This window comes from Eleutherodactylus coqui, chromosome 5, assembly GCF_035609145.1.
Source record: "Eleutherodactylus coqui strain aEleCoq1 chromosome 5, aEleCoq1.hap1, whole genome shotgun sequence".
NCBI lineage: Eukaryota > Metazoa > Chordata > Amphibia > Anura > Eleutherodactylidae > Eleutherodactylus > Eleutherodactylus coqui.
This window is the reverse complement of record NC_089841.1, coordinates 40,139,340-40,700,176: the sequence shown is the minus strand read 5'-3', so window position 1 is coordinate 40,700,176 and position 560,837 is coordinate 40,139,340. Positions and strand designations below refer to the sequence as shown.

The following is a 560,837-nucleotide window of genomic DNA, read 5'->3' as shown; positions in this document are numbered from 1 at the left end:
GAGCTGTCAACGGGCATTCTAAGCTGAATGTGCCTGATCTCGTCAGATCGCAGCTGCCAGCCAGCTTGAGGCTTGGCAAGTACCAGTTTGGGTGACCGGCTGGGAATTCCAGGACCCGTTGACTTTTAAGGCCATGAGTAGGTTTCTTTCCTTTTCGGAGGTGCGTTCGCACTGCAGAAAGCCCATAGGAAAGGAGGAGGAGCTGTCAACGGGCATTCTAAGCTGAATGTGCCTGCTCTCGTCAGATCGCGGCCGCCAGCCAGCTTGAGGCCTGGCAAGTACCAGTATGGGTGACCGGCTGGGAATCCCAGGTCCCGTTGACTTTTAAGGCCGTGAGTAGGTTTCTTTCCTTTTCGGAGGTGCGTTCGCACTGCAGAAAGCCCATAGGAAAGGAGACAGAGCTGTCAACAGGCATTCTAAGCTGAATGTGCCTGCTCTCGTCAGATCGCGGCCGCCAGCCAGCTTGAGGCCTGGCAAGTACCAGTATGGGTGACCGGCTGGGAATCCCAGGTCCCATTGACTTTTAAGTCCGTGAATAGGTTTCTTTCCTTTTCGTAGGTGCGTTCGCACTGCAGAAAGCCCATAGGAAAGGAGGAGGAGCTGTCAACGGGCATTCTAAGCTTAATGTACCTGCTATCGTCAGATCGCAGCCGCCAGCCAGCTTGAGGCCTGGCAAGTACCAGTATGGGTGACCGGCTGGGAATCCCAGGTCCCGTTGACTTTTAAGGCCGTGAGTAGGTTTCTTTCCTTTTCGGAGGTGCGTTCGCACTGCCGAAAGCCCATAGGAAAGGAGGAGGAGCTGTCAACGGGCATTCTAAGCTGAATGTGCCTGATCTCGTCAGATCGCAGCTGCCAGCCAGCTTGAGGCTTGGCAAGTACCAGTATGGGTGACCGGCTGGGAATTCCAGGACCCGTTGACTTTTAAGGCCATGTGTAGGTTTCTTTCCTTTTCGGAGGTGCGTTCGCACTGCAGAAAGCCCATAGGAAAGGAGGAGGAGCTGTCAACGGGCATTCTAAGCTGAATGTGCCTGCTCTCGTCAGATCGCGGCCGCCAGCCAGCTTGAGGCCTGGCAAGTACCAGTATGGGTGACCGGCTGGGAATCCCAGGTCCCGTTGCCTTTTAAGGCCGTGAGTAGGTTTCTTTCCTTTTCGGAGATGCGTTCGCACTGCAGAAAGACCATAGGAAAGGAGACAGAGCTGTCAACGGGCATTCTAAGCTGAATGTGCCTGCTCTCGTCAGATCGCGGCCGCCAGCCAGCTTGAGGCCTGGCAAGTACCAGTATGGGTGACCGGCTGGGAATCCCAGGTCCCATTGACTTTTAAGTCCGTGAATAGGTTTCTTTCCTTTTCGTAGGTGCGTTCGCACTGCAGAAAGCCCATAGGAAAGGAGGAGGAGCTGTCAACGGGCATTCTAAGCTGAATGTGCCTGCTCTCGTCAGATCGCGGCTGCCAGCCAGCTTGAGGCTTGGCAAGTACCAGTATGGGTGACCGGCTGGGAATCCCAGGTCCCTTTTACTTTTAAGGCCGTGAGTAGGTTTCTTTCCTTTTCGGAGGTGCATTCGCACTGCAGAAAGCCCATAGGAAAGGAGGAGGAGCTGTCAACGGGCATTCTAAGCTGAATGTGCCTGCTCTCGTCAGATCGCGGACGCCAGCCAGCTTGAGGCCTGGCAAGTACCAGTATGGGTGACCGGCTGGGAATCCCAGGTCACGTTGACTTTTAAGGCCGTGAGTAGGTTTCTTTCCTTTTCGGAGGTGCGTTCGCACTGCAGAAAGCCCATAGGAAAGGAGACGGAGCTGTCAACGGGCATTCTAAGCTGAATGTTCCTGCTCTCATCAGATCACGGCCGCCAGCCAGCTTGAGGCCTGGCAAGTACCAGTATGGGTGACCGGCTGGGAATCCCAGGTCCCGTTGACTTTTAAGGCCGTGAGTAGGTTTCTTTCCTTTTCGGAGGTGCGTTCGCACTGCAGAAAGCCCATAGGAAAGGAGGAGGAACTGTCAACGGGCATTCTAAGCTGAATGTGCCTGCTCTCGTCAGATCGTGGTCGCCAGCCAGCTTGAGGCCTGGCATGTGCCAGTATGGGTGACCGGCTGGGAATCCCAGGTCCCGTTGACTTTTAAGGCCGTGAGTAGGTTTCTTTCCTTTTCGGAGGTGCGTTCGCACTGCATAAAGCCCATAGGAAAGGAGGGGGAGCTGTCAACGGGCATTTTAAGCTGAATGTGCCTGCTCTCGTCAGATCGCGGCCGCCAGCCAGCTTGAGGCCTGGCAAGTACCAGTATGGGTGACCGGCTGGGAATCCCAGGTCCCGTTGACTTTTAAGGCCGTGAGTAGGTTTCTTTCCTTTTCGGAGGTGCGTTCGCACTGCAGAAAGCCCATAGGAAAGGAGGAGGAGCTGTCAATGGGCATTCTAAGCTGAATGTGCCTGCTCTCGTCAGATTGCGGCCGCCAGCCAGCTTGAGGACTGGCAAGTACCAGTATGGGTGACCGGCTGGGAATCCAAGGTCCTGTTGACTTTTAAGGCCGTGTGTAGGTTTCTTTCCTTTTCGGAGGTGCGTTCGCACTGCAGAAAGCCCATAGGAAAAGAGGAGGAGCTGTCAACGGGCATTCTAAGCTGAGTGTGCCTGCTCTCGTCAGATCACGGCCGCCAGCCAGCTTGAGGCCTGGCAAGTACCAGTATGGGTGACCGGCTGGGAATCCCAGGTCCCATTGACTTTTAAGGCCGTGAGTAGGTTTCTTTCCTTTTCGGAGGTGCGTTCGCACTGCAGAAAGCCCATAGGAAAGGAGGAGGAGCTGTCAACGGGAATTCTAAGCTGAATGTGCCTGCTCTCGTCAGATCGCGGACGCCAGCCAGCTTGAGGCCTGGCAAGTACCAGTATAGGTGACCGGCTGGGAATCCCAGGTCCCATTGACTTTTAAGTCCGTGAATAGGTTTCTTTCCTTTTCGGAGGTGCGTTCGCACTGCAGAAAGCCCATAGGAAAGGAGGAGGAGCTGTCAACGGGCATTCTAAGCTTAATGTACCTGCTCTCGTCAGATCGCGGCCGCCAGCCAGCTTGAGGCCTGGCAAGTACCAGTATGGGTGACCGGCTGGGAATCCCAGGTCCCGTTGACTTTTAAGGCCGTGAGTAGTTTTCTTTCCTTTTCGGAGGTGCGTTCGCACTGCAGAAAGCCCATAGGAAAGGAGGAGGAGCTGTCAACGGGCATTCTAAGCTGAATGTGCCTGCTCTCGTCAGATCGCGGCTGCCAGCCAGCTTGAGGCTTGGCAAGTACCAGTATGGGTGACCGGCTGGGAATCCCAGGTCCCGTTTACTTTTAAGGCCGTGAGTAGGTTTCTTTCCTTTTCGGAGGTGCGTTCGCAATGCAGAAAGCCCATAGGAAAGGAGGAAGAGCTGTCAACGGGCATTCTAAGCTGAATGTGCCTGCTCTCGTCAGATCGCGGCCGCCAGCCACCTTGAGGCCTGGCAAATACCAGTATGGGTGACCGGCAGGGAATCGCAGGTCTCGTTGACTTTTAAGGCCGTGAGTAGGTTTCTTTCCTTTTCGGAGGTGCGTTCGCACTGCAGAAAGCCCATAGAAAAGGAGGAGGAGCTGTCCACGGGCATTCTAAGCTGAATGTGCCTGCTCTCGTCAGATCGCTGCCGCCAGCCAGCTTGAGGCCTGGCAAGTACCAGTATGGGTGACCGGCTGGGAATCCCAGGTCCCGTTGACTTTTAAGGCCGTGAGTAGGTTTCTTTCCTTTTCGGAGGTGCGTTCGCACTGCAGAAAGCCCATAGGAAAGGAGGAGGAGCTGTCAACGGGCATTCTAAGCTGAATGTGCCTGCTCTCGTCAGATCGCAGCTGCCAGCCAGCTTGAGGCTTGGCAAGTACCAGTATGGGTGACTGGCTGGGAATTCCAAGTCCCGTTGACTTTTAAGGCCATGAGTAGGTTTCTTTCCTTTTCGGAGGTGCGTTCGCACTGCAGAAAGCCCATAGGAAAGGAGGAGGAGCTGTCAACGAGCATTCTAAGCTGAATGTGCCTGCTCTCGTCAGATCGCGGCCGCTAGCCAGCTTGAGGCCTGGCAAGTACCAGTATGGGTGACCGGCTGGGAATACCAGGTCCCGTTGACTTTTAAGGCCGTGAGTAGGTTTCTTTCCTTTTCGGAGGTGCGTTCGCACTGCAGAAAGCCCATAGGAAAGGAGGAGGAGCTGTCAACGGGCTTTCTAAGCTGAATGTGCCTACTCTCGTCAGATCGCGGCCGCCAGCCAGCTTGAGGCCTGGCAAGTACCAGTATGGGTGACCGGCTGGGAATCCCAGGTCCTGTTGACTTTTAAGGCCGTGTGTAGGTTTCTTTCCTTTTCGGAGGTGCGTTCGCACTGCAGAAAGCCCATAGGAAAGGTGGAGGAGCTGTCAACGGGCATTCTAAGCTGAATGTGCCTGCTCTCGTCAGATCACGGCCGCCAGCCAGCTTGAGGCCTGGCAAGTACCAGTATGGGTGACCGGCTGGGAATCCCAGGTCCCGTTGACTTTTAAGGCCGTGAGTAGGTTTCTTTCCTTTTCGGAGGTGCGTTCGCACTGCAGAAAGCCCATAGGAAAGGAGGAGGAGCTGTCATCGGGCATTCTAAGCTGAATGTGCCTGCTCTCGTCAGATCGCGGCCGCCAGCCAGCTTGAGGCCTGGCAAGTACCACTATGGGTGACCGGCAGGGAATCCCAGGTCCCGTTGACTTTTAAGGCCGTGAGTAGGTTTCTTTCCTTTTCGGAGGTGCGTTCGCACTGCAGAAAGCCCATAGGAAAGGAGGAGGAGCTGTCAACGGGCATTCTAAGCTGAATGTGCCTGCTCTCGTCAGATCGCGTCTGCCAGCCAGCTTGAGGCCTGGCAAGTACCAGTATGGGTGACCGGCTGGGAATCCCAGGTCCCGTTGACTTTTAAGGCCGTGAGTAGGTTTCTTTCCTTTTCGGAGGTGCGTTTGCACTGCAGAAAGCCCATAGGAAAGGAGGAGAAGCTGTCAACGGGCATTCTAAGCTGAATGTGCCTGCTCTCGTCAGATCGCGACCGCCAGCCAGCTTGAGGCCTGGCAAGTACCAGTATGGGTGACCGGCTGGGAATCCCAGGTCCCGTTGACTTTTAAGGCCGTGAGTAGTTTTCTTTCCTTTTCGGAGGTGCGTTCGCACAGCAGAAAGCCCATAGGAAAGAGGAGGAGCTGTCAATGGGCATTCTAAGCTGAATGTGCCTGCTCTCGTCAGATTGCGGCCGCCAGCCAGCTTGAGGCCTGGCAAGTACCAGTATGGGTGACCGGCTGGGAATCCCAGGTCCTGTTGACTTTTAAGGCCGTGTGTAGGTTTCTTTCCTTTTCGGAGGTGCGTTCGCACTGCAGAAAGCCCATAGGAAAGGTGGAGGAGCTGTCAACGGGCATTCTAAGCTGAATGTGCCTGCTCTCGTCAGATCACGGCCGCCAGCCAGCTTGAGGCCTGGCAAGTACCAGTATGGGTGACCGGCTGGGAATCCCAGGTCCAGTTGACTTTTAAGGCCGTGAGTAGGTTTCTTTCCTTTTCGGAGGTGCGTTCGCACTGCAGAAAGCCCATAGGAAAGGAGGAGGAGCTGTCAACGGGCTTTCTAAGCTGAATGTGCCTACTCTCGTCAGATCGCGGCCGCCAGCCAGCTTGAGGCCTGGCAAGTACCAGTATGGGTGACCGGCTGGGAATCCCAGGTCCTGTTGACTTTTAAGGCCGTGTGTAGGTTTCTTTCCTTTTCGGAGGTGCGTTCGCACTGCAGAAAGCCCATAGGAAAGGTGGAGGAGCTGTCAACGGGCATTCTAAGCTGAATGTGCTTGCTCTCGTCAGATCACGGCCGCCAGCCAGCTTGAGGCCTGGCAAGTACCAGTATGGGTGACCGGCTGGGAATCCCAGGTCCCGTTGACTTTTAAGGCCGTGAGTAGGTTTCTTTCCTTTTCGGAGGTGCGTTCGCACTGCAGAAAGCCCATAGGAAAGGAGGAGGAGCTGTCATCGGGCATTCTAAGCTGAATGTGCCTGCTCTCGTCAGATCGCGGCCGCCAGCCAGCTTGAGGCCTGGCAAGTACCACTATGGGTGACCGGCAGGGAATCCCAGGTCCCGTTGACTTTTAAGGCCGTGAGTAGTTTTCTTTCCTTTTCGGAGGTGCGTTCGCACTGCAGAAAGCCCATAGGAAAGGAGGAGGAGCTGTCAACGGGCATTCTAAGCTGAATGTGCCTGCTCTCGTCAGATCGCGGACGCCAGCCAGCTTGAGGCCTGGCAAGTACCAGTATGGGTGACCGGCTGGGAATCCCAGGTCCCGTTGACTTTTAAGGCCGTGAGTAGGTTTCTTTCCTTTTCGGAGGTGCGTTTGCACTGCAGAAAGCCCATAGGAAAGGAGGAGAAGCTGTCAACGGGCATTCTAAGCTGAATGTGCCTGCTCTCGTCAGATCGCGACCGCCAGCCAGCTTGAGGCCTGGCAAGTACCAGTATGGGTGACCGGCTGGGAATCCCAGGTCCCGTTGACTTTTAAGGCCGTGAGTAGTTTTCTTTCCTTTTCGGAGGTGCGTTCGCACAGCAGAAAGCCCATAGGAAAGAGGAGGAGCTGTCAATGGGCATTCTAAGCTGAATGTGCCTGCTCTCGTCAGATTGCGGCCGCCAGCCAGCTTGAGGCCTGGCAAGTACCAGTATGGGTGACCGGCTGGGAATCCCAGGTCCTGTTGACTTTTAAGGCCGTGTGTAGGTTTCTTTCCTTTTCGGAGGTGCGTTCGCACTGCAGAAAGCCCATAGGAAAGGTGGAGGAGCTGTCAACGGGCATTCTAAGCTGAATGTGCCTGCTCTCGTCAGATCACGGCCGCCAGCCAGCTTGAGGCCTGGCAAGTACCAGTATGGGTGACCGGCTGGGAATCCCATGTCCAGTTGACTTTTAAGGCCGTGAGTAGGTTTCTTTCCTTTTCGGAGGTGCGTTCGCACTGCAGAAAGCCCATAGGAAAGGAGGAGGAGCTGTCATCGGGCATTCTAAGCTGAATGTGCCTGCTCTCGTCAGATTGCGGCCGCCAGCCAGCTTGAGGCCTGGCAAGTACCACTATGGGTGACCGGCAGGGAAGCCCAGGTCCCGTTGACTTTTAAGGCCGTGAGTAGGTTTCTTTCCTTTTCGGAGGTGCGTTCGCACTGCAGAAAGCCCATAGAAAAGGAGGAGGAGCTGTCAACGGGCATTCTAAGCTGAATGTGCCTGCTCTCGTCAGATCGCGGCTGCCAGCCAGCTTGTGGCCTGGCAAGTACCAGTATGGGTGACCGGCTGGGAATCCCAGGTCCCGTTGACTTTTAAGGCCGTGAGTAGGTTTCTTTCCTTTTCGGAGGTGCGTTCGCACTGCAGAAAGCCCATAGGAAAGGAGGAGGAGCTGTCAACGGGCTTTCTAAGCTGAATGTGCCTACTCTCGTCAGATCGCGGCCGCCAGCCAGCTTGAGGCCTGGCAAGTACCAGTATGGGTGACCGGCTGGGAATCCCAGGTCCTGTTGACTTTTAAGGCCGTGTGTAGGTTTCTTTCCTTTTCGGAGGTGCGTTCGCACTGCAGAAAGCCCATAGGAAAGGTGGAGGAGCTGTCAACGGGCATTCTAAGCTGAATGTGCCTGCTCTCGTCAGATCACGGCCGCCAGCCAGCTTGAGGCCTGGCAAGTACCAGTATGGGTGACCGGCTGGGAATCCCAGGTCCCGTTGACTTTTAAGGCCGTGAGTAGGTTTCTTTCCTTTTCGGAGGTGCGTTCGCACTGCAGAAAGCCCATAGGAAAGGAGGAGGAGCTGTCATCGGGCATTCTAAGCTGAATGTGCCTGCTCTCGTCAGATCGCGGCCGCCAGCCAGCTTGAGGCCTGGCAAGTACCACTATGGGTGACCGGCAGGGAATCCCAGGTCCCGTTGACTTTTAAGGCCGTGAGTAGGTTTCTTTCCTTTTCGGAGGTGCGTTCGCACTGCAGAAAGCCCATAGGAAAGGAGGAGGAGCTGTCAACGGGCATTCTAAGCTGAATGTGCCTGCTCTCGTCAGATCGCGTCTGCCAGCCAGCTTGAGGCCTGGCAAGTACCAGTATGGGTGACCGGCTGGGAATCCCAGGTCCCGTTGACTTTTAAGGCCGTGAGTAGGTTTCTTTCCTTTTCGGAGGTGCGTTTGCACTGCAGAAAGCCCATAGGAAAGGAGGAGAAGCTGTCAACGGGCATTCTAAGCTGAATGTGCCTGCTCTCGTCAGATCGCGACCGCCAGCCAGCTTGAGGCCTGGCAAGTACCAGTATGGGTGACCGGCTGGGAATCCCAGGTCCCGTTGACTTTTAAGGCCGTGAGTAGTTTTCTTTCCTTTTCGGAGGTGCGTTCGCACAGCAGAAAGCCCATAGGAAAGAGGAGGAGCTGTCAATGGGCATTCTAAGCTGAATGTGCCTGCTCTCGTCAGATTGCGGCCGCCAGCCAGCTTGAGGCCTGGCAAGTACCAGTATGGGTGACCGGCTGGGAATCCCAGGTCCTGTTGAATTTTAAGGCCGTGTGTAGGTTTCTTTCCTTTTCGGAGGTGCGTTCGCACTGCAGAAAGCCCATAGGAAAGGTGGAGGAGCTGTCAACGGGCATTCTAAGCTGAATGTGCCTGCTCTCGTCAGATCACGGCCGCCAGCCAGCTTGAGGCCTGGCAAGTACCAGTATGGGTGACCGGCTGGGAATCCCAGGTCCAGTTGACTTTTAAGGCCGTGAGTAGGTTTCTTTCCTTTTCGGAGGTGCGTTCGCACTGCAGAAAGCCCATAGGAAAGGAGGAGGAGCTGTCAACGGGCTTTCTAAGCTGAATGTGCCTACTCTCGTCAGATCGCGGCCGCCAGCCAGCTTGAGGCCTGGCAAGTACCAGTATGGGTGACCGGCTGGGAATCCCAGGTCCTGTTGACTTTTAAGGCCGTGTGTAGGTTTCTTTCCTTTTCGGAGGTGCGTTCGCACTGCAGAAAGCCCATAGGAAAGGTGGAGGAGCTGTCAACGGGCATTCTAAGCTGAATGTGCCTGCTCTCGTCAGATCACGGCCGCCAGCCAGCTTGAGGCCTGGCAAGTACCAGTATGGGTGACCGGCTGGGAATCCCAGGTCCCGTTGACTTTTAAGGCCGTGAGTAGGTTTCTTTCCTTTTCGGAGGTGCGTTCGCACTGCAGAAAGCCCATAGGAAAGGAGGAGGAGCTGTCATCGGGCATTCTAAGCTGAATGTGCCTGCTCTCGTCAGATCGCGGCCGCCAGCCAGCTTGAGGCCTGGCAAGTACCACTATGGGTGACCGGCAGGGAATCCCAGGTCCCGTTGACTTTTAAGGCCGTGAGTAGGTTTCTTTCCTTTTCGGAGGTGCGTTCGCACTGCAGAAAGCCCATAGGAAAGGAGGAGGAGCTGTCAACGGGCATTCTAAGCTGAATGTGCCTGCTCTCGTCAGATCGCGGACGCCAGCCAGCTTGAGGCCTGGCAAGTACCAGTATGGGTGACCGGCTGGGAATCCCAGGTCCCGTTGACTTTTAAGGCCGTGAGTAGGTTTCTTTCCTTTTCGGAGGTGCGTTTGCACTGCAGAAAGCCCATAGGAAAGGAGGAGAAGCTGTCAACGGGCATTCTAAGCTGAATGTGCCTGCTCTCGTCAGATCGCGACCGCCAGCCAGCTTGAGGCCTGGCAAGTACCAGTATGGGTGACCGGCTGGGAATCCCAGGTCCCGTTGACTTTTAAGGCCGTGAGTAGTTTTCTTTCCTTTTCGGAGGTGCGTTCGCACAGCAGAAAGCCCATAGGAAAGAGGAGGAGCTGTCAATGGGCATTCTAAGCTGAATGTGCCTGCTCTCGTCAGATTGCGGCCGCCAGCCAGCTTGAGGCCTGGCAAGTACCAGTATGGGTGACCGGCTGGGAATCCCAGGTCCTGTTGACTTTTAAGGCCGTGTGTAGGTTTCTTTCCTTTTCGGAGGTGCGTTCGCACTGCAGAAAGCCCATAGGAAAGGTGGAGGAGCTGTCAACGGGCATTCTAAGCTGAATGTGCCTGCTCTCGTCAGATCACGGCCGCCAGCCAGCTTGAGGCCTGGCAAGTACCAGTATGGGTGACCGGCTGGGAATCCCATGTCCAGTTGACTTTTAAGGCCGTGAGTAGGTTTCTTTCCTTTTCGGAGGTGCGTTCGCACTGCAGAAAGCCCATAGGAAAGGAGGAGGAGCTGTCATCGGGCATTCTAAGCTGAATGTGCCTGCTCTCGTCAGATTGCGGCCGCCAGCCAGCTTGAGGCCTGGCAAGTACCACTATGGGTGACCGGCAGGGAAGCCCAGGTCCCGTTGACTTTTAAGGCCGTGAGTAGGTTTCTTTCCTTTTCGGAGGTGCGTTCGCACTGCAGAAAGCCCATAGAAAAGGAGGAGGAGCTGTCAACGGGCATTCTAAGCTGAATGTGCCTGCTCTCGTCAGATCGCGGCTGCCAGCCAGCTTGTGGCCTGGCAAGTACCAGTATGGGTGACCGGCTGGGAATCCCAGGTCCCTTTGACTTTTAAGGCCGTGAGTAGGTTTCTTTCCTTTTCGGAGGTGCGTTCGCACTGCAGAAAGCCCATAGGAAAGGAGGAGGAGCTGTCAACGGGCATTCTAAGCTGAATGTGCCTGATCTCGTCAGATCGCAGCTGCCAGCCAGCTTGAGGCTTGGCAAGTACCAGTATGGGTGACCGGCTGGGAATTCCAGGACCCGTTGACTTTTAAGGCCATGAGTAGGTTTCTTTCCTTTTCGGAGGTGCGTTCGCACTGCAGAAAGCCCATAGGAAAGGAGGAGGAGCTGTCAACGGGCATTCTAAGCTGAATGTGCCTGCTCTCGTCAGATCGCGGCCGCCAGCCAGCTTGAGGCCTGGCAAGTACCAGTATGGGTGACCGGCTGGGAATCCCAGGTTCCGTTGACTTTTAAGTCCGTGAGTAGGTTTCTTTCCTTTTCGGAGGTGCGTTCGCACTGCAGAAAGCCCATAGGAAAGGAGACAGAGCTGTCAACGGGCATTCTAAGCTGAATGTGCCTGCTCTCGTCAGATCGCGGCCGCCAGCCAGCTTGAGGCCTGGCAAGTACCAGTATGGGTGACCGGCAAGGAATCCCAGGTCCCGTTGACTTTTAAGGCCGTGAGTAGTTTTCTTTCCTTTTCGGAGGTGCGTTCGCACTGCAGAAAGCCCATAGGAAAGGAGGAGGAGCTGTCAACGGGCATTCTAAGCTGAATGTTCCTGCTCTCATCAGATCACGGCCGCCAGCCAGCTTGAGGCCTGGCAAGTACCAGTATGGGTGACCGGCTGGGAATCCCAGGTCCCGTTGACTTTTAAGGCCGTGAGTAGGTTTCTTTCCTTTTCGGAGGTGCGTTCGCACTGCAGAAAGCCCATAGGAAAGGAGGAGGAACTGTCAACGGGCATTCTAAGCTGAATGTGCCTGCTCTCGTCAGATCGTGGTCGCCAGCCAGCTTGAGGCCTGGCATGTGCCAGTATGGGTGACCGGCTGGGAATCCCAGGTCCCGTTGACTTTTAAGGCCGTGAGTAGGTTTCTTTCCTTTTCGGAGGTGCGTTCGCACTGCAGAAAGCCCATAGGAAAGGAGGAGGAGCTGTCAACAGGCATTCTAAGCTGAATGTGCCTGCTCTCGTCAGATCGCGGCCACCAGCCAGCTTGAGGCCTGGCAAGTACCAGTATGGGTGACCGGCTGGGAATCCCAGGTCCCGTTGACTTTTAAGGCCGTGAGTAGGTTTCTTTCCTTTTCGGAGGTGCGTTCGCACTGCAGAAAGCCCATAGGAAAGGAGGAGGAGCTGTCAATGGGCATTCTAAGCTGAATGTGCCTGCTCTCGTCAGATTGCGGCCGCCAGCCAGCTTGAGGACTGGCAAGTACCAGTATGGGTGACCGGCTGGGAATCCAAGGTCCTGTTGACTTTTAAGGCCGTGTGTAGGTTTCTTTCCTTTTCGGAGGTGCGTTCGCACTGCAGAAAGCCCATAGGAAAGGAGGAGGAGCTGTCAACGGCATTCTAAGCTGAGTGTGCCTGCTCTCGTCAGATCACGGCCGCCAGCCAGCTTGAGGCCTGGCAAGTACCAGTATGGGTGATCGGCTGGGAATCCCAGGTCCCATTGACTTTTAAGGCCGTGAGTAGGTTTCTTTCCTTTTCGGAGGTGCGTTCGCACTGCAGAAAGCCCATAGGAAAGGAGGAGGAGCTGTCAACGGGAATTCTAAGCTGAATGTGCCTGCTCTCGTCAGATCGCGGCCGCCAGCCAGCTTGAGGCCTGGCAAGTACCAGTATGGGTGACCGGCTGGGAATCCCAGGTCCCATTGACTTTTAAGGCCGTGAGTAGGTTTCTTTCCGTTTCGGAGGTGCGTTCGCACTGCAGAAAGCCCATAGGAAAGGAGGAGGAGCTGTCAACGGGCATTCTAAACTGAATGTGCCTGCTCTCGTCAGATCGCGGCCGCCAGCCAGCTTGAGGCCTGGCAAGTACCAGTATAGGTGACCGGCTGGGAATCCCAGGTCCCATTGACTTTTAAGTCCGTGAATAGGTTTCTTTCCTTTTCGGAGGTGCGTTCGCACTGCAGAAAGCCCATAGGAAAGGAGGAGGAGCTGTCAACGGGCATTCTAAGCTTAATGTACCTGCTCTCGTCAGATCGCGGCCGCCAGCCAGCTTGAGGCCTGGCAAGTACCAGTATGGGTGACCGGCTGGGAATCCCAGGTCCCGTTGACTTTTAAGGCCGTGAGTAGTTTTCTTTCCTTTTCGGAGGTGCGTTCGCACTGCAGAAAGCCCATAGGAAAGGAGGAGGAGCTGTCAACGGGCATTCTAAGCTGAATGTGCCTGCTCTCGTCAGATCGCGGCTGCCAGCCAGCTTGAGGCTTGGCAAGTACCAGTATGGGTGACCGGCTGGGAATCCCAGGTCCCATTTACTTTTAAGGCCGTGAGTAGGTTTCTTTCCTTTTCGGAGGTGCGTTCGCACTGCAGAAAGCCCATAGGAAAGGAGGAGGAGCTGTCAACGGGCATTCTAAGCTGAATGTGCCTGCTCTCGTCAGATCGCGGACGCCAGCCAGCTTGAGGCCTGGCAAGTACCAGTATGGGTGACCGGCTGGGAATCCCAGGTCACGTTGACTTTTAAGGCCGTGAGTAGGTTTCTTTCCTTTTCGGAGGTGAGTTCGCACTGCAGAAAGCCCATAGGAAAGGAGACGGAGCTGTCAACGGGCATTCTAAGCTGAATGTTCCTGCTCTCATCAGATCACGGCCGCCAGCCAGCTTGAGGCCTGGCAAGTACCAGTATGGGTGACCGGCTGGGAATCCCAGGTCCCGTTGACTTTTAAGGCCGTGAGTAGGTTTCTTTCCTTTTCGGAGGTGCGTTCGCACTGCAGAAAGCCCATAGGAAAGGAGGAGGAACTGTCAACGGGCATTCTAAGCTGAATGTGCCTGCTCTCGTCAGATCGTGGTCGCCAGCCAGCTTGAGGCCTGGCATGTGCCAGTATGGGTGACCGGCTGGGAATCCCAGGTCCCGTTGACTTTTAAGGCCGTGAGTAGGTTTCTTTCCTTTTCGGAGGTGCGTTCGCACTGCAGAAAGCCCATAGGAAAGAGGAGGAGCTGTCAATGGGCATTCTAAGCTGAATGTGCCTGCTCTCGTCAGATTGCGGCCGCCAGCCAGCTTGAGGCCTGGCAAGTACCAGTATGAGTGACCGGCTGGGAATCCCAGGTCCTGTTGACTTTTAAGGCCGTGAGTAGGTTTCTTTCCTATTCGGAGGTGCGTTCGCACTGCAGAAAGCCCATAGGAAAGGTGGAGGAGCTGTCAACGGGCATTCTAAGCTGAATGTGCCTGCTCTCGTCAGATCACGGCCGCCAGCCAGCTTGAGGTCTGGCAAGTACCAGTATGGATGACCGGCTGGGAATCCCAGGTCCCGTTGACTTTTAAGGCCGTGAGTAGGTTTCTTTCCTTTTCGGAGGTGCGTTCGCACTGCAGAAAGCCCATAGGAAAGGAGGAGGAGCTGTCATCGGGCATTCTAAGCTGAATGTGCCTGCTCTCGTCAGATCGCGGCCGCCAGCCAGCTTGAGGCCTGGCAAGTACCACTATGGGTGACCGGCAGGGAATCCCAGGTCCCGTTGACTTTTAAGGCCGTGAGTAGGTTTCTTTCCTTTTCGGAGGTGCGTTCGCACTGCAGAAAGCCCATAGGAAAGGAGGAGGAGCTGTCAACGGGCATTCTAAGCTGAATGTGCCTGCTCTCATCAGATCGCGTCTGCCAGCCAGCTTGAGGCCTGGCAAGTACCAGTATGGGTGACCGGCTGGGAATCCCAGGTCCCGTTGACTTTTAAGGCCGTGAGTAGGTTTCTTTCCTTTTCGGAGGTGCGTTTGCACTGCAGAAAGCCCATAGGAAAGGAGGAGAAGCTGTCAACGGGCATTCTAAGCTGAATGTGCCTGCTCTCGTCAGATCGCGACCGCCAGCCAGCTTGAGGCCTGGCAAGTACCAGTATGGGTGACCGGCTGGGAATCCCAGGTCCCGTTGACTTTTAAGGCCGTGAGTAGTTTTCTTTCCTTTTCGGAGGTGCGTTCGCACAGCAGAAAGCCCATAGGAAAGAGGAGGAGCTGTCAATGGGCATTCTAAGCTGAATGTGCCTGCTCTCGTCAGATTGCGGCCGCCAGCCAGCTTGAGGCCTGGCAAGTACCAGTATGGGTGACCGGCTGGGAATCCCAGGTCCTGTTGACTTTTAAGGCCGTGTGTAGGTTTCTTTCCTTTTCGGAGGTGCGTTCGCACTGCAGAAAGCCCATAGGAAAGGTGGAGGAGCTGTCAACGGGCATTCTAAGCTGAATGTGCCTGCTCTCGTCAGATCACGGCCGCCAGCCAGCTTGAGGCCTGGCAAGTACCAGTATGGGTGACCGGCTGGGAATCCCAGGTCCAGTTGACTTTTAAGGCCGTGAGTAGGTTTCTTTCCTTTTCGGAGGTGCGTTCGCACTGCAGAAAGCCCATAGGAAAGGAGGAGGAGCTGTCATCGGGCATTCTAAGCTGAATGTGCCTGCTCTCGTCAGATTGCGGCCGCCAGCCAGCTTGAGGCCTGGCAAGTACCACTATGGGTGACCGGCAGGGAATCCCAGGTCCCGTTGACTTTTAAGGCCGTGAGTAGGTTTCTTTCCTTTTCGGAGGTGCGTTCGCACTGCAGAAAGCCCATAGAAAAGGAGGAGGAGCTGTCAACGGGCATTCTAAGCTGAATGTGCCTGCTCTCGTCAGATCGCGGCTGCCAGCCAGCTTGTGGCCTGGCAAGTACCAGTATGGGTGACCGGCTGGGAATCCCAGGTCCCTTTGACTTTTAAGGCCGTGAGTAGGTTTCTTTCCTTTTCGGAGGTGCGTTCGCACTGCAGAAAGCCCATAGGAAAGGAGGAGGAGCTGTCAACGGGCATTCTAAGCTGAATGTGCCTGATCTCGTCAGATCGCAGCTGCCAGCCAGCTTGAGGCTTGGCAAGTACCAGTATGGGTGACCGGCTGGGAATTCCAGGACCCGTTGACTTTTAAGGCCATGAGTAGGTTTCTTTCCTTTTCGGAGGTGCGTTCGCACTGCAGAAAGCCCATAGGAAAGGAGGAGGAGCTGTCAATGGGCATTCTAAGCTGAATGTGCCTGCTCTCGTCAGATCGCGGCCGCCAGCCAGCTTGAGGCCTGGCAAGTACCAGTATGGGTGACCGGCTGGGAATCCCAGGTCCTGTTGACTTTTAAGTCTGTGAGTAGGTTTCTTTCCTTTTCGGAGGTGCGTTCGCACTGCAGAAAGCCCATAGGAAAGGAGACAGAGCTGTCAACGGGCATTCTAAGCTGAATGTGCCTGCTCTCGTCAGATCGCGGCCGCCAGCCAGCTTGAGGCCTGGCAAGTACCAGTATGGGTGACCGGCAGGGAATCCCAGGTCCCGTTGACTTTTAAGGCCGTGAGTAGTTTTCTTTCCTTTTCGGAGGTGCGTTCGCACTGCAGAAAGCCCATAGGAAAGGAGGAGGAGCTGTCAACGGGCATTCTAAGCTGAATGTTCCTGCTCTCATCAGATCACGGCCGCCAGCCAGCTTGAGGCCTGGCAAGTACCAGTATGGGTGACCGGCTGGGAATCCTAGGTCCCGTTGACTTTTAAGGCCGTGAGTAGGTTTCTTTCCTTTTCGGAGGTGCGTTCGCACTGCAGAAAGCCCATAGGAAAGGAGGAGGAACTGTCAACGGGCATTCTAAGCTGAATGTGCCTGCTCTCGTCAGATCGTGGTCGCCAGCCAGCTTGAGGCCTGGCATGTGCCAGTATGGGTGACCGGCTGGGAATCCCAGGTCCCATTGACTTTTAAGGCCGTGAGTAGGTTTCTTTCCTTTTCGGAGGTGCGTTCGCACTGCAGAAAGCCCATAGGAAAGGAGGAGGAGCTGTCAACAGGCATTCTAAGCTGAATGTGCCTGCTCTCGTCAGATCGCGGCCACCAGCCAGCTTGAGGCCTGGCAAGTACCAGTATGGGTGACCGGCTGGGAATCCCAGGTCCCGTTGACTTTTAAGGCCGTGAGTAGGTTTCTTTCCTTTTCGGAGGTGCGTTCGCACTGCAGAAAGCCCATAGGAAAGGAGGAGGAGCTGTCAATGGGCATTCTAAGCTGAATGTGCCTGCTCTCATCAGATTGCGGCCGCCAGCCAGCTTGAGGACTGGCAAGTACCAGTATGGGTGACCGGCTGGGAATCCAAGGTCCTGTTGACTTTTAAGGCCGTGTGTAGGTTTCTTTCCTTTTCGGAGGTGCGTTCGCACTGCAGAAAGCCCATAGGAAAGGAGGAGGAGCTGTCAACGGGCATTCTAAGCTGAGTGTGCCTGCTCTCGTCAGATCACGGCCGCCAGCCAGCTTGAGGCCTGGCAAGTACCAGTATGGGTGATCGGCTGGGAATCCCAGGTCCCATTGACTTTTAAGGCCGTGAGTAGGTTTCTTTCCTTTTCGGAGGTGCGTTCGCACTGCAGAAAGCCCATAGGAAAGGAGGAGGAGCTGTCAACGGGAATTCTAAGCTGAATGTGCCTGCTCTCGTCAGATCGCGGCCGCCAGCCAGCTTGAGGCCTGGCAAGTACCAGTATGGGTGACCGGCTGGGAATCCCAGGTCCCATTGACTTTTAAGGCCGTGAGTAGGTTTCTTTCCTTTTCGGAGGTGCGTTCGCACTGCAGAAAGCCCATAGGAAAGGAGGAGGAGCTGTCAACGGGCATTCTAAACTGAATGTGCCTGCTCTCGTCAGATCGCGGCCGCCAGCCAGCTTGAGGCCTGGCAAGTACCAGTATAGGTGACCGGCTGGGAATCCCAGGTCCCATTGACTTTTAAGTCCGTGAATAGGTTTCTTTCCTTTTCGGAGGTGCGTTCGCACTGCAGAAAGCCCATAGGAAAGGAGGAGGAACTGTCAACGGGCATTCTAAGCTTAATGTACCTGCTCTCGTCAGATCGTGGCCGCCAGCCAGCTTGAGGCCTGGCAAGTACCAGTATGGGTGACCGGCTGGGAATCCCAGGTCCCGTTGACTTTTAAGGCCGTGAGTAGTTTTCTTTCCTTTTCGGATGTGCGTTCGCACTGCAGAAAGCCCATAGGAAAGGAGGAGGAGCTGTCAACGGGCATTCTAAACTGAATGTGCCTGCTCTCGTCAGATCGCGGCTGCCAGCCAGCTTGAGGCTTGGCAAGTACCAGTATGGGTGACCGGCTGGGAATCCCAGGTCCCGTTGACTTTTAAGGCCGTGAGTAGGTTTCTTTCCTTTTCGGAGGTGCGTTCGCACTGCAGAAAGCCCATAGGAAAGGAGGAGGAGCTGTCAACGGGCATTCTAAGCTGAATGTGCCTGCTCTCGTCAGATCGCGGACGCCAGCCAGCTTGAGGCCTGGCAAGTACCAGTATGGGTGACCGGCTGGGAATCCCAGGTCACGTTGACTTTTAAGGCCGTGAGTAGGTTTCTTTCCTTTTCGGAGGTGCGTTCGCACTGCAGAAAGCCCATAGGAAAGGAGACGGAGCTGTCAACGGGCATTCTAAGCTGAATGTTCCTGCTCTCATCAGATTGCGGCCGCCAGCCAGCTTGAGGACTGGCAAGTACCAGTATGGGTGACCGGCTGGGAATCCAAGGTCCTGTTGACTTTTAAGGCCGTGTGTAGGTTTCTTTCCTTTTCGGAGGTGCGTTCGCACTGCAGAAAGCCCATAGGAAAGGAGGAGGAGCTGTCAACGGGCATTCTAAGCTGAGTGTGCCTGCTCTCGTCAGATCACGGCCGCCAGCCAGCTTGAGGCCTGGCAAGTACCAGTATGGGTGATCGGCTGGGAATCCCAGGTCCCATTGACTTTTAAGGCCGTGAGTAGGTTTCTTTCCTTTTCGGAGGTGCGTTCGCACTGCAGAAAGCCCATAGGAAAGGAGGAGGAGCTGTCAACGGGAATTCTAAGCTGAATGTGCCTGCTCTCGTCAGATCGCGGCCGCCAGCCAGCTTGAGGCCTGGCAAGTACCAGTATGGGTGACCGGCTGGGAATCCCAGGTCCCATTGACTTTTAAGGCCGTGAGTAGGTTTCTTTCCTTTTCGGAGGTGCGTTCGCACTGCAGAAAGCCCATAGGAAAGGAGGAGGAGCTGTCAACGGGCATTCTAAACTGAATGTGTCTGCTCTCGTCAGATCGCGGCCGCCAGCCAGCTTGAGGCCTGGCAAGTACCAGTATAGGTGACCGGCTGGGAATCCCAGGTCCCATTGACTTTTAAGTCCGTGAATAGGTTTCTTTCCTTTTCGGAGGTGCGTTCGCACTGCAGAAAGCCCATAGGAAAGGAGGAGGAGCTGTCAACGGGCATTCTAAGCTTAATGTACCTGCTCTCGTCAGATCGCGGCCGCCAGCCAGCTTGAGGCCTGGCAAGTACCAGTATGGGTGACCGGCTGGGAATCCCAGGTCCCGTTGACTTTTAAGGCCGTGAGTAGTTTTCTTTCCTTTTCGGATGTGCGTTCGCACTGCAGAAAGCCCATAGGAAAGGAGGAGGAGCTGTCAACGGGCATTCTAAGCTGAATGTGCCTGCTCTCGTCAGATCGCGGCTGCCAGCCAGCTTGAGGCTTGGCAAGTACCAGTATGGGTGACCGGCTGGGAATCCCAGGTCCCGTTTACTTTTAAGGCCGTGAGTAGGTTTCTTTCCTTTTCGGAGGTGCGTTCGCACTGCAGAAAGCCCATAGGAAAGGAGGAGGAGCTGTCAACGGGCATTCTAAGCTGAATGTGCCTGCTCTCGTCAGATCGCGACCGCCAGCCAGCTTGAGGCCTGGCAAGTACCAGTATGGGTGACCGGCTGGGAATCCCAGGTCCCGTTGACTTTTAAGGCCGTGAGTAGTTTTCTTTCCTTTTCGGAGGTGCGTTCGCACAGCAGAAAGCCCATAGGAAAGAGGAGGAGCTGTCAATGGGCATTCTAAGCTGAATGTGCCTGCTCTCGTCAGATTGCGGCCGCCAGCCAGCTTGAGGCCTGGCAAGTACCAGTATGGGTGACCGGCTGGGAATCCCAGGTCCTGTTGACTTTTAAGGCCGTGTGTAGGTTTCTTTCCTTTTCGGAGGTGCGTTCGCACTGCAGAAAGCCCATAGGAAAGGTGGAGGAGCTGTCAACGGGCATTCTAAGCTGAATGTGCCTGCTCTCGTCAGATCACGGCCGCCAGCCAGCTTGAGGCCTGGCAAGTACCAGTATGGGTGACCGGCTGGGAATCCCAGGTCCAGTTGACTTTTAAGGCCGTGAGTAGGTTTCTTTCCTTTTCGGAGGTGCGTTCGCACTGCAGAAAGCCCATAGGAAAGGAGGAGGAGCTGTCATCGGGCATTCTAAGCTGAATGTGCCTGCTCTCGTCAGATTGCGGCCGCCAGCCAGCTTGAGGCCTGGCAAGTACCACTATGGGTGACCGGCAGGGAATCCCAGGTCCCGTTGACTTTTAAGGCCGTGAGTAGGTTTCTTTCCTTTTCGGAGGTGCGTTCGCACTGCAGAAAGCCCATAGAAAAGGAGGAGGAGCTGTCAACGGGCATTCTAAGCTGAATGTGCCTGCTCTCGTCAGATCGCGGCTGCCAGCCAGCTTGTGGCCTGGCAAGTACCAGTATGGGTGACCGGCTGGGAATCCCAGGTCCCTTTGACTTTTAAGGCCGTGAGTAGGTTTCTTTCCTTTTCGGAGGTGCGTTCGCACTGCAGAAAGCCCATAGGAAAGGAGGAGGAGCTGTCAACGGGCATTCTAAGCTGAATGTGCCTGATCTCGTCAGATCGCAGCTGCCAGCCAGCTTGAGGCTTGGCAAGTACCAGTATGGGTGACCGGCTGGGAATTCCAGGACCCGTTGACTTTTAAGGCCAAGAGTAGGTTTCTTTCCTTTTCGGAGGTGCGTTCGCACTGCAGAAAGCCCATAGGAAAGGAGGAGGAGCTGTCAACGGGCATTCTAAGCTGAATGTGCCTGCTCTCGTCAGATCGCGGCCGCCAGCCAGCTTGAGGCCTGGCAAGTACCAGTATGGGTGACCGGCTGGGAATCCCAGGTCCCGTTGACTTTTAAGTCCGTGAGTAGGTTTCTTTCCTTTTCGGAGGTGCGTTCGCACTGCAGAAAGCCCATAGGAAAGGAGACAGAGCTGTCAACGGGCATTCTAAGCTGAATGTGCCTGCTCTCGTCAGATCGCGGCCGCCAGCCAGCTTGAGGCCTGGCAAGTACCAGTATGGGTGACCGGCAGGGAATCCCAGGTCCCGTTGACTTTTAAGGCAGTGAGTAGTTTTCTTTCCTTTTCGGAGGTGCGTTCGCACTGCAGAAAGCCCATAGGAAAGGAGGAGGAGCTGTCAACGGGCATTCTAAGCTGAATGTTCCTGCTCTCATCAGATCACGGCCACCAGCCAGCTTGAGGCCTGGCAAGTACCAGTATGGGTGACCGGCTGGGAATCCCAGGTCCCGTTGACTTTTAAGGCCGTGAGTAGGTTTCTTTCCTTTTCGGAGGTGCGTTCGCACTGCAGAAAGCCCATAGGAAAGGAGGAGGAACTGTCAACGGGCATTCTAAGCTGAATGTGCCTGCTCTCGTCAGATCGTGGTCGCCAGCCAGCTTGAGGCCTGGCATGTGCCAGTATGGGTGACCGGCTGGGAATCCTAGGTCCCGTTGACTTTTAAGGCCGTGAGTAGGTTTCTTTCCTTTTCGGAGGTGCGTTCGCACTGCAGAAAGCCCATAGGAAAGGAGGAGGAGCTGTCAACGGGCATTCTAAGCTTAATGTACCTGCTCTCGTCAGATCGCGGCCGCCAGCCAGCTTGAGGCCTGGCAAGTACCAGTATGGGTGACCGGCTGGGAATCCCAGGTCCCGTTGACTTTTAAGGCCGTGAGTAGTTTTCTTTCCTTTTCGGATGTGCGTTCGCACTGCAGAAAGCCCATAGGAAAGGAGGAGGAGCTGTCAACGGGCATTCTAAGCTGAATGTGCCTGCTCTCGTCAGATCGCGGCTGCCAGCCAGCTTGAGGCTTGGCAAGTACCAGTATGGGTGACCGGCTGGGAATCCCAGGTCCCGTTTACTTTTAAGGCCGTGAGTAGGTTTCTTTCCTTTTCGGAGGTGCGTTCGCACTGCAGAAAGCCCATAGGAAAGGAGGAGGAGCTGTCAACGGGCATTCTAAGCTGAATGTGCCTGCTCTCGTCAGATCGCGACCGCCAGCCAGCTTGAGGCCTGGCAAGTACCAGTATGGGTGACCGGCTGGGAATCCCAGGTCCCGTTGACTTTTAAGGCCGTGAGTAGTTTTCTTTCCTTTTCGGAGGTGCGTTCGCACAGCAGAAAGCCCATAGGAAAGAGGAGGAGCTGTCAATGGGCATTCTAAGCTGAATGTGCCTGCTCTCGTCAGATTGCGGCCGCCAGCCAGCTTGAGGCCTGGCAAGTACCAGTATGGGTGACCGGCTGGGAATCCCAGGTCCTGTTGACTTTTAAGGCCGTGTGTAGGTTTCTTTCCTTTTCGGAGGTGCGTTCGCACTGCAGAAAGCCCATAGGAAAGGTGGAGGAGCTGTCAACGGGCATTCTAAGCTGAATGTGCCTGCTCTCGTCAGATCACGGCCGCCAGCCAGCTTGAGGCCTGGCAAGTACCAGTATGGGTGACCGGCTGGGAATCCCAGGTCCAGTTGACTTTTAAGGCCGTGAGTAGGTTTCTTTCCTTTTCGGAGGTGCGTTCGCACTGCAGAAAGCCCATAGGAAAGGAGGAGGAGCTGTCATCGGGCATTCTAAGCTGAATGTGCCTGCTCTCGTCAGATTGCGGCCGCCAGCCAGCTTGAGGCCTGGCAAGTACCACTATGGGTGACCGGCAGGGAATCCCAGGTCCCGTTGACTTTTAAGGCCGTGAGTAGGTTTCTTTCCTTTTCGGAGGTGCGTTCGCACTGCAGAAAGCCCATAGAAAAGGAGGAGGAGCTGTCAACGGGCATTCTAAGCTGAATGTGCCTGCTCTCGTCAGATCGCGGCTGCCAGCCAGCTTGTGGCCTGGCAAGTACCAGTATGGGTGACCGGCTGGGAATCCCAGGTCCCTTTGACTTTTAAGGCCGTGAGTAGGTTTCTTTCCTTTTCGGAGGTGCGTTCGCACTGCAGAAAGCCCATAGGAAAGGAGGAGGAGCTGTCAACGGGCATTCTAAGCTGAATGTGCCTGATCTCGTCAGATCGCAGCTGCCAGCCAGCTTGAGGCTTGGCAAGTACCAGTATGGGTGACCGGCTGGGAATTCCAGGACCCGTTGACTTTTAAGGCCAAGAGTAGGTTTCTTTCCTTTTCGGAGGTGCGTTCGCACTGCAGAAAGCCCATAGGAAAGGAGGAGGAGCTGTCAACGGGCATTCTAAGCTGAATGTGCCTGCTCTCGTCAGATCGCGGCCGCCAGCCAGCTTGAGGCCTGGCAAGTACCAGTATGGGTGACCGGCTGGGAATCCCAGGTCCCGTTGACTTTTAAGTCCGTGAGTAGGTTTCTTTCCTTTTCGGAGGTGCGTTCGCACTGCAGAAAGCCCATAGGAAAGGAGACAGAGCTGTCAACGGGCATTCTAAGCTGAATGTGCCTGCTCTCGTCAGATCGCGGCCGCCAGCCAGCTTGAGGCCTGGCAAGTACCAGTATGGGTGACCGGCAGGGAATCCCAGGTCCCGTTGACTTTTAAGGCAGTGAGTAGTTTTCTTTCCTTTTCGGAGGTGCGTTCGCACTGCAGAAAGCCCATAGGAAAGGAGGAGGAGCTGTCAACGGGCATTCTAAGCTGAATGTTCCTGCTCTCATCAGATCACGGCCACCAGCCAGCTTGAGGCCTGGCAAGTACCAGTATGGGTGACCGGCTGGGAATCCCAGGTCCCGTTGACTTTTAAGGCCGTGAGTAGGTTTCTTTCCTTTTCGGAGGTGCGTTCGCACTGCAGAAAGCCCATAGGAAAGGAGGAGGAACTGTCAACGGGCATTCTAAGCTGAATGTGCCTGCTCTCGTCAGATCGTGGTCGCCAGCCAGCTTGAGGCCTGGCATGTGCCAGTATGGGTGACCGGCTGGGAATCCTAGGTCCCGTTGACTTTTAAGGCCGTGAGTAGGTTTCTTTCCTTTTCGGAGGTGCGTTCGCACTGCAGAAAGCCCATAGGAAAGGAGGAGGAGCTGTCAACAGGCATTCTAAGCTGAATGTGCCTGCTCTCGTCAGATCGCGGCCACCAGCCAGCTTGAGGCCTGGCAAGTACCAGTATGGGTGACCGGCTGGGAATCCCAGGTCCCGTTGACTTTTAAGGCCGTGAGTAGGTTTCTTTCCTTTTCGGAGGTGCGTTCGCACTGCAGAAAGCCCATAGGAAAGGAGGAGGAGCTGTCAATGGGCATTCTAAGCTGAATGTGCCTGCTCTCATCAGATTGCGGCCGCCAGCCAGCTTGAGGACTGGCAAGTACCAGTATGGGTGACCGGCTGGGAATCCAAGGTCCTGTTGACTTTTAAGGCCGTGTGTAGGTTTCTTTCCTTTTCGGAGGTGCGTTCGCACTGCAGAAAGCCCATAGGAAAGGAGGAGGAGCTGTCAACGGGCATTCTAAGCTGAGTGTGCCTGCTCTCGTCAGATCACGGCCGCCAGCCAGCTTGAGGCCTGGCAAGTACCAGTATGGGTGATCGGCTGGGAATCCCAGGTCCCATTGACTTTTAAGGCCGTGAGTAGGTTTCTTTCCTTTTCGGAGGTGCGTTCGCACTGCAGAAAGCCCATAGGAAAGGAGGAGGAGCTGTCAACGGGAATTCTAAGCTGAATGTGCCTGCTCTCGTCAGATCGCGGCCGCCAGCCAGCTTGAGGCCTGGCAAGTACCAGTATGGGTGACCGGCTGGGAATCCCAGGTCCCATTGACTTTTAAGGCCGTGAGTAGGTTTCTTTCCTTTTCGGAGGTGCGTTCGCACTGCAGAAAGCCCATAGGAAAGGAGGAGGAGCTGTCAACGGGCATTCTAAACTGAATGTGCCTGCTCTCGTCAGATCGCGGCCGCCAGCCAGCTTGAGGCCTGGCAAGTACCAGTATAGGTGACCGGCTGGGAATCCCAGGTCCCATTGACTTTTAAGTCCGTGAATAGGTTTCTTTCCTTTTCGGAGGTGCGTTCGCACTGCAGAAAGCCCATAGGAAAGGAGGAGGAGCTGTCAACGGGCATTCTAAGCTTAATGTACCTGCTCTCGTCAGATCGCGGCCGCCAGCCAGCTTGAGGCCTGGCAAGTACCAGTATGGGTGACCGGCTGGGAATCCCAGGTCCCGTTGACTTTTAAGGCCGTGAGTAGTTTTCTTTCCTTTTCGGATGTGCGTTCGCACTGCAGAAAGCCCATAGGAAAGGAGGAGGAGCTGTCAACGGGCATTCTAAGCTGAATGTGCCTGCTCTCGTCAGATCGCGGCTGCCAGCCAGCTTGAGGCTTGGCAAGTACCAGTATGGGTGACCGGCTGGGAATCCCAGGTCCCGTTTACTTTTAAGGCCGTGAGTAGGTTTCTTTCCTTTTCGGAGGTGCGTTCGCACTGCAGAAAGCCCATAGGAAAGGAGGAGGAGCTGTCAACGGGCATTCTAAGCTGAATGTGCCTGCTCTCGTCAGATCGCGGACGCCAGCCAGCTTGAGGCCTGGCAAGTACCAGTATGGGTGACCGGCTGGGAATCCCAGGTCACGTTGACTTTTAAGGCCGTGAGTAGGTTTCTTTCCTTTTCGGAGGTGCGTTCGCACTGCAGAAAGCCCATAGGAAAGGAGACGGAGCTGTCAACGGGCATTCTAAGCTGAATGTTCCTGCTCTCATCAGATCACGGCTGCCAGCCAGCTTGAGGCCTGGCAAGTACCAGTATGGGTGACCGGCTGGGAATCCCAGGTCCCGTTGACTTTTAAGGCCGTGAGTAGGTTTCTTTCCTTTTCGGAGGTGCGTTCGCACTGCAGAAAGCCCATAGGAAAGGAGGAGGAACTGTCAACGGGCATTCTAAGCTGAATGTGCCTGCTCTCGTCAGATCGTGATCGCCAGCCAGCTTGAGGCCTGGCATGTGCCAGTATGGGTGACCGGCTGGGAATCCCAGGTCCCGTTGACTTTTAAGGCCGTGAGTAGGTTTCTTTCCTTTTCGGAGGTGCGTTCGCACTGCAGAAAGCCCATAGGAAAGGAGGAGGAGCTGTCAACAGGCATTCTAAGCTGAATGTGCCTGCTCTCGTCAGATCGCGGCCGCCAGCCAGCTTGAGGCCTGGCAAGTACCAGTATGGGTGACCGGCTGGGAATCCCAGGTCCCGTTGACTTTTAAGGACATGAGTAGGTTTCTTTCCTTTTCGGAGGTGCGTTCGCACTGCAGAAAGCCCATAGGAAAGGAGGAGGAGCTGTCAATGGGCATTCTAAGCTGAATGTGCCTGCTCTCGTCAGAGTGCGGCCGCCAGCCAGCTTGAGGACTGGCAAGTACCAGTATGGGTGACCGGCTGGGAATCCAAGGTCCTGTTGACTTTTAAGGCCGTGTGTAGGTTTCTTTCCTTTTCGGAGGTGCGTTCGCACTGCAGAAAGCCCATAGGAAAGGAGGAGGAGCTGTCAACGGGAATTCTAAGCTGAATGTGCCTGCTCTCGTCAGATCGCGGCCGCCAGCCAGCTTGAGGCCTGGCAAGTACCAGTATGGGTGACCGGCTGGGAATCCCAGGTCCCATTGACTTTTAAGGCCGTGAGTAGGTTTCTTTCCTTTCGGAGGTGCGTTCGCACTGCAGAAAGCCCATAGGAAAGGAGGAGGAGCTGTCAACGGGCATTCTAAGCTGAATGTGCCTGCTCTCGTCAGATCGCGGCCGCCAGCCAGCTTGAGGCCTGGCAAATACCAGTATGGGTGACCGGCAGGGAATCCCAGGTCTCGTTGACTTTTAAGGCCGTGAGTAGGTTTCTTTCCTTTTCGGAGGTGCGTTCGCACTGCAGAAAGCCCATAGGAAAGGAGGGGGAGCTGTCAACGGGCATTCTAAGCTGAATGTGCCTGCTCTCGTCAGATCGTGGCTGCCAGCCAGCTTGAGGCCTGGCAAGTACCAGTATGGGTGACCGGCTGGGAATCCCAGGTCCCGTTGACTTTTAAGGCCGTGAGTAGGTTTCTTTCCTTTTCGCAGGTGCGTTCGCACTGCAGAAAGCCCATAGAAAAGGAATAGGAGCTGTCCACGGGCATTCTAAGCTGAATGTGCCTGCTCTCGTCAGATCGCTGCCGCCAGCCAGCTTGAGGCCTGGCAAGTACCAGTATGGGTGACCGGCTGGGAATCCCAGGTCCCGTTGACTTTTAAGGCCGTGAGTAGGTTTCTTTCCTTTTCGGAGGTGCGTTCGCACTGCAGAAAGCCCATAGGAAAGGAGGAGGAGCTGTCAACGGGCATTCTAAGCTGAATGTGCCTGCTCTCGTCAGATCGCAGCTGCCAGCCAGCTTGAGGCTTGGCAAGTACCAGTATGGGTGACTGGCTGGGAATTCCAGGTCCCGTTGACTTTTAAGGCCATGAGTAGGTTTCTTTCCTTTTCGGAGGTGCGTTCGCACTGCAGAAAGCCCATAGGAAAGGAGGAGGAGCTGTCAACGAGCATTCTAAGCTGAATGTGCCTGCTCTCGTCAGATCGCGGCCGCCAGCCAGCTTGAGGCCTGGCAAGTACCAGTATGGGTGACCGGCTGGGAATACCAGGTCCCGTTGACTTTTAAGGCCGTGAGTAGGTTTCTTTCCTTTTCGGAGGTGCGTTCGCACTGCAGAAAGCCCATAGGAAAGGAGACGGAGCTGTCAACGGGCATTCTAAGCTGAATGTGCCTGCTCTCGTCAGATCGCGGCTGCCAGCCAGCTTGAGGCCTGGCAAGTACCAGTATGGGTGACCGGCTGGGAATCCCAGGTCCCGTTGACTTTTAAGGCCGTGAGTAGGTTTCTTTCCTTTTCGCAGGTGCGTTCGCACTGCAGAAAGCCCATAGAAAAGGAGTAGGAGCTGTCCACGGGCATTCTAAGCTGAATGTGCCTGCTCTCGTCAGATCGCTGCCGCCAGCCAGCTTGAGGCCTGGCAAGTACCAGTATGGGTGACCGGCTGGGAATCCCAGGTCCCGTTGACTTTTAAGGCCGTGAGTAGGTTTCTTTCCTTTTCGGAGGTGCGTTCGCACTGCAGAAAGCCCATAGGAAAGGAGGAGGAACTGTCAACGGGCATTCTAAGCTGAATGTGCCTGCTCTCGTCAGATCGTGGTCGCCAGCCAGCTTGAGGCCTGGCATGTGCCAGTATGGGTGACCGGCTGGGAATCCCAGGTCCCGTTGACTTTTAAGGCCGTGAGTAGGTTTCTTTCCTTTTCGGAGGTGCGTTCGCACTGCAGAAAGCCCATAGGAAAGGAGGAGGAGCTGTCAACAGGCATTCTAAGCTGAATGTGCCTGCTCTCGTCAGATCGCGGCCACCAGCCAGCTTGAGGCCTGGCAAGTACCAGTATGGGTGACCGGCCTGGAATCCCAGGTCCCGTTGACTTTTAAGGCCGTGAGTAGGTTTCTTTCCTTTTCGGAGGTGCGTTCGCACTGCAGAAAGCCCATAGGAAAGGAGGAGGAGCTGTCAATGGGCATTCTAAGCTGAATGTGCCTGCTCTCATCAGATTGCGGCCGCCAGCCAGCTTGAGGACTGGCAAGTACCAGTATGGGTGACCGGCTGGGAATCCAAGGTCCTGTTGACTTTTAAGGCCGTGTGTAGGTTTCTTTCCTTTTCGGAGGTGCGTTCGCACTGCAGAAAGCCCATAGGAAAGGAGGAGGAGCTGTCAACGGGCATTCTAAGCTGAGTGTGCCTGCTCTCGTCAGATCACGGCCGCCAGCCAGCTTGAGGCCTGGCAAGTACCAGTATGGGTGATCGGCTGGGAATCCCAGGTCCCATTGACTTTTAAGGCCGTGAGTAGGTTTCTTTCCTTTTCGGAGGTGCGTTCGCACTGCAGAAAGCCCATAGGAAAGGAGGAGGAGCTGTCAACGGGAATTCTAAGCTGAATGTGCCTGCTCTCGTCAGATCGCGGCCGCCAGCCAGCTTGAGGCCTGGCAAGTACCAGTATGGGTGACCGGCTGGGAATCCCAGGTCCCATTGACTTTTAAGGCCGTGAGTAGGTTTCTTTCCTTTTCGGAGGTGCGTTCGCACTGCAGAAAGCCCATAGGAAAGGAGGAGGAGCTGTCAACGGGCATTCTAAACTGAATGTGCCTGCTCTCGTCAGATCGCGGCCGCCAGCCAGCTTGAGGCCTGGCAAGTACCAGTATAGGTGACCGGCTGGGAATCCCAGGTCCCATTGACTTTTAAGTCCGTGAATAGGTTTCTTTCCTTTTCGGAGGTGCGTTCGCACTGCAGAAAGCCCATAGGAAAGGAGGAGGAGCTGTCAATGGGCATTCTAAGCTTAATGTACCTGCTCTCGTCAGATCGCGGCCGCCAGCCAGCTTGAGGCCTGGCAAGTACCAGTATGGGTGACCGGCTGGGAATCCCAGGTCCCGTTGACTTTTAAGGCCGTGAGTAGTTTTCTTTCCTTTTCGGATGTGCGTTCGCACTGCAGAAAGCCCATAGGAAAGGAGGAGGAGCTGTCAACGGGCATTCTAAGCTGAATGTGCCTGCTCTCGTCAGATCGCGGCTGCCAGCCAGCTTGAGGCTTGGCAAGTACCAGTATGGGTGACCGGCTGGGAATCCCAGGTCCCGTTTACTTTTAAGGCCGTGAGTAGGTTTCTTTCCTTTTCGGAGGTGCGTTCGCACTGCAGAAAGCCCATAGGAAAGGAGGAGGAGCTGTCAACGGGCATTCTAAGCTGAATGTGCCTGCTCTCGTCAGATCGCGGACGCTAGCCAGCTTGAGGCCTGGCAAGTACCAGTATGGGTGACCGGCTGGGAATCCCAGGTCACGTTGACTTTTAAGGCCGTGAGTAGGTTTCTTTCCTTTTCGGAGGTGCGTTCGCACTGCAGAAAGCCCATAGGAAAGGAGACGGAGCTGTCAACGGGCATTCTAAGCTGAATGTTCCTGCTCTCATCAGATCACGGCCGCCAGCCAGCTTGAGGCCTGGCAAGTACCAGTATGGGTGACCGGCTGGGAATCCCAGGTCCCGTTGACTTTTAAGGCCGTGAGTAGGTTTCTTTCCTTTTCGGAGGTGCGTTCGCACTGCAGAAAGCCCATAGGAAAGGAGGAGGAACTGTCAACGGGCATTCTAAGCTGAATGTGCCTGCTCTCGTCAGATCGTGGTCGCCAGCCAGCTTGAGGCCTGGCATGTGCCAGTATGGGTGACCGGCTGGGAATCCCAGGTCCCGTTGACTTTTAAGGCCGTGAGTAGGTTTCTTTCCTTTTCGGAGGTGCGTTCGCACTGCAGAAAGCCCATAGGAAAGGAGGAGGAGCTGTCAACAGGCATTCTAAGCTGAATGTGCCTGCTCTCGTCAGATCGCGGCCGCCAGCCAGCTTGAGGCCTGGCAAGTACCAGTATGGGTGACCGGCTGGGAATCCCAGGTCCCGTTGACTTTTAAGGACATGAGTAGGTTTCTTTCCTTTTCGGAGGTGCGTTCGCACTGCAGAAAGCCCATAGGAAAGGAGGAGGAGCTGTCAATGGGCATTCTAAGCTGAATGTGCCTGCTCTCGTCAGAATGCGGCCGCCAGCCAGCTTGAGGACTGGCAAGTACCAGTATGGGTGACCGGCTGGGAATCCAAGGTCCTGTTGACTTTTAAGGCCGTGTGTAGGTTTCTTTCCTTTTCGGAGGTGCGTTCGCACTGCAGAAAGCCCATAGGAAAGGAGGAGGAGCTGTCAATGGGCATTCTAAGCTGAGTGTGCCTGCTCTCGTCAGATCACGGCCGCCAGCCAGCTTGAGGCCTGGCAAGTACCAGTATGGGTGACCGGCTGGGAATCCCAGGTCCCGTTGACTTTTAAGGCCGTGAGTAGGTTTCTTTCCTTTTCGGAGGTGCGTTCGCACTGCAGAAAGCCCATAGGAAAGGAGGAGGAGCTGTCAACGGGAATTCTAAGCTGAATGTGCCTGCTCTCGTCAGATCGCGGCCGCCAGCCAGCTTGAGGCCTGGCAAGTACCAGTATGGGTGACCGGCTGGGAATCCCAGGTCCCATTGACTTTTAAGGCCGTGAGTAGGTTTCTTTCCTTTCGGAGGTGCGTTCGCACTGCAGAAAGCCCATAGGAAAGGAGGAGGAGCTGTCAACGGGCATTCTAAGCTGAATGTGCCTGCTCTCGTCAGATCGCGGCCGCCAGCCAGCTTGAGGCCTGGCAAATACCAGTATGGGTGACCGGCAGGGAATCCCAGGTCTCGTTGACTTTTAAGGCCGTGAGTAGGTTTCTTTCCTTTTCGGAGGTGCGTTCACACTGCAGAAAGCCCACAGGAAAGGAGGGGGAGCTGTCAACGGGCATTCTAAGCTGAATGTGCCTGCTCTCGTCAGATCGCGGCTGCCAGCCAGCTTGAGGCCTGGCAAGTACCAGTATGGGTGACCGGCTGGGAATCCCAGGTCCCGTTGACTTTTAAGGCCGTGAGTAGGTTTCTTTCCTTTTCGCAGGTGCGTTCGCACTGCAGAAAGCCCATAGAAAAGGAATAGGAGCTGTCCACGGGCATTCTAAGCTGAATGTGCCTGCTCTCGTCAGATCGCTGCCGCCAGCCAGCTTGAGGCCTGGCAAGTACCAGTATGGGTGACCGGCTGGGAATCCCAGGTCCCGTTGACTTTTAAGGCCGTGAGTAGGTTTCTTTCCTTTTCGGAGGTGCGTTCGCACTGCAGAAAGCCCATACGAAAGGAGGAGGAGCTGTCAACGGGCATTCTAAGCTGAATGTGCCTGCTCTCGTCAGATCGCAGCTGCCAGCCAGCTTGAGGCTTGGCAAGTACCAGTATGGGTGACTGGCTGGGAATTCCAGGTCCCGTTGACTTTTAAGGCCATGAGTAGGTTTCTTTCCTTTTCCGAGGTGCGTTCGCACTGCAGAAAGCCCATAGGAAAGGAGGAGGAGCTGTCAACGAGCATTCTAAGCTGAATGTGCCTGCTCTCGTCAGATCGCGGCCGCCAGCCAGCTTGAGGCCTGGCAAGTACCAGTATGGGTGACTGGCTGGGAATACCAGGTCCCGTTGACTTTTAAGGCCGTGAGTAGGTTTCTTTCCTTTTCGGAGGTGCGTTCGCACTGCAGAAAGCCCATAGGAAAGGAGGAGGAGCTGTCAACGGGCATTCTAAGCTGAATGTGCCTGCTCTCGTCAGATCGCGGCTGCCAGCCAGCTTGAGGCCTGGCAAGTACCAGTATGGGTGACTGGCTGGGAATCCCAGGTCCCGTTGACTTTTAAGGCCGTGAGTAGGTTTCTTTCCTTTTCGCAGGTGCGTTCGCACTGCAGAAAGCCCATAGAAAAGGAGTAGGAGCTGTCCACGGGCATTCTAAGCTGAATGTGCCTGCTCTCGTCAGATCGCTGCCGCCAGCCAGCTTGAGGCCTGGCAAGTACCAGTATGGGTGACCGGCTGGGAATCCCAGGTCCCGTTGACTTTTAAGGCCGTGAGTAGGTTTCTTTCCTTTTCGGAGGTCCGTTTGCACTGCTGAAAGCCCATAGGAAAGGAGGAGGAGCTGTCAACGGGCATTCTAAGCTGAATGTGCCTGCTCTCGTCAGATCGCAGCTGCCAGCCAGCTTGAGGCTTGGCAAGTACCAGTATGGGTGACTGGCTGGGAATTCCAGGTCCCGTTGACTTTTAAGGCCATGAGTAGGTTTCTTTCCTTTTCGGAGGTGCGTTCGCACTGCAGAAAGCCCGTAGGAAAGGAGGAGGAGCTGTCAACGAACATTCTAAGCTGAATGTGCCTGCTCTCGTCAGATCGCGGCCGCCAGCCAGCTTGAGGCCTGGCAAGTACCAGTATGGGTGACCGGCTGGGAATACCAGGTCCCGTTGACTTTTAAGGCCGTAAGTAGGTTTCTTTCCTTTTCGGAGGTGCGTTCGCACTGCAGAAAGCCCATAGGAAAGGAGGAGGAGCTGTCAACGGGCATTCTAAGCTGAATGTGCCTACTCTCGTCAGATCGCGGCCGCCCGCCTGCTTGAGGCCTGGCAAGTACCAGTATGGGTGACCGGCTGGGAATCCCAGGTTCCATTGACTTTTAAGGCCGTGAGTAGGTTTCTTTCCTTTTCGGATGTGCGTTCGCACTGTAGAAAGCCCATAGGAAAGGAGGAGGAGCTGTCAACGGGCATTCTAAGCTGAATGTGCCTGCTCTCGTCAGATCGCGGCCGCCAGCCAGCTTGAGGCCTGGCAAGTACCAGTATGGGTGACCGGCTGGGAATCCCAGGTCCCATTGACTTTTAAGGCCGTGAGTAGGTTTCTTTCCTTTTCGGAGGTGCGTTCGCACTGCAGAAAGCCCATAGGAAAGGAGGAGGAGCTGTCAACGGGCATTATAAGCTTAATGGACCTGCTCTCGTCAGATCGCGGCCGCCAGCCAGCTTGAGGCCTGGCAAGTACCAGTATGGGTGACCGGCTGGGAATCCCAGGTCCCGTTGACTTTTAAGGCCGTGAGTAGGTTTCTTTCCTTTTCGGAGGTGCGTTTGCACTGCAGAAAGCCCATAGGAAAGGAGGAGAAGCTGTCAACGGGCATTCTAAGCTGAATGTGCCTGCTCTCGTCAGATCGCGGCCGCCAGCCAGCTTGAGGTCTGGCAAGTACCAGTATGGGTGACCGGCTGGGAATCCCAGGTCCCGTTGACTTTTAAGGCCGTGAGTAGGTTTCTTTCCTTTTCGGAGGTGCGTTTGCACTGCAGAAAGCCCATAGGAAAGGAGGAGAAGCTGTCAACGGGCATTCTAAGCTGAATGTGCCTGCTCTCGTCAGATCGCGGCCGCCAGCCAGCTTGAGGCCTGGCAAGTACCAGTATGGGTGACCGGCTGGGAATCCCAGGTCCCGTTGACTTTTAAGGCCGTGAGTAGTTTTCTTTCCTTTTCGGAGGTGCGTTCGCACTGCAGAAAGCCCATAGGAAAGAGGAGGAGCTGTCAATGGGCATTCTAAGCTGAATGTGCCTGCTCTCGTCAGATTGCGGCCGCCAGCCAGCTTGAGGCCTGGCAAGTACCAGTATGGGTGACCGGCTGGGAATCCCAGGTCCTGTTGACTTTTAAGGCCGTGTGTAGGTTTCTTTCCTTTTCGGAGGTGCGTTCGCACTGCAGAAAGCCCATAGGAAAGGTGGAGGAGCTGTCAACGGGCATTCTAAGCTGAATGTGCCTTCTCTCGTCAGATCACGGCCGCCAGCCAGCTTGAGGCCTGGCAAGTACCAGTATGGGTGACCGGCTGGGAATCCCAGGTCCCGTTGACTTTTAAGGCCGTGAGTAGGTTTCTTTCCTTTTCGGAGGTGCGTTCGCACTGCAGAAAGCCCATAGGAAAGGAGGAGGAGCTGTCAACGGGCATTCTAAGCTGAATGTGCCTGCTCTCGTCAGATCGCGTCTGCCAGCCAGCTTGAGGCCTGGCAAGTACCAGTATGGGTGACCGGCTGGGAATCCCAGGTCCCGTTGACTTTTAAGGCCGTGAGTAGGTTTCTTTCCTTTTCGGAGGTGCGTTCGCACTGCAGAAAGCCCATAGAAAAGGAGGAGGAGCTGTCAACGGGCATTCTAAGCTGAATGTGCCTGCTCTCGTCAGATCGCGGCTGCCAGCCAGCTTGAGGCCTGGCAAGTACCAGTATGGGTGACCGGCTGGGAATCCCAGGTCCCGTTGACTTTTAAGGCCGTGAGTAGGTTTCTTTCCTTTTCGGAGGTGCGTTCGCACTGCAGAAAGCCCATAGGAAAGGAGGAGGAGCTGTCAACGGGCATTCTAAGCTGAATGTGCCTGCTCTCGTCAGATCGCAGCTGTCAGCCAGCTTGAGGCTTGGCAAGTACCAGTATGGGTGACTGGCTGGGAATTCCAGGTCCCGTTGACTTTTAAGGCCATGAGTAGGTTTCTTTCCTTTTCGGAGGTGCGTTCGCACTGCAGAAAGCCCATAGGAAAGGAGGAGGAGCTGTCAACGAGCATTCTAAGCTGAATGTGCCTGCTCTCGTCAGATCGCGGCCGCCAGCCAGCTTGAGGCCTGGCAAGTACCAGTATGGGTGACCGGCTGGGAATACCAGGTCCCGTTGACTTTTAAGGCCGTAAGTAGGTTTCTTTCCTTTTCGGAGGTGCGTTCGCACTGCAGAAAGCCCATAGGAAAGGAGGAGGAGCTGTCAACGGGCATTCTAAGCTGAATGTGCCTACTCTCGTCAGATCGCGGCCGCCCGCCTGCTTGAGGCCTGGCAAGTACCAGTATGGGTGACCGGCTGGGAATCCCAGGTCCCATTGACTTTTAAGGCCGTGAGTAGGTTTCTTTCCTTTTCGGAGGTGCGTTCGCACTGCAGAAAGCCCATAGGAAAGGAGGAGGAGCTGTCAATGGGCATTCTAAGCTGAATGTGCCTGCTCTCATCAGATTGCGGCCGCCAGCCAGCTTGAGGACTGGCAAGTACCAGTATGGGTGACCGGCTGGGAATCCAAGGTCCTGTTGACTTTTAAGGCCGTGTGTAGGTTTCTTTCCTTTTCGGAGGTGCGTTCGCACTGCAGAAAGCCCATAGGAAAGGAGGAGGAGCTGTCAACGGGCATTCTAAGCTGAGTGTGCCTGCTCTCGTCAGATCACGGCCGCCAGCCAGCTTGAGGCCTGGCAAGTACCAGTATGGGTGATCGGCTGGGAATCCCAGGTCCCATTGACTTTTAAGGCCGTGAGTAGGTTTCTTTCCTTTTCGGAGGTGCGTTCGCACTGCAGAAAGCCCATAGGAAAGGAGGAGGAGCTGTCAACGGGAATTCTAAGCTGAATGTGCCTGCTCTCGTCAGATCGCGGCCGCCAGCCAGCTTGAGGCCTGGCAAGTACCAGTATGGGTGACCGGCTGGGAATCCCAGGTCCCATTGACTTTTAAGGCCGTGAGTAGGTTTCTTTCCTTTTCGGAGGTGCGTTCGCACTGCAGAAAGCCCATAGGAAAGGAGGAGGAGCTGTCAACGGGCATTCTAAACTGAATGTGCCTGCTCTCGTCAGATCGCGGCCGCCAGCCAGCTTGAGGCCTGGCAAGTACCAGTATAGGTGACCGGCTGGGAATCCCAGGTCCCATTGACTTTTAAGTCCGTGAATAGGTTTCTTTCCTTTTCGGAGGTGCGTTCGCACTGCAGAAAGCCCATAGGAAAGGAGGAGGAGCTGTCAACGGGCATTCTAAGCTTAATGTACCTGCTCTCGTCAGATCGCGGCCGCCAGCCAGCTTGAGGCCTGGCAAGTACCAGTATGGGTGACCGGCTGGGAATCCCAGGTCCCGTTGACTTTTAAGGCCGTGAGTAGTTTTCTTTCCTTTTCGGATGTGCGTTCGCACTGCAGAAAGCCCATAGGAAAGGAGGAGGAGCTGTCAACGGGCATTCTAAGCTGAATGTGCCTGCTCTCGTCAGATCGCGGCTGCCAGCCAGCTTGAGGCTTGGCAAGTACCAGTATGGGTGACCGGCTGGGAATCCCAGGTCCCGTTTACTTTTAAGGCCGTGAGTAGGTTTCTTTCCTTTTCGGAGGTGCGTTCGCACTGCAGAAAGCCCATAGGAAAGGAGGAGGAGCTGTCAACGGGCATTCTAAGCTGAATGTGCCTGCTCTCGTCAGATCGCGGACGCCAGCCAGCTTGAGGCCTGGCAAGTACCAGTATGGGTGACCGGCTGGGAATCCCAGGTCACGTTGACTTTTAAGGCCGTGAGTAGGTTTCTTTCCTTTTCGGAGGTGCGTTCGCACTGCAGAAAGCCCATAGGAAAGGAGACGGAGCTGTCAACGGGCATTCTAAGCTGAATGTTCCTGCTCTCATCAGATCACGGCCGCCAGCCAGCTTGAGGCCTGGCAAGTACCAGTATGGGTGACCGGCTGGGAATCCCAGGTCCCGTTGACTTTTAAGGCCGTGAGTAGGTTTCTTTCCTTTTCGGAGGTGCGTTCGCACTGCAGAAAGCCCATAGGAAAGGAGGAGGAACTGTCAACGGGCATTCTAAGCTGAATGTGCCTGCTCTCGTCAGATCGTGGTCGCCAGCCAGCTTGAGGCCTGGCATGTGCCAGTATGGGTGACCGGCTGGGAATCCCAGGTCCCGTTGACTTTTAAGGCCGTGAGTAGGTTTCTTTCCTTTTCGGAGGTGCGTTCGCACTGCAGAAAGCCCATAGGAAAGGAGGAGGAGCTGTCAACAGGCATTCTAAGCTGAATGTGCCTGCTCTCGTCAGATCGCGGCCGCCAGCCAGCTTGAGGCCTGGCAAGTACCAGTATGGGTGACCGGCTGGGAATCCCAGGTCCCGTTGACTTTTAAGGACATGAGTAGGTTTCTTTCCTTTTCGGAGGTGCGTTCGCACTGCAGAAAGCCCATAGGAAAGGAGGAGGAGCTGTCAATGGGCATTCTAAGCTGAATGTGCCTGCTCTCGTCAGAGTGCGGCCGCCAGCCAGCTTGAGGACTGGCAAGTACCAGTATGGGTGACCGGCTGGGAATCCAAGGTCCTGTTGACTTTTAAGGCCGTGTGTAGGTTTCTTTCCTTTTCGGAGGTGCGTTCGCACTGCAGAAAGCCCATAGGAAAGGAGGAGGAGCTGTCAATGGGCATTCTAAGCTGAGTGTGCCTGCTCTCGTCAGATCACGGCCGCCAGCCAGCTTGAGGCCTGGCAAGTACCAGTATGGGTGACCGGCTGGGAATCCCAGGTCCCGTTGACTTTTAAGGCCGTGAGTAGGTTTCTTTCCTTTTCGGAGGTGCGTTCGCACTGCAGAAAGCCCATAGGAAAGGAGGAGGAGCTGTCAACGGGAATTCTAAGCTGAATGTGCCTGCTCTCGTCAGATCGCGGCCGCCAGCCAGCTTGAGGCCTGGCAAGTACCAGTATGGGTGACCGGCTGGGAATCCCAGGTCCCATTGACTTTTAAGGCCGTGAGTAGGTTTCTTTCCTTTCGGAGGTGCGTTCGCACTGCAGAAAGCCCATAGGAAAGGAGGAGGAGCTGTCAACGGGCATTCTAAGCTGAATGTGCCTGCTCTCGTCAGATCGCGGCCGCCAGCCAGCTTGAGGCCTGGCAAATACCAGTATGGGTGACCGGCAGGGAATCCCAGGTCTCGTTGACTTTTAAGGCCGTGAGTAGGTTTCTTTCCTTTTCGGAGGTGCGTTCGCACTGCAGAAAGCCCATAGGAAAGGAGGGGGAGCTGTCAACGGGCATTCTAAGCTGAATGTGCCTGCTCTCGTCAGATCGCGGCTGCCAGCCAGCTTGAGGCCTGGCAAGTACCAGTATGGGTGACCGGCTGGGAATCCCAGGTCCCGTTGACTTTTAAGGCCGTGAGTAGGTTTCTTTCCTTTTCGCAGGTGCGTTCGCACTGCAGAAAGCCCATAGAAAAGGAATAGGAGCTGTCCACGGGCATTCTAAGCTGAATGTGCCTGCTCTCGTCAGATCGCTGCCGCCAGCCAGCTTGAGGCCTGGCAAGTACCAGTATGGGTGACCGGCTGGGAATCCCAGGTCCCGTTGACTTTTAAGGCCGTGAGTAGGTTTCTTTCCTTTTCGGAGGTGCGTTCGCACTGCAGAAAGCCCATAGGAAAGGAGGAGGAGCTGTCAACGGGCATTCTAAGCTGAATGTGCCTGCTCTCGTCAGATCGCAGCTGCCAGCCAGCTTGAGGCTTGGCAAGTACCAGTATGGGTGACTGGCTGGGAATTCCAGGTCCCGTTGACTTTTAAGGCCATGAGTAGGTTTCTTTCCTTTTCGGAGGTGCGTTCGCACTGCAGAAAGCCCATAGGAAAGGAGGAGGAGCTGTCAACGAGCATTCTAAGCTGAATGTGCCTGTTCTCGTCAGATCGCGGCCGCCAGCCAGCTTGAGGCCTGGCAAGTACCAGTATGGGTGACCGGCTGGGAATACCAGGTCCCGTTGACTTTTAAGGCCGTGAGTAGGTTTCTTTCCTTTTCGGAGGTGCGTTCGCACTGCAGAAAGCCCATAGGAAAGGAGGAGGAGCTGTCAACGGGCATTCTAAGCTGAATGTGCCTGCTCTCGTCAGATCGCGGCTGCCAGCCAGCTTGAGGCCTGGCAAGTACCAGTATGGGTGACCGGCTGGGAATCCCAGGTCCCGTTGACTTTTAAGGCCGTGAGTAGGTTTCTTTCCTTTTCGCAGGTGCGTTCGCACTGCAGAAAGCCCATAGAAAAGGAGTAGGAGCTGTCCACGGGCATTCTAAGCTGAATGTGCCTGCTCTCGTCAGATCGCTGCCGCCAGCCAGCTTGAGGCCTGGCAAGTACCAGTATGGGTGACCGGCTGGGAATCCCAGGTCCCGTTGACTTTTAAGGCCGTGAGTAGGTTTCTTACCTTTTCGGAGGTCCGTTTGCACTGCTGAAAGCCCATAGGAAAGGAGGAGGAGCTGTCAACGGGCATTCTAAGCTGAATGTGCCTGCTCTCGTCAGATCGCAGCTGCCAGCCAGCTTGAGGCTTGGCAAGTACCAGTATGGGTGACTGGCTGGGAATTCCAGGTCCCGTTGACTTTTAAGGCCATGAGTAGGTTTCTTTCCTTTTCGGAGGTGCGTTCGCACTGCAGAAAGCCCGTAGGAAAGGAGGAGGAGCTGTCAACGAACATTCTAAGCTGAATGTGCCTGCTCTTGTCAGATCGCGGCCGCCAGCCAGCTTGAGGCCTGGCAAGTACAAGTATGGGTGACCGGCTGGGAATACCAGGTCCCGTTGACTTTTAAGGCCGTAAGTAGGTTTCTTTCCTTTTCGGAGGTGCGTTCGCACTGCAGAAAGCCCATAGGAAAGGAGGAGGAGCTGTCAACGGGCATTCTAAGCTGAATGTGCCTACTCTCGTCAGATCGCGGCCGCCCGCCTGCTTGAGGCCTGGCAAGTACCAGTATGGGTGACCGGCTGGGAATCCCAGGTCCCATTGACTTTTAAGGCCGTGAGTAGGTTTCTTTCCTTTTCGGATGTGCGTTCGCACTGCAGAAAGCCCATAGGAAAGGAGGAGGAGCTGTCAACGGGCATTCTAAGCTGAATGTGCCTGCTCTCGTCAGATCGCGGCCGCCAGCCAGCTTGAGGCCTGGCAAGTACCAGTATGGGTGACCGGCTGGGAATCCCAGGTCCCATTGACTTTTAAGGCCGTGAGTAGGTTTCTTTCCTTTTCGGAGGTGCGTTCGCACTGCAGAAAGCCCATAGGAAAGGAGGAGGAGCTGTCAACGGGCATTATAAGCTTAATGTACCTGCTCTCGTCAGATCGCGGCCGCCAGCCAGCTTGAGGCCTGGCAAGTACCAGTATGGGTGACCGGCTGGGAATCCCAGGTCCCGTTGACTTTTAAGGCCGTGAGTAGGTTTCTTTCCTTTTCGGAGGTGCGTTTGCACTGCAGAAAGCCCATAGGAAAGGAGGAGAAGCTGTCAACGGGCATTCTAAGCTGAATGTGCCTGCTCTCGTCAGATCGCGGCCGCCAGCCAGCTTGAGGTCTGGCAAGTACCAGTATGGGTGACCGGCTGGGAATCCCAGGTCCCGTTGACTTTTAAGGCCGTGAGTAGGTTTCTTTCCTTTTCGGAGGTGCGTTTGCACTGCAGAAAGCCCATAGGAAAGGAGGAGAAGCTGTCAACGGGCATTCTAAGCTGAATGTGCCTGCTCTCGTCAGATCGCGGCCGCCAGCCAGCTTGAGGCCTGGCAAGTACCAGTATGGGTGACCGGCTGGGAATCCCAGGTCCCGTTGACTTTTAAGGCCGTGAGTAGTTTTCTTTCCTTTTCGGAGGTGCGTTCGCACTGCAGAAAGCCCATAGGAAAGAGGAGGAGCTGTCAATGGGCATTCTAAGCTGAATGTGCCTGCTCTCGTCAGATTGCGGCCGCCAGCCAGCTTGAGGCCTGGCAAGTACCAGTATGGGTGACCGGCTGGGAATCCCAGGTCCTGTTGACTTTTAAGGCCGTGTGTAGGTTTCTTTCCTTTTCGGAGGTGCGTTCGCACTGCAGAAAGCCCATAGGAAAGGTGGAGGAGCTGTCAACGGGCATTCTAAGCTGAATGTGCCTGCTCTCGTCAGATCACGGCCGCCAGCCAGCTTGAGGCCTGGCAAGTACCAGTATGGGTGACCGGCTGGGAATCCCAGGTCCCGTTGACTTTTAAGGCCGTGAGTAGGTTTCTTTCCTTTTCGGAGGTGCGTTCGCACTGCAGAAAGCCCATAGGAAAGGAGGAGGAGCTGTCAACGGGCATTCTAAGCTGAATGTGCCTGCTCTCGTCAGATCGCGTCTGCCAGCCAGCTTGAGGCCTGGCAAGTACCAGTATGGGTGACCGGCTGGGAATCCCAGGTCCCGTTGACTTTTAAGGCCGTGAGTAGGTTTCTTTCCTTTTCGGAGGTGCGTTCGCACTGCAGAAAGCCCATAGAAAAGGAGGAGGAGCTGTCAACGGGCATTCTAAGCTGAATGTGCCTGCTCTCGTCAGATCGCGGCTGCCAGCCAGCTTGAGGCCTGGCAAGTACCAGTATGGGTGACCGGCTGGGAATCCCAGGTCCCGTTGACTTTTAAGGCCGTGAGTAGGTTTCTTTCCTTTTCGGAGGTGCGTTCGCACTGCAGAAAGCCCATAGGAAAGGAGGAGGAGCTGTCAACGGGCATTCTAAGCTGAATGTGCCTGCTCTCGTCAGATCGCAGCTGTCAGCCAGCTTGAGGCTTGGCAAGTACCAGTATGGGTGACTGGCTGGGAATTCCAGGTCCCGTTGACTTTTAAGGCCATGAGTAGGTTTCTTTCCTTTTCGGAGGTGCGTTCGCACTGCAGAAAGCCCATAGGAAAGGAGGAGGAGCTGTCAACGAGCATTCTAAGCTGAATGTGCCTGCTCTCGTCAGATCGCGGCCGCCAGCCAGCTTGAGGCCTGGCAAGTACCAGTATGGGTGACCGGCTGGGAATACCAGGTCCCGTTGACTTTTAAGGCCGTAAGTAGGTTTCTTTCCTTTTCGGAGGTGCGTTCGCACTGCAGAAAGCCCATAGGAAAGGAGGAGGAGCTGTCAACGGGCATTCTAAGCTGAATGTGCCTACTCTCGTCAGATCGCGGCCGCCCGCCTGCTTGAGGCCTGGCAAGTACCAGTATGGGTGACCGGCTAGGAATCCCAGGTCCCATTGACTTTTAAGGCCGTGAGTAGGTTTCTTTCCTTTTCGGATGTGCGTTCGCACTGTAGAAAGCCCATAGGAAAGGAGGAGGAGCTGTCAATGGGCATTCTAAGCTGAATGTGCCTGCTCTCGTCAGATCGCGGCCGCCCGCCTGCTTGAGGCCTGGCAAGTACCAGTATGGGTGACCGGCTGGGAATCCCAGGTCCCATTGACTTTTAAGGCCGTGAGTAGGTTTCTTTCCTTTTCGGATGTGCGTTCGCACTGTAGAAAGCCCATAGGAAAGGAGGAGGAGCTGTCAACGGGCATTCTAAGCTGAATGTGCCTGCTCTCGTCAGATCGCGGCCGCCAGCCAGCTTGAGGCCTGGCAAGTACCAGTATGGGTGACCGGCTGGGAATCCCAGGTCCCATTGACTTTTAAGGCCGTGAGTAGGTTTCTTTCCTTTTCGGAGGTGCGTTCGCACTGCAGAAAGCCCATAGGAAAGGAGGAGGAGCTGTCAACGGGCATTATAAGCTTAATGTACCTGCTCTCGTCAGATCGCGGCCGCCAGCCAGCTTGAGGCCTGGCAAGTACCAGTATGGGTGACCGGCTGGGAATCCCAGGTCCCGTTGACTTTTAAGGCCGTGAGTAGGTTTCTTTCCTTTTCGGAGGTGCGTTTGCACTGCAGAAAGCCCATAGGAAAGGAGGAGAAGCTGTCAACGGGCATTCTAAGCTGAATGTGCCTGCTCTCGTCAGATCGCGGCCGCCAGCCAGCTTAAGGTCTGGCAAGTACCAGTATGGGTGACCGGCTGGGAATCCCAGGTCCCGTTGACTTTTAAGGCCGTGAGTAGGTTTCTTTCCTTTTCGGAGGTGCGTTTGCACTGCAGAAAGCCCATAGGAAAGGAGGAGAAGCTGTCAACGGGCATTCTAAGCTGAATGTGCCTGCTCTCGTCAGATCGCGGCCGCCAGCCAGCTTGAGGCCTGGCAAGTACCAGTATGGGTGACCGGCTGGGAATCCCAGGTCCCGTTGACTTTTAAGGCCGTGAGTAGGTTTCTTTCCTTTTCGGAGGTGCGTTCGCACTGCAGAAAGCCCATAGGAAAGGAGGAGGAGCTGTCAACGGGCATTCTAAGCTGAATGTGCCTGCTCTCGTCAGATCGCGGCCGCCAGCCAGCTTGAGGCCTGGCAAGTACCAGTATGGGTGACCGGCTGGGAATCCCAGGTCCCGTTGACTTTTAAGGCCGTGAGTAGGTTTCTTTCCTTTTCGGAGGTGCGTTCGCACTGCAGAAAGCCCATAGGAAAGGAGGAGGAGCTGTCAACGGGCATTCTAAGCTGAATGTGCCTGCTCTCGTCAGATTGCGGCCGCCAGCCAGCTTGAGGCCTGGCAAGTACCAGTATGGGTGACCGGCTGGGAATCCCAGGTCCTGTTGACTTTTAAGGTCGTGAGAATGCTTCTTTCCTTTTCGGAGGTGCGTTCGCACTGCAGAAAGCCCATAGGAAAGGAGGAGGAGCTGTCAACGCGCATTCTAAGCTGAATGTGCCTGCTCTCGTCAGATCGCGTCCGCCAGCCAGCTTGAGGCCTGGCAAGTATCAGTATGGGTGACCGGCTGGGAATCCCAGGTCCCGTTGACTTTTAAGGCCGTGAGTAGGTTTCTTTCCTTTTCGGAGGTGCGTTCGCACTGCAGAAAGCCCATAGGAAAGGAGGAGGAGCTGTCAACGGACATTCTAAGCTGAATGTGCCTGCTCTCGTCAGATCGCGGCCGCCAGCCAGCTTGAGGCCTGGCAAGTACCAGTATGGGTGACCGGCTGGGAATCCCAGGTCCCGTTGACTTTTAAGGCCGTGAGTAGGTTTCTTTCCTTTTCGGAGGTGCGTTCGCACTGCAGAAAGCCCATAGGAAAGGAGGAGGAGCTGTCAGCGGGCATTCTAAGCTGAATGTGCCTGATCTCGTCAGATCGCGGCCGCCAGCCAGCTTGAGGCCTGGCAAGTACCAGTATGGGTGACCGGCTGGGAATCCCAGGTCCCATTGACTTTTAAGGCCGTGAGTAGGTTTCTTTCCTTTTCGGAGGTGCGTTCGCACTGCAGAAAGCCCATAGGAAAGGAGGGGGAGCTGTCAACGGGCATTCTAAGCTGAATGTGCCTGCTCTCGTCAGATCGCGGCCGCCAGCCAGCTTGAGGCCTGGCAAGTACCAGTATGGGTGACCGGCTGGGAATCCCAGGTCCCGTTGACTTTTAAGGCCGTGAGTAGGTTTCTTTCCTTTTCGGAGGTGCGTTTGCACTGCAGAAAGCCCATAGGAAAGGAGGAGAAGCTGTCAATGGGCATTCTAAGCTGAATGTGCCTGCTCTCGTCAGATCGCGGCCGCCAGCCAGCTTGAGGTCTGGCAAGTACCAGTATGGGTGACCGGCTGGGAATCCCAGGTCCCGTTGACTTTTAAGGCCGTGAGTAGTTTTCTTTCCTTTTCGGAGGTGCGTTCGCACTGCAGAAGCCCATAGGAAAGGAGGAGGAGCTGTCAACAGGCATTCTAAGCTGAATGTGCCTGCTCTCGTCAGATCGCGGCCGCCAGCCAGCTTGAGGCTTGGCAAGTACCAGTATGGGTGATCGGCTGGGAATCCCAGGTCCTGTTGACTTTAAAGGCCGTGAGTAGGTTTCTTTCCTTTTCAGAGGTGCGTTCGCACTGCAGAAAGCCCATAGGAAAGGAAGAAGAGCTGTCAACGGGCATTCTAAGCTGAATGTGCCTGCTCTCGTCAGATCGTGGCCGCCTGCCAGCTTGAGGCCTGGCAAGTACCAGTATGGGTGACCGGCTGGGAATCCCAGGTCACGTTGACTTTTAAGGCCGTGAGTAGGTTTCTTTCCTTTTCAGCTGTCAACGCGCATTCTAAGCTGAATGTGCCTGCTCTCGTCAGATCGCGTCCGCCAGCCAGCTTGAGGCCTGGCAAGTATCAGTATGGGTGACCGGCTGGGAATCCTAGGTCCCGTTGACTTTTAAGGCCGTGAGTAGGTTTCTTTCTTTTTCGGAGGTGCGTTCGCACTGCAGAAAGCCCATAGGAAAGGAGGAGGAGCTGTCAACGGGCATTCTAAGCTGAATGTGCCTGCTCTCGTCAGATCGCGGCCGCCAGCCAGCTTGAGGCTTGGCAAGTACCAGTATGGGTGACCGGCTGGGAATCCCAGGTCCCGTTGACTTTTAAGGCCGTGAGTAGGTTTCTTTCCTTTTCGGAGGTGCGTTCGCACTGCAGAAAGCCCATAGGAAAGGAGGAGGAGCTGTCAACGGGCATTCTAAGCTGAATGTGCCTGATCTCGTCAGATCGCGGCCGCCAGCCAGCTTGAAGCCTGGCAAGTACCAGTATGGGTGACCGGCTGGGAATCCCAGGTCCTGTTGACTTTTAAGGCCGTGAGTATGTTTCTTTCCTTTTCGGAGGTGCGTTCGCACTGCAGAAAGCCCATAGGAAAGGAGGAGGAGCTGTCAACGGGCATTCTAAGCTGAATGTGCCTGCTCTTGTCAGATCGCGGCTGCCAGCCAGCTTGAGGCCTGGCAAGTACCAGTATGGGTGACCGGCTGGGAATCCTAGGTCCCGTTGACTTTTAAGGCCGTGAGTAGGTTTCTTTCCTTTTCGGAGGTGCGTTCGCACTGCAGAAAGCCCATAGGAAAGGAGGATGAGCTGTCAACGGGCATTCTAAGCTGAATGTGCCAGCTCTCGTCAGATCGCGGCCGCCAGCCAGCTCGAGGCCTGGCAAGTAGCAGTATGGGTGACCGGCTGGGAATCCCAGGTCCCGTTGACTTTTAAGGCCGTGAGTAGGTTTCTTTCCTTTTCGGAGGTGCGTTCGCACTGCAGAAAGCCCATAGGAAAGGAGGAGGAGCTGTCAACGAGCATTCTAAGCTGAATGTGCCTGCTCTCGTCAGATCGCGGCCGCCAGCCAGCTTGAGGCCTGGCAAGTACCAGTATGGGTGACCGGCTGGGAATCCCAGGTCCTGTTGACTTTTAAGGTCGTGAGAATGCTTCTTTCCTTTTCGGAGGTGCGTTCGCACTGCAGAAAGCCCATAGGAAAGGAGGAGGAGCTGTCAACGCGCATTCTAAGCTGAATGTGCCTGCTCTTGTCAGATCGCGGCTGCCAGCCAGCTTGAGGCCTGGCAAGTACCAGTATGGGTGACCGGCTGGGAATCCTAGGTCCCGTTGACTTTTAAGGCCGTGAGTAGGTTTCTTTCCTTTTCGGAGGTGCGTTCGCACTGCAGAAAGCCCATAGGAAAGGAGGAGGAGCTGTCAACGGGCATTCTAAGCTGAATGTGCCTGCTCTCGTCAGATCGCGGCCGCCAGCCAGCTTGAGGCCTGGCAAGTACCAGTATGGGTGACTGGCTGGGAATCCCAGGTCCCGTTGACTTTTAAGGCCGTGAGTAGGTTTCTTTCCTTTTCGGAGGTGCGTTCGCACTGCAGAAAGCCCATAGGAAAGGAGGAGGAGCTGTCAACGGGCATTCTAAGCTGAATGTGCCTGATCTCGTCAGATCGCGGCCGCCAGCCAGCTTGAAGCCTGGCAAGTACCAGTATGGGTGACCGGCTGGGAATCCCAGGTCCTGTTGACTTTTAAGGCCGTGAGTATGTTTCTTTCCTTTTCGGAGGTGCGTTCGCACTGCCGAAAGCCCATAGGAAAGGAGAAGGAGCTGTCAACGGGCATTCTAAGCTGAATGTGCCTGCTCTCATCAGATTGCGGCCGCCAGCCAGCTTGAGGCCTGGCAAGTACCAGTATGGGTGACCGCCTGGGAATCCCAGGTCGCGTTGACTTTTAAGGCCGTGAGTAGGTTTCTTTCCTTTTCGGAGGTGCGTTCGCACTGCAGAAAGCCCATAGGAAAGGAGGAGGAGCTGTCAATGGGCATTCTAAGCTTAATGTACCTGCTCTCGTCTGATCGCGGCCGCCAGCCAGCTTGAGGCCTGGCAAGTACCAGTATGGGTGACCGGCTGGGAATCCCAGGTCCCGTTGACTTTTAAGGCCGTGAGTAGGTTTCTTTCCTTTTCGGAGGTGCGTTTGCACTGCAGAAAGCCCATAGGAAAGGAGGAGTAGCTGTCAACGGGCATTCTAAGCTGAATGTGCCTGCTCTCGTCAGATCGCCACCGCCAGCCATCTTCAGGCCTGGCAAGTACCAGTATGGGTGACCGGCTGGGAGTCCCAGGTCCCGTTGACTTTTAAGGCCGTGAGTAGTTTTCTTTCCTTTTCGGAGGTGCGTTCGCACTGCAGAAAGCCCATAGGAAAGAGGGGGAGCTGTCAATGGGCATTCTAAGCTGAATGTGCCTGCTCTCGTCAGATCACGGCCGCCAGCCAGCTTGAGGCCTGGCAAGTACCAGTATGGGTGACCGGCTGGGAATCCCAGGTCCCGTTGACTTTTAAGTCCGTGAGGAGGTTTCTTTCCTTTTCGGAGGTGCGTTCGCACTGCAGAAAGCCCATAGGAAAGGAGGAGGAGCTGTCATCGGGCATTCTAAGCTGAATGTGCCTGCTCTCGTCAGATCGCGGCCGCCAGCCAGCTTGAGGCCTGGCAAGTACCAGTATGGGTGACCGGCTGGGAATCCCAGGTCCCGTTGACTTTTAAGGCCGTGAGTAGGTTTCTTTCCTTTTCGGAGGTGCGTTCGCACTGCAGAAAGCCCATAGGAAAGGAGGAGGAGCTGTCAACGGGCATTCTAAGCTGAATGTGCCTGCTCTCGTCAGATCGCGTCTGCCAGCCAGCTTGAGGCCTGGCAAGTACCAGTATGGGTGACCGGCTGGGAATCCCAGGTCCCGTTGACTTTTAAGGCCGTGAGTAGGTTTCTTTCCTTTTCGGAGGTGCGTTCGCACTGCAGAAAGCCCATAGGAAAGGAGGAGGAGCTGTCAATGCGCATTCTAAGCTGAATGTGCCTGCTCTTGTCAGATCGCGGCAGCCAGCCAGCTTGAGGCCTGGCAAGTACCAGTATGGGTCACCGGCTGGGAATCCTAGGTCCCGTTGACTTTTAAGGCCGTGAGTAGGTTTCTTTCCTTTTCGGAGGTGCGTTCGCACTGCAGAAAGCCCATAGGAAAGGAGGATGAGCTGTCAACGGGCATTCTAAGCTGAATGTGCCTGCTCTCGTCAGATCGCGGCCGCCAGCCAGCTTGAGGCCTGGCAAGTACCAGTATGGGTGACCGGCTGGGAATCCCAGGTCCCGTTGACTTTTAAGGCCGTGAGTAGGTTTCTTTCCTTTTCGGAGGTGCGTTCGCACTGCAGAAAGCCCATAGGAAAGGAGGAGGAGCTGTCAACGGGCATTCTAAGCTGAATGTGCCTGCTCTCGTCAGATCGCGGCCGCCAGCCAGCTTGAGGCCTGGCAAGTACCAGTATGGGTGACCGGCAGGGAATCCCAGGTCCCATTGACTTTTAAGGCCGTGAGTAGGTTTCTTTCCTTTTCGGAGATGCGTTCGCACTGCAGAAAGCCCATAGGAAAGGAGGAGGAGCTATCAACGGGCATTCTATGCTGAATGTGCCTGCTCTCGTCAGATCGCGGCCGCCAGCCAGCTTGAGGCCTGGCAAGTACCAGTATTGGTGACCGGCTGGGAATCCCAGGCCCCTTTGACTTTTAAGGCCGTCAGTAGGTTTCTTTCCTTTTCGGAGGTGCGTTCGCACTGCCGAAAGCCCATAGGAAAGGAGAAGGAGCTGTCAACGGGCATTCTAAGCTGAATGTGCCTGCTCTCGTCAGATCACGGCCGCCAGCCAGCTTGAGGCCTGGCAAGTACCAGTATGAGTGACCGGCTGGGAATCCCAGGTCCCGTTGACTTTTAAGGCCGTGAGTAGGTTTCTTTCCTTTTCGGAGGTGCGTTCGCACTGCAGAAAGCCCATAGGAAAGGAGGAGGAGCTGTCATCGGGCATTCTAAGCTGAATGTGCCTGCTCTCGTCAGATCGCGGCCGCCAGCCAGCTTGAGGCCTGGCAAGTACCACTATGGGTGACCGGCAGGGAATCCCAGGTCCCGTTGACTTTTAAGGCCGTGAGTAGGTTTCTTTCCTTTTCGGAGGTGCGTTCGCACTGCAGAAAGCCCATAGGAAAGGAGGAGGAGCTGTCAACGGGCATTCTAAGCTGAATGTGCCTGCTCTCGTCAGATCGCGTCTGCCAGCCAGCTTGAGGCCTGGCAAGTACCAGTATGGGTGACCGGCTGGGAATCCCAGGTCCCGTTGACTTTTAAGGCCGTGAGTAGGTTTCTTTCCTTTTCGGAGGTGCGTTCGCACTGCAGAAAGCCCATAGAAAAGGAGGGGGAGCTGTCAACGGGCATTCTAAGCTGAATGTGCCAGCTCTCGTCAGATCGCGGCTGCCAGCCAGCTTGAGGCCTGGCAAGTACCAGTATGGGTGACCGGCTGGGAATCCCAGGTCCCGTTGACTTTTAAGGCCGTGAGTAGGTTTCTTTCCTTTTCGGAGGTGCGTTCGCACTGCAGAAAGCCCATAGGAAAGGAGGAGGAGCTGTCAACGGGCATTCTAAGCTGAATGTGCCTGCTCTCGTCAGATCGCGGCCGCCAGCCAGCTTGAGGCCTGGCAAGTACCAGTATGGGTGACCGGCTGGGAATCCCAGGTCCCGTTGACTTTTAAGGCCGTGAGTAGGTTTCTTTCCTTTTCGGAGGTGCGTTCGCACTGCAGAAAGCCCATAGGAAAGGAGGAGGAGCTGTCAACGGGCATTCTAAGCTGAATGTGCCTGCTCTCGTCAGATTGCGGCCGCCAGCCAGCTTGAGGCCTGGCAAGTACCAGTATGGGTGACCGGCTGGGAATCCCAGGTCCTGTTGACTTTTAAGGTCGTGAGAATGCTTCTTTCCTTTTCGGAGGTGCGTTCGCACTGCAGAAAGCCCATAGGAAAGGAGGAGGAGCTGTCAACGCGCATTCTAAGCTGAATGTGCCTGCTCTCGTCAGATCGCGTCCGCCAGCCAGCTTGAGGCCTGGCAAGTATCAGTATGGGTGACCGGCTGGGAATCCCAGGTCCCGTTGACTTTTAAGGCCGTGAGTAGGTTTCTTTCCTTTTCGGAGGTGCGTTCGCACTGCAGAAAGCCCATAGGAAAGGAGGAGGAGCTGTCAACGGACATTCTAAGCTGAATGTGCCTGCTCTCGTCAGATCGCGGCCGCCAGCCAGCTTGAGGCCTGGCAAGTACCAGTATGGGTGACCGGCTGGGAATCCCAGGTCCCGTTGACTTTTAAGGCCGTGAGTAGGTTTCTTTCCTTTTCGGAGGTGCGTTCGCACTGCAGAAAGCCCATAGGAAAGGAGGAGGAGCTGTCAGCGGGCATTCTAAGCTGAATGTGCCTGATCTCGTCAGATCGCGGCCGCCAGCCAGCTTGAGGCCTGGCAAGTACCAGTATGGGTGACCGGCTGGGAATCCCAGGTCCCATTGACTTTTAAGGCCGTGAGTAGGTTTCTTTCCTTTTCGGAGGTGCGTTCGCACTGCAGAAAGCCCATAGGAAAGGAGGGGGAGCTGTCAACGGGCATTCTAAGCTGAATGTGCCTGCTCTCGTCAGATCGCGGCCGCCAGCCAGCTTGAGGCCTGGCAAGTACCAGTATGGGTGACCGGCTGGGAATCCCAGGTCCCGTTGACTTTTAAGGCCGTGAGTAGGTTTCTTTCCTTTTCGGAGGTGCGTTTGCACTGCAGAAAGCCCATAGGAAAGGAGGAGAAGCTGTCAATGGGCATTCTAAGCTGAATGTGCCTGCTCTCGTCAGATCGCGGCCGCCAGCCAGCTTGAGGTCTGGCAAGTACCAGTATGGGTGACCGGCTGGGAATCCCAGGTCCCGTTGACTTTTAAGGCCGTGAGTAGTTTTCTTTCCTTTTCGGAGGTGCGTTCGCACTGCAGAAGCCCATAGGAAAGGAGGAGGAGCTGTCAACAGGCATTCTAAGCTGAATGTGCCTGCTCTCGTCAGATCGCGGCCGCCAGCCAGCTTGAGGCTTGGCAAGTACCAGTATGGGTGATCGGCTGGGAATCCCAGGTCCTGTTGACTTTAAAGGCCGTGAGTAGGTTTCTTTCCTTTTCAGAGGTGCGTTCGCACTGCAGAAAGCCCATAGGAAAGGAAGAAGAGCTGTCAACGGGCATTCTAAGCTGAATGTGCCTGCTCTCGTCAGATCGTGGCCGCCTGCCAGCTTGAGGCCTGGCAAGTACCAGTATGGGTGACCGGCTGGGAATCCCAGGTCACGTTGACTTTTAAGGCCGTGAGTAGGTTTCTTTCCTTTTCAGCTGTCAACGCGCATTCTAAGCTGAATGTGCCTGCTCTCGTCAGATCGCGTCCGCCAGCCAGCTTGAGGCCTGGCAAGTATCAGTATGGGTGACCGGCTGGGAATCCTAGGTCCCGTTGACTTTTAAGGCCGTGAGTAGGTTTCTTTCTTTTTCGGAGGTGCGTTCGCACTGCAGAAAGCCCATAGGAAAGGAGGAGGAGCTGTCAACGGGCATTCTAAGCTGAATGTGCCTGCTCTCGTCAGATCGCGGCCGCCAGCCAGCTTGAGGCTTGGCAAGTACCAGTATGGGTGACCGGCTGGGAATCCCAGGTCCCGTTGACTTTTAAGGCCGTGAGTAGGTTTCTTTCCTTTTCGGAGGTGCGTTCGCACTGCAGAAAGCCCATAGGAAAGGAGGAGGAGCTGTCAACGGGCATTCTAAGCTGAATGTGCCTGATCTCGTCAGATCGCGGCCGCCAGCCAGCTTGAAGCCTGGCAAGTACCAGTATGGGTGACCGGCTGGGAATCCCAGGTCCTGTTGACTTTTAAGGCCGTGAGTATGTTTCTTTCCTTTTCGGAGGTGCGTTCGCACTGCAGAAAGCCCATAGGAAAGGAGGAGGAGCTGTCAACGGGCATTCTAAGCTGAATGTGCCTGCTCTTGTCAGATCGCGGCTGCCAGCCAGCTTGAGGCCTGGCAAGTACCAGTATGGGTGACCGGCTGGGAATCCTAGGTCCCGTTGACTTTTAAGGCCGTGAGTAGGTTTCTTTCCTTTTCGGAGGTGCGTTCGCACTGCAGAAAGCCCATAGGAAAGGAGGATGAGCTGTCAACGGGCATTCTAAGCTGAATGTGCCAGCTCTCGTCAGATCGCGGCCGCCAGCCAGCTCGAGGCCTGGCAAGTAGCAGTATGGGTGACCGGCTGGGAATCCCAGGTCCCGTTGACTTTTAAGGCCGTGAGTAGGTTTCTTTCCTTTTCGGAGGTGCGTTCGCACTGCAGAAAGCCCATAGGAAAGGAGGAGGAGCTGTCAACGAGCATTCTAAGCTGAATGTGCCTGCTCTCGTCAGATCGCGGCCGCCAGCCAGCTTGAGGCCTGGCAAGTACCAGTATGGGTGACCGGCTGGGAATCCCAGGTCCTGTTGACTTTTAAGGTCGTGAGAATGCTTCTTTCCTTTTCGGAGGTGCGTTCGCACTGCAGAAAGCCCATAGGAAAGGAGGAGGAGCTGTCAACGCGCATTCTAAGCTGAATGTGCCTGCTCTTGTCAGATCGCGGCTGCCAGCCAGCTTGAGGCCTGGCAAGTACCAGTATGGGTGACCGGCTGGGAATCCTAGGTCCCGTTGACTTTTAAGGCCGTGAGTAGGTTTCTTTCCTTTTCGGAGGTGCGTTCGCACTGCAGAAAGCCCATAGGAAAGGAGGAGGAGCTGTCAACGGGCATTCTAAGCTGAATGTGCCTGCTCTCGTCAGATCGCGGCCGCCAGCCAGCTTGAGGCCTGGCAAGTACCAGTATGGGTGACTGGCTGGGAATCCCAGGTCCCGTTGACTTTTAAGGCCGTGAGTAGGTTTCTTTCCTTTTCGGAGGTGCGTTCGCACTGCAGAAAGCCCATAGGAAAGGAGGAGGAGCTGTCAACGGGCATTCTAAGCTGAATGTGCCTGATCTCGTCAGATCGCGGCCGCCAGCCAGCTTGAAGCCTGGCAAGTACCAGTATGGGTGACCGGCTGGGAATCCCAGGTCCTGTTGACTTTTAAGGCCGTGAGTATGTTTCTTTCCTTTTCGGAGGTGCGTTCGCACTGCCGAAAGCCCATAGGAAAGGAGAAGGAGCTGTCAACGGGCATTCTAAGCTGAATGTGCCTGCTCTCATCAGATTGCGGCCGCCAGCCAGCTTGAGGCCTGGCAAGTACCAGTATGGGTGACCGCCTGGGAATCCCAGGTCGCGTTGACTTTTAAGGCCGTGAGTAGGTTTCTTTCCTTTTCGGAGGTGCGTTCGCACTGCAGAAAGCCCATAGGAAAGGAGGAGGAGCTGTCAATGGGCATTCTAAGCTTAATGTACCTGCTCTCGTCTGATCGCGGCCGCCAGCCAGCTTGAGGCCTGGCAAGTACCAGTATGGGTGACCGGCTGGGAATCCCAGGTCCCGTTGACTTTTAAGGCCGTGAGTAGGTTTCTTTCCTTTTCGGAGGTGCGTTTGCACTGCAGAAAGCCCATAGGAAAGGAGGAGTAGCTGTCAACGGGCATTCTAAGCTGAATGTGCCTGCTCTCGTCAGATCGCCACCGCCAGCCATCTTCAGGCCTGGCAAGTACCAGTATGGGTGACCGGCTGGGAGTCCCAGGTCCCGTTGACTTTTAAGGCCGTGAGTAGTTTTCTTTCCTTTTCGGAGGTGCGTTCGCACTGCAGAAAGCCCATAGGAAAGAGGGGGAGCTGTCAATGGGCATTCTAAGCTGAATGTGCCTGCTCTCGTCAGATCACGGCCGCCAGCCAGCTTGAGGCCTGGCAAGTACCAGTATGGGTGACCGGCTGGGAATCCCAGGTCCCGTTGACTTTTAAGTCCGTGAGGAGGTTTCTTTCCTTTTCGGAGGTGCGTTCGCACTGCAGAAAGCCCATAGGAAAGGAGGAGGAGCTGTCATCGGGCATTCTAAGCTGAATGTGCCTGCTCTCGTCAGATCGCGGCCGCCAGCCAGCTTGAGGCCTGGCAAGTACCAGTATGGGTGACCGGCTGGGAATCCCAGGTCCCGTTGACTTTTAAGGCCGTGAGTAGGTTTCTTTCCTTTTCGGAGGTGCGTTCGCACTGCAGAAAGCCCATAGGAAAGGAGGAGGAGCTGTCAACGGGCATTCTAAGCTGAATGTGCCTGCTCTCGTCAGATCGCGTCTGCCAGCCAGCTTGAGGCCTGGCAAGTACCAGTATGGGTGACCGGCTGGGAATCCCAGGTCCCGTTGACTTTTAAGGCCGTGAGTAGGTTTCTTTCCTTTTCGGAGGTGCGTTCGCACTGCAGAAAGCCCATAGGAAAGGAGGAGGAGCTGTCAATGCGCATTCTAAGCTGAATGTGCCTGCTCTTGTCAGATCGCGGCAGCCAGCCAGCTTGAGGCCTGGCAAGTACCAGTATGGGTCACCGGCTGGGAATCCTAGGTCCCGTTGACTTTTAAGGCCGTGAGTAGGTTTCTTTCCTTTTCGGAGGTGCGTTCGCACTGCAGAAAGCCCATAGGAAAGGAGGATGAGCTGTCAACGGGCATTCTAAGCTGAATGTGCCTGCTCTCGTCAGATCGCGGCCGCCAGCCAGCTTGAGGCCTGGCAAGTACCAGTATGGGTGACCGGCTGGGAATCCCAGGTCCCGTTGACTTTTAAGGCCGTGAGTAGGTTTCTTTCCTTTTCGGAGGTGCGTTCGCACTGCAGAAAGCCCATAGGAAAGGAGGAGGAGCTGTCAACGGGCATTCTAAGCTGAATGTGCCTGCTCTCGTCAGATCGCGGCCGCCAGCCAGCTTGAGGCCTGGCAAGTACCAGTATGGGTGACCGGCAGGGAATCCCAGGTCCCATTGACTTTTAAGGCCGTGAGTAGGTTTCTTTCCTTTTCGGAGATGCGTTCGCACTGCAGAAAGCCCATAGGAAAGGAGGAGGAGCTATCAACGGGCATTCTATGCTGAATGTGCCTGCTCTCGTCAGATCGCGGCCGCCAGCCAGCTTGAGGCCTGGCAAGTACCAGTATTGGTGACCGGCTGGGAATCCCAGGCCCCTTTGACTTTTAAGGCCGTCAGTAGGTTTCTTTCCTTTTCGGAGGTGCGTTCGCACTGCCGAAAGCCCATAGGAAAGGAGAAGGAGCTGTCAACGGGCATTCTAAGCTGAATGTGCCTGCTCTCGTCAGATCACGGCCGCCAGCCAGCTTGAGGCCTGGCAAGTACCAGTATGAGTGACCGGCTGGGAATCCCAGGTCCCGTTGACTTTTAAGGCCGTGAGTAGGTTTCTTTCCTTTTCGGAGGTGCGTTCGCACTGCAGAAAGCCCATAGGAAAGGAGGAGGAGCTGTCATCGGGCATTCTAAGCTGAATGTGCCTGCTCTCGTCAGATCGCGGCCGCCAGCCAGCTTGAGGCCTGGCAAGTACCACTATGGGTGACCGGCAGGGAATCCCAGGTCCCGTTGACTTTTAAGGCCGTGAGTAGGTTTCTTTCCTTTTCGGAGGTGCGTTCGCACTGCAGAAAGCCCATAGGAAAGGAGGAGGAGCTGTCAACGGGCATTCTAAGCTGAATGTGCCTGCTCTCGTCAGATCGCGTCTGCCAGCCAGCTTGAGGCCTGGCAAGTACCAGTATGGGTGACCGGCTGGGAATCCCAGGTCCCGTTGACTTTTAAGGCCGTGAGTAGGTTTCTTTCCTTTTCGGAGGTGCGTTCGCACTGCAGAAAGCCCATAGAAAAGGAGGGGGAGCTGTCAACGGGCATTCTAAGCTGAATGTGCCAGCTCTCGTCAGATCGCGGCTGCCAGCCAGCTTGAGGCCTGGCAAGTACCAGTATGGGTGACCGGCTGGGAATCCCAGGTCCCTTTGACTTTTAAGGCCGTGAGTAGGTTTCTTTCCTTTTCGGAGGTGCGTTCGCACTGCAGAAAGCCCATAGGAAAGGAGGAGGAGCTGTCAACGCGCATTCTAAGCTGAATGTGCCTGCTCTCGTCAGATCGCGTCCGCCAGCTAGCTTGAGACCTGGCAAGTATCAGTATGGGTGACCGGCTGGGAATCCCAGGTCCCGTTGACTTTTAAGGCTGTGAGTAGGTTTCTTTCCTTTCGGAGGAGCATTCACACTGCAGAAAGCCCATAGGAAAGGAGGAGGAGCTGTCAACGGGCATTCTAAGCTGAATGTGCCAGCTCTCGATAGATCGCGGCCGCCGGCCAGCTTGAGGCCTGGCAAGTACCAGTATGAGTGACCGGCTGGGAAGTACCAGGTCCCGTTGACTTTTAAGGCCGTGAGTAGGTTTCTTTCCTTTTCGGAGGTGCGTTCGCACTGCAGAAAGCCCATAGGAAAGGAGGAGGAGCTGTCAACGGGCATTCTAAGCTGAATGTGCCTGCTCTCGTCAGATTGCGGCCGCCAGCCAGCTTGAGGCCTGGCAAGTACCAGTATGGGTGAGCGGCTGGAAATCCCAGGTCCCGTTGACTTTTAAGGCCGTGAGTAGGTTTCTTTCCTTTTCGAAGGTGCGTTCGCACTGCAGAAAGCCCATAGGAAAGGAGGAGCAGCTGTCAACGGGCATTCTTAGCTGAATGTGCCTGCTCTCGTCAGATCGCGGCCGCCAGCCAGCTTGAGGCCTGGCAAGTACCAGTATGGGTGACCGGCTGGGAATCCCAGGTCCCGTTGACTTTTAAGGCCGTGAGTAGGTTTCTTTCCTTTTCGGAGGTGCGTTCGCACTGAAGAAAGCCCATAGGAAAGGAGGAGGAGCTGTCAACGGGCATTCTAAGCTGAATGTGCCTGCTCTCGTCAGATCGCGGCCGCCAGCCAGCTTGAGGCCTGGCAAGTACCAGTATGGGTGACCGGCTGGGAATCCCAGGTCCCGTTGACTTTTAAGGCCGTGAGTAGGTTTCTTTCCTTTTCGGAGGTGCGTTCGCACTGCAGAAAGCCCATAGGAAAGGAGGAGGAGCTGTCAACGGGCATTCTAAGCTGAATGTGCCTGCTCTTGTCAGATCGCGGCTGCCAGCCAGCTTGAGGCCTGGCAAGTACCAGTATGGGTGACCGGCTGGGAATCCTAGGTCCCGTTGACTTTTAAGGCCGTGAGTAGGTTTCTTTCCTTTTCGGAGGTGCGTTCGCACTGCAGAAAGCCCATAGGAAAGGAGGAGGAGCTGTCAACGGGCATTCTAAGCTGAATGTGCCTGCTCTCGTCAGATCGCGGCCGCCAGCCAGCTTGAGGCCTGGCAAGTACCAGTATGGGTGAATGGCTGGGAATCCCAGGTCCCGTTGACTTTTAAGGCCGTGAGTAGGTTTCTTTCCTTTTCGGAGGTGCGTTCACACTGCAGAAAGCCCATAGGAAAGGAGGAGGAGCTGTCAACGGGCATTCTAAGCTGAATGTGCCTGATCTCGTCAAATCGCGGCCGCCAGCCAGCTTGAAGCCTGGCAAGTACCAGTATGGGTGACCGGCTGGGAATCCCAGGTCCTGTTGACTTTTAAGGCCGTGAGTATGTTTCTTTCCTTTTCGGAGGTGCGTTCGCACTGCCGAAAGCCCATAGGAAAGGAGAAGGATCTGTCAACGGGCATTCTAAGCTGAATGTGCCTGCTCTCGTCAGATTGCGGCCGCCAGCCAGCTTGAGGCCTGGCAAGTACCAGTATGGGTGACCGCCTGGGAATCCCAGGTCCCGTTGACTTTTAAGGCCGTGAGTAGGTTTCTTTCCTTTTCGGAGGTGCGTTCGCACTGCAGAAAGCCCATAGGAAAGGAGGAGGAGCTGTCAACGGGCATTCTAAGCTGAATGTGCCTGTTCTCGTCAGATCGCGGCCGCCAGCCAGCTTGAGGCCTGGCATGTACCAGTATGGGTGACCGGCTGGGAATCCCAGGTCCCGTTGACTTTTAAGGCCGTGAGTAGGTTTCTTTCCTTTTCGGAGGTGCGTTCGCACTGCAGAAAGCCCATAGGAAAGGAGGAGGAGCTGTCAACGGGCATTCTAAGCTGAATGTGCCTGCTCTCGTCAGATCGCGGCCGCCTGCCAGCTTGAGGCCTGGCAAGTACCAGTATGGGTGACCGGCTGGGAATCCTAGGTCCCGTTGACTTTTAAGGCCGTGAGTAGGTTTCTTTCCTTTTCGGAGGTGCGTTCGCACTGCAGAAAGCCCATAGGAAAGGAGGAGGAGCTGTCAACGGGCATTCTAAGCTGAATGTGCCTGCTCTTGTCAGATCGCGGCTGCCAGCCAGCTTGAGGCCTGGCAAGTACCAGTATGGGTGACCGGCTGGGAATCCTAGGTCCCGTTGACTTTTAAGGCCGTGAGTAGGTTTCTTTCCTTTTCGGAGGTGCGTTCGCACTGCAGAAAGCCCATAGGAAAGGAGGAGGAGCTGTCAACGGGCATTCTAAGCTGAATGTGCCTGCTCTCGTCAGATCGCGGCCGCCAGCCAGCTTGAGGCCTGGCAAGTACCAGTATGGGTGAATGGCTGGGAATCCCAGGTCCCGTTGACTTTTAAGGCCGTGAGTAGGTTTCTTTCCTTTTCGGAGGTGCGTTCACACTGCAGAAAGCCCATAGGAAAGGAGGAGGAGCTGTCAACGGGCATTCTAAGCTGAATGTGCCTGATCTCGTCAAATCGCGGCCGCCAGCCAGCTTGAAGCCTGGCAAGTACCAGTATGGGTGACCGGCTGGGAATCCCAGGTCCTGTTGACTTTTAAGGCCGTGAGTATGTTTCTTTCCTTTTCGGAGGTGCGTTCGCACTGCCGAAAGCCCATAGGAAAGGAGAAGGATCTGTCAACGGGGATTCTAAGCTGAATGTGCCTGCTCTCGTCAGATTGCGGCCGCCAGCCAGCTTGAGGCCTGGCAAGTACCAGTATGGGTGACCGCCTGGGAATCCCAGGTCCCGTTGACTTTTAAGGCCGTGAGTAGGTTTCTTTCCTTTTCGGAGGTGCGTTCGCACTGCAGAAAGCCCATAGGAAAGGAGGAGGAGCTGTCAACGGGCATTCTAAGCTGAATGTGCCTGTTCTCGTCAGATCGCGGCCGCCAGCCAGCTTGAGGCCTGGCATGTACCAGTATGGGTGACCGGCTGGGAATCCCAGGTCCCGTTGACTTTTAAGGCCGTGAGTAGGTTTCTTTCCTTTTCGGAGGTGCGTTCGCACTGCAGAAAGCCCATAGGAAAGGAGGAGGAGCTGTCAACGGGCATTCTAAGCTGAATGTGCCTGCTCTCGTCAGATCGCGGCCGCCTGCCAGCTTGAGGCCTGGCAAGTACCAGTATGGGTGACCGGCTGGGAATCCCAGGTCCCGTTGACTTTTAAGGCCGTGAGTAGGTTTCTTTCCTTTTCGGAGGTGCGTTCGCACTGCAGAAAGCCCATAGGAAAGGAGGAGGAGCTGTCAACGGGCATTCTAAGCTGAATGTGCCTGATCTCGTCAGATCGCGGCCGCCAGCCAGCTTGAAGCCTGGCAAGTACCAGTATGGGTGACCGGCTGGGAATCCCAGGTCCTGTTGAGTTTTAAGGCCGTGAGTATGTTTCTTTCCTTTTCGGAAGTGCGTTCGCACTGCCGAAAGCCCATAGGAAAGGAGAAGGAGCTGTCAACGGGCATTCTAAGCTGAATGTGCCTGCTCTCGTCAGATTGCGGCCGCCAGCCAGCTTGAGGCCTGGCAAGTACCAGTATGGGTGACCGGCTGGGAATCCCAGGTCCCGTTGACTTTTAAGGCCGTGAGTAGGTTTCTTTCCTTTTCGGAGGTGCGTTCGCACTGCAGAAAGCCCATAGGAAAGGAGGAGGAGCTGTCAACGCGCATTCTAAGCTGAATGTGCCTGCTCTTGTCAGATCGCGGCTGCCAGCCAGCTTGAGGCCTGGCAAGTACCAGTATGGGTGACCGGCTGGGAATCCTAGGTCCCGTTGACTTTTAAGGCCGTGAGTAGGTTTCTTTCCTTTTCGGAGGTGCGTTCGCACTGCAGAAAGCCCATAGGAAAGGAGGATGAGCTGTCAACGGGCATTCTAAGCTGAATGTGCCTGCTCTCGTCAGATCGCGGCCGCCAGCCAGCTCGAGGCCTGGCAAGTACCAGTATGGGTGACCGGCTGGGAATCCCAGGTCCCGTTGACTTTTAAGGCCGTGAGTAGGTTTCTTTCCTTTTCGGAGGTGCGTTCGCACTGCAGAAAGCCCATAGGAAAGGAGGAGGAGCTGTCAACGGGCATTCTATGCTGAATGTGCCTGCTCTCGTCAGATCGCGGCCGCCAGCCAGCTTGAGGCCTGGCAAGTACCAGTATCGGTGACCGGCAGGGAATCCCAGGTCCCGTTGACTTTTAAGGCCGTCAGTAGGTTTCTTTCCTTTTCGGAGGTGCGTTCGCACTGCAGAAAGCCCATAGGAAAGGAGGAGGAGCTGTCAACGGGCATTCTAAGCTGAATGTGCCTGCTCTCGTCAGATCGCGGCTGCCAGCCAGCTTGAGGCCTGGCAAGTACCAGTATGGGTGACCGGCTGGGAATCCCAGGTCCCGTTGACTTTTAAGGCCGTGAGTAGGTTTCTTTCCTTTTCGGAGGTGCGTTCGCACTGCAGAAAGCCCATAGGAAAGGAGGAGGAGCTGTCAACGCGCATTCTAAGCTGAATGTGCCTGCTCTTGTCAGATCGCGGCTGCCAGCCAGCTTGAGGCCTGGCAAGTACCAGTATGGGTGACCGGCTTGGAATCCTAGGTCCCGTTGACTTTTAAGGCCGTGAGTAGGTTTCTTTCCTTTTCGGAGGTGCGTTCGCACTGCAGAAAGCCCATAGGAAAGGAGGAGGAGCTGTCAACGGGCATTCTAAGCTGAATGTGCCTGATCTCGTCAGATCGCGGCCGCCAGCCAGCTTGAAGCCTGGCAAGTACCAGTATGGGTGACCGGCTGGGAATCCCAGGTCCTGTTCACTTTTAAGGCCGTGAGTATGTTTCTTTCCTTTTCGGAGGTGCGTTCGCACTGCCGAAAGCCCATAGGAAAGGAGGATGAGCTGTCAACGGGCATTCTAAGCTGAATGTGCCTGCTCTCGTTAGATCGCGGCCGCCAGCCAGCTTGAGGCGTGGGAAGTACCAGGTCCCGTTGACTTTTAAGGCCGTGAGTAGGTTTCTTTCCTTTTCGGAGGTGCGTTCGCACTGCAGAAAGCCCATAGGAAAGGAGGAGGAGCTGTCAACGGGCATTCTAAGCTGAATGTGCCTGCTCTCGTCAGATTGCGGCCGCCAGCCAGCTTGAGGCCTGGCAAGTACCAGTATGGGTGAGCGGCTGGAAATCCCAGGTCCCGTTGACTTTTAAGGCCGTGAGTAGGTTTCTTTCCTTTTCGGAGGTGCGTTCGCACTGCAGAAAGCCCATAGGAAAGGAGGAGGAGCTGTCAACAGGCATTCTAAGCTGAATGTGCCTGCTCTCGTCAGATCGTGGCTGCCAGCCAGCTTGAGGCCTGGCAAGTACCAGGTCCCGTTGACTTTTAAGGCCGTGAGTAGGTTTCTTTCCTTTTCGGAGGTGCGTTCGCACTGCAGAAAGCCCATAGGAAAGGAGGAGGAGCTGTCAACGGGCATTCTAAGCTGAATGTGCCTGCTCTCGTCAGATCGCGGCCGCCAGCCAGCTTGAGGCCTGGCAAGTACCAGTATGGGTGACCGGCTGGGAATCCCAGGTCCCGTTGACTTTTAAGGCAGTGAGTAGGTTTCTTTCCTTTTCGGAGGTGCGTTCGCACTGCAGAAAGCCCATAGGAAAGGAGGAGGAGGAGCTGTCAATGGGCATTCTAAGCTGAATGTGCCTGCTCTCGTCAGATCGCAACCGCCAGCCAGCTTGAGGGCAGGCAGGGATGTGAGGCTGTCATATCCTCAGGTTTAATTATGTTGATTTAGGAGATCATGATGTTCTCCCAGTGCTTTCAATGAGGCTGGTGCTGCTGCCACCCCATTGAAAGCAATGGGATTAATGGAACCCCCGTAGCGATGTGAGGCTGTTTTCACATGAAAATGCCTCGCATTCTGGTTTGCGAGAGCAATATCAGGCCATGAATCATGTCTCGATATCGCTCTCTCCAGTGTGCAGGAGTCCTTAACCCATTCCTGCTGCAGGGCGTAAGTTTATGTCCTGGGAGCGGGGTACTTCCCGCAACAGGGCGTAAACTTACGTCCTGGAGATAGCGCGGGATCACATATGATCCAGCGCTATCCCGCAGCGGGAGCCGGCTGTCAGTCACAGCCGGCGTCTCGCTGCAACAGCGGGGGGACATCGGAGATGCGCCCGCCACTGTTAACCCCTTCCCTGCCGCGATCTAAGTAGATCGCGGCAGGGAAAGAGTTCACAGAGGGAGCGCGGCTCCCTCGTGTCTCCGGCCGGAACTCGCGATGTCATCGCGAGAGCCCGGCCTGTCACCATGGCAACAGGACGCCAGACACTGGCGTCCTGTATTGCCTATGCCTGAGATCGCTCTATGAGTGATAAGGCATGGGAGAGCAGTAGCTCTGCCATGCCTTATGACAGCGATCATCAGGGCAGTGGTTAAAGTCCCTCAGAGGGACACAAACAGTGTAAAAAAAAAGAAAGATTTAAAAAATGAATTAAAAAAATGTTTAAAAAAAGTAAAAAAACCCATTTTTTATGCTTTTTCTCAGATTAGCATAAAAAAAGGTAAAAAAAAATAAAACCCCACATATTTGGTATTGTCGCGTCCGTAACGATGCGTACAATAAGTTGCACATGCTTTTGACTGTGCACGGAAAAAAACGCTTAAAAAAAAGCTAAAAAACTGAGGCAAAATGCTCATTTTTAGCATTTTGCCTCACTAAAAACGCAATAAAAGTGATCAAAAAAGCCGTATGTACGCCAAAATGGCATCAATAAAATCTACAGCTCGTCTCGCAAAAAATAAGCCCTCATAGAGCTCTGTACATCAAAAAATAAAAAAGTTACGGGACTTTGAATGCAGCAATTTAGAATAGAAAAAAGATTTCCAAAAAAAAGGGTTTTTATTGCAGAGAAGTGGGAAAACCTAAAAAAAAGTTAGAATTTTGGTATCGTTGTAACCGTACCGGTCTGCAGAAAAAATGGAAAGTCTCATTTATGCTGCATGATTAACGGTGTAAAAAAAAAAAAAAAATCTATGGCAGAATTGATGCGTTTTCTCTCTCTGCTATCATTAAAAAATAAAAAAAAATTTACAATATACTCTATGTACCCAAAATTGGCATCGATAAAAACTACAGTTCGCCACGCAAAAAACAAGCCCTCATACGGCCGCGTCGACGGAAAAATAAAAAAGTTATGGCTTTTGATAAACGGAGAAGAAAATCCGCCAAAAATTGTTGCGTCCTTAAGCCCAAAATAGGCCATGTCATGAAGGGGTTAATGATCCCGCAGTGCGCTGATGAATCATCGGGAGAAATCTGTAGCCATACATACAGTCGCTGCACAGCCCCCCTTTCTCCCAACCCGATCCCCTCCAGCAGATAACACTGGAAATCACTCACATATGTCGCTCAGGGTGCAGGTGCTCCTCTGTACACACAGGGGCAGACAGCAGGACTGTAGATGATGACTTAACCAGCTAGAGGGGTCATGTATCACTACACTTGTATGTGGGGTTCTAGTGGTAATATAATCCGTGTTTAAAATGCGAGCTGCAGATGTGTGTGCATGCAGCAGAGCTGTATGAAGTGTGTGTGTGTATATAGCAGAGCTGTGTGTGCTTTGGTGTGTGCAGCAGTGCTGTGTATAATGTGAACCTATGTACTTGCGCGATTGTTTGAATGGACACACTAGGTTTAACAAACTGTTCACTGTTTACCCCTGTTCTGTTCCAGAACACTAAAGTTAATGGCGAGAACCTCATCCACGCCGTTAGACCCCCAGAGGGCTTTAAATTAAGCCAAATGCACATGGGCGAAAATTCTGCAGCGGGATTCTGCGCAGAATTTCTGCCGTTGACCGCTGCCATAGGATTGCATTGGTTTACGCAAAATAATGCAGACAGCCGTGATAAAAAAATCACGGCGAGTCCTATTTCAGTGCGAGGCTAGCACAGCCATGTGATCGCTGATGCGCCGCCTCTGCTCTGCACTGCACATGTGTGGCTGTGCGCCAGCCGCATGTCCGAACGGCAGAGCAAAGACACCGGACATGTAAGCCAGAGGTCACTGCAAGGGCACAGGGTCGCATCCCACTACGAGAATCTCGCAGTCAACGTCTGACCTGGCCGGCCGTGTTCGGCCTAATTATGAAATATTGTTTACTGTTGTCTAAACCTGGGAGCGTCCACAAAATTTGGTATTTCTCAGGAAGAGACCCTTCTTTAATTCCTGGGGCTTTAACCTAGGTGGAGGCACTGATGAAACTCATTTACACCCCACTCTCTAATGAACAGCAACCTGCTTACTGGAATGATCCCCGGCTCGCTCCGCCCCCCTTCAGTCAGTTCCCTTGTACGACTATCGCTGGGACGACCAGCCAGGCATCTGCGCCCGACAGATAGTCCCATGTGAATGGTATGTTGTGGTACGTACAGACTCTATCTTGCACAGGAAAATGTGGATACTTTTCTTTATATTTTCCCCAGTTGGTAATGTTATTCATTCTCTACGTCGCGTTCTGCCGCACTTATATATCATGCACGGTTCTGCTCCGCCCACACACTGATCACATGACGGTGACGTCAGCACAGGTCCTGTAAGCATACGGCTGCTGTCCGGCTCTGTAGGTGGAGGTATGTGTGTCCCCTTATGTCAGGACCGCTGGGGGCGGGGAGGATTAACCCCTTCAGAACTGGCCCTTGTTACCTCTATGTTTTTTATTTATATTTAGGCTACGTTCACACGGGCGAGAATCTTGCATATTGTGAGACACACAAAATTTGCACGAATATGAACTCCATTCTTTTGAATAGACTTCTTCACATGAGCGATCTTTTCCCTCACAGCTAAGCTGCGAGGATAAAAACCGTAGCGCGTTCTTGAACGCCTTGCCGATTGTTTTCTATGGAATCTTAAAAGCCATCTCATGGCATTTACACATAGCGCTTGCAAATATGCAATCCGCATTTTACGACAGACACATAGTGTCGCGGTCCGTGCGACTCTCACGCACGTGTCAAAATAGTGTGTTATTTCAATAGTAAAAGTAACAAATTGCACTCGTATGAAAATCGCATCTACATCTGAGTGCAATGCCATTTCTTACTACCCCATAGGAAATAGCAGGCGAGTTTTCTGTGGAATGCTAGAATAAAAAGGCTACCTACACACCGGTGAGCGCGAAACTCGGCCTGATATTGCACTCACCAATGTGCGTTTTCATGGCAAAAACACCTCCCATCACTTCGGCGCAGCTTTTAGGCACGTCAGAGGATCAGCGAGAGATACCACGCCATTCGGCAGCGGGAGGCCGACTGTTACCGATAGCTGGCCTCTCACTGCAACAGCGGGGGTACATAAGGACAGCGACCTCCGCTGTTAACCTCTCACATGCTGCATTCTATGGAGATCGCGGCATGTAAAGGGTTCACAGAGGGATCGGGCTCCCTCTATGATGTCATTGGACTCTCACGTTGTAATCGCAGAGAGCCTGACTGGTTGCCATGGCAACAGGACCCCAGATACAGGCGTCCTGCTTTGCCATTTCCTATGATCGCTATTACAAGCGATAAGATATTGCAGGACAGAAGTCGTGTAATGCCTTACCATAGCGATTAGGGATGAGCGAGTATACTCGCTAAGGCACTACTCGCCCGAGTAATGTGCCTTAGCCGAGTATCTCCCTGCTCGTCCTTAAAGATTCGGGGACCGCCGCGGCTGACAGGTGAGTTGCGGCGGGGAGCAGGGCAGAGCGGGCGGGAGAGAGAGATCTCCCCTCCGTTGCTCCCTGCTCTCCCCCGTAGCTCCCCGCTCCGCGGCGGCACCCGAATCTTTCGGGACGAGCGGGGAGATACTCGGCTAAGGCACATTACTCGAGCGAGCTGTTCTGCATCGAGTTCCCTACAGAGACATAAAAAGTGTAAAAGGGGAAAAAAAGAAGATAAAAATAGTGTGCTTTTTCCCTATTATTATTTTAAAAAAAACTTTAAAAATTAAGATCCCACATATTTGGCATCGTCGTTTCCGTAGTGACTCCTACAATAAATTGAACACACTTTTCATCATGCATGGCAAAAAGTGTAAAATAAAAACCACAATAAGGGCTTTTACCCACTAGCGTTTTTTTTTTAACGCTGCAATATCGCTGCGATTTTTTTAAATTTTTTTCCAATGGGACTTTCTAATGAAAAATCGCACAAAAATCACAAGTTTGTGCAAAACAATTTTAACAATAGAAAGTCCCATTGACATTTGCATTAAAAAAACGCAGCGATATCGCAGCATTAAGAAAACGCTAATGGGTAAAAACCCTAAAAGTGATTTAAAAAGCCGTGTATACCCCAAAATTGTACCCATAAAAACTACAGCTCATCAGGCAAAAAACAAGCTGTCACAAAGCTCCATCCATGTGAAAATAAAGAAGTTATAGGACTTTGAATGCAGCGATTTAGAAAAAAAATGGCGGGGGGGGTAATTGTGGAAAAACCTTAAAAAAATAAGAATTTTAGTATCGTTGTAATCATGCCGACCCTCAGAAAAATTGTATTGTGTCATTTATGCTGCATGATTAATGCCATGAGATGTGTTTTCCTGTCCCACGGAAAAGAATGGACAATGCGTTCCGAGGAACGTGAAAAGATAGGAAATGCTGTGATTCCACAGAATGGGGTTCATATTCATGTGTCAACTTTTCTATCTCACAGCATCACTACAAAAACCGCACGTGTGTATAGACCCATTGCAGATAATAGAGCTATTTGTGTGCGGGTTTTGTGTTAATACACCCTCTGGCTACTTGCACGTTGGCTGTTTTCCGGTCCAAATATTAGATGGCACAGGCCGTACCTCTGAAGGGGTGCATGCACAGGGGCTTTCTTTATCTGAAGAATTGTTTGAGTAAAAAAAAAATTTGCAGCATGACCTATTCATGTCCCAGTGCAGTCAGTCCCATGTGAGTTGCACTCGAGAATCACCTGTGTGAAAGTAGATTGTAAGCTCATGTGGTCAGGAACAGCAGTGAATCGACCTCAGACCTCCTTCATACATAATTATGGCCTCCTGCACACATCTGTAATTGCTTTATGGAATACGGGGCCGGCATCCGCCCCCAGATTCTGCAGCAAATACCTGCTATAGCATGCTATGGCAAAACACAACTTCATGTCCACATATCGATTTTCTGCTCGCGTAGAAGAAATCGCAGCATGCTGTGTGGCCTCCGCACGGACGGCTTCCATTGACGTGAGCACTGCAGAAGGGTCGCGGGATCTGCTTCAGCGTGGGTAATCTGTACTGCGCAGGTGCGACAGCCGGGACACCTGCAGCACGAAGGCTGCCTGCAAATGAAGACGCCGGACAAATACTCAGGGGTCACCTCCTGGGCACAGGGTTGGCTTGCACTATGGGATTCCGCAGCCAGAATCCGACCCGTTCGTGTGCAGGCGGCCTATTGCTGTAGTTTTAAAAACTTGGAAAAGACCTGGTGTGGCGGATTTTTGGGCAGCAGCGGTTCGCAGTACATAAAACTTGCACTGATGTAAATGTGACAAATGAGTTAACACAAGACTCTTTATTTGGCGCATGTGGTGCCCCTCTATGTGATACACTGAGACCTAAACTAACTGTGACCTGCAGTATATTCAGCTAGATTTTATACCAGTTTTTGGTGTAAATTATGGTAAAGGTATTTACAATGGCGATAAAGCAAGAGTTCTGTGAGAAACACAGAACTCGCGTGTTAGAATAACCCATTATTTTAACGGATCCATTTATGTGAGCAATTTTTCTCTTGGACAGAGTCTGAAAAAATCGTACCGTGTCCTATTTCTGGGCCCATTATTTTCTATAGGAGTATTAAAAAAAATCGCACCGCGCTGACATACCAAGGGATGTGCAACCGAGTGCAATGCTATATTTGCTGTTATAAGTATTATTATATGGAACAACGTACCATTTTTTTCACACGTGTGAAAATTTTACATATGGCGATGCAACTCACATTTCTCACAAAATGCTTCGCAGTCACTGGAAGAACTCTGGGGTGTGTTCCAGAGCGCAATGTGACACCATGAGAGCTCCCACCTCTTCTGTTAGATTCCTAGCTTGGTTTTCTGTCTGAGGCTACATTCACATGGGTGAGCGCTATATCGGGCCAAGAGACTTGGCCTGATATCCCACGTGCCATCATGCGTTTTTCTTACCAATGCGAGGTGTTTTTCATTCAAAAACACCTTACATCGCTTCTGTGAAATTGAGATCCTTGGTCTACCTACAGACGAGCGAGCGCAATATCGGGCCGAGGAACTCCCCAACATGCGTTTTCACGCCAAAGCGCAGTAAGTTTCTGGCAAAACCACCTTCCATCAATTCTGTGAAGTAACGATCCTCCAGCGCGGCTTTTAGGTGCGTTAGAGGATTGGCAGTTTTTTTTTCCATTTTTCTTCAAAGGGAAACTTTGCACCGCACTGCCTCATTGAAAACAATGGGCTTCCAAGGAACAATGGATTCTAAGGAACGCAAAAATATAGGTCATGCCACAATGTTTTCCAGCACCGCTTCATGGCGCTGGAAAATATCGCTCATGTACATGACTCCATTCAAAAGAATCTGGTTCCTATTCATGCAGGATTTGTGAGTCTCGCAACACAGAAATCTCGGGAGTTTTTCGGCCATGTGAAACCGGCTTGGGGCATGTGTTTCACACGCGTCAGAGGATTGCAAGTGTTTTCCAGTGATTTCAATGGGAAACATTGCATCACACTCGCATGCACATCACACGGCAAGCGAGTGCCAAGCGAAGTCTTTTAAGATCCCATTGAAAGCAATGGGTGAGCCGTTGCAAGGGAACGCCAAAATATAGAACATGCTGCGATTTTTATCCTCGCAGCATTGTTCATGTGAATAAGTCTAGTCAAAAGAATGAAGTTCTTATTTGAACGTCTCGCAACGCACAAAACTCACCCAAGTTTCCCGCCGTGTTTATGTAGCCTGAGGTGGTGTTTTTGATTCTGCTGTTGCCCCAGGGCAAGAGGCATGGTCCATAGAGAGGCCTGCAAATTATTTCTCCTTAGCCTATTTTCCAGATCATCTGCTTTACATTGTAAAGTACAGAGACTGCTGGCTTTTATGAATTGTATACAGCACAGGGGCAATTTTTTTCCTCCATTTCATTAACCCCTCAAGGACAATGTGGCTTTGGTCCTAAAGGACCAGACCCTTTTTGGGGATTTTACCAATGTGGTGGTTTTTCTGCCCAATTTTTTTTATTCTTCAGATGCCAAAATTGTAGATAGTCCCCTACTTCTCCGTGATCGTATAGGCATTTTATCAAGCCATGCCATAGGCACGGCTTGATAGCACACTGCATAGGCAGCACTGGGGCAATCTTATTGAGGGGGGCAGTGCGGGATCCCCAAACCTCAGTTGGGACATTTAAAGGTTTAACAGCTCCAATGAGTGGCACAGCTTACGGGAATGGTTGCTGGCAGGTGTCAGTTGTAAGAAACAGCCGGCACCCGCATTGTATGGAGCGAGATCTACCTTCGATCCCACTACATACAAATATTTGTTCGGATATACAAACAAATGCACTTACGAACAGCTTCCTGAAACGGAACCCTTTCATAAGTAGGGGACTATGTATTTTTTATATCTTTTTTTTCCACAATTTTTTTTTTCCATTTCTTTGTTTTATTAGGGGTAAACCGCTAAAAATATTTTTTTTAATTTATAGTTTGTTTTTTAAATTAGTATATTTTTCTTAAAATACAATATGGGAATGGGTTCCTCCTTTTGTTTCAGACATTTTGATATATAATTTGTATCATTTCGGATTACAGGAAGCATATGGCGACAGTTTTTGTTGGCATCGGCAGTTGGTCATTTAGTTTTTTATGTATGCATTTTTATTTTCGGTTAATTTTTTAACTTATTTTTTGCAATTATTTTTTTTTTTACTATCTATATCTACTACGACATCATATAAGACCTGTGGGGGTTATTCACATTGTATTATTATTTTTTTATTTTATACTTTCCATTGTAGCTGGAACATCCATAGGAGCCCAGGAACAGGGAAGAACCTCATCCTGTAGTGACAGCACTTTCACTCTTTAGTATATAGCACTCATTAAGCGTTATGTATATAAGAAAGAAGAAGGCAGAAGCAGTTAAAAAGCCATTCTCCTCTGGGTCATCAGCTGTGTTCTGACACCCAAAGACACAACCTGCTCCTGCTTGATTACAGGAGCAGAGGCTTTAATCTTTTTTTGCTGTGGAAACGGCTAATAAAGTTCTTACTAAACCACTTCCACCCGGACATATGCTGGGAACTGTTTTAATAAAACTCCTGCATTATAAAGATTGGGGCATTATTTTAAAGAAAGCAAGAACAATGAAGCAGCATTTAACCGGTCTGTGAGACCGCATATGGCAGTGAGTGTACTGCGCATAACCACATATCTTAAGCACATGTTATGCGCAGTGTGATTTTGTCTTTTTTTTTTTAAAATACTCAGCTCTGTTTCATTGCGGGGTTGCATATGAATCGTCGCCCATACGCAATGCATTGAATATGGACAGCTTTGCACACACTAGCCATACAAACGTATAGGGCTCACGCTGCATGGTATACTAAGACATAGAGCATGCTTCAATCTATTTATTGCGGGTATCCACACACAGTGTTTATGCACTAATGCGAATGGATCAATGAAAGTCCATTTACTTTCATTGACTCCATTCACTGCATGCTATGAAGCCGTGCATTACGGCTATAATGCACACCAAAATCACGGTTGTGTGAAAGAGTCCTAAGTGTGGGTCAACTTTTAATTTGTCTTTAATGTATTATTGCACAAAATAAATATTTTTTTGGTGGCAGAGCCTGGAGTGAGCACATCTACCTGGTGGCCCTATAGTGGCTTCTCCTTCACCAACTATATGTTAGGAGGAGACTTGTGGTTGCCGAAGAGGCGCGCGGTCTGGGCGTGGCAGCATGCCCGGGACCGTCGAGTGCCGCTGTGGTGTCGCCCGGGGGTCGCCTGGTCGGGTTGGTGTCCGGTCCGGGGTCAGGCGTGGAGTCCATGACGCTGCTGGGCGGGGCCTCAGCGGCCGGGCTCAGATTTCCCCTGTATGGGGGCGCGGCCGGAGGAGGTCCGGTGTATATGCATAACCGGCCAGCGTGTCACCAAGTCCCGACCTAGGCGGGGCTTTTGGTATTTAGCTCCACAGACACTGTCTGTCCCTGCCAGTGTTTGCTTGTTCTTCAGCTTACACCTGCTCAGGTTTCTCTACCAGTCTGCTGACCCGGTGTTGCTCTGACTTGGATTTAGTCTGTTCATAGTTTGTTCTTTGTTGGTTACTAGTCGCTCTAGTCCGCTGTTATTTGTACATTTTGTCTCTCTGGTTAGTTGGTCTCTCCTGTCCTTGTCCTCGGGTCCCCATTAGTGCAGAGTAGGGACCGTCGCCCTGGGGTTTAGCCCAGGGGGGCAGGTAGGTAGGGACAGGAGAGAGGGTTGGTTGTTAGGGACTTCCAGTCTTCCGTTCCTAACCGACCCTGACAACATGTTTATTAATGGAATTAGGTTTATGTGATCTGTGGAGTCTGAGAAATCCAGAAGTTTGACAATACTCTTGTTGTTCTAATACACTTTCTAGAATACATCTCCCAATAGGTGCTCCAACTATGCTTCCTTCAGTTTATAAAGTAGAATATCTACCATAAACTGTGACTGACCACCTTCCACTTTATTTGTTGTTTATTGTACAAGAGTGGGGGGTTTGGTTTGGATTGAGTTTGGAGGTTAAAGGGGTTGTCCCGCGAAAGAAAGTGGGGTTATACACTTCTGTATGGCCATATTAATGCACTTTGTAAAGTACATCGTGCATTAATTATGAGCCATACAGAAGTAATTCACTTACCTGCTCCATTGCTAGCGTCCTCGTCTCCATGGTGCCGTCTAATTTCAGCGTCTAATCGCCCGATTAGACACGCTTGCGCAGTCCGGTCTTCTCCCTGGTGAATGGGGCCGCTCGTGCCGGAGAGCTGGTCCTCGTAGCTCCGCCCCGTCACGTGTGCCGATTCCAGCCAATCAGGAGGCTGGAATCGGCAATGGACCGCACAGAGCCCACGGTGCACCATGGGAGAAGACCCGCGGTGCATCGTGGGTGAAGATCCCGGCGGCCATCTTGCTAAGGTAAGGAAGAAGTCGCCGAAGCACGGGGATTCGGGTAAGTACTAAACGTTTGTTTTTTTTAACACATGCATTGGGTTTGTCTCGCGCCGAACGGGGGGCCTATTGAAAAAAAAAAAAAACCCGTTAAGGCGCGGGACAACCCCTTTAAATCCATTTTGGTTGAACCTGCTTGATGGTAATGCTAGACCGTAGGAGGCTCTCTAGGAATTTTCTTAGATTAATATTAGCTCTTCTCTTAGTGTCTGTAGTGTAGAATGCTATGAAGGCATTTATACTTGCTCATTATATACAGAAGCTGAGTTTGCATGAGTCTAAATCTCGGGATGCTATGAGGGCCCTTCAGTGAGGATCTTTAGATGCAGAGAAAGCACATATACATTCTCTCATTAATCAGGTGGAAATTAATGGGACAGAGGCACAGTCTCATCTTGCGGATCATCTGAGAGGTGCTGCAAAAATGAACGCCTTTTTATGAAGTGGAAGCTCTTTGAAGAAGGTGAAGTAGGGGGGAGTTGCTTGGCTTCCATAATTAATGGCCTACATGGGCTGACAGTCGACTATACAACTGCATAAATGCTGACGTCACCACTATGTCCATCAGCGCTCGTGCAGAGTGTTTACACTGATAGACTTCACCACTTGATCACGGGCTTCTCGCTTTTGCTTTACCTTCTATATGAAGCGCTGAGTGCAGAGCGTTTACACACAATGACAAGCCCGTGATCCAGCGATGGTTTTTAAGCTGACTGGAAAAGGCGGATCTTCAGCCGGATCATCGAGTTTATGGGTACAGGGCTGTCCTTACACTTGACGCTGACAAAGTTTTTCACAATGTTGAGTGGAATTATTTGTGGGCTGTTCTTCATAGGATGGGTTTCAGTAAGAATTTTGTGGCATTGGTTAAACTGCTTTGTTTAATGCCAGAGGCAAGAGTGAGGGTAAATGGTTATATTCTGGGATAGATGTATTAGAGAGGGGGCAAGGCAAGAGTGTCTCCTGTCCACCTTTCTCTTTGCCTTGGCAATCGAGCCCCTGGCTAGTTTGATAAGGCAATTACCCAATATAGTTGGATTGCAGAAGGAACTTATCTCACTGTAGGCAGATGATCTGTTGTTGTAAACAGAGGATATGAGAAGATCAATGAGTCCTATTATATCATGTTTTTGATATATTTGGTAAGATGTCAGTTCTCACTATTAATTGGAGGAAATCTGTAATTTGTCTTTTAGATCCCTTGCTGGTGGATTATTTATTGGAACATATGCAACTACAAATGGGCAGAGAGTTTAGCAGAGCCTCTGCTAAACTCCCTCTCACCTTCCTTTTCCAGCAGCTCTCACAGACTCCCAATGGAGTCTATGGGACCGGCCAGAGTGTGCACCACATGTGCTATCTTTTCTAGCCGTCCAATTTTACGCATCAAAAAACAAATAGCCCATCTGAACAAATGCATTCGAATCTAATGCTTCAGATGGTCATGATTTTCAGCCAGCGTTTTATTGCAGCAAAATAACCACGATAAGACACTTGTATGAAGGCAGCCTGAACATGAATGAACAATGTGATGCAGCAGTAAAAAGGGCAAACAATTCTGGCATGTATTAAGAGAAGCATAGAGTCTAGATCATGTGAGGTAATTATCCCACACTACTCTTCCTTTGTCAAACCTCATCTGGGGTACTGTGTCCAGCTCTGGGCACCCTAATTTAAAAAAAGACATAGACAGACTGGAGCAAATTTAAAGAAGAGCTACCAGGATGGTGAGCAGTCTGCAAATCATGTCCTATGAAGAACGGTTAAAGTATTTGTGAATGTTTAGCTTGCAAAAAAAAGGCTGTGCAGAGACTTAATATCCGTCTACAAATATCTGAAGGTCTGTCGCCGTGCAGAGGGATCAGCCCTATTCTCATTTGCACAAGGAAAGACTAGATGCAATGGGATGAAACTGAAAGGGAGGAGACACAGATTAGATATTAGAAAACACTTTCTGACAGTGAGGGTGATCAATCTTGCATTGAGCAGGTGGTTGGACCAGATGACCCTTTAAGTCCCTTCCAACTCTACGATTCTATATTACAGGTCAAGATCTAGAATCGTCTTCTATTGTTGATAATTGGCAAGGAGAGTTTTATTCAAACGACTCCTTTATACACTTCAAAACTCTCTGGTTTGGATTCCATCACAATATTTTTAGACTTCATATGATATTTAGGAGTTTATTATGTAACAAGAAATCTGCTAAAATTAAACTGGAGACGGTTCAAAGGGATAAATGGTCTGAAGAGTTGGCAATTCCAAATATTTTTGACGTCTCAATTGAAAATGTTGAAACGTTGGGGAGATCATGTGAGGGTAAATTTGGTTCTGAAATATCAGGTTGTAACCCCCTTGTAACGGTGTGTGAGAGAGGCATGAAAAAAGGGATTACCGTATTTTTCGTTCTATTAGAAGCACCGGTCTACAGGACACCCCCCCCGTTTAGAGCGGGAAAATAGGGGGAAAAAAATTTGAACTCACCCAGGGACAGCGCAGGGTTAATGCCAGGTGACGGAGCAGAGGGAGCAGCAGAGGTCTGAAAAACCGGCGCTCCATATCACAGCGGCGCTTGTGTGCAGCAGGAGGAAGGAAGGAAGCCGTTTGGTGGAGGCGGGGAGCAGCAGTAGTACCCACCGGCGCTCACGACCAATCGGAGGTATGTATGGGTGGCAGTGGGGAGGAGACTGGTCACAGCAACTTTCCCCCCCAATCCCCGATTTGGGGGGGGGGGGGGGAGTGCGTCTTATAAAGCGAAAAATACGGTATATCCAAGAGTTATTTTAATTTTTAGTTTGGATGGATTTTCACTGTGGTAGGAGGGAGGGGTAATCATTTTGGAACATTCAGGGGGGGGCTTTTGTATAGTTCTGAACAATTTAGAGAGCTTTATGATGTTCCCCACAGTTGTTTTTTCCACTTCCTTCAGTTATGAAATGTGTTTGCTGCTCAGGCCCAATCAGTATCTGTACTTATGGTTTAACACCTTCTGGTGAGTTTTCTCGGGTGTTCTGGAGCTAGGAAGGATAAAATAGCTTATTTATATAGACACATTATTTCCTACTAATTACAGAAATTTCCAATAAAGGTAAGTCAAAACCAAAATAAATAAAGAATTTATAAAAAAAATAATAATGGGAAAAGGATTTAGGCCATATTAGCAAAGATAAATGGGCCACCGTGCTGCATATGATTCCAATGGTATCTCTATCTGATAGTCAACGAGTATTGCAATTTGTATATAGTGCCTAGAGTTTATCATATTCCCCTAACGTTTTTTAAACACGGGTACTACATTAAACTCAGACTTTCCAAAATGTTGGATGGATGGTGCAAATTTAACCCCTTAATGACACGGCCTATTTTGGCGTTGAGGACCAAGCGATTTTTTGGTATTTTTCCATCTCCATTTTTCAAAAGCCATAACTTTTTTATTTTTCCGTGGACGCGGCCGTATAAGGGCTTGTTTTCTGCGTGGCAATCTGTAGTTTTTATCGGTGCCACTTTTGGGTATATAGACAATATCGTAAAAATTTTTTATTTTTTTTTTAATGATAACAGGGAGAGAAAACACATCAATTCTGCCATAGATTTTTTTTTTTTTTTTACAGCGTTAATCATGCAGCATAAATGACACACTACATTTTTTCTGCGGGTCGGTATGGTAACAACGATACCAAAATTGTTATATTTTTTTTAGGTTTTTACACTTTTTTGCAATAAAACCCCCTTTTTTTTGGAAATCTTTTTTTTTTCTCTATAGCTGCATTCAAAGTCATGTAACTTTTTTATTTTTCTATGTAATGGCTTATTTTTTGTGAGACGAGCTGTAGTTTTTATTGGTACCATTTTGGGAAATGTACGGCTTTTTTGATCACTTTTATTGCATTTTTTGTGAGGCAAAATGCTAAAAATTAGCATTTTGCCTCTGTTTTTTAGCGGGTTTTTTTACGCTTTTTGTCGTACAAAATAAAAAGCGTGTTCAACTTTTTGTACACGTCGTTACGGACGCGTCAATATCCAATATGTGGGGTTTTATTTTTTTTTCCCTTTTTTTATGCTAATATTAAAAAAAGCATAAAAAAGGGTTTTTTTTACATTTTTTTTTTACATTTTTCTTTTTTTTACAATTTTCTTTTCTTTTTTTTATACTATTTGAGTCCCTCTGAGGGACTTACATCACTGTGCCTATGATCGCTGTCATAAGGCATGGCAGAGCTACTGCTCTGCCATGCCTTATCGCTTGTACAGCGATTATAGGCACAGGCAATACAGGACGCCAGTGTCTGGCGTCCTGTTGCCATGGTGACAGGCCGGGCTCTCGCGATGACATCGCGAGAGCCGGCCAGAGACACACAGGGATCGCGATCCCTCTGTGAACTCTTTCCCTGCCGCGATCTACTTAGATCGCGGCAGGGAAGGGGTTAACAGCGGCGGGCGCATCTCCGATGTCCCCCCGCTTTTGGAGCGGGACGCCGGCTGTGACTGACAGCCGGCTCCCGCTGCGGGATAGCGCGGGATCTTATGTGATCCCGTGCTATCTCCAGGACGTACCGGTACGTCCTTTTGCGGGAAGTACCAGGCTCCCGGGACGTAACGGTACGTCCAGGAGCGGGAAGGGGTTAAAGCATAAGGTCTAGGATTGTATTAAATTCTGTGAATTTTGGAGTGGGGTACTAGAGATGATTCTAAAAATGTATTTTGTTGATATTGGTCTTAATCCCAGAACTTGTATATTAGGTATTGTTGATGGGCATACTCTTTTGGAAATTCAGAGAGCATTATTTCAGAATTACTGTTTGTTGGATGTAGTTTGCTTCCCCCCGTAGTAAATTTTGTTGCAAAGACAAAAAAGGTTGTATCCTTGGAAAGAGGGATATATCAAAAAGGAGTCTGTTTGAGGAAATTTGGAGGAATATGGTCTGATACATATAACTGATTAATTACTGGTAAGTAACTAGTTATTTACTGTAAGAGTAGTGAGACTATGTAACTCTCTGCCTAAGGACGTGGTGATGGTGAATTCAATAAAAGAGTTTGAGCGGTCTGGGCGCCTTTCTTGAGTGTAATAATATTACGTTATATCACGGATTACTTTAGAAGGGTCGGTGACCCAGGGATTATTTTGATTGCCAGATTAGAGTCGGAAAAAAAATTGTTTCTACCTCATTGCATTTCTTTGCCTTCCTCTGAATCAACATTGGAGGGGAAATGGGCTGAACTGGATGTAAATATGTCTCTTTTTCTTTCTAACTTACTAGGAGTGCTAGATACATCGAGGTGTCATAGATAAGATGATGGAATATGAAGGGGATGAGGAAGAAGAGTTAGTGTCCCCCCCCCCCCTTTTTTTGGTGTATATATTTTGTGACTGGACAATCTATTTACCTCAATCCAAATAAAAAATATAATTCAACATTTACAACTTATTATCTACTCAAATGTTTGCTCTCATTTTCTCCAGTAATTGTATATTTCATGTGGCATTTTGTGTGTTTTTTATATTTTATCATCTTATTCCAATTCAGGTTCCTACAATATAGGATGCTCTGCTGACATATTTTGTATAAAGGAATTTTCCAAACTGACCCATTGAGGATGGAGAAGGAAAAGAACAACATGGCAAGGAGTGTATTAAATCTCACACTAGAGATACTCTTCCAGCTTACTGGAAAGGTGAGAAATTCTGATGATGTCACATTACATCATTCTTATCTATGGTAATAACAGATGATGTCACTGGAGAGTGTAGAAATTCTGATAATGTCACATTACATCATTCTTATCTATGGTAATAACAGATGATGTCACTGCAGAGGGGAGAGATTCTGATGATGTCACATTACGTCATTCTTATCTCTGGCAATAAGTGATATGACTAGAGAAGGCAGAGATTCTGATGATGACATTTTTCTTATCTACAGTAATAATAGATGATATGATTGGAGAGGTTATGGACTCTGGAAATGTCTGCAGTGATATTTATTACTGTCTCCCCATATACAGAATTACACATTAGTGAAGCAGACCTCTAGTGATTGCTGTCAGGCCCCTGTGTGTGATGAATGGGGAAGACCCCTGAGCCCAATCATGAGGCCCCCACCTCATTCCCTGATACATGAGGACATCAATGTACAGAAGATTCTAGAACTCACCAACAAGATGATTGAGCTGCTGACTGGAGAGGTGATACTGCAGGGAATGCTGCGACATTATACAGTAACAGCACTGGAGGCTTCTGGGTAATGACTGTATATTGTGTTGTCAGGTTTTTATAAGGTGTCAGGATGTCGCTGTCCATTTCTCCATGGAGGAGTGGGAGTATTTAGAAGGACACAAGGATCTGTACAAGGAGGCCATAATGGAGACCCGCCAGCCGCTCCCTTCACCAGGTAATAGACAGGACTAAATACATAGGGACTTTATTATCTGTATGTAAAGAATGACTTCAGTGTCTGTCTGTTTCCTCCAGTTCCATCCAGTAAGAGAAGCCCACCAGAGAGATGTCCCCGTCCTCTTCTTCCACAGGACCACCAGGTAGATGGAGATGTCCCTCTGATCTGTAGAAGGCTGTGAAGCTCTTGTCTTTAGTCTTATTAGATGTCTTCTCTCTTGTGTGATGAGGCCGGTGGAGATGGCAGGATTACCGCTGACCAGAGACATTACATGTTGTCTGGATCTTCTTCCAGTTTTCTGGCAGTGGAGACTGCTGGTGGGAATAAGGAGCCAACAGGTTGGATTTATATCTATCTGCTCCTTTATGTCCCCCGAGACAAACAGCGGATGTGTCTGGTAGACGCTGATCTCCTCCACTGAGACAACGTGCAGTGTGTCTAGCCATTCCAAATATACATGTGTATGAGGGTGTCATTGAATCACCATCTAATATGTATGTCCAGCTCCTACACCTCAGCTAACTACTCCATTCAAGTCATTTTTACTTGTCCTGATAATAACCCTTTGGTGCTTTTGGACGTACATGTATGCCCAAAAGCATCAGAATTTGTATGAAGCGCAATTTGGTGTTGGCTTTTTCTGACCTGATCGCGGCTGTTACCCTTTTTTAACACTCCGATCTATGTTTGGGGGTCGAAAGGCCACTTCCCCCATGATATCAGGAGTTGCTGTTCAGTTTCCATTTGCATCCTGGGCCATGCCTGTCAAAATGTGATTTAATTTAATACTTTGGTGTTACATGTATACTGTATGAGCTATCAAAGTCCCCTCTATGGGAACTTAAAAGAAATGTTAAAATAAGTTTAAAAAAATATTAATAAATTAGAAAAAATAAAAGGTAGCAAAAGATTAAAAAAACACCTTTTCCCATATCTGTAATAAAACAAGTTAAAAAAAACAAACATACTTTGTATCTCTGTCTGAAGGTCTAATCTATCAAAGTAACGTATAATTTATCCCGTACAGTGAATGTTGTCTGGAAAAAAATTAACAATGCTAAAATTGCACTTTTTTTGATTACTCCTTCTCCAAGAAATTATTTTTATAGAAGACAGTCAAAAATTCGCATGTACTCCACAATACTACCAATATAAACCACAAGTTGTTCTGTAAAATAACAAGCTCTCACACAACTATAACAGAAAATGTAAAAGGTTATGGCAGGCAGAAGATGGCGGTAGACAATTTACATATATTATTTCCAAAGATTTTTTTTTTTTTTTTTTTAAAGTACAGCAAAAAAAACCTAAATTTGATATCATCGTAATTGTACTGACCCACAGAATAAAATTATCAAGCTATTTTTGCCACAGTGTGTATGCAGTAAAATAAAAAGATTGTGGAATTGCAATTTTTCCCATTTCACTCCATTTAGGAATTTGGAAAGGTTTTTCAGTGCATTAAATAGTACTGCTGACTTTTACAATATTTGTCTCACAGCTTTTGAATCTGGATAAAGATCTGACCAATATAAATGCTACAAAGACAAATGTGAGGGTCAAACAGGAGTGTAAAGAGGAGATTCCTACAGGTAAACGCCCAGGTGAGTAGTAACCACTAAATACAGCAGAGAAAAGTCACGATGGCATCATCCGACACATTGAACTTATATCATTTTTTCACTTTGCTCAAGCCCTCTCCCCGATCTGTCTGGTAATCTGACCTGCAGTTCATATGAAAGTTCTGACATCCAATTGACTGGCTGCATGCTGGCCAAACCTTAATTCATGTGTATGACCAGTGTCGTAACAAGTCACACTTAAAGCAAGGAAGCAAGTTAGCTCAAGAAATCACCATCTCCTTAGTTAAGAGGGAAGAAATTCAGTATAGAAGAATTTGACATAGAGGATTTTAGGTTCAAACACACCTCCTCTAACTTTATTTCACCACATAGAAAGCAAGTCACAACATTACACAACAAAATAAAATGAAAAAAGTTTAGTACCGTGTTAGCCAGTAGAGCAAGTAATCTTGGAGATATGATTCCTTTCAATAGCTAACAAACCTACATGATATAGCGAGCTTTCCAACCTACTCAGGATCCTTCCTCAGGCACCCTGAGTAGGTTTGAAAGCTTGCTATAACATCAAAGATTACTTTGTTTCTCTTACTGAGAACAATCACCAAACAAAATAAAGGGCGCTAAACAATATAGTAGCTTCCTGGGCTATGCAGGCTCTGGGTCTACTTACTGCCCACCACTTATATACACATTTGTCTATTAGGAACCTAAAATAAGCTGGTAGATGGAGCAATCTTAAAGAAGAGAAGTACAAAGATGATAGAATCGTAGAATAGAAGGGACCTCCAATGTCATCGGATCCAACCCCCTGCTCAATGCAGGATCACTAAATCATCCCAGACAGATGTCTGTCCAGCCTCTGTTTGAAGACTTCCGTTGAAGGTGAACTCGCCCTCTTGTGGCAACCTGTTCCACTCATTGCTTCTAGTCTTTCCTTGAGAATAAGGATGATCCCCCTGCACTGTGACAGCCTTTAAGATATTTGTAGACAGCTATTAAGTCTCCTCACAGTTTTATTTTGTGGAAGCTAAACATTCCCAGATCCTTTAACTTTTTCTCAGGTGAAATGGTTTGCAAACTGCTCATCATCCTGGTAGCTCTTCTCTGAACTTGTTCCATTTTGTTCATGTATATTTTAAATTGGGGTGCCCAGAATTAGACACAGTACTCCAGGGGAGGCCTGACCAAAAAAGAGTAGAAGGGGATAATTATCTCATGTGATCTATTTGCTTCACAGCCTTAGATTCTTCATACATGACCATACTGCTCGACCCCTCTGCTCTGTGATAAAGGCCATGTAGCTATCAGGGCGTGTGTGAGATGGACACCACTTAATAACACTGACTCACAAGAACCTTTGAGCATTTACTAGGGGAGTAATGACAGGTACACTGATACGTTAATCTATGAAGATAGAGGCTCATCACAGAAGGGGAAAACTGGAAGGGAACAGCCGAGTGGCCAAACATCATAATATAGTGGTCCCCACTTTAAGATTTACTGATAGACTGGGATTTGTTTTGCCACCTCGGTTCTCAGCGATTTTATAATTGCATTTTGCTACATGGCTTGTAAGTTAGAATGTAATCTTATAAAATATCTGTCTAATTTGTAGAGTTATTTTAACAAAGAATAGTGAAATCAGCTTTATTCTTGGCAGATGATGGTACCGGGTCCTCAGAGGGACATCTGATATCTGCAGATTGTAAAGCAAAAGATTCTGGTATCACACAAGATGCATTTGAGGAACCTGCTATTATTCCAGATATCCCCTCAGCCCTTCACAGCAAAGATAAATCATCTGATTCTCTTATACAAGTCCCATCTTCTGATTCATCACAGACCGATAAGCAGAAGAAAAGTCACAGGAGAAAATGTCAAAGAATCCAAATTGGGGCGAAGTCGTATTCATGTTCAGAATGTGGAAAATGTTTTACTCAGAAATCAATTCTTGTGGACCATCAGAAAATTCACACAGGGGAAAAGCCATTTTCATGTACTGCTTGTGGAAAGTGTTTTTACAGAAAGTCTGCTCTAAATGCACATCAAATAACTCACACAGGAGAGAAACGATTTTCATGTCAAGAATGTGGTAAATGTTTCTCAAGCAAAGGTTCTCTTATTGAACACCAGAGAACTCACACAGGGGAAAAGCCTTTTTCATGTACTGTCTGTGGGAAGTGTTTTAACAGAAAGTCAACTCTAACTGCACATCATATAAGTCACACAGGAGATAAACCATTTTCTTGTTCAGAATGCGGGAAAGGTTTCGCAAGCAAAGGTTATCTTCTTATACATCAGAGAATTCACACAGGAAAACTGTTTTCATGTCCAGAATGTGGAAAATCTTTTACTCACAAATCACGTTTTCTTAAACATCAAATATCTCACACAGGAGAGATACCATTTCCTTGTTCCGAATGTGGGAAGTATTTTTTTCATAAATCAGAGCTGGTTACACATCAGAGAAGTCACACAGGAGAAAAGCCATTTCCATGTTCAGAATGTGGGAGATGTTTTATGTATAAATCAGATTTACATAATCATCACAGAACACACACAGGGGAGAAGCCATTTTTATGTTCAGAATGTGGGAAATGTTTTAGAGAGAAATCAAAACTTGTCAGGCATAAGAGAACTCACACAGGAGAGAAGCCATTTTCATGTTCAGAATGTGGGAAATATTTTAAGTATAAATCATACCTAAATGAACATCAGAGAACTCACACAGGAGAGAAACCATTTTCATGTTCAGAATGTGACAAATGTTTTACCAAGAAATCAAATCTTGTTATACATCAGAGAAGTCACACAGGGGAAAAGCCATTTTCATGTCCAGAATGTGGGAAGTTTTTTAGCCAAAAATCAAAACTTTTTAAACATCAAAGAACTCACACAGGGAAGTAGCCATTTCTTTTCAACTTAAAGGGGTTGTCCCGCGCCGAAACGGGTTTTTTTTTTTTTTCAATAGCCCCCCCGTTCGGCGCGAGACAAACCTGATGCAGGGGTTAAACAAGAAAACCGCACAGTGCTTACCTGAATCCCCGCGCTCCGGTGACTTCTTACTTACCGGTTGAAGATGGCCGCCGGGATCTTCTCCCTCGGTGGACCGCAGCTCTTCTGTGCGGTCCATTGCCGATTCCAGCCTCCTGATTGGCTGGAATCGGCACGTGACGGGGCGGAGCTACAAGGAGCCGCTCTCCGGCACGAGCGGCCCCATTCAGAAAAGAAGAAGACCGGACTGCGCAAGCGCGTCTAATCCGGCGATTAGACGCTGAAAATTAGACGGCACCATGGAGACGAGGACGCTAGCAACGGAACAGGTAAGTGAATAACTTCTGTATGGCTCATAATTAATGCACAATGTACATTACAAAGTGCATTAATATGGCCATACAGAAGTGTATAACCCCACTTGCTTTCGCGGGACAACCCCTTTAATTTAATGACTAAAGGCACAAGAAAAACATATAATAGTTAAAGTCAGATTTAATACTAGAGAAAGGACAAAAAATGGTGGTTATTTGTTTTTTCATCTTACACACTGCTTTCCAGATCTCTTAGGGCTGACATATAAACTATGAATTTTAATCCCTTAGTGACCGGCCTATTTTGTACTTTAATGACCAAACTGTTTTTAACATTTTTTCTTTTTGTCATGTTTGAAGAGCTAGAATGTCTTTATTTTGTTTTTGACATGCTCATATGTCTCCCTTTCACCTTCTGATATGTGTTCTATGTTCTAATGTGAATAAAATATGGTTAGATGAGATTTACAAATCATTGAATTCTTTTATTTTTTTGGCATGACACTTTGTTATGACACTTTAAATTTAGATCTGGGGTCTTCACATTTCTTTTGATCATCTTTAATTTGTTTCTACACCTTGATTGGAGTTCAGCTGTGGTAAATTTAGTTGATTGGTTAACATTCAAGTTCTGGCTCATCCACCTCTATTCACAGTAAACGGAAGTCAAAGATTGAGTGGCTTTTATTTACATAGGCCAACAGTTTTTAGTTCTGCTAAAAACCAGGTGACTCCCAACAGGTTAACAATTTCTCACTCAATGTTCAGACAGCAGCTGCATGTACGTGGGACAATTATTGCCCAAATTTGCTGTTTCTGTGTATAGGTACCTTTTAGTTAGAAAGTACATGTCTTTTCTGTGGTGTCTGTTTTTGGAGAGGCTTAGGAAACATGTTAATTCTGTTATTTGAGTTTGCATCCACATTCTGTATTCCGTTATCTGGGTCTATGTCTTCACATTCTGTATTCCGTTATCTGGGTCTATGTCTCCACGTTCTGTATTCTGTTATCTCGGTCTATGTCTCTACTAGGGTTATAGCTTTTTTTTTTTTTTTACAACCTCATATTCCTGTATCCTATTTTGATGAACTTTTGCCTAAAAACAAAGAATTTAATTGTTATTTCAATTATTTTTCAGAAAAAGGTCACCCTGAAATCATTTCATTGCATATATGAATGTATATAGATTAATGTATAACAATTAAACTCTTTGTTTTTAGGCAAAAGTACATCAAATTAGGATATAGAAATATGAAGTTATAACTCTAGTCATCACGTCCTGTATTCTATTATCTGGGTCTATGGCTTTGTCCTATATTCTGTTATCGGGTCTGTGCCACGATGTTTTGTATTGTGTTACCTGGGTCTTTGTCTCCACGTTCTATATTGTTTTACCAGGTTCTGTGTCTCCACGTTCTGTATTGTTACCTAGGTCTGTGTCTCCACATTCTGTATTGTGTTATCTGGGTCTATATCTCCTCCTTCTGTATGTTATGTAGGTCTATGTCTCCACATTCTTGATTCTGATAAATTTAACTATTAAAAGAAATCGAAATACGTCTCCCTTTCACGTTCTGATATGTGTTCTAATGTGAATAAAATATGGTTAGATAATATTTTCAAATCATTGAATTCTTTTTTTGATTTGACATTTGAAATTTAGATCTGGGGTCTTCACATTTCATCTTTGATATGTTTCTACACCTTGATTGGAGTTCAGGCATCACCATCTATATAGGGTCTCACAGCTCACAAGGCACATCAGAGCCAAAATCAAGCCATGAGGAGTAAAGAACTGTCTATAGAGCTCAGAGACAGGATTGTGTGGAGGCATGGACCAGTGGAAGGCTACCAAAACATTTCTGTTCTACTAAAGGTACCCATGAGAACAGTGGCCTCCATAATTCTTACACGGAAGAAGTTTGAAGCTACCAGGACTCTGCCTAGAGCTGGCTGACCCACCAAACTCAGTAATCTGGAGAGAAGGGCCTTAGTAAGAGAGATGATCAACAACCCAATAGTCACTCTGGCTGAGCTCCAAAGATCCTATGTGCAGATGGGAGAAACCTCCAGAAGGTCAACCATCACTACAGCACTCCACCAATCTGGGCTTTATGGCAGAGTGACCAGAAAGAAGTATTTTCTCAGTAAAAGACACATGAAAGCCACCTGCGGTTTGCCCAAAAACATTTAAAGGACCCTCAAACTGTAAAAACAAGATTCTCTGGCTTGACAAAAACAAAAATGGAACTTTTTTAGCCTCAATTCTAGGCGCTATGCCTGTTAATGCAACATACATTGTATGGAGCAGGATTGGCTCCCTATCCAACTCCATACAAACCCTGAACCTCCATAATGCACGTGTATGTTATGGAACATTAAATGCTTAATCTTGGGTGCTACTTCACTCTCCCAGGTGGCAGAAGGCTTATATAACTCTTCCACCAGACCGTGTCCTACCTTACTGAGGATACATTCACACAGGTGACAGCGAGTTGTGTCCGAGTGCAGTGCAATGTGGAGGAGACCACACATCTGCCTGCTGTATTCTTGTCTGAGACCCCCACAAAAATAGAACATGCTGCAATCTTTCAATCTACAAAAAAAAAAAAAGCCTATGTAAATACACCCATTACAAATAATGGGTTAATAAGGGAGATGGAATAAATCCTCCACAGTGCTGTAATTTTGTCTGAGTTTTGTGTGTCTATGTATGATTTTCTCTCTCATTTAAATGCAGGCTTACGGCACATTCACAAGTGTATTTGCATGCACCTGAGTGCTGCGTATTTGCAGAATGAACTATGCTTTTTTTGTGTGCACATCAGCATATTTCACAGTACTTTTTACGCTCGCAAGGCATCTTCATATGCGCAAATCAAACAAACACACAAATTCGTTAGTTGTGTGCTTTTTCCAGTGGAATTGTGCAGTGTTTCACACGTCTCCTTACGTTTTTTGCATGTGCGCTTGTGCACCCTCATTGACTTCTATAGGGACCTTTGGTGAGAAATATGCAGAAAAATAGAGCATCTTCAAATTTTTCTTTTTGTGCGACGAAATGTGCACGCAAAAAATTGAAATGTGATTAAACCCATTGAAATCGATCTGTTCTATGTTCCATAAATTGCACGTGCCAATTTTGCCTTCCCAAATATGCCCTTGTGAAGCCGGCCTTAGCAAAAGTCCATGATCTTTTGTCTCCATCCCTCGCACAGAGCAACATTTTGTACATGGGATCCTCCTCCCAACACGCTATACTCGGCTGCAGAAGGGAGAGGAGTCTGTGTAGAGTGTGTGATGTCTTCTACTCATTGAATGATATTAGGGGCAAGGAACCAAGAGAGGAGAGGGGTCACTATTAAGTGGGGCCACAAAGGAAGCACTATAAGTATGTAAACTCACAAATGGAATGTTAGAAGTTCTGTCACAATAAGGACATTATAGCTGAGTAGGGTATTGGAGGTGGTTCTATAACTTACTGGGGCTACAGAGGAGGAACTATTAGTAAGCCAGAAAAGAAGGGACATTATCACTTTGTGGCGACACAGGGAGAGCACTGGTACTATGGGCGGTTATTAAGAGTTTCTTTGGAGGTAGCAGCAAGATGGAGAAAGTGTGCAGAAATGGGTCATGGCTGTGTGAGAGCAGTTAATATGTATCCATTTTGTGTCTTGTATCCATATTATATGCTTCAGTATGTTTTATCATATTTTTGTCATTTTCCATTGCGAGAACTTGGTAGACATACTGGATGACCTTGATTGTTGAGCAACTTGAGAGAAGAAAAACAGCCTGGTGGCCTTAGTGTTATCAGCACCAGTTCTACAAGACAAAGCCATATCTTATTTTGTACATGGTTTTTTAATAAAGCTTATTGTCCACAATAGAAAATATAGCTGGAGTGTAGGTAGTACGCTAACAGTTGGAAGAAATCATCATGGCAGTCTTGGCTTAGATAGAGAAGAATGGACAACACCGGAGGAAATGTCCCTTGTGATTACTGAAGGTAACTGCACTATAATCACTATTGCTGTGTATAGCTGGTATCTAACTAATATTTAGAGGAATTGTTGTTGTCGTTAGCCGTTTAGTTGTTCTGACCCTTGGTGACCCTAAAGGCAAGCTCCCTCCATGTTTTCCGGTTTTACACTGCTTCTTTTAGTTGTGTGATATCCATGCCAGTATCAGCTCTGACAGTATCAGCCATCGTGTCCTCTGGCAGCCGGGTCTTCTTTTGCTACTGATCTGTCCAAGCAGCATAGATTTTTCTAGCGACTCTGCTTGCACTACATGGCCAAAATACTCGAGTCTGGTCATCTTGCCCTCCAGTGATATATCGGGTCTTCTCGGTTTGTTACTCTCGCCATCCAGGGTATAAACAGCAGCTTTAGCCAGCAGCTCAAACGCACCAGTCCTCCTATCAGCTTTTTTCATAGTCAAGCTTACACCTCCATACACGACTATGGGGAATACGGTGGTTTGCACTATCCTGCGTTTAGTTGCTATGTCGATATCCTTACTTTTCCAGATTTTGTCCATGTTTAGCCTCGCGCTTCGCCCCAATACTATCCAATGTTTTATCTCTGGCATAGATTCTCCAGCCTAGTCAATTTTTCAACCAAGGAAAATGAAGTCTCGCACGCATTCTATGACCTCATTGTCGATTTTGATTTGAATTTGGCCATTTTTGCAGTTGTCATAATTTCAGTCTTCTTTAAATTCAGGTAGAGGCCCATATTTTCACTTTCTATTTCTCACTGTGACAAATTAGTTATACATCTAGGTGTTCTTCCTGCAACTGTGAAATTCATATTTTCACTTTCAGTTTTAATCTTGCATATCAGCCGCTTCGGACCGGCTTCTGTTTCTGCAAGCAGAGTTGTGTAATTGGCATAATAGAGATTATTTATGTTTCTGCCACCTATTTTCACCCCGTTTTCCAATTTGTCTACGTCTATTTCCTGCATGATCACTTCTGCATATAGATTAAATACGAAGGGTGAGAGGATGCAGCCCTGTTGGATACCTTTGCCAATACCAAACCAGTCACACAGTAGCTTCTTGATTGGTTGATTGTTATCAGCTTGACTAGATGCGCTGATAGGCCAAGCTCTTGTAGGGTCTGCCATAGCTTGTCATGGTCGACGCAGTCAACGGCCTTGATGTAGTCGATGAAGCAAATGTATATTTTCTTTTTTTTTTTATTCTCAAGCTTTTTCCATGGTCCATTGCCGATTTGCAATATGGTCATAAGTGCTGCATCCTCACTGGATTCCTGCCTGCGCATTAGGGAGTGTAGCTTCAATTGCTGATCTCAGTCTTTCCTGTATTATTTTGAAAATAATATTGGTTGCATGCGGGAAGAGAACTATTATTCGGTAGTTGCAGCAATCCCGGGAATCGCCTTTCCTTGGTAGAGGGATGAAGACAGATATTTTCCGGTCCTGTGACCATTACTTGGATGACCATACTGCCTGGCACAGCACTGTGATGGTTTTCACTGGTACTGGCAGCAGTAGCTCTGCAGGTATGTTATCTATGCCTGGCGTTGTATTTTTGGCTAGTTGTTTCATTGCCATAATGGCTTCTGACTTCATAATGGAGGGCTCCAAATCCACAGGCTCCACCTCACACAATGGTCCAGGTACATGGTTGCAGGCATATAGTTCTCCTTTGTAAACCCATGTCTTTGTTGCTGGCCGCCTTTGTTGCTCTTCTATTATTGGCTACTCTGAGAGTTCACTTGGACAACTAATAGCATAGTTTTACTTGCTTCTTGGCACAGAGTGTTAAGGAAATGTAGTCCTAAGCTTTCACTCATGTTAGCGCAATTTTTGCTATTCGATATACTGTGGGTGCTATATGAGATAAGAATAATGTACAGCCCTGGAGAGCCTTTCAAAGACCACACGTCTTGCATCATGTGTCCCAAAAGAGTCTGTCTTTATTTAGGCAGGTAAAAGTTTAAATAAGGTTTCAAATCAGGAAGTTAGGTAATTTAGGATACAGTTACATTATTTTGTGTGCTGATAGGTTATTCTTATAGGGAGGTACTTGTGAGGTAGCTGTGAGATCATTCAGCCGGGAGGAGCTTCCCTTGAGCATGCTCTATTCATTCTTGACTTGTGGTCTGAAGGAAATACTTCCTGTGTTTTTTTTCTTCCAGACAGCTATTTCCTGTCCCTCTACACAAAGACATTCCTAGATAAGTAGTTCTCTGCTAGTTAGAACCGGTTTAACCAGTTTATGGACACAAAGCACTGCTCCTTCAATTCTTGTGGAGGTGGGGGGGCAATGTTCCCTTCCCCGAGAGGATTAGATTAGAGACACAATATAGCATCTTCACAGTTGATAAAAATACAGACAAAATGGCGAACCTCTCAGCCATCTACCACACTCATGACCTGAAGGTTGTAGGTTCAATCCCCGAATGGTTCAGGTAGTTGACTCAGCCTTCCATCCTTCAGAGGTCGGTAAAATGAGTATCCATCTTGCTGGGGGGGTAAAAAGTTGACTGGGGAAGGCAATGGCAAACCACCCTGCAGAAGCAGTCTGCCAAGAAAACACCACAATGTGATGTCACCTGAGGAGTCAGTCATGACTCAGTGCTTGCATCAGGGGACTTTACCTTTACCTATAGGTGAGGTGCTTACTGACTGTTTCAATAACCGTGGACTGTATATCTTTCATAGTTCATCTGGAGGCTTTTTTGATGTGTCAAGCAGTTCAAATCTGTTTGCTATCTCAATAAAATATGATGGGGGATTTTAGACACATCAAATTTTCTCAATGGAACACCTTTTTTAATGCTATACAATTTAATCCTGATCTTAGCTGCAAGGAGTTCATTATCAAAGCCACAGTCGGCAGCAGAAAAGGTGTTTAGTGCAATCAATCTGATTTTGATGGAGGTCATTGGGAGATGTCCACATGTATGGGGTTTGTGTTGCATAAACCATGCGTTTGTTATCCTAAGCTAATTTTCTTAGCAGAACTGTACCAGGTGATCACCGACTTTATTTCTTTCACCAAGCCCAAATCTTCCAGTGATCGTTGCTTCTGGCTGGCTGATGAATATTGAATTAAAATCGCCATAAATGATGTCCTTCTTTGGCACTTCGTTTTCTGGACTTTGGCATACAAACCTTCAATGGTTTCGTCATTGGGACATGTCGTTGGGGCTTAGACCTGCAAAATTGAGATGTGCACTGGCTTACCACATATCCGGATGGTTATGATACAGTCGCTGAGTGTTCTAACATTTTCTAATGCCTTTGATGTCTGTTTGTTTCTAATAATGCTACTCCATTCCTCTTGATTTCCTCTTGTCCACAATAGTGCAATGTGAGTCATCGGACTGAAAATATCCACTACCTGTCCAATGTAATTTGCTAATCCCAAGAATATCAATGGTCTTGTCATTTTGCGTTTCACAATGTTCCATTTCCCTAGACTCATGCCACACACATCCCATGTTGCTAGTATGTGAGCTTTGGTACAGCGCAGTCCTTTCCTTTCATCGTGAGGTGCATCAGCAGATGGGCTTCCTGAGGGCTTTCCCCCAGTTGCGCCATGAGGAAACCCCTGACTACTTGCACTCAGACCTCGCTCTTTCCCAGTTACATTTAGGGAATCCTTTGGCCTGGGGAAGCTTACCATCAGGTACCATATCTGAAGCATTTGAGAGCTCTTTCATAGGGTTTCCAAGGCGAAGATTTTACAGGGTAGGTTGCAGGTCTGTACCTAACCCTCACCATTTATCTGGCTTGGAAACAGCATATAGGGATGACTACTACATGGCTGAGTTATATAATGTGTACAGTGTGCAGAGCAGTATATATAATGTATACATTGTAGAGGTGTACAAACAATGTGTACAATGTAATAGGGCTGTATATACAATGTATACAATAGTGGAGTTGTATATATAATGTGTACAGTGTAGTGGAGCAGTGTATATGATGTATAGGGTGCAGAGCTGTGTACGTAATCTGTACAATGCAGCGGAGTATGTAATGTATACAGTAGTGGAGCTGAGTATATAATGTATATGGTGTAGTAGAGCTATATATATAATGTATACAGGGTAGTAGAATGGTGTATATAATGTATACAGTGTAGTAGAATGGTGTATATAATGTATACAGTGTAGTAGAGCTGTGTATATAATGTGTATGGTGTAGCAGAGCAGTGAATATAATGTGTACGGTGTAGCAGAGCTGTGTATGTAATGTTTACAGTGTGGCAGAGCCATTTATATAATATGTACAGAGCGGTGTATGTAATGTATAAAGTAGTGTGGTTGTGTACATAATGCGTACGGTGTAGTAGAGCTGAGTATATAATGTATAAGGTGTAGTAGAGCTGTGTATATAATGTATACAGTGTAGTAAAGCTGTGTGTATAATGTATACGGTGTAGTTGAGCTGTGTATATAATGTTTACAGTGTGGCAGAGTGATGTATATAATGTGTACAGGGGGTGTATACAGTAGTGGAGTTGTGTATATGTGTATGGTGTAGTAGAGCTGTTTATATGATGTGTACAGTTTAGCAGAGCGGTGTATATAATAAATACGGTGTAGTAGAGCGGTGTATATAATGTATACGGTGTGGCAGAGCTGTGTATGAAATGTGTAAAATGTAGCAGAGCTGTGTATATAATGTTTACAGTGTGGCAGAACGATGTATATAATGTGTACAGGGCGGTGTATATAATGTATACAGTAGTGGAGTTGTGTATATAATGTGTACGGTGTAGTAGAGCTGTGTATATAATGTGTACAGTGTAGTAGAGCTGTGTATATAATGTATACGGTGTAGTAGAGCTGTGTATATAATGTGTACGGTGTAGTAGAGCTGTGTATATAATGTGTACGGTGTAGAACAGCTGTGTATATAATGTATACGGTGTAGTAGAGCGGTGTATATAATGTGTACGGTGTAGCAGAGCGGTGTATATAATGTATACGGTGTAGTAGAGCTGTGTATATAATGTTTACAGTGTGCCAGAGCAATGTATACAATGTGTACAGAGCGGTGTATGTAATGTATACAGTAGTGGAGTTGTGTATATAATGTGTACGGTGTAGTAGAGCTGTGTATATAATGTGTACGGTGTAGTAGAGCTGTGTATATAATGTGTACAGTGTAGCAGAGCTGTGTATAATGTGTACGGTGTAGCAGAGCGGTGTATATAATGTATACGGTGTAGTAGAGCTGTGTATATAATGTTTACAGTGTGCCAGAGCAATGTATACAATGTGTACAGAGCTGTGTATGTAATGCATACAGTAGTGGAGTTGTGTATATAATGTGTACAGTGTAGTAGTTAGTTAGTTGTCACACTTGGACAACGATTGTCTGTAACACTGATCTAGAATAACCACGACCGAGAGCATTGTTCCATTCAGTGCAGATGTCAGAGGAGGTACCGTTGCCTATCTGTTGCACCCATGAGCTCCGCGGACGACCAGGAGGCTTCCGCCATCTGGCAGGGGGTCGTCCCCCGATTTTCCAAGCAATTGCTGCAGTTATAGCACTGTGGGCCGACCCAGCTTCTGACAAGCATGCAACATGACCAAAAAGTGCGACTTGTCTCTTTGTTATTGTTTTTGTGATTGACTCAAGCCCCGTGCCAGCCTGTATCTCGCTGTTTCTGATTAAGTCGAACCAACGGACACGGAGAATCTGGCATTGGCATCGCATGGGAAAGGACTCCACATGCTCAGTGGTTTGCGACAGCAAAGTCCTGGTCTCCAAGCCGTACAATAATATTGACATTACGCAGGTCTGATAAAAGCGAATCTTAGTCCTGAGTGTTATGTTCTGCCTCCGCCGGAGTTTTTCCAGGGACCTCATCGCCGATCCTGCCAGCGCTATTCTCTGCAGGATGTCCGGAAGCACCCTCCCATCTGTGTGCAGAACACTTCCGAGGTACACAAACTCACTGACAGCGTTGGCTCTCTGGCCGTTTACGTTTGGGTCCTGAGGGATTGCACCGGCTCCTAGATTCTGCAGCCTGGTTTCTTGCCAGGAGATGTAAGCCCAAGACAGGACACCTCAAAATCGAACTGTTTCAATAAGTGTCTCAGATTATTACATGCTACATCCAAGAGTGCAACATCGTCAACGAAGTCCAGGTCGGTGAAGTGGTAATCCGGAAGAATGACCCCATTACATTAGACAATATGCTGAAGAATCCATGGACTTGCAAAAGAGTGCAGGAGCCAAGACGCAACCTTGTCGAACACCAGACGAGGTTTCAAAACTAGCAGAGGTTGAATTGTTGATACAGACTTTGGTGGATGTGCTCTGATGCATGTCTTTTAGTAGGTTTAGAAGGGATGTGGGGACGCCAATGCCACGCATGGCCTTCCAGAGGGCTTCTCTGTCAACTGAGTCGAACGACGCCTTGAGATCAATATACGCGACGAGGAGCGGTTTGTTAAATTCTCTGTGTATCTCTGAGAGGAGCCTAAGAGCGAGAATGGCATCCATAGTGGAGCGGCCTGCTGTGAAGCCTGACTGCTGGGGTCTCCACTTGGAGGTCAGGAGTGGTTGCACCCTTGAGAGTAGAACATGCGCGAAGACCTTGCCGAGAACCGAGAGGAGCATTATCGGCCTGTAGCTAGTGCATGCTGGTTTTGGGCCCTTCCCCTTGTATAGGGCAAAGATGATGCCCTCCTTTCATTCGATAGGGACTTTCCCACAAGACCAGGTGTGCAGAAATAGTTGATGTAAATTAGTGCTTATTAGCTCAATTGCACATTTCAATTAAGGTGGAATGCTATCTGAACCGGCGGCATGTCTGTGTCTAATTTTTTTTAACAGCAGAACGGACCTCTTCCAGTGACGGAGCATCCGTAGGCACAGAATGGTCATCCACAGCAATGGATGTGAGGTTTTGGCACGGATTAGCCGGTGGATGGTTTAGGGCGGATGAGAAATGTTCATGCCAGTGTTGAAGTGTCTTGTCATGGTTGGTACAAGGACTGCCATGGGATTTGTGGATTGGCATATGCCGGCTCGTCCCTGAGGACCCTCAGATTCTGGCGACTGCTTTGTATGCTGCTCTTAGATTGTTTGACTTCAGACCCTCCTCAGCTTCATCAGCCAGAGCATTATAGTACCACTCCCCGTCTTTCTTGGCCTTTGCCTGGAACACCCCCTTCAGCCTCTTACATTCTGCTTGGTCATTTTTAAGACGGGCTTTCACCTTTGCTTCAAGGATCTGCATAGTATCATCTGTTTGCCAGGGCTGTCTACGGGGATGCAGCTTCACGAATACCATCTCTTGTGACATTCCTAGCTGCCTCTGGTTCATCTGGGAGATGGCCCAGAACGAGGAATCAGTTCTCGATTACGATGTTGTATTGACGTTCAAGTGCTGGATTTTCCCTCAGAGCATCAACGTTTAATGAAGGCTGTGATCTGGTCTTAGGGGGTGGGCAGAGTGAACTGCTATTTCGGCAACAAGCAAGCGCTGGTCTGTGTTTGCTGGAGCTTCTGCCTGTGGTATACTTGACATGATTTGACAGAAATGCGATGACGAATTAATATATGGTCCAGCTCCTTTTTTGCACGTCCATCGTTGGATATCCAGGTAAACCTATGAATGCTACGTCTCGGGAACCAGGACCCCACCACTGCGAGGCCCACTGAGGCACAGAATAACAGCATCCAGAGTGACTTGTCATTGGTTGGGCCTTCGCCAAAGAGTCCAACACCGTCTTTGCAGCCAGGAGTCCGGGGACCTGGGTTTGCATTCAGGTCGCCGAACACTATGAGTACATCGTGTGGAGGGATGGACTGACTCTATGGTGGCGTGAGCTGGTCATGAAAGGCATCTTTGTCTGCAGCTATGTGTTCTTCAGTTGGTGCAAATGCCACAATGATGGACATGTGACCGTGACGATGAACAAGCCTGGCATACAGCAAACTCGGAGAGATCAGATGCCACATGACCATGGACCGATTCATGGGAGGGTGAAGGATCAGTGCCGCTCCCTGGGTGTGGTCCGAGCCACCGGAGTGTAATATGGTGGCGCCATTAACCTCTCGCTGGTCATTATGCAGTAGACGAGCTTCAGTGATGCTGGCTACAGTGATGTTATATCTAGCCAGTTCATTGATTAGGGCCACCTGGAAGCCAGTCCCGTTCAGAGTAAGGACATTCCATGTGGCAAAGCGGGTGACCAAAAACAAGTCAGTTTTTGGGACCCGGTGATCAACCTTCATCCTGAAAGGGCCGTTCCGAATTGGGCTTTTGGCTATTTCCTTCATGCGTGCACTGTGAGGTGCTGGTTGGCAACAGGAACTCAGGGTTGTCAGGGGCTCTAGCCCTGGTCCTTGAAGTTCTAGCCATTGTTTTTTGATCCGGAGTCCCTGGATACTTTGTCACCTTGGGACAGGGGGTGATGGGAAGCGCAGTAATAAGGGAAGTGTATTGGTACTAGGCCCTTCATTGTTGCATGCTGTTGCCGTTTGCCTCGACTAGGAGGTGTATCCACCTTCAGCAAGGAAGGAACCACTGCTGCCCAGCCTTCACCGAAGCCTCGTTAGCCAGCTGTACTCAAGATTCCTGACAGGTCTTCACAGCTATCGTAGCGGCCACCATACTTCGCCCCATACTTCGCCCTGTCAGGCAGTCCCCTACTTGACTGTTGCCCGTCTCCCACCACGAAGACGTGAGGTTGGATTTTTGGGAGACATGTAGCAGAGCGGTGTATATAATGTGTACGGTGTAGTAAAGCTGTGTATATAATGTGTACGGTGTAGTAGAGCTGTGTATATAATGTGTACGGTGTAGCAGAGCGGTGTATATAATGTGTATGGTGTAGTAGAGCTGTGTATATAATGTGTACGGTGTAGCAGAGTGGTGTATATAATGTGTATGGTGTAGTAGACCTGTGTATATAATGTGTACGGTGTAGCAGAGCTGTGTATATAATGTGTACGGTGTAGTAGAGCTGTGTATATAATGTGTACGGTGTAGTAGAGCTGTGTATATAATGTGTACGGTGTAGTAGAGCTGTGTATATAATGTGTACGGTGTAGCGGAGCTGTGTATATAATGTGTACGGTGTAGCAGAGCTGTGTATATAATGTGTACGGTGTAGTAGAGCTGTGTATATAATGTGTACAGTGTGGTAGAGCTGTGTATATAATGTGTACGGTGTAGTAGAGCTCTGTATATAATGTGTACGGTGTAGCAGAGCTGTGTATATAATGTGTACGGTGTAGTAGAGCTGTGTATATAATGTGTACGGTGTGGTAGAGCTGTGTATATAATGTGTACGGTGTGGTAGAGCTCTGTATATAATGTGTACGGTGTAGCAGAGCTGTGTATATAATGTGTACGGTGTAGTAGAGCTGTGTATATAATGTGTACGGTGTAGTAGAGCTGTGTATATAATGTGTACGGTGTAGTAGAGCTGTGTATATAATGTGTACGGTGTAGTAGAGCTGTGTATATAATGTGTACGGTGTAGCAGAGCTGTGTATATAATGTGTACGGTGTAGCAGAGCTCTGTATATAATGTGTACGGTGTAGTAGAGCTGTGTATATAATGTGTACGATGTAGTAGAGCTATGTATATAATGTGTACGGTGTAGCAGAGCTGTGTATATAATGTGTACGGTGTAGCAGAGCTGTGTATATGTGTACGGTGTAGCAGAGCTATGTATATGTGTACGGTGTAGCAGAGCTGTGTATATAATGTGTACGGTGTAGCAGAGCTGTGTATATAATGTGTACGGTGTAGCAGAGCTGTGTATATAATGTGTACGGTGTAGTAGAGCTGTGTATATAATGTGTACGTTGTAGCAGAGCTGTGTATATAATGTGTACGGTGTAGTAGAGCTGTGTATGTAATGTGTACGGTGTAGTAGAGCTGTGTATATAATGTGTACGGTGTAGTAGTGCTGTGTATATAATGTGTACGGTGTAGTAGAGCTGTGTATATAATGTGTACGTTGTAGCAGAGCTGTGTATATAACGTGTATGCCGTAGCAGTGCTGTGTATATAATGTGTACGTTGTAGCAGAGCTGTGTTTGTAATGTGCAGTCTGGTAAGTTATTTACAGCACGAAGTAGAGACTGTTTTCCTCTCATAAAGGGTCACATCTCTATTAGCGGCTCATGAGGAAATCAGCAGAGTCCTGTGTACACTGATCACCTCCTGGTCATGTGATCCCTGACTCCTCCCACACATGTGACTGATCACATGACAGTGACATCATCACAGGTCCTGGAAGCTGCTGTGCGCTCTGCAGGTGGAGGTTTGTGTGTCTCTCATGGCAGGTTATTATTAACCCTTCACTCCCTGTGTGAGAATAGACTTCCCGGCTGTGAGGTGACTGATAGCAGCAGGTTTCCTCCTCTTTCGTCCTAGTTCAGTAGCTGCGCTGCGTTCCTCAGTAGACAGGCGCCATCTAGTGGAGGACAGCGCACATTACAGATATGTAGAACCTCCTATACAACTAGGCACTTTGGAGTGTAAGCTCTTGTGGTCAGCCATTGTATAGAATTATCTTCAGGCCTCCTTCACACACTATTTTTGGCGTGTATTTTTCATGGCATTTTCTGTTTTGTTTTCAGTATATATGAACTTGCACTTGAGGATGGAGACCTCCGTAAAGCGCTGCACTATCCGTGTGTTCTGTTGATACTATAATAAAATAACCTTGATTATACACAGCTCAACCAGGCCTGCTGTTACCGGAGAACACTTCCCACTGGTTGGCGCTCCAGAATTACTGGGAGGTTCTGACGATTCCGAGTAAGTACTTACAGTTTTTCTAAGTAAATTTGAGGTCTTGATGTCTGAACACTCGGAGCGCTGGATTTTATTTTGCTTTCTGAACTCTTTGTATACAAAAGCAGCGCTGACCCCAGTCTGGAGTCCATGTGACCTTGCGGAGGCAGGGGTTGTTTGGAGGACTCTGCGAGGCTCACACAGAAATAGCACATGCCACGATTTGTTTCCCACGCAAGTTTTCACATGGTCAACTCACGGCTGTCTGCATAGGATTGCATTATCTAATGCAATCTTTTGGCAGTGGGCACGGGAGGAAATTCCGCCCGTGTGCTTTTGGCCTATATGAAGTGTTGAATATTGTAATTTGTATGTTTTCTTTTGCAACACTTTAAAAAATGCTGTTTTTTTTCCTGGCATTTCTTAAGGGAAGCCTTTGGCAGGAATACCAGCCTTACATACTGCGCTGATCATAAGGCTGCCCGCAGCTCACCAGTCTGATATTATCCGTCTGCATTTATGCTGAGTTTGCTCCATGTCACTTCCTCCTACGTGCTGTGGTCCACTGTGGTAGTGCAATAGTTAATTCTTCCTGGTCTTTGGTCTCTGTTACTACAGTGGTTACTAATTAAAGGGGTATCATGGGATTTTTTTAACTATTGATCTATCCTCTGGATAGGTTATAAGTAGAGATGAGCGAGTATACTCGCTAAAGGCAATTGCTTGAGCGAGCATTGCCTTTAGCGAGTATCTCCCCCGATCGAGACTGCAGGTTCAGGTGCCAGCTTGCTCTTAGTTGTCTCCCTGTGAACTGCCAAATCAGGTCAACCTTGAGATATCCAGTCTTATTAAGCTCTGCTACATTGGCAATAGCCGGCTCTACTGTGCCATCACCAAGCCTTGTCAGCTCTTCTTGGCTTAGATTGATCGTGACTTTAAAGATCCACTAAACAGCACCTCCAGTATGATTGAAGTATACTCAGGCCACAGTTCCAGACGTTGCAGCGCAGGTGACTCCACGGAGTATTATTGTATCTTGACGCCACCAGGAAGTCCTGGTGGAGACAAGTGACTGCCTGGTGACGCCCCTGTACCTCATTGGCTGGAAAAGATGGGTTGTCTGCAGTTCCTGGCAGGCCAGTATAGCTGTGGTGTCCTGGCTCCCAGGCCATTAACTGTGCTCCCCGGCCGCCTGCTCGCAGCTGGTGTACTTTCATTTCCGGCGCTATTGTCCCCGCTACTGCTATCGCGTCCCGGGCCCTCTGCTCCCATCTCTTGTCCTTTCGTGTCCAGCGCTGTGCTCTCCGCTTCTGGTGTAGACTCCCAGTCCTGTGCTCCCAGGTGCAGTTGGTAACTTGGTGGCGCTGTGCTCCCCGCTCCTGCTCTATTGTTCCCAGGTCACTGCTCCCAGCTCCTGCACTTTACTGATGTGACGTTCGGCACTGCTGCTCCTTATCTTCGCTGCCAGGCAGCATGTAAAGTGCCGTCCCGGCTCCTCGCCCCAATTCACGCTGCTGCAGGGTGTTCGGGGGCCCTTGCCACTGCTGAATCTCATCCCTGCTGACATGGTCCCCTCTGTTGTGGCCGGTGGCGGCTGCAGATCCAGATGTATTGCTGCTTAGTCTGTATTGACAGTTGCCTGCCGTTGATGCTTAGGGATATTTGACCTGTTAGCCTTACATGCAAGCATTTAGAACTAATAATGCCAGGCTGACAGGTCAACCATCCCTAACCCTAACTGTCCACATCAGCCAACAATGTATACACAGCGTGCTACTACGGTAGGACCTTTGACAAGTCACCCAATCAGGAGCTAGGGGTGTGACTGGCGTTTCTCTTATCAAACACCTAGCTTCCTCGTGGCGTCAAGGTACAATAATACCACTCCATGGTTCTTAAATATCCCAGGTCTCATTAATACGGTATGGTCTTGCAATGTCAGTAAAAGTTTTTCCAGTCTCTACGGCAAGTCTATTCTCATATGGATGCACTTCAAGATTCACCTGCGCCATCTGCTGCCTCGGATTCCAGCTTCAACCAGCCTTTCCTTCTGCTCATCCATACGATGGTAGCGCTAAGACCTATCAGGAATTTCTGAGTCAGCTCTGCATTCACTTTGAATGCTTTGCTCCTCTATTTCCCTCACTGTGTGAATATTTCCTATATGATTTCACTGCTCAAGGCTGACGTTCTGACCTGGTCATCACCTCCTCGGAAGATGGACATCCATGGGTTTCTTCATTAAAGAATTTTCTTGCCATAATCCAGAAGCCTTTTAATGTACCAGGTCATATCACTTCCACTGTTCACCCTATTGCACCTGAGACAAGGAGTGTCCACTGTTGCACAATATACTATTAAATTCTGTACATTAACAGACATCATGGAACAATGAAGGCTTGTAAGTGAGGTTCTGGCATCTCATATTAGAGAAGAACTGGTGGGGGAAGATATTACTTCTCTGGATGACTTCATTTCTCTTGCTAACCAAGTGGATCTGTTTCAGAGAGAGAGAGCTAGGGAAAAGGAGAGTGCTTCATGCTTATCCTATCTGGCGCAGGTTCTTGACAATGCAAAACTGTCTTTTGCATACAGTGAGCATTATTCATCTGAAGAGCCTATGGAACTTGGTCATATTACCTCATCCTCTGCAGAAAGATGCAGGAGATTGTCCAATGGCTTATGCTTTTTCAGATTCTTCACTTAAAAAAGCTATTCCAGCAAAAACACATTTCTCCATGCCTGTCCTCCTCGACTAATTGCTTGTCACACTCTGGAGGTCTCATCTGTTAATTGAACGCATTAGCTTGTGAGATTTTATACTTTCAGTTTCACATCTATCCCATGATGCATTAGCACAGCGTTAGCTAGAGGCTATACCTTTTCTGCCTGCTGAGGGAACAGTTTAATTATGACTGCATTCTATAGCCACCTAAAGAAGCTGCAGACCAAAAGTATATAGTCAGTAGGATGAGCTGTGATCTCCTCTATTATTCCTGTGTGACAGGAGCTGTGTGATCATCATCAGTAATTATGACAGAAGTGTCTGTGTCCTCTTCTATGCAGGTCGTGTGGTAGATCCATGTAACAGCATCACACAGACTGAAAAGCTGATTTAGGGTATAGTCACACATAGCAGAGATGCTGTGGATTTTCCGAAGCAAAATCTGCAGCATTTCTACATCAAAAACTCCTCAAGACATTGCTTTTGACTCAAAATTACATGCATATGCATAGCTGACTTCAGCTTGTGTCGCGCTCCTCTCAGCTGTCAATAGTGTGCGCTGCTGTACCCATAGCACAGTGCACACTGGCAAATACTACTAAGTGCCACTGCCGGTGTTCAAGTGCTGCCACTTTCACTGTGGGTACAGCATTGCGCATTATTGTCAGCTGAAATTGGCTGCGTATCTATTCAGGATTTTGACTGGGTTTTTGATGTGGAAATGCAGTGGATTTTGCCATGGAATTTTTTGCGGCATTTCAGCTATGTGTGAACATACCCTTAAATGGAACCTGTCAACAGCTATAAGCACCATAATCTAAGTTTCGGTTCTCACAGGGCAGGCTCCTAGGAACCTGTCTTGTGAGCATCATAACTTTGTTTATGGTGCTCATAGCTGGGACAGGTTCTCTTTTAATTTGAAGCACATAAACCTAGGGAAATTAGAGCTGGTCCCAATTGAAATCACATCGCCATCTGAAAAAAAAACTGTCCTGTTTATCCCTCAAGACTGGGAGAACATTCTAGAGGAAGCAAGACAGGAGGGGTTCCTACAGGCCTGACTTCTCTTATTTCCATTGTCATTGAACTGTCATCACATTTCTGAACCTAGGGACAGATTTATGAGGCTTCTTTTGACATAAGAATGCCCAGCTTGTACAAAAATTTTCAGATTTTGTGACCAATATGCCACTTATCCCAAAAAAGGCTTGACAGAAGGGAGTGTGGCCACCCTGCACTGACACATTTCTATATAATTTACACCAGCTGGCGTAGATTTCTGTGTAGATGCATGGTGCAATTGAGATGTGCCTTAATATATGAAGAAGGGCTCCTGTTCGTAGACACTATGATGACAAAGTACTAGGACACACATAGAATATAATTAAAATTCGATTTTAATTAAATTCTTTGTCATTTTTGTTTAACAGAAACATTTGCTGTTCGGTATCAGTGGAGTGGCACACATGTCTAGACAATTAACACTATGAAATTCGAACTTGGGTCATGACATTCAAGTAAAATAAGCGGTATATCCATGAATCAACGTGAAAACACTATTTGTAGGCATGCCAGTGTTTTCTTCTTTATAGATATTATTTCAACAGTAATCTAAATCAGGAACCATGGGGGTTGGAGGGGATATGGGGTAGGGAAAAAGAGAATTGAGGTAAAGTGGGTAAGGGACCTCAAAAGGTTAGACGTGTATAGGGTCAGAGAAATATAGTACATAGACAAGATGACCAGCAGTTATATATGTGTATCAGGGTGGAGTCACACGAACGTATATCGTCTCGGTTTTCACGCCGAGCCAATATACGGTGTCCTCATCTGCGGGGGGGGGGGGGGGGGATGGAAGAGCCAGGAACAGGAACTGAGCTTCCGCCCCCTCTCTGCCTCCTCTCCGCCCCTCTGCACTATTTGTAATCGGGAGACTCGGGATGGGGGCGGGGCTAATTTGCGTCACTTAAATCGACCAACAGTCAAGCACAGATTTTTTATTTTTTTTTTTCTTTCCCCCATGATCCCATTCAGTTTCTGTTTAAGCTCATTGCGATCAGAAGGTTGGTTGCAGTGGTAATACCAGTGTGTATGTCATGTGACCTTTCTTGCATTGATGGTCTACAGGGTTGACATGTCATGTATATTGACATCACCATTGTGGCCACAGAAAGCCTGTAGACGTCATGTGAAGATCCAACATGCTCAAACCTGGAGGAACTGCCTTGACAAGATGTTCACCTTGTTTGTCACATCAATGGGGCCAAGAGCACAATGCCCAGCATGGACGCAGAGTAGCGTTCACACAAAACGCAAAAATTATACGCCAATAACGCAAGAGCACCACTCCAGGCACAATAAGATGGAAAAGACCTGTCCCTCACCTAACAAGGAAATGGGATGCCCCTGCCTAAAAGCAGAGTAATTATCCCGATAAGAACAGCCCCACTGTCTTCACCTGGGCCATGACTATCCCTATCAGGAACCCTTAGAGAGGTGCACTGAAACAGCAAAGAAAAACAATAAGGGCTCATGTCCACGGGCAAAATATGATTTAGGATCCGCAGCGGATCTCCCGCGTGCGGATCCGCATCCCATAGGGATGCATTGACCACCCGCGGGTAGATAAATACCCGCGGATCGTCAATAAAAGGGATTTTAAAAAAAATGGAGCATGGAAAAATCCGGACCATGCTCCATTTTCGTGCGGGTCTCCCACGGGGACGGCTCCCGCGGGCTTCTATTGAAGCCTATGGAAGCCGTCCGGATCCGCGGGAGACCTAAAATAGGAATTTAAAGTATTTACCATCCGGCGCGGGCGGGGAAGGTCAGCTGTTCCTCACGGCCGCATCTTCCTTGCTTCGGCTCGGCGGATGTGCCCGGCGCATGCGCGCGGCACGTCGGCGACGTGCCGGCGACGTGCCGCCGGCGTCAGGAATTCCTCCGCCGGCCGAAAATGAAGATCCGGCCGTGAGGAACAGCTGATCTTCTCCGCCCGCGCCGGATGGTAAATACTTTTAAATTCTTATTTTCGGCGCTCATGTCCGCGGGGCAGGAGGGACCCGCTGCAGATTCTACATGTAGAATCTGCAGCGGATCTGATTTTCCCCGTGGACATGAGGCCTAAAGGTTAATAAAAACAACAGAAATGATAACCAGTACTTAACTGAATAGGAAGCTTTTCACCCAGGCTAGAGGCTCCAACCTACACCAACCACCCCTCTATATACAGTTAGGGCCAGAAATATTTGGACAGTAACACAATTTTCGCGAGTTGGGCTCTGCATGCCACCGCATTGGATTTGAAATGAAACCTCTACAACAGAATTCAAGTGCAGATTGTAACGTTTAATTTAAAGGGTTGAGCAAAAATATTTGATAGAAAATGTAGGAATTGTACACATTTCTTTACAAACACTCCACATTTAAGGAGCTCAAAAGTAATTGGACAAATAAACATAACCCAAACAAAATATTTTTTGGTTCAATATTTTGTTGCGAATCCTTTGGAGGCAATCACTGCCTTAAGTCTGGAACCCATGGACATCACCAAACGCTGGGTTTCCTCCTTCTTAATGCTTTGCCAGGCCTTTACAGCCGCAGCCTTCAGGTCTTGCTTGTTTGTGGGTCTTTCCGTCTGAAGTCTGGATTTGAGCAAATGAAATGCATGCTCAATTGGGTTAAGATCTGGTGATTGACTTGGCCATTGCAGAATGTTTCACTTTTTTGCACTCATGAACTCCTGGGTAGCTTTGGCTGTATGCTTGGGGTCATTGTCCATCTGTACTGTGAAGCGCCGTCCGATCAACTTTGCAGCATTTGGCTGAATCTGGGCTGAAAGTATATCCCGGTACACTTCAGAATTCATCCGGCTACTCTTGTCTGCTGTTATGTCATCAATAAACACAAGTGACCCAGTGCCATTGAAAGCCATGCATGCCCATGCCATCACGTTGCCTCCACCATGTTTTACAGAGGATGTGGTGTGCCTTGGATCATGTGCCGTTCCCTTTCTTCTCCAAACTTTTTTCTTCCCATCATTCTGGTACAGGTTGATCTTTGTCTCATCTGTCCATAGAATACTTTTCCAGAACAGGGCTGGCTTCTTGAGGTGTTGTTCGGCAAATTTAACTCTGGCCTGTCTATTTTTGGAATTGATGAATGGTTTGCATCTAGATGTGAACCCTTTGTATTTACTTTCATGGAGTCTTCTCTTTACTGTTGACTTAGAGACAGATACACCTACTTCCCTGAGAGTGTTCTGGACTTCAGTTGATGTTGTAAACGGGTTCTTCTTCACCAAAGAAAGTATGAGGCGATCATCCACCACCGTTGTCTTCCGTGGACGCCCAGGCCTTTTTGAGTTCCCAAGCTCACCAGTGAATTCCTTTTTTCTCAGAATGTACCCGACTGTTGATTTTGCTACTCCAAGCATGTCTGCTATCTCTCTGATGGATTTTTTCTTTTTTTTTCAGCCTCAGGATGTTCTGCTTCACCTCAATTGAGAGTTCCTTTGACCACATGTTGTCTGGTCACAGCAACAGCTTCCAAATGCAAACCCACACACCTGGAATCAACCCCAGACCTTTTAACTACTTAATTGATTACAGGTTAACGAGGGAGACGCCTTCTGAGTTAATTGCAGCCCTTAGATTCCATTGTCCAATTACTTTTGGTCCCTTGAAAAAGAGGAGGCTATGCATTACAGAGGTATGATTCCTAAACCCTTTCTCCGATTTGGATGTGGAAACTCTCATATTGCAGCTGGGAGTGTGCACTCTCAGTCCATATTATATATAAAATTGTATTTCTGAACATGTTTTTGTAAACAGCTAAAATAACAAAACTTGTGTCACTGTCCAAATATTTCTGGCCCTAACTGTAACTGAAATAAACAGCAAGAGGAAAAGGGAGGGGTAGGAATATAAAGCCATCCACACCTGCTGATAGGTAGAGCAGCTAGGGAACCACACCCCAAACCCTCTGTCAAGGTATGACTCATAGGTAGCATACCAGTGTGCAGCATACTGAGAAATAACAGCCAACAACCTCTGGACAATGTGCATTAACCCAGTCTGTCAGGTCTGTCCCTGTATCGTGGCCACCATGCCACAACGCCATCATGATCGACAAGCCGCGATAATGTTCCAATCCATACAAAAAGAGAGAATAGAAAACTTTATTATCTCCTCAAATGTTTCTCCTCATTATCTCCTGTAATTGTATATTGTTATGTAGTATTTTTGTACTTTCAACATTGGTTCATCTTTCTATTCAGGTTCCTGCAATATTTGATCAAGGATGGAAAAGGACAAGAACAAAACGGGAAAGAGTGTATTAAAGAGTATACTAAATCTCACCCTAGAGATACTCTTCCAACTTACTCGAGAGGTGATAAATGCTGATGATGTCACATTACATCATTTTTATCTCTGATAATAAGAGATGATGTCATTGAAGAGGGGAGAGATTCTGATGATGTCACATTAAATCATTCTTATCTATGGTAATAGCAGATCATGTCACTGAAGGGGAGAGATTCTTATGTTGCCACTGGAGAGGGTAGAGATTCTGATTATGTCAAATTATATCATTCTTGTCTATAGTAATAATGGATATTATGATATGAGAGGTGATGGACTCTGGAAATGTCTGTAGTGATATTTATTAATGTCTCCCCATATACAGGATTACACAGTAGTGAAGAAGACCTCTAGTGATGGCTGTCGGGCCCCTGTGTGTGATGGATGGGGGAGCCCAATCATGGGGCCCCCACCTCACCCCCTGATACATGAGAATATCAATGTACAGAAGATTCTAGAATTCACCAACAAGATGATTGAGCTGCTGACTGGAGAGGTGCAGGGAATGCTGGGACATTATACAGTAACAGCACTGGAGGCTTCTGGGTAATGACTGTATATTGTGTTGTCAGGTTCCTATAAGGTGTCAGGATGTCGCTGTCTATTTCTCCATGGAGGAGTGGGAGTATTTAGAAGGACACAAAGAAATGTACAAGGAGGCCATGATGGAGACCTGCCAGCCGCTCCCATCACCAGGTAATAGACAGGACTAAATACACGGGGACTTTATTATCTGTATGTAAAGAATGACTTCAGTGTCTGTCTGTGTTTCCTTCAGTTCCATCCAGTAAGAGAAGCCCACCAGAGAGATGTCCCCGTCCTCTTCTTCCACAGGACCATCAGGTAGATGGAGATGTCCCTCTGATCTGTAGACGGCTGTGAAGCTCTTGTCTTCAGTCTTATTAGATGTCTTGTGTGATGAGGCCGGTGGAGATGGCAGGATTACCGCTGACCAGAGACATTACATGTTGTCTGGATCTTCTCCCAGTTTTCTGGCGGTGGAGACTGCTGATGGGAATAAGAAGCCAACAGGTTGGATTTATATCTATCTGCTCCTTTATGTCCCCCGAGACAAACCGCGGATGTGTCTGGTAGACGCTGATCTCCTCCACTGAGACAACGTGCAGCGTGTCTAGCCATGCCAGATATACATGTGTGTGAGGTTCCTGGGGGGGGGGGTAATTGAGCCACCATCTAATATATACTGTATATATGTCCAACTTCTAGATCTGCAGCTCTGTGGCTCAGATAACTACTCCTGTCAGGTCACTTTTGGTCAGTGTGTTGATTAATGATGATTTCTGGTCATGTAAAACCTTCCACACGACTTCTCCAACCGTCTGCTGATACAATATTTGTCTCACAGCTATTGTATCAAAATGAAGAACTGACCGATATTAATACTACAGATACAAATGTGAGGGGCGATCAGCAGTGTAAAGAGGAGATTCCTACAGGTAACCGCCCAGGTGAGTAGTAACCACTAAATACAGCAGAGAGGAGTCACAGATTCTCCTCAGTCAGCGGCTGCAGATATATTATTCTGTGGTCTGTGGGATTATTGGGGATGACAGATCCTGCAGTCCAGGCCCCATCCTCTCAGCTGGTTCATCCTGTAAGCCTGTTAGTGGAAGTAAATCTATGAGACTGCAGGCCCCCAGTCATCAGGGCACTATGATTATTGGTCTGTAGTAAAGCATAGTGTAAGTTTTGGGGGTATGTATTATTGTACTTGCTCTAATAAATTAATTATAGTCATTATCCCTATTTTAACCTGTCAGCAATAGAGATCTATTTGTATACAGCAACAGTAACTTTATTAAGGGCTGGAAGCTTGCCAAGAGTTAAATGACATTTCAGGTTAGCAAATTTTTTCAGGGACAGCTAATGAACCAAAGTTGGCCATACGCAGAAGGCAAGTCTAAATTTTACCATTTTGGCTGACCTTTGTATATAATTTTTAAATACATAGTAACATAGTATGTAAGGCCGAATGAAGACAATGTCCATCTAGTTCAGCCTGTTTAACCTACTTGTTGATCCAGAGAAAGGCAAAAAAAACAAGAGGCAGAAGCCAATTAGCCCTTTCGGGGGGAAAATTATTTCCTGACTCCCTAATAGCAGTCAGACTAATCCCTTGATCAACCTCTAATAGTTCCCACCTGTCTGTATACCCACTTCAACACTGGTCGCCTAATATTTATATCCTGTAATATCCTTCCGCTCTAGAAAGACATCAAGTTCCCTCTTAAACTCACCACATCCTCAGGCAGAGAGTTTCACAGTCTCACTGCTCTTACAGTAAAGAACCCTTTTCTGTGTTGGCGATGAAACCTGCTTTCTTCTAGACTTAGCAGATGCCCTCTTGTTCCCGTCACAGTCCTGGGTATAAACAGATCATGGGAGAGATCCTTGTATTGTCCCCTCATGTATTTATACACAGTTATTTGATCACCCCTTAAAGGGGTTGTCTCGCGAAAGCAAGTGGGGTTATACACTTCTGTATGGCCATATTAATGCATTTTGTAATATACATTGTGCATTAAATATGAGCCATACAGAAGTTATTCACTTACCTGCTCCGTTGCTGGCGTCCCCGTCTCCATGGCTCCGTCTAATTTCGCTGGCTTCTTGCTTTTTTAGACGCGCTTGCGCTGTGCGGTCTTCTGCCTGGTGAATGGGGCCGCTCGTGCCGGAGAGCTGCTCACCGCGTCGTCATCGTAGCTCCGCCCCGTCACGTGTGCCGATTCCAGCCAATCAGGAGGCTGGAATCGGCAATGGAACGCAAGGAAGGAGAAGAAAATCCACGGTGCACCATGGGAGAAGACCCGCGGTCCACCGTGGGAGAAGACCAGTGGCGCCATCTTTAAAAGAAGAATAGAAGAAGCTGCAGAACGCTGATGCAGGTAAGTGCAATGTGCTTTTTAAAAACTAACCTATGCTTTCTTTTTAACAGGGCAGAATGCGGGGGTAAGTGAAAAAAAATTTTTTCGCTTTCACCGCGAGACAACCCCTTTAACAGTCTTTTTTCAGGGGGAAATAATCCCAATTTGGATAGCCTCTCTGGGTATTCCAGTCCCTCATTCCATGTATTAGTTTAGTTGCCCTTCTTTGAACCCCCTCCAGCACTGTAACATCTTTCCTGAGCACCGGTGTCCAGAACTGTATGCAGTATTCCATGTGAGGCCTGACAAGTGCCTTATATAGTGGGAAAATAATGTTCTCGCCCCTCGCCCCTATACCTCTTTTAATGCACCCCAAGACTTTATTTGCTTTTGCAGCAGCTGACTGGCGTTGGTTATTCCAGTTTAATCTACAATCCACTAGTACCCCCAGGACTTTTTCCATATAACTTTTCCTTAGCAGTTTCCCATTTAGTGTATATTGGTGACATCCGTTTCTCCTGCCCATGTGCATAACCTTACATTTATCAACATTGAACTTCATTTGCCATTTTTCTGCCCAAGCCCCCAGCTTATCTAGGTCCGTTTGTAGCCGTACATTGTCCTCCGTTGCATTGATTATCTTGTATAATTTTGTGTCATCTGCAAATATTGATATTTTACTGTGCAGCCCCTCTATCAGGTCGTTTATAAATATATTGAACAGAATGGGGCCCAATACTGAACCCTGTGGCACCCGCTAGTGTCTGTGGCCCAATCAGAGCATGACCCATTTATTACCACCCTCTGCTTTCTATCTCTGAGCCAGTTCTTTACCCAGATACACATGTTTTCACCCAATCCGAGCTGTCTCATTTTATATATCAGCCTATTATGCGGCACAGTGTCAAATGCTTTAAAAAAAAGTCCAGATATACTAGATCAATAGATTCTCGCAGGTCCAGCCTAGCACTTACTTAATCGTAGAAGTTGATCAGATTGGTCTGACATGATCGACCCCTTATGAACCCATGCTGGTAAGGAGTTATTCCGTTGTTCTCCTTGAGGTATTCTGCGATGGCGTCTCTCAGAAATCCCGCAAATATTTTTCCAGTTACTGAAGTGAGACTTACCGGCCTGTAGTTAGCAGGCTCTCTTTTGTACATCTTTTTGTATATTGGAACTACATTGGCAATGCACCAATGCAATGGTACAACCCCTGTCTTGATAGAAGCCATGAAAATTAGAAATAGCGGTCAGTCACGATGGCTGATAGAAGAATGTGTGCCAACAATGTAATCTGTCAGGTTACATTTTTTCATCTCTTAACCAAAACTACTTGTGTGTGGCATAATCGAGCACATACAGCTTATTTGTCATTTTGCTCAACCCCTCCCCCTGATCTACCAGTTTAATCTGACACGTTCTTAGTTAGTTAATAACTGAATTGTGCTACGTGACTTATAATTTATACAGAATATTTTATAAATATTGATATTTTGTAACATTTCAATATAAGATACAGTATATAAGTTATCTGTTTTATTCTTGGCAGATGATGGCATTGAGAGCTCAGAGGGACGTTTGGTATTTGCAGATGGTAAAGCAGATAATTGTGGTATCACACAAGATACATATGAAGAACCTGCCATTAGCCCACATATCCCTTCAGCCATTTACAGCAAAGGTCCATCATATGATCCTCTTATACAGGACCCAACTTCGGATTCATCACAGACTGATAAGCAGAATAAAAGTTACAAAAGGGAAGAACATCAAAGAGGTTTCACAAGAAGGAAACCATACCTTTGTCCAGAATGTGGGAAATATTTTACTTGGAAATCACATCTTGTTATACATCAGAGATTCCACACAGGGGAGAAGCCGTATTCATGTTCAAAATGTGTCAAATGTTTTACTCTGAAATCGGGTCTTGTTAGACATCAGAGAAGTCACACAGGGGAAAAGCCATTCTCTTGTACAGAATGTGGGAAATGTTTCACCCACAAATCAGATCTTTGTAATCATCAGAGAACTCACACAGGAATTAAACCATTTCCATGTTTAGAATGTGGGAAATGTTTTTCTAGAAAAATAGGTCTTGTAAGGCATCAAAGAATTCACACAGGCGAAAAGCCTTTTGCATGTTCAGAATGTGGTAAATGTTTGTCTTCTAAATCATATCTTGCTCAGCATCAGAGAATGCACACAGGGGAGAAGCTGCATTCATTTTTCTGTCCAGAATGTGGGAAATGTTTCACCCACAAATCAAATCTTCTTAAACATCAAAGAGCTCACACAGGACTGAAACAATTTGCATGTTCAGAATGTGGAAAGTGTTTTCTTTGTAAATCAGATCTTGCAAGACATCAGAGAAGTCACACGGGGGAGAAACCATTTTTATGCCCACAGTGTGGGAAATGTTTTAGCCAGAAATACGCTTTTGTTACACATCAGAGAACTCACACAGGGGAGAAGCCATTTTCTTGTTCAGAATGTGGGAAATGCTTTGCCCTGAAATCGTATCTTTTTAATCATCAAAAAACACACAGGAAAAAAATGAAATTGAATATTATGCTAGAATAAAGAAAAGATATAGAACCCAGGAGAGGGATATGTCATAGTTTTTGTGCCATGAAAATTTACAGTTTGTCATTATGAATAAAGAATTGAGAATTTTTTTTATCATCTCTACAATGCTTTCTAGTTTCCTAAAATTGTGTGAATAGTTTACTGTAAGTTACTCAAAAATTGACATACGTTACAGCATAAATCTTTACCATCAGGCATAAATTTGTGTTTTCTCAAATATCGACTGCTAAAAGATGCACCTAGGGCCAGCTGCACACAACTGGGTTGGATTCTGGGTGCGGGACCAAACACTATATTCCGAGTTTGTGCCGAGCCGGTGCCCCTCGTAACTGTAGTTTTATTCATTTTTCTGTACTGCGGAAGGTCCAGCTGGCGAGCCACTAGACATGCGCAGTACAGATTTTACTGCACTGTCGCTATACAATGTTTATTGCCAAAGGGCCCCGGGTTCAATGGAAACCATCCGTGTGTAGCCTGCACAAACATAGAACATGCTGCGATTTTTCCCTCTGCGAGTGGAAAATCGCACTTGATTTTTGCTTGTGGGCAGTAAAAAATTATTTTTTTTAAATTGCTTTTCCATAGCATGCTATGGAAGGTATTGCTGCGGAACCCTGAGGCCAGCTATTGCTCTATGCTGCTCGTACAGTCGGGCCAACATGTGCAGCATAGAATTCCAGCGTGTGGGCATGTCGCACAGCAGTCGGTGCTATGGCAGCTGAAACCAACATTGCAGGGTCCTCAGGGTGGCAGCGGAAATGTGCGCAGATGCGGCGCACCTTGCCGAGCAGGTCAGACAAGTGGGGGTAGTTTTTCAGATAGTGCTGAACCACCAGATTGAAGAAGTGGGCCAGGCATGGCACGTGTGAGGCTGCTGGGCTGCAGAGCCGCCACCAGGTTACGGCCATTGTCACACACGACCATGCCCGGTTGGAGGCTCAGCAGCGAAAGCCAGACGCTGCAACAGCTTGGGGGTCATGTGCCTCTTGTCACCTAAGCTGATTAGATTGAGCACGGCGTGCTGACGCTAGCCCACCGCCCTGCTGCCATGCCGTACGCTACCGACTGCTGGCGACGTGCTCACACTTTTTACTTGAGAGGTGGAGGAGGAGGGGGGGGGGGGTTTGGAGAAGGTGGCATAAAACACTGCAGATACCAGCACCGAGGTAGGACCCACTATTCTGGGTGCGGGTAGGACGTGAACTCTAACTCGGTCCCAGCCTCCACCAAGTTCACCCAATGTGCTGTCAGGGAAATATAGTGGCCCTGCCCGCCAGTACTTGTCCACGTGTCTGAGGTTAAGTGGACCTTCCCAGTAACCGCGTTGGTGAGGGCACAGTTTATGTTGCTGGAAACGTGCTGGTGTAGGGCGGAGACGGCACACCGGGAAAAATAGTAGCGACTGGGGACCGAGTAGCGTGGGACCGCCGCCACCATCATGTTTTTGAAAGACTCCGTTTCGGCAACTGGCAGGTCCCATACAAAAATGCTCGAGTCTCCCATTGAAGTCAATGGGGTTTGTTACTCGAATAGAGCTCTCGAATTTTATGAAAAGCTTGACTCAAATAACGAGGACCTGAGCATTTTGGTGCTCGCTCATCTCTATACGTAGCTTTTTATGTGTTACTACTTTTGCACAATAAAAACACTTTAAAAACTTGAATTTTATTTCCATCACAGCATTCAAAGACCAATAGTATTTTTTTTTCACCAACAGAGCTTTGTGAGGAGTTGTTTCTTTGTAGGACTAGTTGTTGTTTCCATTGGTACCATTTTGGAGTGCATGTAACTTTTTCTTCACTTTATATTGGGAAGAAGATAAATGAAAAAAAGCAGTTCTGCATTTACCGTGTGGTATAAATAACGTTTTAACTGTATCCTTTGGGTCGTTAAAATTACAGCAGCACTAAATTAATTTAGCTTTATTTTTAATCACGTTTGCACAATAAAACACTTTATAAAAAGATTGTATTGTATTGTTCTGCAACCTATAATATTTCCGTTTTTTTGCCAACTGTGAGAAGTTGTAGTTTCTACCGGTATCCTTTTTGAAGAACATGCAGTTTTTTAATGCTTTATATTGTGTTTTTGGAAGGTGTACAAATAAAAAAACAAACAGCAATTCTGACTTTTTTAAATTGACATTCACCATGTGGGATAAATGAATACTATATTTTTACAGTTCATGTATTTAAAAACATGGTGATGCCTATTAGGTATTTTTTTTGGTTAATCGTTTTCATGAAAAAATGTTTTGGGGGGGAATTTTCTTTTTACACTCTGGATTTTCTTTTAATTAATCTTTATTTAACTTTCTTTTTTTGTCCTTCAAGGGGACTTCATCCGTTTTTGTCCAATCATACATCTTTCTACAGCAGAAACATAAGGGTACTTGGTTTAGGCCATAGTAGAAACATGTCGACATAGCCTAAAAGTTACATGCCAAGAATAGCTGGGGCTCAGCTAGGCCAGCTGGGCTCCTGCTTTAATGGTGAGGATCAGAGAAACTTCCAATCCCAGTCTTCGTATTGCTATTGACCACGACATGTATGGTGCTTCCCATTAGCCACCAGCACACTGCAATGTGATCCTGGCATGCCGATGGGTTGCCATGCATGCCAGCTTATTAGGGCCTGTCTCTCGCAGAGTCTGATTGGAAAGCTATCAAGCATACTACACTCTACTACATAAGTAGTTCAGCGCAATTTAGCAATGATCATATTTTTAACCCCTTAAGAACAAAGCTAGTTTCGGTCTTGTAGATGGAGCACAATTTTTCAATGCTTTTTTCTTATCCAAGTGATTCTACTATTGTTTTTGCATGACAAGCTATTATTTGGTAACTTCTGGTCGATATATCCTGTGTTTTATTTGTGAGAAGGACTATTTATGAAAAATTTTTTAAAAATTACTTTAGAAAAGTAATTGTTACAATATATGATTGTTCCCAGCAAGAAAAAACCACGTAATCTTGTAGATATGATACCTTTTAATAGCTAGCAAAAATACATGATGTAATAGCCAACTTGCGAACCTCTCAGGTTCTTCGTCAGGCTGAAAATGGAATAGATCCGAAGAGGCATGCATATATATACACACTTATGATACGCATACTTATGACAAGGCACAGACATGGATGTGATTGGTTTGCACTGTGACTGGTCATAAGTATGTATGTTATAAGTGTGTATAAATATGCATGTCTCTTCGGATCTATTCCATTTTAGCCTCACAAAGAACCCACCCGCGAGGTTCACAAGCTCGCTATTCCATCATGTATTTTTGTTAGCCATTAAAAGGTATCATATTTACAAGATTACTTGGTTTCTCTTGTTGGGAGCAATCACATTTTGCTCTGCTGGCTAACAGGTACCAAACCTTTGTTTTCGTTACAATTAGAGATGAGCGAGCACCCAAATGCTCGGGGTCTGTCTCTCTCTCACGATTTGATGCTCGTTCAAGTAACGAGCACCATCGAGTACGCTAATACTCGAACGAGCATCAAGCTTGACAGAGTACGTTCACTCAACTCTAGCTACAATATATTCACTGTTCTAATCTGCCATAGGCTCCCATGCTGCTGATCACACACTGTGCATAAAATGCTGTGCAATAAGGTTAGTGCATGGTGATTGCCGGACCTCAGCAAGTACGTAATGTCATGCGGGTGGCGCGCAGTAAATTATGCTTTTGTGCAGCCGGCTTAAGGCAGATCTACCACGCAAAATAGTAAGTAACATTTAGCAGCTGTCTTTTTTATGTTGGCATAATTTAGGTAAATCTTTAAAATTGTGTTTTTATTATGCAAAAAGAGTACAAACATGAAAAAAAACTAAATTAAGCTTGGTATTTCAGTAGTCTCCTTGGGGCCTAATATTCAAGCTCCTAACTCTTTTTCAACTTCGCTCCTGATATTCTGGCTATAAAATTTCTTCCACACCAATCTTGATGAACAGCGTATGTAGCTCAAAACTTTACTCCCCTAGAGTCAGTCGCTTTTATGACTTTGGCACTTATTAGAAGATGATAAGATTTTGGGACCATCTCTACCCCTTAGGCTTCCAATTGCATATACAAATACCCTCAATGTAGGTCTAAAGAAATGGAAAAATACCTACAGTAGCTTGTAGTGTCAGAGACTTTTTTCTCTGAATGGAAGGCACATTTCAGGTTTTATGTAATCGAGTATGCGGATTTCAAAAATCAAGACAAAAAAATTCTCCGAAAACCGAAACACCTCCCTAAATGACCGGAAAAAACAAAAAAATTTACTGCCATGTTTCAATACAAAAAAGACTTTAACTATACTAATAGTATATGAGTAACTTGAGTAGGCTAAGGAGTACCATATATACTCGAGTATAAGCCTAGTTTTTCAGCACATTTTTTAATGCTGAAAAAGTTCCCCTCCGCTTATACTCGAGTGAGGTAAAAAAAACAACAACAACCACAAAAACCCTGCAATACTCACCTCCCAGCCTGTGTCTGTGTCCCCAGCGTGATGGTCTCCCCGGCGGTGCGGCAAACTACTTGAGAATTCTCCCTGCTGTCATCTCTATGCTCAGCTTTGAATTCCCCCGCCGTTAGCGCTGTGTAGGTAAGCGCTGTGATTGGATTGACAACTGGCATTTGATCATTTACAGCCATTCAGTGGATGGCATCACTGAATGGCTGTAATTGGTTTATTGAGCACCGGCTGTGATTGGCTGGCGCTCGATCCAATCACAGTGCTTATTAACACAGCGCTGACGGCGGTGGAATTCAAAGCCGATCAGGGAGATGACAGCGGGGAGAATTCTCAAGCAGCTTGACACACCACCAGGGAGACCATCACGCTGGGGACACAGATGCCATCTGGGAGGTGAGTATTGCATTTTTTCTTTACCCAGTATGTACTCAAGTATAGCTAGGCTTATACTCGAGTCAATAAATTTTGCCAGTTTTTTGTGGTAAAACTTATTGACTCGGCTTATACTCGGGTGGGCTAATACTCGAGTATATACGGTATAAGACTGTTGTAAAGATTGTAATTTTTTTTTGTACTGTACGTATATAAATATAAATAACAAATAATATGGTTATGAATATGATGTGTCATGTATTTTGGTTTTAATTAATAATAAATAACAAATGAATGTGTTGTCTTTTGGGCATAAAATAAATAATAAACAACATAAATATATAAAATATGAAAATTATTGATACAAATATGATTTTTCGGTTTTCGGGAGGTGTTCCAGTTTTCGGAGAATTTTTTTTGTCTTGATTTTTTAAATCGGCATACTCGATTACATAAAACCTAAAATGTGCCTTCCATTCAGACAAAAAAGGTCTCCGACACTACAGGCTAACCAGCAGGCCAATACCTCGTTCATGGCTTTCAATACAAGGTCTTTTAAATGTGGGAGCTGTAGCAATTGTAGAATTACTAGAGATGAGCGAACGCGTTCGTCCGAGCTTGATATTCGTGCGAATATTAGGGTGTTCGGGATGTTCGTTATTCGTAACGAACACCATGCGGTGTTCTGGTTACTTTCACTTCCTTCCCTGAGACGTTAGCGCGCTTTTCTGGCCAATTGAAAGACAGGGAAGGCATTACAACTTCCCCCTGCAACGTTTAAGCCCTATACCACCCCCCTGCTGTGAGTGGCTGGCGAGATCAGGTGTTCGCCTAATATAAAAGTCGGCCCCTCCCGCGGCTCGCCTCAGATGCGGTGTGAGTTAGATGAGGGACAGTGCTGTTTATACCGGAGCTGCTGTAGGGAAAGAATTGGTAGTTAGTGTAGGCTTCAAGACCCCCCAAAGGTCCTTATTAGGGCCACTGATAGCTGTGTGTTGGCTGCTGTTAGCAGTGGGATTTTTTTTTTTCTCAAAATCGCCTCTGCAGACCGTTGCACCTGGCATTAGGGACAGAAGTGCTGCATAGGCAGGGAGAGTGTTAGGAGTGAGTGTAGCCTTCAAGAACCTCAACGGTCCTTTCTAGGGCCATATTTATCCGTGTGCAGTACTGTCCAGGCTGCTGTTAGCTGTGCTGCATTTTTTTTGGGCTTCTCAAAATCGCCTCTGCAGAGCATTCCACCCTCCATTGATACTGCAGGGAAAGAATTGTATAGGCAGGGCCACAACACAGTTATTATTCATAGAATATACGCAGTGCTGCCTGTTGGTGGGAAAAAACTGAAAACAAATCTATTTGTCCAGCCTCTGTCCGTCCTAACGCCTGTGGACACGTGTGAGCTGCGTGAAAAACATTGCTAAATCATACGCACCCAGCTACGCTTTACTGCTGGCTTCGCCATTTGCTTTCCTTAATTGGGAAAAAAATACCTGCTCTGCCAGAGTTATAATAACTCTGCTACCCTCACGTTCTGTGACACATAAGCAGGGACACAGCACAGTTATTAAACTTCTCATGTTCATTGAATATACGCAGTGCTGCCTGTTGGTGGGAAAAAACTGAAAACAAATCTATTTGTCCAGCCTCTGTCCGTCCTTACGGGCGGTGGAGACGTGTGAGCTGCGTGAAGAACAGTGCTAAATCATACGCACCCAGCTACGCTTTACTGCTGGCTTCGCCATTTGCTTTCCTTAATTGGGAAAAAAATACCTGCTCTCCAAGAGTTATAATAACTCTGCTACCCTCACGTTCTGTGACACATAAGCAGGGACACAGCACAGTTATTAAACTTCTCATGTTCATTGAATATACGCAGTGCTGCCTGTTGGTGGGAAAAAACTGAAAACAAATCTATTTGTCCAGCCTCTGTCCGTCCTTACGGGCGGTGGAGACGTGTGAGCTGCGTGAAGAACAGTGCTAAATCATACGCACCCAGCTACGCTTTACTGCTGGCTTCGCCATTTGCTTTCCTTAATTGGGAAAAAAATACCTGCTCTCCAAGAGTTATAATAACTCTGCTACCCTCACGTTCTGTGACACATAAGCAGGGACACAGCACAGTTATTAAACTTCTCATGTTCATTGAATATACGCAGTGCTGCCTGTTGGTGGGAAAAAACTGAAAACAAATCTATTTGTCCAGCCTCTGTCCGTCCTTACGGGCGGTGGAGACGTGTGAGCTGCGTGAAGAACAGTGCTAAATCATACGCACCCAGCTACGCTTTACTGCTGGCTTCGCCATTTGCTTTCCTTAATTGGGAAAAAAATACCTGCTCTCCAAGAGTTATAATAACTCTGCTACCCTCACGTTCTGTGACACATAAGCAGGGACACAGCACAGTTATTAAACTTCTCATGTTCATTGAATATACGCAGTGCTGCCTGTTGGTGGGAAAAAACTGAAAACAAATCTATTTGTCCAGCCTCTGTCCGTCCTTACGGGCGGTGGAGACGTGTGAGGTGCGTGAAGAACAGTGCTAAATCATACGCACCCAGCTACGCTTTACTGCTGGCTTCGCCATTTGCTTTCCTTAATTGGGAAAAAAAATACCTGCTCTGCCAGAGTTATAATAACTCTGCTACCCTCACGTTCTGTGACACATTAGCAGGGACACAGCACAGTTATTAAACTTAGATTATTCATTCACTAGAGGCAGTGGGGCCTTTCGTTTTCCAAAAAGGGCAAAAATTATATTTGGCCTGCAGTCTTGCGCCAATTTATTTCCTGCCTGTGAAATCAAATCACTGGTAATACAGCATGCTGAGGGGTAGGGGTAGGCCTAGAGGACGTGGACGCGGCCGAGGACGCGGAGGGCCAAGTCAGGGTGTGGGCACAGGCCAAGCTCCTGATCCAGGTGTGTCGCAGCCGACTGCTGCGCGATTAGGAGAGAGGCACGTTTCTGGCGTCCCCACATTCATCGCCCAATTAATGGGTCCACGCGGGAGACGGTTATTAGAAAATGAGCAGTGTGAGCAGGTCCTGTCCTGGATGGCAGAAAGTGCTTTGAGCAACCTATCGTCTACCCGCAGTTCTGCGCCGTCCACTGCTGCCAATCCGAATCCTCTGTCTGCTGCTCCTCCTTCCTCCCAGCCTCCTCACTCCACTACAATAACACCTGCTCAGGAGCGGGAGCACTCCCAGGAACTGTTCTCGGGCCCCTGCTTAGATTGGGCAGCAGCGGTTCCTCTCCCACCAGAGGAGTTTATCGTCACTGATGCCCAACCATTCGAAAGTTCCCGGGGTCCGGGGGAAGAGGCTGGGGACTTCCGCCAACTGTCTCAACAACTTTCTGTGGGTGAGGAGGACGATGACGATCAGACACAGTTGTCTTGCAGTGAGGTAGTAGTAAGGGCAGTAAGTCCCAGGGAGCAGCGCACAGAGGATTCGGAGGAAGAGCAGCAGGACGATGAGGTGACTGACCCCACCTGGTGTGCAACGCTTACTCAGGAGGACAGGTCTTCAGAGGGGGAGTCAAGGGCATCAGCAGGGCAGGTTGCAAGAGGCAGTGCAGTGGCCAGGGGTAGAGGCAGGGCCAGACCGAATAATCCACCAAGTGTTTCCCAAAGCGCCCCCTCGCGCCATGCCACCCTGCGGAGGCCGAGGTGCTCTAAGGTCTGGCAGTTTTTCACAGAGACGCCTGACGACCGACGAACAGTGGTGTGCAACCTTTGTCGCGCAAAGCTCAGCCGGGGAGCCAACACCAACAGCCTCACCACCACCACCATGCGCAGACATATGATGGCCAAGCACCCCGCAAGGTGGGACAAAGGCCGTTCACCGCCTCCGGTTTGCACCCCTGCCTCTCCCCCTGTGCCCCAACCTGCCACTGAGATGCAACCCCCCTCTCAGGACACAGGCACTACCGCCTCATGGCCTGCACCCACACCCTCATCTCCGCTGTCCTCGGCCCCATCCAGCAGTGTAGTTCAGCGCACCGTTCAGCCGTCGCTTGCGCAAGTGTTCGAGCGCAAGCGCAAGTACGCCGCCACGCACCCGCACGCTCAAACGTTAACCGTCCGCATAGCAAAATTCATCAGCCTTGAGATGCTGCCGTATAGGGTTGTGGAAACTGAGTCCTTCAAAAGTATCATGGAGGCGGCGGCCCCGCGCTACTCAGTTCCCAGTCGCCACTACTTTTCCCGATGTGCCATCCCAGCCCTGCACGACCACGTCTCCCGCAACATTGTGCGCGCCCTCACCAACGCGGTTACTGCCACGGTCCACTTAACTACGGACACGTGGACAAGCACAGGCGGGCAGGGCCACTACATCTCCCTGACGGCACATTGGGTGAATTTAGTGGAGGCTGGGACAGAGTCAGAGCCTGGGACCGCTCACGTCCCACCCACCCCCAGAATTGCGGGCCCCAGCTCGGTGCTGGTATCTGCGGAGGTGTATGCTTCCTCCACTAAAGCACCCTCCTCCTCCTCCTCCTCCTCTGTCTCACAATCAAGATGTGTTAGCAGCAGCATGTCGCCAGCAGTCGGTGTCGCGCGGTGTGGCAGCACAGCGGTGGGCAAGCGTCAGCAGGCCGTGCTGAAACTACTCAGCTTAGGCGATAAGAGGCACACGGCCCACGAACTGCTGCAGGGTCTGACACAGCAGACCGACCGCTGGCTTGCGCCGCTGAGCCTCCAACCGGGCATGGTCGTGTGTGACAACGGGCGTAACCTGGTGGCGGCTCTGCAGCTCAGCAGCCTCACGCACGTGCCATGCCTGGCCCATGTCTTTAATTTGGTGGTTCAGCGCTTTCTGAAAAGCTACCCACGCTTGTCAGACCTGCTCGTAAAGGCGCGCCGGCTCTGCGCACATTTCCGCAAGTCCCACACGGACGCTGCCACCCTGCGCACCCTGCAACATCACTTTAAGCTGCCAGTGCACCGACTGCTGTGCGACGTGCCCACACGGTGGAACTCTACGCTCCACATGTTGGCCAGGCTCTATGAACAACGTAGAGCTATAGTCGAATACCAACTCCAACATGGGCGGCGCAGTGGGAGTCAGCCTCCTCAATTCCTTTCAGAAGAGTGGGCCTGGTTGGCAGACATCTGCCATGTCCTTGGTAATTTTGAGGAGTCTACCCAGGTGGTGAGCGGCGATGCTACAATCATTAGCGTCACCATTCCTCTGCTATGCATCTTGAGAAATTCCCTGCAAACCATAAAGGCAGCTGCTTTGCGCTCGGAAACGGGGGCGGGGGAAGACAGTATGCCGCTGGATAGTCAGGGCACCCTCCTGTCTATTTCTCAGCGCGTACAGGAGGAGGAGGAGGAGCATGAGGAGGATGAGGAGGAGGGGGAAGAGACAGCTTGGGCCGCTGCTGACGGTACACCGGCTGATTGCCTGTCATCCTTTCAGCGTGTATGGCCTGAGGAGGAGGAGGAGGAGGAGGAGGAGGATCCTGATAGTGATCTTCCTAGTGAAGACAGCCATGTGTTGCGTACAGGTACCCTGGCACACATGGCTGACTTCATGTTAGGATGCCTTTCTCGTGACCCTCGCGTTGCACGCATTCTGGCCACGACGGATTACTGGGTGTACACACTGCTCGATCCACGGTATAAGGAGAACCTGCCCACTCTGATTCCCGAAGAGGAAAGGGGTTCGAGAGTGTTGCTATACCACAGGACCCTTGCGGACAAGCTGATGGTAAAATTCCCAGCCGACAGCGCTAGTGGCAGAAGGCGCAGTTCCGAGGGCCATGTTGCAGGGGATGTGCGTAGATCGAGCAGCATGTACATCCCAGGCAGTGCAACAGTCTTTAAGGGCCTGGCCAGCTTTATGGCTCCCCACCAAGACTGTGTCACCGCTCCCCAGTCACGGCTGAGTCGGCGGGAGCACTGCAAAAGGATGGTGAGGGAGTACGTAGCGGATCGCACGACCATCCTTGGTGACGCCTCTGCCCCCTACAACTACTGGGTGTCGAAGCTGGACACGTGGCCTGAACTAGCCCTGTATGCCCTTGAGGTGCTTGCTTGTCCTGCGGCTAGCGTCTTGTCGGAAAGGGTGTTTAGTGCGGCTGGGGGAATCATCACAGATAAGCGTAGCCGCTTGTCAACCGACAGTGCCGACAGGCTAACACTCATCAAGATGAACAAAGGCTGGATTTCCCCAGACTTCTGTTCTCCACCAGCGGACAGCAGCGATACGTAAGCAATACGTAGGCTGCACCCGCGGATGGAAGCTACGTTCTCTCTCACCATCCAAAACGGGGACATTTCTGCTTCATCAATCTGTGTCTAATATTCCTCCTCCTCCTCCTCCTGCTCCTCCTCCTGAAACCTCACGTAATCACGCTGAACGGGCAATTTTTCTTAGGGCCACAAGGCTCACTCAAATAATTTTTCAGAACAATTTTTATAAGTTTCAATTAGCTTAAAAGCGTTGGAACTTTAACTTGAACCAATTTTTCGTTACACTGGGCTGCCTCCAGGCCTAGTTACCACTTAAGCCACATTAACCAAAGCGATTCACCTGCCATCTTGGTTGGGCATGGCCAATTTTTACTGAGGTACATTAGTACTGTTGGTACACCAATTTTTTGGGGCCCTCACCTACAGTGTAATCATAGTAATTTCTATGTTCTTCGCCTGCACTCATGGTACAGAAAGGTGTGTGGGGTTGGCCTACACTTTAGCTACATAAATGTCACTTGTGCCTTGGCTATACTAAGGCTACTGAAATGGAACTAAGACTGCGCTCCCGCTATACTGCTGCTTCAGAATTGTTACTGGGGCCTGTCTTGAGTGCTACTATTGCTTACATGGAACGAAGACTGCGCTCCCGCTATACTGCTGCTTCAGAATTGTTACTGGGGCCTGTCTTGAGTGCTACTATTGCTTACATGGAACGAAGACTGCGCTCCCGCTATACTGCTGCTTCAGAATTGTTACTGGGGCCTGTCTTGAGTGCTACTATTGCTTACATGGAACGAAGACTGCGCTCCCGCTATACTGCTGCTTCAGAATTGTTACTGGGGCCTGTCTTGAGTGCTACTATTGCTTACATGGAACGAAGACTGCGCTCCCGCTATACTGCTGCTTCAGAATTGTTACTGGGGCCTGTCTTGAGTGCTACTATTGCTTACATGGAACGGACACGTGGAGAGGACACGTAGTGCCTCAAAAACATCCCCCTCCTCCTCCAACAGGGAAAACATTGTTGGCAAATGCCTTTGCATTGGTTCGTCTGGTGGCAGTCCAAGAATTTCACCTTTACCGACACTACAAGACAGCCCCCCCACCATCCCCCCGCCACGGCCCACTTAATCCTGGCCACATTCCGAAAACCAACAAAATACAACCGTGGTACTAGGTCCGCAGTCACCACCACATTACCACCAACGCGGTTACTGTTAAGGTGCATATAACCACGGACACGTGGAGAGGACACGTAGTGCCTCAAAAACATCCCCCTCCTCCTCCAACAGGGAAAACATTGTTGGCAAATGCCTTTGCATTGGTTCGTCTGGTGGCAGTCCAAGAATTTCACCTTTACCGACACTACAAGAGAGCCCCCCCACCATCCCCCCGCCACGGCCCACTTAATCCTGGCCACATTCCGAAAACCAACAAAATACAACCGTGGTACTAGGTCCGCAGTCACCACCACATTACCACCAACGCGGTTACTGTTAAGGTGCATATAACCAGTCTGACTGGGGCATGCAGACACCTTGACAGAATGAATAGTGTGTGGCACATAGGTTCCCCATTGCTATGCCCACGTGTGCAGCTCCTGATGGCGGTGGCACAGGATTGTATTTCTCATTGCTTCTGTACAGCATTGTGGGCTATCGCCCCGCCCCTATTAAAGAGGGTCGCTACCTAGCCGTGCCAACCCTGTGCAGTGTGTGCCTGCGGTCCCTCGTCGTGGCAGACGCACTTCTAAATAGACATGAGGGTGGTGTGGCATAAGGGCAGCTGAAGGCTGCGCAGGGACAGTTTGGTGTGCGCTGTGGGGGGGAGGGGGTGCGGTTGGGCAGCATGTAACCCAGGAGAAGTGGCAGCGGAGTGTCATGCAGGCAGTGATTGTGCTTTGTTGGAGGTAGTGTGGTGCTTAGCAAAGGTATGCCATGCTAATGAGCGCTTTTCAGAAGTAAAAGTTGTTGGGAGGGGGGGGGGGGCCCACTCTTGCCGCTATTGTGGCTTAATAGTGGGACCTGTGAACTTAGGATGCAGCCCAACATGTAGCCCCTCGCCTGCCCTATCCGTCACTGTGTCATTCCCATCACTTTCCTGAATTGCCCAGATTTTCACACATGAAAACCTTAGCGAGCATCGGCGAAATACAAAAATGTTCTGGTCGCCAATTGACTTCAATGGGGTTCGTTGTTCGAAACGAACCCTCGAGCATCACGGGAAGTTCGTTACGAATAACGAACACCCGAACATTTTGGTGTTCGCTCATCTCTAAGAATTACATGTTTCCATAGGAAAGCATTTGTCATTCGATCTGCAGTGAATGATGAGTATGTAGTAAAAGAAACCCGGAAGTGTAATTTAAGTGTAATAGCAAGAATGGGATATAATTAAAGGGGTTGTCCGGCCAGAAACATTGCATGGCATTACTTCTGTTTGCCCATTTCCATGCACTTTGTAATATACATTGTGCATGGAAAATGAAGCAAACAGAAGTTTTGGACTTACCTGAAGGGGTGCCCCCCCCCCTGTGTTGCTCCTCCGTCGTCCCTGGTTACCAGAAGAATCTTCTCTTCTTCTTGTCTGGCCGCAGCAGCTCTTGTCGGCGAGGGAACGAGCCCCTTCTCATCCGCGCATGCGCAGTTCTTCTCTCTGCAGCCGGGACCGATATACGATCTCCTTGTGTGCAGGGGGGGGGGAGGGTGGAAGAGCGAGGAGCAGGAACTGAGCTCCCGCCCCCTCTCTGCCTCCTCTGCACTATTTGCAATGGGGAGAGCTGGGATGGGGGCGGGGCTAATTCTCTGACCTTAGCCCCGCCCCCGTCCCACCTCTCCTCATTGAAAATAGTGCAGAGGGGCGGAGAGGAGGCAGAGAGGGGGCGGGAGCTCAGTTCCTGCTCCTCGCTCTTCCATCCTCCCCCCCCTGCACACAAGGAGATCGTATATCGGTCCCGGCTGCAGAGAGAAGAACTGCGCATGCGTGGATGAGAAGGGGCTCGTTCCCGCGCCGACAAGAGCTGCTGCGGCCCGACAAGAAGAAGAGAAGATTCTTCTGGTAACCAGGGACGACGGAGGAGCAACACAGGGGGGGCACCCCTTCAGGTAAGTCCAAAACTTCTGTTTGCTTCATTTTCCATGCACAATGTATATTACAAAGTGCATGGAAATGGGCAAACAGAAGTAATGACATGCAATGTTTCTGGCCGGACAACCCCTTTAAGTGTCCATATAAGAAACTATATCATATAGGTAGGACTTCTAGATAGGTAAGACAGTGTCATATAGGTAGGACTTCTAGACACCTGAAGAAGAGGGTTGCGGAGCATATTAATATTATTATTAGGGGTCTGATAAACTTCTTTGTAACAGCATTTTCAACATCATCTTAAAGGCAACGCTGGAGGATTACATTTTTCACTTATTCTCGCTGTTCATAAAGATTGGCATTGAGAGAATTTTATAGCCAACATTTTGAGAGTAGAGTTGAAGATGAATTAGCAGTTTGAATATTAGTCCCCAAGGGAATTTAATATATATTTGTAGAAATTACTTTTTTTTTCTTTTTATAAAGTTGGTATTTTTCTGCTGCAGGTGTCCTGGAAAGTAGCAGATGTTAATGGCCATTCTAAGCTGAATGTACTTAGTACCATTGTGGGAGACCAATTAGGGATCCCAAATTCTGTTGACTGCTATCTGACCTTTTTAACCTTTTTGTATTTTTTTTTTCTCTCTTTGGCAATTGTGTCAATAAATTGCATATATTTATTTTTGGTATACTGGTACATAATCCATGAATAATCCTAACTATGGCTGTCTGCAGACGGCCAGGTCAAGTCTCGCTGTGAGAATTCTCGCAGTGGGACCCAACCCGAGCCCCTACAGAGACCAGTGCGGCACTCACCTGCTCCCAGGGCTCCGGCTCTGTGATGTGCCGGCTGCCGCCCAGCCGGAAAATGCGCAGAGCTGTGCCAGCGGCCGGGGAGTGACATTTCTGTGTGGGGCTCGCATGCCGTGATTTGTTTTCCGCATGAGATTTTGCGCGGACAAATCGCGGCCGTCTGCATAGGATTGCGTTTTCTAACGCAGTCCTATGGCAGCTTCCAAGGTCGGAAATTCTGCGGGAAATCCCACCGCGGAATTTCCACCCGTCTGCAGGCAGCCTAATGTTGAGAAAAAGAAGCCAGATACAAGATATATACTTCAGGGAAGGCTCAATCACCATGTACCCTAATAGCATACAGCAAACCTGATTGCAATATGGAGGAGCAAAAGTGTTCATGTGTAGACTAATGAGCAGTCACCCAACCCAAGGCAGGGGAGGGGTGATTGCTGACAAACCTAATCTGCACAATATGAACTGATAACAAGAATGACAGCCATAGATGTGTGCCACACCATAAAGGAGTATAACCCTCACTGACAAAGCAGTGAATTGCCTTGTATTAATAGAGTGTGCCACACTAGCATGCCATCCTGCTCTCCTCCAGTATTCATAGCAAACCATGTACAAAAAAACCCAACTAACTAGTGTTGAGCGATTAATGAAATATTCGAGTCGGTAGAATTGGGATGGCTGATTCCGACTCGGATTGAAATCAATGGGAGTAAAAATTGGCTTCAATAACAGTATGTATTTATGTGTCTCTGTTCTCTTCTATGAATTTGGCCCAGTTGCCAGTACTCATTCAGTGCTGGGTCCTAGTCTATGAATTTGGCCCAGTTGCCAGTACTCATTCGGTGCTGGGGTCCTGGTTTCAAATACCATCAAGGATAACATCTGCATGCACTTTGATAAACTCCATCCAGATGTTGGCCTTGGACAGATTTGAACTTAGAACTCCAGCACTACAAAGTAGAAGTGCTAACAACCAAGACACCACTACTGCCCTTCCTGTTCCAGCTGAGAAGAGCCATGTATGTAATGTACAGTTAGGGCCAGAAATATTTGGACAGTAACACAATTTTCGCGAGTTGGGCTCTGCATGCCACCGCATTGGATTTGAGATGAAGCCTCTACAACAGAATTCAAGTGCAGATTGTAACGTTTCATTTAAAGGGTTAAACAAAAATATCTGATAGAAAATGTAGGAATTGTACACATTTCTTTACAAACACTCCACGTTTTCGGAGCTCAAAAGTAATTGGACAAATAAACATAACCCAAACAAAATATTTTTTTTTCAATATTTTGTTGCGAATCCTTTGGAGGCAATCACTGCCTTAAGTCTGGAACCCATGGACATCACCAAACGCTGGGTTTCCTCCTTCTTAATGCTTTGCCAGGCCTTTACAGCCGCAGCCTTCAGGTCTTGCTTGTTTGTGGGTCTTTCCGTCTGAAGTCTGGATTGGAGCAAGTGAAATGCATGCTCAATTGGGTTAAGATCTGGTGATTGACTTGGCCATTGCAGAATGTTCCACTTTTTTGCACTCATGAACTCCTGGGTAGCTTTGGCTGTATGCTTGGGGTCATTGTCCATCTGTACTGTGAAGCGCCGTCCGATCAACTTTGCAGCATTTGGCTGAATCTGGGCTGAAAGTATATCCCGGTACACTTCAGAATTCATCCGGCTACTCTTGTCTGCTGTTATGTCATCAATAAACACAAGTGACCCAGTGCCATTGAAAGCCATGCATGCCCATGCCATCACGTTGCCTCCACCATGTTTTACAGAGGATGTGGTGTGCCTTGGATCATGTGCCGTTCCCTTTCTTCTCCAAACTTTTTTCTTCCCATCATTCTGGTACAGGTTGATCTTTGTCTCATCTGTCCATAGAATACTTTTCCAGAACTGGGCTGGCTTCTTGAGGTGTTTTTCGGCAAATTTAACTCTGGCCTGTCTATTTTTGGAATTGATGAATGGTTTGCATCTAGATGTGAACCCTTTGTATTTGCTTTCATGGAGTCTTCTCTTTACTGTTGACTTAGAGACAGATACACCTACTTCCCTGAGAGTGTTCTGGACTTCAGTTGATGTTGTGAACGGGTTCTTCTTCACCAAAGAAAGTATGCGGCGATCATCCACCACCGTTGTCTTCCGTGGACGCCCAGGCCTTTTTGAGTTTCCAAGCTCACCAGTGAATTCCTTTTTTTCTCAGAATGTACCCGACTGTTGATTTTGCTACTCCAAGCATGTCTGCGATCTCTCTGATGGATTTTTTCTTTTTTTTCAGCCTCAGGATGTTCTGCTTCACCTCTATTGAGAGTTCCTTTGACCGCATGTTGTCTGGTCACAGCAACAGCTTCCAAATCCAAAACCACACACCTGGAATCAACCCCAGACCTTTTAACTACTTAATTGATTACAGGTTAACGAGGGAGACGCCTTCTGAGTTAATTGCAGCCCTTAGAGTCCATTGTCCAATTACTTTTGGTCCCTTGAAAAAGAGGAGGCTATGCATTACAGAGCTATGATTCCTAAACCCTTTCTCCGATTTGGATGTGGAAACTCTCATATTGCAGCTGGGAGTGTGCACTCTCAGTCCATATTATATATAAAATTGTATTTCTGAACATGTTTTTGTGAACAGCTAAAATAACAAAACTTGTGTCACTGTCCAAATATTTCTGGCCCTAACTGTATATGGGGTCGAGCTGTGTGTGTAATGTGTAGGATGTAGTAGAGCTGGGTGTGTAATGTATATGGGGTAGTAGAGCCGTGTGTGTAATGTATACGGGGGAGTAGAGCCGTGTGTGTAATGTATACGGGGTAGTAGAGCCGTGTGTGTAATGCGTACGAGGTAGTAGAGCTGGGTGTGTAATGTATATGGGGTAGTAGAGCCGTGTGTGTAATGTATACGGGGCAGTAGAGCCGTGTGTAATGTATACAGGGTAGTAGAGCCCTATGTGTGTGTAATGTATACGGGGTAGTAGAGCCGTGTGTGTAATGTATATGGGGTAGTAGAGCTCTGTGTGTAATGTATACGGGGTAGTAGAGCTGTGTGTGTAATGTATACGGGGTAGTAGAGCTGTGTGTGTAATGTATACGGGGTAGTAGAGCTGTGTGTGTAATGCATACGGGGTAGTAGAGCCGTGTATGTAATGTATACGGAGTAGAGCTGTGTGTGTAATGTGCAGTAAGTAACTCCTCCCACACATGTGACTGATCACATGACGGTGACATCATCACAGGTCCTGGAAGCTGCTGTCGGCCCTGCAGGTGGAGGTCTGTGTGTTCCTCACGGCAGGTTACCCTAGTTGCAGTGTGTAGTGTTATTATAACCCTGTGCTCCCTGTGGCTTACATAATGTTATGAGGTCTGTTGTTGCCACTGATACAATCTCATAAGCCACATGTGTGTGCAGACATTAACCCCTTAGTGATGACATTAACCCCATAGTGATGACATTAACCCCTTAGTGATACAGCCTGTAAAGGTTTTGTATATCCAAATAATTCTGAGATTGTGTTTTCGCCACATATTGTACTTTATTTAGGAGGTAACAATAGACTCATAGAATTCGTGTATATTTCATTAAAAATGCCAAAATTGCAGATAATTTTTTAGAAATTGCCACTTTTTTATATATTGTGAACTGCAAACTTACAGTACAAATAGTTGATCTTGCTACTTCACAGAACTAATCGGAGCCGTGAAGAGGCACGCTGAAGAGAGTGATGTTGGCCGCAGATCGCACGAATTGGTTTTCAGGGCACAACTGAATACATTTCAGTCCCCATTGCACACTTGTGCAGATAACATATAAATGGTCTCCTTAAGGCCGCCTCCACGTGGACGACAACTATATGGAAGCGGGAAAATCGCATGTGTTCAATATCGCTGCGTTTCATGCCGCAATATCACGATTTTGTGTTGCTAGAAAGCGTTGGGCCTTCATTGAATGGCTGTGATTGGTAAATCGAGCGCTGGCTCTGATTGGCTTAGAACGTTCATCCAATCACCACAACTCTAATCATTTGCATATCTGCCTGAGATGTAACTGCAGAACGAGTTTTGTAGCAAAATGACAACAACTTCTAGGAGCAGAACAAACTGCATACATGTTATGTATATGAGTGGGCTAAAATGTATTTATGCCTTCACACAGGTGCTAAAACCGCGTGAGATTTGTGCATTTTGAGAAGCCCAAATCTCGTACAAATATTAATGCCATTCTTTTGAATGGGGTCATCATACACCTGAGTGATGTTTTCCTGCATAGCAACGCGATGCAATACTATACTGGAAAGGCACTGCGGCATGTTCTATCTTGCTCATGTTCTCGCATCGCTAATGTTAGGATCGGCAATGTTGGAAAAGCAATGGGAGAAACTCTGCAATCCTCTGGGGCCAGCAATGGGGAAAGCAATGGGAGAAACTCCGCAATGTATACGGGGTAGTAGAGCTGCTTCACCGAAGTGATTCAAGGCTGTTCTGCCATGAAAATTTCTTGTGTCCCTGGGGAATTCACATGGAGCGAAATATGGGGGCAGCATTCACAGCTCCATATGTAGCTCGCCTGTGTGAAGTTAGCCACAGTATCACTACGGGACTTTACAAACTCACAGAAAATGTATGATTTTGGCAACTGTGCCAAAAATACACCTTTTTATGCCAGGAATTATGGAGGCCGCCGTTTTCTTGGGAACTTTCCGTGCAGCTGATATTTTTTCGCAGCCTTTCCCACATCTGCGCCTCCACAAAATCCTCTCTCTGAGCTCTACAGGCAGTTTTCCTTCTCATGACTTGGTTTTGGCTCTGATATGCATTGTGAGCTGTGTGACCTTGTATAGACAGGATTGTATTTTAACATTACGTACAATCAACAGAAATTGGAAGCCCCCAAGCTAAATTTTGAAGGGTGTGAATACTAATATCAATTCAAAATGTTTCAAATATTTTACGTTTTTTAAAATAAAAAACTAACATTCTGTTCTCACTTTGTCATTATTGGATATTGAGTGCGGAATGATGGGGAAAGGCCACAATATGGAAACAAAATGGAAAAAAGTAAAAGGGTCTGAAAATGAATGTGAATATCCAAGCGAGTTTCGAGCCATAGATGTACACTACCGTTCAAAAGTTTGGGGTCACATTGAAATGTCCTTATTTTTGAAGGAAAAGCACTGTACTTTTCAATGAAGATAACTTTAAACTAGTCCTAACTTTAAACAAATGCACTCTATACATTGCTAATGTGGTAAATGACTATTCTAGCTGCAAATGTCTGGTTTTTTGTGCAATATCTACAAAGGTGAATAGAGGCCCATTTCCAGCAACTATCACTCCAGTGTTCTAATGGTACAATGTGTTTGCTCATTGGCTCAGAAGGCTAATTGATGATTAGAAAACCCTTGTGCAATCATGTTCACACATCTGAAGACAGTCTAGCTCGTTACAGAAGCTACAAAACTGACCTTCCTGTGAGCAGATTGAGTTTCTGGAGCATCACATTTGTGGGGTCAATTAAAAGCTCAAAATGGCCAGAAAAAGAGAACTTTCATCTGAAACTCGACAGTCTATTCTTGTTCTTAGAAATGAAGGCTATTCCATGCGAGAAATTGCTAAGAAATTGAAGATTTCCTACAACGGTGTGTACTACTCCCTTCAGAGGACAGCACAAACAGGCTCTAACCAGAGTAGAAAAAGAAGTGGGAGGCCGCGTTGCACAACTAAACAAGAAGATAAGCACATTAGAGTCTCTAGTTTGAGAAACAGACGCCTCACAGGTACCCAACTGGCATCTTAATTAAATAGTACCCACAAAACACCAGTGTCAACATCTACAGTGAAGAGGCGGCTGCGGGATTTTGGGCTTCAGGGCAGAGTGGCAAAGAAAAAGCCATATCTGAGACTGGCCAATAAAAGAAAAAGATTAAGATGGGCAAAAGAACACAGACATTGGACAGAGGAAGACTGGAAAAAAGTGTTGTGGACGGATGAATCCAAGTTTGAGGTGTTTGGATCACAAAGAAGAACGTTTGTGAGACGCAGAACAAATGAAAAGATGCTGGAAGAATGCCTGACGCCATCTGTTAAGCATGGTGGAGGTAATGTGATGGTCTGGGGTTGCTTTGGTGCTGGTAAGGTGGGAGATTTGTACAGGGTAAAAGGGATTCTGAATAAGGAAGGCTATCACTCCATTTTGCAACGCCATGCCATACCCAGTGGACAGCGTTTGATTGGAACCAATTTCATCCTACAACAGGACAATGACCCTAAACACACCTCCAAATTGTGCAAGAACTATTTACAGCAGAAGCAGGCAGCTGGTATTCTATCGGTAATGGAGTGGCCAGCGCAGTCACCAGATCTGAACCCCATTGAGCTGTTGTGGGAGCAGCTTGACCGTATGGTACGCCAGAAGTGCCCATCCAACCAATCCAACTTGTGGGAGATGCTTCTAGAAGCGTGGGGTGCAATTTCTCAAGCTTACCTCAACAAATTAACAGCTAGAATGTCAAAGGTGTGCAATGCTGTAATTGCTGCAAAAGGAGGATTCTTTGACGAAAGCAAAGTTTGATGTAAAAACAATGTTATTTCAAATACAAATCATTATTTCTAACCTTGTCAATGTCTTGACTCTGTTTTCTATTCATTTCACAACGCATGGTGGTGAATAAGTGTGACTTTTCATGGAAAACACAAAATTGTTTGGGTGACGCCAAACTTTTGAACGGTAGTGTATATCCATAAAAGTCTATATATCTGTCTCCAGCTGCTGAGACCACCTGACAAGAAACAATGACAGCTGAAGGGACACAGGGCTCTGATGAGCGCTCCGGCACCTTCACTTCAGCAATTAGCTGGGTGCACAGCACCCAGATCCCCACTGATCAAAATTTTTGACGTGTTGCTCTGACTTCTCAAAAGTTTTTTAAAACTGCAGTTACTCTTTAATCCCTTAATGACACAGAACATAAGTTTACATCCTGCACGTATGTATGGAGGGAGATAGTGGGATGATCTGCCATCATACATCGCAGCTGCCAGCTGTTTCTTACAGATGACACCCACTGCAACAGCTCCGATAAGCCACGCGGCTCATCGGAGCTGTTAACCATTTAAATGCCGCTGTCAATTCTGATAGCGGCATTTAAATTCCCCTTACAATGTTCCGGGGTCCCATATGGCCCTTCGCAATGAGATCGCATGAAGCTGTGCAGGTGTCATTGCAGTAGGGGGCCTTCTTAGCAGAATGCCTATCAAGCCATGCCCGAGGCATGGCTTTATTGAATGTCTGTTAGAACTCGGTATGATGTAATCCTATGGCAATTAAGGCATCGCAAGTTCTTGTTACCTCTGGGGACTAAAAAAAAAAAAAAAGTAAAATTTAAGTTTAAAAAGTTTTACTAATTATTAAAAAAAGTAATACGTTTTTTTTTGTTTTTTTTTTAAAACCTCCTTTTGCCATATTTATAATACAAAAAGCTAAATAATAAAACAAAAATACGTATTTGGTATTGCTGCGTCCGTAAAAGTCAGATCTATCAAGGCAATGCATTATTTACCCCGCACATTCAACGTCGTCAGAAAAAAAAAATATGTAAAGAATGCAATAATTGCGCTTTTTTTTGGTCACCCCATCTCCAATAAAAAATGTAATAAAAATCAATCAAAAGGCGTATCTACTCCAGAATGGTACCGACAGAAACTACAGGATGTCCCGCACAAAATGAGATGTGCACAACTATGTCGATAAAAAAATCAAAGTTATTGCTCGCAGAAGATGGCAGCGGAAGACTTTTTAAAAATTAAATACCTTTGAAAAAAAAGTAAATGTAGCACAGCAAAAAACAACTATATAAATTTGGTTTTTTAGTATTCGAACTGACCCATAGAATAAAATTATCACGTCATTTTTGTTGCAGTTTGTGCGCCATAGAAACAAGATGCCCCCAAAGGTCGTGGAACTTAGTTCTTTTTTCATTTCACTCCATTAATAATAATAATCTTTATTTGTATAGCGCCAACATATTCCGCAGCGCTTACATAGACAGGGGATACAGAAAGAAAAAAGTAGAAACATTACAGAACCACAGTTACATAGTAATCAATTGATGGAAACAATAGGGGTGAGGGTCCTGCTCCAACGAGCTTACATACTACAAGTAATGGGGTGATACAGAAGGTAAAGGGGCTGGAGATGTGCACAGTATGGCGAGGTGGAGAGTGAGGGATGCTATACACATAGACAATGGTCAGACATTTAGCCATGTGACGGCAGAAACAGTATGACCGCAGGAGCGGTTTATGATGGCTAGCAGGGATTGCAGTCGGTAGGTCAGGGAGCATGTTATCAGGCGGAGAACAGAGGGGTTTATTTAGGGAATGCGGTATACCTCCCTGAGAAGTTCGAATTAAAGGGGCGCTCAGTCTGGTTTCGTTAGCAGAGCGGAGAGCCCGGGCTGGTTGATGTATTGAGATGAGGGAGGCGATATAGGGGGGCGCTGCACTGTGGAGGGCTTTGTGGATGAAGGTAGCGAGTTTAAATTGAATTCTGTATTTAACGGGCAGCCAGTGCAGTGACTGGCACAGGGCAGAGGCGTCCGAGTAGCGGTTGGACAGGAAGATGAGCCTGGCTGCCGTATTCAGGATGGATTGGAGAGGGTAGAGTCTGGTGCAGGGGAGGCCGATCAGCAACGAGTTGCAATAATCAAGCCGGGAGTGGATGAGGGCAACAGTAAGCGTTTTTAACGTGTCCACAGTGAGAAAAGAGCGGATTCTTGCGATGTTCTTTAGGAATTTTAAAAAGATTTTCAGTACACTATATGATACATTATATAGTACTATTGAAAAATACAACTCATCCCGCAAAAACAACCCATCAGATAGCTACGTCGATGGATAAATAAGAGTTATGATTTTTTAAGGGAAGGAGGAAAAAGAAATGGGAAAAAAAGGAAGGTTTTTAAGGGGTTAAACATGAAGAAATAAACTTGAGAATCTGCTCACCTCATGTTCTGATCCATACAGAAAGAGAGAATACAAAATCTACTCATATGTTTCCTTCAGTATCTCAAGCAAATGGAATTTGTGTGGTTTCTACACTTTTCTCATTTCTTTCCATTCAGGTCCCTACGATATAGAATCCTGCGCTGTTATCTTCTATATAAAGAATTTTCCCCACTGACCCATCAAGAATGGAGAAGGACAGGGACAAAGTGGCAGAGAATGTATTAAATCTCACCCTAGAGATCATCTTCCAGCTTACTGGAGAGGTGAGAGATTCTGATGATGTCACATTACATCATTATCTACAGTAATAACGGATGATGTAAGAAGAGGTGATGGACTCTGGAAATGTCTGTAGTGGTATTTAATAATGTCTCCCCATATACAGGATTACACAGTGGTGAAGAAGACCTCTAGTGATGGCTTTCGGACCCCTGTGTGTGAAGGATGGGGGAGAATCACGGGGCCCCCACCTCACCCCCTGATACATGATGACATTAATGTACAGAAGATTCTTGAACTCACCAACAAGATGATTGAGCTGCTGACTGGAGAGGTGACGCTGCAGGGAATGCTGGGACATTATACAGTAACAGCACTGGAGGCTTCTGGGTAATGACTGTATATTGTGTTGTCAGGTTCCTATAAGGTGTCAGGATGTCGCTGTCTATTTCTCCATGGAGGAGTGGGATTATTTAGAAAGACACAAGGATCTGTACAAAGACGCCATGATGGAGACCCGCCAGCCGCTCCCATCACCAGGTAATAGATATAGAGAGGCAGGACATTTTATTTTTCTATCAATGTTTAATTATGAGTCCTTGTTATTTGCAGAATGAGTTGTCTTTTTCAAAGTCACTATTTTGGGGTAGATGTAACTTATGCATTAAAGGGATGTTCCCATCCCTTACAACATGGACCCCAATGATCTAGAGAAATTGCACCCAACAAGTTCCAAAAATTTTGATAGCAGTGGCCGCTATTCACTTCAATGAGACCGCCGGAGATAGCCGTTTTCAGATTCTCCTCAGTCACTCAGCTATTATGTAGATTTATAAACTCTGTGATCTGTCAGATTTTCGCAGGAGAGCTTGTGTCAGACTGCTGTATCCACAGTTCTGTGAGAGATAGCAGGTTAATGGATTTAGCAGAGCAAAAGTCATGGATGATGGGAAGTTTGATGCTTGCAGACTGGCAATTATAGAGTGCACATTGAAAAGATACAGGAGAGGGTTTGCATTGACTAGTGGTTGGGCTTGAAGGGTGTCTCAGTGAAGCAGGTGGGCGGTAATAGTAAGGGGCACTAAAGGGTGGACCAGGATTGGGAGAAATATCCCTCGCTGCTAGTAGCAGCAAAATAGAGAGGGTGAGCAGGTGGTTAAGAGATTTTTGAGGGCGACTGTTATGTTTCTGTGGCTTCAGAGGGATTAAGGCATCTTAGTAAAGTGAAGAGTGCGTGTGAAGTGTGCACAGGTGAAGAAAGGAGAGCGACTGATATGGATAGGATGTACCAGAGGTGGGCGTTGGAAGTAGGTCTGAAAGAAAACAGTAGAGATGAGGACAGTGGCTATAACAGTAGTGATGGTGATGAAGTGCAAGGTGTTCAGGTAATTTATACTGCATCCCTGTCTTTGGCCTTACGAACTGCCATGTTTAACTGCATAAAGTACATGTGATCCCAGTCACTCTTCATCCAGGGAACACGTGTGCACAGCCACAGGAGTGTCAGTAAATGAAAACTACTTTTAAATCCAAGAAACAGCCAAAAATTGGGAGGGACTAGTTTAATTAGATTCATTAAGCATCTAGCCAGTGACCCACCCAGAGGTTATAGGGCTTTCTTAGATAAACAACACCTCCACACTAAAACTGGACATAGAGGTGGGGGTTGATGCTATCTGGGGGAGTGTGCACCAAAAAATCAATAGTATTCTCCCTGGAAAACTCCTTTTAAGTTACTTATTAGTGCAGCACTACCAACCAGGGATGTTACTAGGGTCTAAAGAGCCACAATCTCCAAGAATTATGTTCTCTGTCCATTTCGCACCCAATAATAACCTTGTTTTCTGCCACCCTGTGGTATGGCACTTCCCCTATCCCCATTGCATCTGGGGAAGCAATGTCCTTCTCCAGCAGCACCCCTGCCTAACTTCAGCTAAATCACAAAAAAATAAAAAAGGTTGTAAACCACATTTACTAATCTGGCCTTACAATTGCTCCACAGCCATGGCTTCTTCCTGCTGTTCCTCCCTATTGCCCTGCTCCATCCTAAAGTGCATGTAGGTGTCAGAGAGTGTGTGAGATGATTATCACCTAATGGCACTGGCTCAGAGGTCTCTTTTTGATTCTCTATAAGCTTTTACTAGAAGAGTGGTGACAGGTACACGGATATATGTAACAAGATGGATGTTTCAACACAGAAGGGCAAAACTGCAAAAGGACAGCCTGAAGGCCGAACATCATATTCTACTGTTAGATTGTGATCTGTTTTGCCCCCGTTTAGTTAAGAATTCAGTTTTCCTAATTAACTTGTTTGTAATCAAATGTTTATATAGAGATGTTATAAAATAATCATTTTTCAAGTTATCCAAGACAAGAAGAGAAAGGGGTGGAGCACCTTTACTTTCCGTTTGTGGAAATAGGCTTCCCTAGGCCTCCTTCACACGAACTTCATTTTAGCATTTCGATAGCCGCGCTAAAAAATTGCGACTATTGGGGCTTAAAATCACAAAGAAAAGCCATGACCAAGTCGCTCCTATTTTGCGCGATTTTACGTGGCTGGCTGCTGCGACTTGCAGTACACTGCAGTCCCGAAATCCCTCTGCTATCAGAACAATGATGGATGAAAGGAAATGCCCTAGGTATTAAATGAAAGGAAAAGTCCTATGTTTTGACGGAGAGAAATATCGGTGTTGAAAAAAAGAACCCGTAGGGTTTCTGAGCTGGTCAAACTTTGTCTTTCTAAAGTTTAGTATTTTTGTAGCTTCCCTATACAACTCTCTCTCTTGAAAGACAAGTTGAAATGTATCATATTATGGTCACTATTTTGCTAGGGGCCCCCCATTCTTTACCCCTGTTATTCTGTTAGGTCTGTTTGTTAATATCAAGTCCAAAATGTCCGTCTCTCTAGTTCGGTATTGTACAAGTTGGGAACTATTTTGGAGGTCCTTGCCGTAAGCTTACATCCTAGTTCCCTGAAATTGTCTTTAAGGACCTTCACCCATCTCTAGCTTTGTCATTGGTCACAATGTGTACTATGACCGCTGGATCCTCACCAGCCCCTTCTAGTAGTCTATCAACCCGATCCGTGATTTGTCGAATGCCAGGAAGACAACACACTGTTCGACAATCCTGGTCATTGTGGCTGATTTCCCTGCCTGGCCTCCTAATAATTGAGTCTCCCACTACCAGGACCTATCCAGCCTGCCCTGTACTCCTATTCCTCTTCTTACTGGCGCAGACCTCTTCAAGTGGTCAGAAGCCATGTCATGTTGCAGCAGTGCTGATATAAATACATAATATAGAACAGGTATGAAAAGCCACAAGAGGACATGGTATAGATACGAGCTATTTGTAGTGCATAATTGGATAGTGTACGCTATAAGATATATAAATAAATGTAATTAGCCAATCAATAAATTTATTTAATCAATTAAGTAATATAATAAGGAAAATTAAAACGGGGAAAAAAAAATGTTTATGGAAAGTAAAACTTACTAAATTAGTTGCTAAAACTACTAAAAAAATATATATTTTTTTACTTTTGAAATTTGTCACTTAAAGATAATGTCCAAGTCTCAATGTCCACTTGCACGCACGGATTCCGTGCAAGGAATCTTGCACGGAATCTGCCCATGCCCGCAGCCATGTACAGTTTTTTACCTGTCAGGAGCCGATGCTGGTATCCTCTGTCCACCGCTGGATCTTCCTTCTTCTGCACCACAGATGCTTTCCCATGTCCACAGTGTCAGCTGCAGGTGTGCCTCAGATCGGATGGCTTCCATTGACTTCAATGGAAGCCGTCCGTGCGGATCCACAGAAGAATGGAGCATGCTGTGCCTTTTCTTGCCTTGCATGCGATCTGCACGCCGGGGAAAAATTATATTCACATGCCCTTTACTGTCCTGTGGACGCTACTGCATCCTTATGGGTGGCTTGGACATTGGGCCTAAGAGAATTTATTTTATCAATGGAATTTGCCACAAAACAATTGAATGTAAACAAGTTAGTATATACGCACACGTATCTTGAGGAGTGGATAACATACTGGAATAATAGTGGGTGGGTATGCAAAGTTCAGTGTCAGTTATCACACATTACATCAGCCAAGGGGACATGTGTAATAGATTGCAGGACGAAGGGAGAATTCTCAAGTGCAGGATTGCTGCATTAATAATCAGGATGATGCCTTTTTTTTCCCGCTCAGTTTTGCAAACCTCTACATGAGCGAATTTGAGAAGGCGTACATAATGTCCCCACACGAATGGTAAAATAACATTAGCCTGTTTAAACATTCCATTGCTGATTTGTTTTCTTATATGAGAGGGATCATCTAATGAATTTTTCATTTTTTCTATGTATCTTAATGAAATAATTGGAATCTAATATTCACTGAACAAAATTCTTAAATATCTATTAATTAGCTAGACTTAAAGGAGATGTCTCGAGGAAGCAGTGAATTTTTTTTTTTGCCCAGTCCCCCCCATTAAGTACACATTACTAAGCCCCCCTGTAAATGACATTTCTAGCTAGTTCGTACTTACCGTTCCAGCGTTTCAGCAACTTATAAAAGTTTCCCCAAGATGGCCGCCGGCTCTTTTCCCGTCGCTCGCTGCAGCCCGACGTGCGCGCTCCCGAGACGCTGCCAGCTGTGTCTCCATGACAACACGACGCCCCGCAGCCGCCGACCGGACCCCTGGAGTGAACACGGCCGACCAGTCACCCACCGCCAGGCAGAAGGTAACCGGCGCAGCCCCCCCCCATCACAGCGGCAGCCCCCCCGGCCCAGCGACAGCCCCCCCCCCGGCCCAGCGCTAGTTCCCCCGGCGCAGCGACAGCCCCCCACCGGCCCAGCGCTAGTTCCCCCGGCGCAGCGACAGCCCCCCCCCCCCCCGGCCCAGCGCTAGTTCCCCCGGAGCAGCGACAGCCCCCCCCGGCCCAGCGCTAGTTCCCCCGGCCTAGCGACAGCCCCCCCCCGGCCCAGCGACAGCCCCCCCCGGCCCAGCGCTAGTTCCCCCGGCCTAGCGACAGCCCCCCCCGGCCCAGCGCTAGTTCCCCCGGCGCAGCGACAGCCCCCCCCCCGGCCCAGCGCTAGTTCCCCCGGAGCAGCGACAGCCCCCCCCCCCCCAGCCCAGCGCTAGTTCCCCCGGCCTAGCGACAGCCCCCCCCCCCCCGGCCCAGCGCTAGTTCCCCCGGCCTAGCGACAGCCCCGGCCCAGCGCTAGTTCCCCCGGCGCAGCGACAGCCCCCCCCCCCCCCCGGCCCAGCGCTAGTTCCCCCGAAGCAGCGACAGCCCCCCCCCCCCGGCCCAGCGCTAGTTCCCCCGGCCTAGCGACAGCCCCCCCTGGCCCAGCGACAGCCCCCCCATCGCAGCGGCAGGCCCCCCCCCCGGCGCAGCCCGGCGCAGCGGCAGCCCCCCCGGCCCATCACTTACCAGGACAGCTGGACGGCGGGACAGCTGGGCGGCTTCTCCGGACAGCTCGGCAGCTCTGCACCTTCCTCTAACAGAGGAAGGTACAGAATGGCCGCTCCAGCGCGCTCCCGAGCAGTGACAGCTCGTCTGCGCATGCGCAGAAGAGCTGTAGCGGGGAGCACACTGAAGCGGCTCGTGCTGAAAGGAGACGACCGGACTGCGCAAGCGCGTCTAAAAAAGCAAGCTGCCAGCGAATTTAGACGGCACCATGGAGACGAGGACGCTAGCAACGGAGCAGGTAAGTGAATAACTTCTGTATGGCTCATATTTAATGCACGATGTATATTACAAAGTGCATTAATATGGCCATACAGAAGTGTATAGACCCACTTGGTTTCCCGAGACAACCCCTTTAACCTTGACTCACGAACACAGTAGAATTTTTACTAAAAACACATTTTTAAAAAGTGGACAGTAACAATGTATTACATTATAAAAGCATACATTATAAAAAAAATGAAATAGCAATTTTATTGTCTTCGACGTAACTCTACCAAAGATGAGGACTTCCATAGCCAGAACTGTATCATTAAGAATAGATTAAAAGAAAAGGGTTATCCAAAATGCCTGGTAAAAGTGGCATGCAAAAGGGCAAATAGCTGCCCCCCCCCCCCCCCCCCCAGAAGGAAAAAAAAATAGAATGATGATTGCCAGCATTTTTACCATCATGTTATAACCACATATAGCTCATCACACTCAATTATAACGCAATTATTGGAGAAACATTGAGACATACTACTCAAAGACCCCTTTTAAAAAGATAATATCCAACAAAAAAAACTGAATTATTTTTCTAAGAACACGCACACTGAAAAATATATTCTTGCTCCAAGTAAGCTTAAGAGTAAAAAACAGATTCAGTCCTTCCTATCTTTCCCCAATATAATGGGCGTTTTTAGATTTGGTAAAGGGAAATGTAAGTGCGGTTTAAACATAAAAAATATGGCAGTTGAGTTCAAAAGCAATCAAGCAAATGGGACTTTCCCTATCAGATCTTTTATTAACTGCTCTACCAATTACTTATTTATTGAGGTGTGTATGTGGGTTACATCTATAGAACACACCATGCAATGTTTGTGATCAAGAATAAGCATAGGTCTAACACCACTAATTGGTTTTAAAACGCAGCATCTCAAAGCATGGATTGTTAGTGCGTTGTTGTGATTTTAATGCTTTTACTGTAAGACTTGGTTCCCACAGGATGGAAATCCCGCGGTTTAGCTGCACGGAAGAAACGTGAGATAAAAGCGCTGCTTCAAAATCCGCGTTAGTTTGTCGCAGGTTTTGGAGCAGTTCAGCCGCCGGCATTCCGTTGTGGCTATCTCTCCCCATAGAGAGGATAGAGGCCGAAACGGGAAAAAAAATTGACATGCTGCAGCTGTCAATTCCGCGCCGGCTCAGTGCGGCTTTGCCGCGTGACGGATTGGCCGCCCCATGTGCACGAGATTTTTATTTACATAGTAACATAGTGTGTTAGGCTGAAGGGAGACAATGTCCATCTAGTTCAGGCTGATTCCAACCCCTTCCCCCCTTGTTGATCTAGAGGAAGGCAAAAAGAACCCAATGAGGCAAAAGCCAATTTAGCCCATTTGGGTGAAAAATTCCTTCCCGATTCTATAATGCAGTCAGGATAATCCCTGGATCAACGTTTTGAAAGTTCCTACCTGACTACATGACCCAGATTAACAACCCCACTGGTTATTTAAGGTCTTCATTCTGTAATATCATAGCACTCTAGAAAGGCATCTAGTCCCCCTTAAACTACTCTATCAATTTTGCCATCACTACGTCCTCAGGCTGAGAGTTCCATAGTCTCACTGCTCTTACAGTAAAGAACCCCCTTCTATGTTAGTGATGAAACCTTCGTCCCTCTAGACATAGAGGATGCCTTCTTGTTACTGTCACAGTCCTGGGTAAAAACACATCATGGGAGAGATCCTTGTGTTGTCCCTTAATGTATTTATATGTAGTTATTGGCTCGCCCCTTAACCGTCTTTTTTCCAGGCTGAATAATCCCAATTTTATATTTTTTTCATCCCATCTCCCAACTAAATTTATTCCCTTACCATCTGACCTATATTTTTATATAACAATTTTCACTGCTTGAAACTTTCCGTGCAACCCTCTATGCATAAGCAGTCTCTATTTTTCAAAAATTCTCACAGCTACCACCGGTTTTATATTCCTGTTCAAGCCCTCCTGCTAACACCCACTGGTCTCCTGACTTACAGCGTGGCAAGTAGGAAGTCCTCATGAAAATCTCAGTGAGTTTTGATATAGTTTGTCTAGGTATTATCCTGTTTATTAATACAGTAGCCATGCAAATTAGAATTCTCCCTTCACCCCGTAAGCCATTGCACCTGTTCCCGCGGCTGATGTTTATAGTAGTTGCTCATCTTATTTCCACTTGTTTTTTATAGTTTCCTTTAGTCCATTTTTCAAGTTATGTTATTTAAAAGTAGTAAAATCAGTTATTTTTGGCAGATGATGGCACCGGAAGCTCAGAGGGATGTCTAATATCTGCAGATTGTAAAGCAGAAGATTGTGATATCATACAAGTTACATATGAAGAACGTACCATTATCCCAGATATTCCCTCCGTCTTTTGCAGCAAAGATCCATCATATCATCCTTTTATACAGGTCCCATCATCTGATTCATCACAGATCAAAAAGCATGAAAGCCACCGAAGCAGAGAATATCAAAGAACTCCCACAGGAGAGAAGCCATATTCATGCTCAGAATGTGGGAAATGCTTTTCTCAGAAACCAAATCTTGTTGTGCATCAGAAAATTCACACAGGGGAACAGCCATTTTCATGTTCAGAATGTGGGAAATGTTTCTCATATAAATCACATCTTTTTGTACATCACAGAAGTCACACAGGAGAGAAGCCATTTTCATGTTCAATATGTGGCAAAGTTTTTTCCGTGAAATCACATCTAAATCGACATCAAAGTCGTCACACAGGGTTCAAAAAATTTTCATGTTCTGAATGTGGAAAATGTTTTACAGATAAAGTATATCTGGATCAACATCAGAGAATTCACATAGGGGAGAAGCCATATTCATGTTCAGAATGTGGAAAATGTTTTCTTTGGCAATCTGCTCTAAATCAACATCTGAGAAGTCACACAGGAGAGAAGCCATTTTTATGTCCAGAATGTGGGAAATGTTTTGCGAGAAAAAAACGTCTTGTTGAACATCAAAGAATTCACACAGGTGAAAAGCCATTTTCATGTCTAGAATGCAGCAAACCTTTTACTGTGAAAAGAGATCTTGTTAGACATCAGAGAACTCACACAGGAGAGAAGCCATATTCATGTCCGGAATGTGGGAAATGTTTTACAAGGAAAGTACGTCTTGTTGAACATCAGAGAATTCACACAGGAGAGCAGCCATTTTTATGTATCTTTTGTGGGAAGCAATTTAAGCAAAGCTCAGCTCTAATTGCACATCAAAGAACTCACATAGGAAAATAGCATTTTTTTATAAACTTTTTTTTTGTGACATGACACAAAAATATAAAATAAGTAGCTACAGTCAAAGTAAAGTTACAAGAGAAAGGTACCGTAATTTCTGATTGACAATAATTTTAAGCTTTTCTTCTTAAAAACAATGCAACGATGACTGATGGTCAACAAAATGTTAGGGATCATATCTAAGAATACAACTATGGTACAAAGTATACATGTTTTGGTACAAAATAGTAACTGGCAGGAAATACAGTAAAATAATATATAAGCATGAAGCCTCCTGACATTTTCATCATCTGAAAATATTTTAATAGTCAAGTGTGTGCTAAAGAAGCTTGGGTAACATTTAAAATGGTCCCTATTGATCCCAGAATAACATGAAAACCAAAGAGATACAGGAGTGGTTTGAGAGTGAGAGGAGGACTGAGAGAGAGCTCACCTATACCGCTAGTGAATAGTGAAATGTTCATTCTATCTGGTACTCGCATTAAATTGAGTGGGGATGAGGCACTAGTGGATTAACTAGCAAGTGCCAGTAGAGTATTAACATATACAAAAAAATTGATTTGGAAGCCTTTATCAGGCTTCCAGCTGCCATTGAACCTATTAGTACTTTATCACTCTGCTATACAATTGTAATGGGTGACAAAAAGAGCACCCCCACCCAACACACACACACTTGTCATCTGCTTTTGATTGTCACGTGTAGGGGGTTAAATTGCCAGGACCTAATGTTTCTCTGCTACTGGTAGTTTAGAGAAGGATTCTGGCTGTCAGCCAAGCCAATGCCTTGAAGAGATGTATGTGCAGGTTAAAGTCCATAAGTGAAAAGGATGCATTGGCCATCACTAGGGGGTTAACCATTATCCATGACAACTTAATGTTAATGAAGCAATACTAACTGGTGTTTTCCTCCGGGAGTGTGCAATTGTGATTCCGGCCACCAGGAAATCTATTAAGATCCATTTATGAGGTATTGACCGGTAACCACCTCCTGAGAGATGCCTCCTAGGGTAACTTGCACAATGTTTAAAAGAGTGAATAGTAAAATCCTGCTTCCAAAAAAGGCAGAGCCTAGGGAAATTGCACCAAATATAAAAAAGGGTGCCCTTACCTCACCAACCCGGACAGCAGAGTCGCGACACATGACAATCTCTGGAGAATCCGGTATCAGAGAATCAAGATTTTACATCCGGCTTCAATGATAGATACATTTATCAAGAGCTTAGCAGTTCAGATGATCATTTTCAACCACACGGAAATATTCAGAGCTGCTCACTTAATTCCCCTTCGCAATTAGTCATATAGCATAACTTGTCAATGGAAAATGTAAAATTGGAATAGCTTTTTAATTTACTCTCAGGGTTGCCTTGAACTGCATAACAGACTTGTTAAAAAATTGACATATTAGCAAAAGCTTGTCTATTATCGGTTAGGCACAAGAAATAATGTTTAACTTTCTATAGAATACATATTTTCAGAGTCTGGAATAGAATGCACTGAATGAAATTACTGTACCATAGAATGGTAGAATTGGAAGCGACCTCCAGGGTCATTGCATCCAACCCTCTGCTAAATGCAGGATCATCCCAACACATGTCTGCCCAGCCTCTGTTTGAAGACTTCCATTGAAGGAGAACTCGCCATCTCCTGTGGCAACCCATTATTTGATAACCCTCACTGTCAAAAGTTTTTTCTAATATCTAATCTGTGTCATCTCCCTTTCAGTTTCATCCCATTGCTTTTAGTCTTTCCTTGTGCAGATGGGAATAGGGCTGATCCCTCTGCAGTGTGACAGCCCTTCAGATGTTTGTAGACAGTTATAAGGTCTCTTCTCAACCTTCTTTTTTGCAGCTAAACATTCCCAGATCCTTTGACCGTTCCACATATGACATGGTTTGCAGACTGCTACAATCCTGGCAGCTTTTATCTGAGCTTTTTCCAGTCTTTTGATGTGTTTTTTAAATTGGGGTGCCCAGAACTGAACACAGTATTCCAGATGAGGTCTGACCAAGGAAACGTAAGGGGGATTACTTTAGTTGATCTAGACTCTATGCTTCTCTTAATGCATCCCAGAATTGTGCTTGCCTTTTTTGCTGCTGTATCACACTGTTGACTCATGTTCAGTCTATGATTTATTAGTATACCAAATTCCTCCTATTCTGTATATGCTTTTTTCATTTTCTGCGCCCATATTTTGGACTTTTGCATTTCTCCCTGTTAAATACCATTCTGTTAGTTGTGGCCCACTGTTCAAGCCAAACCTCTGTAACTCTTGTCAAGCCCTTAGAAATCCACTGCCCAAACCAGGGACAGTATTTGGGTCTGTTACAAGTCCCAGTTCAAAAAGATATGATCAAGAGTATTGGTTCCTTCCTAGCTTATATTAACATGGTCATGGTAGCCAACTGTGCCAATTGAACTGGTGGATGTGAACTCACACAGGAGAAGTCATTTTCATGCTCAGCATGTGGGAAATATTTTGCAACGAAATCAGGCCTTGTCGTACATAAGGGAACTCACACAGGAGAGAAGCCATATTCCTGTTCAAAATGTGGGAAATGTTTCAGACTGAAAGCACATCTCATCGTCCATGAGAGAAATCACACAGGGGAGAAGCCATTTACATGTTCACTAGAGAAAGGGAAAGTACGATAGACCCCTGGGGGAAAAATTCTAAAAGCTCTTGAGTCAGTTTTTGGAATAAAGTCACAAATTTAATTACTATTAATGAACAAGAAATTGTGAATTCTTTCATCGTGGGTGGGCTTAGCGATATGGAACGTGTCTCGTGTGGCCCCACAGATTTGCTATAATTTACACCAAAAACTGGCGTACAATACAACATAAATGTATACTATTAAGTGCTAATTTGATTTTCCGCGAACATGGACTGCTAAAAATTGTGCCTTTTTTATTGTACTCCTATTTTGAGATTTGAAAAGACAGGAATTAGGTCCTACCTGTTAACTCCCTTTCTTGAAGTCATCCTGACAGCATACACCTGGAGGCTGTCCGCTGGACACCTGTTGGGACAGGAAGCGGAAAAAACAAAAGGCAACTCCCATCACCAGCTGACCAGTGTGTACCAAATGACTATAGTGACCCGGCTCTTGCTTAACCAATAATTATTTAATACAAAATCATAATTACAGTACGTTACTTCATGTGAATATAACTCAAAGGGGAGGGAAAGCCCCTATGCTGTCAGGATGACTTCAAGAAAGGGAATTAACAGGTAGGACCTAATTCCTGTCTTCCCCTCGTCATCCTGACAGCATACACCTGGAGAAGTGCCAACAACCTGAGGGCTTTTTAGGGGGGGGACTACCGCCTGTAATACTTTTCACCCAAAGGCCATATCACGGCTAGCCTCTAAGTCCAGGCGGTAGTGCCTGGTTAACATGTGGGTATTTGACCATGTGGCAGCCCTGAAAATGTGGTCGGTTGTTGCCTGGGCTCTCTCTGCCCAGGAACAAGCGACCACCCTGGTGGAGTGGGTTTTAACGTTGCCCGGGAGGGAAATCCCTTGGGACCGGTAAACGTCTTCGATCGCCCTTCTGACCCATCGCGCTATGGAGTCCTTAGTAGCGGCCTCTCCTTTGCCCGGACCCTGAAATTGAACGAAAAGGTTGTTAGATTTCCTGAAGGAATGCGTGACTTCCAAATACCTTAAGACTGCCCACCTGACGTCTAAGTTATGGAACTGCTGTTCCTTGGTGTTACGAGGTTCCTGGCAGAAGGAGGGAAGGACTATGACCTGTTCCCTATGAAAATCCGTGCGAACTTTAGGCTGGAAAAAGGGGTCAGGTTTGAACGCTATCTTGTCTGGAAAGACTGTCATATATGGGGTCCTGATGGAGAAGGACTGGATCTCCCTGATCTGTCTGGCAGGTGTGATGGCGACCAGAAAAGCTACTTTGTAGGAAAGGATCCTGATTGATAGTTCCTCCAGGGGCTAAAAGGGGTGTGCACAGAGTGTTTGTAAAACTAAATTAAGGTCCCAGGGGGGCATAGTCAACCTCACAAAGGGGTAAAGTCTAACTGCCCCTTTGAGATATTTTCTAAACAGCCTATGGTCACCCAAGGGGGAGTCAAAGAAGGCTCCCAAGGTGGCTACCTGGACCTTGAGGGTACTAGGCCTTAGCCCCATATCTAGACCATCCTGCAGAAAATCTAGGATCTGACTAATGTTAGGTTGCTGGAGATCATGGATGCTATGACCCAACCACCTAGAAAAGGTATCCCAAATCCTAACGTGAATGTTTCTAGTGGATTTATTAAGGCTCTCGCATAAGGTAGCCACTACTCTTCCTGATAGACCCTGGTTAAGGTATTTTACCCGTTCAGTTTCCAGGCCGCCAGTCTGAACTTTCGGACCCCTGGGCATATCAGAGGACCTTACTGCAGCAAATCGTCTCTCTGAGGAAGATGTAGAGGGTCCTTGGTCGAGAGATTGACCAGGAGCGGAAACCAGGGTCTTTTGGGCCAAAAGGGAGCCACTAGAATGACAGAGCCTGGGGACTCCCGGATCTTTCTCAGCAGGATTAGGGGTATGGGTGGGAAAGCAAAGGTGAGCTCCCAGTTCCAGGTCTGGGACAGAGCGTCTGTTCCCAGAGAACATCTGTCTGCTCCCCTGGAGAAGAAACAGGGACATTTGGTGTTCTCCTGCGAGGCGAACAAGTCCACCTGTGGTGTCCCCCACATTTCTGTGATCAGATGGAACGCATGCGGGTGAAGAGCCCATTCCCCCGGATCTATTTGTCTGCGGCTGAGGAGATCTGCCATAAAGTTTTCTGGACCCCTTACGTGGAAGGCTGTGACGGAAAGTGTCCGCTGTTCTGTCCAGCTGTGAAGTTCGCCGCTAGGCCTTGGAGTCGGGGGCTCTGTGTGCACCCCTGGTGACGAATGAGGGACACAGTTGTCACATTGTCTGAAAAAATCTTTGTGTCTACCTCTGATATCTGCCTCGAAGCCGCGAACAGCCTTCCAGACGGCACAAAGTTCTTTATAGTTGGAAGACTGAATCGCCTCCTCTTGGTTCCAGCCCCCCTTGATGTAATAACGACCTAAGTGGGCCCCCCAGCCAGTTGGACTCGCATCGGTGAAAATAGATATTGGGGATGTGGGATACCAAACTGTGGATCTGGCAAGGTTGGTCGTAGACACCCACCACTCTAAGGATTTTTTGATCCTGGGGGAAAGGAAAACTAGCCTGTCCAGGGAAGAAGATCTATCCCAGTTACCAAGGATAAGCTCCTGAAGGCTTCTGCAGTGAAGCTGAGCCCATGAAACTACCCTGATGCAAGAAGTCATGAGGCCAAGGACCCTCATGCCTTTCCTAATGGAAACCTTAGTGGAGAGAAAAAGTGCCCGACATTCATCTAAGATCGCCTTCTGCCTCTCCAGGGGGAGGAACGAGCGCTGGCGGCGAGAGTCCAGGATAACCCCAGAAATTTCTTCTGGTGTTCGGGAAGGAGGCTAGACTTATCGTAGTTGACAATCCAGCCCAACAACTCGAACAAGTGGAGCATGAGATCGTTATGGAACTGGAGTTCTGCAACCGACCCTGCTATGATCAGGAAGACAACTAAATATGGGACGATCAAAACCTTGTTTGTCCTAGGAGAAGCTACCATTTCCAACACTAGCTTGGAAAACACCCGAGGTGCGTAAGAAATCCCGAACGGCAGGCATGTAAACTGGAAGTGCGAAACTGATCCGTTGATAACCAGAGCAAACCGTAGGAATTGCTGGGAATCTGGGTGAATGGGGACATGGTAGTAGGCGTCCTTTAGGTCAATGGTGGCCATGACACTACCAGGTGCGATTAAGGGGATCGCTGACCGCACTGACTCCATCTTAAATCTCCTATAAGAAATGAACTTGTTCAGAAATTTTAGGTTAATGATTATTCTGTAAGAACCGTTGGGCTTCTTGACGAGGAACAGGGGGGAGTAGCAACCCCTGAACTGATCTCCTGCGGAAACCCGAATGATGGCCCCCAAGGATAACAACTCCTGTACCCCCAGCTGAAGGGCCTGAGTGAACGAGGGCGACTGGCAGGGGTGACCACGAACCTCCGAGGAGGGGAGGAGGAAAACTCAATCCTGTAGCCTTCCCTAACAAGGTGCAGGGCCCAGGGACTGGAGGTCACCTCCTCCCACTTGGGGGGAAAACCCCATCAGCCTACCCCCGACCTGTAGGGTCCCAGCCCCAAGTGGCCCCGAGGGTGATATCTCACCCTTTCCGCCCTTGGGGTAGGACCAGCGTCCGGTCTTCCCTTTTCCCTTGTATGTCCTGGAGGGAACAAAGGATGGAGGGTAGGAGGAGGAAGGCCACCTGAAGGGCTTCTCTGTGGGTAGCCCCTGGTTCTTGTCCGATGCCTTCTCCAATAATGTGTCTAGGGAAGGCCCAAAGATCCTGTGACCTTGGAATGGTAGGGCGCAGAACCTGTTCTTCGATGTGCTATCTCCAGCCCAGGCCTTGACCCTAGCTGTATTGGAGAGAACCGTGGAGCGGGCTCCAAATCTTACGGACTCCATGGAGGCGTCTGCCAGGAATCCGGTTGCTTGCTGGAGAAGGGGCAGGCAGCTAGCGATATCCTCGCTGGAACCCCTCTGGGCGACCAACGACTGGAGCTGGTCCAACCAGACAGTCATGGACCTTGCAACAGACGTGGCCGTGATATTCACCTTCATGGTCAGGGCAGCGATTTCCCAGGCTCTTTTCATAGCTGAATCCACCTTAGCGTCCAGTGGATCCCGCAATTGTGAAACGTCCTCGAAGGGAAGAGATGCTTTTTTAGATACCCTGGCCACCGCCAGGTCCACTTTGGGGGTGGCCTCCAGAAAATCGATATTGTCTCTCGAGAAGATCATACGATCCCTGAACTCCCTTGGTAGGAAGAACTTCTGTTCCACCTGCCCCTATTCCGACAGAATCAACTGTTTCAGGATGTCATTCACTGGAAACGTGGGTTTTGGTTGCGGTTGGAGACCCCGAAACAAACTATCGTGGAACGAGGACTGCTGCGGCGCCTCTTCCTCCACCTGCATGGTACGTTTAACTGCGCTTAGCAGTTGGCCCATATCTGCCGACGAGAAGAAGTACTTTTTGACGTCTTCTGCTGGTGGTATGGATTCTGAAGGGGAGTCTTCCAGGAGTCCCTCCTCTGAATCGAAATCTTCCATGTGCATCCGCCTAGCCCTTTTAGTGGGGTTAAAAGAGGAAGAGAGGAGAGAGAGGCCTCAATTTCTTCACGGATTACTGAACAAATGTCCGCCATAGCAGAGGAGCCCTCCTCCCGGACTACCTTTGCTGTACAATGTATGCAAAGCGGCTTTGCATGGCCATCCTCCAGCCGCCGCATGCAAACAGGACACTTGCGAATCCGCTTCTTGGCCTCTCTGCTCTTTTGCGAATCTCTGTCCTAAGAAACGAAGATAGGCAGAATTTCCAGCAATATTCAACTATTTTTCCCCCAGCAAAATCCCACAGAAGGTCTACTTACAGGTAGACCGGTATCAGTATCCTCCCTGGCTGACATCCTCCGTGAGAATCCAGACAGGTAGCAGCAGAGGAATCCCAGCACTTTTAAATTTGAAATTGACGCAGACACACCCCCTAAGTGAGGCTCCGCCCCTCACATGACGGCGCGACGCTGATGTCATTCCGCCGCGCCAGACCCGAGGGATACGCTGCACTCACCCCCATGAAGTCGCATGCTGCTCCGGCGGTCCCTGGAGATGAAGAGCCAGGTGTTTGATAAAACTGTAGCCCTGGTGCTCCCGAGTCCCTCCCGCTGTCACGTGAAGTGCCGCACCGGACGGGACTCCAGAGGGAACAAACCGCCGCCGTATTCCCCTTCACATCGCTGGATCCAGAGAGAGGGGAGCACTGAACTCAGCAGCCAGGTACCGGGATCGTTCCCCCAGCCAGCAACCCTCTGGGCAGCTCACTGGGGGAGAATTCCTCCTTCAGGGGACTAGGTGCTGGGTAATCCTGCGGGTGAGGTTCCCCTAGCAGGGTCTCGCCCACGCAGACCCTGTCAGCCCAACAGAGAGACATCCCCCCAGGGCGGACAGGCTGCCTCGAGTTTCCTCTTTTCCTCCGGCATACACCTGGAGGTTTTTCCGCTTGGACTGTCCTGTAGGGACAGGAAGACACTGGTGAGCTGGTGATGGGAGTTGCCTTTTGTATTTTCCGCTTCCTTTCCCAACAGGTGTCCAGCGGACAACCTCCAGGTGTATGCTGTCAGGATTACGAGGGGAAACAAATTTATTTTTCGTATTTTTTTCATCATCCTATTCCAAGAGCCATAATGTATTTTATGCTTTCTTTGACATGCTTCTAGATGGGCTTGTTATTTCGCAGGGGTAGATGTATATCCTTATACCAGACCCCATCAGTGTGTGGTCCATTCGTCTTTCTTCTATCAGCCATAGTCTCCCTCAGAGACCTGTTCCTGCAATTTAAGCAATAGACAGATATCCAAACCCAATCCGGGTGATACCAAGTTAACAGCCGTACCTTAGTTAAGGAAAGTCTGTCTATTGTATCTACTCTCCAGTTCTTTAGAGTTTCAGGAGTTAAATTCTTGGTGTGAACTTTACAGACCTTGATGACAACTACCTGTTTGGTAAGATCTAAATCCTTATACATCAAAGACACTGCTTCTGCGTTCTAGATTGGTTTACCCATTTATTCAACAAACACAACAAGAATTTCCATTGCGACACAAGGGTGTGAAATGGAATGCGATACCAAAAGTGTACCTTCAAGCCAGTCCACACATTGCAGCAAGTGCCATCATCTCCAACCTCCTCGGATATATCCCAGGAACAGAGTGTTTATTCCTCCCGATAACCAATATTGGTTATCAATGCATAACCTCTTCTGCTTGTTCATCATGATATTCTGGAACAATCTACAAAAAACTCACACCTTGCTTTAGCAATTGGTTTATTTTTAACATGCTCAGATGCAATTTTGCTCTGTGGGATCTTGTGATTTAAAATAAGAGTATTTCCAGGCCACTCAGTGGTTACTGTTCCCATTTCCTTCCCCTTTGAATCCATGTGAAGATAATATAGTGGAATTCAACTAATTTTATGGCCCCGGCCTGTAGTAAGGCATGAATTAAGGTTTTTTTCCCGACCAATTAAATACAGTTTGCCCATTTGATACCATCTTTTCCCGAAAATAGGTCCTACCCCGATAGTAAAACATATTGGGTTTTCGGGGGAGGCTTGAAATATAAGGCCTCCAAAAATAGGACCTAGCCGAGGTGTGCCCCCCCACCACCACCAAAAAATCAATACTCACCTGGTCCGCGCAGTCCCGGTGATCCGCCGCATCCCCATGGTCTCCAGTGGCACTGCTGCAAATGGCTGAGTCCTCCCCTTCTGCCTGATCAGCTTCTGCTGGTGATGGGGCTTTAAATACCCCACCTTCAGCAGAGCGAGCCCTGTGATTGGCTAATCTCAATGCCATCTGCCAATCACAGCCGGCGCTTGATGAGCCAATCACAGCTATTCAGTGGATGACCTCACTGAATGGCTGTGATTGGCTGCTGGCGCTGTGATTAGCCAATCACAGTGTCGCTTTGCTGGAGGCATGGTATTCAAAGCCCCGTCGCCAGAAAGAAGTTGAGCAGGCAGTCGGGGAGGACACTTGCCGCAGCGCTGCCGGAGACCATCCGGACACAATGGACCAGGTAAGTATAAGCCCCCTCCCCCCCCCCAAAAAAAAATAACATATTATTTTTTGCCCCCAAAAAGACAGTAAGACAGCGTCTTATTTTGGGGGAAACGTGGTACTCATCCACAGAGTCCACTCGGGGCCCAAAGTTCAGGGAAATCACTTTCCCTCTAGGCCTTTTAAGTAGTGGAGTCCAAACTGTTATAGCATTACATGGAGGCCCATTTTAATGAAGACAATGTCCTCCAGCCATTTCCAAAACATTTAGGGGCCACGCCAAAGAAAGGGTCAGTCGAGCCACAGCTGCAGACAGTTGTTCTCATCCTGTAATTGTTACTGAAAATTGTTGGCCGCCCATCCGGAAGGGTCAACATCACCCCAAGTCCTCGCATTAGCATTTTTCACAAGGAACATATACCTTTTACCAATACACAGAGGGAAATATGGGGAAACACAGCCTTTTTTGTGTGTGTGATCAAGGCAGGTGGGACTGGAAGCTTCCCAATTTCTGTCTAACCGGTCCCCCATAGTGTAAGGTATGGCCTTAGTCTCTCATGGTTTTGCAACACTGCTGTGTAGTTTGTAAGTAGAAGGGTTAAATGCTTTTCAGCATCTTGAAAAGATGGCTACTGAAAAGGAATTTGAAACAGGCTTCAAAAAGACTGTCACATTCCCCCCAGAAGCCAACGCCCATGTGAAAGAGCCCTCAATTGTATCCCCTTGCAGCATTATCCCAGCTAACTTGACTGTATACTGACTGTCTCACCACTCGGACTACTACCACCAGCATTATAGCTGCAGTTCATGCAGCCAAAACAGCTAAATTTCCAGTATGCTGTTGGGGAATCAGAACCCAGTATTATTGTATTATGTTGCCACCGGAAGTTAGGGGTGGCAACATAATACAGCACTCTCAAAAAATGTTAACACCCCCAGTTTTGGATTGGCTGTGGGCGTGTTTCATCCACAAAGTGCCGTCCTGAGGACCCCAACAGCAGGCGCGTCGTCTGCGCAGCAGAATGCCACAACCTTTGAGTGGGGGAGGCCAAGACAAAGCACAGAGGCGGCTGGCTGGACAGAGCAGCCACCGCCATCCGAGATGCACCACACAGGCAGTGCCTGGGATGGAGGACTCAGCCGCAGGGCAGCCGGCACCCATCACAGCAACAACGCAAGGGACAGAGCACAGGGACTCCGTGAGTTTGCCACCTAAGGGGAGGCTGCAGGAGCTGAGGGGAGAGAGCTGCAGCTGATGACACTGCGTCGGGGGCGACAGCAGGAGCCGAGGGAATACAGCAGCAGTGGATTTGACAGCGCCAGGAGCGACGGTAAGAGGGGAGACAGCAGCAGCGCTGGGGCCGCACCCGTGAGTAGCAGGAGCCTATTCCACTGCGGTAAGGGGAGATGGTTGGTGCCGAGGGGAGAGGGAGAGAGCAGGAGCTGGGCTTACCACTGCCACCAGGGAAAATTCTCTGAAGACCTACAGGACACATAGCAGTGGAAGGGTGAGCCAATCAGACACTGGGGGCGTGACATTGCTGCCAATCTCCCTAACACTGAGCTACACCCACCACATCCGGTGGTGTAAAGATACAATAATACCTCAAAATCCATATGTTAAAAGTGTGCTGTTACATACTGACTATCTGCTCTGTAGTACTGTGGGGGTAGTAACTGACGAGCAGAAATATTAAACAAGTCCTCAGCCATTGTTCTGGGGACGTTTGCGAGAACTGTTGTTAATAAAATAAAACCTAAGGGCTTCACTAGCGTTTTTTAGCGCTACGATATCTGTTTTTTTAATGCAAGTGTCAATGGGACTTTCTAATGTTAAAATCGTGTCGCACAAAAATTGTGCTTTGTGATTTTTCTGCAATGCGATTTTAACATTAGAAAATCCCATTGACGTTTGCATTTTTAAAAAACGCAGGGATATCGCAGCGTTTGAAAAAAGCTAGTGGGTAGGAGCCCTAACAGTTCTCACTCTCTGCTTGAATTAGTTATACCTTTTACCTTGACACTTGCAGAATCTGTGGAAACAGATTGAGTGTCTTTGAGGGCTTATTCCAATGTGCGTATACTAGCCAGGTATACAATGGAAGGGACATGACGGGGCCGAGCTAAGTTCTGCCCCCTCCCATTGCAAATAGTGGTTAGGGGTGGAGAGGGGGCGGGAGCTCAGTGCACTGCTCTTGGCCCGGCCCGCCTCCTCCCCCTGCAGAGAGAGAGACTGTGTATCGGCCGGGTGTGAAAACCCGGCCAATATACGGTTGTCTGAATAAGGCCGCAGCAAAAAATCACAAGATTTTCGCCAGAAAGCACTGCTTCAAAACCGTTTGGACGAGATTTTTGACAAATCTCATCCACATGGCTGGCTAATCCTGGGATTAGCGGCCGTATACTGATTTGCCACAGCGAAATTCCGCCCTGTGTGAACTCATAATAATTAGAGGAGTTTCCTGAGCTCAGAGAGGAGAGAATATATATATACAATTCTTTCTCTGGAAGCCTGGTTATCATACTATTTTTGCTGTCTTCACCCCTGTAGTGACCCAGTACTTTATCTTGGTCCCCTCCATAAATGTCATACATTTATGTCTTATGTTGATGCACTGTGCAAAGCTGTCTTGCCATTTCCAGTATGTGTGTTGCACAGCTGCAGTGCTTAAGGGGTTAATGTTTAATAAAATTCAAAGCCTGCATGTAAATGTATCCAGTCTGTCATGTCATGTGGTATGAGAGAGGTTATAAAAGTGAGTGATTGAGAATGCGAAAGGGTCCTTGTCTTCAGGAGGGTTGCTGTTCAGGAGGTTCAGGTACATGGGGGCACCTTCAGCCCTCATGTGCTGAAGCACGAAGGAGGAGGAGAGATTTCCCATTTTGCATGAGATTGGATGTCAATGGAGTGAGCCCCAAGAGTGAGAGAGAGCATCTGTGGGTAATAACTTTCTATCAAGACCAGTGCAAAGTTGCTATCTAATTTCCTAATTTTCCTACACGGCCGTCTGAAGTCTGGATCACCGCGCAGAGGTACACCCTTTAATTGTCACACCCACGCATCTCCAAGACTGTGTGGAGGTACTTCAAGATAATAATCTGTGTTCACACATGTGCATCTTTGAGCTGATAAGGCCGTGTGGAGATACTACATTCTAAAGTTTATTCATTTGCCTGCACTGTAAAGTCATTGATTGAACTGCCTTGTATTATCTGTTTCAAGTTTCAAGTAAAGTTTATGCCGGGCTCTAACCATTCCTAGAGACCCGTGCTACTTAAGAATCGTCTGTGGCTCAATTTCTAATCCACCGAGGGTCATACCGGTGTGTGTGGGAATGGTGGCGTCACCCGTGACAAGTAATTCCCTGTTATCCTGTTTAATGGGCATTCCCTATCCTAGGGGTTCCCAGGTAGACTGCAGTGCTGCTCTGGCCTTGGCTGTGTGTGTCCTTCTGGGAAAGAGCATGGTAGTTGCCACCGTGACAAGTCAGCACTCTACCCTCCTAGCTCTTCACGTATGTCAGGTACAAATAAAAGTTAGTTTTTAATATTCTTTTTCAGTGAATGACATAATTGCTTTAAAGAATCTTCACTCCCTCTGTGAATTACACCTTAAAATCATTGTTCAGCCGAACAGTGCATGATGGCAGCGTCTATACGCAACAATTATGGCTCATATGCCATCGTTTGAAGAAATTTAGAGCGATAATCCTTGCGTGTAAAAAGGCCTTTAGACTTCATTAACAAGTAAATGGTCACACAGTTGGTTTCTTCATGCTAATTCTAAACTAAACAGACATGGGGAACCATGAGACGTAGAAGAAACTGGAAGGAGCTTATTCACTCTTGTCCTGGGTAGGGCCAGAATATTGCATTTCTAGATGTGAATATTCCAAAAGCAGCAGGAATTGAGAAACTTCTAAGGCCTCCCTCACACAGGGCGTTTTATACAGCGGTTAGCGCTGCCTTTTCAGCCTAGCGCTAAATGCTGTACAACACTCCCATTCATTTCAATGGGGCTGCTCACACAGGGCTGAAAATGCAGCGTCACCCAACGCTGCGCTTTGACAGCGATGCATGTTCTATTTTGGGGCGTTTTCAGCCCTGCGTCGCCCATTGAAATGAATGGGCAGCGGTTTCAGCACTGCTGTAAACGCGGCAACACTTGGTGCCGCGTTTTTGGCAGTGTTGACTGCTCACCGATTTTCGGGGGGAGGGCTTGTAATAGAAGCCCTACCCTGAAAAACAGTCCCAGCTGGCTAGATAGAGGGGGAAAAAAGTAATACTCACTTAGCCACTGCAGTCCGGGTCGCGGCCGCTGGTCTCTGCCGCTGATCCGGGCTTCCCCTGCACTCCCAAGTCTATTGACGTAGGCCAGGTTTGAGAACCCCACCTCCAGCAATAGAGTGCTGTGATTGGTTGTCGGCGCTGGCTCAATGCCCAATCACAGCCCTTCATTGACTGTCTCGGACAATCAGAGCTTGCCGGCGCTGATTGGCTGAGACAGTCAATGAAGGGCTGTGATTGGTTGTCGGCGCGCTCGATGCCCAATCACAGCACTCTATTGCTTGAGGCGGGGTTCTCAAACCTGGCCTCTGGCAATAGACTTTGGAGTGCCGAGGAAGCCCGGATCAGCGGCAGAGACCAGCGGCCGCGACCCGGACTGCAGCAGCTAGGTGAGTATTACTTTTTTTTACTTTTCAGCATCCTTGGCTGTGTTTTCAGCTGTGCTGAAAACGCAGCCAAAACGCTGGCATAAAGTATGCCAGCGCTGCTGAAACGGGGCGGAATCTGCAGTAAACGCAGCGTTGAGAAACACTGCGTTTCTGCAAACGCCCTGTGTGAGGGAGGCCTAACTGTATTTTAACTACTCAAGGCCTAAATGGGAAATTGCAGTGGTACAAAATGCATGGCATATAGCTAGGGATAATACAGCCAAAATGGATGACATCCCACCAGTCTAGATATCACGTATAGCGGGTAGAGCTGTGTGTGTAATGTATACGGGGGTAGAGCCGTGTGTGTAATGTATACGGGGGAGTAAAGCTGTGTATGTAGTGTATACAAGGTAGTAGAGCCGAGTGTGTAATGTATACGGGGGAGTAAAGCTGTGTATGTAGTGTATACAGGGTAGTAGAGCCGAGTGTGTAATGTATACGGGGAAGTAGAGCCGTGTGTGTAATGTATACGGGGTAGTAGAGCCATGTGTGTAATGTATACGGGGTAGTAGAGCCATGTGTGTAATGTATACGGGGTAGTAGAGCCGTGTGTGTAATGTATACGGGGTAGAAGAGCCGTGTGTGTAATGTATGCGGGGTAGTAGAGCCGTGTGTGTAATGTATACGGGGGTAGAGCCGTGTGTGTAATGTATACGGGGGAGTAGAGCTGTGTATGTAGTGTATACAGGGTAGTAGAGCCGAGTGTGTAATGTATACGGGGAAGTAGAGCCGTGTGTGTAATGTATACGGGGTAGTAGAGCCGAGTGTGTAATGTATACAGGGTAGTAGAGCCGTGTGTGTAATGTATACGGGGTAGTAGAGCTCTGTGTGTAATGTATATGGGGTAGTAGAGCTCTGTGTGTAATGTATACGGGGTAGTAGAGCCGTGTGTGTAATGTATACGGGGTAGTAAAGCCGTGTGTGTAATGTATACGGGGTAGTAGAGCCGTCTGTGTAATGTATACGGGGTAGTAGAGCCGTCTGTGTAATGTATACGGGGTAGTAGAGCCGTGTGTGTAATGTATACGGGGTAGTAGAGCCGTGTGTGTAATGTATACGGGGTAGTAGAGCCGTGTGTGTAATGTATACGGGGTAGTAGAGCTGTGCGTGTAATGTATATGGGGTAGTAGAGCTCTGTGTAATGTATACGGGGTAGTAGAGCCGTGTGTGTAATGTATACGGGGTAGTAGAGCCGTGTGTGTAATGTATACGGGGTAGTAGAGCCGTGTGTGTAATGTATACGGGGTAGTAGAGCCGTGTGTGTAATGTATACGGGGTAGTAGAGCCGTGTGTGGTGTGTATACGGGGTAGTAGAGCCGTGTGTGTAGTGTATACGGGGGGTACAGCCGTGCGTGTAATGTATACGGGGTAGTAGAGCTCTGTGTGTAATGTATATGGGGTAGTAGAGCCGCGTGTGTAATGTATACGGGGTAGTAGAGCCGCGTGTGTAATGTATCCGGGGTAGTAGAGCCGCGTGTGTAATGTATATGGGGTAGTAGAGCTCCATGTGTAATGTATACGGGGGAGCAGAGCCGTGTGTGTAATGTATACGGGGTAGTAGAGCCGTGTGTGTAATGTATTCGGGGTAGTAGAGCTGTGTTTGTAATGTATACGGGGTAGTAGAGCCGTCTATGTAATGTATACGGGGTAGTAGAGCTGTCTGTGTAATGTATACGGGGGAGTAGAGCAGTGTGTGTGTAATGTATACGGGGTAGTAGAGCCGTGTGTGTAATGTATACGGGGTAGTAGAGCCGTGTGTGTAATGTATACGGGGTAGTAGAGCCCTGTGTGTAATGTATACGGGGGAGTAGAGCCGAGTGTGTAATGTATACGGGGGAGTAGAGCCGTGTGTGTAATGTATACGGGGTAGTAGAGCCGTGTGTGTAATGTATACGGGGTAGTAGAGCCGTGTGTGTAATGTATACGGGGTAGTAGAGCCGTGTGTGTAATGTATACGGGGTAGTAGAGCCGTGTGTGCAATGTATACGGGGTAGTAGAGCCGTGTGTGCAATGTATACGGAGGAGTAGAGCCGTGTGTGCAATGTATACGGGGGAGTAGAGCCGTGTGTGCAATGTATACGGGGGAGTAGAGCCATGTGTGTATGTAATGTATACGGGGTAGTAGAGCTGTGTGTGTAATGTAGTAGTAGAGCTGTGTGTGCAATGAATACGGGGGAGTAGAGCCGTGTGTGTAATGTGTATAAACTCCTCCCAGCCTGGGGTCTGACTCCTCCCACACATGTGACTGATCACATGATAGTGACATCATCACAGGTCCTGGAAGCTGCTGTGGGCTCTGTAGGTGGAGGTTTGTGTGTCCTTTATGGCAGGTTATTATTAACCCTTCACTCCCTGTGTGAGATCAGACATCCCGGCTGTGAGGTGACTGATAGCGGTGGCTTTCCTCCTCTTGTGTCCTAGTCCTGTAACTGCGCTGCGTCCTCAGTAGACAGGCGCGGAATCAACTTAAATTTAAGTAGAACTTTCAGCGGATTGATTCCTGAAACCTAACTTTTAATAATCCTAAACTAAAATCATTTATTTCGGGCTTTATATACTGACTTGAGCAGCCCGTCTACATAATACTAAAGGCCCCTTTCCACTGGCGAGGAGATCACACGTTTTTCGTGCGATGTGAGGGTGAGTGAAAACGCATGATTTTGAAGCCAATAAATTTCAGCGGTTTTCTTCTCATTCGCGATGTTTTCACTCCTGCCACGCTGCATGAAAAAAAACTACAGCATGCCCATTCTTTTTGCGATTTCGCCCATTGCTTTTATTACCCCATTGAAAGCAATGGGGGATGATCGCCAACCTCTGCTGCAGCTGTGACAGCAGCATCAGTGAATTACTCCATCCCTGCTGGGGGTTCCTGCGTCACTGAACACTGCCAGTGCTGTCACAGTGTTCAGTGATGAGGGGACTCCCCGTGGGGATGAAGTAAATCCCTGCCACAGCAGTGGTAGAGGTTGGTGATCATCCCCCATTGCTTTTAATGGGGCCGGTTCCTGCTGCCGCCTCATTGAAAGCAATGGGATGAAGGAAACCCCCGCAGGCACGTGAGCTTGTTCTCACACGAAAACACCTCGCATCCAGGGCTTTCCCATGGATTGTGAGAGTGATATCAGGCTGTGAATCACAGCCCACTATCGCCAGTGGAAAAGAGGCCTTAGGGGGGATACGAAGAACCTAGAACTTATACTCAATCCAGATTTTAGTTGAGTATCTGGAAGAGATTGAGTTTTCACTCGAAAACCATAGTTCTTCCTGGGGAGGGGCCCCGAGTACCTCCACTTATCCTGGAATTAGTTTGTTTCTGAAGATTTACTCTGAGGCCGACTGCAGACGGGCAGAAATTCCGCGGCGGGATTCCCCGCAGAATTTCCGCCCCTGGACACCTGCATAGGAGTGCATTACAATACGCACTCCTATGCAGACGGCCGCGGTTTGTCTATGCGAAATCCCGTGCAGCAAACAAACCGTAGCATGTCCTATTTCACTCGCCGGCCTCGCTCTGCGCATGCGACGGCTGCCCGGCAGCCGGCGCATGAAAGAGCCGGGGGGCGCGGGTGACTACGCGCTGCTCTCTGCAGGCGCTCGGGTCGGGTCCCGCTGCGAGAATTCTCGCAGCCGGATCCTGGCCCGGCCGTCTGCAGCCGGCCTAAGTCTAGACATGAATCAAGCATCTGCAAACTATATAATCCCTGTATTACAACAGATCAGGACACTCTGGAACCTGCTACATTCTGGGACCAGTTGGCTTCCTGTATCTGTTGAGGAGTCACTATTGGTCTAACAATACCCAACAGTGGTTGCTAAAGATGAGCGAACGTACTCGTTTCGAGTACTTACGCACCCGAGTACCGCCATTTTCGAGTACTTCAGTACTCGGCTGAAAAGATTCGGGGGGGGGCGGGGAGAGACGTGGCGGTGCGGGGGGTAGCAGCGGGAAACAGGGGGGAGCCCTCTCTCTCTCTCCCTCTCCCCCCCACTCCCCACTGCTACCCCCCGTGCCGCCACGGCGCCCCCCGAATTTTTTCGCCCGAGTACGGAAGTACTCGGAAATCGCGGTATTCGGGCGAAAAAGGGGCGTGGCCGAGCACGTTCGCTCATCTCTAGCTGGTTGCCAGTGAACTATTACCGCCAGTCTATCCCCACCACGCAGGCAGCGACCGATCCCGTAGTTATCTATCTATTGTGATTAAACAAAGTAGGGGCCGACTGCTATTCCTCTGCCATGTTGACGGTTGGAATCCCGTCCTCTCCAGGTGGTGCCCCTTAACTATAGGGAGCTAACACCTGAATTTGGAGTTGCTGTGGCCATCCTCTGGCATAATATATTAACTGACCCCAGGTTTTCAAATTGTATAGTTTCTTTTTATATAGGAAAAGTGGGAAAAGGCTATTTTGTTATGTTTTTTTTTTATTTGGAATTTTCTTATTTGACCATTTTTTTTACTTTTTCAGCACCAGGCTTATACATGCGATCTGATCGATTATATTATATGCTGCAGTACAATATACTGCAATAACTATTGTAGTATGTCACATATTTCATACATTTGACAGCATATTAGGGCCTAATAGGCATCCAAACATGATAGGGCTGAGGGCTCTTCATAGGTCCATGGCAACCCATAGGCACCACATGATTGCATTGCAGGGGCGGCCATTGGAGTTACAGATGGAGCTCTCTCCCTCTTTTATATGCCCTTGTCCATATAGCGCAGCATACAAATTTGGAACTGAGGTCTTGCCTATCTTGGCCATTAGTATGGGATGTCATCTGTACAATAGTGCTTCCACCCAGAAGGTTCGATGCAGGAATAGTTCCTGAGAGCAATCACTACACGGAACAACATGGCGGCTTACAGAGCTATATAGGTTCCTGTGACCAACTATTACAGCACAGGGTTGAGTGGTACATACTATTAGGGCGTAGGGTGGAGCAGTACATACTATTATGGGGCAGGGTGGAGCGGTACATACTATTATAGGGCAGGGTGGAGCGGTACATACTATTATGGGGCAGGGTGGAGCGGTACATACTATTATGGGGCAGGGTGGAGCGGTACATACTATTATGGGGCAGGGTGGAGCGGTACATACTATTATGGGGCAGGGTGGAGCGGTACATACTATTATGGGGCAGGGTGGAGCTGTACATACTATTATGGGGCAGGGTGGAGCGGTACATACTATTATGGGGCAGGGTGGAGCGGTACATACTATTATGGGGCAGGGTGGAGCGGTACATACTATTATGGTACATACTATTAGGGCGTAGGGTGGAGCGGTACATACTATTATGGGGCAGGGTGGAGCGGTACATACTATTATAGGGCAGGGTGGAGCGGTACATACTATTATGGGGCAGGGTGGAGCGGTACATACTATTATGGTGCAGGGTGGAGCGGTACATACTATTATGGTGCAGGGTGGAGCGGTACATACTATTATGGTGCAGGGTGGAATGGTACATACTATTAGGGCGCAAGGTGGAGTGGTACATAATATTATGGGGCAGGGTGGAGTGGTACATACAATTATTGCGCCGGGTGGAGCGGTACATACTATTATGGTGCAGGATGGAGCGGTACATACTATTATGGTGCAGGGTAGAGTGGTACATACTATCCTGTGAAATTCCAACCCTCATCTTAGGTGATTTTAACATCCCCACTAATGACCCCAACTCCCCATCTGCCTCTCAGCTTCTTTCACTCACCTCCTCCCTTGGTCTCTCCCACTCACAGGGATGGCAATACTCTTGATCTGGTCTTCCTCCGGCTCTGCTCTGCTTCCAACTTCACTAACTCCCCTCTCCTGCTCTCGGATCATAACCTCCTCTCTTTCTCTGTCACGCTCCCTAACATCTCTCCAGACCCACCTACCTACAGTACCTACAGGAACCTTAAGGCCATTCACACCCAGAACTTTGCTGAATCCCTACAGTCCTCTCTGTCCCCCATCTCTCTCCTCACCTGCCCCAACCTGGCTGCCGCTCACTACAACACCGCTCTCAAACATGCCCTGGATGAAGCGGCGCCCCCCAGGACCCGAGCCATCCGATGTAGACCTCGGCAACCCTGGCTCACGCCTCAAGCGCGCTTCATCCGACGGTGCTCTAGAAGTGCTGAACAGGTGTGGAGGAAATCGCAAACGTCCGCAGACTTCCTCCACTACAAATTCATGCTTAGAACCTACAACCTTGCCCTCCACCACGCCAAACAAGTCTATTTCACCTCTCTAGTCTCCTCACTATCTCACAACCCTAAAAGGCTCTTTGATACTTTTCACTCCCTTCTCAGCCCTAAACCACAGCCCCCGGTGACGGATCTCAGTGCCGAAGAGCTGGCTGCTTACTTCAAAAAGAAAATTGATGACATCCGTCAGGAAATAACTTCCCAACCCCAGATTAGCCCTGACCCTAGTCTTGTCAGCACTGCATCTAGCTCCTGCTCACTGTCTGTACTCAGACCAGCGACAGAGGAAGAAGTCTCCAAATTGCTCTTCTCTGCTCGCCCCACCACCTGCGCTAGCGACCCCCTCCCCTCACACCTCCTCCGTTCCTTCTCCCCAGTGGTCATCTCCCATCTCACCACTATATTCAACCTCTCTCTGACCTCTGGCATCTTTCCCTCTTCTTTCAAACACGCCATCATATCCCCACTGCTAAAGAAGCCGACTCTGGACGCGACTGATGCTGCCAACTACCGACCCATCTCAAACCTCCCCTTCATCTCCAAACTGCTAGAACGGCTGGTTTACTCCCGCCTTGTAAGCTACTATCAGAGCACTCTCTCCTAGACCCCCTACAGTCTGGCTTTCGACCTCAACACTCGACAGAAACTGCCCTTACAAGGGTATCCAATGACCTACTGACAGCCAAACCGAGGGGCGATTACTCCCTACTGATCCTCCTCGACCTCTCCGCAGCATTTGACACTGTTGACCACAAACTCCTCCTCAGTTTGCTACGCTCCATTGGCCTAAAGGACACTGCCCTCTCCTGGTTCTCTTCCTACCTATCTGACCGCTCTTTCAGTGTCTCTTTTGCTGGCTCTACCTCCCCTCCTCTTCCCCTTGCTATTGGGGTCCCCCAGGGCTCTGTCCTCGGCCCCCTTCTTTTCTCTATCTACACAGCCCCTATTGGACAAACCATCAGGAGATTTGGCCTCCAATACCACCTGTATGCTGATGACACCCAGCTATACACCTCTTCCCGTGACATCTCTGCACCTTTACTCCAAAATATCACTAACTGTCTGTCTGCTGTCTCTAACACCATGTCCTCTCTCTACCTAAAACTAAACCTCTCTAAAACTGACCTGCTGGTGTTTCCACCCTCCACTAACCGACCTCCTCCTGACATCTCCATCTCAGTGTGTGGCGCCACCACAACTCCTAGACAACATGCCCGCTGCCTTGGGGTCATATTTGACTCTGATCTCTCTTTTACCCCCTACATCCAATCTCTGGCCTGAACATGTCGGCTGCACCTCAAGAACATCGCAAGAATCCGCTCTTTTCTCACTGTGGACACGCTAAAAACGCTTACTGTTGCCCTCATCCACTCCCGGCTCGATTATTGCAACTCGTTGCTGATCGGCCTCCCCTGCATCAGACTCTACCCTCTTCAATCCATCCTGAATGCGGCAGCCAGGCTCATCTTCCTGTCCAGCCGCTACTCGGACGCCTCTGCCCTGTGCCAGTCACTGCACTGGCTGCCCGTTAAATACAGAATTCAATTTAAACTCGCCACCTTCATCCACAAAGCCCTCCACAGTGCAGCGCCCCCCTATATCGCCTCCCTCATCCCAATCGATCAACCAGCCCGGGCTCTCCGCTCTGCTAACAAAACCAGACTGAGCGCCCCTTTAATTCGAACTTCTCATTCCCGCCTCCAAGACTTCTCCAGAGCAGCACCGGTCCTCTGGAATGCACTACCAAAGGCTACCCGAGCAATGCAGGATTCGCAGAACTTCAGGCGTGCTCTAAAAACGCACCTCTTCAGGGAGGCATACCGAATTCCCTAAACAAACCCCTCTGTACTCCGCCTGATAACATGCTCCCTGACCTACTGACTGCAATCCCTGCTAGCCATCATAAACCGCTCCTGCAGTCATACTGTTTCTGCCATCACACGGCTAAATGTCTGACCATTGTCTATGTGTATAGCATCCCTCACTCTCCACCTCACCATACCGTGCACACTGCCAGCCCCTTTACCTTCTGTATCACCCCATTACTTGTAGTATGTAAGCTCGTTGGAGCAGGACCCGCACCCCTATTGTTTCCATCAATTGATTACTATGTAACCGTGGTTCTGTAATGTTTGTACTTTTGTCTTTCTGTATCCCCCGTCTATGTAAGCGCTGCAGAATATGATGGCGCTATACAAATAAAGATTATTATTATTATTATGGTGCAGGGTAGAGCGGTACATACTATTATGAGGCAGGGTGGAGGGGTACATACAATTATGGGGCAGGCTGGAGCGGTACATACAATTATTGCGCCGGGTGGAGCGGTACATATTATTATGGGGCAGGGTGGAGCGGTACATACTATTAGGGCGCAGGGTGGAGTGGTACATACTATTATGGAGCAGGGTGGAGCGGTACATACTATTAGGGCGCAGGGTGGAGTGGTACATACTATTATGGAGAAGGGTGGAGGGGTACATACTATTATGGGGCAGGCTGGAGCGGTACATACGATTATGGGGCAGGCTGGAGCGGTACATACAATTATTGCGCCGGGTGGAGCGGTACATATTATTATGGGGCAGGGTGGAGCGGTACATACTATTAGGGCGCAGGGTGGAGTGGTACATACTATTATGGAGCAGGGTGGAGCGGTACATACTATTAGGGCGCAGGGTGGAGTGGTACATACTATTATGGAGAAGGGTGGAGCGGTACATACTATTATGGTGCAGGGTGGAGCGGTACATACTATTATGGCGCAGGGTGGAGCAGTACATACTATTATGGCGCAGGGTGGAGCAGTACATACTATTATGGTGCAGGGTGGAGCGGTACATACTATTATGGGGCAGGGTGGAGCGGTACATACTATTATGGGGCAGGGTGGAGCGGTACATACTATTATGGCGCAGGGTGGAGTGGTACATACTATTATGGGGCAGGGTGGAGTGGTACATACAATTATTGCGCCGGGTGGAGCGGTACATACTATTATGGGCAGGGTGGAGCGGTACATACTATTATGGGGCAGGCTGGAGTGTTACATACAATTATTGCGGCGGGTGGAGCAGTATATACTATTATGGGGCAGGGTGGAGCGGTACATACTATTAGGGCGCAGGGTGGAGCGGTACATACTATTAGGGCGCAGGGTGGAGCGGTACATACTATTATGGAGCAGGGTGGAGTGGTACATACTATTAGGGCGCAGGGTGGAGTGGTACATACTATTATGGGGAAGGGAGGAGCGGTACATACTATTATGGTGCAGGGTGGAGTGGTACATACTATTATGGGGCAGGCTGGAGTGTTGCATACTATTATGGAGCCGGGTGGAGCGGTACCTACTATTATGGGGCAGGGTGGAGTGGTACATACAATTATTGCGCCGGGTGGAGCGGTACATACTATTATGGGGCAGGGTGGAGCGGTACATACTATTAGGGCGCAGGGTGGAGTGGTACATACTATTATGGGGCAGGGTGGAGTGGTACATACAATTATTGCGCCGGGTGGAGCGGTACATACTATTATGGGGCAGGGTGGAGCGGTACATACTATTAGGGCGCAGGGTGGAGCGGTACATACTATTATGGAGCAGGGTGGAGCGGTACATACTATTAGGGCGCAGGGTGGAGTGGTACATACTATTATGGGGCAGGGTGGAGTGGTACATACAATTATTGCGCCGGGTGGAGCGGTACATACTATTATGGGGCAGGGTGGAGCGGTACATACTATTAGGGCGCAGGGTGGAGCGGTACATACTATTATGGAGCAGGGTGGAGCGGTACATACTATTAGGGCGCAGGGTGGAGTTGTACATACTATTATGTGGCAGGGTGGAGCGGTACATACTATTATGTGGCAGGCTGGAGTGGTACATACTATTATGTGGCAGGGTGGAGCGGTACATACTATTATGGGGCAGGCTGGAGTGGTACATACAATTATTGCGCCGGGTGGAGCGGTACATACTATTATGGGGCAGGGTGGAGCGGTACATACTATTATGGGGCAGGGTGGAGCGGTACATACTATTATGGGGCAGGGTGGAGCGGTACATACTATTATGGTGCAGGATGGAGTGGTACATACTATTATGTGGCAGGGTGGAGCGGTACATACTATTATGGGGCAAGCTGGAGTGGTACATACAATTATTGCGCCGGGTGGAGCGGTACATACTATTATGGGGCAGGGTGGAGTGGTACATACTATTATGGGGCAGGGTGGAGCGGTACATACTATTATGGGGCAGGGTGGAGCGGTACATACTATTATGGGGCAGGGTGGAGCGGTACATACTATTATGGGGCAGGGTGGAGCGGTACATACTATTATGGGGCAGGGTGGAGCGGTACATACTATTATGGGGCAGGGTGGAGCGGTACATACTATTATGGGGCAGGGTGGAGCGGTACATACTATTATGGGGCAGGGTGGAGCGGTACATACTATTATGGGGCAGGGTGGAGCGGTACATACTATTATGGGGCAGGGTGGAGCGCTACATACTATTATGGGGCAGGGTGGAGCGCTACATACTATTATGGGGCAGGGTGGAGCGCTACATACTATTATGGGGCAGGGTGGAGCGCTACATACTATTATGGGGCAGGGTGGAGCGCTACATACTATTATGGGGCAGGGTGGAGCGGTACATACTATTATGGGGCAGGGTGGAGCGCTACATACTATTATGGGGCAGGGTGGAGCGGTACATACTATTATGGGGCAGGTTGGAGCGGTACATACTATTATGGGGCAGGGTGGAGCGCTACATACTATTATGGGGCAGGGTGGAGCGGTACATACTATTATGGGGCAGGGTGGAGCGGTACATACTATTATGGGGCAGGGTGGAGCGGTACATACTATTATGGGGCAGGGCGGAGCGGTACATACTATTATGGGGCAGGGCGGAGCGGTACATACTATTATGGGGCAGGGTGGAGCGGTACATACTATTATGGGGCAGGGTGGAGCGGTACATACTATTATGGGGCAGGGTGGAGCGGTACATACTATTATGGGGCAGGGTGGAGCGATACATACTATTATTGTGCAGGGTGGAGCGGTACATACTATTATGGGCAGGGTGGAGCGGTACACACTATTATGGGGCAGGGTGGAGCGGTACACACTATTATGGGGCAGGGTGGAGCGGTACATACTATTATGGGGCAGGGTGGAGCGGTACATACTATTAGGGCGCAGGGTGGAGCGGTACATACTATTATGGCGCAGGGTGGAGCGGTACATACTATTATGGCGCAGTGTGGAGCGATACATACTATTATGGTGCAGGGTGGAGCGGTACATACTATTATGGGCAGGGTGGAGCGGTACATTCTATTATGGGCAGGGTGGAGCGGTACATACTATTATGGGCAGGGTGGAGCGGTACATACTATTATGGGCAGGGTGGAGCGGTACATACTATTATGGGCAGGGTGGAGCGGTACATACTATTATGGGCAGGGTGGAGCGGTACACACTATTATGGTGCAGGGTGGAGCGGTACACACTATTATGGTGCAGTGTGGAGCGATACATACTATTATGGTGCAGGGTGGAGCGGTACATACTATTATGGGCAGGGTGGAGCGGTACACACTATTATGGGGCAGGGTGGAGTGGTACACACAATTATTGCGCCAGGTGGAGTGGTACATACTATTAGGGCACAGGGTGGAGTGATGCATACTGTTATGGCGTGGGATGGTTAACTTCTACAATCTATAGCTCCTACATTGGCTCTTCTTCTTTTCCTTCAGGTTTCTTCAATATACAAATATTTTTTAAGATCTATACAATAGAATTTTCCTGATTGACCCATCAAGGATGAAGGAAGACACTATCAACATGGTGGAGAGTGTATTAAATCTCACCCTAGAGATAATCTTCCAGCTTACTGGAGAGGTGAGAGATTCTGATGATGTTACCTTATGTCATTATCATCTATCGTAATAACAGATGATGTCACTGGAGAGGTGATGGACTCTGGACATGTCTGTAGTGATATTTATTACTGTCTCCCATATACAGGATTACACAGTAGTGAAGAAGACCTCTAGTGATGGCTGTCGGGCCCCTGTGTGTGATGGATGGGGGAGCCCAATCACAGGGCCCCCACCTCACCCCCTGATATATGAGGACATCAATGTACAGAGGATTCTAGAATTCACCAACAAGATGATTGAGCTGCTGACTGGAGAGGTGACGCTGCAGGGAATGCTGGGACATTATACAGTAACAGCACTGGAGGCTTCTGGGTGATGACTGTATATTGTGTTGTCAGGTTCCTATAAGGTGTCAGGATGTCGCTGTCTATTTCTCCATGGAGGAGTGGGAGTATTTAGAAGGACACACGGATCTGTACAAGGACGCCATGATTGATAGCCACCAGCCGCTCCCATCACCAGGTAATAGACAGGACTAAATACACGGGGACTTTATTATCTGTATGTAAAGAATGACTTCAGTGTCTGTCTGTGTTTCCTCCAGTTCCATCCAGTAAGAGAAGCCCACCAGAGAGATGTCCCCGTCCGCTTCTTCCACAGGACCACCAGGTAGATGGAGATGTCCTTCTGATCTGTAGAAGGTTGTGAAGCTCTTGTCTTCAGTCTTATTAGATGTCTTCTACTTGTGTGATGAGGCCGGTGGAGATGGCAGGATTACCGCTGACCAGAGACATTACATGTTGTCTGGATCTTCTCTCAGTTTTCTGACGGTGGGGACTGCTGGTGGGAATAAGGAGCCAACAGGTTGGATTTATATCTATCTGCTCCTTTATGTCCCCCGAGACAAACAGCGGATGTGTCTGGTAGCCGCTGATCTCCTCCACTGAGACAACGTGCAGCGTGTCTAGCCATGCCGGATATACATCTGTATGAGGTTCCTGAGGGGTCATTGACCCGCCATCTTATGTATATGTCCAGCTTCTAGACCTACAGCTATGTGGCTCAGATAACTACTCCTGTCAGGTCATTTTTGGTCATCATAATGATTAATGATCATTCCTGGTCATGTAAAACCTTCCACATGACTTCTCCAACCGTCTGCTGACTTTTACAATATTTGTCTCACAGCTTTTGTATCAGGATGAAGATCTCACCGATATTAATACTACAGAGACAAATGTGAGGGGTGATCAGCAGTGTAAAGAGGAGATTCCTACAGGTAACCGCCCAGGTGAGTAGTAACCACTAAATACAGCAGAGAGGAGTCACAGATTCTCCTCAGTCAGCGGCTGCAGATATGTTATTCTGTGGTCTGTGGGATAATTAGGAATGACAGATCCTGCAGTCCAGGCCCCGTCCTCCCAGCTGGTTCATCCTGTAAGCCTGTTAGTGGCAGTAGATATCTGACACTGGCAATGGTCTGTTCTGCTGCGGCTAGAAACACCAAAAGAAGAGCAAAAACCACCCAAACGGCTGTTTATGTCGGTTATTTTCAGTATCTGTAGACTTTATATTAATACTAGCTGATATACCCAACCTCGCCCGAGTCTATTTGGTACTGGTGTTTATCTGGTGTTCACACGGAAAATCTTATGAAGTCGTGGTTACTTTAGAGATACTGAGGAAAAAAAATATGTTCACCATTTTGCATGGTTCTTTGCGTTACCCAGGAAACACAATGTGGAGGTAACCATGCGACGTTTCCTTTATATAAAATGACATCGGGAAGTGAGAGAATTAGATTCCATATGTAAAATTTAGACATTAATTCTTTTGCGCTTAGAATTGAATAATCGAGTTGGGACCCATTAACTTTTCCTATTAATGACACAATCAATGCCCGTCCCAAATTTCAAATGAGGGAATTAGATTACGTACGTAAAATTTGGATGCTAATTCCTTTGCGCTAGAATTGAATAATCGAGCTGGGACCCATTAGCTTTTCTTATTTGACATAATCAATGCTCGTGCCAAATTTCAAGTCTCTATGACATTGGGAAGTGAGAGAATTAGATTACGTACGTAAAATTTCAACGCTAATTCTTTTGCGCTAGAACCTTATAATCGAGTTGGGACCCATAAACTTTTCCTATTTATGACATAAACAATGCCCGTGCCAAATTTCATGTTTTGATGACATTGGGAAGTGAGAGAATTAGATTACGTACGTAAAATTTGGACGCTAGTTCTTTTGCGCTAGAATTTAATAGTCGAGTTGGGACATATTAATTTTTCCTATTTTGGACATAATCAATGCTCGTGCCAAATTTCATGTTTGTACGACATCGGGAAGTTGGAGAATTGGTGACGAATCAGTCAGTCAGTGAGGGCTTTCGTCTTTATATATATTAATATCTGGTGTTTGGAAGCTGATAGTCTTGTAGTCACTTATCCTGCCTGTTATGGAAGTATGATATTACTGCAGTCACACATTCTCTCCCGGGTTCGGTAATATGTATTGGTTTCTTGCTCTACTCTTGAATGTGACTTTCATCCAATTATCCCCGTTTGCTGACCAGGTGTGCCGTTAGCATTTGCCTACTTTCCCTGTTACTACCCCTACTCTGTGCCTCCAGATTACCCCAGGACAGGAGAACTCTGGTAGAACAAGGGGGATTATTTAACTAAGAGTGCTTTTACACAGGACAATAAAATCATTTGAGAGTTGTTCATACCCACGCTCTGGCGGGTATTTGAACTATAGTCGTCCTGTGTAATTACATGTAGGGACTGAAGAACTGTCTGCTTACAGTGAATGGAGGCTGCCAGGGGTAGAACGCTCTCCGGCCGCCCATCTACAAGCCAGCAGCACTTTCAGCGATGCTCACTCCTGTGTAACAGCATCACTGGGACTCGCTGTCGGCATCATTTGCCTGACAGCTCATCCCATGTAAATGGGCCTTTAGTGCACACCCTGAATGAACAACGAATGATAATTTGTTCGCTTATCATTCGACCTTCAATGTATGTGTGCATAAAAACTGATTGGCAATCGGCCCGTGTAAACAGACAGCCATTCATCTACGAGAGACTGTAAGTAGAGGTGACTGATCCCCGACCCGCTGCGCCTCCATTCACTAGTGCAGATCATTCTTGTGTAAAAACACAGGAACGATCATCACTGGGATGACTAGTCAGGCATCTGCCCCCGACAGGTCGTCCCATGTAAAAGCACCCTAAGATTGTGGGTCATGTTTGGGGTGTAGACTGGAGAGAATCATATCTCCGGAATCATGAGAAAATACCGAGTCCAACGCATCCACTTCCATGTTTGTACGGCCTTTGAGTCGGCCAAAACGGATATCATCTGAATGAATAATCTCTCCTCCCACGTTCGGTCTCTGTAAATAGATAAAATCGTGTTATGAAATTTGGCAGTCATTCCCTCTAGGAATCCCTTCTGGGGAGACATGACCAAAGTATTGTATAGTATAAACATCTGGACGTTTCCTGCATCCAATCAGCCGGCCTCCCTCTAATGTCAGAGTCACGTTGAGCGAAGCAAAACAATCATGTCACAGCTCGCTGCTGCTGCTCACCTGCTGCTGGGGCTACAGTTGGGCATCGCTGCCATGCACGCTCTGTACACCTCTCCTCTACTTGCTCACAGTCTTCTGCCCGTTGGGCTCATGCCTGCTCTTACCTGGCCTCTTAACCCTTTAATGTCACAGGGCATACGTTTATGTCCTGCCTGTCGGGTACTTAAGGCAACAGGACGTAAACTTACATCATATGGTTGTGGCGTAATCAAAACCTGAGCCCACGCCATCCTGTAGTTGGGAGCCTGCTGTTACCTACAGCCGGCTTCTCACTGCAACAGTGGAGGTATATAAGGACAGCAACCCTCAATGTTAAAGGGGTTGTCTCGTGAAAGCAAGTGGGTCTATACACTTCTGTATGGCCATATTAATGCACTTTGTAATATACATCGTGCATTAAATATGAGCCATACAGAAGTTATTCACTTACCTGCTCCGTTGCTAGCGTCCCCGTTGCCATGGTTCCGTCTAACTTCGGTGTCTTCTTGCTTTTTTAGACGCGCTTGCGCAGATGCATCTTCTCCCTTCGGCTGGTCTTGGAAGCATCGGCGTTTTGGCTCCGCCCCCTTGTACGCATCATCGTGTAGCTCCGCCCCATGACGTGTGCCGGTTCCAGCCTCCTGATTGGCTGGAATCGGCATGTGACGGGGCGGCGCTACGCGATGATGCGTACAAGGGGGCGGAGCCAAAACGCCGATGCTTCCAAGACCAGCCGAAGGGAGAAGATGCATCTGCGCAAGCGCGTCTAAAAAAGCAAGAAGACACCGAAGTTAGACGGAACCATGGCAACGGGGACGCTAGCAACGGAGCAGGTAAGTGAATAACTTCTGTATGGCTCATATTTAATGCACGATGTATATTACAAAGTGCATTAATATGGCCATACAGAAGTGCATAACCCCACTTGCTTTCGCGAGACAACCCCTTTAAACCCCTGTATGCTTCGGTGACATCATCTGACCCTGCAATGTAATCGCGAAAAGCTGATGATTTGCCATGGCAACAGGACGCCAGATACTGGCATCCCAGCATGCCATTACCTATGATCGCTATTATAGGCGATAGGGGACTGTACTACGTAAGTCCTGCAATGCTTTATCATAGCAATCGTAGCTCCTATGTATGGTTCAAGTCCCCTACAGGGAGATAAAGTGTAAAAAAAAAACCCAACTTTTTGCTCATTTCCCCCTATTTGTATAATAAAACTGTAAGAAAACCCCCACATTTTTGGCATCATCGTGTCCATAATGACCTGTACTATACATTCAGCTATTTATCTTGCACAGCAAAAACCGTTAAGAAGACAGAGGAAAAATGCTTATTTTGTTTGCTTTACCCCCCCCCCCCCCCAAAAAAAAGTAAAAGTGATCTAGGAAGCCGTAAGTACCCCAAAATGGTAGAAATAAAAACTACAGTTCGTCAAGCAAAAAAGCTGCGTCCATAGGAAAATAAAGGTCATTGGACTTTAATGCAGCGGTGCAAAAATTATTATAATTTCCAAAAAACGTGTTTTATTGTGCAAAACCAAAAATAATTATAATTTTGGTATCGTCGTAATCGTAACGACATGCAGAAAACATGTATGCTGCATGATTAACGCTGTACAAAAAAAGAACAAAAAAACAATGGCAGAATTGATTTTTTGTACCAGTAGAAAACTAGTACCAATAAACACTACAGTTCTCCATGTAAAAAAGCCCTCATGCGGCCATGTCAATGGAAAGATAAAAAGGTAATGGCTTTTGGAAAATAGAGCTGAAAATCCCCCAAAAATCGTTGCTTCCTGAGGGCCAAAATAGGCCATGTCCTAAAGGGGTTAAAGAACCAGTGTGCGCTCCCTTTACTCCTCCAATCCGGTTCCTGCACTTCCTATATTAGGCATCCCCCCTAGTCTGGGTGTCTAAGCAGTTTGCTCTCATCCTGCCATTTGTGGTAAAGCCCGTGTTTGTGTGTTCTGGTTTTGACCATTCCCTGTACTGACTATCCTGACTTCTGTGCCCCCAGACCTCGGCTTTGTATATTGGACTTTGCTTTGTCTGCTGCCTGCCGGACTATTAGCCTGGACCTCGGTTATGTGCGTGTGCTGCCAGCCCTGACTACAGCCTTTCTGTTTATTACCTGTCCGATCAGACCTTCAGGTACCGCGTCTTAGCCTGGTGCAGCATGAGCAGCCAAATACTGGGGCCACCTGTGTGTAATAGCCTTGGGACCCCAGTGCAAAGCCTCAATCCCACCTGGGGGTTAAATGTGAAAAGCAGGGTCTCCTAGGTATTACCACTCTCTGGCAAATTGCTTATGCTGCCCATGAGACTCAATGACAGAGGAGCCTGATTGCCACCCTGGTCTCCCCTATGGGTCGTCAACCGTGCTATACCCTGCGGGTCAGTAGGGTCATCAGTGTCCTGTATCTCAGCAGTCTATAAATATGCAGCCCTGTTGAAGGAATTACTACCCCTATTATGTGAAGTGTCAGACCCTGGAGGGGGTTGCGGCTTTTATAGGAGATGCAATCAAGTTAAGAGGCAGGGCCATTGCTTGCAGTATAAGAGGTTCCTGGATTGAATCCTGACAAAGACGATGCACATACAGTTCTTCTGTACACACTTCCTATATTCCTTCCTTCCTCCATTCTCGCCTCAATTTGTCATTGGATGATCTCAAGTCTTCTGCCGTTAAGCCTGTGAGGAATATCTCCCTGCAGCTCATTTCATGGAAGGTAGCCTTCTAGGTTACAATAACCTCAATCAAGAGGGTCTCTAAGTTGGCTGCTCCTTCTTGCCATTCTGCCTTTCTTATTCTTCATCAGGGCAGGTGGTGAGTCCACTCCCAATGCCTACATATCTATTTAAAGTTGTTCACGGCTTCCACCTTAACTAAGAAATTTTATCGCCATTCTTTAGTCCCACTCCTTGCCATCCCATGGAGGTGTCATTGCATAAGCTGTACGTTATGAAGACCATTTTTCTGCGTTTGGCGCTCGGACTCCATATTTGTCATTCCAAACGCTTTGACATAGGGGGTTTCTAGACTCAAATGTGACCATATGCAGGTGCATTCACTCAGCCATTCTTACCGACTGAAGGGTCAAGATCCTCCTTCAGGATTTCAGCATTCTATACCTGTTTATTGGGTGACTTATGAGTAGTGCAGCTCCGGACCTTAGGCACTTAGCTTTGTAGAGCTGCCACCAGTAGGCAGCAGTGGCTCAGCATTCTACCTGAAAATTCTCATTGTGTTTCCCACTCATAGAATAATAGATTTGGAAGGGGCCTCCAGGGTCATCGGGTCCAAACTCCAGCTCAATGTGGGATTCACTAAACAATCCCAGACAGATGTCTGTCCAGCCTCTGTTTGAAGATTTCCATTGAAGGAGAACTCTCCACCTCCTGTCCCACTCATTGATCACGCTCACTGTCTAATATCTAATCTGTATCTTTCAGTTTCATCCAATTGCTTCTAGTCTTTCCTTGTGGAAATGAGGAAAGGGCTGATCCCTCTGCACTGTGACAACCCTTTAGATATTTGTAGACAGCTATTAAGTCTCCTCTCAGCCTTCTTTTTTGAAGCTAAACATTTCCAGATCCTTTGGCAGCCAAATGTGCAAGCTTTTCTAGAACTATAGTCTTAAAGTATCCCTCCTAGCTTTGTGTCATTGGCAATTTTGATAAATCTCCCCTCAATTCCCTCCTCCAGATTATTTATAAAAATGTTGAACAACACTGGACCCAGGACAGAGCCTTATGGTACTCCACTTGACACATTCTTCCAATTAGATGCGCAGCCATTTATGACCACTCTTTCAGTACGATCACTCAAGCAATTGTGAATCCACCTAAGAGTTGCCTTGTCAATCCCATGTGTGGTATAATGATATTGATAAAGTATCAACCGTCCATCACCTTCTGCTCAGGATAAGGGAAAAACTGAGTTGAAATCCTCCACGCTTACAGTATTTTCCCCCTCCCTCACATCTGCCAGGCCTCTGATGTACATGTGGCCTAAGGAAGTCCTTGATCATGATGGCAATAAAGTTAGCTAGTGACAGGGGGATGCTAAATACCCTCTGCCAGCGAGGATTGACACCTCTGGTATTTCTCACAGGACCCTGACTCTGAGAGTCCGATTAATGGGGAAATCTTTTAATAAGGATTATTGGCCATGTAGGCAGGCCAGCTGATTAAAATGCATCCAGAGCACTCCTAAATGGCATTTCCACATACCATAATTTCCGGGTCATGCTTGGTATCACTGAGTAGATTAAATCATGACCAGAAATATGCCAGGCATATATTCCCAATTGGAGGATCTCCTGCGGAGATATAGCCGAAATGGGAAATTATGTTTTTTTCAGCTGGTATGAACGCATTCACCCCACCCCTCTTAGAATAACATCAGAGAAGGCGGAAGGAGGTGTGTCCTGGGGGATCTTTAAAAACTTGTGGGATCACACAAACCCAGAGGTCTGACTTCGAAGATACGAGGTAAGGCTTTCCCATTTTCTTCAGTGACTCCATGCGAACAGAACCTTGGGCTAAATATACCAAATCTGGTATAAATTTTCTCCTTGTTTTATTTTAAAAATACTGTCATCTGTGTATACCTGTAAACCTTATCTACACCGTGACATCTTTTCCCCTCGTCATCCTGACAGTATACACATGGAGGATGTCCACTGGACCCCTGTTGGGACAGGAAGCGGAAAAACATACAAAAGGCACCTCCCGCCACCAGCTCACCAGTGTCTTCCTGTCCCTACAGGACAGTCCAAGCGGAAGCCTCCAGGGGTATGCTGGAGGCAAGAAGAGAAAATTCCTATGCAGCCTGTCCGCCCGTGGGGGGACGACTCTCTGGTCGGGCTGGCAGAGCTTGCGCGGGTGAGACCCTACGTGGGGACCCTCACCCGCAGGATCCAAAACCAGCACCACGTTCCCTGCGGGGAACCCTTCCCTAGCGCGCTGCCCAGTGGGGTTGTCGCACTGGGAAGATACAGCCCGTACCTGCAGGGCTTGGAAGCCTCCTCCGGATCAGGCACCCGCTCTGGACGTCGGCCCGGGACCCTGGCTTCCAGCGATCCTCTGTCGGCGTGAGCAGGTATGCCAGCGAGGGGGGGGGTAGAGCACGCGGCGCGGGCCGGCGGTTGCGCTCGATCCGACGTCCCCGGCCATCTATGCGCCCTCCTCAGAGCCGACGCAGAGTGTACCCCCCGGGTCCGGCGCGGCGGCATGACGTCAGCACGGCCGCGTCACGGGGGGGCGGGGCCTCAGGGAAAAAAGGCGCCAAATTTGAAAATCCAAAAAAAAAGAAGAAAAGGAGAAAGCAGGATTCCCCACATGTCTTCGGTCTGCACCTAAGTAAAGATGTCGGCCAGAGAGGACACGGAGAGCAACCCGCTGGTGAGTAAACCTCCGGGGGCTCACACCAGGGGTAACGAAGGGTCAGGTGCTGGAAAACCCCCCCTTTTTTTTCTGCTGTCTCCGTCTCTTAGGACAGAGAAGCACAAAAGAGCAGAGAGGCCAAGAAGCGCGTGCGCAAGTGCCCAGTCTGCCTGCGGCGACTGGACGAGGGACACACCAAACCCTTATGCGCAGCCTGCACAGAGAAGGTGGTCCGGGAGGAAGGCCCCTCGGGCATATCAGACATCCGAGCTATGATCCGCGAGGAGATCGAGGCCTCTCTCTCGTCTCTTTCCGTTCCGCCCCCCACGAAAAGGGTAAGGCGGTCACGGATAGAAGAATCAGACTCGGAGGAAGGGTTCTTAGAGGATTCCCCCTCAGAATCCATACCGCCCATGGAAGAAACGAGGAAGTACTTCTTCGCATCGGCGGATCTGGGGCAGCTACTAACAGCGGTCCGTCACACCATGCAGGTGGAGGAACAGGCACCACAGCAGCCATCCCTCCAGGATACCCTGTTCCGGGGACTCATACCTCAGCCCAAACCATCATTCCCGGTCAACGATATCCTAAAACAGCTCATCTTGACCGAGTGGAAACAGGCAGAACGCAAGTTTTTCCTGTCTAAGGAGTTTAGAGAGCGTATGGTCTTCACCCCGGAAGACATTGAATTCTTGGACACCGTCCCGAAGGTGGATTTGGCGGTCGCCAGGGTCTCGAAGAAGGCTGCCCTCCCCTTTGAGGACATCTCCCAGTTGCGGGACCCACTGGATTCACGAGTGGATGCGGCAATGAAGAAGGCCTGGGAGTCGGCGGCCCTCACCATGAAGACCAACATTACGGCCACGTCGGTAGCGAGATCCATGACGGTCTGGCTAGACCAACTCCAGGCCCTGGTCTCGCAAAGGGGTTCGAGGGAAGATATCGCCAACTGCCTTCCCCTCCTCCAACAGGCCACCGGCTTCCTGGCGGACGCCTCGATGGAGTCAGTAAGGTTCGGGGCCCGGTCGGCGGCACTTTCGAACACAGCCAGGAGGGCCGTCTGGGTAAAAGCCTGGACAGGGGACAATGCCTCCAAGAACAGGCTTTGCTCTTTGCCCTTCCAGGGACATCGCATCTTCGGACCTTCCCTGGATACACTCCTGGAGAAGGCCTCAGACAAAAGTCAGGGGCTACCAGCAGACAGACCCGTCAAGCGGCCTTCCTCCTCTTACCCTCCTCCCTTTGTCCCCCCGAGAACATACAGGGGGAAGGGGAAAACCGGACGCTGGTCTTACCCCAAAGGCGGAAAGGGTGAGAATCCGCCCATCGGGATCCGGCAGGTGGGGGGCAGACTTAGGGGGTTCGCTAATAGATGGAGCGAAATAACCTCCAATCCCTGGGCCCTTCGCCTGGTCTCAGAGGGCTACACAATTGAGCTTTCCGCCCCCCCTCCCCGGAGGTTCGTGGTTACCCCCTGCCAGTCACCCGCGTCGGCCCGGGCCCTCCAGTCGGGGGTACGGGACCTGCTATCCCTGGGGGCCATTATCCCAGTTCCAGTAGAGGAACGGTTCAAAGGCTGCTACTCCCCCTTGTTTCTTATTAAGAAGCCTAACGGGGCCTACAGAGTTATAATCAACCTGAAATACCTGAATAAATCTATAACATACCGAAGATTTAAAATGGAATCAGTAAGATCAGCGATCCCCCTAATCACACCAGATAGCGTCATGGCCACGGTGGACTTAAAAGACGCCTATTATCATATTCCTATACACTCAGACTCCCAACAGCTTCTTCGATTCGCCCTGATGATGGAAGGGTCAGTCTCACATTACCAATTCGCATGCCTGCCGTTCGGGATTTCCTCCGCACCTCGGGTATTCTCCAAGCTAGTATTGGAGATGGTAGCAGCACTAAGGACGGACAAAGTACTAATTGTCCCATACCTCGACGATTTCCTGCTTATAGCAGGATCACCCTCGGAACTCCAGCACCGGGTCAACCTCACCCTCCGCCTGTTCGAGTCGCTAGGTTGGATCATTAACTTCGACAAATCCAATCTTCAGCCCGAACAAAGCAAAAAGTTCCTAGGGGTTATCCTGGACTCACACCACCAGTGCTCTTCCCTCCCGCTAGAAAAGCAAAAAACGATCCAAGACGAAAGCCGGGCACTTTCGTTAGCCTCCCAGGTTTCCCTTAGGAGAGGCATGAGGGTCCTCGGTCTCATGACAGCCTGTATTGGAGTAGTCCCGTGGGCCCAGTTACATGGTAGAACTCTTCAGGACTTTATCCTGAGCAACTGGGACAAATCTCCAGCTTCCCTGGATCAGGAAGTCACCCTCACTCACAAAGTAAGGTCCTCCTTGGGGTGGTGGACGTCTATCTCCAACCTCGCCAGGTCCACAAGTTGGGACCCGGCATCCCCAGTATCCATCTTCACTGACGCGAGCGCAACTGGCTGGGGGGCCCACTTAGGCTGTCGCTATGTCCAGGGGGTCTGGAACCAGAAAGAGGCCACTCAATCCTCCAATTACAAGGAGCTTTGCGCGGTCTGGAGGGCCATCCGTGACCTCGAGACAGAGATCGGGGGTAGACCCATTAAAATATTCTCGGATAACATAACAACTGTGTCCCTCATTCGCCACCAGGGATCCACGCGGAACCCCCGACTACAAGACCTGGCGGCGAAAGTGCTCGGGTGGATAGAGCAGCGGATGCCTTCCGTTTCAGCGTTCCACGTAAGGGGCCCAGAGAACACCATGGCAGACTACCTCAGCCGCAGGAGAATAGACCCTGGGGAGTGGGCACTACATCCAGAGGCATTCCAACTGATTACAGAAAGATGGGGGACTCCAAAGGTGGATTTGTTTGCCTCTCGGGAGAACAACAAGTGTCCCCGGTTCTTTTCCAGGGGGGCAGACGGGGGCTCCCTGGGAATAGACGCACTATCCCAAGCATGGGAATGGGACCTGACATACGCCTTCCCACCTATTCCCCTGATCCCTCGGGTTCTAAAGAAGATCCAGGGGTCCCCGGGCTCCGTTATCCTGGTAGCCCCATTCTGGCCCAAGAGACCTTGGTTCCCGCTCCTGGCCGCTCTATCAACACAGGAGCCCCTACATCTGCCGTGGAGAGACGACCTCCTACAACAGGGTCCCCTGATTTGCCCAAAAACCCGACAGTTCAGACTAGCGGCCTGGAAGCTGTGCGGGTAAAATATCTGAACCAGGGCCTATCAGGGAGGGTGACCACCACCTTATGTGAGAGTCTCAAAGAGTCCACCAGGAACATATACACCAGGGTGTGGGACACCTTCTCTAAGTGGTTGGGGCACAGTATTCACGACCTCCAACAACCAGACATTAATAAGATTCTAGAGTTCCTTCAGGATGGACTGGACATGGGCCTAAAACCTGGTACCCTTAAGGTCCAGGTGGCCGCCCTAGGAGCCTTCTTTGACTTCCCGTTAGCCGACCATAGGCTAGTCAAAAAATACCTTAAAGGAGCAGTTAGACTTCACCCCTTTATAAGAAGAACCATGCCCCCATGGGACCTGAATCTTGTTTTACAGGCCCTTTGCGCACATCCCTTCGAGCCCCTGGAAGAACTCTCAGTTAAGACCCTCTCATATAAGGTTGCCTTCCTAGTGGCCATTACATCCGCCAGGCGGATCGGGGAAATCCAAGCTCTCTCTATAAAAACCCCATATATGACCATCTTCCCGGACAAGATAGAGTTTAGACCCGACCCCTTCTTTCAACCGAAAGTCCTTACGGACTTTCACAGAGAGCAAAAAATAGTACTTCCCTCCTTCTGCCAGGAACCCCGGAACACTACGGAACAGAGGTTCCATAACCTAGACGTGAGACGAGCAGTTCTGAAGTACTTAGAGGTCTCACATACCTTTAGGAAATCTAATAACCTCTTCATTCAATTTCAGGGTCCACGCAGAGGAGGGGCCGCTACTAAGGACTCCCTAGTGCGGTGGGTCAGGAGGGCCGTAGAAGAGGCATACAGATCCCAAGGGATCCCACTCCCGGGCGAAGTTAGAGCCCATTCTACTAGGGCGGTCGCCTGTTCCTGGGCGGAGAGAGCCCAGGCGACAACCGACCAGATTTGCAGAGCCGCCACATGGTCAAGCACCCATACTTTTGTAAAACACTACCGTCTGGACGTGGGGGCCAGCCGGGACACTGCCTTTGGGCGGAAAGTTCTGCAAGCAGTGGTCCCTCCCTAAAGCCCGTGATTGTTGGTATTCCTCCATGTGTATGCTGTCAGGATGACGAGGGGAAGACAGGAATTAGGTTTACCTGTTAATTCCTTTTCTGGAGTCATCCTGACAGCATAGGGGCTTTTCCCTCCCCTTCAGTTATCCTTCTCTATGTGAAGTAACGTATTGTACTATAAGTTTCGTTATTAAAAATGAGTGATTAAGCAAAGCCGGGTCACTGTAGTTATTTGGTACACACTGGTGAGCTGGTGGCGGGAGGTGCCTTTTGTATGTTTTTCCGCTTCCTGTCCCAACAGGGGTCCAGTGGACATCCTCCATGTGTATGCTGTCAGGATGACTCCAGAAAAGGAATTAACAGGTAAACCTAATTCCTGTCTTTCTGTACGTATTTGTACATATAAATATTTAGCACTGCCAGTCTGTTTTAGAATTATTTTGCAATGTATTAGTCGAGTCCGTTTTAAAAATAACATAACTCCGAAGCTTGTGTTCATAATTCATAGTCTGGTTACCAGCTTACCTGTGATATAAAAGCTTGTGGTGGCAGCGAGTGTGTATGGGTATTGTGGAGTGCTGGTGGCGTTTAGACTGGATCAGGATACATCCTTGAGGTCTGCGTCTTCTCAGGTCTTCCTTACCTTGTTATCCAAAATTCAAGGATAGCATGATGATTGCCTCCTAAGGTCCCAGACACCCTTACTTCCTCAACCATTCCCTTCCTGTTGGTAAGAATTAGGTCCAAGATAGCAGACCCCCTTGTTTTCTCTTTTACCTTTTGGAAGATAAAGTTGTCAGCAAGAGCGGATAAGAATTTGTTGGACCCATTACATTTGCTTGAGAGAGATTGCCAACAAATGTCTGGATAGTTAAAATGTTTTCCCAACATACAACGCAATACTTCCTCCTCTGCTTTTTTTTTTTTTTTTTTTTTCAGGTCTGTTTCTTATAAATAAGTTGTATCCTTCAAGCCTTGTATTGCAATCATGTCGATCATTCCACCAAGTTTCCGTGATACCTATGACATCATATTTCTCTTCCTGTGTTAGGAGCTCCAATTCTGCTTGTTTGTTTCCATCCCATGCTCTGTGCATTCGTGTAGAAACATTTTAATTTGTGATCGGTGTCTCTTGCTCCTCTACTTTCCTTCAGAATTCTTTGACTTTGTTCTTTCTTTTCTCTTCTAATAGCAAGGTTCTCAAATGTATTAATTAGCTGTATATTTTTACCTAGCCTTTCACTTCCTTTCCTATATTCTAGTTTAAAGCTCCCCTGATGAGTGTAGCAAGGCGCCTGCCAAATGTATGTTTGGCAGGCGCCTTGCTACACTCATCAAGAAAGCTTTATGCTATAAACACTTCAGGGACTACTTTAGGACATTGAATATTCTTGTATACCCCAATGAAACAACTGAGAATAGAGGATTTTTGTCTTATTGTAAAATACCTTCTTGCAGTCTTTATTGAGGGACACGACCTCCTCCCATTTTTTTCTCATGTCACTATGCCATTCTAATTTGTAGCATGTTCTTGGGTGGATTTGTTTTGGTATTTTTTAAGCATGTGCTTCTACTGCTGGCATATGGACTATTTAGTCAAGTGCCTGTGTCCCCAATAAATATTACTAGAAAGAGATTTTACTTTAAGGCAAAAATCCTTCTTTTATGCTCCTTGATCCTGATCTACCAGGTACAGGAACCCGATGCTTGTGGAGGACAGTGCTGCAAAATATTTTGAATGCCTCTTAGAGATGAGCGAATCTACTCGTTTCGAGTATTTACTCGATCGAGCACCGCAATGTTCGAGTACTTCAGTACTCGGGTGAAAAGATTCGGGGGGAGGCGGGGGGAGGCATGGAGGCGCGGGGGGTAGCAGCAGGGAACAGGGGGGAGCCCTCTCTCTCCCCCTCCCCCCCCCCCCCCCCCCCACTGCCCGCTCGGGCGAAAAAGGGGCATGGCCGAGTAGGTTCGCTCATCTCTAATGCCTCTCTTTCAGATGCCCCAGAGGCCAAATATGATTGATGGCAGTTACAATTAGTTACTTACAAGGCCAGATTATCACATTAGGTTTTAAGGACTATTGTTTCTGCAGTTTTGCTTGACAAACTTGGGATCTGTTTTTCCACCAGTGTCTTGTGACTTGTAATTTGCAATGAAATGTTTATTATATAGAAATGTTAATATCCATATCAATTTTAAAGTCCTTTCAATAAGAACTAGTAAAATCCGTTTTATTCTTGACAGATGACAGTACTAGGAGCTCAGAGGAATGTCCGATAATTGCAGATTGTAAAGCAGAGGATTGTGGTATCACACAAGATACATATGAAGAACCTACCATTGTCCAAGATATCCCCTCAGCCCATCACAGCAACGATCCATCAGCTGATCCTCTTATACAGGTTTCATCTTATGATTCATCACAAACTGCTAAGGAGAAGAAAAGTCTCAGAAGGGGAGAACATCAAAAAGCTCATGAAAGAGAGAAACCATTTCCATGTTCAGAATGTGGGAAATGTTTTGGAGAGAAATCAAACCTTCTCCAGCATCTGAGAATTCACACTGGAGAGAAGCCATTTACATGTTCAGAATGTGGGAAATGTTTTAGAGATAAACAAAAACTTGCCATACATCAGAGAAGTCACACAGGGGAGAAGCCATTTTCATGTTCAGAATGTGGGAAATGTTTTAGACAGAAATCACACCTTGTCATACATCTGAGGATTCACACGGGGAAGAAGCCATTTTCATGTGGAGAATGTGAGAAATGTTTTAGAAATAAATCAAGCCTTGTCGTACATCAAAGAACTCACACAGGGGAGAAGCCATTTTCATGTTCAGACTGTGGGAAATGCTTTTCTATTAAATCAAACCTTGTCATACATCAGAGAAGTCACACAGGAGAAAAGCCGTTTTCATGTTCAGACTGTGGGAAATGCTTTTCTTTTATATCAAACCTTGTTGCACATCAGAGAAGTCACACAGGAGAGAAGCCATTTTCATGTTCAGAATGTGGGAAATGTTTTAGAAAGAAATCACACCTTGTCAGACATCAGAAAAGTCACACAGGAGAGAAGCCATTTTCATGTTCAGAATGTGGGAAATGTTTTAGAGAGAAATCACACCTTGTCCAACATCTGAGAAGTCACACAGGGAAGAGGCCATTTTCACTATAATTTACTCCAAAAACTGGAATACATTACAATACAAATGTACACCATCAGCTGCAAATTTGATTTTCCTTGAACATGGACTGCTAAAAGATGTGCCTTTTTTTAGTATATTCTTTTTTTCATCGTCCTGTTCCAAGAGCTGTAATGTTTTTTATTCTGAAGTTGACATGCTTCCAGATGGGCTTGTTTTTTGCAGGGTAGATGTATTTATAATGGCACCATTTTAGGTTAAACATAATGTGGTGTATAGCTTTTATCCATACTAATATTATAAATGTGAAAGTTACTCTGTCTGTTTGTTATCTTTTGACAGCTAAACCGCTGTAGAGATTTTGAAGAAATTTGGCAGGGAGATAGCTTGCATCTTGAGGAAGGACATGGGCTACGTTTTATCCCGAAAGTTTATAGAGTTCTCTAGGTAGCGCAACAAGACAGATTTATTTGATGGTGTACAGGTGTACCTCCGCTCTGGCACCGTGCCATGTGGCGAGTTGGAGGGTAGGGGGGTGCACATCATAAGCTATGCCAACACAAACGGGCAGACACATGAGGGCAGACGTCATTGCCGCACTTATGCTATTATTAAGCTAGCAGCGATACCAGGCATTGCCTGGAATTAAAACGTAAACGAAATAAAATTTGTGTAGCCCATAGCAACCAATCACAGCAAAGCTTTTATTTTACCTCAGCAGTATAACAATAAGCAAACAATCCAGCGCTGCTTTTATTTTATCTCACACAGATTAGATAAAAGTATAGGAATTTATCCTACCGCTAATTCCCTCTCTTGAGTCATCCTTACAGCATACACATGGAGGTTGTCCTATGGACCCCTGTAGGGACAGGAAGTGGAAAATATAAAGGTAACTCCTCTCCACCTGCTCACCAGTGTGTACTAAATGACTACAGTGACCCAGTTCTCACTCAATGAATACTTATTTATTGTACATAAGCATTCAGAATAGGTTACCTCACATGAACAACGGCAGAAAGAAAACAGTGAGGGAAAGCCCTATGCTGTCAGGATGACTCAAGAAAGGGAATTAATGGTAAGATAAATTCCTATATTCCTCTTGTCATCCTGACAGCATACACATGGAGGAATGCCAACTTAAATCCAGGCTTTAGGGAGGGACCACAACTTGTAAGACCTTAGGGCTGAAGGCCATATTACCGCTCGCCTTTAAATCCAGCAGATAATTCCTAACAAAAGTATGGGTACTGAACCAAGTGGCAGCCCTGCAGATCTGGTCGTTTGTTGCCTGAGCCTTCTCCACCCAGGTACAAGCAACAGCCCTGTTTGAATAGGCTTTTAGACCCCCCGGAGGGGAGGCACCCTGTTACTTGTACGCCTCCGGGATGGCCCGTCTGACCCATCTCGCAATGGAATCTTTAGAAGGGACCCCTCCTTTGGCCGCTCCCTGAAATTGAAGAAAAAGATTATTAGCCTTCCTAAAGGGTTTAGTAGCCTCCAGGTATGCTAATACTGCTCTTCTGACATCAAGATTATGGAATTTTTGCTCTTTAGTGTTACGAGGGTTCTGACAGAAGGAGGGCAGGATCATAGACTGTTCTCTATGAAAGTTTGTGAGGACCTTGGGTTGAAAAATAGGGTTGGGCTTAAAGAGTATTTTATCAGCTAAAATAAACATATAGGGAGCTTTAACGGAAAGCGCCTGGATCTCCCCTACCCACTTGGCTGGCGTAAAGGCTACCAGAAAGGCTACTTTGTAGGAGAAAATACTAATGGGAAGGCCCTCCAGGGGCTCAAAGAGGACGTTATAAAACGACTATAAAACTAAGGTCCCAAGGGGGGACTGTATGTCTGACAAAATGGGGTGAAGCCTGACTGCCCCTTTAAGATATTTCTTAATCAGCCTATGGTCTCCAAGGGGAAAATCAAAGAAGATGCCTACGGTGGCTACCTGGACTTTAAGAGAGGTGGGGCTTAGCCCTTTGTGCAAGCCATCCTGCAGAAAGTCTAAGACCTGATGAAGAACTCTGTTCAACCCTCTAATCTGACCCTGCGAGACCCCAGACCTACCCACTGATGAATCTAATTTTGGGTTTAAAGTGACATTCCAGTCCCCACCAATTATTAGGAAGCCATCCGCCAACTCTGAGGGGGGATGCTTCTCTACCCGATAGGCTCTGGTCCAGAAACTTTACTTTCTTAACATCCAGGCCACCAGCTTGAACCTCTGGACAAACCAGAGGCCCCTGCTTCAGAAGGTCCACTCTCAAGGGTAAATGGATAGGATCCTAGACTGAAAGGGCATCATTCAGTGGAAACCGGGCCTTTTTGGCTAGAAGGGGCAATCAGAATCACCGTGCCCGGAGTTTTCTGAACTTTCCTTAGAACAAAGAGGATTAAAGGCATTGGAGGGAAGGTGTATGTTAGCTCTCAATCCTGGGAGAGTGCATCTATACTTAAGGAATGTCTGTCCACACTCCGGGAGAAAAAACTGAGACACTTTGCATTTTCTTGAGTGGCGAACAAGTCTACTGGAGGCACCCCCCACTTCCTTGTGATCATACTAAAAATGGGGAGGGGGGGGTGCAAAGTCCATTCTCTTAGATCAATTTCCCTGAAGCTGAGTAAGTCTGCTGTCAGATTCTCGGACCCCCTTACATGAAAGGTCAAAATGGAGAAAGTCCGCTGTTTGGTCCAGTCTATAAGTCTCGCCGCAAGGTCTTGAAGACGAGGATTCTGGGTGGATCCCTGGTGACGAATAAGGGACACGGCTATAATATTGTCTGAAAAAATTTAACGTGTTTCCCTTTAACCTTTTGCCTCAAATCTACGGATGGCCTTCCATACGACACAGAGCTCTCTAAAACTAAAGGATTTGGATGTTTTATTGTTACTCCAAACTCCCTGGACATAACTATGTCCTATGTGGACCCCCCAGCTAGTCAGACTAGCATCCGTAAATTTGATCATTGGAGAAACTGGGTACTAAACTGATGCCTTAGTGAGGTTATCAGCAGACATCCACCATTTTAAGGATCTCCTCACCCTTGCGGATATGAAAATCACCTGCTTTATGGAGGACGGAGCCCTATCACAACTTTTGAGAATTAAGGACTTCAAGACCCTGTAATGAAACTGGACCCAAGGAACCATGTTAATGCAGGATGTCGTGAGGCCTAAGACCCACATGCCCTCTCTGATGGAAACCCGAGGGGACCGAAAGAGGGCTCCACAAGCTTTTATCACGTCTCTCTGCCTTGAATAAGGAAGACATAAACACTGGAGGTGTGAATCTAAAACTACCCATAAGAATTTTTTTACAGAATTCTGGTTCAAGACTGGACTTGGAACTGTTAACAATCCAGCTAAGGGACTGCAATAATCCTAAGGTGGAATCTAAGTGGGCTCAGAGTCTGCTATCAAAAGAAAATCATCTAAGTAGATAACGATAATAATGCTACAGGATCGTAAAAAGGCTATAATTTTCAGGACTATTTTAGAAAACATACAAGGGGCCAAGGAAGTCCCGAAGGGCAAGCACACAAACTGAAAATGTTGGATAGATCCATCGATAAACAACGCGGACCAAAAGAATTGCTGGAAATCTGGATAAATTGGTACATGGTAATAAGCGTCCTTGAGATCAATGGTGGCCATGACACTATCTATTGCAATTAGGGAGACTGTAGACCATATAAACTCCATTTTAAATCTTTTCTACGTAATGAACTTATTCAAGAACTTTAGATTTATTATAGTTCTATAGGCATCGTTCAGTTTTTTTTACTAGGAACAGAGGGGAGTAGAAGCCGCTGAATTGGTCTTCCATTGGGACCCGGACACTTATTCCCAAGGACAACAAGTCCTGGACCCCTAACCGAGCCTGTTGGAAAGCAGATGACTGAGAGAGGGTGACCATAAACCACCTTGGAGGAGGAGAGGAGAACTTAATTCTCTATCCATCCGCTACAAGGTGCAAAGCCCAAGAGTTAGAAGTTACTTCTTCCCATTTATAGGCAAACCAAGACAATCAACTCCCTATTTTCTGGACGTGGGGCCTCAACAGGCCGGCAGATAGTCTCACCCCTTCCTCCCTTAGGATAGGACCAACGGCCGGACTTTCCTTTTCCCCTATATCCTTTCGATGGAGGGTAAGATGGGAAAGAACGTCTGTATCGGGAACTAGTGACTTTTGTCTGACACCTTCACCAGTCTGAGGGCTCCCACCCACTGGCTGTTTTTTCTCCACTGCGATGCAAAGCTAAAGTTAAAGTCTCGCATCGCAGTGTGAGAAAAAAAACGGCATGACGCTGGGATATCGTCAGTCATTTCAATGGGGCCAGCGGCAGCAGCGCTAGCCCCATTGAAAGGAGATGGAGAATGCCGGGGACCTCTACCACAGCTGTGACAGCTGTGGCAGGAGTTTTCTTCATCCCCGCGGGAGAGTACTGCTGAGAGGGCTCCAAACCAGATAGATTCGAAGCATCCACCAAAAATGCCGTAGCTAGCTGGAGAAGGGGCAGACAATTAACAATGTCCTCCCTGCAGGCTTTCTGGGAGTCTTAGGTCTGAAGCTGATCCAACCAGATCACCATGCACCTAATGACTGATTGTTGCTGCAATATTAGTTTTAATTGTAAGGGCGGAGACTTCCCATGCTTTTTTCATTGCCCCATCCACTTTAGTATCTAGTGGCAGTTTTCTTAGATACCCTGGCAACCGCCAAATCTACTTTAGGGGTGATCTCGAAGAAATAAGTATTTTCTGGAGAAAATAGCAACCTATCTCAAAATTCCTTGGAAACTGACAACTTTTGCTCAGCCCGGCTCCATTCTGACAGGAACAGCTGCTTCAGGATTTTATTAACTGCTTACGCTGGGATTGTAGACCCCGGAACATGTTGTCCTGGAAGGAATATGGTTGTGGTGTTTCCGCCTCCACCTGCATGGTACTGCGTACTTAGCCTAGCAAGTGTTCCATGTCGGAGACAGAGAATAAGTACTTTTTATTCTGATCCGGCACTGGCATCATCTCTGACCGAGAATCCTCAAGGAGGCCATCCTCAGAATCTGAATCCTCCGTAACCGCCCGTCTCGTTCTCTTAGTTGCTGGCTGAGGAGGGAGGCTGGATAAGGAAGCTTCTATTTCTTCCAAAAGAATGGAGCATATGTCTGTCATCACAGAAGTTCTTTCTTCCTGAACAATTTTGGCTGTACATTCTGGACAGCGACTTGGTATAGGAATCCTCCAGTTGTCTCAGGCAAACGGGACTTTTTTTTAGTACGTTTTAAACCTTTTTGAATTTCTGCGTATCCCTGTCCTGTAAGACAGCCCTTCAGATATTTGTAGACAGCTATTAAGTCTCCACTCTGCCTTCTTTTTTGAAGCTAAACATTCCCAGATCCTTTAAGCATTATTCATAGGACATGATTTGCAGACTGCTCACCATCTTGGTAACTTTTCTCTGAACTTGCTCCAGTTTGTCTATGTCTTTTTTTAAAGTGGGTTGCCCAGAACTGGACACAGTATTCCAGATGAGGTCTAACTTAGGAAGAGTAAGGGCTCCTGCACACTTTCTAATGTTAAAAACGCATCACACAAAAATTGCAAAGCATCAACCATTCTGTTTGTCGCCCCACACTGTGCAAGCTTTTCTAGATCTTTTTCAATACTCTCCCTCTCTTCCCTAGTGTTAGCTATCCCTCCTAGCTTTGTGTCGTCGTTTGATTAGTTTCCCATCAATTCCCTCCTCTAAATCCGTGGGAATCAGGCCTAATGAGGAAGGTTGTATAAAATTGTACTGTATTGATTTATGTTTAATAAACGAGTACAAACAGTCTGTTTATAAAAAATTTTATAACTTAAAAAAAAAGTACAAAACTGTACAACACGGTAACTGGGAAACACTACATAGCAGCCCGGCTGATGGACCAGCAGAAAATTAAGAGACTGTTCCCATCTGCACCCGACTTCATTGTAGGATCCTGAGGGTTCTGCATATGCTGGAGAGAAGAGATGGCACCATCCATGAAGTGGAGTGACCTGAACCTCACCATCTGTAGTGGCTCTCTCCCCACCGGTGGAGGGAGGAAATTTTTCCAAGAATACCTCGGATTACAGACTGCACTGCAGCAAACTGCACAGTGATGTGTTGGAGGCCCCCAAAGAAAAACACCCCTTTTCAGCAGAGGGAAAGTCTTGCAACACTGTGGAGCAAAGAGTAAGTACGGAATTAGTGACACAGCCTGTTTTTAAAAACTATGCTTAATTAAGAACAATGGGGGATGCCACGATTATAAAACGATTCTTCCTATTCCCTGACATCTGAGGCCCAGAAGGTATGGGTTATTGGGCCACTAAAGTCAATAAAATTGGGAGAGCTGCTTCCTACTCACTACAATCTCTGTTCCTGTGCCCCAGTTATGCCCCATTGACACTGGACAAGCTGTCGGGCTATCAATGCCGAACAGCTAGTTTCACTGATGCTTGCTCCAGTGGTGCTACACAGATAGCGTTTTCCCATTGCCCATTTCCATTCTCTTTACACTGCTTTCACAATTACTTGCAATGGTTTGATTCCTCCTGCAGTTTGTTGTAATGCCATAGCAATACATCATACTACGATCTGACTGGCAGTCTGCAATGGCAGCCCTGAGGGCTTTCAGAAGGCCGTCAGCTGCCATGGCAACCGCACAACAACCTGCAATCGAGGGGCAGTGATGGGACCCCAGCACATTGATTGGGCGTTTAAAGTGTTAACAACTCTGATCAGCAGCGCTGCTCATCAGAGCTGCTGCGGACGGATAAAAAACTGCCATCACCCACATTTTAAGGAGTGGGATTGACTCCCGATCCCCCTCGATATAAACCCAGAACCTCCGGGACATAAATGTCCATCCTGTAGTGTTAAGGGGTGAAACAGACAGTCATGCATGCAGAAACTGAACAACTTTGAAGGCCTGTAGGATGCTGAAAATGACCCCAGGCATAGGGTGTGGCATTATCACCATAACATCGGACTCCTCTACCCAGGGGTGTAGAGGGCTTAGAGGAGCCACGAGCGGTAAAGTGTCTGTCTCAGGGGAAAATTCTGCTAGTGTCTCTTCCTCTGCTACTTGAGAAAAAGTGTGTTAGCCCAAAATATTCTGTACTGCGCAGCAGAGGAACAACTCATGATACTCTTATACCTAACGAGGTGGTCATCCACAGGCACCTGTGCTAGAGGGGTCTGAGGATGTGGTGGCCTGCCCTCAGCTGGACTACCTCCTGCCCTGAGCCTGCATTGTTCTTCTGTAATGCAAAAACAAAAGGAAAAACATTAGCAATTCCATAAGAGAGAAATGGTCACCCAAAGAACAGAAAATAGTGTGTGGACAGCACCCACATCTTATTCCACACAGCTGCACTATCTGTAAAGCAATGGTCAGATATTTACCAAGAACAATGGGAAAACTGCAATCACACACTAAAAACTGTTGCGCCCCAACATCATTAACAAACCTTTGGCATAAATATTCAGTGAAAACTAAAAAGAATAGTGAGGCCTTCTGTGCACGAAAAACATAGGATGCAAAGTAATATCGCACAACAATCGTGGCTGTGAAAATGAAACCATTGAAACAGAGGGCTGCAAAACCTTCCACAAACATGGCCGTCTGTTTAAGCCCTGAAACAAAATACATGCACAATGGTAACTTTTCCATATATGTCTCAAATGTAGTCTCCTATAGAAAAGGGAAAACTCTGCACACCCCACCCTGGGAAATCTGTTGGCTATTTCGGCTTAAGGTTCTCAAAATGCACGCTCACAGAAAAATCACACGCAAAACAAAAGGATTATTTGCCAAAATTCATGCTTGCTCAAACAGAAAAACCCTTTGCAACCACATGGGCACAGCACTCACTTGCCCCATACGTAACAATCCCCCAAAACACTGCTTAACTCTATTTTTATGGTGAATCTCCCAAAGTATCACCCACAAGCAACGTGGCTCATTCAGTTTCAGGTCTCTCCACTTCTTTAGCAGTGGTTCCCGGCTGTGAACGGTGCCATAACTTCTCTCTAGCTTCCTTGCAACTGTCCTCGGAATGTGTTGCTTCACCTGGTTTGGGTGCAGGTAGGGTTCATGTGCTCCAACATAATCAAACTGGTCCATTACCTGACCAGCAGTAGCGTTTCCTGGCGCCCCGAGGGGGATACCCTACTACTCATCTTTATGACTATATGCATTAGACTGAAAGCCCCTGAAAATACAAGGATGTGACGAGCCTACGCCAGACCCACCGCTGCCTCCTCCCACTCACTGCATTGACCGGATCATATTTTTGCAGTCATTTGCTAAATGGTTAATATGTTTTCTGTGTGCAAAAGCCTTCGAAATAGCGTGTGATTATTTATACACTATAGTTAAAGCACTGTTTATGCAATAGCCATTCACATACTTCAACATGTTTTTTTAGTTGCTGTAATTGATTCATGCCCAACTAAACAAAGATTCATTCAAAAGCCAATCCACTTGCACAATATCAACGGGATTTTTCTTCATATATACACACACCCACATGAGCAATCAACCGTCCACTTATCTTTATGTGCAAATGTAGTGGCCCAGCACACCATCCTGGCCCCCTCCATAAATGTCATACAAGTTTTGTCCTATGTAGATACACTGTGCAAAGCTGTTCTGTCATTTCCAGTATGTGTGTTGCACAGCTGCGGCGCTTGAGAGGTTAACTTTAATAAAATCATTGCATGTAAATGTATCCGTCTGTCATGTCATGTGGTATAAGTGAGGGTATAAATAGGAGTGATTGAGAGCAGGAAAGAAGTTAGTTAATCCATATTCAGAGAGTTCCGACTGCCTACCACCAAACACAGAGGCACATAGAAGCACCATCAGCTTCCTTGTGGTGAAGATGGAGAAGAAGGAGAGATTTCCCATAGCGACTGAGATTTGGATATGAGTGGAGTGAGCCTAAGAGAGAGCCTTTGTGAGTAATCACATTTTCTGGCAAGACCTAATGCAGAGGTACTTATTCAAAGCCACAAGGTTTTCCTATGCGGCCGTCCAAAGTTAGGATCACCGCGTAGAAGAACTCTCTTAAGTCACACCCACACGTCTCCCGTGCGGGGTGCAAATCCCTAAAGTAAATAATACTACCAGAGTGTCTTGGGAGTGAGCCCTTCCTCCTTCTGAGTGCTCCCAGTCTAGGAGCGGTACCTGACAGATAACGCTGACTTCAGGACCAGTTTCATCCTGTGTATCCTCCTTGACCTCTGACATTCCTTACTTGCCTGCACTGTGAAGAATTGTATCTTAATCACTGTGTAATAGTTGCTTTGCCAAAGTTATTCCAAATTAAGTTCATACCAGGCCCTAACCATTCCTGGAAACCCGAGGTACTAGCAAATCAGTGTCTGTGTCTATTCTCTGCCATGTAAAATACTGGTGTGTAGGAACGGTGGCGTCACCCGCGATAACTACTACCCCCATCATCCTGTTTATTGGCATTCCCTATCCTAGGGGTGTCAACGGGGGCCTGCAATCCTGCTCTGGCCTTTGCTACATGTCATTCCTCTGGGAAAAGGAGCCTGGTAAGTGCCACCGTGACAAGCCAACACTTAACCATCCCAGCTCCCCACATTTGTCAAGTGTCCAGGGTGTCCCTATGGGACGCTGCATAAACACTACCAGTCAACCCAGCCGACTAAAATAGCAAGAATTTTAAAGATGATTATCTTTATGAGTAAACAGTCTAGAGATGAGCGAACATACTCGTTAAGGCCGATTTTGCACTCGAGCACTGCTATTTTCGAGTACCAGACTACTCGGGTGAAAAGATTCGAGAGCGCCGTGGGTGAGCAGGGGTTTGCAGAGGGGAGTGGGGGGGAGAGGGAGAGAGAGACCCCCGCTCCACCACGCCGCATATCTTTGCATATGGAGGAGGACCCCTCAGACATTTCTAGGGTGTTTACATACACCAAGGCAGATGCACATCGCATCCTGTCAAGCACGGACTTTGATGGCACCTTTTTGGCATCACCAAATGCCACTACTATACAGTGTAAATATGAAGCCATCAATAAGAAACTGTCATCGTTTCGTCTGCATGCTACAACACTCCGCTAAATGCATCCCCCATGGGTTACGTCCACACGTACGACCTACGCTTTTTGCTGATAACCCTGATTTTTGTACCAAATTTAGGTGCATCTCTAATAAGTATGCATTTGACCTCATGCTTTTGAATCTTGAGTTTCTCCAGATGGAAATTCTGGCCTCCACTAAGATTGTGGGTGATCTGGAGGCAGAATTACGTACTCTCGTGCACGAAGATGAGTCCATAGCATACTTCAAGGAGATGGAAATTACCCTGCGAAAACATCGAGAAGAGATCGAGACCGTTAAAAAGAACAAGTGGCTACGCGATACAGAGGATTATCAAAATGGCCATGTATACAACTGGCAATTCTCCAACTCTGGATCTCAGTCTAATAAATGCAGACCTCCCACTCATCACCAACGCTACAACCAACGGAGAAGATTTAATCCTCGTCAACCTGGGTCCTTTGTCACCTCGGATTCCACTGATGACTCAATCCATGGGACTATGTTGGATAAGTAATCCCCTCAGGCTAGTTCATCCTCCTCTTCCTCTTTTGTAGCCCAGCATCCCCCGCCCAACAGGTGGGACAGACCACCTACACGCGGCGAAAGAGGGGGGGGGGTCGCAAGCACAGGAGGTTGACAAAGAAACATGACACAGGTGCGGACGAGGTCAGAGACCAGACAGAAGAACCTGTGATAGGTAAAGACTCACTTGTTATCAATATTTCTTCTTGAAATTTGTCTAAAGTCCATCTACGGGCACTCACACGTGGTCTTTCTTTCTGTCCAGTCCCCCATATTGATTGGTTTTCCTTGGATCTCGACTGCAGGAGATTTATACAAAAAATTAAATTGAAGGCACATTTTTCAGATACACCTGTTCTAATAGATGCCCCCAACTCCTCCCCCACAATGACATCATCGGCCACGCAGTCCAACTCCCATGAGGGGTTCACCTCGGTTTTGTTCCACCTGGCCCTTTTTCAGCTATCAATGCATTTGACACATTAGTAAGATTGAACATACAGAAGCTGCAAAGACAAACCGTAGGCTTCAACCTAGAAATAATTTGCCAAGGGCTGAGAGGGAAGCCCTCAGATCACTGAGAGAGGATCCCCAGTTGACCATCCGACCAGCAGACAAGAGTGGCGCTGTTGTCGTCATGGACACAGCCAAATATAAAGGGGATATTCTCTCTCAGTTATCTGATCTAAACACCTATGAACCACTTACACACAATCCTATACCACAATATCAAAATGATCTGAACATGTATCTTGAGGAGGCATTCCAGTCGGGCATCATTGATGCAAAACTACGGGATTTCCTGTATCCAAAATTTCCAATCACACCAATTATGTACTCCCTCCCAAAGATACATAAACATTTGATGGAACCCCGGGACGCCCCATTATATCGGGCAGGGGATCTTTGTTCAACAATGTTTCAAGATTTCTCGATCGCATACTTAGGGATCACGTCACTAAAGCCATGTCCTATGTGCGTGATACCACTGATTTTCTTCAGAAAATCAGTCAGGTTTCATGGGCCCCTCATAGCCTTTTAGTCACGTTTGATGTCGTGTCATTATACACCATCATTGACCATCAGAAGGGCCTTCAGGCTGTTCAAGATTGTCTATTGTCATCTGACATGCCCACACGCGACGTGGAATTTTTACTTTCATTGCTGGAGGATGTCCTCTCTAAAAATGTATTTCTATTTGATGGGGCCCTCTACAGACAGAAGTGCGACACGGCCATGGGGACCAATGTGGCCCCCACATACGCCGGCCTCTTCATGAAAATGATCGAAGAAACATACATCTGTACCTCCCCAGCCTGGACCTTGGTCCAGGTCTAGTGGAGGTACATTGATGACATTTTTCTCATTTTGCGTGGTAGTGAACAAGAACTCCTCCATTTCCATCAGGAAATTAATTCCATTACCCCAGAACTCAAGTTCACTGTCACCTATTCCCTTTGCCAGATTCAGTTTTTGGATGTCCTGGTTTCCATCTCAGAGGACCAACTTAAAACTGACCTTTTCGTAAACGTTACGGATAGGAACAACTTATTAGACTTCCATAGTTACCATCCCCCTCGGATCCTCCGTTCGCTACCCTGGAGCCAGTTGCTCAGGATCGTTAACGGGCCTCGCTTTGATGCGCAAGTCGAGACTATGTGTTCCAAGTTTCTTAACAGAGGCTACCCTGCAGCTCTACTTAAGAGTCTCACTACTAAGATTTCATCGACCCCTTGTGAACTGACATTAGGACATAAGGGTGATGACAAAATCATGAATCGCTTACCATTTGTGTCAACTTTTTGTCCTATCAGTGGCCAGGTCTCTCATCCTGAGGGAACATTGGCCCATTTTGACCAAGTGTTATCCTCAGGTGAAACAATTCCGTAGCCCTCCCCTAATGAACTATAGATGGGGACCTAAGATCAAAGACATGGTGGTGGATACTGGGGGCACAAATACCACAACGAAATTGGCACATCTTTTCTCATCGACAATCAAATGTGGATGTTTTCCATGCTTAAGCTGCGCCAGTTGTGGAAATTTGATTCAGGGTCATTCCTTTCATCATCCCAGAACAGGACAGAGATTCGATCTGTGGTAGGTATACCTGTTTATCCTCCTTTGTGATCTATATGATTGTGTGCCCATGTGGTCTTCTATACATTGGGGGAACTACCACGAATGTCAAATCTCGTATATCTAAACACAAGTCAACTATCAGAACCAAAGACACAAGTGTTCCTGTGGCAAAACACTTCGTCGCTGCAGGCCACTCAGTTAGTCAATTACGATACCGTGTTATTGACGGAGTCACACGCTCACCACGTGGTGAAGATAGGGAGAGGAAACTTCAACTCCTTGAGCTTAAGTGAATTTTCAGGTTGGGCACTCTCCAACCTGGGGGTCTGAACATTGAGTACAATGTTACTCCATTCTTTTAAGTTTTTTTTTTGTTATGTCTTCAGTATGTGGATTGGGCTTATTCTAATGTTATTGTTTTTTGTGTTTTTGTATGGTTCTCATTTGCTGAATTGTTTGTTCCTTTTACAGGTCAATTCTGGGGACGATGTCTTTGGATGTCACTGGAGATTACATTGGTGCGATATATTTATCTTGGCTTCATGCAAATTTGGCGCTTGAGGAGGGTCTTTCTTTCCCTTTGCATTAACCCCTTGCTCATGATCGATACTGGTGATTATCCAAATTCCAAGGCATTTCTTTGACAGAACAACTTTCTGTCCTATCAATGTCCTATCAAGGAAGCATTGACGTTTTTGTTAGGTACATTTATTTTGACTGGCCGGATACACATATGAAGCACTACATTAGGATGTCCTCAGTTTCTTCCTTTTTGGAGAAGGAGGGGGGATATAGGACTTACTATCTTTTGAATTATGAGCACTGGTCTTCTACGCTTTAATTTTAATTAAGTGATACCATTTGCAGTTCCAGTTTTGCGATACACAATATGATGGGATTACCCTAAGGGTTTCAGAAGACCTGCTATATGTGATTAGTCTTTTCTGGCCTTGTCATAAGTGTAAGACTTAATTATTTGATTATTTTCTTGGGACATTATTACCTTTCCACCAGTTATATTATACATCACTGGATAGGTCTCCAACCTACAAATATGTCAGTTTGCCACCTCTCTACAAACAGTAGATCACACTTACGCATATGCAATACTGGGGATACACAATGAATAGGCTCAGGATTTTGGCACTTTGCTGACAGTAACTTGTCATTCCGTGCTGTATTCCTTACATGTTTGGCCTTCTGTAAATATCGAAGTGATATTTGCGGTGGCACTCATCAATAACACAACTTGCATGAGCATCTTTCCGCTGATCGCGGTGTGCCATCTGACGCTCCTCCCACATATGACGTCCACTCTGTGGGCGTTCATCATGCACCTGGCTCTGTATGTAGAGCGGAATGTCAATCGGGGCTCCTCCCACCGCTGACATGATCAAAATGGGCGGCCCTCGGACGCCTCCATCTGCGCACATGCTCGACGGGTTTGATCTCGCGGGGCTACCTACGTTATCTCAGAGTCAGTCCCTATTTGATGACACAATATGGATGCTTTGAATATGATGCTGCCTTTTGGGCGGAACGTGGCGCCCGTGATCTCCAGCTGCATATCCTGATGGACTTCTCAGTGGCCCAATTGTATGTAGTTATTTTGTGGGTGTGTGTTAATGATTGTCTGCTATTGGTGTTGTCTTTCTATAAATATGGTGTCTAAATGTTAAGATATTGAGCTTGAAAAAGGCTGTTTTTTCAGCAGAAACGTTGCTGTCCGTTCTTTCTCATGTCTGGGGAATTTAAATAAAGGTACGTTTTTTACTTCATATACAACGCTGTGGACGTCCTCTTCCTTCCATTTTTTGACCAAGTGCTGCTAAACCACTCAAATCGTTTGGAGAGTATTGTGTTCTAGAGTCCACTTATGTCCGGACTCAGTTTTAGCGGGTGCGGTCCACTTTTCTCACTGCACCCCCACTTATAGTGGTACATGCACAGGAGTGCTGCTGCATTACTAACTTTCTAGGAGAGTAAAACTAATTTTAGGAGCCGCTGAAGGATCCATGCAGAGGGGAGAAGAAGAGGAGCGGGTCTCGGAGCGGCAGGAGGCCAGAGAGTGAGATTGCCGTGGTGAGAGGCCCCGACGCTGAGCCTGCGGGTAATGTCATCGGCTGCTGAAGAGGACTGCTGCTAACAAGGGCTGATGAGTATATTCTGTGTCTGTAGACGTTGCTGCACACAATTTCACCTTGACCTACAAAGTGCTTGTTTTTGTGCCTCTTGGTTTCCTTTTTCAACATTGTACTAGTTTGAACCCGACTACTCCTTTTTCAATTGAGTATTCCGGTTCAAAAGCGGGGAGGCATAGGTGATCTAGGTGTTGTAGATCAGCTATTGGTTTTTTTTTTAAAAACAAAATGGAAATAAATAATTTTGTGCTATGAGATTCTGATCCATGTGAAATAGAACATCAACATGATGTAGTACTGATGCAGCAAGAAACTGTAGGTACGCAAACAGTTACTGGACCCCCTGGTGACAATGCATATTTTGAGCTTTTAGCAGATGGTTCCAGGGTGAGGATTGACGACTCCACATCGGATATGCAGTGGTCACACAACAAGATGTCCTAGAAGCAGAAGCTCTGCCTCCGCATGTCTCAGCACAAGAAGCAGAACTGAAGGCCCTCACTGAGGCATGTAGAGTGGCGAAAGATAAGACGGCAACCATTTACACTGACTCCTGGTATGCATTTGGCATAGCTCATGATAACGGCCCAATATGGAAGGCCAGACAGTTTTTGACCTTAGCAGGACAACCAATTAAGAATGGTGCAGCAGTGCCGAGTCTCATGGAGGCCCTACTACTATTCCTACACTGGAGAAGCGAGACGACACCCTCGCCGACAGCACAGCAAAGGCAGCGGCCCTCAAGCCGTGGAAGAAAGAAGAAAAGGTACTGACAGCATGAGTCAGAGCCAAAAACTTGGACATTGACAAAATTTGGACATTGATATGCTAAGGACTTTACTGTTACAAGCCAGCAAGGAAGGAAAGGATAAATGGACTAAAAATGGGAGCAGCAGAAACAGGACAGCGTATGGTGAACAGTCAACAGTACTTGCCTACCACTGTTCCTGTATCCCATGATGGCCCAGCTGACGCACGGAAAGATGCACCTAGTAAAGCAGCAATTACGTCGACACTTGAACAAGGACGGGCAACTCCTGGGTTCTCTGTAGCTGCTGTATCATTTGTCCAGTTTAGCATGATCTATGCCAAAGGTGAGTCAGGACAGAAGGGAAAAGGTGCCCCAAAAGACACTTGCCTAGACCACTCTACCCATTTCAGGGATTGCAAATTGACTACATTCAGCTCCCACCTGTTGGGAAGTATGAATATGTGCTTGTTGTTGATGTCTTTTCAGGTTGGAGGCCTACCCTGTTACCAAGACAAACAAGTAGGTAACCCCAAAGAAGCTCATGAACGAGGTAAACTGAATATGGGGTACCAGAAGTGATTCAGAGTCGGACAGAGGCACAGACTTCGCAGGTGAATGCAACACGTCATGTCTGCTCTAGGTGTATCCCAGGCCTTTTACACACTCCACCACCCCTAGAGTAGTGGAAAGGTGGAGAGACTTAAGTGATACTTAAAATGACGCAGAGAATGGGGCTACTTTGGAAAGACTGTCATCCAATAGCCCTATTCAGTGTTAGATAAGAACCCAGGGAGGATTATGTATTATCTCTCTCTGAGATTGGGCTAGCCCCAAGGCTAGGTTGCTACTATCCTCAGTAGTTACAATTACAATCTGATGTGTTGACTAAGTATGCGATTTCCCTTGTTAAAGCACTAACCAAAGCCTATGCACAGGTGTTCTCTTCTAGACCCAGAGGCAGATACTGGGACACATATCTTGCAGCCTGGGGATTGGGTGTGTGTCAAGAAGTTCCTCAGGAAGCACCCTCTTGAGCCCCCATTTGATGGTCCCTACCAGGTGCTTCTGACTACTGCCACAGCTGTGAAACTACCCAAAAGACTTACATGGATCTACGCTTCGTACTGTAAGAAAGCCTCAGATCCGGGAGACCAATCTTAGTCATGCTGTGAACATTACTCTGGTTAGGGCTAGTGAGAAAAGAGGGTGGCAACTCGAATCCTTAGTCGGAAGAATATGAGGGCACGGTTACCTTCTGGTATAACTCGTCCAACACTCAATTGGCCGCATATTCCTTCCACTATTGTACTGTGGTCCCGTGTCTAGACGCAAAATCCCACCACGGGCCAGATTTAGCTCAGTCCAGCTGGTTATATGACTTATATACCCGGGGAATACAATATGTTTGCGCCACTGATAATGTATTGGGAGAAGACTGCCGTTATTGGGGATCAGTGGGATGGAGCACAGGAACAGACTGGTCTTATAAACCGCGAAGTGCCTTAAATAAGAAGGATAAGAGCGGGAAATCCCTAATTAGCCGTATAACCCTCCTTAAGAATAATAAGGACAGCAGGAATTGGAAGGCTGAACTTAGTATGTTGCTTGGTTTTAATATGGTTCTTACACTAACTATAGAAAATCCAAGCCCGGGGGACGAGGGGACTTACTGTTTGGGGACATACCGGTATGGGAGGACAGATCCCTTAGGGAAGTTTAAAATAAGGGATATGGTAGATGCTCCCGAATGGAGGCCTTTACCTAGTCCCGTGCCCATAATTAACCCCCTCCGCCCTAAGATAAAGACTTTAAAGAACACGATGATCATAGCCGACCCTACTTTTGAGGACACCTTGACAGTAGAGACTGGCTACTCTGACCACAATCTCTGGTTGGAGTGGATGAGGTACAATGCTAACAAGAGCAACAAGTCTGACTGTTACGTGTGCGCTAGTGCCCGAACACACTCAGGGACGGTCCCCCTAAATCTCACTGTAGATGCTGAAGAGTGTTTCCTTAGTCTCGTCACGAACATTTCCACTAATTACACCGTTTGTGAGAAGTGGAAAAAGATATACCCCATAACTACCCAAGTGCCGCGCCCCGGGGAGTACTACAATCTACCCCGGAAACTACACCTGCCATGCAAACAGGCAAGGTGGAGGGAGGCTTTGGGGAACTTCACCAACGATATTGCTCCTCCTACAGTACACTGGGAGGGGAATGGGTGCAGAACCAGGTCCAGTCCTTAGGATATGTTTACTGGCTTTGTGAGAACATGAGGTGGACGACCCGCCTGGAAGGTAATTGGACAGGGGAGTGTGCATTAGTAAAGCCCTTATGCTCCTCCACATCCTGTCAGACAACATTGAGGATAATGAGGTTACCCCCAATAGTTACCTTATCTCGATCCAACTCTGCTGTGTTTTATGGGTTTTCTGGTCATGTTGGTCTATCCTTGTTTTCTGCATAGGTACGGCGGTTCCTTCCAGTCTTGTCACTAGGCAGTGTAGGGTCAGTGTTGGTGGCCTGGACCTGTCCACCTTTAGGGCTATCTCCAGGAAGGGACATTGGTGTGGGTGAAGGTCAGGGAGTCCCGCGCCGTGCGTACCTGTGCACACTACTAGTATTGTAACATTACCCTAGAGTGAGAAGAGAGGCTCCTGGTAGTAGTTTTGATCTACATGTGTACATTGACGTTATAGGACAGCCAAGGGGGGTTGCTTGGTACAAGGATTCGTGTTACGTAGTTTACTGTTACAAAGGTGAAAATACTTATTGATCATAAGGCTTATTGACATCTACCAAATATTCTCAAAGCTCTTAAGGCTCGTCTCAGACATAGAAATTATCTAAGTCAGGATATTGCTGTTGCATTAGACAACATTTCTGCAATAGTTGTGTGTCTTCTCTGTTAACACAGCTTAGCCTTATTTAATTTGTCTGTTGACTTCTTATCTTAAAATCTTAGTTCCCGGTATTACAAAGCTTAGGTTTTAGTCTTCTATTTAAGGGTCAATAGTCCAATACAAGGTAAGAAACATACACTTATTGCATTCTGAAACTTAACACTTTATATTCCATGACATACCTTATAGGGACTAGTCAACCAATAGGACCTATCTCGACTGTGACTTTTCAAAATAGAATGGCCTTAGATATGATTTTGGCTAAAAAGGGGGTGTCTGTAAGATGATAGGGGAAACTGTACCTACATCCCAGACAACACGCGACCCACAGGTAAAGACACAGTTGCCATTAAGAAGCTGACCGCACTAACTAAAAAGAGCTAACCTCAGTACTTTCCATGGATGAGCGGGTGGCAAAGGATCCTGGCTCAGATACGCATCGCTGTTGTATGTGCACTGATTATCTTTTCCATTCTAGTCTGCTGTGTTATCCCGTGTCAGAGAGACCTGTGAAACTGACGCTGAAAAAGCCGTTCCCACAATGAGTTTGCTGGATGCATCCCCAGAAGGAGTGGACAAGTCCTACACCCCCTTGAAGATCCTAAATCCAACCTTCAACGCGCTCCAGTTATGGAGTCACCTGCAGAGAACTGTGAAAATTACCAGGGAGAGTTAGAGGATAGACATTTTAAGGGGGGATTGTTGTAGACATAATGATTAGTTAGCATAAAATGTCTATTGATTTGTAATAAACTAGATGCATCATGCAGCTGTAGTGATTTAACTCTGTAGAGGCTAATGGCTGCATAATTTCATTATGGTAATTGCTGGACAATGGCATGGTGAAAGATGTGTGTTTTATAACTTTAGCCCAATGTGAAGCTCTTTTCCAGCCTCTAAGAGTTAAAGTCACATTCCTATACTGTGTGTATTACTTGTATGCATTTTGGGCGTCTTCCCAGCCCCCCCCCCCCCCCCCCCCCCCCACTCTTAACTTCTCAAACAAAGAACTACTTTTAACTGACCGCCTGTTCATAGAACAAAGACTGGCTCATACACTAGACTTGAGAGAGGTGGGGAGGGGGGCAGGGAATTCCATATGGCCAACATATGGGAATTCTACATGTTACTGATATAATCTGTTATACGCCCATAAAAGGCAGGTATTATGTGTTTCAATAAACCTGAGGCTCTGAGCATTGTATGCCAGACCCAGCTTAGACCTGAGAGTCAACACTTGTGTCTGATCTGGTCGATGATGTGTGCACACTATACAATTAGGAAGCTACAGAATACCCTGAAACCTGCTGGAGAAAAATATAATCCAGTTCACAGGGTAGTAGAGCTGTGTGTGTAATGTACATGGTGTAGTAGAGCTGTGTGTAATGTATATGGGATAGTACAGCTGTGCGTGTAATATGTACGGGGTAGTAGTGCTGTGTGTGTAATGTATACGGGGTAGTAGAGCTGTGTGTTTAATGTATACGGGGCAGTAGAGCTGTGTGTGTAATGTATACGGGGTAGTAAAGCCGTGTGTGTAATGTATACGGGGTAGTAGAGCTGTGTGTGTAATGTGTACTGGGTAGTAAAGCTGTGTGTGTAATGTATACAGGGTAGAGCTGTTTGTAATATATACGGGGTAGTAGAGCCGTGTGTGTAATGTATACGGGGTAGTAGAGCCGTGTGTGTAATGTATACGGGGTAGAGCTGTGTGTCTAATGTATACGGTGTAGAGCTGTGTGTGTAATGTATACGGGGTAGTAGAGCTGTGTGTGCAATGTATACAGGGTAGAGCTGTGTGTGCAATGTATACGGGGTAGTAGAGCCGTGTGTCTAATGTATACGGCGTAGAGCTCTGTGTGTAATGTATATGGGGTAGTAGAGCTGTGTAAGTAATGTATACGGGGTAGCAGAGCTGTGTGTGTAATGTATAAGGGGTAGTAGAGCTGTGTGTGTAATGTATACGGGGTAGTAGAGCCGTGTGTGTAATGTATACGGGGTAGTTGAGATGTGTGTAATGTATACAGGGTAGTTGAGCAGCATGTGTAATGTATACGGGGTAGTATAGCTGTTTTCTAATGTATACGGGGTAGTAGAGCTGTGTGTAATGTATCCAGGGTGGTAGAGCTGTGTGTGTAATGTATACGGGGTAGTAGAGCCGTGTGTGTAATGTATAAGGGGTAGTAGAGATGTGTGTAATGTATACGGGGTAGTTGAGCTGTGTGTATAATGTATACGGGGTAGTAGAGCCGTGTGTGTAATGTATACGGGGTAGTTGAGCTGTGTGCATAATGTATACAGGGTAGTAGAGCCGTGTGTGTAATGTATACGGGGTAGTTGAGCTGCGTGTGTAATGTATAGGGGGTAGTAGAGCTGTGTGTGTAATGTATACGGGGTAGTAGAGCTGTGTGTAATGTATACGGGGTAGTAGAGCCGTGTCTGTAATGTATACGGGGTAGTAGAGCCGTGTGTGTAATGTATATGGGGTAGTAGAGCTGTGTGTGTAATGTATACAGGGTAGTAGAGCTGTGTGTGTAATGTATACGGGGTAGTAAAGCTGTGTGTATAATATATATGGGGTGGAGCTGTGTGTGTAATGTATACGGGGTAGTAGAGATGTGTGTAATGTATACGGGGTATTAGAGCCGTGTGTGTAATGTATACGGGGTAGTAGAGCCGTGTGTGTAATGTATACGGGGTAGTAGAGCTCTGTGTGTAATGTATACGGGGTAGTAGAGCCGTGTGTGTAATGTATATGGGGTAGTTGAGCTGCGTGTGTAATGTATACGGGGTAGTAGAGCTGTGTGTGTAATGTATACGGGGTAGTAGAGCCGTGTCTGTAATGTATACGGGGTAGTAGAGCCGTGTGTGTAATGTATATGGGGTAGTAGAGCTGTGTGTGTAATGTATACAGGGTAGTAGAGCTGTGTGTGTAATGTATACGGGGTAGTAAAGCTGTGTGTATAATATATATGGGGTGGAGCTGTGTGTGTAATGTATACGGGGTAGTAGAGATGTGTGTAATGTATACGGGGTATTAGAGCCGTGTGTGTAATGTATACGGGGTAGTAGAGCCGTGTGTGTAATGTATACGGGGTAGTAGAGCTCTGTGTGTAATGTATACGGGGTAGTAGAGCCGTGTGTGTAATGTATACGGGGTAGTAGAGCTGTGTGTGTAATGTATACGGAGTCACAGAGTTATGGGCGTAATGTATACAGGGTAGTAGAGCTATGTGTCTAGTGTATACGGGGTAGTAGAGCTGTGTGTGTAATGTATACGGGGCAGTAGAGATGTATATAATGTATACGGGGTAGTAGAGCTGTGTATGTAATGTATACAGTGTAGCAGAGCTGTATATATAATGTGTATGGTGTTGCAGAGCTGTGTATATAATGTATACGGTGTAGCAGAGCTGTCTATCTAATGTATACGGTGTAGTAGAGCAGTGCACATAATGTATACGGGATAGCAGAGCTGTGTATATAATGTATATGGTGTAGCAGAGCTGTGTATATATTGTGTACGGTGTAGTAAAGCCGTGTATATAATGTGCACAGTGTAGCGGAGCTGTGTATATAATGTATACGGTGTAGCAGAGCTGTCTATCTAATGTATACGGTGTAGTAGAGTTGTGTATATAATGTATACGGTGTAGTAGTGCTGTGTATATAATGTGTACATTGTAGCAGAGTTGTATATATAATGTGTACGGTGTAGCAAAGCTGTGTATATAATGCGTACAGTGTAGCAGAGCTGTGTATATAATGTGTACGGAGTAGTAGAGATGTGTATGTAATGTGTACGGTGTAAAAGAGCTGTGTATATAATGTGTACAGTGTAGCATAGCTGTGTATATAATGTGTACGGTGTAGTAGAGCTGTGTATATAATGTGTACGGTGTAGTAGAGCTGTGTATATAATGTGTACGGTGTAGTAGAGCTGTGTATATAATGTGTACGGTGTAGCAGAGCTGTGTATATATTGTGTACGGTGTAGTAGAGCTGTGTATATAATGTGTACGGTGTAGCATAGCTGTGTATTGAAGGTGTACGGTGTAGCAGAGCTGTGTATATAATGTGTACGGTGTAGTAGAGCTCTGTATGTAATGTATACGGTGTAGTAGAGCTGTGTATATAATGTGTACGGTGTAGCAGAGCTGTGTATATAATGTGTACGGTGTAGTAGAGCAGTGTATATAATGTGTACGGTGTAGTAGAGCTGTGTATATAATGTGTACGGTGTAGTAGGGCTGTGTATATAATGTGTACGGTGTAGCAGAGCTGTGTATATAATGTGTACGGTGTAGCAGAGCTGTGTATATAATGTGTACGGTGTAGTAGAGCTGTGTATATAATGTGTACGGTGTAGTAGAGCTGTGTATATAATGTGTACGGTGTAGTAGAGCTGTGTATATAATGTGTACGGTGTAGTAGAGATATGTATATAATGTGTACGGTGTAGCAGAGCTGTGTATATAATGTGTACGGTGTAGTAGAGCAGTGTATATAATGTGTACGGTGTAGTAGAGCAGTGTATATAATGTGTGCGGTGTAGCAGAGCAGTGTATATAATGTGTGCGGTGTAGTAGAGCTGTGTATATAATGTGTGCGGTGTAGTAGAGCAGTGTATATAATGTGTGCGGTGTAGTAGAGCCGTGTATATAATGTGTACGGTGTAGCAGTGCTGTGTATGTAATGTGTACGGTGTAGCAGAGCTGTGTATATAATGTATACGGTGTAGCAGAGCTGTGTATATAATGTATACGGTGTAGCAGAGCTGTGTATATAATGTGTACGGTGTAGTAGAGCTGTGTATATAATGTGCACGGTGTAGTAGAGCTGTGTATATAATGTGCACGGTGTAGTAGAGCTGTGTATATAATGTGTACGGTGTGGTAGAGCTGTGTATATAATGTGTACGGTGTAGTAGAGCTGTGTATATAATGTGTACGGTGTAGTAGAGCTGTGTATATAATGTGTACGGTGTAGTAGAGCTGTGTATATAATGTGTACGGTGTAGTAGAGCTGTGTATATAATGTGCACGGTGTAGTAGAGCTGTGTATATAATGTGCACGGTGTAGTAGAGCTGTGTATATAATGTGCACGGTGTGGTAGAGCTGTGTATATAATGTGCACGGTGTAGTAGAGCTGTGTATATAATGTGTACGGTGTAGTAGAGCTGTGTATATAATGTGTAGGGTGTAGTAGAGCTGTGTATATAATGTGTACGGTGTAGTAGAGCTGTGTATATAATGTGTACGGTGTAGCAGAGCTGTGTATATAATGTGTACGGTGTAGTAGAGCAGTGTATATAATGTGTGCGGTGTAGTAGAGCTGTGTATATAATGTGTACGGTGTAGTAGAGCTGTGTATATAATGTGTACGGTGTAGCAGAGCAGTGTATACAATGTGTACGGTGTAGTAGATCTGTGTATATAATGTGTACGGTGTAGTAGAGCTGTGTAATGTGTACATTGTAGCAGAGCTGTGTATATAATGTGTACGGTGTAGCGTAGCTGTGTATATAATGTGTACGGTGTAGTAGAGCTGTGTATATAATGTGTATGGTGTAGTAGAGCTGTGTATATAATGTGTACGGTGTAGTAGAGCTGTGTATATAATGTGTACGGTGTAGTAGAGCTGTGTATATAATGTATACGGTGTAGCAGAGCTGTGTATATAATGTGTACGGTGTATTAGAGCTATGTATATAATGTGTACGGTGTAGTAGAGCTGTGTATATAATGTGTACGGTGTAGTAGAGCTGTGTATATATTGTGTACGGTGTAGCAGAGCTGTGTATATAATGTGTACGGTGTAGTAGAGCAGTGTATATAATGTGTGTGGTGTAGTAGAACTGTGTATATAATGTATAGGGTGTAGCAGAGCTGGGTATATAATGTGTGCGGTGTAGTAGAGCTGTGTATATAATGTGTGCGTTGTAGCAGAGCTGTGTATATAATGTGTGCGGTGTAGTAGAGCTGTGTATATAATGTGTACGGTGTAGCAGAGCTGTGTATATAATGTGTACGGTGTAGTAGAGCAGTGTATATAATGTGTGCGGTGTAGTAGAGCAGTGTATATAATGTGTGCGGTGTAGTAGAGCTGTGTATATAATGTGTACGGTGTAGTAGAGCAGTGTATATAATGTGTACGGTGTAGTAGAGCTGTGTAATGTGTACATTGTAGCAGAGCTGTGTATATAATGTGTACGGTGTAGCGTAGCTGTGTATATAATGTGTACGGTGTAGTAGAGCTGTGTATATAATGTGTACGGTGTAGTAGAGCTGTGTATATAATGTGTACGGTGTAGTAGAGCTGTGTATATAATGTGTACGGTGTAGCAGAGCTGTGTATATAATGTGTACGGAGTAGTAGAGATATGTATATAATGTGTACGGTGTAGTAGAGCTGTGTATGTAATGTGTACGGTGTAGCAGAGCTGTGTATATAATGTATACGGTGTAGCAGAGCTGTGTATATAATGTATACGGTGTAGCAGAGCTGTGTATATAATGTGTACGGTGTAGTAGAGCTATGTATATAATGTGTACGGTGTAGTAGAGCTGTGTATATAATGTGTACGGTGTAGTAGAGCTGTGTATATATTGTGTACGGTGTAGTAGAGCTGTGTATATAATGTGTACGGTGTAGCGGAGCTGTGTATATAATGTGTACAGTGTAGCAGAGCTGTGTATATAATGTGTACGGTGTAGTAGAGCTGTGTATGTAATGTGTACGGTGTAGTAGAGCTGTGTATATAATGTGTACGGTGTGGTAGAGCTGTGTATATAATGTGTACGGTGTAGTAGAGCTGTGTATATAATGTGTACGGTGTAGCAGAGCTGTGTGTATAATGTGTACGGTGTAGTAGAGCTGTGTATATAATGTGTACGGTGTAGCAGAGCTGTGTATATAATGTGTACGGTGTAGTAGAGCTGTGTATATAATGTGTACGGTGTAGTAGAGCTGTGTATATAATGTGTACGGTGTAGCAGAGCCGTGTATATAATGTGTACGGTGTAGTAGAGCTGTGTATATAATGTGTACGGTGTAGTAGAGCTGTGTATATAATGTGTATGGTGTAGTAGAGCTGTGTATATAATGTGTACGGTGTAGTAGAGCTGTGTATATAATGTGCACGGTGTAGTAGAGCTGTGTATATAATGTGCACGGTGTAGTAGAGCTGTGTATATAATGTGTACGGTGTGGTAGAGCTGTGTATATAATGTGTACGGTGTAGTAGAGCTGTGTATATAATGTGTACGGTGTAGTAGAGCTGTGTATATAATGTGTAGGGTGTAGTAGAGCTGTGTATATAATGTGTACGGTGTAGTAGAGCTGTGTATATAATGTGTACGGTGTAGCAGAGCTGTGTATATAATGTGTACGGTGTAGTAGAGCAGTGTATATAATGTGTGCGGTGTAGTAGAGCTGTGTGTATAATGTGTACGGTGTAGTAGAGCTGTGTATATAATGTGTACGGTGTAGCAGAGCAGTGTATACAATGTGTACGGTGTAGTAGAGCTGTGTATATAATGTGTACGGTGTAGTAGAGCTGTGTAATGTGTACATTGTAGCAGAGCTGTGTATATAATGTGTACGGTGTAGCGTAGCTGTGTATATAATGTGTACGGTGTAGTAGAGCTGTGTATATAATGTGTACGGTGTAGTAGAGCTGTGTATATAATGTGTACGGTGTAGTAGAGCTGTGTATATAATGTATACGGTGTAGCAGAGCTGTGTATATAATGTGTACGGTGTAGTAGAGCTATGTATATAATGTGTACGGTGTAGTAGAGCTGTGTATATAATGTGTACGGTGTAGTAGAGCTGTGTATATATTGTGTACGGTGTAGCAGAGCTGTGTATATAATGTGTACGGTGTAGTAGAGCAGTGTATATAATGTGTGTGGTGTAGTAGAACTGTGTATATAATGTATAGGGTGTAGCAGAGCTGGGTATATAATGTGTGCGGTGTAGTAGAGCTGTGTATATAATGTGTGCGTTGTAGCAGAGCTGTGTATATAATGTGTGCGGTGTAGTAGAGCTGTGTATATAATGTGTACGGTGTAGCAGAGCTGTGTATATAATGTGTACGGTGTAGTAGAGCAGTGTATATAATGTGTGCGGTGTAGTAGAGCAGTGTATATAATGTGTGCGGTGTAGTAGAGCTGTGTATATAATGTGTGCGGTGTAGTAGAGCAGTGTATATAATGTGTACGGTGTAGTAGAGCTGTGTAATGTGTACATTGTAGCAGAGCTGTGTATATAATGTGTACGGTGTAGCGTAGCTGTGTATATAATGTGTACGGTGTAGTAGAGCTGTGTATATAATGTGTACGGTGTAGTAGAGCTGTGTATATAATGTGTACGGTGTAGTAGAGCTGTGTATATAATGTGTACGGTGTAGCAGAGCTGTGTATATAATGTGTACGGAGTAGTAGAGATATGTATATAATGTGTACGGTGTAGTAGAGCTGTGTATGTAATGTGTACGGTGTAGCAGAGCTGTGTATATAATGTATACGGTGTAGCAGAGCTGTGTATATAATGTATACGGTGTAGCAGAGCTGTGTATATAATGTGTACGGTGTAGTAGAGCTATGTATATAATGTGTACGGTGTAGTAGAGCTGTGTATATAATGTGTACGGTGTAGTAGAGCTGTGTATATATTGTGTACGGTGTAGTAGAGCTGTGTATATAATGTGTACGGTGTAGCGGAGCTGTGTATATAATGTGTACAGTGTAGCAGAGCTGTGTATATAATGTGTACGGTGTAGTAGAGCTGTGTATGTAATGTGTACGGTGTAGTAGAGCTGTGTATATAATGTGTACGGTGTGGTAGAGCTGTGTATATAATGTGTACGGTGTAGTAGAGCTGTGTATATAATGTGTACGGTGTAGCAGAGCTGTGTGTATAATGTGTACGGTGTAGTAGAGCTGTGTATATAATGTGTACGGTGTAGCAGAGCTGTGTATATAATGTGTACGGTGTAGTAGAGCTGTGTATATAATGTGTACGGTGTAGTAGAGCTGTGTATATAATGTGTACGGTGTAGCAGAGCCGTGTATATAATGTGTACGGTGTAGTAGAGCTGTGTATAATGTGTACGGTGTAGCAGAGCTGTGTGTATAATGTGTACGGTGTAGTAGAGCTGTGTATATAATGTGTACGATGTAGTAGAGCTGTGTATATAATGTGTACGGTGTAGTGGAGCTGTGTATATAATGTGTACGGTGTAGCAGAGCTGTGTATATAATGTGTACGGTGTAGCAGAGCTGTGTATATAATGTGTACGGTGTAGTAGAGCTGTGTATATAATGTGTACGGTGTAGCAGAGCTGTGTATATAATGTGTACGGTGTAGTAGAGCTGTGTATATAATGTGTACGGTGTAGCAGAGCTGTGTATATAATGTGTACGGTGTAGTAGAGCTGTGTATATAATGTGTACGGTGTAGTAGAGCTGTGTATATAATGTGTACGGTGTAGCAGAGCCGTGTATATAATGTGTACGGTGTAGTAGAGCTGTGTATAATGTGTACGGTGTAGTAGAGCTGTGTATATAATGTGTACGGTGTAGCATAGCTGTGTATATAATGTGTACGGTGTAGCAGAGCTGTGTATATAATGTGTACGGTGTAGCAGAGCTGTGTATATAATGTGTACGGTGTAGTAGAGCTGTGTATATAATGTTTACAGTGTAGTGGAGCTGTGTATATAATGTATGCTGTGTATATAATGTGTACGGTGTAGCATAGCTGTGTATATAATGTGTACGGTGTAGTAGAGCAGTGTATATAATGTGAGCGGTGTAGTAGAGCTGTGTATATAATGTGTGCGGTGTAGTAGAGCAGTGTATATAATGTGTGCGGTGTAGTAGAGCCGTGTATATAATGTGTACGGTGTAGCAGTGCTGTGTATGTAATGTGTACGGTGTAGCAGAGCTGTGTATATAATGTATACGGTGTAGCAGAGCTGTGTATATAATGTATACGGTGTAGCAGAGCTGTGTATATAATGTGTACGGTGTAGTAGAGTTGTGTATATAATGTGCACGGTGTAGTAGAGCTGTGTATATAATGTGCACGGTGTAGTAGAGCTGTGTATATAATGTGTACGGTGTGGTAGAGCTGTGTATATAATGTGTACGGTGTAGCGGAGCTGTGTATATAATGTGTACGGTGTAATAGAGCTGTGTATATAATGTGTACGGTGTAGTAGAGCTGTGTATAATGTGTACGGTGTAGTAGAGCTGTGTATATAATGTGTACGGAGTAGTAGAGATATGTATATAATGTGTACGGTGTAGTAGAGCTGTGTATGTAATGTGTACGGTGTAGCAGAGCTGTGTATATAATGTATACGGTGTAGCAGAGCTGTGTATATAATGTATACGGTGTAGCAGAGCTGTGAATATAATGTGTACGGTGTAGTAGAGCTATGTATATAATGTGTACGGTGTAGTAGAGCTGTGTATATAATGTGTACGGTGTAGTAGAGCTGTGTATATATTGTGTACGGTGTAGTAGAGCTGTGTATATAATGTGTACGGTGTAGCGGAGCTGTGTATATAATGTGTACAGTGTAGCAGAGCTGTGTATATAATGTGTACGGTGTAGTAGAGCTGTGTATGTAATGTGTACGGTGTAGTAGAGCTGTGTATATAATGTGTACGGTGTGGTAGAGCTGTGTATATAATGTGTACGGTGTAGTAGAGCTGTGTATATAATGTGTACGGTGTAGCAGAGCTGTGTATATAATGTGTACGGTGTAGTAGAGCTGTGTATATAATGTGTACGGTGTAGCAGAGCTGTGTATATAATGTGTACGGTGTAGTAGAGCTGTGTATATAATGTGTACGGTGTAGCAGAGCTGTGTATAGAACGTGTACGGTGTAGTAGAGCTGTGAATATAATGTGTACGGTGTAGTAGAGCTGTGTATATAATGTGTACGGTGTAGTAGAGCCGTGTATATAATGTGTACGGTGTAGCAGAGCTGTGTATATAATGTATAAGGTGTAGTAGAGCTGTGTATATAATGTGTACGGTGTAGCATAGCTGTGTATATAATGTGTACGGTGTAGCAGAGCTGTGTATATAATGTATACGGTGTAGCAGAGCTGTGTATATAATGTGTACGGTGTAGTAGAGCTGTGTATATAATGTTTACAGTGTAGTGGAGCTGTGTATATAATGTGTACGGTGTAGCAGAGCTGTGTATATAATGTGTACGGTGTAGCGGAGCTGTATATATAATGTGTACGGTGTAGTAGAGCTGTGTATATAATGTGTACGGTGTAGCGGTGCTGTGTATGTAATGTGTACGGTGTAGTAGAGCTGTGTGTGTAATGTGTACAGTGTAGTAGAGCTGTGTATATAATGTGTACGGTGTAGCAGACCTGTGTATATAATGTGTACGGTGTAGTAGAGCTGTGTATATAATGTGTACGATGTAGTAGAGCTGTGTATATAATGTGTACGGTGTAGTGGAGCTGTGTATATAATGTGTACGGTGTAGCAGAGCTGTGTATATAATGTGTACGGTGTAGCAGAGCTGTGTATATAATGTGTACGGTGTAGTAGAGCTGTGTATATAATGTGTACGGTGTAGCAGAGCTGTGTATATAATGTGTACGGTGTAGTAGAGCTGTGTATATAATGTGTACGGTGTAGCAGAGCTGTGTATATAATGTGTACGGTGTAGTAGAGCTGTGTATAATGTGTACGGTGTAGTAGAGCTGTGTATAGAATGTGTACGGTGTAGCAGAGCTGTGTATATAATGTGTACGGTGTAGCAGACCTGTGTATATAATGTGTACGGTGTAGTAGAGCTGTGTATATAATGTGTACGATGTAGTAGAGCAGTGTATATAATGTGTGCGGTGTAGTAGAGCTGTGTATATAATGTGTACGGTGTAGTAGAGCTGTGTATATAATGTGTACGGTGTAGCAGAGCTGTGTATATAATGTGTACGGTGTAGTAGAGCTGTGTATATAATGTGTACGGTGTAGCGGAGCTGTGTATATAATGTGTACGGTGTAGCAGAGTTGTGTATATAATGTGTACGGTGTAGCAGAGTTGTGTATATAATGTGTACGGTGTAGTAGAGCTGTGTATATAATGTGTACGGTGTAGTAGAGCTGTGTATATAATGTGTACGGTGTAGCGGAGCTGTGTATATAATGTGTACGGTGTAGCAGAGCTGTGTATATAATGTGTACGGTGTAGTAGAGCTGTGTATATAATGTGTACGGTGTAGCAGAGTTGTGTATATAATGTGTACGGTGTAGTAGAGCTGTGTATATAATGTGTACGGTGTAGTAGAGCTGTGTATATAATGTGTACGGTGTAGCGGAGCTGTGTATATAATGTGTACGGTGTAGCGGAGCTGTGTATATAATGTGTACGGTGTAGCAGAGCTGTGTATATAATGTGTACGGTGTAGCAGAGCTGTGTATATAATGTGTACGGTGTAGCAGAGCTGTGTATATAATGTGTACGGTATAGTAGAGCTGTGTATATAATGTGTACGGTGTAGCGGAGCTCTGTATATAATGTGTACGGTGTAGCGGAGCTCTGTATATAATGTGTACGGTGTAGCAGAGCTCTGTATATAATGTGTACGGGGTAGCAGAGCTGTGTATATAATGTGTACGGTGTAGTAGAGCTGTGAATATAATGTATACGGTGTAGCAGAGCTGTGTATGTAATGTGTACGGTGTGGTAGAGCTGTGTATGTAATGTGTAGTCCGGTAAGTTGTATACAGCAGGCAGCAGAGGGTTTTCCTGCCATGAAGGCTGACATCTGTATTAGCAGCTCAGCAGAGTCCTGTGTACACGGATCACCCTCTGGTCATGTGATCCCTGACTCCTCCCACACATGTGACTGATCACATGACGGTGACATCATCACAGGTCCTGGAAGCTGCTGTGGCCCTGCAGGTGGAGGTCTGTGCGTCCGTCATGGCAGGTTATTATTAACCCTTCACTCCCTGTGTGAGATCAGACGTCCCGGCTGTGAGGTGACTGATAGCAGCAGGTTTCCTCCTCTTCTACATAGTACGTTAGGCTCAATGACTACAGTGTCCATGTAGTTCAGCCTGTTCCCCCACCTTGTTGATCCAGAGGAAGGCAAAACCCCTAATGAGGCTGAAGCCAATTTAGCTCATTTGGAGAAAAAAAAAATGTTCCCAACTCCATAATGGCAATCAGACTAATCCCTGGATCATCCTTTAATAGTTCCTGCCTGTAAGCCCTGGTACCGCCCTGCTGGTCACCTAATGTCTATATCCTGTAATATCCTTCTGCTCTAGTCCCCTCTGAACCTCCTCTATGGGTTTTGCCCTCACCAGGTCCTCAGGGCTCCCCCCCACACGCCATCGCGTTGTTTGTTAACGCCATTGTCAATGGAACTTGCTGGCTGGGTTCACACAGGGCGGATTTGCTGCGTTGTTTTTGTTGCGGTTTTGCCGCAGAAGAAATGCTTCCGCGGCAAAACCGCTTCAACGGTTAATTTTGGCTTGTGGATTTTCTTGCGCAAGCGTTTTTTTCCGCAGCGGTCTTTACTTTTTGTCGCGGATTTTTGTGCGGATTTTGCTGCGTCCATAGAGGTCTATGGCCAAAAAAGCGCTGTGGAAAAGACAGAAGAATGGACATGCTGCATCTTTGAAAACCGCGCCACAATTGCATTTCCGCACTGCGGTTGTGCGGAAAAAAATCCCCCCTATGAGAACAGCTGTTTGGCAAAACCGCAGCAAATCCGCCCCGTGTGACCCCAGGCTCTAATGTTAAAAACGCAACGCAATGCACCAAAAACGCAGATGCGTGCGTTGTGTTTTTTTACAATAGAAAGTCCCATTGACAATCGCGTTAACAAAAAACGCAATTGCAAGTGTGTAGGAGCCCTAAGGCAGAGAGGTCCGCAATCTCACTGCTCTTACAGTAAAGAACCCGCTTCTGTGTTGGTGATGGAGCAAATATTAAACTAATTGGCTATTTCAATAGTAATAACATTGGTGTGTATTTTTTCGGCTCGTAAAAGATACATTATAACTTGTGTAATTCTAGTCTAAGGCTCGGTTCCCACAAGACGGAAATCTCATGGCTTGGCCGCACTGAAAAGCCGCGACAGAGCCGCAGCTTCAAACGCGCGGCATTTCGCCACAGGGTTTTGGAACGGCTTGGCCGCCGGCATTCCGTTGCAACTTTCTCTCCCCATAGAGGAGAGAGTCCGCAACAAGAAAAAAAAGAATTGACAGTTGTCAATTCTGCGCCCATTCCGCCCGGCTTTGCAGCGACAGATTGGCCGCCCCGTGTGGATGAGATTTTTGCCAAATCTCGTCCACATGGCTGGCTAATCCCGGGATTAGGAGCCGCGGGCGGATTTGTCACACAGAAATTCAGCATGGCATAGGCGTTTTTTCGCACACCTCAGTATTTGCGCTGTGTACGAGGTTTTTGGGTGTGTATCTGCTTTTTTTACGACACTTTTTGCGCATGTGGGCGTGGAGAGCCACTGTACCCTGCCCACATTGGGCGCAGCCACTCGGACATCTCCACAACACATGACACACTGCAGCTGAGCTCAAAAAGCTGGTACAGCAGGGAGATCTCGGTGACATCACCATATACATACGGATGGGCAATGAGTCCCAACCAGTGAGTCTAGGGGTGAGCTCGGTGATGTCACCAAGTCACATGGATGTGGTGAGTCCATGTAGCCCGCCCATAAGGGGTGCAGCAACACGGAACTTCACTGCATCACGTGACACACCACACAGGGGGTCCAGCATAGAGGTCCTGGCGGCATCACCATGGACATGCAGATGAGTCCCATCACCTGATCCAGTGGGGTTGTCCCAGAGGCCTCACCAGATCATGTAGGCGGGTACACGATGCCAAAGTGGCATGTAAGGAACGTCCCAGTGTCACAAACAAGTCATGGCATCAGTCACAGAGACCGCTGCTCAAATGTACACAGCAAGAACAGAAGAGTGGGGGAGTGTTAGAACTATACCCAAAATTCATGCCCCACTGCTCAACATACCATATCTACTAGTAACTCTGTGTAACCACTGATAGGTAAGTAGCCCAGAAGGACGCAGGTAGGTGGCACCAGCAAACAAGTCTTACCAAGAGAGGAATAGATCCCATGTATGAAAAAAACTAGATCTTTCAATATTGCAGAATTGGTGTTTTCTCTCTCTGCTACACAAAAAAATTACTGCAAGTTACAAAATAAATGTACCCAAAAATTGTACCACTAAAAACGAAAACTCACCACACCAGAAACAAGACCTCATCTGGACACGGCGATGGAAAGATAAATGTCTTTTCAAACTGGAGATGAAAATGTCCCCAAAAATAGTGTCTTTAGGAGCAGAACAGGCCACGTCACTGAGGGGGTTTTCCATTCCCATATTTTAACCCTTTGCAATCCAGTTTTGGATTCAGGGTTTCCTAGGGGGTTCTCTCTTTCTGCCATTATACAATGGCGCCATCTGCTGGCTAGAGCCAGTACTGCAGTATGGCCCCCAACAACAGAATAGCCAGTAATATACAGTGAGAACACCCTGCCGGACGTCTTCCGACATCGGAGCTGTACAGCCTTCGATCAGAATGTCTTCAGACGTCAGACAGTGGATTGGAAAGGGTTAAGAGTCATAACTTTTTTCCTCCCCCACTGCCGGCCGGAGGAGAGCTTGTTTTCTGCAGGACGACCACTTTATAACCCCACCATGTTACAGAACATGGAAACTAATGAATGAGTTTTGCTATTTTTTTTTCCTTTTTTAAGGACGAGGTGAAAAAAACTGAACTCTGCCATAACTTTTTGGGTTCTTTGTCATTTTCCCCGAGGAATAAATGAAATGAGGACTTTATTCTGCAGGTATTTATGCTTCCAAAAATACCGAAATGATATAATGTTTTATATCTATTGTTTTAGGTTTTTATTCATGAAAATACAATATGTTTGCGTTGCTGAGTTCAGAGGTCGGGAACATTTCTACTTGTCTTTCGCTGTATGAGATCCTGTTTTTTGTGTGACAAGTCGAAGTTTTCATTTGCTGACATTTTTTTATATATTTAACTTTTTGATCACTTTAATTGTTTTTTTTTGGCAGGCAGAGTCGCCCAAAAAACATCATTTTGACAACATTCACCATGCAGGTTAAACAATATTTTAAAATTATATTTTATAGATGCTTTTGGATGTGCCAATATTTTCCTGATTGACCCATCAAGGATGGAGAAGGACACAAAGAAGATGACTGAGAGTGTCTTACATCTCATCCGAGAGATACTCTTCCAGCTTACTGGAGAGGTGAGAGATTCTGATGATGTCACAATATATCATTCTTATCTATGGTAATAACAGATGATGTCACTGGAGAGGTGATGGACTCTGGAAATGTCTTTAGTGATATTTATTACTGTCTCCCCATATACAGGATTACACAGTAGTGAAGAAGACCTCTAGTGATGGCTGTCGGGCCCCTGTGTGTGATGAATGGGGAAGACCCCTGAGCCCAATCATGGGGCTCCCACCTCACCCCCTGATACATGAGGACATCAATGTACAGAAGATTCTAGAACTCACCAACAAGATGATTAAGCTGCTGACTGGAGAGGTGATGCTGCAGGGAATGCTGGGACATTATACAGTAACAGCACTGGAGGCTTCTGGGTAATGACTGTATATTGTGTTGTCAGGTTCCTATAAGGTGTCAGGATGTCGCTGTCTATTTCTCCATGGAGGAGTGGGAGTATTTAGAAGGACACAAGGATCTGTACAAGGAGGCCATGATGGAGACCCGCCAGCCGCTCCCATCACCAGGTAATAGACAGGACTAAATACACGGGGACTTTATTATCTGTATGTAAAGAATGACTTCAGTGTCTGTCTGTGTTTCCTCCAGTTCCATCCAGTAAGAGAAGCCCACCAGAGAGATGTCCCCGTCCTCTTCTTCCACAGGACCATCAGGTAGATGGAGATGTCCCTCTGATCTGTAGAAGGCTGTGAAGCTCTTGTCTTCGGTCTTATTAGATGTCTTCTACTTGTGTGATGAGGCCGGTGGAGATGGCAGGATTACCGCTGACCAGAGACATTACATGTAGTCTGGATCTTCTCCCAGTTTTCTGGCAGTGGAGACTGCTGGTGGGAATAAGGAGCCAACAGGTTGGATTTATATCTATCTGCTCCTTTATGTCCCCCGAGACAAACAGCGGATGTGTCTGGTAGACGCTGATCTCCTCCACTGAGACAACGTGCAGCGTGTCTAGCCATGCCAGATATACATGTGTATGAGGTTCCTGAGGGGTCATTGACCCACCATCTTATATGTATGTCCAGCTTCTAAACCTGCAGATATGTGGCTCAGATAACTACTCCTGTCAGGTCACTTTTGATCATCATGATGATTAATGATCATTCCTGATCATGTAAAACCTTCCACACGACTTCTCCAACCGTCTGCTGACTTTTACAATATTTGTCTCACAGCTTTTGTATCAGGATGAAGATCTGACCGATATTAATACTACAGAGACAAATGTGAGGGGCGATCAGCGGTGTAAAGAGGAGATTCCTACAGGTAACCGCCCAGGTGAGTAGTAGCCACTAAATACAGCAGAGAGGAGTCACAGATTCCCCTCAGTCAGCGGCTGCAGATATCTTATTCTGTGATCTGTGGGATTATTGGGGATGACAGATCCTGCAGTCCGGGCCCCGTCCTCCCAGCTGGTTCATCCTGTAAGCCTATTAGTGATGGTAGATATCTGACCCTGGCAATGGTCGGCTCTGCTGCAGCTAGAAACACCATAACAAGAGCAAAAACCACCCAAACGGCTGTTCATGTCGGTTATTTTCAGTATCTATAGACTTTATATTAATTTCTGGTGTTTGGAAGCTGATAGTCTTGTAGTCACTTATCCTGCCTGTTATGGAAGTATGATATTACTGCAGTCACACATTCTCTCCTGGGTTCGGTAATATTCACTGGTTTCTTGGTCCACTCTTGAATGTGACTTTCATCCAATTATCCCCATTTGCTGAGCTGGTGCACCATTAGCATTTACATACTTTCTTGTCCGTATCATTGGGGAACACAGCAAGACCTTGGGTATAGCTTCAGCCACTAGGAGGCGACACTAAGCATAAAAGTGTTAACTCCTCCCTCTAGCTATACCCCTCCTGCAAGCATTATGCTAAAGAGTTTTTAGCTTAGTATCTGCAGGAGGCAGACCTGTGTAGTTTAGGTCTTCATGGAAGACTTTGCTTGCGGAATACGGGGAGGCAGGGCTTTTCCCTCGTCTCCCTGTCCTCCCAGGGAAGGGTGAACAGTACGGTGTCTCCGCCGTGCTGCTGGCGCCCGATCCAAAGAAGACAAAGTGGCTCGATCATGCCTTTGTGCAATGGATCAATGCCCCCCAGCAATAGGGTTCCCCACCCTGGAGCAACTCCCATCCTCTGCGACGGTGAGTACGGTGGGGAACACTGCAGGAGACGGACGCCGTGACGGAAGTTCGTCGTGGCCGGGGATAGATCTCTGTAGGGAAAGAGAGGTGAGTATACAGGAGGTAAGTATCTCTCCCTCTGTCCACCCCTCCCCCTTCACTCCCCTCTCAGTGTGACCCCGGCAGGCATCATGCAGCTTCACCCTGGGGCTCGCCGCTGCTGTAGGAGTTCGTCGGAGATGGCAGTGCGGTGAGCACCGCGCTTTTTACCTGTTCTTTAGCCTCTGTGCTACCTTTGGCCACTGTGGCTTAGGGAAACCCACGGGATGGTTGCAGCAGAAATTGAGGCCCTGGCTTTTCGGGCCCTCCGGGCCTACGCTGCCCTTGCTCTCTGGGATGAGCAAAGACCTCCGCCGCAGTCGGGGATCCCTGCAGGTGTAGCATCAAGTGGCGGCGATGTCCGCGGCGGCCCGCGGCGGTAGAATTGAGGCCCATTCTTTAGGGCCTTACAGGCCCTGAGCTATCCTTGGCCTGTCTGAGGGCCCCCCCACAGGCCTAGCGGCAGACCCAGCCTGGTTTTGCGTGGGCCCACACCGGGCTTCTGGTCAGCGCGGCTGAAAATCGAGGCCCCGGCTCTTCGGGCCTACCCTCGCCTGGTGCCCCGGCAGGCAGAGTGAGGGATAATGCATGCCGCGGTCGCCGCTGGGCCCATCAGCGATGACGCCGCCCTCTTCTGGTTGCCTGATACAGCATGGGGTTGCATAATATGCCAGGGGGTCAGATAAATTTAGGCCCCGGCTTGGGCCTAGGCGACTGAAGTGCGGGAGTCATGATAGGAGGGCCATTCAAATGAGCTCTGTCCCCCATCTTCACCAGGCTCTGCCCTCCTCCTCCTCCCCTTCTGACTATTGCTGTGACCTGTGGTACCTGCCCCAGAGTCCAGAACTGCTGCTGCACAGGAGAAGCACTGATCCAGAAGCTCCAGCTGAGATCCATCTGTCTTTTTTTTGGGGTAAGATCGGCCTGAGCCATCCTTCCCCTGCGCTGTACCTCTCTTGCAGCTACTCTCGCGCCAATACTACCCAGTGACACTGTGCGCAGTATTGTGTGAATGCCATGTCCGACCCCAGACCGGGAGGTTTCGGACAGCCTACAGCCAGAGCCACACTTTACGCCTGCGCTCGCTGTAACACGACATTCCCATGCGCATAATCTGAGTCCCGCTGTGTGGACTGCCTCCAATTCCGGCAGGTTCCCGTAGCGCCCATTTCAGTTCCCCTGCTGCTCCTGTCTTCCAGGTGGCCGACCCAGAATGGGCACGCGCCTGGCTGCGCCGATCTCTGTCCTGGCCAGTGCGTCTGCAGCCTTCTTCCTCAGGAACAGAGTGCGCCTTGCCGCTGCGCATCTTGTATTTATGCCTGTCAACGGGTGTTGAGGCTTGGTGGCTGCGCATCCTCGGGTCCGGCTGGTATATATTTTGCACCGTGCTGCGTATATTCGCTGTCCGCCACCCATCGTGCAGCCACCGCGCAAGGAGTCCCTCTTGGGGTCTGCGAGGCAGCTGGTGTTGCGTGCACGCAGGGCTCTATGGGGCTGGAAACTCTGGAACCCCTGCCAAATCCAATCTACGTGAATCTGGTTTTGCTGTGACCTGTGGTACCTTCCATACCGGGAAGAGTACTAGGCCCAGGGATTCTCTGGACTCATCGCCCCTCATATCCGCTCCGCACCGGCTTGAGCCTTGCCTATCCATAGCTCCCCTTTTGCCCCCCCCTGTAGTTCCCTGCAGCCAGCCGTACCGCATTGTCGGATTTCAGGATGACACATGGACAGGGGCCGCTAGAGCCACATACTAGTACGCTCTCGTTACGGTACAAGATTACATCCGGCAGAGGATATCTCATTTTACGGACAACAGTGTTCAAACCCGATTGTCAGCATTATTACGGGCGTGCTGAGACCTGCGGTACCTTCTAGGTTAAAAAAAAGTTTTTGCACAGGAGTTCAGATGGCATCGCTTCTCATCTCCGCTCCGGACCGAATTGAGCCTTCCCCAACGGCTAGCCCCCTCGCTGCCCCTCCTGCAGGCACACTAGCGCAGTATGATGACATGCGGATGGGGCAGCCGGAGCCACATACCAAGTGCGCTCTCACTACAGTACGAGATTATTTCATTTTACAGACAATACTGTCAGAACAGACTGTCAGCATTACTCCGGGCTGGCTGAGACCTGTGGTACTTCCCGTATGGGAAGACTGCTAGACATACGCCCCTCATGGCTGCTTCGGACCAGGTTGAGCCTCGTCTAACGGTAGCTCCCCTGCTGCCAGCCTACCCCAGTGTCCGTGTCCAGGATAACCAGTGGATGTGGGCGGCCAGAGCTACATAGCAAGTACGAGCTACAGTGTGAGATTACATCCAGAGAGAGATTCTCTCGGCTTACAAACAGCATTGTTCAAAATGGTACTCAGCCTTCCTCTGGGCTTGCTGAGACCGCTGGTACCTTCCATTACAGAAGGAGTACACTGCACAGGAATTCAGCAGACGCATCACTCCTCTTCTCCGCTCTATGATGGAGTGAGCCTTACCTAATGGCTAGCTTCCCTATGGTGGCCGCCTGTGGTTTTTCTGGCAGGCAGCCTGGCTTGATCTCCGTTTACAGGATAGGCTGCAGATTGCGGCCATCCAGAGCCACATAATATGGGCTATCTCACACAATATGGGGTTGATGGCCAGTTGCAGAACATCTAGTAGTGCGGACAATCTTTTTCAGTCTACATATAGTGGTAAGTCTGGGGGCCCCTCCCTCTCAGGGAGCCTGGGGGCTGTGGATCATCTACTGGCGCCGGTCAGCTCTGACACACTGAACCACTATGGGTCCGATCCCTCTCCAAGCGGTTTTGACTCTAAAACGGCATGTACTGCTTTCTAGATTGACGGGACAACTAGTGCCGTCAGCTGTGGTTGTGGGTTAGTCATGATGTCGATAATGCATGAATGAGACCGGTTGGGACGGGGTCCTGTGCAGAATCAAATTTAGCAGCATATCGGACCACAAAGTCTCCTCTATTGTGGATGGGCGGACTATTGCCGTAAGGTATGCTCTGTAATTCCGAGTGGACGCCAACTATGCTCCTTCGGCATCTCTCCACGGATCCTTCCTGCGCAGGTCAATACGTAGGATTATGGTCTGACTTAGAGCCTGGATGCCGACTGCTTCACTAAGCCGAAGAGTTGGGACGTCATGCATCCTCTTGGGACTCGTTTAACGAGCATCAATTCGCTCAATGACTGACGCGCCTCCCTTCAGGTGGGTGACTGGGTGTCAGCAGAGTATTGCGGGAGTTCCTCAGCAACTACGCCCGGCCAGGTCATTTCTATTCCTTCGCGGGACGCATCGTATACGGAGGTTAGTACCATACTTTCCATATACGGCAGTCTCTTAGCGTGGTCGTCTCTGCCATCAATGGACTCTGTCCATGGAGTTACTGTGTGGGGTTAACATCTGTGGACGCTAATGCCATTTTTCAAGGCCCTTTCATTGACGTAGGCCATCTACAACCAGGATGGCTGGGAGCCACTGGTGGTGAGTTTTCTGCTCATCACGGGTCTGGCTCAATTTCGGCCTACGCCTTACTCTGCGCAGTCCAAGAGACGAAGCGTTTAAATCAGACGGACCGGAAGTATCCTGCAAACCTCTTCCGCTATATTCCTCCTGCATTGTTGCTTGCAGGAGGCCGTGGAACAGTATACACTTATACTGCCTTCAGTCATTAGCGCTAGTCTCTCCCTAATCTTGGGGTTTCCACAGCAGGACCGGCAAGATTCACGTACTTGTGTAATCTTGCCACGACATTGGCTTTTCTTGTACCTGCTTAGAGTCATGCTATTGCCCTGACGTCTTTGTAAGCAACCTAGTTACTAGAAGGCGTCACCTGTTCCAAGGCTGGACTTCATGCAGAAGGTGGATGCTGTGGACATTGTTATGGCTTCAGTGGGCTGCAACTACGGTATGTTTCAGGCATGTGTTCTCATCTCCCATTCTCTGGCAGCTGTGGCTCCCACACATCCGCCTGGGAGGCTTCCTTTTCACCTTTCAACAGCGGTACGGCCATCGAACAACCACCTGTCTGGCTGGGAAAGGCTAAAGAACGTCTTGGCGCACGTTCTTTCACCCTGCAGCTACTAAGACAACCAATGTCACGTGTGGGGGTTGTTGGAATACGCGGCTTCACGGTCGTGCCGCGCTTCAGCTATGCGGACTTGAGCCAGACGGCGGTGCTGGGGTTATGGTACACCACATTCTGACGGTAATCAGCTGCCTGTTCGACATCTTAGGACAGTTGACTCAGGAAAACAAGAGCCTCACCTCGCAAGCTTTCCAGCCATAGTCATGGTGGGACTCCAACCAGACATGCAACGGTCTGCAGGAGGGATATAGCTAGTGGGAGGAGTTATCACTTTTATGCTTAGTGTCGCCTCCTAGTCGCAGAAGCTATACCCAAGGTCTTGCTGTGTCCCCCAATGAATGTGACGAGAAAGGGATTTAACGGTAAGTTATACCAAAAATCCTGTTTTCCCAGTCACTACCCCTACTCTGTGTCTCCAGATTACCCTAGGAGAGGAGATCTGTGGTAGAACAATGAGGGATTATTACCTAAGGGTGCTTTTACACGGGACGACAAATTATTGCGAGTTGCTCAAATTCCCGCGCTTCGGCGGGAATATGAACGATAGTCGTCCGGAGTAAATGCATGCAGGGACTGAACAACTGGGGGAAGACGTCTTCCTGGCCGCCCGCCTACATGCAGGCAGCACTTACTGCGAACATCACTGCGACTCGCTGTCGGGCATCATTTGCCTGACAGCTCATCCCGTGTAAATGGGCCTTTAGTGCACACCCCAATGAACAACGAATGATAATTTGTTCGCTTATCATTCGAACTTCAATGTATGTGTGCATAAAAACTGATTGGCAATCGGCCCGTGTAAACAGGCAGCCATTCATCTACGAGAGACTGTAAGTAGAGGTGACTGATCCCCGACCCGCTGCGTCTCCATTCACTAGTGCGGATCATTCTTGTGTAAAAACACAGGAGCGATCATCACTGGGATGACTAGTCAGGCATCTGCCCCCGACAGGTCGTCCCATGTAAAAGCACCCTAACATTGTGGTTGACCTGTGGGGTATAGACTGGAAAGAATCATGTCTCCGGTACAGTGAGAAAATAGTCCAACGCATCCACTTCCATGTTTGTATGGCCTTTGAGTCGGACCAAAACGAATATCTGAATGCCATTCATGTTCTGCACATCTCTCCTCTGCCATGTTTGATGTATGTAAATAGATAAAATTCTGTTATGAAATATAGCGGCCATTGCTTCCCTCTAGGAATCCCTTCTGGGGGGACATGACCAAAGTATTGTATTGTATAATCATCCGGACATTTCTTGCATCCAATCAGCCGGCCTCCCTCTGATATGACCAGTAGTGTTGGGGGAACTGAAATGTCATATCACTGCCCGCCGCCGCTGCTCACCTGCTGCTGGGGCTACAGTCGCTCATCGCTGCCACTCACACTCTGCATGCCTCTCCTCTGCTCGCCCCCATGCTTCTGCCCGTTGGGCTCGTGCACACTCTCGCCTAGCTTCTTAACCTCGCTGTTACCTATAGCCGGCCTCCTGCTGCAACAGTGGAGGTACATTAGGACAGCGACCCCCCCCAATATTAACTCCCTACATGCCTCTTTGACGTCATCAGAGTCCCCCGCAATGTATTCGCGAAGGGCTGATGATTTGCCATGGCAGCAGGATGCCAAATACTGGCATCCCAGTTTGCTATTACTTATGATTGCTATTACAAGCAATGGGGGATTGTAGTATGTAAGTCCTGCAATGCCTTATCATAGCTGCTATGGTTCGAGTCCCCTACAGGGACATAAAGTATAAAAAAAAAAAAAGACATTTTTGTAAATGTTCTTGTATTTCTATTATAAATAAAGATGAGCGAACGTGTTCGGCTCCGCCCCTTTTTGCCCGAACACTGAACTTTGCGAGCAATTCCGTGCTCGGGCGAAAAAAGTTCGGGGGTCGCCGTGGCAGCGCGGGGGGGGGGTGCGGCGGGGAGTGGGGGGGAGAGGGAGAGAGAGAGGGCTCCCCCCTGTTCCCCGCTGCTGCCGCCCGCGCCGCCGCGCCTCTCCCCGCCCCCCGGCGCCCCCCGAAGCTTTACGCGCGGACACTAAAGTCCTCGGCAAAGCCGGTGTCCGGGTGCGTAAGTGTTCGTTAAGAACACGTTCGCTCATCTCTAATTATAAACTATAAGAAAAACCTCACATTCGGCATCCCGGTGTCCATAATGACCTGTACTATAATTTCAACGCACTATTTATCCTGCACAGCAAAAACCGTTAACAAAACGGAGGCAAAATACTTATTTTGTTTGTTTTACTGCCCAAAAAACACAATGAAAGTGATCTAGGAAGCCGTAAGTACCCCAAAATGCTACAAATTAAAACTACAGTTCGTCAAGCAAAAAACAAGCCTCACAGAGCTTCGCCCATGGAAAATGTAAAAATTCATGAGACTTTCAATGCAGTGATGCAAAAATAATTATATTGATTAACCTAAAAAATATATATATTTTTGGGATCGTTGTAATCATAATGATATGCAGAAAGCATGTAAACTGTCATTTATGCTGCATGATTTACACTAGAGATGAGCGAACGTACTCGTCCGAGCTTGATATTCGTGCGAATATTAGAGTGTTCGGGATGCTCGTTACTCGTAACGAGCACCACGCGGTGTTCTGGTTACTTTCAGTTTCCTCTCTGAGACGTTAGCGCGCTTTTCTGGCCAATTGAAAGACAGGGAAGGCATTACAACTTCCCCCTGTGATGTTCAAGCCCTATACCACCCCCCTGCTGTGAGTGGCTGGGGCGATCAGATGTCACCCGAGTATAAAAGTCGGCCCCTCCCGCGGCTCGGCTCAGATGCCTTGTGAGTTAGCTGAGCGAAAGTACTATCGTGCTGGTGCTGCTGTAGGGAGAGCGTTAGGAGTCAGTGTAGGCTTCAAGAACCCCAACGGTCCTTCTCAGGGCCACATCTACCTGTGTGCAGGCTGCTGCTAGCAGTGTTTTTTTTTGTTTTTTTTCTCAAAATCGGCAGTGCAGAGCATTGCACCCGGTATTAGGGACAGAAGTGGTGCATAGGCAGGGAGAGTGTTAGGAGTGAGTGTAGCCTTCAAGAACCTCAACGGTCCTTTCTAGGGCCAAATTTAACCGTGTGCAGTACTGTGCTGGCTGCTGTTAGCAGTGTTGCATTTTTTTTTCTTTCTAAAAATCGTCTGTGCAGAGCATTGCACCCTCCATTGATACTACAGGGACAGAATTGTGTAGGCAGGGCCACAACACAGTTATTGTTCATTGAATATACGCAGTGGGTCCTTCCCTTTGCAAAAAAGGAAAAGAAATTATATTTGGCCTGCCTGTGTCAGTCCTAAGGTCTCCGTGTACGTGTGTGCTGCGTGGACAACGTACAAAAATCAGACGCAACCAGATACGGTTTACTGCAGGCTTGCGCCATTGTCTTTCCTGACTGGCAAATACCTGCTCTGCTAGAGTTAATAACTCTGCTACACTAAAGTTGTGTGTCACTTTTTCAGGGCCACACTACAGTTCTAAAAGTTATTGTTCATTGAATATACGCAGTGGGTCCTTCCCTTTGCAAAAAAGGAAAAGAAATTGTATTTGGCCTGCCTGTGTCAGTCCTAAGGTCTCTGTGTACGTGTGTGCTGCGTGTACAACGTACAAAAATCAGACGCAACCAGCTACGGTTGAGTGCAGCCTTGCGCCATTGTCTTTCCTGACTGGCAAATACCTGCTCCGCCAGAGTTAATAACTCTGCTACACTAAAGTTGTGTGACACTTTTTCAGGGCCACACCACAGTTATTAAACGTATTGTTCATTGAATATCCGCAGTGGGGCCCTCCCTTTGCAAAAAAGCGAATTCAATTAATTATATTTGGCCTGCCTGTGTCAGTCCTAAGGTCTCCGTGTACGTGTGTGCTGCGTGGACAACGTACAAAAATCAGACGCAACCAGCTACGGTTGAGTGCAGCCTTGCACCAATTTCTTTCCTGCCTGGGAAATCAAATCACTGGTAATACAGCATGCTGAGGGGTAGGGGTAAGCCTAGAGGACGTGGACGTGGCCGAGGACGCGGAGGGCCAAGTGAGGGTGTGGGCACAGGCCGAGCTCCTGATCCAGGTGTGTCGCAGCCGACTGCTGCGCGATTAGGAGAGAGGCACGTTTCTGGCGTCCCCACATTCTTCGCCCAATTAATGGGTCCACGCGGGAGACCTTTATTAGAAAATGAGCAGTGTGAGCAGGTCCTGTCCTGGATGGCAGAAAGTGCTTCGAGCAAGCTATCATCCACCCACAGTTCTGCGCCGTCCAGTGCTGCAAATCCGAATCCTCTGTCTGCTGCTCCTCCTTCCTCCCAGCCTCCTCACTCCACTACAATGACACATGCTCAGGAGCGGGAACACTCCCAGGAACTTTTCTCGGGCCCCTGCTCAGATTGGGCAGCAGTGGTTCCTCTACCACCAGAGGAGTTTATCGTCACTGATGCCCAACCATTGGAAAGTTCCCGGGGTCCGGGGGATGAGGCTGGGGACTTCCGGCAACTGTCTCAAGACCTTTCAGTGGGTGAGGAGGACGATGACGATGAGACACAGTTGTCTTGCAGTGAGGTAGTAGTAAGGGCAGTAAGTCCGAGGGAGCAGCGCACAGAGGATTCGGAGGAAGAACAGCAGGACGATGAGGTGACTGACCCCACCTGGTGTGCAACGCCTACACAGGACAGGTCTTCAGAGGGGGAGGCACGGGCAGCAGCAGGGCAGGTTGCAAGAGGCAGTGCGGTGGCCAGGGGTAGAGGCAGGGCCAGACCGAATAATCCACCAAGTGTTTCCCAAAGCGCCCCCTCGCGCCATGCCACCCTGCACAGGTCAAGGTGCTCTACGGTGTGGCAGTTTTTCACGGAGACGCCTGACGACCGACGAACAGTGGTGTGCAACCTTTGTCGCGCCAAGATCAGCTGGGGAGGCACCACCAACAGCATGCGCAGGCATATGATGACCAAGCACCCCACAAGGTGGGACGATGCCCGTTCACCGCCTCCGGTTTGCACCACTGCCTCTCCCCCTGTGCCCCAACCTGCCACTGAGATCCAACCCCCCTCTGAGGACACAGGCACTACCGTCTCCTGGCCTGCACCCACACCATCACCTCCGCTGTCCTCGGCCCCATCCAGCAATGGCTCTCAGCGCAGCGTCCAGACGTCGCTAGTGCCACAGTTTGAGCGCAAGCGCAAGTACGACTCCACGCACCCGCACGCTCAAGCGTTAAACGTGCACATTGCAAAACTGATGAGCCTACAGATGCTGCCGTATAGGCTTGTGGAAACGTAGGCTTTCAAAAGCATGATGGCGGCGGCTGCCCCGCGCTACTCGGTTCCCAGTCGCCACTACTTTTCCCGATGTGCCGTCCCAGCCCTGCACGACCACGTCTCCCGCAACATTGTACGCGCCCTCACCAACGTGGTTACTGCCAAGGTCCACTTAACAACGGACACGTGGACAAGCACAGGCGGGCAGGGCCACTATATCTCCCTGACGGCACATTGGGTGAATTTAGTGGAGGCTGGGACAGAGTCAGAGCCTGGGACCGCTCACGTCCTACCCACCCCCAGAATTGCGGGCCACAGCTCGGTGGTGGTATCTGCGGCGGTGTATGCTTCCTCCACTAAAGCACCTTCCTCCTCCTCCTCCTCCAACGCAACCTCTGTCTCGCAATCAAGATGTGTCAGCAGTACGTCGCCAGCAGTCGGTGTCACGCGGCGTGGCAGCACAGCGGTGGGCAAGTGTCAGCAGGCCGTGCTGAAACTACTCAGCTTAGGAGAGAAGAGGCACACGGCCCACGAACTGCTGCAGGGTCTGACAGAGCAGACCGACCGCTGGCTTGCGCCGCTGAGCCTCCAACCGGGCATGGTCGTGTGTGACAACGGCCGTAAGCTGGTGGCGGCTCTGCAGCTCGGCAGCCTCACGCACGTGCCATGCCTGGCCCATGTCTTTAATTTGGTGGTTCAGCACTTTCTGAAAAGCTACCCCCACTTGTCATACCTGCTCGGAAAGGTGCGCCAGCTCTGCGCACATTTCCGCAAATCCCACACGCACGCTGCCACCCTGCGGACCCTGCAACATAGGTTTAATCTGCCAGTGCACCGACTGCTGTGCGACGTGCCCACACAGTGGAACTCTACGCTCCACATGTTGGCCAGGCTCTATGAGCAGCGTAGAGCTATAGTGGAATACCAACTCCAACTTGCGCGGCGCAGTGGGAGTCAGCCTCCTCAATTATTTACAGAAGAGTGGCCCTGGTTGACAGCCATCTGTCAGGTCCTTGGAACATTTCAGGAGTCTACACAGGTGGTGAGCGGCGATGTTGCAATCATTAGCGTCACCATTCCTCTGCTATGCATCTTGAAAAGTTCCCTGCAAAGCATAAAGGCAGACGCTTTGCGCTCGGAAACAGAGCCGGGGGAAGACAGTATGTCGCTGGATAGTCAGAGCACCCGCCTGTCTATATCTCAGCGCGTTGAGGAGGAGGAGGAGGAGCATGAGGAGGATGAGGAGGAGGGGGAAGAGACAGCTTGGCCCACTGCTGAGGGTACAGATGCTGCTGGGCTGTCATCCTTTCAGCGTGTATGGCCTGAGGAGGAGGAAGAGGAGGAGGAGGAGGATCCTGAAAGTGATCTTCCTAGTGAAGACAGCCATGTGTTGCGTACAGGTACTCTGGCACACATGGCGGACTTCATGTTAGGATGCCTTTCTCGTGACCCTCGCGTTACACGCATTCTGGCCACTACAGATTACTGGGTGTACACATTGCTCGACCCACGGTATAAGGAGAACTTTTCCACTCTGATTCCCGAAGAGGAAAGGGGTTCGAGAGTGATGCTATACCACAGGGCGCTGGTGGACAAACTGATGGTAAACTTCCCATCCGACAGCGCTAATGGCAGAAGGCGCAGTTCCGAGGGCCAGGTAGCAGGGGAGGCGCAGAGATCAGGCAGCATGTACAGCGCAGGCAGGGGAACATTCTCCAAGGCCTTTGCCAGCATTATGGCTCCCCAGCAAGACTGTGTCACCGCTCCCCAGTCAAGGCTGAGTCGGCCGGAGCACTGTAAAAGGATGGTGAGGGAGTACGTAGCCGATCGCACGACCGTCCTCCGTGACGCCTCTGCCCCCTACAACTACTGGGTGTCGAAGCTGGACACGTGGCCTGAACTCGCGCTGTATGCCCTGGAGGTGCTTGCTTGTCCTGCGGCTAGCGTCTTGTCAGAGAGGGTGTTTAGTGCGGCTGGGGGAATCATCACGGATAAGCGTACCCACCTGTCAACCGACAGTGCCGACAGGCTTACACTCATCAAGATGAACAAAGCCTGGATTTCCCCAGACTTCTCTTCTCCACCAGCGGACAGCAGCGATACGTAAGCAATACGTAGGCTGCACCCGCGGATATGAGCATCGTTCTCTCTCACCATCCAAAACGGGGACATTTCTGCTTCATCAATCTGTGTCTAATATTCCTCCTCCTCCTCCTGCTCCTCCTCCTGAAACCTCACGTAATCACGCTGAACGGGCAATTTTTCTTAGGGCCACAAGGCTCAGTCATATAATTTTTCTAAACAATTTTTATATGTTTCAATGCTCTTAAAAGCGTTGAAACTTTAACTTGAACCAATTTTTCGTTAAACTGGGCTGCCTCCAGGCCTAGTTACCACTTAAGCCACATTAACCAAAGCGATTAATGGGTTTCACCTGCCCTCTTGGTTGGCCATGGCCAATTTTTTGGATGTACATTAGTACTGTTGATACAGCAATTTTTGTGGGCCCTCGCCTACAGTGTAATCAAATGAATTTTTAGCCCACCTGCATTACAGCTGATGTTACATCCGCTGTGTTGGGCAATGCAATGGGATATTTTTATGTACCGCCGGTGGGTTCCAGGGAGCCACCCATGCTGTAGGTGCACACGGAGTTTAACCTACATCTGTCCACTTCTAAAGAACCCCAGTCTGACTGGGGCATGCAGTGTGGGCCGAAGCCCACCTGCATTAAGCACGACATTACTACCTCAGCTGTGTTGGGCAATGCAATGGGATATTTCTATGTACCACCGGTGGCTTCCTGGCACCCACCCATGCTGTGGGTCCACAGGGAATTATAAATGCATCTGTTTCCACTTGTAAAGAACCCCAGTCTGACTGGGGCATGCAGTGTGGGCCGAAGCCCACCTGTATTAAGCACGACATTACTACCTCAGCTGTGTTGGGCAATGCAATGGGATATTTCTATGTACCGCCGGTGGCTTCCTGGCACCCACCCATGCTGTGGGTCCACACAGGGAATTATAAATGCATCTGTTTCCACTTGTAAAGAACCCCAGTCTGACTGAGTCATGCAGTGTGGGCCGAAGCCCACCTGCATTAAACATGACATTACTACCTCAGCTGTGATGGGCACTGCAATGGGACATTTTTAAGTACCGCCGGTGGGTTCCAGGGAGCCACCCATGCTGTAGGTGCACACGGAGTTTAACCTACATCTGTCCACTTGTAAAGAACCCCAGTCTGACTCGGGCATGCAGTGTGGGCCGAAGCCCACCTGTATTAAGCACGACATTACTACCTCAGCTGTGTTGGGCAATGCAATGGGATATTTCTATGTACCACCGGTGGCTTCCTGGCACCCACCCATGCTGTGGGTCCACAGGGAATTATAAATGCATCTGTTTCCACTTGTAAAGAACCCCAGTCTGACTGGGGCATGCAGTGTGGGCCGAAGCCCACCTGCATTAAGCACGACATTACTACCTCAGCTGTGTTGGGCAATGCAATGGGATATTTTTATGTACCGCCGGTGGCTTCCTGGCACCCACCCATGCTGTCGGTCCACAGGGACTTCACAATAGGGAGTTGTACCTGCCTGTGTCTATGAATTAAAAACCGCGGTCTGACTGGGGCATGCAGACACCTTGACAGAATGAATAGTGTGTGGCACATAGGTTCCCCATTGCTATGCCCACATGTGCAGCTCCTGATGGCGGTGGCACAGGATTCTATTTCTCATTGCTTCTGTACAGCATTGTGGGCTATCGCCCCACCCCTTTTAAAGAGGGTCGCTGCCTAGCCGTGCCAACCCTCTGCAGTGTGTGCCTGCGGTTCCTCCTCATGGCAGACGCACTTCTAAATTGACATGAGTGTGGCGTGGCATGAGGGCAGCTGAAGGCTGCGCAGGGACACTTTGGTGTGCGCTGTGGGGGGGAGGGGGGGGGCGGTTGGGCAGCATGTAAGCCAGGAGAAGTGGCAGTGGAGTGTCATGCAGGCAGTGATTGTGCTTTGTTGGAGGTAGTGTGGTGCTTAACTAAGGTATGCATTGCTAATGAGGGCTTTTCAGAAGTAAAAGTTTTTGGGAGGGGGGGGGGGTCCACTCTTGCTGCTATTGTGGCTTAATAGTGGGACCTGTGAACTTGAGATGCAGCCCAACATGTAGCCCCTCGCCTGCCCTGTCCATTGCTGTGTCGTTCCCATCACTTTCTTGAATTGCCCAGATTTTCACACAAGGAAACCTTAGCGAGCATCGGCGAAATACAAAAATGCTCGGGTCGCCCATTGACTTCAATGGGGTTCGTTACTCGAAACGAACCCTCGAGCATCGCGAAAAGTTCGTCCCGAATAACGAGCACCCGAGCATTTTGGTGCTCGCTCATCTCTAATTAACACTGTAAAAAAATAAAAAAACAATGGCAGAATTGATGTTTTCTATCCCTGTTCTCAAAAAAATAAAATAAAAGTTCTACAATACATTATATGCACCCAAAAACAGTACCAATAAAAACTACACATAAAAAAATTCACATAAAGCCCTCATGCGGCCATGTCAATGGAAAAATAAAAAGGTTATAGCTTTCGAAAAGTAGAGCTGAAAATCAACCCAAATCATCGCTTCCTGATGGCCAAAATAAGCCATGTCCTTAAGGGGTTAAAAGGCTTATGTGCGCTCCCTTTACTCCCCCCCTTCCAATTCGGTTCCTGCACTTCCTATATCAGGCATGCCACCTAGTATGGGTGTCTAAGCAGTTTGCTCTCATCCTGCCATTTATGGTAAAGCTGGTGTTTGTGTGTTCTGGTTTTGACCCTTTCGTGTACTGACTATCCTGACTTCTGTGCCCCCAGACCTCGGCTCTGTATATTGGACTCTGCTTTGTCTGCTGCCTGCCCTGAGTATTACCGTAGCCTGGACCTCGGTTATGTACGTGGGCTGCCAGCCCTGACTACAGCCTTTCTATTTACTACGGGTCCGGTCAGACCTTCAGGTATCGCATCTTGGCCCAGTTCAGCGAGAAAAGACAAATACTGGGGCTCTCTGTGTGTAACGGCCTGTGGACCCCAAAGCAGAGCCAGAATCCAACCTGGAGAGATTAAACATGAAAACTGGGGTCTCCCAGGTGTTAGACCTCAGTTAGCCCACAGCCATACCGATACGTTGCAGGTTGGATCCAGATCCGCCTGTCTGACAGGTTCAAACGTTTGCTATAAGTTTGGCTTGGTGCAAACCAGAACCTCAAGCAGTTCATCTTGGCCAAACCCACTAAAATCACTCATGGCAGAAAAAAAAGAGGAAGGATCATGTAATGTCAGGGTACCCATAATGCTTTGCAAACGGCTCTTCCAGACGGAGGTCAGAGCCACTATAAAAGGCTTTGCACCATAACTTCAGCAGCCATGTTAGCTTGGGATAGAGGTGTAAGAAGATCTCTGTGAGGGACCATGTGGACATCAGGACTGTTCTAGTACACACACATAGATAGGAGGGGAGCAGAACTGAGCAGGAGAACAGAGTACTGAGCAGTGAGCTGGAGAACAGAGTACTGAGCAGTGAGCTGGAGAACAGAGTACTGAGCAGTGAGCTGGAGAACAGAGTACTGAGCAGTGAGCTGGAGAACAGAGTACTGAGCAGTGAGCTGGAGAACAGAGTACTGAGCAGTGAGCTGGAGAACAGAGTACTGAGCAGTGAGCTGGAGAACAGAGTACTGAGCAGTGAGCTGGAGAACAGAGTACTGAGCAGTGAGCTGGAGAACAGAGTACTGAGCAGTGAGCTGGAGAACAGAGTACTGAGCAGTGAGCTGGAGAACAGAGTACTGAGCAGTGAGCTGGAGAACAGAGTACTGAGCGGGTGAGCAGGCGAACAGAGTACTGAGCGGGCGAGCAGGCGAACAGAGTACTAAGCGGGCGAGCAGAGTACTGAGCAGTGAGCGGGCGAGCAGAGTACTGAGCAGTGAGCGGGCGAGCAGAGTACTGAGCAGTGAGCGGGCGAGCAGAGTACTGAGCAGTGAGCGGGCGAGCAGAGTACTGAGCAGTGAGCGGGCGAGCAGAGTACTGAGCAGTGAGCGGGCGAGCAGAGTACTGAGCAGTGAGCGGGCGAGCAGAGTACTGAGCAGTGAGCGGGCGAGCAGAGTACTGAGCAGTGAGCGGGCGAGCAGAGTACTGAGCAGTGAGCGGGCGAACAGAGTACTGAGCAGTGAGCGGGCGAACAGAGTACTGAGCAGTGAGCGGGCGAACAGAGTACTGAGCAGTGAGCGGGCGAACAGAGTATTGAGCAGTGAGCGGGCGAACAGAGTACTGAGCAGTGAGCGGGCGAACAGATTACTGAGCAGTGAGCGGGCGAGCAGGGTACTGAGCAGTGAGCGGGCGAGCAAATACTGAGCAGTGAGCGGGCGAGCAAATACTGAGCAGTGAGCGGGCGAGCAGAGTACTGAGCAGTGAGCGGGCGAGCAGAGTACTGAGCAGTGAGCGGGCGAGCAGAGTACTGAGCAGTGAGCGGGCGAGCAGAGTACTGAGCAGTGAGCGGGCGAGCAGAGTACTGAGCAGTGAGCGGGCGAGCAGAGTACTGAGCAGTGAGCGGGCGAACAGAGTACTGAGCAGTGAGCGGGCGAACAGAGTACTGAGCAGTGAGCGGGCGAACAGAGTACTGAGCAGTGAGCGGGCGAGCAGAGTACTGAGCAGTGAGCGGGCGAGCAGAGTACTGAGCAGTGAGCGGGCGAGCAGAGTACTGAGCAGTGAGCGGGCGAACAGAGTACTGAGCAGTGAGCGGGCGAACAGAGTACTGAGCAGTGAGCGGGCGAACAGAGTACTGAGCAGTGAGCGGGCGAACAGAGTACTGAGCAGTGAGCGGGCGAACAGAGTACTGAGCAGTGAGCGGGCGAGCAGAGTACTGAGCAGTGAGCGGGCGAGCAGAGTACTGAGCAGTGAGCGGGCGAACAGAGTACTGAGCAGTGAGCGGGCGAACAGAGTACTGAGCAGTGAGCGGGCGAACAGAGTACTGAGCAGTGAGCGGGCGAACAGAGTACTGAGCAGTGAGCGGGCGAGCAGAGTACTGAGCAGTGAGCGGGCGAGCAGAGTACTGAGCAGTGAGCGGGCGAGCAGAGTACTGAGCGGGCGAGCAGAGTACTGAGCAGCCGGGAAACAAGCTAGAAAGTATAGGAGGGGAAGCAACTCGGGTCAGTTTGTGATACAGAACTGTGTTTCCCAGCTGGGTCAGCCAGTCACTGCAGTCATTGCTGGACTGGTATTGCAGTTATTACTGATTTTGTTCTTGTGGTTCAGCAACAATCTGTGTATGCTCAGCATTCTTGTACATCGCAATGTAAAGTGGGCAGGGTTGTGTTTTTTGTTTTTTTTTTCAAAGAAAACATTTTTCAAAAGTAGCCTACAGTAATTAAAGTTACAAGCCCTGCGCAGAGCCGCATTCGTCCATTATTAATGTAAGACATAAAAATGTTTGGTAAAAGAAAGGTAGGGAAAGGACTGGGTAGAGGAAAAACACCCGTGCCACGTCCTTTACCAGTATGGGTGTTGGTGCCAGTACCAGCACTGTTAGCACCAGCCATGTACCCAGTACTAGTAGCAGCGGCGGCCGTGTGGCGCTAGTACTAGTAGCAGCGGCGGCCGTGTGGCCCTGGTACTAGTAGCAGCGGCTGCCGTGTGGCCCTAGTACTAGTAGCAGCGGCCGCCGTGTGGCCCTAGTACTAGTAGCAGCGGCCATGTGCCTTATAGTAGAAGCAGCATCCAAAAGCCGGGGTGGTCCATCTACCCCAGTGGGCGTGTTATTGTGGAGCATTCGGCCATTGTGGACTGGTTGGCTCTCGGTCAACTCAGGAGGAAGAATCTAACTTTACTTTAAGCCAGGATTCAGTGGATTGTTGCTCCTCTACAGTTATTTGGTGCACTGATAGAGGCAATAGCCTTCCCCTTCCACCCTCTCTGTCTTCACTGCCCCTCCTGCTTTGGCACCATCTTTTTTCCTAAGAGATAGCACCCGGGTGCTAAAGATAAGGAAGGCACTCAACAACAATATATTAGTGATAATGAGAAGTTGTGAGGACAGCCAGCGTTTGGAGTGAGCTACGGAGGAGGTGAAGGTGGAAGTGGTTGCCGAGATGCAGAGCTGTGCTATTGAAGGTGGTGGTAGGGGTAGTAATGGAGGTGGATATGATGAGGGGGAGCAAGGAGCCCATGAAACATCAGAACAGACTGAGAGAAGGGGCAGGGATAATGATGATGTGGTTTTGGACAGGATGTGGGATCAAGGTGATGACATAGTTAGAGGAGGAGAGGGAGGGTAGTGGCGGTACTCGCAGTGATAAAGAGCTGAGTTGAGGTTGGGCCAGAACATCTGCAAAACCTCCCCGGGGAAGGCCTCTTGGTATGATCCACTCAGGAGTGGGTGACTGCAACACTACTGCTGCTGGTGAAGGCTCCAGAAGAAATCCTGCCAGAGGGTGGCAAGCTGGGGGGCTGGTGGGAATACAAGCTCTTTCCGGTACTCCGCCATGCAGCAATTCTTCTGTAGCTCCCCAGAGAAACTAAATATGGCACGGTGGCGCATCGACAAGCAGAGAGTAAGGGGTGGTGAGGGCACAAATGTAGGAACTACAAGTCTACCTGATGACATGGAGCGGCATCACAAGAGCACATGGGACAATCCGTATGCCCCACAATGTGAACAACTGCTACTCAGAATCCCTGTCATCTGTCTAGTAGCCAGGCCTCATCCACAGGCAGTCCAGTCTTGTTATCATCATCACTGTCATCTAGTGCTTCTCCTCTGTTCCCTCAGTTATCCATACTGGAATCTATGGCCAACAAACACTATGTGCCCAGTTATCTAGTTGTCGTCGGCTGAACTCAAAACTGGCCAAGGTGTTGCACCCCGTAGCTCCTGGGCTGAATATATACACTAGAGACACTTTATAATTGGTCCTTAGAAGCTGATGACTCTTCTAATACATATATTTCATGGATCTTGTAATGCTAGTGTTTGTCATGTATTGCATTGATTGTCTACAATGGTCACATGTTGTACATACCGGCGTTACCATTGTGGCCAGTGATTGGATGTAGTGATCATGGGAGGATCTGACATCCTAAAACATGGAGGAAACTGCCCTGACAAGATATTCATTTCATTGTCCAATTCATACAAGCGATATGCGTTTTCGCACTGACGTGATTTTCAAGAAAAAATGCCTCCTATCAGTTTGTGAAGTAGCGATCCTCCAGCCCGTCTGTCAGGTGTGTTAGAGGATCGGCAAGTGCTTTCCTTTGTTTTCAATGGGAAATATCGCATCATACTCGCGTGCACATCCACGGTCCGCGATGTGTTTGACTCTCCCATTGAAAACAATGGGCGATGCGTTCTGAGGAACGTGAGAAGATAGGACATGCCACGATTTGTTTCCTCACCATATCGCTCTGGAAAAAGTGGCTCATGTGTATTGCTCCATTCAGAAGAATGGAGTTCATGTTCGCTCAAGATTTGAGAGTCGCACAACGCACAAATCTCACTCAATTTTTGCGGGTTACAGCACTAGTGATTTGCAGCTCAGTGTGGCTGCGATATTTGAGTATTGTGGTCACCAAGAAAACTCAGGCAGGTTAGCTTAAGGGATCACCAACTTCTGGCTGCCTACAGTTTGTACATTTTGGGCTGACAGATTCCCTTGAACCCTTTAAGGACACGTCCTATTTTGGACATGAGGACGCAAGGATTTTTGGGGGTTTTTATTTCCACTTTTCAAAGCATAACTTTTTTATTTTTCATCAACATGGCCGTATGAGGGCTGTTTTATTGCATGGCAAACTGTAGTTTTTATTGGTACCATTTTTTGGGTTCATATAAGTGTGACATTTCAAAAAAAAATTTTTTAAACAGGTAGAGAAAACGCCAATTCTGCCGTTGTGTTTTTTTTTTTAGCAGTATTACTTTTACAGCAGAAGTGACACGATACATTGATACATTCTTTCTGCAGGTCAGTGCGATTACAACAATACCAAAAATGTAACAATTTTTTGCTGTTTTACCACTTTTGGGGTACATATGGATTTTTTGTTCACTTTTATTGCGTTCGTTGTGAGGTAAAACAAACAAAATAAGCATTTCTGCACGTAAGGGCTTGGGGACACCACAGTGAAGACCAAATCCCAATTGGAGGGGTAAAGTGTGAACACTCGAGTTCCCCAGATTCTGCCTCCAGATCCAATCCAAAGTCAAATCAACGTGGGGCAAAACAGGTCCACACATTTGCTTTCTGACAAGGTCATTCAGACAAGGTTTGCACAAGGTGAAGAAAAAAATCTTTATCTATGGTTTACCACCCTACTTGGAAAACCTATTTTCAAGGGTGTGAGGAGAGACAGGTCGTCCCCACAGAGTTTTCTCTCCTTCTGATGCAGAATTAGCCATGATTTTTCCTAAATAAGTTTCCTGCCTTATCAATTTTTTTCAATGCTCTTTAGCCCTTGATTCTTATGTCAAAACTTTTCTCTAAGACTGTAGCGTCCTATCGGCACTGGATAGGAGCCATGGGTATAGTAGGTGAGCAGGACTGGAGAGTAGTCAGGTGGAAGCTGGGGTCGTTATCAGGGTGGTCACGTTTGCAGTACAAAGGATGAGGCAGGAAGCATAGTCAGGGGTAATCCATGGGTTCCACTACTTGTTTTCAAATAGTCTTTACAGTAATAGCGGAGGAGCATGTAATGGAGCTTGACTAAACGGTGCTGTGAAGCAGAATAATCATGCACTGAGGGAGTGGCAAGGCCAGGCTTTTATAGGAGATGCAATCAAGGCAAGAGGCGGGGACAGTGCTTGCAGTGCAAGAGGTTCCCGGTTCGAGTCCTGACAAAGACAATGCACATACAGTTCCTCTGTACTATCTTCCTACGTTCATTTTGGACCTCAACTTGGCATTGGATGCTCTCAAGTCTTCTGCCTTTAAGCCTCTAAGGAATATTTCCCTGCAGCTCATTTCTTGGAAGGTGGCCTTCTAGGTTACGATAACCTCAATCAAGAGGGTCCCTAAGTTGGCCGCTCCCTCTTGCCATTCTGCCTTTCTTATTCTTCATCAGGGCAGGTGGTAATTCCACTCCCAATGCCTTCATATCTTATTAAGGTTGTTTCCGGCTTCCACCTTAACTGAGAAATTCTATTGCCATTCTTTAGTCCCTCTCTTTGCCATGCCATGAAGGTGTTTATTACATAAGCTGTGTGGACCATTTTTCTGTGTTTGCCAGCAACATCTTTCTTCAGGCGTTCGGATTCTATATTTGTCATTTTGGACGGTTGATGTAGGGGGTTTTCAGATTCAAATGTGACCATATGCAAGTGCATTCACTCAGCCATTCTTACCAACTGAAGGGTCAATATTGGGTAACTTATGAGTAGTGCAGCACCAGGCCTCAGCCACTTAGTTTTGCAGAGCTGCCTCCAGTTCCTCTGTCCACACCTTTGCATCGGAAGATGTGGGTCTTGGTCTTAAGGCTTTGTAGGCAGCAGTGGCTCGGTATACTACCTGAAAATTCTCATTCTGTTTCCCACTCATAGAATTGTAGAGTTGGAAGGGACCTCTAGGGTCATTGGGTCCAACCTCCTGCTCAATGCAGGATTCACTAAATAATCCCAGACAGATGTCTGTCCAGCCTTTGTTTGAACAATTCCATTGAAGGAGAACTCGCCACCTCCCATGGCAACCTGTTCCACTCATTGATTACCCTCACCGTCAGAAAGGCTTTTCTAATATCTAATTTGTGTCTCCTCCCTTTCAGTTTCATCCCATTGCTTCTAGTCTTTCCTTGTACAAATGAGAATAGGACTGATAACTCTGCGCTGTCACAGCCCTTCATATATTTGTAGACAGCTACAAAGTCTCCTCTCAGCTTTCTTTTTTGAATCTAAACATCCCCAGATCCTTTAACCCAGAGGTCCCCAACTCCAGTCCTCAGGGACCACCAACAAGTCATGTTTTCAGGATATCCTATGGTAAGAACACCTGTGGCAATGTCTGAGGACTGATAATAATTCCATCACCTGTGCAACACTGAGGAGATCCTGAAAACATGACCCGTTGGCGGTCCCTGAGGACTGGAGTTGGGGACCCCTGCTTTAACCGTTTGTCATAGGGCATGATTTACAGACTGCTCACCATCCTGGTAGCTCTTCTTTGATCTTGTTCCAGTTTTGTTTTTTAAATCCAGGTGCCCAGAACTGGACACAGTATTCTAGATGAGGTCTGACTAAGGAAGAGTAGAGGGGGATAATTTTCTCACATGATTTAGACTCAATGCCTTTTTTTGCTGCTGCATCATATTGTTGACTCATGTTCAGTCTGTGATCTATTAGTATACACAAGTCTTTTTCACATGTGCTTCTTAGCCTAATTCCTCCCATTACATTTTTTAAAATTTTTCTTGCCCAGATGTAGGAGTTTGCATTACTCCTTGTTAAATACCATTATGTTAGTCTCCACCCAATTTTCAAGCTTTTCTAGATCTTTTTGAATGTTCTCTCTCTTTCTATAGTGTTAAAGTATCCCTCCTAGCTTTGTGTCGTCGGCAAACTTGATCAGTTTCCGCTCAATTCCCTCCTCCAGATCATGTATAAAAATTATTGAACAACACCTGGCCCAGGACAAAGCTTTGTGATACCCCACTTGACACATTCTTCCAATTGGATGTGCAGCCATTTATGACCACTTTTTGAGTTGGATCACTCAGGCAATTGTGAATCCACCCAACAGTTGCTGTGTCAATCCCATGTGTGCTATAATAATATTGTAAAAGTATCAACAAACTGTCCATCAGCTACCGCTCAGGATAAGGGAAAAGCTGAGTTGAAATCCTCCACACTTATCTCCCCCCTCCCTCATATCTGCCAGGCCTCTGATGTACATGTGCCCTAAAGAAATCCTTGATCATGATGGCAATTAAGTTAGCTAGTTACAGGGGGGTGCTAAATACTCCCCTGCCAGCGAGGATTGACACCTCTGGTATTTCTCACAGACACCCTGAGTCCGAGAGTCAGATTAACGGGAAAACCGTTTAATAAGGATTATTGGTCGTGTGAAGGTCCTAGCCCAACATGAATTATATTTTCGGAATTGGACGGGCCAGCTGATTAAAGTGCATCCAAACTTATGGAGATGTGGGGCACGAGCACCCCGAAGTGGCGTATTCCACATACCTGAGTATAATTTCCGGGTCATGCTTGGTATTGCTGAGTGGATGAGGATGATAATAATAATAATCTGTATTTGTATAGCGCCAACATATTCCACAGCGCTTACAAAGACAGGGGGAATACAGAAAGACAAAAGTACAAAAATTACAGAACCACGGTTACAATAGTAATCAGTTGATGGAAACAATAGGGGTGAGGGTCCTGCTCCAACGAGCTTACATACTACAAATATTGGGGTTATACAGAAGGTAAATGGGCTGGAGATGTTCACGGTATGGCGAGGTGGATTGTGAGGGATGCTAAACACATAGACAATGGTCACACACCACACACAGCTGTGCTACATGCGCTTGTGACACACACCACACACAGTTCTGCTATATGCACGTGTGACATACACCAGATCACACACAGCTCTTCTACATGCGCATGTTGCATACAACACATACAAAACTCTGCTACATGGGCATGTGAGACACACAGCACACAGCTCTGTTATATGCACGTGTGACATACACCAGACCACACACAGCTCTGCTACATGTGCATGTGACAGACACACAGCTCTGCTACATGTGTGCTACATGCACATGTGAAACACACACAGCTCTGTTACATGTGCACGTGACACACTACAAAACACACAGAGCTCTGCTACATACGTGTGTGACACTCACACACCAGACCACACATAGCTTTTCCACATGCACATGTCACACACGCCACACACAGCTCTGCTACTTGCGCGTGTCACATACACCACATACAGCTGTGCTCCATACATTTGTCATTGGCCATTGCTGCTTTAGAATCTGTGATGAGGTCACTGTCATGTAATAAGGGGCAGAGAAAAGAGCAGATGAATAATCACTTGATGGTGACCACATCAAAGGGGTGGAGCTAATAGCTGGTAAGTGATCACATGACGGTGCCATAATGATAGGGCCTGTCAGCACACAGCTGCCGTACGACTGCAGATTTTATAATAAAGTGAAGCAGCACCTGTGATGACATCACCGTCATGTGATCAGGGTCGGAACTAAGAGCCAGTAATTGATTACATGACAGTGACATAATCCCAGGTGTTGACAAAAGAAGCGACTTGGCAGCATCAATAGGTGCAAATAACACAAATCTGTTTATTCTCCCATAACACACAGATACAGGTTAGGTTTCGACCAGTATGTTCTTTGTCAAGCTCAGTGAATCAGATACAGAATGCAGTATAAGTAACAAACACATCAATTAGAGCACTATATCAGGTTTGGAAGTTAACACCCCCTTCCTAGTCACACCCAACCTTTCACAGCTGTCATGACTATCTATAAAATCACAGTACAGTCACATACACAATACATATAATATACATACAAACATAGATTAAGCAGGGCGGCTCCATCCATCCCATCTGCTGTGTGGCGGCATCTGTAGTTTCCTGGATCTACCTTCTTCCCTTTTTTGAAGATAGGGACAACATTTGCCCCTTTCCAATCTTCTGGGACTTCTCCTGTTCTCCAGGAATTTTCAAATTTTCAAACCCTTATGGCCAAGGGTTCAGCAATTACCTTCGCTGCTTCCTTTAGTATCCTAGGATGTAATTCATCTGGACTTGGAGACTTGAATTCCTGTAAGTTAGCTAAGTCTTCCCTCGCCATCTCTCTGTTTATAGATAGCCTGGATTCTTTTATTACCTCGATATCACAAGGAAGATCAGTTGATGTTACATCTACTTTCTGAGTGAAAACGGATACAAAATAGAAATGTAAACGTTCTCAGCATCATCTTTTTAACCAATTCATCATTTTCATCCTGTAAACATCCTATATCATCTTTGCATATTCTTTTGACATACCCCCACAGTCCATTTTTATTGCGTTTAGCCTCTGTTGCAAGCATCAATTCATTATTAGCTTTAGCGTTGCTGACACTTGCCCTACAGTTTCTGCAGACCGCATTATATTCTTTTTTAGATATTCCCCCCTCTTTCCATTTGATAAACATATTTTTCTTACTTTTTTAACATGTTTGCAAGTTCTGTGTTCACCCATCCTGTTCTCTTTTTAAATCCTTCCCATTCGTCCTTCTTTTAGAGGTGGTTAATAGAGATGAGCGAGCACCCAAATGCTCGGGTCCGCGTTATTCAAGTCGAGCTTTTCCTAAAATTCAAGAGCTCTACTTAAGTAACGAACCCCATTGACTACAATGGCAGACTCAACATTTTTGTATGTGGAACGCAGGCTCCTGTGCCTTTTTTTTTTCTCTTGGTTCGTGTTCTCTCTTCCTCTCCCTCTCTCTTCCTCCCAAAATTTTTTCAAATGACGCGCGTGGGGCGGGGTCGAACACAATTTGATGCTCGTTCGAGTAACGAGCACCATCGAGTACGCTAATGCTCGAACGAGCATCAAGCTCCACAGAGTATGTTTGCTCAACTCTAGTGGTAACGATTGTGCTTTGAGAATCTTATTTTGCAATATTTCCCACCCTTCTTGTACATTTATGTACTTAGGAACATTCAGCAATTGGATCCTTCCTACCCTCTTTCTGAGTCCATTAAAATCTCCCTTTCTGAAAATCCATCCTTCAGGTCTGCATCTTCTCAGGTCTTCCTTCCCTTGTTATCCAAAATACAAGGATAGCCTGATCACTGTATCCTAAAGTCCCAGCCACCCTTACTTCCTCAATCATCCCCTCCCTGTTGATAAGAATTAGGTCCAAGATAGCAGATCCCCTTGTTTTCTCTTCTACCTTTTGGAAGATAAAGTCAGCAAGAGCGGATAAGAATTTGTTGGATCCATTACTTTTACCTGAGAGAGATTCCCAGCAAATGTCTGGATAGTTAAAATCTCCCATAATCACCATGTTGTGCTTTTTTGAGAGCTTGGCCATCTGATGTAGAAAGAGTTCATCCATATCTTCTGCTTGTCCAGGTGGCCTATAGTAAATGCTTACAATGGTGTCATTTTTTTTGTTCTCTCCTTGTATTCTTACCCAAACAGTTTCTACAGAACTCCCATGCTCTGAAGCTTAAATCTCTTTGGAGATGAATGCTTTCCTAACATACAACGCAATACTTCCTCTTCCTTTAATTAGGTCTTTTTCTTATAAATAAGTTGTATCCTTCAAGCCTTGTATTCCAATCATGTGCATCATTTCACCAAGTTTCCGGGATGCCTATGACATCATATTTCTCTTGTACGGCTTTTTTGATCACTTTTATTGCATTTTTTGTGAGGCAAAATGCTAAAAATTAGCATTTTGCCTCTGTTTTTTAGCGTTTTTTTTAACGCTTTTTGTCGTACAAAATAAAAAGCATGTTCAACTTCTTGTACACATCGTTATGGACGCGTCAATACCCAATATGTGGGGTTTTCATTTTTTCCCCCCTTTTTTTATGCTAATATTAGAAAAAGCATAAAAAAATGTTTTTTTTAATATTTTTTTTTACATTTTTTCTTTTTTTTACGTTTTTCTTTTCTTTTTTTTACACTATTCGAGTCCCTCTGAGGGACTTCCAGCACTATGCCTATGATCGCTGTCATAAGGCATGGCAGAGCTACTGCTCTGCCATGCCTTATCGCTTGTACAGCGATTATAGGCACAGGCAATACAGGACGCCAGTGCCTGGCGTCCTGTTGCCATGGTGACAGGCCGGGCTCTTGCGATGACATCGCAATAGCCGGTCGGAGACACAGAGGGAGCGCGATCCCTCTGTGAACTCTTTCCCTGCCGTGACCTACTTAGATCGCGGCAGGGAAGGGGTTAACAGCGGGGGTCGCATCTCCGATGCCCCCCCCCCCCCCCCCGCTGTTGCAGCGGGACGCCGGCTGTGACTGACAGCCGGATCCCGCTGCGGGATAGCGCGGGATCATACGTGATCCCACGCTATCCCCAGGACGTACCGGTGCGTCCTGTTGCGGGAAGTACCAGGCTCCCAGGACGTACCGGTACGTCCTGGAGCGGGAAGGGGTTAAAGCTCTCCTGATGAATTCAGCAAGGCGCCTGCCAAATGTATGCTTGTAGTCTTTATTGAGGGACATAGCATTCTCCAATTATTTTCTCATGTCACTATGCCCTTCTCAGTTATAGCATGTTCTTGGGTACGCTTGTTCTGTGTTTTTTTGTTTGTTTGTTTTGTTTTTTTTAAGCTTGTGTTTCTACTGTTTCCATACAGACTATTTAGTCGAGTGCCTGTGTCCCCAATGAATGTTACTAGAAAGGAATTTTACTTTAAGGCAAACATCCTCCTTTTATGCTCCTTGATCTTGATCTAACAGGTACAGGAACAGGATGCTTAAGGAGGACAGTGCTGCAAAATATTTTGAATGCCCTTTTTTCATATTCCCCCAGAGGCCGCATATGATTGATGGCAGTCACAGTTAGTTACTTACAAGGCTAGATTATCACATTAGGTTTTTAGGACTATTGTTTATGTAGTTTTCTTTGACCAACTCCAGAAACAAAGATTGTAATAAGTTATTTGAAGTTTTCCTTTAATCATATTTTGTATTAACTTAAAAAAAAATTCTCACTTCTACCCTGAATAATAAATTGCATGTAACTGTCAGTGAGTGTGTGAGAAGGACAACACCTAATAGCACTGATTCTCCACTGAGCATTTACTAGAAGAGTGGTGACAAGTACACTGATACATGAGCTTATGAAGATGGACGCTTCAACACAGAAGGGGAAAACTGCAAAAGAATAACCTGTGGCCAAACATCATGATTTACTGGTCCTCACTGTGAGGTCTACTGTTAGATTCTGATCTGTTTTTCCACCACTGTCTTAGTTAATAAATGCTACGTGACTTGTAATTCGCAATGATATGTTTAGATGGAAATGTTAAACATATCCATATAAAGTTTAAAGTTATTGCAATAAGGAATAGTAAAATCAGCTTTATTATTGGCAGATGACTGTACCGGGATCTCAGGGGGATGTCTGATAACTGCAGATTGTAAAGCAGAGGATTGTGGTATCACACAAGATACATATGAAAAACCTGCCATTATCCCAGATATACCCTCAGCCTATCACAGCAAAGATCCATCATCTGATCCTCTTACGCAGGTCCCATCCTCTGATTCATCGCAGACTAATAAGCAGAAGAAAAGTCACAAAAGCAGAGAACATCAAGGAGCTCATGCAAAAGAGAAGCCATTTTCATGTTCAGAATGTGGAAAATGTTTTATATATAAATCACAACTTGTCAGACATCAGAGAAGTCACACAGCGGAGAAGCCATTTTCATGTTCAGAATGTGGGAAATGCTTTTCTATGAAATCAGATCTTGTCAAACATCAGAGAAGTCACACAGGAGAAAGGCCATTTTCGTGTTCAGAATGTGGGAAATATTTTAGTGATAAATCAAACCTACTCCAACATCTGAGAAGTCATACAGGAGAGAAGCCATTTTCGTGTTCAGAATGTGGGAAATGTTTTTCTCTTAAATCATACCTTGTCAAACATCAGAGAAGTCACAGGGGAGAAAGGCCATTTGCGTGTTCAGAATGTGGGAAATGCTTTTTTTTAAAATCAGACCTTGTCAGACATCAGAGAAGTCATACTGGAGAGAAGCCATTTTCATGTTCAGAATGTGGGAAATTATTTAGTTTGAAATCTTACCTTGTCAAACATCAGAGAATTCACACAGGGGAGAAGCCATTTTCATGTTCAGAATGTGGGAAATTGTTTAGCGGGAAATCACAAGTTGTCCAACATCAGAAAACTCACACAGGGGAGAAGCCATTTTCATGTTCCGATTGTGGGAAATGTTTTAGAGATAAATCAAAGCTTCTCATACATCAGAGAAGTCACACAGGAGAGAAGCCATTTTCATGTTCAGAATGTGGGAAATATTTTAGTGATAAATCAAACCTACTCCAACATCTGAGAAGTCATACAGGAGAGAAGCCATTTTCATGTTCAGAATGTGGGAAATGTTTTAGAAATAAATCAAAACTTATCATACATGAGAGAAATCACACAGGAGAGAAGCCATATTCATGTTCAGAATGTGAGAAATGTTTTAAACAAAAATCACACCTTGTCCAACATCAGAGAAGTCACACAGGGAAGAAGCCATTTTCATGTTCAGATTGTGGGAAATGCTTTTTTAGTAAATCAAATCTTGTCACACATCGGAGAAGTCACACAGAAGAGAAGCCGTTTTCATGTTCAGAATGTGGGAAATGTTTTAAACAAAAACCACACCTTGTCCAACATCAGAGATGTCATACAGGAGAGAAGCCATTTCCATGTTCAGAATGTGGGAAATGTTTTAGAGATAAAACAGCACTTGTTGTACATCAGAGAAGTCACACAGGGGAAAAGCCATTTTCATGTTCAGAATGTGGGAAATGTTATACACAGAAACCACAACTTGTCATACATCTGAGAAGTCACACAGAGAAGAAGCCATTTTCACTATAATTTACTCCAAAAACTGGAATACATTACAATATAAATGTACACCATCAGGTGCAAATTTGAATTTCCTTGAACATGGACTACTAAAAGATGTGCCTTTTTTATATTTCTGTTTTGAGATTTAAAAAAACAATTTTCTTCTTTTTTTCCATCATCCTGTTCCAAGAACCGCAATGTCTTTTATTTCAATATGTATTTTTATTACAGACTTTACTCTTGACGTGCTTACAAATTAATTGGCATAAGCCTCAAAATTATATAACTGTTAGAAGTAACAAAAATATCCAATTGCAACACTAAATAGACAGTCATTTACATTTGAGGACAGGATTCAGAATATGTTTCACTACAGACTCCATGTTATGTTTGATTTCGACTTAACTAACTACATTACTGCTCATCGAGCAGCCTAAAAGACAGCAGTTAACAAATTACTAAACATAGTTACCCTATGAGAATTCTTTATGAGAAAACATTATTCTTCATCAAGAAAAAATCTCCAGGAGATACTTTTATGAAAAGGGCGGTGGGAACAAGAAAAGAAATAAGGAAGGATTAGAGGATACGCTTAACCCCCCTAAAAGGGGGCACGCAGGGGTCAAGAATGACACATCACAGATGGGGAGGTGGGGTAGAGAAGAGAAAAAATAATCTGGGCAAAGGAAAAGAAAAAAAGAATAATGACAGAGCAAGAGAGAACAACACCAACAGAACAACACAAGACAAAACAAGATAAAAGCCTCAGACCAATCTAGACACCACAGCCCCTGTTACTTCTTTCTTTTCCACTTTTCCTTCCTCCCCCTGCCCCTCTCTGCTCCTCCTCCTCTCCCTTATGTTGGCAGAACTCAATCGACAAGCCACCGTTAAAAACCCAAGGACCTGAGAAACGTCATCCATACCCTCCCATATTGTATAAAATGCCAGCCATTTAGTATCATCCTTAGCCCTGAGTTCCTCCATAGAACTAATTTCATCTAAGGCTGTCACTCAATTCAATCAAGTTGGTGAGGACTGGGATTTCCAAGTTGAGGAATCACTGTCCTCATGGCCAGAATGAAAAATTGGAGAACATCCCTTTTGCTATCTGCGATAGCACCTGGTAAAATTGATAATAGGGCACTCTCTAGAGTGAGTACCAGTGGACTCCCCCAAGCAGGCAGGAGTACCACCTTGCTAAAAGCTTGTAATTTAACACATGGTGTCTACCCGAGATAGACATTTTGTGAGTCAGATTTAGGGCTTTAATTAGAGATGAGCGAACGTACTCGTTAAGGCAAAATACTCGAGCGAGTATTGCCATTTTCGAGTACATGCCCACTCGTGCCAAAAGATTTGGGGGGCAGCGGGGAGGAACGGAGGGGAGATCTCCCTCTATTCCCTGCTCACCGCCGCAACTCACCTGTCACCCGCGATGGCCCCCGAATCTAGCTTTAATCTATTCCCTCTCTGACAAGGGGTGACCCAACATCCTCTCCCAATGACCTCTGAATAGAGATGAGCGAGTATACTCGCTAAGGACAATTGCTCGATCGAACATTGTCCTTAGAGAGTATCTCCCCGCTCGGGAGAAAAGGTTCGGCTGCCGGCGCGGGTGACAGGTGAGTGGCGGCAGTCAGCAGGGGGAAAGAGGGAGAGAGAGATCTCTCCTCTGTTCCTCCTCGCTCTCCCCAGCAGCTCCCCACCCGCCGCCGGCAGCCGAATCTTTGCTCCCGAGCGGGCAAGTACTCGCTAAGGGCAATGCTTGCTCGAGCAATTGCCCTTAGCGAGTATACTCGCTCATCTTTACCTTTGAACCATACCTTGGAGTCCCGTACTTCCCTGACTACCAAAATGACAGACTGCAGAGATTTCACCCCTCAAATTCCGAGGAGAAGAGCATAATTCCTCAAGAGGTGTGGGCCAGGCGGTTAGTTCCGCAAGTGAACCTTGACCCTGTATGAAGTGGCGCACTTGTAGTTATTGAAACCACGCACCCCCCCTTGATCCAGAAAAGACCCCTTGCTCCACCCATGGCAGAAGCCGGTTCTAATGCAACCGAAAGTTTGGAGGTCTGCATGTGTAGGAGATCCACTACCATCTTGCCAATTACAGCTGTATAATAGAGAAGCATGTCTGGTAAACCTGTTCCCCCATTTTCCCTCCGCTAAGTAAAAATTTTGTGGTTCAAACGTGGCCCAGACCCACCCAAGACAAAGTGTTAATGCCCTTCTTGTTTTAAGGAAAAGATTTTTGTGGGATCGGTATAGGTAGAGTTTGGAAAAGATACAAAAACTTAGGCAGCCAGTTCATTTTAATAGTGTTAATTCTCCCAAGCCATAAAAGATTTAACAGGCGCCATTTTTTGAAGTCTTTTACTAATGAGGTGTGAAAAAGTTCATAGTTTAGATCAAATAATTGCTCAGGGTCTGGGGGCAACGTGACCCCTAAGTATTTAATATGGTCTTCACTAGAGATGAGCGAGCATACTCGCTAAGGACAATTACTCGAGCGAGTATTGCCCTTAGCGAGTACCTGCCCGCTCGGAAGAAAAGATTTGGGTGCTGGCGGGTGAGCGGTGAGTTGCGGGAGTGAGCAGGGGGGGGGTGAAAGTGGGAGAGAGAGATCTCCCCTCTGCCCCCCCCCCCCCCCCCCCGCTGCCCACCGGCACCCGAATCTTTTCTTCCGAGCGGGCAGGTACTCGCTAAGGGCAATACTCGCTCGAGTAATTGCCCTTAGCGAGTATGCTCGCTTATCTTTAGTCTTCACACTAATTCAATGGAAAGAGAGGTTTAAGGTACATAATATCTGAAGGTTGGAGCTCTTTGCTCAAGATTTCAGACTTATGCATGTTTACTTTAACCCCTTAGTGACCAGCCCATAGTGTTTTTACGTCCTGCCCAAGTGGGCTTTAATCCCTGAGGACGTAAAAACATGCTTCCTGCAGGGATTAAAGCCAAATGGGCTATAGACGTGACAGCTTCATGCTGTCAGTGCCCGCAGGTAGCCGACAGCTTGGATCTGTCATCCTGGGCTGCAGGGACACCCCCCCCCCCCCCCCAGCAATGTGATTGGTGCTATCCGATGGATAGTGCCGATCGCATTAAAGTGCAAAAAAGTTTTTAAAAAATTAAAGATTCAGCTGCCCGGATGGATCGGATCCATGGGGGCAGCTGAGATTACCTGCCTTGTCCGTGGTGTCCTGCGGTGAACTGGTCCTCCTGGGTTCGTCGCCGCTCTTCTGCGCATGCGCGCCAGACAGATGACATCATGCACGTGCGCAGAAGGCCGGGAGCCCCGGCAAATTTAAAATCTCCTGGCTCCTGAAGGTAGCCAGGAACCAGGAGAAGCCACCAGGGACCGCGGTGAGCGGTCCTTGGGCCCGTGATTACCACTATCCAATGGATAGTGGTGATCACGAAAAAGGTGAAAAAAGTTTTTAAAAAGTTCAAGTTTCACCTACCATCATGGATCGGATGGTCGTGGATATACCCACAGCCCATACGCTACTACATTGTAGCTGCGTCATCGCTAAGCGACTGTGCGGGAAATACAAACTAAAAAAAGGTGTACTGCGCATGACTGCCTGTGTGAGTACGCAGTTATGTGCAGTACATTACGCGGCCGTATGCAGTTCCTCTGCTGGGATCCGCTGTGGGCAGATTCCACATACGGCCGTGTGAGCCCGGCTTTATTCAGACCGCTACCTGTAATATGTAATTTACAAGAAGCCCCGGGAACGCTCGCCTTCCTGCAGTTCCAGGAGCAGCTTGTTGAGTGCCTTCTGTGTGAGACCACCACACCTCAGCAAGATTACAGAGACTCACAGAGCTCCACTTTTTACACCTCAGCCCTGCCACTGAGGTCAAGAAATGCCCCACTAAAAGCATAAGAGGAGGGGGAATACCTGTTTTTTTTGCCGCATGTACCCAGGTGTTACCACCTCAGTTAGCCCACAGCCATACCGTTACGTTGCAGGTTGGATCCAGATCCGCCTGTCTGACAGGTTCAAACGTTTGCTATAAGTTTGGCTTGGTGCAAACCAGAACATCAAGCAGTTTGTCTTGGCCAAACCCACTAAAATCACTCATGGCAGAAAAAAAAGAGCAAGGATCATGTAATGTCAGGGTACCCATAATGCTTTGCAAACGGCTCTTCCAGCCGGAGGTCAGAGCCACTATAAAAGGCTTTGCACCATAACTTCAGCAGGCATGTTAGCTTGGGATAGAGGTGTAAGAAGATCTCTGTGAGGGACCATGTGGACATCAGGACTGTTATAGTACACACACATAGATAGGAGGGGAGCAGAATTGAGCAGGAGAGCAGAGTACTGAGCAGTGAGCGGGCGAGCAGAGTACTGAGCAGTGAGCGGGCGAGCAGAGTACTGAGCAGTGAGCGGGCGAGCAGAGTACTGAGCAGTGAGCAGGCGAGCAGATTAGTGAGCGGGCGAGCAGAGTACTGAGCAGTGAGCGGGCGAGCAGAGTACTGAGCAGTAAGCGGGCGAGCAGACTACTGAGCAGTGAGCGGGCGAACAGAGTACTGAGCAGTGAGCGGGCGAACAGAGTACTGAGCAGTGAGCGGGCGAACAGAGTGCTGAGCAGTGAGCGGGCGAACAGAGTGCTGAGCAGTGAGCGGGCGAGCAGAGTGCTGAGCAGTGAGCGGGCGAGCAGAGTGCTGAGCAGTGAGCGGGCGAGCAGAGTACTGAGCAGTGAGCGGGCGAGCAGAGTACTGAGCAGTGAGCAGGGGAACAGAGTACTGAGCAGTGAGCGGGCGAGCAGAGTACTGAGCAGTGAGCGGGCGAGCAGAGTACTGAGCAGTGAGCAGGGGAACAGAGTACTGAGCAGGGGAACAGAGTACTGAGCAGTGAGCGGCCGAGCAGAGTACTGAGCAGTGAGCGGCCGAGAAGAGTACTGAGCAGTGAGCGGCAGAGCAGAGTACTGAGCAGGCGAGCGGCCGAGCAGAGTACTGAGCAGTGAGCGGGCGAGCAGAGTACCGAGCAGTGAGCGGGCGAGCAGAGTACTGAGCAGGAGAGCAGAGTACTGAGCAGTGAGCAGAGTACTGACCAGTGAGCGGGAGAGCAGAGTACTGAGCAGTGAGCGGACGAGCAGAGTACTGAGCAGTGAGCGGGCGAGCAGAGTACTGAGCAGCCGGGAAACAAGCTAGAAAGTATAGGAGGGGAAGCAACTCGGGTCAGTTTGTGATACAGAACTGTGTTTCCCAGCTGGGTCAGCCAGTCACTGCAGTCATTGCTGGACTGGTATTGCAGTTATTACTGATTTTGTTCTTGTGGTTCAGCAACAATCTGTGTATGCTCAGCATTCTTGTACATCGCAATGTAAAGTGGGCAGGGTTGTGTTTTGGTTTTTTTTCAAAGAAAACATTTTTCAAAAGTAGCCTACAGTAATTAAAGTTACAAGCCCTGCGCAGAGCCGCATTCGTCCATTATTAATGTAAGACATAAAAAATGTTTGGTAAAAGAAAGGTAGGGAAAGAACTGGGTAGAGGAAAAACACCTGTGCCACGTCCTCTACCAGTATGGGTGTTGGTGCCAGTACCAGCACTATTAGCACCAGCCATGTGCCCTAGTACTAGTAGCAGCGGTGGCCATGTGCCCTAGTACTAGTAGCAGCAGCGGCCGTGTGGCCCTAGTACTAGTAGCAGCGGCCGCCGTGTGCCTTATAGTAGAAGCAGCATCCACAAGCCGGGGTGGTCCATCTACCCCAGTGGGCGTGTTATTGTGGAGCATATGGCCATTGTGGACTGGTTGGCTCTCCGTCAACTCAGGAGGAAGAATCTAACATTACTTTAAGCCAGGATTCAGTGGATTGTTGCTCCTCTACAGTTATTTGGTGCACTGATAGAGGCAATAGCCTTCCCCTTCCACCCTCTCTGTCTTCACTGCCCCTCCTGCTTTGGCACCATCTTTTTTCCTAAGAGACAGCACTCGGGTGCTAAAGATAAGGAAGGCACTTAACAACAATATATTAGTGATAATGAGAAGTTGAGGACAGCCAGCTTTTGGAGTGAGCTACGAAGGAGGTGGAAGTGGTTGCCGAGATGCATAGCTGTGCTATTGGAGGTGATGGTAGGGGTAGTAATGGAGGTGGATATGATGAGGGGGAACAAGGAGCCCATGAGAAATCAGAACAGACTGAGAGAAGGGGCAGGGATAATGATGATGATGATGATGTGGTTTTGGACAGGATGTGGAATGAAGGTGATGACATAGTTAGAGGAGGAGGGGGAGGGTAGTGGCGGTACTTGCAGTGATAAAGAGCTGAGTTGAGGTTGGGCCAGAACATCTGCAAAACCTCCCCGGGGAAGGCCTCTTGGTATGATCCATTCAGGAGTGGGTGACTGCAACACTACTGCTGCTGGTGAAGGCTCCAGAAGAAATCCTGCCAGAGGGGGGCAAGCTGGAGGGGTGGTGGGAATACAAGCTCTTTCCGGTACTCCGCCATGCAGCAATTCTTCTGTAGCTCCCCAGAGAAACTAAATATGGCACGGTGGCGCATCGACAAGCAGAGAGTAAGGGGTGGTGAGGGCACAAATGTAGGAACTACAAGTCTACCTGATGACATGGAGCGGCATCACAAGAGCACATGGGACAATCCGTATGCCCCACAATGTGAACAACTGCTACTCAGAATCCCTGTCATCTGTCTAGTAGCCAGGCCTCATCCACAGGCAGTCCAGTCTTGTTGTCATCATCACTGTCATCTAGTGCTTCTCCTCTGTTCCCTCAGTTATCCATACTGGAATCTATGGCCAACAAACACTATGTGCCCAGTTATCTAGTTGTCGTCGGCTGAACTCAAAGCTGGCCAAGGTGTTGCACCCCGTAGCTCCTGGGCTGAATATATACACTAGAGACACTTTATAATTGGTCCTTAGAAGCTGATGACTCTTCTAATACATATATTTCATGGATCTTGTAATGCTAGTGTTTGTCATGTATTGCATTGATTGTCTACAATGGTCACATGTTGTACATACCGGCGTTACCATTGTGGCCAGTGATTGGATGTAGTGATCATGGGAGGATCTGACATCCTAAAACATGGAGAAAACTGCCCTGACAAGATATTCATTTCATTGTCCAATTCATACAAGCGATATGCGTTTTCGCACTGACGTGATTTTCAAGAAAAAATGCCTCCTATCAGTTTGTGAAGTAGCGATCCTCCAGTCCGTCTGTCAGGTGTGTTAGAGGATCGGCAAGTGCTTTCCCTTGTTTTCAATGGGAAATATCGCATCATCCACGGTCTGCGATGTGTTTGACTCTCCCATTGAAAACAATGGGCGATGCGTTCTGAGGAACGTGAGAAGATAGGACATGCCACGATTTGTTTCCTCACCATATCGCTCTGGAAAAAGTGGCTCATGTGTATTACTCCATTCAGAAGAATGGAGTTCATGTTCGCTCAAGATTTGAGAGTCGCACAACGCACAAATCTCGCTCAATTTTTGCGGGTTACAGCACTAATGATTTGCAGCTCAGTGTGGCTGCGATATTTGAGTATTGTGGTCACCAAGAAAACTCAGGCAGGTTAGCTTAAGGGATCACCAACTTCTGGCTGCCTACAGTTTGTACATTTTGGGCTGACAGATTCCCTTTAACCCTTTAAGGACACGTCCTATTTTGGACATGAGGACACAAGGAATTTTGCGGGGTTTTATTTCCACTTTTCAAAGCATAACTTTTTTATTTTTCATCAACATGGCCGTATGAGGGCTGTTTTATTGCATGGCAAACTGTAGTTTTTATTGGTACCATTTTTGGGTTCATATAAGGGCTCCTTCCCACGAACGGATTTCCGCCGCGTAATTCGCAGCTTTTAGGTTCTATTGAAATCACCCGACCTCACCCGCGGCATGCTCTATTTGCCGCGAGTGTACGCACGGATGGCTTCCATTGCAGTCAATGGATGCCCGTCCGTCACGCTATCTTCCGCTGTAGCACAGCGGAAAATAGCGTGAAACTGCTTACCCTCCTACCGCCGGCGCGTCATGTGACGTGGTGGGCGTGACGTAGACGGCGTGTCACATGACGCTGCGGCGCATCACGCTGAAGCGTCATGCGGGAGTGAGGACGCCGGATCCGCAGGTAAGTTTGGGGGTCTCTGGGGGGGGCGCCGTGACGGGCTCCGCCAGGGAATTCCGCGGCGGAGCCCGTCACGGCCGTGTGCACCCGGCCTAAGTGTGACATTAAAAAAATTTTTTTTTTAAACAGGTAGAGAAAACGCCAATTCTGCCGTTGTGTGTTTTTTTTTTAACAGTATTACTGTTACAGCAGAAATGACACGATACATTGATACATTCTTTCTGCAGGTCAGTGCGATTACAACAATACCAAAAATGTAACAATTTTTTGCTGTTTTACCACTTTTGGGGTACATATGGATTTTTTGTTCACTTTTATTGCGTTCGTTGTGAGGTAAAACAAACAAAATAAGCATTTCTGCACGTAAGGGCTTGGGGACTCCAAAGTGAAGACCAAATCCCAATTGGAGGAGTAAAGTGTGAAAACTGGAGTTCTCCAGGATCTGCCTCCAGATCCAGTCCAAAGTCAAATGAGCGTGGGGCAAAACAGGTCCACACATTTGCTTTCTGACAAGTTCATTCAGACAAGGTTTGCACAAGGTAAAGAAAAAAATCTTTATCTATGGTTTACCACCCTACTTGGAAAGCCTATTTTCAAGGGTGTGAGGAGAGACAGGTCGTCCCCACAGAGTTTTTTCTCCTTCTGATGCAGAATTAGGCATGATTTTTTCTAAATAAGTTTCCTGCCTTATCAATTTTTTTCAATGGTCTTTAGCCCTTGATTCTTATGTCAAATCTTTTCTGTAGCGTCCTATCGGCACTGGATAGGAGCCATGGGTATAGTAGGTGAGCAGGACTGGAGAGTAGTCAGGTGGAAGCCGGGGTCGTTATCAGAGTGGTCACATTTGCAGTACAAAGGATGAGGCAGGAAGCGTAGTCAGGGGTAAGCCAGGGGTTCCACTACTTGTTTTCGAATAGTCTTTACAGTAATAGCGGAGGAGCAGGTAATGGAGCTTGACTAAACGGTGCTGTGAAGCAGAATAATCATGCACTGAGGGAGTGGCAAGGCCAGGCTTTTATAGGAGATGCAATCAAGGCAAGAGGCGGGGACAGTGCTTGCAGTGCAAGAGGTTCCCGGTTCGAGTCCTGACAAAGACAATGCACATACAGTTCCTCTGTACTATCTTCCTACGTTCATTTTGGACCTCAACTTGGCATTGGATACTCTCAAGTCTTCTGCCTTTAAGCCTCTAAGGAATATTTCCCTGCAGCTCATTTCTTGGAAGGTGGCCTTCTAGGTTACGATAACCTCAATCAAGAGGGTCCCTAAGTTGGCCGCTCCCTCTTGCCATTCTGCCTTTCTTATTCTTCATCAGGGCAGGTGGTAATTCCACTCCCAATGCCTTCATATCTTATTAAGGTTGTTTCCGGCTTCCACCTTAACTGAGAAATTCTATTGCCATTCTTTAGTCCCACTCTTTGCCATGCCATGAAGGTGTTTATTACATAAGCTGTAAGTTATGAGGACCATTTTTCTGTGTTTGCCAGCAACATCTTTCTTCAGGCGCTCGGATTCTATATTTGTCATTTTGGACGGTTGATGTAGGGGGTTTTCAGATTCAAATGTGACCATATGCAAGTGCATTCACTCAGCCATTCCTACCAACTGAAGGGTCAATATTGGGTAGCTTATGAGTAGTGCAGCACCAGGCCTCAGCCACTTAGCTTTGCAGAGCTGCCACCAGTTCCTCTGTCCACACCTTTGCATCGGAAGATGTGGGTCTTGGTCTTAAGGCTTTGTAGGCAGCCGTGGCTCGGTATACTACCTGAAAATTCTCATTCTGTTTCCCACTCATAGAATTGTAGAGTTGGAAGGGACCTCTAGGGTCATTGGGTCCAACCTCCTGCTCAATGCAGGATTCACTAAATAATCCCAGACAGATGTCTGTCCAGCCTTTGTTTGAACAATTCCATTGAAGGAGAACTCACCACCTCCCATGGCAACCTGTTCCACTCATTGATTACCCTCACTGTCAGAAAGGCTTTTCTAATATCTAATTTGTGTCTCCTCCCTTTCAGTTTCATCCCATTGCTTCTAGTCTTTCCTTGTACAAATGAGAATAGGACTAATAACTCTGCGCTGTCACAGCCCTTCATATATTTGTAGATAGCTACTAAGTCTCCTCTCAGCTTTCTTTTTTGAATCTAAACATCCCCAGATCCTTTAACCGTTTGTCATAGGGCATGATTTACAGACTGCTCACCATCCTGGTAGCTCTTCTTTGATCTTGCTCCAGTTTTGTTTTTTTAAATCCAGGTGCCCAGAACTGGACACAGTATTCTAGATGAGGTCTGACTAAGGAAGAGTAGAGGGGGATAATTTTCTCACATGATTTAGACTCTATGCTTCTCTTAATACATCTCAGAATTGTGTTTGCCTTTTTTGCTGCTGCATCATATTGTTGACTCATGTTCAGTCTGTGATCTATTAGTATACACAAGTCTTTTTCACATGTGCTTCTTAGCCTAATTCCTCCCATTCCATTTTTTTTAATTTTTCTTGCCCAGATGTAGGAGTTTGCATTACTCCTTGTTAAATACCATTCTGTTAGTCTCCACCCAATTTTCAAGCTTTTCTAGATCTTTTTGAATGTTCTCTCTCTTTCTATAGTGTTAAAGTATCCCTCCTAGCTTTGTGTCGTCGGCAAACTTGATCAGTTTCCGCTCAATTCCCTCCTCCAGATCATTTATAAAAATTATTGAACAACATCTGGCCCAGGACAAAGCTTTGTGATACCCCACTTGACACAATTTTCCAATTGGATGTGCATCCATTTATGACCACTTTTTGAGTTGGATCACTCAGGCAATTGTGAATCCACCCAACAGTTGCTGTGTCAATCCCATGTGTGCTATAATGATATTGTAAAAGTATCAACAAACTGTCCATCAGCTACCACTCAGGATAAGGAAAAAGCTGAGTTGAAATCCTCCACACTTATCTCCCCCCTCCCTCACATCTGCCAGGCCTCTGATGTACATGTGGCTTAAAGAAATCCTTGATCATGATGGTAATAAAGTTAGCTAGTTACAGGGGGGGTGCTAAATACTCCCCTGCCAGCAAGGATTGACACCTCTGGTATTTCTCACAGACACCCTGAGTCCGAGAGTCAGATTAATGGGAAAACCATTTAATAAGGATTATTGGTCGTGTGAAAGCCCTAGCCCAACATGAATTTTCGGAATTGGACGGGCCAGCTGATTAAAGTGCATCCAAACTTATGGAGGTGTGGGCCACGAGCACCCCGAAATGGCGTATTCCGCATACCTGAGTATAATTTCCGAGTCATGCTTGGTATTGCTGAGTGGATGAGGATGATAATAATAATAATAATAATAATAATCTTTATTTGTATAGCGCCAACATATTCCGCAGCGCTTACAAAGACAGGGGGAATACAGAAAGACAAAAGTACAAAAATTACAGAACCACGGTTACAATAGTAATCAGTTGATGGAAACAATAGGGGTGAGGGTCCTGCTCCAACGAGCTTACATACTACAAATATTGGGGTGATACAGAAGGTAAATGGGCTGGAGATGTGCACAGTATGGCGAGGTGGAGAGTGAGGGATGCTAAACACATAGACAATGGTCAGACATTTAGCCGTGTAACGGCAGAAACAGTGTGACTGCAGGGGACAGTTGATGGTGGCTAGCAGGGATTGCAGTCAATAGGTCAGGGAGCATGTTATCAGGCGGCGTACAGAGGCGTTTGGTTTAAGAGATATGGTATATCTCTGAAGAGCCCCATTTTTAGAGCACGCCTGAAGTTTTGTGAGTCATGGATTGCCCGGATAGCCTTTGGTAGTGCATTCCAGAGGACTGGGCTGCTCTGCAGAAGTCTTGGAGGTAGATAAAATCATGAGCAGAAATATGCCAGGCATATATTCCTAATCTGAGGATCTCCTGCAGAGATATGACCGAAATGTGAAATTATGGGTTTTCCACAGGTATGAATGCATTCACCCAACCCCTCTTGGAATGATCTCAAACGGGGCGGATGGAGGTGTGTAGTTGGGAAACTTAAAACTGGTGGGTCACACAGACCCAGTGGTCAGACTTCAGAAATACTCTACAGTGTAAGGCTTTTACATTTCTTTCAATGACTCCGCGCGAACAGAACCCTGGTTTGAATATCATAAATCTGGTATCTTTCTTTATTTTGTCTTTGTTTTATTTCAAAAATACTATCTGTTGTGTATACCTATAAACCTTATCTGCACTGTGACATCTTTTTCTGTTTATATTTGTACATATTTTTTAGAATAAACTAGTAATTATTAGGAAATTGCATTTTTTCTGCTACATGTGCGTGTGACACACATACCACACAACACACAGCTCTGCTACACATGCGTGTGACACACCCACCACATACACAGCACAGCTACATGTGTGTCACACACACACATAGCTGTGCTACATGCGCGTGTGACACACACTACTCCGCACATAGTTCTGCTACATGTGTGTCACACACAGCTGTGCTGCATGCATGTGAGACACACACACATCTCTGCTACATGTGCATGTGACACACACCACACACAGCTGTGCTACATGCGCATGTCACACACACGCAGCACACACAGCTGTGCTATGTGTGTCACACACACAGCACTCAAAGCTGTGCTACATGCGTGTCTCACACACCACACACAGCAGTGCTACATGCATGTGTGACACACAACACACACAGCTCTGCTACATGTGCATGTGACACATACACCACACCACACACAGGTTTGCTTTATGTGTGTCTGAAACACAGACCATACAGCTCTGCTATATGCACGTGTGACACACAGACCACACACATAGCTCTGCTACATGCGCATGTGAGACACACACACCACACAGCTCTGCTACATGTGCGTGTGACACAGACCACACCACACACAGCTCTGCTATATGCATGTGTGACATGCAGACCACACACAGCTCTGCTTCATACGTGTCACACATCACACACAGCTGTGCTACATGCACGTGTGATACACACAGCTCTGCTATATGCGCGTGTGACACACACCACATCAAGCACAGCTCTGCTACATTCACATGTCACACACAGTCACACAGCTTCTACATGTGGGTATGACACACACCACACACAGATCTGATACACTACATGCACATGTGACACACACACAGCTCTTCTACATGTGCGTGTCACACACACACAGCTGTGCTACATGCACATGTGACACACACTACACCACACACACCTCTGCTAGATGCGTGTCACACACACGATACACAGCTGTGCTACATGCACATGTGACATTCACACCCCACACATCTCTGCTACATGTACGTGTGACACAGACCACAAACACACAGCTTTGCTACATGCGCATGTGTCACACACCACACATACAGCTCTGCTTTATACCTGTCACACACCACACACAGCTGTGCTACATGCACGTATGATACACACAACACACACAGCTCTGCTACGTGCGTGTGTGACACACACACCACATCAACACACAGCTCTGCTATATGCACGTGTGATACACATGACACCACACACAGCTCTGCTACATGCGCATGTCACACATACCATACAAAACTGTGCTACATGCGCCTGTGACATATACACACCACACACAGCTCTGCTACATGCATGTTTCACACACACACCACACACAGCTGTGCTACATGCGCTTGTGACACACACCACACACAGTTCTGCTATATGCACGTGTGACATACACCAGAACACACACAGCTCTGCTACATGTGCATGTGACACACACACCACAACACACAGCTCTTCTACATGCACGTGTCACACACAACACATACAAAACTCTGCTATAGGGCATGTGAGACACACAGCACACAGCTCTGTTATATGCACGTGTGACATACACCAGACCACACACAGCTCTGCTACATGTGCATGTGACACACACACAGCTCTGCTACATGCATGTCACACACAGCTGTGCTACATGCACGTGTGAAACACACAACAGACACAGCTGTTACATGTGCACATGACACACTACACAACACACAGAGCTCTGCTACATACGTGTGTGACACCCACACACCAGACCACACATAGCTTTTCTACATGCACATGTCACACACACCACACACAGCTCTGCTACTTGCGCGTGTCACATACACCACATACAGCTGTGCTCCATACATTTGTCATTGGCCTTTGCTGCTTTAGGATCTGTGATGAGGTCACTGTCATGTAATAAAGGGCAGAGAAAAGAGCAGGTGAATAATCACTTGATGGTGACCACATCAAAGGGGTGGAGCTAATAGCTGGTAAGTGATCACATGACGGTGCCATAATGATAGGGCCTGTCAGCACACAGCTGCCGTACGACTGCAGATTTTATAATAAAGTGAAGCAGCACCTGTGATGACGTCACCGTCATGTGATCAGGGTCGGAACTAAGAGCCAGTAATTGATTACATGACAGTGACATAATCCCAGGTGTTGACAAAAGAAGCGACTTGGCAGCATCAATAGGTGCAAATAACACAAATCTGTTTATTCTCCGATAACACACAGATACAGGCTAGGTTTCGAACAGTATGTTCTTTGTCAAGCTCCGTGAATCACATACAGAATACAGTATAAGTAACAAACACATCAATTAGAGCACTATATCAGGTTTGGAAGTTAACACCCCCTTCCTAGTCACACCCAACCTTTCACAGCTGTCATGACTATCTTTAAAATCACAGTACAATCACATACACAATACATATAATATACATACAAACATAGATTAAGCAGGGCGGCTCCATCCATCCCATCTGCTGTGTGGCGGCATCTGTAGTTTCCTGGATCCACCTTCTTCCCTTTTTTGAAGATAGGGACAACATTTGCCCCTTTCCAAGCTTCTGGGACTTCTCCTGTTCTCCAGGAATTTTCAAAGATTATGGCCAAGGGTTCAGCAATTACCTTCGCTGCTTCCTTTAGTATCCTAGGATGTAATTCATCTGGACTTGGGGACTTCAATTTCTGTAAGTTAGCTAAGTCTTCCTTCACCATCTCTCTGTTTATAGATAGCCTGGATTCTTTAATTACCCTGATATCACAAGGAAGATCAGTTGATGTTACATCTACTTTCTGAGTGAAAACGGATACAAAATAGAAATGTAAAAGTTCTCAGCATCATCTTTTTAACCAATTCATCATTTTCATCCTGTAAACATCCTATATCATCTTTGCCTATTCTTTTGACATACCCCCACAGTCCATTTTTATTGCTTTTGGCCTCTGTTGCAAGCATCAATTCATTATTAGCTTTAGCTTTTCTGACACTTGCCCTACAGTTTCTGCAGACTGCATTATATTCTTCTTTAGATATTCCCCCCTCTTTTCATTTGATAAACATATTTTTCTTACTTTTTAACATGTTTGCAAGTTCTGTGTTCACCCATCCTGTTCTCTTTAAATCCTTACCATTCTTCCTTTTTTTAGAGGTGGTTAATAGAGACGAGCGAGCACCCAAATGCTCGGGTCCACGTTATTCAAGTCGAGCTTTTCCTAAAATTCGAGAGCTCTACTCAAGTAACGAACCCTATTGACTACAATGGGAGACTCAACATTTTTGTATGTGGAACGCAGGGTCCTGAGCCTTTTTTTTCCCCTCTTGGTTCGTGTTCTCTCTCCCTCTCCCTTCCCCAAAAATTTTTTTCAAATGACGTGCGTGGGGCGGGGTCGAACACGATTTGATGCTCGTTCGAGTACCGAGCACCATCGAGTACGCTAATGCTCGAACGAGCATCAAGCTCGACATAGTACGTTCGCTCAACTCTAGTGGTAACGATTGTGCTTTGAGAATCTTATTTTGCAATATTTCCCACCATTAAAATCTGCCTTTCTGAAAATCCATCCTCCAGGTCTGCATCTTCTCAGGTCTTCCTTCTCTTGTTATCCAAAATACAAGGATAGCCTGATCACTGTATCCTAAAGTCCCAGCCACCCTTACTTCCTCAATCATCCCCTCCCTGTTGGTAAGAATTAGGTCCAAGATAGCAGATCCCCTTGTTTTCTCTTCTACTTTTTGGAAGATAAAGTTGTCAGCAAGAGCGGATAAGAATTTGTTGGATCCATTACTTTTACCTGAGAGGGATTCCCAGCAAATGTCTGGATAGTTAAAATCTCCCATAATCACTATGTTGTGCTTCTTTGAGAGCTTGGCCATCTGATGTAGAAAGAGTTCCTCCATATCTTCTGCTTGTCCAGGTGGCCTATAGTAAATGCTTACAATGGTGTCCTTTCTGTTCTCTCCTTGTATTCTTACCCAAACAGTTTCTACAGAACTCCCATGCTCTGAGGCTTAAATCTCTGTGAAGATGAATGCTTTCCTAACATACAACGCAATACTTCCTCTTCCTTTAATTAGGTCTTTTTCTTATAAATAAGTTGTATCCTTCAAGCCTTGTATTCCAATCATGTGCATCATTTCACCAAGTTTCCGGGATGCCTATGACATCATATTTCTCTTCCTGTGTTTGGAGCTCCAATGCTCCTTGTTTATTTCTTAGGTTCTGTAAATTTGTGTAAAAACATGTTAGTTTGTGATCGGTGTCTCTTGCTCCTCTACTTTCCTTCTGAATTTGTTCACTTTGTTCATTCTTTCCACTTGTAATAGCGATGATCTCAAATGTATTAATTGGCTATATATTTTACCTGGCCTTTCACTTCCCTTCACATATTCTTCCAGTTTAAAGCTCTCCTGATGAATGCAGCAAGGCGCCTGCCAAATGTATGCTTGTAGTCTTTATTGAGGGACATAGCATTCTCCAATTATTTTCTCATGTCACTATGCCCTTCTCAGTTATAGCATGTTCTTGGGTACGCTTGTTCTGTGTTTTTTTGTTTGTTTGTTTTGTTTTTTTTAAGCTTGTGTTTCTACTGTTTCCATACAGACTATTTAGTCGAGTGCCTGTGTCCCCAATGAATGTTACTAGAAAGGAATTTTACTTTAAGGCAAACATCCTCCTTTTATGCTCCTTGATCTTGATCTAACAGGTACAGGAACCCGATGCTTGTGGAGGACAGTGCTGCAAAATCTTTTGAATGCCCTTTTTTCATATCCCCCAGAGGCCGCATATGATTGATGGCAGTCACAGTTAGTTACTTACAAGGCCAGATTATCACATTAGGTTTTTAGGACTATTGTTTATGCAGTTTTCTTTGACCAACTCCAGAAACTAAGATTGTAATAAGTTATTTGAAGTTTTCCTTTAATCATTATATTTTGCATTAACTAAAAAAAAAATAACTTCTCACTTCTACCCTGAATGATAAATTGCATGTAACTGTCAGTGAGTGTGTGAGATGGACACCACCTAATAGTACTGATTCTCCACTGAGCATTTACTAGAAGAGTGGTGACAAGTACACTGATACATGAACTTATGAAGATGGACGCTTCACCACAGAAAGGGAAAACTGCAAAAGAATAACCTGTGGCCAAACATCATGATTTACTGGTCCTCACTGTGAGGTCTACTGTTAGATTCTGATCTGTTTTTCCACCACTGTCTTAGTTAATAAATGCTACGTGACTTGTAATTTGCAATGATATGTTTAGATAGAAATGTTAAACATATCCATATAAAGTTTAAAGTTATTGCAATAAGGAATAGTAAAATCAGCTTTATTATTGGCAGATGACTGTACCGGGATCTCAGGGGGATGTCTGATAACTGCAGATTGTAAAGCAGAGGATTGTGGTATCACACAAGATACATATGAAGAACCTGCCATTATCCCAGATATACCCTCAGCCTATCACAGCAAAGATCCATCATCTGATCCTCATATACAGGTCCCATCTTCTGATTCATCTCAGACTAATAAGCAGAAGAAAAGTCACAAAAGCAGAGAACATCAAGGAGCTCACGCAAAAGAGAAGCCATTTTCATGTTCAGAATGTGGAAAATGTTTTATATATAAATCACAACTTGTCATTCATCAGAGAAGTCACACAGCGGAGAAGCCATTTTCATGTTCAGAATGTGGGAAATGTTTTTCTATGAAATCAGATCTTGTCAAACATCAGAGAAGTCACACAGGAGAAAGGCCATTTTCGTGTTCAGAATGTGGGAAATGCTTTTCTCTTAAATCATACCTTGTCAAACATCAGAGAAGTCACAGAGGAGAAACGCCATTTGCGTGTTCAGAATGTGGGAAATGCTTTTCTTTGAAATCAGACCTTGTCAGACATCAGAGAAGTCATACTGGAGAGAAGCCATTTTCATGTTCAGAATGTGGTAAATTATTTAGTTTGAAATCTCACCTTGTCAAACATCAGAGAATTCACACAGGGGAGAAACCATTTTCATGTTTAGAATGTGGGAAATTGTTTAGCGGGAAATCACAAGTTGCCCAACATCAGAGAACTCACACAGGGGAAAAGCCATTTTCATGTTCCGATTGTGGGAAATGTTTTAGAGATAAATCAAAACTTCTCATACATCAGAGAAGTCACACAGGAGAGAAGCCATTTTCATGTTCAGAATGTGGGAAATATTTTAGTGATAAATCAAACCTACTCCAACATCTGAAAAGTCATACAGGAGAGAAGCCATTTTCATGTTCAGAATGTGGGAAATGTTTTAGAAATAAATCAAAACTTATCATACATGAGAGAAATCACACAGGAGAGAAGCCATATTCATGTTCAGAATGTGAGAAATGTTTTAAACAAAAATCACACCTTGTCCAACATCAGAGAAGTCACACAGGGAAGAAGCCATTTTCATGTTCAGATTGTGGGAAATGCTTTTCTAGTAAATCAAATCTTGTCACACATCGGAGAAGTCACACAGAAGAGAAGCCGTTTTCATGTTCAGAATGTGGGAAATGTTTTAGGCAGAAATCAAGCCTTGTCATACATCAGAGATGTCATACAGGAGAGAAGCCATTTCCATGTTCAGAATGTGGGAAATGTTTTAGAGATAAAACAGCACTTGTTGTACATCAGAGAAGTCACACAGGGGAAAAGCCATTTTCATGTTCAGAATGTGGGAAATGTTATACACAGAAACCACAACTTGTCATACATCTGAGAAGTCACACAGAGAAGAAGCCATTTTCACTATAATTTACTCCAAAAACTGGAATACATTACAATTAGAGATGAGCGAACACGTTCGGCCCCGCCCCTTTTTCGCCCGAACACCGAACTTTGCGAACACTTCAGTGTTCGGGCGAAAAAGTTCGGGGGCCGCCGTGGCAGCGCGGGGGGGGGGTGCGGCGGGGAGTGGGGGGGAGAGGGAGAGAGAGAGGGCTCCCCCCTGTTCCCCGCTACTGCCGCCCGCGCCGCCGCGCATCTCCCCGCCCCCCGGCGGCACCCGGACCTTTACGCGCGAACACTGCAGTGTTCGGCAAAGCCGGTGTCCGGGTGCGGATGTGTCCGTAACGGACACGTTCGCTCATCTTTAATTACAATATAAATGTACACCATCAGGTGCAAATTTGAATTTCCTTGAACATGGACTACTAAAAGATGTGCCTTTTTTATATTTCTGTTTTGAGATTTAAAAAAACTATTTTCTTCTTTTTTTCATCATCCTGTTCCAAGAACCGCAATGTCTTTTATTTCAATATGTATTTTTATTAGAGACTTTACTCTTGACGTGCTTACAAATTAATTGGCATAAGCCTCAAAATTATATAACTGTTAGAAGTAACAAAAATATCCAATTGCAACACTAAATAGACAGTCATTTACATTTGAGGACAGGATTCAGAATAATATGTTTCACTACAGACTCCATGTTATGTTTGATTTCGACTTAACTAACTACATTACTGCTCATCGAGCAGCCTAAAAGACAGCAGTTAACAAATTACTAAACATAGTTACCCTATGAGAATTCTTTATGAGAAAACATTATTCTTCATCAAGAAAAAATCTCCAGGAGATACTTTTATGAAAAGGGCGGTGGGAACAAGAAAAGAAATAAGGAAGGATTAGAGGATACGCTTAACCCCCCTAAAAGGGGGCGCGCAGGGGTTAAGAATGACACATCACAGATGGGGAGGTGGGGTAGAGAAGAGAAAAAATAATCTGGGCAAAGGAAAAGAAAAAAAGAATAATGACAGAGCAAGAGAGAACAACACCAACAGAACAACACAAGACAAAACAAGATAAAAGCCTCAGACCAATCTAGACACCACAGCCCCTGTTACTTCTTTCTTTTCCACTTTTCCTTCCTCCCCCTGCCCCTCTTTGCTCCTCCTCCTCTCCCTTATGTTAGCAGAACTCAATCGACAAGCCACCGTTAAAAAACCAAGGACCTGAGAAACGTCATCCATACCCTCCCATATTGTATAAAATGCCAGCCGTTTAGTATCATCCTTAGCCCTGAGTTCCTCCATAGAACTAATTTCATCTAAGGCTGTCACTCAATTCAATCAAGTTGGTAAGGACTGGGATTTCCAAGTTGAGGAATCACTGTCCTCATGGCCAGAATGAAAAATTGGAGAACATCCCTTTTGCTATCTGCGATAGCACCTGGTAAAATTGATAATAGGGCACTCTCTAGAGTGAGTACCAGTAGACTCCCCTAAGCAGGCAGGAGTACCACCTTGCTAAAAGCTTGTAATTTAACACATGGTGTCTACCCGAGATAGACATTTTGTGAGTCAGATTTAGGGCTTTAATTAGAGATGAGCGAACATACTCGTTAAGGCAAAATACTCGAGCGAGTATTGCCATTTTCGCGTACATGCCCACTCGTGCCAAAAGATTTGGGGGGCAGCGGAGAGGAACGGAGGGGAGATCTCCCTCTACCCCCTGCTCACTGCCGCAACTCACCTGTCACCCGCGATGGCCCCCGAATCTAGCTTTAATCTATTCCCTCTCTGACAAGGGGTGACCCAACATCCTCTCCCAATGACCTCTGAATAGAGATGAGCGAGTATACTCGCTAAGGACAATTGCTCGATCGAGCATTGTCCTTAGAGAGTATCTCCCTGCTCGGGAGAAAAGGTTCGGCTGCCGGCGCGGGTGACAGGTGAGTGGCGGCAGTCAGCAGGGGGAAAGAGGGAGAGAGAGATCTCTCCTCTGTTCCTCCTCGCTCTCCCCAGCAGCTCCCCAAAAATGACATAGACTGCAGAGATTTCACCCCTCAAATTCCAAGGAGAAGAGCATAATTCCTCAAGAGGTGTGGGCGAGGCGGTTAGTTCCGCAAGTGAACCTTGACCCTGTATGAAGTGGCGCACTTGTAGTTATTGAAACCACGCACCCCCCCTTGATCCAGAAAAGACCCCTTGCTCCACCCATGGCAGAAGCCGGTTCTAATGCAACCGAAAGTTTGGAGGTCTGCATGTGTAGGAGATCAATAATAGAAAAGCAAGTCTGGTAAACCTGTTCCCCCATTTTCCCTCCGCTAAGTAAAAATTTTGTGGTTCAAACGTGGCCCAGACCCACCCAAGACAAAGTGTTAATGCCCTTCTTGTTTTAAGGAAAAGATTTTCGTGGGATCAGTATAGGTAGAGTTTGGAAAAGATACAAAAACTTAGGCAGCCAGTTCATTTTAATAGTGTTAATTCTCCCAAGCCATAAAAGATTTAACAGGCGCCATTTTTTGAAGTCTTTTACTAATGAGGTGTGAAAAAGTTCATAGTTTAGATCAAATAATTGCTCAGGGTCTGGGGGCAACGTGACCCCTAAGTATTTAATATGGTCTTCACTAGAGATGAGCGAGCATACTCGCTAAGGGCAATTACTCGAGCGAGTATTGCCCTTAGCGAGTACCTGCCCGCTCGGAAGAAAAGATTTGGGTGCTGGTGGGTGAGCGGTGAGTTGCGGGAGTGAGCAGGGGGGGGTGAAAGTGGGAGAGAGAGATCTCCCCTCTGCCCCCCCCCCCCCCCCCCCCCCCCCCCGCTGCCCACCGGCACCCGAATCTTTTCTTCCGAGCGGGCAGGTACTCGCTAAGGGCAATACTCGCTCGAGTAATTGCCCTTAGCGAGTATGCTCGCTTATCTCTAGTCTTCACACTAATTCAATGGAAAGAGAGGTTTAAGGTACATAATATCTGAAGGTTGGAGCTCTATGTTCAAGATTTCAGACTTATGCATGTTTACTTTAACCCCTTAGTGACCAGCCCATAGTGTTTTTACGTCCTGCCCAAGTGGGCTTTAATCCCTGAGGACGTAAAAACATGCTTCCTGCAGGGATTAAAGCCAAATGGGCTATAGACGTGACAGCTCCATGCTGTCAGTGCCCGCAGGTAGCCGACAGCTTGGATCTGTCATCCTGGGCTGCAGGGACACCCCCCCCCCCCCCCAGCAATGTGATTGGTGCTATCCGATGGATAGTGTCGATCGCATTAAAGTGCAAAAAAGTTTTTACAAAATTAAAGATTCAGCTGCCCTGATGGATCGGATCCATGGGGGCAGCTGAGATTACCTGCCTTGTCCGTGGTGTCCCGCGGTGAACTGGTCCTCCTGGGTTCGTCGCCGTTCTTCTGCGCATGCACGCTAGACAGATGACATCATGCACGTGCGCAGAAGGCCGGGAGCCCCGGCAAATTTAAAATCTGGCTCCTGAAGGTAGCCAGGAACCAGGAGAAGCCACCAGGGACCACGGTGAGCGGTCCTTGGGCCCGTGATTACCACTATCCAATGGATAGTGGTGATCACGAAAAAGGTGAAAAAAGTTTTTAAAAAGTTCAAGTTTCACCTACCATCATGGATCGGATGGTCGTGGATATACCCACAGCCCATACGCTACTACATTGTACCTGCGCCATCGCTAAGCGACTGTGCGGGAAATACAAACTAAAAAAAGGTGTACTGCGCATGACTGCCTGTGTGAGTACGCAGTTATGTGCAGTACATTACGCGGCCGTATGCAGTTCCTCTGCCGGGCTCACAGCTGGGATCCGCTGTGGGCAGATTCCACATACGGCCGTGTGAGCCCAGCTTTATTCAGACCGCTACCTGTAATATGTAATTTACAAGAAGCCCCGGGAACGCTCGCCTTCCTGCAGTTCCAGGAGCAGCTTGTTGAGTGCCTTCTGTGTGAGACCACCACACCTCAGCAAGATTACAGAGACTCACAGAGTGCCACCTTTTACACCTCAGCCCTACCACTGAGGTCAAGAAATGCCCCACTAAAAGCATAAGAGGAAGGGGAATACCTGTTTTTTTTGCCCCATGTACCCATCCCAACCAGGCCCCCGTAATTCCCCGTCTTCGGACATACCACACAGTTTATATTATTACTTTAATCTAAGATTTGGGGAACTCCAAAAAGGGCACGCGGGGGGGGGGGGGGGGGGGGATTATTTTTAGGGAGTCAAATTTTATTCCGTACAAGTGGGCAATGGGGCCTAGAATTTATTCAGCTGTGCCCTGCAATCCAACGGGTGTTCCCTCCATTATCGGCCTTGCCATGGGTCCTGTAAGTAGATTAGGACCACAATGGGTATGTTTCTTAACATGGGACAAACGGGGGGATCCATTTTGGGGCGAATGTCTTCATTCCTATGTACACTGTACAAAACAAACTGTTTTTCAATTGACGCAATTGCCAGAAAAATGAAAATCGCAATTTTTTTCTTCTGCTTTGCTTAGATTAATTCAAATACTGTGGGGTCAAAATATGCAGTACACCCCTAGAGGAATTCGTTAAGGGGTCTAGTTTTCAAAATGGATTCATTTGAGGGGGTTCCTTATCGTTTTGGCTGCTCAATGGTTCTATAAGTGGGCAACGGGGCCTGGAATTTATTCAGTTGTACCCTGAAATCCGACGGGTGCTCCTTCCATTATAGGCCTTGCGATGTGTCCTGTCAGCTGATTAGGGCCACAATTGGTATGTTTCTGAACACGGAACAAACGGGTATCTATTTTGGGATGAAAGTCTTCATTCCTATGTGTGCTGTACAAAAAACAGTTATTAAATTGACACAGTTGCCCAAAAAATGAAAATCGTAATTTTTTCCTACTGCTTCTCTTAAATTTACTCAAACATTGTGGGGATAAAATACACAGTACACCCCTAGATGAATTTGTTTAGGGGTCTAGTTTTCTAAATGGGGTCATTTGTGGGGGTTTTCAATGGTTTTGGCCGCTCAAGAGCTCTACAAGTGGGCAATGGGGCATAAGAGGCCTTCAAGCAAAATTTCTGTTCTGAAAGACACTGACTACTCTTTTCATTTTGGTCCCCGTTTTGCATCCAGACATAAGATTAGGGCCACAATGGGTATGTTTCTGAACACAGGACAAACGGGGTATCCATTTTGGGGTGTAAATCCTCATTTTCATGTCCACTATAGGAAAATAATATGTCTTTAAAATGACATATTTGCATATGAAATTTTACTTTTTGTTCTTAAATTGAATTAATTCCTGAAAAAGAACTGTGGGGGTCAAAATACTCCTGACCTCCTCCTTAAAGGGGTTGTCCCGCGCCGAAACGGGTTTTTTTTTTTTTTTAAACCCCCCCCCCCCCGTTCGGCGCGAGACAACCCCGATGCAGGGGTTAAAAAAACCACCCGCACAGCGCTTACCTGAATCCCGGCGGTCCGGCGTCTTCATACTCACCTGCTGAAGATGGCCGCCGGGATCCTCTGTCTCCATGGACCGCAGGGCTTCTGTGCGGTCCATTGCCGATTCCAGCCTCCTGATTGGCTGGAATCAGCACGTGACGGGGCGGAGCTACACGGAGCTACACGGAGCCCCATTCAGAAAAGAAGAAGACCCGGACTGCGCAAGCGCGGCTAATTTGGCCATCGGAGGGCGAAAATTAGTCGGCACCATGGAGACGAGGACGCCAGCAACGGAGCAGGTAAGTATAAAACTTTTTATAACTTCTGTATGGCTCATAATTAATGCACAATGTACATTACAAAGTGCATTATTATGGCCATGCAGAAGTGTATAGACCCACTTGCTGCCTCGGGACAACCCCTTTAAGGGGTGTAGTTTTTAAAATAGGGTCATTTGTGGGGGTATCTATCATTCTGACACCTATGAGTCTTTGCAATCTTGGCTTGATGCAGGAAAATAAAGTGTTCCTCAAAATGCTGAAAAGTACGGTAATGTTAAATTTGTACATCTCGTAAATGGTTAAAAAAACACAAAAGTTTTTTAAATGTGTGTCCAGAATAAAGTAAAGAGATGGAAATATATTTCTTGACAAAAATTTGTACAGTATGTTTGCACATATTTGATATATTACAGTTGAAAATGTGTAAAAAATGACAATTTTTTCAAGATGTTCCCAATATTGGCACTTTTAATAAATATACACAAGCTCTATCGGTCTATTTTCACCACCTAAATGAAGTACAATATGTGGCGAAAAAACAGTGTCAGAATCACTGGGATATGCAAAACCTTTACGGAGATATTCTATGTTAAAGTGACACATGTCAGATTTCCAAAATGTGGCCTGGTCATAATGGCGCAAACAGGCTTGGTCACTAAGGGGTTAAAGTTACTAACCGTTCTGTATTCATCAAACTCTTGAAGGACAGCAGGCAAAGCCTGCTGCGAGTTTGTGATGTATATTAAAAGATCATCAGCAAACAAAGCTACTTTATGCTCTGAATGTGCTACTTTATAACCTTGGACATCCCCATTTGCAGAAATTGTGTTAGCTAGAGATTCCATGAGGGCTCCCACACACTTGCGTTTTGTCGCTGCGGTTTTGCTGCGTCGCGATAGTGCGTTTTTGCGCACGTTTTATATAACCAATGCTTTTCAATGTTCACCTTCCAACTTGCTTTTGCCCAGCGATGCGATCCTGCGATTGTATGAAATCGCAATCGCAGCAAAATCGCAGCGATTTTGCGATTTTACAATCGCCCATGTAAACCTATGGGGAATAGCAAAAATCGCATCGCAGCGCTGATACTTGCGATTTTCCAGCGCTGCGAGGCCACAGCGGTGCCATGGCAACAATTTGGGCGGGCTCTTCCACTCAGAGGAGAAGCAGGAGTTCTAAAAGTGAAAGTGAAAGATAAAGCTGCAGCCAGCAAAAGTGTACAGCAGCCTGTGAGGGCAATTTTTGCAATGGAGCGCTTTGATAAGGAGAAACTAATAGCCCTAGTGCATGAACGCCCCAACCTGTGGGACAATCGCAGGGAAGAATTTCACATTAGGACGCTGCGAGACGAAGGTTGGGAGGAGGTTGCCCACGGAATGTACGGCGAGCGGTGGACCGGAGCCGTGTCAGCAACTCGCGTGGCCATTAGTAAGTATTAATTTTTTTTCTTCTTTTCTTTCTTTCTATTGACGCTCCTTTTCTGGAACAGTTGCGCTGTGGCCAAGGTCACGAAAACCTTAGATCAGCGAAGGATTACGCGTCGAGCGAATCCATGATTTGCAGTATCCACTGGTAGTTTTGTTACGGGCATTTTTGGTGGAAGCAGCTGCGTATCGGAAAGCTCCACGTTTATGGAGTAAGGGAAAGTGGTGTATTTCTGCATTCCATGACGGTTTACGCAGGCGCTAATCCGCTACTGAGTGCGTCAAGGCGCACCCCCAGAGACCCCATTCACAGCTTCGAGTGTGGTGCACGATGAACCGTCTTTCGCGCATTACGTCTCAGCATTGTACTGTGGCGTTGAACTCGGTTGGGCGTGGAAGCATTTTGACGCTATCTATTCCCTTTATGCAGTGGAATATAGCATCGCTGATGGCCTCCCCTTACTCCAATCCAAGCCATCAGTGCATATGCCGACGCCAATTGCAACTTGATGCTCGTGTAAAGGTGGGATTTCACGCTGAAGAATTTCAAATTGGATATCCGGCCCTCTGAGTATGGTGTTTCTGGGGGCAAAACTAATACGCGCGGGACAACAACGCGTATTGAAGGCTCGTGAAACGCGGCGACAATCTCTTCGTTGCATTCTGGCCTTACTTAGTTCATACCATGCCTCTACGCGATGTTCCCAAAGACCTGCTGTTTTTGTAACAGCGCCACAGTCATAGAATCAGTGGTTTAGCTAGAGTACCATGACGGGTGGCCGATAATTAGGTTTTTTTGGGGCGCAGCCTCTATCAATTTTTTTCCAAAAACCTGCTATTCTATTTGTTGCCAGATCATACGAGCTGTGATATAAGCCGGCCCTTGACTTTTTGCCTAACAGCCAAGGAAAAATGTCTGCCCCCCAAGCAAAAAAAAAAAAAAAAGGTGGCGCTGCAGGAGGCATTTTCTCTGTCGGGTACGTCAGCAGAGCTGTGCATGCTGCAAGGGGGCCTTGGATGCCCCAACTCCAGAAAGCTAATGTTCTTGTCGACTAACATAGCACGACGGGAGCCAATCCCAGCCATAACATGGCGTTACAAAATGCCTCCATTAGGCTTAAGATGGGCTAAGTTTGCCACTGAGAACGATACATTTTCTGTGGCACTGAATTTCTGCTACGCTTGCAGGGATTGAAGCTCAGCAGTACTGCCAAAGGGCGCGACAGGCAGCAGTTGCGGCTCTTTGGTTTGTTCAAACGGGAGAGCCAATGTCTTTTAAGCCCCCTAATAAAGAAAGATTTGCTTATTCCATTTTCTCCTCTTCAAATGGTCATTAGTTTATAATATTTCTCCCTAAGGTCTTTGCCATTTTAAATCCCTAGTTGCCAATCTCCGCAAGAAATGGCGAAGCTGTCGCGACCAGTTTAAGAAAGAGATGGCAAGGCAGCATCGCAGTGGAGCCGGAGCAACGCCACGAAGGCAATATTACTTAACGCAAAGGCTAATGTTTCTTCGCCCCCTGCAGGAACTCCGGGCGTAAGTTTGAATCGTTTTTTTTTTCCTTTTCCTTTTTTTTGGGGGGGGGGGGGGGCACAAATTCTTTGAGCTGTTGACAATTCTGCCAGTACACACAGTGCACGGAAAAAAAAAAAGGAAATTACTTCAGAAAAACCCATGGCCAATCAGAAATCTCACGGAGTATGTGCTTGGAAAGGATTCCTTTTTCTTTCTTTCGTCAACAACACTTTTCATGTATTACTTAAAGGGGTTGTCCTGCGCCGAAACGGGTTTTTTTTTTTTTAACCCCCCCCCCCCCCCCCGTTCGGCGCGAGACAACCCCGATGCAGGGGTTAAAAAAACAAACCGGAGAGTGCTTACCTGAATCCCGGCGGTCCGGCGTCTTCATACTCACCTGCTGAAGATGGCCGCCGGGGTCTGCTCCCTCCGTGGACCGCAGCTCTTCTGTGCGGTCCATTGCCGATTCCAGCCTCCTGATTGGCTGGAATCGGCACGTGACAGGGCGGAGCTACACGGAGCCGGCATTCTGCACGAGCGGCCCCATTGAAGACAGGAGAAGACCCGGACTGCGCAAGCGCGGCTAATTTGGCCATCGGAGGCCGAAAATTAGTCGGCACCATGGAGACGAGGACGCCAGCAACGGAGCAGGTAAGTATAAAACTTTTGATAACTTCTGTATGGCTCATAATTAATGCACAATGTACATTACAAAGTGCATTAATATGGCCATACAGAAGTGTATAGACCCACTTGCTGCCGCGGGACAACCCCTTTAACAGAAATTAAAGAGCACCATTATGCCTACAAAGCAAACGCAAAAGAGTTAGGCTCACAGTCTACAGTTTTTTGCCTGCAGATATAATAACAGGACTTGTCAACACTATTAAGACGAAAACAGAAGGTATGAATATGGATGTTTTACCTGTGCGATAAACAGTGAAACGTTTACGTTGCGCCGAAAAAAAACAAAAAAAGGAAAAGAACCGCGACATCGCTATAAAGTCAAAATATGCTATGCTGTGGTATTACACCAGCATATTTATTAACATTTGTTTTGCTTAAACTTAAACTGATGCGGTTTATTTGGGGTCGTGACTTCTTTTTAGCGTTACCCCTTTCAATTAAAGGTTATAAACACTCCGAAAACATATGCAGTTTAGCATTAGAAGACGGTTAACGTTCAACACCGCTGTGCTCCCCTCTTCTTGCCCAATTATCTATATATTGATGCTCCTTAACTTAATTAATGTACAGCCACACAAAAAGGATAGAAAAATAGAAAACTACATTGTATTGCCTGTGGAAGAAAAAAAAAATCTTAGGTTTTCACATCACAGCTTTTCATACATCTGTAGCTTTAAACGGGTTGTCTCGCGAAAGCAAGTGGGGTTAAGTACTTCTGTATGGCCATATTAATGCACTTTGTAATATACATCGTGCATTAAATATGAGCCATACAGAAGTTATTCACTTACCTGCTCCGTTGCTGGCGTCCCCGTCTCCATGGCTCCGTCTAATTTCGGTTTCTTCTTGCTTTTTTAGACGCGCTTGCGCAGATGGGTCTTCTCCCTTCGGCTTGGCTCGGCAGCACCGGCGTTTTGGCACCGAAATTAGATGGAGACGGGGACGCCAGCAACGGAGCAGGTAAGTGAATAACTTCTGTATGGCTCATATTTAATGCACGATGTATATTACAAAGTGCATTAATATGGCCATACAGAAGTACTTAACCCCACTTGCTTTCGCGAGACAACCCCTTTAAATTACATCTATACAACAATTAACTTCATTTGTGAACTGCCCAACAAGGTGGAATTATAATACTGCTGCCTATTGCGGTTGGCAACGAAGTACTGCGAATTGTGAACCAACATATTTCCTACATGTTTTGGATTGTCGGCAAAAGCTTTACAATTATATCTAATTTAACTCAATATTTGCAGGTTGCATGCTTTGCTCAACTAGCATCTTGTCATAAGTGAGCACAGTAGTAAACCTTTTTTGGACATCCACTTTTCTTGGCAAGAGTTATCATTCAACGGCGCAAGCATCTGTCTTGCCACGGCACTGCGCCTTCGGGCGAGACAAAATAATCGGTCAATTGGTCACCAGACGTCGGCGGGCGACCTAGTTGAATATTACCGGAAGGCTCATGCTGCGCCGCTGGCCAATTAACTATTTCCCCAGGGAAATTACCGTCAACTATACGGCAATAATTGTGAAGCACCACACACGCTTTTAGGACTCCTACAGCGCGCTCAGGAGACAACTGTAATGTTAAATCTAAAACACGCCATCTGGACACCAAGATTCCAAAAGCACATTCTACAAATCTGCGCGCCCTCGATAGGCGGTAATTCAATATACGTCTGCTGGTAGTTAGATGCCTTCGCGGGTACGGTCTCATGACATGTTGGCTTAACGCAAAGCCTTCATCCGCCACAAGTAGATAAGGGACAGGTTGCCCACTGGACCCAGGTAGAGTTTGCGGTTGTGGAAGGTGCAGCTCGTCATTCAGCATTCGCTGCCAAATTCGTGATGTAACAAATATTCGAGAGTCCGCTGTACTGCCATACGCACCAATGTCAACAAGTAGAAATTGACTTTGTGAGTCGACAATGGCCAAAAGTACAATTGAAAAGTAACGTTTATAATTAAAGTAACGGGAGCCTGAATGGGGAGGCTTGCGCACACTAACCTGTTTACCATCAAGCGCTCCAATACATTGCGGGAATTGTGTTGCGTCCCAAAATGCCGAAGCAATGTTTCGCCACGCTGTCATGTCAGGTTGTGGTAATACTTCACAACTTCACTCTGAATGTGACTCACAGCACACTTCAGGATTTTTAAGCCAGTACAAAGATGATTATTAAGTCCATGGGATGCACGCCACAATTTCGGGGTCAGAGCCTCCAGAGACGCCAATGTACCTGTGTTCCACTTTTTCACCAAAGGAATGGCAGCATCCAGGGCGTGGTATAATATAATAATTTATTCCTCCAAAGTCCTGCTACGTTTCGACCCTCTTGGGGTCTTTGTCAAGCATGTGGTAATACTTCAGACACCAGTCGATTCCACAGTGCCTGACATGTAGTATGGACAATCTACGTCACGGTCGACAACCCCAGGAGAAAGTCCAAGTGAAGGGCAGAGAAAGACATTCCTGTAGCTAGAAACCTGTGAAAAGAAAGAGAATGCCCATGAAAACTTTGCTTACACCTGTAGGTCAGAAATGTCCCTTGACAAGCGTCGGGGCTCAGAAAAATGTAATCTCCCTACTAAATAGGAATCTTTTTAACACCAAACCAATTGCCACCGGCTTTACGTTCATGGTGAAACTGAGCAGGTAGTTTTCGGTTTAATACTAACTTTTCTTGCTAATCCTACTGGCAAGGACCAAAAAGTAACAAAAAAAAAAAAATTACGTTGGGCTGTTCAAAAACGTGCAAGAAATACGTGCAAACCTTTCCTTTCACCTACTTTTGTGCCATCACATGTACACCGCCTTACTTTTACCTCATGGCAATGATAAAAATCTACATCAGCGTTCATGGGCCAAAAAATGTCAGTTGCGTTACTAGCCAGCATTAATGCAGTGGAAGATGTGCGCCTGCAGATTAGCTATGTTATTTCAGCGCTGTAATAAAACTATTGTGGGGGGGAAACCAATAAACCAACCACAAATTTTCAAAGCCACTTCACCAAATTTGGCAACAGTAAGGACTTTTTTAACGCAGAGCTATCGCAAACGCAAGTGTGTGGGAGTCCTTACTAAAACGAATGATGATGGAGACAACGGACATCCCTGCCACGTTCCGTTCATAATATTATTCGGGTTGGAGAGTTTCCCGTGAACTCGCATCTGTGCTGAAGAGCCTTCATACAGTGCCATTATCCGACTCTGCAATCTATTACCTAAACCTGTCTTCTGTAAAGTAGCCTCCAATAATTTCCAGTTGACGTGGTTGAACTCCTACTCGACTGAAAGGAGGCATAAGGGGTGGTGTGCCGCCTGGCTCTGCCTATCAGGGATAAAGTCCATGTTGTGTTGTCTCTAGATTCCCGCCCGAGGACGAATCCCACCTGATCCCTATGTATAAGTTTGGGGACAGGAGGTTGTAAACATGTAGCAATAGTTCTAGCAAACATTTTCATGTCTGCATTTAATGTTTTTTATTCTGAAGTTGACATGCTTCCAGATGGGCTTGTTTTTTGCAGGGTTGATGTATTTATAATGGCAGCACTTTGGGTTAAACATAATGTATTGTTACCTACACGATCGTAACATAATGCACCCCCTTTTGTAAGTGAGGGGGCATTATGTTACGATTGTGTGGGTAAACTATGCACAGGGCCCACATGATCGTACCCAAAGAGGTAAGGATGCATGCACACAGGTTGCACCAGGGTCACACGGGTTTTAAGCAACTGACCCTGTGCTACCGGGAGAGAGTCAGAGCCTGGGACCGCTCACGTCCTACCCACCCCCAGAATTGCGTGCCCCAGCTCGGTGGTGGTATCTGCGGCGGTGTATGCTTCCTCCACTAAACCACCCTCCTCCTCCTACGCAACCTCTGTCTCGCAATCAAGATGTGTCAGCAGCAGCAGCACGTCGCCAGCAGTTGGTGTCGCGCGGCATGGCAGCACAGCGGTGGGCAAGTGTCAGCAGGCCATGCTGAAACTACTCAGCTTAGGAGATAAGAGGCACACGGCCCAGGAACTGCTGCAGGGTCTGACAGAGCAGACCGACCGCTGGCTTGCGCCGCTGAGCCTCCAACCGGGCATGGTCGTGTGTGACAACGGCCGTAACCTGGTGGCGGCTCTGCAGCTCGGCAGCCTCACGCACGTGCCATGCCTGGCCCATGTCTTTAATTTGGTGGTTCGGCGCTTTCTGAAAAGCTACCCACGCTTGTCAGACCTGCTCGGAAAGGTGCGCCGGCTCTGCGCACATTTCCGCAAGTCCCACACGGACGCTGCCACCCTGCGCACCCTGCAACATCGGTTTCATCTGCCAGTGCACCGACTGCTGTGCAACGTGCCCACACGGTGGAACTCTACGCTCCACATGTTGGCCAGGCTCTATGAGCAGCGTAGAGCTATAGTGGAATACCAACTCCAACATGGGCGGCGCAGTGGGAGTCAGCCTCCTCAATTCTTTACAGAAGAGTGGGCCTGGTTGGCAGACATCTGCCAGGTCCTTGGAAACTTTGAGGAGTCTACCCAGATGGTGAGCGGTGATGCTGCAACCATTAGCGTCACCATTCCTCTGCTATGCCTCTTGAGAAGTTCCCTGCAAAGCATAAAGGCAGACGCTTTGCACTCGGAAACAGAGGCGGGGGAAGACAGTATGTCGCTGGATAGTCAGAGCACCCTCATGTCTATATCTCAGCGCGTTGAGGAGGAGGAGGAGCATGAGGAGGAGGGGGAAGAGACAGCTTGGCCCACTGCTGAGGGTACCCATGCTGCTTGCCTGTCATCCTTTCAGCGAGTATGGCCTGAGGAGGAGGAGGATCCTGAAAGTGATCTTCCTAGTGAGGACAGCCATGTGTTGCGTACAGGTACCCTGGCACACATGGCTGACTTCATGTTAGGATGCCTTTCTCGTGACCCTCGCGTTACACGCATTCTGGCCACTACGGATTACTGGGTGTACACACTGCTCGACCCACGGTATAAGGAGAAACTTTCCACTCTCATACCCGAAGAGGAAAGGGGTTCGAGAGTGATGCTATACCACAGGACCCTGGCGGACAAACTGATGGTAAAATTCCCATCCGACAGCGCTAGTGGCCGAAGGCACAGTTCCGAGGGCCAGGTAGCAGGGTAGGTGCAGAGATCAGGCAGCATGTACAGCACAGGCAGGGGAACACTCTCTAAGGCCTTTGACAGCTTTCTGGCTCCCCAGCAAGACTGTGTCACCGCTCCCCAGTCAAGGCTGAGTCGGCGGGAGCACTGTAAAAGGATGGTGAGGGAGTACGTAGCCGATCGCATGACCGTCCTCCGTGACGCCTCTGCCCCCTACAACTACTGGGTGTCGAAGCTGGACACGTGGCCTGAACTTGCGCTGTATGCCCTGGAGGTGCTTGCTTGTCCTGCGGCTAGCGTCTTGTCAGAGAGGGTGCTTAGTGCGGCTGGAGGAATCATCACGGATAAGTGTACCCGCCTGTCAACCGACAGTGCCGACAGGCTTACACTCATCAAGATGAACAAAGCCTGGATTTCCCCAGACTTCTCTTCTCAACCAGGGGTCAGCAGCGATACCTAAACAATATGTAGGCTGCACCTGCGGATGGAAGCATTGTTCTCTATCACCATCAAAAACGTGGACCTTTTAGCTTCATCAATCTGTGTATTCTATTCATCCTCCTCCTCCTGCTCCTCCTCCTGAAACCTCACGTAATCACGCCGAACGGGCAATTTTTCTTAGGCCCACAAGGCTCAGTCATATAATTTTTGTAAACAATTTTTAGACGTTTCAATGCTCATTAAAGCGTTGAAACTTTCACCTGAACCAATTTTTATTTTAACTGGGCTGCCTACAGGCCTAGTTACAAATTAAGCCACATTAACCAAAGTGATTAATGGGTTTCACCTGCCCTCTTGGTTGGGCATGGGCAATTTTTCTGAGGTACATTAGTACTGTTGGTACACCAATTTTTTGGGGCCCTCGCCCACAGTGTAATCCAATTAATTTTTTGCCCACCTGCATTACAGCTGACGTTACATCAGCTGTGCTGGGCACTGCAATGGGATATATTTATGTACCGCCGGTGGGTTCCAGGGAGCCACCCATGCTGTCGGTCCACACGGAGTTGTAACTACATGTGTCCAGTCTGACTGGGGCATGCAGTTTGGGCCGAAGCCCACCTGCATTTAAGCTGACGTTAGCTGTGCTGTGCAGGGCACTGCAATGGGATACATTTATGTACAGCCGGTGGGTTCCAGGGAGCCACCCATGCTGTGGGTGCACACGGAATTCCCATTGCGGAGTTGGGGATTCCCAGTTGTACCTGCCTGTGACTATTTATAAAAAACCGCAGTCTGACTGGGACATGCAGACACCTTGACAGAATGAATAGTGTGTGGCACATAGGTTCCCCATTGCTATGCCCACGTGTGCAGCTCCTGATGGTGGTGGCACAGGATTATATTTCTCATTGCTTCTGTACAGCATTGTGGGCTATCGCCCCGCCCCTTTTAAAGAGGGTCGCTGCCTAGCCGTGCCAACCCTCTGCAGTGTGTGCCTGCGGTTCCTCCTCATGGCAGACACACTTATAAATAGACATGAGGGTGGTGTGGCATGAGGGCAGCTGAAGGCTGCGCAGGGACAATTTGGTGTGCGCTGTGGACACTGGGTCGTGCGGGGGGGGGGGGTTGGGCAGCATGTAACACAGGATAAGTGGCAGCGGAGTGTCATGCAGGCAGGGATTGTGCTTTGTTGGAGGTAGTGTGGTGCTTAGCTAAGGTATGCATTGCTAATGAGGGCTTTTCAGAAGTAAAAGTTGTTAGGAGGGGGGGGCACTCTTGCCGCTATTGTGGCTTAATAGTGGGACCTGGGAACTTGAGATGCAGCCCAACACGTAGCCCCTCGCCTGCCCTATCCGTTGCTGTGTTGTTCCCATCACTTTCTTGAATTGCCCAGATTTTCACAAATGAAAACCTTAGCGAGCATCGGCAATATACAAAAATGCTCGGGTCGCCCATTGACTTCAATGGGGTTCGTTACTCGAAACGAACCCTCGAGCATCGCGATAATTTCGTCCCGAGTAACGAGCACCCGAGCATTTTGGTGCTCGCTCATCTCTAATATTTATTAATAACCTGGTAGGATTGCGCAGTAATATATCTATATATATTTGCAGATGTTACAAAACTATGTAAAGTAACATGAAGAGACAGAATGGGCGGAAAAGTGGCAAGTGAGGTTTAACACTGCTGAATGCAAGATTATGTACACGGGCAGAAGAAATACATTTCACTATTACACATTAAATGGGAAACCACTGGGCAAAACGGACATGGAAAAGGACTTGGGGATCAACCAATGTCAGGCAGCTGCTGCCACGGCTAATAGGATCATAGGGGGCATCTAAATGTAATAATTTTGGGCTCACTAACACTCTCAGTAGTCAGTCACATAAATCTAATTAAAATGATAGTACCATCTAGGTGTCTTTTATATTTTAGGTCGATCCTCATGTCCTTCTGTATTTGGAGGAGCTGTTGCCTGAAAATGTAAATTTCTACTCTCCAGAGTCCAAAATAAGATTTGATTTTGTATTTTGTTGCTTGCCAACTTGTTCACTTGGGATTTTGAATTGGAAATGATTTCCTTCCAAATTCTCACCTGACATATCTCTGAAAAATCCCTCTTATAGCCTATATTAGAATCTCCCTCAATTATATCTGGTAAAAGGATTCGCATACATAGACAGGCTTCACAAATCTGAAAGAAATCTAAATCGATTAGTAAATTTGCTGATCTAGCGGCTGATACACCTTTGTGGTGTAATCCTGAGCTTCCGGAATTGTATTCTTTACAGGATGCTCATGTATGGGAAGGATATGATATATGGACTCTGGGAGATCTGTATGCACTCAACACCTTAGCCTCTTTTGACTAGTTGCAAGCAAAGTACCAATCACCCGATACCCATTCCTAGATTCTATAAATTAGACATGCATTATATACATACATTACCCCTTAATTATCATTCTACGTTCTCAAGGCCACATATCCACATTATACTCCCATCTGATATCATCAAAAATTTCACAAACACTTTATTAAAGTTGAGACCACTAATACCAACATTTAGAGACAACACTTTTCGGGGCTCCTACCCACTTGCGGTTTTAATGCTGCGATATCGCTGCATTTTTTTAACGTGAATGTCAATGGGACTTGTTAAAAATGTTAAAAAAGCATTGCACAAAAATCACAAGGTACAAACTTGTGATGCGTTTTTAACATTAGAAAGTCCCATTGACATTCGAGTTAAAAAATGCAGCGATATCGCTGGGTAGGAGCCCTTCAAGAGTTCTTTATTTGTTTCTCCAGCAGCAAACAATGAAATGATACACTTATAATATGTATATCAGTGTTATTTTACCCCAGCGAGGTTAGTGAAAATGGGTAGAGTATCATCAGCAAATTGTATGAGATGCTCGAGTATTTACTGAGATTTCTAAATGTCTCAAAGAGGAAGTCCCGCAGCACTGCAAAGTAAGCCCGTATCGTGCCGAGGTATTGACTTCATGCCAAGCCACTAGTAGGACCATGGACCTCCAGTCCCAAAGTGTCGTCCAGAGAAGCAAATGGAGTGGCAGCATCAGCGGTGGATTTAAAATAAAAACAACTCTTATTGCTCCATATTAAAAATACAGGCAATGTTTCTACTGTAATAAGTCTTTTTCAGGCTTGAAAAATAAAAGTTGCTTTTATTTTAAATCCACCGCTGATGCTGCCACTCCATTTGCTTTACTGAGATTTCTGGCATATGATGATTACCTGAGACCATCATCTTATGAGTTATGCATTCCGCCTTGGTCCATTCCTTCTCCAAAACAGTTCATCCCAACTCCCTTTCCCAGGAACGCCTAAAACCTCCCCTGGAGTTCCGGCTTTCCCTGGCCACCAAGATGCCATACACCGCGGAGATCTCATCTTTCTGCCTACGAGGGCATCCACACATCTCCTCAAAGGGGGTGGAAGGTGATGTCAGATCGGAAGTTGGACCTAGGGGTCGCATGTAGTGGCCTATCTGAAGGTACTGGAACCACGCATCAGCTACTGGTCCCTCATCTCCTAGGAGTATGCTCAGTGGCAGGAGCCCATCCCTGTCAACCAAGTCCCAGACCCTCGGAAGCTGAGTCCCCAACCTGTCCAGTAAAAGTAGTCCCACATCTCTCTGGGAAAAGTCTGGATTCCCTACCAGAGGTGCCCATGGACCTGGGATCATCATCAGATCGTGCCAATGTGCGAAACCATCCCCTATTTTCAGGAAAGAATTAATGAAGGGAGAAACCCTAATACCCCGTCTACCCAGTCCACCCCTCAGCCAGAAGAGTCCCTGAATACATTCTGTTGCAAACTCTTGCTCCAGCTTGACCCATAATTTGGATGCCCCTCCTACACTAAGTCCAAGACCATTTTACAGATTACTGCTCCGTACTGGAGAAACAAGTCTGGAAGGCCCGTCCCCCCCTTCTTTCTTCTGGGTAAGTAGTCTATAACTGTGACTTGGTCCCTCCCCTGAAAGTACTGGCCCTTTAACAAATAATGAAGGAGAAACCATAGAAGATGATGGGGGGAAGGCAAATCTATTAAATAGTTTATTTTCAAGTGTATTCACGAATGAAAAAGAAATGTCACATGAGATACAGAGAAATAGAAGGAGCCTCCGCTAAATATTGCATGCCTAACACAGGAGGAAGTGCAAAGCTGGTTAAAGAGGATTAAAATTGATAAATCGCCGACTCCAGATGGAATTCACCCAAGGATTCTAAGAGAACTAAGTGATGTGATAGTTAGACCACTATTTCTTATATTTATGGACACTATAGAGACCAGGGTTGTGCCGCTGGATTGGCGCATTGTCAATGTGGTTCAAATATGTAAAAAGGAGTCCAAAAGAGAGCCTGGTAAAAACAGGTAACTAAGTCTCACTTCAATAATTGGAAAAATATTTGAGAGACACCATCCTAGAATACCTCAAGGAAAACAACAGTATAACCCCTCATCCACATGGGTTCATGAGGGGGTCGATCATATCAGATTTGATCAGTTTCTACGATGAAGTAACTTCTAGGCTGGACCTGGGTGAATCTATTGATTTTGTATATCTGGATTTCTCTAAAGCATTTGACACCGTGTCCCATAATAGGCTGATATATAAAATGAAACAGCTCGGATTGGATGAAAACATGTGTATCTGGGTAAAGAACTGTCTCAGAGATAGAAAACAGAAGGTGGTAATAAATGATTCATAATCTGCATTGGGCTACCATTGCTAGTGGGGGCTACAGGGTTCAGTATTAGACCCCATTCTGTTCAATATATTTATCAATGACGTGATAGAGGGATTACACAGTAAAATATCGAAATTTACAGACGATATGAAAGTATACAAGATAATTAATACAACGGAGGACAATGTACAAAAGGACCTAGATAAGCTAGGGGCTTGGGTAGAAAAATGGCAAATGAAGTTCAATGTTGATAAATGTAAGGTTATGCACATGGGCAGCAAAAACGGATGTCACCAATATACACTAAATGGGGTACTGCTAGGGAAAAGTGATATGGAAAAAGACCTGGCGGACTAGTTGACTGTAGATTTAACTGGAGCAATCAATGCCAGTCAGCTGCTGCAAAAGCTAATAAAGTCTTGGGGTGCATTAAAAGAGGTATAGGGGCGAGAGACGAGAACATTATTCTTCCACTATATAAGGCACTTGTTAGTCCCCACATGGAATACTGTGTACAGTTCTGAACATTGGTGCTCAGGAAAGATGTTGCAGCACTTGAGGGGGTTCAAAGGAGGGCAACTAAGATAATAAACATAATAAGAGGACTAGAATACCCAGAGAGGCTATCAAAGTTTGGATTATTCACCCTGGAAAAAAGATGGTTAACCCTTTCCAATCCACTGTCTGACTTCTGAAGACATTATGATTTAAGGCTGCACAGCTCTGATGTTGGAAGACGTCCATTAGGGTTCTCTTACTGTATATTGCCAGCCTCTCCGCTGTCGGAGCCTATCAAACATGTCACCTCATGCAGTACTGGCTTCAGCCAGCAGATAGTGCCATTGTATAATGGCAGAAAAAGAGTAAGCCCCCTAGGAAAACCAGGATACAAATTGGATTGGAAAGGGTTAAGGGGCGATCAAAAACCTATGTATAAATACATTAGGGGACAATACAAGGATCTCTCCTATGATCTGTTTATATCCAGGATTGCAATGGTAAAAAGAGGGCATCCTCTACGTCTAGAAAAAAAAACAGGTTTCATCACCAACATAGAAGGGGTTCTTTACTGTAAGAGCAGTGAGACTGTGGAACTCTCTGCCTAAGGACGTGGTGATGGCAAAATCTATAGAGGAATTTGAGAGGGGACTAGATGTCTTTCCAGAACGCTATGATATTACAGGATATAGACATTAGGTGACCAGCGGGGTTGATGATCTCAAATGTTGATAAGGGATTACTCTGGCTGCCATTTTGGAGTCAGGAAGGAATTGCCTTCCTCTGGACCAACAAGGAAGGGCTTGAAACAGGCGGAACTAGATGGACATTGTCTACATTCAGTCTAACATACTATGTTACTGCCTCGTCCTATCTTTTTCAATGTGGCCTCTAAAAAAGCCCAACTCACTTGTTTAAGAGCCTTCTTCACGAGCAAGCATAGTGGACTATCTACCTCTCACGTTTTTCCTATCAAAGTGTCCTGATTGTATTGTCCCTGACTTCTCTCCCCAGGACAAATAAGTTCTTGAGTGAGGGGTCGTAGACGCGTGGCAATAGTTTTCGAAAAAAGTTTAGTATTTACATTTAGTAGGGAAATCGGGCGATAATTCCTGCATAACATGGGGTCTCTATTTGGTTTTGGGATGACTGTTATAACAACCTGCAAGGCCTGGGATGGAAAGGGGCAATTCCCTGAGACCGCATTAAAGGCCCTGTTCAAAAGAGAGACTATGAGGTCCCCGCAGATTTTATAAAACCTGGGGGTAAAGCTGTGGGGCCAGGGCTCTTTCCTATTTTCAAGTTGTGAATTTCCCCCAGAATCTCCAATTCTAGCAAGTCCTCCTCTAGTGTTGCCGAGCTTTCCACAATGATTGCTGTCGGAGCGTAATTCTGTAAATATTGATCAATCACCAACATATCCACAAGTCAGGCGATTCTTCAAAGCTTAACTTAGGCGCATAACCAAATATTGCACCATACAACATGTGAAAGAGGAAGAGACATTAATTCTCATCAAGTCCAGCACAGGCATGCACTAAGGCCTCGTCGGGCAAGTCTCAATCAATGCGGTGGTCTGTTATGTTGACCACCATTTCTGGGCTGACGGGGCCTGACATCCTGCCAGGACTCCTTTGGTGCCGGGACTGAAATGTGAAGCTAGTCTGGAATCGCCACCATGGGGAGCTCCAGAGCTACCAAAATCCCAGGGAGGTCAGCGGGAGATTTGAAGGAAGGATGACGATCTGCAATTCCTGGAGGCTGTAAGTTGGAATGGGTAACCCCAACTGTAAAATATGTTATTGGCTTTGAGTACATCTAGGATTGGCCTAAGGGCCCATTTAGACACAACGATTAATGCTTAAAATTTGCTCAAAAGCCATCTTTTGAGCGATAATCGTTGTGTCTGAATGCTCTGCCATCGTGCGCTTTTTGTGCACTATTCGTTCATCACTGATTTCTAGCAAGATAGAAATCAGCAATGAATGTTATCAGTGCCGCACACTGATTTTCAGAGTGGGCAGCACTGATAGCATACTTTCAGCTGGTATCCTGCTGGGATTTCTCAGCAGGATACCAGCTGAAAGTTCTGAGAACAAAGGAGCTGTCAGTGCTCCTGCTGTTTCTCGGAGCTATAAGCTCAGCCTGACACCACTGATAACTGCGAGAACAAAGCTGCTGTTTGCATATAAAATACAGCTGCTATTTCTCGGAGCCGTCAGCGGTGTCTCGCTCCACCTGCATTTAACAGTTTAAGTAGCTAGTTATGCAAAGATGATCCCTCAAAGCTGTCACTCAAACTGCCATTTGATTTTTGAGCGATCATCTTTCAGTGTAAATGCACCCTAACTGCTCTGCGCAATTGCAAGGTACATCGAGCCAGGTCTGGGAATACTGCAATAGGAGCTCCATTATAGGTTAGTGTGTCTCTCCTGGCCCAAGCGCTTTTCATGATGGCCTCTTTATCTTTAAAAAATGTATGCAGCTCACCACATCGTGTGGCCTATTTGAATCATCAGGTTTGGGACCTAGAGTCCTGTGTATACAATCTATTTTAACAGGTTTCTCAGGGTCCCACTGCAGCAGTGAGCTAAAGAAATTACAAGCCCAGTCCTCTAATTGCACTGGGGTCATCTCCTCAGATAGGCCCGTTAGTAAAGCTTGTGAATTCATAGCTTGACTGTGGCCATCCAGAGTGCAGAGAACCTTAACGTGCAATTCCTCAACTGCGTTTAAGTGGTTTCCTACTTGTTTGAGCTCCTGCTGTAAAAGAGATAGAGCTTCTTTATGTGAGGCATCAAGCCGCTGAAAGTCCCTCTTTGTCGGAAGTGCTCTCAGATGCTCCTTCCAATCCCACTCATCATCCGGCAATGGGTCACAAGGAGTAAGTGATCTAGCTGACATGGGTCTGGTCCCTGTGGCGCTGCTCTGTCGGGTCCTTTGTGGGAGACTAACCCTCTTCTCTGGGGGAATCACTCAGATTGGCAATAGGCATTGTTAATGTTGGAGCCTGACTGATACCCGTGTCTCCTCTGCTGAACTCTGATTGTGCTGTGCCCCTGTAGCTCAATGGGCTGAGAGTAAGGAGTACTGTGGGGAGGACTACCACTCTCATTATGTGTGGTGGCAGAGTCTGGAGGTAGGGCACAGGTCTCCCCTGGTGTGGTGTCAGCCCTGAGGGATGTTAGGCATTTATCTGCAGCTGGGCTTCCTGTCTGCCCTACAGCATTCATCTCCTCTTCTCTGCCACTGGCTGCAATGGAGCCGGGTACACGTTGTCTGGCGCCATCTTGGATGCAGGAGTTGGCTGACCGCAGCCCCTGAAATATTGCTGGATCGTCGGCGGCTCGTCTTCCGCCGCATCCAGTGTCTTCCCTGCACCCTTCCTCTTCACCATGGTGTCCTGGGAACTCGGCTTGAGCCTGCTGTAGTGTAGTGAGTGGGGTTTTGCTGGCGGGTGCAGGACTGTAGTGAAGGGAGCATCATGGTTTGGTGCTGATTGGCTGCTTCAGGGCCTGGACATCTTGTGATCATTAAGGGAACAATGAATTCTAAAGTGGATCAGAACATCTTAAAGGAGATGGTAAGGGACGCCATCCGTGAATGTGAGCTGAAGATACATTGGGTTGTGGTACGAGGACTTATAAGCTGTTGTTTCTCTGTTATCAGCCCAAAGGCTAAAGCATATTATAGATTTCTGTGTAGCTCAGTCTGCTCTGCTGTGTATCTGATCTTTTCCTGTGCAATGCTAGATGCAGCCAACATTCACTGTGTAACCCAGTGCCAGGAGCAGCAGTGGAATTCCCTCTACCCCTCCCTACTCTGTTGTGATAAGTCTCCCAGAGTTAGCTGAGAACTTAGCGTAAATGGATACTGGGGGATGCAGCTGTGATCCACTGCCGCCCCCCTGGCCTGACTGTGTCCCTCTCTTCCTGTATCTCCCTCCCACCTTTTCAACACGTGACTAGCATAAGTGAAAGGGAATATACTTTTTTGTGGTTTCTTTACGTGATGAAATGATAAGATGAACCAATAAGTGTCCGCTTTTACTAAGCCTGCCTACAGGATATAAAAGTTCTGTTGTGATGTCAGAAGGGAGTCTTAGATTTGAGAACCTTCTTTCTCCCAGACTCAACATTTGTGTCGACACAGAATAAATCTTTGTTCATTTCCTATGTGCCCCGGATATGCATCAGAAGTCGGATCATATAAGTCCCGAATCATTACGTCTAGGAAATGAATCTGGTGGCTAGACAATGAAATCGTGAATTTTAACTCATCCCAGACATTATTCAACTCCTGATGGAATCTCAATAGTGAGTCCTCGGTACCCGTCCAGATGAGGAAGATGTCATCTATATACCTCCACCACACCTGGACCGAAGACCAGGCTGGGGAGGTATATACATGCATCTCCTCAAATGAATTCATAAAAAAATTGGCATAAGTGGGGGCCACATTGGTCCCCATTGCGGTACCACATTTTTGAAGGTAGTATTCCCCATCGTACATAAATACATTCTTGGATAAAACATCCTCGAGTAAGGCCAAAACAAATTCTAATTTAGAATTAGACATGTCAAATTTAACAAGATGGTCTCTAACTGCCTGCAGGCGAGACAATTAACGAAGTCAGGAAGCGCATTTCACAACATAAAAGTACAATTCGTACACGCAACATGGACACCCCAGTGGCAAAACATTTTATTACGGCAGGCCACACAATTAGCCAATTGCATTTCCGTGTCACCGATAGTGTACCCAAATTAGTTTGTGGTGGTAGTAGGGAGAACAAACTAAAATATCTTGAACTTATGTGGATTTTCAAACTAAATTCTCTACAACCGAGTGGCCTTAACATCGAGTATAATCCGGTACCGTTCTTTTAATGTGTTTTCTTAACTTTTATATGTTTTTTAAATTGTTTGTCATGTCTACTTAATGCTGTTTCCCCTCTCTTTTCCCTCTAGGTGGCTATGGAGGAGGCTGCTGGGGTTTATTTGCGTGGCTTTAGAGTTGTTGGCTGCATGGCGCTATAAGGCTCTTTGCATCATTTTTTCTCTATCTTGTGAGGTGGTTTCTCTGCCCAAATTAACCGCCTCATATTATGTTACGTTTATTCCACGTTTGTCTTGGCTGTTTCATTAAAAGATTTTTTGCATCATTCTACATGTCATTATTATCTATGATATACTAGCCTTTAAAGTATCTCCACAATATTCATTGTTTACGTATACTTGAATTGGCATTCTGAAGACAGAACCATCCGTTGTGGTTCTGCTTAATTGCAGAACACACACTACACATATTTAGAGGATCCATTAACCTCACTGTGTAGAGGTTGCTAGCTGGTGTGCCTCCGGTTTGCTCTATCATGATACCGCTATATACAACGTGCGGTACCGATTTGCGCTCATATGCGTTATTGAACTAAGACAGCGTTTAGTTGCTAGGGGTCGCCCTTAGGCAAAGCAGGCTGCGCATGCGCTATTGACTTTGATGCGGCGCCCCTTCGTTGTCATGCTGACGAGATATGTGTGTCTACTGACGTAGATAGACACGCACTGCATCTTTTCTCTGCGCCTGTGCGGTGCCGCTCTGGCCCGACGTGGTCACAATGATGATGACGTGACCTGTGCGATGCACATTGCGCGTTTGACATTCGGTGTCTAGCGTGGGCATTTACGGGGCTTGTCTGTTGTGCCTGTATGGTGCGGCTTAGCCGCAGCATGACCGTGTCGCTGATGACGTGACCTATTCAACGTGGACTGGTGATGGGCCTCCGGCATATTGTGCTGTGTTGCTAATAGATGCATGCCACATCCGGCCAACGCTGATGACAACTCAATATACATGTCAGCTGTACTATTAAGCTCATTACCTTAACCAACTTCTCACAGCTGATGCCTCCTCCCTCTAGCCAACACCTATTGGGTAAGTGTGGGGTGTGTCACAGGGGTTATCTCTTGATTGGGTAATTTTTCACACTGGTTTTATATATATTTGTGTCAGTAGTTTGCTTATGCTTGACAAAGTCCGCTGCGTCGGACGAAACGTCGCAAAGCTCTGCAACCAATGGAGTTTTGATTTGATTCCTACGTGGTGCGGCTTACATACTGCATTTTGTTCGGCGTTTCTTGGGATCCCTGAAGTCCGGACCCTACAGTGACCGTGCACCCATATTCATCTCTATCTCCCCCACTGCTGTGGCTTTTCGGTGTTCTGCTGAGACCCTCTTCCCAGAAATTCTGAGCTGTGTATATAATGAGCCATGTGTGTAATGTGTACGGGGTAGAGCCATGTGTGTAATGTGTACAGGGTAGAGCCATGTGTGTAATGTGTACGGGGTAGTAGAGCCGTGTGTGTAATGTATACGGGGTAGAGCCATGTGTGTAATGTGTACGGGGTAGTAGAGCCGTGTGTGTAATGTGTACGGGGTAGTAGAGCCGTGTGTGTAATGTATACAGGGTAGTAGAGCCGTGTGTGTAATGTATACGGGGTAGAGCCATGTGTGTAATGTATACAGGGTAGTAGAGCCGTGTGTGTAATGTATACGGGGTAGTAGAGCTGTGTGTAATGTGTACGGGGTAGTAGAGCCGTGTGTGTAATGTATACAGGGTAGTAGAGCCGTGTGTGTAATGTATACGGGGTAGTAGAGCTGTGTGTAATGTATACGGGGTAGTAGAGCCGTGTGTGTAATGTATACGGGGTAGTAGAGCCGCGTGTGTAATGTATACGGGGTAGTAGAGCCGCGTGTGTAATGTATACGGGGTAGTAGAGCCGCGTGAGTAATGTATACGGGGTAGTATAGCCGTGTGTGTAATGTGTACGGCGTAGAGCCGTGTGTGTAATGTATACGGGGTAGTAGAGCCGTGTGAGTAATGTATACGGGGTAGTAGAGCTGTGTGTGTAATGTATACGGGGTAGTAGAGCCGTGTGAGTTATGTATACGGGGTAGTAGAGCCGTGTGAGTTATGTATACGGGGTAGTATAGCCGTGTGTGTAATGTGTACGGCGTAGAGCCGTGTGTGTAATATATACAGGGTATTAGAGCTGTGTGTAATGTATACAGAGTAGTAGAGCTGTGTGTAATGTATACAGAGTAGTAGAGCCGTGAGTGTAATGTATGCGGGGTAGTAGAGCTGTGTGTGTAATGTATGCGGGGTAGTAGAGCTGTGTGTGTAATGTATAAGGGGTAGGAGAGCTGTGTGTGTAATGTATACGGGGTAGGAGAGCTGTGTGTGTAATGTATGCGGGGTAATAGAGCCGTGTGTGTAATGTGTACGGCGTAGAGCTGTGTGTAATGCATACAGAGTAGTAGAGCCGCGTGTGTAACGTATACAGGGTAGTAGAGCCGTGTGTGTAATGTATGCGGGGTAGTAGAGCCGTGTGTGTAATGTGTACGGCGTAGAGCTGTGTGTAATGTATACAGAGTAGTAGAGCCGGGTGTGTAATATATACAGGGTAGTAGAGCTGTGTGTGTAATGTATATGGGGTAGTAGAGCCGTGTGAGTAATGTCTACGGGGTAGTAGAGCCGTGTGAGTAATGTATACGGGGTAGTAGAGCAGTGGGTGTAATGTATACGGGGTAGTAGAGCTGTGTGTATAATGTATACAGGGTAGTAGAGCCGTGTGAGTAATGTATACGGGGTAGTAGAGCTGTGTGTGTAATGTATATGGGGTAGTAGAGCTGTGTGTGTAATGTATACAGGGTAGTAGAGCCGTGTGAGTAATGTATACGGGGTAGTAGAGCCGTGTGAGTAATGTATACGGGGTAGTAGAGCCCTGTGTGTAATGTATACGGGGGTAGTAGAGCTGTGTGTGTAATGTATACGGGGTAGTAGAGCCGCGTGTGGAATGTATACGGGGGAGTAGAGCCGCGTGTGTAATGGGTACGGTGTAGAGCTATGTGTGTAATGTATACGGGGTAGTGTAGCTGTGTGTGTAATGTATACGGGGGTAGTAGAGCCGTGTGTGTAATGTATACGGGGTAGTAGAGCCCTGTGTGTAATGTATACGGGGTAGTAGAGCCGCGTGTGGAATGTATACGGGGTAGTAGAGCCGTGTGTGTAATGTATAAGGGGTAGAGCCGTGTGTGTAATGTATACGGGGTAGTGTAGCTGTGTGTGTAATGTATACGGGGTAGTAGAGCCGTGTGTGTAATGTATACGGGGTAGTAGAGCCGTGTGTGTAATGTATACGGGGTAGTAGAGCCGCGTGTGGAATGTATACGGGGTAGTAGAGCCGTGTGTGTAATGTATACGGGGTAGTAGAGCCGTGTGTGTAATGTATACAGGGTAGTAGAGCCGTGTGTGTAATGTTTACGGGGTAGTAGAGCCCTGTGTGTAATGTATACGGGGTAGTAGAGCCGTGTGTGTAATGTATACGGGGGAGTAGAGCCGTGTGTGTAATGTGTAGAAACTTCTCCCAGCATGCAGCCTGACTCCTCCCACACATGTGACTGATCACATGACAGTGACATCATCACAGGTCCTGGAAGCTGCTGTGGGCTCTGCAGGTGGAGGTCTGTGTGTCCCTCATGGCAGGTTATTATTAACCCTTCACTCCCTGTGTGAGATATAACCCCCCCATAGGCACCACATGATTGCAGGGCGGCCAATGGGGTGACAGATGGAGCCTCCCTCTCTTTTATCTGCCACGGTTTATATAGCGCAGCATACATAGTGTTAAATAACTGGGATCTGAGTTCTTGCTGATCTCGGCCATTAGTATGGGGGGTTCATCTGTACAATACAGCTTCAGGCCAGAAGGGACGGTGCGGGAATACTTCCTGACAGCGATCACTACCCGGAACAACATGGCGGCTTACAGGAGTTATATAGCTTCCCGAGACCAACTATTACAGAGCAGGGTGGAGCGGGACATACTATTATGGGGCAGGGTGGAGCAGTACATACTATTATGCTACAGGGGGGGGGGTGGTACATACTATTATGGGGCAGGGTGGAGCGGTACATACTATTATGGGGCAGGGTGGAGCGGTACATACTATTATGGGGCAGGGTGGAGCGGTACATACTATTATGGGGCAGGGTGGAGCGGTACATACTATTATGGGGCAGGGTGGAGGGGTTCATACTATTATGGGGCAGGGTGGAGCGGTACATACTATTATGGGGCAGGGTGGAGGGGTACATACTATTAAGGGGCAGGGGGGAGCTGTACATACTATTATGGGGCAGGGTGGAGGGGTACATACTATTAAGGGGCAGGGTGGAGTCATACATACTATTATGGGGCAGGGTGGAGCGGTACATACTATTATGGTGCAGGGTGGAGCGGTACATACTATTATGGTGCAGGGTGGAGCTGTACATACTATTATGGGGCAGGGTGGAGCGGTACATACTATTATGGAGCAGGGTGGAGGGGTACATACTATTATGGTGCAGGGTGGAGCGGTACATACTATTATGGGGCAGGGTGGAGGGGTACATACTATTATGGGGCAGGGTGGAGGGGTACATACTATTATGGGGCAGGGTGGAGGGGTACATACTATTATGGGGCAGGGTGGAGCGGTACCTACTATTATGGGGCAGGGTGGAGTCATGCATACTATTATGGGGCAGGGTGGAGCGGTACATACTATTATGGGGCAGGGTGGAGGGGTTCATACTATTATGGGGCAGGGTGGAGGGGTTCATACTATTATGGGGCAGGGTGGAGGGGTACATACTATTATGGGGCAGGGTGGAGCGGTACCTACTATTATGGGGCAGGGTGGAGCGGTACATACTATTATGGTGCAGGGTGGAGTGGTACATACTATTATGGGGCAGGGTGGAGCGGTACATACTATTATGGGGCAGGGTGGAGCGGTACATACTATTATGGGGCAGGGTGGAGCGGTACATACTATTATGGGGCAGGGTGGAGGGGTTCATACTATTATGGGGCAGGGTGGAGCGGTACATACTATTATGGGGCAGGGTGGAGGGGTACATACTATTATGGGGCAGGGTGGAGTCATACATACTATTATGGGGCAGGGTGGAGCGGTACATACTATTATGGTGCAGGGTGGAGCGGTACATACTATTATGGTGCAGGGTGGAGCTGTACATACTATTATGGGGCAGGGTGGAGGGGTACATACTATTATGGGGCAGGGTGGAGGGGTACATACTATTATGGGGCAGGGTGGAGGGGTACATACTATTATGGGGCAGGGTGGAGCGGTACCTACTATTATGGGGCAGGGTGGAGTCATACATACTATTATGGGGCAGGGTGGAGCGGTACATACTATTATGGGGCAGGGTGGAGGGGTTCATACTATTATGGGGCAGGGTGGAGGGGTACATACTATTATGGGGCTGGGTGGAGCGGTACATACTATTATGGTGCAGGGTGGAGCGGTACATACTATTATGGTGCAGGGTGGAGCTGTACATACTATTATGGGGCAGGGTGGAGGGGTACATACTATTATGGGGCAGGGTGGAGCGGTACATACTATTATGGGGCAGGGTGGAGTCATACATACTATTATGGGGCAGGGTGGAGCGGTACATACTATTATGGCGCAGGGTGGAGTGGTACATACTATTATGGGGCAGGGTGGAGCGGTACATACTATTATGGGGCAGGGTGGAGCGGTACATACTATTATGGGGCAGGGTGGAGCGGTACATACTATTATGGGGCAGGGTGGAGCGGTACATACTATTATGGGGCAGGGTGGAGCGGTACATACTATTATGGGGCAGGGTGGAGCGGTACATACTATTATGGGGCAGGGTGGAGGGGTTCATACTATTATGGGGCAGGGTGGAGCGGTACATACTATTATGGGGCAGGGTGGAGGGGTACATACTATTAAGGGGCAGGGTGGAGTCATACATACTATTATGGGGCAGGGTGGAGCGGTACATACTATTATGGTGCAGGGTGGAGCGGTACATACTATTATGGTGCAGGGTGGAGCTGTACATACTATTATGGGGCAGGGTGGAGGGGTACATACTATTATGGGGCAGGGTGGAGGGGTACATACTATTATGGGGCAGGGTGGAGGGGTACATACTATTATGGGGCAGGGTGGAGCGGTACCTACTATTATGGGGCAGGGTGGAGTCATGCATACTATTATGGGGCAGGGTGGAGCGGTACATACTATTATGGGGCAGGGTGGAGGGGTTCATACTATTATGGGGCAGGGTGGAGGGGATCATACTATTATGGGGCAGGGTGGAGGGGTACATACTATTATGGGGCAGGGTGGAGCGGTACATACTATTATGGGGCAGGGTGGAGCGGTACATACTATTATGGGGCAGGGTGGAGCGGTACATACTATTATGGGGCAGGGTGGAGCGGTACATACTATTATGGGGCAGGGTGGAGGGGTTCATACTATTATGGGGCAGGGTGGAGCGGTACATACTATTATGGGGCAGGGTGGAGGGGTACATACTATTATGGGGCAGGGTGGAGTCATACATACTATTATGGGGCAGGGTGGAGCGGTACATACTATTATGGTGCAGGGTGGAGCGGTACATACTATTATGGTGCAGGGTGGAGCTGTACATACTATTATGGGGCAGGGTGGAGGGGTACATACTATTATGGGGCAGGGTGGAGGGGTACATACTATTATGGGGCAGGGTGGAGGGGTACATACTATTATGGGGCAGGGTGGAGCGGTACCTACTATTATGGGGCAGGGTGGAGTCATACATACTATTATGGGGCAGGGTGGAGCGGTACATACTATTATGGGGCAGGGTGGAGGGGTTCATACTATTATGGGGCAGGGTGGAGGGGTTCATACTATTATGGGGCAGGGTGGAGGGGTACATACTCATATGGGGCAGGGTGGAGCGGTACATACTATTATGGTGCAGGGTGGAGCGGTACATACTATTATGGTGCAGGGTGGAGCTGTACATACTATTATGGGGCAGGGTGGAGGGGTACATACTATTATGGGGCAGGGTGGAGCGGTACATACTATTATGGGGCAGGGTGGAGTCATACATACTATTATGGGGCAGGGTGGAGCGGTACATACTATTATGGCGCAGGGTGGAGTGGTACATACTATTATGGGGCAGGGTGGAGCGGTACATACTATTATGGGGCAGGGTGGAGCGGTACATACTATTATGGGGCAGGGTGGAGCGGTACATACTATTATGGGGCAGGGTGGAGCGGTACATACTATTATGGGGCAGGGTGGAGCGGTACATACTATTATGGGGCAAGGTGGAGCTGAACATATTATTATGGGGCAGGGTGGAGCGGTACATACTATTATGGGGCAGGGTGGAGCGGTACATACTATTATGGGGCAGGGTGGAGGGGTACATACTATTATGGGGCAGGGTGGAGCGGTACATACTATTATGGCGCAGGGTGGAGTGGTACATACTATTATGGGGCAGGGTGGAGCGGTACATACTATTATGGGGCAGGGTGGAGCGGTACATACTATTATGGGGCAGGGTGGAGCGGTACATACTATTATGGGGCAGGGTGGAGCGGTACATACTATTATGGGGCAGGGTGGAGCGGTACATACTATTATGGGGCAAGGTGGAGCTGAACATATTATTATGGGGCAGGGTGGAGCGGTACATACTATTATGGGGCAGGGTGGAGCGGTACATACTATTATGGGGCAGGGTGGAGGGGTACATACTATTATGGGGCAGGGTGGAGCGGTACATACTATTATGGAGCAGGGTGGAGTGGTACATACTATTATGGTGCAGGGTGGAGTGGTACATAGTATTATGGTGCAGGGTGGAACGGTACATACTATTATGGTGCAGGGTGGAACGGTACATACTATTATGGGGCAAGGTGGAGCGATACATACTATTATGGGGCAGGGTGGAGCGGTACATACTATTATGGGGCAGGGTGGAGCGGTACATACTATTATGGGTCAGGGTGGAGCGCTACATACTATTATGGGGCAGGGTGGAGCGGTACATACTATTATGGGGCAGGGTGGAGCGGTACATACTATTATGGGGCATGGTGGAGCGGTACATACTATTATGGGGCAGGGTGGCGCGGTACATACTATTATGGGGCAGGGTGGTGCGGTACATACTATAATGGGACAGGGTGGAGCGGTACATACTATTATGGGGCAGGGTGGAGCTGTAGATACTGTTATGGCACAGGGTGGAGCGGTACATACTGTTATGGCGCAGGGTGGAGCGGTACATACTATTATGGTGCAGGGTGGAGCGGTACATACTATTATGGGGCAGGGTGGAGCGGTACATACTATTATGGGGCACGGTGAAGCCGTACATACTATTATAGTGCAGGGTGGAGTGGTACATACTATTATCAGTGTGTGGTGCCACCATAACTCCTAGACAACATGCCCGCTGCGTTGGGGTCATATTCGATTCTGATCTCTCTTTTACCCCCTACATCCAATCTCTGGCCCGAATCTGTCAGCTGCACCTCAAGAACATTGCAAGAATCCGCTCTTTTCTCACTGTAGACACGTTAAAAACACTCACTGTTGCCCTCATCTACTCACTTCTTGATTAGTGCAACTCGTTACTGATCGGCCTCCCCTGCACCAGACTCTACCTTCTCCAATCCATCCTGAATGCGGTAGCCAGGCTCATCTTCCTGTCCAGCCGCTACTCGGACGCCTCTGCCCTGTGCCGGTCACTGCACTGGCTGCCCGTTAAATACAGAATTCAATTTAAACTCGCTACCTTCATCCACAAAGCCCTCCACAGTGCAGCGCCCCCCTATATCGCCTCCCTCATCTCAATCCATCAACCAGCCCGGGCTCTCTGCTCTGCTAACGAAAGCAGACTGAGTGCCCTTTTACTTCGAGCTTCTCATTCCCGCCTCCAAGACTTCTCTAGAGCAGCACTGGTTCTCTGGAACGCACTAGCAAGGGCTACCCGAGCAATCCAGGACTCGCAGAACTTCAGGCGTGCTCTAAAAATGCACCTCTTCAGGGAGGCATACCGCATTCGCAAAAAAACAAAAAACCCCTCTGTACTCCGCCTGATAACATGCTCCCTGACCTACTGACTGCAATCCCTGCTAGCCATCATAAACCGCTCCTGCAGTCATATCGATTCTGTCGTCACACGGCTAAATGTCTGACCACTGTCTATGTGTATAACATCGCTCACTCTCCACCTCTCCATACCGCGCACATCTCCAGCCCTTTACCTTCTGTATCACCCCACTATTCGTAGTATGTAAGCTCGCTGGAGCAGGACCCTCACCCCTATTGTTTCAATCAACTGATTGCTATGTAACTGTGGTTCTGTAATTTTTGTATTGTCTTTCTGTATCCCCCCTGTCTATGCAAGCGATGCGGAATATGTTGGCGCTATACAAATAAAGATTATTATTATTATGGTGCAGCGTGGAGCCATACATACTATTATGGGGCAAGGAAGAGTGGTACGTACTATTATGGTGCAGGGTGGAGCGGTACATATTATTATGGGACAGGGTGGAGCGGTACATACTATTATGGAGCAGGGTGGAGTGGTACATACTATTATGGGGCAGGGTGGAGGGGTACATACTATTATGGTGCAGGGTGGAGCGGTACATATTATGGGACAGGGTGGAGCGGTACATACTATTATGGGGCAGGGTGGAGCGGTACATACTATTATGGTGCAGGGTGGAGCGGTACATACTATTATGGGGCAGGGTGGAGCGGTACATACTCATATGGGGCAGGGTGGAGCGGTACATACTATTATGGTGCAGGGTGGAGCGGTACATACTATTATGGGGCAGGGTGGAGCGGTACATACTCATATGGGGCAGGGTGGAGCGGTACATACTATTAAGGAGCAGGGTGGAGTGGTACATACTATTATGGCGCCGGGTGGAGCGGTACATACTAATATGGGGCAGGGTGGAGCGGTACATACTATTATTGCGCAGGATGCCTAATTTCTTGAAAATTTTTCTTTTGTCTTGAGTTATTGATGTTTTTAAAATTTCTAAAGCTCTCACATTTGCTCGTCTTCTTCAGGTTTCTTCAATATACAAGCATCTTTTGATATCATCTATACAACATAATTTTCCTGATTGACCCATAAAGGATGGAAAAGGACACAAACACGATGGCAGAGAGTGTATTAAATCTCACTCGAGAGATACTCTTCCAGATTACTGGAGAGGTGAGAGATTCTGATGATGTCACATTTCATCATTCTTATCTATGGTAATGACAGATGATGTCACTGGAGAGGGGAGAGATTCTGATGATGTCACATTACATCATTCTTATCTATGGTAATAACAGATGATGTCACTGGGAAGGTGATGGACTCTGGAAATGTATGTAGTGATATTTATTATTGTCTCCTCACATACAGGATTACACAGTAGTGAAGAAGACCTCTAGTGATGGCTGCCGGGCCCCTGTGTGTGATGGATGGGGAAGATCCTTTAGCCCAATCATGGGGCCCCCACCTCACCCCCTGATACATGAGGACATCAATGTACAGAAGATTCTAGAACTCACCAACAAGATGATTGAGCTGCTGACTGGAGAGGTGACACTGCAGGAAATGCTGGGACATTATACAGTAACAGCACTGGAGGCTTCTGGGTAATGACTGTATATTGTGTTGTCAGGTTCCTATAAGGTGTCAAGATGTCACTGTCTATTTCTCCATGGAGGAGTGGGAGTATTTAGAAGGACACAAGGATCTGTACAAGGAGGCCATGATGGAGACCCGCCAGCCGCTCCTAAAACCAGGTAATACACAGGACTAAATACACGGGGACTTTATTATCTGTATGTAAAGAATGACTTCAGTGTCTGTCTGTGTTTCCTCCAGTTCCATCCAGTAAGAGAAGCCCACCAGAGAGATGTCCCCATCCTCTTCTTCCACAGGACCATCAGGTAGATGGAGATGTCCTTCTGATCTGTAGAAGGCTGTGAAGCTCTTGTCTTCAGTCTTATTAGATGTCTTCTCCTTGTGTGATGAGGCCGGTGGAGATGGCAGGATTACCGCTGACCAGAGACATTACATGTTGTCTGGATCTTCTCCCAGTTTTCTGGCGGTGGAGACTGCTGGTGGGAATAAGAAGCCAACAGGTTGGATTTATATCTGTCTGCTCCTTTATGTCCCCCGAGACAAACAGCGGATGTGTCTGGTAGACGCTGATCTCCTCCACTGAGACAACGTGCAGCGTGTCTAGTCATGCCGAATATACATGTGTATGAGGTTCCTGAGGGTGTCATTGAGCCACCATTTAATATCTATGTCCGGCTTCTAGACCTGCAGCTATGTGGCTCAGATAACTACTCCTGTCAGGTTATTTTTGGTTGTCATAATGATTAATGATCTTTTCTGGTCATGTAAAACCTTCCACACGACTTCTCCAACCGTCTGCTGACTTTTACAATATTTGTCTCGCAGCTTTTGTATAAGGATGAAGATCTGACCGATATTAATACTACAGAGACAAATATGAGGGGCGATCAGCGGTGTAAAGAGGAGACTCCTACAGGTAACCGCCCAGGTGAGTAGTAACCACTAAATACAGCAGAGAGGAGTCACAGATTCTCCTCAGTCAGCGGCTGCAGATGTTATTCTGTGTTCTGTGGGATTATTGGGGATGACAGATCCTGCAGTCCGGGCCCCGTCCTCCCAGCTGGTTCATTCTGTAAGCCTGTTAGTGGCAGTAGATATCTGACACTGGCAATGGTTGGCTCTGCTGCAGCTAGAAACGCCATACCAAGAGCAAAAACCACCCAAGCAGCTGGTCATATCGGTTGTTTTCAGTATGAGTGTTTGTTTTTTGTATGGCGAAATGTGGTTTGTTTTTTTTTCTTTTTTTTTGTTTAGAGCAGGGAGTATTTAGGGTGGATTCAGATGACCGTATATCGGCTCGGTTTTCACGTCGAGCCGATATACGGTGTCCTCATCTGCAGGAGGGGGAGGGGAGGATGCAAGAGTCAGGAGCAGGAACTGAGCTCCCGCCCCCTCTCTGACTCCTCTCCACCCCCTCTCTGCCCCTCTGCACTATTTGCAATGAAAGGAGGCGGGACAGGGGCGTGGCTAAGTTCTGCGAATTAGCCCCTCCCCCGTCCTGCTTCTCCCCATTACAAATAGTGCAGAGGGGCGGAGAGGAGGCAGAGAGGGGGCGGGAGCTGAGAGCACTGCTTCTGGCTCTTCCAGGCTCCCCCCTGCAGAGAGAGACAACGTATATCGGCTGGCCGTGAAAACCTGGCCGATATACATTCATCTGAATCCACTCTTAATGCGTATCGTTATGATTATGACGATACCAAAAATATAATTTTTTTTTCCACTTTTGCACAAAATGGCTTTTTTTGTAACTTATTGTTTTTACATCGCTGCATTCAAAGTCCCATAACTTTTTTATTTTTATGTGGACAGAGCTCTGTGAAGGCTTGTTTTTTGCGTGAGGAGCTGTGATTTATTTGGACCATTTTTTGGGGTACATATGGCTTTGTGATCACTTTTATTCCATTTTTTGGGATGTTAAATGAACAAAATAAGCATTTTGCCTCTGTTTTACATTTTTCTGCTGTGCAGGATAAATAGTGTGTTTCAAGACAAAAATTTGTACATCTCCTAAATGGTTAATAAAAAAAACGAAAGTTTTTCAAACGTGCATACATAATAACGTAAACAGATGAAAATATATATCTTATCAAAGATTTGTACAGTATGTTAGCATATATTTGATATATTACAGTTGAAAATGCGAAAAAATTATAATTTTTTTCAAAAATTTCCCAATATTGGCACATTTAATAAATATACACAAGTTCCATCGGTCTATTTTTACAACCTAAATGAAGTACAATATGTGGCGAAAAAACATTGTCAGAATCACTTGGATATGCAAAACCTTTACGGAGTTATGGTATGTTAAGTGACACATGTCAGATTTCCAAAATTAGGCTCCATCACTAAGGCGCAAACAGGCTTTGTCACTAAGGGGTTAAAGAACCCCAGTGCATCCTATCGTATGCTTTCTCTGCATCAAATTATAAGAGTAGAGAAGGGACACGACCAGACTCAGCCAATTCCACCAAGTTAATACATCTCCTGGTAGCTTTCAATGTCTGTCTGCCTTCAATGAACGCCACCTGATAATCATGGATCAGATTTGGCAAGATGAAGTTAATTTTTGTGGCCAAAATTTTAGGAAAGATTATCACATCTAATTTAAGAAGTGAGATAGGTGGTGTGTAGAGATGAACAAACGTACTCGTTTCGGGTGTTTTTGCACTCGAGCACCGCTTTTTCCGAGTAACTGACTACTCGGACGAAAAGATTCGGGGGGCGCCGGGGGTGAGCTGGGGGTTGCAGAGGGGAGTGGGGGGGGGGGGGATAGGGAGAGAGAGCTCCCCCCTGTTCCCCACTGCTACTTCCCGCTCCACCACACTGCCCCCCCCCCCCCCCCGGCGCCCCCCCGAATCTTTTCGTCCGAGTAGTTAGTTACTCCGAAAAAGCGGTGCTCGAGTGCAAAAACGCCCGAAAAGAGTACGTTCGCTCATCTCTAGGGGTGTGTTGTTTACGCGCTTTGGGGAGAGTGACGATCTAATACTCGTTAGATAGGCCATTAGCTCCAGGGGAATTATTTGGTTTTAATGAAGGAATGGTGTCTAAGATTTCTAAAGTGGTTATCTCTTAATTAAGGAACAAAGACACTGCTTTTAAAAGGTGAGGGCGGGAGTTTTCATTCAGGAAGTTTTGGATAAGCTGCGAGTTGGGATGTATGATTTTCTTATCATCTTGTAGAGGATGATGCAAACTCCTGTAATCTCGCAAGGGTTGATAATTTTGATACTATGGGCATCAAATAGGAATGGGATTCTGGTTTTCATTTCATTGGCTTTGACCCTTCTAGCTAAGAGTTTGGAGGACCCGTTTCATTGGCTATGGTTTATGAGCTTGGATCTGTGAAGGTGAAATTTGTACTTATTTTGCATAAGGTTACATAAACCAAATCGAAAGTTTTTTCAAGTCCATCAAAAGTTTATCAAAGAAATTCTGCTTGTTTAAGACCTCTACTTGTTTAATATGTAACAAGAGGTCATCTATTTCTTTCTGTCTTTTTTTCTTCTTGTACACTGCTTTTTTAAGAATATGGCCCCTTATCACAGCTTTATGGGTGCACCAAATAGATGGAATTGAGATTTCACCAGTGTCATTAAGTATTTCTCCAAATTGTTTCAAATTTCATTTGAAAAGTCGAAGTCTTTAAGAAGGGAGTTGTTAAGCCTCCAAGGTGATTTATGGGACTAGGTTAAACACCTCACTGATAACCAAGGAAACCGGGCATGGTCAGACCAGGTTATAAGGCCTATATCAGACGAATGGGACCTTTTGTAATACCCATTTATCTACTAGGAAGTAATCAATGTGGGAATATGCTATATGTGGGTGTGAGAAGACAGTATAATCTTTTATTGGCATGTTTTATTCTCCAAATATCATATAGATCATTTTGAAATATGAGGTCTTTTAAATCCTGTGTATCTTTAGTGGGGTGTGGGCCACTTTTGTCAAGGGACCTATTTGGAGAATAAATCAAAAGGATAGTGTATAAGGTATTGATCAGGCATGTTAAAATAATGACTACATTGAGGGATTGGAACGCCGCTGTCTGTTTGATAGCTATTATGACCCTTTTTTTAGTATCATGGAAATAAAAAATATGTGGGAAATTTTTGTTTTGAAATCTAATTGTGTCTATTTCATTTAGGTGGGTTTCTTGGGCGCAAAGAATATTACTGTTCATTTTGATGGTTTCTTTCCAGAGGAGAGACCATTTAAAGGGGCTATTGAGTCCCTTACTTTTACTGAGGAAATTTATATAGCCATAGGACAGGATGAGACATTTTTATGCTGCAACTGCAGGGGCCACTTGCACAGCTCCAGCCTCCAGAAGCCACTTTGAGAAAGGCAGTATGTATCTGTAAGAGGAGACAGACTGGGGGATGGATCAGGCGTGACTAATATCCAACAATACACCAGCAGTTCAGTATTGATACAAATATCCTAACCATGAAAATAAACCGTATTAATATAGAATCAAACATGAAATTAACAAAAGTTGTGGTTATATGGGAACCAAAATAGGTGATGTAAAAGAAGCGCATGTAAAGATCTGTAAGGGGGGGGGGGGGGGGGATGGCTTGAGAGTTAAGTAAGAGAGTACCGCTCTACACCCAGGTCGAAGAAAAAGTGATAGAATGGATGGTGGAAAATAGGCCAAGGCACATGGGCAGCTGAGGTACTCTTCAGAGCACTCAAATATCATGCTCTTAGCTGGAACAGCTAGGAGGCAGTTCTGTATTTATAAGTGGTCTTGGAAGGGTGTTTCTGTGGAACTTTGGATCATTTTTGGTTAAGGGATGGTGGTCGTTCTTTTGGGGAAGATTTAAGATCTTCTTTAGATAAGGCAAGGGACCATTTTGAAAATGCAGCTTCGGCATTTTTGGGAGAAGAAATCACGTCGGAAGTTCCATCTCTGAAGATCAGGAGTTTCACAGGGAAGGCCCATTTGTATGGGATTATCTCCTCTTAGAACACTTGTAAATCCTGCAAATTCTCTTCTGCCGAGTGTGGCAGGAGAAAGATCTGCAAGCAGCGAGATTTGCTGGAAGTGATTCAGAAGATTTTTGGCTCGCAATGAAGCTTTAGGCCTCCTTCACACGGGCAACATGGCATCACCGCTAGAAAATTGCAGTGATATTGCATTGGTGGCTCGTGCGATATCGCTGCGTTTTCTCATCGCAATACCGTGATTTTGGGGTGCTGCAAAGTCTCACGACTTTGTAGCACCACATTTATGGTTTTTCAGGGGGTGGGGGTGGGGGGCTTGAAATATAATGCCTACGCCAAAAATAAGCCCTTGCTGCAGTAAAATATAAACAAAATACACATAAATCACCTATAAGTGTTGTCCAGGGCTCCGCTGCATCTTCTCCCCGGTCTCCAGCATTAGTCTTCGACATCTCTTCTGGTCAGGGATTGGAAAATCCCTGGCTCCAGGAAGCTCTGCCTCTGATTGATTGGCTGGAATATTTTTTAAATAAATATTATTCCTCTTTGATCTGTCCTCCAAATCCACCAGCTTCAGCTTAATTGCAGCAATGTCATCCTCTGCTTCGTTGTAAGCATCCAGTAGAGTATTATAAGCAATGATGAAATTCTTTATTTCACCTATAGCAATAATATCAATATGTATGGAGACCACTGCTTTGATGTCTTTTTGTATTGTTTCTTTGAGATCTAGAAACATGGCCCTCAGGCTCTCCATTGAGATATGTTCTGAGTTTGTATTGCTTCTTTGAGTTGATGAAGCCTTTGAGGAGGTGGTTTCTTGTTGTGAGTGGGAAGACTACATCTATTACAGTAGGAGAGTTCGGAGAGCTGGATATTTGAGTTACAGTGGATGGTTTGGTAGCATTGGAGATCCTTTTCTCTTGAGTTGTAGTCTCAGATGAGAAAAAGTAAGGAAGTTTGGGGGGGCTAGCGCCCCTTCTTTTGCCTCTTGTCATATTAATGAAAAAAGTCACAGAAAGCGGCCATACTTACTGATACATTGATACAAGAGGGCAGGCATCCCTTTCTGTGATTTTTGTCATATTAATGGGGAAAGTACTTGAGAAATTGGCAGACGCAGAAGCTGACAGATCTGGAGAGAACAAGAGCAACGCTTAGATTGAATGAAGAATGATGGCGGAGTATGCATGCCTTAGGTCATTATAGATAGGCCTTCAGCTGGACAGTTCCTCAGGCGTTATTGGAAATTATTTTTGGAATACTAAGTGGCAGCGAGAAATCTGAGATAATAGCTAATTGATGTGAATGCCATATATTGGCTTGAGTGAATCTGAAGACACCATACAGTTCCTCTTATATCAACTGGTGTGTAATCCAAAGAAGCGCTATACAGAGGTTCTTGCAGGAGTTGCTGCTGAGCTCTGGAAGATGATTTGTTGTATCCCTTTAAGAATAATATAACTGTAAGGCAGTATCAATGATCTTCACTGCTCTTCCTATTTGACCCCCTATTAATACTTTATGAAGGGTGTTTTCCCCTTTACAGAATTTTAGCAGTAGGCTCTCTCAGTACTGGTGTATCTTGTCTCTGCCACAAAAATGGGTGCAGACCTGGGATTGTGCTGTTGGAGGTATATGGTACACCCACAGCTGCTGATTGGCTGGGATGTGTGATACCCTCCTGTTTCAGCTTCAAGCGGCTTCCCCACCGGCCTCACTGCAATGGGCCCGGCTGTAATTGTGTTGCCGTCTGCCTCCTGGCAATATGGCATGCAGTCCCCGTGCCCCAGAAGGCGGCCCCGCTCTCTGTCTTAGTGCAGTTGCCGGAGAGGAGACTGACAGCGGGCGGCAGCTGGGAGCACAGAGCACCAGGGAAGAGCAAGGGAGCATGGGCAGCTAGAGAGGAGACTGAAAGCGGCAGCTGGTGAGGACACTGATAGCGCAACCCGAAGCACAGAGGGGAGGACAGCTCCGGGGGAGGGAGCACGGCTTCATCACATGGCATGGCGCGGGGGACACAGTGACAGAAGGACTGTGAAAGGAGGATGGCTAGGGGGTGGAGGAGCAAAGTGACAGCGGCGATGCGAGCAGGGACGCCGGGGCAGAGGGAGCCGATAGACAGATGACGGCGGCTGATAGTCACAGCAGCCCAGGGAGCACAGGCAGCGGGTTCCACATGGGAGACTTACAGCAGCGGGGTTGGCATGGCAGATGTGAGGCGAGACACTGACAGAAGCATCTTGGACAGGGAAGATGGGAGTGTTGTGGGCGTCAACAAGCCCTTCCCTACAACTCAACCAGGTCAACCCATGTCCTCACCCATTCTTCTGGTGGAGAAAAGCTACACCAATACTGGCTCCTCCTGGGTCTATCTGCTATGATGCAGCTACTGCTCTCATGTAACTCACACTTATAAATGTGGTACATCAGCTTTTTCCTTTTCTCCCCCTCCCCTCAGCTCTGCAAAATGGCGGCCACTTTAAATGTGGAGCCTAGCAGCCCCATGCTGGTGATTTCTAAGGCTGCAGAGTCTCTTATCATTGATCCGGGGGAAGCAACTTCTCAACCACCGACCACAGTCTCCGCTCCTTGTAAGGATTCGTTTGGTGGAAATATGCGGTGCAGTGTGTGAGGAAGTTTCCTCTTCAGCGTCAGTGGTCAGCAGCACTACGGGCCAAAGCTCCAAATAAGCCGGAGGCTACAGATGCAGTGGGGGGAGCCTCTTCACTCCTGGGGTAAGGAGCAAGAGCAGCGTCCACCGCAAGCTGATATGTGCGAAGACCTGGACTCCGTCGGGCAGTGTAGGCAGGCTGTAACTTTATGCCGAGGCACCAGGGCTGCAGTTGGCTGCAGCAGGCTGCAAGCCAGCGCCGCGGCTTGTCAGAAGCTGCAGTTCACGGGATGCTCACTTCGATTTAGAGGATTAGGGTGACCCAGTATGGAGCCCTTGGGGTCAGTAAGGGTGGTAAAACTGTGATTTTGCTTGCTGATAGCAGGAGCAAATGCAGCCCTACGTCTTTTCTCCTTCAACACTAAACCACACCCTTTTATCATCATATTTTGAGTTAACTTCCAATAAATAAAAATTAATTCTCCCCACTTCTACTCTGAATGATAAATTGCATGTAACTGTCAGTGTGTGAGATAATAACATAGTATGTTGGGGGGCGTGGCCTAGCAAGCGAGGTGGACGGACGTGCTGGGGACAGCTCCGCCATCAAGCCCAAGAAATCCCCTGCCATCCTGCTTCTGCTGGACCTGGGGCTGCCTATCTTGACCCCTCATCAGCCTCCTGCCTCTGGATCATTTAGAGACCTTTTAAGGTCTCATTGGTGATAGAGCTGAGCTGCAGCCTATTAGACCTGAAAGTCCCCAGACTCTCTAACCGGGGGCTGGTGTTCGGGAGAGCCCAGCTCAAACCCTGCTGTCCAGAAGATCGGAGCGAAGGCCAGTCCAGAGGCTGCTTACTGCTCCCCACACTGCAGCCGAGTGAGTGACACTACTGCTGGCGGCGGCGCCGGCATATACCTGGCCTGTGACATAAGAGCCCCTGCTCCAGGTCCTCTGTATAATAGTGCTCCTTGAACATCTAGGCACCAGGGACACAGCTAAGCCCAAGGACACACTGTTACTGGACTCTGTGCGGGCGTCCACCATCTTGGAGCCGGGGATAGAGGATTACATCCCTCCCGCTATGCCCCGTGGCTGTGGAGCTCTCCTGAGAGGAGGGAGAGAGGGGAGAGGCAGAGATGAGGGAGATGATAGAGAGGAGAGCAGAGGAAGAGCAAGCCCCATGGAGTGCCCCTAAATACACAGTACCCCCAGATTGGGGGGGGGGGGAGTTCCCCACTCCTCCCCTCTTTACCTGCATAATCTGCTGAAGTCTGTGGAGTGCAGGAAATATAGGCCCACGGGTGAAAAGAGCAGGGAGAGTGACCGTGTTAATCTGCCGGAATAAGACCTCTGCTGCCACCAAGGGGCGCCTTACAATTTTGCTGCACTCTGCCACCACTAAGTGATCGTTTACTGTCAGGGCAGGCCCCTTGCATTTCTGCTACAACCTACTGCCACCAATTGGTCATTTACTGGAAGGATACCCTGCATAATTACTGATTTAGAGCCTTGATATTGAAACTACAAGCCGAATAACAGGCTGCAGCCTGCGTGTCAGACTTGCAGTGATATACACTCTGCACTCGGCTCCATGCAAGAACCCCCGAGATGTAGTAAATAAATAAAAGTCCGGGAGGACTCCCTCCTTCCCCATACACCTTCTGCCTGCATGGCCCCCACAAAGCAAATATAACTCACTAATAGGGTCCAGCAGATTGCGAAAGCTGGCGCTATTGGGGTGCCCAACCTGGCACCCCCCAGGGGTCTCCGCCTGGATCCGGTGCTCCAAATCCAACCATTGCAGATGTACTGAGAGATATTACAGAGAGTTGATCCGTGCTTACAGAGAAAAAGGATGTCCCAGAATCTGAGTTTGGATTGCTGCAGGCGAATGTCCGTAATCTACGATAACACACTACTACAGTGGAGACTCGAGTCTCCGACCTGGAAGACACAGTTGCACCACTCAGTTCTAGTGCAGGCTCTCAAATCTGTCACCTTGGCCCAACAACTGAAGATTAATTACCTGTAAAATCGCTCCCATAGATGCAACATTAAATTGGTTGGCCTACCGGCTGGATAGAGTGCTGGAATTGCACCGGAAAATGGATTTCCTTAAAGTACAAGGCCAACATGTGAGAATTTTTCCTGACTACTGCCTAGAGGTGCAGAAGCATTGTCAGAAGTTCACAGAGGCAAAGCATCTCCTACGCTCTAAACAGCTAGACTATGCAATGCTGTTCCCGGCTAAACTTAAGGTGATCAAAGACAACTGGGCTCATTTCTTTGATAAGCCGGAGGATGCCCTATGACACTTTAAGGGGACTGACCGGCTGAGAGGAGTATTGAAGCTCCCTATTGACACCTTTTGACAATACTGTTTTCCGCTCTGTAGGGAAGATAGACTCTCCTTGGGGGGAGGAGGATATATGATTGATTGTATGTTATACTAAGCTGACTGATTTCTGCATGTCCCATAATTGTATTGGTGTAACTGTTCTGTACTGTCTATTGCCTCTCTTCCTCTCTCCTTTGGTTCTTGAGTGGTTGACCCCAAGTACAAATTTAGGCTTGCAAATCAAATATGCTGTGGTCTTGTTGGGGGCTCATTGCCTTGAGAGGAGGATTTCTCTGTGGTTAAATGGACCCTTTCCCTGGGCCACTGGCTGGACTGCAGATTACATGATCCTAGGCTTTATACGAGCCTATGTTTGCCATACTGATATTGGCATAGATGGGGGAATCCTTCCTCTTCTTGCTCTGTCTTTTTTACAGGGTTCCTACTTTTCTGTTCCTTAGTAGTTGTTTGGTGGGCCCATGCCTCCCTTTTTTTGATAGGAATATTTCAGGTTGATTTTCAGGTTTGACCCGCGACACAACAATCTATATAAGGTTACGCAGGTGCCTTGTGCTGGTGTGACCTTCCTGAGTTTTCTCTTAATTCCCAATGGTTGATAAACTTAAACGGGTCTCATGGAATGTCCGAGGCCTTAATTCTAAATTAAAGAGAGCATTAATGTTTAATTTTCTTAAAAATTACTCCCCTCATATCCTCTTGCTACAAGAGACACACTTACAGGGCTTAATACTGATGAGAGATTTTAACCAAATTATGGATCCGGCACAGCACTGTTTTCACCGGATGACCTCGGTGGGAACCCAACTACCAACATGGACCTCCTCTTACCTGCTGGAGCACATGTGGCATTTGAGACACCCGCATGATACTGCATACTCTTGCCACTCGGTGTTGCACAACTCCTTTTCCAGAATAGATTTGTGTTTTGGGTCCCTGGAGTGTCTTCCCTTGATGTGTGATGTTTCTTACTTGCCCCAAGATGTTTCCGATCACTCGCCACTTCAGCTAGTTCAAAATTGGAGGGGGGGGGGGACTTGTCTAACAGGGAAACTTAATCTCCCTATGGCTGGATCAGCAGGAGTTCTGTATCTATACTGATCAGAAGACGGAGACCTATTGGGTAAGTATGCTGCTTCGGAGCCTGAGTCTGTGGTCTGGGAGTCCTTCAGGGCCTTAAGCAGGGGCTCCTTCGCGGTAGCTATTTCTGTCCATAGAAAGAACAGGCCTACAACAGGCTAGGCTTAGCTTGGAGTGCTGCCTCTGTGAGGCAGAGGCTTGCTATACTACGAGCCCCACTGAAGCCAACCACTCTGCACTTAATAATCTACGGAGATAATATAGACTACTACTGCTTGATTACACCAAGAAAAAGCTTCTGCGCTCCCAGCACCATGTTTTCAATCAAGGTAATAAAAACGGTTGACCATTAGCTTATCTTGCTACTAAAGATAATATCATACCACCAATTGTGGCGGTCCAGGATGTGTCCGGAGCCATGGTCAAAGACCCTGAGCAAGTGGTAGAGACTATCCAATCCTTTCCGAATATAAAATCCCCATGCCCAGATGGACTCTGTATAGAGTGGTACAAAAGAAACACAGAATTCATTGCCCCGGAAATTCTCAAGTTATATGAAATCCTTCAGGAAGGGATCTTGCTGGCAAGCATGTGTGAGGCCCTGATAGTTTTAATACACAAACCCAGAAAGACTCAGGGGACTGTGGCTCATACCGACCAATCTCCCTCCTTAACAATGATATTAAAATCCTAGCAAAATACTATCAATATTCATTAATAGGGCCCTTCACCATATAATACACACTGATCAATCGGGATTCATGCTGGGCAAGAGTGCGACCATGAACGTTAGACGACTTTTCACTAACCTTGCACTACCACACTCCAACTGGGAAAGCATACTCTGGTCTTCATCAATCTAGCTAAGGCCTTTGATTCAGTGGAATGGAGATATCTGTGTGAGGTGATTACAAGGTTCAGTTTTGGGGAAGCTTCATTAAATGGGTACAAACACTATACTATGTCCCGATGGCTCGGATATTCACAAACACCTATATGCCTAAGCAGTTCTCCCTGGCTAGAGAAATATGTCAAGGATGCCCTCTGTCTCCAGCACTTTGGGCAATTGTAATCGAACCACTAACAATCCAAATTGGGGCGTCAGTTGAGGTCGCGGGGTTCTGACTGAGAGCATATGAAGATTGGCTGGTGCTTTACGTGGACGATACCCCCCTTTTCTTGCAAGACCCAGAATCCTCCTTGGCTATAGTACTTTCTATTTTTGATACATTTGGAATATACTCTGGGGTGAAGGTCAATTGGGATAAAACTGGACTGCTAGCGGTCGATACCTATGCGACCACTTTGGCTCTCCCTGCCCCTTGGAGGTGGACTGACAGTTACCTACCTTTGGAATAGTGGCGCGAAAGTCTGCTTTTAATTTCTATGCAGACAACCGTGCTCCACTGTTGGAGTGAGGAGGAGTTATGGCAATCGATTGGCTTCACTCCCACTGATGCTAGTAGGTCGCATAAACTTAATCAAAATTAAGCTATTGCCCAAATTTCTCTACATATTCCAGAATACACCTATTTTGATCCCTAAAAAGTTCTTTTCGGCTCTCCGAAAGATATTCCTCCGTATACAGTGACGAGGATCCAACCCAAGAATTAAACTAGAAACTCTCTGCCTGTGAATGGAGGGAGACTAGCCCTCCCCCACTTTCACTACTACTACCTGGCTAGTATGTGCGGGGTGGTGGCTGTCTTCTACTGATTATATCTCAGTGGTGGGGGTTGAGCACAAAATGGTAAGTCCTGAATAAAGTTTGAGAGGATTATTGCTTAGGGGCTGTACTTCACGCATAACTACCCTGCCTATGCCTATGTGGGTGGCCTTCAAAGTTTGGAGTGTAGCCCTCCAGATGATACAGGACAAGGCAGCAAAATGGTCCCCTCATACTGCCTTGTGGAAAAATCCTAATCTCCTGCACTTGCAAGAAATGCCAGACATTATTTTCTGAAGATGTCATGCAATAACTACCCTCTCAGATGTGGTTGAGAATGGTGTTCTTAGTACCTTCTCACAACTACAGATGCGATTGCGCCTTCCTAATAACTCCCTTTTTAGGTATTTTCAACTCCGTCATGCACTTGGATCCCAATTTGGAGCCCTGAACATACCCCTCCCACTGACCCGACCAATGAAGAATGAAGTGACAGCAGCAAAGATCAAGATGCAGTAAAACAGGTCCTTCTTTATTTCATCAAAAACTCATGCGACGTTTCGGCCATTGCAATGGCCTTTCTCAAGCATGCTTGATCTTGATCTTTGCTGCTGTCACTTCATTCTTCATTGGACGCATTCGAAGGGAGAAAGAAGTTTATCTTCCACTTGTGGCGGTGCAGCATTAAAAGACCTCACCTTGCAAGGGTGTTTTCCATTTGTGCTGTCGGTTACGCTTATCTGAATTTGGTATATCCGTCTGACCCGACTAGAGGAGCTTGCACAGATAGCCAACATTCTGAAGCCACTCTCCTGTTTTTATAGACAACTGACAAAAGGGGTCTTGACTCGCTGAGGGACGGGGCTCTTGAAAAGTAGGGCTTGGACATACCGGACCTAGACTCGGACAACTGGGATGGCTTTTAGCCAGCTCAGGGCTGCCCTTGAGCAGTGCAAGTGACAGGTTGATCCAAGCCAAGTTCCTACATAGAATCTACCATACTCCCATCGTTTGTGTACCATGGTCCTAATCCCCAATGCAGACTGCCCAAGATGCTTGATGAGTGAAGGCACAATCGTGCATATCGTTTTGGAATGCCATGTTCTGAAGACCTATTAGAGAGATTTTCTTGTTTATGGAAGCACACCTAGGGGCCCCGCACATCCTGCATTCTAAAATCTGTCTCTTTGGCCTTGTGGAGGACATTCTGGTTAACAAAGTAACATGCGCTTTATATAAATTGCTGTTATTTTATGCTAAAAATGTTATATTGCTTAACTGGAAACAGCCCCCCAAAAACCTGCTAGGGCAGCTTGGCAGCGTGAAGTGAATGGGGTCATCCCTCTATATAAGTTGACATATATGGCCCAAGGCTGCCATGCCAAATTTGCTAAGATATGGGGCCGGTGAGTTGACTGCCCTTATACTGCATCAGACGTATCGGACTAGCTTCTTGGCCAGGGGGAAATTTGAAGGTCTTTCTTTTTCTATTTCTCATTATGCGCAGGAATATTGAATGCTTGCGGTGATGGTCGTGTAGTGGGTGAAACCTTTGTTTTTATGTTTTAGTTACTACTATTTCCCAGGTTGGGAATCTTAGGTTCTGTTTTTGGGAGGAAATAAATAAAAGGGTATATGTAATGACAAAGGACGGGAGGAGTATGTTGGCGCTATACAAATAAAGATAATTATTATTTAATACTAGCTTACCCGTTGCGGGTTGCTGCGAAGACAGAAAGACATACATTCGTTTTTATATATAAAAATAACAACCAATCACAGCGCAGCTTTCATGTTACCTCAGCGGTATAATATATGATAACTAGAGATGAGCGAACCTACTCGGCCACGCCCCTTTTTCGCCCGAGCGCTGCGATTTTCGAGTACTTCCGTACTCGGGCGAAAGGATTCGGGGGGCGCCGTGGGTGAGTGGGAGGTTGCAGCGGGGAGTGGGGGGGGGGGGGGGAGAGGGAGAGAGAGAGGGCTCCCCCCTGTTCCCCGCTGCTACCCCTGCTCCGCCCCGCGAATCTTTTCACCCGAGTACGGACCTACTCGCAAATCGCGGTGCTCGATCGAGTAATTACTCGAAACGAGTATATTCTCTCATCTCTAATAATAACCAATCGCAGCAAAGCTTACATGTTATCTCAGCTTTATAATATATAACACCCAATAATAGCGCAGCTTTCATGTTACGTCAGCAGTATAATATATAACAACCAATCACCACACAGCTTTCATGTTACCTCAGTGGTATGATATATAACAACCAATCACAGCGCAGCTTTAATTTTACCTCAGCAGTATAATATATAACAACCAATCACAGCGCAGCTTTCCTGTTACCTCAGCAGTATAATATGACGACCAATCACAGTGCAGCTTTCATGTTACCTCAGCAGTATAAGAAATAGCAACCAATCACAGCGCAGCTTTTATTCTGCCTCAACAATATAAGAAATAGCAACCAATCACAGCGTAGCATTCATTTTACCTCAGCAGTATAATATATAGCAACCAATCACAGCGCAGCTTCCATGTTACCTCAGCAGTATAAGAAATCGCAACCAATCACAGCAAAGCTTTCATGTTACCTCAGCAGCATAATATATAGCAACCAATCACAGCGCAGCTTCCATGTTACCTCAGCAGTATAATATATAGCAACCAATCACAGCACAACTTTCATGTTTTTTCAGCAGTATAAGGAATAGCCACCTATCACAGTGAAGCTTTCATGTTACCTTAGCAATATAAGAAATAGCAACCAATCACAGCGCAGCTTTCATGTTACCTTAGTGGTATAAGAAATAGCCAATCACAGCGCAGCTTTCTTTTTACCTCAGCAGTATAAGAAATAGCAACCAATCACAGCGCAGCTTTCTTTTTACCTCAGTGGTATAAGAAATAGCAACCAATCACAGCGCAGCTTTCATGTGACCTGAGCAGTATAAGAAATAGCAACCAATCACAGCACAGCTTTCATGTTACCTCAGCAGTATAAGGAATAGCAACCAATTACAGTGCAGCTTTCATGTGACCTGAGCATTATAAGAAATAGCAACCAATCACAGTGCAGCTTTTATTTTACCTCAGTATTCCCAATATCCAGCAATTGTTTTGCGATACGTTCGGCGGATGCATCATTTTGTAGTTGAACACGCATCCCTTTTTCTTTCGTGTTTGAGATGGAAATCGAACGTACGTCTGGGTGGCATAAGTGTCTATAATGCTCGCACGCGCGCCACCTATCGTAGGACAGATGTACTATGCCAGAAACCTTCCCAGGAGTGTACTCAACAACTTCCCATGGCGATTGGATGAATGGTGTAGTAATGCATAAAGGACAGACAGACAGACACCCAGACAGACAGATACACACACATACATTCATTTGTTTATATATATATATATATATTAGGAATACAAGAGTGTTTATTTAATGTCTATATCCTGTAATATCAAAGAACTCTAGAAAGACGTCTAGTCCCCTTTTATTATGTGACTGTTCCCAGCAAGAGAAACCAAGTAATCTTGTAGCTATGATACCTTTTAATGGCTAACAAAAATATGTGATATTATAGCGAGCTTTCAAACCTCAGGTGTCTGGCATAATGAAACAGAATAGAATAGATCCGAAGAGATGATATATATATATATATATATTATGCTAAGGCCCAGATATGAATGTGATTAATTTGCACTTAAGAGAATACTACAGCTGGATGAGTAGAGAAAGAAATAAATAGTTACGTAGTCCACTGGTAAAGATGTGAAGGTTTTATGGTCCCTGAAATGGTTTTAGGAGGTCACCAGTCCTGTGTGTTCTCTGCTATAGAGTTCTCATACTTCCCATTCATGCATTAATCCTTTTGAAGAAATTAACCCTCTGTTGAAAGTGTCAAAAGTTGTTATAAATTTGTACTCCCAAATTCTTCAATGGCTTTGTGATTTGAAGGTGACCCCCCCATACTGTTTTTACATTCTGGCTTTGTGGGCTTTAATCCCCAGTGCTGTAAAAACATGCTCACTCTGGGAATTAAAGCCACGTGGCCTTTGGACATGACAGCTCCCTGCTGTTGGCTGCCAGAGGTAGCCGACAACCTGGAGCTGTTGTGGTGGGCTGGGATATCTGACCCCCAGTCACACAATCGCCTCTATCCAATGAATAACAGCAATCGTATGAAAGTAAATAGAAAGTAAATAAAGTTTCAGCTCCCATCACAGATCGCATCCATGAGGGAGCTGAGAGTACTCAACCCATAGACCATAGACAAACTGGAGCAAGTTCAGAGAAGAGTTACCAAAATGGTGAGCGGTCTGCAAATCATGTGCTATGAAGAGCGGTTAAAGGATCTGGGAATGTTTAGCTTGCAAAAAAGAAGGCTAAGAGGAGATTTAATAGCTGTCTACAAATATCTGAAGGGTTGTCACACTGCAGAGGGATCAGCCCTATTCTCATTTGCACAAGGAAAGACTAGAAGCAATAGGATGAAACTGAAAGGGAGGAGACACAAATTAGATATTAGAAAAAACTTTCTGACGGTGAGGGTGATCAATGAGTGGAACAGGTTACCACGGGAGATGGCGAGTTCTCCTTCAATGGAAATGTTCAAACAAAGGCTGGACAAATATCTGTCTGGGATGATTTTGTAAATCCTGCACCGAGCAGATGGTTGGACTCAATGACCCTGGAGGTCCTTTCCAACTTTACCATTTTATGATTCTATATCGGATTCTCGGACAAGTTTTTTCCTAAATACGGGTCTTCTTTCAAAATTGACCAGTTTTTCTGTAATAATCTCTTAATTAATCCGTAATGAGTACTATATCTAGTAATAAACGCTGTATTAAATTGTTTTTTATTCTCAACTTTTCCTTTTTTTATTATTGATTTTCTATCGTTCTTTCCATTATCATTTTCTCGATTAAGTACCTTCTTATAAGCAAATTTTATAATACTATCCTTTTTTACGGAATTGTGATTTTATAATATAGGCTTGTCTTTCAAACTCTGTATTCATGGCAGATGTGTTCTTCATACCCGCGGGGGCACGGCATTATATATATTATTTTTTTTTTTTTTTTTTACACTAAAATTGTTGTTTTTCAGGGACGAGCTTATATTTAAAGCTCTTCCCTGAAAAACAATTAAGAGGTGCCGGTAGACCATTGCCTTCAATGGAGCCACGAGCAACAGCCACGGCTCCATTGAAGACAATGCGTGCATTTCATATGGTGCACGCATGTCCTATCTTTGCAGGCGCATGCCTGTAATACACGGACATGTGAACACACCATAGGGAATGCATTGGTTGTTACAGATGCGTGGTTTTGTGTACGCGTATGCACGCACAAAAACACGCTTGTGTGAAGCCACACTAACTGACTTTTGCCTATGTCCCCAAAATGTGGCTACCCAAGCTGTGGATGGCAAACAGTTCAAGCCATATCCTCCTGCTTGAAAGTTCTTAAAACATTTCCAACCACTTTCCAAACATCTAGGGTCAATCTAATAAATAAAATTACTTCTACCCTGAATGATAAATTGTATGCAACTGTCAGGGATTGTTTAAGATGGACACCAATGGTGATACACTGATGCATGAACCTATGAAGATGGAGGCTTCACCATAGAAAGGGAAAATTGCAAAAAAACAACCTGTGACCAAATATCATGGTTTAGTGGTCCTAACCGTAAGGCCTACTGTTAGATTGTGATCTGTTTTTCCACCACTGTCTTATTTAAAGTAATTTGCAATTAAATATTTACATAGAAATGTTAGAAATATCTATATCAATTTTAAATAGACAAATACCTTGTAGGTCACAGCACAAACCAAACCTTATTCATGAAGGGAGGACAATCTTCAAATGGAAATGCACGCTCCAATCAGATCCTGGATCATGGATCAAATATACTGCACAGCCAAAAAGGTGGAAAGCAGCACTCCAGGGAATTACGTAAAGTGGAAAATTTTATTATGCCCACACAGACAGTCTGTGTGGGCATAATAAAATTTTATATAAATTTTAAAGTTATTACAATAAAAATAGTAAAATCAGCTTTTTTCTTGGCAGATGACTGTACTAGGAGATCAGAGAGATGTCTGATAACAGCGGATTCTAAAGCAGTGGATTGTGGTATCACACAAGATACATATAAAGAACCTGTCATTATCCCAGTTATCCCCTCAGCCCATTACAGCAAGGATTCATCGTCTGATCCTTTTATACAGGTCCCATCTGATGATTTATCACAGATTGATAAGCAGAAGAAAAGTCACAAAAGTGGAGACTATCAAAGAGCTCACACAAGAGAGAAGCCATTTTCATGTTCAGAATGTGGGAAATGTTTTAGAAAGAAATCACACTTTGTCATACATCAGAGAAGACACACAGGAGAGAAACCATTTCCATGTTCAGAATGTGGGAAATGTTTTAGCACTAAATCATACCTTAACCAACATCGGAGAAGTCACACAGGAGAGAAGCCATTTCTATGTTTAGAATGTGGGAAATGTTGTATCAGTAAATCAGAACTTGTCATACATCAGAGAAGTCACACAGGTGAGAAGCCATTTCCTTGTTCCGAATGTGGGAAAGGTTTTAGAAAGAAATCAGACCTTGTCATACATCAGAGAAGTCACACAGGAGAGAAGCCATTTTCATGTTCAGAATGTGAAAAATGTTTTAGAAAGAAATCACACCTTGTCCAACATCAGAGAACTCACACAGGAGAAAAGCCATTTTCATGTTCAGAATGCGGAAAATGTTTTAGAAGGAACACAGACCTTGTCACACATCAGAGAAGTCACACAGGAGAGAAGCCATTTTCATGTTCAGAATGTGGGAAATGCTTTGTTATGAAATTAGACCTTGTCATACATCTGAGAAGTCACACAGGAGAGAAGCCATTTACATGTTCAGAATGTGGGAAATGTTGTAGACAGAAATCAAACCTTATCACACATCAGAGAAGTCACACAGGAGAGAAGCCATTTCCATGTTCAGAATGTGGGAAATGTTTTAGCAATAAATCATACCTTGCCCAACATCTGAGAAGTCACACAGGAGAGAAGCCATTTCCATGTTCAGAATGTGGGAAATGTTTTAGAAATAAATCTCACCTTGTCCAACATCAGAGAACTCACACAGGAGAGATGCCATTTCCATGTACAGAATGTGGGAAATGTTTTAGACAGAAATCACACCTTGTCATACATGAGAGATGTCACACTGGCAAGAAGCTATTTCTACAATAATTTATGCCAAAAACAGGCATATAATTGTTAGGGTGTGCTGCTGGGATCTGTAGTGTTAAGGTTCCTAGCAGCACAGCTCCACAGGTTGGGGCTAATTGAGCTGGCTGGGTTTGGCATTCCCCAGCAGCCAATGCCCTTTAGCCTGCAGCACATATAAACCCAGCTCCTGTGAGTAGGCTTGTCTTGTATTGTTTGGATGTATCTGTTTTGTTCCCACTCAGATCTGTGTTTGCATGTAGGTCTGTTGTGTCTCTCTGCTTCTCTAAAGATGGTTTGGACACCTGTAGTCCTAGTCTGCAGCACATGCAGCGCCCCTTTTTCCTTTCCCTGACAGGTGCGGCCTCTAAACGTCTTATATCGGCCCGACCTGCCAAACACAGAGAAGCCTTTCTTTTCCTTTTCTTCTTCTTCTCTTCTTTTTTTTCCTTTTCACTTTTCTCTATCTTTACCTTGAATACTTGATGGCTTTCGCTACTCTATGTCCTGATACTTTATACCTGCACAGGGAGGCTCTCCTCTCGAGGACCTCCTCAAACTAGTTTGTTGATGTTGGATATAGTTCTATATAAGGAAGATTCGATACTCATATAGTGAAAGTTATATGAACAAAAAATATTTTTCTATTTTTTTTTATGTGACTATGTAAGAAGCTGTTCTTATTGATTGATTGTACGATCACATAAAAAGCGTTTGAACCATAAACGTCTTATATCTCACTCTGTGTGTCAGTTGGTGGATCCCTGACACAGTTCGCTATGTCAGCATGGTGGCTGACTGTCTATCCCCCCTGTATGAGGACACTTGGACTTGCTGTGATTTTCATCTGTGTGCATGTGAGCTCTGAGTGGAGTCCGTGTGGGTTTCACTATATGTTGTATTCTGCTGTAAGCCAGTGCCTGTGGAGTCTGCAGGTTGTCTGTCCTGTACAGCTTGCTGTGTGATCTGTGTTCTGTTGTCTGTGCTGTTGCAGCTTGTTCAGAATTTTTTAAATTGAGTTTTGTTGAGAGTTATACTCGATCAAGAAGAGGTTTCGTGAGTCAAACTGGTCCTTCTTTTTCTTCTGAGGGTTGATGTCTCTTGGTCGCTTTAATACCTTATTATAAGCGGATTCACTTAGGGTTTTAGGGTATCCTTTATCCTGGAACCAATCAATCAAGATTTTAGATTGTTCTTTATAGTCATCAATATTCCTGCAGTTCCTCCTTATTCTAGAGAATTGGCCAAGCGGTATGTTTACTTTCTATTCTTTTGCATGACAGCTGGCAAAATTGTGGTAGCTGTTGGAATCCACCTGTTTAAAAAATGTTTTGGTCTGTATTCTGTTGTAATGGACCAATGGTTCCAGATCTAGAAAAACGATTTTCTTTTTACTGACGTTTGTAGTGAATTGTAGTCCCCAGTTGTTCCTATTGAGGTCTTTAGTAAAGGTGACCAGATCATTTTCTGGGCCATCCCATATGATGAGGATATCGTCAATATTGCCTGTTATTGATACAAGATAGGCCCACCACTTTTTTGAGGTTCCAGAGACATCATTTCCATGTTCCATTGAGCATTTTTAATTTTGGTTATTTAGTCTTTCTGACACTAATTACCGACATTAGTTAGCCCCAACATTTACAGTGGTCCCACATTCACCACATTCACCACTTCCATCACATCCTGCCCCCCTTTTCATACAACCATTACCAATTCCCCTTCCCTTTTGGTGCAGGCCACCTTGCACTCCCTCCCAGCCACTTCCTGTCCATGGAATGCACGGCCTCCACATGTGGAGCTCAGTGTGACGTCACTTCCGGTGATGCTCAATGATTGCAGTCCCACGATATCCCGGCACAGAACATCGTTTCAGCGCTATGTTGCTTAAAATGTATTTAAAGGAACCGACCAGTGCACTCCATACACTGGAGCGACATGGACCTGGGTAAGCTTGTCAGCGCCACGGCGTTTTTCTTATTACAGCAATGCATTAGTTTCATGTATTTGTTCCCCCACCGCCGGTCAGCGTTCCCTGCTGTTTTGTACCTTATTGATTCTGTACCATGGCATTCTGTTCCCTTTACTAGGAAAGATTCCCGGCTACATTATCCCAATAGGGCACTTTTATATTTATTTTTATTTACATTGTTCATGTTTGATGCAACTTTTGAAAGTGTGGGGATCACCATCTCTACTCCTCTCTGCTTTTCGTGCATACTTTTGTTTAGATAAAGATATAGTCAATCGCTCCAGTTTTTGCAGCATTGCCTCCTCAATTATGCTATGATTTCTTTTTACCACAGCCAATTCATCACTTTATTTTACCTGCCACAACAAACCATTTTTAATTGTAATTATAACGATGATTGTAATTACTGATCTATTTTATATGTATTGTTGAGAAAGGAGTGTTCAGCCTCCGAAATGCGTTCCACTGTCCACTGGAGCTCTGTTTAATAAATCCTTTTATACTTTATCATAGAGGGCTCTGATTTATTCTACTATATCCTATGGACCTCACCAGTCCACACACTTACACGTGTTCATTCCTAGGCAGTCACAATCGTCACCACACGGGTCACCCTGAGCACAGGAGTCATTCTTTTTTCCTCTATACGTGGTCCTCTCTACCTAAGACTGAACCTCTCTAAAACGGACCTACTGTTTTTTCCGCCCTCTACTAACCGCTCTCATCCTGATATCTTCATCTCAGTGTGTGGCACCATCATAACTCCCAGACAGCATGCCCACTGCCTTGGGGTCATTTTGATGCTGATCCCTCCTTTACCTCCTACATCCAATCCCTAGCCCGAGCATGTCAGCTGCACCTCAAGAACATCACAAGAATCCGCTCTTTTCTCACAGTGGACACACTAAAAACGCTCACTGTTGCACTCATCTACTCTTGGCTCGATTATTGCAACTCGATCGGCCTCCCCTGCACCTAACTCTACCCTCTCCAATCCATCCTGAATGCGGCAGCCAGGCTCATCTTCCTGTCCAGCCTCTACTTGGACGCCTCTGCCCTGTGCTGGTCACTGCACTGGTTGCCTGTTAAATACAAAATTCAATTTAAACTTACTACCTTCATCCACAAAGCCCTCCACAGCGCAGCGCCCCCCTACATTGCCTCCCTCATCTCAACCCATCACCCACCCCAGGCTTTACACATTTATGCTAATCATACCAGACTGAGTCCCCCTTTAATTTGAACCTTTCATTCCTGCCTCCACGACTTCTCCAGAGCAGCACCAGTCCTCTGGAATGCACTCCCAAAAGCTATCCGGGCAATCCGTGACTCACAAAACTACAGGCATGCTCTAAAAACGTACTTCTTCGGGGAGGCATACCATATCCCCTAAACCAAACCCCTCTGTACGCCGCCTGATAACATTGCTCCCTGACCTATTGACTGCAATCCCTGCCAGCCACCATCAACTGCCCTTTGCAGTCACGCTGTTTCTACTGTCATACGGCTTAATGTCTGACCACTGTTTGTATGTATAGCATTCCTCACTCTCCACCTCGCCATACCGTGCACATCTGCAGCCCTTTTACCTTTTGCATCAGCCCATTACTTGTAGTACGTAAGCTCATTGGAGCAGGACCCTCATCCCTATTGTTTCCATCAACTGATTACTACCTGTAACCATGGTTCTGAAATTTTTGTATTTTTGTCTTTCTGTATTCCCCCTGTCTTTTGTAATCGCTGCAGAATATGTTGGCACTATACAAATAAAGATTATTATTATGGCTTGACGATAAGTGCTATTTGGCAGTGACTTTACAGGGATACAATCTCTTCAGAAGAGACTGTGGGAACCAGAAAGGGAGAGGAGTATGTGTGTATGTTAAATCCTTCTTAATGCCGAGGCTATGAGAAGATATAGGTGTAGGAGACGAAAACGTGGAATCTCTATAGGTATAAATACAGGGAGGAAAAATAACATCCTGATAGGTGTTTTCTATACGCCACCAAAAGCAACAGAAGAAACTTAAAACGTATTACTAAAACAAATAGAAAAGTTGTCAAACTGCAATGAAGTAATAATTATGGCGACTTTAATTATCCGGATATAGTATGGGAAGATGAAACTTGTGAATCTCACAACGTTCTTGAGAATAATTAAAGATAGCTACCTTATCCAACTTGTACGGGAGCCAACTAGAGGGAGGGCATTTCTGGACTTATTATTAACCAACAAACCAGACAGAATCATGAGGGTGCAGGTTGAGCGACACATGGTACATAATCACCACAATATAATTAATTTCCAGCTGTCATAGAGGAAGCCTTATCAATGACAAAATTAAATTTTATTAAAGCAGCTCAGAATTACTCTTGGCAACATTAAATGGGACAATGTCCCAAAATAAAAGAACAAGGGGTGTGTGGCCTGGATAGAGTTAATGGCAGAAGCATAGCAGTTTAGCTCTGTATATTACTTACCCTTAGCAACTTCTGAAGACTAAGAAAATCTCCACCAGAGCATTGTAGAGCTTCCTGAAACTCAGGGTGTCCAAAAGAAAGCCTTCTAAAGTTGGACTGAAGAGGTTAACAGATTTCTTCCCCACCCATGGAGAAGAAGCAGAGCAGGAAATGGCTGACAATGCAGATGCAGAGCAGAGGATAATGCCGGGGACGTCAGCCAGAGGAGACCTTCATGCAAAGAAGGGGGGGTAAGAGAGCTTCCTCGTGTCCCGCCACCATCCAGCAACTCTCAGCCCCACACTAGAGAGCAAAACAGCTTGTCACTGCAAGCAGAGAGAAGAGCAGGTAGCCCTGCACAGCACAGGGAGTAGAAGGAGGGGGGGCAACTACCCACCATCTTCACAAGAAGAAGAGGGGAATGAGGGAGATAAATCACCCTCCTCAAGTCAGAGTCTAGAGAAAAGAAGGCCAAGAAAGTAGGAGGTCAGTCCACAATCCTCTTTAGAGCAAGAAACTACAGAGGCAGAGAAGAGGCAGGATCCTATCATGACTATTGAGTGCTCTAGCCAAGCAGCTTCAGAGTCCTTTATCAGGGACATGGTGCTAGCACTAAGAGGTTCCTTGAAGAAGGAATTTACTACATTGAACAACAAAGTCAGCTTAGCTATTACAGGAATATGAGGCAAAGTGGACAATCTGGAGGCCAAAACAGGCAAGTTTACTGATTCTCATAATCAGCTAATAGACGACCATTACAAGCTCTCCGAGGACTGTGAATCTCTTAAAAATAAATTAACTGATCTGGAAGATCGCAATAGGTGCAAGAATCTCAAATTTAGAGAAATTGAGGAGTCAGTGAGACCAGAAGAATTGCGCACCTATGTACAGAACCTAATAAAAACATTACTGCCAAACTCTAACCTTGCTGAGCACTTCTTAGACAGAATCCACAGACTCCCCAAACCAAAGAATATACCTGAACAGGCACTGAGAGATGTGGTTCCAAGGGTGCATTTTTTTCACATGAAGGAAGAAGTGATGCAAATTTCTAGAAATTTCAAGGTTTTGCCATCTCCGTATGAGAATATCAAATTATTCTCTGACTTCTCACAAACAACAATGGCTACTTGCAAGAAACTCGCCCCAATTACAAGAGTAAGACTAAGCTAATTGTACTCTTAAGAGCGGAAATCCACCATTATTTTTTCTTATGATGAGGGCATAGCACAGCTGGAAAGATGAAGTTTACCTACTCCCCAAGAGAACTCTCAACCCTTCATTGCAAGAAATTGGGTCCAAAAAAAAGTCACCCTTCTAACAAAACGTTCTCTAACTCTTGCTGAAGTTCACAAGTTTCAACTTACCTCTACCTTCAAGACCAATAAATAGTGGTCCTCAAACCATTATTAATGGTACCATCCTAAAATGGCTGAACTGCTTACACCCCAAGTTAAGACCTTTATACTCAGGATCTCTATTGTCCTAGAGACTTATTAAGGTCCTTTTCAGTTACATTCTTTCACATTTATTCTCATTGATGACTTATCATCAAAAAACAGTTTGCTTCCTGCATTTTTATCCCTATTTTTTTTATTCTTCAAAACCTGGACCTGAAATTCAATAATATCCTTTCCCTTGAAACGACGTATCCAAGAGAAACATCAAGAAGTGTCCCAAGAGTCTTTGAGACCCGAGCAGTCAACTAAAGCAAAAAGCCTCATCCCAACATGGAGCTAAACTTGCTGTCCCTGAATATTTGGGGTTTTAACTCACCTTATAAAAGGTCTGCATTATGGAAAGAGGCCCTGAACTCAAAAGTGGACATTCTATGTGCCCAAGAGACACATTTTGCCCATGGTAAAGAACCCAAGATATCTCACCCCAAATTTCCCAAAATTTTTATGGCAAATGCTCCAAAGATGAAAGCGGGAGTGCTGGTAGCTGTAAGAGACTCGATCAATTTCCACCTCCTGGAAATAGAGATGGACTTGGAGGGTAGATTTTTGATGTTCGTATGTAAAATTGGAGGATTCCTCATTACTCTAGTCAATATATTTGAACCTAATTATTGACAGATCAGATTTTTGAACCGAGTAATGAGGAAGATAAGAAAGATGCAAAAAGGAAGTCTAATCCTATGTGAGGACTTTAACTCGGTGGTGAACGAGGAACTAGACTCTAGTAACCTGTGCAGACAAGGAGGCACAACACTATTCTCCTGCCTTCCCAGTAATGACTTGTATGATACTTTTACAAGTTTGAATGTGAATTCTTGAGAATTTTCATATTACTCGCCTAGGCACCTCTCTTTCTCTAGGATCGACATGTTTCTGGTGGATCTCCTGACTCTTAAAAAATTAAGGAAGGCATCCATTGGAGTGGCGTCATAGTCTGATCATGCTCCAGTAAAAATCACAATTTGTTTGAGCTGGAGGAATAATACTTTTTTTGATGAGGTTGCCTAAATTCCAAAAAAAAATTGGTAAGGCACTGGAGGAATTCTTCTATTTCAATGATTCACCAAAGGCATGTCGATTTACGCTATGAAACGCACAAAAGTCACTGATATGAGGAGCTATGATACAGCAAGGGGCCATAAATAGAGAGAAAAGACCAAATTACTTAAAAACACCTTGTCAGAACTGACTAAAATTGAGAAGGATCTACAAACATCACCATCAACCCACCGACACAACCTTCTAATCAAGACTAGACTAAAAGTGAAGAATGTCCTCATCGATGAACACAAATAAAATTTAAAATACCTAAAGTCTACATACTATATAGCCAACAACAAATATACAAGCCTGATGGCAGGAAGGGTCAAACAGAAAAACGAATTAAATCAAAAATCCCCTTCATATTCAATCCCAAGACACGTATCAAAACTTCAAACCTCATCGAAATAGCAGAGATTTTCAGGAAGTATTATGAATCCCTTTGCAGTCTTACACAGGAGAACACGTTAGCTCACCCCTCTGAAGCTGAGATTGACCAGTTCCTCTCACCTCTGCAACTTCCATCGCTAGCTAAAGATCAACTAGGAAAATTAAACTCCCCTATAACAATTCAAGAAATACTGAAAATAATAAAAGTATCCAAAAAAGACAAGGCTCCAGGTCTGGATTGGTACTCAAATGAGTATTGCAAAACTTTTGGGGCCCATCTAGTGAACCATATGTCTAATATCTTCAACCAAGCAATAGAAAGAGGTTCATTACCTTCAGAGATGCTCCAAGCCAACATAGTCACAATACTCAAACCAGGTAAAGACTCCTCCTCACCTGCCAATTTCAGACCCATCTCACTGCTTAATAGTGACACCAATCTTTACGCCAAAATATTAGCAATATGCCTGTTGGAGATTGTTCCACAACTCACCCACAGTGACAAATCAGGATTCGTCAAAGAGCGACAGACCTCAGACGACGCAAGAAGACTGTTATACCTGATGGGGGAGATGGAGGGCTCTCGGACGCCTTCTCTGTTTCTCACCTTGGATTTTGAGAAGGCGTTCAACAGGCTCCATTGGGATTATGCATTTGGGACCCTCAGGAATATGGACTTTAGAGATGACATTTTGAGAGCCATTCAAGCCTTGTATAGGGCCCTTCGGCTGGGGTCCTGATAAACTGAGTCATTTCTAATACTTTCAGCATTTCAAACAGGACCAGACATCGGTGTCCACTGTCACCAATGCTATTCATCTTGACCATGGAACCCCTGGCGGAAGCAATCAGAGTAGAAATGGAAATGAAAGGTATTTCTTTCTCTCATAGACAACATAAGATAGGGCTCTTTGCGGACAATATTATCTTAATGTTGACTTCACCATTAGAGTCACTTAAAGCAGTGTCAAAAGTTTTGTCCGCATTTGGGAAAATATCTTCTTATAAAATCAGCCCAACTAAATGCTTTAGCGCTCGTTTCGAGTAACGAACCCCATTGAAGTCAATGGGCGACTCGAGCATTTTTGTATGGGACCGATGCTCCACATAGGTGATGACTTGTCAAACACCAGAAAACATCAGAAAGTCATGGAAACACCACAGAAACGGATAGGGAATGGCAGGGGCAGCATGCATGGCTGCATCTGAGGCTCCCAGGTCCCACTATCAAGCCAAAATGGGTGCAAGAGCCTAACAATTTACTTGGGACAGACCCTCATTAGCAAGGCACACCTTAGCTAAGCACCATACTAGCTGCAACCAAGGACAATCACTGCCTGCGGGTGACACCGCTGCCTCTTCTCCCAGGTTACATGCTGGCATTGCTGTCCAACCCCCCTGCACGACCCTGTATCCACAGCGCACAGAAAAGTTTCCCTGTACAGCGTTCAGCTGCCCTCATGCCACACGCTCGCTTCATAGCCACACCACCCTCATGTCTATTTATAAGTGTGTACTGAATGAGGAGGAACCGGAGCCACACACTGCAGAGGGTTGGCAGGGCCAGGCAGCGACCCTCTTTGAAAGTGTGGGCGTAGCCCACAATGCTGTTGAGAATGGATGATAGATTGACATACGATCATTATTCCAATCCAGTGCCACCTCCGTCACAAAATTGTCAGGAGCCGCAAGCGTGGGCATAAAGGGGACTCAGGTGCCAGCACTTCTACACATCTCCACAATGCAGCAGCACATACTAACACCAAAGATTGGTTTGAAGCAGGAGGTGTCGCAAAAGTAACCACCACAGGTATAGTGACCCTGTGAAAGTCTCATGAAATCACTAAGGCTTCTTGTGAATGCTCCAATCCTGTATCTCGAATAACTGTGGTAATTTGTCGAACGAGAGATAATACATGCCGACCAACACAGATCCCCAGACCCCAAGCAGGATGAGGAGGTGGTATAATAAGCCCGAAAAACCATGACCGAGGTAGGACCCGCAATACTCTGTGTGGGAAGCATGTGAGAGGGCCCTGGGTCAGGCTCTGTACCAGCCCCCACCTTGTGTGACCCAAGGTGCCGTGAGTTACATATCAATGGGAAATCCATGTGTCCCCACACAATTCATTCTGTGTAGGTGCCAGATAGCTAAATACCGTGCTAGGAAAGCCGTCTGTGCCCTACCCAAGTCATTCAGTGTATTTGTGCCAAATAGCTAAAACACCGCAATGGGAAATCTTTGTGCACCTACAGTGTAGGCGAGCCCATGAAACCCAAATATTAAACATGAATCAATTATAGTGCCCAAACATGGCAGACTTTCACTCTGCGCAGGGCTTCGGCCTCTGCACACACCCTCAGCAATCGTTGGCATAAAACAGACTCGGATGCTAGTACAGCTGTGAACGTCTCATTAAATCAGTTACAGTTGCTTTCATCGCTCCCAAGATTGGATGAACTAGGAAGAAGTTCCACATGCCAAACCTGGCGCAGTTGCATTTCCCCTAGGACTTCCGCCTCTGCCCACACCCGTAGTAATCATGGGCATGAAGCGGACTCCGATGCTAGTACAGCTGTAAACGTCTTATTAAATCAGTTAAGGTTGCTTTCATCGCTCCAAAGACTGGATGAACCACAAAGAAGTTCCACAGGCCAAACTTAGCACAGTTGCATTTCCCCCAGGACTTCGGCCTCTGCCCACACTCTTAGTAATCGTCGGCATAAAGCGGACTCCGATGCTAGTACAGCTGTGAACGTCTCATTAAATTAGTTACGGTTGCTTTCATCGCTCCAAAGACTGGATGAACCACAAAGAAGTTCCACAGGCCAAACCCTGGCGCAGTTGCATTTCCCCCAGGACTTCGGCCTCTGCCCACGCCCTCAGCAATCTTGGGCATAAAGCGGACTCCGATGCTAGTACAGCAGTGACCATCTCATTAATTCAGTTACTCTTCTTTTGATTGGTCCAAACCAGTGTCTCAGATAACTGGTAACACGAGAGCAAATACATGTCGACCAACACTGATCCCCAGACCCCAAACAGGAGGAGGAGGTGGTATAATTAGCCCGAGAAACCATGATCGAGGTAGGACCCGCAATACTCTGTGTGGGAAGCACGTGAGCGGGCCCTGGGTCAGGCTCGGTACCAGCCTCGACCTTGTGTGACCCAAGGTGCCGTGAGTTAGATAGCAATGGGAAAACCATGTGTCCCCACACAATTCACGCTAGCCAAGGGACTGGACCTGTGAATCCTCAGGCTGCTCCTGATTTCTCCCAGCCTGGTCACTCCAGGAAAAGGAAAGATTGAGAACAGGCATACTCCCAGGAACTGTTCTCGGGTCCCTGCCCTGAGTTGGAAAAAATGGTTCATCAGCCACCTGAGGATTTTGTCGTGACCGATGCCCAAAATTTGGACCTTTAACAGTCTCAGGGTAATGAGGGTGGGGACTTCCAAGTATTGTATCAAGAGCTATTTGTGGATAATGATGAGACACAGTTGTCTATCAGTAAGATTGTTCTTAGGGCAGTATGTCTGGGGAGGAGCAGACTGAGGATTCAGACGAAGAGCTGGTGGATGATGAGGTGACTGATCCGACCTGGGTTGGTAAGCCTACTGAAGACAGGGCTTCAGAGGGGGAGGCAAGTGCAGCACCAGAAGAGGTTGAAAGAGCCAGTGGGGTGGCCAGAGGGAGAAGCAGGGCCAGAGCAAGTAATCCCCCAACTGTTCCCCACAGCACCTCCTCGCGGCAAGCTCCCATGCAGAGGGCTAGTTGTTTAAAGGCCTGGAGGTTTTTCAATGAGAGCGCGGACGACCGATGAACAGTGGTGTGCAACCTGTGCCACACCAAGATCAGCAGGGGAGCCACCACTACCAACCTCATCACCACCAGCATGCGCAGGCATATGATGGCTAAGCACCCGACGAGGTGGAACAAAAGCCATTCACCGCCTGCGGGTCACACCACTGCCTCTTCCCCTGTGTCACATCCTGGCACAGAGATGCAATCCCCTCCCAGAACGCAGGCACGAGTGTCTCCCACCCCTTCACCTCCACGGTCCTCCACTGCCTCCTCCATTGTGTCCTAGTGCAGCGTTCAGCTGTCTATAACTGAAAGCATTAGAGCACAAACAGAAATATGCAGCCACCCACCCGCATGCACAATTGCTAAACCTGCATATCTCCAAACTACTGAACCTGGAGATGCTGCCATATAGGCTAGTAGAAATGGAGGCTTTTTGCAACCTCATGACGGCGGCCGTCCCTCGGTACTCGGTCCCCATTCACCACTATTTTTCCCGCTGCGCCGTCCCCACCCTACACCATCACGTGTCACGGAATATAAACCATGACCTCACCAACGCGGTTACTGGGAAGGTCCACATAACCACCAACACATGGACAAGTGCTGGTGGGCAGGGACACTACATCTCCTTGACAGCACATTGGGTTAACCTGGTGGAGGCTGGGACAGAGTTTGACCCACACCAAGGATTGTGGGTCCTAGCTCGGTCATGGTTTCTGCGGCTTATTATGCCACCTCCTCCAACCCCTCCCCCCCCCTCCGCCTCCTCCTCCGCCTCTCAATTACCAACTGTGAGCACATCGCCATTTTTACCCCCGTTGTTCTGAAAAAACAGGGCCACTTCCAAAACAGACAATGTGCAGATTTTGACTGCTTTAAGGATGTGGAAATACTGCAGAATGTCCTCAGCAGAAATTTCTGTGGAGCATTTCCGCATCCAAAAAGCAGTCAAAATCTGCACGCTATCTATTTTGAAACAGCCCTGCCTATTTCCGCCACATGTAAACATACCCCAGCTATAATAGTGCCACCACCCCCCCGCGTCCCGAGCTATAATAGTGACTCCCACCCAGCGGCTCGAGCAATAATAGTGACCCCTCAAGTGGCTCCAGAAACAATAGTGACCCCACCAGCGGCCCAAGTAATAAAAGTAACCCCCCCAGCAATAATGGTGACCACCTCCAGCAGCCCCAGTGATAATACTGACCCCCTTCCCCTACAGCGGCCCCAGCGATAATTGTGACCTCCCAAAACTGCCCACAGAATAAAGGTGACCACCCTGCTAGCGGTAATAGTGAGCCTCCCCACAGCGGCCCCCAGTATCACAGTGACCCTCCCCACAGCGGCCCCCAGTATCACAGTGACCCCCCCCACAGCGGCCCACAGTATCACAGTGACCCCCCGCAGCAGCCCCCCCAGTAGAACAGTGACGCCCCCCCCCCCTGCAGCGGGCCTCCAGTAGCACAGTGAACCCTTCTGCAGCGGCCCCCCAGTAGCACAGTGAACCTCCCCCACAGTGGCCCCCCAGTAGCACAGTGAACCTCCCCCGCAGTGGCCCCCTAGTAGCACAGTGACCACCCAGCAGTGGTCCCCCAGTAGCACAGTGACCCCCCCCCCCGCAGTGGCCCCCCAGTAGCGCAGTGAACCTCCCCCGCAGCGGCCCCCCAGTAGCACAGTGACCCCCCAGCAGCGGCCCCCCAGTAGCACAGTGACCCCTCGCGGCAGCCCCCCAATAGCACAGTGACCCCTCGCAGTGGCCCCCCAGTAGCACAGTGACACCCCCCCACCGCAACGGCCCCCAAGTAGCACAGTGACCCCCCCCCCCCGCAGTGGCCCCAGTGATAATAGTAACCCCCCCAGTGATAATAATGACCCCCTTTCCCTACAGCGGCCCTGGCGATAATCGTCACATCCTAAAACTGCCCACAAAATGAAAATGACACCCCTGCTAGCAGTAATAGTGACCCTCCCCACAGCGGCCCCCAGTATCACAGTGACCCTCCCCACAGCGGCCCACAGTATCACAGTGACCCCCCGCAGCAGCCCCCCCAGTAGAACAGTGACGCCCCCCCCCCCCTGCAGCGGGCCTCCAGTAGCACAGTGAACCCTTCTGCAGCGGCCCCCCAGTAGCACAGTGAACCTCCCGCACAGTGGCCCCCCAGTAGCACAGTGAACCTCCCGCACAGTGGCCCCCCAGTAGCACAGTGAACCTCCCCCGCAGTGGCCCCCTAGTACCACAGTGACCACCCAGCAGCGGTCCCCCAGTAGCACAGTGACCCCCCCCCCCCCGCAGTGGCCCCCCAGTAGCACAGTGACCCCTCGCGGCAGCCCCCCAATAGCACAGTGACCCCTCGCAGTGGCCCCCCCAGTAGCACAGTGACACCCCCCCACCGCAACGGCCCCCAAGTAGCACAGTGACCCCCCCCCGCAGTGGCCCCAGTGATAATAGTAACCCCCCCAGTGATAATAATGACCCCCTTTCCCTACAGCGGCCCCGGCGATAATCGTCACATCCTAAAATTGCCCACAGAATGAAAATGACACCCCTGCTAGCAGTAATAGTGACTAGTGACCCTCCCCACAGCGGCCCCCAGTATCACAGTGACCCTCCCCACAGCGGCCCCCAGTATCACAGTGACCCCCCCACAGCGGCCCGCAGTATCACAGTGACCCCCCGCAGCAGCCCCCCCAGTAGAACAGTGACGCCCCCCCCCCCCTGCAGCGGGCCTCCAGTAGCACAGTGAACCCTTCTGCAGCGGCCCCCCAGTAGCACAGTGAACCTCCCCCACAGTGGCCCCCCAGTAGCACAGTGAACCTCCCCCGCAGTGGCCCCCTAGTAGCACAGTGACCACCCAGCAGCGGTCCCCCAGTAGCACAGTGACCCCCCCCCCCCCCCCCGCAGTGGCCCCCCAGTAGCACAGTGACCCCTCGCGACAGCCCCCCAATAGCAGTGACCCCTCGCAGTGGCCCCCCAGTAGCACAGTGACACCCCCCACCGCAACGGCCCCCAAGTAGCACAGTGACCCCCCCGCAGTGGCCCCAGTGATAATAGTAACCCCCCCCCCCCAGTGATAATAATGACCCCCTTTCCCTACAGCGGCCCCGGCGATAATCGTCACATCCCAAAACTGCCCACAGAATGAAAATGACACCCCTGCTAGCAGTAATAGTGACCCTCCCCAAAGCGGCCCCCAGTATCACAGTGACCCCCCCCCCACAGCGGCCCCCCCAGTAGCACAGTGGCCCCTCCACAGCGGCCCCCCAGTAGCACAGTGACCCCACGTGCAGTGGCCCCCCAGTAGCACTGTGAACCTCCCTCGCAGCGGCCCCTCAGTAGCACAGTGACCCTCCAGCAGTGGCCCCCCAGTAGCACAGTGGCCCCCCACGTCAGCTGCACAATAGCACAGTGAACTCCCGCAGCGGCCCCCCAGTAGCACAGTGAGTCCCTGCAGCGGCCCCCCAGTAGCACAGTGACCCTCCGCAGTGGCCCGCCAGTAGCACAGTGACCCTCCGCAGTGGCCCGCCAGTAGCACAGTGACCCTCCGCAGTGGCCACCTAGTAGCATAGTGACACCCCCCCTGCAGCGGCCCTGAAGTAGCACAGTGACCCCCCACCCCCGCAGCAGCCCCAGCGATAATAGTGACCCCCCCAGCGATAATAATGACTCCCTTCCCCTACATGGTCCCCAGCGATTATCGTGACATCCCAAAACTGCCCACAGAATAAAAGTGACCCCCCCCCTTGCTAACGAAAATGGTGACCCTCCCCACAGCGGCCCCCAGTATCACAGTAACTCCCACCACAACGGCCCCCAGTAGCACAGCGGCTCCCCGCAGCGCCCCCCAGTAGCACAGTGACACCACCCGCAGCGGCCCCCCAGTAGCACAGTGACACCCCCCACAGCGGCCCCCCAGTAGCACAGTGACACCCCCCACAGCGGCCCCCATTAGCACAGTGACCCCCCGCAGTGGCCCCTCAGTAGCAGCGACCCCCCCCTCAGCAGCCCCCCAGTAGCATAGTGACCCACGCCTCAGTGGCCCCCCGAATAGCACAGTGACCCCCCGCAGCGGCCTTGCAGTAGCACAGGGACACCCCACAGCAGCCCCTCAGTAGCAAAGTGACACCCCACAGCGGCCCCTCAGTAGCATAGTGACACCCCACAGCAGCCCCCCAGTAGCATAGTGACACCCCACAGCGGCCCCCTAGTAGCCACATACTTACCCCCTCTTCCTCATGGAAGCACTGCTCCTCCTCTGTCCAGCGCACATATTAACTTTTTCCACACCACTTCTGCCCTATTCAGCAATTTCAGCAACCTGATTGGTTGTTTGGGTTGACTGATTCACCAAACAACTAATCAAGTTGCTGAAATTGCTAAATAGGGCAGAAGTGGTGTGGAAAAAGTTAATATTCCTGCCAGATGCCTCCTCCCCCTGCTCTCACAGAACCAAGTAAGAGACATAGGGGAGGGGCGAGGAGGATCCCGCTGCACACTGACGTCAGAGTGTGCGCTGGGATCAGCACAGCTAGCAGTGCTGCTTAGTGAATGCCTGCATGGGAGCCGTGGCCCCTGCAGGTATTCACTACCATGCTGAACGGTCGACAGTGACGCATGCCAGCAGGGAGGGCTCTGTGTGCCACCTCTGGCACGCATGCCATAGGTTCACCATGACTGCCCTATACTCTTGGTAAAGCAATTGTTTCCGGGGTTTACCTATACTCTTGGTACACAAGTGTTTCTGGGCTTCGTCTATACTCTTGGTACACAAATGTTTCCGGGCTTCGCCTATACTCTTGGTACACAAATGTTTCCGGGCTTCGCCTATACTCTTGGTACACAAATGTTTCCGGGCTTCGCCTATACTCTTGGTACACAAATGTTTCCGGGCTTCGCCTATACTCTTGGTACACAAATGTTTCCGGGCTTCGCCTATACTCTTGGTACACAAATGTTTCCGGGCTTCGCCTATACTCTTGGTACACAAATGTTTCCGGGCTTCGCTTATACTCTTGGTACACAAATGTTTCTGGGCTTTGCCTATACTCTTGGTACACAAATGTTTCAGAGGTTCACCTGCACTCTGGGTAAAAAAAAATCCTTTGTTTTAGAATGGGTTGTTGAATTGTGGAGATGTGTAGAAGTACTGGCATCTGAGTCCCCTTTATGCCCACGTTTGTGGCTCATGAAATGTTGTAACGGAGCTGGCATGGGAATGGAATTATTGGAACCCAACAGTCCTTTATAGGACTACAACTCCTCTCATTGTATGCATCAGCAGTTTGGCTGCCTAGGACCAGAAGTGCGCACAAAGCATTCACAAGCATCCCGGCTGTATACTGCATACTGTTACCAGTTCTATACAGTATACTGCTAGTGGTGTACACAGTCTATATAGGAACTAACAAAACTCCTCATTTTTGGGGGGGGCTTTGGCTGAAAACATTTGCATAATAGGCCCAAGCGTTATATAGTGCAGATCGAGAGGACACACAACACTGTACACATTTTACACTGTATTTTTGGTTTAAAGCGTACATAAAATACCTTGCAGTTTGCATAGCATTTTGAAGCAGTGCATTATACAACATGATGAAGACTAGGGGTAAGGGTCGAGGACGAGGATGTGGAGGTGGGGTGCAGAGGCCGAGGTCCTGGGCGGGGTGCAACTGTGCCTGGTTTGGCCACTCAAATTTATTCATAGTACATGTTGTCTTTCCCTGGGGCACTGGTTAATAAGCCCCTCGGGAAGAGGCAGGGACTGGGGCAGGCGGTAGCTTGTCTGTCGGTAGACCCCCACCTGGATCCCATGAAGCCACTACGAGCTCTATTTTAAAAAAATATTTCAGGGGTTCACCTGCACTCTGGGTAAAAAAATCTTTCAGGGTTACACCTATACTCTTGGTACACAAATGTTTTAGGAGTTCACCTATACTCCTGGTAAACAATTACCCTGCACTCTCGCTCAACAAATCTTTCAGGTTCTCATCTGCAATGTTGGTAAAAAGAAATTTCTTCTTTTTAAAATGGGTTGTTTTCTTCATTAACAATGTAGAAGAACTGGCCTCTGAGTCCCCCTTATGCTGGCGTTTGTGGCTAATAAAAAGCTGCGACGGAGGTGGCATGGGATGGCACTTACAATCATACACTAATTTGTCTGCGATTTGTCAGCTATGAAGCACAATTTAAAAAGGGTCACAAGGCGTACGGAAACGTATCCCAGCGCGGTAACCATCTTTGGCCACTAATTTCTTCACGGTTCATGCTGTCTTACCCTGGGGCATTAGTTTACAAGCCCCACGGGGAGAGATTTTTTATTTTTCTATTTGAACGCTTCCTTAACCGGCAGAGGTGTCATTGTGTGCCCGGCCGCTAGGAGGGGGTGGCCGGGTCGAACGGCCGCCCGCCAGCTACGGCTGTGGTGCGTCGTTGACTCCAGTGTGCACATCCCCACTTCTCGGCGCTTTGAGAAAATAGGTCAAAGACCGCCAGCTCTCCTCCAGTACTCCTGGACAAAGGCGGGTAGACCCGAACCCCCGGAATGAGAGGAGAGGGCCGCTTCTCTTTCACATGCCGCTCCGCGTGGGAGCGGCATTGGACATCAGGAGCCGGAAGGACCGACCTACGGTGTCGCGGAGCTCTCGTCAGCAAAGTAGGCAAAGGGGTGCCCTTACCCCGTCTGTGATAGGGACAGCTGGACGCTGTGCTGGGAAACATTTTCAGTACGCTGTGGATGCAGGCTTGTGCAGGGGATTGGACTGCAATGTTAGCATGTAACACAGGAGAAGAGGCGGTGTCACCCACAGTTGGTGATTGGCCTTTGTTGCACCTAGCGTGGTGCTTAGCTAAGATGTGCCAGCGCAAGTGCCTTGCTGATTACGGTCTGTCCCAACCAAATTGTTAGGGGGGTGACTACCAGGCTCTTGCCCACAATTTGGCTTAATAGTGTGACCTGGGAGCCTCAGATGCATCTATGCATGTTGCCCCTGCTGTTCCCTATCCATTTCTGTGGTGTTTCTATCACTTTCTGATGTTTTCAGGTGATTCCCACAACCTCCACTATGCGGTGCATGGGTCATCTTGAAAAATGCTCGAGTATCCCATTGACTTCAATAGGGTTCGTTACTCATAACGAGCTTTCGAGCATTACAAAAAGTTCGACTCGAGTAACGAGCACCGGAGCATTTTGGTCTTTGGTCTTCAAGATTTGTTTTGTATTATGTTGCTTGCCAATGCGTTCACTTAGGGTGTCTACCGCCCTCTTGCTTTTCTGGGCAGATGTGGGCGTCGCTCTGCTACTCCTATATGAGTGAGCTCTTAGCTGTGTACTCTCCATCAGCACTGTAGGAGTTAATCCTTCCCTAGTGCTCACAGCCCAGCTGCAGTGGAATAGGCTGTTGGCCTTCTTTTTAGCTGAGCTGGGGATCCTCGTCCTTGCCTGAGTATTGGTGTGAGTTTGTCTTAGGCCGCCTGCAGATGGCTGGGTCGGATCCCGCTGTAAGAATTCTTGCAGCGGGACCCAACCTGAGCCCCTGGAGGGACCAGTGTGGCGCTCACCTCTCCGGCAGCTCCAGCGCCTTGATGTCCGGCGCATATGTAGAGCAGAGCCAGTGACGCGGGAGTGACATTTCTTTGCGGGTCTCGCAGAGCATGCGTGCACGGGCAGAAATTCTGCGGGAAATTTCGCCACAGAATTTCCGCCCATGTGAAGTGGGCCTTAGTCACCTAGAAAAGGTATTTTGCTTCTGACTTCTGTGTCTGTGCTGATCCTGGGACTTATTACCTGGATGAGTGTACCCTGCCTGCCCCAACATTGAAAAATGGGGAAGCCGTCAGGATAATGCCCTTAGGATTAGCCCAAAGCCAAATCAGTTGGATAGCACCAGAGGCATAACTATAGGGGATGCAGAGGATACAGTTGCACCTGGGCCCAGGATCCTTCAGGGGCTCATAAGGCCTTTCCTCTCCATATTGGGAGCCCGGTACTAGGAATAAAACACTAGATTTTGCATTGGATCCCAGAAGCTTTAAGTTACGCTTCTGGGTGGCTCGCTGCCCGCAACAAATTTTATATATGTGTGTGTGTGTGTGTGTAATATACATATATCTATTAGAGATGAGCGAGCGTACTCGTCTGAGCTTGCTGCTCGTTCGAGTATTAGGGTGTTTGAGATGCTCATTATTCGAGACGAGCACCACGCGGTGCTCGACTCCATTACATTTCCTTCCCTGAGAAATTAGTGCGCTTTTTTGGCCAATAGAAACACAGGGAAGGCATTACAACTTCCTCCTGTGACATTCCAGCCCTATCCCACCCCCCTGCAATGAGTGGCTGGGGAGATCAGATGACACCCGAGTATTTAAATCTGCCCCGCCCGCGGTTCGCCACAGATGCACGCTGAGAGAGAGATCAGGGAAAGTGCTGTCTTGCTGTAGCTGCTATAGGGATAGTGTTAGGTGTTATTCTAGTCTTCAAGAACCCCAACGGTCCTTCTTAGGGCCACATCTGACAGTGTGCAGTACTGTTGAGGCTGCTTTTAGCAGTGTTGCACAATTTTATTTTTTTTTTGGTATATCGGGCGTGCAGACCATAGCGTCCTCAGTCTGCAGTCATTTTACAGAGTATAGGGGCAGAACTGGTGAGGCAGGGACAGTGGTACAGGGAAAGAGGTATACTGGCTATATAGACAGTGGGCTTTTTCCCCAAAAGTGGAAAAAAATACTATATTTGGCCTGCCTGTGACCGTCTTCAGTTTACGGCGTGTGTGCTGGGGGTAGTAGTCGCTGATTAATACCCAGCCTTGCGCATAATTGTTTCCTGGCTGCACTGGGCTTTCAGTGACCACAGTCATCCTCCAACAGGGAAATCCAAATACAGGGTATATCAGAGGCAGTGGGCTTTTTCCCAAAAAGTGGAAAAAAATGCTATATTTGGCCTGCCTGTGACCGTCTTCAGTTTACGGCGTGTTTGCTGGGGGTAGTAGTCGCTGATTAATACCCAGCCTTACGCATAATTGTTTCCTGGCTCTGCTGTGTCCGTTACATGATCGCCGTCATCCCGCCAGAGGGAAAGAGTATACATATATACGCTGCATACGGTGTCTGTTTGGTTTTTCACCTGACCATTTTAAAAAATTGAAGCAAAATACTTAAGGCCTACCACTGGCCTTTGGCCACTTGACTGGTTCTGCCCTGTGAATTCCAGTAGCTCAGTCATACGCACCTAGGTCTGACTACAGCCTTGCGCATAATTGTTTCCTGGCTCTGCTGTGCGTTCCGTAAGCGAAGTCAGCCTCCAACCACAGACCAATAAGCGGCACATTTAATTACAGTGTTCTGTTTCTGCTCCACTCGTAATACACCATGCTGAGGGGTAGGCCTAGAGGACGTGGACGGGGGCGAGGACGCGGAGGCCCAAGTCAGGGTGTGGGCACAGGCCGAGCTCCTGGTCCAGGTGTATCGCAGCCGACTGCTGCGGGATTAGGAGAGAGGCAAGTTTCTGGGGTCCCCAGATTCATCTCACAAATAATGGGGCCACGCAGTAGACCTTTATTAGAAACTGAGCAGTGTGAGCAGGTCCTGTCGTGGATGGCAGAAAGTGCATCCAGCAATCTATCGACCACCCAGTCTTCTACGCCGTCCACAGCTGCAACTCTGAATCCTCTGGCTGCTGCTCCTCCTTCCTCCCAGCCTCCTCACTCCATGAAAATGACACATTCTGAGGAGCAGGCAGACTCCCAGGAACTGTTCTCGGGCCCCTGCCAAGATTGGGCAGCAATGGTTCCTCTCCCACCGGAGGAGTTTATCGTGACCGATGCCCAACCTTTGGAAAGTTCCCGGGGTCCGGGGGATGAGGCTGGGGACTTCCGGCAACTGTCTCAGGAGCTTTCAGTGGGTGAGGAGGACGATGACGATGAGACACAGTTGTCGATCAGTGAGGTAGTAGTAAGGGCAGTAAGTCCGAGGGAGGAGCGCACAGAGGATTCGGAGGAAGAGCAGCTGGACGATGAGGTGACTGACCCCACCTGATTTGCTAAGCCTACTGAGGACAGGTCTTCAGAGGGGGAGGCAAGTGCAGCAGCAGGGCAGGTTGGAAGAGGCAGTGCGGTGGCCAGGGGTAGAGGCAGGGCCAGACCGAATAATCCACCAACTGTTTCCCAAAGCGCCCCCTTGCGCCATGCCACCCTGCAGAGGCCGAGGTGCTCAAAGGTATGGCAGTTTTTCACTGACAGTGCAGACGACCAACAAACTGTGGTGTGCAAGGTTTGTCGTGCCAAGATCAGCCGGGGAGCCACCACCACCACCATGCACAGACATATGATGGCCAAGCACCCCACAAGGTGGGATGAAGGCCGTTCACCGTCTCCGGTTTGCACCACTGCCTCTCCCCCTGTGCCCCAACCTGCCACTGAGATCCAACCCCCCTCTCAGGACACAGGCACGGCCGTCTCCCGGCCTGCACCCACACGCTCACCTCCGCTGTCCTCGGCCCCATCCAGCAATGTCTCTCAGCGCAGCGTCCAGCCGTCGCTAGCGCAACTGTTTGAGCGCAAGCGCAAGTACGCCGCCACGCACCCGCACGCTCAAGCGTTAAACGTGCACATAGCCAAATTGATCAGCCTGGAGATGCTGCCGTATAGGCTTGTGGAAACGGAGGCTTTCAAAAGCATGATGGCAGCCACGGCCCCACGCTACTCGGTTCCCAGTCGCCACTACTTTTCCCGATGTGCTGTCCCAGCCCTGCACGACCACGTCTCCCGCAACATTGTACGGGCCCTCACCAACGTGGTTACTGCCAAGGTCCACTTAACAACGAACACGTGGACAAGCACAGGCGGGCAGGGCCACTATATCTCCCTGAAGGCATATTGGGTGAATTTAGTGGAGGCTGGGACCGACTCAGAGCCTGGGACCGCTCACGTCCTACCCACCCCCAGAATTGCGGGCCCCAGCTCGGTGCTGGTATCTGCGGCGGTGTATGCTTCCTCCACTAAACCACCCTCCTCCTCCTCCTACGCAACCCCTGTCTCGCAATCAAGATGTGTCAGCAGCAGCACGTCGCCAGCAGTCGGTGTCGCGTGCCGTGACACCACAGCGATGGCCAAGTGTCAGCAGGCCGTGCTGAAACTACTCAGCTTAGGAGAGAAGAGGCACATGGCCCACGAACTGCTGCAGGGTCTGACAGGGCAGACAGACCGCTGGCTTTCGCCGCTGAGCCTCCAACCGGGCATGGTCGTGTGTGACAACGGCCGTAACCTGGTGGCAGCTCTGCAGCTCGGCAGCCTCACACACGTGCCATGCCTGGCCCACGTCTTTAATTTGGTGGTTCAGCGGTTTTTGAAAAGCTACCCACGCTTGTCAGACCTGCTCAGAAAGGTGCACCGGCTCAGCGCACATTTCCGCAAGCCCAACACGGACTCTGCCACCCTGCGGACCCTACAACATCGGTTTAATCTGCCAGTGCACCGACTGCTGTGTGATGTGCCCACACGGTGGAACTCTACGCTCCACATGTTGGCCAGGCTCTATGAGCAGCGTAGAGCTATAGTGGAATACCAACTCCAACATGGGCGGCGTAGTGGGAGTCAGCCTCCTCAATTCTTTACAGAAGAGTGGGCCTAGTTGACAGACATCTGCCAGGTCCTTGGAAACTTTGAGGAGTCTACCCAGATGGTGAGCGGCGATGCTGCAATCATTAGCATCACCATTCCTCTGCTATGCCTCTTGAGAAGTTCCCTGCAAAGCATAAAGGCAGACGCTTTGCGCTCTGAAACGGAGGCGGGGGAAGACAGTATGTCGCTGGATAGTCAGAGCACCCTCATGTCTATATCTCAGCGCGTTTTGGAGGAGGAGGGGGAGGAGGATGAGGAGGAGGGGGAAGAGACAGCTTGGCCCACTGCTGAGGGTACCCATGCTGCTTGCCTGTCATCCTTTCAGCGTGTATGGCCTGAGGAGGGGGAGGAGGATCCTGAAAGTGATCTTCCTAGTGAGGATAGCCATGTGTTGCGTACAGGTACCCTGGCACACATGGCTGACTTCATGTTAGGATGCCTTTCTCGTGACCCTCGCGTTACACGCATTCTGGCTACTACGGATTACTGGGTGTACACACTGCTCAACCCACGGTATAAGGAGAACCTTTCCACCCTCATACCCGAAGAGGAAAGGGGTTCGAGAGTGATGCAATACCACAGAACCCTGGCGGACAAACTGATGGTTAAATTCCCATCTGACAGCGCTAGTGGCAGAAGGCGCAGTTCCGAGAGCCAGGTAGCAGGGGAGGCGTGGAGATCAGGCAGCATGTACAGCACAGGCAGGGGAACACTCTCCAAGGCCTTTGCCAGCTTTATGGCTCCCCAGCAAGACTGTGTCACCGCTCCCCAGTCAAGGCTGAGTCGGCGGGAGCACTGTAAAATGATGGTGAGGGAGTACGTAGCCGATCGCACGACCGTCCTCCGTGACGCCTCTGCTCCTCACAACTACTGGGTGTAGAAGCTGGACACGTGGCCTGAACTCGCGCTGTATGCCCTGGAGGTGCTTGCTTGTCCTGCGGCTAGCGTCTTGTCAGAGAGGGTGTTTAGTGCGGCTGGAGGAATCATCACGGATAAGCGTACCCGCCTGTCAACTGACAGTGCCGACAGGCTTACACTCATAAAGATGAACAAAGCCTGGATTTCCCCAGACTTCTCTTCTCCACGAGCGGACAGCAGCGGTACCTAAACAATACGTAGGCTGCACCCGCGGATGGAAGCATCGTTCTCTATCACCATAAAAAACGGGGACCTTTTAGCTTCATCAATCTGTGTATTATATTCATCCTCCTCCTCCTGCTCCTCCTCCTGAAACCTCACGTAATCACGCCGAACGGGCAATTTTTCTTAGGCCCACAAGGCTCAGTCATACTACTTTTGTAAGCAATGTTTTTACGTTTCAATTCTCATTAAAGCGTTGAAACTTGCACCTGAACCAGTTTTTATTTTAACTGGGCTGCCTCCAGGCCTAGTTACAAATTAAGCCACAGTAACCAAAGCGATTAATGGGTTTCACCTGCCCTCTTGGTTGGGCATGGGCAATTTTTCTGAGGTACATTAGTACTGTTGGTACACCAATTTTTTGGGGCCATTGCCTACAGTGTAATCCTAGTAATTTTTATGGGCTTCGCCTGCACTCATGGTACAGCAAGGTGTGTGGGGTTGGCCTACACTGCAACTACTGAAATGTGAAAGAGACTGTTATCTCCCTAAACTGCTGCAACGAGAATGTTACTGTGGCCTGTCTTGATTGCTACTACTACTGAAATGGAACTAAGACTGTGCTACCCCTATACTGCTGCTTCGGAATTGTTACTGGGGCCTGTCTTGACTGCTACTATTACTGAAATGGAACTAATACTGTGCTCCCCCTATACTGCTGTTAGTGATATTTTACTGGGGCCTGTCTTGACTGCTACTACTACTGTATTGGAACTAATACTGTGCTCACCCTATACTGCTGCTAGTGATATGTTACTGGGGCCTGTCTTGACTGCTACTACTACTGAAATGGAACTAATACAGTGCTCCCCCTATACTGCTGCTAGTGATATGTTACTGGGGCCTGTCCCTAATGCTACCGCTAAAATGTTACTAATTCTGGGCTCTGCCTATACCGCTGCTATGTCACTGGGGTGTGGAAACGGAGGCTTCCCAAAGACATGATGGCAGTGAGGCCATTTTCCACCAACGCGGTTACTGTTAAGGTGCATATAACCACGGACACGTGGAGAGGACACGTAGTGCCTCAAAAACATCCCCCTCCTCCTCCAACGATGAAAACATTCTTGGCAAATACCTTTGCATTGGTCCGTCTGGTGGCAGTCCAAGAATTTCACCTTTAACGACACAACAAGAGAGCCCCCCCCACCATCCCCCCGCCACGGTCCACTTAATCATGGCCACATTCCGAAAACCAACTAAATAAAACCGCGCTACTAGGTCCGCAGTCGCAACCACATTCCCACCAACGCGGTTACTGTTAAGGTACATATTACCAGTCTGACTGGGGCATGCACTGTGGGCCGAAGCCCACCTGTATTGTATCTAACATTAGCTCTGCTGAGCAGGGCACTGCAATGGGATACATTTATGTACCGCCGATGGGTTCCAGGGAGCCACCCATGCTGTGGGTCCACAGGGACTTGACATTACGGATTTGTACCTGCCAGTGTCTATGTATTAAAAACCCCAGTCTGACTGGGGCATGCAGTCTGGGTCGAAGCCCACCTGCGTTTAATCTGACGTTACCTCAGCCGTGCTGGGCAATGCAATGGGATATATTTATGTACCGCCGGTGGCTTACTGGGACCCACCCATGCTGTCGGTCCACACGGAGTTGTACCTGCCTGTGTCTACTTATAAAGAACCCCAGTCATACTGGGGCATGCAGTGTGGGCCGAAGCCCACCTGTATTTAATCTGACGTTAGCTCTACTATCCGGGGCACTGCATTGGGACAAACTACAGGAGCAATACAGCGCTAATGAGACGTTCACAGCTACGCTAGCATTGGAGTCTGCTGTAGGCACGCGATTGCTGAGGGTTTGTGCAGAGGCCTATGTCCTGGGTGCAGTGAAAGTCCGCTTCGAGCCTAGGATTGATGAATCTGTGGGCCGAGGCCTATGCCGTGGGTGCAGTGCAAGTCTGCCATGTTTGGCCGCTCAGATCAATTTTTTGTTCGTGTCTTGGGTTTCCTAGGACCCACCTATGCTGTTGGTGCAAACTTAGTTCCCATTGCGGTGTTTGACCTGTCTGGCACAAAGACACTGACTGACTTGGGTAGAGGGCAGAGCACTGACGGCTTTCTCCTTGCAGTGTGGATTGAGCTATGCGACACCTTGACAGAATGAATACTGTGTAGCACATGGATTCCCCATTGCTATGCCCATGTTTGCATCTCCTGACGGAGGTGGCACAGGATTGGAGTTCTCATTGCTTCTGTACAGCATTGTGGGCTATCGCCCCGCCCCTTTTAAAGAGGGTCGCTGCCTGGCCCTGCCAACCCTCTGCAGTCTGTGCCTCCGGTTCCTCCTCATGGCAGACGCACTTATAAATAGACATGAGGGTGGAGTGGCTATGAGGCCAGCGTGTGGCATGAGGGCAGCTGAAGGCTGCGCAGGGACACTTTGGTGTGCGCTGTGGACACTGGGTCGTGCAAGGGGGGGTTGGGCAGCATGTAACTCAGGAGAAGTGGCAGCAGAGTGTCATGCAGGCAGTGATTGTGCTTTGTTGGAGGTAGTGTGGTGCTTAGCTAAGGTGTGCCTTGCTAATGAGGGTTTTTCAGAAGTAACAATTGTTGGGGGGGGCACTCTTGCCGCTATTGTGGCTTAATAGTAAGACCTGGGAACTTGAGATGCAGCCCAACATGTAGCCCCTCGCCTGCCCTATCCGTTTCTGTGTCGTTCCCATCACTTTCTTGAATTTCCCAGATTTTCACAAATGAAAACCTTAGCGAGCATCGGCGATATACAAAAATGCTCGAGTCGCCCATTGACTTCAATGGGGTTCGTTACTCGAAACAAACCCTCGAGCATCGCGAAAAGTTCGACTCGAGTAACGAGCACCCGAGCATTTTGGTGCTCGCTCATCTCTAATATCTATGCAAATACATTAGGTTCAAGACTTGCAGATATCTTGCCAAAATTAATCCAAAATGATCAGGTGGGCTTTATTGAAAATAGACTGTCCTCTTACTCAAATAGGCATTTTTTTTAATTCAAATTTTTTAAATTCAATTGAAATTACCGAAACTAATCGAATTCCCTCTCCACTTTTGTCTCTAGATGCAGGAAAAGTATTTGACACAGTGAATTGGGGATATTTATGTGCGGTTTTCAAAACAAATTGGTTTTCAAGGAAGCTTTGTATCAGTAATTGTACCTCTATACTCTACTCCCAATGATTTTTAATCTTCAGCATTATTCACTGAAAAAGAGCCAACAATGCCACCTGATGCAAAGCAGACAAAATCGCCATAAGGCCGGCACAATCACCGTAGACCCCAATAAAATGCAGCAAGGCAGTCTATAGACTGGAGGAGCTAATTGTCCAGTGCAGAGTAATATGCAGCCACCCAGTCAACCCAGTCCAGATTGGAGAGGAGTGACTGCAAACAAACCTAGTCTGCAATGTGAACAATACCATAGAAGCCAGCCAATGTATGAGTGCGCCCCACAATACAGGATTACAACTCACACTGACATAACAGTGGGTTGCCCTGCATCTCAACAGTGTGCCACACTGGCTGACATCTTGGTCTCCCCCAGTAGGCTTTAACAAACTGTATAAAGGAAATACTGATACACACTAATAAAATGTGGGTGCTAGTTGTGCATTTTGGCCAAGATGCATAAGCCGGCGGGCCGACAGCAATTCCACCACGCGTTCGTCAGGACCTACACTATCTCACTGTTAACTACATTCTTCAGGGTTTATATCTAGAAATTTTACAATTACCAATGGCACTAGACAGTACCCCCATGTCGCCCTTAATTTTTGCGCTAATAATTTTTGCCGTCTCTCTCTGCAGGGGGAGGGGGGCTGGAAGAGCCAGGAGCAGTGCTCTGAGCTCCCGCCCCCTCTCTGCCTCCTCTCCGCCCCTCTGCACTATTTGCAATAAGGAGAGGCGGGATGGGGTGGGGCTAATTCTCGACCCTTAGCCCTTCCCCTTTCCCGCCTCCTTTCATTGCAAAAAATGCAGAGGGGGTGGAGAGTAGGCAAAGAGGGGGCAGGAGCTCAGTTCCTGCGCCTGGCTCTTCCATCATCCCCCCCTGCACACGAGGACACCGTATATCGGCTCGGCGTGAAAACCGAGCCGATATACGCGCGTGTGAATGCAGCCTCAGGCTGTAAATAAAGACCATAGCATAGAATTACATCATCAGCAAATAAACCTGCCCCAATTAAACCTGATTCTTTTGCTATGAGCAGCTATTAACATAATTAACAAATCTGCTGAAGTTTCTTAGTACAAAGTTACTATGGCAAAATTGCAGATTCTTAATCTAGGAATCAGAAAATCAATTTCATCCTCACTAACACTTTTATACAAATTTAATAATATAAATGAAGCTCTTCCTTATTTGGGCATACATGTAAATAATTCTACAAAAACTTTAAAACCTTTCTGTCGTCTATCACAACAGAACCAACAAATAGAAGACTTATTGGATCTTTTATCTAGACAGAATTTTGGCAGTCAAAATGATAATTCTTCCTAAAATATTATACATTTTTTGAAAGGTTCCCATTTTGCTCCCAATATCTCTTACAGTTTTTATATGGGGGGAAAAAAAAGTCCAAAGTTAAATGCAATATACTTTAACTGCATCGAAAAAAAGGGGGACTGGGCTTCCCCTTAAGCATCTAATACTACAGGACTACTGAAATCATTAGATTACTAACTAAAAGTTGCTGATTTGAATGTATTAACTTAAGTGCCTTCAATAGAAAAATATATTTTTTGAAGGATTTGGATGCCCTTGGCTCCAGGGTACTTACTGTTATTTGCCTACTCTTATTCATCACTGACATCCTCCTATCTTACGTAAATTTTGACTAAACCCAAATTTTGCTGTTTTAACTTTGTTATTTACAATGTTTTGCTGTAATGTTTCAATTATCTATTGTTGCGTCCACTTCATGAACTAGAGAACTACGAAGGGGACTCACGGACAAACATAACACAATGAATGACTAACACCCAAAACACTACCTCTCATATGCTACAGTATGTACGAGGTATTTATTCATATTTTGGCCAATATGCGTAAACCCACAAGCCCATGCCAAGGGTCTTTGTTGTCTGTGGGTCCCTACTCTAGCAAGACACCTTGCCCCGTGAGTCCTGCCTGCAAGCGGGGTGGTCGTCCCAATAGGGATGGCTTCACACTGGAACTTAAGGACCTGGCTCTAGATAGAAAACAATGCAAGCAGAACAGGCGCAGTTCACACCAACACACAAGGGGATGCATAACAGAGGTGACAGGACCGTGTGGGTTGCGAACCATAAACTTATGGACTGTGTTAATGGTGTGCTGAAATAGGTTTACTGTGCTGTATAAATAAATGATGGCAGGCACCAGTGATAAAGAAATCCATGTCTCTTGAGCGTTAGCTACACATGTGCACCATTTTTTTGGTCTCAGAGGTCAGCGATCCGCAGGTGAGAAAGCCCCTTGCCACATATGGTGGAGGATGCACTGCCAAAACAGAGTGGCGCACAAAGCTGCAGAGAGCAATGAGTATACAGATGATGTCTGCTGTCAGCAGTGTTGCTGGAGGCATTTAAAGAGCCAGGAGGCTGGATGCGGTTGCTTTGAGGCTACGAAAAGTTGCAGACAGAGTTTAAAGGGCCAGGAGGCCCTGTGCAGAGCAACGAAAGTATGCTAGCTGAGATTAAAAGGGACAGGAGGCTGAAGTTTGCAGTTGTTACTGGGAGCAGCGGCTTAAAGGGCTAGAAGGACAAAAATCCAGAAGGAAAAAGATAGTGAAAAGTTGCAAATAGACCCCATGGCCCAACCCACTAAGACTGAAGACAGTCGCGTAGTGGTTGGTAGCTGACTTCTCAGATAGGAGGACTGTAGACAGGAATACGGAACCATCCTAGAGACAGGAATACAGACAGAACTGGGAATGCACAGACAGAACTCAGAACACAGAAAAGGGACCACATACTCGTGGATAGGCAGAGACAAGACAGACGCCAAACTCCCAAAACACTCACCGCTTTCCCGAACCATTAACCAGATGGAATAGCGATAAAAGCACAAAGAATTAGTTCATGAATTGACCAAGTCACTTAAGCCGCGAGTCCACTTCACGGGTCCTTGTTGTCTAGCAGTCCCTACACTAATGAGACAACTAACACCTGATTACAAGGAAGATGGCAAGACCTACCTATAAGCAGAGCGATCGCCTCGATAAAGGCAGCCCTGCGCTAAAACCTTGGGCCTGACTATCCCTAAAGGGGTCATACACAGATCCAGACAGGGCTGGCGCACAGGCAGAACCAGACAGGGTTGGCATACAGACAGATGCAAGACAGGGCAGAGACAAACTGACAGAACAGAAGTCACACTGCAAGACAGAACTCAGTGAGCAGGTAGTACAGACACAGAACCGGACAGAAAGACCAGTGAAGGCTGCTAGTGCTGAACTAATCAACACCAATTCAAAGGCAACCAGGAAGTGCATCATCTCACCTTAAATAGGAGAGTAATGACTAATTAGTAGAGATGAGCGAACGTACTCTTTTCGAGTAATTACTCGATTGAGCACCGCCATTTTCGAGTACTTCAGTACTCGGGTGAAAAGATTCGGGGGGCGCCGGGGGAGGCGTGGCGGCGCGGGGGGTAGCAGCGGGGAAGAGGGGGGAGCCCTCTCTCCCCCTCCCCCCCACCCTCTCCCCCACCCACAGTAGAGCCGTGTGTGTAATGTATACGGGGTAGTAGAGCCGTGTGTGTAATGTATACGGGGGAGTAGAGCCGTGTGTGTAATGTATACGGGGGAGTAGAGCCGTGTGTGTAATGTATACGGGGGAGTAGAGCCGTGTGTGTAATGTATACGGGGGAGTAGAGCCGTGTATGTAATGTATACGGGGTAGTAGAGCCGTGTGTGTAATGTATACAGGGTAGTAGAGCCGTGTATGTAATGTATACGGGGTAGTAGAGCCGTGTGTGTAATGTATACGAGGTAGTAGTGCTGTGTGTGTAATGTATACGGGTTAGTAGTGCTGTGTGTGTAATGTATACGGGGTAGTAGTGCTGTATGTGTAATGTATACGGGGTAGTAGAGCCGTGTGTGTAATGTATACAGGGTAGTAGAGCCGTGTATGTAATGTATACGGGGTAGTAGAGCCGTGTGTGTAATGTATACAGGGTAGTAGAGCCGTGTGTGTAATGTATACGGGGTAGTAGAGCCGTGTGTGTAATGTATACGGGGTAGTAGAGCCGTGTGTGTAATGTATATGGGGTAGTAGAGCCGTGTGTGTAATGTATACGGGGTAGTAGAGCCGTGTGTGTAATGTATACAGGGTAGTAGAGCCGTGTGTGTAATGTATACGGGGTAGTAGAGCTGTGTGTAATGTATACGGGGTAGTAGAGCCGTGTGTGTAATGTATCCGGGGTAGTAGAGCCGTGTGTGCAATGTATACGGGGTAGTAGAGCCGTGTGTAATGTATACGGGGTAGTAGAGCCGTGTGTGTAATGTATACGGGGTAGTAGAGCAGTGTGTGTAATGTATATGAGGTAGTAGAGCCGTGTGTGTAATGTATACGGAGGAGTAGAGCTGTGTGTGTAATGTATATGAGGTAGTAGAGCCGTGTGTGTAATGTATAGGGGGGAGTAGAGAGGTGTGTGTGTGTAGAATCCTCCCAGCCTGGAGCCTGACTCCTCCCACACATGTGATCCCTGACTCCTCCCACACATGTAACTGATCACATGATGGTGACATCATCGCAGGTCCTGGAAGCTGCTGTTGGTTCTGCAGGTGGAGGTCTGTGTGTCCCTCATGGCAGGTTATTATTAACCCTTCACTCCCTGTGTGAGATAAGACGTCCCGGCTGTGAAGTGACTGATATGATAGCAGCTTTCCTCCTCTTCTCTCCTAGTTCAGTAGCTGTGCTGCATTCCTCCGCAGACAGGCGCCATCTAGTGGGGGACAGCGCACACTACAGATATGTACGACCTCCTATACAACACAGCAGCTGCTACCCTTTTTCCCCGAAAATAAGGCAGGATCTTAAAATTAATGAATTTTGCCCAAAAAGATGCGCCAGGGCTTATTTTCAGGGAATGTCTTATTTTGACGACAGCAGGACAACTGGATCTTTGGTGGGAGCCAGCACTTCTAACCCATATGGTTGCTCAGACCCTTGTTATCTGGGTTTTTACTGGGTATTCTGAGCACAGCCCTCGGCCGCCCACACAGGATCACTTCTGGTTTACAGGAGTTATAAATCCCGCTTTCACAAAGCAATGGCTGTGAGTGGTTCTTTGAGAGCTGCGATGATTGGCTGAGCCAGGAACTGCGCCGGGGCTCTGGAGAGCAGCGGGAAGGACCTGGACCGAGTCTGCTGGGTAAGTGACTCGGCTGACCAGCATGACTAGCGTTGTAAAAATACAGTATTTATGGCTCTTTTCACACACCTAAAGCACTTCTAGTGACTTTTTTTAATGAACTGTGACTAGGGCTTATTTTCGGGGTAGGGCTTGGTTTGGGGAAAGCCTGGTACTACACACTAGACTCATGTTTAGGCCTTCAAAATGTGTACTTCAGCATCTGAGTATTCTTGTATCTTGTCACCACCAGGCTGATGGTGGGAAATGGGCTGAGGTGAAGGGAACGCCCAGAGCTTCTTTTTGGCAGCCACATACACACCCTCACTGCTGCTGTGTTCTAGCTGCTGATTGGTTGCTTCTATGCACACCTTCATGGAGCTGCAGAGAGCAGCAGGGAAGGCTTCACGGAGGGAGGGAGCGAGCTCCCTCTGAGTCGCTGGGTTATCATGGCAATAGGATGCCAGATACACGCGTCCTACTTTGACAGTGACTAAATCAATAGTGTACAAAAAAAAACAACACTTTTTTTTTTTTTTTTTTTAAACCCGCTTTTGCTCTTCTTGCCCCTATTTGCATGGAGCACATTAAACATTTCAGCTAAACCCCACATATGTGATATCACCGCTGGTGCCCTTTAGGGCGGGATTTCAGCTCCCCCCCATGGTGGGGGGGAAAAAAATTCATCCAACCAAACTTCCGTCCCTGGTGCTATATGGCGCAGAATAATGGCCCCCAGAGTTTGTTCATTTTGGCGCAGGACGTGGTACATTCGTATTTCTTGAGTGCCATCAGCCGGCGTCCAGGGCCCAGCTACACAGTTCCCGTAATTTTTGCGAGCTAGTGGCCCAGAATTACCTACAAGCCAAGCCCTCCGCTGTATATTTGTCGACCTCTCATTAAGCTCCCATCAGTTTGAACGATTTGCCCCGGACCTCCCATGGGTGCTGCTTCATTAAGGGACCTCTGGCGCACTCCGTGGATGTAGATTCTCCCGTCCACAAATGTTCGCGGATGAGTGACCGAACCGCACATCATTTTTGAAGCTTGCGTAATCGACATCTTTCGCCCAAAGGTAAATCACACAGAGTGCATCCTTGATTGAAAGCTTCGTATGCGATCTGGAATCAGCCGCAACAGTTGCAAAAAACGATACTTTGGCGCGTACCTCAACGGTTCCTCGAATTTTGCCCTCCAAAACAGCGTATGTTTCATCTGCAAAAAAACCCTTTATCTTTAAAATTCCACCTATTTTTGAAGCGCCGCATGGAAAGTGGGCTTGTTTTCAACGTCCAGAGCTGTAGGTCATATTTCTATCATTTTTGGGTACATATGGCTTTCTTGCTTGCTGTTAGGCCTCGGTCAGGCAACCGTTTTTTGCCGCGATTTGCAGATGCGCATGCGATCTGTGCATATATACTTTGCTGAATCCCTACAGTCCTCTCTGTCCCCCATCTCTCTCCTCACCTGCCCCAACCTGGCTGCCGCTCACTACAACACCGCTCTCAAACATGCCCTGGATGAAGCGGCGCCCCCCAGGACCCGAGCCATCCGATGTAGACCACGGCAACCCTGGCTCACATCTCAAACGCGCTTCATCCGGCGGAGCTCTAGAAGTGCTGAATGGCTGTGGAGGAAATCGCAGACGTCCGCAGACTTCCTCCACTACAAATTCATGCTCAGAACCTACAACCTCACCCTCCACCGCGCCAAACAAGTCTACTTCACCTCTCTAGTCTCCTCACTATCCCACAACCCTAAACGGCTCTTTGATACTTTTCACTCCCTTCTCAGCCCTAAACCACAGCCCCCGGTGACGGATCTCAGTGCTGAAGAGCTGGCTGCTTACTTCAAAAAGAAAATTGATGACATCCGTCAGGAAATAACTTCCCAATCCCAGACTAGCCCTGACCCTAGTCTTGTCAGCACTGCATCTAGCTCCTGCTCACTGTCTGTACTCAGACCAGCGACAGAGGAAGAAGTCTCCAAATTGCTCTTCTCTGCTCGCCCCACCACCTGCGCTAGCGACCCCCTCCCCTCACACCTCCTCCGTTCCTTCTCCCCAGTGGTCATCTCCCATCTCACCACTATATTCAACCTCTCTCTGACCTCTGGCATCTTTCCCTATTCTTTCAAACACGCCATCATATCCCCACTGCTAAAGAAGCAGACTCTGGACGAAACTGATGCTGCCAACTACCGACCCATCTCAAACCTCCCCTTCATCTCCAAACTACTAGAACGGCTGGTTTACTCCCGCCTTGTAAGCTACCTATCAGAGCACTCTCTCCTAGACCCCCTACAGTCTGGCTTTCGACCTAAACACTCGACAGAAACTGCCCTTACTAGGGTATCCAATGACCTACTGACAGCCAAATCGAGGGGCGATTACTCTCTACTGATCCTCCTCGACCTCTCTGTAGCATTTGACACTGTTGACCACAAACTCCTCCTCAGTATGCTACGCTCCATTGGCCTAAAGGACACTGCTCTCTCCTGGTTCTCTTCCTACCTATCTGACCGCTCTTTCAGCGTCTCCTTTGCTGGCTCTACCTCCCCTCTTCCCCTTGCTGTTGGGGTCCCCCAGGGCTCTGTCCTCGGCCCCCTTCTTTTCTCTATCTACACAGCCCCTATTGGACAAACCATCAGGAGATTTGGCCTCCAATACCACCTCTATGCTGATGACACCCAGCTATACACCTCTTCCTGTGACATCTCTGCACCTTTACTCCAAAACATCACTAACTGTCTGTCCGCTGTCTCTAACACCATGTCCTCTCTCTACCTAAAACTAAACCTCTCTAAAACTGACTTGCTGGTATTTCCACCCTCCACTAACCGACCTCCTCCTGACATCTCCATCTCAGTGTGTGGCGCCACCATAACTCCTAGACAACACGCCCGCTGCCTTGGGGTCATATTTGATTCTGATCTCTCTTTTACCCCCTACATCCAATCTCTCGCCCGAACATGTCAGCTGCACCTCAAGAACATCGCAAGAATCCGTTCTTTTCTTACTGTGGACACGCTAAAAACTCTTACTCATCGCCCTCATCCACTCCCGGCTCGATTATCGCAACTCGTTGCTGATCGGCCTCCCCTGCACCAGACTCTACCTTCTCCAATCCATCCTGAATGCGGCAGCCAGGCTCATCTTCCTGTCCAGCCGCTACTCGGACGCCTCTGCCCTGTGCCAGTCACTGCACTGGCTGCCCGTTAAATACAGAATTCAATTTAAACTCGCCACCTTCATCCACAAAGCCCTCCACAGCGCAGCGCCCCCCTATATTGCCTCCCTCATCTCAATCCATCACCCAGCTCGGGCTCTCTGCTCTGCTAACGAAACCAGACTGAGCGCCCCTTTAATTCGAACTTCTCATTCCCGCCTCCAAGACTTCTCCAGAGCAGCATCGGTCCTCTGGAACGCACTACCAAAGGCTACCTGAGCAATCCAGGACTCGCAGAACTTCAGGCGTGCTCTAAAAACGCACCTCTTCAGGGAAGCATACCGAATTCCCTAAACAAACCCCTCTGTACTCCGCCTGATAACATGCTCCCTGACCTACTGACTGCGTTCCCAGCTAGCCATCATAAACCACTCCTGCAGTCATACTGTTTCTGCCGTCACACGGCTAAATGTCTGACCATTGTCTGTGTATAGCATCCCTCACTCTCCACCTCGCCATACCGTGCACACTGCCAGCCCCTTTACCTTCTGTATCACCCCATTACTTGTAGTATGTAAGCTCGTTGGAGCAGGACCCGCACCCCTATTGTTTCCATCAACTGATTACTATGTAACCGTGGTTCTGTAATGTTTGTATTTTGTCTTTCTGTATCTCCCGTCTATGTAAGCGCTGCGGAATATGTTGGCGCTATACAAATAAAGTTTATTATTATTATATATAGAACCATTGCTTCGCAATGGGATCGGTCACATGTCTGCTTTTTATGCGGATGTCCGATAAATTATAGGACACGAGGAATCGCAGATCACGCCTATCTGCGGTCTGCGATTCCTTGTGTTCTATATATGCGCTCAATGGGGCCGGCGGCAGCAGCGCCGACCCCATTGAGAACATATACTATAAAGATCATTCTCCTCTGCCACAGCTGTAACAGCTGTGGCAGAGAAGAAGGATGTTCGCCCATTGAATTCAATGGAGCCGGCAATACAGCCGGCTCCATTGAAAGCAATGGGCTGCCGGCGAGCGCGGGGTGAATTTTCGGGAAGGGCTTAAAAATATAAGCCCTTCCCTGTAATTCATCCAGAAATGTGTAAAAATAAAAAAAAAATGTATACTCACCTTTTCCCAGCAGCCGGAGTTCAGCCGCGTCTGGCCGGCAGTTCTCCTGAACTGCTCTGTGTAGTATTCAGCAGCCGGGGATTTAAAATCCCCGCCTGCTGAATGGGCTGCCTCTGATTGGTCACAGCCCTCACCAATCAGAGGCAGCTCTCACCCATTCATGAGTGCATTAATATGGCCATACAGAAGTGTGTAACCCCACTTGCTGTTGCGGGACAACCCCTTTAATGTTCACGCTGCGGAATTCGGCAGTGTGAAAGAAACATGCCGCTGTGGGAACCGCTGCAGAAATCCCAGCGTTTAGCTAAAATGTTTAATGTGCTGCATGCAAATAGGGGGAAGAAGAGCAAAAGAGGTTGTTTTTTTGTTTTTTGTTTTTTTTTAAAGTGTGTGGTTTTTTTGGTACACTATTGATTTAGTCACTGGCAGAGCACGACGCCTGGATCTGGCATCCTGTTGCCATGACATCCCAGCGACACAGAGGGAGCTCCCTCCCTCTGTAAAACCTTCCCTGCTGCTCTCTGCCGCTCCTTGAATGTGTGTATAGAAGCAACCAATCAGTAGCTAGCACAGAGCTCTGGGCACAGCAGTGAGGGTGTGTATGTGGCTGCCAGTAAGTAGCTCTGGGCGTTCCCTGGACATCAGCCCGTCTCCACCCATCAGCTGGGTGGTGACAAGATACTGTAGAAAGAGTTGGCTGCGACTGACTGTTGGCCTCCTGCTGAAACAGTGAGGATCAGTGAGCACATCGATCCCCAGTATTAACCCCTTACATGCCACGATCAATGTTGATTGCAGCTTGTAATGTGTTCACAGAGGAAGGGGCCTCGCCCTGTGACATCACTGACCCTCCACCATGTACTTATGGGGTGCTGATGGGTCACCACAGAAAGACAATGGCTTGTGGGTCTGCCATGGCTTGTTATTGCAGTTCGATCATAGCATTGCAGGTTCAAGAACCCCACAGGGACATAAGAAATGTAGCAGAAAAAAAATTTGAAACAAGAATAAACCAATGAAAAAATAGTGGAAAAAAAACTTTGTGTACTTTCTCCTTTTGTTTAACCACTTCCCTCTCCATAACGTATAGGTACGTCATGGAGCGGCGGGGTATGTATGAAGAGAGGTTGCGGGGCAACCTCTCTTCATACAGTACGGGCGTCAGCTGTTTGTTACAGCTGACACCCGTGGGCAATAGCTGCTACCGTCCGTTCGGCCGATCGCGGCTATTAAGCATTTAAATCCCCCGAACGATGTTCGGGGGTCCCGCACGGCCCCCCAGCGGTGAGATCGGGGGAGCCGTGCAGGTCTCATGGCAGCTGGGGGCCTTTTGAAAGGCCCCAAGGCTGCCTTACCAGACTGCCTATCAAGCCATCCCCGTGGGATGGCTTGATAGACTGCCTGTTAAATGGCAGTATGACATACTGCAAGAGCGATCAAAGCATCGCTGGTTGTAGTCCCCCAGGGGGACTTTAAAATAAAGTAAAAAAAATCAATAACGTTTTTTTAATTGTAAAAAAGAAAGTTATAAAAGTTTAAATCACCCCCCTTTTGCCATATCTATTATTAAAAAATCTAAATCCTAAAATAAAAATATGTATTTGGTATCGCCGCGTCCGTAAAAGTCCGATCTATCAAAGTAGTGCATTACTTTTCCTGCACGGTGAACGTCGTCCGAAAAAAAAAAAGTTAAGAACCCCAGAAATGCATTTTTTTAGTTACCCTGTCTCCCAGAAAAAACACAATAAAAAGCGATCAAAAAGTCGTATGTATTCTAAATTGGTACTAACGGAAACTACAGGACATCCCACAAAAAATGAGCCCTTGCTCAACTACGTCAACGGAAAAATAAAAAAGTTATTGCGCGCACAAAATGACCGCAGAAAATAATTGAAAACAATTAAATGTCTTTAAAAAAAAAAAAAAGGAGTAGTACAGTAAAAAAAACCTGTACAAGTTTAATATCGTAGTAATCGTACCGACCCATAGAATAAAGTTATTATGTCGTTTTTGTTGCCGTTTCCGCGCCGTAGAAACAAGACGCACTGAAAGATGGCAAAATGTCGTGTTTTTTGTTTTTTTTTAGTTTACTCCACTTAGAATTTTTTAAAAGTTTTTCAGTACATTATATGGTACTTTAAATAGCACCATTGAAAACTACAACTCATCTCCCAAAAAACAAGCCCTCATACAGCGACGTCGATAGATAAATAAGGGGTTACGATTTTTCTGAAGGGGGGAGGAAAAAACAAAAATGGAAAAAAGAAAAAGGGGCCGCGTCATTAAGGGTTAAAAAATGTAAAAACCCACATTTGGTATAGTCGCATCAGTTACTATCCGTGCAATGGATTGAACACACATATCCTGTACAACAAACCGTCAACAAAAAGCCAAAAAACTGAGCTAAAATGCTTTCTTTTGTTCATTTTGCCTTTTTTAAAGCTGCTTCAAACTGGCTGATATCACCCTTGCCATCCATATGAAACCCTTGGATGCAAGTGTTTTCACGTGAAAATAGCTTCGCACTACTGCCGGGTGAAGGAATCCTCCACCGCAGCTGTCAGCCACGGCAGAGGATCGCAGAGTTCTCCATTGTTTCCAAAGGTGTCGGCGCTGCTGCTGCCAGCCTCATTGAAAGCAATGGGCAATGTAGCAGAATGTTAAAGGAGATGTCTCGAGGCAGGAGTGGATTTTTTTTTATTGCCCAGTCCCCCTAATTAAGCATACATTACTAAGCCCCCCTGTAAATGACTTTTCTAGCTGGTTTGTACTTACAGTTCCAGCGTTTCAGCAACTTATAAAAGTTTCCCCAAGATTGCCGCCGGCTCTTTTCCTGTCGCTTGCTGTAGCCCGACGTGCGCGCTCCCGAGACGCTGCCAGCTGTGTCTCCCTGACAACCAGACGCCCCGCAGCCGCCGACCGGACCCCTGAAATGAACACGGCCGACCAGTCACCTACCGCCAGGCAGCAGGTGACCGGCGCAGCCCCCCCCCCCCGGCACAGCGGCAGCCCCCCCATCACAGCGGCAGCCCCCCCCATCGCAGCGACAGCCCCCCCATCACAGCGGTAGCCCCCCCCGGCGCAGCCCACCCCCGGCCCATCACTTACCAGGACGGCGGGACAGCTGGACGGCGGGACAGCTGGGCGGCTTCTCGGGACAGCTGGGCGGCTCTGCACCTTCCTCTAACAGAGGATGGTACAGAATGGCCGCTCCAGCGCGCTCCCGAGCAGTGACAGCTCGTCTGTGCATGCGCAGAAGAGCTGTAGCGGGGAGCGCACTGAAGCGGCTCGTGCTGAAAGGAGAAGAACAGACTGCGCAAGCGCGTCTAAAAAAGCAAGCTGCCAGCGAATTTAGACGGAACCATGGAGACGAGGACGCTAGCAACGGAGCAGGTAAGTGAATAACTTCTGTATGGCTCATATTTAATGCACGATGTATATTACAAAGTGCATTAATATGGCCATACGGAAGTGTATAACCCCACTTGCTGCCGCGAGACAACCCCTTTAAGACATTCTGCGATTAAGAACCCATAAAAAAATGTGTTTAATATTTGTGCATCTCGCAACGCACAAATTCCGCACGATTTTCTCGCCAGTGTGAAGGCACGCTTAAGAACACAAAAGTGATCAAAAACCGAAAAATGGTACCTATGAAAACTATAAGTCGCCACATACAGAAAAGAAAACCTCATAGAAAAAAAGTTGTTGGAGCTGTTTGAATGCAGCAAGGTAAAAATAATTTTAAAAATCTATATATACCATGGTAATCGCACCAGCCAGTAGAAAAAAAAATTATAATATCTATGCTACTGGATTAAGGCAATCAAAGAAAATGCAGACTTATTTTGTATTTTCTCTCTCTGGCCTGCAAAAAAATTACCAAAAAAGTTATAAAATACATTTTACCTACCCAAATAAATGTACCACTAAAAACTACAACTCAGCACGCAAAAACAAGCCCTCATCCGGCCGTGTCAACGGTAGAAGAAAAAAAATGTCTTTCAAAGCGGAGATGAAAATGTCCCCAAAAATGGTTGTGTGTTTAGGAGCAGAATAGGCCGCGTCACTGAGTGAGAACCGCCTCACATCACTGCTGGGAATCCCTTCATCCCATTGTTTTCAATGGGGCAGCAGCAGCATCGGCTTCATTAGAAGTGATTGGAGAACTCGGCGATGCTCTGCGACCACGGCTGAAGGGATTTCCCGCAGAGATGAGGGAATCCCCTGCCGCTGCTGTCACAGCAGCAGCAGAGGATCGCGGAGTTCTCCCATTGCTTTTAATGGAGCTGGTGCTGCTGTCACTGGCCCCATTGGAAACAATGGGCGATATCGCAAGAAAAAATTGGCATGCTGTAATTTTGTTTTAGCGCAGCATTGCAGGAGTGAAAACATCGCAAATGAGAATGAAGCCTTTAAAAAATTCATTGCGTTTTCACTCAATGTCGCCATATTTCTCGTCATTCTTTGTTAAGGGGGAGGTGAAAAAACTGAACTCTGCCATTACTTTTTGGCTTCTGCGTCGTTCTTCCCCGAGGTATAAATGACATGGCGGCTTTATTCTGCAGGTGTTTATTCTTCCAAAAATACCCAAATTATACAATGTTTTTTATCTATTGTTTTAGGTTTTTATTCATGAAAATAAAATACTTTTGTGTTGCTGAGTTCAGAGGTCGGGAACATTTCTAATTTCACACAGCTCTATGAGAGTTTTGTTTTTGTGTGACAACTTGAAGTTTTCATTAATGACAGTTTTATGTATATTTTAACATTTTGATCACTTTTATTACTTTTTTGGCAGACAGAAACACCCAAAAAACATTTTGGAAACATTTACCGTGCAGGATAAACAATATTTTTAAATTATATTTTAGAGGTCCTTATGAATACAACAATACCAATAAAGCATAGTTTTTGTTTATATACGACTTAAGTAAGTGGAAAAAGGCTATTTGGGTATGTTTTTTTGTTACTTGGAATTTTCATATTTCACTGTTTATTTACTTACTTTTTCAATACTGGGCTTATACATGTGAACTAAATGATTATATAATATACTGCAATACTTGTTGTGTGTCATGTATGTTTCTATACATTTGACAGCATAATAGGGCCTAACGGACATCCAAACATGATAGGCCTGAGGGCTCTTCATAGGTCCATGGCAACCCATAGGTACCACATGATTGCATTACATGGCAGCCAATAGGGTGACAGATAGAGCCTCCCCCTCTTTTATCTGCATAGAGTGCAGCATCCAAAGTGTTAAATGACTGGGATCTGAGTTCTTGCTTATCTCGGCCATTAATATGGGGGGGTCATCTGTACAATACAGTTGCCACCCAGAAGAGACAGTGCGGGAATAGTTCCTAGGACTGATCACTACTACACGTAACAACATGGCGGCTTACAGGAGCTATATAGCGTCCCGTGACCAACTATTACCGCGCAGTGTGAAGCAGTACATACTATTAAGGGCCAGGGGGAAGCGCTACATACCATTACGAAACGGGGTGAAGCGGTTACGGCACGGGGGGGGGGAGGGGGGAGCGGTATATACCATTACGGCGCGGAGGGTGGAGCGGTATATACCATTACGGCGCGGAGGGTGGAGCGGTATATACCATTACGGCGCGGAGGGGGGAGCGGTATATACCATTACGAAACGAGCTTTACTTTTGATACTCACAGCGAAGGGGGGGAGCAGTACATACCATTACAGCGTGGGGGGAAGCAGTGCATACCATTACGGCGCAGGGGGAGCGATACATACCATTACAGCGTGGGGGGGAGCAGTACATGCCATGACGGCTGGGGTGGGGGGTAGCGGTACATACCATGACGGCGGGGGGTGGGGGTTAGCCGAACATACCATGACGGCGCTGGTTGGAGCGGTACATACTATTATAGCGCAGGGTGGAGCAGTACATACTATTATGGCGCGGGGTGGAGCGGTACATACTATTAAGTTGCGGGGTGGAGTGGTACGTACTATTGTGGGGTGGAGCAGTACATACTATTATGGCGCGGAGCGGTACATACTATTATGGCGCGGGGTGGAGCGGTACATACTATTATGGTGCGGGGTGGAGCGGTACATACTATTATGGCGCGGGGTGGAGCGGTACATACTATTATGGCGCGGGGTGGAGCGGTACATACTATTATGGCGCGGGGTGGAGCGGTACATACTATTATGGCGCGGGGTGGAGCGGTACATACTATTATGGCGCGGGGTGGAGCGGTACATACTATTATGGCGCGGGGTGGAGCGGTACATACTATTATGGCGCGGGGTGGAGCGGTACATACTATTATGGCGCGGGGTGGAGCGGTACATACTATTATGGCGCGGGGTGGAGCGGTATATACTATTATGGGGCGGGGTGGAGCGGTACATACTATTATGGCGTGGGATGGAGCGGTACATACTATTATGGTGCGGGGTGAAGCGGTACATACTATTATAGCGCAGGGTGGAGCGGTACATACTATTATGGCGCGGGGTGGCACGGTACATACTATTATGGGGCAGGGTGGAGTGGTACATACTATTATGGGGCAGGGTGGAGCGGTACATACTATTATGGGGCAGGGTGGAGCGGTACATACTATTATGGGGCAGGGTGGAGTGGTACATACTATTATGGTGCAGGGTGGAGCGGTACATACTATTATGGGGCAGGGTGGAGCGGTACATACTATTATGGGGCAGGGTGGAGCGGTACATACTATTATGGGGCAGGGTGAAGCGGTACATACTATTATAGCGCAGGGTGGAGCGGTACATACTATTATGGCGCGGGGTGGCACGGTACATACTATTACGGTGCGAGGTGGAGCGGTACATATGCACGGTACTTAACATCTCACAGTTTTACCCTATTCTGAGTTACTGATGTGTTTTACATCTCCGTTGCTCTCACATTGGCTCATCTTCTTTTCTTTCAGGTCTTTTCAATATACGAACATCACTAGATATCTTCTACAACAGAATATTCCTGATTGACCTATTAAGTATGAAGGAAAACACGAACAAGATGTCAGAGAGTGCATTACATCTCACCCAAGAGATAATCTTCCAGTTTACTACAGAGGTGAGAGATTCTGATGACGTCACATACATAAAGGGACAAGAGGTTTCAATAATGACTTATGAAAAACCCTGTGAACCCTCCACATAGCTGGCAAATCGAGTTCATAAGCAAGCGGATTAACTACCCACGTGATGACAAAGAGACCCACATAACGCGGCGCCAGTTTCAAAGACGGAACCTTCAATTTGAGATTTCTAGAAGACAAATTTTCCCACTATCCCATCCTGTAAGGTTCAGTTACTGACAGACTCCTCCCACTACTCATACGAGCCCCGTTGCTTCCAGGTTCTTCTTTACTTCTTTCCATACCCCCTGCAGTGTATCTGTGATGACATAAGCTGCAGGACAGGCAGACGGAGTAGAAAGAGCTGTAAGGAAGCGAGGATGCTGACCATATACGCAAAGGAATGGAGATACCCCAGTTGAAGAACAAGTGCGGTTGTTTAGCGCAAACTCTGCCAACGACAGGAACTCTGCCCACTTATGAGCCTTTTCGCTAGCAAACAACCGTAAATATTGCACTAAATCCTGGTTCTTCCACTCAGTCTGACCATGCTGACGAGAAGGAAAGCAACGTTCCCAGGTTTATACAGAAGGCTCGCCAAAATTGCGCAACAAACTAAACACCGCGATCAGATACGATGCTCTCGGAAACCCCATGTAGGCGAATGATTTCTTTTACAAAAATCTTGAAAAATTCTATTGCAGAAGGTAGCTTCTTTAACACCACAAAATGTGCCATTTTTGAGAAGCCGTCTACAACAACTATGATAGTGGTGAACTTCTGAGACTCAGGCAGATCAGTGATAAAATCTACAGGGTGACCACGGACGAGAAGGCACTGTTAACGGTCTCAGAGGCCCCTCCGGACAGCGCCGCCAACTTTTACTGCGTGCACAGACAGAGCATCCCTTAACAAAGTCGTGGATCTCCCGAGACATGCCTGGCCACCAGTAGTGTCTAGTACAAAGATCCAGAGTCCCCTGAACCCCTGGATTGCCTGCGAGAACAGATGAGTGAGACTCTTCAATGACTCTAAGACGCAAGATCTCTGGCACAAACCATCTGCCCTCCGGCACCCCCGAGGGAGCGTCCTGCTGACAATTTTGTAGATGAGGAATGAGATCAGATTCTACAGCTGCCACCACCACCCCAGGTGCCAAGATATTCTCGAGAGCCACTGTCTCACTTTCCGGCGAACCGAAACTCTGTGAGACAGCGTCTGCCTTCACGTTCTTCTCCCCTGGAATATATGTAACGACAAAGTTAAACCTGGCGAAAAACAACGTCCACCTGGCCTGACGAGCTGTGAGTCTCTTAGCATTGGCGAAATATGCCAAGTTTTTATGATCAGTATACACGGTAATGAGATGCCTTGCCCCCTCAAGATGGTGACGCCACTCTTCTAGAGACCACTTAATCGCCAATAACTCACGATTACCCACATCATAGTTACGTTCCACTGAACTGAACTTCCGCGAGAAGAACGCACATGGACTATACCCAGATCTCCTGTTGACTTCCTGAGACAATACAGCCCCCGCCCCCACCTCACACACATCGACCTCAGGCTGTATTAGCACCGGGGCAGCAGTAAATGCCCTTTTGAGATGACTAAAAGCCTCTAGGGCCCCTGGCGACCATCTTACTAAGTCAGCACTCTTCTTTTCACTCTTCTAATTCTTAATGAATTTACGATAAAAATTTGTGAAACTTAAAAACCGCTGGAAAGCTTTCAGGTTATCTGGTCTGACCCATTGGGAGATTGCCGCCACTTTATCAGACTCCATTTGAATCTCCGTGGGTGAAATCACATAACCAAGGAAAAACACTTGTTTAGTACCAAAAAGGCATTTCTCCAACGTGACAAAAAGTTGGTACTCACACAAACAGGTCAGAACCAGCCTCAGGTGCTGCACATGTGAATCCCAGTCTGGGGAGTACACCAGACGGTCATTGAGATATATGACCAAAAATACCCACAGGATGTCATGGAAGACCGTGTTCATAAATCCCTGGAACACCGCGGGGGCATTACAAAATGTTCGAACGAGGTGTTGAACACGGTCTTCCACTCATCTCCCATTCGGATGCGAATTAAATTGTAAGCCCCCCTTAAGTCCAATTGGGAAAACCAGTGGGCCCCTACCACCTGATTCAATAAATCAGGAACTGGGGGCAAGGAGCACTGGTTCTTCACTGTAATTTTATTCATAGGCCGATAATCCACACAAGGCCTCAATGTCCCATCCTTCTTCTCTACAAAGAAGAGACCTGCCCCGGCAGGGAAACTGGACGGCCTGATATGTCGTTTGGCCAGAGACTCTGACATATAGGACTTAAGGGCTTCGTGCTCACGCCCAGACAAATTGAAAATGTCTCCCTTAGGGATGGGACTGTCGGGGATCAAATCAATACCACAGTCCTACTTCCTATGGGGAGGCAAAGTCTCAGACAGTTTCTTGGAAAATACATCATCAAAATCAGACAAATACTCAGGAATAAGTATGGTATCTGCTGAAAACATGGATATAGTAGCTAAGTGACTATGACAGGACAGCCCCCAATGTGTCAATTCCCGAGTGGACCAATCAAATCGGGGATTGTGCAGTGCCAACCAGGAAATACCAAGCACTACATCAGCGGACATCCTTTCCATTACGAAGAACAGGAGATTCTCAGAATGGAGAACACCCATAGTGAACTCTAAAATGGGAGTCCTCCATTGTACAACACCTGCCGACAGGGGGGGTAGAATCAATACTAGTTAAGCGTATGGGAATCTTTAACGCCAATAATTCAGTCATCAGAGGTCTGAGAAAACTCAAACTACTCAAATTGGCGGCAGCACCCGAATCAATAAAAGCTTGACCGGACTGAGTGAAATTCTGGAAGCCAATCTGACAAGGCACCAACAACTTAGGGAGTACCTGTGATCCTAGGTGATCCTCCCAAAAATCGGCTAGGATCTAAAGTTTTCTGCCGATTCGGATTGATGTTGTAGACGCTTCTGAGGACAGGTCGCTACACGATGACCGGCTTTCCCACAATAGAGGCATAGACGATGAGTGATCCGGAACCGTCGCCATTCCTCAGGACTTAGCTGGTCCACTTCCATAGGCTCGGCCCCAGGAGCTGGCATGGGAGAAGTGGGAGTGGGTCTGCTGGATTCTCTAGCCTTATGGGTCTGATGTCCTCTTTTCTAGATCTCAGCCTCCTGTCAGCTTTGACCGCCAATTCCATCGCATCATTGAGTGTCACGGGAGCGGGATGAGAAATGAGTAGGTCCTTGACAGCGTCAGAAAGACCCAACAAAAAACACATCTTTAATGGCGCTATCGTTCCAAGAGGTGTCACCTGCATACAGTCTAAATTTAGAGCAATAGTCCTCTACCCACTGCTTTCCCTGATGAAGAGACGACATGAGATGAGATACCGCCAACCCCGCATGGTCCGGCTCATCAAAAATACCTCCAAGTTTCCGAAAAAATGAATCAACTGACAGCAGGCAAGCCAAACTCTCGGGTAAGAAGTAGGCCCATGTCTGCGGAGGACCGCAAAGTAAGGACATAATTAATCCAACTTTCTGGGATTCTGAGCTGGAGGAGCATGGTCGCTTCCGAAAATACAATCTACATGCCTGCTGAAAAACAAAGAACTTGCTCCTCTCCCCTGAAAATACCTCAGGAAGAGGACACTTGGACTCAGGAATAGAAAGGGCGGTAGAAACATGCACTAACTCCCGCTGCTCCTGGGCCACCATACGACCAGACAGGTCTTGGATCATGACCCCTAAATCCTGCAACTGACTTGCGAGGGTACTCATGGCCTCCATTGGAGAGCAATTTTAAGGGCCAGTTATTATGTTACGGTATACTACCCGTGATACACCAGCCCGGGTGCCCTAGATCTCACCAACAACCCCTTTCCCTGCCCGCTTGCCTCCACTCCTGGCTAACCCCAAGTGGGCAACTGGGCGGCAGTCCCTACTTTAACTAGGAACCAAAAAAGGGATGCTGGCATACCTGAATGGAAAGGGTAGAATACCGACAGGAAAGGCAGATGTAAATAACCAATACGAACAATACTAAGAAGAACTGAGGCAGATGGAAAAACCTGGCAGACAATAGCAGGGGATAGCAGACAAGCTGACAGAAGCAGGAAACCAACAGAGGCAGACTAGCTAACACACTGAGGGAAACCAATAACTGGCAGTGATTACAAGTCTCTGCCCGACCTTTAAACAAAAGCCTCCGCCCAGGGGCGGAGAGAGGAAAACAGCCAACTCCCAACAGAACACAACAAAGGGGAGCTTGTGCACGGCAGCTGCACTCACATGTGCCGCGCCACTAGCACCACGCCGCCCAGGCACCCACGCCCCCAGCAGCCAGACAACAAGCCAGGGGGATGTGTGCTGACCGCGGGACCCCGCAAAATGCTGCCTTGGGAGGACCAGCATGCGCCGCATGGTAACAGCTACCCATCTTGGTAATTTTTCTGTTAATTTGTTCCAGTTTGTTGATGCCTTTTTTAAAGGGGGTTGCCCAGAACTGGACACAGTATTCCAGATCCAGATGAGGTGTGACTAAGTAAGAATAGATGGGTATAATTACCTTGCGTGATCTAGACTATGCTTCTCTTAATACATCCCAGAATTGTGTTTTCCTTTTTTGTTCCACATTGTTGACTCATGTTCAGTCTCAATCAGTATACCCAAGTCTTTTTTACATGTGCTTCTGCTTAGCTCAATGTCTCCCATTTTGAACGTTTTTTTTTTTTTTTCATTTTTCTTGTCCAGACGTAGGATTTTGCATTTCATCCTGTTAAATACCACTTCGTTAGTCATCGCCCACTGTTCTTTCTCATCTATGGTAATAACAGAGGATGTCACTGTAGAGGGGAGAGATTGTGATTTCATATTACATCATTCTTGTCTATAGTAATAACAGATATGATTGGAGAGGTGATGGACTCTGGAAATGTCTGCAGTGATATTTATTACTGTCTCCTCATATACAGAATTACACAGTAGTGAAGATCTCTAGTGATGGCTGTTGGGCCCCTGTGTGTGATGGATGGGGAAGACCCCTGAACCCAATCACCAAACCACCACCTTACCCCCTGATACATAAGGACATCAATGTACAGAAGATTCTAGAATTCACCAACCAGATGATTGAGCTGCTGACTGGAGAGGTGACGCTGCAGCGAATGCTGGGACATTATACAGTAACAGCACTGGAGGCTTCTGGGTGATGACTGTTTATTGTGTTGTCAGGTTCCTATAAGGTGTCAGGATGTCGCTGTCTATTTCTCCATGGAGGAGTGGGAGTATTTAGAAGAACACAAGCATCTGTACAAGGAGGCCATGATGGAGACCCGCCAGCCGCTCCCATCACCAGGTAATAGACAGGACTAAATACACGGGGACTTTATTATCTGTATGTAAAGAATGATTTCAGTGTCTGTCTGTGTTTCCTCCAGTTCCATCCAGTAAGAGAAGCCCACCAGAGAGATGTCCCCGTCCTCTTCTTCCACAGGACCACCAGGTAGATGGAAATGTCCCTCTGATCTGTAGACTGCTGTGAAGCTCTTATCTTCAGTCTTATTAGAGGTCTTTAACTTGTATGATGAGGATGGTGGAGTTGGCAGGATTACCGCTGACCAGAGATATTACATGTTGCCTGGATCTTCTCCTTGTTTTCTGGCTCAGATAAGTACTCCTGTCAGGTTATTTTTGGTCAGCATGATGATTAATGATCTTTTCTTGTCATGTAAAGCCTTCCACACGACTTCTCCATCCGTCTGCTGACTTTTACAATATTTGTCTCACAGCTTTTGTATCAGGATGAAGATCTGACCGATATTAATACTACAGAGACAAATGTGAGGGGTGATCAGCGGTTTAAAGAAGAGATTCCTACAGGTAACCGCCCAGGAGAGTAGTAACCACTAAATACAGCAGGGAGGAGTCACAGATTCTCCTCAGTCACCGGCTGCAGATATGTTCTTCTGTGGTCTGTGGGATTATTTGGGACTAGTTGATATACCCGGCTTCACCGAAGTTAACTTAGTACAAGTGTTTACGTGTTGTTTGCATGGAAAACTTTTTGAAAGCATAATTAGTTCAGCAGAACTGAGGAATAAAATATGTATACACTTAGAGGAGCATTATATTCTCCTCAAACTGCATATACCGATGTCTCTCTGCAAAATGTGCCAACTCTCCCACTCTTCTCACTTTTACTTTTAAAGGTAACACCCCTTTTTATTCAAATGTAACCCCAGACTGGAGGTTGCAGACCCTTCTTAACCTTACAGGCATGCTCCATCCCTGCAGTCCATGGTCACTTCCTCATGTACTTTACAGCCTTTTAGTATATACATACAGAGGTCAGTTAGATTCTCCTTAATATATACACAGAGGTGAAGTAGATTCTACTCAGTATACAAATAATTTCCCTAGGCTTTATGGTTTCTGAGAAAATAATTTTCTCATGTATTGCAGATTTTTTCATGCTTAGAATTGAAGTTGCAACCCCTTTACTTTTCCTATTTAGAACGTAAAGAATGGTAAATTTCATGTTTGTGAGGTTCAGATGTGTGTTATTAGTTACATTACATAGGGGGTCACTTACTTTTCCACTTAGAATTGAATAATCAAGTTAATTTTCTTATTTAGGACCTAAAGAATTCTAGTGCTAAATTTCACATTTGTACGACACTGTAAAGTTATATTACATAGGGGTTACTAACTTTTACACTTAGAATTAAACAATCAAGTTGCAACTCTTTTTTACTTTTCTCATTAGCACCTAAAGAATGGTCATTCCAAATTTCAAGTTGGAACGACATCGGGAAGTTAGAAAACTTCATTAGGTAGATTACATAGGGGGGTCACTTACTTTTGCACTTAGCATTAAATAATCGAGTTGTGACCCCTTTACTTTTCCCATTTAGGATCTAAATGGTCGTGCTAAATTTTAAGTTTGTACGACACTAGGAAGTCAGAGAATTAGCGGTGAGTCAGTCAGTCAGTGCTTTCGCCTATATGTATCCCAGCTGGTTCATCCTGTAAGCCTGTTAGTGGAAGTAGATATATGAGACTGAAGGCCCCCAGTCATCAGGGCGCTATGACTGCTGGCCTGTAGTAAAGCATGAATGTGTAAGTTATGGGACATTTCTTGTTGTATTAGTGATCATAAAGTTGCAGTCATTGGTCCGATATGACTTGTATATATTGTGAGGGATTAGCGTTAGGATAGGTAGCAACCTGGGCATCCACAGCCAGAGACAGTGACACTCGGAACAATAAAGTTCTTTAGTCCAGGCTTCTCCTGGATTTATTGCAGCAAACATAAAGTAAAAACAGAAATAAACACCTGCTCATCTGAGCACTCCCTACACATATGCTCGGTCCTGACTACTCGCTGTCAGAAGTACGGCTTGCTGCACAAAGCCAGTCTGGTCCCCAGACTTGCAGAGGTCTCACCACCTCTCCCAGGTGGTTGTGAGGTTAGGGGTGTCTCCCTGTAAACCTCTGGCCTTCTCAGTCACACACTGGGCTAGCAGGGCTCCTAGCTCCTAGCTCCACTGAGCCCTCTCTCTGGCTCTCTCAGCCCACACCTCTACAAGACCTGCAGGCCCAGGCTTTATAAGGCCTGGTACCAGCCTCACCTGGTACGTGGGAGTAGCCATTCCACCCTTCACTTTGACCACTTCAGGAAAAGCCGACCCGGATTATGCAGCTTGGAGCCACTGCATTACAATACAACGTGTCAGTAACCTAGTGTTACTGACACCCAAATGCTGACTTCCTCCACCGAGCCCAGGCTGCTCGGTGACACATATCTGTCCAAGCCACTTTGCCGGTCACTGTCTCACAATATGTATACAGCAATAGTAATGTTATTAAGGGCAAGAAGCTGGTGCGGCCTGCAGACAGGTAGATGTAATTTTAGTTTTAGCCATAGTCTGCTCTGCTACACCATTGCCCGTACCTCGCTCTATTTTGCTACTCCAGCATGGAGTCTTGTTTGCTCATCTGTGCTGCCATGTTGCCCGGTCAGATTGCAGCTGGAAGGATTCACTAAACAACACCTACTTTAGGTGGTTTTACAGCTAGAAACATCGTATCAAAAGCAAAAAACAACCAAACGGCTGTTCATGTCGGTTATTTTCAGTATGTTGTGTCGACATTTGCAAGGAAGAGTACTAGATAATAATAATAATAAATCTTTATTTGTATAGTGCCAATTTATTCCGCAGCGCTTTTAAGCATGGGATAAATGCAAACAGTACAGTAATTACAATGTGAGGTACAATCAGTTTGAAACAAATGGGGTGGGGGTGCAGGAGGTACAAGGGGGGTAGGGAGCAAGGCATGGGGAACACAGGCAGTAGGGGATTTCATGTGAAAATCAGTTATCAGAAAGCAAATGCGGTGGGGCGGTAAGGGGGTGCATGGGTAAAGGTTGTGTGTGAAAGGCAGGGTGGAAAGTGTGGGGAGCCATTGGGAGGGGCGGGGGACTAGGTCAGGGGATTTCATATAGTTCCCTGAAGAGGTGCATTTTTAAGGCACGTCCAAAATTTTGTGCATCGGGAATTGTCCAGATGCCTTGGGGTAGAGCATTCCAGAGGATGGGTGCTGCTCTGGTGAAGTCCTGGAGGCGAGCATGTGAGGTTCATATTAGAGGTGTGTTTAGTCTGAGTGTGTTAGTGGATCAGAGTGTGCGGGCTGGGTGGTGTACTGACAGGAGGGAGGCGATGTATGGGGGTGCGGCGTCATGCAGACCTTTGTGGGTGAAGTTGAGGAGTTTAAATTTAGTTCTGCAGTGGATGGTCAGCAAGTGCAGCGACTGGCGTAGTGCAGAGGTGTCTGAGTAACAGCTCGATAGAAAAATGAGCCTAGCTGCGCATTTAGTATGGATTGGAGTAGAGCGAGTCTGGTGCAGGGGAGGCCCATAAGTAGGGAGTTGCAGTAGTCGAGTCGGAAGTTGATGAGGGCAGCCTCGACTGTCTTTAGTGTATCTGTGGTGAGGAATGGCAGTATTTTAGCAATATTTCTGAGGTGCATGTGGCATGTTTGGGCCAGAGAATGGATGTGGGGTGTAAAGGAGAGGTCAGAGTCCAGTGTGACCCCAAGGCAGCAGGCGTTCTGTCTGGTGGTTATGATTGTGCCAGACACTGGAATGGAGATGTTGAGGGGAGGTTGGTTGGAAGGCGGAAAGACGAGGAGGTCCGTTTTAGAGAGGTTACGTTTCAGAAAAAGGGAGGACATAGTGTTAGAGACAGCGGACAGACAGTCGGTGATATTTTGGAGGAGGTGTATAGTTGGGTGTCATCAGCGTAGAGATAAGCAGAGGGGATATGATGGAGATGTCTTGTAGTCACTTACTCTGCCTGTTATGGAAGTATGATATTACTGCAGTCACACATTCTCTCCCGGGTTCAGTAATATTCACTGGTTTCTTGCTCTACTCTTTAATGTGACTTTCATCCAATTATCCCCCTATGCTGACAGGTGCACCGTTAGCATTTGCCTACTTTCCCTGTCACTACCCGACTCTGGGTCTCCAGATTACCCCAGGAGAGGAGAACTGTGTTAGAGCAATGGGGGATTAATAAGTAAGTGCCCTTCTACACAGGATGATAAATCATTCAGATTACTGCGATCCATACTACAGTGTAAGCGCACGCCCCGACTGAACAACTAATGATAATTATTTTATCATTTGTCCTTCAGTTTATGTCTGTGTAAAAACTGAACTGCAATCAGCCCGTGTGAACAGGCAGAGATTCGTCTATGAACGACTGCCTGTTTACTGTGAGTAGAGGCGAATGAGGTTTGGTGTCCATAAATAGATAAAATTCTGTTATGAAATATGGCAGCCATTGCTTCCCTCTAGGAATCCTTTCTGAGGAGATATGACCAAAGTATTGTATTGTATAAACATCCGGACATTTCCTGCATCCAATCAGCCTGTCAGACTTCTTCTGGAGCCAGTGTGCGCTCCCTTTATTCGTCCCCTTCCAATCCGATTCCTGCACTTCCTATATTAGGCATCCCCCCCCTCGTCTGGGTGTCTAAGCAATTTTGTCTTATCCATTTGTGATAAAGCCTGTGTTTGTGTTGTGACAAGTGAGGCAAACTTGCCCGGGATCTCTGATTTACGAGCTTCCTCTGTTTTTCACGCTTCTTTTAGTCCTCATGCTTACGGCCATGTCAGATCCCGCCAGTCGAATACCGCAGCAGGATCCGACACGGCGCCCCCCAGAAATCCCATACTGACCTCTCCGGATCTGCCACGAGACTCCCGTCCGGCGAGCCGGCGCGCATTCGCAGTGAAGCGCATGACACATTGGCGCTGGGCGGTGGCATGTGTTCCTGCGATACTTCCGCTGTGCACAGTGGAAGTATCATGGGATGGATGGCTTCCATTGACTGCATTGGAAGCCGGCCGCGCGTATTTCCGCGGCAATTTGGATATGCCACGATTTGTTTCATGCTGCGGAAATCCGCAGTGGAATTTCTGCAGCGGGGACATTGTACAGCAGAAAAGCTGTTAGGTTCAATAGAGGCTAATAACTTCGGGATTTCATTGCGGAAAACCCGGCTGTGGACATTTGGTCTTAGTTGTGTGATATCTATGCCAGTATCAGCTTTGACAATATCAGCCATCATGTCCTTGGACGGCCAGGTCTTCTTTTGTCACTGATCTGTCCAAGCATTATAGATTGTTAGAAAATATAATATTAATATTTAACATTATATATCGACTCTGCTTGCACTACATGGCCAAAATACATGAGTCTGAGTCTGGTCATCTTGTCCTCCAGTGATATATCAGGTGTTATATGATTCAGGACTTCTCTGTTTGTTACTCTCGCTGTCTAGGACATATGCAGCAGCTTTCGCCAGCAGATCAAACGCATCATCCCTCCTTCTATTAGCTTTTTTTGCATTCCAGCTTACACATCCATACATGACTATGGGGAATACGGTGGTTTGCACTATTCTGCGTTTAGTTGCTATACCGATACCCCTACTTTTCCAGATTTTGTCCATGCTTAGCATCGTGCTTCGCCTCAATGCTATCCTTCTTTTATTTCCTGGCATAGATTCTCCAGCCTGGTCAATTTTTGATCCAAGGAAGATGAAGTCTCGCACGCATTCTATGACCTCATTGGCGATTTTAATTTCAATTTGACCATTTTTGCAGTATTTAAATTCAGGTAGAGGCTCATTTTTTCCCTTTTCAGTTTTAATCCTCCATATCAACTGCTTCAGACCGGCTTCTGTTTCTGCAAGCAGAGATTAAACAAGAAGGGTGAGAGGATGCAGTCCTATCGGACACCTTTGCCAATCCCAAACTAATCTGTGTCCCCATACTGTGTTTCCCCAGTGGCTTTTTGATTGGTATAACGTGCTTTTATCAGCTTGACTAGATATGCCGATACGCCCAGCTCTTGTAGGGGGCGCCATAACTTGTCATGCTCGACGCACTCAAAGGCCTTGATGTAGTCGATGAAGCACATGCAAATATTCTTTTGGTATTCCCAAGCTTTTTTCATGGTCCATCACAGGTTTGCAATATGGTCACGGGAGCCACATCCTCACCGGAATCCTGCCTGCGCATCAGCGAATGCTGCTTCGACTACTGTTCTCAGTCTTTCCTGTATAGTTTTGAGAAGGATCTTGCTTGCATGCCGAATGAGGGCTATTGTTCGGTAGTTGGAGCAAATCTGGAAGTTGCCTTTCTATCTATTCCAGCCCTCTGGCCATTGTGTGGATGCCCATACTGCCCAGCACAGCGCTGTGATGGTTTTCACTGGTACTAGCAGCAATAGCTCGGTCGGTATCTTATCTATGCCTGGTCTTTTTTTTTTAAATTTTGCCTAATTGTTTCATCGCCATAACCACTTCAGACCTCATAATGGAGGGCTCCAAGTCCACAGGATCCACCTCTTGCAATTTTCCAGTTATGTGGTTGCAGGAATATAGTGCCTCTGAGTATTCCTTCCACCTATCCTTGATACTCTGTTGGTCATTCGGTTGCTTCCCATTTTTGCCTCTGACTGTGCTGTTTCATGCCATGAAAGGTTTTCTGGCCATGTTAACCTGTGTGAATATGTCTTGTATATGGCCTTTCATGGCTTCTGCTTCGAGTTCATTCCAGTCCGTTTCCTTGTCTTTCCTTGCAGCTCGCTAAAAATCGGCATTTAGTTGTCAAACTTCATCTTTGTTGCTGGCCACCTCAGCTACTCTTCTTTTATCGGCTATTTCTATGATAGTATCACAGACTGGGTTGATCAGGGAAATGCAGTGGATGTGGTTTTTCTTGACCTTAGTAAAGCATTTGACAAAGTATCTCATACTATACTTATTGAAAAAATGACCAAATATGGGACTGACAAGACAACTGTTACGTGGATTCAGGACTGGCTGAGTGATCATACTCAAAGAGTGGTCATAAATGGCTGCACATCCAAGTGGAAGAATGTATTAAGTGGGGTACCACAAGGCTCTGTCCTAGGCCCAGTGTTGTTCAACATTTTTATAAATGATCTGGAGAAGGGAATTGATGGGAAACTGGTCAAATTTGCCAATGACACAAAGATAGAAGGGATAGCTAATACTAGGGAAGAGAGAGAGAGTATTCAAAAAGATCTAGAAAAGCTTGCACAGTGGGCAGCGACTAACAGAATGGTATTTAACAAGGAGAACTGCAAAGTCCTACATCTGGGCAAGAAAATGCAAAAAGCACATACAGAATGGGAGGAATTGAGCTAAGCAGCAGCACATGTGAAAAAGACTTGGGTATACTAATAGATCATAGATTTAACATGAGTCAACAATGTGATGCAGCAGCCAAAAAGGCAAACACAATTCTGCGATGTATTAAGAGAAGCATAGAGTCTAGATCACGTGAGGTTTCTTTAGTCAGAACTGATCTGGAATACTGTGTCCAGTTCTGGGTACCCCACTTTAAAAAAAGATATAGAAAAACTGGAACAAGCTCAGAGAAGAGTTACCAAGATGGTAAACAGTCTGCAAATCATGTCCTATGAAGAACAGTTAAAGGATCTGGGAATGTTTAGCATGTAAAAAAGAAGGCTGAGAGGAGACTTAATAGCTGTCTACAAATATCTGAAGGGCTGTCACACTGCAGAGGGATCAGCCTTATTCTCATTTGCACAAGGAAAGACTAGAAGCAAGGGGATGAAACTGAAAGGGAGGAGACACAAATTAGATATTAGAAAAAACTTTCTGACAGTGAGGGGGATGAATGAGTGGAACAGGTTACCATGGGAGGTGGGGAGTTCTCCTTCAATGGAGGTCTTCAAACAAAGGCTGGACAAATATCTGTTTGGGATGATTTAGTAAATCCTGCATTGAGCAGGGGTTAGACCCAATGACTCTGGAGGTCCCTTCCAACTCTACCATTCTATGATTCTGTTCTATGATTCTATTCTGAGGGTTTGCTTGGACAACCAATAGCGTTGTTTTCCTGCTTCTTATAGGTGAGATGCTTACTGGCAGTTTCCATAACTGTGGACTGCATATCACGACATAGTTCCTCTGGATGCTTTTCTGATGTGTCAAGCAGTCGAATCTGTTTGTTACCTCAATATTTTATGAAAAAGAGGGTTCTTAGAGGTGTCGAATTTTCTCAAAGGAGCATCTTTCTTAATGCTACATAATTTGATCTTGATCTTAGCTGCAAGGAGTTCATGATCGGTGCCGCAGTCAGTACCAGAAAAGGTTTTTATTGCAACAACTGAAATTCGCCAATCATGAGTACACAGGATGCAATCAGTCTGATTTCGATGGAGGCCATTGGCAGATGTCCATGTGTACAGTTGGTTTTGGGTTGCATAAACCATGTGTTTGCTATCCTGAGCTAGTTTTCTTGGCAGAACTGTACCAGGCAATCACCAACTTCATTTCTTTCACCAAGCCCGAATTTTCTTGTGATGGTTGCTTCTGGCTAGCTGACAACTTTGTAATTAAAGTCTCCCATAATGTAAATGATGTCCTTCTTTGGCACTCCATTTAGAGTTTTCTGGACGTTGGCATAAAAATCTTCAATGGTTTTCTCATCAGCAACTGGGGTTGGGGCATAGACCAGTAAGATTGAGATGTTCAATGACTTACCATGTATCCAGATAGCAATGATGAGGTCGATAATTGTTCTAAAACTTTCTACTGCCTTTGGGGTCTGCTTATTTGTAATACAGGCTTCTACATTCCTCTTGATTTCCTTGTGTCCAGCATAGTGCAATGTGAAGTCATCAAACTGAAAATATTCATTACTGATCCAGTGTAATTCGCTAATTCCAAGAATATGAATGTTAAGTCTGGTCATTTCGCCTTTCACAATGCCCAATTTCCCCTAGACTCATGCCACGCACATTCCATGTTGCTAGTATGAGTGGATTCTTACTCCTCTGATTGGTGCACTGATAGAAGCATTAGCCTTCCCCTTCCATCACATTTGTCTTTACTGCCTCTAATAGTGGGGTGCCACGTTCTCACCTAAGAGACAACACCCCGGGTGCTAAGAATAAGGAAGGCACTCAAAAACAATATATTAGTGATGGTGAGAAGTTGTGTGAGGACAGCCAGCTCTTGGAGTGAGCTACAGAGGTGGTGGAGGTGGAAGCGGTTGCCGAGATACATAGCTGTGCTAGTGGAAGTCGTGGTAAACGTGGTGGTGGTGGTAGCTATGAAGGTGGATATGGTGAGGCGGAGCAAGGAGCCCATGAGACATCAGAATAGACTAAGGGAAGTGGTGGAGATGATGAGGACTATGATGATGATGATGATGTGGTTTTGGACAGGATGTGGGAACCAGGTGATGACATTGTCAGAGGAGGACGGTAGGGGCAGTACTGGCAGTGATAAAGAGCTGAGTTGAGGTTGGGCCAGAACATCTGCAAAAACTCCCCGGAGAAGGCCTGTTGGTATAATCCGCTCAGTAGTGGGTGACTGTGACACTGTTGCTGCCAGTGAAGGCTCCAGGAGAAATATGGCACTGTGACGGATCTATAAGCAGAAAGTAAGGTATGGTCAGGCCACAAATGTAGGAACTGTGGGTCTACCTGATCGCATGGAGCGGCATCACAAGAGCACATGGGACAATCAGTATGCCCCACTGTGATATAGAGACTGTTAAGCCCTTAGACATTTTGTGTGTATATATCTGCACTGCTTGTCTTTTTCTAGAATAAATCTTCAATTTATTAGTCAGCCTTGTCCATTTCAAAACGAACCATAACTCCGAAGATTGTGTTCATAATTTATAGTCTAGGTCCCAGTTTACCTGCAATGTGTGTATGTGTGCAGCATTGTAGAGTGCTGGAGAGCATTAGAACGGACGAGGTGGTGATTTGAGCTTTTGCTTCGCATGCGTGCAGAAGCCCGGGAAAGCTGGGTACAATTCAGCCTGTATTCTAGCGATTCCAAGCTTGCAGCCTTCTCGACTAATCAATCTAGGCTCTGCTGTGACGGTTGGTAGCGGCAAGTGCACTCAGAATAGTCAATTCATGACTATCAGAGATAGAAGTGGATTCAATAGGTATGCCCCCCCTCTCCACTCACAGTGACACCCACAATGTGAACAAGACCTTGCTGCTGCTCGGAATCCCTGTCATCTGTCTAGTAGCCAGGCCTCATCCACAGGCAGTCCAGTCTTGTTGTCATCATCACTGTCATCTAGTGCTTCTCCTCTGTTCCCTCAGTTATCCATACTGGCATCTATGGCTAACAAATACTATGTGCCCAGTTATCTAGTTGTCATCGGCTGAACTCACAGCTGGCCAAGGTGTTGCATCCCGTAGCTCCCGTATATATTCACACACGCTTCCGTGCTATGTTCTAGTATGTATTTATACGCTATACACTTTATAATTGTTCCTTAGAAGCTGATGACTCTTCTAATACATATAATTCATGGATTTGTTTTCAGTTGGAAATATCGCATCACACTCGCATGCTCATCCCACAGTGTACGATGTGTTGGACTGAGCCATTGAAAACAATGGGCGATGCGTTCCGAGGAATGTGAGAGGATAGAACATGCCATGACGTTTTTTCTTCGCCACATCGCTGTACTGGAAAAAATCGTTCACGTGTATGACTCTATTCAAAAGAATGGAGTTCATATTTACGCAAGATTTGTGAGCCTGACAACACACAAATCTCGCACAGTTTTTACACTCATGTCAAACTGGCCTAATGAGAAGAGAAAATACACACTTTATTATCTCCCCAACTATTTCTCCTCCTGTAATTGTATGTTATGTGGGATTTTTGTGGTTTTTAGTATTGGTTTATATTTCTCTTCAGGTTCCTACAATATAGGATCAAGGATAGAGAAGGACAGGAATAAGATGGCAGAGAGTCTATTAAATATCATCCGAGAGATAATCTTCCAGTTTACTGGAGAGGTGAGAGATTCTGATGATGTCATATTACATAATTTTATCTATGGTAATAACAAATGATGTCACTAGAGAGGTGAGAGACTCTGATGATGTCACATTACATCATTCTTATCTGTGGTAATAACAGATGATTTCACTGAAGAGGTGAAGGTGATATTTATTACTGTCTCCCCATATACAGGATTACACAGTAGTGAAGAAGACCTCTAGTGATGGCTGTCGGACCCCTGTGTGTGATGGATGGGGGAGCCCAATCACGGGACCCCCACCTCACCCCATGATACATGAGGACATCAATGTACAGAAGATTCTAGAACTCACCAACAAGATGATTAAGCTGCTGGCTGGAGAGGTGACGCTGCGGGGAATGCTGGGACATTATACAGTAACAGCACTGGAGGCTTCTGGGTAATGACTGTATATTGTGTTGTCAGGTTCCTATAAGGTGTCAGGATGTCGCTGTCTATTTCTCCATGGAGGAGTGGGAGTATTTAGAAAGACACAAGGATCTGTTCAAGGATGCCATGATGCAGACCCGCCAGCCGCTCCCATCACCAGGTAATAGACAGGACTAAATACACGGGGACTTTATTATCTGTATGTAAAGAATGACTTCAGTGTCTGTCTGTGTTTCCTCCAGTTCCATCCAGTAAGAGAAGCCCACCAGAGAGATGTCCCCGTCCTCTTCTTCCACAGGACCACCAGGTAAATGGAGATGTCCTTCTGATCTGTAGAAGGCTGTGAAGCTGTTGTCTTCAGTCTTATTAGATGTCTTCTACTTGTGTGATGAGGCCGGTGGAGATGGCAGGATTACCGCTGACCAGAGACATTACATGTTGTCTGGATCTTCTCCCAGTCTTTTGGCGGTGGAGACTGCTGGTGGCAATAAGGAGCCAACAGGTTGGATTTATAGCTATCTGCTCCTTTATGTCCCCCGAGACAAACAGCGGATGTGTCTGGTAGACGCTGATCTCCTCCACTGAGACAACGTGCATCGTGTCTAGCCATGCCAGATATACATGTGTATGAGGTTCCTGAGGGGTCATTGAGCCACCATCTAATATCTATGTCCAGCTTCCAGACCTGCAGCTATGTGGCTCAGATAACTACTCTTGTCAGGTCACTTTTGGTCATCATGATGATTAATGATCTTTTCTTGTCATGTTAAACCTTCCACACGACCTATCCAACCGTCTGCTGACTTTTACAATATTTGTCTCACAGCTTTTGTATCAGGATGAAGATCTGACCAATATTAATACTACAGAGACAAATGTGAGTGGCGATCAGCGGTGTAAAGAGGAGATTCCTACAGGTAACCGCCCAGGTGAGTAGTAACCACTAAATACAGCAGAGAGGAGTCACAGATTCTCCTCAGTCAGCGGCTGCAGATATCTTATTCTGCTGTCTGTGGGGATATTGGGGATGACAGATCCTGCAGTCCGGGCCCCATCCTCCCAGCTGGTTCATCCTGTAAGCCTGTTGGTGGAAGTAGATATATGAGACTGCAGGCCCCCAGTCCTCATGGTGCTATGGGTAGTGGACTGTAGAATTTGACCATTTTGACTGACCATCTTTTCAAAAATGATATACAAATAATCTTTCACGATGGCTGATAGAAGACTGTCTGCCAAACATCATCTGTCAGGTTGGATTGTTTTCATCTGTGTGGCATGATCAGACACATACAGCTTATCATCTGTCACTTTGCACAAGACCTCTCCCTGATCTGCCAATTTAATCTGACATGCTGACTGTCGGACCATTCATATGAATGATCGGGCATACAATTAATTGGATCTATTCTGGCCAATCCTTATCTCACATGTATGACCAGTGTAACAACTAGTCATACTTACAGTTATAACACCACTAATGCATCTCACACTAGAGGGTTATTGCACTAATGGGTTGCAACTCAGTGTGGCTATGATAATTGCGTAGTGCGGCCACCAGTTGAACTCAGGCAAGGTAGCTTAATGGATCGCCATCTTCTGGCGTCCTGCAGTTTGGACATTTTTGGCCTGACAGATTCCCTTTAACAGCTGACCTGCTACACCAGCTTATTGTCTATCTGCGCCAAAGAAATCACTATGCTGAATCAACTGGGCTTGGAAAAAGATATTATACCACATTGGAAAATAGAGAAAGACGACACTGAGGTGAAACCCTCTTTAATACAGAATATGACTTTTATGAGGAAAATTCTAATCTGCAAACTCCTTATAAAAACCACCTTTCAGAATTATCAAGAACACAATAAAGGAAGGACCTCTCCTACCCTCTTATTTTCCTAATGCTCCCTTTTCTATGCAGAGTTACTGTACTTTTTATTTAGTCCAATGGAAACAGCTGATCGGCAGAGCTCCCGGTTGTTGGCCCTCCACCAATCTGATGTCGATGATCTTTCCTGAGGATAGGTCATTAGTAAAATAGAGTTTTGGAAAGTCCCTCCAAGCTGGCCGTACACATTCAATAACCATGAGAAAAATTCTAACCTCCTATACACATTGTGGCAAGTTGGGGTTACTCGCCTCTTGAATCACCGACCTCTCCGGTCAGGAATGGTTACCACATGTGTAGAAACATTCCAGAAAATTGCAGTTCTTTTAAACGTCTGCCAGTTTTATTCTACACCACAGCAAACGTATATAGCATACAATACAGTTCAAATTCTGCACCAGGGTGAAAGTCTAGGGTTGTCGTCCCTGTCCAACTCGAGGTTTCATCTGGTCCACATTGGACCTCCAGCTTGCAGGTTGTTCACTTTTTTGCCTATTTTGTGATGGAGATCACAAAGATCATTGTGGCCAACATGGTAAATCTGAGGTCATACATAAATAACCAGTGAGATCATAAAAAAGAGGCAGCTTGGGTCCTGTCCTAAGTGAAGTGCCGGATCCTAGCAATTTTGACAGTTCACATTCCCGGGGTAGATAACTGGGCTACAGACTACCTCAGTCAGCAACAAATCAATGCTGTAGAGTGGTCTCTTGACTTTATCATCTTCTCCCTGATTTGCCAGCTTTAGGGCATGCTGGACATAGACCTCACAGACTCTTGCCTGAACCACATAATTCCACAGTTAATGCCCATAGACTGGACAAGCTCAGCGTAGGAAAGAAAATATTATCAAGATAGCCTGTGAGCTGTTCATCAGAACAGCTACGTTTAGAGGTAGAGATTGGAGCTGCAGGAAGATCATTTACATATTCCCTGTGCATTCTGGGAAGTGCAAAGAATCACTGTAAGCGGGAAGATTGCTGGGATTAGCCGGGTCTAGCTGCTCGTCCGACATCGCCAAATGGTGTGCAAAATTGTACACATAGTAGTATTTTACAGGTTATATCTCTTCACTACAATTCTTCACTTTTAGAAGTTTGTAAGTGGACATTAATTGACGATATGGAAAAAAAGAGGAGCCATTTGGTGAGCTGCCACATATGCTATATGTTTACAGACCTACCAGAGGAAAAGCTAAACTTTACCTGCCAGAAATGCAGCTTGTTTCTCTACTGAAGGAAAAGGTGTATAGCCATCAGGAGAGATTAGCTACATAGAAACATATTAAGGAAGACGAAGATTTCCTTGACAGAGTAGAAGTAAGTCTTTAAAATGTTAAAGGAAAAGAAATGTCCAGTGTACCTGCAGAAGCAGAGGACTGGAAGCATGTGACCCAAAGAATCAGGAGGATCAGGAGACAGCCAGCACCCATACTGCTCGGGAACCGGTACAAGGTTCTCATGCAGGGGGACCTGATACTGGTTCCTGAGCAGAAGGAGAAAGAGGGACAGCCAAAAATGATTCGACTCACAAAGAACTGTGTAGTAAGTACACAGAGTGCTCTTGAACGGAGAAAAAAAAGTGCTCTTGTGAAGAAGAAAAGGAGAGTGGTGGTTGTAGGGGATTTCCTATTGAGAGGAACAAAGGCTGCAGTCTGCAGACCTGACACCTCACAAGAGGTGTTCTGCCTTCCAGGTACACAAATCAAAAAAGGGGTCTGATAGGCTGTCAAGACTCTTCAGTCTTACAGAACGCCACCCAATCCTACTAATACATGTAGGGACAAATGACACTGCAAAAAAGGACCTTGCAACTATGTGCAAAGACTTTGAAGACCTCAGAAAGAAGGTGAATGAACTAGGAGCACAAGTGATCTTCTCATCCATCCTCCCAGTGGATGGCCATGGAATAAGAAGATGGAACAGGATTCTGGAGGTGAACAACTGACTACGTTGATGGTGCCATCAGCAAAGATTTGGATTTGTAGACCATAGAGTGAAAACCTATATAATGGACTGCTTTCTAGAGATGTATTGCACCTTACCAAAACAGGTAAGCATATATTTGCTGGGCGTCTTGCTTCACTCATTAGGAGAGCTTTAAACTAGAACAATATGAATAGGGAAGTGAAAGGTCCGGTAAAAATATACAGCTAATTAATACATTTGAGAACCTCGCTATTAGAAGTGGAAAGAAAGAACAAAGACAAAACTAAAATGTTTCTACACAAATGCACAGAGCATGGGAAACAAACCAGGAGAATTGGAGCTCCTAACACAGGAAGAGAAATATGATGTCATAGGCATCACGGAAACTTGGTGGAATGATACGTATGATTGGAATACAAGGCTTGAAGGATACAACTTATTTATAAGAAACAGACCCCAAAAAAGGGGAGGAGGTATTGCACTGTCTGGTAGGAAAACATTAATCCCCACAGAGATTCAAGCTTCAGGGCTGTTCTGTAGAAATTGTTTTGGTAAGAATGCAAGGAGAGAACAACAGAAAGGACACCATTGTAGGCATTTACTATAGGCCACCTGAACAAGCAGAAAATATGGATGATCTGTTTCTACATCAGGTGGCCAAGCTCTCAAAAAAGCACAACATGGTGATTATGGGACATTTTAACTATTCAGACATTTGTTGGGAATCTCTCTCAGGTAAAAGTAATGGATCCAAGAAATTCTAATCCGCTTTTGCTGGCAACTTTATCTTCCAAAAGGTAGAAGAGAATACAAGGGGAACTGTTATTTTGTTACATAATTCTTACCAACAGGGAGGGAATGGTTGAGGAAGTAAGGGTGGCTGGGTCCTTAGGAGGCAGTGATCGTGCAATCCTTAAATTTTGGATAAAAAGGGGAGGAAGACCTGAGAAAACTCAGAACTCAAGGTTGGATTTCAGAAAGGCAGATTTCAATGAACTCAGAAAGAGGGTAGGAAGAATCCAATGGCTGGATGTTCTTAAGAACAGAAATGTCTAAGAAGGTTTGGAAATATTGCGAAATGAGATTATCAAAGCACAATCCTTAATCCCTAAAATAAGGAAGAATGGGAAGCATTTAAAGAGACTAGTATGGATGAACACAGAACTTGCACACATGGTAAAAATGAAGAAAAATATGTTTATCAAATGGAAAGAGGGGGGAGTATCTAAAGAAGAATGTAATGCAGTCTACAAAAACTGTAGGGCAAGTGTCAGAAAAGCTAAAGCCAATAATGAATTGAGGCTTGCAACAGAGGCCAAAAGCAATAAAAAAGGATTTGGGGGTATGTCAAATGCAAAAGAAAAGTCAAGATGAAAATGATGAATTGGTTAAGAATGATGTTAAAAAGGCTAAACTTTTAAATTCTTATTTTGGATCTATTTTCTCTCAGAAAGTAGATGGAACATCAACTGATCTTCCCTATGCTATTGGGGGAATAAAAGAATGCAGGCTATCTATAAACAGAGAGATGGTGAGGGAATACTTAGCTAACTTAAGTAAATTCAAGTCTCAAGGTCCAGACGAATTACATCCTAGGATACTAAAGGAAGCAGAGGAGGTAACTGCTGAACCACTCGCCATAATCTTTAAAAATTCCTGGAGAACAAGAGAATTCCCAGAAGATTGGAAAAGGGCAAATATGAGCCTGACTTCTATACTGGGAAAGATCTTTGAACAAATTATTAAACAGCATGTATGCAAGTACTTGGGTGAAAATGGAGTAATTAACCAGAGCCAGCATGGGTTTGTAACAAACAAGTCATGCCAGACTAATCTAATTTCCTTCTATGACAGTATCACCAACTAGATTGCTCAGGGAAATGCGGTGGATATAGTTTATCTTGACCTTAGTAAAGCATTTGACAAAGTATCTCATACTATACTTATTGAAAAAATGACCAAATATGGGATTGACAAGGCAAATGTTAGGTGGATTCACAACTGGCTGAGTGATTGTACTCAAAGAGTGGTGATAAATGGCTGCACATCCAAGTGGAAGAATGTATCAAGTAGGGTACCACAAGGTTCTATCCTAGGCCCAGTGTTGTTCAACATTTTTATAAATGATCTGGAGAAGGGAATTGATGGGAAACTGATCAAATTTTCCGACAACATAAAACTAGGAGGGATAGCTAACACTAGGGAAGAGAGAGAGAGAGTATTCAAAAAAATCTAGAAAAGCTTGCACAGTGGTCAGCAACTAACAGAATGGTATTTAACAAAGAGAAATGCAAAGTCCTACATCTGGGCAAGAAAAATGAAGAAAGCAAATACAGAATGGGAGGAATTGAACCAAGCAGCAGCACATGTGAAAAAGACTTGGGTATACTAATAGATCATATACTGAACATGAGTCAGCAATGTAATGCAGCATCCAAAAAAACAAACACAATTCTGGGATGTATTAAGAGAAGCATAGAGTCTAGATCACGTGAGGTAATTATTGCCCTCTATTCTTCCTTAGTCAGACCTCATCTGGAATACTGTGTTCAGTTCTGGGTACCCCCCTTTAAAAAAGACCTAGACAAACTGGAGCAAGTTCAGAGAAAAGTTACCAAGATGGTGAGAGATCTGCAAATTATGTCCTATTAAGAACAGTTAAAGGATCTGGGAATGTTTAGCTTGCAAAAAAGAAGGCTGAGTGGAGACTTAATAGCTGTCTACACATATCTGAAGTGCATAGTCTCATTTGCACAAGGAAAGACTACAAGCAATGGGATGAAACTGAAAGGGAGGAGACACAAATCAGATATTAGAAAAAACTTTCTGACAGTGATCAATGAGTGGAACAGGTTGCCACGGGAGGTGGTGAGTTCCCCTTCAATGGAAGTGTTCAAACAAAGGCTGGACAAATATCTGTCTGGCATAATTTAGTAAATCCAGCACTGAGCAGGCTCTTGAACCCGATGTCCCTGGAGGTCCCTTCCAATTCTACCATTCTATAATTCTATGAAGGAGTTAAGAAGTACATGCACAAGTTAAATCCTATGTATGGAGATTTCAATTAAAATGGGCAAACATTTGGTTGATTAGTTGTGTGTCATCTATCCGGGCACCTGAGGCGTCTCGCACCATCGCAATTGGTGGCAGCAACTGGTCCTCTCTTACCAAGTAGGCCAACAGGTGTCCATTTTTATCCCCCTGGTCGAAGACCTGTTGTCGGGCATAAGGCCTTATGTCCACGGGCATAATTGAAATGCAGAATCAGCGTGGGTCTCCCGCTCGGATGATCCACAGTTCAATATGCCCATAGACTATCAATGGGCATCCATAGGTATATAAATCCTATGCACAGATTTCACGAGCAGAAAAACACGCAGCATGCTCCATTTTTCTGCGGATCCACAGCTTCTGTTAAAGTCAGCGGAAGCCGTCCGGCTCATGGTAGGCCCGCAGCTGATTTTGTGGATATGCAGCGGATCTGTGGGAAAGCAGGAGATTTAAAAAATATTTTAAAAAGCACCGATGCCGAGCACGTCTGCCGTGCAGTAGAAAGAAGATCCGGCGGCGACGGAGACCCTCACTGCATCAAGACAGGTGAGTAAATGTCTTTCTTGCCTCATGTCTGCGGGCACAGGTAGATTCCGCTGCAGGATGCGTGCATTCCCATTGACATTAGGCCTAAAGAAGTTTCTTTTTTGTGTATTCAGTTATTAGTAATTTATATTCTGTCCTAAGTTGTTTAGGTCTAGGTATGCTTCCGGGGAGGGATTTGCTATGTGCCTGGCCTCCGCAGCAATGAGGCGGTTTTCCAAGTCAAGCTGGGTGGCCCACAGGGACCTTCTATACTCTGCTATAGCAGACGTCAATTACCCTCTATTGAAAGCCTTAAAAGCATCCCATACTATTAGCTCTGAGTCCGTCCCCTCGTTAACCCCACCAGTTCATTCCAATCTCTTGCTCAGCATATTCCTTCTCCTCTCCCTCCGCTAGCCATTGGGGACTTAATCTCCACAAAGAGCGACTACCCTCCACTCAAAGGTCAAGGACACGTTAGAGCGGGGAATGATCTGATATGCCTCTGGGCAGATTGGATACATCACGCACCATGGGGAAGGCATTCCGGGAAGCCAAAGCATAGATAACTGCAGGAAAAAGTGTAATATGTTAGAGAGTGACACGAGTAGGCGGTGTCATGCAGGTGTCGCAGGCGTCATATTTCCTGCAACAGGTAGGATTGAGCCCATGCAGGTAGCTGCGACGATCCTGAGGTGGCTGGAGTGAAGCGGTCTTCCACTGGGTCCAAAATAAGATTAAAGTCCCCTGCAAATATTATTGGGGCAGGCTCAAGCAAAACCACCCATGCCATCACTTTGTGGAGGACTTTGATATCAGGAAGGGGTGGCAAATAAACATTAACTATCGTGAGAAGCCGCCCCTGAAAGGTGCCTTGAAGGATCAAAAAATGTCCCCCGGCGTCAATATGGATCTGTCAGAAAGCAAACTGGGCCGACTTAGTCACCAGGATATTGACTCCTATAGCATAATTGGAGTAGGTAGTGTGGTACACAGAGCCTATAGGATCTTTGAGCTCTGCAAGTGCGTTTCCTAAAATAGTATTATATGGGGGGAGTAAATCTTGAAAAAATTGAAAACCAAGGCCCTTTTAAATTTAAAGTTCAAGCTTCTAACGTTCCAAGACAACAGTTTAAGATATGTGCTAGCCATTACAACATAGTTGGTCACCACCCACAAAAAGCACCCGCATTACACCTAAAGAAGAGTCACGCCAGGGAGAGCACAAAATAAAGTAGAAAGAAGTGGACAGCTTATACATATAAACCCCAACAAAAAACCCTTCCCACCCTACCCATCTCCCCGAACTACGGATAGGTTTAGATCCCTTAATTCACAGCTTTTGTAAGGGGCATGAGGCCTGCCCCCAGAAAACTAACTAGAAAACGTAAAACAAAAAGAACAACGGTAGTCAAAGATTCCCCTTGCAGAAGAATAAAGACAACATCATTTAGGTGCGGGCTGTCCCACTATATCATATACATGCCCTGTTGCACAATAGATCACCGTTATACAGTTTGATTCCCCGGGGGAACACCCACAGGATCCTTGGCCTCGAGGGGAAAAGGGTCCACCCTGAATGATAAATTGCATGTAACTGTCAGGGAGTGTGTGAGATGGACACCACCTAATAGCACTGATTCTCCACTGAGCATTTACTAGAAGAGTGGTGACAAGTACACTGATACATGAACTTCTAACGATGGAGGCTTCACCACAGTAGGGGAAAACTGCAAAAGAACATCCTGTGGTCAAACATCATGATTTACTGGTCCTCGCTGTGAGGTCTACTGTTAGTTTGTGATCTGTTTTCCCCCACTGTCTTAGTTAATAAATGCTTAGTGACTTGTAAACTTGCAATTAAATAATTATATAGAAATTTTAAAATATCCATATCAATTTGAATTTCAAAAGAAACGAAGAAAAAGGGGATGGCTTATGCTCAGCAGATAATTAGAAACAGTGCACACATTCTGTGTAAGTGATATTCGAGAAGCACTTACTGATTTGAAGGGGGGTAGGATCTCTCCATGAGGCTCCCCTGTAGAATATTCTTGTACATCTATAAGAGGTCAGTCGGGAATTTAATGTGGTCACAATGTTGCAACAGAGTAGTAGCATCGCGTTTCAGCCCTTCAGGGGCCTTTTTCAAGCATCATAATACATCAAAGATACAGAGTTTATATATAAGAGGAATTCACTGTGATAGGACACGTCAGCCTCCAGCCCCACGGCATCCCAGCGTCGCTTGATGATGCTGAGCGTGTCATGTGTCACATGACTTACAGCATGAGCTATCACTGTAAATTCCTCTTCTATATAAACTCTGTATCTTTGATGCATTTTCATGCTTGAAAAAGCCCCTAAAGTGCTGAAACGTGTTGCTACTACTTTGTTGTACCATTGTGACCACATTAATTTCCTGATTGACCTCTTTTAGATGTACAAGAAATTTTTTTTCCAGCTCTAATATGCGACAGGGGGCCTCATGGAGAGATCCCACCCCCCACCCCCACACACACACACACACAAATCAGTAATTGCTTCTCTCAAATATCACTTACACTAAATGTGTGCACTGTTTCTAATTAACTGCTGAGCATAAGCTATCCCCTTTTCTTCCCTTCCTTTGGTTTTGTAACTCCTGGATTTCTTCATATGCTTTCTGGTGCCTGGGCCGATTGTTTTCCACTTCTGTGGATATAAGAATATTTTGAACAGTTATGCATCTATCTGAACAAAGGTTTATCTGCATTAATCTACGGTTCAATTCCTCTTGGCCATAAGTCCAGAGGTGAGCTGTTTTCTTCTAAACCGTACCAGCATAAATTTTGTATTTATGATCTGACGTTTGGAGCGCCATCCTTAATTTGTCTCATACATGTAAATTTTAAAGTTATTTCGATAAGAAATTGTAAGATCTGCTTTATTCTTGGCAGATGACGGTACTAAAGGCTCAGAGGGACATCTGATAATTGCAGATTGTAAAGCAGAGGGTTGCGGCATCACACAAGATACATATGAAAAACCTGCCATTATCCCAGGTATCCCCTCAGCCCATCACAGCAAAGATCCATCATCTGATCCTCATATACAGATTCTATCTTCTGATTCATCACAGACTGAGAAGCAGAAGAAAAGTCACAAAAGGGGAGAACATCAAAGAACTCACACAGGGAGGAAGGCATTCCCATGTTCAGAATGTGGGAAATGCTTTAGAAATCAATCACAACTTGTCATACATCAGAGAAGTCACACAGGAGAGAAGCCATTTTCATGTTCGGAATGTGGGAAAAGTTTTGGGAAGAAATCAAACCTTGTCCAACATCAAAAAAGTCACACAGGAGAGAAGCCTTTTTCGTGTTCAGAATGTGGGAAATGTTTTGGAAATAAATCAAACCTTGTCCAACATCAGAGAAGTCACACAGGAGAGAAGCCATTTTCATGTTCAGAATGTGGGAAATGTTTTGGTGTGAAACCAACACTTGTCACACATATGAGAAGTCACACAGGAGAGAAGCCATTTACATGTTCAGAATGTGGGAAATGTTTTGGAAATAAATCAAACCTTGTCCAACATCAGAGAAGTCACACACGAGAGAAGCCATTTCCATGTTCAGAATGTGGGAAATGTTTTAGCGAGAAATCCCAACTTCTCAGACATCAGAGAAGTCACACAGGAGAGAAGCCTTTTTCATGTTCAGAATGTGGGAAATGTTTGGGGAAGAAAGCAAGCCTTGTCCAACATCAGAGAATTCACACAGGAGAGAAACCATTTTCCTGTTCAGAATGTGGGAAATGTTTTAGAGTGAAATCAAACCTTGCCATACATCTGAGAAGTCACACAGGAGAGAAGTTAATTTCATGTTCAGAATGTGGGAAATGTTTTAGAGATAAATCACAACTTGTCATACATCATAGAAGTCACACAGGAGAGAAGCCCTTTTCATGTTCAGAATGTGGGAAAGGCTTTAGATACAAATCAGATTTTCTTAAACATCAAAGAACTCACACAGGGAAAAGCCATTTGTGTGAGTTTTAAACTCATGTTAATTTAAAAGGCACAGCAAGAAGACAGTTACAGTCAAAGTCATGTTATATGTGATACTAGAGAAAGGGAAAGTACTATAGATCCTTGGGGGAAAACTAAAAGCTTTTGAATCAGATTTTTGGAATAAAAAGTCACAAAATTTGTCACACATGTCAATGCACAAAAATTGCAGTTTTCTAAAAAAATGGGTGAGTTTTTAATGAGATGGGACATGTCTCCTGCAGCCCAACAGATTCACTATAATTTACAACAATACTGGCATATATAACAACGTAAATGTACACCATAAGGGCAAATTTGATTTTCCGCGAACATGGATTGCTAGAAATTAAATAAAGAAGACGCGTGTCTTATTTTGAGATTTAAAAAGCAGACTTTTTTCCTACTTGTTTTTTTCATCTTATTGTTTCAAGAGCCAAAATCCTTTATTTGTCTTTTGTTGATCTGCTTAGGCTGGCTTTTTTTGCAGGGTTGATGTATTTATAATGTCACCACTTTAGGTAAACCCAATGTGGTGTTTAACTTTTATATAATATATTTTTTTGGGGGGTGGAGAGTGGGAAAATGTGAAAAAAAACAGACGTTCTGTATTTTTTTTTAACTATGACATTCACTGCTAAGTATAGGTGACATGTTAAATTTATTCTATGGATCAACATGACTATAATGATAGCAAATCTATACATCTTTTTATGTCTTTCTACCTTTGCATAACACTTTAAGAAAATTAAATGAAATTGTATTTGCATTGATGCCATTCAGGACCAATTAGATGTTTTTATTTTTCCAACAGAGCTGTTTGAGATCTTGTTTTTTTGTGGGACGAGTTGTCGTTTCCATTGGTGCCATGTGGCATATTTGACTTTTAAATCACTTTTTATTCTGTTTTTTCAGAGGAAGATGTTTGAAAAACAATTCTGTTTTCTTATTTTTATTTTTACACTTCCCCGTGTGGTACAAGTAACGTTCATTTTGTTGTTCATGTCAGTAAGATTACAGCAGTAGTAAATTAATATTAATTACATTTTCACAATAAAAACACTTTACAGAAAATTGTATTTGCATCAACTTATTCCACAATCTGCAAGATGTATATTTGTCATGGTGCGACACGCGATGTAGAGAAAGACTGGCCGCACAATGTCAGTCCAAGCTACATTATGACACTGGTTGGGTTATATGTCTGTTATCCATTAAGGTTCTACCGCAGTTACAAAATGTTCATTGGGAGTGATATGTGAAGATTCCCTTAGGTGTTTTGAGTTTTCCCAATTAGCCAATCTACTATAATGGGGTTTATATATTGCAGCCCTGACTCCTAAAAAGTGACGATTATTCATCTTAAGTTAGTGAAGTTGGTCTGGTCCACATCCTTCAGGTTGCTGTCATCGGGCCTGAGATAAGTAGTTGGTATATTTATATGTATATATTGTTTTTGCCATTGCCTATGCCGTGTCTATTGTTATTTCCACCTAAGCGGCCCATGAACGGGATGCTCTTATGCCGGCAATCGCCCAACTTTAGGCAGTGGCTTTCCCTCTTCTGGCTGATAGGGATAGATTTCCCTTTTTTCCTTCTTGGTTCTATATGGTGGTGGTTTTTGTGTTATACGTGAGACTGATGTTAATTCATCCCGTATGGACACTGCTTTACGTCCGTGCTGGGTGCGTTAACTGCATGGACATAATATTATTATGCCAGCGCAGCTCTATAAGGTATTTTTTTGCATGACAAGTTGCAGATTCTACTAGTATCATTTTTGGGTACATCTGTTCTTTTATTGTTTCATATTGTGTTTTTTTTTCTTTTGGAAGGCAGATTAACGAAAAACAGCAATTCTTTGTTTTGAACAATCTCTTTATTGAGAAGAATTGAATGCAACAAAAAACATAGATAACAGTCAAATGATGCGCTACATATGTGTATTAACATGGCATGCTGGAGACGCAGGTGCGATATGCTTAAGTGAGGAATGAGGAGGTAGTATAAGCCAAATCCTTGAATAAATTCTATGCTCAGATTTTTCAATATAAGTGTAGCTGAACAAAGATACAGCAATGCCTAAAGAGCAATAACGTGTTAGAAAAAGTGAAGACAGCATTGGCGCAAACATAACAAAGCTAAGATCATCCATGAGGATTCCTAGAGCAGGGTAAGACCAATTTGTTCACCGGTTGATGCAGATCCACCACAAGTTGGGACAGAATAAAGTATATTTGTGATCAATTCAATTGATTCACTGAACTCCTAGTTTAATGATAAGGGAAGTGCACACTTGTTCTCAAGGCCCCAGCTATCCCTGTAATTATAATTCCTGAGTCTGAGTGGTCTATCTCTATTTCAAGAAAACATTGTAAATTGTTAATCCAAAACTTAACCCCCTCACCTATCAATTCTTTCTCATATAAACACCAATTAACTACCGATGCAGGGGTTAAAAACACAAACCGGAGAGTGCTTACCTGAATCCCGGCGGTCCGGCGTCTTCATACTCACCTGCTGAAGATGGCCGCCGGGGTCTGCTCCCTCCGTGGACCGCAGCTCTTCTGTGCGGTCCATTGCCGATTCCAGCCTCCTGATTGGCTGGAATCGGCACGTGACGGGGCGGAGCTACACGGAGCCGGCATCCTGCACGAGCGATCCCATTCATAAAAGAAGAAGACCCGGACTGCGCAAGCGCGGCTAATTTGGCCATCGGAGGCCGAAAATTAGTCGGCACCATGGAGACGAGGACGCCATCAACGGAGCAGGTAAGTATAAAACTTTTGATAACTTCTGTATGGCTCATAATTAATGCACAATGTACATTACAAAGTGCATTAATATGGCCATACAGAAGTGTATAGACCCACTTGCTGCCGCGGGACAACCCCTTTAAGCAATCTCTTTTGTGGGTTAACTCCTTAGTGACCAAGCCTGTTTGTGCCTTAATGACCAGGCCAAATTTTGCAAATCTGCCATGTGTCAATTTAACATAGAATAAGTCTGCAAAGGTTTTGCATATCCAAGGGATTATTTACATCCGATTAGCATATTTCAGAAGCACATTGGAAAAACTTCAGTTTTTTTAACCATTTAGGAGACATACAAATTTAAACATTAATTACATTTTGGGGAATGTTTTGTTTTCCTACACCAAGCCAAGATTGCAAACATTTATTGGTATCAGATTGATAGCCCCACAAATAGATCCATTTTAAAAGATACACATCCTAATGTATTCACTGAGGAGTGTCATGATTTTTTGACCCTACAGTTTCTTTTCAGGAGTTAATGCAATTTAGTAGAGATAAACTAAAATTTCACATTTTTGTAAATATGTTATTTTAAGGGCAGGTGTTTTTCTATAGTACACATGAAAATTGCACCTTAAAATGGATACCCCTGTTTGTCCTGTGTTCAGAAACATACCCATTGTAGCCCTAATCTTATGTCTGTATGCACAACAGAGCACAAACCAAAAGGAGCAGCCAGTGACTTACAGAATAGAAATTTAGCTTGAAGGTGATTTAGGTCCCATTGCAAACTTGCAGCCCTTGTGTGGCCAAAGAAATGCAGAACTCCCACAAATAAAACCATTTTGCAAAATTGGACCCCATAGCGTACTTACCCCACAGTTTTTGAATGAATCTAAGCAAAGTAGAAGGAAATAACTAAGATTTTCCTTTTTTGGCAATGGTGTCATTTTAAAAAGTTTTTTTTGTGTACAGCACACATATGAATGAAGACTTGCACCCCAAAATGGATATCCCTATTTATCCTATGTTCAGAAACATAGCCATTGTGCCTCAATCTACTTACAGGACACATGGCTAAACCTATAATAGAGGGAACACCCATTGGCTTTCAGGGCACAACTGAATAAATTCCTGGCCCAATTGCTCATTTGTGCAGTAAAAAAATTGATTCCCTAAAAATAATCCACCGCAATATTTTTGGCATTCTTTAAATCTTAGATAAAAGTAATAATGTAAATTGTGTAGTATGTCTGAAAACAGGGGTAATTATGGAGGCCAGATTCGGATGGGTACATGGGGTAATAAAACTGGATATCCCCTTTTTTTGTGTGTTATTTCTTGACCTCAGTGGCAGGGATGGGGTGTAGAAAGTGGGGCTCTGTAGGGTTTGTAAGCTTGCTGAGGTGCAGCCGTCTCAAAAAGAAGGTGTTCAACAAGCTGCTCCTGGAACTGCAGGAAGGTGAGCATTCCCAGGGATAACTTGTAAATTACATAGGCATTACAGGTAGCAATCCCAGCTGTGAGCTTGGATGTGGCCCTGCGTATGGCCACGTAACGTACTGCATATTGGCTGGGGGTATATCCGCGACCATAGAGCATAATGGGATCTATGTCGTGAATATCCGCAGTAAATTGGAACATACTGCATTCTCTTTTCTGTGAGTGGGTTACCTAATGCATTTGATTGATCTGCTTATTATGGGGGATCAAACACATGCAGAATCCGCAATTCCTATCCGGTCGTGTAAGATTGACCTAAGGTAGATCGCTACCTTGTTGTCATGTGACCAGGGATCGCTCAACAAGGCCACCAGTTACTGCTCCAGGCTCTCGGCTACCTCTGGTAGCCGGAAGTAAGTTGTTAGAATTACCAAAGAGAAGACAATCTCAGATCTCGTGTAGAAGCATGGGTCCCTAGGAGAAATACAAATCACAACAGTCTTGTTGCGGTATCAAATGATTTCTAATGTATTTAAAGTTGCATGTTGTTTATAGATCATAAATTATATCACAGGAAAAGTATATAGTTAGTTATATAGGCTATAACTAAAATGATTAACATAAGTTCACACCTTTTTAAGGTGTAACTATAACATATAAAAAAACCGTTATTATTTCATTAGGAAGGAATGCAAGGGAGGGGGTCTGAAGGACTATCTTATCTTCTGTCCTATGCAGTACCACTCACTGGTATAGTTACATTTAAACCCTTCACTACTTATACTACCAGCAGGCTATATCTTCCTAGCTTACAACATAATACCAAAAACAATCAACTAATACATTGACCTACAATTTTCTTAACATTCTCGACTTTAGATCAATAAATCAATAAATCAACACAGTATCTTAGTAAGACTATGTCTTAAAAACATATATAAAATGGCTTTACCACAGACCCCCTGGCTTCTTAGGCTGAAAGCGTTATTACCAGAAGGTCCGGGTTCACACTTCAAGACTAAGTACGTAATTATTTCATATAGAAGTATTACATTGATCTATATATACAAAGTTATTTCATAAATTGTATTCAAAATTAGGCTTGCCCCAATGCAATAAGAGAGGTAGGTCCTAGTTTCTCTGCTAGGCCCTTGATTGCATCTCTTGTATAATTAATAGAGATGAGCGAGCACCAAAATGCTCGGGTGCTCGTTACTCGAGTCGAACTTTCAGTGATGCTCGAGAGTTCGTTTCGAGTAACGAACCCCATTGAAGTCAATGGGTGACTCGAGCATTTTTGTATATCGCCGATGCTCGCTAAGGTTTTCATTTGTGAAAATCTGCAAAACACAAGAAAGTGATGGAAACGACACAGAAACGAATAGGGCAGGCGAGGAGCTACATTTTGGGCTGCATCTCAAGTTCCCAGGTCCTATTAAGCCACAATAGCGGCAAGAGTGAGACTCCCCCCCCCCCCCCCCACTGTCAGCGTAAAGATCGTTCTCCTCTGCCACAGCTGTAACAGCTGTGGCAGAGAAGAACGATGTTAGCCCATTGAATTCAATGGAGCCAGCAATACAGCCGGCTCTATTGAAAGCAATGGGTTGCCGGCGTACGCGGGATGAATTGTCGGGAAGGGCTTAAATATATAAGCCCTTCCCTACAATTCATCCAGAAATGTGTAAAAATAAAAAATATATATATATACTTACCTGGTCCCGGCAGAACGATGTTAGCCCATTGAATTCAATGGAGCCGGCAATACAGCCGACTCCATTGAAAGCAATGGGCTGCCGGCGATCGCGGGATGAATTGTCTGGAAGGGGTTAAATATATAAGCCCTTCCCTGCAATTCATCCAGAAATGTGTAAAAATAAAAAATATATATATACTTACCTGGTCCCGGCAGACGGAGTTCAGCGCGGCAGGCTGCAGTTCTCCTGAACTGCTCTGAACAGCTGTGAGTAGTATTCAGCAGCCGGGGATTTAAAATCCCCGCCTGCTGAATGAGATGCCTCTGATTGGTCACAGCCTGACCAATCAGAGGCATCCCTCACTCACACCCATTCATGAATTCATGAATGGGTGAGTGAGGGCTGCCTCTGATTGGCTCAGCGCAGGGACAGCTGAGAGCTTCCCCTGAGCCAATCAGAGGCAGCCCTCACTCACCCATTCATGAATTCATGAATGGGTGTGAGTGAGGGATGCCTCTGATTGGTCAGGCTGTGACCAATCAGAGGCATCTCATTCAGCAGGCGGGGATTTTAAATCCCCGGCTGCTGAATACTACTCACAGCTGTTTAGAGCAGTTCAGGAGAACTGCAGCCTGCCGCGCTGAACTCCGTCTGCCGGGACCAGGTAAGTATATATATATATATATATTTTTTATTTTTACACATTTCTGGATGAATTGCAGGGAAGGGCTTATATATTTAACCCCTTCCCGACAATTCATCCCGCGATCGCCGGCAGCCCATTGCTTTCAATGGAGTCGGCTGTATTGCCGGCTCCATTGAATTCAATGGTCAGTGCTCGTTTAATCGAGACGAGTACCGCGTGGTGCTCGTCTCGAGTAACGAGCATCTCGAGCACCCTAATACTCGAACGAGCATCAAGCTCGGACGAGTATGCTCGCTCATCTCTAATAATTAACAAATCTCTGTTGGCTATAGTAGATGTAATTAATCAAGTCTACATGTTTATTCACTGTTACCCACCATGCAGGGAGACTGAACCCCTGCAGCTATCTGATCTCTTGTCTTATACTCGTCCGGTACCCCCCTTGGGATCCCCATTGCGTCAATGCATACATTGGCATCAAAGGAACTTAGTTCTCTGGACGGGCCCTGCTATTGCCCTCTGAGGTCATGAGGTGCACAGGCATTATCAGCTGTACCAACGCACAATCTCCAGCAGGGCAAGTACCTGGCACCTGTTTTAGATGTCTGTCACCACACAACCACCACATGTTTGCACATGCTCTTTGTTGCTCAGGCCATATCCCAGAAAACAATATGCCCTTTCCTGTTCTCTATATACAGTATTCCTTAGGCAGTCTCCCGCAGTCTGCCTTAGTCCCATTACCAGGTAGCACAGAGCAAGTATAATTCCCAGGATAAGAGACAACAGCTGGTAGTATTTCATCCTCGCCCACAGGTGGAAACAGCAAACTCAATGTATAACATGGATCAATTATCTGTGAGGCATAGGTAGAGTTTAAAAGCTTTATCATACACTTTACATTAATCACAGCTTGAACACTTGTCATTAACTTTCATCTATCCGTGTCTTTCTCTCTCATATAAATATCAATAACCATATAATTCTCTGTACACAATGTTTACTGCATAGCATAAAAATTCACGCAACTACTACTACTCCAATCATCTGCAGAATTGCTTGATCCTCTAACCTAAACAACCCCCCGGAATTTCTCTGATCAAGGGGGGGTGATGAAGTAAGATAAAGCATAACTGTTTCTTGAACCCTTCAGCTAACTGTAGTATCATTGTAATTTTTTCCATTAACAGGAACACTCAGGTCTCACATAGAGATTGTCAACAACTCATTTCTCCTACTGGACATTCTCATAGAGAAAACACAACAGTAACACCATTTAGCAAAATTCCTCTTTCCTATTTTTAAGACCGTATAATTCACTTAATTAATTACAAGTTTCTATTCCCTTCATGGAGGCATAGTACCGCTGTAAGATTTTGCTAGGTCAGTCACATACTCCCCCTCCCTTCTTCTTACTGAACTCTAAAGCTGAAAGGTAGGGGTGAGGGTGAAAGTGAAACTGCAGCTTTATCAGAAGATTGTGAGAATCAAGCATCCTTTAACCATTTATTCTTTTCCTCATATCCCCCTTCTAAAGCTAGCTGGTCTTCCATTGTGAGATTTGTAAACCTTATAGTGTCAACCATTGTGTCACTCTGTGTCTTAGTTAGTTCGATATGTTCTGTTTTATTTTGAATTACTTGTATGAAGAATTTATTCCAGATACCTATGCACCTATAGTAAACAGCCTTTGGCCTTTTAGGGTAGGATTTTAAAGTGTGATCAACAATTGGTTACAATCTTTGCTATACGTGCATGGAGACTTTACTGCCTTTATTATTGATAAACTTTTTTTTAAACTTTGTGCCCCTGTTCTTGACATTGTGTAACCCCAATCCTAGGCCACCGTGGTCTATAGGGCCTGAGTACATCCTTTACACTCAGTCCCAAGGGGGATGAAAGAGATGTATTTGTCTGCCCAGGTAAGTTTCATTGCTTCAGTTTGGTCCCCACAGTCCATCATCTGACACATATCTACCAAAATGGTGCTCGTCTCTCGTTCTGTAAAAGTTAAATTCAGGGCTTTACCAGTTCTATCCCACCGTGTAGGTTCAGACATTCCCCAGTAGCAGTTCCCTGGTCTCCCCTAACAACAAATACTCTCCAGATTCACCAATATTCCCAAAAGTAATACTATCCCTCCCATCCTGCACTGAAGGTTCCCCATGGGTATGGGGTTGGAATTCTTTACTGGCTTAGAGGCATCAACCATCTTATGTAGTATCATCCCCAGTCACTGCACTATTCGGGGAACCTTCAGTGTACTGTCTCTGTTCTGCCTGTAAAACCGTTTTACAATGGGACAGGTGAATCCAGGTTTGTCTTTCAGCAATCTTAATTGCTGTGGGGGTAGTGAGGAGTACTTGGTAGAATCCTTCTCACTTTAGGGTCTTCCAGTTCTTTTTCTTTATCATTTTGATAAGGAGCCAATCACCTGGTATTATTTCCCTTAGCAATGCTTTAGCCACTGTGGTTGCATCCGACTGACCTGAGGGAAACACTTCTATTCACTTGGTTAAAGTATCTATAAAAACTAGACAATATTTTTTACCTTCACATTTGGTTAATTCAATATAATTCATACAAATGTGCGGAATAGATACTGAGGTGTTGGAAAATACCCCCTTTATGGTCCTATAGTGCCTTGTGCATTGTGCTTTAGCACAAACAATACAGGATAAACAATTTTTTTAGAGTAATTCGTGAAGCCACATGCTGTGAATACTTTAGATATTAGTGCAACCATCCCTCCTCTTGAGACATGGCAAAGGCCATAACTCAAAACTGTTGCATATCTAAATAGTGACCTATTTACCCTGTGCCCACTGACGGGCCTTAGTCAGAGCTACCAGTTCTGCTGTCTGCGCAGAGTAGTGCTTTGGCAAGGACCCAGCTATTATGGTCTCTTCTAGTGTAACCACAGCATATCCGGTGGCGTTGGTGCCATCGGGGTTCTTCCTTGACAACCCATCTACAAAGAGAGTGTATTCAGAGTCTGCAAGAGGTATATCCTGTAGATCTGGTCTGGGTAACACCTTTTGTGCTATCTCTCCTAGACAGTTGTGTGGAGTACCGTCTGAAGAAATAGGCAGTAAGGAAGCTGGATTGAGTGTAGTACATCTCTCAATTGTCAGGTGTGGCTGGGAGAGCAGTAGTGTCATGCAGGAGAGATGTCTGGAATGACTGCGTGCGGTACTTTTAGTGTGAGTGGGTGGAACAGTACTATAGTGGCAGAAGATTTGACTGCTTCAGCTGCTGCTACTACCACTTGTACACAGGGTGGGAGTGCTCATGCCACTGGATCTAGTCTGGAAGAGTAGTATGCCAGTGGTCTTTGTTTCCCACTGTATTTCTGAGTTAACACAGAGGTCATATATGCTTCCCTTGAGTCAACAGTTTGCACAAAGGCCTTGTTGTAGTTTGGCAGCCCCCAATGTGATGTGTCCACCAGAGTCTGTTTTAACCTGAAAAGGCTTCCTCAGAGGGTGCATCCCACTGGATCCTGTCTGCTGCCTCCAGGTTCACCATAGATGAGTCTGGCCAGAGGTGCTATCAAGGATGCATAATTTGAAATCCAGGCTCTGCAAAAGTTCTCCATTCCCAAAAAGGACAGAATTTGTTTTTTTGTTTGTGGTTTTGAGACCTCCAGGATTGCTTGTTTCCTAATGTCATTCAAATGCCTGCCTTCATGTGACAGATTATACCCCAAATATTTAACCAATTGCTTAGGGTATTGGAGTTTCTTTCTGTTTACTTTATGGCCTTACTCATAGAGACACCTCAGGAGTGCGATTGTGTCCTTCCTACAATTCTCCTCACTGTCTGCTGGTAGCGGTATGTCATCGGCATACAATAGTAGCTGAATACCTCTAGAAGGTTGGAACTGGGCTAAGTTAGCTTACATAGCCGGGGTGAAAATTATTGTAGATTCACAATAGCCCTGACGTACTCTTGTGAAAGTATACCTTCTTCCCTTAGGGATAATAGAAATACCTAATTTTGTCATAATATCTCATCCCAACAAATTTAGTGGACGTATTTGAGACAATATAATCTGACATTTCACAGACTTATTTGTCTCTGGGTCTGTTATGATAACTGGTTCAGAGAGAGATTTCCTGTGGGTCAGGCCATTAACCCCTCTTACCATGATACGACTGTTACTACATTTTACATTGGGTACATCATTGGCATGTATCGATGTCGTGGTGGCTGCTGAGTCCACCAGGAAAGTAATAATTTGCCCATTCACCATGGAGATCTATCTCAGGCAAAGTAGAAATTTCCAAGAGATCCTCCAAGTGTTGTACATCCACCCCTGTTAGTCATTTTTCCCCAAGGTGCCGGAGAACATTATTTCTCATGACATTCCCAGGCAAAATCACCAGATTTCCCATAATTCCAATAACATTTGAATCCCCGAGCGGTGTCCCACCTCTGCTTCTTCCCCTGCCTCTATTTCCAAGTCCTCTCCCTGTCCAATCACCTCTCTGTATTTCCTGAACCATCGTATCACATTCTTCTCCCTGTATAAAAAACTCTCACTTTCCCACCTTTCCTCTCTTTTCTCTATAAAACTTGTCTGCATGTTTTGCATATTCCAACACATCCTGCAATGATCCCATCCTAAGGCTAACCATATGTTTCATTATAACCTATTTCCTTCTTTACTCCACTCACAAACGCATTCTTTAACGGCTGATTATATGCAGTGTTAAGATCATCTCTCTCTCCCTGATATTCCCCCGATGCTTCTAGTCCACTATAGATGTCAAATACTTCCTTCAGTCTGTGGTAATACTGATCTACATCCTCATCATCTTTCTCAGTACATCTATTTATTTGCACCCAATTTGTCCTTCTAGTCCACCTGTCCTTACATCTTTGAATGAGATTGTTTGTTCTGTCTAACCCTTCCCCCACTCAGCCCCTATTCCAATACTTGTTCCCAGGTCAATGTCTATGCTGTCTTCCCCCCTATTACTCTTTTTGCCCTCCCCACCAGTCCCTAGTTTAAACACTCCTCCAACCTTCTAGCCATCTTCTTCCCCAGCACAGCTGCACCGTCCCCATTGAGATGCAGTCTGTCCTTATTGTAGAGCCTGTAGCTGACATCAAAGTCAGCAAATTCTATAGAAACCCAAAGCCCTCCATTTTACACCAACTCCGCAGCCACTTGTTCACCTCCCTGAGCTCCCGCTAACTTACTGGTGTGGCTCGTGGTACAGGTAGTGTTTTCAAGAAGACTACCTTGGAGGTCCTTGCCCTAAGCTTAGATCCTAGGTCCCTAAAATCACTTTTGAGTGTACTCCATTGACCACTAACTTTGTCATTGGTGCCAATGTGTACCATGACCGCTGGATCCTCACCAGCCCCTCCCAGTAATCTGTCATCCCAATTCGCGATGTCTTGAACTCAAGCACCAGAAAGACAACATACCACTTGACGATCCTGGTCTTTGTGGCAGATTGCCCTGTCTGTCCCTCTTAATAATTGAGTCCCCCACCACTAGGACCTGTCTAGCCTTCCCTGTGCTCCACGTCCTTTTCTTACTGGAGCAGTCATCTCCCTGGTGTTCAGAGGGCATGCTGTGCTGCAGTGGCTATATAATGGCATTCCCCTCATCTGCCAACTTTGCAAATTTATTGGGGTGTGCCAGTTTAGGATTAACCTCCCTGGTTCTCTCACCTTTACCCCTTCTAACTCTCACCCAGCTAGCTGCCTGCTTGTCCTGCTCTTCTAAAATACCTTCCTTCCCCACATCTATCCTGGAGAGTGCCTGCTCAGTGAGTAACAAACTTTTTTTCCATATTGTCAATGGATCTCAGTGTTGCCAGTCGCTCATTTAGATCTAGGATTTGGGCTTCCAGATGTGTGACGTGCACGCATCTTGCGCAATTGGATGGCATTGTCAAGCATGGAGCTCATTCCAGTGGGGATCAACAAATTTACTTACAGAAGCAAGTAAAATAAACTAGGTCACACTCCTCACGTGCCTCTACCCGTTCGCAACTACTCACGTGCCTCCGCCCATTCGCAACCTCTCAAGTGCCTCTGCCTGTTTGCAACTTCTCACTTGCCTCTGCCCGTTCACAAGCTCTCACGTGCCTCTGCCCATCTGGAACCTCTCACGTGCCTCTGCCAATTCGCATCTTAATTTTTTTTTAAAAACGCTCACCACATGCTCTCACTGCCGGTTCACGCTCAGTCACAACTGATTTGCTTTGCTAACACACTTCATCTCTTACACAGATACACTTAGACACACACAAAATATATGTATCTGCCCTCATCAGCAGCAGTCATCTTCACAGCTCCTCTGCAGCTGATGATGTCACCTGCAGCAACGCATCAGAACCTCTCTCCCAGCGGTCGCACTGTCTGGCCTCCTGCCGCTCTTGGATCTGCTCTCTTCTCCTCCTACCCCCGCTGGACAAATCCTTCAAGTGGCTCTTCCTTAGAGACTCTCCTGGTCTTCTTGCAGCTCTCTTGCCACTGCAACGCTCTCCTGCGCCTGCTCTCTCCTCCATGGGCTCCACTGACGTCACTTCTGGTACGTGACTTCCTCTCTGGGTACATATCTAAGCAAAACATGTCTAATTGTTTCTTTAAAGGAGTCATTCAGTCATGGCAAAACATTAATCAGTCTTATCCTCGAATACCAAAACTTTCCACAATTATGCCAAGAACTTTACTACCATTGATGGTCCAACCAGATATTGTTGATCCAATAGGAATCTAGCATGCACTTGGAGATATACATATAGGTGATCTCCCCAGAGGAGAAACTATACCGTCTTTCCAGTCCCTACAAGAATACTTACCATCTATTAGGTTTTGGCGTTATATTACCAACATTTTAAATCCATCAGCCTCTCATTTCTGCAAGCTTACAAGGTTTCCAGCCACCTGACATGGTACGAGACTGTCCTTTTATCAAAATCGCCACTCAAATAAAAAATTGCGGTCTTTTATGCTAAATTCTTGTCAGAATGGGCTCCTAAAAAACCATGTTATATGTCTAAGAAAGAGAGTTTGATAGGGATTTCTCTGCACGTGAAACAAACCAAAACTTGACTAGATCACACGTTTTTTGAACATGTGTGACCATCCAAGAAAACCCATACAAAATAATTACTAGATGGTTTAGAACACCCCCCCCCCCCCTCCGCCATTAAGCAATTCTGGGCACAGAGCTTTGTGTAATGTATACAGTGTAGTAGAGCTGTGTGTGTAATGTATATAGGGTAGTGCAGTGTGTGTGTAAGGTATACGGGGTAGAGCTGTGTGTAATCTATACGGGGTAGAGCTGTGTGTAATCTATACGGGGTAGTAGAGCTCTGTGTGTAATGTATACTGGGTGGTACAGCTGTGTGTAATGTATACGGGGTAGTAGAGCTGTGTGTGTAATGTATACAGGGTAGTAGAGCCGTGTGTGTAATGTATACGGGGTAGTAGAGCCGTGTGTGTAATGTATACGGGGTAGTAGAGCCGTGTGTGTAATGTATACGGGGTAGTAGAACTGTCTGTGTAATGTATATAGAGTAGTTCAGTGTGTGTAAGGTATACGGAGTAATAGAGCTGTGTGTGTAATGTATACGGGGTAGAGCTGTGTGTGTAATGTATACGGGGTAGTAGAGCTGTGTGTGTAATGTATACGGGGTAGTAGAGCCGTGTGTGTAATGTATACGGGGTAGTAGAGCCGTGTGTGTAATGTATACAGGGTAGTAGAGCCGTGTGTGTAATGTATACGGGGTAGTAGAGCCGTGTGTGTAATGTATACGGGGTAGTAGAGCCGTGTGTGTAATGTATACGGGGTAGTAGAACTGTCTGTGTAATGTATATAGAGTAGTTCAGTGTGTGTAAGGTATACGGAGTAATAGAGCTGTGTGTGTAATGTATACGGGGTAGAGCTGTGTGTGTAATGTATACGGGGTAGAAGAGCCGTGTGTGTAATGTATACGGGGTAGAAGAGCCGTGTGTGTAATGTATACGGGGTAGTAGAGCCGTGTGTGTAATGTATACGGGGTAGTAGAGCTGTGTGTGTAATGTATACGGGGTAGTAGAGCCGTGTGTGTAATGTATACAGGGTAGTAGAGCCGTGTGTGTAATGTATACGAGGTAGTAGAGCCGTGTGTGTAATGTATACGGGGTAGTAGAACTGTCTGTGTAATGTATATAGAGTAGTTTAGTGTGTGTAAGGTATACGGGGTAGTAGAGCAGTGTGTGTAATGTATACGGGGTAGTAGAGCTGTGTGTGTAATGTATACGGGGTAGTAGAGCTGTGTGTGTAATGTATACGGGGTAGTAGAGCTGTGTGTGTAATGTATATGGGGTACAGCTGTGTGTGTAATGTATACGGGGTAGCAGAGCCGTGTGTGTAATGTATACGGGGTAGCAGAGCTGTGTGTAATGTATACGGGGTAGAAGAGCCGTGTGTGTAATGTATACGGGGTAGAAGAGCCGTGTGTGTAATGTATACGGGGTAGAAGAGCCGTGTGTGTAATGTATACGGGGTAGTAGAGCTGTGTGTAATGTATACGGGGTAGCAGAGCCGTGTGTGTAATGTATACGGGGTAGCAGAGCTGTGTGTAATGTATACGGGGTAGAAGAGCCGTGTGTGTAATGTATACGGGGTAGTAGAGCCGTGTGTGTAATGTATACGGGGTAGTAGAGCCGTGTGTGTAATGTATACGGGGTAGTAGAGCCGTGTGTGTAATGTATACGGGGTAGTAGAGCCGTGTGTGTAATGTATACGGGGGAGCAGAGCCGTGTGTGTAATGTATACGGGGGAGCAGAGCCGTGTGTGTAATGTATACGGGGGAGCAGAACTGTGTGTGTAATGTATACGGGGTAGTAGAGCCGTGTGTGTAATGTATACGGGGTAGCGGAGCCGTGTGTGTAATGTATACGGGGTAGCGGAGCCGTGTGTGTAATGTATACGGGGTAGCGGAGCCGTGTGTGTAATGTATACGGGGGAGCAGAACTGTGTGTAATGTGAATAAACTCCGCCAGCCTAGAGTCTGACTCCTCCTACACATGTGACTGCTCACCCCCTGGTCATGTGATCCCTGGCTCCTCCCACACATGTGACTGATCACATGACAGTGACATCATCACAGGTCCTGGAAGCTGCTGTGGGCTCTGCAGGTGGAGGTATGTGTGCCCCTCATGGCAGGGTGTTGTTGTTGTCGTCTGTGCTGAATTCACGGATAAATTCAGCATGCTACAATATTTCCTCCATTTGTGGAGACCGCAATTGGTTTCCGCAAGTGCGGAGGAAGAATTGATGTCCCATAGCATGGTATGGGCGCTATGTGCTGCCGATATGCGGTGCGGACGCTCGTTGCAGATTTAGCGGTAAACATCCGTCCTGGGGCGGGAGCTCTTAGTCGTTCATGACCCTCGGAGGCCCCTCCATGTTTTTTCGGTTTTGCACGGCTTCGTCCAGTTGTGTTACATCCATGCCAGCTTTAACAGTATCAAGGTTATTATTAACCCTTCACTTCCTGAGGGAGATGAGACATCCTTGCTGCCAGAGGTGTAACTTGAAGCTTCCGTGCCCCGATGCAAAACCTGTAACAGGGCCTCCAACTATAATGCTTTATTCATAGTACTGGGCTTCCTATATGGAGAGGAGAGGCCTTATGGGCCCCCTAAGGCTCCTGTGTTCAGGTGCAAACGTATCCCCTGCATCCTCAATAGTTACGCCCCTGCTTGCTGCTACCGCTGGCCCCATTGAGAACAAGGTTAAACCCCTGGATGTGACGGGCTCACATCCCTGCGGGGCTGAAGGAATCCCCTACTGCTGCTGTCTTTTACCCCGGCCCCCTATTCGAAACAATGGGCGATATCGCAAAAAGAATGGGCATGCTGGAGTAAAAACCTCGCAAATGAGAATGAAACGATTGACATTCATTGGTTTCACATCATGCGTTTTCACTCCCTCTCACAGTGCTAGAAAATCACCCGATTTACCCACCAGTGTGAAGGAGCCCTGAGGGTTCATTTTTTCCGTTTCCACGTTTCAAGAGTCGTAACGTTTTTCTCCCCCACTGCGGCCGGAGGAGAGCTTGTTTTCTGGAGGACGACCTCTTTATAAAACGAACACTTTGGAGAACATAGAAAGTACTGAATAACTTTTTTGAGGGCGAAGTGATAAAACAGAACTCTGCCCTTACTTTGTTGCTTCCACATCCTTACCCCCGAGGTATAAGTGACACGATGGCTTTATTCTGCAAGTATTAATGCTTCCAAAATAACTAGAGATGAGTGAGTATACTCGCTAAAGGCAATTGCTCGAGCGAGCATTGCCTTTAGCGAGTACCTGCCCGCTCAAGACAGAAGGTTCGGGTGCCGGCGGCGGGCAGGGAGCTGCGGGGGAGAGCGGGGCGGAACGGAGGGGAGATCTCTCTCTCCCTCTCTCCCCCCTGCTCCCTCCTGCTGACAGCCGTTACTCACCGCTCCCCTGCGCCGGCACCCGAACCTTTCGTCTCAAGCGGGGAGATACTCGCTAAAGGCAATGCTCACTCGAGCAATTGTCGTTAGCGAGTATACTCGCTCATCTCTAAAAATAACCCAAATGATATAATGTTTTTTATCTATTGTTTTAGGTTTTTATTCATGAAAATACAATATATTTGCGTTGCTGAGTTCAGAGGTCGGGACCACTTCTACTTTTCTTCCACACCGCTGTATGAGAGCTTTGTGAATGTTTTTTGAGTGACAACTTTAAGTTTTTATTGGTGACATTTATATTTAACTTTTTAATCATATTCATTGCTTTTTGGCAGGCGGAATGGCCAAGAAAACATCATTTTGGCAACATTCACCGTGCAGGATAAACCATATTTTTAAATGATATTTTACAGGTGCTTATGAACGTGGCAATACCAATAACAAGTATATATTGTTTTATTATAGGACTTTGTAAGTGGAAAAGGTCTTTTTTTAATATGTTTTTTTTTTTTACTTGAAATTTTCATATTTGCCCATTTTCTTTCTACTTTTCCAGTATGAGGGTGGATTCAGACGAACGTATATCGGCTCAATTTTCACGCAGAGCTGATATATGGTGTCCTCATCTGCAGGGAGGGGGGTGAGGAAGAGCCAGGAGCAGAAACTGAGCTCCCGCCCCCTCTCTGCCTCCTCTCCGCCCCTCTGCACTATTTGCAATGAAAGGAGGTGGGATGGGGGTGGGGCTAAGTTCCGAGAATTAGCTTTGCCCCCCCCCCCCCATCCCACCTCTCCCCATTACAAATAGTGCAGAGGGTCAGAGAGGAGGCAGAGAGGGGGCGGGAGCTCAGTTCCTGCTCCTGGCTCTTCCAGGCTCCCCCCCCTGCAGAGAGAGAGAGACGACGTATATTGACTGGGCGTGAAAACCTAGCCGATATACGTTCGTCTGAATCCAGCCTGAGGCTTATACATGTAATCTGATCGAATATATAATACACTGAAATACTTATTGTAGAGTATCATGTATGTTTAAAAAAAAATAGAAGAAAAATCAGCTCACCCAATCTTGCAAATGTTGCTCTCAACCTGAAAGTTGCTTAGAAGAGCGTACAGGGAAGCTCCAATGGACCCTCGGAGATATAGAGGGATCCAGCAATAGAATAAAAAATCTCAGCTCTTCCTTAAAAAGTTCAGCTTTATTATTAATCCATAAAAGGACAGAGGTAGTGGCTGCACACAACGGCACCTACGCGTTTCAAGCATTACCGCTCCTAGTCATGGCATACTGAAAAATGAAACATTCTAAAATTTGAAAGCCACCCTACCCAATCAAGTGGTATAATACACATCACATGTCAAGCGCACATCATTTGAAATGATATACACCCCATGAGTGCCAGAGGCTAGGCGACAGTTGATTTCACAGATATGTAAGGTTTTGTTGTTTTGAAATAAAAAGGTGCGTCACAATGGATTTTGTCTGCAGATTCCAAAAATGAACTTCGAAATTTCGTATCACGTCAGTTTTTTTTTCCTAAATCACAAAAAGGTGAAAATTAAAAAAAACAAAACACTTTTTTAATGACATTGATATATGAGAATGTTTGTAACGTGTGAAAATGTTCTCTGGAGGGATGGAATGAATGTGCAAGGAATAGATAAACATGAATAGATAGCTGATGACGAAAATGAAATTGATTTATCTGTATCGTGTCAAGATTTGCCGCACTCACAATTCCTAAACATGAGAGAAAGTAATCTTGGCAGTATGACTTGTACCTCACGCCACCTCTCCCTTCTTTCTTTATAGAGACCGGTCGGTTGTTTCTTCGTGGCGTGTACAATGGCTTTATGAGGTTGTGTCAATCATCCAGACATATTTTGCTACATATGTGGCTGTTATACAACAGAAAAAGATAAGCAAAATATTACGCCTTTCGTGAAAAATGCTTATTTTCAATACTTTGAGATTAAACTACCAGATCAGGGCAAAGTATGCCGTGCATGTGTGGAGGGATTGAGGAACTGGAAAAGTGGAAAAAGGGAATCAATGCATTTCGGTGTACCCATGGTGTGGCATGAGCCAAGAAATCCCCGCATGAGCCAAGAAATCCCAGTGACGATGAGTGCTACTTCTGCACAATGAAGATCGTTGGCCATATCAGGACCAGTAAGGGCTCACACCCACTTGTGCTTTTTTAACTCTGCGATATCACTGCGTTTTTTTAACGTGATTGCCAATGGGACTTTCTAATGTTAAAAACGCATCGCAAGTTGGTGCTTTGCAATTTTTGTGTGATGCGTTTTTAACATTAAAAAGTCCCATTGACAATCGCGGGAAAAAAACGCAAGTGTGCAGGAGCCCTAAGTGTAACATTGTGTATCCCAATATGAGATCAGTGCCCCATAGTAAAGCCATCCCTGTGCTATCCACATCCAATATCAAGACTCCAACAGATACCAATTCAGACGGCGATACAAGTGATGGGATGTACAAACCAGACAGTATGGAGGATGACACCCCAGTGCCATTTACCCACCATCAACTGAATGATTTGGTCTGTGATCTGAAGTTACCTAAAGATGCATTAGAATTGTTAGGATCATGACTTCATGAAAAGAATTTACTGTGTCCTAATACGTGATTCTCTCCGTACAGACACTTAGAAGCAGAATTGCTTCAGCTTTTCGCTGAGGAAGGCGGTTTGGTATATTGTCAAGACATTCCGGCAGTCATGAAATACTTCAATATTAATTACAATTCAGGAGAGTGGAGATTGTTCATAGTTGCCAGCAAATCCAGTTTAAAATGTGTTTTTTTTTACACAATACTGACATCCATCCATTCCAGTAGCACATTCTGAGGGTGGATTCAGACGACCGTATATCGGCTCGGTTTTCACGCCGAGCCGATACACGTCGTCCTCATCTGCAGGGTGGGGGGGGGGGGAGGATGGAAGAGCCAGGAGCAGGAACTGAGCTCCCGCCCCCTCTCTGCCTCCTCTCCACCCCCTCTCCGCCCCTTCGCACTATTTGCAATGGTGAGAGGCGGGATGGGGCGGGGCTAATTCTTGCAACTTAGCCCTGCCCCCGTCCCGCCTCCTTTCATTGCAAATTGTGCACAGGGGTGGAGAGGAGGCAGAGAGGGGTCCGGAGCTCAGTTCCTGCTCCTGGCTCTTCCATCCCCCCCCCCCTCCCCCTGCAGATGAGGACATCGTATATCGGCTCGGTGTGAAAACCGAGCCGATATACGGTTGTCTGAATCTACCCTGAGTCTGTGAAAGAGACATATGAAAACTTTACCTTTCTGCTGGTAAGTGTGTAGTACAAGCTTCATGAATGCTCTATGTGTGGGGATTTGGAGATTACAAAGTGGTTGCAATATTGCTCATCCAACAAGCAGGCTACACCAAATTTTCTTGCTTTGTGTGTGATTGGGACTCCAGAGCAAGGTGGGTACAGAAATATGTTCACACCTGGCAAAAAATACATTCTTTCACTTCCACTGGGTGATCCCTCGAAAATACTGTTGCAACTGTTACACATAAAACAAGGCTTAATGAAGCAATTTGTGCCAGATTTAAGCAGGGACAGTAAATGCGTTCAGTACCTTGGTGTTAAGTTTCCATCAATCACTTCTGAAAAAAATCAAAGCTGACATTTTTATAGGCCAAAAATATGAAAATTAATGGTGGACCACCTATTCGAGAAAACCATCAGTGAGTGCGAAGTGCGAGCATGGACTGCATTCAGAAAGGTGGTACAAAACTTATTGGGGACACAAAGTCTGCACAATACACCAGTTTAGTCAATGAGATGTTGGAATCCTATAAACTGCTTGGTTGCAACATGAGCGTCAAAATTCACCGTGTTCATCTAAATGACTTCCCTGACAATCTTGGTGATTTTACAGAAGAACACAGCGAGCGCTTTCATCAGGATATTAAAGTGATGGAAAAGGGATATCAGGAAAAGTGGACTGCACATGGGATCGCCCACCATTGTTGGATGTTGAAACTGTACAGACGAACACTGAAGCAAATCTAAAAAGAGGAAATTTCAAGGGGAGCCAAGTGGTAAATGTTAGGTATGTTTGCATTTTCACACATTAAAACGTCCTATAGGAATTTCATTAAAAAAACTACGTTTTTAGTCATTTTCACATTTTCGTGATTTTTGAAAAAAAAACTGATGTGATAAACAATTTTAAAGGTCATTTCCGGAATCTGCGGAATAAATCCATTTTGATAGACCTCTTCCCAACATGGAAGGAATGGCAGAATAGATGCACGCTTGCTTAGGACAGGATCCAAACCCCAAAGAAATCCACAGGTTCAATATGTAGAAGCAGCAGCTGTGGTGTAGACAAATTCAAATATTCACCATGAGATCTTCATCATAGAAATCTTGTTTGTGCTTTAATCCTCCTCGGTCATAACAATGACACCACGGATGTTGATACACCTCTTCATTTCAAAACGGCAAAACTTTTCATATCTGTGAAGTCACTAGGCCTCTTCACACATGATGTTGCAGAAGAAGCGTGGATACATCATAATGGAAACTATAAGTGTGGTAAAAACATCTGTGGAACATGGCACGTTACATCTGTCATGGAGTGATTTAGTGATACAGAAGGCACTTGTTTTGACATTAAGGCCGGCTTCACACGGCCGTGACGGGCTCCGCCGTGGAATTCCGCGGCGGAGCCCGTCACGGCGCCCCCCCCCCAGAGACCCCAGTACTTACCTCCGGATCCGGTGTCCTACGTCCCGCAAGACGCTTCGGCGCGCATGCGCAATAGAGCGCGTGACGCGCCGCAACGTCATGTGACGCGCCCACAGCATCACATGACGCGCCGGCCGTGTCATATGACACGGATGGCGGTAGGCAGGGAAGCGGTTTCACGCTATCTTCCGCTGTGCTACAGCGGAAGATAGCGTGACGGACGGCTTCCATTGACTGCAATGGAAGCAGTCCGCACGAACACCCGCGGCAAATAGAGCATGCCGCGGGTGAGGACGGGAGATTTTACAGTGCGGAATTCCGCGGTGGAATTCCGCACCGTAAGCATTGTGCTATTACTTTCAATAGAACCTAATAGCAGCGGGCAACGAAATCCGTCCGTGGAAAGGAGCCCTAATTCTTACATAAATTGCAATAGTGAATTTGTGATTTACCTTATTAAATGCCAGTTATGTTGTCCAAAATATGTGGGAAGCGCAACTGAAACGTAGGATTCTCGAGCACATCTTGGACATCCATAATGTTGATGAAACACACGTCAGGAGCCGCCAAACATGTCATATCCAAGCACAATCCTGATCTCTCCACATTTCTACACTTTGGCATAGAAAGGGTCCTTAACGCTATCCGCGAAGGTGATAGAAAAAAGAAATTGCTACATAGGGAGGCTTTCTGGAATTTTGAGTCGCACACCAGATTTCCATCTGCACTTGGATATAAGATAAATCATTTTTACAATGAAATTTAGAAAAAAAGCCCCCCCCCCCCAAAAAAAAAGTTAAATAAAGTACCACTCTGCTCTCTGCTCCCTCTCCCCTATATCCTCCCTAGACACTGCACTACTTTTAATAGATACAAGATAAAACATTTCTATAATTATCAAGAGTAATGAAGTGACTAAGGGATCTGTGGGAGAGGGAGGAGAGAGCCGAGTGATCCACTGTTTTTTTTTTCTTGTCTTATGAATTTAATTATAAAATGCTTTATTTTCTACCTATTGAGCGTAATGCAGTATCTAGGGAAAAGCAGGGAAGAGTAGAGAGTGGAGTGTTTTGGATTTTACTTGTTTTTTTGTTATTTTCCCTCTTTTTTTGGCACTCTTTGGGTGCATATAATTTCAGTTGACCTGTCCTTAACATGTGATATGTATTATTCCACTTGATTGGGTAGGGTGCTTTTAAATTTTGAAGCGTTTCATTTTTTTGTATGCCATAGCTAAGAGCAGGGGGTCAGAAACGCTATATTTTCTCCTTAGGGAGAGCACTTAGACAGTAAGTGAGGAGACTTAAGAGGCCATTCATGCTCTTCTGGGTAATATGCAAATAAAGGAGATGTACTAATACAGTGGTGGCGAACCTATGGCACGCGTGCCAGAGGCGGCACGCAGAGCCCTCCCTACTGGCACGCGCCCCATCGGCCGCTCACCACTTGTGAATACCAGCAGGGGCCGCGGCTCCCCTGCTGGCATTCACAAACGGCACTGCTAGCCGCGCTGATCCCGGCACACACTGACTTCATTGTGCAGCTGGAATCCCCCTCCCCACTGCCCCGACGTCTCCTACTACTTGGTTCCCCTGGGAGGGGGGGAGGCGTCCAGCAGCGTGTGTGTCAGAGTGTGTGCCGGGAGCATATAAACACTTTCTTCCCCACTTCTGCAGCAATCAGCAATTCCCAGCAACCTGATTGGTTGTTTGGGTTGGCTGATTCACCAAACAACCAATCAGGTTGCTGGGAATTACCTATTGAGGCAGAAGTGGGTAAGAAAAAGTTAATATGCATGCCGGGACCATCGCTGACCAGAAGAGAAGCTGAGCTTCCAGGAGGAGAGAGGGGGGAGGAGGAGGAGGTAAGTATGTGGGTCTCGGGAGGGGCACTGTGGGGTGTCCCTAATGCACTGGGGGTGTCACTAATGCACTTGGGGGGCCGCTGGGGGGTGTCCCTAATGCACTGGGGGCTGCTGGGGGGGGGGGGGGGCGTCACTATTACCGCTAGGGCCGCTGTGGGGTGGGGGTCACTATCACCGCTGGGGCCGCTGTGGGGTGGGGGTCACTATCACCGCTGGGGCTGCTGTGATGTGTGTGTGTGTGTGTGTGTGTGGGGGGGGGGGGGGGCACTATTATCACTGGGGGGGGGGGTGTCACTATTACCACTGGGGCGTGGGGGTCACTATTATCGCTAGGGCTGTAGTGTGGTGGGGGTCACTATTATCACTTTGGGGGGGGTCACTATTACCGCTGGGGCTGCTGTGTGGTGGGGGTCACCATTATCGCTGTGGGGGGTCACTGTTACCGCTGGGACCGCTGTGATGTGGGGGTCACTATTACCGCTGGGGCTGCTGGGGGGGTGTCACTATTACCGCTGGGGTATGTTTACATGCGGCAGAAATGGGCAGGACTCTTTCAAAATAGACAGCGTGTAGATTTTGACTGCTTTTTGGATGCGGAAATGCTGCAGAATTTTCCACAGAAATTTCCGCTGAGGACATTTTGTAGTATTTCCACATCCAAAAAGCAGTCAAAATCTACACGCTGTCTATTTTGAAGCGCCCTTTCCTTTTTAGAACGACGGGGGTACAATTATACGTCGTGATAAGCCCCGCCCCCTGACGTGTTGGCACTTTGCGGTAAATAAGTGGGTTTTGAGTTGCAGTTGTGGGCACTCGGTCTCTAAAAGGTTCGCCATCACTGGACTAATACCTCCAACTATTGAAAGGCAGCATTCCTTCAAGCCAAGGTTTATTATGGCGCAGAGTGGAGTGGTACATACTATTATGGGGCAGGGTGGAGTGGTACATACTATTATGGGGCAGGGTGGAGCGGTACATACTATTATGGTGCAGTGTGGTGTGGTACATACTATTATGGGGCAGGGTGGAGGGGTACATACTATTATGGGGCAGGGTGGAGGGGTACATACTATTATGGGGCAGGGTGGAGCGGTACACACTATTATGGGGCAGGGTGGAGCGGTACATACTATTATGGTGCAGAGTGGAGCGGTACATACTATTATGGGGCAGGGTGGAGCGGTACATACTATTATGGGGCAGGGTGGAGCGGTACATACTATTATAGTGCAGGGTGGTGCGGTACATGCTATTATGGCGCAGGGTGGAGCAGTACATATTATTATGGGGCAGGGTGGAGTGGTACATACTATTATGGGGCAGGGTGGTGCGTTACATACTATTATGGGGCAGGGTGGTGCGGTACATACTATTATGGGGCAGGGTGGAGCGGTACATACTATTATGGGGCAGGGTGGAGCGGTACATACTATTATGGGGCAGGGTGGAGCGGTACATACTATTATAGTGCAGGGTGGTGCGGTACATGCTATTATGGCGCAGGATGGTGCGGTACATGCTATTATGGCGCAGGGTGGAGCGGTACATGCTATTATGGGGCAGGGTGGAGTGGTACGTACTATTATGGAGCAGGGTGGAGTGGTACATACTATTATGGAGCAGGGTGGAGTGGTACATACTATTATGGTGCAGGGTGGAGTGGTACATACTATTATGGTGCAGGGTGGAGTGGTACATACTATTATGGTACAGGGTGGAGTGGTACATACTATTATGCTACAGGGGGGGTGGTACATACTATTACGGGGCATGGTGGAGTGGTACATACTATTACGGGGCATGGTGGAGTGGTACATACTATTACGGGGCAGGGTGGAGTGGTACATACTATTACGGGGCAGGGTGGAGTGGTACATTCTATTATGGGGCAGGAAGGAGCGGTACATACTATTATGGGGCAGGGTGGAGCGGTATATACTATTATGGGGCAGGGTGGAGCGTCACATACTATTATGGTGCAGGGTTAAGCGGTACATACTATTATGGGGCAGGGTGGAGCGGTACATACTATTATGGGGCAGGGTGGAGCGGTAAATACTAATATGGCGCAGGGTGGAGCGGTACATACTAATATGGCGCAGGGTGGAGCGGTACATACTAATATGGCGCAGGGTGGAGCGGTACATACTATTATGGGGCAGGGTGGAGCGGTACATACTAATATGGCGCATGGTGGAGCGGTACACACTATTATGGCCCAGGGGGGATTGGTACACACTATTATGGCCCAGGGGGGATTGGTACACACTATTATGGCCCAAGGGGGGATCGGTACACACTATTATGGCCCAGGGGGGATTGGTACACACTATTATGGCCCAGGGGGGATTGGTACACACCATTAAGGCCCAGGGGGGAGTGATACACACTATTATGGCCCAGGGGGAGAGTGCTACATACTATTATGGCGCAGAGGGGGGGGGGGGGGGGGACCGGTACATAATATTATGGTGCAGGATGGCTAATGTTTTACTTATCTTGAGGTATTGTTGTGTTTTACATTTCTGTAGCTCTCACATTTGCTCATCTTCTTCTGTCTTCAGGTTTCTTCACTATACGAACATCTTTTGATATCTTCTATACAACAGAATATTCCTGATTGACCCATCAAGGATGAAGGAAGACAGGAATAGGTTGGCAGAGAGTGTATTAAATCTCACTCGAGAAATAATCTTTCAGCTTACTGGAGAGGTGAGAGATTCTGATGATGTCACATTGCATCATTCTTATCTATGGTGTGGTATAAAGATATTGATAAAGTGTCCACCCGCTGTCAAGTATCAATCAGCTGCCGTTCAGGACACTAGGAAAGTTGAGCTGACATCCTTCCCCCTTGTCCCCCCAGCCCTTCCTCTTCTCACATCGCTGATATGCATTCTTCCTCAGGAAGTCTTTTAATCATGATGGCAAAAAGGTTAGCTAGTGGCAGGGGGATGCTAATTACCCCCCTGTTGGTGAGGATCCACACCTCCGATATTTCTATTAGACATTCAGGCATCGGGACTGCTAGTGCCCCTATCAAAGGAGAATTTAATATTGGAGATAATAGGTTACATGAAGGCCTCAGCTCAATGTCAGCTACATTTTCAGAACTTAGAGGACGCTTTGGACCTGGTGCAGTTACTCCCATCTCTGTGTGACCCCCAGAATTGCCTAAAGGCATAGCGGATCATCTGTCTCCTATCATGCTTAGTATCTATGGACAGGTAAATTCCTGATGCTTAACATGACAGCCATATCTTCTTCGTTGTATCGCCTCCTGGGAAAATATGGTCAAAATATTAAATCGGGGTTTCCTACAGATAATCTCCACATTTATTCAACCCGCCTTCATGATGTCAGAAAAAGGTCGGTGGGGTTGTGGTTCTGTGGAGGCTTTAAAACTGAATGGGTACCTTATCGAAATTGCCAGACTTCAGAGATATGTCTCAGCGTGAGGGCGAGCACCCACTGGCGTTTTTTTACCTGTGTTTTGCGTTTTGCGTTTTTCCTGCACAGGCATAGAGATAACATGTGTTCCTGTCCACTGGCGTTTTTTTTGCGTTGCGCTTGCGTTTTTAACATAGGAACTGTCAGTTGCATATGTGTCCTTATTTTTCTCCTAATGCACCGATGAAAGTCAATGGAAATTAATGGAAAAGCCGCGAAAACGCCGCGAAAAACGCACGGAAAAATCGCGGGAAACGCGGCGAAAACGCTGCGTTTTTTCCCCGCGGAAAACGCAAACGCTAGTGGGTGGGCGCCCTAAGGCTGTCCTATTCGCTTCAGTGACTCTGCACGAATCAGGACCTTGTTTCCCAAATCTGGTTTCTTTCTTTTATTTTCTTCCTATTTACTTTACAATACTGTTGTTGTATATGCCTGTATAACCTTATCTCCATTGTAACTCCAATAATTTTCTGTATATTGTTCTATACTTAAATATTTGTAGTGCTAGTCTGTTTCAGAATAAATCTGCAATTTATTAGTCAAGTCTTGTCCATTTTAAAATAAATTATAACTTTGAAGACTGTGTTCATAATTCATAAGTCTAGATTACAGTTTATCTGTAAAGGCTGGTGATTGCAGCGGTATTGTGTGGGTATTGTAGAGTGTGGGATCCACTATACCAGGTCAGGGGGTTATTTGAGCTTTCACTTTGTATGCGTGCAGAAGCCTGGGAAAGCTGGGTAAAAATCTGCCTGTATTCTAACGACATTGCACATGCAATCCCGCTAGAATGATCAATTGAGGCTCTGCCATGACAAGTTGGTAGTGGCGAGAGCAGTGAGAATAGTTAATCCATGACAAATTGGCAACAGAGACTGGATTGTCTCTCTATGACAATTCTTATCTATGGTAGTTACTGATGATATGACTGGAGAGGGGAGAAAGTCTGATGATGTCACATTACAGATGACATGACTGGAGATGTTATGGACTCTTGAAATGTCTGTAGTGATATTTATTACTGTCTCCCCATATACAGGATTACACAGTAGTGAAGAAGACCTCTAGTAATAACTGTCGGGCCCCTGTGTGTGATGGATGGGGAAGAACCCAGAGCCCAATCACGAGGCCCCCACCTCACCACCTGATACATGAGGACATCAATGTACAGAAGATTCTTGAACTCACCAACAAGATGATTGAGCTGCTGACTGGAGAGGTGATGCTGCAGGGAATGCTGGGACATTATACAGTAACAGCACTGGAGGCTTCTGGGTAATGACTGTATATTGTGTTGTCAGGTTCCTATAAGGTGTCAGGATGTCGCTGTCTATTTCTCCATGGAGGAGTGGGAGTATTTAGAAGGACACAAGGATCTGTACAAGGAGGCCATGATGGAGACCCACCAGCCGCTCCCATCACCAGGTAATAGACAGGACTAAATACACGGGGACTTTATTATCTGTATGTAAAGAAGGACTTCAGTGTCTGTCTGTGTTTCCTTCAGTTCCATCCAGTAAGAGAAGCCCACCAGAGAGATGTCCCCGTCCTCTTCTTCCACAGGACCATCAGGTAGATGGAGATGTCCCTCTGATCTGTAGAAGGCTGTGAAGCTCTTGTCTTCAGTCTTATTAGATGTCTTCTACTTGTGTGATGAGGCCGGTGGAGATGGCAGGATTACCGCTGACCAGAGACATTACATGTTGTCTGGATCTTCTCCCAGTTTTCTGGTGGTGGAGACTGCTGGTGGGAATAAGGAGCCAACAGGTTGGATTTATATCTATCTGCTCGTTTATGTGCACCGAGACAAACAGCGGATGTGTCTGGTAGACGCTGATCTCCTCCCCCGAGACAACGTGCAGCGTCTCTAGCCGTGCCGGATATACATGTGTGTGAGGTTCCTGAGGGGTCATTGAGCCGCCAATATATATGTCCGGCATCTAGATCTGCAGTTACGTGGCTCAGATAACTACTCCTGTCGGGTCATTTTTGGTCATTATGATGATTAATGATGATTTCTGGTAGTATAAAACCTTCCACACGACTTCTCCAACAGTCTGCTGACTTTTACAATATTTGTCTCACAGCTTTTGTATCAGGATGAAGATCTGACTAATATTGATGATACAGTAACAATTGTGACAGTCAAACAGGAGTTTGAAGAGGAGACTCCTACAGGTAACCGCCCAGGTGAGTAGTAACCACTAAATACAGCAGAGAGGAGTTACAGATTCTCCTCAGTCAGCGGCTGCAAATATGTTATTCTGTGGTCTGTGGGATTATTGGGGATGACAGATCCTGCAGTCTGGGCCCCGTCCTCCCAGCTAGTTCATCCTATAAGCCTGGTAGTAGAAGTAGATATAAGTTTGCAGGCCCCCAGTCATCAGGGCACTAGGACTTCTGGCCTGTAGTAAAACATGAATGTGGGCATTTCTTATTGTATTAGTGATAATAAAGTGCAGTCATTGGTCCGATATGACCTGTATATATGTATACAGCAATAGTAATGTTATTAAGGGCAAGGAGCCGGTGCAATCTGCAGATGGGTAGATGTAAATTTAGTTTGTCATAGTCTGCTCTGCTACACTATTGACGGTATCTCGCCTTGTTTTGCTACACTAACGCAGAATCTTGTTTGCTCATCTATTCTACCAAGTTGCCTGTGACTGCCGGTCAGATTGTGGCTGTAAGGATTCACTAAACAACACCTACGTTGGGTAGTTTTACAGTGCACTATTCTTTCACTTGTTGGTTGCTGAGTATCTGCCTGCAGAAACACAGACCCTAGTTTGCTTGCTTGTTGTTAGGTTTAAACAGCAGTTGTTCAGTCCTTCAAACAACTTGAGGGAAGGGGTGATTGTTTGCCTGCTAAGTACAATGACTCATTCACAAGCCAATCCACATAGTGCTACAATAGACAGTGGCTTTTTCTTTGCACTAATTAAAAACCGCCTGCCTAAAGACTCTCTGCATATACATACGCCCATCGGAGAAAACAATGGTCCACTTATGTTAGTAATGTCCACTTAACATATAAACTTTACCAACAAACCAGCAAAGGAGGGAAATGGCGAGGATTTCAAATGATTATCTTTACATGTAAACACTCATCATTTGAAAGAAAAGTCGTTGAGGTGTTCGTTCAAACGACAAACGGTCGTGTAAGTGTTCCTTTAGTGCACGCCCTAAAGCTGAACAACGAATGATAATTCGTTCCCTTATCATTTGACCCTCAATTCATGCATGCATAAAAACTGAATGGCATTGGCTGTGTAAGCGGGCAGCCATTCATCTATGAACGACTCCCTGTTTTATGTGATTAGAGGTGAACGATGTTTGGTTTCTGTAAATAGATCTTACAAGTTGCAATTAGCGTACAGAAACAGTCGTATCACTGCGCGCCGCCGCTGCTGAGGCTACAGTCAGGCATCGCTGGCATTCATGCTCTGCACACCTCTCCTCCGCTCGCTCCCAGGCTTCTGCCCGTAGGGTTCATGCACTCTCTCGCCCGACTTCTTATAAAGCCAGTGTGCGCTCCCTTTATTTGTCTCCTTCCATTTTGGTTCCTGCACTTTCTATATCGGGCATCCCCCCTAGTCTGGGTGTCTAAGCAGTTTGGTCTCATCCTGCCGTTTGTGATAAAGCCTGGGTTTGTGTGTTCTGGTTTTGAGCCTTAGCTGTGTGCTAACAGAAATAGGATGTAGATCAGCACTCAGGAACTCAATGGATCTTCACTATTGTAAAATCATATTCTTTATTTTCCCCAGAAGTAAAAATGCAGCGACGTTTCGACCTGCTATAGGTCATAGGTCTTTATCAAGCATATATTGAAGTGACATATATATATATATATATATATATATATATATATATATATATATATATATATACACAAAAGACAGACCAATCACTGAAACAACCACATTACCTTCCATAGGCTGAGCGGATGCAGGACCCACCTCGCATTAATCATAATGATCCTGTTAATCAAATAGCTGTTGTGTGACTTGATACTTAGCATCCAAGTGCTTATAAAGCACATGCACAACTTCTTAACCAATCTTAACTCTTTCCAATCCACTGTCTGACGTCTTTCAACATTCTGATTAGATCTGATGCCGAAAGACGTCTGGCAGGATATTCTTACTGTATATTACTGTCCTCTCTGTTGTCGGGGCTTCTCCGGCATGTCACATACCACAGTACTGTCTCTAGCCAGCAGATGGCGCCATTGTATAATGGCAGAAAGAGAAAGCCCCCTAGGAAACCCTGAATCCAAAATTGGATTGCAAAGGGTTAAGGCTACCCCTTACTATCTTGCCAGTATAGGCATGATATGAATAGAGTGCATGCACCATCCCCAGAAGCCACGCAATATCAACAAAAGATGTTCTGATGGACTAATTCCGTGCATGTGCAATACATAACATGCTGTCGATACCTAGCTTGTGATTGGACGATTGATAGTCCTCCCTATCTCTCTCCTCTACTGCCCTAACCTGGCAGCCGAACACTACCACACCACCCTCAGTCGTGCCCTGGATGAAGCGGCACCGCCCGTGACTCGAGCCGTCAAACGCAGACCACGGCAACCTTGACTCACGTCCCAAACATGCTTCATCCGGCGGTGCTCTAGGTGTGCCGAGCGGCTGTGGAGAAAGTCAAAGCTGCCAGCAGACTTCCTCCACTTCAAATTCATGCTTAAAACTTATAACCTAGCCCTTCACCCTGCCAAGCAACTTTATTTCACCTCCCTTGTCTCCTCACTATCCCACAATCCCAAACAACTCTTTGAGACCTTTCACTCCCTCCTCAGCACCAAAGAACAGGCCCCTGCGACAGACCTGACTGCTGGAGAACTAGCTGCCTATTTCAAAGAAAAAAAATCGACAACATTCGAAAAGAAATCTCTGAAAACTGCATGGTCAGCCCCAATCCCAGTTTAATCAGCACTGCCTCCAGCACCTACTCACTATCTACGTTAGAACCAACGACAGAGGAAGAAGTCTCCAGGCTCCTTTCCGCTGCCCGCCCCACCACCTGCGCTAGCGAACCTCTCCCCTCTCACCTCCTCCGGTCCCTTTCCCCAGCTCTCATTACTCACCTCACCACAATCTGTAATCTCTCCCTAACCTTTGGTACTTTCCCCTCCTCATTTAAGCACTCCATTATATCCCCTCTGCTTAAAAAAACAATCCTGGACCCGACTGATGCTGCCAACTACCGACCAGTCTCAAACCTCCCCTTCATCTCCAAATTACTAGAACGCCTGGTCTTCTCCCACCTTACACGCTTTCTTTCTGACAATTCACTCCTCGACCCCCTCCAATCTGGTTTCCGCTCTCTACACTCGACCGAAACTGCCCCTACAAAAGTAACAAACGACCTGATGACTGCAAAGTTGAGAGGTGACTACTCCCTACTAATCCTCCTTGACCTGTCTGCTGCATTTGACACTGTCGACCATAACCTCCTTCTCACTATGCTCCGCTCTATTAGTCTAAAGGACACTGCTCTCTCCTGGTTCTCTTCCTACCTCTCTGACCGCTCTTTCAGTGTTTCCTTTGCTGTTTCTATCTCCGCTCCACTTCCTCTCGCTGTTGGGGTACCCCAGGGCTCGGTCCTTGGTCCCCTTCTCTTCTCTATCTATACTGCCCCAATTTGATAAACCATCCACAAATTTGGCCTCCAATACCATCTCTATGCTGATGACACCCAACTATACACCTCCTCTCGTGAGATCTCTGGACCATTCCTCCAAAATATCACCGACTGTCTGTCCGCTGTTTCTAACAATATGTCCTCCCTTTTTCTCAAACTAAACCTCTCTAAAACTGACCTCCTTGTCTTTCCACCTTCCAACCGACCTCCCCTCAACATCTCCATTCCAGTGTCTGGCACCATCATAACCCCCAGACAGCATGCCCGATGCCTTGGTGTCACACTGGACTCTGACCTCTCCTTTACCCCCCATATCCAATCTCTGGCCCAAACATGCCACATGCACCTAAAAAATATTGCTAAAATACGTTCGTTCCTAACCATGAACACGCTAAAGACACTCGCGGTTGCCCTCATCCACTTCCGGCTTGACTACTGCAACTCGCTACTCATTGGCCTCCCCCGCACTAGACTCGCTCCACTCCAATCCATACTAAACGCAGCAGCTAGGCTCATTTTTCTATCCAGTCGTTACTCAGACGCCTCTGCATTATGCCAGTCGCTGCATTGGCTGCCCATCCACTGCAGAACTAAATTTAAACTCCTCTACCTCACTCACAAAGCTCTGCATGGCGCTGCGCCAGCATACATCGCCTCCCTCCTGTCAGTACACCACCCAGCCCGCTCACTCCGATCGGCTAACACACTCAGACTAAACGCCCCTGTAATACGAACCTCTCATGCTCGCCTACAGGACTTCACCAGAGCAGCACCCATCCTCTGGAACGCTCTACCCCAAGGCATCCGGACAATTCCCGATGCACGAAATTCCAGACGTGCCTTAAAAACGCACCTCTTCAGGGAACATGGAAGCATACAAAATCTCCTGACCTAGTCCCCTGCCCCTCCCTATGGTGCCCCACCCCGTTTGCCTTCTAATAATTGATCTGCACATGAAATTCCCTATTGCCTGTGCTCCCAATGCCTCCCCCCCCCAACCCTGCACCTCCTGTACCACCCTCACCCCATTTGTGCCAAACCCAATGTACCTCACATTGTAATTGTTGTATTGTTTTGCATTTATCCATGCTTGAAAGCGCCGCGGAATAAGTTGGCGCTATACAAATAAAGATTATTATTATATATGAGATGACATCACATGCTGCTTGTGCTTGACAAAACCTCATTTGAGCTGAAGTGTTATCAGTGTTCATGTCAAGGGCCGGGGTCCGGGTACTGGAAGTCCCTATTCCTAAGCGCTGCGGAATAAGTTGGCGCTATACAAATAAAGATTATTATTATTATTATCCCTACCCACAACCCCTGACCCTACCTACTTGTCCCCCAGGCTAAGCCCTGGGGCAACAACTGGGCGACAGTCCCTAGGCTAGCTAAGGATGTGGGGCAGAAGTCAGACTTACAGACAAATACGGGTCACAAACAAAACACAAGGCAGGTCAGGCAATCCAGATCGGCAACTGGAGAGATCGCAGTACAAAAGGGTCAGACGAAGTCGGGTTCAGAGCAAGTAGTCACAACAGGGCATCAATCCAAAGGTACGCGGATGTAGCTTGAGACAAAACATACACTGGCAATGCAGGAAGGAAATAGAAACATTTAAATGCTGTCAGAACTCCCGCCCCAGCAGCTGATTGGGGCAGGGAGCCTGACAGCAGCAGGACCCAATCATGGAGATGCTGGGAAAACCCATCCTAGCCTTGCTGAACAGACAGAGACCAAGGAAGCACGCCCGGTAGTCATGGTAATGGGAACACGGCACGGGGCGGCACCGCTGCGTCCCTAGCAACTGGCGGTGACCCGAGTTACGGCCGCCAGGGGAGATCACCAGAACCCTGCGCCACACTCCAGCAGCCCGGGTTGTAAGTTCGGCAGTGCGGGCACAGAGACCCCGAGAGCTGCCAGTCCTGACAGTTGATGACAGTGGTAATACTGTAGTGGCCCAGAACATATATTCTTGGCCCCTCCATAAATGTCATGCAAGTAATGTATCATGTGGATGCACTGTGCAAAAACTGTCTAGTCATTTGTTATGTGTATTGCACAGCTGCAGTGAGTGAAGAGTTTATGTCTGTAAATGTATCCATCTCATGTCATGTTGTATGTTTGAGTCTATAAATGTGAGTGATTTGGAAGTTGTGAGGGTCTGTCTGTTGGTGTGTCTGTCTCTCTGGGTTTTCCCTGAGTGTTCTCTGAGTTCTTGGAATTGCCAGCCACATGGGGGTACGCTCAACCCTCATGTGGTGAGGAGTATGGAAGAGGAATAAAGGTATCTTCAGGACCTCAATGCGAGGAGCCAGTAGTGAGTGAGAGAGAGTGAGTACAAAGACTAGCCCAGACCACCGTGCAGAGGTATTGTGTCCAGGGAATATCTGTGGAGAGTCTGTCTCTTCTTTTTTCCAGGGGTGGTCCCAGACAGATAACTAGGACTGTCGGGCCACTGTTATCCTGAGTATACTCCTTCCAGGAGCGGTTCCGTACAAGTCCGAAGGATTGTAGGACCAGCATCATCCTGAGTTCCTCTCAGACCTTTTGCTCTGTGTTGCCTGCATTGGTGTATTAGTGTACTTTTGTGACGTGTTCCAGTTACTAGAGTGAAGTTTTCCCAGGCCCTGACCATTCCCAGGGACTAAGGTATTAAAAAGTCAACAATGTGTGGACTCTACTTATTACCGCCGACATCTTATACTGGTGGGAAAGGGAACGGTGGCGTCACCCGTGACAACTTAAAATCTCACTAAATGTTTATTGGCCCTCCCTATCCTAGGGGTGTCCGGAAGCGGCCTAGTGGTACTTGAGCCAAGGTCATGTGTAGCCCTCTTGGAAGGAGACTGGTGAGTGCCATGTGACCTGTGACAGTTTTACCCTCCCAGCTCCTCCGCGTGGGCCTCTTGTCCTAAGTAAACCCTCCGGGTCACCACAATACTAGTGTGTATGTCATGTATCTACAGTGTCACAGTGGTCACATGTTGTACATAGTGACATCACCATTGTGGCTAGTGATTGGATGTAGTGATCATGGGAAGACCTAACATCCTAAAACATAGAGGAACTGCCCTGACCAGATATTCAGTTTATGTTCCAATCCATACAAGTGTGGTTACCTACACACAGGTGAGCGTGATATCACGCTCGCCAACGTGTATTTTCACACTTATGCGAGGCATATGCAGGCCTTCTTAAAGAGATTAGATTTCTCTAACAATAACGAAAGCTATACTTGGAAAGTGACGTTTTGTGGTAGGCTTAGAACACCAGAATTAATGTTCTACAATCTTCTACAACCTTCAACGCTTGTTTATTGGCTAGATGGCACACTTTAAATTAACAACTGTAAAGTTTGCTATATGCTAACATAAAGCTGAGATCATTCTGATTACACCAGGCTGAGTTTGATGTCTCATTGATTTCCAGCAGCTGCTATCATTTTATAACAAATTTGACCGAAAGTCCGAGTAATATCTGTTTCTCAGACTTTGCGACAACAAAACGCACAAATCTTCCGCGATTTTCACGCTCGTGTGAAACCGGTCTGAAGAGTAGAGAAAATCTACACTTTATTATCCTCCGTAACTTTATTTCTCCTCCGTAACTCCTGTAATTGTATATTCTTATTTGGAACTTTTGTGGTTTTTAGTATTGATTCACATTTCTCTTCAGGTGCTTACACAATAGGATCAAGGATGGAGAAGTACTGGAACAAGATGGCGGGGAGAATATTAAGTTTCACTCTAGAGATAATCTTCCAGTTTACTGGAGAGGTGAGAGATGTCACATTACATCCTTCTTACCTATGGTAATAACAGATGATCTTACTGGAGAGGGGGGAAGATTCTGATGATGTCACATTACATCATTCTGGTGGTATAAAAGGTCTCATCTATGGTAATAGATGATGTCACTAGAGAGGGGAAAGATTCTAATAATGCCACATTGCATCATTCTCATCTACGGTAATGTTAAAGGGGTTGTCCCGCGCCGAAACGGGTTTTTTTTTTTTCAACCCCCCCCCCCCCGTTCGGCGCGAGACAACCCCGATGCAGGGACCTAAAGAAAAATCCGCACAGCGCTTACCTGAATCCCCGCGCTCCGGTGACTTCTTACTTACCGGCTGAAGATGGCCGCCGGCATCTTCTCCCTCGGTGGACCGCAGGGCTTCTGTGCGGTCCATTGCCGATTCCAGCCTCCTGATTGGCTGGAATCGGCACGTGACGGGGCGGAGCTACACGGAGCCCCATTGAAGAAAGCAGAAGACCCGGACTGCGCAAGCGCGGCTAATTTGGCCATCAGATGGCGAAAATTAGTCGGCTCCATGGGAACGAGGACGCTAGCAACGGAGCAGGTAAGTGAAAAACTTTTGATAACTTCTGTATGGCTCATAATTAATGCACGATGTACATTACAAAGTGCATTAATATGGCCATACAGAAGTGTATAGACCCACTTGCTGCCGCGGGACAACCCCTTTAAATAAATTCTTCAAATCAGGTAGAGTTAAAATGAGAGTCGTATACAGCCACGTGGCTTCAATAAACCAGACGACAAATGCTGAGCTTAGCCAAAGGGAAGAACAGCTCTCTGCTAATACAAAATGTATAGAAAAATGTTTTCTCAAAAGTATGCCAAAATCAAGACATATGACTGAATACATTCTTGGCAGTGAAATAATCTTCCCAGGCTCAGAAATGGTCTATGTGTGTTGGAATCAGGACTTTGCAAAAGATGTCCAACATCTGGTGCTCTTTCACAATACAAACACGATAAATGACCATTACACACACCATTAATTGTAAACAGGAGGTTTCTTGTGACCATAATCGTAGGCGAGCCAAACCAATCTTGGATAGTCAGTGTGTCTCTAATATTCCACGAACTTGTTCTATGTTATAATTAAATGAGGGCTTCTAAAAGGTCAGCATGACCCAATGATGTCTTAAAGACAACAGGCCCTCTTAAAGGAGATTAGATTTCTTGGCCGTGTCATTGGGGGACACAGCAAAGACTGTGGGATATAGCTACTGCCAGTAGGAGGTGACACTAAGCACAAAAGTGTTAGCTCCGCCCACTGGCTATATTCCCTCCTGCCGACACCAGGCTAATCAGTTTAAAGCTTAGTGTCAAAGGAGGGGGACGGTCTCGTCCATAAGGGCTGAATGGATGGGCCAGGGCTAACGTGGAGGCAGGTTTCTCACCGTTAACCCAAACCGAGGAGGTCAAATAGTTCAGGAGTGGTTCCGACTATTGCCTGCCCGACCCCCCCCCTCAGAAAAAAAGGAGGCATATCCAGGGTTCCTGCATGTGGCCTGCCAGCTAGAGCCCCCCTTGTGGGAGTAGACAATGTTGAGGGGAAGGCTCTGCTGGAGCTGGGGAGCTGCCATCCTCCAGGAGTTGGATTTAAGGACAGAGGTGAGTATGTCTCTCCCCCTACACCCCCCCCCCCCCCCCCCGGTGAGTATGTCTCTCCCCCAACCCCCCCCCCCCTTTTCTCTCTCCCCCCTCTCCATTCGTCTTCCCTCTCGGTCTTTCCCCTGTCTGTCTGGAGGTGCATGTGTAGCTGTGCTGCGCACTGCTTCCATTTTGGGGAAGCAGCTACACAGGGTTCTGGGCACTCCCTTAATTTTTTTGCTCGCCCTACATTTACCCACCCCTCCCCGGTCCTGAGACAGCGGTGGGCTCCAGCGGGAATACCTAGGGTGGTAGTTGTCTTTGGGAGTCCTTGCTGGGGGCAGCTGCAGAGATCAGGGGCAAGGAGGGCCTCATGGAGCGGCGGTGGTGCGCGCTGGATCCAGAGCGATGATTGCTAGCGATGATTTCCGGGAGTGGGAATGGCCTCTACAAAAAGGGGGTGTTTTTTCACTGGCAGAGGGGGTTTGGTTGGCAGATGGGGTGTGGTTTCAGCAGCGTCTGGCGCGACAGGCTTCACCCACCCCGTTCCTTGGTCCACCCAAGAGCTCAATATGACAGTCGCACCCCCGGAATTGCGCAATTTCAGCGGCGTCGGGAGCGGCAGGCTTCAGCCACCTCACACAGGGTGGGGGCGTGACCTTGGCTTGAGGATCGTGCCCCTTTGCATGATGCAGAGGGTGCAGGGTTTTCAGTGGAAGCAGCCTGCCTCTATTCACTGCCCCACTCTCCGAAGTATATACAGAGTGGGGTAACAATGCTGCCAGGGCTGAGAGGAGGGATAATGGGTGAAACACCCTCAGGGAATAATAAGGGAGGAGGTGTGGCTCCATGGAGATAGCGCGCCCCTTTCAAAGCCTCCCTTCTTGCTCAATCTTGGCAGCTGTCCTCAGGAGCTTATCAGCGGTGGATGGGACTATGGCCTCTGCGCCCTTTGGCTCACATCTGGGCCAAGGGTAAGCTCTGCCTGGCAGCCAGCTCCCCTGCTGCATTACCCCTCCTGCAGATGGAATGCACAATAGTTTGGCATTGAACGTGCATTTGCAGTTATTCCTGTGAATTCCCAGCATCAGTTACACATTATGCTTGGTCTCGCTGTAATACGAAGTTCACATGCTAACAGGTTGAGCCTTTTTGTAAAGACTGTCCCCCTGCAAAACAGGTGGCTGTGCAATCGTCAGGCTCCCCCCTCCCCCATTCAGCCTTCACCTGCTGTTGAACCAGAATGGGCATGCTCCCTGTCTCTTGCGGTGTCTGACCTCACCTGGGCATCTGCTGTGATTCTGGATAGACAGGATCCGTGGGGCTTTGGTCTCCCAGGACGCTTCCGGTATCCATGATGAGGTCAGGGATGGCTTGCGATGTGACAAAAGCAGAGTTTGCCCTCCAGCTCGCGGTTGTCCTCTCGGTCACCGTACTCCTCGTCGCTTTTGCGTTCCTCAGGTACGAGGTCGCAGCGGTCGTCTAGGATAGTAGTTCGGAAGGGGAGTTGTCAGAATCCTCTGTTCCGAAGTGGAGGAGGAGCAGGCTCCCTGACTTTCCACGAAGATGGAAAGCTTGATGGTGGCGGTACAAGAAACTTTCCAGCTCACTGAGCAGGGGCCTGAAGTGCCGGAGATGTCCCTCTCTTTCAGGCATCCCAGGCGCACTCAGAGTACATTTCCTCCCCATAAGGACTTTGACAAAGTTTTGTGTAAGGAATGGAAAGTTCCTAACAAACGCTTTTCCAAATTGGGTTATTTGGATGTTCTGTATCCTTTTCCACAAGATCTGGTGGAGAAGTCGTCATCTTCACAAGTGGTCAATCCACCTGTTTCCTGCTTGGCAAAACACACAGTTCTACCCACGGCGGATGCTTCTTCTTCTCAGGTATGCCCGAGATCGAAGGCTGGAGTCTTTGGCCAAATTCGTGGGTCAGTAAGGCCGTCACAGATTGGGGGAAGCAGTTACACGGGGGAATCCTCATGGGAGCTGCTCTGGGGGATCTGGCGGACATGGTGCAACAGATTGAGTAGGCGGGCATGTTTCTCTGTGAAGCTTCTGTGGATGTGGCCAAGCTGGTAGCACAGGCTTTCGCTGCCTCAGTGCATAACGCCGGATTCTATGGTTAAAGTCTTGGGATGCGGATGCTTCCTCCAAGGGGTCAACTTGGCGCCTTTTCTGCTCCAAGTTGAATGAGCTAATTTCGGAAGCCACGGGGAGAAAAAGTTCTCATCTACCACAGAATCATCCCAAATAAGCAACGGCCTCACAGCATAGAAGTTTTCATTTTTGTTACTTTCGCCGAATGAACCCTCACAGGTCAGAGGGCAGGAAGGCCCCTCAGGAGCAGGAGCAAAAGAAAGGGCCATCGTTCAAGCCTAGGCCATCCTGGCAGTCGTGCCCTCAGTCCACGAAGAACCCCAGGAACAAGCCTTCTACATGAGGAACAGCCCCCACCTGTCTCAGACAAAGTGGGGGGGCGGGGGCTTTCCCAGTTCAGTGAGGGTCTGGCAGGCTCAAGTCACAGACACCTGGATACGGGAGGTCGTATCCAAAGGTTATACCATCGAGCTTTTGGCCTATGCACACGATCACTTCTTCCGCTCCAGAACCCGTAAGGATCCAGGGAGGGACGATGCCTTCATTCAAGCCATCCACGACCTGTATACCCAGGGTGTGATTGTGCAGGTTCCACCCGCTCAGCGTTTTTACAGGTTTTTCTCTAACCTTTTTGTGGTCCGCAGGAAAGACAGTTCCATCGTTTTGTGAGAGTGCATTTCCGCATGTAATCGATGTGGGCAGTCATTGCATCCATGGAATCAGTGGAGTTCCTCGCCTCAATAGACATCAGGGACGCATATTTGCATGTTCTCATCCGCCTGGCGCACCAGCGTTTTCTTCGATTTGCAGATCAGGCGAATCATTTTCAGTTTGCAGCCTTGCCGTTTAGATTGTCGATGGCTCCCAGGGTCTTCATGAAGGTCCTGGCAGTGGTGATGGCGATTCTGCATTCCAGGGGGATTGCCGTCATACCATATTTGGACGATATCATGGTGAAGGACCCAACCCAGCAGGAGAACCTGGAGAGCCTGTGCATCACAATTGATACATTGACCAGATTCGAATGGGTCATCAACCACTGGAAGTCTTCGTTCATACCGTCACAACGTATGGAATATTTGGGGATGTGTTTCGACACTTTTCAGGGCCAAGTGGTCCTTCTGGCAGCAAAGCGCTGACTTCTCCAGGAGCAGGTGCGCTCTCTGTTGTCCCGACACCCAGTATCGATCTGGCACAGTATAAGGGTTCTGGGTCTGATGGTCTCTTCCTTGGAGGCGATTCCTTTCGCCCAGTTCAATGCCCACCCTCTGCAGTGGACTATACTGTCGAGATGCGCAGATCGGTGCACTCCCTCGATTGGAAGATAAGGGTTCCATTGAGGACACAGCGCTCCCTCCAATGGTGGCTAGATTCTTCGCGCATTCAACTGGGCAAGTCGTTCCTGCCCCTACAGTGGCAACTTCTTACCACGGATGCCAGTTTGACAGACTGGGGCTGTACACTGTGGAACCTAGTGACACAGGGGACCTGGTCCAGGCAGGAATCTGGTCTCCCAATCAACGTGTTGGAGCTGTGGGCAATATTCCGTGCTCTGCAGCACTTTGCGCTTCAGGTGACGGGAACTCCGGTATGGATCCAGTCAGACAACGCGACCATCATCGCGTACATAAATCATCAGGGTGGAACCCGCAGCAGAAGTGTCATGGCGGAGGTGGAGAGGATTCTGTAATGGGGCGAGGATCATCTCCCTGCGATCTCAGCAGTTTTCATTCTGAGAGTACAGAATTAGGTAGCCGATTTCCTCAGTCGGAAGTCGGTAGATCTAGCGGAGTGGGATCTGCATCCTGAGATTTTTCAGGACGCGTGTCGGAAATGGGGTCAGCCAGACGTAGATCTGATGGCGTCTTGCTTCAATCAGAAGCTCCCAGTCTATTTGGCCAGATCAAGGAATTCTAGAGCACAAGCAGCAGATGTGCTGATGGCTCCATGGACGGGATTTTACTTCACCTATGTGGTTCCTCTGGTGCCTCTCATTCTCCGGCTACTCAGGAGAATCAGGAAGGAAGGGCTACCAGTGATTCTCATAGCTCCAGACTGGCCTTGGAGAGCATGGTACACGGAGCTTGTCAACCTGCTGGCAGACGCTCCCTGGCGCCGTCCCCTGCGAAAAGACCTCCTCTCCCAAGGACACTTCTACCACCCAAGTTTGTCCACACTATGTTTGACAGCATGGCGGTTGAGGCCACGGTTTTGAAGGCACGGCATATTTCGGACCCGTTTATCCAAACAATGATTTGGTGTGAGTAGAGGGGTTTTTCACCTTGCGTTTTTCTTTGGCCTGCCTCCCGCCTCCTGTCCTTCCTCCAAGATGGGCTGGACATTGGGCTCAACCTCAGTGCCCTCAAGGGACGGATTTCAGCTTTGTGTATCCTTTTCCAGCGCCCCTTGGCAGACAGGTCGGCCGTGTGCACCTTCATGCAGGGAGTCGCTCATACCGCATGCCCGTTTCGCTCCCCGGTGCCACCTTAAGATTTCAGCCTGGTTCTGGAAGCCCTGCAGGCTCATCCTCTTAAACAATTGGCGGAGATACCATGGTGGTTATTTTTCTGGTGGTGGTTACTTCCCTCCGAAGGGTCTCTGAGATTGCAGCACTGTCAGTGAAGTCACCCTTTACGGTGTTCCACCAGGATAAGGTTGTATTGCGTCTGGTACCTTCTTTCCTCCCCAAGGCGGGGTTGGCCTTCCATATTAATGAGGATATTGTTCTGCCAGCATTCTGTTCAGCGGCAGTCCACCAAAGAGGACGGGATCTGCACACTTTAGACCTAGTGCGAGGGCTGAAGGTCTATTTGGAAGAGACCTCATCATTCTGACGCTCTGATTCTCTATTCGTGATACCCGAAGGTCCAAAACATGGTCTTGCGGCCTCCAAAGTTTCCATCTCACGCTAGATTCGCTCGGCGGTGGTTGAGTCCTACCAGGCTAAGAGTAAGACACCACCGTTTCGGGTGACGGCACACTCTGCCAGGGCAGTGGGGGCCTCATGGACGGTTTGCCATGGTGCCTCTGCTTTGCAAGTGTGTAGGGCGGCTACTTGGTCGTTACTCTACTAACTTTTTCTAAGTTCTACCAAATTCACACTTTTGCGTCACTCAACGCTTCGCTATGTCGGAAGGTTTTACAGACGGCTGTAAACTGACAGCATGCATTTAGGATTTTCCTTTTCCCTCCCCCGGGGATTGCTTTGAAACGTCTCACGGTCTTTGCTGTGTCCTGCAATGACACGAGGCGGAAAAGAGGATTTTTTACTCATTGTAAAATCTCTTTCTCGCCTTGTCATTTGGGGGACACCGCTACCACCACTTATTTATATGACACCATTTTTTGTCCTGACATGGACCCTGGTTCTGTAAGTTGCACATGGTGCTGTGTTTTCGTTACAGCTATAATCTTTGTGTCATATTGCTAACTATTGTTGTCTCTCCTATCCCGCGTGGCCGCTCCTACTGCTGGAATACAAACTGATTAGCCTGGTGTCGGCAGGAGGGGATATAGCCAGTGTGCGGAGATAACACTTTTGTGCTTAGTGTCGCCGCCTAGTGGCAGTAGCTATATCCCATGGTCTTTGCTGTGTCCCCCAATGACAAGATAAGAAAGATTTTACAATGAGTAAAAAATCCTCTTATCTCTAACAATAATAACAGATGACATGACTGGAGAGGGAGAGATTTTGATTATATCACATTACATCATCCTTATCTATGGTAATAACAGATGATGTCACCAGAGAGGAAGAGATTCTGATGATGCGCATTACCTCATTCTCATCTGTGGTAATAACAGATGATGTCACAAGAGAGGAAGAGATTCTGATGATGGCACATTACATCATTCTTGTCTATGGTAATGACAGATAATGACTGGAGAGGGGATAAACTCTAGAAATGTCTATAGTGATATTTATTACTGTCTTCCCATATACAGGATTACACAGTAGTGAAGAAGACCTCCAGTGATGGCTGTCGAGACCCTGTGTGTGAAGGATGGGGAAGACCCCTGAGCCCAGTCACAGGGCCCCCACCTCACCCCCTGATACACGAGGACATCAATGTACAGAAGATGCTAGAACTCACCAACAAGATGATTGAGTTGCTGACTGGAGAGGTGACGCTGCAGGGAATGCTGGGACATCATACAGCAACAGCACTGGAGGCTTTTGGGTAATGACTGTATATTGTGTTGTCAGGTTCCTATAAGGTGTCACGATGTCGCTGTCTATTTCTCCATGGAGGAGTGGGAGTATTTAGAAGCACACAAGGATCTGTACAAGGAGGCCATGATGGAGACCCGCCAGCCGCTCCCATCACCAGGTAATAGACAGGACTAACTACACGGGGACTTTATTATCGGTATGTAAAGAATGACTTCAGTGTCTGTCTGTGTTTCCTGCAGTTCCATCCAGTAAGAGAAGCCCACCAGGGAGATGTCCCCATCCTCCTCTTCCACAGGACCATCAGGTAGATGGAGATGTCCCTCTGATCTGTAGAAGACTGTGAAGCTCTTGTCTTCAGTCTTATACACTCTTTGTAAAAAAAAAAAACATCCCGCCCCTAAAAGAAGTTGTCATGTTTCTGCAAATCCCGGCATACATCTCAGGCAGATATACAAATGACTAGATTTCTGGCATGATTAAATGATCCGTCTTCTCACTTGAGGCCCTAAAAGTGGTTTCACTCTTGACTTATAAAAAGGCTCTCTGAGGTTCCTTATGTGTAGTGGACCTCTTGTGTGTAGTGACCTTTTTCTCCACTTGTGTAGAGCTTGTTGACCACTGGACGCCTCTACACTGATATCAAAGAGATTTCGCACAGTTAACAGAGTTTGAGAGGTGGCTCATTATTGAAATCCCAGAAGCTGGATGGTTGTATCGGGAAATTTCCAGCCAACCTGGCCTTTCTGACCAGACTGTTGGGACCAGTGAATATGTAAGGATGCACACAAGGTGACTGGGCTCAGGATGCCCTCAACAGATCACAAATAGAAAATAGAGAGGACTGTTTGATCATCCAGCAAGCATAAGTAGCTTCTACTGTTTTGTTGTCCGGTATCCAGATACAGGTGGCTCCATCTTTACAGACTTCTGTGTCTGTCGGAACCATTTCCAGGCGCTTGGCTGAAGAACATTTGGTCTCACAGTGCCCATTACATGTACTACCTTTTTTACATTTCTGCTGCCACGTATGGTGCAGTGTTAAGGCAGCAGAAATGCAGTCCTAAACTTGTGACCTGAAAGCTGTGGGTTCAATCCCGGCTTGGGTCAGGTAGCAGGCTCAAGGTTGACCCGTTAAAAACAAACGCTCATCTAGTCTTCAATGGAGAGACCACCAGCGTAAAAACATACGGAGCTTTAGACATGTTGGCAGTCCATCCGGTATTTCTAAGCAGGAAGTGGAACAAAGTGTTGGTTCTAAGGTGTGAAAAATACTTTATTCTTTAAAAGCAGCAGGCATCAGGCTTTACAGATAATGCGTTTCCACCGACACAATGGTCGTGATCACATTTGACATACCATTGCTTGAACACACATTTAAAATGTTGTTCTAAAAACAGCTAATGTCCCTTAAAAATTAGGCTTGTTAGAATTCCTCCCTCCTTTTAGCAGACTCTATACGTGCCGGAGGATATTTTAAAGTTCTTACATAATATGCTTATATATCATTTTTGAAATACTTCCCATATATAGTCATACTAATAATAGTTTCTTGTCTGTATCATTGGGGGACACAGCTTTGACCTTGGGTATATAGCACCTGCTAACTGGAGGTGGACACTAAGCAGACAAACGAATTGGCTCCTCCCGCTTGCTATATACCCTCTGCAGGTACTCAGCTAATCAGTTTTTAGCTTAGTGTCTATAAGGAGGCAGACCTCTTCAATGAAGGTATTCAAAACTACGGGATGTGGGGACAGCCCAGGCAGCTTGCTACCTGTTCCCCATGAGGAGGGCGGGTGGCAATTGTGTGCCCTTCTCCAAGAAGCTAATGCAGGTCAACAGAGCAGTATTACGCAGGAGGGCGAACGGCCAGACATTGCTGTCCGTTGTCTGCCTTACCTGGAGAAGAAAACGTGGCATGGCTGAGGTCCAGTTTGATACCTGCCAGCCATAGGTCCCCCGGGAAAGCCGCCTCTCCCCTCCCTGTTGGGGTATTGGGAGCTAGTCTGGGGAAGGAAGGAAGAAAGAAGATAGGTGAGTAAAAAGGAGCAGGTAAGAAAATAGCTTCCCCTGCTGCCCTGCCACTGTACAGGAGTCCCCTCTTGTGTCAAGCTGTCTGATAGGCTGTGTATTTGTCGCATGCGGGTATTTTTCACCATGTGGCTTGTGCTATGCCTACACTGGCCGCCTTGGGGCCATGGTAGAGCTTGCTGCTGGGATCTGTGGTTTCTTAGCGGCTCAGCTTTACAGGTGTGGTTGATTATGCTGGCTTGGTGCAGTGCTTCAGTCAGCCAATTCCCAAAGTCTGCACCAACTACTTGTCAGTGTTTGCTGGTTTTCCTCTTGAGCAGTCCTGTGTTCCTGCATGTGAACTTCTGCATTTCTGTGCAGATTCTGTTCTGTGTGAACTGTGTCATACGTCTGCATCTTGTCATACTTCTAGTATATCCTGGTGTGAACAGTGTCATTGTCCTGCATGTCTGATGTATCCAGGAAGACTGATTACCGCCGCTGTGCGGCATACCTGCGAGTCACCATGCGGTTTTAATGTGGAGCCGCTGTGCGGCCTTGAGGTGAAGCCCAGCTGCTGTGCAGCTTTAAGGTGTAGTCCAGCCACGGTGCTGGGTAGCTGCTGTGCAGTATTTTATGTGTAGCCGTGCGTGTTCTGCATGGGGTCACATGGCTGCGTTTGTGCAGCCATGGGCATGTATGTATTGGCCGCCGTGCGTTGTATTGTGTTCTTTTGCCGCTGCCCACCTGCCGGACCACTTGCACGCGGGGGGTCCTGTTTGACAGGGGCTGTGGCTGGAAGATGGGAGGCCTGCTGTCCCCTCCTTGCACAGCTATTGCTCCCCCCAATGGCTATGTGCCCCATTCCTAGGCGCCACGGCTCCTCCTCCTCCTGCAGGTCGACGGAGCAGTATTACTCTCCGATCTACCCCTACTCAGGAGGGCGAATGGCCAGACATTGCTGCTGTTCAACCTCAACGTGATTCTGGGCCTACTGAGACCTGTGGTACCTCACATACTGGAAACAGTACTTGCACAGAGATTATCTGGTACTATGTGTGGTACTAGATTTACACCCAGCTAGAGTTTATCTCGTCTTATGAATAACGGTGTTCAAGAGGGTTCCTGAGCGGTCATTGAGCCACCATCTAATATCTATATCAAGCTTCTAGACCTGCAGCAATGTGGCTTAGATAACTACTCCTGTCAGGTCGTTTGTGGTCATCATGATGATTAATGATCTTTTCTTGTCATGTAAAACCTTCCACATGACTTCTCCAACCGTCTGCTGACTTTTACAATATTTGTCTCACAGCTTTTGTATCAGGATGAAGATCTGACCGATATTAATACTACAGAGACAAATGTGAGGGGCGATCAGCGGTGTAAAGAGGAGATTCCTACAGGTAACCGCCCAGGTGAGTAGTAACCACTAAATACAGCAGAGAGGAGTCACAGATTCTCCTCAGTCAGCGGCTGCAGATATCTTATTCTGTGGTCTGTGGGATTATTGGGGATGACAGATCCTAAAGTCCGGGCCCCGTCCTCCCAGCTGGTTCATCCTGTAAGCCTGTTAGTGGAAGTAGATATATGAGATTGCAGGCCCCCAGTCATCAGGGCACTATGACTGCTGGCCTGTAGTAATTTGACCATTTTGGCTGACCATCATTCCAAGAATTACATACAAATGATCTTTCATGATGGCCGATAAAAGACTGTCTGCCAAATGTCATCTGTCAGGTTGGATTTTTTTCATCTGTTCTTCGCAAAATATACATGTGTGGCATGACCAGACACATGCAGCTTATCATTTGTCACTTTGCACAAGACCTCTGCCAGTTTAATCTGACATGCTGATGATCGAACTGTTCATATGAATGATCAGACATGCAATTATTTGGAACCATTCTGGACAAACTTTATCTCATGTGTATGACCAATGTAACATTTAAGGCCCAATTGCATGCAACGATTGTCATTTGAACGAATGACTCAATTACTTTTTTGCTTTCAAATGAGTGTTTACACGCAAAGATAATAGTTTAATATCACTGTCACGGAGAGTAGAGGGGAGAGATGATCACTCTAACCGTTGCATCCAATTTGTCACAGGAGAGTCCGATTGGTCTAGCAGGTTAGCAAGTGTGGAGTCACCATCTTTCACGGTGTCATGCCCATGCAGATTGAAAGCACAATTTCCCCTGATCCAGTCTAATGCACTCCCGCACTTTACAATGCCACCCACACACGCTGCCACCACCAGCTTATTCTTCAGGCTAGCTGGACACCAGGTTTGATTATCACCACAATCTCTTCGGAGTATGATTTGTTTTAAAATGGACAAGGCTTAACTAATAAATTGCAGATTTAGTCTAAAAAAAGACTAGCAGTGCAAATCTATATATATAAAGCTGAAAGCCTTCACTGACTCACTGACTGACTGACTGTTCGATTATTCAATTCTATGCGCAAAAGAATTAGCGTCCAAATTTTACATGCGAAATGTAATTTTTTCACTTTCCGGTGTCATAGAGACATAAAATTTGGCACGAGCATTGATTATGTCATACATAGGAAAAGCTAATGGGTCCCAACTCGATTATTCAATTCTAGCGCAAAAGAATTGGCGTCGAAATTTTACGCGCGGAATGTAATTTTCTCACTTTCCGGTGTCATAGAAACGTGAAATTTGGCACGAGCATTGATTATGTCATAAGTAGGCAAAGCTAATGGGTCCCAACTCGATTATTCAATTCTATGCGCAAAAGAATTACCTCCAAATTTTACGTGCGGAATGTAATTTTCTCACTTTCCGGTGTCATAGAAACGGGAAATTTGGCACGAGCATTGATTATGTCATAAATAGTAAAAGCTAATGGGTCCCAACTCCATTATTCAATTCTATGCGCAAAAAATTAGCGTCCAAATTTTACGTACGGAATCTAATTTTCTCACTTTCCGGTGTCATAGAAACGGGAAATTTGGCACAAGCATTGATTATGTCATAAATAGGAAAAGCTAATGGGTCCCAACTCGATTATTCAATTCTATGCGCAAAAGAATTAGCGTCCAAATTTTACGTGCGGAATGTAATTTTCTCACTTTCCGGTGTCATAGAAACGGGAAATTTGGCACGAGCATTGATTATGTCATAAATAGTAAAAGCTAATGGGTCCCAACTCCATTATTCAATTCTATGCGCAAAAAATTAGCGTCCAAATTTTACGTACGGAATCTAATTTTCTCACTTTCCGGTGTCATAGAAACGGGAAATTTGGCACAAGCATTGATTATGTCATAAATAGGAAAAGCTAATGGGTCCCAACTCGATTATTCAATTCTATGCGCAAAAGAATTAGCGTCCAAATTTTACGTGCGGAATGTAATTTTCTCACTTTCCGGTGTCATAGAAACATGAAATTTGGCACGAGCATTGATTGTCATAAATAGGAAAAGCTAATGGGTCCCAACTCCATTATTCAATTCTATGCGCAAAAGAATTAGCGTCCAAATTTTACGTACATAATCTAAATCTCTCACTTCCCAATGTCATAGAAACATGAAATTTGGCACAAGCATTGATTGTGTCATAAATATGAAAAGTTAATGGGTCCCAACTCGATTATTCAATTCTAAGCGCAAAAGAATTAGTGTCCAAATTTTATGTACGAAATCTAATTCTCTCACTTCCTGAAGTCATTTTATATGAAGGAAACGTCGCATGGTTACCTCCACGTGGTGTTTCCTGGGTAACGCAGAGAACTATGCAAAATGGTTAACATATGTTTTTCCTCGGTATCTCTAAAGTAACCACGACTTCATAAGATTTTCCGTGTGAACACCAGATAAACACCAGTACCAAATTAACTCGGGCGAAGCCGGGTATATCAGCTAGTATAATATATAGTGTGTGTGTGTGATATATATATATATATATATATATATATATATATATATATATATATATTACACAGGACATACAAATAGGTTACGCGGGCGTATAAGGGTATACAGGCATGCACACACACAAACAGTAGTAAAAATAAATGGATAAATTACCAGAAAGATACCAGGCTGGGGGTTGTTCCAAGTCCTGGTAGTGCGAGGTCACAGGAACAATGTGCTGCCCTTCACTAAAGCGAATCTCAAAGGTCTAACAAATGAGAGATGGATCCTCTCTGCTTTAAGATCTCTTCGGACCACACCTCCTCTGGCCTCCTTTTAACATCATCATGGGGTGGGTTGAATATATGCGTAGCGCACTTTGATGGAAACCCTTTTTAATTTTTTGGACATATTTCCCCAAGAGGCGCTCCCATGGGAAAATTATGGCTGCCATGCTGCATAGCATAACCCCAGCTATCTAGTGGTACCAAACACAATATGCAGCTGATAAACTATTACGCATATAGGCCATTTGGTGGGCTCTGAGGGTCGCATAATGATGGGAGTGGATGTGTTAGGTTCGCCTTACCCCCCACCTCCCCTCCTTCCTGGGCATAAAAATATAAACACTATTGCTCTAAGACCTTCCAGGGATCCACAATGCCCATTATGGATTTTCTCTATGGTGTCAGTTTGTCTCTTGCTTCAAAAGACAGCCAAGGCCATATACAAATTAGCACATTCTCATCACTACCCCTTTTTGTATGAGAAGGACATCTGCTCCTTCAGCCTAGGGACATTAACATTTCCAACACAATAGGGGAGGGTTAAGGAATGCAGGTGATTTCTGTGGGAACTGGAAATAGCAGAATGGCAGCTGTCTGGCTACCCAGCTTTTCCTGGAACCTGAATAGTGATGGAGTGACACAGCAAGATGGGTGACGATTTTTGGGCTGCCCTATATCACACCTCACCCTTTTGGATGGGTGAGGGTGGTTGAAACTTCAAAAGACTGTCCCTGTGAACAACTAGATTTTTATAACATAAGCGTCAGACACCGTGATTGCATTCAACATGTACTCCACAAAGAACAGGGTCGTCAGGTCCTCTTTGAGCACCAGGACTACAAAGGAGGCAAATGCCCTCTTGGATATCTGAATGACGCCCAGGCATAGCATCTCATCGATCTCCAGCTTCATATCCACCTGCACTTCTAGGGATACCTGATAGGCAGACTACCTCATAAGGGAATGGTTCCCAGTGTCCACCCGGTGGACTGCCAACTGGGACCTCTTTGGTTTTCCTGTGAAGGTGCGTAGGAAAGAGAGCAGGGCCTTCCTGGACAGCTGGGGATTGAACTAAGCATCTTCAATGGTTCCGCTGCTCTGGGCTGTGGCCAGCAGATCTATCAAGACCTCTGCCTCACCATCCTCGGTTAGACTGCATACTGGCAGGACGCAGGCCCCCAATTCATGATGAGCTTTCATCATGTTGACATGGAAGACTCTCTGCTTCCTTCAAGTATACTTGTTTGTGACCACGTAGTTCCCAGCATTGAGCCACTGGTGAACGATATATGGGCCTTCCCAAGCAGCCTGAAGCTTGTTCTCGGTCAGTGAGACTAAGACCCACATCTTCCGACCCACTTGGTATTCTCTCTCTCTCTCTGGCGTTACATTCATACCATTGCTACTGGCTGGCTTGGGCCTCCTTCATATTCTTGCGTGCGAGCTGCGTCAATGCTTGCATCTTATTGCGCAGCCACCCGACATAGTCAATGATGGACACTGTTACGGCACTCTGCCCCCCGAGCGCCAGGTGGGGTGCCCTGAACTTCCCGCACCCCACTGTCCCTGCCTACTTGCCTCGGCCCTGGCTAACCCCAGGCGGACAACTGGGCGGCGGTCCCTGCTCTGGCTAGGGACCTGGCGACTACCTAGATGGAACTTAAATCACCGAAGGGACACAAGGTTTCAATAAGGGCTTATGGAGCACCCTGCGAACCCTCCTTTTGAGATTTCCAGAGGACCGGTACACCTTCTGTCCCACCCTGTACGGCTCAGATACAAACAGACTCTTCCCACTACGCAACTGCATACGGGACCCCACCACTTCTAGATTCTTTTGCACTTCCTTCCATCCCCCCTGCAGCACATCAGTGGCGACATCAGCAGCAGGACAGGCAGACGGGGTAGGAAGGGAAGTCAGATCACGGGGACAGAGCGCGGTATCAACTGAGCAAAGTGGAAGGGGAGCAAGATGGCTATGGCAGGATGGTCCCCACTGGGTCAGTCTAGGACGTACCTGTGGTCCTAGGCGATCCTCCCTGCAATCGCCTAGGACTTGGAGTCTTTCTGCCGATTCAGATTGTGGGCGCTGAGGCCTCAGGGGGCAGGTTATCACCCAATGTCCAGGTTTCCCACAGTAGAGGCAGAGGTGATGCAATAAACGAATCCGGCGTCGCTCCTTGGGGTCCAGCGGGTCCAGTTCCATAGGCTCGGGAACAGAGACTGGTCAGAAGAGGAGGGAACAGGACAAATGACCTCCCTGACCCTGCGGGCTTGGCTATCTTGCTTCCCAGCCCTGAGCCTCCTATCTGCCTTCACCGCTAGCTCCATAGCCTCCTTTAAGGACCCGGGAACGGGATGGGAAATCGGTAGTTCTTTAACCGCGTCCGAGAGGCCCTGCAGAAAAACGTCTTTCAGGGCGCTATCGTTCCATGCAGTATCACCCGCATAGCGTCTGAAATTGGAGCAATAATCCTCCACACAGAGCGACCCCTGATGCAACGCCAACAGCCGAGAAACCGCCAACCCCACTCGGTCCGGTTCATCGAAGATACCCCCGAGTTCCTGGAAAAAGGAGTCCACCGACTGCAGGCCGGGGGAACCCTCTGGAAGGGAAAAAGCCCCGCAGCAGGGACATTATAAGCCCAACCCTCTGGGCCTCCGACCCGCAGGAACGAGGATGCATCAGAAAAAACAACCGACACGCCTGTTGAAAAACAAAAAACTTGTTCCTCTCCCCAGAGAACACCTCGGGAAGAGGGCACTTGGGTTCGGGACTGGTTGAGGCGTCCCGCCCCTGCGACAATGCCCACTGCTCCTGGGCCACCATGCGAGCTGACAAATCCTGGATCACCGGCACCAGGGCTTGCAGCTGGTTTGTGAGGGCGCTGATCGCCTCCATGGAAAAAAACAGTTTAAAGGGCCAGTTATTATGTTACGGCACTCTGCCCCCCAAGCGCCAGGTGGGGTGCCCTGAACTTCCCACACCCCTCTGTCCCTGCCTACTTGCCTCGGCCCTGGCTAACCCCAGGCGGACAACTGGGCGGCGGTCTCTGCTCTGGCTAGGGACCTGGCGACTACCTAGATGGAACTTAACTAACAGGGGACAGAGTGCCGACAGAAGAGGCAGGTGGAACAGACCAACAGAACTTACAGGGCAGAGTAACGCTGGAGATGGAGCTCACAGACAAACTGGAAGGACACTGACTAACAACTAGAGCAGACTGAGACAGACCTGACTAGAGGCTAACAGAACCAAATAACTGGCCGTGAGCTCAGGTCACTGCCAGCCTTATAAACGAAAGACTCCGCCCTGGGGCGGAGAGTGGGAGGAGCCAGCTCCCCCACTACAGCAGAAGAGAGGTGAGGGAGTGCGGGCGGCACCCTACGGGCGGACATGCCCACGCCGCCGCACACTAGCCGTTCCACGTCGCCGGGAGGGCCCTGACGTCAGGGCTCCAGGACGCCGGAGCCGACGCCGGGGTGGAGCGCGCTGGCTGCGGGACCCTGCGCCGCCCTGCATGGTAACAGACACACTAGAGGTGGACATTTCTTCTTCCCAGGCTTCGCCTACTAGAGTCAGGGTTTCCCCATACCTGCCTCCTGTACAGGAGCTTAAAGGGGTTGTCCCGCGCCGAAACAGGTTTTTTTTTTTTTTTTTCAACCCCCCCCCCCGTTCGGCGCGAGACAACCCCGATGCAGGGGTTAAAAAAGAACACCGCACAGCGCTTACCTGAATCCCCGCGCTCCGGTGACTTCTTACTTACCGGTTGAAGATGGCCGCCGGGATCTTCTACCTCCGTGGACCGCAGCTCTTCTGTGCGGTCCATTGCCGATTCCAGCCTCCTGATTGGCTGGAATCGGCATGTGACGGGGCGGAGCTACACGGAGCCCCATTGAGAAGAGAAGAAGACCCGGACTGCGCAAGCGCGTCTAATTTGGCCATTAGACGGCGAAAATTAGACGGCAACCATGGAGACGAGGACGCTAGCAACGGAGCAGGTAAGTGAATAACTTTTGATAACTTCTGTATGGCTCATAATTAATGCACAATGTACATTACAAAGTGCATTAATATGGCCATACAGAAGTGTATAGACCCACTTGCTTTCGCGGGACAACCCCTTTAAGAGTGACAACCCCATTGGGGCCTGAGGTATCTCTCTGTAGGCAAATAGCAGGTGAGGGAGGTAACGCTCCCAGTTGCGTCTGTGTGTCTTGATTAACATCTTCAGCATCTGCTTCAGGGTACCATTGAATTGCTGACACAGGCCATTGGTCTGGGGGTGGTACGGGCTGGCTAGCAGATGTTGCACCTGTATTCTCGCACAAAGACACCGCATGAGGCTGGACATGATCTGGGGCCCCTGATCTGTCAGCATCTCCCTAGGAAATCCTACATGCGAAAATATGGCTGTTAAGGCGTTGACCACCTTCTCAGCCAGTATGGAGGACAGGACCATAGCCTAAGGGCATCATGTGGGGTAGTCAACCACAGTTAGGGTGCGGGCAGACGAGCGTAGGTGTATTTACGTTCGCACGAGCGCAACGTATAATCGCCCGAGCGATCGTTTTTCACCGATCACGACCAGAGCTAGAAAGCGTATTTTCGTTTGTTCCTACTTTGCAAACGGTCTTTTCGGCGATCGAATATGCGTTGGCGCGTATTTCGGTCGCATATGTTCCGTTTTTTTTCGAATTGCCGTTTTTACGCGCCGTAAAATCGCCCATGTGAACGAATACATTCGAAACCATTGCCTCAGATGGTCACGTATATACGTTTGGTCGCAAAAACGCGCCGTTTATGCACTCGTCTGCCCGCACCCTTAGGATGGAAATCCCCTCTAAGCTGGTCATACACATTCACTAACTGTGAGCAAAGCTCTCAACCTCCTACACACATACACACTCAGCCTCACACTATTGGGGGTGATTTACTAAGCTAGGCTTTTGCGACACTGGGCTTAGTATGATTTCCTACTGTCCACGGTGCGCTAAATACATGAGGTATGCCAGCTGACATTGTTGGGGAAAGTTGCTTTCAACGCCAGGGATTTTTTTCAACCGGTTGTTCAGTTTTTTACCTATTTTGTGATGGAGATCACGGAAATCATTGTGTCGAATGTTAGAGAAATATTTAAAGAAGTACGCCTGAATTAGGTAAAATTAATAAGTAAAAGTCACAAGTGACTATGCCCTTAACAGAAACTGCGACAAGGAGTTCTGAATTGCAGTCAATGGTAGCAGGTTCTGACGTAAAACTGACCATTAATGTAGTTTTATTGAAAAGGAAAAAGAGGTGTAACTATCATATAGATATGGGATGGATTATACAAAATTATATATGTAAGATAAATGATTACATACATTTTGGCTGCAAAACCATTTTCCCAATCTAAAATAGTAGTTTGTCATAAACAGGCTAACATCTGCTGATATCTTGCTAAAACAGAAGAATTTAAAGGATAACTCTTCCATACTCAGCATTTTAGCTGCTTCCTGATACCATTTCTGAGATAAATTGGCACATATTTGTGTCTACATAATTCTGAGAAAAGTACAAGATTACAATTGTTTGAAGGCTCATGGACAGGTAAAGATAACCCCCTTGAACGCCTTGAAGGGATCAGCAGAACAAACCATTCCATAGAACCAATGTAAATTTCTTTAACACCAACATGGTGATTCTGAGGTCCAGTAGAGTTGTGGTCATACCTGGATGACATCCTCATAAAAGCACCCTTGAGGAATTTGTAGAGTCTAAGGATCGCCATGGAGACACTCATTTCGGCAGGATTGTCAGCAAACTGAAGTCTTGCCTCTTACCTTCCTAATGCCCCGTCCTACCATCAAGGCCGGAGGCGCTGCTCCTTTTATACTATGTTTCTTGTGCTCATACATTAAGCTGCAAAACAACCCTTATGGACTATTTATCTCTATGTCCTGGGTCAATACAAAAGCTAAATTGAGCACATTTAAGTCTGGTTCGTTTGGTGTGCTCCCAGTAGTTTGTCAGTGTTCATTGAAGATCCTTTAACATCTACCTTGAGCTGTGAGCACTGCACTCCCACCTGTGGAGCACAGTGTTGAAAAGCCCTAGCCATTTGGAATGCTTTTTGTCAGCAATCCATGTTCATCGCATTGGCTTCTCGGGCTTTAACTTTCCTTCTGGCTCGTACATTTTACTCACCTTGAGGCTTGATTGGCTACATACTAATCTTAAGACTCTAACCGAAATACGGGCTCTGTCTAAATATCTCATAGACAAAGTCTACTTTAGAGGCTTTTCTCCTCATTTCACTTTTGTGATCATACCTAGTAGCAAATACGTGATCCAGTACTCAAAGAATTTGAATCTGGTCCGGGCTAATGCATGTTGGCTACCTATTTCAAAGCTGACATACTCTAGCCCTAGGACACATATACTGACATAGGATATATATTTTTTAGAACAGACCGGTCTCTGTATATATCCCACTTACAAATGGTTGAGCTCAGTTTTTCAACAAACCACTTCAGCACATACGTTATACTCTTAATGAACTAACGAACCAGTTCATCACAAACTCAATACTCCTGATGAACCGCTATCTTCTTGCGGAGAAACGCGTCGAGTCACAATAGTTATATATAAAACACTAGTGTCTCTTATTTTAACACGTTAATAAAGTTTACATGTTTTAATCCTAACTGTGAAGGGCATTTCTATAGCAAAGATATTTTGGGATTTCTCTGCCTCTGTGAATAATACCTTCCTAATGTAACCTGTTTTGGCGATGCTGTTCCACACACCATCAGTTCATGTCCTTCTCCTAGTGGACAAGAGAAATGCTCTTCAGTCTAGAGCTCATTCCTTGAAGCAGGATGGTTGTCACCTGCTCTGCTTTTATATGAGGATACTGGGCAATATAGTTGCCACAATGGAAATGGTTCCCTTTGCCCAGTTCCATGCCAGTCCCTAGCAAAGGGCCATTCAATACAGTTAAGACTGGTCTCCTGTCTTTTGACTTTCACATTCAGCTCCATGCTCAGATGCAATGATCGCTGTGGTGGTGGTGGCGGCTCTACTCCCCCTGGATTCTCCAGGGATGCTCCTTCTTCCCAATCTGCTAACTGGTCCTAACAGATGCTAATCTCCTGGGCTTGGGGTAGTGTTTCTTCATCTTATGGTTAGGGGTTGCTGGACACTTCAGAAGTCAAGTCTGTCCATCAACATTCTGAAGCTCAGAGCAATCTTTTTCTCTTTTTCCCATTGGCAAGTAGCCATTATGGGGCATCCAGTTCAAATCCAAACAGAAGTTGGCATGGCTGTGACATACATAAAATACCAATAAGATCCTAAAGAGGCAGCTTGGATCCTGTGCTAAGTGGAGCACCACATCCCAGCAGTTTCGGCAGTGGACATTCCTGGGGTAGATAACTGGGTCACAGACTACCTCATCGGCAACAAATCAATGCTGTAGAGTGGTCTCTTCACCTTGACATCTTCTTGATTTGCCAGCATTAATGTATGCTGGACATAGACCTCACGGCCTCTTGCCTGAACCACATAATTCCACAGTTAATGTCCATAGCTCGTAACCCACTGTTCACAATAGATGCTGTGGTAATTCCATGGACTCAATTCTCCCCCACCCTATCTTTTCCCCCTGTTCCTGCCATTATTACTCAAAAATAACAAAATATAAGGAGTTCTAATCATTTTCATAGTCCCACACTCTTAGTATGTGGGCATGGTCAACCTCTTCGCAGATGCCTCATGACACATGCTTCAGTAATATCTTCTGTCACAATGCCCTCTTCTCCACCCAGATTTCCTTTTGCTAACTTTAACGACATGAATGTTGAAACCTCTGTTCTGAGATAGAGCGGTCTTTCCAATCAGGTCTCTCGCGGTCTGCTGCCATCTCTGCTCAGCTGCTGATGATTCAGTGGAGTGTCACTAGTTCTTGATAACTTGTTTCTGCCAATAGGGCAAAAGCATTCTTAAAGGGCAAGAGCAGACTCTGCTAAACCATTCCTGGACCAAACACCTGTCAGCCCCAGCTACACTATGCATCACCTTAATGTGGATGCCTAAGCAATTTGGTTCCTCCATATGTGGAAGCCTGTTGCCAATTATTAGTGTGATTTTTACGGTTTCCTAACTCTGGTTTCTGACAATCCTGACTTCTCCATTCCTGACCTTGGATAAGTTTATTGGACTACACTATCTAACAGCTGCCAGTCCTGATAAAGACTGTTTATCGTATTGAACCTGTTCTGCCACCACTGACTTCATAGTGAAGTTCAGTATACCCTGCCTGCCCTGATCTCAGCTTGTCTTCTGGTTATATCTGTACTCACACCCTCAGATAATCCACATGCATATGGAGCAGCATCCAGGGGTATCTTTCAAAGAGATCTTTGACGTTTCGACCACATACACCTGTAGCCTTTGTCAAGTCCATACAAAACACAGATAACCCCCTCCTTATACATACAAAAACCACCCCCCCAGAACCAATGAACATGTACAGTGCACCACGTATGTCACGTCATCGCTAGATCCATTGCGCATGCGCGACTATTCATTTGGAGCCCTGCCTCAGGGCTAACGTCACCCGGGCCAACACAGCCACCCATCGCGTCAATGATCAATTACGCAGGCCCATTACTGTTATGTCTACTGTATTAACCCCCTACTGTCCGAAGCATAACCGACACCTATCAGCATATGCAATGGTAATATTGGGCCACCGATTCGATAGAATCAAAGTTTTAACCTGCCTGTACGGTTTGCAGGAATCAATCCTACTGCTGCTGACAGCTTGTATTGCTAAATTTTATCCAGTACAGCGACAACACTAAATTTAGTACAGAGATGGAACAAAACTATCTAACATGCAGCGCATACGCCCTATTGTATACCACTGATCTAAATACCATCATACTTGAGGTGACACCGTCCCTATATTTCTCAGAGTAGACCCGCGCAAAACCGCAGATACGTCACAGGCGGAATGTGCTTCAAAAATTAGTTTATCAATATCAAGCAGGTGAATAAACCACATGTGTATTGAAAAAACACATATACTGAAAATAACAGGACAAAAATTTTTTAACAGCAAAAAACTCATCAGCGAAACTTTGCTGGAATTCTGTTCTCCCTGTATCCACTCCCTCTAGCGCACCAAGGTATGTATCCACCTAGAATAAAAGCACACAACACAAAAATTAAAATGCAAATATAAATGTAAATCTATGCAAGTACTGTGAGATCACTCAGGCCCATCGCTGCCACTCCCCCAGTCATCTAGAGGAAATATAGAAGAGGGTTATATTCGACATTTAACCCTTTAGGGGACAGTGCATCTAATTCAAAGATCCACCTGGCTTCTAATAATTTTAGTTGTCATTCCCTGTCTACATTCCTCCGATTAGCTCTTACCGCATCGATGACTCTAAAGCGTAGTTGACTCACCATATGACCATGATCGTTGAAATTATTGGGAATTGGTAATTCCAGTTTACGCGTCCTGATATTACTTTTATGGTTTGCGATTCTTTTGCGGATTTCAGTCGTGGTTTCACCCATGTACAGCAGGCCACATGGGCAACTAATAACATAGATGACATATGTGGACCAATAACTGACCCATCCCATAATTGGGTATTGCTTCCCAGTGCGCGGATGTGTAAAACTGTCACCTTTGGTGACATTATTGCACACCGCACAGTTTAAACAATGAAAATTGCTGTTCTTTACAGGAGTTAATGTCCGCTGGGTGTCGTGTGTCTCCATTCACCCCATCGTATGTACTAATTGATCTTTAAGGTTGCGTCCCCGCCTGTATGCCATCATGGGAGGGATTGTGAATTCCCTAATGTCGGGATGGCATCCAGCCAACAGATACCAATATTTATTGATAATCCATTTGATTCTATTGCTGTAAGGCCCGTACATCGACACGAACAGAATACGTGTATTCGTTTGTGCCTTGGGCTTAGGGATTAATACAATCTTATGATCCATTTGCTTAGCTCCAGACTTTTGTTGGGCAATCAAGTCACCAGGGTAACCCCTTTTGGATACATTTTTTACACATAAGGTCAAGGCGCTGGTCAAGGAACTCCTCATCCACCACGCGTCTTACCCTGAGCATTTGGCTCCAGGGCAAGGATTTAATCATGGCGGGTGGATGGCAACTAGTATGATGTAAAAGATTGTTCCGGTCAGTGGGTTTTGAAAAAAGGTCTGTCTTTAGACCCTTATCATGCTTAATTACTAGTACATCCAAAAACTGTATGGACACTTCAGAGGCTATCGGCGTGAATTTCAATTCTGGTAGAAAATTATCGAGCACCCTGTGGAACTCTGTCAATTCAGTCATGGAACCTTTCCAAGCATAGGATGGGGCCATGTTCGACCCCCATCGCTGTGCCTTGTTTTTGAAAAAAGTTATTAGTTAGTACCAGGGAGAGCAAAGTTAGAATAAAACTCCACACAGCCATTAGACAGGTCTGAAGTGGAGAGGTAATGACCTACAGCAGTCAACCCTCTCTCATGTTGAATTATCGTATATAATGAAGAGACATCGAACGATCCCAGAATTGCCCCCTCATCAATTGTCAGTAGTTGTAGCTTAACCAAGAAATCAGAGGTGTCCTTAATGTATGTTGTTGCCTCTGTCGCATGTCGACGTAACACCATGTCCAAAAAACGCGATACATTGTTGTATAGTGAACCTCTACCTGATACTATAGGGCGGCCCCGGTGGACGCCGCAAGTTCTTATGAATTTTGGGCAAGATGCACAAATTCGGCACAATAGGGAAAGTGGGTAAAAGAAAATCAAAAAGATGTTTATCGATCAACCCAATAGAGAGCGCCTCTTCTAACACCCCTCTCAACTCCTCCTTAGATATACTAGTGGGGTTCTGTAAGAGGCACTCATACACTGACTCATCCGCTAGTTGTGCTGATACATCCTAATGGTAATAATCAGTGTCCGTTATCACAATGGCTCCACCCTTGTCCGCCATGCGGATGGTCAAGTAATCATCTTCACTCCGAGCCTTCACCTCATGCCATTCAGCCTTACTCAAATTCTGTTTTGCTTTTTGGCAAAACTGGTGGGCTCTCAGTGGAGATATATCTCGACCCACCAACTTGATGTATGTGTCGATCAATACCTGGTGGTTGAAATTTACTGCCCTTAAGCAGGCCAACACCCACTGATGTAAAGGTATCGTGGGGGCTGGGCTGTGGTGTGGCAGGCCTACTGGCATCAGATACATCACGAAAATGCGTCTTCAACCTCAATCTTCTGAAGAACAATCTACAGTCAATGTCTAGCCTAAACCAATCCATGGTAGGTACAGGAACAAATGAGAGTTCTTTGGACAATGCCCGTGTTTGGGCTAGCGACAGTACCTTAGATGAAATATTCACGACCGATGTTTCCATTATCTCCTCATCCTGGTGTTCGAGTGAGTTTGAACTCTCCGTGCATCTCTTCCTCGCCCGATTATGTTTCCTTTCTCCTCTTCTCCTTCTCTGGGTCAACAAAGGATGTTCAGATGGTCCTCACGGAAAGCGCAGGGCTGACTTCCTCGGCTGAATCGTACCCAGCCGAGGAAGTCAGCCCTGCGCTTTCCATGAGTGATTCTTTTTTAGGACAAAGACCACCAAAAAAATCGTACCCAGCCGAGGACCATCCAAAGCGGGCCTTACCCCATCGAGGTCTCTTTTGCTTAAAATTCCTCCTTGGAATGGAAGGGCCCTGTTGGGTACCTACATTCTTCTGCCAATTGTATACACAGCCAGAGCGATAGTCCTGTTCATCCCGTACTCATTTATTACACTTAGTGTATTCCACTTCGCCCTTAAACTTCTGTGTGGCATTTCTTATCCTCTCAGACTGGGCTCTCCACTCACTGTCAGACAGCAACGTATGCATCTACTGTTCCATTGAGAATATGCTGGTAGATGTTTTTAGGATCTCTTCCTGCAAAAACTCCAAATTTAATAGAATCAAGTCAAATTCAAACTTATTGGAGATGCAGACAGCTGCATCGTCATCCGTGTATGCGAAGACACTGGGCTGACCAGAATCCCCCAACTCTGGTCGAGGCAACAAACCCAAACCTCCAAGTGGTGCCTGTTGTCCTGGATCAATCACATGATTCTAGGTGGATACATACCTTGGTGCACTAGAGGGAGTGGATACAGGGAGAACAGAATTCCCGCAAAGTTTCGCTGTTGAGTTTTTTGCCGTTAAAAATTTTTCGTCCTGTCATCTTCAGTATGTGTTTTTTCAATACACACGTGGTTTATTCACCTGTTTGATATTAATAACTAATTTTTGAAGCACATTCCGCCTGTGATGTATCTGCGGTTTTGCGCGGGTCTACTCTGAGAAATATAGGGACGGTGTCACCTCATGTATGATGGTATTTAGATCAGTGGTATACATATCACTTTCGGCCTAATTGAGTAATCGTATTTAAGGGTTGAGTCTAAAAACATAACAGTGGAGATGTTTTCCCTGTTAATAGGGCATATGCGCTGCATGTTAGATAGTTTTGTTCCATCTCTGTACTAAATTTAGTGTTGTCGCTGTAATGGATAAAATTTAGCAATACAAGCTGTCAGCAGCAGTAGGATTGATTCCTGCAAACCGTACAGGCAGGTTAAAACTTTGATTCTATCGAATCGGTGGCCCGATATTACCATTGCATATGCTGATAGGTTTCGGTTATGCTTCGGACAGTAAGGGGTTAATACAGTAGACATAACAGTAATGGGCCTGCGCAATTGATCATTGACGCGATGGGTGGCTGTGTTGGCCCGGGTGACGTCAGCCCTGAGGCAGGGCTCCAAATGAATAGTTGCGCATGTGCAATAGATCTAGCGATGACGTGACATACATGGTGATCACAAGAGGTTAGGTAAGCCTCACGCATGCGCCTAGAGAGACTGCAGACGCCAGCACTAGGCGAAATGTTGCATTACCTTCAAACAGGGACGATTGAGGTAAGCTGTTACACCTGTATCCCTCACTTGGCTATACCAATCAAGCTGGCTGTCTTGTCGGTATGTCTAATTTTATATGCACTGTACATGTTCATTGGTTCTGGGGGTGTGGTTTTTGTATGTATAAGGAGGGGGTTATCTGTGTTTTGTATGGACTTGACAAAGACCACAGGTGTACATGGTCGAAATGTTTTTATTTCTGGGTACAATAAAGATCTCTTTGAAAGATACCCCTGGATGCTGCTCCATATGCATGTGGATTTTCTGTATCTAACTGGTTCAGGATCCAGGACCGGGTTAGGAGCGTGCATTGATAACCTGATTGAAGATTCCTCCCTCCTGTATGAGGTATAACATGCCTCAAACTTGTGTAGCATCAGCTGCCCCACAACTAAGACTATTTCTGCACGTAATGGCTTGGGGACTTCACAGCAAAGACCAAATTCCAATTGGAGGGGTAAAGTGTGAAATCCGGAGTTCTCCAGGTGCTGCATCCAAAAGCCAAATCCATGTGTGGCAAAACAGGTCCACGTTTGCTTTTTGAAAAGGCCATTCAGAAAAGGATTGCTCAAGGCAATGAAACAATCTTTATCTTGGATTTACCACCCTACATGGAAAGCCTCATTTCATGGGTGTGAGGAGAGACTGGTCTCCTCCTCCATAGAGTTTTCTCTCCTTCTGAACTTGTCCTTCCTCCAGTCTTAGCCCTCATTTCTCTGAAATAAGTTTTCTGCTTTGTCCTGTTTTTCTAATGGGCCGAGTCCTGTGTCAAAATTTTTTACCAAGACTATGCAGATACCCTTCCTCTGTACACACTTCCTATGTTCCTTTGGGACCTCAATTTGGTATTGGATGCTCTCAAGTCTTCTGCCTTAAAGCCTCTGAGGAATATCTCCCTGTAACTCCTTTCCTGTTAGGTGACTTTCTAGGTTATGATAACCTCAATCAAGAGGGACTCTGGGTTAGCAGCTCCTTCTTGCCATTCTACTTCCTTATTTTTCAGCAGGGCAAGGTGATTCCGTGCCTTCATATCTTGCTAAAGTTGTTTCTGGCTTCCACCTTAACAAAGAAATTCTGTTGCCAGCCTTTAGTCCCTCTATCCCATCGTCCTATCCCACAGAGGTGTTGCTACATAAACTGTACAACAGGAGGACCAATTGTGTGCATTTGGCAGCCACATCTTCCTTCATGTGCTTAGACTCTTTTTGTTATTCTGCACGGTTGATGTAGGGTGTTTCCAGAGTCAAATGCCACCATGCATAGTTGCATTCCCTCAGCCATTCGTAGGGCTTAGCGGCTGAAGGGTCAAGATCTGCTCTTCATGATTTTACCTCCATTTACCCGTTGATTTGGGTAACTTATGAGCAGTGCAGCTCCAGGCCTTGGCTGCTCAGCTTTACCACCTGTTCCTCTGTCTACATCTTGGCATCGGCAAATGTAGGTCTTGGTCTTGAGGTTTTGCAGGCAGCGGTTGTTCAGTATTTCGCCTGAGAATTCTCATTCTTTTTCCCACTCCAGGGACTGCTTTATGACATCCCATAGTCTTGAATCCACAAATGAAACAACTGAGAAAAGAGGATGTTTGTCTAACTGTAAAATACTTTCCTATAGTGCTTTTTTTTTTTTTTTTTTTAAGGAAACAGCATTCACCCATTTTTTTTATCATGTTATTATGTCATTCGCAGTTGTAGCATGTACTGTTTTCTTGAAAAAAGTTTGGTACCGTGTAAGGATGAGCGAGTATACTCGCTAAGGCACTACTTGTTCGAGTAATGTGCCTTAGCCGAGTATCTCCCTGCTCGTCCTTAAAGATTCGGGGGCCGCCGCGGGGAGCTGCGGGAGAGAGCGAGGAGGAACGGAGGGGAGATCTCTCTCTCCCTCTCTCCCGCCCGCTCTCCCCTGCTCCCCGCTGCGACTCACCTGTCAGCCGCAGCGGTCCCCGAATCTTTATGGACGAGCAGGGAGATACTCGTCTAAGGCACATTACTCGAACGAGTAGTGCCTTATCGAGTATACTCGCTCATCCTTAGTACCGTGTTAGCCAATAGAGTCAAATGCGATTATTCCCAACAAGAGCAAACATGTAATCTTGTAGATACGGTACCTTTTAATGGCTGACAAAAATACATGATGTACTTGCGAGTTTCCGAACCAACGCAGGGTTCTTCTTCAGGCTTAAATGAAATAAACCTGAAGAAGAACCCTGCATAGGTTCGGAAATTCGCATTTACGTCATGTATTTTTTGTTAGCGATTAAAAGGTATCATATCTACAAGCTTACGTGGTTTCTCTTGCTCTTCTACTGCTGGAATACAGAATATTTAGCAAGTGCCTGTGTCCCCAATGAATGTTAATAGAAAGGGATTTTACTGTTAGGTAAAAATCCTCTTTTTATATAACTTGAGCTTGCTGATCTGCAAGGAACAGGAACCCGAGGCTATGGAGGATGGTGCTGCAAAGTTTTTTGAAAGCCCTTTTTCGAATACCCCAGATGCCCCCTATGATTGATGGAAGACACAATTAGTTATTTAGAAGGCCTGATTATCACATAAGCTTTTAGGACTTGTTTATGCACATTTTTTGACCAACTCAGATTATAAGTTATTTAAAGTTTTTCCTTCTATCATTAAATTTTGTTTTAACTTCAAATAAATAAAATAGCTTTTCCCCACTTCTACCCGGAGTTATAAATTGCATGTAACTGTCAGTGATTGTGTGAGAAGGACAACACCTAATAGCACTGACTCTAAGAACCTTTATAATTCTTCACTGAGCATTTACTAGAATAATGATGACACATACTGATACATGAGCCTATGAAGATGGAGGCTTCACCAAAGAAGGGGAAAACTGCAAAAGAACAACATGTGGCCAAACATCATGATATACTGATCCTCACTGTAAGGTCTTCTGTTAGATTGTGATCTGTTTTCCCCCACTGTCTTATTTAATAAATGCTATGTGATGTATAATTTGCTATGAAATATTTATATAGAATGTTAAAAATATCCATATCAATTTTAAAGTTATTTCAATATGAAACAGTAAAATTATTTTTATTCTTGGCAGATGACGGTACGAGGAGCTCAGAGGAACGTCTGATAATTGCAGATTGTAAAACAGAGGATTGTGGTATCATACAAGATACATATGAAGAGCCTGCCATTATCCCAGATATCCCCTCAGCCCTTCACAGCAAAGATCCATCATCTGATCCTCATATACAGGTTCCATCTTCTGATTCATCACAGACTGATAAGCAGAAGAAAAGTTACAAAAGGGGAGAACATCCAAGAACTCGCACAGGGAGGAAGGCATTTCCATGTTCAGAATGTGGGAAATGTTTTGCAGTGAAATCATATCTTGTTATACATCATAGAACTCACACAGGGGAAAAACCATTTCCATGTTCAGAATGTGGGAAATGTTTTGCAGCAAAATCACAACTTGTCGTACATCAGAGAATTCACACCGGAGAGAAGCCATTTTCATGTTTAGAATGTGAGAAATGTTTTGGAGAGAAATCACAACTTATCAGACATCAGAGAAGTCACAGAAAGAAGAAACCCATTGTATGTTCAGAATGTGATAAATGTTTTACCTACAAATCAGCTTTTCTTCAGCACCAAAGAACTCACACAGGGGAGAAGCCATTTCCATGTCCAGAATGCTGGAGATGTTTTTCCAAAAAATCACGCCTTGTCATACATCAGAGAAGTCACACAGGGGAGAAGCCATTTCCATGTTCAGAATGTGGCAAATGCTTTTCTGAGAAATCATACCTTGTCATGCATCAAAGAAGTCACTTAGTGGAGAAGCCATTTCCATGTTCAGAATGTGGGAAATGCTTTTCTATGAAATCATACCTTGTCAGACATCAGAAAATTCACAGAGGGGAGAAGCCATTTCCATGTTCAGACTGTGGGAAATGTTTTCCCAAGAAATCGGACCTTGTTGTACATCAGAGAAGTCACACAGGTGAGAAGCCATTTCCATGTTCAGAATGTGGGAAATGCTTTTCTGTGAAATCAAACCTTGTCATACATCAGAGGAGTCACGTAGGGGAGAAGCCATTTTCATGTTCAGAATGTGGGAAATGCTATTCTGTGAAAGCAAGTCTTGTCATACATCAGAGAAGTCACACAGGAGAGAAGCCATTTCCATGTTCAGAATGTGGGAAATGTTTTAGAGAGAAATCAGGTCTTGTCATACATCAAAGAAGTCACACAGGAGAGGAACCATTTCCATGTTCAGAATGTGGGAAATGCTTTTCTCTGAAATCAGGTCTTGTCATACATCAGAGAATTCACACAGGGGAGAGACCATTTTCATGTTCAGAATGTGGGAAATCCTTTGTTGCAAAAGCAAACCTTATCAATCATCAAAGAACTCACACAGAGAAGTAACCATTTTGTTTTAAGCTCAATTCAATGTATCAGGCACAAGAAAAAAAGCAGTCACAATCAAAGTAATGTTATATGTGATACAAGAGAAGGGGAAAATACTATAGATCCTTGGGGTGAAATTTATCAAGGCTTTTGAGTCAATTTTTTGGAATAAAAGCTACACATTATCGCACACATGTTAGTGCACAAAAAATTGTGACTGTTCTTCATTGTACACAATGCTTTCCAGTTTTCTAAAGAAAGATTGGGTGGGCTTAGCGAGATGGGACATGTTTCCTGTGACCTGACATTTTTACTGTAGTTTTTTTTTTTAAAAGAAACGTTTATTGGGTATTCTTATACAATACAGACATGCATAGAAAGAAATACCGGCAGTGTTTGGTAAATTTCAATAAGCAGAACTCTTGTATTCCTCCTGTCCTTTGTAATTACATATACCCTTTATTTATTTCCCCCCAAAAAACAGAACCCAAGATTCCGAATCTGGGAAATAGTAGTAACTAAAACAGAAAAAAAAGTTTTACCCCATGACAGGACCATCATCACAGCAAACATTCAATATCCGTGCGCATAGTATAGAGCAGAAAAAGAAAAAAAAACCCTCAATTTCCCTTTGGCCAAGAAACTAGTCCGATACGCCTGATGCAGTATAAGGGCAGTCAACTCACTGGCCCCATATCTTAGCAAATTTGGAGTGGCAGCCTTGGGCCATATATGTCACTTTATATAAAGAGATGACCCCATTCACTTTACGCTGCCAAGCAGCCCTAGTAGTTTTTTTTCGATGTTTCCAGTTAAGCAGTATAACTTTTTTAGCGTAAAAGAACAGCAATTTATATAAAGTATGTGTTACTGTGTCAACCGGAATGTCCTCCACATGGCCAAAGAGACAAATTTTAGGATGCATGATGTGCGGGGCCCCTAGCTGCCTCTCCATAAACTTGAGGACATCTCTCCAATATGTCTGCAAAACATGGCATTCCCAAACCATATGCATGGTGTCCACACTCATCAAGCATCTTGGGCAGTCTGCATTGGGGATTAGGCCCATAGTACACAAACGGTGGGAGTATAGTAGATTCTGTGTAGAAGGCAGTTGTTTACAAAACAGGAGAGTGGCTTCAGAATGTTGGCCATCTGTGCCAGCTCTTCTAGCCGGGTCAGTGCGAGGGGTATGTTCAGGTCTCCAAATTGGGCTCCAAGTGCATGATGGAGTTGGAAATATTTAAATAGGGAATTATTAGGGAGGCCCAATCGCATCTGTAGTTGTGAGAAGGTACTAAGAACACCATTCTCAACCACATTCGAGGGGGTAGTTATCACATGACATCTCCATAAGATAATGTCTGGCATTTCTTGCAAGTGCGGGAGGTTAGGATTTCTCCACAAGGGAGTATGAAGGGACCATTTTGTTGCCTCAACCTGTATCAAGTGGAGGGCTATACTCCAAACCTTATTGGTCACCCACATAAGTATAGGCAGGGTAGTTATATGCGAAGTAGGGACCCTTAGCAATAATCCTCTCAAACTTTGTTCAGGACTTACTATTCTGTGCTCAAGGCCTACCACTTGGTTATAATCAGTAGAAGACAGACACCACCCCACACATACCAGCTGACTAGCCTGGTAATAGTAGTGAAAGTGGGGGAGGACAAGCCCCCCCCCTCCATGGGCAGACAGAGTTTCTAGTTTAATTCTCGGGGTGGATCCTCGCCACAGTATACGGAGGAGTATATTTCAGAGAGCCGCAAACAACTTTTTTAATAGATGTATTCTGGAATATATATATAGAAGTTTGGGCAATAGCTTCATATTGATTAGGTTTATGTGACCTACTAGTGTCAGCTGTAGTGAAGCCCATCGGATTGCCATAACTCCTGCCCACTCCAACAGTGGGGCAAAGTTGTCTGCATAAAAATGGTAAGCAGACTTTTACACCACTATCCCAAGGTAGGTAACTCTGTCAGTCCACCTCAGAGGGGCAGGGAAAGCCAAAGAGGTCGCATAAGCATCAACTGCCAGCAGCCCAGTTTTATCCCAATTGACCTTCACTCCAGAGTATATTCCAAATATATCAAAAATAGAGAGTACTGTAGCCAAGGAGGATTCTGGGTCTTGCAAGAATAAGAGGGTATCGTCCACATAAAGTGCCACCCGTTCTTCATATGCTCTCAGTCGGAACCCCACGACCTCAGCTGACACCCTGATTTGGATCGCTAGTGATGCGATTGCAAAAAGTGCTGGGAACAGAGGGCATCACTGATGCGCTTCTCTAGCCAGGGAGAACTGTTTAGATATATAGGTGTATGTGCATATCCGAGCCACCAGGAGATAGTATAGTGTTTGGGCCCATTTAATGAAGCTTGCCAGAAAACCGAACCATGTCATCCCCTCCCACAGATATCTTTATTCCACTGAAGACCAGAGTACGCTTTTACGGGTTGGAGTGCGATAGTGCAAGATTAGTGCAAAGTCGCCTAACGTTCATGGTCGCACTCTTGCCCAGCATGAATCCCGATTGATCAGTGTGTATGATATGGTGAAGGGCCCTATGACAGTACTTTTGCTAGGATTTTAATATCATTGTTAAGGAGGGAGGTGGGTCCGTATGAGCCACAGTCCCCTGGGTCTTTCTGGGTTTGGGTATTAAAACTATTAGGGCCTTACACATGGTTGCCAGTAAGATCCCTTCCCGAAGGATGTTATTATATAACTCCGTTTTTCCATTGTACCACTCTATAGGGAGTCCGTCCGGGCCTGGGGATTTTTTATTCGAGAAGGATTGGATAGCCTCTACTACCTCCTCTAGCTCGAAGTTCCCATCTAGCATAGTTACGCTACTATGAGGCAATGTTAGGAATGTAATAATGTTGAGGTAAGTGCTTAGGTGCTCCCGGGGCAATTGAGTTTAGACGTATACAGGGTGGTGTAGAAGTTAGTAAATGTATTATTGATAAGCGCAGGATCAGTGACCATGGCTCCGGACATGTCCCAGACCGCCACAATTGGGGGTATGATATTGTCTTCACAAGCAGGATAAGCTGATAGTCGACTGTTTTTATCCCCTTGGTCAAAAACGTGGTGCTGGGAGTGCCGGAAGTTTTTTCTTGGTGTAATCAGGCTGTAGTAGTCTATATTGTCTCCATGGATTATTAAGTGCAGAGTGGTTGGCTTTGGCGGGGCTCGTAGTATAGCAAGCCCCTGCCTCACAGAGTCAGTGCTCCAAGTCAAGTTTATCCTGTTGTAGGGCCTTTCTATGGACAGATATAGCTACCACGAAGGAGTCACTGCTGAAGGCCTTCCAGACCACAGACTCAGGTGCCGAAGCAGCATTGACTCCCCAATAGGTCTCCGCCTCCTATTCAATATAGATACAGACCTCCTGCAAATCCAGTCATAGGAATTAAGGCTTCAACAGGGGACGAGCCCCCCCTCCCCCTTTCTCAAATTTACAACTAGCTGAAGTGGTGAGTGATCGGAAACACCTCGGGGCAAGTAAGAAACGTCACACACCAAGGGAAGACACTCGGGGGGAATCCAAAACACAAATCTATTCTGGAAAATAAGCCGTGCGACACTGAGTGGAAAGAGTATACAGTATCATGCGGGTGTCTCAAACGCCACATCTCCTCCAGCAGGGAAAAGGGGGCTCATGTCGGTAGTTGGGTTCCCACCGAGGTCGTCTGGCGAAGACAGTCCTATACCGGGTCCATAAGTGATTAAAATCTCACATCAGTATTATGGGGCTGCATCCAAGAGCACCACCTTAGCCATGATATTATGCAACACTTGAGTATCAGCTGAGGGAGGTAAATAAACACTATGATTAGGAGTTGCCCACTGAAGTATAAGGAAACTGCCATTAGGGTCAATATGCAATCTTTCAAAGGTAAATGATATAGATTTAGCCACCAGGATTGTCACACACTCTAGCATAATTAGAGTATGTGGGGTGGTAAGCTACGCTGACAAATGTGCATTTAAGTGCCATAACCAGGTGATCACACCCTCTGGTCTATCTAAGAAATGAGCCCAGTTGTCTCTGATCACCTTGAGTTTAGCTGGGAACAGCATTGCATAGTCCAGCTGTTTAGAGCGTAGGAGACGCTTTGCCAATGTGAACCTCTGATGACGCGTCTGCACCTCTAGGCAATATTCAGGGAAAATTCTCACAAGCTGGCCTTGAATTCTTAAGGGATGCCTTTTCCGGCACTTTATCTCTATCCCTGTAGTTCAGCAGCTTAGCTATAAACCTGCGCAGAGGCTCTCCTGGTGGTGGGGGTTCAGCTGGAATACGATGTGCACGTTCTACGCAGAAAAGCGTTGAAAAGGAGTCAGAGCCATAGATGTCCCTAAGTAGTAAGTCCAGGTACTCGCAGGGTTGTTTCCCCTCCACTCTCTCCGGTAGGCCAACCAATATGATGTTGCATCTACGAGAACGATTCTTCAGGTTGTCAATTTTCAGTTGTTGAGCAAAGGTGACAGATTTGAGTGCCTGCACTTGCACCCTGAGTAGTGTGACTGTATCTTCTTGTTGATTATGGACATCCGACCGCAGCAATCCAAACTCAGATTGTAGAACATCAATTTTCTCTGTAAGCACAGATCAACTCTCTGTAATAGCTCTTAGTATATCTGCAATAGTTGGAGCGGGAATACTGGGTCCAGGCAGAGACCCTTGAGGCATACCGGGCATACCAGGTTGGGCATCCCCCATAGCACCAGATTTTGTGATCTGCTGCACCCTATTAGTGAGTTTGGTTTGCTTTGTAGGGGCCATGCAGGCAGAAGGTGTATATTGGATATAGAAAAGCGTAGCGAAATGTTAGAGTCACCCGGTCAGAGCTGCTATAATATAATGGGGGGAGTCTTCTGGGAATTTTATTCGCTACATTTCGGTGCTCTTGCATGTAACCAAGTGCAGATTGCATATCATTATGAGACTGTCACGCTGATTGCACCCTCAAGCTCAAGAGTCTATAGCAAGGTTATATTGCAAGGTGTAGTAACAGTAAAAGGCCACATGTTACCAGCAGAGGTCTAACTTCTACAAGTTTACAGCTTCTCTCTCACTGCTCTCCTCACTCGTGGGCCTGCATTTTCCCCACTCTCCAGTCCACAGGCTTCAGCTGGTCAGGCAAGTAAGGAGAGGGGGACAGGGAGCAGCCTCACCCCTCTGAACTTGGGGTACTGTCGACCGGGGGGCACTCCGTTGGGTTTGCACTTCTCCTTCTCTCCTTCACCACCTTCCCGCTCTCTGTCCCCTGCTCTCTCCCCCTCCGTGTATCTCTTAGCAGAGCTCCACAGCCGTGGGGCACAGCAGGAGTGATGTAATCCCCTATCCCTGGCTGCAGGATGGTGGATACCCGGGGAGGGGGTGAGTGTCAGCAAGCTGTCCTCAGTACTGCAGGGGACACCACTGTGCAGAGAGCCTGGAGCATGGGCTCTTTTGTCACCGACCGGGTGCCTGCCGGCAGCAGTTTCACTCACCCGGCTGCATGGGGGGGGGCAGTCAGCAGCCTCGTCTCTAGGGAGGCCTCCGGACTGACCTCCTCTGCAATCCGCTGGGCAGTAGGGCTTCACGTGGACTCTTCTGAGCACCAGCACCCGGTAATGGAGCCTGGGGTCGTTCAGGCTCAGCAGGCTGCAGCTTAGCTCCGTTGCCGGTAAGACCTTAAAAGGTCTCTAAATGATCCACAGAGGCAGGAGAAGCCGATGAGGGGTCAGGATAGGCAGCCCCAGGTCCAGCATAGGTAGGATGCTTTGGCTTGATGGTGGAGCTGTCCCCAGCGCGTCCGTTCACTTCACTTGCTAGGCCACGCCCCCTATTTGTACTGTAATTTACACTAAAGGCTGGCATACATTACAACATAAACATACACCGTTAAGCGCAAAGTTAATTTTCATCAAGCACGGACTGCTAAAAGATGTGCTTTTTTTATTTCTATTTTCAGATTTAAAAAAACAAACTTTTTTCTTCCAGTGTTTTTCACTGTCCTGTTCTAAGAGCCATAATATTGTTTATTCTCTGTAGACATCCTTGTAGAGTATACGTATTTATAGTGGCACCACTTTAGGTTAAACGTGTGGTTTAACATATAAAAAAAAATTCTTCAAGGGGGCAGGGCTCAATGTGAAAAAAACAGAAGTTCTGTAATTTTTTTTTACCTTATGACATTCACTGCAGAGTATAGATGGCAAGTTAAGCTTATTCTGTGGATCAGTATGATTATAGTGATACCAAATGTATACATCTTTCTATGTGTTGCTACTAGAGATGAGCGAATGTACTCGGTAAGGCCGATTTCGCAATCGAGCACCGCGATTTTCGAGTACTTCACTATTCGGGCGAAAAGATTCGGGGGTCGCCGGGGTGGAGCGGGGGGTAGCAGCGCGGAACAGGTGGGAGCTCTCTCTCTCCCTCTCCCCCCCCCCCCCCACTCTCCTCTGCAACCCCCCGCTCACCCACGGCGCCCCCCGAATCCTTTCACCCGAGTAGTGAAGTACTCGAAAATCGCGGTGCTCGATTGCGAAATCGGCCTTACCGAGTACGTTCGCTCATCTCTAGTTGCTACCTTTTGCTTTTAATAAAATAAAAATAAAATTGTATTTGCATTGCTGCATCCAAGACAAATAAATAAAAAAATTTATTTTTCCACCAACTGAACTGTTTGAGGTCTTGTGTTTTTTTTGTGGGACAAGTTGTCGTTTCCATTGCTGCCATGTTGTAGATTTTGACTTTTTAATCACTTTTTATTATGTTTTTTTCAGCGGAAGATGACTGAAAAACAGCAATTCTGTTTATTATTTTTGTTTTTACAGCGTTCACCGTGTGGTATAAGTAACGTGGTCATTTTGTTGTTCGGGTCAATAAGATTACTGCAGTAGCAAATTAATATTTTAATTACATTTTCGCAATAACAAATTATATTTGCATTATCTTATTCCACAATCCGCAGGAAGCATATTTGTCACGACGCGACAGGGTCGTGGCATAATGGCTGTGATGCGAAAACTGCTGTCATGGCGGCACTATGTCAGTGCAAGCCCCATTATGACACTGTTAGGATCATATAACTATTATCCATTAGAGCTCTACCACAGTTGCGAAAGGTGGGAGTCCTATGTGGAGATTATCTTAAGTTATTGACTTTTCCCAGGTTGGCAAATCTACTATAATCAAACTACTAATGACCACTTGTCTGTTTGTATGTATACTTCTCATGCTCTGCCCTGGTGACGTCATCGCTCTGCCCCTGGTGATGTCATTGCAGGTCCTACAGTATATATAAAACACAGAGCCTGGCCGACAGAAAAAAACAGAGGTAGAGATCTTGGAAGGTCTGGACAAAAAAAACCACAATGGGAATACAACTAAGCCGTTATTATCTCAGAAACAACTCAGAAGTCCTGACAGGAGACACCGAGCTACTTTTACCACAGGGATACGGTGGGCTGACGGACCCATGTGTGATGTCACGACCGTGTGAGGAGCCAATCTGGAGTTTGGAAGAAAGTACTGTATACTAAATAAGCCGACAAAAACTACCAGGACCTGTGATGATGTCATGCCACGTGATCACCTGTGTGGGTGAAGTCAGGAATGGCATAACCAAGGGATCATCACTGTATCCAGGAGCTGCGTAAAATCTGGAAATCAGGATGGATGTAGTAAAGCTGTGTGTGTAATGTGTATAGTCAGCATGGATGTATATCATGTAGCAGAGCAGTGTCTGTGCCGCGCATGTCATGGAGCAGAGCTGTGTCTGTGCCGCGCATGTCAAGGAGCAGAGCTGTGTCTGTGCCGCGCATGTCATGGAGCAGAGCTGTGTCTGTGCCGCGCATGTCAAGGAGCAGAGCTGTGTCTGTGCCGCGCATGTCAAGGAGCAGAGCTGTGTCTGTGCCGCGCATGTCATGGAGCAGAGCTGTGTCTGTGCCGCGCATGTCATGGAGCAGAGCTGTGTCTGTGCCGCGCATGTCATGGAGCAGAGCTGTGTCTGTGCCGCGCATGTCATGGAGCAGAGCTGTGTCTGTGCCGCGCATGTCATGGAGCAGAGCTGTGTCTGTGCCGCGCATGTCATGGAGCAGAGCTGTGTCTGTGCCGCGCATGTCATGGAGCAGAGCTGTGTCTGTGCCGCGCATGTCATGGAGCAGAGCTGTGTCTGTGCCGCGCATGTCATGGAGCAGAGCTGTGTTTGTAACATGCACATATAAGGTAGTAGAACTGCGTCTGTGTCCTGCATGTCATGTATAGATCAAATAGTAAAAGAAAAAACGCCCGCGCTATCAGAACATTCCACCAGGATCAGAACAATTCTTCTTATGGTCATCAATTTATTAAAAAGTCGCCCTATGCAGCGACGAAACGCGTTGCACAAACTATTTAATAAATTGATGACCATAAGAAGAATTGTTCTGATCCTGGTGGAATGTTCTGATAGCGCGGGCGTTTTTTCTTTTACTATTTGATCTATTCAACCCAGTGGGTCCTACTCCACAGTTGGACACACAAGCCCTGCAGCCAATCGCATACACCAGAAGGAGAGATAAAGAAGCAGTGTTAGATCCTTGTGATCTTATAAGCCGACTTGGATTTGGAGGTGTTAGCGAGACTGCTAGCCAGGAGTTCTCGCTAAACACTGGGTGAGTCCTACATATACATACATTTCTTTATTATTTTTGCACCATGCTTGATTACTCCTGGCTCCCGTTGGTAACGCCTCCCTGACGTATTTCTGCATGTCATGTAGCAGAGCTGTGTCTGACATGCATATTATGTAGTAGCAGAGCTGTGTCTGTGATGTGCATTTTACATTGTAGCAGAGCTGTGTCAGTGCCGCACATGTCATGTGGCAGAGCTGTGTCTGTGACGTGCATGTAGCAAATCTGTATTTGTGTGATGTGCATGTAGCAAAGCTGTGTGAGTGATGTGCATGCAGCAGAGCTGTGTATGTATGACGTGGATGCAGCAGAGCTGCGCCACAAGAAAACAGATTAATGAAAAACAGCTGTTTTAAAAAATCAATATTCACCGTGAGCGATAAATTGGGGTGATGTCAATTATCTATTTTTTCTTTTATATATATTTTTGTCCTTCAAGGGGATTTAACTCCTTAGTGACCAGCTTTCATGGTGCAGCTTGTGTTGGCAAGGCTAAATTGCATCAGCTGGTCTAGTATAACGTAACGCGTCCACACCGCTCTACGTAATGTGCTTGCCGGTGTATAACTGGTGGCATTTGATACTGGATAGCGGTGTAGAAGCATCCTCCTTCTGTTACAGCAATGATAGGCTGGCTAAGCTGTCTATTGTCTTAGTCAGTATAACCGGGTTTCCCTCTGAGGTATTTATTTAGCTCATCTTGGCACAGAATGCTGGTAATGCATTTGTTTCCTGGCTGTGCTCAGTGGTTGGGGGGGGGGGGGGGTTACAATGGAGCTTCAAAGTGTTTCTTTTTTGCCTTCCATTTATGGACTTCAGACTGCTGCTCTCTATGGTTGCTGACATACTCTGACCTTGTCTTATTTGTTTTGTCTTTTCTGTCTTGCTCCATCTTCATCTATTCCTGTTCTTCATTTTTCACCTAGAGACATAGGAAATTTAGTTTAGGTTCCAGTAGAGGAATTGTCCTTTTCTGGGAAGGTGCTCTGCTTGTTTAGCAGGTCCATGTGAGGCAGATCAGGGAAAATTGTATATAAGGGCTCTTTCCTATGCGCGTATATCGGCCAGTGTTTTCACGGCCGGCCGATATACAATATCATCTGGGCCGTAGAAGCTCATGAACGGGCGCACAAATTTAACGTTTGTGCGCCCGTTCACATGGCATGGGCCTCGGCGCATATGTGCTGAGGTCACCATGCTATTGCCTCTTTCGTCTCCCTCCCCCTCGTAGGCTCACCTCTGCTCTCCTCCCCGCTCACTCTTTGCAATGGGAGGGGGCATGGGTGGAGCTAAGCTCCACCCCCTCCCATTGCAAAGAACGAGCAGGGAGGATAGCAGAGGTGAGCCTGCATGGGGGGGGGGGAGAGCATAGGGAGGAAGTTTAGCAGTCACGCTGCTAAACTCCCTCCGGCTGCAGTCATAGGCGCCCATGCAGCGGCCGACGTATTCCGGACCAAAAGATGGTTTCAGTACTATCTTTTGTACCCAACGTAAAAACGCCCAGCGCTATATTGGCCTGGCCGGGTGCTTTTACGTTTCAGGTATATAGCCATGTGATCTGATGCATTGGAATCCTCTGAAATATAAGAGGCAACAAAGGCTTGGTGGAGAGGGGGTAATTAACACCCCTTTATCACTGGATAACTTCCATGGATGCTAGGATGCCTGTGACAGGATCAGATCGGTAGTGACATCAGCCAAGAGCCTATGCAGTAGAGAGCAGCAGCGGGAGAATGTCGGAATGGCACCAGAGCCACAAGACCACCAGGAGAGCCACTGGAAGGATACGCCCAGCGGCTGGAAGAGGAGAAGAAGAGCAGAAGAGAAGGTACCGGAGCGGCAGGAGGCCAGAGATTGGGGCAGCTGGGAGACAGAGGTCCTGAAGCTGAGTCTGCAGGTGACGTCATTGGCTGCAGAGGAGCTGCTGACAGGAGCGATAAGTATATTATGTGTGTCTAGTGTGTATGACTAAGTGAGGAAGTGTAAGAGAGTGTGTAAGTGAAGAAAATCAGTGTAAGTGCCTGTGTGTGGGGTGTACGTGAAGCAGAATTGGGTGACTGAGCAAAAGCAAGCGAAGCGTGTTAAGCGTTGAGAACAGCAGAGGCTTGTGTGGACTCTGATCTAGTCTATCTTTACTACTACCATAAGTAAATTGTAGATCCCCATTAGGATGAGCTCCATACCTGACAATGTCGTCCAGTGTGCTACTTGTGCAATGTATGCGGTCCTTAATCAGCCGATCAAGGGTGCATACTGCTGCGCAAGATGCATGCTTGTTGCACATTTGGAAGCCCAAATCCCGGATCGAAATGAGCGACTGGCAACACTGAAATCCATTAATATCATGGAAAGGATTTTGCTGCTCACTGAGCAGGCACTCGCTGGGGTAGAGGCAAGGGCGGACTGTAGTTTGAAAGAGTAGGATGAGCAGGCAGCCCACTGGGTGACAGTTAGAAAGCATAGAGGGGAAAAGAGAACCAGGGAGGCTAGTCCTGAACTGGCACAACCCAACAAGTCTGCAACGTTGGCAGATGAGGGGGATGCCATTACAGAGCCAGCAACGCTGCAGCATGAAATGCCCTCTGAACTCCAGGGAGATGAATGCTCCAGTGAGAAAGGGACGGAGAGCACAGGGCAGGTTAGACAGGTCCTAGTTGTGGGGGATTCAATTATAAGGGGGACACATAGGGCAATCTGCCATAAAGACCTGGATTGTCGAACGGTGTGTTGTCTTCCAGGTGCTCGAGTTCGACACATCGCGGATCGGATTGGCAGATTACTGGGAGGGGCTGGTGAGGATCCAGCGGTCACGGTACACATTGGCACCAATGAACAAATTAAAGGTCAATGGAGGGCCCTCAAAAACAATTTCAGGGACCTAGGATCCAAGCTTAGGGCCTCCAAGATAGTTTTCTCGGAAATACTACCTGCACCAAAAGCCACACTAGAAAGGTAGCAGGATCTTAGGGAGCTAGACAAGTGGCACCGGAGTTGGTGTAAGAAGGAGGGGTTTGGGTTTCTGGAGAACTGTCTGACTTTGCTGTCGACTACAGGCTCTACCATAGGAACAGGCTGCATCTTAATGGGGAGGGTGCAGATGTGCTGGGTGAGAAGATGGCTAGAAGGCTGGAAGAGTGTTTAAACTAGGGATTGGGGGGGAGGGCAAAAAGAGAAACAGGAGGTAGACAGTGACCTGGGGCTAAGTAATTGGAATGGGGGTTGAGCAGGGGTGGGGTTAGTACAGTTAGAACTGACAGAATAGCCAATTAGTAGCACAATGAATATAAAGAACAGCAACAACCGTATAAATTGTATGGCAACGAATGCAAAAAGTCTGATTGGTGAAGTGAGAATGACTGATGAAAATTACGATAAAGTGGGTATAACGGAAACATGGCTTGATGATAAGTGCGATTGGACGTGAATTTACAGAGTTACAATCTCTTCAGAAGAGACCGTGGGGAACAGAAAGGGTGAGGGATATGTTTGTACAATAAATCCTACTTAATGCCGAGGCTACGGGAGGATATAGGTGCATGAGATGAACATGTGGAATCTCTGTGGATAGAAATACAGGAAGAAAAAACAAAATACTGATGGGGGTTTTCTATAGGCCACCAAAAGCAACAGGAGAAACAAACATTATTAAGGCAGATAGAAGAAGTGTCAAACCAAAATGAAATTATTATTATGGGGAACTTTAATTACCTGGATATAATATGGGAAGACGAAACCTGCAAATCTCACAAGGGTAATAAGTTCTTGAGAATAATTAAAAATAACTACCTTGCTCGGTTTGTGGGGAGCCAACTAGAGGGAGGGCCACTCTGGACTTATTATTAACTAACAAACCAGACCGAATAATGGGGGTGCAGGTTGAGGGACACTTGGGAAATAGTGACCACAATATAATTAATTTCCAGCTGCCAGCTTCAAAAAGAAGCCCCATCAAGGAGCGACAAAAAAACTAAACTTTAGTAAAGCAAAATTTGATAAGCTCAGAACTACTATTGGTAACATTAATTGGAACAACATCCTCAAAAAGAATAGTGCAGACAACAAATGGGAGAAGTTTAAAAATATACTAATTACCTCATGCGAGCAGTTCATACCCTTTAAAAACAAAAGAACTACAAGTAGAAGGAAACCACTGACAAGACTGTAAAGGGGGCAAAAATAAAGCTTTTAAAAAATTAACCCCTTAATGACGCAGACCCTTCCCCCCCCCCCCCCATTTTTGTTTTTTTCTCCCCCCCTTTAAAAAAATCGTAACTCCATTTATCCATCGACGTTGCTGTATGAGGGCTTGTTTTTTGCGGGACGACTTGTATTTTTCAATTGTGCTATTCAATGTACCATATAATGTACTGAACAACTTTAAAAAAAAATTATGAGTAAAAAGAAAAACGACATTCCGCCATCTTTCAGTGCGTCTTGTTTCTACGTCGCACTAAGTGCAACAAAAGACATGATAACTTTATTCTATGGGTCAGTACGATTGCTACGATACCAAACTTGTTTAGTTTTTTTTACTGTACTTTTTTTTTTTCAAAGACAGTTAATTTTTTCAATTATTTTCTGCCGCCATCTTTTGCGCACAATAAGGCCTTAGTCAGACGGGCGATTTTTCACGCGATTTGCGGATCGCATGACGGATGCGCATCCGCAAATCTCATGACCGGTGCGCGCAAGTCGCCCGCAAATCGCCCGAAAATCTGCTCCTAGCCGCGTTTCATTAGAAACGGGCCGGAGCTGTCCAGCGCATTGCATTCAATGGAGACGGCAATACAGCCGTCTCCATTGAAAGCAATGTGCTGCGGGCGAGCCCGGGATGAATTGTTGGTAAGGGCTTAAATATATAAGCCCTTACCTGCAATTCATCCTAAAATGTGTAAAAAAAAAAAAAAAATTGTATACTCACCTTCTGCCGGCAGCCGGAGCTCCGCGCGGCCGTCCTGCAGTGGGTGTGAAGGGGGTGTGAGTCAGACCTGCCCCCTGATTGGCTCAGCGCTGAGCCAATCAGAGGCATGCCTCACTCACACCCATTCATGAATTCATGAATGGATGTGAGTCAGACCTGCCCCTGATTGGCTCAGCGCTGAGAGGCAGCAGTCACTCACCCATTCATGAATTCATGAATGGGTGTGTGAGTGTTTTCAGCCTCTGATTGGTCAGGGCTGTGACCAATCAGAGGCAGATCATTCAGCAGGCGGGGATTTTAAAGCCCCGCTGGCTGAATAGTGCCGAGAAGCAGTTCAGGAGAACTGACAGCGGCCGCGGCTGGACTCCGGCTGCAGCAGAAAGGTGAGTATACAATTTTTTTTTATTTTAACACATTTTAGGATGAATTGCCAGGAAGGGGTTATATATTTAACCCCTTCCCGACAATTCACCCCGCGCACGCCGGCAGCCCATTGCTTTCAATGGAGCGGCTGTATTGCCGCTCCATTGAATTCAATGGGCAAACATCGTTCTTCTCTGCCACAGCTGTTACAGCTGTGGCAGAGAAGAATGATTTGTCTTCTATATGTTCTCAATGGGGTCGGCGCTGCTGCCGCCGGCCCCATTGAGCGCATATACAGAAGAGAACAGGAATCGCAGATCGCAGATAGGTGCGATCTGCGATTTTTTGTTCTATAATTTATCGGACGAGCGCATAAAAAGCGCTCATGTGTCCGATACCATTGCAAAGCAATGGTTTTAAAAAATCACCGGACGCATGCGCATGCGCAAATCGCGGCTAAAAACACCCGTCTGACTAAGGCCTCACTTTATTTTTCCGTCAACGTAGTTGAGCGAGGGCTCATTTTTTGCGGGATGATCTGTAGTTTCCGATAGTACCAATTTGGAATACATACGACTTTATCGTTTTTTGGGGGGGTTTTCTTGGAGACAGGGTAACTGAAAAAGTGCATTTTTGACGTTCTTTATTTTTTTTCCAGACGTTCACCGTGCGGGAAAAATAATGTGCTACTTTGATAGATCGGACTTTTATGGACGCAGTGATACCAAATATGTATTTTTCTTATGATTTTGATTTTTTTATTATAGATATGGCAAATGGGGGTTGATTTAAACTATTACTTTTTTTTTTTTTTTTTTTTTTACAATTAATAAAACTTTATTGATCTTTTTTTTAACTTTTCTTTTAAGTCCCCCTGGGGGACTACAACATACGATGCTTTGATCGCTCCTGCAGTATGACATAATGCTATTACATTACGTCCTACTGCATTCTGACAGGCAGCCTATCAAGCCACTCCACAGGGATTCTCTCAAGGCAGCCCTGGGGCCTTTCAAAAGGACCCCAACAGCCATGATACCTGCATGTCTCCCCCGATCTCACCGCGGGAATACCCAGAGAGGCTAGCAAAATTAGGATTATTTACCATGGAAAAAAGATGGCTAAAGGGCGATCAGAAACTATGTTTAAATACATTAGGGGACAATACAATGATCTCTCCCATGATCTGTTTATACCCGACTGTGACGGTAACAAGAGGGCATCCGCTACGTCTAGAGGAAAGCAGGTTTCATCACCAACACAGAAAGGAGTTCTTCATTGAAAGAGCAGTGAGACTGTGGAACTCTCTGCCTGAGAACGTGGTGATGGCAAAATCCATAGGGGAGTTTAAGAGGGGACGAGATGTCTTTCTAGAGCGCAATGATATTACAAGATATAGACATTACGTGACCAACAGGTTGTTGATGCCGGTACTACAGTCAAGTAGGAACTATCAAAGGTTAATCCAGAGATTATTCTGACTGCCATTATGGAGTTGGGAAGGAATTTTTTCACCGAATGGGCTAATTGGCTTTTGCCTCATTCGGGATTTTTTGCCTTCCTCTGGATCAACAAGGGGGTAAGGGGTTGTAACAGGCTGAACTTGATGGACATTGTTTTTTTCAGCCCAACATGCTATGTTACTATGTATATACGCATCAAAGGTCCCTGCAGACGCTAGGGAGGGGGGAATGAATACTGAGGAGTTCAACCCAGCTTTCCTGTAGTCCAAAATGATGGCAAATTTACACGAAAAGCTAGGTGACACTTTACCAATCTCATTATACAACAATGGTTATTAAAAGTTGCCAGTGGGGTACCAGAGGGGTAAGTATTGGGAAACTTCCAGTCTGGGGGTAAATTTGAATAAAAGAGGGCATTACCTTTAAGGGTAAAAAGTGAGGAGAGTGGGAGGGGTGGCACATTCTGCAGACATTGGTATATGCAGTCTAAGAAAATCTAATGCTCCTCTGTGTATGAAATTTTTATTCCTCTGTTCCTCTGAACAGCGACTTCATAAAATTTTCAGTGAAAAACACATAAACACTTGTACCAAATTAACTTGCGTGAAGCCAGGTATATCAGCTAGTCTATACATATAGACTAGCTGATATACCCGACATCACCCGAGTTAACTTGGTACAGGCGTTTACCAGAGTTGCCTCTCTTCCTTGCACTCCCCCTTTTTCCCCCATCCCCCTGAACCTTAATGTTCATTACGGTTGTAAGAGTCAGTTTGCCAAGCTCTTGGTAGCAGCAGGAGACTCATGCGTAGAACCACAGGAATTCCAACACGTTGAGGACGCAGTGGCCTGGTTAGATTCCTACTGTACATGACAATCCAAAGTTGTACATTTATGTTTATTGGATTTGCAACCTTAATAAAATAAAATTTCGGTAGCTATGTAGAATTTCAGCAGTTAAAATTATAATTCTTCCAAAAATATTAGAGATTTTTCAAAACGTTCCCATTTTGCTCCCAATCTTCTACCTAGGTGACATCCAATGACATCCAATATCTCTTACAGTCTTTTATATGGGGAAAAAAAAAGCTATAAACTTTACCTGCATCAGGAAAAATGGGATTGAAATGGGTTCCCCCTCAATTATCCAATATTTCAGGGCTACTAGTAATTTTAGCCCAACTTAGACCATTATGATATAATCTAAATACTAGATTAACTAAGGAAAATGTCAGGTTAGGCAAACATCCCCTAAAATAGCACTTACTCGCTCAATTCTTCTTTAAATCAAAATTCCACTTCAATTCAATTACTTTACAATCTATCACAAATGTTTGGAATGGAATATCCCAAGATAATAACCTTTTCCCCCTCCCCTAAGAATCAAAATTTCTTCAAAACTGGATAGTTGGTTGTCCTTTGCAGATTTCTAATAAGGGACTCTCCACTTATCAGATTTTAAATATGTCATCAGCAGATTTTATGGATAATCTTAAAAAGAAATTGGAAAATCTGCTACAAATTTCTGTTTAAGACAATTAATATGATGCTTACTCCTCAGTTACTTCAGTTTCTAGATGTGCAAATCATTTTGAGAATTCCTGTACTGTATAAAATAGATGGTATTTTACGACCCATATTCTCAGGAAAATGTCGCCCCATTTCTCTAACCCCTGTTGATGTGGTTCATCACATAATACTTTTACGCATTTGTTGTGCCCCATGTGGCAGAAGCATTATAGTTCAGGACTATAGTGAAGGGAGCATCATGGTTTGGTGCTGCTTTGCTGCCTCGGGGTCTGGGTGTCTTGTGATCATTAAGGGAACAATGAATTTTAAAGTGGATCAGGACATCTTACAGGAGATGGTAAGGGCAGCCATCCGTGAATGCGAGCTGAAGTCACGTTATGCATACAAGTAAATGCACAAAACAATGGATTGCATAAGATTTGTGTTGAAGAATGGCATAGTCAGAGTCCTGACCTTAAACTTCTTGAGATTCTGCAGTGGGGAAGTGCTGCTCTGCCCATTACAGGCTGCAGAGACTTTCAGGGGACACTAACACAAGACTCGGAGTTGGAATTAGACCCTAAGGCCTCATGTCCACAGCATAAATAGAATTTTTAAAAACGCGTGGGTCTCCTGCGTGTGTGATCCTCGTCCATAGGTAATCATTGGGCACCTGCAAGTAATTAAATACCTGCGGATGTCTTTTTTCCCCCAATGTGCGGATCGCACGCATGGGCAAACAACCGCAGCATGCTCTAGTTTTATGTTTAATACGTTTTTATTAGGTCTTTTGTATAAATTTTGCACATAAATAAAAAAAGGAATGCAACAAATAGCTCATCTCACAGAACCGCGACAATAACATCAAATTTAGAAAATAACAGAGAGAGAAAGGGGAAATCATAACAAACAGGGCAGTTTCAGCGCTTTCTATATATCTGTTAAGTACTACCCTGGTAAACTATACTTGCATATCACTCATTGAGAGACTGGGACCACCGACTGCTTTTACAACTTCTGAATTGCTACACAAAAAATAAAATCAAAAACAAAGAACTAATAGGTCCTTAAACCAAGAAAAGGGAGAAACGAGTAAAGAGGACATTCATCATTAGGTGAAAGAAACCCTCTGCCGGCTATCAAATTAGGTCCACTCGGAACCCAGCCTTGGGTTGTCCAGGTGGTGGCTTCACTTTTCTGCCTCCCAGGGAACCCAAACAGACCCCCCCCACACACACACACCATCCCGTTATGTTCTGAAACTCAGCAGAGTCTCAAAATGTGTTCCATTTTGATCAGCCGCGTCCACTCAAGCATGTCTTCTCCGATCCCTGCTCCACCAGCTTCTCCTAATACATTAATTGGTTTAACCCCTGGATAAACTCTCAGATTGAGGAAGGAGCAGTACTCCGCCAGTGGCGTGGAACAACAGCCCTGGCCACAGTTAGGAAAAAAAAAATCCCTTTTCTAACCTTGACAAAAGGGCCAGGAATAACAGTAGCGCTAGCTGCGGGGAGACCTCCACCGTGTTACAGGACATGCCCTTGTACAGCTCAAAGACCTTCCTCCAGAAAGGCTAGATAAGTGGGCACTCCCACTAAATATGCAGCATGGTGCCAAGTCTGGACCCACACCTCCAACAGGTACCTGGCACTGAGGGGAATATACAGTGGATCAGGTCTGGACATATGTGTCACCTGTAGAGGAGCTTAAAGTTTTTCTCTTGCACCACACAGGCCAAGGGTAATTTGTGTGCAAACATGAACACTCTTTCCCAATCAGAGTCCTGCAGCCCCCAAGACAAGTCCCTCTCCCACCCTTTGGGGTATTGCGGGGAGCCCTGCGTAAGCCTCTACAGTATGATACCATAAATCCTGAAGAGAACGCGGGTGGGGGGGGGGGGGGGCTAACATGTAAGAATAGTTCTTCAATGGGTTCAGGTCTGTCTCTCAAATGACACGTCCTCAGCCTAGCCCTCCAGTAGGAGGCCAACTGGAGGTACTCCAGCCATCTCAGTTTCAGATCTGGTCAGGATGCCTGTAATGCATTAAATAATGGAAGGCCCCCAGAGCTCACTATCTGACAGCACCGTGTATCCTCCACCTCAGGAAGCTCTGCTTCTCCTGTCCCGCAGGTAAAGCAGGGTTGTGGAACAAGGGGGATAGGGCCCCCTCGCAGAACCCAATGTCCCCTCTAGCCGTCAGCCTATCCCAGACCTCTAAACAGTTAAACATCAGTGGAGTGAGGAAGAGCATTGGGTCTGTCCACCACAGAGAGCCATGGCAGCAATCACATATGAGGCCACACCAATGTTGTCTCCAGGTCCACCCATTGTTTCAAATCTGCGTGGTAATGCCAGTCTGAGCCTGGAAAGGACTGCGGCTAAGTAGTAAATGTTAAAGTTTGGTAGACCCACTCCCCTCACGGTTTTGTACAAGACATAGTCCGTTAACTTATATGGCTATACCTCCCACCCCACACAAATCTGTGAAACACCCGCTGGATCTGTTTAAAGAACTGTGCTGGAAGTTTAATTGGCAGGGTCTGGAAAAGATAAGGAATTTTGGTGTCACATTCATTTTCAAGACATTTAATCAACCGAACCAGCTCAGTTGTTTAGCAGCGTAGTCGTTCAAATCCCGTGACACTCTCTCTAGCAGAGGAACATAGTTAAGATGCTACAGAGAGGTGATATCTGCCGCAATATGTACCCTTAGGTATTGAATGGAAGTTGTTCACCATTTAAAATCAAATTGGTTGGCAAAATGGGTCACTCACCTCGCCAGCTGGAAGGGAGACATTCATCGCCTCAGATTTATGGAGGTTTACTTTAAAGTTACTCAGGTGTCCAAATTTAGAGAATTCCCGAAGGATTGCAGGGAATGAAATGCAGGGCTGAGAGACAAATAGCAGGTCATTCACATATAAGGTAGTCTTACAAGACTTATTCCCAATCTGCAGGCCACAAACATCAGGATTATTCTGCAGTGCCACACCCAAATGCTCCATAACAATGGATAGAGAAGGGGGGACAGTGGGCAATCCTGTCTAGTCCCGTTCCTAATAGGTACCGGGTCTGACGGTAGACCATGCACCTGGATCTGTGCCGACAGATTCCTGTACAATGCCAGGATCCAACTCTAAAACTTAAGCCTAATTGCATAAACGAGGAATGCAGGAAGTCCCAGCTAAGGAGATTAAAGGCCTTCTCTGCGTCCACCGAGAGGAGACAAAATGGCTGCAACAACTGCTTGGCTTTGCTAATCAACAGAAGAGTCTTATTGGTATTATCTCTAGCCTCACGGCTTTTTACGAATCCCACCTGGTCATTATGTATATGGGACGACAGATAGGGAGTCAGCCCGCCTGCCAGGAACTTGGAGAACAGCTTATTGTCAAGGTTAATAAGCGAAATGGGCGGTAACTGGGGCACAACCCTGGATCTTTACCAGGCTTAGGGAGCACCGTATTATGGTCCATAAGCGACTGTGCGGAGAATGGGGCAGAGGGCGAGATTTGATTGAATGTTTCCTTCAGTATGGGAGCAAGGACTTCACGGAATTGCTTAATAGAGCGTAAGGTGAGCCCATCCGAGTCAGGGGCTTTTCCCCCGCCGCAGCCTTAATGTCCTCACTGATCTTCATCGTAAAAATCTATTCCCAAGGCCTCTCTAGTCTCTCCCCGAATAGCCGGGAGAGCCGTCTCCATGACATAATCGTCAATCTTGTTTTTCCGACTGTCAGGAGTCATATCTGCTAGCTGACCTTTTAAATTGTAGAGTCCATGGTAATACGCATGGAATGCCTCTGTGATCTCCCTTGGGTCATGCCTGCACTATACAGTATGTGGAGAACATATGTGAGGTTCGTCCTACAGCAAAGATACCACGCCAGGGAGCATCAGTATTTATTGGCATGTTCGTAGGTGTAACGCTTCAAATTGTCCCCAAAACACATGTTCCTCTGGTCCAAAATGTGTCTCAACTCCTCCCTAGTTTTAAGCAACTCATTCTGTGTAGACTCTGAGCATGACTGGCGAAACACTGTCTCCAGGGTCGTTATCCTGGCCAGCAGGGAGACAATCTTGTGGTTAAGGAGCATCCCATACTTAATGAGGACTCCCCTTAAAACACGTTTAAGCGCCTCCCATTGGACTGGTCTAGAAGTGGAGTCCGCAGAGTGGTCACTGATGAAATTTTCAATGCTGCTGCCCCTCAGAAGATTGTTATTCAATCTCCATGACCAGGGACGTTCTGGGGCCCCTGGGACTGCTAAAGTAAGGAGAACTGGTGCATGGTCTGACCCAATAAAGGCCACCAGACACCATGTCAATGTGTGCTGGCTTGCAAGGATAAGGTCGATGCGGCTATGGGTTTGCTACACCAGATAAAAGTAAGAATAGTCATGATCTGAGAGGTGAGTTAGCCTCCAGACGTCTACTAATTGCAACTGCCTAAGGGCCTTGTGAAACAATCAGAGCTGTGAAGCTGAAACAGTTGCCCGCTAGAAGTAGACTTTTTCCGGGTCTAGGGAAAAATTAAAGCCGCACCCTCCAACACTACAACACCCTCCAACACTACAACACCCTCCGCAAAGTCCATCAGTTGAATCTGTAGAGATCAGGCAGAATCTCAAGTCGCGACCCTTCATGCAGTATTGCCCACTGTTCTCGTGCTCCCCTCATAATGGCTTCCTTAAGTTGGTACCGTTGGACCCTGCAGACAATATCACGCAGGCGGTCTGGATCTCTGGAACAAGGACTGAGAGCTCTGTATCATCTGTCAAGCTCCAGGGGGGCATCAGAGGAGGCCCCTTGTAGATCATTGAGAATTTGTCACACTTTTGCTTCCATCTGGGAAGGATCTATAGCTTCAGTGAGGCCTCTGATATGGACGTTGTTCCTGCGCCCCCGCTTCTCTACATCATCAAAAAAGTCGATCAGAAAATGCAGCTGCTGGGATACATTGGCTAGAGCAAACTCGTGATACTCCCCTTTATCTGCAAGAGATGCAACTGCGCCCTCCGTCGATGTGACCCTTTCTCCCAGGTGATAAACATCCTGCCAGATGGAGCAAAGTTCAGTTTTGTATGCAGATTCTAGACGTAGTATATATATATGCTTCCATGTCTTTTTTAGTAGGAATAGACGCAACTGGACTCACAGCTCTCAGAATTCAGACAACGTACGATTTTAGCTCGTGTACTGAGATAACGGAGAGAGGGTGTCCGACCGGCCCCTTGACAATTGTACTTCTCCCTGCTGCATCCCTGGGTCCTGACCATTCCGCATGGTAACATCAGCATGGAAGGTAGCTGCAGCTGATGAGTGGGCCTCCTGCAGGGATTTATGCCTATCCATTGCTAGTTCTGCAGGGGGTGCGGTATGTCCCAGGTTCTGGCGTGCTGGCTGCGCAGGGGCTGCCCATGTGTGAACTGTCCCAAGGCTCATGCTGCTGGCTTGAAGAGTGGTGGAAGCTGGGGATGGTAGTTCCTCTGGACGAGGTATGGAGGGCACTGCTGGGGGAAGCTGATAACAGTTCCTGAGAAGGCCAGGATGGGAGCCTGAAGACTGGGGGTGATAAACCCTGTTGGCTGTATGTGGAGGACATTGCTGGAGATGACTGGTGACCGTTCCCCAGGATGCCAGGATGGGAGCCCTCTCTTGTTGGCGGTGGAGAGATTCCCTCAACAGCCCCTACAGTCCCACCTGGTCTCTCTTGCTGTCTGCTATCCAGACTCTACTCTGCCCTCTCCGCATGATGGCTGCTTCCTGCCCCGTGGAGCTAAGTGCCATAGAACTGGTAGAACTGCCGCTGGTGTCTACTTGCCTGCTGGACTCCTCTGCCACTCTGCCGACATCCACTGTGGCAAGGGTGAGTATCTAGGGGAGGCTCCGGTCCACTGAGCGCTGCTCTGCTTCTGTGGAGTTTGCCAGTGGCGTTTCCTTCCGCATGGTTCCGGCTCCATCTTCCTCCTTTCCTCTGCCAGGGCCTTGACGCTGTGATAGACATGATTAGTCAGCGTAAAATGTCTATTGATCTGTAATGAACTGGAAGTATTACGCAGCTGTAGTGACTTGACTCTATAGAGGCTAATGGCTGCATAATTTCATTATGGTAGTTGCTGGACAATGGCATGGTGAAAGATGTGTGTTTTGTGACTTCAGCCAAGTGTGGAGTTCTGTTGCATAAGGAAAGAGTTAAATCACAGTGCTATATGTATTGCTTGTGTTCATCTTGGATGTTCCGCAGCCCTGCCCCCCACACAGAAACTTCTTAAATAACACTGAAACTACTTAAACAATGACTTGTCACGTACACAGAAATTCCTTAAGGTTGACTGCATGCTAAGAGGACAAAGTCCACACTACACTGGACTTGAGAGAAGGTGGGCAGGGAGGCGGGGGATTCTATAGGACCCAGCGAATAAGAATATGTATATGTTACTGATGTAATCTGTTGCATGCCCATAAAGGGCAGGTATTAGGTGTTTCAATAAAGCCTGAGGCTCTGGACATTGTAGACCAGACTCAGCTTAGACCCGCACTTGTGTCTGATCTGGTCGATGATGTGTGCACACTATACAATTTGGAAGCTACAGAATACCCTGAAGCCTGCTGGAGAAAAATATGATCCAGTTCAACGCTGCCTGCTGAGAAGATCTGTTATCCTGCGGACAGTGGGAGCCCCAGACTGGCAGAACAATAGTTCACTTAAAAATTACAGATTTTTTTAAGCGTCCCTTGTAAAACCCAGTTTCAAAGTGTATATGTTGTTAGCCGTTTAGTTGGTTACAATCTCCGGCGACCCTAAAGGTGAGCTCCCTTCATGTTTTTCGCTTTTTCACTGCTTCTTTCAGTTGGTTGATATCCATGCCAGTATCAGCTCTGACAGTATCAGCCATCATGTCCTCTGGTGGTCGGGTCTTCTTTTGCTACTGATTTGTCCAAGCATTATAGATTTTTCTAGCGACTCTGCTCGCTCTACATGGCCAAAATCTGTGAGTCGGAGTCTGGTCATCTTCTCTAAAGTTATATATCGGGTCTTATATGATTCAGAACTTCTCTGCTTGTTACTCTCGCCATCCAGGGTATACGCAGCAGCTTTCGCCAGCAGCTCAAACGCTTTAATCCTCCTATCAGCTTTCTCACAGTCTAGCTTGCACATCCATACATGGCAATATTCAATAGCCTGACAAAAGGGGCAAATATCCCTGAAAGCTTGCTTGCTGTAACATCATGCATTTTTGTTAGCCATTAAAGGTATCATATCTACAAGATTACTTGGTTTCTGGCTCTGAGAACAATCACACATGGCTATGGGGAACACGGTGGTTTGCACTATTCTGCGTTTAGTTTCTATACCAATATCCCTACTTTTCCAGATTTTGTCCATGTTTAGCATCACACTTCGCCACAATGATAGCCTACATTTTATCTTAGGCATTGATTCTCCATCCTGGGCAATTTTTTAACCAAGGAAGATGAAGTCTTGCACACATTCTAAGACATCATTGTCCATTTTGATTTAAATGTGGCCATTTTTTGCAGTTGTCATAATTTTAGTCTTCACAGGTGGAGGCCCATTTTTTCACTTTCAGTTTTAATCTTAAAGGGGTTGTCCCGCGCCGAAACGTTTTTTTTTTTTTTTAACCCCCCCCCCCGTTCGGCGCGAGACAACCCCGATGCAGGGGTTAAAAAAACACACCGGGTAGTACTTACCCGAATCCCGGCGGTCCGGCGTCTTCATACTCAACTGCTGAAGATGGCCACCGGGATCCTGTCTCTCTGTGGACCGCAGGGCTTCTGCGCGGTCCATTGCCGATTCCAGCCTCCTGATTGGCTGGAATCGGCACGTGACGGGGCGGAGCTACACGGAGCCGGCATTCTGCACGAGCGGCCCCATTGAAGACAGCAGAAGACCCGGACTGCGCAAGCGTGGCTAATTTGGCCATTAGAGGCCGAAAATTAGTCGGCACCATGGAGGCGAGGACGCCAGCAACGGAGCAGGTAAGTATAAAACTTTTGATAACTTCTGTATGGCTCATAATTAATGCACAATGTACATTACAAAGTGCATTAATATGGCCATACAGAAGTGTATAGACCCACTTGCTGCCGCGGGACAATCCCTTTAAATATCAGCTGCTTCAGACCTGCTTCTGTTTCTGCAAGCAGAGTTGTGTCATTCACATAACGGAGATTGTTGATGTTTCTTCCACCTATTTTCACCCCGGTTTCCAATTTGTCTAGGTCCTTTTAACTAGTGATCACTTCTGGATATAAGTTAAACAAAAGGGTGAGAGGATGCAGTCCTGTCAGATGCCTTTGCCGATCCCAAACCAATCTGTGTCCCCATACTGTGTTCTCACAGTGGCTTCTTGACTTGTATAAAGTGATTTTATCAGCTTGACAAGATGCACTGATACGCCCAGCTGTTATAGGGCCTGCCATAGCTTGTCATGGTCAATGCAATCAAAAGCCTTGATGTAGTCGATGAAGCACACAGATATTCTTTTGGTATGCTCAACCTTTTTCCATGGTCTATTACAGGTTTGCAATATGGTGGCGTGTACTACGTCCTTGCCAGAATCCTGTCTGCGCATCAGGGAGTGCCGCTTCATCTACTGATCTCAGTCTTTCCTGAATAATTTTGAGAAAGGTTTTGCTTGCATGCCGGAATGAGGCCTATTGTTCGATGGTTGGAGCAATTCCAAAACTGCCTTTCTTTGGTAGAGGGTTGAAGACAGATGATATTTTCCAGTCCGGTGGCCATTGTGTGAATACCCATACTGCCTGGCACAGCACAGTGATGGTTTTTACTAGTACTGGCAGCAATAGCTCTACCGCTATGTTATCTATGCCTGGTGCTTTATTTTTGCATTGTTGTCTCATTGCCATAGCCACTTCTGACTCCATAAAGGAGGCTCCAACTCCACAGGCTCTACCTCATGCTATGCTCCAGGTATGTGGTGGTTGCAGGCATATAGTTTCTCTGAGTATTCCCTCCACCTATTCTTGATACTCTATTGGTCATTTTTGCTTTTAATTGTACCGTTGCGTATCATGAAAAGTTTTCAGGCCATCTTGACCTGTGAGAATAGGTCATTCCAGTCCATTTCCTTGCTTTTTTTTTGCCACTCACTGGAAAAAACAAAACAAAACAAAAAAAAAAAAACTGCATTTAGTTGCTCTACGTCGTCTTTGTTACTGGCTGCCTCTGCTGCTCTACTTTTGTCGGGAATTCTGAGGGTTTCCTCGGACAAACAGATAGTGTCGTTTTTCCTGCTTCTTTCGGTGAGATGCTTACTGGCTGTTTCCACATAGTTCCTCTGGATGCTTTTCCGATGTGTCAAGCAGTTCGAATCGGTTTGCTACCTCAATAGTGTATGATTGGGGGATTTTAGAGGTGTCGAATTTTCTTAATGGAAAGCCTTTCTTAATGCTACAGAATTCGATCTTGACCTTGGCTGCAAGGAGTTCATGATCAGTGCAATGACTGAACTTCGCAAACGATGATTAGACAGGATGTAACCGATTGGATTTCGATAGAGGCCATTGGGAGTTGTCCACGTGTACAGTCAGCGTTTGTATATACCGTATAGTTAATACACAGTATATATATTTTCATGCCGGAGTCACTGTTTCACGCGCTAGAAGCTATGAATTTGACAGTCTCTTAACTTTTATATCTATTGCAGATGTAATCTGTTTGTATCTGATCTGTTGATTAAAACAAAATCATGCATGCTCTGAGAAAATGCAAAAAAAAACAATAAACCTTTGACTGCGTGTATTTAGAGTTCCGCGAGCATCATTGAAAATCAAGATTTTGTCATGGAAGAGTCAGGAAATTTAAAAAAAAAAAAACCTGTATGAACCCTGCTGCCTGAGATTGACAGTCTGCCAGTCTGTGTGTGTGTAATGTATACAGGGTAGTAGAGCCATGTATGTAATGTATACGGGGTGGTAGAGCCATGGGTGTAATGTATACAGGGTAGTAGACCCATGTGTGCAATGTTTACGGTGTAGTAGAGCCATGTGTGTAACGTATACAGGGTAGTAGAGCCGTGTGAGTAATATATACGGGGTAGTAGAGCAGTGGGTGTAATGTATACAACGTAGTAGAGCCGTGTGTCTAATGTATACGGGGTAGTAGGGCCATGCGTGTAAAGTATGCGGGGTATTAGAGCCTTGGGCGTGATGTATACGGGGTAGTAGAGCCATGTGCGTAATGTATACGGGGTAGTTGAGCTGTGTGTAATGTATACGGGGTAGTAAAGCCCTTTGTGTAATGTATACGAGGTTGTAGAGCCCTGTGTGTAATGTATACAGGGTAGTAGAGCCGTGTGTGTAATGTATACGGGGGAGTAGAGCTGCGTGTTTAATGTATACAGGGTAGAGCAGTGTGTGTAATGTATACGGGGTAGTAGAGCTGTGTGTAATGTATACGGGGTAGTAGAGCCGTGTGTGTAATGTATACGGGGTAGTAGAGCCGTGTGTGTAATTTCTACGGGGTAGTAGAGTTGTGTGTAATGTATACGCGTTAGAGCTGTGTGTGTAATGTATACAGGGTAGTAGAGCTATGAGTGTAATGTATACGGGGTAGTAGAGCTGTGTGTGTAATGTATATGGGGTAGTAGAGCTGTATGTCATGTATAAGAGGTAGTAGAGTCGTGTGTAATGCATACGGAGTAGAGCTGTGTATGTAATGTATACGGGGTAGTAGAGCCGTGTGTGTAATGTACACGGGGTAGTGGAGCTGTGTGTGTAATGTATACGGAGTAGAGCCGTGTGTGTAAAATATACGGGGTAGTAGAGCCGTTTGTAATGTATAGGGGGTAGTAGAGCTGTATGTGGAATGTATACGGTGTAGTAGAGCCGTGTGTGTAATGTATACGGGGTAGTAGAGCTGTGTGTGTAATGTATACGGGGTAGTAGAGCCCTGTGTGTAATGTATACGGGGTAGTAGAGCCATGTGTGTAATGGATACGGGGTAGTAGAGCTGTGCGTGTAATGTATACGGGGTAGTAGAGCCGTGCGTGTAATGTATACGGGGGAGTAGAGCTGTGTGTGTAATGTATACGGTGTAGTAGAGCTGTGTGTGTAATGTATATGGTGTAGTAGAGCTATGTGTGTAATGTATATGGGGTAGTAGAGCTGTGTGCAATGTATACGGGGTAGTAGAGCTGTGTGTAATGTATACGGGGTAGTAGAGCCGTGTTTGCAATGTATACGGGGTAGTAGAGCCATGGGTGTAATGTATACAGGGTAGTAGAGCCTTGTGTGTAATGTATACGGGGTAGTACAGCTTTGTGTGTAATGTAAATGGGGTAGTAGAGCTGTATGTGGAATGTATATGGGGTAGTAGAGCCCTGTGTGTAATGTATACGGGGTAGTAGAGCCATGTGTGTAATGGATACGGGTCAGTAGAGCTGTGCGTGTAATGTATACGGGGTAGTAGAGCCATGCGTGTAATGTATACGGGGGAGTAGAGCTGTGTGTGTAATGTATACGGTGTAGTAGAGCTGTGTGTGTAATGTATATGGTGTAGTAGAGCCGTGTGTGTAATGTATATGGGGTAGTAGAGCTATGTGCTATGTATACGGGGTAGTAGAGCTGTGTGTAATGTATACGGGGTAGTAGAGACGTGTTTGCAATGTATACTGGGTAGTAGAGCCATGGGTGTAATGTATACAGGGTAGTAGAGCCGTGTGTGTAATGTATACGGGGTAGTAGAGCCGCGTGTGTAGTGTATACGGGGAAGTACAGCCGTGTGTGTAATGTATACGGGGTAGTAGAGCTGTGTGTAATGTATACGGGGTAGTAGAGCTGTGTGTGTAATGTATACGGGGTAGTAGAGCCGTCTGTGTAATGTATACGGGGTAGTAGAGCCGTCTGTGTAATGTATACGGGGTAGTGGAGCCGTGTGCAATGTATACGGGGTAGTAGAGCTGTGTGTAATGTATACGGGGTAGTAGAGCCGTGTTTGCAATGTATAGGGGGTAGTAGAGCCATGTGTGTAATGTATACAGGGTAGTAAAGCCGTGTGTGTAATGTATACAGGGTAGTAGAGCTGTGTTCAATGTAAACGGGGTAGTAGAGCTGTGTGTAATGTATACGGGGTAGTAGAGCCGTGTTTGCAATGTATACGGGGTAGTAGAGCCGTGTGTGTAATGTATACAGGGTAGTAGAGCCGTGTGTGTAATGTATACGGGGTAGTAGAGCTGTGTGTGTAATGTATATGGGGTAGTAGAGCCATGTGTGTAATGTATACGGGGTAGTAGAGCCATGTGTGTAATGTATATGGGGTAGTAGAGCTGTGTGTGTAATGTATACGGGGTAGTAGAGCTGTATGTGTAATGTATACGGGGTAGTAGAGCCGTGTGTGTAATGTATACAGGGTAGTAGAGCCGTGTGTGTAATGTATACGGGGTAGTAGAGCCGTGTGTGTAATGTATAAGGGGTAGTAGAGCTGTGTGTGTAATGTATACGGGGTAGCAGAGCTGTTTGTGTAATGTATACGGGGTAGCAGAGCTGTGTGTGTAATGTATACGGGGTAGTAGAGCTGTGTGTGTAATGTATACGGGGTAGCAGAGCTGTGTGTGTAATGTATACGGGGTAGCAGAGCTGTGTGTGTAATGTATACGGGGTAGCAGAGCTGTGTGTGTAATGTATACGGGGTAGTAGAGCTGTGTGTGTAATGTATACGGGGTATTAGAGCCATGGGTGTAATGTATACAGGGTAGTAGAGCCTTGTGTGTAATGTAAATGGGGTAGTAGAGCTGTATGTGGAATGTATATGGGGTAGTAGAGCCCTGTGTGTAATGTATACGGGGTAGTAGAGCCATGTGTGTAATGGATACGGGTCAGTAGAGCTGTGCGTGTAATGTATACGGGGTAGTAGAGCCATGCGTGTAATGTATACGGGGGAGTAGAGCTGTGTGTGTAATGTATACGGTGTAGTAGAGCTGTGTGTGTAATGTATATGGTGTAGTAGAGCCGTGTGTGTAATGTATATGGGGTAGTAGAGCTATGTGCTATGTATACGGGGTAGTAGAGCTGTGTGTAATGTATGCGGGGTAGTAGAGACGTGTTTGCAATGTATACTGGGTAGTAGAGCCATGGGTGTAATGTATACAGGGTAGTAGAGCCGTGTGTGTAATGTATACGGGGTAGTAGAGCCGCGTGTGTAGTGTATACGGGGAAGTACAGCCGTGTGTGTAATGTATACGGGGTAGTAGAGCTGTGTGTAATTTATACGGGGTAGTAGAGCCGTGTTTGCAATGTATACGGGGTAGTAGAGTCGTGTGTGTAATGTATACAGGGTAGTAGAGCCGTGTGTGTAATGTATACGGGGTAGTAGAGCTGTGTGTGTAATGTATACGGGGTAGTAGAGCCGTGTGCAATGTATACGGGGTAGTAGAGCTGTGTGTAATGTATACGGGGTAGTAGAGCCGTGTTTGCAATGTATAGGGGGTAGTAGAGCCATGTGTGTAATGTATACAGGGTAGTAAAGCCGTGTGTGTAATGTATACGGGGTAGTAGAGCTGTATGTGTAATGTATACGGGGTAGTAGAGCTGTGTTTGCAATGCATACGGGGTAGTAGAGCCGTATGTGTATTGTATACAGGGTAGTAGAGCCGTGTGTGTAATGTATACGGGGTAGTAGAGCCGTGTGCAATGTATACGGGGTAGTAGAGCTGTGTGTAATGTATACGGGGTAGTAGAGCCGTGTTTGCAATGTATAGGGGGTAGTAGAGCCATGTGTGTAATGTATACAGGGTAGTAAAGCCGTGTGTGTAATGTATACGGGGTAGTAGAGCTGTGTGTGTAATGTATACAGGGTAGTAGAGCCATGTGTGTAATGTATACGGGGTAGTAGAGCCATGTGTGTAATGTATATGGGGTAGTAGAGCCATGTGTGTAATGTATACGGGGTAGTAGAGCCATGTGTGTAATGTATACGGGGTAGTAGAGCCATGTGTGTAATGTATATGGGGTAGTAGAGCCGTGTGTATAATGTATACGGGGTAGTAGAGCTGTATGTGTAATGTATACGGGGTAGTAGAGCTGTGTTTGCAATGCATACGGGGTAGTAGAGCCGTATGTGTATTGTATACAGGGTAGTAGAGCCGTGTGTGTAATGTATACGGGGTAGTAGAGCCGTGTGCAATGTATACGGGGTAGTAGAGCCATGTGTGTAATGTATATGGGGTAGTAGAGCCGTGTGTGTAATGTATACGGGGTAGTAGAGCCATGTGTGTAATGTATATGGGGTAGTAGAGCCGTGTGTGTAATGTATACGGGGTAGTAGAGCCGTGTGTGTAATGTATACAGCGTAATAGAGCCATGTGTGTCATGTATAGGGGGTAGTAGAGCTGTGTGTGTAATGTATACGGGGTAGTAGAGCCGTGTGTGTGTAATGTATACGGGGTAGTAGAGCCGTGTGTGTAATGTATAAGGGGTAGTAGAGCTGTGTGTGTAATGTATACGGAGTAGTAGAGCTGTGTGTGTAATGTATACGGAGTAGTAGAGCTGTGTGTGTAATGTATACGGGGTAGTAGAGCTGTGTGTGTAATGTATACGGAGTAGTAGAGCTGTGTGTGTAATGTATACGGGGTAGTAGAGCTGTGTGTTTAATGTATACGGGGTAGGAGAGCTGTGTGTGTAATGTATACGGAGTAGTAGAGCTGTGTGTGTAATGTATACGGGGTAGGAGAGCTGTGTGTGTAATGTATACGGGGTAGTAGAGCTGTGTGAGTAATGTATACGGAGTAGTAGAGCTGTGTGTGTAATGTATACGGGGTAGGAGAGCTGTGTGTGTAATGTATACGGGGTAGTAGAGCTGTGTGTATAATGTATACGGAGTAGTAGAGCTATGTGTGTAATCTATACGGGGTAGCAGAGCTGTGTGTGTAATGTATATGGGGTAGTAGAGCTGTGTGTGTAATGTATACGGGGTAGGAGAGCTGTGTGTGTAATGTATACGGGGTAGTAGAGCCGTGTGTGTAATGTATACGGGGTAGTAGAGCCGTGTGTGTAATGTATACGGGGTAGTAGAGCCGTGTGTGTAATGTATACGGGGTAGGAGAGCCGTGTGTGTAATGTATACGGGGTAGTAGAGCCGTGTGTGTAATGTATACGGGGTAGGAGAGCCGTGTGTGTAATGTATACGGGGTAGTAGAGCCGTGTGTGTAATGTATACGGGGTAGTAGAGCCATGTGTGTAATGTATACGGGGTAGTAGAGCTGTGTGTGTAATGTATACGGGATAGTAGAGCTGTGTGTGTAATGTATACGGAGTAGTAGAGCTGTGTGTGTAATGTATACGGTGTAGCAGAGCTGTGTGTGTAATGTATATGGGGTATTAAAGACGTGTGTGTAATCTGTAGGAATTTCTCCCAGCATGCAGCATGACTCCTCCCACACAGGTAACTGATCACATGACGGTGACATCATCACAGGTCCTCGGAGCTGCTGTAGGCGCTGCAGGTTGAGGTAAGTGTGTCCCTCATGGCATTCGCGACCTTTCTGTAATTACATCACAATGGCAGCCGTCCGCACGGAGTCCGCAGTCTTGGAGCTTGCTGCGATCTTTCCAACATTTTCGGAAACCGCACTTTCCAATGTTAAAATTGCATCGCAACGCAAGTTTGTTGCGTTGTGATGCGATAAAAGAGAGCCTCCATAGGGAAACAAGGGAGATAAAGAATAATGCTATTGCAGAAAGGTGGAGCGTGTCAACATCGCATCAGTGAAAACATCGCAAGTGGGAGGGAAGCCATTGAAAATCACTGGTCTTATAATCGCATATTACTATCACATCGCGTGATTTTCTCTTCCGTGTTAAACCACCCTAAGGCTGAATGCACGCGGCCGCGGCAGATGCCGACTGCAAGATCTTGCATCTGTATCAGAACCGGTGCCCCACCGGTGACCCCCACGTACCTGTCCAATGACTCCTCTATACTATGGATGTCCCAGTTGGCACGCTGCCGCACAGCGCAGAGAATGACTCTCCGCAGGATGGACAGCTTTCATTGACTGTAATGGAAGCTGTCTGTGCGAGGCTCACACTAGAATAGGACATGCTGTGATTCCCACCACCCCACCTCACCCCACCTCGTGCCCATCCCGCGAGAGGAAATCGCAGTTGATTTCCACTCGTGGGCATACAAAAGTGTTTTGCAAAGCATGGTATGGGCAGTATTTGCTGCTGCAACCAGATCCCACAATGCAAATATGGCTGTGCATTGGGCCTAAGGGTTTTCAATCAGTTTATTGCAGTCACAGTCCCTGCAATACTTAGTGTAGAGTATCATGTATGTTTCCATACATTTGGCAGCATATTAGGGCCTAATAGGCATCCAAACATGATAGGGCTGAGGGCTCTTCATAGGTCCATGGCAACCCATAGGCACCACATGATTGCATTACAGGGGCAGCCAATGGAGTTACAGATGGAGCCTCTCACTCTTTTATCAGCCACGGTCCATATAGCGCAGCATCCAAAGTGTTAAATGACTGGGATCTGAGTTCTTGCCGATCTCGGCCATTAGTATGGGGGGTCATCTGTACAATACAGCTTCCAACCAGAAGGGACGGAGCGGGCATATTTCCTGAGGCTGATCACTACTATACAGAACAACATAGCGGCTCACAGGAGCTATATAGGTTTCCATGAGCAACTATTACTGTGCAGGATGGAGCTGTACATACTATTATGGTGCAGGGTGGAGCAGTACATACTATTATGGGGCAGGGTGGAGTGGGACATGCTATTATGGGGCAGGGTGGAGCCGTACATACTATTATGGTGCAGGGTGGAGCAGTACATAATATTACGGGGCAGGATGGAGCGGTACATACTATTATGGGGCAGGGTGGAGTGGTACGTACTATTATGGGGCAGGGCGGAGGGGTACATACTATTATGGGGCAGGGCGGAGGGGTACATACTATTATGGGGCAGGGTGGAGCTGTACATACTATTATAGGGCAGGGGGGAGCGGTACATACTATTATGGGGCAGGGTGGAGCGGTACGTACTATTATGGGGCAGGGTGGAGTGGTACGTACTATTATGGGGCAGGGCGGACGGGTACATACTATTATGGGGAAGGGTGGAGCGGTACATACTATTATGGGGCAGGGTGGAGGGGTACATACTATTATGGGGCAGGGTGGAGGGGTACATACTATTATGGGGCAGGGTGGTGGGGTACATACAATTATGGGGCAGGGTGGAGGGGTACATACTATTATGGGGCAGGGGGGAGTGGTACATACTATTATAGGGCAGGGGGGAGCGGTACATACTATTATGGTGCAGGGTGGAGCGGTACATACTATTATGGGGCGGGGTGGAGAGGTACATGCTATTATGGGGCGGGGTGGAGAGGTATATGCTATTATGGGGCAGGGTGGTGCGGTACATACTATTATGGGGCAGGGTGGAGCGGTACATACTATTATGGGGCAGGGTGGAGCGGTACATACTATTATGGGGCAGGGTGGAGCGGTACATACTATTATAGGGCAGGGGGAGCGGTACATACTATTATGGTGCAGGGGGGAGCGGTACATACTATTATGGGGCAGGGTGGAGAGGTATATACTATTATGGGGCAGGGTGGAGTGGTACATACTATTATGGCGCAGGGTGGAGAGGTATATACTATTATGGAGCAGGGTAGAGCGGTACATACTGTTATGGGGCAGGGTGGAGCGGTACATACTATTATGGGGCAGGGTGGAGCGGTACATACTACTATGGGGCAGGGTGGAGCGGTACATACTATTATGGTGCAGGGTGGAGGGGTACATACTATTATGGTGCAGGGTGGAGGGGTACATACTATTATGGGGCAGGATGGAGCGGTACATACTATTATGGCACAGAGTGGAGCTGTACATACTATTATGGTGCAGGGTGGAGTGGTACATACTATTATGGTGCAGGGTGGAGTGGTACATACTATTATGGTGCAGGGTGGAGTGGTACATACTATTATGGTGCAGGGTGGAGTGGTACATACTATTATGGTGCAGGGTGGAGTGGTACATACTATTATGGGGCGGGGTGGAGAGGTATATGCTATTATGGGGCGGGGTGGAGAGGTATATGCTATTATGGGGCGGGGTGGAGAGGTATATGCTATTATGGGGCGGGGTGGAGAGGTATATGCTATTATGGGGCAGGGTGGTGCGGTACATACTATTATGGGGCAGGGTGGAGCGGTACATACTATTATGGGGCAGGGTGGAGCGGTACATACTATTATAGGGCAGTGGGAGCGGTACATACTATTATGGGGCAGTGGGAGCGGTACATACTATTATAGTGCAGGGGGAGCGGTACATACTATTATGGGGCAGGGTGGAGAGGTATATACTATTATGGCGCAGGGTGGAGTGGTATATACTATTATGGAGCAGGGTGGAGCGGTACATACTGTTATGGGGCAGGGTGGAGCGGTACATACTATTATGGGGCGGGGTGGGGAGGTATATACTATTATGGAGCAGGGTGGAGCGGTACATACTGTTATGGGGCAGGGTGGAGCGGTACATACTATTATGGGGCGGGGTGGAGAGGTATATGCTATTATGGGGCGGGGTGGAGAGGTATATACTATTATGGCGCAGGGTGGAGAGGTATATACTATTATGGAGCAGGGTGGAGCGGTACATACTATTATGGAGCAGGGTGGAGCGGTACATACTATTATGGGGCAGGGTGGAGAGGTATATACTATTATGGGGCAGGGTGGAGTGGTACATACTATTATGGCGCAGGGTGGAGAGGTATATACTATTATGGAGCAGGGTGGAGCGGTACATACTGTTATGGGGCAGGGTGGAGCGGTACATACTGTTATGGGGCAGGGTGGAGCGGTACATACTATTATGGGGCAGGGTGGAGCGGTACATACTATTATGGGGCAGGGTGGAGCGGTACATACTATTATGGTGCAGGGTGGAGTGGTACATACTATTATGGTGCAGGGTGGAGTGGTACATACTATTATGGTGCAGGGTGGAGCGGTACATACTGTTATGGGGCAGGGTGGAGCGGTACATACTATTATGGGGCAGGGTGGAGCAGTGCATACTATTATGGGGCAGGGTGGAGCGGTACATACTATTATGGGGCAGGGTGGAGCGGTACATACTATTATGGGGCAGAGTGGAGTGGTACATACTATTATGGTGCAGGGTGGAGGGGTACATAATATTATGGGGCAGGATGGAGCGGTACATACCATTATGGCGCAGTACATACTATTATGGTGCAGGGTGGAGTGGTACATACTATTATGGTGCAGGGTGGAGTGGTACATACTATTATGGTGCAGGGTGGAGTGGTACATACTATTATGGGGCAGGGTGGAGTGGTACATACTATTATGGGGCAGGGTGGAGTGGTACATACTATTATGGGGCAGGGTGGAGTAGTACATACTATTATGGGGCAGGGTGGAGTAGTACATACTATTATGGGGCAGGGTGGAGTGGTACATACTATTATGGGGAAGGGTGGAGTGGTACATACTATTATGGGGCAGGGTGGAGTGCTACATACTATTATGGTGCAGGGTGGAGCGGTACATAATATTATGGTGCAGGGTGGAGCGGTACATACTATTATGGGGCAGGGTGGAGCGGTACATACTATTATGGGGCAGGGTGGAGCGGTACATAATATTATGGTGCAGGGTGGAGCGGTACATAATATTATGGGGCAGGATGGAGCGGTACATACTATTATGGCGCAGTACATACTATTATGGCGCAGATTGGAGCGGTACATACTATTATGGTGCAGGGGGGAGCGGTACATACTATTATGGGGCAGGGTGGAGAGGTATATACTATTATGGGGCAGGGTGGAGTGGTACATATTATTATGGCGCAGGGTGAAGAGGTATATACTATTATGGAGCAGGGTGGAGCGGTACATACTGTTATGGGGCAGGGTGGAGCGGTACATACTATTATGGGGCGGGGTGGAGAGGTATATGCTATTATGGGGCGGGGTGGAGAGGTATATGCTATTATGGGGCAGGGTGATGCGGTACATACTATTATGGGGCAGGGTGGAGCGGTACATACTATTATGGGGCAGGGTGGAGCGGTACATACTATTATAGGGCAGGGGGAGCGGTACATACTATTATGGTGCAGGGGGAGCAGTACATACTATTATGGGGCAGGGTGGAGAGGTATATACTATTATGGGGCAGGGTGGAGTGGTACATACTATTATGGCGCAGGGTGGAGAGGTATATACTATTATGGAGCAGGGTGGAGCGGTACATACTGTTATTGGGCAGGGTGGAGCGGTACATACTATTATGGGGCAGGGTGGAGCGGTACATAGTATTATGGGGCAGGGTGGAGCGGTACATAGTATTATGGGGCAGGGTGGAGCGGTACATACTATTATGGGGCAGGGTGGAGCGGTACATACTATTATGGGGCAGGGTGGAGCGGTACATACTATTATGGTGCAGGGTGGAGTGGTACATACTATTATGGTGCAGGGTGGAGGGGTACATACTATTATGGCGCAGTACATACTATTATGGCACAGAGTGGAGCTGTACATACTATTATGGTGCAGGGTGGAGTGGTACATACTATTATGGTGCAGGGTGGAGTGGTGCATACTATTATGGTGCAGGGTGGAGTGGTACATACTATTATGGTGCAGGGTGGAGTGGTACATACTATTATGGGGCAGGGTGGAGTGGTACATACTATTATGGGGCAGGGTGGAGTGGTACATACTATTATGGGGCAGGGTGGAGTAGTACATACTATTATGGGGCAGGGTGGAGTGGTACATACTATTATGGGGCAGGGTGGAGTGGTACATACTATTATGGGGCAGGGTGGAGTGGTACATACTATTATGGGGCAGGGTGGAGTGGTACATACTATTATGGGGCAGGGTGGAGTGCTACATACTATTATGGTGCAGGGTGGAGCGGTACATAATATTATGGTGCAGGGTGGAGCGGTACATACTATTATGGGACAGGGTGGAGCGGTACATAATATTATGGTGCAGGGTGGAGCGGTACATAATATTATGGTGCAGGGTGGAGCGGTACATAATATTATGGGGCAGGATGGAGCGGTACATACTATTATGGCGCAGTACATACTATTATGGCGCAGTACATACTATTATGGCGCAGTACATACTATTATGGCGCAGAGTGGAGCGGTACATACTATTATGGTGCAGGGTGGAGCGGTACATACTATTATGGTGCAGGGTGGAGCGGTACATACTATTATGGTGCAGGGTGGAGTGGTACATACTATTATGGTGCAGGGTGGAGTGGTACATACTATTATGGTGCAGGGTGGAGTGGTACATACTATTATGGGGCAGGGTGGAGTGGTACATACTATTATGGGGCAGTGTGGAGTAGTACATACTATTATGAGGCAGGGTGGAGTAGTACATACTATTATGGGGCAGGGAGGAGTAGTACATACTATTATGGGGCAGGGTGGAGTAGTACATACTATTATGGGGCAGGGTGGAGCGGTACATACTATTATGGGGCAGGGTGGAGCGGTACATACTATTATGGGGCAGAGTGGAGTGGTACAAACTGTTTAGGGTCTGTCAACGGAGACCAGTGCTGATGTTGCCTGAGTCCAAATTCAAAGGAAAGTTATAATGAGTACTCATAGAGAACCATAATAAGCCACTACACACAGTCTAGTGAATCAGAATGAATTCTACTTTATTGTTGAACATTGCTAGTTTTTATGCAAGATGAAAAGAAGGCGTTTCCAAATGTTACCTGATACTAAGTTTCAAACTACTTTACTTCTAATATTGCTGACCAAGTCCTCATTCCAACAGATTACAATATTGCTGTAAATCAAAGCCTTCTAAACAAAAGGTATCAGCACATTCCTGTGTGAAGTGACCATCAAACAGTTACATACGATCATAAAGATTGACTCCACACTGTCTGAGTACAAACTTAATTTCACCTCTTCGCAGACCAGAATGTAATCTTAGATTCCCATCATGTTAAGTTCAACAATTTGCACATCAAAAGAGGGGGCATTGTTTCTAGTTTGCACATAGAACTGGTTTAGCCACCTACTTAGTATATTCTGGTAAAGGTTCAAACTTGTAGTCAAGATGGCTGAATGAAATCATACATTTAGTATTTTAAAATCGTCATCCAAATAAACGCTTGAATATACCTTTTGACATATGATTCTATATCCAAGTTCTATTAGCAACTTCCGGAATGTTTTACATATTTTTCATTTCCATAATACATAACATTATATAACCAAATAACTAATGTCACATTTATTACACTGTTTCCTTATCTTTCTTATGTTAGGGTATTTAAAAATAGGATTAACCCCTAACGTAATCCCCCATTAGGACATGAGAGCCACCATTTTCTCCTGGTCCTGTTACCCATTGGTGCCGGCTCCAGCCGGGTCCCCAGGTAGGAATGGTGCACTCTATGTCCATCTAGGCTATCAAGACATTTAAATGGGTGCAGAAAATTGGCATTCAGTACATTTAGCTACACATGAAATTATTACCTTAATTTGTTGACATTTCCCGATTTCATTAGGGTCACAAGTAAAATTATAACACTCTTCAGCCAACGCAACATTTCTCACCTAAAACCGAGTCATATTCGTCCAATGTTTATGTTCAACGGTATCGCAATGGGGACAATATTCATATATATTAAGGAAGGTGTTTTCCTGAACAACATTGCCATCTTCTACATCACTATCATTGTGTATTTTTAAATATATGTCTCGAAGAGTCTTTACAGGAGTGGGGACAGATAATAGACAAGTCCGCAAAATGTCCTCTCCACTCCTGAGGTTGGGCATACACATGTGGGAAATATTTGCCCATCCAGTCCATCGCTTCTCAATGGGGATCGTTTGTAGTGGTCTTTCCCAATAAGAGGACCGTCCAATAAGACAAAATGCAGATGTCAAAGTCAAAATGCCCAATACCACCCCCTTCCCCAAACAACGCCGGGATCCCACCCATCACTTTTCCTCTGGCTTGGGAACTTTCTTGCAATGGGAGGCGTGTATCCAGGTAGCTCTCCCTTCTACTTTTACCGAAGTAGGTGTTGTCAACAGAACTTGGTATGGTCCGTCAAACCTTGGGTCCAAGGCCTTTCTTACGTGTCTTTTTACAACCACCCAGTCTCCAGGCTGCAAGGAGTGAGTCCCGTCTAGGTTGTCAGGGTCTGGAATTGGGGAAAATACTAGATCGTGTGTTACTTTCAGTTTACGACATAGTTCTTGTACATATTCAATAACCTTATCACACCCCTGATGCAGGGCCTGTGGATGGTACAAGCCTAATCTTGGCACTGAGCCAAACAGTACTTCATACGGAGAAAGACCTGTCTTTCGATTGGGGGTGGTACGTACAGAATAAAGAACCATCGGGAGGCACTCTGGCCATGGTTTTCTAGTTTCAGCCATGGCTTTTTGGATTTCGAATTTTAAAGTACCATTAAGTCTTTCTACTTTTCCCGAACTCTGCGGATGGTAGGGAGTATGGAAGGCTTGTTCCACTCCCAGGGCTGAAATCACCTCTCGCATCACTTCACCTGTAAAATGTGTACTTCTGTCACTCTCAATTGTCTCTAGTACCCCAAATCTACATACAAGTTCTGACACAAGTTTAGTCGCTGTGCATTGTGCGGTGGCTTTGGACAGGTCCACGCACACAAGGACGTACTCATACCTGCCTGAGTTGGGAAGCTGGATGTGGTCGATCTGTAGCCTCTGGAAGGGGTACAATGGTCGGGGTAAGCATTTCCGAGGGGTCTTCACCACCTGGCCAGGATTGTGTAACACAAACACACTTCGCATGCCTTGACATATGCTTTTGCCATCCTGTCAAACCCTGGGGCATACCAAACCTTGTCCACCATTGAAACCATAGCATTGCGCGAGGCATGTACCTTTCCATGGGCCAGTGACGCCAGAGTGGGGTAGACAGAGGCCGGTAAACATGCTCTATTTCCCATCATCCAAACGTTCTCTACCTTCTTTCCTCCTGCTAGGGCCCATCCCTCCTCCTCCATCCTGGTAGGTTTAAGTACCACATTGGTCGGAGAAGTGGTCCCCGTCGGTGTGTCCGCACCCTCCTCAGAGGTTCCCACCTCTGTATCAGGGTGAGGGGCCGACCGAGCCTTTACCTTGTTGCACACATGGTCCTTCCTGTCCAGTAGGGCTGCAGCCTTGGCTGCTCTATCGGCCTTCTCGTTGCCCTTACTCTCCATGGACAGACCCTGGGTGTGTGCTTTAACCTTCACTATGGCCACCTGTTCTGGCAACATGATAGCCTTCATCAATGCACTTACAGCTTTACCATTCTTTATCGGCTTGCCTTGAGCTGCGAGGAAGCTCCGTGCGCGCCAAATAGGCCCATAGTCGTGTGCCACACCAAACGCATACCTGGAATCTGTGTAGATGTTGGCAGTTACACCTTCAGCTACTTTACAGGCTTCAGTCAAAGCGCACAACTCGGCCTCCTGTGCTGACATATGTGGAGGCAGTGGTTTACTTATCAGTACCTCATGCAGAGTGACTACAGCATAACCCATGACAAAACTGCTCTTCTCATTCAAGTATCTAGATCCATCCACAAACATTTCAAGGTGGGGGTTTAGGAGGGGTTTGTCAGTGACATGTGCGAACCCAGCTGTCTCCTGCTCCATGAGCGCTGCACAATCATGCTGGTGTTCTGCGTCAAAGGTCTCCTCCTCATCATCAGTCAGAGAATTTGCAAAAAGCTGGTTCTCTGTACTTACTCCCCCATTTGAATCAGTGTCACCTAATGGTAATAAGGTGGCCGGATTCAAAGTGGTGCAACGTTGAAATGAGACGTTGGATGAAGAGTGTACTGCAAGTTCCATTTTGATCTGTCTAGCAAGGGACAGATGTCTACAGCTAACCTGTGTCAGGATACCATGCATGTCATGTGGGGTGTAGATCACCATGGTGTGATCTAAGACAACGTCAGAACTTTTGTCCAGTAGCGCCTGAACTGCTAGAACCGCTCGGATGCATGATGGAGACCCTCTAGCCACCGCATTAAGATGGGCACTGTAGTATGCTACAGGTCGCTTTTTGTCACCATGCATTTGTGTCAGTACAGCGGTGGCGTGTCCCCCCATCTTAGTGACATACATTTGGAAAGGTTTGTCATGGCCTGGCAGCCCCAGTGCGGGTGCACTGGTTATCTGTCCTTTCAGCTGATGGAAGGCTGACTCAGCCTGCGGGGTCAGGGCAAATGGCCGTGAACCTAAACAGTCGTACAGAGGCTGCATGGTCATGGAGGCAGAGCGTATTCATGGCCAACAGTATGAAACCAGTCCCAAGAAGGTACGCAACTGGGTATGGGAGTTGGGAAGTTGCATGTCACTTACCACCTTCGTGCACTCCGGCGTCAGGTGTTTAGTACCTGGACCTAGGCAGTGGCCCAGGAACACTACGTGAGATTTGCAGAACTGAAGTTTCTCTTTGCTGGCTTTGCAGCCATTCTACTCTGATGGAGGAAACACAAAAGGCTTAGTGATGCATTGAGGTAACTGTTTGTGTCAGGAGTACATAAAAAAAAAGTAAATCATCAACATATTACAAGAGGGCGGTGCCCTCGGGAATTGGCCAGGCGGCTAATACCAGCTTCATGCATCTGGTGAACTGGTTTTGGGCTGTTCTGAGCCCCTTTGTGGCAGCACTGTCCAACAGTACTGCTTTCCTCTGAACGTAAATGCAAACAAATACTGACAGTCTGTCGAGGTCCGTCTGACTGGTAGCCCAAAGGCTCGAAGGAACGACACTAAGAACTTGTTTCTCTGCGTGCGTAAGAGTGAAGACAGGGAGAGGTGTCACTTGGTCTGCTGCCATCCGACAGAAGGTCGGGTGACTTTCAGACCTGGGGTGTATACGAGCCTCACTGGATGGGTGAAGTTTGATACAACATCCCAAGGGTCCCATCACGTCGGCTCCCAATATGCTTTCAGGACTTTCCAGCACAAGGAAGCGCATGAGGCATCGCGACCCTTTAAACATTACCTCTAGCGGTTCAGTTTCTGCCAGCTGAGGGCTCCTACCCACTAGAGTTTTTTTTCACTGCGAAATTCGCAGGTTTTTTTTTTCTACAGGGGGTCTATGGGACTTGTAATGTTAAAATCGCGACCGCGCAAAATCGCGATTTACCGCGAAATCGCGATTTTGCGCAATCGCGATTTTAGCTTTACAAGTCCCATAGCCCAAAGACCCCTGCAAAAAAAAAAAAACGCTGCGAATTTCGCAGTAAAAAAACGCTAGTGGGTAGGAGCCCTGAATCGGCACTCCTGAAACCCCTTGCACCGATTACTGCTAGACAATCAGGCTGGTATTCTATTTAAAATAGATCAGAACCTTGTTGCAAAAAAAATTAAAAATTTAAAAATTGCTGACCTGCAATACCTAGATCACCTATGTCAGATGTCCAGTTCCTTGGGCTAAGCAATGACCCAGGAGAACAACCTTTGTTTTACAGAATTGGAGTTTGTCTTGGAGGTGGCTTACTATTTGTCAGGACCTGCGGAAAGCTGAGTTTCTGCAGTAGCTATCAAGACAAATACATGAGCCGGATCTACCAAGAGAGCAGTTAGTTTACAAACCTCTTCTGAACTGTCACCTGAGGTCTTAACCCGTACCGATCCATCCGGTGAGAATTTGATGAATGCAGATAAGGCTTGTAAGATATTAGTACAAATAACAGAGACATGAATTACAACAAGGCAGAATAATCCACAAACATCTAGCCATATTGGAATATGACATTCTTTAAGCAAATTCATTATTAATCTGATCCTGTCTAGAATGTCTCATCAAATTTGAAAAAAACCCTTTTCCTAACTGCCCAAGCTTCTCACCCCCTTCTCCCTTTCGGAGAAGAGAGGGATGAAACATTACATACTTTTACATCATCTAGCTCCACCCCTTCGATACTGGTCGTTTGCATGTCTCTCCTACAGAACATTCTCTCAGAGACAGTACAGTACTAACAGCATTTAGCAGTGATACAGACGTCCAACCAATCACAGAACTGACATTTACCCAAAAGCAAAAATATACCTTAAAATCCCTATATGTTTTCTATTTTTAAGACCGTATAATTCACGTAATTCATTATAAGTTTCTTATTTCATCAGCGTTTGTCCCTCTCTCTATGACCCTGAATTTTATCTCTCTATGAAACAGAACAATAGCTAAGATATTAATAAGCAACTAGAACATTCAGACTTTAAACAACATTAATCATTAGTAATTACAAGAGGTATATTTCTCTGAGGATATGAATAGTTAAACACATAGAAAAGACAACATGCTAAGCGCTTCTAACAGCGCAACATTTTCTGCATTTTTAACCCTTGTATCCTTAAGAGCCCTCACAGATGTGAGTGGGGTATAACTTTCTTACATTTATATGAAGAAGACTAAGATGTACAACAAAGATTAGTTTACATAACATCCAGACATACAAGACAAACAATAATGGTTATTTGTGGAAACAGGGATGTTGAGATCTCGTATTACCCGTGAACTGAGACAGGATTTTGTAGCCCTAGTGTCTATAAGGAAGGGCACTTTCCCACCTCCTATGGAAGCCGGCTCAAAGATCTGAATGCCTCTGTTCTTTGCTTCCACGATAGGGATACTGGGGCGGGATTGTCAGGACTTCATTGGGACGGATTCGGGCGACTCGGCGCGTCGTTGCCTCTGGGAGTGGCGCCCTGATCCGTCTCCTGCTCACGAGGTTTCTCGGGACAACAGCAATTCTTGGCCAGGTGGCCTATCTTGCCGCAATTATAACACTTGCGTGTTCCTCTGTTTGGTCTGTCCTGGAACTGCACCTTCCCCTCTTGGTTGCTATAGTATTTAACCACCGCTACAGGGCGCTTCTCATCCATAGCAAACCCTACTGCCTTTTTATACAAGTCCATGGGCTTGGCTTGTCGCCAGTCGGGGGTACATGCCTTTACTTTATCTGCCAATGATGGGCCAATGCCTTGCATGAACACCTCACACAACATTGGGTAGTACACTTCATCTACACAGAGGGTGAGACCCATGTCCCTAGCCTTCGTTCCCAGCCTACCAAAATAACATTCAATGGTTTCATTCTTTTCCCGCCTACACATAGTTAAAGACGTTTGTCTTCGTAAAGGCTTTTGATGTCCGCACCTGGGACAATCCCAGTAAGGTTTCCCTTTTTGGGACTTCTTTGGTGGATCTGTGGCGGTACAACTCTGATAGTCAGGAAGAATCTCGGAGCTGTCCGCGGTTGGTAGGACTGGGTACATCCTAGCCGGGTTTGGCACTGGGGGTGAGTACACAAGTATGCCGTCATCCCTCGGTGCACAATCCCATTGTTCTACATTTACCTTTTTGCTATATCTTATTATGGCCTCTATTCCTTTTTCTAGACCGGCGTCTCTGATATCTTTCATGCTTTTTCCCGTACTATTGCCAGAACCCATAGTTAAAGATTCCCGCCTTTTTAAGTCCTATCTGTCTATATATTTTATACGCTTGTCTGCAATCGTCTCCCCCTTCCCTCTTTTTATTTGTCCCACAGACCCCTATTTTATTCTCTATGGGAGTCAGATAAGTTTTTTAGACTGTTAAGCCCCAATTTTGATTTGTCCCACAGACCTTATTTTTTATTATTTTTTTTAATTTTTTCTCAACAATGAAGGTAATTTATTTCCCACTATTCATCACTAAGTATACAGGACCTTATATCACACAGTACACTAAGGACCCCTGGAATAGTTTTACGGACTCCTTAGGGGGTTTAGGGGAGACCAGACTTCTCTTCTAAGGCAACTTCTGGTGATATTATAACAGTTTCAGTAAAAGCAAATTATGGCTAAAATGACACAGACTATCAACGTACAGATTTCAACAATTACTACAGGCAACATGGCAATATACCCACAAGGGTTCTTCCATCTAGCAGGGTTACTAAGAACACCGTAAATAACAGGCAGAAGCGTCCTATATAACATGCAGCGACTCACCTCCGGGACTGAAGTCAGGGGAGCCCAGAGCGCGATTGGCAAGTCAAGGGCTTTCCTTACACCGGTGTTTTGTAGATCTGGGGTCCCATGGCCTCTGGTCCGGCTGGTCGGCAGGTAGGGTCGCCAGGTATCGGCTGCAGGTAAGGAGTTAGCCTCTGCCCCCCACATTCGGGCGCCAAATAAACTGTTGGGGGTCTGTCAACGGAGACCAGTGCTGATGTTGCCTGAGTCCAAATTCAAAGGAAAGTTATAATGAGTACTCATAGAGAACCATAATAAGCCACTACACACACAGTCTAGTGAATCAGAATGAATTCTACTTTATTGTTGAACATTGCTAGTTTTTATGCAAGATGAAAAGAAGGCGTTTCCAAATGTTACCTGATACTAAGTTTCAAACTACTTTACTTCTAATATTGCTGACCAAGTCCTCATTCTAACAGATTACAATATGGCTGTAAATCAAAGCCTTCTAAACAAAAGGGTATCAGCACATTCCTGTGTGAAGTGACCATCAAACAGTTACATACTATCATAAAGATTGACTCCACACTGTCTGAGTACAAACTTAATTATACCTCTTCTCAGACCAGAATGTAATCTTAGATTCCCATCATGTTAAGTTCAACAATTTGCACATCAAAAGAGGGGGCATTGTTTCTAGTTTGCACATAGAACTGGTTTAGCCACCTACTTAGTATATTCTGGTAAAGGTTCAAACTTGTAGTCAAGATGGCTGAATGAAATCATACATTTAGTATTTTAAAATCGTCATCCAAATAAACGCTTGAATATACCTTTTGACATATGATTCTATATCCAAGTTGTATTAGCAACTTCCGGAATGTTTTACATATTTTTCATTTCCATAATACATAACATTATATAACCAAATAACTGATGTCACATTTATTACACTGTTTCCTTATCTTTCTTATGTTAGGTTATTTAAAAATAGGATTAACCCCTAACAATACTATTATGGGGCAGAGTGGAGCGGTACATACTATAATGGGGCAGGGTGGAGCGGTACATACTATTATGGGGCAGGGTAGAGTTGTACATACTATTATGGGACAGGGTGTAGTGGTACATACTATTATGGGGCAGGGTGGAGCGGTACATACTATTATGCGGCAGGGTGGAGCGGTACATACTATTATGGGGCAGGGTAGAGTTGTACATACTATTATGGGACAGGGTGGAGGGGTACATACTATTATGGTGCGGGGTGGAGCGGTACATACTATTGTGGTGCGGGGTGGAGCCGTACATACTATTGTGGTGCGGGGTGGAGCGGTACATACTATTATGGTGCGGGGTGGAGCGGTACATACTATTATGGGGCAGGGTGGAGGGGTACATACTATTATGGGGCAGGGTGGAGCAGTACATACTATTATGGGGCAGGGTGGAGCGGTACATACTATTATGGGGCAGGGTGGAGCGGTACATACTATTATGGGGCAGGGTGGAGCGGTACATACTATTATGGGGCAGGGTGGAGCGGTACATACTATTATGGGGCAGGGTGGAGGGGTACATACTATTATGGGGCAAGGTGGAGCGGTACATACTATTATGGGGCAGGGTGGAGCGGTACATACTATTATGGGGCAGGGTGGAGCGGTACATACTATTATGGGGCAGGGTGGAGCGGTACATACTATTATGGGGCAGGGTGGAGCGGTACATACTATTATGGGGCAGGGTGGAGCGGTACATACTATTATGGGGCAGGGTGGAGCGGTACATACTATTATGGGGCAGGGTGGAGGGGTACATACTATTATGGGGCAGGGTGGAGGGGTACATACTATTATGGGGCAGGGTGGAGGGGTACATACTATTATGGGGCAGGGTGGAGGGGTACATACTATTATGGGGCAGGGTGGAGGGGTACATACTATTATGGGGCAGGGTGGAGGGGTACATACTATTATGGGGCAGGGTGGAGGGGTACATTCTATTATGGGGCAGGGTGGAGGGGTACATACTATTATGGGGCAGGGTGGAGGGGTACATACTATTATGGGGCGGGGTGGAGCGGTACATACTATTATGGGGCGGGGTGGAGGGGTACACACTATTATGGGGCGGGGTGGAGCGGTACACACTATTATGGGGCAGGGTGGAGCGGTACATACAATTATGGTGCGGGGTGGTGCGGTACATACTATTATGGGGCGGGGTGGAGCGGTACATACTATTATGGGGCGGGGTGGAGCGGTACATACTATTATGGGGCAGGGTGGAGCGGTACATACTATTATGGGGCAGGGTGGAGTGGTACATACTATTATGGCGCAGGGTGGAGCAGTACATACTATTATGCGGCAGGGTGGTTACCATCTCACAGGTTTCCCTTATCCTGAGTTATTGATGTGTTTTTTACATTTCTTTTGATCTCACATTTGCTCATCTTCTTCTGTTTTCAGGTTTCTTCACCATACGAACATCTTTTGATATCTTCTATATAACAGAATTTTCCTGATTGACCCATCAAGGATGAAGGAAGACACGAACAAGATGTCAGAGAGTGCATTAACTCTCACACTAGAGATAATATTCCAGCTTACTGGAGAGGTGAGAGATTCTGATGATGTCACATTACATCATGGTTATCTATGGTGTGGTATAAAGATATTGATAAAGTATCCCCCCAGCTGCCAATATCAATCAGCTGCCGTTCAGGACACTAGGAAAGTTCAGCTGAAATCCTTCTCCCTTGTCCCCCTCACCCCCTTCCCCTCTTCCTCTTTTCACATCCCTGCTATGCATTCCTACTCAGGAAGTCTTTTGATCATGATGGCTATAAGGTTAGCTATTAGATGTTCGAGCACCTCGACTGCTAGTGTCTGTATCAAAGGATATTCACAGAAAAGGAAGCCAATTGTAACGACTGTGAATGTGGAACCACTGTGTCAACCTAGCGGATAGGTAATGATCCAGTCTAGCACGATTGACAGCTGACACCAGCGTGGAAGGTAACATATCGGATGTATGAACCCTGTACGCAGATGAAACTAGTAAACAAATCTTGCCCTGAACTAATAACCAGGAGAGGGAAACCCCTACCTATAGGCGGAGCACTCGTCCCGATAAGGACGACCCCACGGTCTTCTTCTAGGTGCTAACTGACCCTGATGGGACAGAACAACTATAAAACAAACGACCGAACAATACCGGGGCGTACAGGAACAAAGGAGGTACAGACTGACAAGTATAAACAGAGAAACAGGTTCACAAGGATAACAGGCAGCTGGATATTTGTTCAATGCAGCCTAGTAGTGCAGTCCCTCACTCAACCCAGCCCAGATTGGGGAGGAGTGACTGCAAATAAACATACACTACACATATGAATGGACACCAAGGATGCCAGCTACAGCTCGGTGCACCACGCTATACAGGAGTGCGACCCCTACTGGCAAAGCAGTGGATCGCCCTGTATCTCCACAGTGGGTCACACTGCTGACATCTTGGGCTCTCCCAAATGCATAGTAAACTGCAAGCAAAAAATACTGATTAATGCGGGTGTTAGCTCTGCGTTTTGCCAAGACACATAAGCCGACGGGCCACAGCAAGGCCACCATGCGTCCGTTAGGACCTACGCTATCTCACTGGTAAATACAATAAAATCACTGAGGTGAGAGAAAACAACAAAGACCTTATTCACTGAAAATGAAGCTTCCCTTTCAGGTTATAATTAGAGATGAGCGAACACCAAAATGTTCGGGTGTTCGTTATTCGTAACGAACTTCCCGTGATGCTCGAGGGTTCGTTTCGAACAACGAACCCCATTGAAGTCAATGGGCGACCAGAACATTTTTGTATTTCGCCGATGCTCGCTAAGGTTTTCATGTGTGAAAATCTGGGCAATTCAGGAAAGTGATGGGAATGACACAGTGACGGATAGGGCAGGCGAGGGGCTACATGTTGGGCTGCATCTCAAGTTCACAGGTCCCACTATTAAGCCACAATACCGGCAAGAGTGGGCCCCCCCCCCCTCCCAACAACTTTTACTTCTGAAAAGCCCTCATTAGCATGGCATACCTTTGCTAAGCACCACACTAGCTACAACAAAGCACAATCACTGCCTGCATGACACTCCGCTGCCACTTCTCCTGGCTTACATGCTGACCAACCGCCCCCCCTCCCCCCCACAGAGCACACCAAAGTGCCCCTGCGCAGCCTTCAGCTGCCCTCATGCCACGCCACACTCATGTCTATTTAGAAGTGCGTCTGCCATGAGGAGGAACCGCAGGCACACACTGCAGAGGGTTGGCACGGCTAGGCAGCGACCCTCTTTAAAAGTGGCGGAGCGATAGCCCACAATGCTGTACAGAAGCAATGAGAAATAGAATCCTGTGCCACTGCCATCAGGAGCTGCACACGTGGGCATAGCAATGGGGAACCTATGTGCCACACACTATTCATTCTGTCAAGGTGTCTGCATGCCCCAGTCAGACCGGGCTTTTTAATTCATAGACACAGGCAGGTACAACTCCCTATTGTGAAGTCCCTGTCGACCGACAGCATGGGTGGCTCCCTGGAACCCACCGGCGGTACACAAAAATATCCCATTGCATTGCCCAACACAGCTGAGGTAGTAATGTCGTGCGTAATAGAGGTGGGCTTCGGCCCACACTGCATGCCCCAGTCTGACTGGGGTTCTTTAGAAGTGGACACATGTAGGTTACACTCCCTGTGGACCCACTGCCTGGGTGGGTGCCAGGAAGCCACCGGCGGTACATAGAAATATCCCATTGCATTGCCCAACACAGCTGAGGTAGTAATGTCGTGCGTAATACAGGTGGGCTTCGGCCCACACTGCATGCCCCAGTCAGACTGGGGTTCTTTACAAGTGGACACATGTAGGTTACACTCCGTGTGCACCTACAGCATGGGTGGCTCCCTGGAACCCACCGGCGGTACATAGAAATATCCCATTGCATTGCCCAACACAGCTGAGGTAGTAATGTCGTGCGTAATAGAGGTGGGCTTCGGCCCACACTGCATGCCCCAGTCAGACTGGGGTTCTTTACAAGTGGAAACACATGCATTTATAATTCCCTGTGGACCCACAGCATGGGTGGGTGCCAGGAAGCCACCGGCGGTACATAGAAATATCCCATTGCATTGCCCAACACAGCTGAGGTAGTAATGTCGTGCGTAATACAGGTGGGCTTCGGCCCACACTGCATGCCCCAGTCAGACTGGGGTTCTTTAGAAGTGTACAGATGTATTAAAAACTCCGTGTGCACCTACAGCATGGGTGGCTCCCTGGAACCCACCGGCGGTACATAAAAATATCCCATTGCATTGCCCAACACAGCTGAGGTAGTAATGTCGTGCTTAATGCAGGTGGGCTTTGGCCCACACTGCATGCCCCAGTCAGACTGGGTTTCTTTATAAGTGGAAACAGATGCATTTATAATTCCCTGTGGACCCACTGCCTGGGTGGGTGCCAGGAAGCCACCGGCGGTACATAGAAATATCCCATTGCATTGCCCAACACAGCTGAGGTAGTAATGTCGTGCGTAATACAGGTGGGCTTCGGCCCACACTGCATGCCCCAGTCAGACTGGGGTTCTTTAGAAGTGTACAGATGTATTAAAAACTCCGTGTGCACCTACAGCATGGGTGGCTCCCTGGAACCCACCGGCGGTACATAAAAATATCCCATTGCATTGCCCAACACAGCTGAGGTTACGTCAGCTGTAATGCAGGTGGGCTAAAAATTAATTTGATTACACTGTAGGCGAGGGCCCACAAAAATTGCTGTATCAACAGTACTAATGTACATCCCAAAAATTGGCCATGGCCAGCCAAGAGGGCAGGTGAAACCCATTAATCGCTTTGGTTAATGTGGCTTAAGTGGTAACTAGGCCTGGAGGCAGCCCAGTGTAACGAAAAATTGGTTCAAGTTAAAGTTCCAATGCTTTTAAGCGCATTGAAACTTATAAAAATTGTTCTGAAAAATTATTTGACTGAGCCTTGTGGCCCTAAGAAAAATTGCCCGTTCAGCGTGATTACGTGAGGTTTCAGGAGGAGGAGCAGGAGGAGGAGGAGGAGGAATATTAGACACAGATTGATGAAGCAGAAATGTCCCCGTTTTGGATGGTGAGAGAGAACGTAGCTTCCATCCGCGGGTGCAGCCTACGTATTGCTTACGTATCGCTGCTGTCCGCTGGTGGAGAACAGAAGTCTGGGGAAATCCAGCCTTTGTTCATCTTGATGAGTGTTAGCCTGTCGGCACTGTCGGTTGACAAGCGGCTACGCTTATCGGTGATGATTCCCCCAGCCGCACTAAACACCCTCTCCGACAACACGCTAGCCGCAGGACAAGCAAGCACCTCAAGGGCATACAGGGCTAGTTCAGGCCACGTGTCCAGCTTCGACACCCAGTAGTTGTAGGGGGCAGAGGCGTCACCAAGGATGGTCGTGCGATCCGCTACGTACTCCCTCACCATCCTTTTGCAGTGCTCCCGCCGACTCAGCCGTGACTGGGGAGCGGTGACACAGTCTTGGTGGGGAGCCATAAAGCTGGCCAGGCCCTTAAAGACTGTTGCACTGCCTGGGATGTACATGCTGCTCGATCTACGCACATCCCCTGCAACATGGCCCTCGGAACTGCGCCTTCTGCCACTAGCGCTGTCGGCTGGGAATTTTACCATCAGCTTGTCCGCAAGGGTCCTGTGGTATAGCAACACTCTCGAACCCCTTTCCTCTTCGGGAATCAGAGTGGGCAGGTTCTCCTTATACCGTGGATCGAGCAGTGTGTACACCCAGTAATCCGTAGTGGCCAGAATGCGTGCAACGCGAGGGTCACGAGAAAGGCATCCTAACATGAAGTCAGCCATGTGTGCCAGGGTACCTGTACGCAACACATGGCTGTCTTCACTAGGAAGATCACTTTCAGGATCCTCCTCCTCCTCCTCAGGCCATACACGCTGAAAGGATGACAGGCAATCAGCCGGTGTACCGTCAGCAGCGGGCCAAGCTGTCTCTTCCCCCTCCTCCTCATCCTCCTCATGCTCCTCCTCCTCCTCCTGTACGCGCTGAGAAATAGACAGGAGGGTGCCCTGACTATCCAGCGGCATACTGTCTTCCCCCGCCCCCGTTTCCGAGCGCAAAGCAGCTGCCTTTATGGTTTGCAGGGAATTTCTCAAGATGCATAGCAGAGGAATGGTGACGCTAATGATTGTAGCATCGCCGCTCACCACCTGGGTAGACTCCTCAAAATTACCAAGGACATGGCAGATGTCTGCCAACCAGGCCCACTCTTCTGAAAGGAATTGAGGAGGCTGACTCCCACTGCGCCGCCCATGTTGGAGTTGGTATTCGACTATAGCTCTACGCTGTTCATAGAGCCTGGCCAACATGTGGAGCGTAGAGTTCCACCGTGTGGGCACGTCGCACAGCAGTCGGTGCACTGGCAGCTTAAAGTGATGTTGCAGGGTGCGCAGGGTGGCAGCGTCCGTGTGGGACTTGCGGAAATGTGCGCAGAGCCGGCGCGCCTTTACGAGCAGGTCTGACAAGCGTGGGTAGCTTTTCAGAAAGCGCTGAACCACCAAATTAAAGACGTGGGCCAGGCATGGCACGTGCGTGAGGCTGCCGAGCTGCAGAGCCGCCACCAGGTTACGGCCGTTGTCACACACGACCATGCCCGGTTGGAGGCTCAGCGGCGCAAGCCAGCGGTCGGTCTGCTGTGTCAGACCCTGCAGCAGTTCGTGGGCCGTGTGCCTCTTATCGCCTAAGCTGAGTAGTTTCAGCACGGCCTGCTGACGCTTGCCCACCGCTGTGCTGCCACACCGCGCGACACCGACTGCTGGCGACATGCTGCTGCTAACACATCTTGATTGTGAGACAGAGGAGGAGGAGGAGGAGGAGGGTGCTTTAGTGGAGGAAGCATACACCTCCGCAGATACCACCACCGAGCTGGGGCCCGCAATTCTGGGGGTGGGTAGGACGTGAGCGGTCCCAGGCTCTGACTCTGTCCCAGCCTCCACTAAATTCACCCAATGTGCCGTCAGGGAGATGTAGTGGCCCTGCCCGCCTGTGCTTGTCCACGTGTCCGTAGTTAAGTGGACCGTGGCAGTAACCGCGTTGGTGAGGGCGCGCACAATGTTGCGGGAGACGTGGTCGTGCAGGGCTGGGACGGCACATCGGGAAAAGTAGTGGCGACTGGGAACTGAGTAGCGCGGGGCCGCCGCCTCCATGATACTTTTGAAGGACTCCGTTTCCACAACCCTATACGGCAGCATCTCAAGGCTGATGAATTTTGCTATGCGGACGGTTAACGTTTGAGCGTGCGGGTGCGTGGCGGCGTACTTGCGCTTGCGCTCGAACACTTGCGCAAGCGACGGCTGAACGGTGCGCTGAACTACACTGCTGGATGGGGCCGAGGACAGCGGAGATGAGGGTGTGGGTGCAGGCCATGAGGCGGTAGTGCCTGTGTCCTGAGAGGGGGGTTGCATCTCAGTGGCAGGTTGGGGCACAGGGGGAGAGGCAGGGGTGCAAACCGGAGGCGGTGAACGGCCTTTGTCCCACCTTGCGGGGTGCTTGGCCATCATATGTCTGCGCATGGTGGTGGTGGTGAGGCTGTTGGTGTTGGCTCCCCGGCTGAGCTTTGCGCGACAAAGGTTGCACACCACTGTTCGTCGGTCGTCAGGCGTCTCTGTGAAAAACTGCCAGACCTTAGAGCACCTCGGCCTCCGCAGGGTGGCATGGCGCGAGGGGGCGCTTTGGGAAACACTTGGTGGATTATTCGGTCTGGCCCTGCCTCTACCCCTGGCCCTGGCCACCGCACTGCCTCTTGCAACCTGCCCTGCTGATGCCCTTGACTCCCCCTCTGAAGACCTGTCCTCCTGAGTAAGCGTTGCACACCAGGTGGGGTCAGTCACCTCATCGTCCTGCTGCTCTTCCTCCGAATCCTCTGTGCGCTGCTCCCTCGGACTTACTGCCCTTACTACTACCTCACTGCAAGACAACTGTGTATGATCGTCATCGTCCTCCTCACCCACAGAAAGTTGTTGAGACAGTTGGCGGAAGTCCCCAGCCTCATCCCCCGGACCCCGGGAACTTTCGAATGGTTGGGCATCAGTGACTATAAACTCCTCTGGTGGGAGAGGAACCGCTGCTGCCCAATCTGAGCAGGGGCCCGAGAACAGTTCCTGGGAGTGTTCCCGCTCCTGAGCAGGTGTCATTGTAGTGGAGTGAGGAGGCTGGGAGGAAGGAGGAGCAGCAGACAGAGGATTCGGATTGGCAGCAGTGGACGGCGCAGAACTGCGGGTAGACGATAGGTTGCTCGAAGCACTTTCTGCCATCCAGGACAGGACCTGCTCACACTGCTCATTTTCTAATAACCGTCTCCCGCGTGGACCCATTAATTGGGCGATGAATGTGGGGACGCCAGAAACGTGCCTCTCTCCTAATCGCGCAGCAGACAGCTGCGACACACCTGGATCAGGAGCTTGGCCTGTGCCCACACCCTCACTTGGCCCTCCGCGTCCTCGGCCACGTCCACGTCCACGTCCTCTAGGCTTACCCCTACCCCTCAGCATGCTGTATTACCAGTGATTAGATTTCCCAGGCAGGAAATAAATTGGCGCAAGACTGCAGGCCAAATATAATTTTTGCCCTTTTTGGAAAACGAAAGGCCCCACTGCCTCTAGTGAATGAATTATCTAAGTTTAATAACTGTGCTGTGTCCCTGCTTATGTGTCACAGAACGTGAGGGTAGCAGAGTTATTATAACTCTTGGAGAGCAGGTATTTTTTTTCCCAATTAAGGAAAGCAAATGGCGAAGCCAGCAGTAAAGCGTAGCTGGGTGCGTATGATTTAGCAATGTATTTCACGCAGCTCACACGTCTCCACCGCCCGTAAGGACGGACACAGGCTGGACAAATAGATTTCTTTTCAGTTTTTTCCCACCAACAGGCAGCACTGCGTATATTCAATGAACCTGCGAAGTTTAATAACTGTGCTGTGTCCCTGCTTATGTGTCACAGAACGTGAGGGTAGCAGAGTTATTATAACTCTTGGAGAGCAGGTATTTTTTTTCCCAATTAAGGAAAGCAAATGGCGAAGCCAGCAGTAAAGCGTAGCTGGGTGCGTATGATTTAGCAATGTATTTCACGCAGCTCACACGTCTCCACCGCCCGTAAGGACGGACACAGGCTGGACAAATAGATTTCTTTTCAGTTTTTTCCCACCAACAGGCAGCACTGCGTATATTCAATGAACCTGCGAAGTTTAATAACTGTGCTGTGTCCCTGCTTATGTGTCACAGAACGTGAGGGTAGCAGAGTTATTATAACTCTTGGAGAGCAGGTATTTTTTTTCACAATTAAGGAAAGCAAATGGCGAAGCCAGCAGTAAAGCGTAGCTGGGTGCGTATGATTTAGCAATGTATTTCACGCAGCTCACACGTCTCCACAGGCGTTAGGACGGACAGAGGCTGGACAAATAGATTTCTTTTCAGTTTTTTCCCACCAACAGGCAGCACTGCGTATATTCAATGAACCTGCGAAGTTTAATAACTGTGCTGTGTCCCTGCTTATGTGTCACAGAACGTGAGGGTAGCAGAGTTATTATAACTCTTGGAGAGCAGGTATTTTTTTTCCCAATTAAGGAAAGCAAATGGCGAAGCCAGCAGTAAAGCGTAGCTGGGTGCGTATGATTTAGCAATGTATTTCACGCAGCTCACACGTCTCCACCGCCCGTAAGGACGGACACAGGCTGGACAAATAGATTTCTTTTCAGTTTTTTCCCACCAACAGGCAGCACTGCGTATATTCTATGAATAATAACTGTGTTGTGGCCCTGCCTATACAATTCTTTCCCTGCAGTATCAATGGAGGGTGGAATGCTCTGCAGAGGCGATTTTGAGAAGCCCAAAAAAAATGCAGCACAGCCAACAGCAGCCTGGACAGTACTGCACACGGATAAATATGGCCCTAGAAAGGACCGTTGAGGTTCTTGAAGGCTACACTCACTCCTAACACTCTCCCTGCCTATGCAGCACTTCTGTCCCTAATGCCAGGTGCAACGGTCTGCAGAGGCGATTTTGAGAAAAAAAAAATCCCACTGCTAACAGCAGCCAACACACAGCTATCAGTGGCCCTAATAAGGACCTTTGGGGGGTCTTGAAGCCTACACTAACTACCAATTCTTTCCCTACAGCAGCTCCGGTACAAACAGCACTGTCCCTCATCTAACTCACACCGCATCTGAGGCGAGCCGCGGGAGGGGCCGACTTTTATATTAGGCGAACACCTGATCTTCCCAGCCACTCACAGCAGGGGGGTGGTATAGGGCTTGAACGTCACAGGGGGAAGTTGTAATGCCTTCCCTGTCTTTCAATTGGCCAGAAAAGCGCGCAAACGTCTCAGGGAAGTAAGTGAAAGTAACCAGAACACCGCATGGTGTTCGTTACGAATAACGAACATCCCGAACACCCTAATATTCGCACGAATATCAAGCTCGGACGAACGCGTTCGCTCATCTCTAGTTATAATGTATTTCTTTTTTCCGTATCAAAGGAGAATTTAATATTAGAGATTATGGGTAACATGAAGGCTCAACTTCAGGTATATTTTCAGAACCGAGAGGACACTGCAGACCTGGTTACTTCCATCTCTGTGCGAACCCCAGAATTGCATATTGGCATAGCTGATCATCTGTCCCCTATCATGCTTATTATCTATGGATAGGTAAATTCCTGATATTAAGCATGATGGCCATATCTTCCCCATTGGAGTGCCTACAAATCTTCCCTGCATATACTCAACCTGCCTTGACGACCTTAGAAAAAGATCAACGGGAGTGTGTTTCTGCAGAGGCTTTAAAACTGAGTAGGTTCCTTATACAAATTGTCATACTACAGAGATATGCTTCAGCATAAAGCTGTCCTATTCACCTCAGTGACTCTGCACGAATCAAGACCTTGGGTAGCGTTTCCCAAATCTGGTTTCTTTCTTTTATTTTTATCCTATTTACTTTACAATACTGTTGTTGTATATGCCTGTATAACCTAATCTACATTGTAACATCCGTTTCTGTATATTTTTGTATACTTATATATATATTTGCACTAATAGTCTTTTTTAGAATTAATCTGCAATTTATTAGTTAGCCTTGTCTGTTTTAAAAACGAATCATGACACCAAAAGCTGTGTTCATAATTTATAAGTCTGGGTTCCAGTTTACCTGTAAAAGCTGGTGGTGGCAGCGGTAACGCGTGGGTATTGCAGAGTACGGGGGCAGTTAGAACGAATCAGGTGGTGATTTGAGCTTTTGTTTCACATCCATGCAAAAACCCAGGAAAGCTGGGTATAAATCAGTCTGTATTCTAATGACTCCACGCTTGCAATCCCGCTAGAGTGATCGATCGAGGCTCTGCTGTGACAAGTTAGTACCAATGAGAGCCCTCGGAATAGTCGATCCATGACAAAATCGACGATAGAGGCGGGGAGATTCTGATGATGTCACATTATATCATTTTTGTCTATGGTGATGAAAAATTATTTGATTGGAGGGGTGATAGACTCTGATAATATCTATAGAGATATTTATTACTCTCTCCCCATATACAGGATTACACAGTAGTGAAGAAGACCTCTAGTGATGGCTGTCAGACCCCTGTGTGTGATGGATGGGGAAGATCCTTGAGCCCAATCACGGGGCCCCCACCTCACCCCCTGATACATGAGGACATCAATGTACAGAAGATTCTTGAACTCACCAACAAGATGATTGAGCTGCTGACTGGAGAGGTGACGCTGCAGGGAATGCTGGGACATTATACAGTAACAGCACTGGAGGCTTCTGGGTGATGACTGTATATTGTGTTGTCAGGTTCCTATAAGGTGTCAGGATGTCGCTGTCTATTTCTCCATGGAGGAGTGGGAGTATTTAGAAGGACACAAGGATCTGTACAAGGAGGCCATGATGAAGACCCGCCAGCCGCTCCCATCACCAGGTAATAGACAGGACTAAATACACGGAGACTTTATTATCTGTATGTAAAGAATGACTTCAGTGTCTGTCTGTGTTTCCTCCAGTTCCATCCAGTAAGAGAAGCCCACCAGAGAGATGTCCCCGTCCTCTTCTTCCACAGGACCACCAGGTAGATGGAGATGTCCCTCTGATGTGTAGAAGGCTGTGAAGCTCTTGTCTTCAGTCTTATTAGATGTCTTCTACTTGTGTGATGAGGCCGGTGGAGATGGCAGGATTACCGCTGACCAGAGACATTGCAGGTTGTCTGGATCTTCTCCCAGTTTTCTGGCGGTGGAGACTGCTGGTGGGAATAAGGAGCCAACAGGATGGATTTATATCTATCTGCTCCTTTATGTCCCCCGAGATAAACAGCGGATGTGTCTGGTAGCCGCTGATCTCCTCTACTAAGACAACGTGCAGCGTGTCTAGCCATGCCGGATATACATGAGTATGAGGTTCCTGAGGGGTCATTGAGCCGCCATCTAATATATATGTCCGGCTTCTAGACCTGCAGCCATGTGGCTCAGATAACTACTCCTGTCAGGTCGTTTTTAGTCATCATGATGATTAATAAGCTTTTCTGGTCATGTAAAACCATCCACACAACTTCTCCAACCGTCTGCTGACTTTTACAATATTTGTCTCCCAGCTTTTGTATCAGGATGAAGATCTGACTGATATTAATACTACAGAGACAAATGTGAGCAGCGATCAGCGGTGTAAAGAGGAGATTCCTACAGGTAATCGCCCAGGTGAGTAGTAACCACTAAATACAGCAGAGAGGAGTCACAGATTCTCCTCAGTCAGCGGCTGCAGATATGCTATTCTGTGGTCTGTGGGATTATTAGGGATGACAGATCCTGCAGTCCGGGCCCCGTCCTCCCAGCTGGTTCATCCTGTAAGCCTGTTGGTGGAAGTAGATATATGAAGTAGATATTTCAGTGTTTCCTTTGCTGGTTCTATCTCTGCTCCACTTCCTCTCGCTGTTGGGGTACCCCAGGGCTCGGTCCTTGGTCCCCTTCTCTTCTCTATCTATACTGCCCCAATTGGACAAACCATCCACAGATTCGGCCTCCAATACCATCTCTATGCTGACGACACCCAACTATACACCTCCTCTCGTGAGATCTCTGGACCATTCCTCCAAAATATCACCGACTGTCTGTCCGCTGTCTCTAACACTATGTCCTCCCTTTTTCTCAAACTAAACCTCTCTAAAACTGACCTCCTTGTCTTTCCACCTTCTAACCGACCTCCCCTCAACATCTCCATTCCAGTGTCTGGCACCATCATAACCCCCCGACGGCATGCCCGATGCCTTGGGGTCACACTGGACTCTGACCTCTCCTTTGCCCCCCATATCCAATCTCTAGCCCAAATATGCCACATGCACCTCAGAAATATTGCTAAAATACGTCCGTTCCTAACCACGGACACGCTAAAGACGCTCGTGGTTGCGCTCATCCACTCCCGGCTTGACTACTGCAACTCGCTACTCATTGGCCTTCCCCGCACTAGACTCGCTCCGCTCCAATCCATACTAAATGCAGCAGCTAGACTCATTTTTCTATCCAGTCGTTATTCAGACGCCTCTGCATTATGCCTGTCGCTGCATTGGCTGCCCATCCACTGCAGAACTAAATTTAAACTCCTCTACCTCACTCACAAAGCTCTGCATGGCGCTGCGCCACCATACATCGCCTCCCTACTGTCAGTACACCACCCAGCCCGCTCACTCCGATCGGCTAACACACTAAGACTAAACACCCCTGTAATACGAACCTCACACGCTCGCCTACAGGACTTCACCAGAGCAGCACCCATCCTCTGGAATGCTCTACCCCAAGGCATCCGGACAATTCCCGATGCACGAAATTTCAGACGTGCCTTAAAAACGCACCTCTTCAGGGAAGCATACCAAATCTCCTGACCTAGTCCCTCGCCCCTCCCTATGGTGCTCCACCCTGTTTGCCTTCTGATAAATGATCTGTACATAATATTTCCTATTGCCTGTGTTCCCCATCCCCTGCACCTCCTGTACCACCCCCAACCCATTTGTGTCTAACCCAATGTACCTTATATTGTAATTGTTGTATTGTTTTGCATTTATCCATGCCTGAAAGCGCTGCGGAATAAGTTGGCGCTATACAAATAAAGATTATTATTATTATTATTATTATATGAGACTGCAGGCCCCCAGTCATCAGGGCACTATGTCACCTTTGTTGACAGGTGCGCCATTAGCATTTGCCTTTTTCCCCTGTCACTACCCCAACTCTGTGCCTTCAGATAACCCCAGGAGAGAACTCTGGTAGAACAATGGGGGATTAATAGCTAAGGGTGCTTTTACACGGGACAGTCAATCATTCAGATTCCCATGATCCATACTACAATGTAATGGCTCATTTAAATGCAACGATTGTAGCTCAAAATTCGTTCAAATGAGCGAAAGTCATCCATAATTATTATGTGTAAACGCGAAGCCATCGTACACTATTCATTCACTTGTTGTTGGTAGCTGAGTATCTGCCTGCATACACATAGTCACTAGTTTGTTCGCTTGTCGTTAGGTTTAAACATCAGTTGTTCAGTCGTTCCAACAATTCAGTCAAAAGCCAATCCACACACTGCCACAGTAGACAATGGCATTTTCTTTGCACTAATTAAAATCCGCCCACCTAGAGATTCTCTGAATACACACAGGCCCACCAGAGCAAACAATGGTCCACTTATCTTATCTATGCCCACTTTACATGTAAACACTACTAACAACACAGCAAAGGAGGGAAATGGTGAAGGATTTCACACGATTATCTTTACGTGTAAACACTCATCATTTGAAAGCAAAAAAGTCGTTGAGGTGTTTGTTTAAACGACAAGTGTCACGTGTAAATGGGCCTTCAGTACATGCCGCCACTGAACAACGAATGATAATTCTTTCTCTTATCATTCGACCTTCAATTTATGCATGCATAAAAACTGAATGACAATCAGCCCGATGTTTGGTTTCTGTAAATAGATGTCACAAGTCGCATTTAGTGAACCGAAATAGTCGTATCACTGCGCGCCATCACTGCTCACCTGCTGCTGGGGCTACAGTTAGGCATCGCTGCCATTCACTCTCTATACACCTCCCTCTGCTTACTCGCAGGCTTTTGCCTGTGGGATTCCGGCACGCTGCGGCTTGGCTTAAAGAGCCAATGTGCGCTCCCTTTACTCGTCCCCTTCCAATTCGGTTCCTGCACTTCCTATATTAGGCATCCCCCATAGTCTGGGTGTCTAAGCAGTTGGCTCTCGCCCTGCCATTTGTGGTAAAGCCCATGTTTGTGTGTTCTGGTTTTGACCCTTTCCTGTACTGACTATCCTGACTTCTGTGCCCCCTGACCTCAGCTCTGTATATTGGACTCTGGTTTATCTGCTGCCTGCCCGGACTATTAGCCTGGACCTCGGTTATGTACGTGGGCTGTCAGCTCCTACTAAAACCCTTCTATTTACTACGTGTCCGGTCAGACCTTCAGGTACCGCGTCTTAGCCCAGTGCAGCATGAGAAGCCAAATACTGGGGCTATCTGTGTGTAATGGCCTGAGGACCCCAAAGCAGAGCCAGTTTCCCACTTGGAGGGGTTAAACATGAAAACTGGGGTCTCCCAGGTGTTACCACCTCAGTTAGCCCACAACCATACCGGTACGTTGCCGGTTGGATCCAAATCCGCCTGTCTGACAGGTTGAGCCTTTTGCTATAAGTTTGGCTTGGTGCAAACCAGAACCTCAAGCAGTTCATCTTGGCCAAACCCACTAAAATGACTTATGGCAGAAAAAAAAGAGGATGTCAGGGTACGCATAATGCTTTGCAAACAGCTTTCGCAGCCGGAGGTCAGAGCCAATATAAAAGGCTCTGCGCCATAACGTCAGCAGCCATGTTAGCCGGGGATAGAGGTGTAATAAGATCTCTGTGAGGGACCATGTGGACATCAGGACTGTCATAGTACACACACATAGATAGAAGGGGAGCAGAACTGAGCAGGAGAGCAGAGTACTGAGCAGTGAACAGGAGAGCAGAGTACTGAGCAGTGAACAGGAGAGCAGAGTACTGAGCAGTGAGCAAGAGAGCAGAGTACTGAGCAGTGAGCAAGAGAGCAGAGTACTGAGCAGTGAGCAAGAGAGCAGAGTACTGAGCAAGAGAGCAGAGTACTGAGCAGTGAGCAAGAGAGCAGAGTACTGAGCAGTGAGCAAGAGAGCAGAGTACTGAGCAGTGAGCAAGAGAGCAGAGTACTGAGCAGTGAGCAAGAGAGCAGAGTACTGAGCAGTGAGCAGGAGAGCAGAGTACTGAGCAGGAGAGCAGAGTACTGAGCAGTGAACAGGAGAGCAGAGTACTGAGCAGTGAACAGGAGAGCAGAGTACTGAGCAGTGAACAAGAGAGCAGAGTACTGAGCAGTGAACAGGAGAGCAGAGTACTGAGCAGTGAGCAAGAGAGCAGAGTACTGAGCAGTGAGCAAGAGAGCAGAGTACTGAGCAGTGAGCAAGAGAGCAGAGTACTGAGCAAGAGAGCAGAGTACTGAGCAAGAGAGCAGAGTACTGAGCAGTGAGCAAGAGAGCAGAGTACTGAGCAGTGAGCAAGAGAGCAGAGTACTGAGCAGTGAGCAAGAGAGCAGAGTTCTGAGCAGTGAGCAGGAGAGCAGAGTACTGAGCAGGAGAGCAGAGTACTGAGCAGTGAGCAGGAGAGCAGAGTACTGAGCAGTGAGCAGGAGAGCAGAGTACTGAGCAGTGAGCAGGAGAGCAGAGTACTGAGCAGTGAGCAGGAGAGCAGAGTACTGAGCAGCCGGGAAACAAGCTAGAAAGTGCAGGGAGAGGAATCAACTCGGGTCAGTCTGTGATACAGAACTGTGTTTGCCAGCCAGGTCAGCCAGTCACTGCAGTCATTGCTGGACTGGTATTGCGGTTATTACAGGTTTTGTTCTTGCAGTTCAGCAACAGTCTACATCGGTGTATGCTCAGCATCTTGTTCATCACAATGTAAAGTGAGCAAGGGTTGTGTTTTTAAAAAAAAGTATTAAAACCCTGCGCAGAGCCGCGTGCATCTGTTATCAATGTAGTACTAGTAGTACTAGGCGGCCATGTGCCCTAGTACTAGTAGCAGCGACGGCCGTGTGCCCTAGTACTAGTAGCAGCAGCGGCCGTGTGCCCTAGTACTAGTAGCAGCGGCGGCCGTGCGCCCTAGTACTAGTAGCAGCGGCGGCCGTGCGCCCTAGTACTAGTAGCAGCGGCGGCCGTGCGCCCTAGTACTAGTAGCAGCGGCGGCCGTGCGCCCTAGTACTAGTAGCAGCGGCGGCCGTGCGCCCTAGTACTAGTAGCAGCGGCGGCCGTGCGCCCTAGTACTAGTAGCAGCGGCGGCCGTGCGCCCTAGTACTAGTAGCAGCGGCGGCCGTGCGCCCTAGTACTAGTAGCAGCGGCGGCCGTGCGCCCTAGTACTAGTAGCAGCGGCGGCCGTGCGCCCTAGTACTAGTAGCAGCGGCGGCCGTGCGCCCTAGTACTAGTAGCAGCGGCGGCCGTGCGCCCTAGTACTAGTAGCAGCGGCGGCCGTGCGCCCTAGTACTAGTAGCAGCGGCGGCCGTGCGCCCTAGTACTAGTAGCAGCGGCGGCCGTGTGCCCTAGTACTAGTAGCAGCGGCGGCCGTGTGCCCTAGTACTAGTAGCAGCGGCGGCCGTGTGCCCTAGTACTAGTAGCAGCGGCGGCCGTGTGCCCTAGTACTAGTAGCAGCGGCGGCCGTGTGGCCCTATACTAGTAGCAGCGGCGCCCGTGTGTGGCCCTAGTACTAGTAGCAGCGGTGGCCATGTGCCCTAGTACTAGTAGCAGCGGTGGCCATGTGCCCTAGTACTAGTAGCAGCGGTGGCCATGTGCCCTAGTACTAGTAGCAGCGGTGGCCATGTGCCCTAGTACTAGTAGCAGCGGCGGCCATGTGCCCTAGTACTAGTAGCAGCAGCGGCCATGTGCCTTATAGTAGAAGCAGCATCCACAAGCCGGGGTGGTCCATCTACCCCAGTGGGCGTGTTATTGTGGAGCATTCGGCCATTGTGGACTTGTCGGCTCTCGGTCAACTCAGGAGGAAGAATCTAACTTTACTTTAAGCCAGGATTCAGTGGATTATTGCTCCTCTACAGTTATTTGGTGCACTGATGGAGGCATCACCTTTGTCTTCACTGCCCCTCCTGCTTTGGCACCATCTTTTCACCTAAGAGATAGCACCCGGGTCAGTTTTGTACCCATACTATGTGCTGAGGATTTTTTCTTTCTCTATTTCTTCGTTTGCATATACTCCACCACTTGTGATTGGAGCCTCCTCAAGCTGCCCTACAGCCTATTGGTCGTTTGTATGATTGGGTACAACCATCCTCTATCTTAACAAGAGGATTACCCCCATCACTTCCATCACAAACCACTATGCTGTCTTTGAATATCTGATCAGTGAGCGCCACCTACCAAACATTCGGGTGCGAAAGATAAGGAAGGCACTCAACAACAATATATTAGTGATGGTGAGAAGTTGTGTGAGGACAGTCAGCTTTTGGAGTGAGCTACGGAGGTGGTGAAGGTGGATGTGGTTGCCGAGATTCATAGCTGTGGTAGTGGAAGTGGTGGTAGGGGTAGTTATGGAGGTCGATATGGTGAGGGGGAGCAAGGAGCCCATGAGACATCAGAACAGACTGAGAGAAGTTGTGGAGATAATGAGGACTATGATGATGATGATGATGATGATGATGATGATGATATGGTATTGGATAGTATGTGGGAACCAGGTGATGACATTGTCAGAGGAGGAGGGTGGTGGTGGTATCGGCAGTCATAAAGAGCTGAGCTGAGTTGAGGTAGAGCCAGAACATCTGCAAAATCTTCCCGGGGAAGGCCTCTTGGTATGATCCACTCAGTCCCCGGCTTCTTCTGGTGAGTGCAGAAACAACGCTTTCCCCTCTGACACAATCCGTAGCCTTGCCGGGTATGCCATGGAGTACGGGATTCCCCGTTGTTTAAATCACTTTTTAATTTCAATGAATATGGCCCATTGTTTTTGTAATTCTGCCGAGAAGTCCGGAAATATTGATATTACTGCCTTGTTGTATGTGATGGGGCTTTTCAGTCGCGCCTGTCGTAGAGCAATATTTCTGTCTCGGCAGTTGAGGAGTCGTGCCAATAATGGTCTTGGCGGTGCCCCAGGCGCAGGTGGTCTCGTTGGTACTCTGTGGGCCCTCTCCACTGCAAACATGAGTGTAAATACGTCCTCTCCTAATGTTGATTTCAGCCATTGTTGTAGGAAAAGTTCTGGAGATGAACCTTCCGTTTTTTCCGGTAGACCGATAACGCGGATATTGTTTCGCCGTAGGCGATTTTCTAAGTCATCTCTGTTGGAGTGACACTGCTCAGCTTTTTGGACTGCCGTTTGGATTTTAGCTGGAAGCGGTTGTATTTTATCCTCTGCTGCAAAGACCCTTTCCTCCATTTCATGCAACCGCCCTCTCACATTTTGCAAATCTTGGCGGAGTAGTTTGACGTCTATCTTAATCTCTTCAATTTTCCCGGTCAGGGATGTTCTGCAGCTATTGATAGCCTCTAGCACCTGATGCAGTGTTGGTTCAGGTTCTTGCTTTTTATTTAAGCACTAATGGTATCGGGTTATAGGTTATAGATCAGAGAGACGCTCTCACATAGAGAAAGTTCCCAAAGTCCAGCAAAACGTTATAAATGTATATGCAGACAGGATTTCAGCCACTGTTGAGCTATCCGTCTTGTATATCTAAAAGTCGCCTGTTTTCTCTAGAGCTAGTGTTCTCTGTGATCTGCCGACTTTTCTCTGACTACTCTGCACTGCCTAATAGCCCATTTCATAAGATGGCAATTCTTTTTTTTTTTTAAAAGGAATTTTATTTAGCCAGAAATTAACAAGCATGTAAACACGGATAACTGGCACCGCAGGTGTCAGATTCAGCAGATAGTACATTGCATGAGAAACAGGGATGAGAGATAACCTTTGCCTGCGTACATATACATATTTCTTCTTGGCATACTATACCTGGCTAGTACTTTTTATTTCTTTCGCCCCCCCCCCCCTTTAACCCCTTAAGGACCAGGTTGTTTTGTACCTTAAGGACCAGACAGTTTTTAGGGATTTTACCCATGTGGCGGTTTTACTGCTACATTTTTTTTCCTTTAGCTACCAAAATTATTTTTGCTGCTTTTTTTCCCCGTGACATATTGGACTATTTTTTTAATATCTTTGTCACTGACTTTTTTTTCCGTTTTTTAGTTTTATTGGGGGTAAGATGCTAAAAAAAATGATTTTTTTAACATTTATAGTTTTTTTTAAAATTATTTTTATATTTACAATAATATTAAGTATGGGAATGGGTTCCTCTATTTATTTCGGACGTTTTGATATATAGTATGTATGGTTTTGGTTCACAGGGCGCATACGGCGACGGTTTTTGTTGGCGTCTGCTTTGTGTTATTCTCTTTCTTTTGTATGTATTGTTGTTTTGTCTTACTGATGTATGTAATTGTGTTTTTTTACTATCTGTGTCCCCCGTGACGTCATATAAGACCTCTGGGGGACATTCATTTTTTTTTTTTTTAACTTTATTTGACACTTTCCACTATAGCTGGGGCGTCCATAGAAGCCCTAATTATAGGGGAAAGCAACCCCTGTGCTGACATTAGTCACCTGCAGAGCTGCCAGGGTCTAGTCTGACCCTCCATCTCTGCATAGCAGGGAATCCCGGGAGGTCACATGACCCCCCGAGGCTCCCGTAGTGAAAGTACTTCTTACTTTCACTTTGCCCAGACAGTGCTCATTGAGCATTGTATATCGGGGAAGCAGAAGGCAGGAAGGGTTAAAAACCCCTCCTGCCTTCTGCATCGGGTTATCAGCTGTCACTAACAGCTGATAACCAGTACCTGTCTCTGACTGATTGCAGAGGCAGGAGGCTTAGAGCACCGCCGTATTTTTACTATCCGTGGTCCTCTAAGCCCAGGACCAGCCGCCGTATATATACAGTGGCTGGTCCTTAATGGGTTAAACTCTTAACTTTATCAGTTATTACTAAACAGTAGTTTAACCTTGAATAGATCAGCTGTGATCAATCAGGAAAAAAACCCAGAAACTTAAACTTAGCCCCCCCCCTCCCCAACCCCTTGGCGCGACTCTCTTAAGAAGAACTGTGGGAACAGAGGAGAAAAATTAGTTTTCTGAGCATAGGGTTTTATCGTAGAAAGCAGATTTAACAGATGTCTCTCTTTTTATCCTTCTCTCTCCCTCACTCCCCCCCTACTGCCTGGCTTGGCTCTCCCGACGCAGTCGCGAGGCAGCTCACCCAGCTATCCCAAATCTTGTCGAATTTTTCAGGGCACCCCCTGGCCATGTATGTCAATTTGTACATTGGGATTTCAGCATTAGCGACCCGGATCCATGCGCGCCTAGTCGGCCTCCCAGGGTGTTTCCAATTAAGTAGGATCACTTTTTTTGCATAGAAGAGTAGCAGCTTGTATAATGTACGTGTTGCTGCGGCCACCGGCAGGTCTCCCACAAGCCCAAAGAGGCACGCTCCAGGATGCATGATCCTCGGTGCCCCTAGATGCATTTCCATGAAGACAAGCAGGTCTCTCCAATATTCCTGTAGGACCGCGCACTCCCAGAACACATGCATGACCGTCCCATCCGCCACCAAACATCGTGGGCACGTTGCAGTAGGGAGTAGGCCCATAGTGCACAACCTGGAGGGGGTATAATATATGCGGTGCAGAAATTTAACTTGGATGAGCTTGTCTCTAGCGCTAACCAGGGGGGGACCAGAGCCACCCAGTATATCCTCATCCTCCCCTGAGATCAGGTCAGGGATATCCCCCTCCCATCGCTGTACGGCCCTTTCGCCTAGCGGGGCCAGCTATTGCGCCGTATGGGCATAAAAACTCGACAGCGGTTTGACAAGATTGCACATCTGCGCAGGGCTCTCCAGTCGTGTCATGGATAGTGGGATAGATAAACCTCCAAACTGAGCCCTGGCTACATCTCGCAATTGGTAGTACCTAAAGTAGGAGTTTTCGGACAGGCCGTGGGCAACCCGTAGCTGCATAAAGGTGCAAAACTTGCCCTCGCTGACTATGTCAGAGAGGACATTGACGCCCCGGCATCTCCAGAAGGCGGACTCCGGGAAGCGCTGGAAGTATGGCAGTTTAGGCTTATTCCAGAGGGGAGTGTATGGGGATCGCGCAGTCTCCTCTGTAGTGGACAGTCTCGTGACCCGTTGCCAGGTCTCCAGTGTCACCAGCATGGGAGTAGGCAGAGGGGCGACCGAGGATGAGGGGCCGCTCAGTAGCAGCCCCCGTAGGTTCTGAGCAGGGTCCACCATTCTACGTTCCAGGCCCACTGCCGGGTTGTAATTTGACGACCATATCCACCATCCCGCGTATAGCATTTGGCTGGCCAGGTAGTAGTAATAGAAGTGCGGTAGGGCCAGTCCCCCTCCTTTCGATGGGAGGCACAGAGTCTCCAATTTAATCCTGGGTGTAGTGCCCCTCCACAGTATGCGCAGTACGATCCCACGGAGCTTAGTGAAGAATTTTTTTGGGACTAACATAGGAGAATTATGCAGTATATACAGGAATTTTGGTAGCAGTTTCATTTTTAGCAGGTTTATTCTGCCCACCAGCGTGAGCGGGAGAGAGGCCCAGCGTGTCGCCGCCGCCCAGGCCAGGAGGGGGACCAGGTTGGAGTTGTAAAAGGCGGATAGTTCCGCTGAGACCTTTACGCCCAAGTAGGTGGTCTGGGTTGTCCAGCTCAGCGGGGCGGGCAAAGGGAGCTCGGTGGCCGCAGGGTCCACCGCCAGTAAATGAGTCTTGTCCCAGTTGACCTTAATGCCAGAGTGTGCGCCGAATGTGCCGAATATAATCAGGGCTGCGTCTAGAGACGCTTCCGGGTCTTGGAGGAAGAGAAGGGTGTCATCTGCATAGAGCGCTATGCGCTCTTCGTAGTTGTTCAGTTTAAATCCCTTCACTGTTGGTGACGTTCGGATTTGGATCGCAAGAGGCTCTATGGCGAGGGCAAACAAGGCGGGGGACAGAGGGCAGCCCTGTCTTGTGCCTCTGCTCAGGGAGAATTGGGCAGAGACATGTGTATTAGTTTTAATGCACATGTCTCTGCCTTTGCCTGATCTATAAATACCAGGGTGCGCTTCCCGCAATTAGTGTGCTTGTACGACAAGTGGTTAAAGAGCCTCCTCAGGTTCATGTCCGTGCTTTTGCCAGGCATGAAGCCGGACTGGTCCGCGTGTATGATCTCTTTTAGTACCGAGTTTATACGCGTCGCCAGTATTTTTGCGATTATTTTTACGTCATTGTTGAGAAGGGAAATGGGACGGTAAGAGCCGCAGTCCGTGGGATCTTTTCCGGTTTTAGGGATCAATATTATGGGAGCTTTACGCATTGTGTCCGGTAGTGCCCCTTCCCGCAGAATAGAATTATATAGTGTGAGGAGTCGCAGGGCCAGGATTTCCACATTTTTTTAATACCATTCCCCGGGGAGCCCATCCACGCCCGGTGATTTCCTATTGGGGAGTGCCTTAATGGCCTCCGTTATTTCTTCTATACTTAGATCCCCATCTAGGTGGGCCGCGCTGTCTCCACTCAGTGTGGGGAAGGGAATGTCATCCAGGTATGCCAGGAGCTGCGCTTCAGTGTAGCTCAGTCTGGAGGTGTACAAATCTCCATAGAATTGGGCAAACGTTTGATTAATTAGTTTGGGATCATTTAATAGAGTACCCGTGCCGTCCCGCACCGCCGTAATCGGTGGCAGTGTCTGATCCTCTCTAGCCAGGTAGGCCAGTAAGTGGCCGTTCTTGTCTCCCTGATCAAAAATCCGCTGGCGGGAATACAGGAGTTTCTTCTTGGTGTATTCGATAAGCAGTAGTTTGTATTCCCGTCGCAGGGCACCCAGAATTGTAGTAGTTTCCGAGGAGGGGTCTGCTATATGCCTTGTCTCTGCCAAATCAAGGCGCCGTTCCAGGTCCAAGCGGCGGGCTCCCAGGGATCTTCTATGCTCGGCAATAGCCGAGGTAAAGGATCCCCTGGTGAAGGCTTTAAATGCATCCCATACCACTAGCTCCGAGGCCGTCCCCTCATTGACTTCCCACTACATTTCAGCCTCTTGTTCTACATACTCATGCACTTCTCTCTGTTCCAGCCACAGCGGACTCAGTCTCCACGGAGGGCGACTGCCCCCAACTCCAAGGTCAAGAACTAATTGGAGCGGGGAGTGATCTGAAATGCCTCTGGGTAGATAGGATATATCACGAACCATGGGGAGGCAGTCCGGGGAGCCAAAACAGAGATCTATGCGCGAGAAGGCATTGTAGGTCGGAGTGTGGCATGAGTAGGCTCTGTCATGTGGATGTCGCGTGCGCCATATTTCCTGCACTTAGTAGGAGTCGGCCCACCCAGGCAGCCGAGCCTGTGTGGAGGCAGCTGGAGTGAGACGGTCCCGCACCGGGTCCAAAATCAGGTTAAAGTCTCCCATGATTACTATCGGGGCCGCCTCAAGGAGGACCACTTGTGCCATCACCTCGTGAAGTATTTCAATGTTAGCAGGTGGTGGCAGGTAAACATTTACTATCGTGAGGAGGCGGCCATGGAAGGTTCCCTGTAGGATCAGGTAGCGCCCCCCAGGATCTATGTGTATTTGGCGGAAGGCAAACTGGGCCGATTTGGCTACCAGTATACTGACTCCTCGAGCATAGTTTGAGTAAGTCGCGTGATACGCTGAACCAATTGTTGCTCGTTTAAGCGCCAGCGTCTTTGAGCCCCTGAGGTGTGTTTCTTGAAGTAGTATCATGTGGGGAGAGTGAGTTTTAAGGAAGTCAAAAACCAATGCTCTTTTAATTTTAGAGTTTAGTCCCCTGACATTCCAGGAGACCAGTTTTAAGTATGTGCTAGCCATTTTCAAGGGGGTAGCCATTGTTCCCACGAGTTCTTATAAAGCATCCGAAAGAGAGACGCGCCAAAAATAACAACAAATAGAAAATTACAAAGCAATTCACATTTACCAACCTCAAACCAATCCCTCCCCTCCCACCCTACCCATCCACCCGAACTTTGGACAGGTTTCGATCCCATAACTCACAACTTTGTAGGGGGCGTGAGACCTAGCCCCAATCGAGAATCACCAACAGACTATAACAGAAAAATGTAGAACAGTAATAGCAATTACGAGCATGAAAATAAAGTCCCCCTGTGAAGAAACAGAGACGGGGTTATGTGATTGTGGGCCGCGTCAGTGTGTGCTATAGGTACCCGGCACGGGCCGTGGGCGCTGCGTAGGCCCTCAGTCCAGTCGGGCCCCCACAGTCTAAATAGAGAGAGAGAAAAAAAGGGGGTAACTTTATCGCAGCCCACATCGTTTTGCATTTTCATCATCTTCAGCTGCCGGCCTTTTTATCTAGAGTGGAGGGAGAGGGGATGGGAGGGCGGTGGGGTGAGAATGGGAAATGAGAAGGGGGAAAGGGAGGGAAAGAAAAAAAGGGGGGGGGAGTGGGAGAAAGGGGGGTGCCACCCTCCACCATTATGCCGCAATAATTCTGAGAAAGCAACGTCCGGCCAGCCGCATCAAATATGCATTTGTGAAAGTCTCACTGTGTAGGTCAATTTCGTTCGAGCCAGTTTAGGACATCCTCCGGGTTTTCAAAGAAATGGGAACGGTTATCCTTGATCACCTTTAGTCTGGCAGGGTATAACATGGCGTAGACAAGTTGTTTTGAGCGCAGCATTTTCTTTGCCTCTACAAATTTTTGGCGCCTCTGCTGTACCTCTAGGGAGAAGTCCGGAAAGATATGGATTGTTTGTCCGTCAACCCTTATCGGGTCTCTCTCGCGGTTGAGTGCCAGAATTTTGTCTCTGTCCCTATAGTTAAGCAGTTTTGCAATAAAGGTGCGTGGAGGGCCTCCGGGCGGCGGGGCTCTTGATGGAATGCGGTGTGCTCTCTCGACGCAGAATAGGGTGACAGAGAGTTGGGGCCGTACTCCTGTTTGAGGAGCGATTCCAGGAAATCACAGGGATCTCTACCCTCAGCGCCCTCCGGCAGTCCTATGAATCTCAGATTGCATCTGCGCAGGCGGTTTTCCATATCATCCATTTTTCTCCGCTGCGCCGTGAGGTTAGTGTCGAGGGTGCGCACCTGATCTGAGAGTGGTGTAACAGAGTCCTCTAAGTTGGAGACTCGCATCTCAACTTCTGTTGTACGCTCTCTCAGCGTTTGGACGTCCGCTTGCAGCAGACCAAAGTCCGACTGTAGTGCGTCGATTTTTTTTCTGTGAGGGCAGAGCGCGATTCTGTAATCGCTTTCAGCACATCGGCGATAGTTGGGCCAGATGCAGGAGGTGAAGCTGGTGTTGTTGCCTCAGGGGGCGCACTTTGCGGGCTAGAGGGCGCGTTAGGTCGGGAGTCCGTTGAGGTGCTGGGCCGTGAATATTGCTGCAGCTTGCTAGTTATTTTGGCTTGCTTGCTTGGCGCCATCTTGTCAAAGGATAGTAGTAGGGAATGTCCACCGGTCCGAACTTATAAATGTCACAGGGGGGGATTCATGCGCAGTTTAAACTTTAATGCATAGCTGTTGGGGTGCAAACATAGTGTAGTAGGATTTATGCACCTTTAGCGCGACACTTGCAGGCGGCAGCTCCGGGCTTGGTTTCTGAGTGCGCATGAAGCAGTCGGCCGCAGTCTCGGGGTACCACGTTTGTTAAAAGGCAAGATACGCAGAAAGAGGGGGCCGCCAACTGCCTCCGCATCTCTCTGTTCAGGAGTAGAGTGCTCCCTTGAGGGAGAGTGGCTCTGTGCGCGGTGCTCCTCACTGTGTGCGTGGTTCTCCGCTGTGTTTCCCCTCCACTTCTTTCCCCCACACTGCCCCCGATCTTTCTCCTCTTGCACCTCTTGTCTTCCCTCGTCTAGGTGGTGTCCGACTGGGGGGAGGGGTAGAGGGGGCCCCTTAATATGTCTGCCTGTCTGAAGTGCTTACTGCACGGCAGGGAGCTCGCTCCAGGGGGTTTCCATGCCCCCGGCATGGTGTTACTGTCCAGTAGGGGTGGGGGAGCGCAGGGGGGGGGGCCGCAGGGTCCGGTGGCCGCAGTTACGGCGTCACTCACCCAGTCTGCTGTTTTGTGGGCCTGCTGTTCTCTCTCCTGCTCCTTCTGCCCGCTCCCCGGCTCTCCTCAGGTCCCAGCAGCTGCCCCTTCTTCTCCGCTGCTCCTCGGCGAGGGTTTGCCGTTGTCTTCCGCGGCCGGCCCTCACTTCCGGTCGGCCGCGTCTGTAAATTTAGGCCAGGGATGCGGCCGGACCTGTAGGCCTCAAAATCACGATTTCAGCTAGAGACCCGTGGAGGGTCTCTTTCTGCAGGTCTCGGTCCGGTGGTGCCCAGGGTAGTGATTTCGGCGCGGTGGAAGCCTCCAGGCGCGGCAAAAACTCGCCGGTATGCTCCTGCTGCCAGGAGCCCCTGTCTGTGCGTGCGCTCCTGTTGCCGGCTAGCCACGCCCCCCAAGATGGCAATTCTTTAATGGCTATTTAGCATGGCCTTTGTGGTAATGGTGGCTGCTTGTGTCATATAGCATTAATTGCTTGTGTGGTGTGCAAGGGAGAGTTCTTGGTGTGATTTGCAGCACTGACTCCCCTCTGTACCTATGCGGGTAGTGGTATAATGGCACAGAGAGTCACAGTCCCTCTAGGTGTCTCTTACCCGCGCTCTGCACCTCACAAAATGTCGGCTCCGCGTGGTGTAATCTCACCCTGCATCCGCGCGGCGTCCCGGTTTTATGCACTGTTTATTATGCGCCCTCCTCCGGTCCCAGGCACGTTGTGGCACAGCAGCACAGGATTCCCAGCTCCGGCAGCCGTTACCTCCTCTTTTACCGCCAGCGACCGGATCTCCGACTCCAGGCGTCACCCGGCCCTCTCAACGCTGCCGCCGCTAGCGGGCTGTCTCACCGTCCCATCGCTTCGACCTCTTCCGAGCGGCGCCGGAAGTCCATTCAGCCACAGCAGCTAGGTTCTCACCGCAGCTCAGCACAGGCCCCGCCGGTCTTTAGGTAAGGGTGCCTTCTGGGGTCTGGTACTCCGCTACTCGCCATAGCCGGTCTCAGCGTTCAGCAGGCAGCTCCCAGGTATCTCCTATATCTCCCAGCCTTCTAGTGCAGTTTTGCAGGGTTTTTCCAGGATTCTAAGGGTGTCTTTAGCGGGAGCTCAGCTCACACACGACCGTCCATCTTGCCTGTCGGCCCGGCCCCAACCTAAGCAAGATATTTGTCATAGAATCATAGAATGGTAGAGTTGGAAGGGACCTCCAGGGTCATCGGGTCCAACCCCCTGCTCAGTGCAGGATTCACAAAATCATCCCAGACAGATATTTGTCCAGCCTCTGTTTGAACACTTCCATTGAAGGAGAACCCGCCTCCTCCCATGGCATCCTGTTACACTCATTGATCACCCTCACTGTCAGAAAGTGTCTTCTAATATCTAATTTGTGTCTCCTCCCTTTCAGTTTCATCCCATAATTTGGGCCAAAAGGGAATTAATTTCTTTCTCTCTCTTTCTTCACTCTTGCGCCCAAGGCTATATTAAAGCTTTCATTCGAGGCAAATCATGTGTTTCCCAGATGTGAGGTTTCTGGAATATCATTGAATTCTTGAAGACTGCAGGAGCCGCTGTTGTCCTAGTCTTCCAGCATCTGTCTAAATGCCGCTGTTGACCCTTGTTTGCTGGGCACTCCAGTAGAACGAGCTGCTGATGTCCTGTTGCGCTGCAGCCAATCCACAGCTGGGGGCGGTCCCCTGTCACTAACCCAGGCCAACCCATGTCTCCACCCGTAGTTCTGGTGGAGACATATTGCACAAGTACCCCAGCAAGGTTCTGCTAGTTGATATTGTTCCATCTATCGGGCCCCAGATACGCTACTTGTTCTAGAACCACTTGGTTTACACTCCAGTCTGCATTGCAGGAGATTACATCAACTATGAGTGGTTGTGGATTGATAAACTAAACGACTCTCATTCACCACCATATGGCTAAACATACATATTCCTTGTATTCCAATTAACAGGGAATGGGAAAACATTTCTCCTGTTTATTAATACATGAGCAGAGGCATATCTGCTATATACCTCTCTATCCTTTTAATGGTATAAACTTGACACATAAAGAAGGTGTGAGGTACTAAGGGGACTGGAGGAAGGTCATGTCTTGCTCTCAGAGACGTAAAAACCCAGGAGCGTAATGTCGTCTCCAGCAAGCAGTTGCTGGAGATCTGTTGTTTAAAAATATCCGGGCCTGGTTTTATTGGAATGGATGGCAGGTTGGTAGTGGGGCTGTCCATTCCACCTCCTCCACTCCAGGGTGTGGGCGAGCTTAGTCAGCCCAGGTGCTGAGGCTGAGCCAGATCAAGTGTGCACATAAATAGTAGGTGCATAGACACAGAGATGGAGAGTGTCTGGCTGAGAAGGCCAGGTAAACAGCTCAGTGGAGCTGCCGGGCTGTTAGCCCAGAGTGTGTGGCTGATAAGGCCAGAGGTGGACAAGGAGATATCCCTCACCTCAACACCTAGCAGAGGTGTGTGTCTGGGAGGACCAGATTGAGCTTAGATAGCTGCTGGACCCTGGCAGCCTGTGTGACTGGCTGGAGAGAGAAGCCCTGCGGTACATTGCACTTGCTAAGTGCGACCTGATCAGGCCGGGATGGCCTGATAGTGGGATTGTGGACTATTATTTGTTTTGCCTGAAGCTAAGGCTTGAACTTTATGTTGCGGTTATAAAATAAACGCAGGTCATACCTGCTTTGGACTGCATCCGCTGGTGTTCCGTCTCTACATATCACGAAACCCGCACGCTACCAAGCTATCACCCCAAAGGGTATTTGAATTTACCCATGTACGTATACTACACATCTATGTTGTTGTGTAGCTAGTGAGGCATTCGGACTACACAGCAGATTCTTGGTTTGTATATACCCCTATCGCTACCTTATATAAGGAGAGTGTATAGTGGATCGTGCGCTCAGATCTCGGGTGAACATCTATAAATCCGAGGTGTGCTCATAGGTCCCTATTTATGTAGGAGTTTGTCCATCAGTAAAAATGTAATATAAAAATATTTTAATCGATACAAATAAAAGTTAGATTTTAGTTCTTTTTCAGTGATTTTGTCTGTGATATGTAGAATGAACTTGGCAGAAATACGTGTAATCCTTTGTTTCATTTTTTTTCCATTTTCGTTTTTCCTTCCCCCTTTAAAAAAAAATCACAACTCCTTTATTTATCCATCGACGTCGCTGTATGAGGGCTTGCTTTTTGCGGGACATTTTTCAATGGTGCTATTTAATGTACCATATAATGTAATGAAAAACTTAAAAACATTCTAAGTGGAGTAAAAAAACAAACAAAAAACACCATTCTGCCATATTTCAGTGCGTCTTGTTTTTACGGCAACAAAAATGACACGATAACTTTTTTCTTTGGGTCAGTACGATTACTACGATACCAAACTTGTATAGTTTTTTTTTTTTTTGATGTACTACTTTTTTTTTATTCAAAGACATTTAATTTTGTTAATTTTTTTTCCGCCGCCATCTTCTGCACGCAATAACTTTTTTTATTTATCTGTCAACTTAGCTGTGCGAGGGCTCATTTTTTGCAAGACATCCTGTAGTTTACGTTGGTGCCATCTCGGAATGCATACGACTTTTTGATCACTTTTAATTGCATTTCTGGGAGGCCGGGCGACCAAAAAAGTGCATTTCTGGCGTTCTTTATTTTTTTTTTTTTTCAGACAGCATTCACTGCTCGCTACTGAGCACATCCCAGCACCACGCCACCCCTGCCCACCGACCCCTTTTGGGGGGCGGCAGAGAAGAGTTCAGGCGCCCACAAACTAAATCAATATATTAGATAGCATTTGGTGAGAGCCACCAACTCATAAATCCCGAAAAGGTGATGCCGTTGTTGTCTGTCAATTGAAGTCCACAGAAAGATCGTGCGTAAGTGTTAGAACTTCCCCTAATCTTAAAAAGAGAGAAGAGAAAAATAGCAGCAGCCAATACGCATTCTTAGTAATGAGTGTTCTACTTGTTTCTAGAAGCTTTATGTTTCATTTTGAGCTCCAGTTCTCCGGCGTCGCAAGCTGCGGGCATTGGCTGTTGAAGTTGGGCTAGTAGCCATGAGTGAATGTCTAGTGGGGAATTCCCAACCTTGACCATACCTTCTTAAGATCTTCTGGCGATCTGACGGTGACATACAGACCTTCTTTGTAAGTGGCGAGACCAACAGGGAAGAGACAATTTATTGGCCCTACTGAGATCATTCTGATTACACCAGGCTGAGTGTGACGTCTCATTGATTTCCAACAGCTGCTATCATTTTATAACAAATTTGACACAGGCTAGTATTATCTGTTTCTCTGTCTTATTGCGACAACACAACGCACAATCTCCCGCGATTTTCACACTCGTGTGAAACTGGTCTGAAGAGTAGAGAAAATATACACTTATCTCCTCAACTGTTTCTCCTCTGTAACTCCTGCAATTGTATATTCTTTTGGGGATTTTTGTGGTTTTAGTATTGGTTCATATTTCTCTTCAGGTGCTTACACAATAGGATCAAGGAAGGAGAAGTACTGGAACAAGATGGCGGAGAAAATATTAAATCTCACCCTAGAAATAATCTTCCAGCTTCCTGCAGAGGTGAGAGATGCCGATGTCACATTACATCATTCTTATCTATGGTAATAACAGATGATGTCACCAGAGAAGGGGGAGATTCTGATGACCTCACATTACATCATTCTTATCTATGGTAATAACAGATGATGTCACAAGAGAAGGGGGAGATTCTGATGATGTCACATTACATCATTCTTATCAGTGGTAATAACAGATGATTTTACTGGAAGGGGGAGAGTTTCTGATGATGTCACAATACATTATGCTTATCTATGGCAAAAACATGATATGGCTGGAGAGGGGAGAGATTCTGATAATGTCATATTACATCATTCTTATCTATGGTAATGACAGATAATATGAATGAAGAGGTGATGGACTCTAGAAATGTCTATAGTAATATTTATTACTGTCTTTTCATATACAGGATTACACAGTAGTGAAGAAGACCCCTAGTGATCGCTGTCAGGCCCCTGGGTGTGATGGATCGGAGAGACATCTAAGCACATTCATGGGGTCCCCACCTCACCCCCTCATGTATGAGGACATCAATGTACAGAAGATTTTAGAACTCACCAACAAGATGATTGAGCTGCTGACTGGAGAGGTGACGCTGCAGGGAATGCTGGGACATTCTACAGTAACAGCACTGGAGGCTTCTGGGTAATGACTGTATATTGTGTTGTCAGGTTCCTATAAGGTGTCAGGATGTCGCTGTCTATTTCTCCATGGAGGAGTGGGAGTATCTAGAAGGACACAAGGATCTGTACAAGGAGGCCATGATGGAGACCCGCCAGCCGCTCACATCACCAGGTAATAGACAGGACTAAATACACGGGGACTTTATTATCTGTATGTAATGAATGACTTCAGTGTCTGTCTGTGTTTCCTCCAGTTCCATCCAGTAAGAGAAGTCCACCAGAGAGATGTCCCCGTCCTCTTCTTCCACAGGACCACCAGGTAGATGGAGATGTCCTTCTGATCTGTAAAAGGCTGTGAAGCTCTTGTCTTCAGTCTTATTAGATGTCTTCTACTTGTGTGATGAGGCCGGTGGAGATAGCAGGATTACCGCTGACCAGAGATATTACATGTTGTCTGGATCTTCTCCCAGTTTTCTGGCGGTGGAGACTGCTGGTGGGAATAAGGAGCCAACAGGTTGGATTTATATCTATCTGCTCCTTTATTACCCCCGAGACAAACAGCGGATGTGTCTGGTAGACGCTGATCTCCTCCATTGAGACAACGTGCAGTGTGTCTAGCCATGCCGGATATACATGTGTTTGAGGTCCCTGAGGGGTAATTGAGCCACCATCTAATATATATCCGGTTTCTAGCCCTGCAGCTATGTGGCTCAGATAACTACTCCTGTCAGGCTATATTTGGTCGTCATGATGATTAATGATCTTTTCTTGTCATGTAAAACCTTCCACATGACTACTCCAACCGTCTTCTGACTTTTACAATATTTGTCTCACAGCTTTTATATCAGGATGAAGATCTGACCGATATTAAAACTACAGAGACAAATGTGAGGGGCGATCAGCGGTGTAAAGAGGAGATTCCTACAGGTAACCACCCAGGTGAGTAGCAACCACTAAATACAGCAGAGAGGAGTCACAGATTCTCCTCAGTCAGCAGCTGCAGATGTTATTCTGTGATCTGTGGGATTATTGGGGATGACAGATCCTGCAGTCCGGGCCCCGTCCTCCCAGCTGATTCATCCTGTAAGACTGTTAGTGGAAGTAGATATGAGACTGCAGTCCCCCAGTCATCAGGGCATTATGACTACTAACCTGCAGTAATTTGACCATTTTGGATGACCATCATTCTAAAAATTATATATAAATAATCTTTCATGATGGCTGATAGACACTATCTGCCAAACATCATCTGTCACGTTCGATTTTTTTCATCTGTTGTTCGCAAAATATACATGTGTGGCATGATCAGACACATAGAGCTTATCATTTGTCACTTTGCACAAGACCTCTCGCTGATCTGCCAGTTTAATGTGACATGCTGACGGTCGGAACATTCATATGAATGATTGGACATACAATTAATTGGAATCATTCTGGGCAATCCTTATCTCATGTGCATGACCAATGTAACATTTAAGGCCTAAATACACACAACAATTGTCATTTGAATAAACGACTCAGTGACTTTTTTCCTTTCAAATGATTAGTGTTTACAATCATTGAAATCCTCACTGTCACAGAGAGTAGAGGAGAGAGACGATAGTTCTAACAGTTACATCCAGTTTGTCTGGGCAGAGTCCGATCGTTCTAGCGGAATTGCGAGTGTGGAGTCACCAGACTGCAGGTGGTTTTGTAACCAGCTTTCACAGTGTCCTGCTCATGCAGACCAAAAGCACAATTCTTCCCCCTGATCTGGTCTAACACACTCCTGCACTCTACAATGCCGCTCACATACATACTACCACCACCAGATTATTCTTCAGGCAGACACTGGATTGGATTACCACCATAATTTCTTTGAAGTATGAATTGTTTTAAAACAGACAAGGCTTAACTAACAAATTACAGATTTATTCTAAAAAAGACTAGCAGCGCAAATATATATATACACATACACACACACAGGATATTCAAAAAGATTGTTACATGGGAGTATAAGGGTATACAGGCATACACACACAAGCAGTACTAAAAATAAGCAGGGATAATTTACCTGAAAAATACCAGGCTGGGGGTTGGTTCAAGTCCTGGTAGTGCGGAGTCACAGGAACAATGGGCAGCCCTTCGCCTAAGCAAATCTCCGAAGTCTAACACATGGAAGAGGGATCCCCTATGCTTTAAGGTCTTCTTGGACCACACCTGCTCCGGCATCCTTGCGACATTACTGAGGGGTGTGTTGAATATATGCGGAGCCAACTTTGATGGAAACTCAACTTAATTTTTAGGCCATATTTCCCGAGGAGGCGCTCCCATGGGAAAATGATGGCTACCATACTGCATATCATAATCCCAGCTATCTGGCAGTATCAAACACGATATGCAGCTGATGAACTATGCATCTAGACCACTTGGTTGGTTCTGAGGATCGCATGATAGCGGGATTGGATGCGTTGGGTCCGCTGCGCCATCCTGCTCATAAAAATATAACCGCTATTGCGCTTGGACCTTCTGTTGATCCATAATCCCCATTATGGATTTTCCCTATGATCTACCATTGCTTCTGGGTGGCTTGAGCCTGCTCCATATCTTCGTGGACGAGCTGTGTCAACGCCTGCATCTTATTGCGCAGCTGCATGACATAGTTAACGATGGACATGCTAAAGGTGGGCACTTCTCCTTTTCATGCTTCTTTTACCAGAGTCAAGGGTCCCCGTACCTGCTTTCCATACAGGAGCTCAAAGAGTGAGAATCCTGTTGAGGCCTTAAGTATCTCTAGGCAAAAAGCAGATGAGGGAGGTAACGCTCCCAGTCAGGTCCGTCTGACTTGACTAACTAACATCTTCAGCATTTGATTCAGAGTGCCATTGAATCGCTCATACAGGCCATTGGTCTGGGGGTAGTACAGGCTGGCTAGCAGATGTTGCACCTGCATCCTTGTATAGAGACACCGCATGAGACTTGACATAAACTGGACCCCTGATATGTAAGCATCTCTTTCGGAAATCCTACATGCGAAAATATGTCTATTAAGACGTCGGTCACCTTCTCAGCCCGTACGGAGGACAGGGCCTTGGCCTCAGGGTATCGTGCGGCATAGTCAACCACCGTCAGGATGAAGCATTTCCAAGAGCTGCTGGGAAGGGCCAGGGACCCAATCAGATCCACAGCAACCCTCTGGAAAGGCTTGTCGATGACTGGCAAAGAGTTCACCTGAGGGCCTGCGCTGCCTTGATCCCGATCTATAGTCTGCTCTCCTAGGGAGCCATCCATGTCTGGCTCAGAGTCCATGATGTGCTGGTGCTGGGCATCATCCTCTTGCAGCAACTCAGTCATCTGGCCCTTCAGCTTCACGGCCGTCTGGCTCCTAGTTGACATCTCCGCTGTTGCTTGCCAAATAAAAGGGAGATAGAAAAAAAAGAATGCGGGGTGGGGATGGGGACAGTCTGAGGGTACACACAGTATGTCCTTACTAAAAAAAATCTATGCATATATTTGCACGTTTGGTAGTGTTTATGTGTAAAGTGGACATGGCTAAGATCTAAGAACAGAGAAGTTGATGATTGTTTGCTCCAGTGGGCCTGTGTATACGCAGAGAATCTCTAGGTGGGCGGTTTTTAGTTAGTGCAAAGAAAAAGCCATTGTCTATTGTGGCAGTGTGTGGATTGGCTTTTAAATGAGTCCTTGTGTTTAGCTGGGTAACAACCCCTTCTGTCAAATTGTTGGAACACCTGCTGTTTAAACCTAATGATAAGCGGGCGAACTAGCAACTATTTTTTATGCAGGCTGAAACTGAGTGACCAATTACAAGTGAACAAATAGTGCACAAAGACTTTGTGTTCACACATGACGCTTAGCACTCACTTTTACTTATAGTTATACACTATTAATGCATCTTGCACTAGCGGATTACTGCCCTGATGGGTTGCAGCACAATGTGGCTACAATATTTGTGTAGTGTGACCACCAAGCAAACTGGGACGAGCAAGTTTAATGGATCATCATATTCTGGCTGCCTACAGATTGGACATTTTTAGGCTGACAGATTTCCTTTAAAGGGGTTGTCCCGCGGCAGCAAGTGGGTCTATACACTTCTGTATGGCCATATTAATGCACTTTGTAATGTACATTGTGCATTAATTATGAGCCATACAGAAGTTATAAGAAGTTTTTCACTTACCTGCTCCGTTGCTAGCGTCCTCGTTTCCCAGGAGCCGACTAATTTTCGCCGTCTAATGGCCAAATTAGCCGCGCTTGTGCAGTCCGGGTCTTCTTGTTTTCTCAATGGGGCCGCTTGTGCAGGATGCCGGCTCCGTGTAGCTCCGCCCCGTCACGTGCCGATTCCAGCCAATCAGGAGGCTGGAATCGGCAATGGACCGCACAGAAGCCCTGCGGTCCACCGAGGGAGAAGATCCCGGCGGCCATCTTCAGCAGGTAAGTAAGAAGTCACCGGAGCGCGGGGATTTAGGTAAGCACTCTCCGGTGTTCTTTTTTAACCCCTGCATCGGGGTTGTCTCGCGCCGAACGGGAAGGGGGGGGGGGGGGGGTTTGAAAAAAAAAAAAAACCGTTTCGGCGCGGGACAACCCCTTTAATAGCTGACCTGCTACACCAGTTTATTGTATATAGATGTCAAAGAAATCACTATTCCGAATAGTTAACAGGGCTTGTAAAGAGAGATTATACCACAAGGGAAAGTACAGCAAGAAGTCACTGAGGCAAACCCTTCTTGAATCTAGAATCTACCTTTTATGAGAAAAATTATAGTCTGCAAACTCCTTAGAAAAACCACCTTTTAGAATGATCAAGAACACGATAAAGGAAGGACCTCTCCTACCCTCTTATTTTCCTAATCCTCCCTGTCTTATGCTGAGTTACTGTACTTTTCATCCACTTCCGATGGAAACAGCTGATCCCGGTTGTTGGACGCCCACCAATCTGATGTTGATGATCTATCCTGAGGATAGGTCATCAGTAAAATAGACCCCTGGAAATCCCCTCTAAGCTGGTCATACACATTCACTAACTGTGAGCAAAACTGTCAACCTCCTATACACATGGACACTCAGCCTCACATCAATGGGGGGCAATTTACTAAGCCAGGTTTTTGCAACATTGGGCTTAGCATTATTTCCTACTTCCACGGTGCGCTAAATATATGAGGTATGCCAGCTGAGGTTTTTCGGGAAAGTTTTGTTCGACTCCAAGGATTTTTTTTAACGAATTTTCAGTTTTTGCCTATTTTAAGATTGAAATTGTCACGTACCAAGGACAGGAAAGGAGAACGATACCTATCGATCCCGCCTCTGTCCCCTTCCTTACTGATCAACTATTCCAAGCGCACTTGCCGCTACCAACCGTCACAGCAGAGCCTCAATCGATCATTCTAGGGAGATTGCAAGCTTGGGGTCATTAGAATACAGGCAGATTTGTATCCAGCTTTCCTGTGTCCTGCCACATGCAAACCGAAAGCACAAATCACAGCCTGATCCGTTCCAACTCACTCCAGAGATCTACAATGTCCATACAGCTGCCATTACCAGTTTCTTATCGGTAAACTGGAACACGGTTTATGAATTATGAACACAATTTTCAGAGAAATGATTCTTTTTTTTTTTTAAACGGACAAGGCTGACTTTTAAATTGCCGATTTTTATCTAGAAAAGATCTAGCAGTGCAAATATATACATGTACAAATATATATACAAAAAGGGTTGTTGCATGGGAGAATAAGGAAACACAGTATGAATACACAACAAGACAGATTTTTAAAATAAACAGCGAAAAAAATAAAAGAAATATACTGGATTTGGATATTGGTCCCATGTTCCAATAAATTTCTCACTGTGGCAGAAGAATCAATCATTATTAGGATACTTTTCACTGGAAAGAGTCCTATCTCTTAATTAAAAAGTAATCGTTAATGAAAAATCCTAAAACACTTGGAGCCAGGCTTCCAAAACTAGACGCACAAACGCTTTACCAAAGGCAACGTTCATTAAAAAGGAAGTGCAGTATATGACTGATTCCTAAAGCACCCTAAAGCGATGCTTAATCAATTTGGTTCCTTCATATGTGGAAGCCTTTTGCCAATTTTTAGTCTGATTTTACGGTTTCCTGATTCTGGTTTCTGACAGTCCTGACTTGTCCATTCCTGACCTTGGATATGCTTATTGGACCACGCCATTTAACATCTGCCTGCCCTGATAAAGACTGTTTATCGTATTGAACCTGTTCTGCTAGCACTGACTTCTTGTCTGATTTTCATAGTGAAGTTCAGTATATGCTGCCAGCCCTGATCTCAGCTTGTCTTCTGGTTATATCTGCATTCACACTCTCAGATACCATGCCTTAAACTTCTGTAGGATCAGTTGTCACAGAACTAAGACTAATTCTGCATTTAATGGCTTGGAAACTCCACAGAAAAGACCAAATTCCAATTGGAGGGTTAAAGTGTGAAAATCAGAGTTCTCCAGGTGCTGCATCCAAAAGCCAAATCAGTGTGTGGAAAAACAGGTCCACATTTGCTTTCTGAAAAGGCCATTCGAACAAGGTTTACTCAAGGCAAGGAAACAATTTTTATCTTGGATGTACTACCCTACTTGTAAAGCCTACTTTCGGGGGTGTGAGGAGAGACAGGTGTCCCCCCATAGGGTTTTCTCTCCTTCTGAACTTGTCCTTCCTTCTGTCTTGCCTGGATGCAGAAATAGCCCTCATTTCCATCATTTTTTTCTAATGGTATTTACCCTCTGAGTTCTTTCTCAAAATTTTTCTCCAACACGATCACATACAGTTCCTCTGTAGAGATGAGCGAGCACCAAAATGCTCGGGTGCTCGTTACTCGGAACGAAATTACCGCGATGCTCGAGGGTTCGTTTCGAGTAACGAACCCCATTGAAGTCAATGGGCGACCCGAGCATTTTTGTATTTCGCCGATGCTCGCTAAGGTTTTCATGTGTGAAAATCTGGGCAATTCAAGAAAGTGATGGGAACGACACAGCAATGGACAGGGCAGGCGAGGGGCTACATGTTGAGCTGCATCTCAAGTTCACAGGTCCCACTATTAAGCCACAATAGCGGCAAGAGTGGGCCCCCCCCCCTCCCAAAAACTTTTACTTCTGAAAAGCCCTCATTAGCAATGCATACCTTAGCTAAGCACCACACACCTCCAACAAAGCACAATCACTGCCTGCATGACACTCCACTGCCACTTCTCCTGGCTTACATGCTGCCCAACCGCCCCCCTCCCCCCCACAGCGCACACCAAAGTGTCCCTGCGCAGCCTTCAGCTGCCCTCATGCCACGCCACACTCATGTCTATTTAGAAGTGCGTCTGCCATGACGAGGAACCGCAGGCACACACTGCAGAGGGTTGGCACGGCTAGGCAGCGACCCTCTTTAAAAGGGGCGGGGCGATAGCCCACAATGCTGTACAGAAGCAATGAGAAATAGAATCCTGTGCCACCGCCATCAGGAGCTGCACACGTGGGCATAGCAATGGGGAACCTATGTGCCACACACTATTCATTCTGTCAAGGTGTCTGCATGCCCCAGTCAGACCGGGCTTTTTAATTCATAGACACAGGCAGGTACAACTCCCTATTGTGAAGTCCCTGTGGACCGACAGCATGGGTGGCTCCCTGGAACCCACCGGCGGTAAATAAAAATATCCCATTGCAGTGCCCATCACAGCTGAGGTAGTAATGTCATGTTTAATGCAGGTGGGCTTCGGCCCACACTGCATGCCCCAGTCAGACTGGGGTTCTTTACAAGTGGAAACAGATGCATTTATAATTCCCTGTGGACCCACAGCATGGGTGGGTGCCAGGAAGCCACCGGCGGTACATAGAAATATCCCATTGCATTGCCCAACACAGCTGAGGTAGTAATGTCGTGCTTAATACAGGTGGGCTTCGGCCCACACTGCATGCCCCAGTCAGACTGGGGTTCTTTACAAGTGGACAGATGTAGGTTAAACTCCGTGTGCACCTACAGCATGGGTGGCTCCATGGAACCCACCGGCGGTACATAAAAATATCCCATTGCAGTGCCCATCACAGCTGAGGTAGTAATGTCATGTTTAATGCAGGTGAGCTTCGGCCCACACTGCATGCCCCAGTCAGACTGGGGTTCTTTACAAGTGGAAACAGATGCATTTATAATTCCCTGTGGACCCACAGCATGGGTGGGTGCCAGGAAGCCACCGGCGGTACATAGAAATATCCCATTGCATTGCCCAACACAGCTGAGGTAGTAATGTCGAGCTTAATACAGGTGGGCTTCGGCCCACACTGCATGCCCCAGTCAGACTGGGGTTCTTTACAAGTGGACAGATGTAGGTTAAACTCCGTGTGCACCTACAGCATGGGTGGCTCCCTGGAACCCACCGGCGGTACATAAAAATATCCCATTGCAGTGCCCATCACAGCTGAGGTAGTAATGTCATGTTTAATGCAGGTGGGCTTCGGCCCACACTGCATGCCCCAGTCAGACTGGGGTTCTTTACAGGTGGAAACAGATGCATTTATAATTCCCTGTGGACCCACAGCATGGGTGGGTGCCAGGAAGCCACCGGCGGTACATAGAAATATCCCATTGCATTGCCCAACACAGCTGAGGTAGTAATGTCGTGCTTAATACAGGTGGGCTTCGGCCCACACTGCATGCCCCAGTCAGACTGGGGTTCTTTACAAGTGGACAGATGTAGGTTAAACTCCGTGTGCACCTACAGCATGGGTGGCTCCCTGGAACCCACCGGCGGTACATAAAAATATCCCATTGCAGTGCCCATCACAGCTGAGGTAGTAATGTCATGTTTAATGCAGGTGGGCTTCGGCCCACACTGCATGCCCCAGTCAGACTGGGGTTCTTTACAAGTGGAAACAGATGCATTTATAATTCCCTGTGGACCCACAGCATGGGTGGGTGCCAGGAAGCCACCGGCGGTACATAGAAATATCCCATTGCATTGCCCAACACAGCTGAGGTAGTAATGTCGTGCTTAATACAGGTGGGCTTCGGCCCACACTGCATGCCCCAGTCAGACTGGGGTTCTTTACAAGTGGACAGATGTAGGTTAAACTCTGTGTGCACCTACAGCATGGGTGGCTCCCTGGAACCCACCGGCGATACACAAAAATATCCCATTGCATTGCCCAACACAGTGGATGTAACATCAGCTGTAATGCAGGTGGGCTAAAAATTCATTTGATTACACTGTAGGCGAGGGCCCACAAAAATTGCTGTATCAACAGTACTAATGTACATCAAAAAAATTGGCCATGGCCAACCAAGAGGGCAGGTGAAACCCATTAATCGCTTTGGTTAATGTGGCTTAAGTGGTAACTAGGCCTGGAGGCAGCCCAGTTTAACGAAAAATTGGTTCAAGTTAAAGTTTCAACGCTTTTAAGAGCATTGAAACATATAAAAATTGTTTAGAAAAATTATATGAGTGAGCCTTGTGGCCCTAAGAAAAATTGCCCGTTCAGCGTGATTACGTGAGGTTTCAGGAGGAGGAGCAGGAGGAGGAGGAGGAATATTAGACACAGATCGATGAAGCAGAAATGTCCCCATTTGGATGGTGAGAGAGAACGTAGCTTCCATCCGCGGGTGCAGCCTACGTATTGCTTACGTATCGCTGCTGTCCGCTGGTGGAGAAGAGAAGTCTGGGGAAATCCAGGCTTTGTTCATCTTGATGAGTGTAAGCCTGTCGGCACTGTCGGTTGACAGGTGGGTACGCTTATCCGTGATGATTCCCCCAGCCACACTAAACACACTCTCTGACAAGACGCTAGCCGCAGGACAAGCAAGCACCTCCAGGGCATACAGTGCGAGTTCAGGCCACGTGTCCAGCTTCGACACCCAGTAGTTGTAGGGGGCAGAGGCGTCACGGAGGACGGTCGTGCGATCGGCTACGTACTCCCTCACCATCCTTTTACAGTGCTCCCGCCGACTCAGCCTTGACTGGGGAGCGGTGACACAGTCTTGCTGGGGAGCCATAATGCTGGCAAAGGCCTTGGATAATGTTCCCCTGCCTGCGCTGTACATGCTGCCTGATCTCTGCGCCTCCCCTGCTACCTGGCCCTCGGAACTGCGCCTTCTGCCACTAGCGCTGTCGGATGGGAAGTTTACCATCAGTTTGTCCACCAGCGCCCTGTGGTATAGCATCATTCTCGAACCCCTTTCCTCTTCGGGAATGAGAGTGCAAAGGCTCTCCTTATACCGTGGATCGAGCAGTGTGTACACCCAGTAATCCGTAGTGTCCAGAATGCGTGTAACGCGAGGGTCACGCGAAAGGCATCCTAACATGAAGTCAGCCATGTGTGCCAGGGTACCTGTACGCAACACATGGCTGTCTTCACTAGGAAGATCACTTTCAGGATCCTCCTCCTCCTCCTCTTCCTCCTCCTCAGGCCATACACGCTGAAAGGATGACAGGCAAGCAGCATGGGTACCGTCAGCAGTGGGCCAAGCTGTCTCTTCCCCCTCCTCCTCATGCTCCTCCTCCTCCTCCTCAACGCGCTGAGATATAGACAGGCGGGTGCTCTGACTATCCAGCGACATACTGTCTTCCCCCGGCTCTGTTTCCGAGCGCAAAGCGTCTGCCTTTATGCTTTGCAGGGAACTTCTCAAGATGCATAGCAGAGGAATGGTGACGCTAATGATTGCAGCATCGCCGCTCACCACCTGGGTAGACTCCTCAAATGTTCCAAGGACCTGGCAGATGGCTGCCAACCAGGGCCACTCTTCTGTAAATAATTGAGGAGGCTGACTCCCACTGCGCCGCGCAAGTTGGAGTTGGTATTCCACTATAGCTCTACGCTGCTCATAGAGTCTGGCCAACATGTGGAGCGTAGAGTTCCACTGTGTGGGCACGTCGCACAGCAGTCGGTGCACTGGCAGATTAAACCTATGTTGCAGTGTCCGCAGGGTGGCAGCGTGCGTGTGGGATTTGCGGAAATGTGCGCAGAGCTGGCGCACCTTTCCGAGCAGGTATGACAAGTGGGGGTAGCTTTTCAGAAAGCGCTGAACCACCAAATTAAAGACATGGGCCAGGCATGGCACGTGCGTGAGGCTGCCGAGCTGCAGAGCCGCCACCAGCTTACGGCCGTTGTCACACACGACCATGCCCGGTTGGAGGCTCAGCGGCGCAAGCCAGCGGTCGGTCTGCTCTGTCAGACCCTGCAGCAGTTCGTGGGCCTTGTGCCTCTTCTCTCCTAAGCTGAGTAGTTTCAGCACGGCCTGCTGACGCTTGCCCACCGATGTGCTGCCACGCCGCGTGACACCGACTGCTGGCGACGTACTGCTGACACATCTTGATTGCGAGACAGAGGTTGCGTTGGAGGAGGAGGAGGAGGAAGGTGCTTTAGTGGAGGAAGCATACACCGCCGCAGATACCACCACCGAGCTGTGGCCCGCAATTCTGGGGGTGGGTAGGACGTGAGCGGTCCCAGGCTCTGACTCTGTCCCAGCCTCCACTAAATTCACCCAATGTGCCGTCAGGGAGATATAGTGGCACTGCCCGCCTGTGCTTGTCCACGTGTCCGTTGTTACCGTGTTTCCCCGATAGTAAGACACCCCCGATTGTAAGACGTATCGGGGGTGTCAGGGGGGTCGGCCAATGTAAGCCGTACCCCGAAAGTAAGACATACCGTAGAAAAAAAAATCATTACTCACCTCCCCCGGCGTTCTGTCGCGCTCTGGCAGGATGTCGCTCGCTCCTCGTCCCCAGCGCAGCATTGCTTTCTGAATGCGGGGGCTTGAAATCCCCGCCTCCAGAAAGCTAATACACACGCCGTCAGCCAGTTACAGAATGGCTGTGATTGGCTGAAGGCGCACGTGGCTTCAGCCAATCACACTATTCAATGACATCATTGAATGGCTGTGATTGGCTGAAGGCGCACGTGGCTTCAGCCAATCACACCCATTCAATGATGTCATTGAATAGTGTGATTGGCTGAAGCCACGTGCGCCTTCAGCCAATCACAGCCATTCTGTAACTGGCTGACGGCGTGTGTATTAGCTTTCTGGAGGCGGGGATTTCAAGCCCCCGCATTCAGAAAGCAATGCTGCGCCGGGGACGAGGAGCGAGCGACATCCTGCCGGAGCGCGACAGAACGCCGGGGGAGGTGAGTAATGATTTTTTTTATTCTAAGACATACCCCGAAAGTAAGACATAGTCTGGCTTTTGGGGATAAAAAGAAAGTAAGACACTGTCTTACTTTCGGGGAAACACGGTAAGTGGACATTGGCAGTAACCGCGTTGGTGAGGGCGCGTACAATGTTGCGGGAGACGTGGTCGTGCAGGGCTGGGACGGCACATCGGGAAAAGTAGTGGCGACTGGGAATCGAGTAGCGCGGGGCAGCCGCCGCCATCATGCTTTTGAAAGCCTCCGTTTCCACAAGCCTATACGGCAGCATCTGTAGGCTGATCAATTTTGCAATGTGCACGTTTAACGCTTGAGCGTGCGGGTGCGTGGCGTCGTACTTGCGCTTGCGCTCAAACTGTGGCACTAGCGACGTCTGGACGCTGCGCTGAGAGCCATTGCTGGATGGGGCCGAGGACAGCGGAGGTGATGGTGTGGGTGCAGGCCAGGAGACGGTAGTGCCTGTGTCCTCAGAGGGGGGTTGGATCTCAGTGGCAGGTTGGGGCACAGGGGGAGAGGCAGTGGTGCAAACCGGAGGCGGTGAACAGCCTTCGTCCCACCTTGTGGGGTGCTTGGCCATCATATGCCTGCGCATGCTGTTGGTGGTGCCTCCCCAGCTGATCTTGGCGCGACAAAGGTTGCACACCACTGTTCGTCGGTCGTCAGGCGTCTCTGTGAAAAACTGCCACACCGTAGAGCACCTTGACCTGTGCAGGGTGGCATGGCGCGAGGGGGCGCTTTGGGAAACAGTTGGTGGATTATTCGGTCTGGCCCTGCCTCTACCCCTGGCCACCGCACTGGCTCGGCCTGTGCCCACACCCTCACTTGGCCCTCCGCGTCCTCGGCCGCGTCCACATCCTCTAGGCCTACCCCTCAGCATGCTGTATTACCAGTGATTTGATTTCCCAGGCAGGAAAGAAATTGGCGCAAGGCTGCACTCAACCGTAGCTGGTTGCGTCTGATTTTTTTACGTTCTCCACGCAGCACACACGTACACGGAGACCTTAGGACTGACACAGGCAGGCCAAATATAATTAATTGAATTCGCTTTTTTGCAAAGGGAGGGCCCCACTGCGGATATTCAATGAACAATACGTTTAATAACTGTGGTGTGACCCTGAAAAAGTGTCACACAACTTTAGTGTAGCAGAGTTATTAACTCTGGCAGAGCAGGTATTTGCCAGTCAGGAAAGACAATGGCGCAAGCCTGCAGTAAACCGTAGCTGGTTGCGTTTGATTTTTGTACCTTCTCCACGCAGCACACACGTACACGGAGACCTTAGGACTGACACAGGCAGGCCAAATATAATTAATTCGCTTTTTTGCAAAGGGAGGGCCCCACTGCGGATATTCAATGAACAATAACTGTGTTGTGGCCCTGCCTACACAATTCTTTCCCTGTAGTATCAATGGAGGGTGCAATGCTCTGCACAGACGATTTTTTGAAAAAAAAAAATATGTAACACTGCTAACAGCAGCCAGCACAGTACTGCACACGGTTAAATTTGGCCCTAGAAAGGACCGTTGAGGTTCTTGAAGGCTACACTCACTCCTAACACTCTCCCTGCCTAAGCACCACTTCTGTCCCTAATACCGGGTGCAATGCTCTGCACTGCCGATTTTGAGAAGAAAAAAAAAAAATTTCCACTGCTAACAGCAGCCTGCACACACGTAGATGTGGCCCTAAGAAGGACCGTTGGGGTTCTTGAAGGC

At 47.3% G+C, this 560,837-nt stretch overlaps 5 protein-coding genes and 187 pseudogenes across 5 annotated transcripts; all 192 read left to right on the top strand.

Annotated features, from left to right (window-relative positions):
• The first annotated feature begins 204 nt into the window (after positions 1–204).
• On the top strand, positions 205–323 carry LOC136631005 (5S ribosomal RNA; annotated as a pseudogene).
• Positions 324–602: 279 nt separating this feature from the next.
• On the top strand, positions 603–721 carry LOC136630595 (5S ribosomal RNA; annotated as a pseudogene).
• Positions 722–801: 80 nt separating this feature from the next.
• LOC136630849 (5S ribosomal RNA) lies at positions 802–920 on the top strand (annotated as a pseudogene).
• Positions 921–1,000: 80 nt separating this feature from the next.
• LOC136630014 (5S ribosomal RNA) lies at positions 1,001–1,119 on the top strand (annotated as a pseudogene).
• An 80-nt stretch (positions 1,120–1,199) lies between these two features.
• On the top strand, positions 1,200–1,318 carry LOC136630288 (5S ribosomal RNA; annotated as a pseudogene).
• Positions 1,319–1,597: 279 nt separating this feature from the next.
• Positions 1,598–1,716, top strand: LOC136630050 (5S ribosomal RNA; annotated as a pseudogene).
• An 80-nt stretch (positions 1,717–1,796) lies between these two features.
• Positions 1,797–1,915, top strand: LOC136630037 (5S ribosomal RNA; annotated as a pseudogene).
• Positions 1,916–2,194: 279 nt separating this feature from the next.
• Positions 2,195–2,313, top strand: LOC136630082 (5S ribosomal RNA; annotated as a pseudogene).
• A 677-nt stretch (positions 2,314–2,990) lies between these two features.
• Positions 2,991–3,109, top strand: LOC136629730 (5S ribosomal RNA; annotated as a pseudogene).
• Positions 3,110–3,189: 80 nt separating this feature from the next.
• Positions 3,190–3,308, top strand: LOC136630731 (5S ribosomal RNA; annotated as a pseudogene).
• Positions 3,309–3,587: 279 nt separating this feature from the next.
• On the top strand, positions 3,588–3,706 carry LOC136630524 (5S ribosomal RNA; annotated as a pseudogene).
• An 80-nt stretch (positions 3,707–3,786) lies between these two features.
• Positions 3,787–3,905, top strand: LOC136629960 (5S ribosomal RNA; annotated as a pseudogene).
• An 80-nt stretch (positions 3,906–3,985) lies between these two features.
• LOC136629751 (5S ribosomal RNA) lies at positions 3,986–4,104 on the top strand (annotated as a pseudogene).
• A 279-nt stretch (positions 4,105–4,383) lies between these two features.
• On the top strand, positions 4,384–4,502 carry LOC136630312 (5S ribosomal RNA; annotated as a pseudogene).
• Positions 4,503–4,582: 80 nt separating this feature from the next.
• On the top strand, positions 4,583–4,701 carry LOC136630812 (5S ribosomal RNA; annotated as a pseudogene).
• Positions 4,702–4,781: 80 nt separating this feature from the next.
• On the top strand, positions 4,782–4,900 carry LOC136630655 (5S ribosomal RNA; annotated as a pseudogene).
• Positions 4,901–4,980: 80 nt separating this feature from the next.
• LOC136630106 (5S ribosomal RNA) lies at positions 4,981–5,099 on the top strand (annotated as a pseudogene).
• A 79-nt stretch (positions 5,100–5,178) lies between these two features.
• Positions 5,179–5,297, top strand: LOC136630692 (5S ribosomal RNA; annotated as a pseudogene).
• A 478-nt stretch (positions 5,298–5,775) lies between these two features.
• On the top strand, positions 5,776–5,894 carry LOC136630746 (5S ribosomal RNA; annotated as a pseudogene).
• An 80-nt stretch (positions 5,895–5,974) lies between these two features.
• LOC136630811 (5S ribosomal RNA) lies at positions 5,975–6,093 on the top strand (annotated as a pseudogene).
• An 80-nt stretch (positions 6,094–6,173) lies between these two features.
• Positions 6,174–6,292, top strand: LOC136629765 (5S ribosomal RNA; annotated as a pseudogene).
• Positions 6,293–6,372: 80 nt separating this feature from the next.
• Positions 6,373–6,491, top strand: LOC136630105 (5S ribosomal RNA; annotated as a pseudogene).
• A 79-nt stretch (positions 6,492–6,570) lies between these two features.
• On the top strand, positions 6,571–6,689 carry LOC136630691 (5S ribosomal RNA; annotated as a pseudogene).
• Positions 6,690–7,167: 478 nt separating this feature from the next.
• Positions 7,168–7,286, top strand: LOC136630435 (5S ribosomal RNA; annotated as a pseudogene).
• Positions 7,287–7,565: 279 nt separating this feature from the next.
• On the top strand, positions 7,566–7,684 carry LOC136630311 (5S ribosomal RNA; annotated as a pseudogene).
• Positions 7,685–7,764: 80 nt separating this feature from the next.
• On the top strand, positions 7,765–7,883 carry LOC136630809 (5S ribosomal RNA; annotated as a pseudogene).
• Positions 7,884–7,963: 80 nt separating this feature from the next.
• LOC136630654 (5S ribosomal RNA) lies at positions 7,964–8,082 on the top strand (annotated as a pseudogene).
• An 80-nt stretch (positions 8,083–8,162) lies between these two features.
• Positions 8,163–8,281, top strand: LOC136630104 (5S ribosomal RNA; annotated as a pseudogene).
• A 676-nt stretch (positions 8,282–8,957) lies between these two features.
• Positions 8,958–9,076, top strand: LOC136630310 (5S ribosomal RNA; annotated as a pseudogene).
• Positions 9,077–9,156: 80 nt separating this feature from the next.
• On the top strand, positions 9,157–9,275 carry LOC136630808 (5S ribosomal RNA; annotated as a pseudogene).
• An 80-nt stretch (positions 9,276–9,355) lies between these two features.
• LOC136629754 (5S ribosomal RNA) lies at positions 9,356–9,474 on the top strand (annotated as a pseudogene).
• An 80-nt stretch (positions 9,475–9,554) lies between these two features.
• On the top strand, positions 9,555–9,673 carry LOC136630103 (5S ribosomal RNA; annotated as a pseudogene).
• Positions 9,674–9,752: 79 nt separating this feature from the next.
• LOC136630690 (5S ribosomal RNA) lies at positions 9,753–9,871 on the top strand (annotated as a pseudogene).
• Positions 9,872–10,548: 677 nt separating this feature from the next.
• LOC136630848 (5S ribosomal RNA) lies at positions 10,549–10,667 on the top strand (annotated as a pseudogene).
• An 80-nt stretch (positions 10,668–10,747) lies between these two features.
• Positions 10,748–10,866, top strand: LOC136629854 (5S ribosomal RNA; annotated as a pseudogene).
• Positions 10,867–10,946: 80 nt separating this feature from the next.
• LOC136630591 (5S ribosomal RNA) lies at positions 10,947–11,065 on the top strand (annotated as a pseudogene).
• An 80-nt stretch (positions 11,066–11,145) lies between these two features.
• LOC136630036 (5S ribosomal RNA) lies at positions 11,146–11,264 on the top strand (annotated as a pseudogene).
• Positions 11,265–11,543: 279 nt separating this feature from the next.
• LOC136630474 (5S ribosomal RNA) lies at positions 11,544–11,662 on the top strand (annotated as a pseudogene).
• Positions 11,663–12,139: 477 nt separating this feature from the next.
• LOC136630761 (5S ribosomal RNA) lies at positions 12,140–12,258 on the top strand (annotated as a pseudogene).
• A 279-nt stretch (positions 12,259–12,537) lies between these two features.
• On the top strand, positions 12,538–12,656 carry LOC136629729 (5S ribosomal RNA; annotated as a pseudogene).
• A 279-nt stretch (positions 12,657–12,935) lies between these two features.
• LOC136630049 (5S ribosomal RNA) lies at positions 12,936–13,054 on the top strand (annotated as a pseudogene).
• Positions 13,055–13,134: 80 nt separating this feature from the next.
• On the top strand, positions 13,135–13,253 carry LOC136630035 (5S ribosomal RNA; annotated as a pseudogene).
• Positions 13,254–13,929: 676 nt separating this feature from the next.
• Positions 13,930–14,048, top strand: LOC136630807 (5S ribosomal RNA; annotated as a pseudogene).
• An 80-nt stretch (positions 14,049–14,128) lies between these two features.
• Positions 14,129–14,247, top strand: LOC136630470 (5S ribosomal RNA; annotated as a pseudogene).
• An 80-nt stretch (positions 14,248–14,327) lies between these two features.
• On the top strand, positions 14,328–14,446 carry LOC136630101 (5S ribosomal RNA; annotated as a pseudogene).
• Positions 14,447–14,525: 79 nt separating this feature from the next.
• On the top strand, positions 14,526–14,644 carry LOC136630689 (5S ribosomal RNA; annotated as a pseudogene).
• Positions 14,645–15,321: 677 nt separating this feature from the next.
• Positions 15,322–15,440, top strand: LOC136630847 (5S ribosomal RNA; annotated as a pseudogene).
• An 80-nt stretch (positions 15,441–15,520) lies between these two features.
• LOC136629980 (5S ribosomal RNA) lies at positions 15,521–15,639 on the top strand (annotated as a pseudogene).
• Positions 15,640–15,719: 80 nt separating this feature from the next.
• LOC136629987 (5S ribosomal RNA) lies at positions 15,720–15,838 on the top strand (annotated as a pseudogene).
• An 80-nt stretch (positions 15,839–15,918) lies between these two features.
• LOC136630670 (5S ribosomal RNA) lies at positions 15,919–16,037 on the top strand (annotated as a pseudogene).
• Positions 16,038–16,316: 279 nt separating this feature from the next.
• On the top strand, positions 16,317–16,435 carry LOC136630473 (5S ribosomal RNA; annotated as a pseudogene).
• A 478-nt stretch (positions 16,436–16,913) lies between these two features.
• LOC136630760 (5S ribosomal RNA) lies at positions 16,914–17,032 on the top strand (annotated as a pseudogene).
• Positions 17,033–17,311: 279 nt separating this feature from the next.
• Positions 17,312–17,430, top strand: LOC136630275 (5S ribosomal RNA; annotated as a pseudogene).
• An 80-nt stretch (positions 17,431–17,510) lies between these two features.
• Positions 17,511–17,629, top strand: LOC136630750 (5S ribosomal RNA; annotated as a pseudogene).
• An 80-nt stretch (positions 17,630–17,709) lies between these two features.
• LOC136630048 (5S ribosomal RNA) lies at positions 17,710–17,828 on the top strand (annotated as a pseudogene).
• A 478-nt stretch (positions 17,829–18,306) lies between these two features.
• Positions 18,307–18,425, top strand: LOC136630758 (5S ribosomal RNA; annotated as a pseudogene).
• A 279-nt stretch (positions 18,426–18,704) lies between these two features.
• Positions 18,705–18,823, top strand: LOC136629728 (5S ribosomal RNA; annotated as a pseudogene).
• Positions 18,824–18,903: 80 nt separating this feature from the next.
• On the top strand, positions 18,904–19,022 carry LOC136630730 (5S ribosomal RNA; annotated as a pseudogene).
• Positions 19,023–19,102: 80 nt separating this feature from the next.
• LOC136630100 (5S ribosomal RNA) lies at positions 19,103–19,221 on the top strand (annotated as a pseudogene).
• A 79-nt stretch (positions 19,222–19,300) lies between these two features.
• Positions 19,301–19,419, top strand: LOC136630687 (5S ribosomal RNA; annotated as a pseudogene).
• Positions 19,420–20,096: 677 nt separating this feature from the next.
• LOC136630846 (5S ribosomal RNA) lies at positions 20,097–20,215 on the top strand (annotated as a pseudogene).
• An 80-nt stretch (positions 20,216–20,295) lies between these two features.
• Positions 20,296–20,414, top strand: LOC136631003 (5S ribosomal RNA; annotated as a pseudogene).
• Positions 20,415–20,494: 80 nt separating this feature from the next.
• Positions 20,495–20,613, top strand: LOC136629986 (5S ribosomal RNA; annotated as a pseudogene).
• An 80-nt stretch (positions 20,614–20,693) lies between these two features.
• Positions 20,694–20,812, top strand: LOC136629998 (5S ribosomal RNA; annotated as a pseudogene).
• Positions 20,813–21,091: 279 nt separating this feature from the next.
• Positions 21,092–21,210, top strand: LOC136629727 (5S ribosomal RNA; annotated as a pseudogene).
• An 80-nt stretch (positions 21,211–21,290) lies between these two features.
• On the top strand, positions 21,291–21,409 carry LOC136630729 (5S ribosomal RNA; annotated as a pseudogene).
• Positions 21,410–21,489: 80 nt separating this feature from the next.
• Positions 21,490–21,608, top strand: LOC136630099 (5S ribosomal RNA; annotated as a pseudogene).
• A 79-nt stretch (positions 21,609–21,687) lies between these two features.
• On the top strand, positions 21,688–21,806 carry LOC136630686 (5S ribosomal RNA; annotated as a pseudogene).
• A 677-nt stretch (positions 21,807–22,483) lies between these two features.
• LOC136630844 (5S ribosomal RNA) lies at positions 22,484–22,602 on the top strand (annotated as a pseudogene).
• An 80-nt stretch (positions 22,603–22,682) lies between these two features.
• On the top strand, positions 22,683–22,801 carry LOC136631002 (5S ribosomal RNA; annotated as a pseudogene).
• An 80-nt stretch (positions 22,802–22,881) lies between these two features.
• On the top strand, positions 22,882–23,000 carry LOC136629985 (5S ribosomal RNA; annotated as a pseudogene).
• Positions 23,001–23,080: 80 nt separating this feature from the next.
• On the top strand, positions 23,081–23,199 carry LOC136629997 (5S ribosomal RNA; annotated as a pseudogene).
• A 279-nt stretch (positions 23,200–23,478) lies between these two features.
• Positions 23,479–23,597, top strand: LOC136630472 (5S ribosomal RNA; annotated as a pseudogene).
• A 478-nt stretch (positions 23,598–24,075) lies between these two features.
• Positions 24,076–24,194, top strand: LOC136630757 (5S ribosomal RNA; annotated as a pseudogene).
• A 279-nt stretch (positions 24,195–24,473) lies between these two features.
• On the top strand, positions 24,474–24,592 carry LOC136629726 (5S ribosomal RNA; annotated as a pseudogene).
• An 80-nt stretch (positions 24,593–24,672) lies between these two features.
• Positions 24,673–24,791, top strand: LOC136630728 (5S ribosomal RNA; annotated as a pseudogene).
• Positions 24,792–24,871: 80 nt separating this feature from the next.
• LOC136630047 (5S ribosomal RNA) lies at positions 24,872–24,990 on the top strand (annotated as a pseudogene).
• Positions 24,991–25,070: 80 nt separating this feature from the next.
• LOC136630140 (5S ribosomal RNA) lies at positions 25,071–25,189 on the top strand (annotated as a pseudogene).
• Positions 25,190–25,468: 279 nt separating this feature from the next.
• LOC136630527 (5S ribosomal RNA) lies at positions 25,469–25,587 on the top strand (annotated as a pseudogene).
• Positions 25,588–25,866: 279 nt separating this feature from the next.
• Positions 25,867–25,985, top strand: LOC136630756 (5S ribosomal RNA; annotated as a pseudogene).
• A 278-nt stretch (positions 25,986–26,263) lies between these two features.
• LOC136630451 (5S ribosomal RNA) lies at positions 26,264–26,382 on the top strand (annotated as a pseudogene).
• An 80-nt stretch (positions 26,383–26,462) lies between these two features.
• Positions 26,463–26,581, top strand: LOC136630523 (5S ribosomal RNA; annotated as a pseudogene).
• Positions 26,582–26,661: 80 nt separating this feature from the next.
• LOC136630238 (5S ribosomal RNA) lies at positions 26,662–26,780 on the top strand (annotated as a pseudogene).
• Positions 26,781–26,860: 80 nt separating this feature from the next.
• Positions 26,861–26,979, top strand: LOC136630032 (5S ribosomal RNA; annotated as a pseudogene).
• An 80-nt stretch (positions 26,980–27,059) lies between these two features.
• Positions 27,060–27,178, top strand: LOC136629762 (5S ribosomal RNA; annotated as a pseudogene).
• An 80-nt stretch (positions 27,179–27,258) lies between these two features.
• Positions 27,259–27,377, top strand: LOC136630522 (5S ribosomal RNA; annotated as a pseudogene).
• An 876-nt stretch (positions 27,378–28,253) lies between these two features.
• On the top strand, positions 28,254–28,372 carry LOC136630755 (5S ribosomal RNA; annotated as a pseudogene).
• A 279-nt stretch (positions 28,373–28,651) lies between these two features.
• On the top strand, positions 28,652–28,770 carry LOC136629891 (5S ribosomal RNA; annotated as a pseudogene).
• An 80-nt stretch (positions 28,771–28,850) lies between these two features.
• LOC136630726 (5S ribosomal RNA) lies at positions 28,851–28,969 on the top strand (annotated as a pseudogene).
• An 80-nt stretch (positions 28,970–29,049) lies between these two features.
• On the top strand, positions 29,050–29,168 carry LOC136629752 (5S ribosomal RNA; annotated as a pseudogene).
• An 80-nt stretch (positions 29,169–29,248) lies between these two features.
• On the top strand, positions 29,249–29,367 carry LOC136630034 (5S ribosomal RNA; annotated as a pseudogene).
• A 279-nt stretch (positions 29,368–29,646) lies between these two features.
• On the top strand, positions 29,647–29,765 carry LOC136630526 (5S ribosomal RNA; annotated as a pseudogene).
• A 478-nt stretch (positions 29,766–30,243) lies between these two features.
• LOC136630754 (5S ribosomal RNA) lies at positions 30,244–30,362 on the top strand (annotated as a pseudogene).
• Positions 30,363–30,640: 278 nt separating this feature from the next.
• On the top strand, positions 30,641–30,759 carry LOC136629761 (5S ribosomal RNA; annotated as a pseudogene).
• Positions 30,760–30,839: 80 nt separating this feature from the next.
• Positions 30,840–30,958, top strand: LOC136630521 (5S ribosomal RNA; annotated as a pseudogene).
• An 80-nt stretch (positions 30,959–31,038) lies between these two features.
• Positions 31,039–31,157, top strand: LOC136630237 (5S ribosomal RNA; annotated as a pseudogene).
• An 80-nt stretch (positions 31,158–31,237) lies between these two features.
• LOC136630683 (5S ribosomal RNA) lies at positions 31,238–31,356 on the top strand (annotated as a pseudogene).
• Positions 31,357–31,436: 80 nt separating this feature from the next.
• Positions 31,437–31,555, top strand: LOC136630268 (5S ribosomal RNA; annotated as a pseudogene).
• Positions 31,556–31,635: 80 nt separating this feature from the next.
• LOC136630520 (5S ribosomal RNA) lies at positions 31,636–31,754 on the top strand (annotated as a pseudogene).
• Positions 31,755–31,834: 80 nt separating this feature from the next.
• LOC136630236 (5S ribosomal RNA) lies at positions 31,835–31,953 on the top strand (annotated as a pseudogene).
• An 80-nt stretch (positions 31,954–32,033) lies between these two features.
• LOC136630675 (5S ribosomal RNA) lies at positions 32,034–32,152 on the top strand (annotated as a pseudogene).
• Positions 32,153–32,431: 279 nt separating this feature from the next.
• LOC136630287 (5S ribosomal RNA) lies at positions 32,432–32,550 on the top strand (annotated as a pseudogene).
• A 279-nt stretch (positions 32,551–32,829) lies between these two features.
• On the top strand, positions 32,830–32,948 carry LOC136630138 (5S ribosomal RNA; annotated as a pseudogene).
• An 80-nt stretch (positions 32,949–33,028) lies between these two features.
• LOC136631001 (5S ribosomal RNA) lies at positions 33,029–33,147 on the top strand (annotated as a pseudogene).
• Positions 33,148–33,226: 79 nt separating this feature from the next.
• LOC136630685 (5S ribosomal RNA) lies at positions 33,227–33,345 on the top strand (annotated as a pseudogene).
• A 279-nt stretch (positions 33,346–33,624) lies between these two features.
• Positions 33,625–33,743, top strand: LOC136630652 (5S ribosomal RNA; annotated as a pseudogene).
• Positions 33,744–33,823: 80 nt separating this feature from the next.
• On the top strand, positions 33,824–33,942 carry LOC136629760 (5S ribosomal RNA; annotated as a pseudogene).
• An 80-nt stretch (positions 33,943–34,022) lies between these two features.
• LOC136630016 (5S ribosomal RNA) lies at positions 34,023–34,141 on the top strand (annotated as a pseudogene).
• Positions 34,142–34,221: 80 nt separating this feature from the next.
• On the top strand, positions 34,222–34,340 carry LOC136630031 (5S ribosomal RNA; annotated as a pseudogene).
• Positions 34,341–35,017: 677 nt separating this feature from the next.
• LOC136630752 (5S ribosomal RNA) lies at positions 35,018–35,136 on the top strand (annotated as a pseudogene).
• Positions 35,137–35,415: 279 nt separating this feature from the next.
• LOC136629725 (5S ribosomal RNA) lies at positions 35,416–35,534 on the top strand (annotated as a pseudogene).
• Positions 35,535–35,614: 80 nt separating this feature from the next.
• On the top strand, positions 35,615–35,733 carry LOC136630725 (5S ribosomal RNA; annotated as a pseudogene).
• Positions 35,734–35,813: 80 nt separating this feature from the next.
• Positions 35,814–35,932, top strand: LOC136630046 (5S ribosomal RNA; annotated as a pseudogene).
• An 80-nt stretch (positions 35,933–36,012) lies between these two features.
• On the top strand, positions 36,013–36,131 carry LOC136630033 (5S ribosomal RNA; annotated as a pseudogene).
• Positions 36,132–36,410: 279 nt separating this feature from the next.
• LOC136630525 (5S ribosomal RNA) lies at positions 36,411–36,529 on the top strand (annotated as a pseudogene).
• Positions 36,530–37,007: 478 nt separating this feature from the next.
• On the top strand, positions 37,008–37,126 carry LOC136630751 (5S ribosomal RNA; annotated as a pseudogene).
• A 278-nt stretch (positions 37,127–37,404) lies between these two features.
• On the top strand, positions 37,405–37,523 carry LOC136629759 (5S ribosomal RNA; annotated as a pseudogene).
• Positions 37,524–37,603: 80 nt separating this feature from the next.
• LOC136630519 (5S ribosomal RNA) lies at positions 37,604–37,722 on the top strand (annotated as a pseudogene).
• An 80-nt stretch (positions 37,723–37,802) lies between these two features.
• Positions 37,803–37,921, top strand: LOC136630235 (5S ribosomal RNA; annotated as a pseudogene).
• Positions 37,922–38,001: 80 nt separating this feature from the next.
• On the top strand, positions 38,002–38,120 carry LOC136630570 (5S ribosomal RNA; annotated as a pseudogene).
• Positions 38,121–38,200: 80 nt separating this feature from the next.
• LOC136629758 (5S ribosomal RNA) lies at positions 38,201–38,319 on the top strand (annotated as a pseudogene).
• An 80-nt stretch (positions 38,320–38,399) lies between these two features.
• Positions 38,400–38,518, top strand: LOC136630518 (5S ribosomal RNA; annotated as a pseudogene).
• Positions 38,519–38,598: 80 nt separating this feature from the next.
• Positions 38,599–38,717, top strand: LOC136630234 (5S ribosomal RNA; annotated as a pseudogene).
• Positions 38,718–39,195: 478 nt separating this feature from the next.
• LOC136630286 (5S ribosomal RNA) lies at positions 39,196–39,314 on the top strand (annotated as a pseudogene).
• Positions 39,315–39,394: 80 nt separating this feature from the next.
• On the top strand, positions 39,395–39,513 carry LOC136630723 (5S ribosomal RNA; annotated as a pseudogene).
• Positions 39,514–39,593: 80 nt separating this feature from the next.
• Positions 39,594–39,712, top strand: LOC136630137 (5S ribosomal RNA; annotated as a pseudogene).
• An 80-nt stretch (positions 39,713–39,792) lies between these two features.
• LOC136631000 (5S ribosomal RNA) lies at positions 39,793–39,911 on the top strand (annotated as a pseudogene).
• A 79-nt stretch (positions 39,912–39,990) lies between these two features.
• On the top strand, positions 39,991–40,109 carry LOC136630684 (5S ribosomal RNA; annotated as a pseudogene).
• An 80-nt stretch (positions 40,110–40,189) lies between these two features.
• LOC136630309 (5S ribosomal RNA) lies at positions 40,190–40,308 on the top strand (annotated as a pseudogene).
• An 80-nt stretch (positions 40,309–40,388) lies between these two features.
• On the top strand, positions 40,389–40,507 carry LOC136630651 (5S ribosomal RNA; annotated as a pseudogene).
• Positions 40,508–40,587: 80 nt separating this feature from the next.
• LOC136629757 (5S ribosomal RNA) lies at positions 40,588–40,706 on the top strand (annotated as a pseudogene).
• An 80-nt stretch (positions 40,707–40,786) lies between these two features.
• On the top strand, positions 40,787–40,905 carry LOC136630015 (5S ribosomal RNA; annotated as a pseudogene).
• Positions 40,906–40,985: 80 nt separating this feature from the next.
• On the top strand, positions 40,986–41,104 carry LOC136630030 (5S ribosomal RNA; annotated as a pseudogene).
• Positions 41,105–41,582: 478 nt separating this feature from the next.
• LOC136630283 (5S ribosomal RNA) lies at positions 41,583–41,701 on the top strand (annotated as a pseudogene).
• Positions 41,702–41,781: 80 nt separating this feature from the next.
• LOC136630722 (5S ribosomal RNA) lies at positions 41,782–41,900 on the top strand (annotated as a pseudogene).
• Positions 41,901–41,980: 80 nt separating this feature from the next.
• On the top strand, positions 41,981–42,099 carry LOC136629885 (5S ribosomal RNA; annotated as a pseudogene).
• Positions 42,100–42,179: 80 nt separating this feature from the next.
• On the top strand, positions 42,180–42,298 carry LOC136630999 (5S ribosomal RNA; annotated as a pseudogene).
• An 80-nt stretch (positions 42,299–42,378) lies between these two features.
• LOC136630988 (5S ribosomal RNA) lies at positions 42,379–42,497 on the top strand (annotated as a pseudogene).
• Positions 42,498–42,577: 80 nt separating this feature from the next.
• LOC136630497 (5S ribosomal RNA) lies at positions 42,578–42,696 on the top strand (annotated as a pseudogene).
• A 279-nt stretch (positions 42,697–42,975) lies between these two features.
• Positions 42,976–43,094, top strand: LOC136630089 (5S ribosomal RNA; annotated as a pseudogene).
• Positions 43,095–43,373: 279 nt separating this feature from the next.
• LOC136630977 (5S ribosomal RNA) lies at positions 43,374–43,492 on the top strand (annotated as a pseudogene).
• Positions 43,493–43,572: 80 nt separating this feature from the next.
• Positions 43,573–43,691, top strand: LOC136630598 (5S ribosomal RNA; annotated as a pseudogene).
• A 79-nt stretch (positions 43,692–43,770) lies between these two features.
• Positions 43,771–43,889, top strand: LOC136630776 (5S ribosomal RNA; annotated as a pseudogene).
• A 434-nt stretch (positions 43,890–44,323) lies between these two features.
• On the top strand, positions 44,324–44,442 carry LOC136629976 (5S ribosomal RNA; annotated as a pseudogene).
• Positions 44,443–44,920: 478 nt separating this feature from the next.
• LOC136630738 (5S ribosomal RNA) lies at positions 44,921–45,039 on the top strand (annotated as a pseudogene).
• Positions 45,040–45,119: 80 nt separating this feature from the next.
• Positions 45,120–45,238, top strand: LOC136630495 (5S ribosomal RNA; annotated as a pseudogene).
• Positions 45,239–45,517: 279 nt separating this feature from the next.
• Positions 45,518–45,636, top strand: LOC136630115 (5S ribosomal RNA; annotated as a pseudogene).
• A 279-nt stretch (positions 45,637–45,915) lies between these two features.
• On the top strand, positions 45,916–46,034 carry LOC136630584 (5S ribosomal RNA; annotated as a pseudogene).
• An 80-nt stretch (positions 46,035–46,114) lies between these two features.
• LOC136629973 (5S ribosomal RNA) lies at positions 46,115–46,233 on the top strand (annotated as a pseudogene).
• A 278-nt stretch (positions 46,234–46,511) lies between these two features.
• LOC136630660 (5S ribosomal RNA) lies at positions 46,512–46,630 on the top strand (annotated as a pseudogene).
• An 80-nt stretch (positions 46,631–46,710) lies between these two features.
• Positions 46,711–46,829, top strand: LOC136630109 (5S ribosomal RNA; annotated as a pseudogene).
• An 80-nt stretch (positions 46,830–46,909) lies between these two features.
• On the top strand, positions 46,910–47,028 carry LOC136630650 (5S ribosomal RNA; annotated as a pseudogene).
• Positions 47,029–47,307: 279 nt separating this feature from the next.
• On the top strand, positions 47,308–47,426 carry LOC136630966 (5S ribosomal RNA; annotated as a pseudogene).
• An 80-nt stretch (positions 47,427–47,506) lies between these two features.
• On the top strand, positions 47,507–47,625 carry LOC136630764 (5S ribosomal RNA; annotated as a pseudogene).
• Positions 47,626–48,103: 478 nt separating this feature from the next.
• On the top strand, positions 48,104–48,222 carry LOC136630806 (5S ribosomal RNA; annotated as a pseudogene).
• Positions 48,223–48,302: 80 nt separating this feature from the next.
• On the top strand, positions 48,303–48,421 carry LOC136630649 (5S ribosomal RNA; annotated as a pseudogene).
• An 80-nt stretch (positions 48,422–48,501) lies between these two features.
• On the top strand, positions 48,502–48,620 carry LOC136629991 (5S ribosomal RNA; annotated as a pseudogene).
• An 80-nt stretch (positions 48,621–48,700) lies between these two features.
• On the top strand, positions 48,701–48,819 carry LOC136630955 (5S ribosomal RNA; annotated as a pseudogene).
• An 80-nt stretch (positions 48,820–48,899) lies between these two features.
• LOC136630496 (5S ribosomal RNA) lies at positions 48,900–49,018 on the top strand (annotated as a pseudogene).
• Positions 49,019–49,297: 279 nt separating this feature from the next.
• Positions 49,298–49,416, top strand: LOC136630088 (5S ribosomal RNA; annotated as a pseudogene).
• Positions 49,417–49,695: 279 nt separating this feature from the next.
• Positions 49,696–49,814, top strand: LOC136630944 (5S ribosomal RNA; annotated as a pseudogene).
• An 80-nt stretch (positions 49,815–49,894) lies between these two features.
• On the top strand, positions 49,895–50,013 carry LOC136630596 (5S ribosomal RNA; annotated as a pseudogene).
• A 79-nt stretch (positions 50,014–50,092) lies between these two features.
• On the top strand, positions 50,093–50,211 carry LOC136630775 (5S ribosomal RNA; annotated as a pseudogene).
• A 434-nt stretch (positions 50,212–50,645) lies between these two features.
• On the top strand, positions 50,646–50,764 carry LOC136629975 (5S ribosomal RNA; annotated as a pseudogene).
• A 478-nt stretch (positions 50,765–51,242) lies between these two features.
• On the top strand, positions 51,243–51,361 carry LOC136630737 (5S ribosomal RNA; annotated as a pseudogene).
• An 80-nt stretch (positions 51,362–51,441) lies between these two features.
• LOC136630493 (5S ribosomal RNA) lies at positions 51,442–51,560 on the top strand (annotated as a pseudogene).
• A 279-nt stretch (positions 51,561–51,839) lies between these two features.
• Positions 51,840–51,958, top strand: LOC136630114 (5S ribosomal RNA; annotated as a pseudogene).
• A 279-nt stretch (positions 51,959–52,237) lies between these two features.
• LOC136630583 (5S ribosomal RNA) lies at positions 52,238–52,356 on the top strand (annotated as a pseudogene).
• Positions 52,357–52,436: 80 nt separating this feature from the next.
• Positions 52,437–52,555, top strand: LOC136629972 (5S ribosomal RNA; annotated as a pseudogene).
• Positions 52,556–52,833: 278 nt separating this feature from the next.
• LOC136630659 (5S ribosomal RNA) lies at positions 52,834–52,952 on the top strand (annotated as a pseudogene).
• An 80-nt stretch (positions 52,953–53,032) lies between these two features.
• Positions 53,033–53,151, top strand: LOC136630108 (5S ribosomal RNA; annotated as a pseudogene).
• Positions 53,152–53,231: 80 nt separating this feature from the next.
• Positions 53,232–53,350, top strand: LOC136630648 (5S ribosomal RNA; annotated as a pseudogene).
• Positions 53,351–53,629: 279 nt separating this feature from the next.
• LOC136630931 (5S ribosomal RNA) lies at positions 53,630–53,748 on the top strand (annotated as a pseudogene).
• Positions 53,749–53,828: 80 nt separating this feature from the next.
• On the top strand, positions 53,829–53,947 carry LOC136630763 (5S ribosomal RNA; annotated as a pseudogene).
• Positions 53,948–54,425: 478 nt separating this feature from the next.
• On the top strand, positions 54,426–54,544 carry LOC136630805 (5S ribosomal RNA; annotated as a pseudogene).
• Positions 54,545–54,624: 80 nt separating this feature from the next.
• On the top strand, positions 54,625–54,743 carry LOC136630647 (5S ribosomal RNA; annotated as a pseudogene).
• An 876-nt stretch (positions 54,744–55,619) lies between these two features.
• Positions 55,620–55,738, top strand: LOC136629813 (5S ribosomal RNA; annotated as a pseudogene).
• Positions 55,739–55,818: 80 nt separating this feature from the next.
• Positions 55,819–55,937, top strand: LOC136630930 (5S ribosomal RNA; annotated as a pseudogene).
• Positions 55,938–56,614: 677 nt separating this feature from the next.
• Positions 56,615–56,733, top strand: LOC136629809 (5S ribosomal RNA; annotated as a pseudogene).
• An 80-nt stretch (positions 56,734–56,813) lies between these two features.
• On the top strand, positions 56,814–56,932 carry LOC136630478 (5S ribosomal RNA; annotated as a pseudogene).
• Positions 56,933–57,808: 876 nt separating this feature from the next.
• On the top strand, positions 57,809–57,927 carry LOC136630129 (5S ribosomal RNA; annotated as a pseudogene).
• An 80-nt stretch (positions 57,928–58,007) lies between these two features.
• LOC136630477 (5S ribosomal RNA) lies at positions 58,008–58,126 on the top strand (annotated as a pseudogene).
• Positions 58,127–58,206: 80 nt separating this feature from the next.
• Positions 58,207–58,325, top strand: LOC136630614 (5S ribosomal RNA; annotated as a pseudogene).
• A 279-nt stretch (positions 58,326–58,604) lies between these two features.
• LOC136630248 (5S ribosomal RNA) lies at positions 58,605–58,723 on the top strand (annotated as a pseudogene).
• A 279-nt stretch (positions 58,724–59,002) lies between these two features.
• On the top strand, positions 59,003–59,121 carry LOC136629810 (5S ribosomal RNA; annotated as a pseudogene).
• A 279-nt stretch (positions 59,122–59,400) lies between these two features.
• On the top strand, positions 59,401–59,519 carry LOC136629756 (5S ribosomal RNA; annotated as a pseudogene).
• Positions 59,520–60,542: 1,023 nt separating this feature from the next.
• LOC136630929 (5S ribosomal RNA) lies at positions 60,543–60,661 on the top strand (annotated as a pseudogene).
• Positions 60,662–63,681: 3,020 nt separating this feature from the next.
• LOC136629158 (oocyte zinc finger protein XlCOF22-like) lies at positions 63,682–82,390 on the top strand. Its single transcript, XM_066605315.1, has 7 exons — positions 63,682–63,706; positions 76,831–76,978; positions 77,309–77,488; positions 77,571–77,694; positions 77,775–77,839; positions 79,199–79,301; positions 80,941–82,390. The coding sequence occupies exons 2-7, from the start codon at positions 76,901–76,903 to the stop codon at positions 82,185–82,187; spliced, it is 1,797 nt and encodes a 598-aa protein (XP_066461412.1). The 5' UTR covers positions 63,682–63,706; positions 76,831–76,900; the 3' UTR covers positions 82,188–82,390.
• A 22,511-nt stretch (positions 82,391–104,901) lies between these two features.
• LOC136629223 (zinc finger protein 665-like) lies at positions 104,902–146,668 on the top strand. Its single transcript, XM_066605400.1, has 8 exons — positions 104,902–105,465; positions 105,763–105,933; positions 106,010–106,133; positions 106,216–106,280; positions 106,804–106,906; positions 109,875–110,841; positions 134,413–134,433; positions 143,240–146,668. Exons 1-8 carry the CDS (start codon positions 105,376–105,378, stop codon positions 144,012–144,014), a joined length of 2,316 nt encoding a protein of 771 aa, XP_066461497.1. The 5' UTR covers positions 104,902–105,375; the 3' UTR covers positions 144,015–146,668.
• Positions 146,669–170,484: 23,816 nt separating this feature from the next.
• On the top strand, positions 170,485–186,919 carry LOC136628752 (endothelial zinc finger protein induced by tumor necrosis factor alpha-like). Its single transcript, XM_066604852.1, has 7 exons — positions 170,485–170,562; positions 170,987–171,065; positions 178,901–179,016; positions 179,628–179,852; positions 180,075–180,227; positions 180,642–180,699; positions 185,988–186,919. Exons 1-7 carry the CDS (start codon positions 170,485–170,487, stop codon positions 186,917–186,919), a joined length of 1,641 nt encoding a protein of 546 aa, XP_066460949.1.
• Positions 186,920–221,622: 34,703 nt separating this feature from the next.
• On the top strand, positions 221,623–467,887 carry LOC136629090 (uncharacterized). The gene is made up of 21 exons (XM_066605210.1): positions 221,623–221,740; positions 221,868–222,047; positions 222,130–222,253; positions 222,336–222,400; positions 222,920–223,022; positions 371,190–371,335; positions 376,355–376,531; positions 376,614–376,737; positions 376,820–376,884; positions 377,171–377,261; positions 387,687–387,787; positions 387,966–388,136; positions 388,219–388,342; positions 388,425–388,489; positions 389,009–389,111; positions 435,977–436,077; positions 443,747–443,926; positions 444,009–444,132; positions 444,215–444,279; positions 447,301–447,403; positions 466,244–467,887. The coding sequence occupies exons 1-21, from the start codon at positions 221,663–221,665 to the stop codon at positions 467,578–467,580; spliced, it is 3,627 nt and encodes a 1,208-aa protein (XP_066461307.1). The 5' UTR covers positions 221,623–221,662; the 3' UTR covers positions 467,581–467,887.
• LOC136627188 (oocyte zinc finger protein XlCOF6-like) lies at positions 258,975–272,197 on the top strand. The gene is made up of 2 exons (XM_066602121.1): positions 258,975–259,134; positions 270,687–272,197. Exons 1-2 carry the CDS (start codon positions 258,975–258,977, stop codon positions 272,120–272,122), a joined length of 1,596 nt encoding a protein of 531 aa, XP_066458218.1. The 3' UTR covers positions 272,123–272,197.
• Positions 467,888–560,837: the final 92,950 nt, after the last annotated feature.

Excerpts from the sequence above, each read along its gene's own strand:
- LOC136629223 (XM_066605400.1), top strand. The coding sequence starts at position 105,376 with ATGGAAAAGGACAAGAACAAAACGGGAAAGAGTGTATTAAAGAGTATA. Across the intron at positions 105,934-106,009 it reads TTGAGCTGCTGACTGGAGAG|GTTCCTATAAGGTGTCAGGA; the intron begins GTGCAGGGAATG and ends TTGTGTTGTCAG. Across the intron at positions 134,434-143,239 it reads GACTGGCACAGGGCAGAGGC|AACTCCCACAGGAGAGAAGC; the intron begins GTCCGAGTAGCG and ends AGAATATCAAAG.
- LOC136627188 (XM_066602121.1), top strand. The coding sequence starts at position 258,975 with ATGCATAGCTGTGCTATTGGAGGTGATGGTAGGGGTAGTAATGGAGGT. Across the intron at positions 259,135-270,686 it reads GGACAGGATGTGGAATGAAG|ATGACTGTACCGGGATCTCA; the intron begins GTGATGACATAG and ends TATTATTGGCAG.
- LOC136628752 (XM_066604852.1), top strand. The coding sequence starts at position 170,485 with ATGAAGGAAGACACTATCAACATGGTGGAGAGTGTATTAAATCTCACC. Across the intron at positions 170,563-170,986 it reads TCTTCCAGCTTACTGGAGAG|GAGTGGGAGTATTTAGAAGG; the intron begins GTGAGAGATTCT and ends TTCTCCATGGAG. Across the intron at positions 180,228-180,641 it reads TCTTGGACACCGTCCCGAAG|GGACATCGCATCTTCGGACC; the intron begins GTGGATTTGGCG and ends TTGCCCTTCCAG.
- LOC136629090 (XM_066605210.1), top strand. The coding sequence starts at position 221,663 with ATGGAGAAGGACACAAAGAAGATGACTGAGAGTGTCTTACATCTCATC. Across the intron at positions 388,490-389,008 it reads TTCTTCCACAGGACCACCAG|CTTTTGTATCAGGATGAAGA; the intron begins GTAAATGGAGAT and ends TTTGTCTCACAG. Across the intron at positions 389,112-435,976 it reads TCCTACAGGTAACCGCCCAG|GTGCTTACACAATAGGATCA; the intron begins GTGAGTAGTAAC and ends ATTTCTCTTCAG.
- LOC136629158 (XM_066605315.1), top strand. The coding sequence starts at position 76,901 with ATGGAGAAGGAAAAGAACAACATGGCAAGGAGTGTATTAAATCTCACA. Across the intron at positions 76,979-77,308 it reads TCTTCCAGCTTACTGGAAAG|AATTACACATTAGTGAAGCA; the intron begins GTGAGAAATTCT and ends CCCCATATACAG. Across the intron at positions 77,695-77,774 it reads CCAGCCGCTCCCTTCACCAG|TTCCATCCAGTAAGAGAAGC; the intron begins GTAATAGACAGG and ends TGTTTCCTCCAG.